The sequence below is a fragment of the Emydura macquarii genome, unplaced genomic scaffold (assembly GCF_026122565.2).
Source record: "Emydura macquarii macquarii isolate MOO-44397 ecotype Brisbane River unplaced genomic scaffold, CSIRO-AGI_Emac_v2 contig_2452, whole genome shotgun sequence".
In the NCBI taxonomy this organism is placed as follows: domain Eukaryota; kingdom Metazoa; phylum Chordata; order Testudines; family Chelidae; genus Emydura; species Emydura macquarii.
In genome coordinates this window covers 3,088,724-3,665,439 of record NW_027132589.1, presented here as the reverse complement: position 1 = coordinate 3,665,439, position 576,716 = coordinate 3,088,724, and the positions used below count along the sequence as shown (strand labels likewise).

At 41.1% G+C, this 576,716-nt stretch overlaps 2 protein-coding genes across 4 annotated transcripts; one reads left to right on the top strand and one right to left on the bottom strand.

The window, feature by feature from the left end:
- Positions 1-92,295: 92,295 nt before the first annotated feature.
- On the bottom strand, positions 92,296-426,347 carry FARS2 (phenylalanyl-tRNA synthetase 2, mitochondrial). Its single transcript, XM_067562627.1, is given in 9 exon segments — positions 92,296-92,657; positions 197,588-197,739; positions 231,321-231,481; positions 310,170-310,301; positions 328,065-328,224; positions 348,975-349,608; positions 426,075-426,163; positions 426,166-426,248; positions 426,251-426,347. Coding segments are annotated over 9 exon segments (1,647 nt in total). The 3' UTR covers positions 92,296-92,518.
- Positions 425,918-574,839, top strand: LYRM4 (LYR motif containing 4). 3 transcript variants are annotated; one of them, XR_010922472.1, is made up of 4 exons: positions 426,206-426,431; positions 476,487-476,607; positions 514,137-514,337; positions 574,460-574,839. XR_010922472.1 is itself a non-coding variant. In XM_067562626.1 (3 exons), the coding sequence occupies exons 1-3, from the start codon at positions 426,346-426,348 to the stop codon at positions 574,529-574,531; spliced, it is 279 nt and encodes a 92-aa protein (XP_067418727.1). In that variant the 5' UTR covers positions 425,918-426,345; the 3' UTR covers positions 574,532-574,839. The 3 variants fall into 3 exon arrangements, 1 of the variants encoding a protein (XP_067418727.1); XR_010922473.1 differs by lacking the exon at positions 514,137-514,337 and adding an exon at positions 499,527-499,652; XM_067562626.1 differs by lacking the exon at positions 514,137-514,337 and having other exon boundaries at positions 425,918-426,431.
- The last annotated feature ends 1,877 nt before the right edge of the window (positions 574,840-576,716 follow it).

Here is a 576,716-nt window from a genome sequence, read left to right as displayed (position 1 = left end):
GAAATGTTCTGTGGCATGCACACCTGTATTTGAATGAGCATTAGCAAGCTGTCTGGCTATAAGTGTTTTGCCACATTTAAGTGCAAAATGTAGCAGTCAGGAACTTTACTTGGATTTGTGGCACTCCTCGGAGGATTTTGAGTCCCTGTGAGCTTGATTTTCAAAGGTATCAAACACCTGCTGTTTGCATTGACTTCAGCTGGAGGAGGGCTGCTCAGCAGTTCTGGAGCAATGTAAGGATTACAGGTATGGCGATACAAACATAATGCTTTGGGGCGGGCCTATTGTGCAGATAGGGGCTAACTGCAAATTTTAAACCCAGATCTGAGTTTTTTTTAAATATAGTGATATTTAGATTTGTAGAGGCCTCGTGGCTACTTCTGAAGCAGAGTGAGTGTAGTGAAGGTATAGAAAAAAACCAGTGGGGTATGATATGAGACCATTTTGGGAGGAAGAACTGGGGCTTTCATGCTCTTTCCAAACGTTGTGAAGATGAATAAACACTGATGTGGATTTCCCTTCTCTTTGATATGCTAACTCACTTAATTATATCAAATATGATGTAATTTTTCAGGTAGCTGTATTCCATGAAACCTGTTGCTCTTCATTAGCTGTTGCCCTAGCCAGACTCCTCTCGGTAGTTCTCTCCCCTTTGCAACTTCAGTCAAATGTTGACATGACTACTTACTAGACACAGGGGGCTTGCGTGAAGTCTTTCATTAAGCCAGCTGATGGGATCCAGTGCAAAATAGTCACCACTAAACCTGGTGAGACATTTTTCTTGCTGCGTTTGAACAAAAGATCAGAGACCTATCTCTGCTCACTTCTTTCCTTGTTAGGATTGCCATTATTTGTAAGTGCTTTGGGATATACCTAGAGCATGACAGTTATAGAAGAGCCAAACTCTATTCTTTTCTAAGAATGCCATGCTCAAGTGCATCTGTGAAACGTATGAACTACTTTTTGATGTATTATCAGTAGACAAAAGCCAAAAGAGGTGAACCACTTTGCCAGTCGAATGTGAGGCTAGGAAATGAAGGATGCTCCTGGATGGATTGCTGAACATGTGCATTCAGCAGTGATAATTACAGAATAAGGGCATTTTATCCTGTATATCATTTAACAAATCAAAAACAAATAAGCTGATTTCCTGCCCGGTAGGTGTTCTTTTGTATCTCTGTTGTCTAACAACTTGGACAAGCAGCAATATAATTACTAATCATGTGAGTTTATAGACAAGTCCAAACTAGCTTTTTGCTTTCATTTTTCATTTGGAGCAGGAGTGGTATGTCAGGTACATTTTAATTTGCTTACTTTCTCTCAAAACATACTAGGATTTATTCTTAGATGTTATCCAGCACCAGTGTGGTACAAATACATTTTTACCAATGATTTGATCATCATTACCATTATTTATGTTTCTCAAATCATGGTATAAATTCCAACCGATAAAATTCAAACCATTTGTAACATGTTGTCATTAGTTGCCTGAAACATCCCACTACTATCAGCATGGGTTGATCCTTCTGGGAAAGGGTTATGTGGTTTCTGCTGACTCACTGAAGGTTTGTCTATACACACAGTTGTTCTTGACTGACTTCATATGTAGACACTCTTATTCTGGACATAAGAGTGTCCATACAGGGAGATATTCAGGAATAGCAACTGTTTTTTAAATTCACCCTATCTTAATCTTCATTAACTTTCAAGTGTAGACAAGCCTCGAGGTAGGACACTCATTACCCTATCCTAGATATATGGGAGTGGCTCACTGTGGGAAATAGGATTTAAGGTATGGGGTGAGCAGTCCTAAGGGAGGAACCTCCTGAACAGCTAGACCAGGGGAGAAGGTTTATGCTGATTTATTTAGTTAGTTAATGAAACCAAAGGAAAGGGGTAAATTTGGAGTTCATATACTGCGCAGATTGTGTTTGAGGAGCAGGTTGGGAAAAACCTGTTTACACCATTGTCTCTATAGATGAACTACCATAAAGCTCTGCACCATGCTACAGGCATCAATTTCTATAGAAACATTGTATTTTAAAGGGAGGAAAATGAAAGGAGACAAAAAAAGACAAATGAAGTGCCTAGTGATATAAACAGTCCAGTACTCTGTGTGTTTGTGTGACATATGCAGACATAGCTATAAATGCACACATAAATGTCTACAGTAGATACTATTCAGGTTAACGAAGGGGAAAGAGCAATTACCAGGTTATAGATCCATCAGCGAGGTTGAAGATGGGTAACTATTGTGTCTACCCACAAGCAATGAAGTAACTCTGGACCCCATGTCTTTTCCTCCCACTTTGCTTCCCACACAGTCTCAAACGTGCAGCACAGAGAGAAGCAAATATCCAGAGACAGCTTTGGTGGGTCCATTGTGAAGAGGAAAGGAGGCATGTGGAATACTGCCCCTTCCCTCTTCCTCATGCAACCTATCCCCTCTGTGAAACAACTGTGTGGCTCAGGCCACGCTGAAGAAGTAGGCTGGTGGTGGGGCAGAATCTTCACTAAGCAATCAGCATCCCTCAGAACTACAGAGAAGTCCCACAATTAATGGTTCCTCAGCCTAAGTCCTTGCTGTTCTCTCTCTCCCTCCTCTTTTCACAGTCACAGAACAGAGAATCCAACAGCAACATGGCTACTGGTTCTGCTGTGGCTAGGGGTTGTTGCAATGCAGAACAAAGTGGGAGACGCTGGACAGAAACTCTGGGGCAGTGGGCATGAATCCCCATAGACTTTTTTGGCCTCCACTGCCTTTTTGGGGGGCCTTTCCCCCATGAGGACCAGGGTAGGGAGAATGTGCCAATTCCACAGTTCTAAGGGAGCCACAGAGTTCTTTGCATTAATTTGCTCCCCTCTGCGTCTTTTTGTTCAGGAAAGGAGCATATGGGCCTCACACATTCAGTCTGTTGTTTGCCTTCTTTACGCTATATATACATGTAAAGTGCTATAGCTGGTTTTTGAGGGATGAGTCACGTTCAAAAAACCTTTCCACTCTAATTGTAATTCTGTATGTACATTCTATGTTCCCAGGTAACTAACTTCCTTATGGCCTTTCATTTTTTTCTCATCCCAGAGGGGTACCGTGCTGTCACAGATTTCTCTTTCAACTATCTCAGTGCTTATTATGTAGCCTGAAACCTTTAATGGACACCCACAGTCACAGTCCACATACTCACTCTGAGAAATTCAATGCCCTAATTATTTCATCAGGCACTCCTTCTGCTTATAAAAGTCAGGTCACCCAATCAGGGAACAGAAACCACACAATGTAACTTAGCCGACCGTTCTTATAATTCAGTCAGTGAATTCCAAATACTGAATATTTAAAAGAACACTCGCTATGAACATTTCATGAACATACTGTAGGCCCAATTACGTTGGTCAAGCCAAACAAATCAGCTTATTATGACCAACTCACAAGGAGGAAAAAGGGACAAGTCCAATGAATATATTGTTCACAGTGAATTGTTCAGTCAGTTCTAGTCAATATTATACTTCTCAGAGGCTTTTCAATGCTGAGGAAATAGGAGCAAAGTGTATTGACCACAAACACACAAATCAGAATTAATGATTAAGAAGCATATCAAGGGCCATATCGTGCCACTATTTTTTATCCCATTTGTGTGTCTGTGTCTGTGTGGCTTTAATAAGGTTTTTAATAAGGTTTGGTTTTTAATAAATCCTGCTTATAAATTGATGGCACAATATGGCCCCTTGGGCTTTAGAACTTTGCCAGCTACTCTCTTGGGTTGCAGCAGAGTAGAACAAGCCAAAATCCCTCTATTCCCTCCACCATAGAAAGTTGTCTATGTGGCATGTGGATGTCATGCAGATGAGTCCAAGTGCCATTTAGACTCCATTCCTGGATACTGTGCTACAAGACATTCAAACACACACACATTTTCCAAATTTCCCCTGCCCCACCGCCACAGAAATTCTGAGAGACAAGAGGGTGAGGTAATACCTTTTATTGGACCAGCTAATGTTGGTGAAAGAGACAAGCTTTTGAGCCACATAGAACTCTTCTTAAGCTCCGTGTAGTTCAAACGCTTGTCTCTCTCTCATCAACATTAGTTGGTCCAATAAATGCTATTACCTGACTGCCCCTCCCTTGTAGCTCTAATATCCTGACACCAACATGGATCCAACAACATTGCAACCAGAAACTCTGGAAAGGGTTCTATGCCGTTTACTCTTTCCCCCGTTGTTCTAGGGCTGCTGCTCCACACTCCACGTTACAGCGGTCAGTGCAGCTGCTACGCTGGGAACTGGAAGCACTTCCACAGCATGAACATCAGGATAATTTGCAATGCCAGAAACAACATGACTAATCTCTTTTAGTAAAATACCTGGGATCTACATATGACATCTTTAATGCAACAGATGTCTACCTTCAGTCCGCCACATGTTAAAATGTAGTTCCGCTCTGCTTAGCTAGTTGGTGTAAAAGTAAAATGAATTCTTGTTGTTTAAGAGTGTGACAAAGAAATATTTGTATTATTATACACTTGACTTTGAATCCCAGAGAGTAATGTGTGAATTTTTTAATAGGATTCACTTCCTTTATCTTCAAAATCAGTCATAAGAGAGAGAGAGATGGGGCTAACAAGGAACAAACCTTGCAAGGGTCTTCGGGATCCTTAAAATGAGGTTCAGACGGCTGCATGGCGATGGAGGTTCCCTGCAGTTCTCACCATGCAATGAATGCCAAGTATTAACAGTAGGCTCTTACAGGAAGCCAAATGTAGGCTCACAAAAGGTATATTTCTGCAATTGAAAAGCAGCATCAGTCAGAGGAAGGTGGCCAAGATGAAGAAGGGGGGAGTCAAGTGGAAATGGAGCTAGAATGGGAAGTCTCAGAAGCAGGAGAAGGAGATGGTTTAGGGGCAGATCATGGCTGTGAAGGAGCACAAGTGGGAGTAAGGCTCCCCAGCCCATATCCCAGCATGGCTACCTCCCTAAATCCTGGGTCCGGGAGTATGTGGAAAGAAACAGGGAGTGAACAGGGTCTTGGTTCCAACTTCACAATGTACTGGCCAGCAGAGGGTAAAGGGGATGACATTTATGGGAACTAATCTGTTAACTCAGGAGCTGCTGAATTTCTATCAGGAGGAAATTATGTCTTGGACACAAACATGTTTAAAAAAAAACAACTGAGTATTAAAGTAAACATATTCACACTTTTCATGTATAAAGCCAAGAAGTCTCAGGCTGGATTGCCAGCCAATGCCAATGGGTATTTTTGGCCAGGGTACCAATCATCAGCAAACTTACTGGCAATCAGTTTAAAAACAAAAAAGAAAATCAGCCATCGATACATTTTTCAGTAACAAAGGGCACCCTTTTGGAAGAGTCAGCTCACTTTGTGCCACTGCCTCAGGGTATGTCTACACAGCACACTATCCTTGCACTCTAACTCAGGTTAGAAGCCCAAGTCCCCCTTCTGTCCACACAGAAATTAGTCTGACCCAAGTCAGGACCTCCTCTTGATTCAGGCCTGCAGACCCTGCTAGTAGGGTGGGTCAGAGCCTGAGTCTCGCTGTGAGGTGAGTCAGAGCTCAGGCATTTTGCAATATGGATGCAGCTCAAATCCAGGTTGCCAGACTTGGGTGTAGAGAGTTCACCAACACCATTCCACAATCCCCCGGGGTTGCATATCCCACCCTTCAATTAAAACACTTACTACTTGCTTCCCAAGCACCAGAAGCAACCTCCCGATTCAAAGACCCTTGACATAGATTTACATGGGCAAAAGGCAGCTTGAATCTGGGAAGCAAATAATCCAGAGTCTGTAAAAATGGAAACCATATAAATCCAAAATTGCCATGAAATGGTAACTGCCCTCCTATATAATATGGATTTATGTATTGATTGGAGAATTTGAGTTTTCCTCACTAAAAATTTATGATTATCCTTATCAAGTTGGTGGACAGCAAAGGAGTTTGACCTCCTTCTGGTGGCACAAATCCTGGCAGCTGAATTCTTTGTAATTGCAACAAATCAGATTGTTACAGAATTCTCGTAACAAACAACATCCTTCTAACTTTTATAAACAAGCTTTATTCAGGCTGAAATATCTAATGCTTAGTTTTAATCCTGCCTATGGTTAGCCGAATATGGCAGCAAACTTCCACAAATATTCAAATGATTGTTTTTAAATGAATTTACTGATTACTGTTTCATCCCTTTGTGTGTTCTCTTTCTGAATGAGATTCATCCCTGAATGGAGAGCCAGCAGCAGGTCTATGATCCATTAAAATAGGATTTAAGAGGGACTTAGGAGGTGCACAAGGGTGGATTTCACTCTGTGTACACTCTGGGGTATAAGTTTACTCCCAAAATTGTTTGCTGAAATAATTCATGTTAAATTAATATTTGTGAATATTTGCAGAAATTGAATTTTGAATTAGTAATTGTGAAGATTCACACCAAAGGCCTGATAACTGGTGCTACCCTCACCAAATCAGGGAACAGAAACATACCATGTAACCTTGTGTCCAGTTAAAACAGCTCAAATTATAAACACAATTAATTGCTCACAAACAATGCATAGTTCAAGAATTATTAACAGAAAAAGAGGCAAAATGTCATATAACAAATGACTGATATGAAATATTCTCCCTGATCCAATCTAGAGGTAATTTTTTAAGGGGGAAGTCTTTAAAAAAATCTGGCAAGAGGATTTTGAATTATAAGGCTGTGGAAAAAATTGAATGCTTTTGTTTTATGAAAATTATTCTCATCTTTTTCCTCTGTTCTCTCATAACTCAAAACTAGCTTTCTTTTAAAAGTTCAAACATGCCATGCAGTTAATCCTCAGCGAAGATAAGTGCATGTGACATGGGTTTTGAAAAGTGTTGATTTAGGAATGAGAAAGTTATTAATGATTTAATTCCCTAACTACGTAGTTGCATCAGCATATGCAGATGGATATTATAAAGTATAACTAGTATAAAGCATCTCTTAATTTTGGTCAATACACATGCTAGCTAATTATTGTACCTGCTACTTTCAATTATTTTACAGGGAAGAGCAGGATAGGTGAAAGGGTGATTTTGATTAAGTACTCTTGAAGGCTTTAATGCACCTAAGTATTATTAGAACCAATGAAACTACATTAAAAGAAAGTTAAGATTACCAAGTCAAGGATTTAAAAGATAGGAGATGCCAGAATTAATCTGGCTGCCTTGTATAAACGTATTCTGATTAGAACTGGACAAAATTATTTGACTTACATTTTTTTAGGCAAAAAGTGCAGATTTGGCAACATTAAAGCATTTTGCGAATTCAAGACAATTTCACCAAGTTGTTCTGGTAAAAAAAAAAACTGAAAAATTGAAATGTTTGTTTCACCATTTTCAAAATGAAAATTTTGGTCTGAAGTTTTTCATTTAGAAATTTCCTTTGAATTTATTTTAATTTTTTAAAAACTTTTTTACAAAATGCTCAAAATTAAAATGAAACGTTTGGGTCAGACAAAACAGGGATAAAATGAAACATTTCATTCAATTCAAAGCAATTTTTTAAAAAACTTTTTGATTCAACAAAACATTTAAAAAACTTCATTCTTGGGTCAACCCAAAACTTTTTCTTTTTTTTAATTGCCAGCAAACCAAAAAATCCATTATTCACCCAGCTGTAATTACAATACATTAAAATACAATTCTTTAATTACATGATCACATACTATTTTTTCCACAGGACCCCTGCCTCATTCAGTGAAAGGGCCATTAATCAATGCTTCTTTGAACAAGGATAAATAAGGCCCCCAGGTCTTAATTAATGTACATCACTCAAATCCTGCACTGAACACAACATTATTAATTTTTTCATTGGTGTTTCTATGGTACTCATCACTATAATATGAATGCGTCACAAAAAATGTATCTTATCATTTATTAACAATGTTCCTGTGAGAATAGGTGAGATTATTATCCCCACTTTATAGCTAAGGAACTGAGATACAGAGAGATTAAAGCCAAATTGTTAAATCTTCAATAATTTTGGGTGCTCAACTTGAGAAATCTATGATCTGATTTTTCAGAGTACTTATTGCTTTGTGTTCAAAGCCCAGCTCCAATCAGCTTCATTTGCTGCTGTGAGTGCTCAGCACTTCTCAAATCTGGCACCAGATGTCTCATGTTGGGCATGCAGAAAATGAGGAACGCACAATTAGTGACCACCTGGGAAAAGTCTAGTTTAAATGACTTACCCAAATGTCACATAGGAATTTGGTGGCAGAAACAGGGATAGAAGGCAATTATCCATGGCATCATTCAACTGCCTTCATCATGAGACCATCCTTTCTCTTTCTGCTATTCCCTGCCTCGTTCACTAAACACCTTCCAACTTATGCAGCAAATGAGGCAGGAATTTTTACAGTCTCCATGAGCAACAGGTATAATAGGCTGGGGGAGACTAAGCCCTGGTCTACACTGGCGACTTAGGTCAACTTAAAGTCACTTACGTCAACCTACTTACACCCGCGTCTACACTGGCACCATTGTTAATTTGAATTAAGGTGCCTGGAAAATTGACTTAATAAGACCACCTCTGCAAGTAGCATAGCACCTAAATCAAATTTGTTAAATCAATTTAGTGTCAGTGTAGACACAACGTCATTTAAATCAAATTTATTGACCTCTGGAATGTATCCCACAATGCCATGTTTTGACCGCTCTGCACAGTCACACTGTGCTGCTCAGTGGTCACACTACCAGGAAAAGTCCCCTCCCCTCAAGCCCCGGGAAGATTTGAATTTTCATTTCCTGTGCTGCCAGCGTGGAGAGAGCTTTATCACTGTTCTCCGCATGGCTATTGCAAAGCCCAAACGCGCTCAAGCATGGAGTCGACCAAAGGTCTTAGATCTCATCGGGCTGTGGGGCGAGGAGTCCATTCTGGCTCAGCTCAGAGCCAGCAAAAGGAATCTGGACATTTATGGGAAGATATCCCAGGGCATGCTGGAGAAGGGACACAAGAGGGATGCTCAGCAGTGCCACGTGAAGATCAAGGAGCTGCATCAGTCGTATCAGAAAGCCAGGGAAGCTAACAGCCGTTCTGACTCCTCACCCAAAACATGCCGCTTCTATGATGATATGCATGCAATTCTCAGTGGCGATCCCACCACGGTGCCGCCCCTCAGCATCAATACCTCCGCAAGATCACAGTCCATAGTCAATGATGAGGACTCCATGGACAAGGAGGAGGTGGAGGCTGAGGGGTGCAGGAGAGCAGGGTGTCCGTTCTACCTGAAAGTCAGGACATATTCCTGACCACAGAGCAGTCCAGCAGCACACAGGACAGCACTAATGATCCCGGGGAAGGCACATCTGGTGAGGTTTTTTTTCTTCTTAGCATTTCTGTCCTTTTACATTGGGTGGGGGAAAGGGGATTTCCAGCATTTCAGTAACTGTACTGTGGGGTTACCCAAGGAACAGTTTATTTATGTGATGAGAAATGCTACGTTTATCATCAGTTGATATCTCACGGAAACTTTAATGCATGTAATCTGTTATCCTTCGCAAAACTTTTCAGGGGAGGGCTGCCTTGTTCCTCCCTCCACAGTAGGCTACTTCACTGCAGTCAAGTGACCCTGCATCATGGCGGAACACTGTCGGTACCCCGCTGCATGCAGCAAATCTGTGTTTTAAGCAGAGACGTCCCCACCCCCCCATGCTCTCTGCAGTTCCTCTCTGTAAGGGTTTAAAATACCAGCAGAGCTTCCCCACACACACACCACGCTGTCCTCAGATCCTCTCTGTAATGGCATAGCGAGCAGACCCTTCTGGGACATCAGGAATGGAATGAGGCTCTGTGTTTGCCCTGTGCACTGCATGGCGATTATTGTCTACATTGTAGCAGGGGATCATTATCTAAATTGTTACAGTTGTACCATTTTCTTCACTATGCTGACAGTGGCTACCTTGTTATTTTTCCTTCATTCTGTAGACACCCCAGCATTGGCCCAACCCTCAAGAAATGCTGCGGAAAGACTAGATCAGATTAGAAAGAGAGAGAGAAAAAAAACCAAGAGATGACATGTTTGGAGAGCTCATGAACGCCTCAGCTGCTGCAGAAACAGAGCAAAGAGCGTGGAGGCTGACCTTGTCCCAGAATATGGACATGGACAGGGAGAGTCGGCAAGAAATGATGGAGCATGATCACAGTACCACGCAGGAAATGCTGCAAATCATGCGAGACCAGGCAGAGATGCTCCGGCAGCTTGTGGAGCTTCAGGAGGAGCGGAGGCCGGACAGAGTCCTGCTGCAGCCCCTCCATAATGCTTCTCAACCGAATGCTTTGCCGCCCTCCCCCTCCCCGACCCCCAAGAGGTCTCAGAGGAGATTGTCCAGGCTGCAGTACATGCTTGCCTCCACCCCGGTGGAGGCAAGCAGAAAGCAGTGGCAGCCATGCTAACAGCGGGCCAGCAAGCTACCACCCTACCCCTTGAGACAGTGAATGAACCCTCCCCGCACCTTCCCCCATGACTTGAAAGTTAAGAAATAAAGTTTTGCATCATTTCAACATGTTTCTTTATTAAATCATATCTTGTTCAGGAGGGATTGGTGGGCACAGATATTGATTGGGGGGGGGTGGGGGGGTTCACCAAAGGCAAACAACATACAGGAACAGAAATCTGTGCATCTCATTGCAGAACCTGGTTTTCAAAGCTTCCCTAATGCAAAGCACTCCGCGGTTAGCTCTCAGCATAGTGCTGGCATCTGGCTGCTCATAATTGGCGGCCAGTCTTTCTGCCTCCACAGCCGAACCCTGGGGGAACTTCTCACCCTCCACTTCACACACATTATGAAGAACACAGCACGCAGATATCACAGAAGGGAGGTACTTCTCACTCATGTCCAGCCTAGTGAGGAGACTCCTCCATCTACCCTTTAAACACCCAAAGGCACATTCTACAACCATTCTGCAACTGCTTAACCTCTTATTAAAACACTCCTTGTCACTGTCAAGGTGACCGGTGTATGGCTTCATTAGCCAAGGGAGCAAGGGGTAAGCAGGATCCCCAGGATCACTATGGGCATTTCCACACCCCTGATGCGAGTTTTTTGGTCGGGGAAGAAAGTGCCAGCCTGCATCTTAGAGACCAGCCCAGAATTACGAAATATGTATGCCTCATGCACCTTCCCAGACCACCCCACATAGATAGCAGTGAAATGACCCTTGTGATCCAAAAGCCCCTGCAGGACCATGGAAAAGTACCCCTTGTGGTTTATGTACTCAGTTGCTAGGTGGGCAGGTGCTAGGATAGGGATGTGCGTCCCATAATGTCCCCCTCCCCCGCAGTTGGGAACCCCATCGTGGCAAACCCCTCCACTATATCCTGCACATTTCCCAAAGTCACTAGCCTTTGTAGCAGAAGTCTATTGATGGCCCTGCATACTTGATTCATGGCAGTGCCCACTGTAGATTTACCGACTCCGAATTGATTCCCAAATGAGCAGTAACAGTCGGGGGTTGCCAGCTTCCACAGCGCAATAGTGACTCTCTTCTCCACCATCATAGCTTGTCACACACTTCAGGGACGGGGCCAGCTCTGAGCACAGTTCAAGGAAAGTTGCCTTTCGCATACGAAAGTTTTGCAGCCACTGATCATCATCCCACAGCTGCATAACGATGCGGTCCCATCAGTCTGTGCTTGTTTCCCTGCACCAGAACCGGCGCTCCATGGACTGCAGATGACTCGTTACAGGCTGCAGCAATCGGGAATTGTTCTGCTGGATGTCTTATAGCAGGGCAGCCTCGGCGGCATCGCTGTTGTCTGTGCTTTGGCTTCTTGCTCAATTTAGAAAATACTTGATGATAAGCTGCAATGTGTTTGTCACACTCACAATTAGAGTGTAGAGTTGAGCTGGATCCATGTCTCCACAGCAATGGCGATTGCAGGGAGTAAAAAACAGCACGAAAATCCTTTTCCTGTTTGTTTGGGGGGGAAGACGGGTGGGGGAAGCAGCGCTGCATCCTGGAATGATGACACTTGTCCCAACAGCCACCGCGGCTAGTTGCACTTTGGGTTAGCTACCCACATTGCACTGTTTTGCAATTCAAATTAAGGTTGGTCAGTGTAAACTCAGGAGACCTGCGCAAACAGCGTAGTGTGTACACGCTGCTGTGATTTCTAAAAATCGGCTGCTGAAAGTCGACTTACTTTAAGTCAACTTCCCTCGGAAGTGTAGACATAGCCTAAATGTCCCCAACCAGCCACCAACAGAAGCTCCTCCACTTCTCAGCCCTGCCCACGCTCCACCTCCGCTCTACCCCGGCCTCCACATGCTATCATGAGAGGAGTTGGCCCTTCTGCACGCAGCAGACCCAGCTTGGGATGGGCCTAGCGCAGAAGCTACCACCCACCAATGCTGCAGGGAACACAGCATGGGGCCTGGCGCAGCACGTGCCCACCCTCCCTGTCTGGTGGTGCGGAGCCCAGCTGGCGCAGGGAGTCCAGGTGGGCTATGCTGCTACTCGGCCCCTTCCCCTGAGGCTCTGCCACTCGCATCTCTCTTCACCCTCTTCCCTGAGAGGCATAAGTGGTGAGCGAGGGAGCGGCCCAAGTGGAAGCAGGGGCCTGCCTTGACCCCCCCATGCTGTCTGGGCTCTGTGACACCAGGCAGGGAGGGTGGGCACCCTTTGCTTTTTGGGCGCATGGTGCAGTGCCCGTCCCAGGCTGGGTCTGCCCTGCTGAACGCAGATTAGAAGCGGCCACCGAGGGCATAGTGGGCTGACTCCTTCCACAGTGACATGTCAAGGATGGGGGTGGGCAGGGTCTCGGGGAAGGGGGTGGGGCCATGGGTGGAGGGTGAAGGGCCAGTGCCCCACCCCTGCCCAGTCTTCTTCACTACAAAACCCTGATTCATCTGTAGAGCAGGCCCATTCTGTGCACTGAATGAGGCAGGGATCTCATGGAAAAAATAGCATGTGATCATATAATTAAAGATTATATTATAATGCACAGATGAATTAAGGTTTGGACAAACAACTTTAATTCTAACTTTTGAGGACTCAACTTTTCAACCTTAATATTCTTTTAACATAGTTTTTTGATGTAATTTCCTAATTTAAAAAAATAAAAAAAAACCATATTTCAGGTCTCTGCTTCAAAGCATGTAGAGGCTAGAGCTTCTCAATTAAATGGATGTAAGAATTTTCTTTAACAGGGGCAAAACAAAGTATTTTCCCTTAATCTCCTTATCAGAAATGGCTGAACAATTTTTTCTGAAACTTTCTAAAAGGATTCAGCTTGAGGAAGACACCTGACATGGAAAATTTCAGCCCAAAAAAATTAAATGTTAGTAAAGTTCTAAACATCTGAAATTGGGGTGAAAAAATGGGAAATGTCAAGCAATCTTAACTATATGGAGTGCTACTAGCTCTGCCTATAATACAAGTAATTATACTTCATTTAAAGAGCTTGAACCTGTACTCATGATGAGATCTGATCAGTGACCAAGGGTTCCTACAGATACCAGGACATCTGTTAGTTCAGGGAGCCAAACTCTATTCTCATTTCAAGGGGAAAGGAGTACAAACCCCACTTTTGAACAGAGTAGTTTTCACAAGTGGAAACTGGCAGAGTGGGTTGTCATTTTATTTTTTGCACAACTTTTTCCCATACAAGGAGACAGTCTTAAAATGAGTAGAGAAAAAGTCAGCAAGAGAGAAAAAAGCTGTTCACAGATGTTATTCTCTTTTGGCCAGTCTTCAAGCCACTTGACGCTGTTCATGTGAAAGCAACGTTAAATAAACGTATCAATTAAGTAAATGCTTTACTGAATTATAAGTGTTCAATACATACCACTTTCCCTTCCTCCACTAATTTTATAATTCTGTCAAAAAAGCAATCAAGCTTTAATGATGTTGAGGAAGCAGAGTAACACAGGCACAAATGCATCTATCCTCGATATTTCTCGCAGCCATCAGCAGCTTTTACATCTCAGAGAACTGTCAGAAGTTAGCAATTGCCAATGCCCTTTTCTCAATCACTTACAATATCTAATGAAAAATCCATCCAACAAAACATAGCATCCTCCAAGACACATGTATGGAAAAATCAAAACAGCCTTGCAAGTAGTAGTAGCTAGGAAAGCAATACACAGAGCCATGCGAAAATTCTATTTGAATGTGTGCTACATTAGTTTCCATTGAATATTCCCAGGAATTTAAACAATTACTACAGCCAGGGTTAGCAATCCCTTCTAGGGACATCCTTCATAAAAGAAAATCCCTCATCTGAATGAATTGTTGTCCCAACTAATGAGGAATGTGTTGCAGAGGTTTTTACTGGATAAGGTATTGTTCCTGTCCTATACTAAACTGCTGGGAGCTGTTAAAAATGCTATGTTTCATTCTAGAGGTGGCTGGTGAAAGGACTCATGTATATAGCTGGCATATTAGTTTGCTTTGTTTTTTGTTTGGGGGCTCCTTTGAGATGAAAGATGTTATGATTCATATGACTACATATGCATATTTATTTATACTTTTCTCCACTGATGTGGGCCTGCAGTCAGAGTCACTGACAACATGAGCAGCACTGCTGTTTAAGAATAGTATCACTTATCACCAGAGCTGAGTGGCACTGCAAACTCCAGTACCCTACACACTGTGCAGGCAGAACTCTGCATCTCAAAGGAAAGCCCACACGGCAGCAAGGGAAGCTAATATTTGGAGCAGTTAAAATAGCAGTTCAGTGACTCACCCATAAGTATCTTTCCCCAGGATTCAAAGGGATAACTTTCCAACAAGGGATTCTGGGATTTAACTGCATGGTTCCCATTAATTTTAATGGGAGCCATACAGCTTAATCCCCATTTAACGTGAACTGAATAAAAGTCTGTCACCCTAACAGCATCCCAATGTGAGAGGACAAGAGGCTCACTGGTATCTGGTAGTGAGTTTCAGCTGGCCTGACCAGTCCAATGCACCCCAACTCACTGAAGTCATAACCTGTATCTAAATGATGTCATGTAAAATATCAATAGAAAGCTAATAACGTACTGATCATTAGTGTTATCGCATAGTATGTATGTGGAGGACAAATTCAAAATTACAAACTTACTGGAAATTACGTTCTTAAGGTGAATCTGCCAGGCAGGGCTGAAGTTACCCCTAGACAAAGGAATGTGGTTCTGCTACCATAAAGATACTTCCAAGGTACAGTAAAAGATACTGGAAGTGCAATTTACATAAAAGGTAAACAAAACCATCAAGCCAACAGAGGGAGGAGATGACCACTCAACATCATGGGGGGAGGGCTGGAGGGGAGATTGCAGGAAACAAATTAATTTGCATTTTAGCAAACACCAGTGGAGGAAGAAACCAGCATGGAATTTCCTTCACTAGCAGACTCCATGTCTCCTTCTTCACAGCTTGAATGAGCTTTACTTTGCAGAATAGTTTTCAGAAGAATCCATTTCAAAGGTTCACTGGGCTTTAAAAAAGAGAGGCAAAGAACCCCAAGTGATCTTTCAGTTAAGGAGACAAAGGAACCAAGCACTTTGGACTTCATGGAAGATCCTGGCCAGAGGGGTAATCAATCATCCTGCTGGAAGGAAGTGTGATAAGAATCTTACCTTGAACCAAGACTGTAATTTTGTTAAGTTTTCATCTCTAGAAAGCATTTTTCACTTTTATTTGCTTGCAACCATTTCTAACTCCATCTTTTATTCCTCAATTCATTTAAAATCCTATCTCCTTTGGTTAATAAACTTGTTTTACTTTTAATCTAACCCAACTCAATGCTGTGTTTGAATTGAAGTGATAGGTAGATCCAGTTAAAGTGATAAGCTGTGCAGTTTGTTTCTTTAGAGGAGCAAACAAACTTTATTATTCCTCTGAATAGTCCAGGAGAGGGCTGGACATTCTTGCCAGGTATAACCAAGGCTGATGGAGGCCAGAGTGTGGCTGTGGAATGACAAGCAGACTGCTGGAGTCATAGCTGCTGGTCCAGGGTTGCTTGTCACACAGGCACTCAGTGCATGCTTGTATGCCGGTTGGCAGCAGACATTACCCCTGAAGGGTTACTGGGCAGGTGATGAACTAATCCCTCACTAGTCTGGACTGCACCCCAGAACATGACAAGGGCAAATACAGTGAAAGCTTTAGGGGAAAAAAGGGGGGCTATTGCCTTGTTGTGTATTTCAAATACAAATCCAACTTTCCTGGTAGTGACTTGCTGCATGACAACTGTTGTGTACAAAAAAAACGAAATGGGCTTAAGTCCTGATCCTCAGTGTTCTCAGCTCCTGTGCGTATCAAAAAGAGTTGAGAGAGCTCAGCATTTTGTGAGCTCAGACCCTGATTCAGAACCAGACTTATGCACATGCTTAAGTGCTGTCCTGAATAAGAAATTGGGGGCCTGAATACACACAAGTCCTACCCCCTGAATTGGAACCTGAATGCGCGCACACACAAAATCTTTCAACATCTGCAGCTGTCCAGTGACCTACCGTAAAGTAAACTGAAACTGGAAGAGGCCATCTGGTGGAATAGGTTAAAGAAGTTGCTGAAGCAGAAAAAAAAAATTAAATGAATCTGTGATGTCACATGTAATCGGCATGGCAGATGTACTTCACAATGGAGTCTCAGGGAGAACATAGTAACTATCCATGAGCCATTTCAGGCAGCAAATTACTAAGTGAAAGCAGAGAGCTCATGTCTCAGTTAAACCTTCCACAGTGATTGTAAATGTTCCTGGTGGATGTGAAATTCAAAGAGCAGAGTCTGAGAGAGTCAGAATGTCAAAACTTTCAAAGCATCAGCTTTAAGAGCACTTCACTGCCATTATGTGCCTTTCACTCTTCATTTGGGGTTAGATTCACCCTGATGAAAAAAGCCACACAAGACTCTCTTCACCTGTTAAACCACACCAGAGGGCTTCCTGGAATGGGGGAAGAAGTAGGTGACAGTGGATCAATCACAAGTGGGAGTGTCTTTGTACACTCTGACTGCCACAGAGTCTACAAATTAGCCCTACATAAGCCGGCACAGAGCATGGCAATGGGTGCAGGGGCATGGCCATGGGATCCATGCTTATACAGATGCAGTGATTCCCAACCCTCCATTTATAGACTCATAGACAATAAAGTCAGGAGGGACCATTATGATCATCTAGTCTGACCTCCTGCACAACGCAGGCCACAGAACCTCACCCACCCACTCCTGTAATAGACCCCTGACCTAAGACTGAGTAATTCAAAGTGCTCAAATAATCATTTAAAGACTTCAAGGTTCAGAGAATCCACCAGCAAGTGACCCGTGCCCCAAGCTGCAGAGAAAGGCGAAAAACAGTTAAGCAGCTCAGAAGAGTCGAAGCCATTATTCCAGCCACAAGGCAGCTGCATTGCAGCTCTGCACAGTGGAGCTGGGTTACAGGAGCAGTTTTCACTCCCTTCCTGCCCCTATTTCCTTACATTTTATCCTTGTTACTTATATGGTTTCTATCTAGGGTGGTAAAAGGATCAGATACTTACGATCTTTTCCTACAGGTAGTTAAAGGTTAATGTCTGTCTGTTTCTTCAGGGTAGACATTGAGGTCTCCCCCTGTGTTGATGTCTTAGCCTATTTCTACCTCCTCAAAATAAATGTTTTGTTTTCTGCTGAAAAAAATCAAAATATTTTCAGTCGATGAAAGGTGGTGACAAAGCACAGCCAACACTTGCACATGGATACACAAGTTATGGTATGGAGCGAAAGAGTCGGGAGATTTACATTGCAGGGTTTGTCTCCCCATCTTTGTCATGCCCATTCATTCTCTCAGCCCCTGTAAAAGGAAGTATTAAAGCCATCCACTGGAGTTGAACCCTTTCTGGTAACTGAAGGAGGGACCTGGAAAAATACTCTTCAGACAACAAGCTAAGAAGATCAATTAGTAACTTGCTGCCATAGCTTTGTGTTCTGTAGCAGCTTATTATGTGAGCAGTCCCACTGACTGCATGCATGAGTATATATATATATACATACACACACACAGTGTCTGTCAGTCTATATGTATATATACATATGTATATAGGTATAGTAACTAGTGCATGCGTCTGTGGGTGTACATATCATAGATATATACACTCAATATAGGTAGTCCCACAATCAGTGGAACTACCTATATATATAATATAGCTAGTTATACATTATGTGTGTGTGTGTACATGTATATAAATAATTAGACTGTGTATCTATATAAAATACATTATGAAATGACTAGAAGTTGAAATCATCAGTGGTCTGTTTTTCTTGGAGAGAGAGTTGATGTGTTTTAATAGCTTCAACAGGAACAGAAGCAGACAGCTTGTCCCAGCAGTATACTGTGGTTTCCTAGGTAACTGTACTTGAAATAAGGTGATGTCTGGAACTGGGTTGTAGCAAATCAATTTGTTGTAGGTGCATACAGGGAAAAATGGAGCCACACAGAATCCTGCTGACTATAAGCTCCTACATTATATCATCTGTTCCTTTCAGTAATTGAAGATTTCAATGCATTTTAACGATCAGCAACAACATTTTTCCTTTGTGGGGAAGGCCACACAGAAAATATTAATATGCATATTATGTATTATTTATACAGTGCCAGAGCTCTGCATTATGCTTCCCAGACAAATGAAAGTGACAGATCCCTACCCCGAGGACTTTACAATCTAAGCCCTGACCCTGCGAATCCTTGCTCACGTGTTCACATTTACCTGAATGAGTAGTACTATTGATGCCAATGGGACTACATCACTGACATGATCCTGGGCACTACTCATGTGCATTAAATTAAGCACATGTACAAATGCTTGTGGCATTGGGACCAGAGCTGGATCCTTTTATGCCAATAGTCCCATTGATTCATTTCTTATGGGGTAAGGTGAGAAGGATTTGGCCCTAAAAATTAGACATAACATAGCAAGAGATGAAAATAATCAAAGGATAGAAGCTAGCAGTTATGGGACAGTCCAGTGGGTAGGGCATTAGACTAGAACTTGAGAGATGTGGGTGCAAGTTCCTCCTCTCCCATTGACTTCCTGTGTGATCATGGGCAACTTACTTGGCTCCCTGTGCCTCAGTTCCTATCTGTAAAATGGGGATCATAGTACCTCCCTACCTTGCAGTTGTGGTGTTGTGAGAATGAATAAGTAAACGATTATGAGGTGCTCAGGTACTGTGATGATGTGGGTCATCTCAGTACCTTAGAGAGATGGCTACAACAGTGCAAGATCATGACATATATCAATTCTACGCACGCATCATGTTAGTTCCATTTCATATTTACAATTAACTAAATATAATATACAGTGTTTAAAAGGAAGGCCGTTACAAAGATTGGTGATCTAAAACAACAATAGAAATGTTTAGCATTGGCAAATCTGTGTTAAATCTCCATATATGTTTTGTATAACTTATTTTCAATTGCTGCCATTTGATTAGAAAGGACTTGTGTAAACACTGAAAGGACACCAATATAAAAATGACACTTCTATCTGAACTTCCTTCTGCATTTAGACGGCTAGTTTATTTTGTGATTCTGCCAAATGCTGAACAACTCCAGTGATGGGAAGTTGAAAGCCTTCAGCACCTTCAGGATTGCTCTCCAGCTTGTAGGGTTGGGCCCTTAAAGACAGGAGAAATATGGTTGCAAAATCAGAAAAATTAGCAGATGACTCTGAGTAAGGTTTGGGACCTGAAACCCCTTTAGCCAAATATGAAAAATGAGTTCAGTTTCTATTCTGATAGTGTCTCTCTTTAATGAAAGTGTTTCTTTTTTCACTTTTAACAAAAGCATAAACAAAAAGAAAGGCAAACACTATCCAATTGTTTAAGAAGACATCCAGAAAAGCTGGCATTTTAAAATATTTTATGCAATGTAGGGATTTGAGCATTTAATTTAAAACAGATGCTGCTTTGGAGATGGCAAAGCAGCCGATTGACATTTCTCCAAGAGCTGAACTGTAGCTCTGTGGCCAAAGCACAATCCAGGGCTATCACTGCAGTAAAGCAGTGTCCACATGGGACATTACTGTGCAGCAAGCTAGTGCATTGTAGTTTGACACTCTGGATCGCAGTAACATCCCATTTAGATAAGTCCTAAACTTTCACTATATGCAAACAATTAGGGATGGACCCATTCAAATGAAGACAAAATCTAAATGATAGAAAAAGATGAGGTACATTTGTTTGCATATTTACCACTTTATCAAAGGGAGGTTATATTCCTTTTGTATTTGGCACTGGTGAGACCACTACTGGAATACTATGTCCAGTTCTGTTGTGTACTTTTAAAAAAAGATGATGGAAAAACTGGAAAAGGTTCAGAGAAGACACACACACATTTTTAAAGGTTTGGAAAGCATGCCTTATATTTTGTTGGACCAACTTCTGTTGGTGAGAGAGACCACTTTTGAGCTTAACAGAAGAAGAGCTCCGTATAAACTCAAAAGCTTGTTTCTCTCACCAACGGAAATTGGTCCAATATAAGATATTACCTCACCCACCTGGTCTGCCTACATGGATAACAGAACTGTGATATAAAGGGCTCTTCAGTCTAGCAGACAAATGTATAACAAGATCCAATCACTGCAAATTGAAGCTAGACACATTCAGTCTAAAAATAAGGTGCAAATTTTTAACAATAAGAGTAATTAACCACTAGAAAATGTACCAAAGGCTGTGGTGGATTTTCCACCACTGGAAACTTTTAAAATCAAGATTGGATGTTTTTCTAAAAGATCTGCTCTACTTCAGCCTCAGCTGTTGGACTTAATGCAGAAATTAATTCAGCTGTTATTGCAGGACTTCAAACTAAGAGATTGAAAATTGTCCCTTTTGGCTTTATAATCTATGAATCATCTCTACTTTCCTCTTTCTCTAATCCAGCTCTAGACATCATTTCCCCTCCTTTTGGGGTTTTTGTTTGTAGGCTTTTCTACATCATTCCTCAACAGAAATATTTGAGCTCCTCTCAAAAATACATTCATAGATTGTAAGGCAAGAAGGGACCATGGTTCTTTTCTGAACCATCTCCAATTTACCAACAGCTTTCTTGAATTGTGGACACTAGAACTGGACACAGTATTCCAAAAGCAGTCACACCATTGCCAAATACAGTAGTAATAGAACCTCCCTACTCCTATTCAAGGGTCTCACCGGCCACAATGTCACACAGGAAGCTCATGTTCTGCTGATTATTCACAATGACAACCCCCCCACCCCCTGCTCCCTGAGTCTTTTTCAGACTCACAGCTTCCCAGGATAGAGTTCTAACATATTACTGCAAATTAAACCCATTACCTCTGGTCCTACCTTCAGTGGACATGGAGAACAGAAGATCATAGTCCTCTTTATAAAAGCCTTCAACATATTTGAAGATTTATCAAGTCCCATCTCTTCCCTCTCGGCCTCTTCCCCACCCCCAACCATTCCCCCGTCTTCTTTACTCAAGACTAAACATGCCCAGTTTTTTTAACCTTGCCTCAAAGGTCAGGTTTTCTAAACCTTTTATCGTTTTTTTTTAATACCTCCTCTGGATTCCCTTCAATTTATCCACATGTTTCTTAATGTATGGCACCCAGAACTGGATACAGTACTCCAACTGAGGCTTCACCAGCGCTGAGTAGAACTGGACAGTTACCTCCCATGTCTTACATATGACACTCCCGCTAATACAGCACAGAATATTCACTCTTTTTTACAACAGCATTACATTGTTGGCTCATTTAATTTATGATTCACTTTAACCCTCACATTCTGTTCAGCAGTATTACTGACTAGTCAGTTCTTCCTCATTTTGTAGTTGTGCATTTGATTCTTCTTTGTTCCAAGATGCATGACTTTACATGTGGCTATATTAAAATGCATTCTGTTTGTGCCCAGTTTATCATGCAAGCTAGATCCCATGACCTATCCTCTTAATTTATCACTGCCCCATATTCATAAATGAGGCTCAATTTATGAATATCCCTGTGAGATAGAAAGGTATTGTTATCCCCACTAGATACATGTGAAACTGAGGCACTGAGAGTTTACGTTCAAGGTCACACAAAGTCTGTGGCAGAACCAGGATCTCTTAATTTCCAGTCAAATGTCTTAATCATGCAGCCATCCATCCTTGCTATTGTAGTTGTTTGAGTCACTGCACCTAACTCCATACTTCTCAACCTAACCAGATAATGTGGATCAAATTACTTAAGCAACACATTGTTATTGCACATGCAGTAGAACTTTTTTCACAACCTATATGCCAGATTAGGAACCTTCCACAAATCTATCTGCCCCTTCCAGGATGGATGTCAAGGATGGATCTTGGAACTTGTGTATGGAGAGGGGAAGGAGAGAGAAATTGGGACTGGTGGCGTCGTATGGGGGACACATTATTTCTCCTAGCAACCTGAGGGAAGTCCTCCAGAATGTTAATACAGGCTTGGGAGCAACCTCTCTGTACCAAGCAAGGTTCCAATGGCTCTGGCAGCATGGCTCTATACCCCTATGCAGATGGCCCTGCAGTCCTGGCAGACCACTGAGATTCACACAAATCTGGAGGAATCTACTGTGTTTGAAGGATGGACCCTTATTCTCCTCATGGGTGGAAGCATGAGTGGAAAGGATGTAACCTTTTGCTGAGTAAAGATTCATAAGATGGGGACCCACCGTTTGCATTCATAACATTAAACTGCATTCTTATGTCCCATGTTCATTTACAGCAGCTTCATCAAATAACCTAGCAACATCTACAGTGGTGCTTCTAGAAAAAGGTTTCATGGTTGTAGGCACGATCTATGCATTCCATACAGCCAGGGCTGCTGGGCCATCTGCACTGAAGGATCCTCCAGCTTCCCCCTGGCTTGAATGGAGCTTTAGTTTCTCCATGGGCAGAAGCCCCTGGAACTCTACTTAGCTTATAAGCTCTTTAGGGAAGGGATAGTTTTCTGTTATGTATGTGTACAGAGCCTAGAATAGTGGGGCCCTGATCCCTAATTCCACTTCAGTAGCAATAGTAATAACAATTATTATTCCTGGAGAAACCACTTTTTTCTCATGCAAATATAGGTATTTTAGAAAATAAGCTATTGTGATTGCCCCTTTCACCTGGAAAACAAATCAAGGTATATAAAACTAATCACAATATTAAGCAACATTTCATCTATAAACAAAATTAGTTCCCCTCCCAAACTGTTTTTTTCAGCTCAAGGGTCATGACATCTGGGAGTGTCACAAACAGATGTAAGGAGGTTGTGACCATTCTTTGCCCCCCCCCCAGTGGGGTGGGACAGAGGTTTCTCTACATTTTGAACTCCTTTCTCTCTTCATCAGTCCTTGCGAGTACCCAGCTGTTCACGCCCCACCACTCACCTCTTCATAAAGCAGTGGATAAATACACTTGCTAGATGATTCTGCAAATATGATCACTGATGAAACAGATATCAGTGTTGACTCTAGCTTTAAGAATCCACTCTATTAAGGTAATCGGCCAGTTTACACATCTGTGGACAGCTTGAAGCAATAGTGCTTGGAGCAGGTGTCAACAGGCTGAGAGCAGCTGACACTCGCACATTGTGTGTCCACTGGGTGTGTTTTCAAAATCCTGAGATAGGCATAGTAGGTGGTGGGGGGAGTCCCTGTGAAGGCTGACCATAAATTTCCTGTAATAACCGTTTTGGGAAGTATGAGGTTTTTGTTTGTCAGTTTTTCTTCATATGAAAACTTTTCCTTTTAGTTTTTTGGGAAATAAGGCATTTACCATGTTCTTTGGTTTTAATGTCAATTTGATTACACCAAACTCCTTTAACCCCCGCTTGGACTTTGTGCTCCTGTCATTCCATATGAGGCCCTTTCAGGCACCACTTACCCAGCAGAAGATACGGATTTTCATAGTGTGGACAATACTGGTGAGTTCCATTGGTCTGTGACAGTGAACTTGGCAGGTATACAAGGAAGGGTGTGCATTCCAGAAGCTAGGCAAGGAGCCAGCAACAAAGAGTGAGAGTGGCCAAAGCAATCAACGTCAATGTGTTGTAGTCTTAAAAAATAAAAGAGAAAAAAAAGTCAGAACAATAGGCTCACAACAAGTTGCTGTCTTGGGCAGCCCAGTTTATGGCTTCATTCCTATTCCTGACTCCTTCCTACTGTCTCTGTTTCCAACTGCAATTACATATTCCATTTCAAAATACAATAAAAATGATGCAAAAAATTATATCCATTTTCCATATGATATTTAAAAATTTGAATTCCTTCTGGACAAAAGATACCACTTTTTTAGAGCCCCCAACATCTCAGTATACAGAAACAGATTTGGCCATGTCTGATTGGCTACCAGTCAGCTAGGAAAAAAGCCTGAAGGTATTATGCCCTTTCTTGGTTAATAGCTTCATTCTGGAGGTCAAAGGAGTGTGCTCTGAACTATTCATTGGTTTCTGCCTCTTATGGTATTGATGGGGAGGTAGAGGCCAATGGATGGAATGAAGAATTTTAGCTTGACTGACTTCAAAATGGAGCTGTCAGCTGGGAAAAAGGGGCGTACAGGGCCGGAAGAGTTTAGAAACAAGAGCAGTAATCAGCAATGAATACTTCCAGATATTTTACAGTAAATAAAACTTATCCACCTGAAAAGGATTCAAAACCCAGCAGGCCCACCTCCCACAAACACACAGAGGAGTGTGTCAAACCAAAAATTTGCTCCACAGCTACAAGTGATGGAAGAGGAAAGGTGTTTGAAGGACCTGGAAATGAAGTATAGTGCAACATGGGAGAACACCTGCAGAACTCCTGGGACTTTTTAGGTTTCTTATATATTTCCATAGTAAGCCAACCTCTTGGTTGAATAAAATTATCCTCCCATATCCTCCTACATGGGATTTCTTACAATGGGAAATTTAAAAGCCACAGGTTTTCCTTTCAGCTGAATCCTGATTACTTTGGCTCACATACATGATAAATTACACACTGGATAGTTTTTACAACTCTGGTGGCTTCACACAGTGCCCTTTAAACTGAACTGAATGAAGTTTCTTTCTCTTGCTTCTTTGATGCTGCTTGTAGTTTTTATTTGATTAGTTTTATTGCTACATTTGGTTGGATTAACCTGGTTACAATATTACTTTGTTGTGCGACTACGTGCTCTTCCATTCTGAATGTAAATACTATATAAAAACATGGTGCCATTTTAGGTGAATCAGGACAACAGACTTAGAATTCAGAAACTGCCTTCCTTGCAGCCTACCTTTTGCAGGACCTGTCTCTCCCTTCCTCACCTACTCTATTCAAGGTCACTTTCATGATGACAGCACTTTCAGCAATGCCTACTACAGTACTCAGGGCTGAGAATCCAGAGAGTTTTAGAGACAACCTTGAAAGTGAGATGTCCGCCTAACGTCTCAGCTGTGAATGACTGAGTGAGGACCTGATCCTGCAAGTTAGTGAGTGTGTGCTGGGGGTGGGGGTGGGGGCGGAGTAGGGGGCAGCGAGCACTTTTAATGCCTATTACATTCAAAGAGAGTTGAGATCCCTCAGCGCCATGCAGAGCTGGGCCTGAGTGAGACATTGGAAGAGTGACAGGGTGAGAGAGAGGCTAGGCAGGTATTGATGCCACCTGTCTTTTCTATGTGTCATGTATATGCATGGCCACATCCAGGCAGTCAGATACCATGCAGAACTTTATTGCCACTTAGCAAGAGTTCCATAGACCTGAACAGCTGCAATCTTGTCCTGCTGTGCCTACTGATGGAGGAACCACTTAGCCCTGAATGCTACATCACCAATTTCTGCTCTCCTGAGGTAAGCGAATTAGATGGTGAGTGATAGTGAATGGCTCAGGCCTGGTCAACACTGGCAACAGAGGTCGACTTAATGTTGCTTATGTCGTACTCCTAAAGTATACATCTACACTGGCACATTATTTCTGTCCATTCAAAGTGCAGTAGAAGTCGACCTAATAAAACCACCTCTGCATTTATGGTACAGTGCGTAAATCAAACTTCATGGGTCGAATTTGCATCAGTGTAGGCAGAGTGTAACGTGAGTCGATGTTCCTGGCCTCCGGAAGCTATCCCATAATGCCCAGTTGTGACCACTCTAGACATTCACGCTCTGCTGTTACTTGGTCACTTAAACAGGAAATAGCTCCTCCCCTTAATCCCTGGGAAATTTTGAATTTTCATTTCATGTGTAACCAACGTGGAGAGAACTTTGTAGATGAACATTGACTTCATTCTGCAGTGTAGACATATCCTCCATGAAAGACTGAATAAGTGTGAATGAATAACAGATTGAATGAGAAGGAAAAGGAAAAAAGTAGCAATAGAGCTGGATGAAATTTTTTGTCAGAAGCTTTTTTTTTCACTAAAAATGTATTCTGTCATCTGAAACATTTCCTGAATTTGTTTTGAATTTGCAACTTTGTTTTGGTTAAAAAAAGAAAAAAAAACAAAAAAAATCTAAGCATTTTGTTTTGACACTTTCTAACTGAAAAGTTTCAATTTTTCAATTTGAAACGACTTTTCGTTTTGAAATTTATTTCAAATGCATTTTCAAAAAATAAATAAATGGCTTAAAAAATCTCAACAATGAAACAAAACATTTAATTTCAGGTCAAACAAAGTGGGGTTTTTTTTTGTTTTGTTTTGTTTTTTTGACTTATCAGTTCTCCAAAAAAATGTAAACATTTTTGTTTCGGGCTGACCCAAAATTATTTTTCTTTTTCATTTTTCAAAACAGCCAGTGACCTGAAAAATCAATTAGTCACACAGCTCTAAACAGGAATCAGAGCAGAAGTGCACGAGAAAGAGAAAGGTACTGCACTCACAAATATGAGGGGGTGGCAGTGTGGTCTCCATGCTAAGGCACTGGACTGGGAGTCAGAAAAAATGGGTTCCAATTCATCTCTGTCTATCCTAGAAAATAGGGATAATAATACCTACCTATTTCACAGGGGTGTTGTGAGGCTGAATTCATTAGTGTTCATTAAACTCTTTGAGTTCCTAGAATGAAATATGTACAAATTGTTATTAATAACAGTAGGGAAACTTGGTTGGCCCCAATCCACATTAATTCAGCATTGTCCCATGTTCAGCATTTTGTCCCATGTTCTGTAAATCAATTTACAAGACTAAAACAACTTTCTGGTCCCACACATTGTCAGTATGATGCAGCATTGTGTTAGAAGGAAACCTCAACATGGGCACCCTCCTGTGACTAACCGTGGCAAGTGTGACCTACCTCAGTTTCTCTCCTTTTTCCACCCATGCAAAGGAATATTTTGTGTCTCAGTGGCAAATTCAAACCCTTTTATTCATAGAAAGTTCCACAGTTCAGATCCCTCATAGTAAAAAAGTTCCTCCCAAAGTAAAATAAGGCCATAATGCAGCAGGTCTTCAATCCCATTCGGTGGTCACCGTTTCCAGGCTGCCCACCCGAGAGTCATTAACCACTCTGTCCCGAGGTCCTTTGGCTGCTGTTCCAGGGGCCCACTCTCAAGACTATCCACCTGAGAGTTCCAAGGTCTTGCTCTCCTGCAAGTCTTCTCCTGCAGCCCCAAATCAGGTCTCCCACCAGAACTTTTCACCTGTGAGCCCTACCCCTACTCAGGAGACTCTCCTTCCGGGACCAATCCCTTGTTCCTGGGCTCCTCCCATAACCCACACCATCAGTTCTTCTGCCAGAGTGCTCCCTGCAGTGTTACACTCCCCAGGCCTCTTTGACAGGGCGTACTACCCCTGCTCCGGGGGACCTCCCTCCGGAGTTAGTCCCTTGCTTCTGGGCTCAGCTTGCACTGACCAAGCTGGTTCTTACCTTTATTCCTAGGGGCCTCCACCCAAGCCTTCCTGTAACTCCACAGGGGGCCCCAACCCTAGCCAGTCCTCCTAACTCCTTTCCTCAGAACTCACCACCAGCTGCTCACAGTTACTGCTCTCCTGCAAGTCTCCTGTAGCCTTTTGCCCTCAGGCAGCCCTCTCCTGTCACAGACTGGCTCTGACACTCACCTACACTGGACCCCCACTCCTTCCTAAAGGGGCCAGTCACCCTGTGGAACATTGAAACATAATGAGGATGCTGTTAAGGCTGGTCAAAACATTTCCATCAATTTTTTTTTTGTTTCTTTGACTGAAAATTGGGTATATGCTTCAATGGAAATTACCCAGAAAGAGTCTGCTGTCTGCAGAAAATTGTGATATTTCTGTGAAAAAAAAATTATTTAAAAAAAAGTCAAAATTTTCTATGTAAAATTGACAAACTATTTCCCCCCTCTCCTCCATTTTCATTGAAATTTTCTGTGGAGGGGAAGGAGACCTATTTTCCAAGGAGCTCATGAGTCACAGAAAGATGTTGCTGTGTCGTGATGCAACAATCACAATAAATAAGTCCACCCACACTTTCATTTTACTATAAATATCTTTATTATATATACAAAACGAGGAATCTTTGCTTGTTTGACCAGTGATGCTGTATGCACATCTACTCTGAGTAACTATGTGATTTTATTTCTAGGGCCCCTGCCCTCCCCCTCCATTTGTTGCTCCTTCACTGCATCATCTGTGAACTCAGAATGCCAGCTCTTCAAAGCAAGGATCATGTGAAATTGATCAGTACTGTGAGGCTCCCAATACACTTTGGGACACTGTACAACAAAGATCGGTTGCAGTAGCACCTGAAGCACGGTGATTAAGTGACTTGCCCAAGGTCCTACAGGAAGTCTGTGGAGGAGCCAGGTTCTTCCTCTCAATGACATTTATATCTTGATGTTACTATGCAGAAGTTTTTCCTTCAAAATAAACAATTAAAGGTGGTGACCCCTTATTTCTAGTCATTATATATGACAGCATACCCTGGGATGTTTCCTTCTGCACCAAGCCTACAATTAGTGGGCATGGCGTGTGTATATCAAGAGGAGAATATAACTCCTTAGATACATTTATGGCTTTCAAGACACTTGCTTTGGTTTTACTGGTTAGATATATTGCATCCTTCAGGTAAATTTATAAGGTGGGCCTACTAGAGTGGCGAGAAGGGCACAGGGACGTTTCTCTCCCCTCAGCACAACTGTTGCAGGCACAAAGACTAGTATCCCAGAAAGGGGGCCAAATGGTGTCAGAAAAGGGCCATGGCCCTGATACATCCTAATCACTGTGATGGCTGAGCTTGGAAGACAACTGGCTCCCCTTGTTGTAGAAGTGTTACAAAGGGAGCCCTTCCCTGCCTCCTCCCTCAGCTCAGCTCAGGCTCTCCAGAGCCATAACTGAGCCCCTTCACCTTCACTTTCCCTTGAGAGTGATAACAACACTGTAGCTATTTTTCTTTAAAAAAACCCCAAACATTTTCAGCTTGATCAGGATCCAAACTCTGAGTGATAGTGATAAATGTATTGATGCCCTCCTCACTCTTCTTCCATTTTTCAGATTCTAGTCTGCATACTACTGAATGAAGAATGAAGGAATTTCCAGACCAACAACAATGGGTTTCAAACTCAGATTATTTAATGAGGAATTATAAAGAAATAGCACTTCTTCCGAGAAGCTCTATTCTAAATCTCTGTGGGATCCGAAAGAACTACAGAACTGAAATAACTCACTGGCTCTACAGTCCTTAATAAACACAATTTAATCTAAGTATAGCAAGATGTTGTCCTGAAATTAAAAATAATCTTTAAAGCTGCATGGCACAATGGTTTAACGTATAGCATCAACAGACCTGGCTATGCCAAATTTAATTAAAGAGTTTTATTTGCGTCAATAAATTATCATCCAAGATAGACTAAAAGTTATTCATTCTGTTAGCATTCAGTTATTTAAGTGTACAATTAGTGGATTTATCCTATTGCAAAATAATTCAGCTAAGAAATCAGAGCACCAACAAAGAGAACAACTGAATCTATTAACAATCTTCAAACACTAATTGGATACAGCTCTGGACAGGACATTTTATGTGTGTCATATTTCTCTCTCTCTTTCTCTCACACACACACACACACATAAATGTGTGTAATCATTTTCTATAAATGATTGGTTGAATGCTACTAATAATAAAAGCAGTATTTTTTTTTATAGACATCGCCAAGGGCATCTTTAGTAAAGATGCAAAGTAAAAAAATGCTATAAAATGTTCTCTTTTTCTAAAGAGGCCATGCAGGATCCATTTCTTCATTAGCTTCAGGTTGGTTCCTTGTGCATTTTCAGTAACAAGGGACCAAACTGTTTGAAGAATATGGCCAAAAGAACCATCTTTTCCCACTATTTCAACTAGTGGGCAGTGTGGGTGTAAAATGTTACCAATATTGTCAGCTTTAAGCAGATAAAAACTAACCTGTTGATGACAAAAAGCCTATTTGTGTATCACTATAACACTTGCCAGAGGTAGCCAGGGACATGAGGCACCTCGCTACCCCCTGCCCTTCGCATGAGGGAGCCTTGTCTGTGCTTGCTGAGGTCAGCTCCCCACCTCCACCAGACACAGGCAACACAAGCATTGTTCTCTAGGCCTACGCAGGCCCTGCTATCTCTCTTCAAGTCAGTGGTTGGCACACTCTAAGCGCTCTGAACGTCTCCCTGGAGCGTCCAGCCCCTGTTCACAGTATTCACAGATTCCCTGCTTCCAAAGAAGCAGTACCCCCTACCTTATCAGTTCTACCTCTGCTTAACACACAGCACTTAACATAGAGCACTTAGCTATATTTATAGTGAAAACAAATACATTTATTTTACAGTGTCTAGAGGTTGAAGCAAAGCAAGTAGAAATGTGGGAAACAAACAGTTAATAACACACATTACTTAACTACAGTAGTTACTTGTCTGTCTTTTAGAGCAATGCTCACCCAAAATCCTTCCAGTTTTTTACAGCCAGGCTTGGCTGTGATCTTCCATTTATGAGACAAATCACACTGTCAGCTTGCTTCCTTGGTGAAAGATACAGTGTGTCTCATGGTATCATTAGATATACTGTATCAGGACAGTCCTTTGTTCTTTTCCATAAACTGGATTCACCCTGCTTATTGGTTTTCCTCTCGTCTATTTTTAAATCTTTTGAATAGCATGAGGCTCGATATGCAAATAGATTTACATTGTGAGACACACAATACACCTGTGACCAGCCAGAGAGATACGCATCTGTTATCCTTTGCTGGAAAGAAACCTGTCCAAGACATGTCACCTCCTGGTTACCTGACCTAAGAACATCATTTGCAGTACAGACACATCATTCCTTAAATGTTATCTGTACATACATGTCACAGTGACTATGATAGCTACTGGCTCTAAGCAGACATCTCACCCTTTAGTGATTTATTATGCACATATCCCGTTCTAAGCACCCCCTGTGCCAGCTGACACCAAGAGGTTCCGGGATCACAATCACACACAGGGCACAATCCTGCAGATTTTATTCAGGAGGGCTTAAAATCCTCCAAAAGTGAATCTCAGCCCCAAACCACAGAGGTTATGCTGGAAGGGCTGCTGCTTGTGGTCCCACTTTAAATTTGTTCATGTGCTGGTCCAGTGGTAGTTTTGCCTGAGTAATATTGGCAGGATAAGGCCTCTAGTACAGTTTATAAAGTGGCAGGATAACCTACTGTTAGGTGAACTAGGAAAAAATCCCTTATCATAAAAAAATTAGTGTGGAAAACAGATAATTGGTAAAATTATGGCTGTAGATGTGCTATTATTAACTGGCAGGACAATCATAATTAATTCATCAGCAATGACCATTTTTCATTGCTACAAAACCTCTGCCTGAAAGCCTCTGGGTGCTAATCAAGCATAAAAACAAATCTTAAAGAGAAAAGGTTTAGAATCACATAATCAATAATACCATAGGGCCCAATCCTGCAAATATTAGGCAAGGAAATAATTTTATTCAGATAAACAGTACCATTTAACTCAGAAGGACTACTCGTAGTAGTAAAGGTACTAAAGGTGCTTATGGGTGAAATCCTGCCCTAGCTGAATGACAATTCTTCCATTGACTTCAATGGGGCCAAGATTTCACCTTAAGTATCTACAGGTTTACAGATGTACAAATATACAATAAACAAGCCGACTTCTCTCACCTCTTCATTTTCGTTATTATTTTGTATTATTATCTGCATTAGATCAGGACCTTTTGTGCTATATACTGCACAAACATAAGAATTTGGAACAGTCCCTGTTCTGAAGTGCCTACAATCTAGATAGACAAACAGAACAAAGAGTGGCAGAAAGGGATTCAACATACAAGCAGAAGATTGGGAACCCAGAACTGTCAGAGACTAAATGACTTGTCCAAAGTCACACAGTAAGTCTGTGGCAGAGCTGAGAAGTCAATATATGTTTCTCAACTTTCAGTCCAATGCTTTAACCACAAAACCATCCTGCCTCCTTTTTTGGGCACAGAGGGGTTTGAGTCAGAATTTTTTACTCTTCACTGGCACTGATGTCAGCCATGAAGTGATATTGCTTTTGCTTAATAAGATCTGTTTGCTTGCTTAATGCACCCAGAGGCCTTTGGTTATGAGGCAGTAGGGAAACAAACTGTATCCCTTCTTAAATTATTTTGTATGTTTATCACCCCATTTCACAAATCAACATAAAACTGTAAAGGAAATCAAATGTGTTAACTGCTGCAGGAGCGCAGCCCATTCACAAAGCAGATGGCTCCATCCTGTCAACTTCTTCCCAGCTTTCACTCATAGTCCCAGGCAGAGCCTGTAGCAACAGTCTAGCACAGAGGTTACAAAAGTGCAGATGAAACAAGAAGAGTTTGTAGTCTCTTTGCCACCAGAGATGAAAGTGTCTTGGACATTTGACGTACGTCTGCACTGCAAAATAAATAAAATAAATAAATAAATAATCCCCGAAGCAGCGAGTCTCAGAGGCTGAGTCTGCAGACTCAAGGTATGTTTACACTGACGGCGGCAAAGTTGCCGCCGTCAGATCGACCTATCTGGATCGACTGAGCGGTCAGTGAAGACCTGCTCAGCCGATCCAGAAGTCGACGCAATAAAATCACCCCCTCAAGTGTTCCCGTCGGCACAGTGCAGTGAAGATGCCACGCAGAAGGGAAGCACAGCAGTCGACAGGAGTTACACAAGCTACTCTGCTTAGCTTGCGTAACTCCTGTTGACTGCTGCCGAATCGCCTGATAAGAGTAGACCAGGGCTCAGGCTGTTGCTTCGGTGCTAAAAATAACAGTGTAGATATTCCCGCATGTGCTAGAGCTCGGGATGTGAGACACACAACTCCCATCAAATTTCAGAACCTAAGCGGGACTGTCGACACTGCTATTTTTAGCACCATTGCATGAGCCCCACCGGCCCAAGCTTGTAGACCTGGGCTCTAAGACTCGCAGCTGTGGGGTTTTTGTCTGGGTTTGTTTTACAGTGCAGACATACACAGAGAGCACAGAAGTCTAGTGTTGGTGTTACCTAGGGTATGTATACACTGCGGAGTGCAGTCGATTTAATTTCAGTTGACCCTCACCTACCGAACTGAAAAAATCAGAGAAGCATGATCACACCATGCGCATTGTCTCAGGGGTTAGGGTTAACCCTCTTGCATCGATAATCAAAGCAGTGCACCATGGGTAGCTATCCTACAATGCAACTACCCACAGTGCCTTTTGGGAAGGTTGTCATCCTCCCATGATGCAACGTGCTCCCTCCTTCCCTCCCCTCTTGTCAAAAACAAACAGATGGATGTTTTTTCGCACCATTTTTCCAAACCCATCTCTTCTGAGTGCATGCCACTGCTGGAGAGGCATGGAGCCCGCTCAGCTCTGCACAATCATCGTGAGCATCACAAATACCTCACGGCTTATCCTGCAGTATTTTCAAGGCCGAGACAGGAGCCACAAAGCGGAAAATTGAGATATTACTGAGGCAGCCCTGCTACAAGGCATAGAACGAAACAATTCCCATTTGCTGCATGCTGTCACACACCATCTTCAGTACGTGGAGCGCTGCTTCTGGTCCTGGGAAACAAGCACTGACTGGTGGGATTGCATGGTTAGGAAGGTGTGGGATGTTGAACACTGGCTGCAAAACTTTCGTATGCAAAAGGCCACTTTCCTTGAACTTTGCACAGAGCTGTCCTCAACACTGCAACGCATGTATACTCGTTTGAGACCTGCTGTGACAGCGGAGAAGTGAGTAGCCATTGCTCTGTGGAAGCTGGCAACCCCAGACTGCTACTGGTCAGTTGGGAATCAATTCGGAGTCGGTAAATCCATCATGAGAGCTGCTATGATTCAAGTGTGCAGGGCTATTAATAGACTTCTGCTACGAAGGGTAGTGACTTTGGGAAACGTGGATGGGTTTGCTGCAGTGGGGTTCCCAAACTGTGGTCAGGCAATAGATGGTATGAATATCCCTATCTTAGCACCGGACCACTTTGCGACAGAGTACATAAACCGTAAGGGATACTTCTCAGTGGTGTTGCAGGCCTGTGTGGATCATAGGGGATGTTTCACTGACATGAATGTGGGGTGGTCTGGCAAGGTACATGACGCGCACATCTTTAGGAACTCAGGCCTGTTCAATAAGCTGCAGGTAGGCACTTTCTTTCCTGACGAAAAAATTAATATTGGCAATGTTAAAATGCCAATAGTGATCCTGGGGGATCCTGCCTATCCCTTGCTCCCCTGGCTAATGAAGCCCTACACCGGGCACCTGGACAGCAGGAAGAAGCATTTCAATAATAGGCTCAGCAAGCGCAGAGTGGTGGTGAAATGCGCATTGGATGCTATGGAGCCACGTTTTGCTGAGGAGCCCGTTGGAGGGTGAATAGAATCAATCAACTTTAATACAAGACTAGAATCTCCATAAAAATCGTTAATTTCCAAGCTTACATCTGCAGACACAATAAAATGAATGCTGTTAGACTAGCTGGAAAATGTGATGCTATTTTTGTGCTGATGTTTTGGATGTTTATGATGGGTATATTGTAAATGTTTATGACAGATATATTGTATACTTTTCATATCTCTGGTTAGAAAATAAATGGGGTCTAACTTAATAAGTGTCAAGTGCTTGAATTTGGGGCTGGGGTACTATTAAAAGGAGGCAGAGAAAAAATTGCCATGCCATCACCTCTGGGGAGACTGTCATCACTTCGCCCTCCATCTTCTCCTCCCAGTTCAGGCCCTGCTGATAGGAGTTATGCGTGTGCATATCAACAGAATAAAAAGACATTTTCTACCCACCAGTATAACGTTAACTCTGCCATGTTACTGCACACCACCCTTCATACCGGAGAAGCTGAACCTAAATTAATTTAAACCAGGCCCACCTTGATTTTTTTAATAAGTAATCAGAATAATTTGTTTCTGTAGCACCAAGTCTGCTGTGACAGCGGTTCTTAGCAGCTTGCAGGATCAGTATAATAGTGATAATGTATAGAAGAAGGCTTGGGAATTGGGAACAACAACAAACAAAGTGACGGAGCAGCGGCTCTTGATGTTTTTCATACCAGGACCTCCCACCAATGTTGCCAGGATCTAGCCCAGATCACTTCCTTCCCATTTAGCAATATGGGAAGGGCAGGATGGTCATTGATCCCTGAACTCTATTTGTGAGCTCTAGCTTAAGAACTCATGGGATGAAGTATTAAAGGTAACACCTGTCCTGTTGGGGCCATGTTTTTCATTTAGATTTTCTATTTTAAAAGAAACTGACATACAGGAGTCCAAATTTCTGACCCACTAATCTCCGAACAAAGGAATATGCACGTGTACATGGAATTTATAGTAAGAGTGCTGATATCCATAATGGCAGCCTACACATGGTTCTTCAAGACTCCTCCTTATAATCTTTCCCTCCCCACGTATCACAGGTTTTATTTTTCTTAGTGGTTGCACTTACCCTGTATAACATTTCTCCGAGGCGTGTAACGGATTTTCCTTTTTCCTGGCTTCCAGAAGTTTATCTCCAATGGTAGAGAATGTGGTTAATGCCACAGACAACAAGATTTTTATGGCCTATAAACAAGCAGCAACAGCGATGGTCACTTGGTCTTCATTCTGAAGGTAATAAAAACATAGAAAGGGAAGGTTCAGTGAGGCTTCAATACCCACTAATACCTCACAGCAATTTTTTTCTTTGACAAATTAGCTCCAGACAAGCACTTGACTGTCAGCATGGAATTTGATTTTGTAGCTCCTGCACAGGAGAACTGCCTGATATCTCAACAAAGTGCTGTATATAGTACAAAGTGCAGAATATGCAGAAAATAGATCCTGCTGGATTAAACTCTGTTTGGGTCGCCTAAAACAGATTCGAAGCAAACAATGAGAGAGAATGTTTTAAACCTTCAGGGCAAGATTAACATCTCATGGGCTTATTGCCTAAAAAGAGATGTCACCCACTTGTCACAGATGATCCTCATTTTTAAAGACCATAAGATGTCACAATAACCATCATGACAAATGTTGATGGGAAAAGGTATGAAAGGGAGACAGAAAGACTGAATTAGTCCAAACAAAGGAGCCTCCTGATACAATTCAAAGGCTGTGTTAAGATCATGATTGGTAAACAAGAACAGTGTGAGATCAGAAATCAGTGAACCAAAACTGGTGTAGCAGCACCTAGACCTAATTGGTGGACAAAATAATGACAGGATGGGCTTTTCCACACATAACTCCATGTTGGGAGTCCTTACCCCCCTGCTCGGCCTTGCTGCTTGCATCCCCTGCTCAGCCCCCCTTTAGGTGTTGCTCGCCTCCTGGGAGGGTGTGTGGAAGAGAGGAGGGGGATGGGGGTGTGTCCTGAAGTGGGGTGGGGGCGGAGCCTAGGGTGGAGCGGAGGTGGACTGTGGGCGGGGCCAGAGTGGAAGAGGCAGAACAGGCCTGTTCTACTCTGGGCCCGGAATTGCTGTTGGTGGGCCTGGTCTACTGTACCTAGCTTCACCATCATGGCTGCTACCCCCACCAACTCCTGGGACCTTAGGCCTTCATCATCCTGATCATGAGAGATGTCCGTACCAGACTGGGCCTGAGAGAGGGACCCAGATGACACCACCATCTCCAACAGCTCCAGCTAAATCCCCAACACCTCCTGGGACATGAGACTTGTCTCTGTCACCTCTGCCATTACCATGAGTCCTTTTCCTTCTGCATCTTATTTCTTCTCTTTCCTACCCCTCTCCTTTTTCTTTCTATCTAATAGCAATCTGTCTTAGCCAGCCAAAACTTTATATTTTACAACAATGCTGTGAGCCTGTGACCAGAAAGAGGCAACTAAAAGCAATATCCTAAACAGCCTGACAATGACACACATTTGTCAGGTCTCAGAGTGGCTGATAAGACCATTTGCTGGGCCTGTGTTTTTCCAGCAGTGAGGTTGCAAGTGCGAGTCAATATCAGAGACAGAAGTTTCATTTTCTATTTTTGCTGTTTTTTTCTCACCTCTTTTGTGTGTATTTGTTTTGTTTTGTTTTAAAGGATAGGGGATCACACTTATACAACAGCAGCCCCAACCCCTCTTAACATCTTCTCTTTTCCTCAAAAGTCCATCTTTAATACCATCTAAAAGACTGTCGAATAAGGGGATTTTTCATTCTCAAAAATCTCTCTCCAACTAAAGGGAACAAAGGAAGTTGTTCAAATGAAGCCTTATTTAATGCTTTACAGTTCAAATGCTTTAACTGTTTTTTTTCCCTGTATCTTTAAAAAAAGGTTAAAAGGATCTGTAACGGTGTGTTTGCTAAGGTGTTAGGCAGACTGAGGTTGCTGTATACCAAACCCCAAGCCTTGTTTAAAACTGTTTAATGTCGAACAGTGACTCAGTTATGTAAACACTGTTACTGGATTTGCCCATCACCTGGGGTACGCTCATTCATTAAGGTTACTTTCCGGGTGGGGGGGGGTGTTGTAATTCTATTAATGTGCTGCTTGTGTCACTTGTGTTTTCGTATGGAGCTTTACTTCTCCCTTCTGCAAGTCCCCTCCCAATGGAGCTACTCTGCAGGACCTAAGTTTTCCAGGGCTGGGTTCCTCTAGCCCCAGACTCAAATAAACACCCACATTTACAGATTAACAGCATGCGTGTGAGCAGGCTGGGTCAAAATAGCACTTCCAACTGCCACCTTATATGCCCCTGGCACTGCACCGGAATAGAGTAAGTCTTGTGCAGGCTTGGTCAAAACAGTGGGTTTAAGATGCACCCTCATATGCCCCTGGACTCAACAGGCTGGGTTACACAGCACTTTCCAACTGCCACCCTTATATGCCCCTGGACTCACCAGAGCAGCCCTGCCAAGCTGCCACCCTTATATGCCACAGGTTTAGCACATCGCTATCCCCACTCTCACTCTACAGTTGTTCTAGTAGTAACCCCCTTGATGAGCAAACCCCAGAGGATTTTTGGGCTCTACAGGGATCTTTAGCTTAGGTAAGAGAAGTGTTGCTGCAGAACAAAATAGTGAAGCCAAGAACATGCAAGACTAAACGAAGTTTGGAGAGAGTCTGGCAACCAGCTTGATTATAAAAGTTATTTTATTGCCAGGTATGTAAAATTTATGGTACTCATAGTACTACCCATACAAGGAGAGAAAAACAATTATTACACAATTTCTATTGGGGAAATTTAGCCCAAGTTTGATTACAAAGTTAAGTTTAGAAAGTTATACCTAAACTAAGAAAGAGAGAGAGCAAATTAGGTCTGAGGGAAAAAGTGGGCTTAACCAGAGAAAAGAGAGAGAGAGAGAGAGAGTTGGGGGTCTCACCACTCAGCGTAGCTTGAACCAGTCGAAGGTTCCCAGGAGACAGGCTGTTCAGCTTAGGGTCCGGAGGGCTTGAGACAGGCTGCACCCCCAACACGATCAGTCAGGAAAAGGTGAAGTCCCAGTGGATGCAGCTTTTGGATCCAGGCATCAGAACAAAGCTTTGAACTTGGATAGTGGCTTATGTAGGGAAGAAACATTGGTTCAAGGGAGAACACGAGGTTTGTTTATGGGTAAACGATGACTCAGGGGAATATACCAGTCGGTTTGTTTAGGCTGGACAATAGGAACTGATCATGCCTGGCTATGGCAGTGTTCCTTTGAGGGAGCTCACAATGCAATCAGGCAGATTCAGTGTTTTGGATAACAATAAAGGATCTATGACTAGAATTGGTCTGATAACGGCTGAGCTGGGTGTGTGCAGGCGTGGGTTTATTAACATCTGGAGCAGAGAGCTCCCATCATGTTGTGCTTCACTGATCCCAGAGTTCAGTGCGGTCACTGCCTTGAAGTTTGGTTCTCTATTTGGTATGCTTCTATTTGAGCATCAGGGCATGAGGGGAGGAGCCACTGAGCCTGGTTCAATTAATTCCAGGGGATACCAAATGAAAAAACAGGGACGGGTGCGAGGGTCAAAGGGCTAAACGGAGGGAACCTGATGGGGACACCAAGCAGAGAACTCCAGACAGCACCCACTGCTCCTTGAAGGTAGTCGAGGAGTTAGCTGACGCAGCCCAGAGGAACTCTGCCCGGATGCGTGCACAGACGGAGGAACGGAAGTAGGCCCCACAGTCGGAAAACAATCCCTCTCCTTCCCCCGCCAACCTCCTCTCCCTGGTGTTGTCGATGGCCACTTTAGCCAGGGCCAGGAGGAAGTTGATGAGGAGGTCCCGCGACTTCGTGGGGCCATGGATGGGGTGTGCATATAAGAACAGGTGAGGGGAAAAGTGCAGCCAGAACCTCAGCAGGAGGTTCTGGAGGAGCCGGAACAGGGGTTGCAGCCTGGTGCGCTTGAGGTAGATGTGCGCCAGCATCTCCCTCACGCTGCAGAAGGGGCAGGTGTTGAGAAGGGTGAACCGTGCCAAGTACATGCCCATGCTCATGGCTCCATGAAGGAGCCGCCAACTGATGTCCCTGGTGGGCCATGGGGTCAGGGTGGAATAGAGACTAGCCAACCAGGGATCCGCGCCCTCTGCAGGTGGTACCAAGTATGCTAATAGAGATGTTCCATCTTTGATGTAGGTGAGGCATGGGGAGTTACCTTAATCCTGTCATCCTTGTCCTGAGCGGTTTAGGTGTGTCGCCCACTGCCTTTTCATTGCTTTTTGTAAGTCTTTCTTCTGATCAGTTCTGGTTCAAGCAGAGGCTGGGTGCGGGGAGGAGAAGGGGGGAGGTCCTTTGTGAGTCACACAGGCTGGGTTCCCCAAGAACACAGATCTGACAGGTAACACCGCCTTTGGCCCATATATTCCATCTAAATTATTACAGGTCTCATGACCTCTGGGTAAGTCAGTTGGTGAGAGTTTGACGTGATGCTGTAATGCTCCAAAACAAAGCACAGATTGCCCACTCCCAGGAAAATATCTAGGGTCAGAAAATAAAGACATTCCCCTCTCTCTTTCTAAAAAGTCTCCCAGTGCTTTCAAAGTGGTTCAAATATTTATCTTCACTTCTCCTAAAGTGTTTTGAAGCAGACAGGCCAGCTACCCGGGGCTGTGCACATTTCCTGTGTGCATTCCTCTGCGATGTCTCTATTTCAGGAGTGGCAGAGAAATAATTCCTAAATGGTTGGGTAATGCAGTTAGGGCATCTCCTGAATGAAAGGCGGTATATAAATGTAAAATATTATTAACTATTTTAATAATCTGCTTTTCACATGTGTGAAATAGGACCTCAAATTCAGGAGTCTGTTAGAATTAGAAACCGGCCCAAACTGCAAATGTTGAATTAAATCCAAGCTTCTATAAAGACTGGGCTTGTCTGGATCTGGTGTTTTGGTTTGGGCCCATCTTAGGTTGTAAAAGACTTTCCCCCTGAATACATTACTCAGCTGGAAATTCTGTAATGCACAGTACTCGCTTCCCTCTTTCTAAACCTGCCAGGTGTAGCCTTATAAGATATATAGGATAGTGAATGATCCTGCCATAAGTGAGTCTCCACGTTCTTGTTAACTGTATTCTGCTAGGTGACGTGTGAATTCAGAGGAAAAGCAAACTGCCTGTCCTTAGGGAAATGTTCAAGTTAGCCTTTGGAGCTAATGTATGATATACTGTACCCTAAATCAGTCTGCTGAAACTCAGCACTGTACTGAATAAAGAGGAAGAAAACCCTGCACAATAGCCCCTAAATCTGTGTACATTTTTAATGCTTCTTACATTTTTCTATTTTCTGAGAGGCTTGGGTCCATCTCTGCCTCTTTCTTTCGATAGCAGAGAGAGTTGACCATAGAAAAGAATGAAGAATTGTACACAGTGAATTGAAATATATAAACAAGAAGGATTGTATTACATCTTGAAATTGTTTGACACAATACAATTAGCTGATTCAGACTCATAAGGTCTAAAATAATTTCCTCCTGCTGCCCTGTGTGCGGGACTGTTGTATTTTTAAACAATTAATGGACCAACAAATGGCTGGGAATAGGTCCCATGACACTGTGAACTAAAACAAAACAATTTTTGTACAGGGTAAATTTGGTGCTGCAGCAAATTTATGGCAAAAGACTCCATACTTGAGATATTACTGATTAGCTCTGATCCCGCAAAGACTTAGGAGCCTGCTTCACTTTACACACAGTGAATAGTCCCATTAATCAGGCCCTTATTCTGTATTGAGCTCAGAATTTTTGCTCAATACATAATAAGGCCCTGAGCAATGGGACAGTTATTTTTCCCTCCATAAAATATGATAATGGACCTTGGGCTGAGATTCTGTGCTGCTGACTTGCCCCTATAATATCCCCTACACCTGGCCCTGCAAGGGAGGCCTCAGGAGGAAACCTTATGGGTTAAAGGAATAGACAACATGCCCTATAGCGATAGACTCAAGGAGCTTGATCTACTTAGTTTAATAAAGAGAAGGTTCCGGGGTGACTTGATCACAGTCTATAAGTACCTACAAGGGGAACAAATATTTAATAATGGGTTCTTCAGTCTAGCAGACAAAAGTCTGACACGATCCACTGGCTGGATGTTGAAGCTAACCAAATTCAGAGAGGAAATAAGGCGCACATTTTTAACAGTGAGGGGAGTTGACCATTGGAGCAAGTTACCAAGAGTAGTGATGGATTGTTCATCACTGACAATTTTTAAATCAAGATTGAGTATTTTTCTAAATCGTCTGCTCTAGGGATTAATTTGGGGACGTTCCCTGGCCTGTTTTATACCGGAGGTCAGACTGGATGATCACAACAGTCCCCTGTGGCCTTGGAATCTGTGAGCACCTGTGTGCCAGGACATCCTTCCTGCGGTGGGAGAGGGGATTTTCAGTCCCCTTTAACATCACTGTAGTTCTTTTACACCACATACATTACATAGGGAGTGGGAGTCAGCAACTCACTCTGGGTGAATTAAGCATTAAACAAAATCATCCATTCAGATCAGACGGGCAAAGCTCATTTTATGTGCTCTCTGTGACTGTAAGGGTGGTGGGCGTGATGACCCTTATTCTTCTTAGCCTAGACAATTGGAAGGCTCCAGAAGCAACAATAGCAGCTATCATGTAAGTACTGTAAGCGAAATACTTCACCAGTTTTTAATTCCTTTCCCTAATATTTATTTTAATGTTTTGTTCTGAGTTAGGACATTGTTAGATAAATCCACTGGAGTGTTCTTAAAGTGTTTTGACTTCTTTTTGTTCTTGCGTTATTTTTATTTCATTTGTCAACTGTGGGGCTGAGAAGCCTAAACAGCATCAGAAGAACAAGGAACTGTGTCCCCGATGAAAACACAGAAGCACAGGCCAGTCTTTCTTGAATCTAGTGTCCTGAGTAGGTTAAAAAAGTGGTATTTGGTTATAGGGAGCCACCAAGTTTTAAAGTATATGTAAGGGACCCGCAGTATTAAAAAGTTTGGGAACCATGGGCCTAGAGAGACGCAAGACCCTACAGTGTTAAACAAAGAGGAACTGAAGCTAAAGACAATTTAAAGTGGTAAAATAAACTTATAGGCCAAAATTTAATTTAAAACTGGGGTGCTTCAATTAGGCACCTGAAGCCAAATCTGGGCCCGATTCTTCAGACACTCACACACGAGAACAACTTTAAGTAGGTGAGCAGTCTCACTGAGCTCCATGGGCCTACGCGCAAACTTGTGGTCAATCATGTTTGTAAGCTCAAGATCTTAAGCACCTTAATAAACTACTGATCGTTACAGGTGTCGAGCAGCCCGGCATAATTCTCACTGGCACAGCTGTGGGCGCTCAGCATCTCTGAAAATCGGTGCACTTGCTCCCCAGTCCTGCTCCCATCATCTTCAATGGTGCACAAGGGGGCTTTGATTAACGTGCCTGATTCTCCGTTACAGGGCTAGCTTCACCTACCCCCATTTCTGGTATTTCTGAGTGCATCCCTCAGCTGTTCAGCCTCTTGCCTCAGGGTGGGTTCTTGCAATTCTTCCACTCTTAGACCCCGACCCAGGTACAGCAACTGCTTGTCATCCTGCAGGTTTGCCAAGATTTCAGACACTTGCATTTCCTCCATTCTAGAACCTGTGGCCATGGTACTCACAAACAGCCTTCTTAAAACGAAGCATTTTTATTTAATAGTTGCAATAAAGCATTGGGGGGAAATAAGAGATTTTAAAACACCAGACAGTTTCCATGAATATATAGTTGTAAGCTGGTGACACGGTCCAGCCAACAGCGTCATGACCCTGCGTCGGGCCCAGGCTCCGAGGAAGGCCACAGCGCCTTGTTACAATAGTCTTGCCTAATCTTATGCTTCGCTACAAGCTACAAGTTAGACAGGCTTTCATCTTACATTCTCTTAGCAAAGCTCTGATCCTCCTTTATGTTTGTGGGATTCTTAGGGTAAAAGCTGATGCAGCAGCTTAGTGGGAGCGTTTCAGCCCCGGTAGCCAGACATGCACCAGCTCTCCTCAAGCTTGCACAATTAAAAAAAGCAGTGTGGACACTGCAGCCCTGGTGAAGGCGCAGGTCAGCCATCCAAACTTGGACCCGGTGGATAAGTGACTTAGGAGCACAAGTCTTCTTGACTTTCAATGGGACTTGTGCTCCTAAGTCATTTTGGTGCTTTTGAAAATCCTGCCCTACGGTATTTGTATTTTAATATTGAAACAACCGATTTTCTAGGCTCAGGTTCTTTATTTACAAAAATAAAATTCTGACTTAGAGAAAAGTTTATTGAGCTGTCTTTAAAAGATTCTTTAAAAGCTATGGCATCCTTTTGCGGACTTAGGCAAGTTGCAATAAAAAACAAAAGGGAAATAAAGAAAGCTAAGCTTTCCCTAACATCAATTAATCTTCGCAAGGTCACATTTTAATTAAATTCCATTGAGTGTTGATGTTCACTTTCCAAATGGAAAAATGTTCACTGAAATACATATTAAATATCCCTGCTTGAGAATGTTAAACAGAAAGGACTAGGAATCATTGTTCTAACTGTTCTTGGCAGTGATGTGTCTTAACTTTTTCAAACATTTTCCATTTCTCTGAGCCTGGGTAATTGTACTGCAATTCATCTCCAAGGAGAGCCATTTCCTAGCTAGCGTTATAATTCTGCAAAGGGGAATTTTTATAAACTTTGAATTTACACCGTATTGAGTAAAATGAAATTTAAAATTAAAAAGCCATATTAAAATAGCATTAAGGCATCCCAGGGAATTTATTTATTTGGTCCATTAATACATTTCAAGGAACAGAAATGGATGGAGCAAAGTGCTGTGGCTGGGCTAGGGGAAGGAAGCAGGATTCTCTTAAGCAGCACTGTGGTCTGAGCATTGCAACAGTCTCAAGCTGTGTATTAAGTGGATCAAAAGTCCACATCGTGACACTGTCTCAGGGCACCCATAATTATGAGTCACCTTGTCCCTTCCCCCCTACCCCAGCCTCAGCAAGAAAGAGACTTGCTGGTGCTAAACTGGTTGTCAGCTCTCACCATCTCCTCAGAAGCTTTGCCTGCCTTTACTTCGCCTTGCTGGTTAACTTCATGTGCACCCCAGTCCCTGAGCTCCCTTGAAGAGCATTCCCCTGTAGTGCCCAGCCTCGTACTGGATAGTCACAGAAATGATCAAGTTTGCTGTCTCCAAAGAGACAGTGTGCATGCTAGCCTCCTAGGTTCAGCTGAGGACTTACACTTTACTTAATATTACAGGACTGAGATGAATTTATAATAAAAGCAAGAATAAGTTTATTAATAAAGACCTGAGATTTAAGTGATGTTGAGTAAGAATAGTGGAAACAGAATTGGTTACAAAAGAAACAAAAGTATAACATACTTCTAAGAGACTAAACATAACTTTAGTGGGTCACATTCCTTTGACTAAAGCAATTTCCTCACCCTTCAATCTGTCTGCAGAACCTCCTGGTTTTGAAAACCAGGAGGATCCATAATGGTCATGAATCACTCCCCTCTACCAGTAGCATTCCTCAGTGAAACAGATAACAAAATGTCTTTTTGCTTCTCTGTATATATCCTCAAAACTCATTGTTTTGACCCCAGAGACAAGCCAAACCTTCTGTGGTTTTAGCCTCTGAGGTCTTTCCATGCTGATTTCACTTCCCCTCCATCAACCTGGCTTTACCTGTTGTGTTACATGTGTTGTGGCTTTCAAACGGCTTGATTTACCTCAGAGATCTAGGCAAGCAGGTAAATCAACACATCCATTATCTAGGACAAACTTCTTATCAGCCCTGCCTGGTTACATGGTTTAAACATATTTTTAGTACATACACACAAATTTTTAATTATCACCCAGACATACATCATACAATGCTTATGGTGACCAGTATAATATAAGCTTTCATTTGATACCTCACACAACCTTCCATACAGAAAAATCCTATGACGGGCATGTGCTCAAATTAGTGAGTTTGTCAGACCTGATAGCAGTTGCAGACAGAATAATGAACCACTAAAGGGCCTCTGTGTCACACATGCCCTGTCACATCAATGTTACGTTATGAGATTGTCAAAAAGATTTGCTTTGAGACTGTTCAAAGACAGGCAAATTGTTGGCAGCCACTGCAACTCTCCTGTCAGACGAATGATGCAGTTCATGATGCTAAAGGAGCATGGAGGCAGGACTCTTCAGAGGCATACAAGGGCACACATCCCATGTGACACAGAGCTCAGCTCCATGGAGACGCCTGCCTAACAGCATGCAATGGGGCATTGGTAGGCCAGGAATCTACACCTTTCCTCCAGTTCCCTGCAAGGGATGCTCTACTCTAGGAATCTACTCTAGTCAATAGGCTAGAATAGTGGGGAAATCATGGGATTCTGCATATCTGCACAGCACCAGCCCAACTAATAGGGAAGGGCGTTTTTCCCAGGTGGAAGTTGTCTGGATTCAGAATGCTCACATCATATATTGTATGAATGTACTGAAAGGATTACTGTGGCCTGGTCTACACTTAAAACTGAGGTCGACATACCTACAGCACTCAGGGATGTGAAAAATCCACACCACTGAGTGCTGTAGCTATGCTGACCTCTCCGCAGCATAGACACAACTAGGTTGATGAAAGAATGCTTCCGTTGACTTAACTACCATTGCTCAGGGAGGTGGGATTCCTACAGTGATGGAAAACCCCTTCCATTGCTGTTATCTGCATCTACACTGCAGGGTTACAGCAGTGCCATAGTATAGATAGTGCCTTAGTATAGACAGTATAGATAGTATAGTATAGATATATATATAGTATAGATAGTATAGTATAGATAGTATGGATAGTATAGATATGGCCTTAGACGGACAATAGAACATAACATACATTTATGTCATTTAGGAACATGTCAGATACATGCACATCACTGACAAGGTACGGTCACTTTGGAGTCATCTCTTGCTGTATTTAAAAATAACAAAAGTGTTTACATGCTATGCCAAATGCCTGACAGACCTGATGCCCAAAATCTGCAGCAGAGAGCTCATTTCTCAGAAACAGAAAGCAGCAAGGAACAGGATTTAGCTGCTAAGCTACAAGGCAGATATAGGTTCAAGATATAGGACCCTTCCTATAGAACCAGCCCTTGCTACCTCAAACACTGAAGAACTAGTAGGTTTCTGACTTCAAGAATACTGTGGAAATACTCCCTGATTTTCATTTAGCTAGTTCAAAACTCTTATTTTTGCTCACACTTTTAACTCAAACACTTAGGAGAAAAGGTTTTTTTTCCATTAAGGATCCCACACTTCTGTCCCTTCAAAAACTAATGGCAGAGAAAACCACCAGTTCACATCTCTGTGTTGTCCAACAAGTCTTCCAGCCAAAACAGGGAAAGCAGGACTTATTCCTAATATTTCTTAGGTAAAAAAACCAAGCAGAATAAAACATTCAACAAAATTCAGGGTTTTTTAAAATACATCATAAACAAGTAAAAAAGGGCATTAACTTTTCTCTCTTTTTTTTTTTCCTGGGTCACTTTTAAATATTAGAAGGCTTGAGTTTACTTGACTAATTGTGTAATTATAGATATTTTAAAAGAATAAAAGAATATATCTTTGATATAGCATGTATTATTACAAATTAGCATTTGTGAGAGTTGTATCTACAGACATTACTGATCAGGACTTTTCCATAAGCGTGAAGAAGTTTCTGGGTACTATCTGCTTCATATTATTTATTTTTCAATTAATTACTTATCAGTAGTTAACTCCCAGAGATGGTGCTGTAAAAGACACCAGTAAAGACAGCCCCTTCCCTGAGAAACTTATGATTTTTTCTTTTCTCTATAAAATGTGACCCCCCAAAAAAGTATGTTTCATTTACATGATGCCTTATAAAATATACAGAAAGTATAATAATATATCAAGGACTGAGTACTCAGTGGCTCAGAGGGCTGATAGTGCATGGGACCTATTTAGGTAACTGTCAATATTTAACCTCAGCCGGTTGTTAAATATCCTATGAATACATGTGCAGTCTCTGTTCAGTTTCTAGTGGCCATTCACAAGCGCCACCTTCACAACCAGCATCTTTGCTGGAAGTCTTGATTGACCAATGAAAGGCAGAATTGGGCACGGGGACTAAATGGCCCTCTGGGCCTTAAAGGGGACTCCCTCAGCTCAGGACCCAAGCACTTGGATCGGGAAGTTGGCATTGCTGCTCTCTGTGCTGCTTCTATTCTGTGGTGCTAGATGAGCACTATGTGTACTGCAGTTAAAAAAAAAAAAGATTTAACCAATAAAAATATCTTCTAAAACACATATTAATTATTGTTAATTTGCATTCCAGTAGCACCCAGAGATCCCAGCCAGGAGGATCAGGACTCCATCATGCTATGTGCCATAGACACATATCATAAAAAAGACAGCCTCTGTCTGAAAGTGTTTACAAGCTAAGTAAATGTTCTAGATGTATGACACTTCTGAGCCATCAAGAATGGGCATCTCAAAAGCCACTGCAAAAATATGGTTATCGTTTTTGTGCCTCTGGAACTAGTAGCTCTGTTCTTTCAGACCTAATAGGGCAAAATGGTATGCAGGATGGTAGCAGCTCAATGAAAACTTGAGACCCAATATGATTTAGGGATTGAACTGTTCGAATTATAACTTTCAATGTAATTTGTGAACCTACAGGCAGAAAGCAAAAACAGCAGGCAGGTTTCCAGTATTCCCACAGCCCAGGTACCCAGCTGTTGTTACACCCACTTGTTGGTCTTAACTTTTTTTTCCATAGCACTCAAGTGAATGCTGACAGCATCCACACCTTAAAAGCCTCTATCTAATAACTTCCCTGCTCTTCTTCACAATTAGGCATTAGCTAAATCAAAAGAACAACATCCTAGGCCTTGTGCTCTTTTATAGAGTCTGGTAATGCGGCTTCCAGGTTCAGTGCAGCTGCAGAGCGAAGGCTGTAACCAGTCACCACAACGCATACAGATCAGCAGACAACAGAATGTTTAAAAGCAACATTGCCCTGGATACTGAGAATGCCTGGACTCAAATATTTTCACCAGACAACCTTATTATATTTCTTATCTTGTAATACAGCTGTTCATAACTTTCAATCTGCATTGATAACACCAGCCAAACATTCCAGCAATATAACGGCTCCTCAACCATGTAGCCTCTGTACATATTATTTTCCTTTATACCATGGTAATCTCACAATCATTGTAAGAGCGCTATGGATAGTCTATGGTTAACTGAGCAATTCTGAACCACAACCGTAGACTACCATAGTCCTTTTTAAATCATGGTTTCCTTTGTCCCAAAACCTAGTGGTTCTCAGCCTTTTGTGTTTTGATATCTTGCTTCCAGTTACTGGAACCCCCTCCCAATTACCTATATTAGAAGTGCAAATTCCTGATCTCTGTCCACAATCCCCTTGCAGATCATGACCCTTGGACTGAAAAACCTATGTATGACAACTTATGTATTTGGTAATTATCCATCACATTTGACCATGCCACCCCTCTCTTTACATCTCTTCACCAGCTCTCTCTTCTCTATTGCATCAGACATAAGCTGCTTGTTTTCACTTTCAAAGCCTTTCACACCCTATCTCCCTCCTACCTATTATCTTTCCTTCAGTACTGAAAGGTCAGCTCCTGCCTCCAGTTGGCCTGCTTATCAAATTTTCAAACAAGCACTTTTGTGCTTTCTCCCATGCTACCCTTCATACTTGGGAGGAGCTCCCCACACACCTCAACAAAGCCATATTATTGTTCTCCTTCAAGCCCCTCCTTAAGATTATCCTTTGCAGTGAGGCCAACAAAAAACTTGATAACCATTAGGCTACTGGTCTGCTGAGACCACTGCCTATCATGCTGACCAATATTGTCTCATTGTTTCTTTGTAGTCCCCCATCTGTCTCTTTCCCTGTTTTATCTCTTGTCTTATACTTAATTTGTAAACTCTTTGGGGGAAGGGACGGTCTTTTATTCTGTGTTTGTACAGAGTCCAGGTCCACAACTAGGGCTCCTAGGCACTATGATAATACAAATAATAATAATTGTTTTCAGAAAGAAAAGAAGTAGAAAGAAGATGACTGAAAAAAGGGAGAGGAGGAAAACCAAGAGGTAGAATGAAAAGATGTCCATGAGATGTGGAGAAACCAGGTGTAGGAGCTCACAGTCCATGTATATCTCTGGTGATTATAAAGATTACGGGATCTGATGTCCAATTCCTTTTACTGCTTATAGCCATCAAGAAATAAAGTAAAACTATTTTCAAAGTTAGGGATCAGTTCTTTTTTTTTTTTTTTTTTTTTTTGTAGGCGACTCTCTCCACTGCTGCCAGATCATACAGCTGGCACTGTGGTAGTCTTCAATCACTAGTGAGTGATTTTCTTTGCTCTCAAAGTAGACAACTTCCTTGTGAATCAGCCTCTCTAGGAGTATAGGGTACCTCACAGTAACAGTCAGTTTCAAGGCTAATTCAGGTTCAGACTTTTCTCCAAAAGTCTCTTCATACGTGGAAGATTCCCACAAGCATATGAAGATGTTTCCCCTGTAGGACTGACATCTTTAATACCTATTTTGTGCATTTTATACAGATCCCAATAAGACCAAAAAATGTGGTGTTGTTCTTGATCAGACAGGTTGGAAGTCAAGAGTTGACTGATTGTAGCACAGAAGCCTGTCCCTTTAAAATCCAGGAGGCCTTGTACCAGCCAGCCCTGTTCAATTAGCCTCATCTATGTCATCATTAAATGCCTCTCAGACTGAGAAAGTGGGACTAAAGGGGTCAGGTGTTAGAATGGTAAATACCTGAGCCTCATAAGAAGGCGTGAGAGACCACAGTTGGGAGGAAGAAGCTGTGGCAGAGGCTGCAGACTCCCGCGGGGAGAAGGAACCACAAGGAGCAAATTAAGTTCCTGTGGGAGGCCATGAGGTAGGGTCTGTAAGAAGAAAGCAAGTCCCTGGAGGAAGCTGCCGGAGTCTCCAGGGAGAGGAGGCAGTGGGGGAACCTATTAGGAGGAAAAGAGCCTCCATGGAGAAGGTAATGCTCAGCTTAAGGACCCCAGAAGAACACTGCAGGGCCTAGGAGTAGGGGTGAAGAACAAGAGAGGCAGAATAACGGCTTGTTTGGATGTTTATTTGGATTTTTCTTAGTTGGAAGGGGAGTGAACCTAAAAAGCTGGCCCGGCAAGAGGGCTGGACCACAAAAGATGAAGACTGCTGCAGAACCAGACTGGTCAACAAGAGGGGGCTGCTGGAGTGGAAGAATCCCTGCGATGCCACATTCTGGTTCGAGGGGGTGCTCCTGTGGTGTGTTTTCCCCCTCCCTCCATTACAGTGAAGAAGTTTAAGACTTAGCCCACTCTTCTGCTGTAAATATAGTGTCCGTAAAAATTCTTCTATCTGTAGCCAACATGAGAAAAGAGTAAATGACTGAAAGCAGATGTCTGGCAAAGCTAGTAATGGAGATGCTGAGGATGCTGCAATCGACCCCTTACTGAACAAGCCAAAGAGCTAATGGTTTCGTTGTTGATTTTTTTTTTACAAATTGAGGATACAGTAGGTGTATTTCCTACACTGCAGAGCCAAATTGACAAGACAAACCTAGACCCCCCCCCTTTACACCACAACCAGACCTCAGTTAATATTCCTAATAATGATAAGAAGAGGTACATTTTAAAACTAGATAGTATCAGTAAAGCTAGCTGAAAGAATAAACAAGAAGAGGAGTTCTCTGACATCCAGAATGCAACAAATGAGTTTAGGTTGGAGAACATAACAGTTCCTGGGTTTTGGTCTGTTAACTTAAATGAAACATAGAGGAATGTCTAATCTGGAAAGAAGACATTTTGTAAGTGCAGGAGAGGTTTAGGGGGAGTTTCCCCAACTAGAGCAAGAAAGTGTGATTGAAGTCTGATACATCAGAAAACCAGTGGTAAGAATAAAGAATGATACAAAATGCCAGATTATTTTGTACTAAACAGCATCATGCCTTGATAAGATACATTAGTGCAGTCGCATTTGGTATATGAACTGGGGTGTTTAGAGCAAGTTACTAGAGGGAGCAACAACAGGAATAGGGCTTTCATTGCCCACCATATTCACACAGCTCTTGTAACTCCCTTCCCTCTAGGAGCACTTATAGATTGGGTGTAAAAATTAGAAAAGAGGAGAGCAGGAGAGTATAGATTTGTCTGTAAAGAAAACATAATAGTATAATCAATATAACAAATTGTTTGGCCACCGCAAATGGTTACAAATGATAATCTTTAGTTCTTGATCACGCACCTATTTAAAGGAGTGGGTATGTTGTCATTGAGTTCAAAGGGTGCAGGATCAGGCTCATATAGTGCTTTTCATGTGTAGATCCCAAAGTCCTTTACAAAGAATATTAAGTATATTATCACCAAATTGGAGATAGGATTTTTCTCCTTATCCCGGTCACACTGCATAGTACACAGTCGTAACCACAAGGGCTTTAGCCTCCAATGACTTCTGTATCAATTCACACACATTTTAAAGTATCTTTTAAAAGAATCTTTGCTATTTGCACTAGCTCTGGATTATTTGACGTTTACAAAAAATTTAGCAGGCTAGGCCAGAGGCCCTCTAGTTAGCGCTTGCTGATGTCATGCGAAATACTCACGTATTATTCCCAGATCAAATTTCTTACTCCCTAGCTTAGTAGAGACTAGGGCTATGTTTATACTGACGGCGGCAAAATCGCCACCGCCAGATCGATTTTTCTGGATCTATCGAGTGGTCAGTGAGACCCGCTCAATTGATCAGAAAGTCGACTGAGTAAGTCCACCCCCTCAAGTAGCGTAGCGCTGCATCAACGGGAACGTCGTCTCAGCACAGTGTGAACAGCACGCAGAAGGGAAGCAGAGCAGTCGATGTCAGTTACGCAAACTACTCTGTGTAGTTTGCGTAACTCCTGTCGACTGCCGCCGAATTGCGCGATAATGTGAACCAGCCCTAGAAGGCCTGGGAAGGAAGCATGCTTATGTTATAATAATAATGGTGGAACTGATTCTCATTGTACTTACACTAGTCTTACACAGGCTTGACTCCATTGTTTTCAATGATTTTACTCCTGATTAAATTGGTGTCAGATCAGAATCAAAGCCAAATAGCTTTCATTCAGCAAATTTCAGTACAAAGGATTCCAAAACACTTTACCCACTATGGTCAATAAACACCAACGTTCAGTAAACTGCATGGGACTCAATTTATCTACCTGAGAAAGATAAAGGGTTTTATTGACTCTGCCAGGATTCCCACCTGTAGTTCTAGGGAATCTAAATAACTCCAACTTGATGCTTAGGCCACTAAGCCATCCAACAGTGGCCACAGGAAATGAAGTAAAAGTTTTGGAAGGATCTCCTGACAGGAATGGCAAACATGTGAGAAGAAGGGAAAGTAGTGTCTCCAAGGCTGTTGGATTTGGGAAGCAGAATGTTGCTGGAGTTGGATGGTGGGAAGAAATCAAGATTCTCCACTTTTCATAACCCAAACTCAGCCAAAGTTTTAAATAAATGGGGATGCTGGGAAGAAACAGGAGGTATCTGCAGCAAGTTGACCTCTTTGTTGACCCATGAATTCCCATGAGATCCACGCATGAGAAGAGGTGACACAAGCCACTATAGATTCTTCTGTGACGTTCCCCTCTGTAATCTGGACTGGTGTATAGCTGTGTCACCCCAATCCCTCACTCCTGGAGCCCGTCTTGCACTTACTGTGCTGTGTGAACCCCCACTCCTGGGTCAGACCATGCACAGCCTCCTGCAAGCAAGCAGTTCTTAATTTAGTGAGTGAGTGCTTCTGGCCAGCCACTCATGGGATTATGCAATAGAATGACCCCAGCAACCACCCCCAGTCCCAGATGCAAACTTAGGAACTTCCATCTTGCAATGTTCAGTGCTGCCAACCGAACAAAGCAAGCTTATGATTAGTTCATTAATTTATCAAAGAAATTGATATGCACCAACTTTGTCACTTTAAATGGAGTCTCTGACACACCTCAAATCAAATGCACTGCTTTAGATAAAACAAACAAATACGTTTATTAAGTACAGAAAGATTTTAAGTAATTATAAATCAGAGGAAAATAAGTCAGATTTGATCAGGATGAAATAAAAGCAAATGGCATTGCAAACTAAGCTGAACACTGTCAGTAACCTTACAAAGTCAGATAATGCTCACCACAGGCTGGCTGCACTCCTTCAGCCAGGCCCTCCCCCCATGGACAGTCCTTCAGTTGCTTGATGTTGTTTGTTGGTGGAAGTGGAAGAGAGAGAGAGAGATTGCAAAATATCTCCTCTTTTAACATGTTCCTTCACCCCCCTCTGGGGTCAGGTGACAGACAATGTCCAGCATGGCTTCCTTCACTAGAGCCAATGAGCATTCCCTTATCGATGCTTAGGCTAGTCCATTGTTCCTGGAAGAGCTGGTTGTTTTATGCATGCCTTAGTGAGGCATGAACTACCTCCCTGCTTTTAATATTTGCCTAGATCTGCCTCAAGCCATGAGACACATATTTGGGAATATTACATAGCAGAGCTTCATAACCATACATATGACATTGTAACAACCATATTACCATAACAATAATGTTCAGCATGCCATGAACATTCCAAAAACTCCTTACATGACATACTTTGGATTAAACAATACACAATTACACTATAAGGGACAACATGAATGATACACAATCACACCATAAGGGTGAACCTAGGGTGCAGTGTGTCACATCTTCCCAAATCAATTTACCCATCCTTTCTTTCTACAGCCACAGGAAGTTTCTACTCACCCACTGATTTTCTTTAGTAACTATTCTCTACCCCCTGGTAGAGAATAGGTCTCAGAGCTGCCACTCAACCTGAGTATGCAATATTGCACTGTGTGCTGAACTATAAGGTCCCAATATATATAAAGTGGCCTAACTTCAGTCAGTTCAAAGGAGTTATGCTGATTACACCATTGCAGATCTAGGGTAAACTGGTTCACTTCTGCAGCTCTTTTGCTGTTTGAGGGATCTGCATATACAGTCTGCATCCCAGGAGGAAATTAAACTCTACACTCCATGTAATTATTTTATAATGGGATCAGTCCCTGCAATCAGTATGGTATCAAGCCACATCCAAATGACCATATTTATAATGCCAGGCTTTGGCTGGGTGGCACAAAGTGATTTGTAAAAGGATAATAACAAATAGGATGAATTCTAATGAGCTGTGTATCACAGTGCTTAGATAGCTCCCAGATAACTACATTATCAACATTTCACAAAGCTATAGTAACTCAACTCTGTTTTTAAAAAGCCTATTTTATCATAATATACTTGGACAGGTACAAAAAAATCAATGGTTGGAGATCCACATCTATCACAACTTCCGGAAAACCTTCTACTAATATCAGATTGAGGGAAGCTGCTTTAATTGCCTTGCTTCCTACAGCACCTCACATCCACCTGACACTGCTCAGTGACATTAAAACAGATTTTCAATCCCCTGCTCACTTTATCATCCACAGTGGAGCAAATAAACCAACCCTTCTTCCAGCGGTGTCCGTGACAACTGAGATGATGCCACCAAGAGGTCAGAACTGTGTAGTACCATGGCAGCTGCCACCATCACTTCAAGTACTCCTAGGAGCTGGGTGATATCATCCAGATTTGCAGGTAGAATGTTGGACTTGGCATGTTGATATGAATCACTGGGCCTGCTTAAAAACCCTAACATTCAGTGATACACTGACATCCAGACCTTACATCTAAATAACATTTGCAATTATACTGGACAGTACTTAAAACCAAAAGTGACAGGTCTCAGAGCTGCCACTCAACCTGAGTATGCAGTATTGCACTGTGTGCTGAACTATAAGGTCCCAGTATATATAAAATGGCCTAACTTCAGTCAGTTCAAAGGAGTTATGCTGATTACACCATTGCAGATCTAGGGTAAAATTTTCAAAAGCACCTAAGTGATTTAAGAGTCTATGTCCCATTTTTTAAAATGACTTAGAAAGTCAATGGGACTTGGACTCCTAAATCACTTAGGCTATGTCTACACTTGAAGCTCGGGGTGTGCTTCTCAGCTCATGTAGACTGGGGTGAAATAAACTATACTAGTAAAAGCACAACTGCATCCACATTAAACATACTTTGCCAATATCGTAGGCCAGTATATCTATGTCGGTCAAGTGCTTCTAGTGTAGACATGACCTTAACTGAGCTTTCTCTTCTGCTACTCTGTTTTGTTCCTTATTTAGAGTTTCTTCGATGCACATTATAACAAGCATCAGGGCAAAAGGGCTGAAGACCAATGAACAAAGCATAATGCGTGGGCTAAGCTACAGAAATGGAGAATGGGCAGAAAGAAAAACAGACAAAATTTGAGATTGAAAAGAGTAACAGTTTTCAATAATTAAAAAAAAAATAGCACTCATTGGTAATTCTATCACAACAAATAAAGAAGAGTGGGGCAGAAAATCTTTTACAACCAAAGTGGCCCAGCGCAAAGGCCACTGGACTGGGAGGCAGGAAACCTAGGATTTATTTCTACCTCTGCTACTGACTTGCAGTATGACCGTGGCACCGTCTTTCTTCTTTTTCTCTCAGTTTCCCCATTTGTATAATGATACCTAGTTTCCTTTGTAACGTCCTTTGAGATCTATGGATGAGAAGCACTGTGTCAAATGCAAGTATTATTATTCTTCATACAATAGTAGTGTCTAAAATTAGGAATCAGCTTTCTCATTAAAGCCCTCATCAGGGATGCCCATCTCACATAACAGCCAATGAGAAGCTTTAAGTGTCATTGAAAGACAAGACATACTTCATGGCTAACCAGTCTCTACACAAATCTCCTGGCACACAAATCAACCACTATTTATTTAAAGGGAGGGGAAACCCACACAGTCAAATACAAGTCCAAATGAAACAGCCAGTCCTCAAAAACAGAAGAGAAGATAGCTTTTGGAGGCTATGATTGCCATGACTGCCTAAGAATTCAGTTCAGCCCTTGTTTGCTGACGTGGATATTTGTCCTCTCCTCAGATTAAGTGCTGGGCCAAATTCACCCCAGTATAATTCTGTTATTGTCAGTGGATTTACACCAGCGATGAGATCTTCCCCCAGTGGAGTACTTTGGCTTACATAAATCGGGCAAGTGTGCAGTTTATATAGCACACTTGCAACATAATCAACTGTGAAGTCAGAGTCCAGGCCTTGTGCAAAGCCAGACATGCAAGTCCATACTTGAACTGCACAAGGGGCATGGTAGCAAACACTGGGAACGGATTGGGGTGCAGGTCTCGGGACAGTCATGGGGGGTTTGGGCATCTACAGAAGCGTCAGGTGGCTTGTCACTGGAGAGATGAGCTGCTTTTCACTGTAAGTGCAAGAGGGTTTCAAGAACTAGAGGAATTAGGACTCTTGGAAACGGAATATAAGGGCTTTGTTTTTCTTTTGCAGTTGAATCGGGTTGATACTTGTCAGGGGAGGGCGGGTTTGGAAGTCCAGTCATTGGAGGATATGGGAGAGATTTTCAGCTAGAAGAGTTGAAAGCATAAACAATGACTTCTTTTTCGAGGGATTGCTCATGTCCATTCCACTATAGGTGAGTGCACGCCACCCTTCACGGTTCCCGGAACTTTTTTCCCCTTAGCAGACCCTGTAGGGCCAGCTCTGGTGCCCCCTGGAGTCCCACGCACATGCCACGGTATATGAGGCACTGCCAGCCCTACACCCCCTCAGTTCCTTCTTTCCGCCCGTGACCATTGCTGGAACTAGCCTTGCTCTCTGCACATACTATTCCCCTTCTTTGAACTCTTTGTTATTCGAAGTAGTTTAGTTAGTTTTAAATAGTTATTTAATAGTGTTAAGTGTACTTAGATAAGAAGTCCCTGAGGGACCTAGAGCGGCTGGGCTATGCCCCGGTCGCCTGGATTTAAGCCGTGTGCCTCCTGCGGAAAGGCTTTCCCGCTCAGTGATCCCCACGATCGGTGCCTTACGTGCTTGGGGGAAGAGCACAGGAAAGACAAGTGTAAGAAATGCAGGGTTTTTAAACCACGGACTCAGAAGGACCGAGAGATCCGGTTAAAAGCCCTGCTCATGGAGGCAATGCTCCGCCCGGTGTCCGAGCCGTCCCGCTTCACCTCGGCACCGAGTGTCACCTTGGTGCAGAGTGCACCATCGGCACCAGGCTCGACTCGGCACTGAGCAACATCCCCAGTGCCGAAGAAGAAGAGACAGCACGCGGAGCATGGACACTCCCCTGCGCCATCAGTACGGGCAGGGTCGAGTGCAGAGATGCACCAGCCATGGCCCGTCGAGTCTTCAATGGTGCCTGCATCTCCGAGCAGGGAGTCTCCCCTGACTCTTGGAAGTGGGAGAGTGCCCCTACCGACGCCATCAACACCGGAGGGTTTTCAGGCGGCAAGAACCTTGTTGGACTTGCCCACGCCACGTCTGTCCCCCCACATTGCCCTGTCAAGGGAGAAGGGGCCACTGTCCCGGGGCAAGCCTACTTTGGGTCCTCCCCAAGGGTGGTGGAGATCCCCGGTATGGGGAGGAAGATCTCCCACCAGACTGCCACCGGGGGGTAGACCGAGGATGCTCCCAGCGGTCACTCCAGGTCGGCATTGTCAAGCCGGCCTGCTTCGATTCAGGATGCGGAGTCTCCCTCTCAGCACCGACGTCAGTCCTCAGCACCAGAGGCAGCGCAGACCAAAAGGGTCCGCCAGGAAGCACTCAGACACCTCTTGCTCCAGATCCTTGGCACCGAGGAGTTCACCCGCACCGAGGCGGCGCAGAACCCAGTCACCATCGAAGGACTCAGCACCAAGGGGATCGCCCGCATCGAGGCGGTGCGGAACCCGGTCGCCATATGCAGACCCCGCACCACGCAGTCCCCGACACAGAACCCCGTCACTGGAGTCAGGCTCGGCATCGTGGAGTTCGGAGCGGCGCCAGTCTCGATCAACAAGCGGTGCCACAAGTTCTCAGTACCAAGACAGCACTCTGGTACCGAGAGCTCTTCGGAGTGCACCTCTGTCCATCGGCACTGCTCGCAGTGACAGAAGTGGTCCTCATCGTCCTCCATGTTGGAGGCATCGAGAGGACGGTGCCCAGCACGGCACAGCACCTGGAACTGAGGACGGCCACGGCACCACCAGTCTAGTGGCTCAGGGTCCCACAGGGGGGACAGTCATCGGGACAGTCGGCGCCCCCACAAGGCATCACAGCAGGTGGCACAGTCAGCCCCGGTTTGGCCCCAGGAACAATGGCTGCAACAATGGCCTTATTCGGTCCCATGGGGCATCCAGATTGGACCAGGGCCCCAATCCACCCTGTCAGTGGGGTGCAGTCCGTGCCCCTGGCACAGGAGAAGGCCCATAGACACCGCTCCTCGGATGAGGAGTCGGACCCCATGGAGGGACCCTCTACAGGTTCATCCCTTCGGCAGGCAGGGAAGCACCTGCAGGATGCACCTCGGAAGTCCTCTTCCTCCTCCCCGGACGAGGCAGTCTTCTGGGACCACATGGCACCACTGGAGGATTTCAGGGCACACCAAGAGCTGCTCAAGAGGGTAGCCTCTAACTTGGGGCTGGAGGTCAAGGAGTTAGTGGAGGCTGCTGATACCCTCTTCAATGTGCTGGCAGCGGCTGCCCCAGCAAGAGTGGCCCTAGCAGTCCATGATAGGGTCCTCAATATTGTTAAGGCCCTGTGGCAAATCCCTTCCTCGGTTGCCCCTACGTCGAAGGTGGCTAACATAATAAAAGTATTATGTCCCGGACGAAGGGTTTGAGTATCTGTTCACTCACCCGGCCCCGGGAACCCTGGTGGTAGATGCAGGCAACCAGCGGGACAGGCAAGGTCAGCCTGGTTCTACTCCCAAGAGCAAAGACAACAAAAAGTTGAATTTGTTCGGGAGAAAAATGTATTCCACGGCAGCCCTGAAGTTCAGGATTATCAACCATCAGGCCCTCCTGGGGAGATATAATTTTAATTTGTCGGACTCCCTGAGGCAGTTTGCTGAGGCCCTGCCCCAGGACCATGTCGCAGACTTCATCACCATCCTGGATGAAGGAATCACGTTGGCTAAGGCAGCGTTCCAAACGTCCAGTGATGCTGCTGACTCGGCGGGTAGGGCCATAGCCTCTGCTATTTCCATGAGGAGGTGCTCATGGCTGTAATCCTCAGGCCTGTCCCAGGAGGTGCAGCAATCAATCCAGGACCTCCCCTTCAATGGGTCGGCCTTCTTCTCCAATCAGACCGAAGCGAAGTTGCGTGGTCTGAAGGACTCCAGGGCCATGCTTCACTCCCTGGGCCTGTACATGCCCCAGGCTTCCAGGTGGTAGTCACAGTCCCAGGTGCAGCAGCAACCAAGGCCTCCGCCTAGGCCCTTTCAACCCTACAGAAATAGGGACAAAAATAGGGGGTTTAGAATATGGAATCAGCCCCCCAGCTCATCCTCAGCCCCCAGCAGAGGCCCCCCACGGGGTCGGGCAATCGTAGGAGGCAGTTTTGATGGGCGCCCGAGGGTGGCGCCCCTACTGCTCTCCTGGATCTGCCCCGCCCCTTCCTAAACAGGTTAAGACCTTTCTATCCCGAATGGGCAAAGATCACTTCGGACCTTGGGATAGTCTCTGGGGGCCACGCCATACAATTTACCTTTACCCCCTCAACAACCCTCCCTTCCGTCCCTCTTCAGGGATCCCTCTCATGAGCAACTCCTCTTGCAGGAGGTGGACACCCTCTTCAACATAGGAGCGGTGGTTATGGTTCCTCAGGGCAGAAGGGGGAAAGGGTTCTGTTCGAGGTACTTCCTCATCCCCAAGGCGAAGGGGGGGTCTGAGACCCATATTAGAACTGCGTTGTCTAAACAAATATGTGAAACGACTCAGGTTTCACATGGTTTCCCTAGCCTCCATAATTCCTTCCCTGGATCCAGGAGACTGGTATGCCGCCCTTGACCTCAAGGACGCATACTTTCACGTGTCCATCCTCCCCAGCCACAGGCGCTTCCTCCGCTTCATGGTGACTGGCTCCCACTACCAATTTACAGCCCTGCCCTTTGGCCTATCTTTGGCTCCAGGGGTGTTCACCAAATGCATGGTGGTAGTGGCGGCCCACCTGAGGCTAACAGGTGTGCAAATCTTCCCTTACCTGGACGATTGGCTGATCAGGGGCAGGTCCAGGTCCCAAGTGCAGGAAAGTGTGACCTTCACTTGCTCTACGTGCAGCAGGCTGGGACTGCTCATAAACGAGCAGAAGTCCACACTAACCCCAGTGCAACGCATAGAATTCATTGGAGCCACCCTGGACGCTTCCCAGGCCAGAGCCTTCCTGCCTCAGCCACGTTTCAAGGCGATGGGCTCTATCATCTCCCAGCTGCACCGATGCCCCACGACAACAGCTAGGCACTGCCTACAACTGTTAGGCCACATGGCGGCCTGCACGTATGTAGTGAGACTATCTCGCCTGAGGCTCAGGCTGCTTCAGGCATAGATGGCCTTGGTGTATGTGCCAAGCAGACACCCACTGAATTGGGTGGTCACAGTTCCCCCGCCCATCCTAGCCTCCCTAGACTGGTGGAGGTCTCCCAGGGCAGTGTTGAAGGGCGTTTCATTCAGAGAACTGGTCACCCTACTCTCCAACGCCTCAGATATGGGATGTGGAGCCCACATCAGCGCCAACCTGAGCAATCAGGGGCTCTGGTCAGGGGAGGACAGGTGCCTGCATACCAATGTGAAGGAGTTGAGGGCTATTCGCCTAGCGTGCTGGGTGTTCCTCCGATTCCTGACAGGCACAGTAGTGCATGTGCTGACGGACAACACCGCAGCTATGTTTTATATAAACAGGCAGGGAGGGGTGCGCTCCTCGGCTCTCTGCTAGGAAGCCATCCGCCTGTGGGACTTTACCGTGAGGCACAACTTCCACTTGACTGCCTCTCACCTCCCAGGAGTGAGGAATGACGAGGCGGATTGCCTCAGCAGGTCATTTCTACCCCGCCACGACTGGTTGCTGCAACCAGAGTTAGTGACTACAATCTTTCAAAAGTGGGGTGTTCCCCAACTGGACCTATTTGCGTCGGCCTGGAACACGAAGTGCCTGAGGTTCTGCTTGCTCCAGGGTCACAAGACTGGGTCGATTTCCGACGCATTCCTCATCGACTGGACAGGGACCCTCATGTACACATTCCCGCCCATTCCGTTCCTGCCCAAGGTCCTACTGAAAATAAAGAGGGACAGGGTGGACGTCATACTCATCGCTCCAGCCTGGCCGAGACAGCATTGGTTCAGCATGCTGCTGAACCTTTCAATCGCCCTGCCCATGGAGCTTCCGAGGCGGCATGACCTTCTCTCCCAGGACCATGGTCACCTGTTGCACCCGGACCTGGACTCCCTGCACCTCACGGCCTGGAGGCTCTGTGGCTGACGGAGGGAGAGAGCCTGCTCGGTGCAGGTCCAGCAACTCCTGCTGGGCAGCAGGAAATCTTCTACAGAGGTCATATATCTGGCTAAGTGGAAACGGTTTACCTCTTGGGTGGAGTCCTGGGGCATCGTGCCCAGCATCTCGCCTGTACAGGTGATCCTGGAGTACCTGCTCCAGCTAAAGCTCCAGGGTCTGGTGCTGGCCTCGTTGAAGGTTCACTTGGCAGCTATTTCGGCCTTCCATCAGCCGCTAGAGGGAAGATCCCTGTTCTCCAATCCCATGTCGCTCAGGTTCCTCAAAGGGGTGGAGAGGCTGTATCCGCAGGTCCACGACCCAATGCCTCCCTGGGATCTCAGCCTGGTCCTCTCGAGACTCACAGGGCCCCTCCTTTGAACCCATGGCTTCATGCCCTCTGCTCATGCTTTCATGGAAGGTAGCCTTCCTGGTGGCCATTACCTCAGCTAGGAGGGTCTCCGAAATTTGGGCCTTGACCTCGGAGCCCCCTTATACAGTATTCTATAAGGATAAGGTGCAGTTGAGACTGCACCTAGCCTTCCTGCCCAAGGTGGTTTCCCAATTTCATTGTAACCAAGGTATTTTTCTCCCTGAGTTTTTTCCCAAACCGCACAGTTCAGAGGAGGAGAGGAGATGGCATTTGCTGGATGTAAGAGGAGCCCTGGCCTTCTACATCGAGAATACAAAGCTGTTCCGGAAATCAACGTAGCTCTTTGTTGCAGTGGCAGACCGGATGAAAGGCTCACCTATCTCCACCCAGTGCATCTCCTCGTGGATTACATCATGCATCAAGTTCTGCTACGAGCAGGCGAGGGTGCCGTTTCCGGGAACCATCACAGCACACTCAACCAGAGCTCAAGCCTCGTCTGCAGCCTTCCTGGAGAGACTGCCCCTGCAGGACATCTGCAAAACCGCCACCTGGTCATCGGTGCATATCTTCACATCCCACTACACCATCGTCCAGCAGGCGAGAGAGGACACGGGATTTGGCAGAGCGGTCCTGAGGGCAGCTCACCAATAACTCCGACCCACCTCCAGGGTATTGCTTGTCAGTCACCTATAGTGGAATGGACATGAGCAATCACTCGAAGAAGAAAACAAGGTTATTTACCAGTAACCAGTTCTTTGAGATGCGTTGCTCATGTCCATTCCACATCCCACCCCTGTCCCCACTGCTGGAGTTGACGGAAAGAAGGAACTGAGGGGACATAGGGCCGGCAGCGCCTCATATATTGCGGCATGTGCTCAGGGCTCCAGGGGGTGCCAGAGCCGGCCCTACGGGGTCTGCTAAGAGGAAAAAAGTTCCCGGAACCGTGCACTGTGGCGTGCACTCACCTGTAGTGGAATGGACACGAGCAACACATCTCGAAGAACATCAGTTACTGGTAAGTAACCCTGTTTTATCTTCCAGTAACTTGTTCTTCGAAGTAAGTGGATCCCACTTATGGTGTGTATGCATATAAGTCTTACAAAGTGCCTGGGCAATGTAAGAGTGATGCACATGGACAAAGACTCCAAGAACTTTTTATTTTTCTTGGAAGGAAGAAAGGACTTGGTTCTAGGAACTCAGACACCTGTACAGTCCTTAAACACTGCCACAGTCTCGGCTTACAATTCCCAGTCACTCATCTGAATATCTCCTTTAAGAAGAATACACTATTAGAGACACAGGACAGTGACTCAGAAGACCTTGGTTCAGCTTCCAGCTCTGACACAAGCTTCCTCTGTGACCTTAGTCTCTCTGTGCCTCAGTTCCCCACGTGTGGAATAATGGGAATAACAGCACTGTTCTACATCACAGGCGTGTTGTGAAGATGAATGCATTACATGATGGTAAGGTGCTCAATCACTATGTTGAAGGGGTCATAAAAGTACTTATATACATAGACTAATGTACAATGGCCCTTGCAAAACCCTATAAGCCATTTCCTACCACTCCATCCAGTCCTTTACAAGAGACACTTTGCTCAGTGTGGACAGTTTAATATTTGCCAGCTGACTCACAAACACCTCCAGTGACTGACACTCCCTGGCTACTGACCTGTACCTGTCCATTTGAGCTCTGCAGAGAGCCCTCTTCCCTGTTGCTGGTATGTGATGAGTACACAATGCAACAGCACAAAACTATACATTTTAAATTGTACAACTTCTCAGTCATATTATTCAGTCAGAAGGTATAAGGTTAAAAAAATGTAAAGGACACACAGCACTGAGACCTGAGGCTAAGTGGTGCCGGTAGAGGAGGAGAGATATAAAGGATATGAACGACTATCAATCGGACAGGTGAGGACACCTGGTTTGCAGTTCATTGAGTGAAGACAACAGAAAAGAGGTGGATTTTAACATGTTTTAGAAAGGGGGAGGAGTCAGCAAGTTCTTGTCTACACTGGGGATTTGCCCCAGTTACAGCCATTAGTGGTCAGCCACTGGTGTAACTGCAGCTTGCAGCTCCTACAGTGAATGGGCAAAGCTGCTATTTTTACTGCAGGGGGGAGGGAGCTTATCCCACTTCTGGAGTTTATACTAGAGGTGTGCACTAGGGGGCCGCTCCACTGGTGGCTAGTCATGGATGGCTGGAATCAGGGGAAATGCTCAGTGTAGACAAACCCTGAGGCACAGAGAGGGGGCAAGCTTTGTTGGATAGCCGGTAAAGCAGCATTCAAGGATTAAGTCCTAACAAATGCATGTGTATCAAACTCAGAGCCAGGATACTTTGCTCACCAGTTCTTTGCAATTTAGAACAGACAGGATGGGAAAATTCCCATTCTAATTTAGAAAGAATTAAAAGAGAATGCAGGAGATTAATGGAGAACAGGAAAGCGCATTAGCACTTTATAGCACTTTAGCACAACTACTATATTGACAAACACTGTGAGTCTCAGCTCCTAGCACTCAGCTCAGATAATGCTTCAGGGAATCGGAAGTAGAGTGGGACTTGTAAGGAAGTGCATGCGTGCCCACTGAGGTCCTTCTGATTAGTACATTACAATGAATAGTTAATAACTGGGCACTTACACTAAACTGAAATACTCACTTCATTGTAAGTATTCCATTTCATGGAAGGAATCCATTGTTCTCCTCTGCAATTTCACCAGCCGTAGTGCTTTACTTTTCCCTACTGAAATGTCACATGTTCTGCTGAAGGTGCTGTTGGAACATGGCATCTATTTCAATAATCATTTATGCAATGCACATGAAATACCTCATTTGCCCATTAAAAGCAGCAGGGCTGAAACCTCAGGTGGTTTTGCCCTTGCAATCTAACAGCTAATTTTAACCTTCGAAGATTTGTTTTTTCCTCCCCTAAAATCCAGGCACTTATTCCTATCTCAAGACACATAAATAGCTCTCATTGGTTAATAAATAGCTCTTTATGGAAAATACTTAAAACCTCAATGTTTGCTCTCAACAAAGACTACTTCAGCAGCAGGTAGAGGTGATTATGCAGCAACTACACCAAAACCCAGTCAAAAAAAAAATCAGTTGGCTAATCCTGTTAGCTCCCTAATAAACGTTCTGTTAGGGAGAGAGGATGTTAGAAGGGCATGCAAGTGGGAGCAAGGACTGATATTCCAAATTTCTACTCTCATCAATTAGTTAAATGCAAGTACTTCATTTCTAATACAATGGTCTGAAACATAGCAGCCTATAGGCTTAGATTTTCAAAAGTGGCTAAGCAGCAATTTTCGGTGTCTTAAAGGGGCTTGATTTTCAGAGGACAAGTGCTCAGCACTTTCTGACTAGCATGCTCCTCTAAGGTGACTTAAAAGTGACACCTAGAAATTGAAGCCCACCAAAATCACCAGTCACTTTTGAAAATCTTGGCTTAAAAGATTATCTCGCTTTTCCTTTCACCTCTAACCCCAGCATACTACACAGGGCTGGGCCCCAGCCACATAGTCTGGATCCAAAGTTGGGTGAATACAGTACTGGGATTTTGCTTTGGACCAATCTTTGGTATTGACATAGTTCTGAGAGAATAAAGAAACACAAGGGACAAGATGAGGCTTTGACAAGCTTCCGGGGTGATGAAACAAACAAAAATTTGTGTCTAATGCTGATTGTGCTCCTGTCATCATGAATTTTTCTAACAAGGAAAATTCCTCTGTGATTTCTTTTTATTTGTAACAGTAAGTACATGACTAATTACAGGTGGGAACAGCTGAGTTAAGGATCTATAAAGCTGGCAATGCCATTTAATAGCTGGACCTGAAGTTTGAACGCTGCTCAGAGTCAAAGCTGAAGTAGCTGTCGTGAAACTTTGAAGAATGACACCAGAGGGCTTTGCAAGTGTCTCTGAATTACATGATGTTTCTTGCCCATGAAATACAGGCTCATAAAGGACACTGTTCCTCAGTAACTGTATGACAACTTGTAGCCTCTTCACTTAGTACTCTAAGCTTCAGGTATTTGGGGTGCCTCATAATTCACTCCAGCAGAATTTTGCAGGCACACAAAAATCGTATCGACTAACAGCCTGAGCATCATTTTAAATAAAGCTCACACTGTTTTATAGCAATATTATTCCTCATCTAAATGTTTACTTACAGATCCAGAAATCATCCAGAATTATTAAACATATCTTTGTGTGTGTATATATATATACACACACACACACACACACCCTACCTGATGCAGTAGAAGGATGTGGGCAAAAATGAAAACTTAAGGAAACCAAGGAAATGCCAAGGACAGAATATGCTGGCATCTCTTCATTCCCTGATGGTCACAGTGACCTTACACACTGTAGCACTTTTCTTTGGCATCTGTATATAAGTCTTCTCCAATAGCTCATCTCATGTTTTAGCTCATAAAGCCAAATCAGATCTTATGACTTGGCTCCAGCCTAGCTCTGCATTCAATGCTTGTGGCTTAATACCTGCTTCTGGAAATAGGATAAAAGTGAACTTTAAAAAGCAGAACTGCAGTCTTAGCTTTATATCTCCTCCCGCAGGAGTTTATATAAAATTCTTGCAAGTTTGTTGAAAGTAGTCCACAGACACAGAGATCTTGGATGATTTGTATAAGGACATACAAGTATAATGTTGCAACAGCACTACTTATTTGGAATTCAGGAATAGGGGCTGGCTTAATGATCCCCTTTGACTTCTTTTGCTCTTAGGAGTATAGCAGCATCTGGATGGGAAAGAACTTGCATTAATGTTAATGGACCTTACTTGTTTGCATCCTGATAAGAATAAATTCCTCCCATCATAGCTAGCCAGGAACAATATTAAAACCTGGGGCAGAGGATTTCCAGATTTCAAATATTAAAGTATTTTAATTGCACTTTGGGGGAAGTCAGAATTGAATGTAAGAAACATTGCAGACAAAGAAAACAGCTATTCCAGAAAATGTCTATAATTTTCAGGGATTCTTTTTATTGCTGATTGAATCCAAATATTTCTGCCCTTGACTAAGGTTTTTCAGTCCCCTTGTGTCTCCCAGTAATCGCTGCAGAGGCTGAACAGAATAGCACCAGAAAGAATGATCAGCAGAAGCATGGATATAAAATCCCTCAGTTCTTGAGGGAAGGTTCTTCACTCACAGATTTAATGCAAACAGTGTTTCTTTGGTAGGATCATACCACACTGGATGGATGCATGTACTGAACAGACACAACCAACAAAAAGGGAAATGGAATCTCTGGCAAACAAAGGACAGCACCATGTACAAAAATCTCACTCGTGTGAGTGAGGGGTTCATGTCCTAATTCCTTACCTATACTCTCTATTCTTTTAAATCCATACAGTCATATTATTGTTATTCATTATTTAGAGTGCTATTAGTGCATCTGGAGTGCTACAAACCACATAGGTCTAGATGCGGCCAGCTACTGATTCGCTGTGCAAAGGCTCAAGGCACCAGAAGCGTTCTCTCCTTGTGATCCCCTGTGCGTCAACCAGGTACAATCACAGTCCCATACTCCCATAAACTAAGAGACTGCTCCTTCCTAGTTCCTCTCTGGATATGCCTATACTAGAGTTTTACTTGAGTTAACAGATCACTAGTTAACTCAAGGTAGTTACAACCCTTGTGTAGGCCAGTCTGGACACTTCCCAAATGTTTGTTACATGATACAAGCATTTGTAGTTTATCCTAGATAGATCCTGGCGTGAACTATAAACATAAACAAACTATAAACTATAAACCAGTTGTCTGATACATTTGCGCTATGTCCATCTGAATCAGAAACGCGGGTTTAACATGTGTTAACTAACATTAGTTTCAATCCTAGTGTAGTCAGGGCAATTTCTATTTTAACAGGTATTAGCTAGGTAATACCTAGCTAAGGAAAACCCTAAGAGAGAACCGAGATTTACCTAAATCAGCTGTTGTATTTCAACAACTTACCCTGTCGACGTCTCTCAGTTAACATGTTAAAAACACACCCTTTTCCCTAGTGAAGATGAGGCCTGTGCAGACTACTCTTCACAAATGTGTTCACTCCCTCAAGTTAACTGACAATTAATTAACTCGGTAAAGAAACTCCAGTGAATAAAAGACTTCTGGGTGCTTACTGCTCCAAAGACAGTGAGGGGGAGGAGAGAGGAGGTTGGCCAAGGCATCTTCAGGCAGAGAGTTAGTAGAAATCGGGTTCCTTTATGGAGGCTCATACTGGGCTGGATGGATACATGTACTAAAATAAAAACAAGAAGGGAACTGGAATCGCAGGAGAACAAAAGATATCATCAAGAGTAAGTGTACCAAATATTACTCACATGAGCAAGGCTGTTTGGATTAGATCCTAATTCTATACCCATTTCCTTCTATACTGGCCAGTAGAGCTGGCTGAAAGTACACAGGGAATATGTTGTATTGTTTGAAGGGGGTCAGCAGTGGCACACTTCCCCTTTGCACTGCGGAATTCTGTGGTGGATTGTGCGTCTCTGAGGCACAATGCCTCAGAAATGCTCCAGCTGGGACAACGTGGCTCTGCATTGACCCATAAACAGAACTGTGCCTCTCAGGGACAAAACTGATCCCTTTAGAAGACAGGGACCTTGCTCCAAAGCAATGCAGATGCACATTTACACAGGAGTACCATTCCAATTGTGGAATTCATAGGGACATTGATAATGGAGATGGCCATGTCAGAGGGCTTCACAAAAGTAGGTATTAGGCAGGCTTGAGTTGGTTGCGGTGGGGAAATGGGGATTTCCGGGAATGGGAGGTGGGACGCTATTCCCACATTAGGGGATAGTCTGCCTCTAGTCAAGGAGGTTGAATTATCTCTGTGACCTCAAGGCAGAACTTGTGCACAAATTTAGGTATGTGTGAAAGATATTTCATTTTTAAAGAAGAAAAAGCAAGGGGCTGAGCTAAGATACGGAGGCAACAAAAGGACCAGCAAAGCGACAGGCTACAGAAGTAAGACAAGCGAGAGGTGCTGTATGAGGAATTGAGAGCAAAACAAGGTACCGCAATTGCTAAAGGGAGTGAAAGAGAGGCTCACTGACTGGGGGTTGCATTATTGATAATCATGGGGAAAAACTGAAATGGGGCAATCTGTGTACACTTTACAGCACTAAAGGAGCTCCTCCCAGCACAGCTAGGGCAGTCAGAGATCACACCTCTTCCCATGCCGGAAGAAGTCTACAGTGTAGACATAGCTCAGGGTTCTCCTGTCATTTCTAGGACGTGGGGTTGAATCAGATTTTTTTACTTGATGCCTCTAGCCTTGAAGTCAAGGAGAGGAATTTTCACACTGGTGTCACTCCTTTAGGACAGCCTCAGCCTTTGTTTTGTTGCTCATCAGCCAGCGGCCATTCATCAGCCAGGGGAAGGCTGGATTCTGCTATTCTGTTGTTTATTGCTTACCAAGATACCATTATTCTCAAAGTAAAAACAGGATGATAAGGCTACTAGAGGCCAACCAGGTCTCCTAGATTTAGCCCTTATCTAAGTCAAGTCAAATTAGTTATGCCTTTAAATGGCAGGAAGAGATCTGAGCAATGATGACATAGTAACTGTTTGTGGGAGTTGTTATTAATATCCTGTTCTGTTACAGGAATCTTCCTAGCAAGGGGCACAATATTCCTTTGCACAATAAAAGATGATCCTAATAGTACTTACTAAAGCCCTTCCCTATCTTTTAGCCAATATTTCTATAATCTTAACCAAATTCTTTCTTGTTGTTACGCACAGCATTCACAAGCCAGGTCAGACAAGATCAACAACAAAAACTCCCTTGCTGAAAATAAATCCAGTGAACCACAGTAAGGTGGGAGCAGCCCCCCCCAAATGGTGCAAAATACATAGGGGACACTGTTGCCATAGTAACTGACATTACAGCTTGCTTCTGATAATTAATGGAGGGCTTTGCTATTACAGCATTCTTGAAATTTTCACTTTCCCCTGTGCTCCACTGAAGAATGCAGCATCATTTCCCCATTCATAAATATTTCATTACCACAGGCAGCCGTGTTTCATCATCACTGATAACACTCGGCTTAATCCGTCCATAGCTGAATTCATGTAGCCCTGTCAGTACAGCAACTTTCATTCCTTCCTTTTACTTCTGCAGTCTTTGTTTTTCTTGCTTTATGTCCTTGTGCTGCAGATGTGTTGTTTCGGACTAAGTTGAAGATCCACTTTTTTTTTTTCAATGTTAAAAAAATCAATACAGGGTTGTAAAAATATCATATGTCTGTAATACATACACACACAAATATACACAGATAAAATGTGTGTATAGTTATCGCTGTATAACACTGTTTAGAGAGATACACTGCAGCTATACGCAGTAATTCACAGAAGGACGCTGGCTCCAGTCCAGCAAAGCACATGCATGTCTTTAAGTACGAGTCGTCCCATTGATATAAGGCCAAAGCCACACTAGTGGCACTGTGTTCAGTGAGGTACTGAAGTATTTTGTGGGATTGGGGGCCTTATCCTCCATGAATAACGAGCTGGTAGAGACTCTCCAAAGGATGGTGGTACAAGGGGTTAAAGAGATATAGAAAGAATAGGGGGAGAAAAATAATCTTTCCAATTCCTTTCTTTAATACCAAAAACTTTTGTTTAAAATGACTGACATATGGCTATTTCCACTGGCCTCCAATGACTGTACCTGAGTAAGCGCATTTGAACATCTTTGTTGTTTATCACTTGACATACTCATTTTTGATACATTTCTGTTGTTTTGCTATTATGGTGACTTTGAAAATATCCTGGTAGCCATAGGGCTCTCAGATCCCAACCCGCAGATGCTCTCCTTAATGTCAATTCCAATCCTATCATTAACTGTGATGGTTCATAGACTGTTTCTAGGAAGAGACATCTTAGGTCAAAGGAAAAGAAAACTTTGTGTAACCTATTGTGTAGCATATTGAACGTACCATTTAACGTATTTTCTCATATGCATTGTATGTATTTCATAACATCTTTCTGCTCTCAGATGTGTTTGCATGGCTTATACCGACATCAGTGAGTCCACATGCATGCATCTCAAGGCAGACTGTAGCCCTCTCTATATAAATAAGATCAGATACATTTCTCTCTCAGACCTGGGAGAAATCTGCGTAATCTATTACACAGGTGATGGCAATATCCATGTGATAAATTGCACAGCCATGCAATAAATACTATTTATTTGCCTATGCCATGCCATCTGTATGACCTCTGATGCCATTTACACTGGAATCTTGGTTTACCAGAGCTCTATAAATCCATTTCCTAAAAGCACAATAAAGACATAGATTTTTCATACGTCTTCATCCACAAAATCACTAGCTCTCTGCAGCTAGAAGAGCAGGCTGGAAGCGAAGGGAAGGGTACTTATGTAGGATTTTGCCTTTGGCAAAAAATCCACTAGTAGAAATTCCATTTCTAATGAGAAATTGTAATTATTATCTCTTGCATGCAAGAATTTCCTGACTGCTGAGGCCAAGCACAAATATTAGCAACAGAGGCCAATGATATTTTTGTTGTTAGTGGGACAGGGATGTAATAAATCAACTTTATTTTGGAATCAGCTGGTGGGCTCCTTCCCATAAAGATGTCAGGATGGAGAGTTCAGGCTACTGAACTGACCAGAAGACTGCAAAAGTTAAGAGTGGGTCTCCGGGTTTCAGTGTGAAGCAAGTTGATTAAAATTCAGAGTTTGTTTTGCTCAGTTTTGCTTTGAGTCATGAGGTCCAATCAAACTGAGAGCAAGAGCATCCAACAAGTTATTTTTGAAGATGGTCATTATACTTCTGAACCTTCATTACAGAACATGTGGGCAAACTAAATACCAGGCTTCACTGTGGCATTACTCCTTGAGAAATGCAGACTACAATATTGCAAGAGCAAAACAAATACTACAGCTACATCCAAATTGACTGATAGGTCTAAAATGAAACAATGCTTTAATCTAAAGAGTATTCTCAAGGTCCTGGCCACAGCATTAAGCAAGATCATGTTGCACTACCGGTGCATACCTCAAGTATGTTCAGCCTTCAGCCATACAGGATGTGTGCCAATAACCTACTAACTGCGCATCTCTGGTGGTCTACTGATGTTAAATTACGGCTCCTTAACTGTCCACTTAATTGTTTTTTTAGCTTTAAAAACAAAAAAGTGTCAGTGAGTTTTGGGCAGTATATCCGTTTGTGCTGAAAATAAGTTGCTAGCAAACTGCTAAAACAGTGCTGAAAAGTAAAAGTTATGAACATCTTTTCCCCACGACTTTGCACTATTTGCATAATCTATATACATTTTTCTAACCAATTTAATCCTGTTTTTCTTTTAAGCTCTTCTAGACCTTGCCCCTTATGTTAAAGTCCCCTAGGCTCCACCCATTATGTTAGCGTTACCCAGGCTCTTTATCTCATCTTTCAGAAGTTCCATTGCCCTTTAATAGCAATCTGCAGTGCTTCAGACACTGTCCACTCATTTTTCTTTTGTAAAAACTAAGGCTCCGATCCTGCAACCAACTCTGCATGCACACAGAGCCCCATTATGTTCAATGGGAATCTGTCTCTGTTGCAGGGTTGGGGCCGAAATTTGACATGCAGATTTCAGATTTGTTTTAATTCTAGAAAGTGAAATAAAATCAACTGAGAACTTGGCACTTCGAGAAGCGAAGGCAATATTAAATAGTCACCTTTTCTTCTTCAACCCCTCACTTTGTTCCCCACCCCCACAATGTGCCTCTCTCTGACCCCTGACACCTTCTCCAAAAGCATATGGGATAACACATGTAGCATCTAGTTGTTGGGACTTGAAAGGCTCTGAAATCCTTTGACTGGCATCAACAGTCGTGCAGCGTATTAAGTGTATAGGTTTAAGACTTTATGTTTCTAGTTTCTATGCAATCACAATACTCATCATCACCTGTAACACCAAACCTCAGAGCTCCGCGATTTAACAGAAAAGGTATCAGGGTTTTTCCTCCCAGTGATGACTTCCCAACCATGCACCTCTGGGAAATGGTTCGTGGCTGTGGACTTCAGGCAAAAGACCCAGCTGGCAAATCAGAATGCAGCACTGGACAATTATGGCATCATCACCAGGAGTCTACTATTCTTTTTAAACTCTAAAGAATGATTCCTCTGATGGTGATGTCTCACTGTGAGCTCAGGGATGGTCTGTAGCTAGCTTGGAAAATGGCAGAAATCCAGCCTGAGAGTTTAGGCTGATGTATAAAGCACTGACACATCTACTGTGAGTGACGTAAATCAGAGACTCTGGGATGTCATTTTATGACATATGGGATAACACATGTAGCATCTAGTTGTTGGGACTTGAAAGGCTCTGAAATCCTTTGACTGGTGTCAACAGTCATGCGGCGTATTAAGTGTGTAGGCTCAAGACTTTATGTTTCTAGTTTCTATGCAGTCACAATATTCAGCCTATTATGACTCAGCCTGCTTTGTCATCAGTGCCTGTTGAGAGTGCATAGCTGAGACATTTGACACTCCACAGGCTACCTGAAACCAACAGAACAAATACTGGTATGTTTTTAAAAAACCCAAATAAATAAATGCATTTAAGTGAAAACAACAAGCTACCGAAGGCCAATACAAGAGGACACCTGCTAGAAGGTGCAGCTCTGATTCCATAGCATTGTAATTAAATTGCTTTTTGAAGCCCCCTTTGAACTCTTTCCACTAAGTTATCCAGCAAAAATTCATACTTTTTGAAGGGTTACAGAGTGAAGTTTCCTTGGTAACAACTGTTTGTTTGATCAGGCCTTTTATGTTTGGCCTACCATTTTTTCTAGCTTTCCCTCCTGTAGAAGCAGCTGATTTGGGACCCTGCCTAGCCATGATGGCTTGTCTATTAGAAATGGGATGCATTCCTTGTATTTTAACATTTAATCTGAGATTTGATTCCCTACAGGGCCAGTTTGTGCATTTTGTACCCTGAGCCACATTAAAGATGAGATGAAGTTGCACCACCACATGAATGGGAATTTGCCTCAGGAAGCATGTTTCCTTCTGGTGCACATGGACCCTGACCCAAAGCCCACTGGAGTCCATCAAAAGACACTGACATGAATGGGCTTTGTATCAGGCCCATGGGCAGCATGCATACCACATCATGCCTTAGGAAGGTGCAACATAGCCTCTCCGCTTCCCCTTTGATGCTCCTGGGATAGTTTGTGCCTTGGGGGTGGTTGGAAGGAGCAGTCCCTGCACATCCCAGAGAACAGGGCCTGTGATTGTCCCTGGTGTTATGGGAGTGCTGCATATCTGAATACCTGTAAAGAGTTAGGCTCTGATCCACAAAGTTACTTAGGTTCCGAACCCCCGCTGAAATCAGTGGAAGTTACGAGCCTAAATACTTTTGTGGATCTGAGTCTTAGTAAATAATATGTCAGTAGATGGCGCTCATCAGCTCTTAACGTCTGGCCCTTGTGTGGGGGAGGAGGTGATGGGGGGTTTAGGGAAGGAGAAGCTCCTTACACTCCCTCTTCTTGTTCATCGTACCCACAGAAGAGCCAGAGATCATGTAGCCCATAGTATTTCCTATTACACCCTGTCATGAACTTTTATCTTCTAGCAGGTATTTGTTCATCTTAAGTGAGATGGAGAAACAGAATTAAACCAAGGAACACGGAGAGCTCAGATGTGTGTTTTGGCATCACTGGAACCCAGAGATATTTCAAACTGCAGCCTTGCCACAGAAAGTTATCCCTCACACAATATATTGCTCTTCTCTTTTCTTGTGGCATTAATCTATTCTGTCACTATGGCAACCAGCTGAATTCAGGTGCCTATTTCCCAAACAGCCCTTCTGACAGCATTGTACCAGATACAGTAGTGTGTACCTGTGTGATTGGGATGTGCTGTGACATGAAGATAATCACTGACCTGCCTCATTATTTCCATGGTAATAAGGATATTTAGCTCTTTGCTAGCAACTTCAACCTGAAGATCTCAAAGTGCTTCACAAAGACATCCAAGTATCACTCAAACTGCTGGAGAGAAAAATGAAAGCAACTTGCCCAAGGTCACACAGCAGGTCACTGGCACTATTGGGAACAGAACCCCTGTCCTTCGCCTTGCAGTCCAGTGCCCCAATTCAATAGATCACACTTCTTATTCTGGAGCTTGGAGCTCTTTCACCAGTAAGGACCTGCTGGACACCCAACAACTAGACTTTACAATCACATCCCTCCCTTTCTCTACACTGAACTTACCATTTAAACAAGCAGCTCTGACCTCTGCATACCAAATATTGAAGGGTCCTTTCCTATGATTCCACTGTCAGACTCCTACTGAGCACTCCTCCCTTCCCCAATCCTTATTCCTCAGATTAGTAGCAGTTTCCATGGCTAGGTCAACGCAAGGCAGCTTTCGTCAACCAAACTACATAGTGTAGACCAGGCCTAGGTAATCCACCTCCCCAAAGAGCGGTAGATAAGTTGACTGACCTATAGTTAGTCTAAACTGGGGGCTAGGTTGGTATAGCTGCATCTCTCAGGGGTATGGATTTTTCACACATCTGAGAGATGGAGCTATACCGAAGTAAATTCCTTGTGTAAACCAGACCTTAACGTCAGATCACATTGTTCTATCAAGCAAAGCAGATGTAGCTAGATTTTACTTCCTATTAAAGCATTTATTAAAGCTTAAATGCTATTTTCAAAAGTCACTTAAGATATTTAGGGACCTGAGTCCCACTGAAAGTAAAAAGCTCACCTAAAACCCAAGTACTATAGCTGGTCAGAAATTTGCCAGTGGAACATTTTTCCATCAGAACTTTTCATGAGAACATGTCAGTTTTGCCCAATCTTCTGACAGAAATCAGGCAGGTTTCTGCCTGGTTTCCTGCCAGCTTGCCCATGGTGCGGGCTGCCACAGAGCTGCAACCCCATCATGGGCTGAGGTTGTCAGTGCTTTGAAGCTTCCAGCTTTTTGGTAGCCCGTCAAGTGGGCAGCTGTAGCTTGGGGAGCCTCAGCAATTTCATTTTTTAAAAGTCAAACTGAAATGGCATTTTGATTTTTCAAAATGAAAATTCTGGACTCCCCCCGTTTCTTTAGGAAATTACAAAGTTATGAGTTTTCATTCCGATGAAGAACAAGTCTTTTTAATTTCAGAATTTCCTGCTGAATAGGAATTCTGAGTTCTGACCAGCTCTACTAAGTACTTATGAATAATGAATACATTTACAGAAAATCAGAACTGGTATGTGCATGATTTGATAAACAAAATAAGGGCTAAATCCAAAATGAGTGTTATCTGTAATGAATAATTCAACTAGCTCTGTTTACAAAGGGCCTAAGCTGCTTTAGGCATTCAAGATGCAATGGCATTTTACACAAGAGTGACGGCGGGTCATCTTCACTAGAAAATTAGATTGTGTTGGAATGCAATTTTGAATCATCATGTTAACGAACCTGATGTTAAACATGACCTTTCAATCAGTGTAGACAGGGACAAGTTGATTTTAACATCATGTCACCTACTCCTAATGTTCACTCTCTGGTTCCAACAGAGTTTATTCATGAGCAGCTGACATGTTCTGTATGAATATCCTCATCATGATCGATGACACTTCTCATCTAAAGATCTCAAAGTGTACGGTTGTGTTTTAACATAGCCTAATTTCCTCGTGATGACAAGACCTAAAAGTATTGCAACCTCTGTGTCATAGCCAATTTCCAACTGTTTATATTTTTGCTAACTCCAAGCATTCAAAAAATTTAGAGTCAGGCTAAAATCATAAAATTGGCTTTGAAATCATGACATTTAAAACAATAAGAAGTTTCAGATTTTTTTAATGACCTTTTTTGGTTTTTTGAGCCCTTAAGGCTCATATTTTCAAATTTTCCTCTGCAGCCAAGAGGACTAGAAACTTTTAAGAAAGAAAGAAAGAGAGTCTTATGTAATCACATGAGTTCAGGAGTTGGGGCTTTAAATATCACGAGGCTTGCAATCAAATCACGAGTTGGCAGACTCTGTCTACAGCAGCCATCTCCAGTAGTGAGGCATGCAGCACAATATAAAGACAACAGGTAAACTAAAATTAGAGTCAACATCTCAGAAAAATTAGATGTTTCAGTAAAAAGGATAAAAGATAATAATCCAAAAGGAAGGAAGTTGTGAATAAAGTAGGCCACAGTAACCAAAGATGTATTGAGATCCAAATAGAATGACCTCATACCATAGAATGACCTTTGAAAACAACCACAAAGGGACTCTGGGGATTATATTTAGGATCACATTGGTTCAAGAGAACCCTCTCTTTTCCTGGCCCAGTCCTGATGGAATTTCAGGTGGGAGAGCAAGGCCATGTTCTAATTTTGTCAGCCTCAGCTATTGTGGAAAGAACTTGGGGGAAAGTCAGTTGCTCATGAAACTCATTCAGTCAACCTAAAAGAGTTCCCTCATAGTTCCAGTTACATGAGTTATTTTTTTCTTCTCATCCTAAGCAGTTGTGTAGGGTTGCTGTTTGCTGCTAAACTATAGTGTTTTAGTTCAGAAGTTGCTGAATTTAGGTGATGGGTGAAGTAATTTCTCCATTAAATATAGAGGCTGAAATGCACTCTGGGATTCTTCAGGACAAAAGAAGCTCTATAAAAGTATGCTAGTACCTTAATCATTTTCAATGATTTTCACTTTCCCATTTGCAATGCTATTTTTGAATAGGAACACTGGCCTAAGGAAACAGTCCATCCCTGATGCTGTCAATCTGGAACTTTCCATGAGCATTATATTAACTTACAGGTTTTTTCTTCATTCCCATTGCTGAGCTTTTCTTTCAGTTTTGTCTCCATTTCACCCTCTGAGCTTAGAAATAGTCAAAACTAATTATAGAGAATATAATATCACAGACCTTAGAAATGGAAAGGACCTATTAGATCACCAGTCTAGCTTCCTGCCAATTAAAGACTGTTCTCCAGAGTACATTTTCTAATGCTTTGTCCAGTCTAGTTTTAAAAAGGCCCAAGCAGCTGGGCTTCCACAGCTTCCCTTGGGAGCTTATTCCACATCCTAATACATCTCACTACCAGCAAATTCTTCCTGCTATTCAGCCTTTTACTGTCATACCATTAGCTCTAGTTACATCCCTGTATATCACACTAAACATTTCTCTCTGCTTGGTGTTTACACCCTTCAAATATTTGTGCACGTTCATATCCCCCCTCCCCTCCCCAAGACCCATTCATCATTGCTTACCAAAGCTGTACCTAGTGTTACTTTGAACTGATCTGTCAAGCCCTTCTGCCCCATGATGGCATTTGCTGTTCTTCTCTATAGTCCTTCCAATTTGTCAATAGCTTTCTGGTAATGTGGGACCTAGCACTGACAGCAGATAGTGGGGTTTGTATCTGGCAGGTGTGTAGTGCTGACAGCAGTGAAACAGAAGATACATAGCTAAGTGTAACCAGGAGTGGGTTCCCACCTAGTGGCTACTACTCAAATGATTCTCAAACTTTTTGTATTGGTGACCCCTTTCGCACAGCAAACTTCTGCGTGCGACTCCCCTCCCCCGCTTATAAATTAAGAACACTATTTTAAATGCTGGAGGCAGAGTGGGATTGGGGCTGAAGCTGGGCTGGAGGGTCTCAGGCTGTCAGCCATGTGTGGGGCTGACAACCCAAGCCCTGCCGCCCTGGAGCTGATAGCTCATGACCCCCACGTAATAACCTGTTTGAGAACCATTGGGCTAGAAACTGGGGCGGCAGACTCCCTGGAGTCCTGCCAGCTCTGACTAGCAGTCGGGGTAGCGGGAACCTGGGCCCTCTCACTCCACTGGGTTCCAACCAAGAGACCTTCTTGGGTGCCCTAAGGAAGGCATCTGCTAGCTGTGGTCCAGCTAACACTTTCCCCTGGGTCTCTTCCTATAGTATTGTCCTTTCTCGGGGCATGTCATGGCTTGTGGTTGTCCCTTGCAACCCAGCTCATGGGCTTCTGTAGCCTGAGGAGTCCTGGCTTTGTGCTGCGGTCCTCCTCTTGGGGATACTCTCCTGGCATAACCATTGCATTGCAGCGAGTGAAAGTGGGTCTCTCTCCGCCTGCCGCCCTGCTGTGCTGAAGAGGCTCCCCGTTAAGCCCCCTCTCCAACTGCATCATGCCTAATGGGTGTGCTGGGGTGGAGCTGCCCATGCTGAGAGTTGTTCCTGCATCTCTGCAATGTGGGGTTTATCCATCCCATCACTAGGTATGGAACTTCACTGAATGCTTTTTTTAATGGGTCTATCGAGTCATTCAAAGAGGATGTTTCTTTCACTCACCCCTGTGCATCTTAGTTCTTGGGGCATCACGAGAAAACTCCTCCATTAACTATTCTCTTATACAAAGTTACATAGGTAACATAGGTAACATTGTGCCTCTCCCTACAGCCCAGGGAAAACGATCCATGTGAATAGAACCACAATAACTCTCTGCACAATCATGTACCAAGCTATGCTCCTGGAGTGGCAAGAGTTATTGTTAAGCATTTTATTTCACTGCTTATAGTAGTTCCAAGGCTCCTAACAGCTCCTGGTTTGGAAGAATAAATCTTCTGAAAGGCTGAGCATATTAAAGCCCCAGGCAGCAGTTGCTTGGCTCCTGATGTAGGTTTTATTCAAGCACCACAGGTGGAGGTCCTTACAGAAAGCACATCCATGGAGGAATAAAGATGTGTAAATATGCTGCCAACTGGCCCTTTTGTCCTCACTTGGCACGTGCTTCTAGAGAGGGGAAAAAATGAAAGCCCTTGCAATCTCTCCCCACTCCTATCCATCTGCTCCCCAACCCCAAGCTCACAGACTCTTCTATACTTCTGATTTGATCTGAGGAGTTCAGGAGGGGAAAGCATGCAGCATGATTTATTTAGTGTCACTGCAATGCAGAGAAGCGGATTAGTGACAAATGGCCCAATGCTATAACCTACTGACTGTATTTCTGTGCGGTGCAGAGCGCACTTTACTCTCATTGATCAGGGCACCCAGCACCTGGTAAAAGCCAGACTAAAGAAATGGAGTCTATTCTAGCAATTAGATCAAGAACTGGGAATTAGAGTACCTGGATTTATGACTTGCTATTTGATACTGGGCACTTTGCCTCTCTGTTCCTCCGTTTACCCATCTGTTAAAAGAGTATAATAGTTACTTACTTACAAGATTGGTCTTGTAAGGGTTAATTCTCATTAAGATGCTTTGAGAGGTGCTATCAAAATGCAAAGTATTATCATCATTATTCAGAAATATCTCTCATTTGCAGTTAATCAGTGATTCTATATAGTTTATTTTCAAAATGTGAGCAGTTAAAGAAGAAGTCAGAAAAAATTATTACCAAGGAGGACAGAAATATTGTAAGAAAGAAACACTCTTCAGTGAAATAAAGTCACCCCATATTGCAGTCTCAATTTTTTGGGAGGGGCCAGTTTGTCATGTTGGGGTGGGATGTGATAATTGCATAGCTTTGCCCTATGTTAAAGATCAAAGTCATTTTCTAAAGAGATTGGGGTGTTTTTTAAACCTAAATTAGGGAGTTTGGGTGACAAACTTTGAAAAAGTTGGGTTTTTTAGTATGTCACCTTTACTCCCAGAAGGAGGGAAAAAACCCTGATTGTTACCAGCAGGTATTCCAAAGTATTCTAAAAACAGATTCCAGAAAGTCTTTCACTTTCAGGCTGAAAGGAAAAAGCTCTTGAGTGGGAAAGGGAGGTTCTTTGGCTAGAATTCGATAGCTCTTTGAAAGCGGTCTCAGACAGCAGGAAGCATCATAAAGTATTGAATTTCTCTCAGAAAAAGATGATTCTTCTTGTATCAGAGCAAAGCTGCAAAAGAGAATAGTCTCTAATCACACAGAGTACAGGAAACAATGACTTTGCTTGTGCATCCATGTCATATAAGTAAAGTTCTCATCCCTGTTATGACCTATAGACATATTTTTAAAGAGATCAGTGTGTAGTACAACAATAACATAGGGGCACAATCCGGCATGGTGCTAAACACCTCCTGAGAGATGCTGAGCACCTCTCCCCAGTGAGAAATTGCAGGCAACTCAGCATGCCTCCAGATCAGACTCATCATGAGCAGATCATATAGGAAATCATTGCCTTCCTAACTGAATTTCTTTTGTCAACATCTAGTATGTGGAGATGAATGCAAAAGGATGCAGGACACACAGCACACTAACCCTGCAGATTGCAAACACACAGTGATCTGTTTAAAGTTGCTGATGCTCAATGCAATCTTTCTAGAAAAAAAGTTTTGTGTTCACTTGTTTTAAATGTGCAGCAGCAACAGGAGCTGGATTCTCACAGAGGCTCCCTCATTATAGTGCTCCCCGGCTTGGCTTTAAGTCACATTACACTCATTCGTTTAACTACCTTCATTACAATCACCTTCCCTTTTCTTTTGGAACGCTCAGAAGTCTCACTGCCCACAGGAGGACCTTATAATGAGGGTGGAAATAGATTTTTAATTCATTATTCAGGGAGCTCTTACAGGTTCTCAGCCAGACCAATTCCTATTGCGAACTGCATCAGGGTACAGGACCAGATCCTCAAGGGAGATAAACTGGCATCGACAACAGTAGCTCTTCCAATTTACACCAGCCCCAGACTGGGCTCACATAAGATAGTTAAGATTTGGGATACAAGCAAATCTCTTGATTGCAGAGGAATGTCAAGGGGGTGCATTCAGTTCTTACAGTTGGATCTGCCTACATGTAGCTCTAAATTATTCTCATTTTCTTTGCTGTCCCTTGAGAAAGACTTTGGCACAGGAATAAGTGAACACCTTTATTAATAAATAATAATGATAATTAAGAATGAAAAATCCTGGGCACGCAAACTAATTATTTATCATGTGCCTGCTCAAAGCCATGCTGTGTAATTCACTCGGCATACAACGGTCAGATATAGAACAGTGGGAGGCAGCACTGTCCAGTTAGTACAGTCCGGGACTGGGAATCAGGAGTTCTCATCCCATCTCTAATACTCACTCATGCTGGGACCTATGGCAAAACATAGAAGCCGACATATCAGATTAAGCCAGTGGTCCATTTAGAACAGTATCCTGTCTCTAACAGTGGTCAATACCAACTGCTTCAGAGGAGGGGGTGAAAAAGCCTGAGATAGGCAGTTATAGCTTCTTCCCATCCACCCTCGGTTAGGGCTTGGTGTATTCTCCTAAGCAAAAGATTTTACCTTCCAGAACTCCTTTCTATTGCAACTGACGTCACTTCATTATTCTGTGCCTCAGTTTTGTAATCTGTAAAATGGTGATAACGATACTGACTTGCAGTTGTAAAGTGCTTAATGATTTTGGATGAAATTACTATGTAGGTGCCAAATTATTATATGCAGCTCATCAACATCTGCATACAGTACATAATGGTACAGAGAGCTATTGCTTTGGCTGGATTACATTATGGCAGACATGGAAATCAAGCAGAGTTGCTGAAAAGAAAAGAGAACAATCTCCTGTCCAGACTAACCAGTTCCTGCTCTAGATTACTGCAATACTGCCCAGCAAATTAACACTCACAGAAAAGGGCAGAAAGAGAATTCCCTGAACTGCATGTTAATCAGCTCCAGCCACTGGGTGAGCACAAAGAGAAAGATCCCTGCCAGTACTACGGTGAGAATATATTCCTGCTCTGCACAGAAAGCAAACCTATTTTACATATAGCACTTTCTCTTAGAAAAAAACAGCAAGCGAAATATACACAATGCCCTGAGCTTTAAAAAAGAACAGCTGTTTGAGTGTTTTAAAAGAAATATATATATATATATATATATATTTAATTAATATATATATATATTATTTCCCCTCCATTTAGGTGACAATTTACAAGGATGATTAACTGACATAAACAAGCAGGTCTGAAATACTTTGGGCTAAATCTTTAACAATTCCCAGTTTATACTCTCTCACTGAATTCCATGGTAAATACTTGCATGCATGAAGTTACTCAAGTGTGTAAATGAAGTGTTTACAGGACAGTGGCCCATATTTTGGGGGAAGGACAATAAAAGGTGTCCCAATATTAACTAATAAACTGATGCTGGTTTTCTACTGCATTGTTTCTTTTATTTCCTTATCCTCCCACCCATTCTACACCATTTGTTTCTTTTGTCCACCTGCTGTGTCCTATCTGATACTATGCCTGGTCTATATTTCAACGTTTTACTGCTATAACTATTTCAGTTAGGTTTGTGATTTTTTTTTTATTGATACAGAAGTCCTAAGTGAAGACACAGTTATGCTGGTATGAAAGTGACTTACAGTGGTACAGTTATTCACCTTCCCATATTGCATCCACACTTGGGGTTTGTACCTCTTTAACTACACCAGTCTAGTGCTACGCCTCTGAAGTATAGACAAGCCCCTAGACTGTGAGGTCTCTGGGGCAGGGACTGTCTACATGGCTAATTGTCTGTACTGTGCCTAGCACAAGGGGGCCCTACTATAAATAAACACTAACTCTGGATAGAAATACATTCTAACATAGCCACTTTTGAAAAGTGTTGTCACTGTTTCATTCTGCAGAACCAGTTAAAGAAAATGCCTTGAAGGGTTAACACGGTCTAGAGAGGAGAATACTGAGGAAATGATGACTTGAGTTAAATATTAAACAAAATGAAGCCATTCCTTCCCAGACTAGAGTATACGACATACAGTTTCTGATCTCGTCCTATTCCCAGTAAAAAAAGAAAATCAATTCTAGTAACAATCAATACAACTGCACAGAGTACCAAGCAAATATATAAGTATGCTGTTATACAGCACAGTACAACCACCAATCTGTTAAGGAGTCTGAGGAAATCTGCTCTTTCCAATTGGGAGGTAAATGACCAAACCAGATTAATGAACTGCTGATGGAAGGTTGTGCAAGGCTGTTTTCAGATTAGTACTACTTGTTTACCATTATTGGTAGTGTTAGTTTATGGGGGAGGTCATTGAAGTCTCAAGTGGTATCATTACATGGCAATTTGCTGCTCAGATAATTCACAATAGTTTTCCATTGTAGCATGTTTACAGGGAGCGAAAAAACCAGACCAACCAAACTGCACTGTAAATTTGCTACCAGCATGCTGGGAAGACACAAAACTGGGTGTTAAAACAAAATCTCTGTAGTCTCTATAGTCAGGCATCCAGGGTAATCATTCTGAAAAACAATGGGAACTGCAGTAACTGTCTCCAAAACATTAAAATGGTACATATTGTTAAATAAATCTTTTTAAAAATCCCCACCACTCCTATGTTCCTAAGCTTTTGATGCAAAATGTTACAAGGCAACTTTCTCCTCCCAATGATTACTGATATAAAATCTAACGTCAGACAAAAATGAAGTACCAACAGGTGATCACAATGAAAACAATGGCTTGGTATATGCCACTCACCCTGCTGAGTATGTGCTGTCGACATGCCAAATCTAATTTTTAATCTAAATGCTGCTCCTCTTGAATTTTTTTGCTTGGCGTTATTTAACTTGAATATTTAGGAGAACATACTCCCTACTTTATTTGAGGGCCACCAGGTCAGTGATGACTGCTGTTAGGATGTAGCGCACAGCAACTTGGCCTGCATGCTTGCTAAGAGCAAAGTGAGAGGCACAGATGCAGCCATTTCTTTGGCAGAGTCAGATAGGGTTTTCCACGTGAAGACCTCTTTGGTAGAGATTTCTACAGTACATATATGCTGTGGCAGGCCTGACTCTGAGCTTTTATGAGGATAATTTATCTCTGAACAGCAAAGTATATCTTGCACTATGATAAATTATTACAACCTAGATTGCAAATGCTATTAAGCTGGCATCCAGACAGAATCATGCAGTCTAAAACTAGTTACTGGTTAATATCTTTTGTTGATATGATTCTAAGAAGAGAGCAGTAGTACTGATACCTACAATGAACTTTTCCGAATGCATTTCCATAAAATCAAGGATGGGAGACACAAAAATAAGGAAAAGGCAAGTTTTCCAAAAGGCAGTAGTCTAAAAATTGTACCTTATTGCTTCTGATCGGAGGTCTGCTTCCATGGGACTGGAAAGTGCCACAGTCACCAGCAACAGCGCGTTCTTGCCTAAATAGTTTTCCAGATAAGACCTGTAACGTTGTATGAAGTATGGATGACCATTTATAATATTACTGATACCAGGAATCTTACAATTTATGCCATCTAAGGTATCAACGGAAAAGTTATAATTTGCTAAGTATGATAATATTGTTTATGTGTACGTATCATCTTTGTATTGCAAGTTATAAATATGTGTGATCTATTTGTATCTTAAACTGGTGCTGTGTTTCTGGGTGACACCCCCAGACAGATTGGCAGCAGCACTACTAGCCGGTGTGATGGCCCATCAAGGGCAATCACCTATATGATGCACCCAGGGAGAGAAGCCAGAGGCTATGCCGATGAGTCATCAGGACATGTAGGAACATGTCTGTGGACAGGGGATCCAAGTGCTTTTCCATGCCGATGTGCTGTAAGCTTATGTTTGGGACAAGACACATGGGAAAGGATATAAAAGGCAGTTGCAACATCTCCATCTTCTTCACTCCTGCTTCTTACCTCTAGATCACCTTCTCTACAAGCTGAAGCTTTGAACAAAGGACTGACAGACCCATCCAGGTACTGGATGTGCTCTAGAGGAACTGTAAAGCCAGCAAACTCACCAATTCTGCTAAGAATCTGTTATACACGTGGACTTTGAAGTCATATGTATATATCTGATTGCTTTGATCATTTACCATCTCGCTTCTTGTTTGTTTGTTTTTCTTTTATAATAAATCTTTAGCGTTAGATACTAAAGGATTGGCTGGCAGCGTGGTATTTTGGGTAAGATCCAAACTAACATTGATCTGGTAATGTGGCTGGCCCTTTGGGGATCAGGAGAACATTTTGGTAAAGTGAATAGAGTTTTAAATGACTTATCTCTTTACTAGACCTAGTTGCTGATTGGGAACCAGAGACTGAAATGCAGTAAAGTAGGCTGTGTATTTCTTGTTGCAGCTTCTTGATAACCAGTGTGGGCATCAGCAGCATTGTTTGTGACTGGTTGATGAATCTAACGTCAGTGTTAGCCACCAGTTCTAAGAGAATCTGCTCTCCTTTTGCAGCCACCTTGGCATTTTCAGTTGGGCTACCCTAGGCACATCGTGTCAGAAGATCTATATCACAGTATGCATGAAGGTCTATTTAATCTAAACCTATCTAAGCATTTATACCATGCTGTCAGATAACCATGGCATCTGATAGCCTTGCACAAGTGTGAAGTCCTTCACATGGTCTAATCTAGTTCTCTCCTGAAGACGTCTGAGTTCTTCTCTTGCAAGGCTTGCAACCCCCTTTCCACCTCCTTCTTCTACCTTCTCCTTTCTTTCTGCTGTGAAAGAACTCAGCTAAAAAAGTCAGTTTTGCATTTTGGTCTGAAAGCAACGTGATTTACAGTTGTGCTTACCTCCACTAGAAGAAGGTTCCATAGTCTTTGGGCCAGCGTCAGAGAAAGTTCTGTCCCTTTCCCCCCTTTCCATATGAACCCTGGAGGTTGACAGTTTCAGAGATCCTACAGAATGTAGCTGCCAAGAGAGACTGTGATCTCAGAGAAATGCTGTCTCGTAGGTAACTTGGGCCAATGTCATGGAGAGTCTTCAAGAGAACAAATGAGGTCTTGAATATGGCTAATATAGTGGGCTGATATACTCTTGGTGACAGGTGCTGCTGAAGAGTCGAGATGCTGCAGACTGCACCATGATTGGCTTGCTCACTCTTAAGTCTAATGAGATGCAATAATGCAAGTTAGAAGTCATGAAGGCATGGATCACTGTAGCCAAGTCATCCTCCAGAAAAGCAGGGTAAAACTTTCTAGCCAGTCACGGATGGAAGAAGGCATTTTTAGAAGCTCTATGACATGGAGTGAGGTTCTTAACATTAAGAACTTAGTCTTCACATTGGAAGGTTCTCTGAGTTTCTCTCCTCCCTTATGAAACATTACTGCAGTGTTTTCTGATAAGAGTCCAAAACACTGCAGCTTTTAAAAGATACTCTTTTATTAAAGAACAAAATTCAAGATAGTGGTAGGTAGCTGACATTTTTTAAATAAAGAAGCCAGATCAATGGTGCCATGGAAAACTGATTATTACAGGCAGTGCCACTTCTGTAAAAACATTTTCAAGAACTCACCCTTTTCCCAGCAAGAGATTAGATGTTTCAAGGCCTCTCTCCCCTCCACCCACTCCCAAGTAGAGACAGTTTCCCTGGATCTTGCCAAGTACCATGTAAGTTAATGGCTAAACAGCAGGCTGATTCAAGAAAAAACAGTTACTAACCTTCCATAACTTTTGTTTTTCGAGATGTGTTGCTCGTGTCCATTCCATGGCAGCTGTGTGTGGGCGCCACATGCACCAGTGCTGGAGATTTTTCCCTCAGTGGTATCTGTAGGGCTGGTTCTAGTGCCCTCTGCAGTGGTGCACATATGAGCTGGTATAAGGGCGCTGCCGGTCCCCCTCCCTCTGAGTTTCTTCTTGCCGGAACGCCGACAGAGGGAAAGGAGGGAGGGTCATGGAATGGACACGAGTGGAGGTGTGTGGATGATTTGGCAGTTCGTTCAGTTAAAAGCATGGGAGACTGATTCATCAGAGACCCTTTTACAGATGTGTTTTTCTTTTTAGAAAGGCAGAAACCACCAAAACACCATACACCTCTACAAACAACAGGACCAGATTCTGTCCCTAGGACTCAGCTTTTACTAAAAGATGGAAGGGGTGGCAAGTGGCTGTGCTGCCCCAGAAACTGCACAAAAGAGGAACTGTTGCTGCCAGATGTAAGGAGAGGTCCAGATGTAACAGCCAACTGTGACACAACAACATTGATGCCATATTGTCTGTCAGCACTCATACTACCTTTCCCCACATCAGGGGGAAGGAATACTTTTCAGGCTAGATGGATTGCCCTGAGCTCTCTGACATTTATGTGTAACATCTGCTCCTCTGTGGACCAGAAGCTTTCAGTCCTGAGGGAGCCGAGTGATCATGTCCAGGTGTGCTTTGTCGGGGAGTAAACCGACACTAGCCACATTCGAAGGGGTTTGAGGTGCAGTCTTGCGTACTGAACCACGTAGGTACACGCTACTATGTGACCCAGCAGTCGGAGGCAAACCCTCGCTGTGGTGAGGGGGTGAGCTGTGACCTGGGTATCAGGTTTGACATGGTTTGAAGTCTGTCTGGAGGTAGAAATACTCTAGCCCGGGTAGAGTTGGGGACAGCCCAGATGATAGGATGTTAGAGGGGGTGGGTTCTGAGTTACTACAGAGAATTCTTTCCGGGTGTTTGGCTGGTGAGTTTTGCTCACATGCTCAGGGTTTAGCTGATCGCCATATTTGGGGTCGGGAAGGAATTTTCCCCAAGGGCAGATTGGCAGAGTCCCTGCGGAGTTTTTGCCTTCCTCTGCAGCATGGGGCATGGGTCACTTGCTGGTGGATTCTCTGTACCTTGAAGTCCTTAAACCATTATTTGAGGACTTCAGTAACTCAGTCATAGGTCAGGGGTCTATTACAGGAGTGAGTGGGTCAGGTTCTATGGACTGTGTTGTGCAGGAGGTCAGACTAGATGTTCATAATGGGACTCTATCAATTGGTGCTGAGCATTTAGGGGTTACAACGGTACATCGGTGACCGGTAACAGAGCTCTGGAGACTGACCCTGTGGCTCCAGGAATCGGCGCTGGGACTCTAGTGACCTATGTCGAAGCTCTGGGGATCAGTACTGAGGGTCTGGGAAGTGGTACCAGGAGTCCAGCCGCTGGCAGCAGTGCTCTGGGGACCAGTGACAAGGTCCTGATGACTGCTGTTGGAGTGTCGGTGACCGACGAGGGGTCGGACAGTTGTGTCGAGGCGTTGGGGGTCTGTGTGGGGCCTCCATCATGGCCTTGCCCCTGGACCCACTCTTGGCTGGCTGCCCCAGCACAAGGTCTCGGTGCACGGTCTCTCCTCCCGAAGAGTGGACGGCACAGGGAGTGAGAGCAAGTCCTTGGCTTCTTGAAAGGCCTCGGGCGTGGACGGCAGCGCGAGTTGCTGAGTACCCCTACCGCTACCAGGAGTCAGAGGCGGGTCCTGGGGAGGACTGGGAGCTCCTATCGGTGAGGCCATAGCCGACCCGAGTTCCAGGGAAAATGAGTGACCCAGCGCGGGTCTCGGCTCGTCCCCTGCTCCCTGTTCATTCTTCTTAGGGGCCGGGGAGCGAGCTCTTTCGGCGTGCAGCTTCTTGTGCCACTTCTTCAGCACCAGGGATGGTGACCGGTGATGGGATGAACTTGGTGGCAACAGGGCACTTCAAGATGATGTCGATGTGCTGGGTGCGGAGTCCAAGCAGCCAGGCTCCGAGTCTGGTCAGGAGTGCTCTTAACCTGATGTCCCGGTCCTTTTTAGTGCGGGGTCTGAAGTTTCTGCAGATCCTGCACTTACCTTGAACGTGGGTCTCACCCAGGCACTTTAAACATGCTCTGGTGAGGATCACTTATGGACATGGACTTCTACATGAAGAACATGGTTTGAAGCCCGGGGACTGGGGCTATGTTCCCGTGGGACTAACTACAACTATAACTACTAACTCTAACTAATTAAACTTATCTAACAAACTACGTACACTAAATCTTCAGATGAAATCGCTGATAGAAGGCTTGTTGAGGCAAGGATATTCCAACACCATCACTGGTGGTAAGAAGGAACTAGCGGAGGAGGGGAGAGAAGCACCCTTATACCGGTGCTTATGTGCACCACTGCAGAGGGTGCTAGAGCCGGTCCTACGGATACCACTGAGGGAAAAATCTCTGGCACTGGTACATGTGGCACACATGCACTCCTGACTTGGAATGGACATGAGCAAGCACTAAAAGAACATCCAGGTAAACCATTCAATTTGTGTCTCTGGCTTTGAGACCCAATATTCACAGTCCAATTTTCTCCCCACTACCTTCCTTAAACTTCTATGTCAGACATATTGCTGTATCAGTCCCATGGGAAAACAGATCTTGCCCTAAGAAATTGTGTGTATGGGGGAGGTGGTGGCAGAATAAAGTCGATGGAGGTTTCCCTATTGAAGGGTAGAGAGAATCCTGAAACGTGCCTCAACCAGGGCCATATCAAACAGGAGATGTCATCTTTTCCCAGGAGGTTCTCACACAGCAGGAAGCAGCTTGTACTCACCTCCATGAACATCACACCACCATTTCATCATGCATGATCTGGGATCTCCATGTGGCAGAATTGCCTGAATTTGGCCCTGCCAGGAAATAATCACTGCTTTGGTGCAATTTTTGAAAAAGCCCTTCCATCGTAGTAGTCCCTATTGAGAATTCTAACAGGGAGAGGGGTGGGGATTAAAAGTAGCAGGGAATCAAAAGAAATGTAATATAATTAATGAGACCTGCTCTTTAAAAAACAGATTTTTGTTTAAAGATCACCAAGTAGGCCTTTCTGCTGTGTAAATGGCTCCCACTTTGATTGCCTTGTAGGAAAAAAATCTAGTATATTGTCTTTATAATCAAGTTATTTAGGTAGTGCAATAGTGGTTTAGAATTAGTGGTTAGAATTTGTTTATATAGCTAAATCTGTTGACTAACAAAATTACAATGAGCTTTCCGTTCATGTCCCATCTATGCTAGTTGCTGGCTTGTTCTGGTTGAGTACATGTTTACTGCTCAGTAGTCTCTTGAGGAGATATAAAGCAATGTTGGATGGTTCTTAATACACTGATTTTTGTGCCTCTTTTCCTGAAGGAGGCAACGTTCCTTGAAGAGCCAGCAAATTGGTAAGTAACCTGCAAGACCATATTAAATACAATTACAGGCAAGAACAAGGGCTCACACTATCGTATCTGCATCTGAGTGCTTCATCAAGTATTTATCAGACCATTTGAAAATTTCCACAGGCCTCCAAGTGTCTTTCCACTGCCAAAATTTGCTTATTATAACCTGTCATGAAAGAAGTAAGCATCCAATAAAGTGACTGAACTACAAGGGGGTCCATCAAAGATCTGCTTTCTCCCACAAAGGTCATGTCTTTCAGTGGATGACTTCTGTTAAGAAGCATGACATTATGGGAGTTCAAGGACCTGCATATTTCTGCAATTCAGGGCCTTGTAATAATGAGTACTTCCCTCCTCCATCCTACAAGTGATATCAATCTTTGGTTGACAATGCGGGCAATGGAAATTTTTGCCATAGTACACACACTAGAAACATTGATTTGAAGCAGACTCTCTGCACGTGAAACACATGCAGTTAAAAGTGTTAAGATGAGAGGCTCTCTTTGGTTTGTTCTGAGCCCGGACCAGAAGCCACATCCAAACACCCAGCACACTGTGAAAATTCAGATCTACACCTACAGCCACACTCCATATCTGTCCCTTCCTCTGAACCAGGCCAAACCAAAATCCAAGAGCAATCCACCTGGATCTGTATCCAAACTTTGCAGGCATATTTCATGAACGTTTTTCTTGAAGCAGAATGTGCCCTTTTTATAAAAAGGGGGACAAAAGGAAGAAGAGTGAATAGTTTTTCTATTTAGAGCTAAAATGTGTCTCCGTTTTGCTTCACTCATTACGTGGATGGAAAATCCTGTCAACACAGAAATGATGCCAAGTGTTTACACTTTAATGGAACCCAGGGACCAATTAACAACACAGAAAACCAGGCAGAGTATTTCTTAATGTAACAGGAGGGAAATCTTACTTTATTGCTTTTTCCCTCCCTTTCTTAAAATAAGGGACAAGTGCTTTGTCAATGATTTCTCAATAGTAATCTTTATGATCTGAAAGTTCTACCACTGCCCATTAATCAAAAGGCTTCCAAATTCTATGCTCAGCCACAAAATCTCTTCCTTTCTTTACAAAAAAATAACATCCCCGGTAATCGTGACTGTCACAGCAAGGGTTTCAGAATCTGCCCTCCACTCCCAGTTCTTGTACTGCTGATTCCTCTATGGCTTGATGAAGGTGGTGCACCTCATCCTGAGTCAGAGTCCTCTCCAAGTGACGGTAAGTGATACGATAGCAATGGCTGACCTTCTTTGTCCTAGAAAACAAACAAGAAGATACAGGTGTATATATATATATACACACACACACACACATACATCATAGCAAACACTTCCCCATCATACCAAATATTTCTGATTTTATTTTTCATTGCTTAAATTATCAATTTAATGCTAAAATACACAGTGCAGATAGTCAGGACTGAAAGTAAGTTAAATCTACACAGAGGATTTAAGTAAAATCCATTTCATAATCTCACTTGTTTCTCTGATGGATTGTCACCTCACTTTTCACCTACTACCATTCCTCCATCTTGAAAAATGTTCTGGAACAACTACTTGACTGTCGAATTAAATACGTGTCAGCTCGGCACATGCCCTGTGTATGTCACTATGCTGACATTCCAATGGAAAGTGAAGACAAAAGAACACAACAGTGAAAGGATTAACACCGACACCTAGGAAAACAAGGGGTTTCATTCACTACATCTCAGTCTAATGGGTCTTAAGAGTTGCAGAAGCAGGAAAACAACTGGCAATCTTACAGTGCTAGCAAGTAAAACTGTTAGCCACGGTGATGTGTTTCACAAATCACTACACCACCTTGCTTCAGCTCAGTTGTTGCAACCACTAGCAGCTGCAACTGCTAGTTAAGGGTTTTCCAAACACAAAGAGAAAAACATGTATTTTTTAGTCCAGAATATTATTTCTATTTCAGATTACAGAAAAGAAAGAAAGAAAGAACAAATATGAAGTCTCCACATGAGACAGTGGGATAGAAAAAGTGTGCATAGTGAACCCTTACATTCTGTATCTGAAATGAAAAATAAAATGGCAGCTGCTTCAGAGCTGTTCCTCTGAAGATTCCTTTGCATTTGAAGGTGCAATACACAGAAAACAGAATGACATCTCCTTTCATGGATGTAGCTACACACACCACAGCAAGCAGCAGTGTTGCATTTGTCCTGAGTACCACTGTACCATGTATGCTTTGGTACTTGAGCACGTGACCAGCAATCCACAGAGACCAACCAACTGTATTGGTTTATGATTACATTGTTGGAAAGGAATTGCAACAACTGAACTGACATCATTATTGTACATATTACCTAGCATCTTAAATTAAGCTCAAAGATACTAGCTGAGGTTGTGGATGAGGTTTTGTGCTATCTCACATTTTGCAGCTTCAATAATTACTGTATGGAAAGTGCTTTTGAGACCCCTGGCTAGGGTGACCAGATGTCCCAATTTTATAGGGACGGTCCCACAATTCAGGGTTTTTTCTTATATGGGCGCCTATTACCCCTTACCCCCCCATTCCAATTTTTCACACTTGCTGTTTAGTAACCTTACCCTTGGCTGAAAGGCTTTTTAAAAATGATGCAATTATGGCCCTGAGCCTCAGGCCTGGAATATGTACCACATAAGAAACCAGGTAACCATGTTTTAGCTAATATGATATGATCAGAACTTTGTCCTTAGTGTGGACAAGGGCAAGTGCTTAGAAAGCGATTAACTGGTCGTCTCTGACCATAGGGTTTAAAAAGACACGCTTATTTTGGGTCCCATGTCCTTATGCTGTCCCCCTTCACCACTCACGCCCTTCATTCAGTGCAGATGAGCAGTTCCTTCATGATACAGAGACATGAAATAGGTCTGTAGATGACTTAACTAGCTTCTTGTAGGTGTTATGCAATAAGTGTGTCTTCAGGAGGGATTTAAATGAGGAGAGACTAGTGGCTGTGCAGAGCAGCTCAGGCAGGCTGCTTTGATAGCTAGAACTGAAGCTGGGAATTGGAGTGGGAGAAACAGGAGAGGGGCTGAATTGTAGAGGAATCACATTTAGTGCAATTAATTTAAAAAACATAAAGATCAAACAACGATTCAAACAAAGAAGTAACTATTAAGATGTGACTAGTATCACACTGACAATTTTGCTTGTATGTTACACCTCTTCCCCCCTCTTTTTAGCTGGGATTATTGGGAGATTGTTGCTAACTAGAGAAAAGGAGTATAAAGGATATTTTTTAAATGTTACTTCAATAGGAGATGCACACTGAACTTCAGAAAGCTGAGCCTCCTGCCTAATCAAGTCCATCCTGAATGCAATGCTATAGCCCCATGTTACAGTCTGTAGATCTATATTTCAAACAGCTGGAAATTTAAGCCACAGAACTGGGACAGCAGCTTCACCAGGTAAACAAACGTAGAAGATTAACACTGAGTGCAGTGGACATTATTTACCTAAACTGCACAATCAGACAATTCCATATGGTTTACAATCACACAGCCTCTTTCTCCTTTCATTAGGCTTTAATTGATCTTAATGTCACAGTCTACTCTGCACCAGCCTGCAGCTTTCAGGTAATGAAGCACAGTAAACACAGTGAAGCACTGCTCAAAGGGAAAAAGTAGCAGGAAGACAGTGAAGTATTCTGATGCCACAAGAGAAAACATGGATGCATTTAATGAACAACAGTGAAGTGAAACAATATCTAATATTATTTCATGCATTTTTGGTGGGAACAGCTTTGGCTTTTCAGGAATTACAGTCATAGCTTGCTCGCTCGCTCACACTCACACACAAGACCTGATTCTTCCCTTACTCAGGAATAACCCTATTTAAGTCAATGTAAAACCAATATGAGATCAGAATCAAGCCAAAGGATTATAAAAGCCCAGAATAAAAAAGCATCTCAGGCAATTAAAGCCAGCATTAGTTCCCCTTATGTGAAGTCCCTGCCACAGATGTCCACTGAAGGATGTTTTAAGTACAGGCTAGAAAACTGTACCTGATGCCATAAGTCACCACCAACAAAATATAATATCTGCAAGTACAGCAACTGGATAACCTGACCCAGCTGTTAGACAAAAGTATAACACAGAGCAACCCAAAAAGATTGCACAAAGAACAAATGCCTGGGACTGGACAAAGCACTGTTTTATCAACATGCAGCACTGTAACAAGCAAACCTCTCAGAAGTTTGAGATGGGAGATAAAAGTACAACAGTGAGCAGGAAAAAATATTTCTTAACTGTATTCTACTTTCTTTTCATAGCGCATCCATCTTAAATAAAGCAATTGGCATGGAGCGTTCTGCAGCTACACACGTACAACTACTGTGCATACCTGGGACAGAGATAATACAGACATGGACATTTGTCTAGACTGCTACATTTATTTCAGGGAACAGGAGAGCAAGGAGGATAATCACCCACAGAGACAGAGTGAGCAAAAGAGTACTATTGTTTACCAATGCTACCTACTAACTACATCCTCTAATATTAAGCCCCTTCCTACACAGTGTAATTGAAAGAGCTAGATCTATATGTAGATCAACCTGGTTACCTCAGGATTCCTGTCTCTCCTTTAAGAAGTGCAATAAGGAATTTTCAGCAGTAGCAATAGTGCTTTATGCCCTGAGTAAAGATTTTCATGATATTTTCCCAGATATACATTCATACTGTACATCACGCCTACTGCAAACATCACAGCACAGAAGATGTGCTCCAAGTACATACAGAATGCTGTAGAACTTAGGTAGCAAATAAAAGGTTTCATTTTGTATATAAGAATGTCTTTCCAAGGAATCATATGTGCAGGAGATGGATCCGTTCTATTTTGGGAATATTATCACAGGCAATGAACTACTATGTGGCTTCCATTCTGGCTTTGCAATATGGATCAAACACTGCTTCAATAGTAGTTTGGGTTTCAGAGCTGAGCATGGCAGAAATATTAGACTGTAAGATTACCCAAACATTTAGATACTGTATCACTTACAAATTACTCTTTAAAAATAGGAAGGCATTAAAAATAATGGCCCTTGCTTATAGCACTGTGAATTGTAACTTTTGCTGGATAATGTTTAGAGGATGCTTTCCAAGGGCCTCAGGCATGAAGTTGGGAGGAAAGAGCAATTCTGTGCTGCTGGTAGCATTTCATAATGTACCTTTGTTTTCTTTCAGGCCTGGAGTCTGAGTAGGAAAAGGAATCTGAGTTAGGGCATGTAACAATTTAAGACTGAGTTCTTTTGGTCTGTTCCTACGGAGTCCTGAGGGGATCAACTCCCACGGACATTGTAGAAATGGGATATTTGTTCCCACCAAAAGACTCATGACAAAGTCAATGGTGGGTAGGGTGACCAGATGTCCCGATTTTATAGGGACAGTCCTGATATTCAGGGCTTTGTCTTATATAGGCCTCTATTACCCCCGACCCCGTCCCGATTTTTCACATTTTCTATCTGGTCACCCTAATGTGTGTGTATGTACGCATGCATGTGCTTATAGTGCCTCACAGGACCAGATCTTCCACCCCACCAAGAGTTGAGCTTGAAAGTGTTATACTAGCCAAAGTTTCTTTCCCCACTGACTCTACTCACTTCTTTTAGGGCTGGAGTATAAAGAAAATAAAGATACAGTATGAAATGTTACAGACAACAGATAATTGTTCCTTCCTCTCAGCTTCATGCTTTCAAACCACATATACCACAACCACAGTATACATAACCAGTGTATGTCATATTATAACATTTAAAATTGACAAATAGTGCTCTTTGCTAGGAATCACAACATGGAAAATGGCAAAAGCCTTGTGTAATATACCATGCTGTCAACAGCAAATAATTCAATTACCGCAGTAATATGTATGTGGAATATAGCAACCAGTAATTCACTGAATAAAAGGCCTTATCCTAAGATGCACTCTCATTAGTCCTTTCAAATGTAGATATCCCATTTCTCTGGAAAGAGCACATTGTGTCCTATAGTATATTTTTGTTAATTTAAAGTGAACTTGATGCTGGTGAAAGACACTGGATTGACAACCTCGGAAAATAAAGTTTTCTAATAAATCCACAGAACGTACAGCATGGGAATGGTCTTGAAAGCTGCCACTGCACTGCCCTTCCAACATGGCTCAGCCCTCATCCGGTAGAAAGGTAGCCTTGTTTCCAAGGATGCTCATTCCAGATGAGGCTGCCAAATAAAGCTGATGATTGTGGTGGTGATTTTATTACTGAGGCAGATACTTAGGAGCTGGATTGAGATAATAAATTATTTCACTGCCTTTAGTCAGATGATGACTTCTTCCTCACTGCTAACCTGGATTAGGTTTGAACTCATGATCCAGACATGAGTGTTCCGTATGTACCTCATTACCAATCTCTGAGCCTCCTACCTAATCTTTCTCTCAGTTTAATTTTCTTTTAAATCAAGATCTTAATATAGAGCTAAATTTCAAATATTGTGTCATACATCAACCAGCAGATTATTAAGAGATGGAAAGAAAATATGTTATGGGTTCCAGAAGCAAAACACATTTATACCTAGTATTGTGCCTCGTTAAGATAATGGGAACTAACCACAAATTCAGAAACTTTTAAGATCCTTGATCAATAATAAACAAAACTTCTATACAGCCATAAAGATGGGTCTGAAACACAGTCTAGTATCTGAACACACTGTAGTTGGGGAAGTTTGGATCTTGACTTTCCATGTCTACATAGCTGTAGCATTTAAAGTGTTGGGTGCTGAAAGATACAGACAGGTTCTTGTATTATAATAAAAAAGGCACTTTACTAAAACACCATCTGTATGCCCTCGAGGAAAAAGACACTCAGCTGCCAGACTGATTCACTGAAAGTCTAGTGGAACACAACAACCATCTGGTGTCCACAACCATCCATGCTTTGACCCCAAAACACCTTCTTTCCCTATCTACACAGATCATCCTGGTTTACTGAAACTCTGTCAGATGAAACAGGAAGGCAGAAAGCTACATCATCAATAGTGAGAAACCCATTCTATAATATACAAACAAAAGCCAAAGGAACTCTTGTAAACTCTTCTGTGCAAGAAACCAAAAGAACCTTTTTCCTCCCTGGTATAATGTTATGGCCACCTGACCTATAATGCGTAAAACACTGCGTAAATCAACCCTGACTGCCTCAACCCATCCTCGCACCCACGCACCTCCCTCTATAAAGACCACTCATCCTTCTTTGCTGAAAAATTAACTGAATCCATTAATTGCATGAATGAAGTATACCTGATACAAAAAACAGTAACCATCCCCTATGGAGTTTCATAGAATCATAAAAATGTAGGGCTGGAAGAGACCTCAAGAGATAATTTAGTACATCTCCCCAGGCTGAGACAGGATTAAATATACATAGACTCTCTCTGACAGGTGTTTGGCCCATCAGACCAAAGGAAAATATGAAAATCCAAGGAATGATCATGGATGGCAAAAGCCAGTGAAGAGCATTTACACTTGCTTCTGAATCAAATAACCAATCCCTCTGTGGAAGGCAATCAACCAACCACCCTGAAGCAATACTCAGACCAGCTCTCAAGCAGTCAGTGCTGGATTCTGAAACCCACACCAGCTGTCACGCCATCTCCAATTTCCCTTTCCTAGGCAAGATCACTGATTAAGTGGGGTTGATAAAACTACAACAGCATTTGACTCATGCCAATACCATAGATTCCATTCCATCTGGATTTACACTAGGATGTTGCTGAAATGAGATGGCCTCATTGGACTATTTCACTCTGAACTGGGCTGAGGAAGATCATCATCATGAACCATCTCCAGAAAGAAAGAAAGAAAGAAGAGAACTTTGCAACAAAAATAAGAATACACAACATCCACTTGAGTAACAGCCTCATTGTAGCAAACAGAGGAATGTTCTTTGGTTAAAGTATTTGGGACCCTTAATTTTGCACTAGAACTAGATAACACAATGACTGGATGTTGGGAGAGAGGGAGAGAGAAAGGGAGTAGGGGGCAGAGAGATCCATCATTCATTTATAGGCAAGACAGAATGACAGATTGAATGTGCAGCTCACAATTTTGTGGAGCTTCACTTTTCCCTAGGGTTGGTAAATAATTTTCAGTGAAACTGTTTTGACTGAAAACTAGGTTTTCAACAAAACTAAAGTTTTTATGAAAAGGGTCTGCATTCTAAGAAAAAAATTGATTTTTTTGTCAAAAACCTGAACACCCAAAAACTGAAAAATGTTGATCAAAAACTGAAGTATTTTGATTTTGATACATTGCCACAATGTCTCATGGGAGTTGTGGCTCAGTTACCTCATGTTCTGACTCCCCCTCGGGTCCAGACTCTTTGGGTGGACTATATCTCCCATGATGCACCACACCCAGTGACTCCCAGGATACACCACCTGTGATTTGTCATGACTGATGAAATCTGACCAGGAAATACAGCCTATAGAGTACAATAAGAGCATAAATACAACTCCCATGAGGCATACTGGCAGCATCCTGAATTGAAATATTTTGGGTTTTGGCCAAAACATTTCTTTTTCAGATTTTCACAGAAAAATCAAAGTTTTCCATTGAGAGGAGGAACGACCCTATTTTTCGACCAACTCTCCTTTTTCCACTTCCCAGTTCTGATTTCCTGTTACATTTCTCTCAGGTCCCTAATTCCCAACTAGTTAAAGCTTGGATTGTTGCATATGGATGAAGGTCTATGACCCTAATGGGAGCTCTGGGTGGGCATTGTGCAAAGTGCTGGGAGCACACAACCACTACACTACTCTAAGAGAGGATGCAATGCCCACTCTTCTTGAAACAGAGGTGGGGCAGGCTCACAACCCATTTGTAGAAGTTAGTGATAGCAGTTACATTGGCTCTGCAGAGTTCTTGCACTCCTTGAGCACACAGACACCATGTTTACCTGCCTGTTCAGGCGATGCCACTGAGAAGGGGAAAAAGGTGCCTCATACCTTCTATCTCCTTTACACACTTGTGCAGGGGACCAAACACAGTCTGATCCTACGAAAATAGCAACAACAATTATCCTATTACTGAACCTCAAAGCAGTTCAAAATTCTCCAACCGTTGGCAAATTAATTGCCATCTACATGAACCCAAGAGTGACATGCTTTCTCAACAGTGGGAACAAATCCTACAAGAGAGACGGAACTGGACTCTTCTAAATGCCGGATGAAACATTTATAGTAAAAATGTGTAGTGGAATATTTTTTAATCTTTTTCATAAAAGATCAAAGAAAAAAGGTATAAATTTTTAGCAGCAGGTTGGTTTTATTTTGTCAGCTACATGTTAATACTGAAGGCTACAAAAAGTATTACTAAAAATAATATTGCTGTCAAGTTAAAAATGTATTTGATAAGGGAGTAAAAAGAGAATTTATAAGAGGAGTGAAAACAATTCATTCTCCTGAGAAAGAAGCCAGGCTGGATCAGAGGGGCAGCAGGTGCTCAGGCATTTTCTATTAAACAAGACGCCATCACTGCGTTAACTCTGGAAACCAAATTCCAAACTTGAAGAGAGTTCTGCCAGAAAGGTGTCTTGTGGCAATAAATATGAAGAAAAGTCGGTCACTTCCAACAGTATAAGAACAACAGCTCTCTCGTGACCAGAACTGTGCATCTGGCTTAACCAAAAATAGACAGTGACTGTTACATACATCACAGATGCACAGCTTTTATAAAATAGAGATAGATAAAAAGGCAGCTATGTTCAGATGCCATCACAGAACAAAGCACTATAAGGCCAAACCATTCCTTTGAGACCATCAGTAACGTAAACAGTAAGTTGGGAACTGTAGTATACACTAATACACAAACGGCACTTCTCACCAATCATAGCTTGGTTTGTGAATGGCCTTATTGGGCTTTCCTCTTTGGGTACTTCTGCAATATAAATAAATAACTAATCAGAAGAACTAGGTTTAATTAGACAAACTATCAGGATCAGGCCTTATAGTGCGAACCAATGTACAAGAACTTAGGGAAAGCTATCTATGTTAGGTATTATATGGCCCTTATCACCACGACATCTGAGCAATTCACAATCTGTAATGTATTTATCTCACAACACTTTTGTGATGTAGGGAAATGTTATGACCTTCCTGCCCTTTTCTTTTTAAAGCACATATTAGGAAGAAGCAAGGTATACAGAGACTAACTGACTTGCCCAAGGTTACGCAGAAAGCAGGGACTTGAACCAAAGTCTCCCAAGTCAAGGGTAGGTTCCTAATTACTGGACCATCCTTCCTCTCTGTAAGCTGTAAAGCATCTCATGAACAAAATGGGTTGCTGTGTGGGCACTGTCCACGCATGTACAATAGACAAGACAGTAGAAGGGAAAGGAAAAGAGATATAATAATCAAATGTGCAATTTTTGCAAGAGTCATGCTAATTCCATTCTTTAAAATTTACCATGGGGACAAATAAGGGTTGCTGGTGGTGGAGATAAAAGATGAGATGAACCAACATGAGCATAGGAGTAGGAAGAGGAAAGTGGGGACTTGTGAAGTCAGCAGACACTTAGGGTATGTCTACACTTGTGGAGTGAAGTCGATTTAATTTCATTCAACCTTCACCGCCGAACTTAAGAAATTGGAGGAGCGTGATCACACCACGCTCACTGCTTTGGGGGATTGCATCCCCATGCATCGATAATGGAACTAGTGCACTGTGGGTAGCTATCCCACAGTGCAACTAGCCGCAGGGAAATTTTTGGAAAGATTGTCATCCTCCCATGATGCAACATCCTCACTCCCTCTCCCTTCTTGTCCCAAACAGACAGATGAATGCTTTTTTGTGCCATTTTTTGAAACGCTTCAATCTCTGCCACCTCTATGCCATTGCTGGAGAGGCATGGAGCCCACTCAGCTCTAAACTATCATTGTGAACATCACAAACACCTCACAACTTATCCTGCAGTATTTCGAAGACTGAGACAGGAGCCACAGCGCGGAAAATTGCAACGTTACTCAAGCCGCCCTGCTACAAGCCATAGAACTAAACAATTCCCATTTGCTGTAGGCTGTCACGAACCAGTTGCAGCCAGTGGAGCGCCGCTTCTGGTCCCGGGAAACAAGCACTAACTGGTGGAATCACATGATTATGAAGGTGTGGTATGATGAGCAGTGGCTGCAGAACTTTTGTATGTGAAAGGCTACTTTCATGGAACGTTGTGCAGAACTGTCCCCAGCCCTGAAGTGCATGAATACTCTCTTGAGACCTGCTCTGACAGTGGAGAAGCGAGTGGCCATCGCTCTGTGGAAGCCAGCAACACCAGACTGCTACTGGTCAGTTGGGAATCAGGTCAGAGTTGGTAAATCCATCATGAGAGCTGCTATGATACAAGTGTGCAGGGCCATTAACAGACTTCTGCTAAGAAGGGTAGTGACTTTGGGAAACCTGCAGGACATAGTGGACAGGTTTGCCACAATGGGGTTCCCAAATTGTGCTGGGGCGATAGATAGCACGCATATCCCTATCTTAGCACCCAACCACCTTGCCACAAAGTACATAAACCGAAAGGGATACTTTTCCATGATGTTGAAGGCCTTTGTGGATCACGGGGGATGCTTCACCGACATCAGTGTGAAGTGGTCTGGAAAGGTGCATGATGCGGGCATCTTTAGGAACTCAGGTCTGTTCAAAGAGATGCAAGTGGACACTTTCTTCCCTGACCAAAAACTAAGTATTGGCGATTTTGAAATGCCAGTAGTGATCCTTGTGTGATGTCCTGAGGGTAACACAGGTGGAAAGGGAGGATTTGCTGCAAGCATCTGTGTACAGGCCTGGTCCTTATGTTGCTATGCTGTGTTTCATGATGATGCCTGAACATTTAATAACAGAATGGCGTCCTATTGCGGTGGAAGACATAAGGCTGCCCTTCCTAGAAACCTTCTGCAAAGGATTGCAGAGTACCTACATGAAAGTTTCTTGGAGATATCCATGGAGGATTCTTGGATCATCCCTGTGAACATAAATAGCATTTTCCAGGGGCAACCCTCTGCTTAAGTGGACCAACAACAAGGAAGCCCATCCCCACCACCACGCACAATATTTTTTTCACTGTAATCTGAAGCTGGACTGGGAATGTAACCCCAACAAATGAGATTTGCCGTACATACTCACCAGATGTGCCTTCCCCAGGCATCTCGGTCAGTCACTCTTTCCTTCATCTGGCTGGGCTGCTCTGGGGTAACAAATAACTCCTAGCTTTCAGGAGAATAGATACCCCACTCGCCTCCTCTACCTCCTCCTTGTCCACAGATCCATCATCATTCATCCTAGACTTGGATTCCCCTGAGGTATCTATACTGCGTGGTGGTACAGTGGTGGGGTCACCGCCAAGAATCGCATGCAGCTCCTCAAAAAAGCAATACGTCTTTGGTGACGAGCCAGAAAACAGGGTTACTTACCAGTAACTGTTGTTCTTCAAGATGTGTTGCTCATATCCATTCCAATATAGGTGAGTGCACACCCCGTGCACTGGTTCCCAGAGCCTTTCTCCCCTTAGCAAGCCCTGTAGGGCCAGCTCAGGCGCCCCAGGAGTGCTGCGCTCATGCCGCAGTATATGAGGCGCCGCCGGCCCTGCGGGCCTTCAGTCCCTTCTTTCTGCCGACTCCGACAGTGGGGACGGAGGGTGGGTGTGGAATGGATATGAGCAACACATCTCGAAGAACAACAGTTACTGGTAAGTAACCCTGTTTTCTATCTTCGAGTGATTGCTCATAACCATTCCAATATAGGTGATTAAATAGCCATACCTTGGAGGTAGGTAGGAGTCAGCGTCGAGCTACTCTCATCAGTATGGCCCTGCTGAAGCCCGTGTTCTCTCTCGCCTGCTGCATGATGGCGTAGTGGGACGTGAAGGTGTGGACCGACGACCAAGTCTCTGCCTTGCAGATGTCCTGCACAGGCACTCTTTCCAGGAAGGCCGCCGCCGAGGCCTGGGCTCTGGTTGAGTGCGCTGTCACAGCTCCTGGAAGCGGCACCTTTGCCCGCTCTTAGCAGGTCCAGATGCAGGCAGTGATCCAGGCGGAGATGCACTGGGTGGAGACAGGTGAGCCCTTCATCCGGTCCACCACTGACACGAACAGCTGCGTTGATCTCCGGAATGGCTGTGTCCTCTCGATGTAGTAGGCCAGGGCTCATCTCACGTCCAGTGAGTGCCATCTCCGCTACTCCTCAGAACCATGCGGTTTAGGAAAGAACACAGGGAGGAAGATATCCTGGTTATAATTAAACTGGAACACCACCCTAGGCAGGAAGGCCGGGTGGTGTCTCAGTTGCACCTTGTCTTTATAAAAGACAGTGTAGCGGGGCTCCGAGGTCAAAGCCCTTATCTTGGAGAGCCTCCTAGCTGATGTAATGGCCACCAGGAAGGCTACCTTCCAAGAGAGGATGAGCAGCAGGCATGTAGCCGTGGGCTCGAAGGGGGGTCCCATCAGAGCGGCGAGGACCAGGTTCAAATCCCAGGGAGGCACCGTGTCATGGATCTGCAGATACAGCCTCTCCACCCCTTTAAGGAACCTGACTGATGAGAATAGCAACCTCCCTTCCATCAGCTGGTGGAAGGCCGAGATGGCTGCCAGGTGCATCTTCAGGGAGGCCAGAGCTAGACCCTGCAGCTTCAGGTGGAGCAGGGACTCCAAAATCGCCTGTATGGGCGAACAGCTCGGTGGGATGCCCTGGGACTCCGCCCAACAGGTAAAGCGCTTCCACTTAGCTCGGTACACCACCTGAGTGGAAGGTTTTCTGCTACCCAGCAGAACCTGTTGGACCTGCACCGAGCAGGCTCTCTCTGTCCGTCAGCCAGAGATTCTCCATGCCGTCAGGTGGAGGGAGTCCAGGTCCAGGTGCAGCAGGCGACCCTGGTCCTGTGAGTGCAGGTCGTAACGCCTCGGGAGCGGCATCGGCGTGGTGATGGACAGGTCCAGCAACATGCTGAACCAGTGCTGTCTTGGCCAGGCTGGGGCGATCAGAATGATGTCCGCTTTGTCCCTCTTGATCTTCAAGAGGACTTTGGGCAGTAGCGGAACGGAGGGAAATGCATACATGAGGGTTCCCATCCAATCTATAAGGAACGCGTCAGAGATGGAGCCCGGCTCGTGACCCCGGAGCGAGCAGAACCTCGGGCACTTCCTGTTCCAGGACGACGCGAACAGGTCCAGTTGGGGAACACCCCACTTGTGGAAAATGGAAGTCACCACCTCCAGGTGCAGTGACCAGTTGTGGCGCGGTAGAAACGACTTGCTGAGGTGGTCCGCCTCATCGTTCCTGACCCCCGGGAGGTGAGAGGCAGATATCTGGAAGTCGTGCCTCACCGTAAAGTCCCAAAGTTGAATGGCCTCCTGGAAAAGGGCCGAAGAGCGCGCCCCCCCCCCCGCCTGTTTATGTAAAACATGGCTGCTGTGTTGTCCGTGAGGACCTGCACCATCCTGCCCCTCAGGAATCTGAGAAACACCTTGCAGGCCAGGCAGACTGCCCTGAGCTCCCGGATGTTGATGTGGAGATACCCCTCCTGTACCGACCAGAGCCCCTGGGTGCTGAGGTCGTTGCTGATGTAGGCCCCCCAGCCCACATCCAAGGCATCCGTGATAAGAGTTATTGATGGTGCCAAGTCTCTGAGGGGGACACTCCTCAGTACCTCCCCTGGGTCCCTCCACCAATCCAGGGAGGTCAGTACCTGAGTGGGAACCGTGACCACTCTGTTCAACGAGTGCCTGGCTGGTGCATACACTGAGGCCAGCCACGCCTGGAGAGGCCTGAGTTTGAGGCGAGCCAGCCTCACCATGTACGTACAGGCTGCCATGTGTCCCAATAGCTGAAGGCAGTGCCTGGCCGTCGTCGTGGGGGACCTGTGGAGATTGTCTATTATGGCAGTCATCGCCTCGAAGCGAGGCTGTGGGAGGAAGGCTCTGGCCTGAGTGGCATCCAGAGTGGCCCCGATGAAGTCTATGCGCTGCACTGGGGTGAGAGTAGACTTCTGCTCGTTGACAAGCAGCCCCAGTCTGGTGCATGTCGCACAGGTGAATGCCAGGCTGTTTGTCACGTGGGCCTTGGACTTGCCCCGAATCAGCCAGTCATTCAGGTAGGGGAAGATCTGAACCCCTCTGTGGCGCAGGTGTGCCGCCACCACCGCCAGGCATTTTGTGAACACCCTGGGGGCAGACAAGAGGCCGAAGGGCAGGGCCAAGAACTGGTAGTGGCAGCCAGCTACCACAAACCGGAGGAACCATCTGTGACCGGGAAAGATAGTCATATGAAAATAAGCATCCTTTAAGTCGAGAGCCAAGTACCAGTCCCCTGGATCCAGAGCGGGAATGATGGAGGCTAAGGAAAGCATTCGGAACTTGAGGCGTCTGATGAATTTGTTCAGACGGCAGAGGTCTAATATGGGTCTTAGGCCACCCTTTGCCTTGGGAATGAGGAAATATCGTGAGTAAAATCCCTTTCCCCTTTCCTGTGGAGGAATCTCTTCCACAACTCCGAGGAGGAGGAGGAGAGTTCACTTCCTGTATGAGGAGTTGCTTGTGAGAGGGGTCCCTGAAGATGGACAGGGTAGGGGGAGAGTCTGGGGGGAAGGCCGTGAGTTGAAGGGCGTAGCCCCTGCGGACTACACCGAGGACCCAGCAGTCTGAGATGATGTTTTGCCACTTGGTGTAGTACAGTCTGAGTCTGTGTGTGAACGACAGGGTCAGACCCAGTGGGACGGTGAAAGTACCACCCTCGGGCGCACCATCAAAATTGCCGCTTGTTGTTATGCCCCTTGGCTGGGCCTTGTTGGGGACCCGCCGAGGATCCCTGGTGGTCGCTCCGGTTAGGCAGTCTATATCTGTCCCGACCCCTCCTGGGTTGAGCGGGTCTGGGAGGCGGCCTAGGGGCAGGCTGGGGCTGGCGTTGGGCTTGCGACCGAGACTGATGCCTCGAGGCCTGAGGGGTGTATAGCCCTAGTGATTTCAATGTAGCCCTGGAGTCTTTTAGGGCGTGCAGTTTGTCATTGGTCTTTTTGAAGAAGAGGCCAGGGCCATCGAAAGGCAGGTCCTGGATGGACTGCTGGACCTCTTGATACAGTCCCGATGACTGTAGCCAGGAACACCACCGCATCACAATGCCCGAAGCCATGGCTCTGCTAGTGGCGTCTGCTGCATCGCTGGCTGTTTGTATGGCCACCCCTGCCACTGCAGCGCCTTCCTCTATGACCGTGGCAAAGTCCGCTGCTTGGTCCTGTGGCAATCCCTGAGCGAACCTCTGCAAGGAGGACCAGAGGTTCACGTTGTAACGGCCGAGGAGTGCCTGGTGGTTGGCGATCCTCAGATGCAGGGCCCCCGTAGAATAGACCTTGCGGCCGAAAAGGTCTAGCTTTTTATTATCTTTATTTTTGGGGGTATTGCCCTGGGTCCCCTGCCTGTCTCATTGGTTGGTGGCATCATCCACGAGAGTCCCCGGAGCAGGGTGGTTGTATAGAAATTCTAACCCCTCTGCGGGAACATAATATTTCCCCTCAGCGTCCTTGGATGTAGGGGCAACTGAGGCAGGGGTTTGCCAGAGCAGGGTGACTCTGGATGGCCCTGCTGACCCTGACACACCATAGAGGGGGTCCTCCTCCTCAGAGAGCTCCTTGAGCTCCAGGTTCAAGTTGCTGGCCACCCTCGTAAGCAGTTCCTGGTGTGCCTTGAAGTCAGGCAGGGGCGCCCTATGGTCCCTGTCGGCCGCATCGTCAGGGGAAGACGAGGAGGATTGTGGGAGGGGCCCTGTGGAGGGACCCTCCTGAGGGTCCGATTCCTCCTCCGAGGAATGGCCCTTGTCTGGCTGGCTCGGAGGGGGGGTGCTGGTTGGGCCACTGAGGACTGGACCGAAACTGTACCCTGGCCCATCTGGGCCCCCAAGACCCTCAGTAGGGCCACTGCCAAGGTCCTTGTGGCCACGTTGGTGCCGGCAACAGTGCCGACTGGGAAGCCTCCTGATGGGCACGGGACTCTGAGCCACTGGAGTGGTGCCTACGATGCTTGTGGTCCCGGCCAGCCCTCGTCGACGACCTGCTCAGAGATGATGAGGAGGATCATTGGTGCCGACACCTGCGGTACCGGTGGGGGAGCGAGCGGCTGGAGGAGGTGGAATAGGATCTCCGCCTTGGCGCCGAGGTCTTGCGATGGCTCTTGCCCCTAGGAGATCAGGAGCAGTGCCGGCTGTGACATCTCCGCCCCGGCTCTGACACCGAGGATCTTGACCGGTGGCGCGGTGCCAGAGGCGCCGTCAATGCCGAGTCTTTCGGTACCGGGATCCTCACCAGGCTACGGCCCGGGGATCGGGACTGGTGCCATTGAGTCTCTGCCAGTGCTGGGAGTCGCGCTGGCGTTGCTTGTTTGCGTCGTCGGGCACTGGGATCCGCGCCAGGCTGCAAGCCGGGGATCTGGACCGGTGCCGAGCACTTTTGGTCTCCACAGGCATCGGGATCCGCGCCGGGCTGCGTGCCAGGGATTGAGACCGGTGCCATACAGGACTCGGTGCCGGGGTGCGAGAGGCGGAACTGTAACGATGTCGCCTTGTGTGTGAGCCTCTAGAACACCCTTGGTGTCGAGGAGCTCGACGACTCAATCGGAGCTGGGAGGGGAGCCTGCACTCTCTACCCTCTGTGACCATCTGGGGGGAGACCTGGACTCCTGTCTCGACCACCCACTGGGGCCACCCAGCGTGGGTTTACCCCGAGACACCGGTCCCTGCGCCCTCGGCTGAGGGGGGGCCGGAGGTGTGGGCATGCCCATTAGGGCGCGTGCCGCAGCGAACGCCTGCGGCTTCGACGGCCCTTGCAGGGGTGCTCCCCCACCACCAGCAGTTGGGGGAGGCTCCCTGCAGGGAGATGCCATTGTGGGAGTAGTCTCCACGGCACGTGGCTGGGGCATCTCCTGACTAGCCCCCAGCCTGACAGGCAATATGAGGGAGTCCTTGTGGGTGGTTTCTTGCTGCTTCTTCTTTCTCGGCACTGAAGGTTGCTGACGGGACGACTCCAGTGCCGGTGGGGTGCTTCACACCGAGGAGACGCTCGGTGCTGTAGGGGATCGCGCTGGTTCGGAGTCCGGCCGGAGGGCGGACTCCACCAGGATGGCCTTCAAGCACGCATCTCTCTCCTTCTGCGTACGCGGCTTGAAGGCCTTGCAAATCCTACATTTGTCTTTTCAGTGCTGCTCTCCAAGACAACAGAGGCAGCGGTCGTGAGGGTCACTCACTGGAAAAGCCTTGCCGCAAGCGGCATAGGACTTGAAACCGGTTGAGCCATGCATGGCCCAACCATAAGCCCCTGAGGGCTAACTACCTATTGTTCTAACTATCTAACTTAACTATTCAAACTAAACTGCTATATTTAACAACTATTTAGTAATCAACAATGAACAACGGGGAAGCTGCTTGCTGTTAGCAAGAGGCAGACATTCCAGCAACCATCAACGGGCAGAAAGAAGGAACTGAGGGCCCGTAGGGCACGCCTGAGCCGGCCCTACGAGGCTTGTTAAGGGGAAAAAAGTTCCGGGAACCAGTGCACGGGGCGCGCACACACCTATATTGGAATGGATATGAGGAATCACTCGAAGTAGAACAATTGTTCACCTCCCTAGTTTTCTGATACGTCTGCCTCAGCTCTTTGATTTTAACACGGCACTGCTGCACATCCCTCTTGTGCCCCTTCTCCAACATGCTGCGTGATAGCTTCTTGTAGATATCCAAATTTCTTTTGCTGGCTCGGAGCTGAGGCAGAACAGACTCTTCGCCCCACAGACAGATGAGATCCAAGACCTCAAGTCGACTCCAGGCAGGAGCGTGTTTGGGGAGTGCAGTTGCCATGAACAGTTCTTCTGCCAACCTCTCTCCACGCTGACCAAACAGGAAATGGGAATTCAAAATTTCCCAGGGCTTGAGGGGAGGGACTGTTTCCTGTGTACATGACCGCGGTGCAGCAGAGTGCAAATGTCCAGAGTGGTCACAGCAGAGCATTGTGGGATACCTCCCGGAGGCCAATGACATCGATTTATGCAATGCTCTGCCTACACTGCTGTTCATTCGACCCACACAATTCGACTTCAGCGCTACGCCTCTTGCGGGGGTGGGTTTATTAAGTTGAACTTTCCCGCGATTTAGGTCGGTGAAACAGACCTGCCAGTGGGGATACATACATTGTGTGGCCGACGGAAGACGCATTCCATCGACCTAATTTTGCAGTGTAGACCAGGCCTCAGAGTACATCTCCACAGCAAAAAACTCCATGCTAGTGAGTCTCAGAGCCCAGAACAATTGACTCAGGCTCACATTAGGAGGCTAAATATAGCAGTGTTGACATTTGGGCTGATGCTGGAGTCTGGGCTCCAAGACCCTTCCCCTTGCAGTTACAGAGAAGGGCTCCCATCCAAGCCTGAATGGCTATATGCTATTTTTAGCACTGCAACACAAACCCCACAAGCCCAAGTCAGCTGACCCAGTTCTGCGACTCACTGCCACAGGTCTTTTTTTGCTTTGTAGACATACGCTTAGGTTAAAAAAAATTCCTTTGCCTTTTTTGATATAGAAATTAGAGAACATTCAAAATAATCAAAAACTATGCAGCCAGAATATTTCTCCAGCTCTCCTGAGGGCATCTTACAGTGCTACAAGAAAGTTTATAAGATGCTTGTATTTATAGTTTTTCACCCATCAACTTACTTTTTGGTTTCCAGTGAAACTGAGTGGAAATTTTCCAGAAAGAGATGTAAATAAGTGGTATTTTCAACTGATTTTATGTATTTTTTACTTGGTTTATTTATTTTTTTTAAAGCTCTCCCTTTTCCCCGTAAAAGAAGATATTTTTTCAGAATGGCCATTTTTTTTTCATGGCCATTAATATAGCGAACCAGCTTTGTTATTGAACTACAGAGATTCCGCTCCTTGATAATACTTTCCTTCCCTGAGGACAATTCAGTTCCACATAGCCAGTCACAAGAAACTGGACCTGACTGTTTCTCTGACAATCGTTGCCTCGTGAAGACGACTGAGAAACAGTCCACAAGTAAGGAAGACCCAGGGCCAGTAGGTTAGACCATTGCTAGTGCACAGTAAAACAATGTCTTGCTGTTAAATATTCCTCTTGCTGTGTCCTGTTTATCTATAGTTATATGAGCAACATAAGTTATGCCAACATAAACTGTAGTGTAGACATTGCCATAATGTCATAGCTCCCAAGGAACCTGCATCTTGAAGGCAAGGCAGGGCAGATCATCAGCTGGTGTGAACTGTCATAACTCTTCTGAAGTGAATACAGCCATGACAATTTACACTAGTTGAGGATCTGCTCAAAAAAATCACGTAAATGTTTATATCCACACACACACACACACACACACACACACACACACACACACACACACACGTTCATGCTTGCAAAGGCTATTTTGTTAATTAACTCTAGCAATATTGCTTAAGTTATAGCAAGACATGAATTTTGATCATTCCACACCTATTGTAAGAAAAAGTGTTTTAGTGGGGGCATGCTTCATAAATTGATTGATTTGAGAGAAGCATAATATATTGTTCCCCAAACTGGAGAATGAATTGAGGAAGACTGTTAAATATAGGCTGGGAAATGCATTTTCTCCATCTTTAAAAAAAAACCCCAAAAACTAAGCTCTTGATATGTGATTGATTAACTCCTAACAGAGAATTAATGAAAGAGCTTGACATTCATCATGTATTAGATACAGCATCTTGCAGGGTATTATGTTTGGCCTCACATACCAGGATCTCTGAGAGTGAGATTTCCATGAAAAGTAATGTGCTACAAAATGAATAATAAGATCCTCTTTCTGAGATTACAGGTACATAACTGAAAAACACTGAACCAAATGTAACCCTGGCATAAGCCCATTAAAGTCAACGGAGTTTGCCCTCTACTTTACCTCAAGGTAGAATTATATACTACACACCTACTGACAAATTGGAAAGATAAGTCTGAGTGGTTAAGGGTGCATTTGTATGCGGCTGTGTCGGACTTAAAGGGAAGAGGAAATTTGAGGCAAATGACCGACTCATTAAGACAAAATTTACCTGACATTCCTTTAATTTAGAGATGGGCCATAATCACAGAACTGTAAACTGGATCTGAACTTTCGCAAATTTGTGCATTTTTGGACTGGGGAAGGAAGGGGTTAGTTTAGCTCACTTTAGAGACAGAGGGTTTGATTTTGACTTTACCAATGCAAACCCAATGTACATCACAAAAATTCCGTATGAACCAAAACAGTGAAATCTGTGTGTCATTGGAATCAGGTTCAGAGGCCAGCGACAAAGTCCAGATCCAGATGCAAACTATCCAAAATTCACAATGTTTGGATCTGGGCTTTTTGTTTCAGCCTATGTCTGTTTTCATTTACTCCCAAGTTCACAGACAGACAAATCATACATTAAATGTAAAACAAGGTTTAGGAAAAACAGCCTTATGATCCCAAAATATGGCTGGTGTAAATTGTTTTGTTTCTACTGAAGTCAATGGAGCTGTGTCTGTTTACACCAGCTGAGAAGCTGGTCAACTGTCTTCAAAACAATGATCCCCTCTCCCCCAATTGGAATGTTTCTAAAATTAATCAGCAGAAGCAGCTAGTCAAATCATATTTCAGTAAAAGGATGATACACACGCTTGGTTGGAAAATTAATAAATGTGTGTAATTGGGCATAGAAAGGGGTGAGGAATTAAAATAGCTATGGAAATGGAAAATGAAATTCGAAACAGTGCAGGAGGCTTGTGCTAGTTTCTACTTACCGCTGAAGCCCTATGTCAAACACTTAAGTGGGGCTTAAGTGGTGTGTAGTCTTACATTGGCCCTCTGCACTGGAGTGAATTTAATTCTATGTGAGCGAAGAGCTAAGATTTGATCTGTAATGCAGATATATCTTTCCAGGATCTGCACATGCACACTCTCTCTTTCAGCATTTAATTGAATATAGCAGCAATGCATAAGAAATGACTTCCATTAAAAATGAATCTCTTCCAAATCATTGCTTTTAAGTATTCTCCCATGTCTTGAAACATTGACCTCGGCTGACTGTTTGGTTTTTAGGTATTAAGTGGAGTGGCCAGGGAGAGAGAGAAAAAGAAAAGTCTTCCTAATAATAAGCTACCCTGTTAATCAGTCCTTTGTTGATAGAATGCAATGGCTGCTCTTTAATGAACAGGTAGATTGTGAATGTGAAATAATCAAATTAAGGCTACTATGAAACTCTGCTATTAGATATTTTGCATAAGCATCTACAAAGCTGCTAATTGGATTCAGTGAATTGTAGAGTCATTATCCTATAACACTGGGTTGATTTGAATAGAATATGAAATCCATATTTCCAGAGACAGTGTTTTCCTTGTGATTAAAATGTAAAAGGAAATGAGCATGCATATATATAGGTTTTCAAGAATAAAAATGAATAATTAAAAATTAACTCATTGCCATTTATCTTTTAATTAAAGATGTCTTGTGGTTCAGATTTCAGAGGCATGAAATTAACATGGATTTTTAACGTTTGGAGAAAAATACAGCAGGTTCATTGCATTGATGTATCTGATATGACATCATCTCACTATAAAATGAAGACAGGAGAGAGGGATGTTGGGCACTACACATAAATCACTGATCCTTCACCTCTTAGGACAGTTTCCACAATCAAACTGAGATGCTAAACGAGTTCAGCTTTTAATGTAAAAAGGACCTAAATTACAAAAGCACCACCATGGACATAATTCATTCAGGAGTAACTGCTCAAGCAAAAGCTCAGGGCTGAGCTAGTCTGAGGACTCTATTATCTTTCACCCGGCGTAAGGGTGATTAGTGGGAGAAATACCACATTTATATTTTAAAAAATATTTCAAAGATGACTTGTGTCCTTTGGCACAAACCAACCATATTAAAAAATAGAGAGAGATCAAAGAGTTTCCTCTTTTATGATTTCGAGCTCCTGGATTAGGGCACCGAGTTTATCCAGAACAATCAATAACTCAGTGCTTGGCACATCCCAGGTGACTGTGCTGAATCGCCTTACCATTGATTCACAGTGCAGCACAGTGCCAAGTATCCTTGAGGGAGGGGGGCAGATTCCTCCAAGCAGTTATGCCAAGGTTCTTAAGTCACAGCGCCAGTGCAGTCTGCAGAGTCTCAAGTGTCAACTCAGCTGTCGCAGACTACATCAGCCAAGGAGCAGATATATTGCATGAGGAGCAATGAGTAACAGCAGCTCATTCATCCCTCCTAGCGTGAAGGAGGAAAAGCACTGCTTTAACTTTTCTATAAAAACTCAGAAAAGGGACAAAACAACAAACTGGGTGGTGAAAATGGATATTTACTAATAAATACACTTCTTTATAGATTTTTTAGTAAAATGAAATTTGATGGTTTCACAGCATAAAGTGCAGTTCATATAAAAGGAGTTTCCTTTGCAGGTGTCCTTGTATGGACATCAGTGGAGAAAGTTGATTCTTACTATTATAATGGTACCTCAGATGCCATAGCAATTGCAAGCCTGTGACTGGTAATAGCTGCAGTACCACTGTGGGTAAACGTTGACTTTTTAATGACAACCACTGTAATTCTGCTTTTCTCATTAGTAGATTTACAGAAGGCCTACTTGGTTGCTGCGTGTTTGGTTTGCATCTGTTACTCCCTTATGCAACGCCAATGTAAATATATCAAAGAACTCATGCAAGGACTGCAGGAATTGGCCAAAGAAACCTTGGTCTCTGCTACTTGGCAAGAGGCAAGTACTTCATGGAAAGCACTGCTGCATCTTCCTGGAAAAGACAGGCCTCCCAATAATAAATGAAATCCGAGAGGAATCGTATTATTATTCCATCCTAAACCCAATCTTGTATTTTTGTCTTTTCTCTGAGATTAATATCAAGTAGATCTTAGATGCTGCTTTTAATGACTTTCGCATGCTTGTAAGAGGTCCTGGAAGATGCTCAGATACTACCGTGAGATAGAAGCCATGTAAGGACCTAGACAGAGACCACTACTTTACATCTATCTTCAATTTCACCAACTCTTATTCATTGCTTCTCTCCATGTTGAAGGTTGGCAGCACACACTGCTTTCCATGCCACTGGAAGTGTAGTCCAACTAAGAGAGAGCGTATTCTATTCTACAATCATTTACGGTGTGAAAACAGCAAAGTGTATTTCTAAAAATAAAAGGATGCATTCATTATTTACATTGCATAACAAGAGGGATGGAAACTGATATACAATAATAGGTCTTTTCCATCTCTAATTTACATCTAGTTCTTTTGAGACATGGCCAGTCCGTTGCTTCTTTAGCTTTTTCATAGTCCTAAAAATGTCCTTCATTTTGGTTTGCTCTCTGATCCAATCGTTTATTCTCCAGTATCTTCACATACTTTTCATGTTTTGCAGGCTAGTTTTTTAGTGTCTATTTCATCATCTGGGTGAGTGCCTGTATTTCTGATCCATATATCATTTCTGACAGGTCACAGATGTCAGATTTTTTTAAGAGGAATCTTACTCTTCAGCTGTTCAGCCTGCCCAAGAACAGAGTTCAGACGTGACTCTTTTCTAGACCTCATTGTCCTGTTTCAGAATATCACCTACAAACGGGCAAAGTTATAATGCAATTACTTGAAAAGCAGCACATTTCAGACTTTTATCTGGAAGCCTTTGCTACTACATTAGCACAAGATATTGTAGCTTTAAACTCCATATAATGTCCCCTTATAGAAAAACATTAGATAGAGGTTAAGCTAATTAGGTTCTATAGCAATTTAGCAGGATTCTATAGAAGTTATACAGAATTTAAAAGAGAATTCTCTTTTGTATACGTGTTTTTATATACGATCCTGTAGAATTTCAGAGCAAGGTAATAATTTTCTATTAAAAATTCTATAGATCTTTTCCTGAGGTCCTATTTTTCTACAGGTAGTAACCCTTCTATTCTGTTTGATGCAATACCACTCCAATTCTCATGGCCAGCAAATAAATGCATAATGCACAACCACACAGTTTTAGAGAGAGCAGGAGCTAAGGATAATTTTATGGCCTGGTAGACAAACATGCTAGTTCCTACTTAATGGCACTCTTATCTGGCTACACTAGTTGTGTCAGAGAAAGGGAAGTATGGTCTAGAAGTTAAAGTACAGGCCTAGGATTTTGGAAGTCTGCTGCTGACAAAGACTTATATGATCATGAACAAGTAACTTTATCTCCCTGTTCTCAGTGGGGATAAAGATACTTACTAACCAATTGTAGGCCTTGCTGGAGCCCTAAGCATAAGTAACAGTATGAACCAAAGGCTGTGAACCAGAGTAGGCCCGATCTTGGCAAAATAGCAACACACCAGATATTAACTAACACTGAGTAAACACATTCTTGATTGGAGAGGATGGTACAGGAACACACAGACCTCTCAAATAACTATGTAAACACATTCCTAAAAGACTAGACAGAATGGTACAAGAACACGTCAATTCATCGTAAACTTAAAGAGGGGATAACAGGATAATGGATAAGGACATTTTGTTTTGTAGCAGGTGCAAGGTATAACAGTGGTAACTAACAACATCTGGAGTGTAATACATAACTTGTTTGTATCAGTGTATGAAAGAAGAAGTCATGGGAGGGTCATCTTCGTACTCTCTGAGGGGACGCTACCCTGGTGTGCTGACTGAGCGGGTTCCATTGTTGTGGGCATACACGTGTTAGTTCACCTGTAGCTCCAATGGGATGTTAGTACCATGCTTTGTCGACCATAAACCTGACAGAGTGTCTTTGCCACTGAACCAAGCCTATGGTCTTTCTTATAAGCAACGCTAAGGTCTGCTTAATCGATAAGCTGCATTCTCTGCTCATGCAGCTGACAACAGAGCTCCAAGAACAGCAGCACTGAGCAGCCTTAACAGCACTCTCTGCAGCACTAACCACACCAATCACAGAGATACTGAAAGCCTTAATAAGCTAGTGTGTGTAAACAGCTTTGAGATCCTCAGATGGAATGAACCACAAAGTCTTTCAAACACTTAATTAATGCATGTGCCTAACTTTATGCATGTGAGTAGTCCTAATGCAGCATTTTTGCAGGATTGGATTCTAATCCTAAGTATGATTTATTAATTATTATTATTATTATACTGCACAGCCTTTCAAAGTTAATTTGGGTGGCGCGGGAGTAACAGTGCATGCTGGAATAAAATGTCTATTATGAACCCTGAAAATTAAGAATAGTAAAATCTTGTTTATAAATGTTTTACAATATATTTATTGAAGTCATATGTTATGTACTTAGTCTTTCCTTAATAAAATATTTCAATAAAGAGAAAAGCAATTTTCAGTCCATTATGGAACTTATGAGCAGGATAAATGTGTAGTTTATTGGACCGTAGAGCAGAGACTAGCAGTTGATCTGTCACCCTCTGTCAAATCTTAACAGGTAAGGATAGCCTGTCCACTTTGATCTATTACAGTTATGATGCTGAGAAGAGCAGTCAGTCAAATGACAAATATTATTATTTTAAACTACAGCCTTTGATGTGACAACATCTGTAAAGGTTACTGGCAAAAATGATAAAGTACTAATCAACTGTCCTCTGTTAGTGATACAAACTGATGGTGTCCAAAGTGAAGTTAAAGTGCTGCTGTGTGACTTCTGTGAAGGCTATTTCACAAACAGGTGGGGGATCAAGGGTTTTTATTAGAAAATACCATAGCTTCTGCCTTGAAGCTCAGAAGGGCTATGAAGATTGCATTTCCAGGGCCTAATATGGTAACCTACTGAGAACCATCTGACTTCAATGGAAGTTAAGGAAATCAGCATTTCATGGAACTCGGTTCATAAGAGTGACTTTTATTCTAGGATATGACTTTTTCACCTATTTGCACCTGACTTCAACTTTAGATTTTCAAGGGACATTATATGGTTTATTACTTAGATCCAAATCTTGAAATTATTACTCAGTCCTTACTCAGGCAAAGTCAATGAGAGCTTTGACTGAGTGAGTACTTCAGGGTTTGCCCCACCATGACAACTTCAGTGTGTGTTACTGAAATACACTTGATGCAGTTTCTTTTTCAATTACATGGAAACATTTATTTTCTCCCAACCTAAACAACACAAAATCACTATCAGAAAGAATTTACTCTATGGATGAGAGACCAGATTTAAAAAACTGATACTGATAATATCTTCTACCATATCATATTTTGTGGTGAATGATGAGTTTTGCGTCTCTTTATCACTCGCTATCATCCCTTCTTGAAGTGTTTTGTTCATTCTCTTCAATATCTCTAAAATGGTGACTAACAAAAATTGCCAGAAGATAGAATGGATGCACCAGTGCACTTCAGTACAGAGACATTCTGGAAGCTGAACTTTTGCCATTCCTTTTACAATCACAAGTTCACTGGCTAACATGAGTGGAGGTTTGTGGATGATTTGGCAGTTCATTTAGTTAAAAGTATGGGAGACTGATTCATCAGAGACTCTTTTACAAATATGTTTCTTTTTAGAAAAATGCAGAAGCCACCAAAACACCACACATCTTTACAAACAAGAGGACCAGATTCTGTCCCTAGGACCCAGCTTTTACTAAAAGCTGGAAGGGGTGACACGTGGCTGTGCTGCTCCAGGAACTGCACAGAAAAGGAACTGTTGCTCTCTGAGCACAATTCCTTCTTTGCTGTCTCCCATGTTGTTGGTCTATGCCAGTAGTGAATTACTACCTCTGGTGTGCTAGATCAGCTGTGGCAAGATTTTGCCCATTCCCCTCCCTCCCTGGGGGTTGAGAGGCTGACAGGCGGGTCATGGAATAGACATGAACAACACATCTCGAAGAACAACAGTTACAAAAGGTTACTAACCGTATTTCCTTCTTCGAGTGCTTGCTCATGTCCATTCCGTGTCTGGTGACACACAAGCAGTACCTCTGGGGGGGTGGGGCAGGCATTCACAGACGAGCCAATAGCAATACTGCTCTGCCAAAGCCTGCATTGTCCCAGGCCTGTTGCGTGATGGCAGAGTGGGCCATGAAGGTATGAACAGAAGACCAAGTCGCGGCCCTGCAAATGTCCTGTATTAGAACCTGAGCTAAGAAAGCTGCTGACAAAGCCTGTGCTCTTGTTGAATGGGCTGTCAGAGTGGCAGGAGGTGCGACCTTTGCCTACTCATAACAAGTCTGGATGCAGGTGGTGATCCAGGAGGAAAATCCTTTGTGAGACGACTGGCAGATCCTTCATTCACTTGGCGACCGAGATGAAGAACTGTACGGTTTTCAGAAGGACTTAGTTCTTTCAATGTAGAAAGCCAGCGCTCGCCTGATGTCCAAGGTGTGCAGGCATCTCTCTTTGCTGGAGCTGTGAGGCTTTAGAAAAAAAACTGGCAGGAAGATGTCCTGGTTGATATGAAACTGCAATATCACCTTTGGCAGAAATTGCGGGGCGAGGGTGCTGCTGAACTTTATCTTTGTAAAACACAGTATAGGGAGGTTCTGATGTTAGAATCTGATTTCGGAGACTTGCCTCGCCAATGTGATTGACTTTAAACCAGGTTACTTAACTTGGATGTTAACTTGGAAGGCTCAAATGGGGAATTCGCTAATGCAGATAGAACTAGATTGAGGTCCTATATCGGAGTTAGTTTCAGCACTGGAGGAAAGATTTTGACAAGGCCCTTCATAAACCTTACTGTAACTGGACAGCAAAGATTGGATAGTTGCCATCGCGGGTGGTGTGTGTGTGTGTGAAAAAGTGCTAATAGCTCCCAAGTCCACTCATAAGGAGCTGGGGACAACCGTGGCATCTCGGTTGTAAACAAGATTGTAAATTGTGTGATATTCTGTTTTATTTGGTGCATTTATCCCAAGATGCAACTGTGCATCTGTTATATGCTTCTGAGTGGAAAAACAATGTTTAAAAAAAAGTATGCGCTTCACTAGGTGCATAATCACATCAATAGTTTTGCGTGCAAGTATACCCCTTTACTTATTTACAAGGCATTACTAATAATTTTTGTTGAAAAAATAAGTTCCTTGCACATTGACTGCTCTTGTGAGGAAATAAGAGCAAAAATACTTTAGCTGTGAAAATGATCAGTTTTACAGTACTCGTTTCTAAAAACTATATTATTCTGTCACTTCAACTGGTGAAGCATCTATGCCTAAAAGACCAGTGATTTATTTGTGAAAGTCCCTGGAGGTGGTGGGAAGGAAGTAGGAGAAATATATATTTCTTGGCTGGAAAGCTACTGAGGGCCAAATTCTAATATCTTACCTATGCTGAACAGTACTTTACTACTTGAGTGGTCCCACTGAAGTCAGTGAGAGGACTCAGAGTGAGATCCTTCTCATCATGAATAAGGGAAAAAGAATGTGTCTTTGAATATTCACAGTATTGAGGGACCAGATATTTTAGAAGTGGTAGCTTCCCCTTAGATCACTAAATAAATCACTCTAGAAGATCCTGGGGAATGCTCAGACATGGGAAAAGTGAGGGCATCCCTACTGATTTTACCAGAGCAGAAAAGGTGCAACTCCATTGACCTTTCACATGGAGAGACTTAAGTGAGTAAGGGAGATGTGTGGCAGCATGAAAGAGCATGTCCTGAAGCACTCACTGAAGTGGTCAACATTATGGGCCAAATCCTTCCTTCTGCACACAGACCAAGTAAAAGGGCTTGTAACCAAGTAACTAGAAGGATATGCTTATGGGGGGAAAAGTGGGGGAAAGATATCCTCTCCCATCCTGTAGAACAGTATGGATGGGTGTTGTATCCCGCCCTCTCTTCATGGTGGGGAGAGGAATGACTGAAAGACTCACACAGTTGTGGAGAAGAAGCAGGGCTGGCGGATCCACAACTAGTCCTGCCCTATCCCCCTTTTCCTTTTCAGCCCCTCTAGAGCAATCTTCTGACATAGCAAAAAAAAGGGCAGGCAGCCATGTGCAGGCACCCAGCATGCTTCTCCTTCCACCAAGGCAGTGGCATAGCATAATAGCTCTGCTGCAGGCAGTGTGCTTTGGCATCACAGACGAAGAGGCCAGGTTTGCTCAGATAAGTATGGAATATCAAAGGATTTACAGCTTTTCAAAAAGATGAATAAAGCTTCTCTCTAAAATTTCAATTTAAATAAATTGGCATTCTTTTTCAAAAAAAATGGGAGCTGCCCCATTACGTTATGTTCAGGTCCAAAACATCTGATCTGCACTTGCAGACATTAAATTACTTGAGTTACACCTGATACCACCAAAATGCACATGGGCTATCTGTGGGTATCATAGGCCTTGTCAAGCATTCCAGCTGAAGTAGGTTGTTTAATGAAGCATAGAGGGAAAATTTTTTTAGTGGCAATACAAGACTGAGCTCACATTTAAAGCAAGAATTTTCTGATCCCGATTCAGCAAAGCAGCATATTTTCACTTCATGGAGCAAAGCAGGGGGAATTATTTGTCAGATGTATCTCCAGAAAAATTTGCTTATGTGAGAGTGTATGTTTGCATGTGGAGGGGTTTTTCACTATTTTTGGAGAAGGGTGTCCCCTGAAGGTTTCAGACATCTGTTCTGATGGGCTGCCCTGGAGATTTTTTATCTTTGGTTTGCCAGATGAGATGTCTGTGCAGCTAGCATAGCACAGGTTTTCTTTCCACTAAGACTACTATCTCTGTTGGAAAAAGACAGATACTGAATGCACTGTATCATTCTAATTTCACTGAGGACATGGCTTTAGACTACAGCAGGATGACACAGAGGCAGACATTTCAGACAGCTCCTCTCCTCTCCTACCTAAGTGACCTTTTTGAAGGCATAAATAAAACTGAGAAATTGAGGGTCCAATCCTTCAAGGCGATCCTTCACTCTGTGCTCCCACCTGTCAGCACCTTGCAGAATTAGGCGTGAAATTAAATGACGCAAACAAAAAACCTAGTGGGGGCAAAACACAAACTGGGAAAGGAATGATGCAATGTGAGTGTGTGTCCAACACTTATGACCATGTCCTTCTATATGTGCTCTGTATCTCAAGGCTATTTTATTGTATTTTACAATGTTCTCCTTACCCATTTAGCTGCACAACAGAATAAACAGTCTATAAAATCAACATTAACTGCTGGTAGCCATATGTGCTTTAAACAGAGCACTGTCCTGAGGTTTTAAAATTCTACACCCTTTAGATATACGAGATCACTATTTATCCTGGAGGGGGAACTAAGTTAGTATTGAAGAAATACAATTAAACCAAAACAGGAATACTCCACACTTTTCTTCTAAAAAAAGAATAAACAAAATCTACATACATGAAGCTCTGAGCAGTTATTTTTTACAGAGCTTTTCACATTAAATATATGTACAAAGTTAGGATTTCCAATAAGCAGTCAGACTCCTTATTCACGATTCAACTTTTCTGACTGCTTTGATGTAAACCCACTTGACATTACATAGGCCTACACCGGGGCTCAGTAATCAGCCAAGATAATTATTTGAGGGTGGAGGTGAAAGGTAATATGGTGGAGGAGAAAATGTAAGACATTCGGTAAGTGACAACTGCAGTAATTAAAGGATTTGTTAATCCCAGGGTTGAAGCACTTTTTTTGTGGAGTAACTAAAATAACAGTTTAAAAACTAGGTACAATAGGTATTTTTCAGGCCCAATATTATGTCATTTTTAAAGATATTGGATTCTTGCTGTCTTCATAATGAGAGTATTTAAGTTTTGAAAAAGCTATTTTAATTAATAGTATTTGAAAGCTTACAGTCTGAATAATTTCATCTGATGTACACTTTTGTGATACATTCAGAAACAGAAATTGCATTGCCACCATGCGCAGGTTTCTTGTGAGTATGTGCAAGAAAAAAATGTTTTGGGGGATTCTGAAATTTATTTCCAATGCAGACATTTTATTCAATAAGAACCTGATCCCTCAGTTTGCTGATCGCCTTCAGCTCTTTTTTGAGGTCAGTGGGAGTTGAGGGCATTCGCCAACTCACAGGATCATACCCTTCCTTGGGCTTCGAAAATTGCTGAGAAAATTTACCTATCCAGATCCATAGTTTACTTCTTTCCCTATACTATAGTGATTGATGATAATAATAAAACACCCTAATGATGTTTTACTTGCCAATGGGCAATGGGCCAGTAGAATTCACAATGGGCCAGTAGAATTTTGCAAAGTTGCAGTGAATTTTTAGTGACTCCAATTAGAAGAACAGGTATAATGTGTTAAATTATAATTGATATTTCTGATTGGCTTGTTGATTTGTTGGCATTCCAAGCAAAAAAGGAGAAAATCCCCTGTAAGGAAAATGGGTCAGACTACAAGTTGTATTTAAAATGAATAACTTATATAACTAATTATGCACAAATGTCCTTCTAATCAGGTTAGTGTTTATGGAAAAAAATCTAATCAAAATCAGATGAAAATCAATGTTGGATTTTTTTTTGCCGGTTGGGGAGATGGGGGGGGGAGGGGGGTTGGTTGGTTTCATTTTATCTTTTTGGGGGAATGAAAAATCTTTCCTCTTGAACCCTTTTGTGAGCATTGAAAAATGTAGTATAATAGTACATCAAAAAAAAGAACAACTTCAAAATGACAGTGCTATTTTCAGAAGCCTCTTTGTTGCTACATGAAGTATAAATGATGGCTTATCAGTGCTCCAGATGGACCAAGGGGAAACCCCTGACAGGAAACTTAACTTTCATCTACAAAGAAAGTCAACTGGAAACTTTATCTATGTAATTAAATGAGAAAAACTATTCTGTTATCTGAAGGAGATAAAGGTGTTACTGAAGGCATTTTAAAACTCCTCTATTCTTATTGTACTTGAGTCCATGTGCTCTGTGCCTGTATGCAGTCCCTCTAGGAAGAGAACACTCTAGTGTGTCATGTCCTTGATGGTATACTGTTTCTATAGGGAAATGACAAGGATTCCTTTCAGTAAAATATCAAAAAATGAAGGCCCAGATTTTCCCCTGTGTAATGCCAATGCCCCGAGATGGGTCATCAACAGAGGGGATTGAAGCTGGGATCTAAGGATCTTAACGTATGAGCATCTACAGCCTGAGGTAAAAGACCACGCTCTTTCAGCCATGACTGTAGCAGTCTCATCAATCTTTAGTTGGCCTAGCCACTGCTAGAGGGGAACAGGGTCCTGTGCATTTCGTGCATTGCAGAATTTGCCATGAGATTTACCCCTTGCTGCAGAACTGTGCTCCAGAACCTCAGCTTTCATTTTACGGATATTAAGTTTCTAGCCCTAATGAGTATTAAGATAACCTCAAAAATGCAAGCTGAATGGGAACAGATGTCCAAGTCTGCAAAATTTGAAACAATGACACTGAAAGGTTAAACTGCCCCAGTCATCTCTTACAGAGCCCCATGGACTTTCGGATTGTGAGACCATGGAATCTGATATTTTTCCAAGATACCACATAATTCCACATTTTTGCTACAGAATTAGTATTCTCAACTACTCATCATATTTGTATGTGTGCTTGAGAGTGCATGAATGAAAATGAAGGTTATTTCATGCTAATAAAAATGCTAAGTATATTCATAATTGAAGGCTAAATTTTGCCTTTAACTTCAATGGCAGATGCACATGTATCTAGTACCAGTATTCGGCCTATAAAACATATATCATTGTTTGCTGCCAATCAAAGGGTATCTTAAGGCTCTCATTCCAAGATTAGGACAGCATAGCAGCTAACTGAGTCTTTGCTTCATTCAATTTGTATTACAATCTGCACCCTACTGTGTTTTCACAGACGCTTCTCCATTTCATTAATCTTTGGCTCTATATTTTGTACTTACATAGTAGAACATACCACGGTAATTTTCTACTCATGTAACCTCTATTCATCAAACAGCTTTTAATTCTACATAAAAATAACTTTTTCTTAAACTATCCAAGCCAAATTAATCCCTCGTGTAACACCATTGACTACTGTAGAGTTACACCAGAGATAATCTTGGCTCTCTGGGTTTAATTTCAGCCAAGAAGAACTGTATCCTGCTTTGATCTTGAGGTTAATCAGCTGCAAATCAGTTAAAAATTAATATTTTATTATTCCAAAGGAAGAAACTCCAATAACATATGTGAAATACTGAATTATATCTGATTTGCGGATCTAGTGAAATATAGGAATATAAGAACATAGGAACTAGCAAAATGGATAAGTCCAACAGTCCATCTAGTCCAATATTCTGTCTCACACAGTGACCAGTGCCAGTTCATTCAGGGGAAGGTACATAAAACCCCACAAAGGACAAGTATGCAATTCTTGCCTAAACGGGAAGTTTCTTCCTAATTCCTGTCTGTTAGTGACTAGATTTGTGTCCTGAAGCACAAAGACTAATATATATTCATACATAAATTTAATCTTAAAAATCCATGGAGCTCTTTAGCTCAACTATATCTTGAGTCAGTAATTATTTATTCCCTCTGTAAAAAAAGTTTTTCCTTTTATCAATTTTAAATGTATTTCCTTTTAATGCATTGGCTGTCCCCCTTATATTTGAGAACTAGTGAGTAGGAGGAGCATGCAACCAACCTTCTCTATGCTATTCATAATTTTTACTTTTCTTTATCATGTCACCTCTTATTTGTCCCTTCCCTAAACTAGCTAGAACTAATCATTTTAAAATATCCTCACATGCCTCATATGTTTCCACACCACAGATAATTTTTGTTGTTTCTCTCTGGACTTTTTCTTTGTCTGCTTATTATTTTTTCAGGATGTGGTGACCAGAGATGAACACACTTTTCAAAGCGTGGATGCACCATCAATTTATATATTGGCTTTTTAATATTTCCAGTATTATGATTTGTCCTTTCTTTAATGCATCTTAACATCTCGTTTGTTTTTATGAAAGTTTCCGCTGAGAGAAAGGATTGAGCAAGAAGGTAGGGCACTAAGGGACTAAGGAAATCTGGAGTTTACTTCCCACTGAGCCACAAATTTCCTGTGTGATCTTGGGGAAGGCACTTAATCTTTGTGTTTCAGTTCCCCACCTGTAAAACGGAGGTAATAACACTCCCTTTGTCTCATCCTTTGCCTGGATTGTCTATTTAGGTTCTGATCCTACAAGCAAAAAGTAGTACTTACTCACATGTATTAGCGTTTCAGTGGGACTTTTTATATGCATAAGTATTTGTAGGATTGGGGCATTACACTGCAAACATTTTGGGGCAGGGGCTATCTTGTTTTACTATATGCCTGCATCGCACCTGTCCTCACATGCTATTGTAATAAATGATAACCCTGCATATTAGGCTGTCTACAAGGATTTTATTCCAAAATTTAATCAATTTAGAACTCATCAATGCATATGATTAGCTCAGAATATTCATACAGATGTGGATTACCTCCCCTTAGGTCACATTCATCTATATATTTTATTGCTACTATTTTCAACCAGTTTACTTGGTTCTGAAATGAGGTTCCTAGGTATGTAGTTTCCAGCCTCATTGTACCTTTTAAAAAAATAGGTACAATATTTGTTATCCTCTGGCTTCTGCTACAAGTAACTACATTTAAGGAGAGATTGCCTGTTTTTATTACCAGCCCAATCACCCCATTTTTAAGCTCCTTCAAGATTGTGTCCTGGTGATTTGCTGCAATTTAAATATATTTGTTCTAGCACCTCTTTTTTCACAACTTTGTTTCTGACAACTTTGTTTCTCACAAACTTTGTTTGTTTCTGACAACTTTCTCACAACTTTGTTTCTCATCTTTATTAACCACCTCAGAGCTACTGTGTGCAAGTCTGTTGCTGTTGTCCTCTGTGGACAAGACTGATACAAGGAAATCATTTAGTTTCTCTGCAATATCCATATTGTTCTTAATTGCTCCTTTTACTTTCTGGTAACCTAGAATAATCTAGCAGGCTTCCTATTTCTGATACCCTTAAAGAAATTTTTTATTTTTATGTCTTCAGTAATTTTCTCTTTAAATTCCTTCTTAACTCCCATAATTTCCATCTCACATTTTGACTGCCATATAGTTTATGTTGTAGATAGACATCATGGAGGAAATCCTGGCTTCATTCAAGTCAAAAGCAGAATTCTGATTGACTTAAATAGGGCTACAATTTCACCCCATGATTTTAAGAAAATGTTAAGCATCATCACATTTCTGTTTACCAAAATTCAGGGAGAATATTAGTCTCATAGCCCTGGTCTACACTGACCTGGAGATACGGCGGCAGTCGACGGGAGTTACGCAAGCTACACAGAGTAGCTTGCATAACTCCCGTCGACTGCTGTGCTTCCCTTCTGCGCCGTGTCTTCACTGCACTGCGCTGATGGGAACTGTGTTCCCGTCGACACAGTGCTACGCTACTTGAGGAGGTGGTTTTACTCAGTCGACTTCCTGATCGATTGAGCGGGTCTACACTGACCGCTCAATTGATCCAGAAAGATTGATCTGGCAGTGGCGATTTTGCCACCGTCAGTATAGACATACCCATAGACTCTGAAGTGGGAAGGGACCAATATGACCATCTAATCTGACCTCCTGCACAACACAGGCCACATAACCTTACCCTTCCACTCCTGTAATAGACCCCTGACCTATGACTGAGTTAGTAAAGTCCTCAAATCATGCTTTAAAAACTTTAAGGTACAGAGAATCCACCAGCAAGTGAGCCATGCCCCATGCTACACAGGAAGGCGAAAAACCCCCAGAGCCTTTACCAATCTGTCCTGGGGGAAAATTCCTTCCTGACCCCAAATATGGTGATCAGTTAAACCCTAAGCATGTGGGCAAGACTCACCAGCCAGACACCCAAGAAATAATTCTCTGTAATAACTCACTCTATCTAACATCCCTTCACAGGCCATTGGTGTATCTACCACCAATAGTCTAAGATCAGTCAATTGCCAAATTAGGCTGTCCCATCATACCATCCCCTCCATAAATTTATCAAGCTTAGTTTTGAAGCCAGCTAGGTTTTTTGCCCCCACTGCACCCCTTGGAAGGCTATTCCAGAACATCACTCCCCTGATGGTTGGAAACCTGCATCTAATTTCAAGTCTAAACTTCTTGATGGCCAGTTTATATCCATTAGTTCTTGTGTCCACATTGGCACTGAACTTAAATAATTCCTCTCCCTCCCTGATATTTATCCCTCTGATGTATTTATAGACAGCACTCATATCTCCTTTCAGCCTTCTTTTGGTCAGGCTAAACAAGCCAAGCTCTTTGAGTCTCCTCTCAGAAGGCACGGTATTAGTTCAAGCTTGAATGTTTCGTGTTGTGTGAATCATTTTGAAGACATGTGAGTGGGGAAAGACTTTTCCCACACGTTTGTATTTTCTGACAAACAACAAAACCTTTCCATCTGCAGTGCCATTGTAGCCCAGGATAAGGTCCCAGGATATGAGAGGATGAGGTAGTAGATGAGGTAATATCTTTTACTGGACCAACTTCTGTTAGTGGACGGTACAAGCTGTTGAGCTGCACAGGGCTCTTCTTCAGATCTGGGGCCTGACTTGATGCTTTTTACCATCCACCAACAGAAGCTGGCCCAATAAAAGATATTGCTTCATCCACCTTGTCTCTCTCAAAAATCTTCTGAACATTTGACAGTTAGGGAAACAGACACAGAAAGATTAATGGACTGATTTTCAAAGGTGCTCAGTACTCCCAGCTCCCCTGACTCCAGCAGAAGTCATGGGTGCTAGGAACATCTGAAAACTGAGCTATAAGTGACTTGTTCAAGGCCCCACAATAGATTAATACCAGAGCTGAGATTAGAAATGAGCAGCTTCTCGGCTGACTTCCAGTATTATGCTCATCCCTCTACACAATTGCCTTTGGTGTCTCATTCAAAAGATGGCATTTCCAACAGCACAGTGCTCCCTGCATTGCATTGTTGTAGCTCTTTTGTTGGTGATTTTCTGCCATAGGGCCCTGCAGCTTGTGTTCCACCAGTAGAACTCTTGCAGTGAATCGGATCTATATATCTACGTGTAGATACTGATGTCAATATAGATATATAAAACCATGCTTTGTGGTGACACATAAATGAAAATGGTCAAATATGTATATCTATAAATATTATTATAGAGTGGTATTAGAAAATCTTGCTTTCTCATTGGTCAGAAGACACCACAAGTCCAAACTATTGAGTACTATTATTCTGCCTCTGCCTCTCTCTGTGACCTCAGATGACATCATTTATCCTATGAGTCTCAATTAAATTATCTATGAAATAGGGCTAATGAGATTTGCCTGCTTGGTGTGGATTTGTATTGCAAAGAACTTGGATGATGTGAAGAGTTATATAAGTGGTGGTGTTTTATTATTAGGTTGTTGGGGTTTTTTTAATTGAAGTACATCACACATAAATTAATGCACCTCTGCAAATTATGCCAGCATTGACTAATCAAAATATAGGATTTTCTAATGATGTTTTTATTTTGCAATATTTTTAATACTTTCCCTAATCAATAAAAGTTGAGTAAATAAATAAATGACTAAACTTTTTGTTTAACTATGTTGTCCAATGTAGAGTCTGCTCTGGAACACTAGCTTTGATCTTCCTCTTCTTCTGCCTCCCTTCCTCATCTCCTCACACAACTCAACCCCTCTCTCTTGCCCTATCATGCTTCCCATGTTCTTTTACTCCCATGCTGAACTCTTACATTTTACCTCCTACATCATAGCTTTAATGTTCCTACCCTGCTCTCTTCTACTCAGAATCCTAGCTTTAGTGTAGGCGCTCCCCACTGCAGCCAACTCAGCTGGTGGCAAATTTCAGATGCACTATCAACTGATCACACTCACAAAAAATTTCTCCCATAGTCCCAGGGCTGCAGTGAATAAGGGCGAGGGACTGAAAATTCTACTCATTTGTTCCGAAACCCTGCCGCCGTTTACCCCTTTTCGGCGGCGGGGGGGAATTCGGCGGCGGGCACTGCCCCCCCCACGGAACCCCGCCGCCGCCGTGAAACCGCGCCGCTCTTCTCTCATCCATGGCCTCTTTCCTACTTTTTACTTCTGTTGGCACTGCAGAGCCTATGTGGTTATGGTAGAGTGAGACGGGATCCATTGTGACTTATCATCATCAACAGTATTGCTAATGTGCACCAGATTCTGCTCTCAGCTGCACCAGTGCAAATCCAAAGTAACTCTGCCCAAATCAATGGAGTTGTTCTGGCATGAGAGAGATCAGAATCTTGCCCAATATTTCAAATGCAGAGCAAATTCTACTTTCAGATACACTGCCTCACACCATTGGAAAAGGGAGCGTCACAATGGGGGACAAAAGGTCTAGTCCAGTCCTACAATACTGAACTTCAATAGGATGATGTTTTCATGTATAGAAAAGCAATTCTGAGTCCATTTTAAAGAGGCTTCCTTGCTCCCTTTGAGACCTGTGCAGGTGGACTCCCCATAATTCAGAGAGCTTTTATTTCCCTCCACATTCCAAGCAGATATACACAAAACCCAATGAGGACATAACCAAATGCATGCAGACAAACATTATATCACCCTACATCATCATCATCTTCTTCTCTGTATATAATTTACTAATTACTCGATAATGTGGTGTGAAGGTTTTATCAGAGCATGATGGCCATATCTCTGTGTGTGGTAACACTCCTCTTCTGCCCAGCTCAAGAATTCCAGAGCAGAGGAGACTTCTCTGCTGGTTTCTCATACAGTATTCCTGCATTGTGCAGATTATTATCTGGACTGTGATAGCACTCAAAGACTCCAGTCAGGATCTGGTCTGCATTGTGCTAGGTACAGTACAAACACATATCTTGTCTGTACAATATACAGCTTCAATTCAGACATGATGTGCAAACAATAGAGAGACAACAGGGAAGACAGAAATTGTAGTAAAAGAATGTGTGATTACTCAGGTAAGTTATGTGCACACCTTGATGATACAGAAGGTTCCAGAGTGCTAATGGACTATTTTTTTTTCAATACAAAGTATGTATATCCTCAGTTGATATAAATCAGTACATTTCCATTGACTTCAGTGAAGAATCTGCCCCTACATTTTTTTATGGGCAATTTATCGTGTTGGGGAAAGGCATGGCAAATAGCTGCCTGACACTACATCATTAAAAATCTTTATTTATTTAGTACTTTAGGTTTGTGAAATTAAAGCTCTGAAAAGTGTCCAACTGCCCACCCTGGAAACTGAGGGTGGGGTTAATGCTCAGTGTTGGCCTAACTCTGCTCCTATCAAAGTCACCTGAAAACTCCCATTGATTTCAGAGGGAGCTGAGTTAGACCAATGCTGAACATTTCTGAAAATCTCAGTGCATTCCTGTATTTGTTAACAGAAAAGGTACTACAAGGGGAGTGCTAGGCAAGTGTCTCCCTACACTGCTCTGCCAGTAGGACTCAACCCTAAGTTTGAGGGACTATCTTTGTGTGTAAAAATCAGTTTTAATAGATAATTGTTGGTGGCCTGCTGATACTTAATACATGGGTCAAATGTGATGGTGGATTTTGTAATGTGGATTCTTGTCCGCTAGGTATTGGACATAGGCCACCAAATCACTGAGTGAAAACTCAGGTGGCATTTGAAAGGAATTTGTTGGCTTCCAGTCAGTCCTTATGTGTTCACATCCCCAAATCCCTACATAATTCAACATGGTAGCACTATCTGTCTGTACAGAGACATCAGTGGATCTTTCCTGGCTAGGATTTCTTTTCCATTTACCTAGCAGGTTTTTGAATATTGTATTTACTGATTGGCAGACACTTTTTACCTGCTGTTCCACTTCCTCTCAAGTGCTGCCAGCCTATCTCCTCATCAGAGCAGCTCCAGCAGTCTGATTTCATTGCACAAAGCAGACTGCTTCAAGGTAACTACAATTTTCATACTTTTAGGATTTTAGACTCTTCCCATATACAGTTACTGATGTAGGACTGCTCTCGTTGCAATAGGTTTGCTTTCCTTCAGGACCACCAAAATATCAGGCTTAGTCAAAATGTTGGTTTCCACTGCTAAGTAAAATATAAAGATAGCATTTAAATTAAGGGGCAGGAGGGAGGAGAGACTTTAAAAATAGCACCAGATAAGAACTTTAAATCCTTAATGTACCCTCCCTCCAACCATGGTTTACATTCCATTTAATGTGAGTTCTGCCAGCCACGAGTTGGTTCAGATTCCACAACAAAGGTTGTCCTTTTGAGGGAAAAGTGAGCTAAAAGAAGGAGAGAAGCATCTAGCTGTGTAATAGGCAAATGGCAGCTGCCAAAGAACAAGCATCTGGTGTGGTAGCCTCCAGCACCTTTCATAGCAGGAATCAATGGGGCAATTGTATTTTGCTAGTTCAAACAACAACTGAAATCCAAAGAAGGATATAGTATTAGAAACGGGAGAAATAATTAAAAGATGCAAAAGCTGTAGGCCTCCAAAGCCTTAACGATCTTGGTTTTATATTTTCTTGAAAGGAAAGAGAACTGAATTATTCTGCTCAAACCTCAGTGATTATACAGCATGTTGCTGTTAAAAAAATCTACACGTAAAATACAAAGGCATTTTGACTTTATCACAGTATTCCCGTGTTCCCTTGACTTAGCATATAAAATGCTATGTCAAATATCACAGCGCAGTAAATGATGATTTTTTTTAATGGTGCCAGCTATAAATCCTTTATATTAATGATGTTCTTTTAAGGAAGGCTTAAGGATGGGGGGGATGTAGCAGAACTATGTGGGTCAGTTTTCAAAGCACTTATGTTAATGTACATGAGTAAATTTTGTAATTTGCAAAAGATTTGGTGGCTGTACACCTCATGCTGCACTCAGAAACTTAATTCTAAAACGGCTGCTAAATCTATGGCGGTATTTTCAGAAGTGCTCAACACCTGCAGCTCCCATTCATATCAGTGGTTTTAATGGGAGATGCTAGTGCTTAGCACCTCTGAAAATCAGGCAGTCAATGGCTAGCACAGAGTTCCATTATGCAGTAGTGATCTCTGTCTGGACTCTTGCATCTTATTCTAGTTGGGACTGAAAATGTCCCAGAGTTTGTACAATTAGCTCTGTCAGAGGACTGCAGGATATGCCCAAATTCAGTGCTCCCTACAAACTGGTTATGGACTGAGATTCCAGATTCAGGGGAGAATGTTGTTCAAAGATGTTATAAGGTGAGACCAATGATCAAAGCTGCTGCTGTAATAAGGGAATTACATACTAGGGAAAGGTATCTTCAAATGACAAGACATTTGTTAGTCACTGTCTTGGGCAATGAAGAGGCAAAGGTCTCCTTAGTGTCTGCTTTTGATAAATCAAGGAAAACCCTAGGTTTGGACAAAGAGTGTGCCTCTACCAGAAAAATAGAGAGCAGAAGATTCCCATCTTGCTAGACACTTTTTTGTCTTTTGCTTCTGATCACACTTTGTATCATATCCTTATAATTTTAAAACAGTTTAGAGTACTAAAATTTTTCACTTTAATTAACCTCAATCAGTCTTCTGTGGATTTCTTTGTATTACCCACATTTATGGAGCATCATGGATTTTATGATGCCATGTGTAATGCATTATGTTTTCAGATTTTTGTGCATGTTAAAATTCTGAAGAGGAAAATTAGTGTGTTAATGTGCCTGTAGTGTACAAAGCACCTACTTGCAAAATCTCTGGTGGTGGTTTCAGTTATAGTCACCAAATCAGTTGTAAAATTATGAATGGGGGAAAAACAGGGAGAGGAAATGAGAATTACATGAAAATGATCTCATAGGTATAACTGAAGTGGAACATTATTCCCAACATGAAATTTCACCTTGCAATTTTGTGTGTTTATTTCAAAATGTAAATTGTGATCCCCAAATCAATATGTGGAGAAAGCCATCATAAATGGATCTGTTCCCACCACTGCAAAATGCCTATACCATCATCCCCCTGTTCCCTGGACACTTTTCTATAAACATATTACAAAACACTTCCGCCACTTACAGTTTATATATGCCGGTACAATTAAAGTGAAGTGTGTAGGTTCAATATTTAACAAAGTTTAATCCTTAGATTTAACACAGTAGAGTGAAGAAGGCCAGGTTTTAGAGGAAATTTTTGGATATGGGGAAATATAGGAGACTCAAAGAATGTAAATAAATGCATTTTTTGAGACAGAATGTTAAAAATTATTGGCTAGATAGAGGTGATGAAATTTCATGAAATCCTTATAGTACTGCAAATATGTCCACCTGGCAAAACATTAATATTGCCAGAATATATTATAGCTGAATAAAACATGGTGTTTTCAGTTGCATACAGCTTGCTCCCATTCACATGGGTTCACACGTTTTGGGTTTTGTGCAAAGAAACCCAAAAATCTCAAAGCGAAACTCAGCCGAAATCAAAACCTTCAGTTTTTACCTTCCGTTCCTAATCCACACACAAATATAAATCTGCCCAACATCGCTCAAGATTTACTATATGCTTACAAAAAGGTTTATGAACCTTGGTGATTCTTCCTGCAAAATTGGCCCAAGTTCTGGGATTGTAATGAAACCCCAAACATGGTGAATTGCATTTGATTTCAGATTTCATTTCAGCATATATAACTGTACTATATTGTCCACTGCTGCCTAGTTTCTAAGCTAAATACATTGTCAATTAGTGAATACATATAAGATGTTGGGTAAAATTTTGAAAAGTAATTTAGGCATTTTTGAAAATTTTACTCATTTTCTATAGGCCTCATTACCCTCTCAATTTCATCAGCATAAATCAGCGGTCAGTGGAGAAATAGTACAAAACTGCGAGAGCAGACACAGACCCTATTATTCTTTCCCAGTGAAACCTGATTGTGCTCCAGGTTGTGCATAAAGGAAGATGTGCAGGTACCAATGTTACATTAGACTGAGGAATAACATCTACAAGGAACAAAAACTCTAACGCTTTGCTAAACGGATAAAACAGCTGTGATGACACTGAAAGCCTAATGATGGATTTCTGAACATTACCGCACTATTTCTTAGCTGGCAAGTCCCTGCTTTCCATGAGTTTGAAAGGTGGGTATTTTCCAAAGCTAAAATGACTATGTCACTATGAAGAAAGAATGACTTCTTCACAATGATTGTTGTGGTTGGCAGAAGAATTTGAAGCTAGTGGATAAACAAAGCTTGGTGTGTGAATGATTCTCTGAAGTAGGTCATTATGTATATAGCAGACAAATGTAACAGATATTAGATTTTCCTTGAATTATAAAGAAGACCTTAGCACAGATACAACTCTAATGTACTTTTCAAAATTCCCTTATCTTCCAAAAGAAAGGAAGTCCATGTATAGAGCCATAGACCAGAACTCAATATCCGGCATGAAAAATCACAGTTCTATCTATTTTTATTACAATAATGTTGAAGAGCAATGGAGAAGAAAAATCTACTGTGTGTTGAAACTGATGACTAAGCGATGGCCTTGGGAATTATAGATTCTGTGCATACAGTGCACTTTAGTTTTCCTGCATCTCTAAGAAACTGCAGTGTTCATCCTGAAGGTGCCTGTTGTATTTTTAAAAACTTAACTGAAAAGGACACTTAAGGACAGCAGGCAGATACTGTATTCAAAGGCAAAATCAATCTTGATATTGTAGAAAAGGCCAGGCTTTGCTGATATTTTTGTTATTTATGACAATCATAGGTGAAATTTCCTCAGGGGTAATCAAACATACAGCTTCCACGTTAATGAACAAGAAGAATATCAAATCTGGTAGAACTTTGTCAGCTCCATCCTAATTGCTATGGACTCTGACTTATGGTGATTTTTTAGGCGGCACTCTTTCCTACTGTTTCCAATGTTGAGCTAAGACATCACAGTGCCAGCCCTTTCAGGTGAGCATGGCTAGGAATATACTAAGCATAAGAAAAAATATAGCACTAGATCAAGCCTCTTCTGACTATACACACCCACATAAAGTTCTCTCTTACAGTTTGACAGACTGACTGACAACTGTGCATGGAGTCAGGACAGATACTTTGATAATTCTTCATCCTTCTTTTGTTTGAGGAGACACAGCTTTCAGGACTCAAAGATGGTGGCTCAACTATTTCTCTGACAGAAACATTTTGCCATCTGCATTAATTTTGATTAAGCATCATATTTCTCATTGGTTCAGTAAAGGGAAGTAAATAGGGTTCCTAAAGTTAATATAAGAGCATTTTTTATTACGATAAAACAACTAAAGCAGTATCCATAGTATGGTGGATGAGCTATTTTAACTTTCAAAAGGGCAGAGAGCCTCTTGTAGCAAAACAAAGGAGTATCACAGCTTATAAGAATAAAGATTAAGGGTTAACAGGCAGGCTTTCTATGCCCTTTCTTCAGATTCTTAGTGTACAATGTACATAATTTTTTCTATGCATTTTTCACATACAGATTGCAAGTTACAAGGCCTGCAGCCAAACGTCCTTTTGCTGTGATCCTGTCAGGTATCATTAGATAAGCAGACCAGGGCTACGTGAGTACTTGGATGGGACATGTACAAAGAGCACCTAGAGGAGGTACTACAGGAAGTGCTCATGGAGAACCAGCAGGTGCCATTCTTCTCTCTGAGTCAGCACAGAACTCTATCTCCAGCATGTTGTTATAGACTCACAGACTTTAAGGTCAGAAGGGACCATTGCGATTATCTAGTCTGACCTCCTGCACAACGCTGGCCACAGAACCTCACCCACCTACTCCTGTAATAGACCCCTAACCTAAGACTGAGTTATTGAATTCCTCAAATAATGGTTTAAAGACCTCAAGGTACAGAGAATCCATCAGAGAATCCACCAGCAAGTTGCCTGTGCCCCATGCTGCAGAGAAAGGTGAAAAAACCCCAGGGCCTCTGCCAGTCTGACCGGGGGAAAATTCCTTCCCCAAATATGGCAATCAGCTAAACCCTGAGCATGTGAGCAAGACTCACCAGCCAGAAAGTTCAGATGTTCTGTGCTGCCATCATTGAGACAAGATCTAACACTGAGCTCCTAACCCTTATGGCTGGCCACTGAAGATACCATGGGATTTGCCAATTCTGATGCGCTGATCAAATTCCAAGGGCCCTATGCTCACTTCTATGAGCAGAAAGGAGTCAAAAACCTATGGATTCATCTAGGGGAAGGAAGCAGGGGTGTATTACTTCTGTGGCATGCTCTCATTCCTTCAAGTCTCTCCACTATGGGTGGAGGGCAGGGCTGCTCTAATAGATCTCTTCTCCCCCTTATCAACTGGGCAAAACATTGCAAGCTATGGTAGACAAAGTTTGTTGTAGTTTGTGCACCATCCTTCTCTGCCCTTTAAGGGGACTTCTTGGGACAGCAGGAGGAGAGGGAATCCCTGGCAGCATGGCTCTCACAGAGAGTGTTCTGGCTGGGGCAGCAGGGGAGATGAATACATCTGGTTGCAGGGTGGAGACAGTGGGTCTCCACACAAATGCCTCTGATATCTGCACAGATTTTGGAGAAAATGTTGGAGCAAGGGATCAAACTCCTTACTTCTACTGGGAGGTAAATCCCACCCTCCTTGATGGGAAAGACAAGAAGAAAACTGCAAGTGTAAACTTGTTGAGTATCGACTCTTATGTTCTGCCCACCTACATTATCCCTGCAGATTCAGATGGCTTTTGGCATACCTCTTTGTTTCCTTTTCTGTCCTGGTTTGTGGTGTTGCTGGATGCCTGTACACAATTCTTGTGTTTCAGCTCTGAGGCAGCTATGATCCAGAAGTGGATGAAGCAATCTGATCCCCATATATTGTTTGCATATCAATTTTTAAAGTAGGTAAGACCTCTTTGTGATCTTTCAGATGTAAGATGCTATAAAAATGTCAGTTCTTATTCTGATTAGTCCAGAAGTTGATGGAAACACTGCACAAAAAGTCAAACAGGGAAGAAAACAACCAAAAAATAGCATTTGTACCCATATACCACAGACAAAACTGACTTCAGTGCATTTCTGCACAAACCTGGATTGTCTTACTCTTACGTACTGTCTGCAATTAGCAATATCAGGCATATAGCCAAGCAAACTTTTAAGCATATGGACTGAACTACCTAGTTTAGAAAAGCAAGAGAGAGATAGCAATATGCTTCTGAATTCTGTTTTCTTGCCCTTTCGTTCTCACCAGCCTATGCTGCCACACTGAAGTCTAAAATTAAAAACTCACTGCACTGGGTTACAGGAGCAACACTTCCCGTCTCTCTAGTGGAGGGAGAGTTTAAGCATCACATATTGCATAGTGAGGGCCACTCCTGATACACAAGAGCACTCTGAAATGGACATTCTCTATGGACTCCCCTTTTCCCAAACTGATCTATTTTTCTGGAATTTTTGGATAGTCACATTAAAGAAGTTATAGGATATTAAAAGGCTTTATACATGCCTCCCACACCTCCCCCCCAGAGGAAGCCAATGAAAAGAAGTAGTGCCATGCCCCCCAGTGTGTAGGAGAATGGAAAACATGAACATCCAGCAGGAGTGAGATAGTCCCACACTAATCTGAATACCTGCCAATCCAGTACTTGCTACTCTGTATATCTTCCATTCCTGATCTGACTGGTGATGCTGGCATCAAATTGCATCTTCCCAATTTACTCTAAGGACTAAACACTCTGTTCCCACAATGGATTTGTGTAATACTGGTGTATTTGTGTAATACTGTTTCTGTCTTGTTTATTTAGACTGTAAACTCTTCAGGGAAGGGACTATCTGCTACTCTGTTTGTACAGAGCTTAACACAGTTGGGCTCCATTCTTGATTGGTCCTTAGGCACCAGTCTAATAAGCATGATTAATAACAACATAACTGTATTATTAGCATATATGTGTATCACCGCAGTGTAAAATACAAAATAATCAATAGCATCAAAGCAGACAGTGTTGAATGTTAGATGTACTATATTACTGGGGAATTCTTAATCAAGAATACTAGTAAATGCAGGTCACTGTATTTCTATACAAAACATAACTAGCATGTGTTTATCTGTATCTGTAATTATCTGTAGTGCTTATCATGGACTGTTATCACCTCATTGAATTAAAGGCATGCTGTATATTCATCAAAAGAAATGCAATAGAACCAATTTAATTGCCTTGCATATCTGAATATATAATTTTTGATTACAGAAAGAAATCCTTTTTTCACATCAACACAACCATTTTGATTATAACAACATTTGTTAATGTGTTTATAGGAAGCTTTCTTGCCAGTTTGACAAGCCTTTAAAAACCCAGTGCTGCTACAAGTTTAAATCTACAGTCAGCTATAGCTATAGCCATCACTATTCAGAAGTTATTATCCTGGACAGTAGGGGCTTCACCGGCAGAAAACCCAGTGCAGGGCGCCCTGGACACCCACAATCCAGCCCTGCCAGGGGGCTTGGAGTAGCCAGTGCTGTCTAAGAAAATGGGTGCTGCTGGCTGTGAAGTGAGCATCACCAGGATATCCTTGAAATGAACGAGCTTGAACTATGCCCTGTGAAGCCTCCAACAATGCAGCTCCTACAGAGTCATTAATTGAAGGTGGCCCCCTTTGAGAACACCTTCAGGAAGGGTAGCGATTCATATACTACCTGCTCTCCTTAGGGTTGAATTGTCATATACCTTCCTCAGAATGCAGTGGCTAATGTAACCAAACAGAAGGTGTGAAAAATCAGGACTGGGGGTAATAGGTTTCCTATGCACTGGTCTACACTTACCTGGCGATTGCATAACTCCCGTCGACTGCTGTGCTTCCCTTCTGCGTGGCATCTTCACTGCACTGTGCCGATGGGAACCACGTTCCCGTTGACGCAGCGCTACGCCACTTGAGGAGATGGTTTTACAGAGTTGACTTCTGGATCAATTGATCGGGTCTTCACTGACTGCTCAATCGATCCAGAAAGGTCAATCTGATGGTGGCGACTTTGCTGCTGTCAGTGTAAATATACCTTAAATAAGACAAAACCCCTAATATCAGGACATCTGGTCACCCTACCAGTGGTGGACAAACAAGTCCATTATCTAGTAATGGGTAGGGCAGTGTTTCTCAATTATATTTCGCCGCGGCACCCTTGCGCGGCCATACGATACCCTCCTCCGACAAGTCCAGAAAATCTTCCCCTTTTCGGCGGTGTGGTGTAGGCTGGTTTCGGCGGTGCACTCTCTAAGCAGTTTTCGGTGGCGCGATCAGCTGTTCGGCGGCGCGCTCACAGTTGTTCCGCGGTGCCATCAGCTGTTTGGCGGTGCGCTCGCGGCTTTTCGGTGGTGCCATCAGCTGTTTGGCGGCACGCTCACAGCTGTTCCGCGGCGCGCTGCCAGCTGTTCAGCGGTGCACAATTTCTGTTAATTTCGGCAGCGCGGTTCCGCTTTTTCGCGGAACCCTTCAACTCAGCCCGCGGAACCCCAGGGTTCCACGGAACACTATTTGAGAAACACTGGGGTACGGTGATCTGGAAGAAAATAAGTTCTTTGACTAATTTTAGTTTCAGGCTGAACCTCAGGTTGGGCTATGAGCTATCCTGAACACATGCTCAGCTTGTATGCTACTGAGGGGACAGGACAAATGAAAGGCACTTTTGGGAGTATTGGTCATACCTGACTTTGGCCATGATAGTATGTCAGGAGAATGCATTGGCCTATGAAATCATTTGACTCATTTAAGTATTGTAGCATTGTGGTCTCCTCCACACAGTTAAGCCAATTCAATTAATCATTTTCCTCTTGCCCTACAAAACTGTTTCAGCTAGATTCCTGAAAATGCATCATGAGAAAGAATTACTGCTTCCCTCTCCACAAAAGCATTGCAAAACAGCAGCCACAGATAGTGATCATGGTGTGTACTGGTCCTTCTGACAGTTAGATTGCCTCTTCATTCATTCATTCATTCCTTCTGAAGTACCTGGCATTGGCCACTGTAGGAAGACAGGATACTGGACTAGATGGACCACTGGTTTGATCCAGTATGGCTGTTCTTATGTTTTCTTGTACTGACTGGACTAACAGAAGCAGGAAGTTCCCCATGCTTCTCAGTGTCTATGATCAGCTGCTGATTAGTGTAGTGCCATAAAGTCTCTTTCACAATTATTCTACACCTCAGTTTTGACTTGGCTCATCTAGTCTCTCAAACTCTTGACCGAGAAGACAAAATTCAGCACACTAATGTGGATCAATCTACTTCTTACTATTCGTGCTGTTCATTTACTATTTGTTTAAAAACCAAATTGTTTTCATTAGTTTAAAAAAAAATACTAGTGAAAGAAGAATTTTTCACATCATATCAAAGTTGAGCTGGATGCTTCAATGTATCATTGGCTACTTTAAAATATGTTAGCCCTGCTTTACACTTGGCAAGCATAAAAAGACCACAAAGTGTCATGTTTAATTTGTATTGAACAGCCACAGATTAATGTGTCTGTTTGACCCTGCCCGCCATTTGCACTAGGATGTACTGAATCCCTTGTTTTCCATGTCTCTATACAAGCACAGGGCCATCATTTCTCTCTGATACTCTGGTTTTGGCCACCATTTTCAATGCTACATTCTCCAAGTCCCCACCACAAATATCTGGTGATTTCCCTTCATTTTACAACCCAAGAGACTAGAGAATCATGTTCATACTATAAAATTCAGAACCTGCATAGTCATTGTCTTGATCAACCTTAACATCTTCAATAAACCCTTTTCTCTTTCACCACTTTGTATATCTATCCCTTATCATACACATTATTCATATGACCAGCACTAACCTCTGTCCAGTAGGGCTGAATTTAGCTTCCTTGTAAGTTTCCATAATACCTCTCCACATTGTTCAGTAGCATGGGTCTGACTGCTCTTCCAAAACCACTATCTCGCTATAATACTGTATATAGATGCTGTGAAAGTGATTCTGATACAACAAACAGAGGACTATTATAAATTCAAATGGGGAACAAGCACCAGAACAAATGAAAGAAAGATTAGCCGGTAAACTCTCAGAAGTAGAGACTTTCTTCCTATGAGGGGGGTATACGAGCACATTTTGGATGTCAGTGCAATATAAATAACAAATCCCAACTCCTAAACAAAGAAACAAACAAAATATACAGGGTTGGAAAATATAAAACAAGTGAGAACTGTTTTTAAAAGAGAATTTTTTCAGTTTTCTAGATGTCAACTGCTCCTTAAGTCTATAAAACCCACACATCATCTGATATTGTGACTTCAAAAAGTAGTTATAAATTCCATCTCAGACATTGCATTTGGTTTCCAGATCTTGGTTCACTGTTCGATGGGTAATGAAAAGAGTGGATTTTATCAGTGAAAGCTGCATCATCCTGCATTGCTTGAGCTAGGCACATGCTGCTAAATCGAGACAGGTTATTGACAGGAAACAGCTGTGACAGATTTGTTCCCCCAGCAGATATGGCTACAAGGTGATAATATCAAGCAGTCCCTAACACAAAGTAGTGAGGAAAACAAGAGAAGTAAAACAGGAAGAAAAAAAAAAACCACCCCCAGAGTTCAGAAATGCCTGAAGAGACCTTCAGTGATTTTTCTTTTAGGGATTTTTTTTAATTTGATATTTATTTATACAAATGTTCTGGGTACAGATTTACTCAGCATTCATTAGGGTTTCATTTTCTTTTTACATGAATACAGTAGGTTTCATGATAAATTGATTGAATAGTTGTCAAATTTCAGCATAGCTTCTGTAAGAACTGCTGCACTCTCTGCTGAAATACTAGCTTGTAATTTCAGACAATCACACTACTTAATGAATCACCATCACTATCCCTATGTATCCTCATAACTGTACTGGGGAAGTGACTGTCAATGTTTTCAGATGGTAACTCCATATTCCATATTGGGAACCCCCCGTGCACCTAATTGGGATCCCGTGCCCTTTTAGTGACCTAACCCCTGGTCATAGTTTTCCATCTCTTTCTCCATAAGGAAAGAAAACCAGCCACACACACACAACACACAAAGAGCAGAGATAAATCAAAACCAATTGGTTTAGATCAAGGGTCAATCTTCTGCAAATCAAATTTAATTCTGTTATAAAAAGTATCTAAAGAAGTCTCCTTATGGTTATATTCAAAACACCAAAACACTCCCATTTTCTAAATAAAAAGTGAACCATGCAATTTAACATTTTATCAAATCAAAGCACAACGATAAAGATATAGACTTTTGCCTGCATTTTGAAAGTATCAGGAAGAAGAAGTTAAATAACTCATGTCTGTAGCAGGGTAAAGGTCTTCAACAAGCTAGAAATCTGAGGGGAGCATACCCAAAAACAGCAAGAGTTTTTAACTCTTTTTGAGGATTTCCTGTAGAAATTGTTCACAAAGGATGAATTTTACCCAGCTGTTAAAGGCTGGTACAGGGCCCTCTGCACTACTTAAGGTTCCCATAGAGACTGAAGTGTTTGTCTATTGGCTGACACCCCCCCCCCGCCCCCCCCACACACACCCTCACCCTCCACATGCTGTGGAAAAGGTCTCAATGTTTGATCTAAACAGACTGTTGTAAAAGGCCACACAGGGGGTGGACTGGGAACAGGCCAAGGAAGGAGCCACAAATCCACAATTACATGGATCGCGTAGCTCAGGTAATGCAGATATGTGGTGTGGAGGGGGGGCTGCTGAGCAGCAATTATGCACCTGGCCTGGAGTGAAGAGTGCACCTTCCCTCCCACACCTGCTGCACACCACTCTGAAAGAGGCTGCATACTTAGGCTCTGCAGCTGAAATAGGACAAAGGGCACAGACTACATCAAAGAGAAATAAAATCTGCAATGTGCACAACCACAAAGTCTCCTTTTGTCTCTTCGAGTGAGTTAAAGGTTGGAAAAAAAGGGTAACAGATTAATTTATACATTAACTCGAATGTTTCTCTGCTGCAATGCAGACATAACAGATTTCTCTACTACAGTCTGTTCTAGTTAGAACTTCCTCAGCTTGAATTCAATATAGCACAGCCACATAGTGTTCCAATATCAGAATAGCAGTGTACCACATCTTAATAATGTCTTTGCTAAATGTCACAAAACTTGAAACCTATCAAAGAACATAGGTAATTCTTCATTGTGCCTCTAGATGGGCAGCCTTAAATTAGAGTCGCTTTTCCCTGCTCAAAATAGTGAAACACACATTACAAAAAAAAAAAAAAGGCAAATGTGTTGAAACTGAGGGTAAGTGAGATCTGCCAAGGGAGAGATCTATTTGCACTCCGTCAACTTTCCGGAGGTTTTTCTTTAGTGTTTATTGTATTACTCAATAAAAACGAGTAATGAGCATAACAGCACCTCAACTGCTTGATGCAAATAGCCCATTAACAATATGAAGCATCTTGTTAATAAAATGCAGTCATCAGAATTCACTGTGAATTCCCACAAACCTGTGTATAGGTTTAAGGTTAGTAAATATCTCTAATAATCATCTTCATTTTCTTAAACGGCTATTATTATACCACTTCCCCAAAAACTTTCCTTTCACAGATATTGTGATTGCTAAAAGTGAGCAGCGGTAACTACAAATATAGCCAGATGATTCCATGTCCTTGCATGGGCACATGGAGGGGACGGGCACAAAAAGCACATTGCTTGGAAGCCAGGGCCTTGCCCTGACAGCTGCAACAGCCTCCATCTTGTGAGCATGGGAGGAAGGAAGGATAATGGTGTAATGAATATGGGGAAAATGCAGAGGGTTTAAAAGGACAAATAAGGAGCTCATTTTTAGTCATGCTCTGGGTGAATTGCTGGTGAGACATTCAAAAATAAAGGTGAAAGAAACTGAAGCCTGTCCAAGTATGTGGACTAGGGATTGGGATGTGATCATCACACCCTTTTTTAACTGCATTTGAGTTCTAAATGAGATTTGAACCTGCAGAGGGGCAGGACATTCAACCATTGCACCTCTTAGCCACTCTGACTAACATTCTAGCAGAGTAGAAGAGGGTTTACAGTTGAAGCAAGAGGGAAGGGGAAGAAGGAATTGGATCCTAACACATAGTGTGTATGGTATTTAATTAATAACATAGCTGCCTGGTGTTACGTGACCTTCCCTAGTCCTTTTTGAACCACATCCCTCCAAGCAATGGCTCCAAAGAACAGCTTATTAAGGCGGCTTTTCTGTGTACACAGAAGAAAATTAAAATGGAAGTAACTTTAGTCTAATGCATTAAAGCCCTGTAGCTGATTGGAGTAAATGAAAATGGACACCCTTTTTTAAGTGACTGTGCCCACCAAGGTGTATACTGGCAAAATGGGGATCTAGGACTCTCCACTGGTATAGCCCCATCAGTGGTAGCAACATTGCTAAAAATGCCCACGCTCAATATACATGCTGGTTTTCATTGCTACCACTGCCAGAGCTACACTGATGATGAATTACATATGCATTGTTTCTAGTATAGACATGATGAGTGCATTATTCAAATCGAAAAGACAGAAAATGGTACTGACTGTTTCTTCTGCCTGATCTAAGACCATGTCTTTGCAGTACTGACCTGGGGCCTTACTGAATAACTGAAAGACATTGTTGTGGCAATCAAAGTGCTACCCAGAGATAAACAATGGGCAAGATCTCATGTATTAGAAGAGCCATATTCATCAAGTTTTGTCATGGGGGCCAAATTCCAGTCATGGGTACCAGTGAGACAGAGCAGGGGCAGCTGCCAAGCACCTAGGCCTGAATTGAGTCTCTACATTTTCTCCTTTCACTCTACTGAATGAAAACATTGATTAGAAATGAGAAAATTTGCAGGGATGTTAGGAATGAAGCTATTGGAAGGGGTCCCATATATATTCTCTCCTATTAATTAAAAAAACACATGCTATTTGGTGCATTATGGATCATACCAAGGCGATTTTTTGTGTTGAGGTAATCTGGTGAATTCCCAAGGCAAAATATTTGTTTCTTAAAAACTGTATATTTTATATCTATATCACTTATATAGACAGCACACCACTCACGTACATGATGGTGGAAGTGGTATCAGTGAGATAAATGGCACTTAAATCCCTTTCACCACATCACTTGCACACAATCTAATACTCCATCTCCATCAGGACTATTGATAACATTCCACATCTTTAAGCAGTTTTCAAACAGTCACCATTTTTTTTTTACAACAAACAAACAAAAAACCTCACAACACCAGCACCCACCACATACCACATCTCTTTCCCCTGAAACAGGCTCTTCTTTCCTACTGGCCTCTGGTCTGAGAGGAACAATATTGTTTAAGATACAATAGATAAAAGGTACATAAAATCACACAGACCAGTGACAGGTTAAGTTATTAGATCTGAGAAAGTCAGGAATCAGCCTTATCCAGTGGTTTAAAGCACTTGTTCTCCCGGTAGATCTTTGAGATATTGAACCTTAAATCTGCAATGTTGTTATGGAGCAGATAGCTCCATAATAATTAACTCACTTGTGTTGAGATGCCTACAAAATACTCAATAATGGCTAGGCAGCTGTCATGCTGTGACCATGACTCACTACCTCACCACAGTCACCATACTGTTACCTTATGCTCCTGTCTGTTTGTTATATCCAGCTGTAATGATCAACAGAGTTCTTTGGGGGCATGTTCTTGTTATGTAGATGAACAGTGCCTAGCACGATGGAGCCCTAATCCTCATTTAGGGTTTCTAGATGTTACCACAACACATATAGTGAATTAAGTGTTTTGGTTAATACAGGGTTTTAATTCTTTTGTAAGGGATGAAAACAAGTGTGTATCAACACTTCAATTACATCATTTACTTTTAGAGTACAAATGCACAACCACATTATCTGCTGGCATAAACTGGTGCGTTCTATTGATGGATATAACCATAAGTAAGTGTACTGATTTAAATTTGGCATAATTGAAAAGGCTTGTCAACCTGGCAGCTTCCTATAAGCATGTTTATTCACATGACTTGTTGACTTCAGTGAGACTGATCACATGCATAGAGTTAAACACATACTTAAGTGTCTGCAATACCATGTCCTGAAATAAGCATTTTAGGACAAGAATTTCAGAAGTGACTAGCCATTCTGAGATACCTCTGTTTTGGGGCATCAAACTTTACACCTTTTAAAGGGACCTGATTTTCAGATGGTTGGCGCTTCCCTCTCTCTGAAAATCAGGTCCTTTTAAAGGTGGCCTCAGTATTTAACTAGCAAAATTATACACTAGTTTGCTATTTGAGCTGCTGAGGGTTTTTTTTTTTAAATCTGACCCTAATTTTTATTTTATTTGTAGACGTAGAAGATTAGAATTTTTATACTTCGTGGCTCATTTTGTAGAGAAAATGGTATTTTATTGTTGCTTTTATCATTCCTCTTAGAATTGTTTCAGACTAACAGCATTTTCACTGCATTGGATACACTCTGTTCATATTTTGAATAGGTTGGTTCTTTACAGTTATGAGGACTGGGGACTTAAAAAACAAAAGTTTAGATTTCAGCACACAAGATAGCTGTTTTCAGGAAAAAAAGTAGCAGATTGCCAAGCCACTTTAATTTGGATCCTGAATTTTCTGCTATATTAATCACTGCAGCAACTTTAGCTATGCTTTTGTTTGGGGATTATAATTTTGCTTAAATATTATCTTTCTTTTTCTGGTCAAAGTCACTTGTCAGTATAATAGTCATCACCTGAAGTATGGTCAGAAATGCCAATTTAAATTAAAATAAATTAAAAGCATACACTTGAAAGCTTATATATCTGGTAAAAAGTATTTTTACTACTTTACCTCCCAGAGCACCAGGATACATGAGCAGACAATGATACAACCCAAAGTTTAATATGTTCCTTACTGTGATTCTATGCAGTATTTTCCTATAATTGCAGGTGCCACATTCCTTCATATCTAAGAGGCCCAGCACAGTTTTTCAGGAATCCAGTTGTTAAAAATATTAACTTTATATTTAAAAAAACCCTATTTGAATGTAATGTTTTGGCTCCACTTTTGTGCAGCATTCTAAATTTTGTTTTGTCTTTTTTCTTTGTACACCGAAAGCCACAGCTGCTTCCTGCAATAGCTGTTACAGGAATGTTTTTCAAGAACATGCCTTTCTCTGCTAAATGTTGCAGTTCAATAAGAATATAATCTAAACTTTATACAGAGAGTTTGAAATAATATACTTACAGTATGCTACTGTATACTCATTTTCACTTCCTCATAACTGCATTTCTAGTATAATAATCAACTTAGGATCTAGACATCTGGGTTGGAACTGGTTCTGTTGGAGAATTTACTGGAGGTCTCCAAGCACCCTCAGTGTGGAAGTCGTTGACCATTTCATAGAGTCATAAAATTTAAGGCAGAAAGCACCATTACGATCACCTAGTTTGACCTCCTTATTAGCACACACCATAGAATTTTACCCAATTATATCCGTTTTGAACCCCAATAACTTATGGTGAACTACAGCACATCTTTTAGAAATGCATCTAGCCTTGAATATTATTCAACAGATAATTTCTTCCAACACTTTAAGTGTGGTTTATAATAAAAGTATGTTAAGTATTCTGAATAAAAATCACATTCCTTTTCAATTAATCCCGTTTCACTTGCTTGATATCTGATGACTTAATCCTAATAGTTTGCGAGTTGCCCATAGTCTTTTAGAAAAAATGGGACAGACATCATCTGATTTTGTAATGTAATTAAACAAAACACATGCAGACTCACTCCACCCCATAAATCCCTTTTCTTTTTTGGAGGGATGGGTGTAGAATAGGCCAAAGAAGTTAGGAAACCCATCACTTTCTGGGCTCTCTTTATACACTGAAAAAAGCAAAAACGAGCTTAAACGCAATTCTTTTTCAGGTTACCTTTATTGCTGCTTTGAAAGAATATGTGTGTGCTTGTTAGGGAGTCCCTTACAACTGTTCCGTGTTACCATTCAGAATCTGGCCTTACATAGATAATGGGTGCAAAATAAGACATTAGAATTTATCTGATCACACCAAGATCTGTTCACCACAAGATTACACTGCAATTAAAGGCAAATACTGAATTGTATCACTATAGGGGAGAGGCTGCTCTTTGGGCTGCACCACTGCCTGACTATGCACACTCTCACAAGCAGCACAGTGTCCATTTACACCGTGTCTTTTACTGGACTTATTTTAATGAGTAATACAGTAGAAAAATGAAAAGGGATTTTTTTAAAAAGAATAACTACTTTGAAATTCCCTGCTTTAATAAAGCATTAATCTATTTGCAGGATTTTTTTTATTCAAGACAAAGGTGAATAATATAAACCAATTTCACTGAAGTATTTTTTATACCAAGGCAAAGAGCAGAGCAGGTCACATGGGTCAAACCACAAGCATTTTAAAAGTTTCCCTACAGAAAGACAAGACGTGGAAAAATCAAAAACAATAAAATTTCAGTAAGCAAGTCAGCTTTCCATTCGAACTTCTTCTTTCATTATTAGTGAGGAAATAGCTAAGCGACCAAATATTTGTCACAAGTATCATTCTGGGGGCTCGACATTTTTCCTGTGACTGCACCTTCCCCAAATTTTAGTAAGCCATGTGCTCCATACAGGATTAGCGGTTTCCCCTCCCAACTAGCTGTGAAGGTAATCACGTGAGCCACTAATAACAAAAGGTGTATCAGTGCATTTTGAACAGTGTGGTCCTCTACTTCTAGCAATGCTAAAGTAAACAATATTCATTTATAAATTAGATGACATTGTGTTCATGTTGTGGAAGATAATGGGAGCCAAACAGTAGGTTCTGGCATCCTTCTATGCTACAGGCAGGAGCACAGTAGCCCAAACCCCTTGCAACTGGTGGTCAGATTGGAGGCAAGAATGATAGAGTGAATCAGTGCAGCTTTCAGACCCTTGTGGGCGGAGAGGTAGTGGGGGGCATGCCATATGCACACACATGTAACTGTTTGTAGGGGTTCATTTGACTCATTATCTTTCATTCTAATATCCAACTGTCCACAATTCCTCCAAAAGAGAGAATCTGGAATAGAATCAAGATGGGACAGGGCAGATTTAGCATAAAATTTGGTGCTGAGTAAATTTAAGAATTAACACAAATTGACGTTTCATTGGTATGTTATACACCTTTGTACCCTCTTTTCACATATAATCTTCTGGTTATTCTAACTTTTTCCCCCTCTAACAATGCCTACTCTAAACTTTCTAGTATGGCACAATGTAATCAGTTCTGCAAAACGTAGATCAACACAAAAATGCAGTCAACATGCACACAGTGTCTGAAACAGAACATGGCATGGAATAAACTAACCTGCTTCACAACACACATAATAAGAACTATATTCAAAAATCTATAAAAAAACAACCTTTTCCTTACCAAGGAAAGCTTTGTTCATCAATCTATTGGTCTAAAGCCTTAAAAAGTGTTTATTTTCTGAAAACCTACTGTATTCTTCCATAGTGATTTACTTTAGCTTATTTCAGTATAGGCTATTTTGCAAATACAAAGGATAAATGAATCCCCAACGCACTGCAAAACTTCTACAGTAAAAATGTAAATGGATTATCCCTACATTAATATCTCAGTAAAAAGCAACACTTTAGAAGCAATCATTCATCTGTTGCTCACAACATAAAAGCCACATGATATTTTCTCCATAAATCATCTAGCTGTTATAAGACTAGTGTAGAAAGGGGCTGGGTCTACACAGGATTTTCTTACGAGAAAATAAAATATTTAGATAGTCTTACAAGTGGGTTTTCAGATGCCACATTTTCTCTCTCATCAGAGAGAAGTAATGTTGGCACTTGTCCATAAGACAGTGTTAAAGAAAAGCAGGTTCCACTGCTAACCCTAATAATATTAAGGAGACTAATTTGCCGTTACTGGGTTTTCAAATATACAAATACAAAATGTAGAAGAATTACCAAGACCGTTTTCTATCAAGACAGTTTTACAGAAAAGGACCAGACCTTCTGGTTTGTCCAATCTGTGCCTGGAGCCAGACAAGGGAACAAAAGGAGTAAAGGTAACTTTAAGTCACATTTGTTACTTCTTGATCTTGGTGCTGGTCAGGGAACATCCAGTTCCAAGAGTAAATCAGAACAGCTGCAGGGCAGCTCTAAATTACACCTGGCTTCCTGATGTCCTGAGGGACCATTCCTGCAGACATCTTAAAAAAACCCAATTTTCAGAGAATTGGAGCATTTTTGAAAACCAGAGCCCTTTGAGATATCTCAAGTTGGGAATCCAAAAATTGAGACACTCAAAATTAGTGGTCACTTTTAAAAATGTAAGTAAATAGAGTTTGTTTATATTGTCCTGTCCACCCTTAGGGGAACAGAAATGAACCAGAGCATTAAATGAAATGATCAACTGAAATACCACAGGAAAACACTGTATGTAGTGAAAGGGCATCACATAAAAAACCAGCAACTATCAACTATAGCTAACTAAGACAAAAGGGAACAAATTAAGCTATCTAACAAAACCAGTCATTTCATTACGGTGATACCCTGGATCCAACGTAATGCCTTCACAAAGAAATCCTTTGAAACTCGGAGTTCACACACTAATTTGAGGTGTGAACCTCAAAAAGCTAAGGTTGATGATCAGGGTGAAAAATATGCATATGTACACCCACATTTGCTCATGTCATTATCCACTTACACATGCGTCAACTGATTTACATATGCAAAGTTGGATGCACACAGATCTTTGTCTCCACTATGAAATTTTAGCCCCATTTCTGTCCTACAACTTGCAATCCTCGATGTTCTTTTCCATATGCTAATCATAATGCTAATCATAAAGCACTGAGGCATCAGGCTGCCTGGGGAGACGTCACGACAGTTTTATTAATTACACCAACTTGCAGCCCAGTTTGAGTGTGCTCAGGCTTTTGGAAACATCAGCATCATTACTCCTATGCGACCATCACAGGTCTGGATCCTCATTTATGAGTGAGTTCTCAGCACAGCTCAGTTGAGGGGCCAGCGGACAAAAGTAGCTTTGAGCCACTTTTGCATTTCCCCAATCCTGGGCTGGCTGTGCAGTGGTCTGGTCCCCTAAGATAGAGCAGCCTGTAGGTTGCTCTAATGTTCACCAGCTGCTATTAGGTCTAAGTGGCAATTATAGTAGCCAGAGGTCACCAGGGTTAGGGAAGCCCAAACTATGATTCCTTTCTCCTGGTCATACCCCAAATGCCAGCTGCGGGAAACGGGGTGCGTTACAGGAATCATTAGGGTGGTTCTACACTACTGGAGGATCCCACTGGGGATCTGCACTGGGGTGATCTTCCCAGCCTTTATGATGACAGAAAGTTTAAAAGTGGCCCTAATGCAGTGGATAATCTGTCTGACGATACCTATACTTACTGGTGTAGTTAAGTTACTTCTTCAGTTTCCAATGTCTCCAGTCAAGATTGCAGTTTGTTCATGGTCAGAAAAGTGACCAAATTCAAATAGCACCTTCCTACTTACTTACATAACTGCCAGTCATATCTGTTTACTTTTCCAAGAAAGCCACATTTTATATCTCTTAACACTGCAGAACCATACAAAACACTGCAGCTATGCAAAGGTGAGTTGGCTTTTACTCTTTCATGCATTGTTCACAAATGGTCTGCTAACTTTTGATTACAAAATATTAATATTAATTTATATTAATTGATACTAACAGATCACTGGTTGAATCTGCAGTGCTGGGAGTTAGAAATATACTGTTCTTTTGATATGTAAATAGAGCAAATTTAATATGCAAGTAACTGAAAGAGAAGTCTACAATGTCATTTTTAGAGTCTCTTTCCTGACTAAGTTTAATTGTACAACTAAAGCAATTCTCCTTAAACTGTATGATCTTGCATAAGACATTTGAACATGAAAACCATTAAAAGCATCTAGGGAGAAATCATGTCTGGCATTTTCTTCTCCTTGGGAACTCCTACATTTCAGGAGCAGATCCAATCATCAAACTCCAGCACTCGTTTACTGGATTAGTTTACATCTATACTGTCTGATTGAGCCTATTCCCAAACCCAGCCATTTTACCACCAGATTCTGATGCTCTTAAAGGTTGAATACACGTTTATCCACAAATGGCCCACTGAAACCACTCATTCAATTAATTAAGGCATCAGAATCTGGCTCTTAGTTGCTAGTAATACTGGAAGTTAAAGTCTCAATATTATATGAAGAAAAAGAACTTTTCATTTTAAGAAGTAATTTCATACAGCCATTTTTCCAAATCAAGCCGCCTTTCTCTATCTTTCTCTATCTTATCAATTCCTTATTGCTAAAGAAAACAGCATCTTTTGATCTTGAAAGCTGTCTTGGCCTTGATGGTAACTGAATTGGTAACCCAACCCAGGGACAAAATGTTCTGTATCCCACTTCTCATCCCCTGATTGATACAGTCTCTTAGAGTATGGCATTCTCCAGAATGCAGCTTTTAATTGAAATTCTTGCAAATTTAGGAGAAACAAGAAAAAAATATGCATGGTCAAGGACACTTGAGAGACTTGGGCACCGTGAAACCAGGATGAAATTGGATATTTGGGCAGATTTACTAGTTTTAAGCTGGGGAGTAGCCTGGTAAGAACTGAGGAATAGACATCTACCTCTGCTCTGCCTGATACAGCATGGCTCTCTTTAAGATGCCTTAAGGGAATAGCAACTTAAACAAAGCCTGCTGGTCAAGTCATGAGTTATTGTATTAAAAACTAGCACTTACATTTTCATAACTGGAAACATTTTATATTGTATTAAAAACTAATTTGCTGGACCTATTAACAGATCTTCCACTCTTCCTCCTCCTTGATAAACCCCACCTTTACAAAGTGTACGTGGCTGTCATGCTAAGGGAATTGGAAGCACGTATGTGTTACAGTCTGTGAGGAGGGTAAAAGGCAATGGAATTGCCAGGAAAAAGAGCGCCAAAAGACTGCAGACATATTTCTGAGGAGAAGGAAATCAGAGCCCAGACTGCAGCAGTGGGTCATTTCTGAGATCTGAGGGTCTCTTTAAAGATTTGGTTTGTGTAAGTGGCTAGAGTCCTGGGGCTAGCCAACACTGATTATTAAGGAGGCTCACGTGAACAGGGATCACCTGGTTCCCCTATAAAAAGCAGGAACTATGGGAGTGGGAAAGAAGGAATGCTCAGGGAGATCAGAGGCTGCTAGGAGTGAGAAGGCTCCAGCAGAAAGTTCTGGGCCTTGGGATTGAGACTACAGAAAGAAAAGGAGGAGCCCTAATAAGAGGGCAAAAACATGAACTTGAGGAGACTTGAATCAAAGCAGACTTCAGGGATGTCTAAGATGGAAAAGACTCCAGCCAGGTGGAGCCTGGCAATTGTCTGCCAAAGCAGGAAAAGCCTCAGGCCAGAAGACCTAGGAGTGGGAAGAGAAACTTTTGTTTGTGTTGACTTTTGTTGGACTTTAATTTAGGCCATTATGTTAATAAACCCAGACCCCAGGGCAGGGTATTTTTGACCACAAAAAGCCTATGGTTGAAGTTTACTGAGTAGTCCAAGAGGGGAAACTGAAGCAAGGGGGCACTTGCAGGCACTTGCAATCAATTTGCCCATCTTTTCTTAAATGCCTTTAATTCTTGCAAGGGAAACATGGAATCTTGAACTGAGGTCTGAAGTGGACAAGTAGATGAGCTGTTTCTTAGAACTAGGATTGGAGATGGGTTCAAACCACAAAATTTGAGTAAGAGTTGGCACACCAACATTCACAAAATTCTGATCCAGACTTCGAACAACCCAAAATGCATGGTGTTTGGTTCAGGCCCATCTCATGATCTGACATTTTTTAGATTATGTTTTCCACATGCAAACAGCAAAACAAAATCTGTGGGTTTGATTCTCTTTTTCTTACTTTTTCACCAGTGTATGTCCATTGACTTCAACTGAGATACTTTCTATTTACAATAATAAATGAGAAGAAAATCGAGCCCTGTCAGACTATATGAATGTTACATAAGATTATGTGTAATAAGTTTCTATTAGACCATGAGAGAGGAAGAGTGAGCCCAGTATGTTACTCATGCTTTGAGAACCGTCTTTGAACTGATTCACAATAGAACTCCCTGACATTTATAGGTGCGGTACAAAGAAAAAAGAGCCTAATGTCTCTCCTACATTTCCATCCCTACATACACCAGTTGTCTTAAAATGTAATTATATATGCATGTGTGCATACACACATTTACACAAACACATATATATACAAATGCATGCAAATAAGTGGGTGTAAGGTGGATACTCATGTACCCACAGTTGGTTTATTTATATTTAATGGTTTTCAGTACACCATTAGCAGCAGAGAACTTCCTTTAAAGTTAGGTAACATTGTTTTTCTCTTAGCATGGACTACTTTGTCATCCTACAGTTAAACAGATGTGTTCTGTGGTGCATTACAGGCAGATCAGCATTTTTTTTTCACATGTATTTTCTATATTTTGGTGTTAATATTTAGACATTATTTGACAAGCAAATATTGGGCAAGTGTGTCAATATTACCGGAGGAAACCACAGCAGTCCCAGAAGAAGTGATCTAACAATGTCAGTGTCCAAAGACAAAATCATCTAGGCCAGCTGGAGTATATAATTTTTAATAGGATCTTTGGGTTAATAAGATCTTTCCATGTTAATGAAGAACAAAAGCAGGGGCTAAATCACATTAAGCGCGTCTAAAGAATTTAACAGACAATTTAGCAAAATGAGATTTTCACAATCAGAAGTATAGCTCCAACCAGAATATTTTTACATGCTGTACTATAAAACTACACATAAATCATCTAATGCATAGTAACAAGGTTTATACTGTAGAGCATGTTCTACTTTAGATGACTTTGTAAGTGTCGTTATATAACTTACTGTATGTTGAGGTTCCCCCAAGACCTGTTCCACTTGGCTCCCCAAGAATTCAGTCCAACTCTAAACTTGTCACTCAGGTTGGTTCCTTTATCTGGCATGCAACAAAGTTATGCTGAGTTGCTCAGATTCAAGTGTCAGAGGTGGATATAAGGCGTACCACACATCCAAAGTTACACAGCAAAACTCTTCTTTTAAATACATTTACACATTACCTTGCATTTGCTAAACATTGCATTACCTATTTTGGGATTGGCTTGGTCACTTTGTAGGAACCAACTCCTGCACAGTGTGCTCTTTCCAGGCACTGTCCATGTACAACTAACTCTTAACCTTATCTTACATTCCAGGCTTATCCTATCCATTATTATCTTGGCCACTGTAAATGGTTCCTTGGGTATTCTCCCTTATTTTAGCTAGTACAGACATTCTGTTTCTAGCCTGCAGATGCATTTAGTTCCTTAATCCTCACAAGAAATGAGGGCTCACCCATGTCCAATTACTCATGTCAAGCCAGGCCTACACTATATTCCCTAGAATCACCTTATTAAAAGTACTAACATGAATTCCTGAAATTAGAACAAATTACTGGAGGGTGGAACTTTATCAAAATTGGACACATATAACCCAATCCTGCAAAAACTTATACATGTGTTGAACTTTAAATTAGTAAGTAATTATGGAGACTATTCCTGTGATTAAAATTAAGCATGTGCATAACTCTTTGCAGGATCAGAATCAGAATGTGCATTTATACAGTGTGGGCCTAATTCTCTCTGTTACAGCAATATACAGAGGGAGTAACTTCACTGAAGTTGTGCAAGTTTCCATTTGAGCTCCCATCCCTCCCATTTTTGTTGTGAATGTAGATTGTGAAGGGAAAACAAGATAGGGTCTCTGTTTTTGCTGAGAATTGATTTTAGAAATGGCTGTAAAAAGCCTGAGATAGAAAATGTTTTTTTAGCAGTTATTTAATCTTAGAATGTTTTGGAGTAATGAAATAGTTAAGAGGTCTAGACGCCAGAAGAGATGGAATGCAGAGAAAGACCTTGTAACTTAGATAAGGAAAGTTGCAGGTATTCAGTTAGAAAACTCCTAGATAATATTTTTTTAGTATGTATGACCATGGAAACTGATGTGTAAAAACTTGTTTATACCACCCTATAAATACGGTCAGTTTTTTGGAAGCAAGGGTCGTTCCTTACATTTGAAGGGACCACCTTCTTTACGTAAAGAATAAACTCTGATTTTGCTAATCTGTTGTTTGGCTAATTCTGGACCATCCGCTAAGGCAACGGACATATTAGTAAGGACCCCTGAGTTTGGGTTCTTCCACAAGATAGGTGATCAGAAAGGACATTTATGTAAGAACACAGATTCAAACAAGTACATCAACAATGAACTAATATTAGGGGGAAACTGAATATCCTGAAGACAGATCCCTGAAGACAGAAAAAGCCTGTAGGTATACAAAGCAAATGTTTTATGAAAAAAGAAATGAATGTGATATGCTGTTGGCTTGAAAACTTAAAGGGATCCAAGAGCAACATATTATACCACCAATTAAAGATAATCAGCAAAGGATAGTTACATGCCCTAATGAAATATGTGCTACTATTGCTGCTTATCAAAACTTCTGTTTCTCAGATACTCCAAGCTCTGACGTTATTCAAAAATATCTGGAAGTAGCAGGCTTACCAAAGATAAACAAAATTGATAAAGAAAAGTTAGATAAAGAAATAACAGAAGAAGAAATCTTGGAGACAATAGCAATTATGAAAAGTGGTAAAGCTTCAGAAACTGATGGCTTTCCAGCTGAATTTTATGAAGTATTTAAGGAGGTCTTAATGAGTCACTTGAGAGGAACCTTCCATAGAATTCTGTTAGGGGGGAACTTCCACAAGCCATGAAAGAAGTTACTCTTGTTGTTCCCTCAAGTTGGAAAAGACCTTACTTTATGCATCTTTTATAGGCCCATATCACTGTTGAATCATGACAAAGATTTTAGTAAAAAATACTAGGTAGCTGATCGCAGTCCATGCTCTTCAGTTTATATAAACCCAGATCGAACTGGATTTATTGATGACAGACAAATGTCAGACACTTTCAAAGGGTACTTGGAATCATCCTTAATACCAGATCAAAGAGAAAGATCAATTTCTTTTGTTATTACTTGACTTAGAGAAAACTTCTGATAGAACTTTCTGCTTCAAATCCTGTCCCATAGGGACATTGGCCCCCAGTTTCTTAAATGGATAGCATTTCTTTACATCAGCCAAAAACTGTGCTACTTATGGGGGTTGAATCTCTCATGTTTGAATTACACAGAGGGATGAGGGAGGCATTTCCATTGTGTCCTTTGCTTTTTTCATGGGCCATGGAGCATTTTGCACAGAGGATAAGGAAGAATGACTACCACAGGAATAAAACTTGCAGGAACACATCAGAAAATAGCTTTATATGCCAATGATGTAATGTTATTTTTATCTAAACCAAATATTGCCCTAAAATTTCAGAAAGCATCTGGATTCAAAGCAAATTTTGCCAAATCTGAAACACTAGCTATAAATTAGCCAGACTCTGAAATGTCATTCCTTCAGAAAACGTATATACAAATGAGCAACAAATTCTATAAGATACCAGGAAATTCAAATCTCAGCCAACCTAGAAGAGCTCTGTGATATAAATATCAAATCACTACCTCATCAAATGAAAAAAAAAATATGGAGAGCTAGGGGAAGAACAGTCATGGTCAAAATAATGAACATTTGCAAACGAAATCTTTCTTATTTCAAAATCTTTTTCTAATCATCCCAAATAAAACCCTCGCAGGAGTAGAGAGGATGTTGTTAAAATTTATACAGAATAAGGAAAGACCAATAGTGAATGTGTATACTTTGTTCAGACCCGTTTAATAGGGTGGTCTAGCTCTTCCAAATATTTGATGGTATTATCCAGCCAAATAGCTCAAAACCCTAGTGGATTGAGAGCGCTCAAGCCCAGCCAAACATTGGGTCTTTATTGAACAAGAAAATTGTGTCAGTGTAAACATAGTGAAACTACCTTGGATTCCTTTAAAACATATCACACTCTCCAGAAATTTATACATATGCTTTAGCAAAGACTACTCTATGACTCTGGGATAAAACTAGAGATATAATAAATTCCTCTCCCTTGCCAATGGGCCATTACACTCATTGCAAATAATCCAGATCTTAACCCAAATGGTGAACCAGAGAGATTTAAGACTGGGATAGCCATCAAATATACCTGGTTGGACAGCTATTCAGCAAAGAAACTTTTATAACTTATTTAGAGATCAAAACTAACTTTAACTGTCCCACTGTCCCATAGTACCGGTACTTTCAAGTTTGGCATTATGTTTCTCAACTTTCTAGAACAGCTAACTTCAATAGAAGCAATGACATCTGGTCAATTAGGAAACAAAAACATTATGGCTAATTTATATCAACCTTTGCAGACAATTTCCTAACAAAAAATGTCATTATATGACATGCTAGTAAAAGGACTGCATAGATAAATTACCCCAGAGAAATGGGGTTTGATCTGGGAAAGAGGACCAGCAACCTCAATCTGTTGCACAAGAAAAGAAAATTTCTTTTAAGATACCATTTCAATGGTACCTCAAACTAGTCAGGTTATATATATAGATAGATATATATAGAATATTGGAGAGTTGTGATGAAAAAATTGATTTTATGCACATATGGTGGAAATGTCCAATCATTAAAGAGTACAGGGATGCAGTTTGTAACCAAATATCACAAACTGTTAGAGATTTATTACCAATTGATCTTTTGGTAATCCTCCTGGGACTTCCTAGCTGAAATGGTCACACAAAAGAAAATGAAGAATTAATCTCTCATCTGCTAGGCTACCAATAGTCTTCCACTGGAAAAATAAAAATAGTCTAACTCCAGAGGAATAGTTAAAAAAAAAAATACGGGAGGTTGTTGTTACGGACAAATTAATGCTCCAATTACATATCCAGCAAAATAGACAGAGAACAAATGGATGCTTAGGTATTTAGTTACTATTTATTTAATATTCACTTGCAAAAAACCCTCCCAGCAAACCTGTCTAATTTTTTTTAATATTAACATTTGATAAACATGCCTGGTTTGTTAATGTTGTAGTCAGAGAAATCAGTCAATTTAATAAAATCACTAAAAACAACATGTCCTGGGTAGTGTAAAGATGCTCACTCTGGAACATGATAATAATTTGTTGTGTTGTATTACTGTTTAATGTTTCTCTAAACAAAAGCTCAATGTTGTATTGATAATTGTATTGTCTCTGATATTTCCATGGCTAGGATTTGTAAATCTGTTACAACTTCCTAAAGACATAGTTAAAGAAAGAAAGAAAAACTTACACAACATCAGCTAAAGTGGTCATTGTGGCTCCTGCTATAATAATTCAGATACAATATTAATAACAATGTAAGTACTGTATCCACATGAGATCCAGAAGTAGTAAGTCTGAAATTCAATTGACTACAATGTGGCTACTTGCCTTGTTTTTTCAGGTCCACATTTTTGTAGGAAAAAAAGCTTTGTTAGAGAAAAAAGAGATTTGGTAGAGAGAGAAAACAAAATTCTGGATTAAAATGTTCCAAAGATACAAAGTTTCAACATCAGATGCAAATACTAACCACTCCTCCCCTCGCTTTTAATGTATACTGTTTATAAAATTAAGCAATAACTCAGAAGAAAATTAATTTGAATGCTTATGGATCAATATCCTGCAGGACGGGGTACTAGTTGGTGTCTGCTACAGACCACCAAATCAAACTAGGGAACAGGGTCACCACCTCCCTACACACCTATCTACAATGTGTAGGAAAAAAAGGTGTGATCATGGGGACTTCAATCTGCGTGACACATGTTGCAGGTCTCATGCTGCCAGGACTAAAATATTCTTGGAATTTCTAAATATAATAGAGGACAATTTCCTAATGCAAAAAGTGTTGCATCCAATATGAGGGAATTCTATATTAGCCCTCATCTTGACAAATACAGAGGAACTAATGACAGAACTAAAAATTAATGGTACCTTAGGTACAAATGATCATAACATGGTCAAATGTATAATGTACAAACAGATTCAGGTCCAGCCCTATAATACTGTACACATACTTGGTGATTTCAAAGGGCCAATTTCACAAGGCTGAAAACATATGAGCCAAATCAGCTGGGAGGAAGAATTTAATCAGAAACATGAAAATGATAATTAGGAATTATTTAAGATCACTGTAAGATGCCCAAAAAGCCACAATCATAACAACGGCCATACTGGGTCAGACCAATGATCCATCTAGCTCAGTATCCTGTCTTCCAACAGTGGCCAATGCCAGGTGTTTCAGAGGGAATGAACAGAGCAGATAATCATTAAGTGATCCATCCCCTATTGCCCATTTCCACCTTCTAGGCAAGGAAGAAGAAAAAAGCTGTATTAGTAAAAAACAGACCTGGTTCAGAAGGCAGCTATACATAATAAATATAATAATAATTAAATAATAATAATTAATAAAAACATAAATGGAAGAAAGGGGACTTTGATTATAATGAATATAAAACAGAAGCTAGAAATTGTAGAAAATTGATAAGGGAAGTACAGGAACACCAGGAGAAATCTCTGGCCAGCAGAGTTAAAGACAAGAAGAAGTAGCTTTTTAAGTATAAAAGGAATAAAAGATTCCTAAAAATATTAAAATATTAGTCCATTACTAAATCGGAATGGTAGAATTATCAATAATAATGCAGAAAAGACAGAAGTCTTTCTGGTCTCGTTTGGGGAAAAACATGTCATATCATAAGATAACATTCTATCAAATGACATTAGTATCTTGGTAGGATGTTAAACAGCAATTACTAAAGTTAGACATTTTAAAATCCGCAGGTCCAGATAACTTGCATCCAAAAGAGCTGGCTGAGGAGCTTACTGCACCATTAATGCTGATTTTCAGTGAATCTTGGAACACTGAGGAAGTTCCAGAAGATTGGAAGAAAGCTAATGTTGTGCCAATATTTAAAAAAGGTAAATGGAATTATAGGTCTGTTACTCAATCCCTGGCAAAATAGTGGAGCAGCTGATATGGGACTCAATTAATAAAGAATTAAAGGAAACAATATAATTAATGCCAACCAATATGAGTTTATGGAAAATATATTCTGTCAAACTAACTTGATATCTTTTTTTGATGAGATTACAAGTTTGGATGATAAAGGTAATAGTGCTGATATAATATACTTAGACTTCTGTAAGGCACTTGACTTGGCACCACATGACATTTTGATTAAAAAACTAGAATGATATAAAATTAACAGGGTACACATTACATGGATTAAAAACTGGCTAAATGATAGCTCTTAAAATGTAACTGTAAATGGGGAATCATCAAGTGAGTGTATTTCTAGATGGGCCCCACAAGGAGAGTTCTTGGTCCTACACTATTTAACATTTTTATGAAAGAAAACATAAAATCATCACTGATAAAGTTTGCAGATGACCAAGGCTGAGTGAGGGGCCAGGTGCCGAGACAAGCCTGGACTAGGCATGGCCACACCCCCTCCAATATTCCTCTGTGCCCCCCTATGCGGGCATTTATCTTAACAAAGAGAAGATTAATGGGTGACTTGATTACAGTCTATAAATCCCTACATGGGGAACAAATATTTAATAATGGGCTCATCAATCTAGCAGAGAAAGGTATAACACGATCTAGTTACTGTAAGTATTCAGACTGGGAATAAGCCATACATTTTTGACAGTGAGAGTAATTAACTATTGGATTTACCAACCTTCATGGAGTCACTATCATTAGCAATTTTTAAATCAAGATTGGATATTTTCCTAAAATATATGCTTTAGGAATTATTTTGTGCAAGTTCTGTGACCTTTGTTATACAGTATGTCAGACTATATGATAACAATGATCCCTTCTGGCCTTGGAATTTATCTATCTATGAATGCATACTGGAATCTCTTGTGCAATTTTAATTGCATGCCTTCTGAAATTAGCTGTCTTTAATTCCAAATGGAAGTTTTAACTGGGCAACTTCAAATATTCATGACTTTAAAACTAAGGAATTAAGGTCCTGATACTACTACCGCTTAACTCATTGGAGTAAATTTAAGCATTTGGTTAAGCATTTGCAGGATCAGGATCATCATTTCTGCAGAGTCAAATCATGCATCCTTAACTAAGGAGTCACAGCCTCATCAATTTACTTAAAACACTTTCCCCATAGGACCCACTCATAAATTTTGTACTCTGAGAACTTGGGAATGGCTGAAGAACTCATGATTGAAACTTGGAAAATGGTGAATCAATTTTCTTTGAACTTGGCTTGATTTGAAAGTCTATTCTTGCAAAACAAGGGAAGTCTGAAGTTTTTTGGTCTGATTTTCTACTACCTTGCACTTTATGCAGACATTTACACCTATGCAAAGTGAGTGCAAAATTTTACCAAAATCCAAGTGGTAGCATTTTAACATTCACTTTACAAAGATGTTAATGCCTACACGTGTGAATGGTAGTAGAGAATCAAGCTCACTAGCTTCAGCCATTTTTGTTATTCACACACAAGTTTTATGATCAGAATATAACAGGATTCTTTTAAGCTCAAAACATAGTGTGATTTTCAAAGGCCCAGAAGCAGGCAGCTGAAACAGATCTTGCTCAAACTTTCCAAAAATATTCACTCTTTTTAGGCTGAGACTAAGCACTGGAAACTTCTGCCCTAGTCATGGGTGCAACCTACTCAAACTATGATGACTCTTTGATAAAAGGGAAACAAAGAGCACACATTTTGATGCTAGTCACAATATTTGAAGACGGTTCAGTGACATAAGCTACAGTGGAAGACTGCAGCACAGATAACCACCCTGTGCTTGTTTGTTTGTTTGTTTTTGTAGAAGAGGCATTCCTGAAACTTTTTTGCTTTTGTAACTTGAGGTCATGGTATAGAAGACACTGAGAGCTACTGAACTAGCTCAATGGATATCACACCAATAAAATAACTGTTTCACTGCTGGATCCTCAGAGATAGCCCACCCACCACGGTGAGACTGCAGCACAGATAATCTTCAGCAGAATTTACCCCCAAGGAAGACTTCACTTCCCATCATACATAATCTGATTCTGATAGATCCAGTAGCAGCACAGTACTGGATTAACACTGAACTGACTCATCATGTCACTATAAAACTACTAACTCTATTTAAGTGAGAGAAAAAAAATAGAACAACCCGGAATGATGGAGTTTTTTTCTTAATTTTTAAAAAGGCAGAACCAAATCCCCCATTAAAAAAAAATCACACTTGGGAAAGTTAATTTGCCCTTGCAAATATACAATACAATTAATTTTTTATGTCACAATCTTCATGACAAAATATTGCAATTTACAGTGGAAAAAAGAGGACTGTTTTAAAAAAAGATTTGGAGACAGAAAATGACTCAATGGTTCACAGGTAGGAAGGAAGGTAAAAGATTTTCAGATAGCTGCAGCAGCCTAAGTGAAGGAACAACACCTTCAAGCTATGAAGAGGAGGCCAAGACCAGAAGGAAACTGTGAATAGATAGTGAGTGCAGTGAAGGGATGTGGGGCAAGAATGTGTCAAAAATCAAGCCAAGTACATACAGAATTTTGAACACGATTTTTTATGTTTAAGACAGAGTTGAGGTTTTATTTTAAAAATTACAATTTAAACTATAGTGATATACAATGAACATTTTATGTTTCTACAGGATATTGGATTCAATGTATATAGATTCAGTTTTATGTATAAAATACAGTATGTATGTATATCATATATACACAAATATATTTAGAGCTGAACAGAGCAAATCTATCTATCTATCTAAGACAAAATGCATCAGATAAACCTGAATATATTATATGAATATTGGCATATAACTTTTTTTTATGTATTTATTCTGGTTCTCTGTTGCTTTAATCTTGTATGTTTCATCATTTTGGCCCTCCATCCCATCTAATGGAATTCAGTGAGGCTCTATACAGGTGCAGCAGTGTTGCTTGCAAGATCAAGGATTTAATCTATAATAGCCTTAACCCATTAGCCATACATTCTAGTGAAGAAGTTATATATATTTTCTATAAGCTGCATCCTCTAGAGGGCAATATGATGTCTCACTCACATATACTAATGTAACAGACTAACAATTGATAATACAAATACTTCTTAAGTATTAAGAAAAGAGGTAGCTCCAAAACTATAGAGACAGAATTATGCAAACCATTATTTTGCAAATCTAAGGGGTATTAATTAGGATTTTTATTTATTATAGAGAAGCAGCAATGGTCCAGTGAACCAATCATGGAAGCTGGGAATACTCTAGTTCTGGCACTTACTTGCTTTTTCTGTCCTCCTGAAACAAACTCATTGTTCTCATTTACCGCACTGTGTAAACAGTGATAATGATACTTACCTCACTCACAGGGATGTTATAAGTATTGCTTAATGTACATGCAATGTTTTGGAAATGTAAAGTATTAGATAAGTGCTAAGCATCATTATCATTGGTAGAGTAAGTATATTGTTTTAAATTAACTCAGCATTTTACATACAGTACATTGGTTAATACTTTTTTGGTTAAACAGAATCCCTTCTTTCACCCCTGCTCCCCAAATTGCACCTTATTAACAAGCAAGCTGTAAAGTCATTTTAAAAAAAATCCAACAGGCTTCCTGGGGGTGGAGGGGAATACTCTAGAGCATAGTTTCTCAACCTGTGGGACACAGGAAGGGGGTATGTGGTGAAAAATCCAGTGAAGGGAGGTGAGTGCAGCCGCCGACTTCTGGGGAAGCCAGGTTGCAGCCGCCTGCTTCCCGTCCAGTCCCAGCTGGGAGGTAGACAGCAGCTGCCCCAATCCTGGGAAGCTGAGCAGCAGCTGCTGGCTTTTGGGGACGCAGGGCAGCAGCTGGAGGCTTGGGCAGCAGTCACTGGTTTTTTGGGAAGTTGGGCAGCAGCCGCCCGGTCCTGCCTAGTCCCAGCTCCCAGGTGGGAGCCCAGTTGCAGCCTCCTGTGCCTTGCGAGCTGGGCTTGCAGCTGGGTGGCTGCCACTCGCGCCTTGGCTCTGAGCTGAGAGACAGCCTCCTGTGCCCCAATTTGAAGACGGGCAGCAGCTGCCTGCTGCCTGCCCACATCCCCGGGTCCCAGCCTGCGTGGAAGCCTCCTCTGCCCCAGCTTGGAGCAGGTGGCAGTCGCTCACCTATTGGGCTGGCAGCCAGACGGCAGCCACTGCAACTTGCCCAGATGGCAGCTCCCCTCCTCAGCTCAAAGCTCGGTGCCCAGAAAGCCAGGTGGAGAGCCCAGCGGCTTGCCCAGATGTTACCAGTATAAAAATATTAAGATTTGCCCCAGGTCCGCACCCCGCTAGGGACGGCCATCGGGAGTGCTGCTATCCACTCTGGTGGACTGCTAGTGCCTGCTCATACCTCGCAAGTTCCCACCTGTGTGAGGAGAACACCACGTGACCCCACCATCAGGCCATAGTGATTGGCTGGCATTGACCTTTGCTCCTATATAGAGGAAAGGAGGAGGAGGAAGGAGAAGAGAAACAGCAGGGGGGTTTTGTGATCTGCCACAGCCACATAGCACTGCAGACCTCAGAACTCTCCTGCTTTACGAGAAATACAGTCGTCCAGCGGTGAAGGGGGAGAAGACTGTATTTCACAGAGTGGAAAATTGAGTGTTGGGGTACTTATTAAAATTTTCAGAAATTAGGGGGTACTTTCTACTTAAAAGATTGAGAAACACTGCTCTAGAGAGAAAACTCCTGAAATATAAGAAGGTTCCCCCATAAAACAGTTTCTACACACAGAGATTTTGAAAAGGAAGCAGAAGAACAATAAAGGCAATGACACTTCTGATATATTTTAAAATGTGTTTAAAATGACTATGAAATGTGACACTGTCCAATACAAAAGGATTCCTTAAAAAAAACCACCCAACCCTCAGCTGTTAGTGAAAGCCTGTAACAATTGAGAAATATTTTTTGTATTTACATGTCATTTTTTCCCAACTGTTAAAATGTTTGAAGTTGCTGGTCCTTAAATCTTTTACTATGATGGGTACCTAGCTGATTTATCACATCAAACAAATAGACTCATTAGTATAATCAAAAGAGAACAAAAATAAAAATGAATCCTGCCATCTGGTCATAATTTAGCGACTGAGGATTTAATAGTTAAGGAGCAATTCTTCATTTTTTACATTTATGTAGTTTGCTAGCCCAAATGGAAGAAAATTAAAGTATTGTAATATAGGACCAAATTGCCTGCAGTTGTAAATTGGTATAGTTCTGTTGAAGTCAACTATGACAGTTTACATCAGTAGAGAATGTGGCCCATATGTGTCAGGCACTAGACTTTTGTATGGGGATTTCATGATACCCAGAAAGAATACAGCTGTGAATCTAGCAAGAGGCAATTAGGATTACATTTTCAAGTGTTGTCTAAAGGTTCACTCATGTTACTTCTGTTTAAATCAATGGGATTCATATGGCTCAAGAAAACCACAATGCTGTGAAAGCTTTTCTGGCAATCAGCTCTTTCATGTATGATGAAACAAAGCTCTTGGTTACAGTCTTCTTTTTTAGTACCGGAAAAGCAGGCACGTACAGAACCACTGCCATGCTCTGGCAAAGTGTTTTATTCATACCCCATTAAACTATTATGTCTTTTTTTTGGCTTCCATATAGCATTCTTGCTGTTTGGAAAGGTGTTTCACTAAACATATACCATTCATGTTTCAACACATCTTACTCTTCCGTCCAGCAGCTTAATTCATTCAGTAATGCCACAACCCCAGTGTTTCTGATATCACAATTTAGAAACACCATTGAAGTGTCTTTTAATGTCACAAATTCTAGTCTGTGGTATAATGGAATGACTAAGGCAGAAGAGGCAGGTTGATTGTAACCGAAAAAGTTTCTGTTCGTGGGCACACAAATATCAGCATTAAGGACAAGGAAATATATAACAATTACAAGATTAATGAGACATTAAGAGATGATTCAAGTAATTCATCTAGAAGTGCCCTGCACATAGCAATTTAAACTGCATCACCTATACAAATAAATATTATCACCTTCTTCCTTTTTAAAAGCTGAGAACAGCGGTCATTGCTTTGGTACAATGCATTTCCTGGGGTTAATGACCAACTGGAAATCCAAGCTAGTCATTTGGGGCCCAATCCTGCCACATTTTACTCAGGTGAGTAGTCCCATTGAGTTAAAGGATTGCAGTATGTGGCCTTGATTCTCAGGGAAGGTTTTGTGCAAAGGTCATTTTTGCTTATTGGACAGTTGAATGAGGTTTTGTGAACATGCATATTGTTGCTAATCATTTACATTGGGCCATAAATAGTAGGTCACTTGAGAACAGATAACGTCTCCGTCCTGAAGGCTTTACAACCTAAAGGCATGAGAGACAACAGAAATAACAAGACAGACAATTTACAGAGACCAGGAAGTGTCCATTAGAGCCAAACACATCTTGGAAAAGGGATTTTATCTGAGTGTGCAGGGAAGGGGAAAAGTAGGAAACTTGGGGTACATAGACACTAGTACCACTTCAGCATCACAACTGCAGCTATGTTGCTGTAGCACTGTAGTGTAAACACTTCCTATATTGAGGGAAGGGTTTTTTCCATTCATGTAGGTAATCTACCTCTCTGAGAGGTGGCTAGATCGATGGGAGAATCCTTCCATTGACCTAGCCGGGTCTACACTGTGGGTGAGGTCAACCTAACTACGGTACTCAGGGTGCAAAATTTTTCACAGCCCTGAGCGATGTAGGTAGGTTGACCTAAGTTTTAGAGGCAGACCAGGCCTTGGAATACACAATCTGAAGAGTTTAATGCAAGGTTCAAAGGTACTATTATCTTCTGAATACTAAAATGTACTGAAATAATCTTGAATTTTTTGGGAAAGCAAATTATAGAATATGTTAGTATTAGGCATGAAGCAACCCAGTTCCACAGAATTTCACCAGGGTTCTACAGAAATTACACCAAAACCCTCCATCATTTAATACAAAGTGATATGTTTTCAATATAGCTTTAAGCCATACTATATAACAAATATATCCCTGCGACAGAATTCTGCAGCTTTGCTAAAAAATTCAACAGAAAGGTTATCATTCTACAGGCAATTTTACAGGACTTTTCCATAAATGATTCTGTAAACTGTATTTTCTCCCTGCCCCACAGTTGCATGATTTCCACTAACACAAGACTGCCCAGTTTCAAAATATATATGCCAATTTTTTTAAAGCATTTATGGGATCTCTATGGCTTCCTGTTTAAAACTGTTATACTGGAAGGTGTTAATGGCTGTCATCAGTCAAAGACCTGGTTAAAGTCAATGTCTGTATTAAGCAACCTTCATTCAGGTTAAACAAAAGGAGTAATTAAATGCCCTTTTGTGTAGTGATAGCTGAAACAAAAGAAGCCACTACCCAAGGCACTGACTAGCATGGCTAGGTTTGAACAGAAGCTAAGCCGTGTTGGCTGAGGGATTCCCCTGGAGACTGACTGCAAATGCAAGTTCCGGAGGATCAATTAGTTGCAGCTGCATTTGTCCATATTTTGAGAGGAAGAGAACAAAATAAAGCCAGCTGACAGCATGGCTCTGAAAGGGAGCAGAGACGAGATCTTTGGGGCACAGAACTCACCAGAAAGACAGGTTTGGAAATTTTGAGCCAGGAAATTTCCCGCTGAGTCAAGGAAATAGGACTTTGTGTGCATTCTGTGTAAATAAACAGGATTGTACCAAAGACATACCTGACTCATATCATCAATATTCCCTAATGGAAACAACTCGGTAAGGCCTAAAATATTGGCTAATTGCTTGAGCCAAAAATGATCTAATCTTAAAATCTCATAGAATTAAAGCCATAAATTGTGCAAGTTATAGATTCACTCAGTGTTTGGGTAAAACTGATATACTTTCCATAAGTGATCCATTGTATTCCGGCACTGACCAGTGACAACAGGGTTATCACCAATTCAGAACTTGCTGGGAAATCGGAGTGGAAATGGATAGTTAGTAACTTTAAGGGAACAAATATGGAAGTCTAAAAACATGGGGAGGAAAATATAGGTTAATTTGTTTTTAAAGGAAATGCAGAAGTACATTTGGGCATTCAGAAGGGAACTGTGGTGGTAAATCATTCTTATAAAAAAAGGTTTCCATTCACCTTTAAAAATATAATCTATGCCATTTAATCTTCTTCAATAGGTGCTACTATATCACAGAACAGCAGGACTGCAATGAGGGGTGAAGGAAGAGGATGGGGACACCTACTCACTGTTATGACAGCTATTGATCTTGAGAACACAGACGTAACAGCTGTATACAACATTTTTGGACAATACAGTTCATTCATCATTTACTCCTCAATCTAATCTCCAACCATCTTGCCATTACCCAGGTCCCATCAAGCTGCAGTAAATGAACCTTTCCACAGAAGCCTATGGGGCATGACCTGCTCCTCCTTGCCTGCACCACAGACATCTCTACCCTGATGTCTTTCTGAAGACATCCTCAGTGTTCTCATGAAGAAAATTTCTCTTTGTGTCTGTATCCAGTAGAAATGCTGGACAGACAGAACACAGGATGACACTAAGCTGGGGGGAGTGATGACACTAAGCTGGGGGGAGTGGTAGATACCCTGGAAGGTAGGGATAGGATACAGAAGGACCTAAATAAACTGGAGGATTAGGCCAAAAGAAATCTAATGAGTTTCAACAAAGAAAAGTGCAGTCCTCCACTTAGGAAGGAAGAATCCCATGCACAGCTACGGACTGGGGACCAACGAGCTAGGCAGCAGCTCTGCAGAAAAGGACCTGGGGGTAACAGTGGATAAAAAGCTGGATATGAGTCAGCAGTGTGCCCTGGTTGTCAAGAAGGCTAATGGCATATTGGGCTGCATTAGGAGGGGCATTGCCAGCAGGACGCGGGAAGTGATTATTCCCCTTTATTCGGCATTGGTGAAGCCGCATTTGGAGTATTGTGTCCAGTTTTGGGCCCCCCACTACAAAAAGGATGTAGACAAGTTGGAGAGAGTACAGTGGAGGGCAACAAAAATGATTAGCGGGATGGAGCACAGGACTTATGAGGAGAGGCTAAGGGAACTAGGCTTGTTTAATCTGCAAAAGAGAAGAATGAGGGGGGATTTGATAGCAGCCTTTAACTACCTGAAAGGGGGTTCCAGGGAGGATGGGGCTAGGCTGTTCTCGGTGGTGGCAGATGACAGAACAAGGAGCAATGGTCTCAAGTTGCAGTTGGGGAGGTCTAGGTTGGACATTAGGAAAAAGGTTTTCACTAGGAGGGTGGTGAAGCACTGGAATGGGTTACCTAGGGAGGTGGTGGAATCTCCATCTTTAGAGGTTTTTAAGCTGAGGCTTGACAAAGCCCTGGCTGGGATGATATAGCTGAGGTTAGTCCTGCTTTGAGCAGGAGGTTGGACTAGATGACCTCCTGAGATCCCTTCCAACTCTAATATTCTATGATTCTATGAAAGTGGGCAGCTGCTAACTGCAAATCAGCTGTGTTTCTAGTCACCCCCTGCATTGCCACCTTCTTTTCACCCCCTTGCCTTTCTACCTTTACCACAGGCTGCCTCCTGATTGAATTCAGACATACATTTGGAACCATTATCAAACACAACAGACCACAATGAACCATATGTTCTTGGCTTGAAAAAATAATCTCAAGTCACCTTGTCCTTAGTTTTTCTCGATTAAAGGAGTGCAAAGCAGATTTAAACACTCACTGTGTCTTGGCAGCAAGTAGTTTTAATGCAATCAGGTTTTAGAGATACACTTTTTAAAGGTCAAACAGCTAATTTCAAATAGAAGAGGGGAAAAAATAGCTAAGCCACCTGTAGCAGAGGTGCCCTTATTCCACAATACTGGCACAAAACCCCTCTGACTGATATATACAATTTAAGGGCTAGATTGTGTCCTGCTTTGCACAGGAGGGCAAGATGGGGAGTGACAACACAGGACAGCAGCATCAGCATCTCTCCATCAGCATCCCAGGCAAGAGCAGGCAACACTGCAGTTGGTGAGTGGAGACATAGCTTCCTATTTTTGCCACTGCTGGTGCTAATTATGCAAAGGGGACAAGGGGAATTTGGAGCCATAGGTCCACTTCTCTTCTGCCTAGCCAGCACTCTGGGAGAGAGAACACAGCGTGCCCATGTCAAGGGCAGAGGTACTAGTGTGCTTTGCTCTCTGGAGGGAAGTCTGGCTCCTGCTGCTGTGCAGTCCCTATGCACTGTATCCAGTGCTCCTCTAGCCCAAAGTGCCTATGCGTGCTTCAAGAACTCTTTACAGTCCAGAGGAGCAAAGCTGTGAGTGTCTTTATACTTGTCTGAACTGCATATCTGTCTATCTATATATCAGAAATCATGTTTATTTACTTCAAATGTGAATCTCACTTATAGCACCAAATTATTCTGAGGGGGTAACAACAAAGATGCTGCTTTCAATCCAACAGGGATTTATTTCAAAGCAGTTTTCAACATGCTCTACGCAGCAGAAGCTGTAGAATTGTAAAACACAAGGCTGGCTGCCAATACCAAGCTCTGCTGCAGCTGAACAGGCAGCAGTTCAACATAAACAAAAATAATTGAAAATGAAAACCAAGAAAGGGATGAGGGGCTAGACAGAAGAAGAAGCTGATGCTAACACTTTAAAAATAAGACAACAGGTTTTTAAAGGGGTAAGTGTGGCCCTATTTTTTTTTAAATCATCCTAAATATGCTTCTAGCAGTGATTCTAGGAATTTGTATGGCCAGCAACAGATTTTGAAAGTGATTGTAATCTAAATAAACGACTGTAACAGGTTAGAAATTGGCTAAAAGACTTCAGAGAATAAGAGATCAGTTTTTAACATGGCTACAGATTAAAACTGTGGTACCCAAAGGATCAGTACCAGAACTGGAATTGTGTAATATATTTATTAATACATTTAAAAAAATCTACATTAAAAGAACATTTAGGTTACAAAGTTAAACACTCAAATCTCGGAAATGCCATTTTACAGTTGCAACTTTACTTCTGTCCCCTTGTGCATCCATCCTGAGCAGGGTCATGGGTCCTGTAATTTCCTGGGGCTCATGTAATTTTAAACTATCATAATGCATATGCCAAGGGGCAGAATTAAGGTTGCACGAGCAGTTTTTTGCATATAATTTCCTCATTATTTGTTTGCTTGTTTTAAAGAAAAAGGTAAAAACCAATTATGTTATGTACAACTGTAATGACCCTTGCTCATGCATCATCATCAGGATTTGTACCCTGACCTTTCAAGTACACACCTGCACTGCTTGAGCTACATGACCTAACTTGTAGCAGAAGAAAGTTATCATCACAGAGATGGGGTGCTAGGGCCAGGTGCTGGGTCCAGGGAATGGTTTGGGGGAGCACAGCTTGGTTTTCTCTCCCCAAAGCCTCTACTACATCTGCTTTGGCAGCTCCTCGTGTGTTCCCAGTGAAATGTCATTGTTGTCTGCTGGTGCTGTGGCATTGGACTGGCCTTAGAATGTTCATTTTCAGTTATTGCTCTGGGTGCTACCAAAATTTTCCAGAGGAAGGAAAGTGAAAAGGAAAATGGAAATTTAACAGTTTATATCATCTCAGCAAAATCTGGATGGAAAATCATAGGACAGGCAACAAAGGCACTTCTCTAACCTGAGGGCTTTCCCGTGCTGAATTTCAAAGGCCTGCCGCAAATGGTAAAGGTGTTAAACTTTCTCAAAAAGATCACTAGAATTTATAATGGAAAATGTTAAGCAATCTAAAGACAGGGATTGCTACCAGTTCCACTTGTGATTTAGAAAATGAAGTAAACAGTATGCAGAAAAAAGAGGCTTAGGCATCAAGAACAGCACAATGAAAAAAAATCTGATAACATGGAAGTGGTCCTCCCCCTCCCCCCCCCAAAAAAAAAAAAAAAAAAAAAAAGCAAACAAAATGTTAGAATGTTCCCTAAGAATGGGATAGAAAATAACACTGAAAATATTATAATGTCTGCATAAAAATTAGTGGTATGATTGAATACCACTGAATACCTAGTTTAGTTCTGGTCACCATATAAAAAAAAATATAGCAGGAAAACAAGGAGTCCAGAAATGGGCAATAAAATATTAGTCATGGAATAACTTTCTGCGTGAAGAGAGATTGATGTGATTAGATCTATTTGGTTTAGAAAGGAGATAAATAAGGAGGGGCAGGTAAAGTTATATAACTAATGAATGGTATAGAGAAAATGAATTGGGAACTCCAATAACACAAGACAAAATGCAATGAAATACAAAGAACCAATAAAAGGAAATACACTTTTACACAACAGATAAATAACCTGCGGAACTCACTGCCACAAAACATCACTGATACCAAGAGCTCAGAAGGATTCAAACATGATTAGATATAGATAATGAGAACACCCACACAATTACATTAGATTTAAAAAAGTATGCATGGAATAAACCTTCTTGATTCAGGATATAAACCAGTCATTAACTGATGGAGATTAGGAAAAAATTCTCCTACAGGTAGGTTATTTCATAACTGTTCATTATGGAGTTTCCTGCATCTTCCTCTGAATCATCAATTACTAGCCAAGGTGGATACATGACACTGGAGCAGATGAAGCACTGATCTGACTGGTATAGCAATTTCTATGTTTCTGTCATAGCTTTTCAGACAGCTCTTATGCCTAGGAATGACAAATGTCAGGATTAGGTTCACTATTATGCTAAAAGGAATCTGCTGGGTTTTTTGAGCAACCTGGATTAGAAAAAAACAGTCAAACTTTTACAGCCACTGTGACAAATTTACTGTCATTTCACTTCCAACCTTCCTAATGCTTAAACTATCCCAAACCCCTTGTTCTATTTGGGGGTTTATTTTTCATTCTCCCACTTCAGCTTTTAATACATTCAAAATTGTTAATCTTATTACGTTTTTCATCATCCAGGAAAATACTGAAGGCAATAACAAAAACAAGGACAGTACATCTTTTTCATGTCCTAGATATGCTATGTATGGTCACGCTTATGGAGCCCATTGCACTACAAAGCTGCACATTTACTCTCTTGGAGAGCAAGATTTTCTGAATATAGCAGTGTTTGAAAGGAGGGCATTAGGAAAAAGGAAAATGCTGCTAGCCATACTAATGCCAGTCACTTGCAAATAACCCTCCAAGTAACACAAGGCAAGAAATCTGGTTGCTTGCCATACAAAAAGAGAGCTTACAAAAACCTACTACGAAGGCATTAAACATGCATATCTAGTTTGGCAGGGCCAAAGCCTACAACGATGCTTCTCCTCCTGCAAAATATTGTATTCTTGCAGTATACTGCTGGATATGAAATCACAGTGAACACTAGATGAACTTGCCATATCTATAAGTAAGTCTAGAAAGGATTTCCTAGCCATAGCCTAATGTGCCATTTCATATTCCATACTTGATCAGGCAATCTGCATGGTGAAGCAACATAGAAAAGATGGCTTAAGTGTAAAAAGTGATAACGAATCTGCCTTTCGTTTGCTTTCTGTGATGCCAAAGAAGTTTGAACTCTTAGACTTTCATATGGAAGAAGTTACTTTCACAAAGCATAAAAAAGATGGAATTGGTGGCTGAAAGGGCAGGTATAACAAACATACTACAGTGACTACATTTCTTGTAGTTCTTGTAGTCTTGTAGAGTTCCTTGTTAAGTGTAAATCCTAATGGCTGAGACCTCTAGAAGCTACTGTAATACAATTACTAATAAATACTACTACTTTATACTATTGCGCAAATAGCAGTGTGCCCCTCTTGACTAACAAGTGTATTTTGATAACAGTTATCATATTTCTTAATGTGGTAGCAAGGAAGGCCAGGATGTCAGAAGAGAAATGACTGAATTACTGTATACAAATTAGGTTTTAGGAGCAAATATTTAGGATCTAATGTAAAAATTATTGAAGTCAAAGGAAAGACTCCTACTGACTTCAATGGGCTTCGGATGAAGTGCTTAGTGCTTGATCCTGTATTTCCTACATACACAAATTCCAGTGAAATCAACAGGAGGTTTGGGTACCACTGAATGCAGGATGGGCCCTTAGACAACTACAATCATCGTCATAACACCGTAATTTAATTGACATGGTAGTATCAACAAGTACGACATCACTTTATTTTGTACATCACTTTTCCTACAACACACGTGAAATGCTTTGGACAGCTTAATAGTAATGGCACACAGCAGCACAAAGAAAAGCTATAATTATTTCATCTCCCATCACAAAGATACTGGAAAGAACTGAGAGTTTGGACAGATGCCAAAACACAGCACTGCTACACAGTCCTTCATTTTGGAATTGTGTCCAGGTATGTATGGGGAGGTGTTTCAGTAAATACTTTCATGGATATGGGGGGAAAGAAAGATGTCTATAAGAGTGTTAAGTAACTGTCTGGAATAGAGCTAAGGACAAAACATCCTGAAAGCTTCCTCAACAATACAGGTGGAAGTGACGGGAGATCTAACTTCTTTAAGAAAATTGCTCTTACATTTGAACTGTCCTAGTGGATTTGATGGGAAGAGGACAGGAAGAATCTGAATGGCAATATGACTAGATGAAAATGTCCATAAACAGGAAAGACGGTAAAGAATGAGGTACTGAGCCACCACTGTGTGACTCCAGCTTTACGCCATGTGTATCCGTAGGAGTTACACCAGCGTAAGACTAGGGGAAGACAGTAGCAAATCAGGTCACAATCTGTTTGTAGAAAGAAATGATTGGGAGGAAATCTCACATTCGCTCAAAGTTCTTCTGTCAGGATACGCTTTCAGGCATGATTATTTCAACATAGACCTACAGGAGCTTGTGTGGGGACAAATGGCATGGGAGCAGAATAAAAACTCTGATAATCTATCATTTTGTAGATGGTGATAGCAGGAGAATAAATAAGATTGGAATTTCTTTATTCTTTTGTCCAAAGGAAGGAAATTAACAACAACAACAAAGAAATTAAATACTGAACTTAATCCAGCGTGGAAGTTCCCAAACACTTTATTAATAGGAAGAAGCCCAACTGGTGGTGATAAACTTCAAATGTCATGAAAAATCATGGATATTTTGGGAATTGGAGGAGAGTGTTGAGACAGATTAATATGTTAGGATGGTGGGTCAACAAGAGTGACAGGTATGGTATGTTCTTTTTTTTAAATTAAAACATCTTATGCACAGCTTAAATAGCTCAGCATTTTTGCTCACTTGATAATTTTCCTCTTTATGGATGTACTTCAACAATTTAGTTCTTAAACTTGTTGAATCAGGGCCTATAAACAGTCAAGTTCCAGCATGTTCCTAAAATGCTACTCTACTCTGCTGGGAGTAAACTATGCAAATACAATTTGGTCATCAAACATGTGTTTCTTCAGAATTGTTTAATAGCAGTTCATCCATTTGATCCTCTGATCAGCAGAGAAAACTGGATGGATTTTAGCAAATACCCTTCAAACTTGGAACATATTTACTGATTTGGCTGTACTCACTTTTGTATGTTTTCATATATAGTCTGAGCATTCAGTCTTATTCTTGTTACACTCCTTTCCTAAATGTGCTTCTTTTTTATGTATGATAAACTAAACTAAAATAATAATAATAATACAAATTATAAACAGTTACAGTAAATATCAGTATCCTCTCAACAAACAGAATTAACTAGAAAAATACATCTGGTTTTATTTTATATGTTAAAACTGATTTTATATCTTGTAATTAGAATCCCAGCAAAAACAAATAAAAACAAACTAACAAAAATAGAATCAGTGACTAGTAAACTATATCGAGTTTGAATTTATAAGCTACTTCAAACTGTTATATGACAATGGGATGGGTATTAAAGACAAGATAAAATAGGCAAGATGAAAGTAGAAATGTTTACACATTGAATGTAACACAAGAATATTGATAATAAAGCACACTCTTTAATTTGTATAATTTAATAAATATGGAGGGGCAGAAGACCTTTTGAGGAGCCAAAGGGTATGCTCCTCCAATGCATTTTGTAATGTTTTCTGGATTAGTCCAATGGCAAATTATGTTTGTGAGAAGTTATTTATGAGCCCCAGGAATAAACCATCTCTGTGAGGCATGAATTAGCAGTATTTGGGGAGGGATGGATATGTATGAACTCCAGTAGATACAACTTTGATGGATGCTGGCGTGATGCTGAAAGCCCACACTGATGGTGTGAGACAAGAAAATTATCCCAACCTTTTCTTCAGCTTGGTGACAAAATTTTAACTTGAGGTTTCCAGAACTCCCTGAAACCTCAACAAATCCCCCCCTCCCTCACCCAACAAACCAAAGCTTTGCATTACAAAACTGCTGCTTCTGAGTGTGGCTGAATTGCTCAGGAGATCAGTAATGGGATATAAATAAGGCCCTACTTCATTTGCAATATTGTAGAAATTTCGGATCCCACAATTCCACAGTAATTTTGATTTTAATTAGCTTAATTTGCACAGTCCACAAAATTGCATACATTTTGAGGTTTGCAACACATACTTTTCCCTCCCATTAATACTTCCCATCTTAACTATAGTAGTTTTTTGCAGTATGCCTCAGTTTAATGCCCTTCGCAATAGTAAACTTCAGGCTATACCGAATCCTCTCCCTGGATCCCACCTGGAGCAGACGGAGACATAGAGCTCCTCCGGCTCTGGGGCTGCGGCGGGAGCTGAAAGTGTGCATTATCTTAGTGTGCATTATCTTAGTGTGCATTATCTTATGGACAAGTCTTCATAAAGCAAAGCCAGGGCATGAAGGAAAACACTGTAGCGGGGAGTACTGTGCTAACTTTCAATGCCTGCAAAACGTAAAAGGCTAAAGTGACTGGAGTCGATTTTTACAGCAGTTCTGATAAGACTTTTAGTCTTCTGAATTTTATATTGTACCGGTCACTTCTTTTTTTAATGACTGTAATATAGTTGCAGCAAAATGTCTGGTTATCAAAAAAATTAGCAGACATAACATAATACTTGAGTGTTTACATTGTTCCAGCAAATTTTTCTTAAACAAATAGGTCTACTCTTCCTTGTCCAAATTACCACAATTAATAAAAGTCCATTATTACTTTTCTGTGATTTTCCATGTCTTGTCCACAACTCAGCCGTAATTATTTGACAATCATCCCACAATTCAAGTAGAGCCTTAGATATACAGCCTTGCTCCACTGTCTTGGTTACCAGTCCAAATGCAGCCTGCTGTCATAGTGACTAAAATTGTCATCTGATAGCCTATAAGAAATCAGTTTGGTGGCCTCATCGATTTCCCAATAAACAAAGTCTAAATCACAAAAAAACAACTGCAAGTGACAATCTTCTTGTAGAACTCAGAGACTGCCTGGGCAAAAAGGCACACCCCCAACACCAGGGTAACCCGCCTGCTAAATTTCAAGTCCTTGCTTGAAAGCATGGAAGTGCTAAAGCTTCTCAGTGAAATGGTTCCCAGAATGTTTTTTTTAACATGGGCAAAATGTCTCTTTCCCTAAGATCATTGTGAGAAATGGCTGCGCCATTTTTGTTGAAACTAAAAATCTGCTTATGGCAGACATCCATCATAGAAAAAACTTAGCTCACACAGTTAAAGTTTGGAAAGTTCTAAGCTACTGAAAACATGGTCTGATAATAGGAGGTGTTGAGCAAACTTAGAGATAAGAGCCGCTTCCTGAGCCACGGATAAAATCCTCTCACCTAAATGTGTTTCCACTAACAAAGAGAAGTTTTTTTATATATATTTTCATTAGCTTAAAAATACTGATAACATGAAGCCTACCAAGTTGGGCTGTGCTCCCACAGCTAAGCAGGGTCAAGTCTGATCAGTACTTGTATGGCAAACGTCAAAGGAACAAACCAGGATGCTGCAGGAAGTACAGTTGATGGTTTAAGAGTTAGTACTGAACCAATGCCCTGGCCTAGCGCTAAGGGCTCAGTGCTGTTGGAAATTCAGAAATGAGACAAAATGAGACAAAACCAAGGTCCTGAGCATATGTAATAATGAAACATCCTGTGGCAATTTTTTTCTTTGGTTTTTAAAAATAATTAACAGAAGAGGGGAAATTACAATGATAAAAAAAATCATTATTGTTACATCAAACAACTACTGAACGTGTATTATAAATACAAATACTACCAACAGATATTAAATCCCATATGAGTCTTCATGTAAAATGACTATTACAGGACTTTTCATTTAAAGATTTCAAAGTGTTTTACAGCACTATCATCTTCTACATTTTACAAATAGGATAACTGAGGCACAGAAAGTCTTACTATTTATCTAAGGTTACAGAGCCAGTTATAGGCAGAACATGGAGTAAAACCAAGGTTCTCAGATTCTCAACTAACTCTGAGCTGGAGAAGTAGAAGCATCTGGCAAAAAGCCAGTCTGGTCAATTAGCCTTTGGGATAATTACCTACCTAAAATCCTTCTTTGTAATTTCTACATTATTCCACATTACCTTCTCCAGCTATGGTGTGTTATTTCTGTGTGTTGAGCAGCTACCATATTCTGTCCCAGAAGGGTCTAAACGTTAGTGAAGGATGCAGTTATTCTTGTATGTAGTTTAGGTGTTGCATTTGCAAGGCACTTCGAAGTGCTTTTGGATGAAAGGCATGACTATACAAATACACACCTATATCTAACTATATAGTAAACATAATAGATATAAATTATTGTTCTCCTAATAATCATCACAAGGTTGATCTGAATTTTTCATAAATTTTGGCCAAGATTTGCAAAAGAGATGAGTGACCTTTGGTGCCTTCAGTTTTCAGTACTCAACTTGAGATGCCTGAAAGGGGCCTGATTGTCAAAGGAGTGGAGTATCAAACTTCTGAGACTCAGAAACTCCTTTAATGTGTCAAGCTGCTCGTGCCCAAAAAAATCATTTGTCATGCTTCAAAATATTAGTCCTTATGTTTTAAATGCAACATTTACAAAAGGATAAAGAATGTCAAGACTCCTCTCCCTGTTATCAGCTACATTTGCAGATTGTATTTGTTTGATCATTCAGCTTTTGGCCTTCAACCTTATTGGCCTTCAGCCTTAGTTTGAAACACCCAACATGAGAAACAGTGCAAAATTACTCTACACCTCTGACACCAATTTCCTTGCAGACTGTCTGATGGGAAAGGCGATGTATAATAAAGCAATCAGGAAAGAAAGACACAACCCCTCCTCCCACTCTCAACATTCTTAATGGTTTCCCATCAGAGTCTGAGGTTTCCTTCAGACCACTATATTTTTGGGTCAGGCTATGTTCTGTTATATAATCCAGGGCTCTTCTGACATTACACAGAAAAACACATCTTTCACTATTAGAAAAAAATTACTGTTAACAGTCTTCAGTAGCAGTCCCATCATTCTTTTTAGGTTGGAGGTTGAGGGCCAAGACATGATAACTTGTGGAAAGAGTGGTATTGAAGAAAGGAGAAGAGGTAATGAGGAGACAACCAGATTCCATTAGGGAAAAAACCCAAAACCAGAAACACCTGAAGTGTGATGCATCACCGGTGATATTCTATAGGAAATGTAATCACCCTTCATGGGTAAGGAGAACAAAGGAAACCTTAAGTGCATGAACCACATGGAAGACCATGTTAACTAACTTATTCAGGCAAATACAGAGTGTTTCTTTGCTATGTAGAAAAAGGAATAGCTAGAATCATACTGAATCTTTGCAAGAAGCTATAACTGGAGAGCTTAACCTTTTTTCACAATGTTACCCTGAAGTTGGCCCTTAACAATCAATCCTCAAACACACCCCAGAAACCTTTGCAACAGTTCCCAAAGCACTTCACAGGAATTAGTACTGTGATTCATTGGACACTTTTACCATGCAATGGGCTGGTGAAAAGTGGTTAAACAAGTCAGCTACAACAGGACACAAGGGATAGAAGCCAGCTCCAGCCTCCAGACAATTGCAGGTGAGTGGTTCTCCTTGTGGTCCACAGGCTGAGCTCTAGTACTCTGCAGAATCTCCCCCCCAAAAGCAGTGTCCCACAGCACAAAACTGCAGGTGTTACGGGAGTTTGAGAAAAATTAGAGTGGATGTGAATATGTACATGAAAAAATAAACTAGTAAAAGCCTTTGTAAGCAGATTCAGTGAGACATTAACTACTGTGCTCTGAGGGGCTTAAAATAGTTGATCTCACAACATCCCTTGATAGTTTTATACCCAACGGCTATAAAAATGGGAATTCACTATATGCCATAGAGAACGGGAGAAGGAAGGAAATGTTTTTCTGTCTGGTTTTGGATATAACACGTTTATTTTTTAAAGTTACTGTTCAGCTTCCATTCTGCCCTTAAATTAAGTTTCCTGTTTAATGCACTTGTTTTGCCTTACATTAATCTAGCATTGTGAAGTGGCTCAGATACTTATTAATAACACCTACTTTAAACCCTAAAGGCCTCAAGTTCCTCTTAAGCATATATTGAGACAAATTCTACCCTTCTCTCTGGGCACTGCTTGGAGAGGCAGGAATGGGGTGGGAGTACTGTGTCAGCTACTTGTCCATTACAAGAGTCGTCATACTCACGCAAGACACAATGACTCCAGTCAGACAGCCTCAGTACATTACCAAGCATACCTTTCACAAGGAACACAGCAGTCCTTGTCTCCTGCATACTGTTGATCACAGTGTGACAGAAACAACAATACCCCGCAATATCCTGGGCAAACCTTACGTGGTTAACTTAAATTTATTGAATTACGTTAAATACCTTTAAGGTCCATTGTACTGAAAATGCAAATGTTTGTGTACTGTTGTACGATTCTATAGAGCTGCTTTAGCAGGAAGACAGAATTTGTGGAATCTCTCAGCGATATTAGGAATTTTTAAGGACTTGTGGGGACAGTACACGTGTATTGTGCATTCCCAGGAATAGTTAGGGGAATACACACGACCCACTTCGACTCCATCCTTTTGGAGCTACACCCTGGGAAGAGAAACCAATTGTATACTGATTACCTGTTCCTGAGAACTGCAATTCAAAGACCTCTGAACTGTATAAAGGCTACACTAAGCTTCTCATGAGCGTTCTTTTTCTGAGCAAAAAGTGTTTTTAATGTTTTCTCTTTAGTCCTTTTACATTAAGAATAAAATATGCTTGCTTAGAAGAACTGTGTGGGTAATTACACTACTATTAATCTCTGAAGATAAAGCAAGCAGATCTGCTTAGGCAGTTTGTCTTTGGCTGGGAATAACACAGCAAACACAGGGAACTGCTCAGCCTGGAGATACCCTGGTCAGAAGGGAGAGAGACATGGGTCTCTACCCAAGAAAGGCAATGGCTTGGGAGCCAGAAGCCTGAGACTGGGTGCTCTTGCTGAATCATTAAAGGGAAATACAGGTGCAGTTGCCCTGAGCTATGACCTGCAGTATATGTAATTGCCAGATGGAGCTTTGGGCATGTGGTCTTACCTTCAGATCACACCCCCTCGGAGCTATGAAGTACCGTGGAGCTATGAAGCGAGCATGGTAGCCAAGCACCCACTTCTTAGACTATCTTGAGACTATGACTAGACACTATAATGCTATTTATATGGGAGGGAAGTGAAGAAAGACCCTGTGCCCCTCTTCACATCTTACTATAACTGCACAGAAGGAGGATGAATCTAGCACTAAACAATTCATTCTGCTCTTCATCTTTGATGGCTCCAGAACTAATTTTTGTAAGAAAAAAACCCCTACATGGCTAGAAAGGATTTTTAAACAGTCAATTCACTGCAATATATAGCTTAAAGGTTAATTATCTCTATGCTGGAAAATGTTAATATTTAGACCAAGGAAACATAAGATGCCCTCTTATCTAATAAAGTATTAAACAAGGAACAAACAAATGTCAGCATTCCTGGAAGAGATCACAATGTTTTTAGTTTGTTTTGTACTTGATGGCTATTCTATACTAATGATCAATTCGTTTAAAGTTACAGGCCTAAGAAAATTATTACCAAGTCCTCTGAAGTTCTGATCACCCTCATCTCCAGATGGTTAATGGGATTCAAGGTACTGAGTACCCTTTAGGTGCTATATGTTATAGAAATGGGCCTGAGTTGCAAGACTAGATCAGAATCTAGATCAAAGCTTTTTTAAAGTTCAAAACTCCTCTAAAATTTAGGTTTGGGATACACCTATATCTAATACAGTATGTTAATGTTAACATTACTGTCAGTGTTAGCTCTACACAACTGATCTATGTTAGCAACTTTCTATTATTTATATTGGGTATGATATGTAAAAACAGGGCAAAGAATCTTTCAAAATTTAAGTAATTTTGAGGGTGAAGGAAAATTGTATATTTATACTTTTATACCAAAGACCTGAACAGAAAGAATATAACTCACAAAAAAAGCAGTTAAAAATATACAACCAGCACAAGCTGGAGGTAAACATATAGAGAAGAAACAGATGCCCATTTTATATCTTTTAATGTACTGAAGTGATGAAAAATTACTTTTACTTTCTAATCAAATACCAAATAAGGGCTACATAAAGACTAAATTATCAGCCTAATTCTTTGCATTTACTTAACACCTTTACAACTGAGTATTTCAAAGCCCTTTACAAACATTAACTAAAGTATTATCATTGTCATTTTGCAGACAGGAAAAAAAAGACAGACAGATGTTAAGTGACTTGTCCAAAGTTCCACATAGCAAGCCTGTAGTTCTAGGCCCAGATCTACTCAGAAATCTATCCCAGGTAGTGCTGAGTAGTAGGGATGAATAGCGAGGTGGTTCAAAATTAGTTAGGGTTTTCAAAACTTAGGGAGGACTAAAGTACTCCAGGACCTCATAAAACATAATAATGGTCAGATTCAGTTTAGCACTGTGACCCAAGGATCTCTTGATATCAACTGACAGAGGACATGAGGGTGACAGGGATCCCCTGGATCTGGTCTTTACATTATTGCCCACTAAAGTGTATCATGTAAATCCAGAGGTAATATGCCTTAAGACCATTTCCACTATGCTAAGGGTGGGAGACTCCCTGGTTTAACATTGTCTGTCTTACAATAGAAGTCTATTTGCATACTTAGTCAAATGCTAATGAAGAGATTATGAGGACTTCAAGAGAAGAAATTAACAGGAAGAGATGAATATCAGGGGAGCATTCCCTTCTTTTCAGGTAAAGGTCTAATATATCTGTAAAGTGCAGAAAGACACCCTTGCATCCTTCATCTAGGGGAGATAAGCTGCCAGGGGGTTTGGGCTCATAAAAGGAGGATCTCAGCCATCCTGGTTGAAAAGTGCTGTGAGAAGAACTTTGGGTACGCAATACTTTATTAGATAAGAGGACATCTTATTTGTTAAATTTAAGCTCTAGAATGTTTTATGATTTTATTTTATATGTAACCCTTTGTTTCAATTAATCCTACTTGCTATCACCTGAATCTCTGTTCTTTGATAAATAAACCTATTCTTGTTTTCACTATAAACATGTCTAAATGCTGTGTGTTAAGCAGAACTAGGGTCTACGGTGTAACTGGCAAGCTGGGATATACTGTTCCTTTGGGAGCAGCAATGCTGGTAATTCTGTTAATGTTCAGTGGAACAGGGGCTAGACATTCCAGAGGGACACTCAAAGGACTTGGGGTATGAAGTTTATCTATCACTAACTTGCATGAGGAATAGCAGAGTCTGAGTGGGGTGAGGGAAGAGTACTTGTGTTGCTTGTGGCTGGGATTGTCTGGAAGCTGACCCCTGGAAGGCACAGAAAAGGCTCTTTCATGCTAAAGGCAAGTGGTAGCGAGGTGCCTCACTACCCTGGGTTCCTCCAGGGAGCGTCACAAATGCACATTAGTAGAAACAATTTCAATTACTCTTACACACTCGTGGGTTCTGAATTAGCTTTGACTCCTTAGGAAACAGATAAAGGCAACAATGAACAACTCACTGAAGATACTCATTCAGTGCACAGTGTCTGTCAAAAAATAAAGTCACTAAAAGTGTTAGGCAGTATTAAGAATGGGAGAGGGAATAATTTGGAATACATTGAAGTTATAGCATGCCAACCCACACAGGGGCGTTGGCAGCACGGATCAAAGCGGGGACCACTGGAGCTAGAGGTTGATGAGCCTGCTACAGACTTAGATAAGAGACATCGTCTTTTAGCTCATGCAGTAGAAGGTCATGCATTGTTAGGTAGATTATGCTGAGCTTTGGGCGTCATGTTCCAAAAAAAGACAGCAGTTATGAAAAAGAATAAGGATTAGAGGCATGTGCGTAGGCATAGCTGTGGATCTAGAGGGCTGAGAGTTAGAAGACGTGGCTCTATTCTAGATTCTGTCACTGACTTGTTGTGGCACCTTAGGTAAGTCACTTAAGTATCTACTAAATTTTGTATTCCCATTTTTGGGCGCCTAATTTGGGACGCCTTGAGCGTCAGAGGTTCTGAGCATCTACAAGTCCAGATTAAATCAATCGGAGCTGTAAGGACCCAAATCCTCTGAAAACCAGGAATCATCCTTAAATTGAGCATCCAAAAACTGAGACACCAAGCATTAGTGGACACTTAAAAAAATTTATCTAAATGTCCCTGGGCCTCAGTTATTCCCTTTTTATATTAACAGTAATGATGCTTACCCAACTTTGCAAAGTGTTTTGAGATCAACAGATGGTGACTACGTAAGCGCACAGCTTTGCAGAGGCGAGAGAGGATGTTTTGAGGTAAGGAAATATAAAATGAATAGGACTAGGTTTATTTCATTTGAGAAAGGAAGAGGAGATATGAGAGAAATTCTTGATATAAAAAAAGGTTATAAAGCAATCCAGTAGGATCAATGTTTCCCAATAATACTAGACCAAGATAAAACTAAAATGCAACTTTAAAAAACTAATTAAAATACTTTACACAGTATATCAAAAACTCCATGCCACTGAAAATCTTTCAGGCAAGATTTGAAAAATAAGAGTCATATCTATACTAAAATTATAAGGATCGTCAATTTTCAAACTTCAGAACACAAGGTGACACCAGTCTGGAGTCAGGATGAAATTGTACCATGAATTATAGACCTGCAGATTCTTGGACAGCATGGTGATTTTACGTGCACTCTGAAGCATCAGGTACTGGACAATTCTATAGACAGAATACTGGCCAGATGGTGTTTTAGTATCCTCTGGTATGGCAATTTCTATTTCTGTATGTTTAAATTCATACAATATCTACATTATCATAGGCTTCCTTTTTTATTGCATAATTTCCCCAGTAGACCTCAACAGGTCCTTCTGGGCCACTATAGTCTATCATCTAAATATGAACTGTAGTTATATGTACCAATTGTGAAAATGAATATGAATCCAGTAGATTATTACAGTAACTCTTATGATCTATTATGTAAATATGCTTTCAGACAGTTTCAAAGTTATAGATAATTGATATGGCAAATTTCAGCTTTTCTGGTCTTTTGACTGCTAGCCCAATTGCTGGGGATGGCTTTGAAGTAAATCCAGTTTCAACTCAGGGAGAATGTTTTATGGCTGAGTTATTAAGCTGGACTGATAGAAGTAGACAGATGAACCTCACTATTTTGGGGTTCTCAAATCTATTTTTTCCCTGTAAATTAAACCCGTTTCCCCTCCCAAACAAGGACAATTCAAATGTTTTTTAAAAGTGTTTTTCTAGCTAAAGAGATACCTGTCCTATGAATTTGAGATAGACCCAACATTCTAGGCAAGCACAAAATGAGTGACCTTTGTAAGATGTATATATAGATATAGATATAATGCCTACTTGTAGTTATTTGTTATTTAATTAGATTTCTTTCTCCACCCTCACAGTCTAAAGATTTACATCTTGTCTTCTCCATGAATCACTTTCACTTTGTTTCTCACCCCCCACCCCCAGGGATTTTATTCTCTGCCACCAGTCTGCTCTTTCCCTCCAATCTGCAAATTTTTCTACAGTAAGCAGCATGCATACCCTATAAGTCTGAATTAGACTTGAAATTTCAAACTCACAATATTTCCATATGTAAAAAATGAAGCAAACTGAGTTTGCTCATATCTAGCACCAACACAAAGTTAAGCAGAGTGCCATGAAATGCATTGCTATAATACTTTGTGCAGGGCAGATCAAAGCTCAGAGTAGGTTGGTTTTTCAACAAGCCTCATGATACTGCACTGTTCCCTTTCAGCTTCTATTCTTGTGTAGCTCTTCCTCCAACTGTGGTGTTGTGTTCGCCAAGTGTGCACAAAATGAAATGTACTGTATTCCTGACCTTTCAAAAGGAATGGCTCTGCTGCCACAGAAAACCAATTGGAGCAGCAGGCAAGAAAAGGATGAGAATTGAAGGAAGGAAAGCAAAGGTGAAAAGAGGAGGAACAAAACCTCAAACCAAGATGGAAATAGGCCAGGTGGAAAACAACAACAACAAAATGCTAGTAATGAAGATGGTTCCTGGAGCACTCATCTGTCATTGAAGAGAGTAAGTTGTGCTATTTCCATTGGTGGGGGAGGAGGAGAAGAAATGGGGCCTTTGCCTGCTTTTACAAACCACTGTGTAATCTTCAAACTCAGGCTTGCTTGATCACTGGGGGTTGATGAAAAGGGCCAGAAGCCGGCCAACAGTCTTCAAAAGACCCTCATATAAATTATTAATTTATTGCAGAAATATTAGTCTTCCGTTTATTTGACCAAAAAAAAAGAAAAAGAAAAGAAAAGAAACACTCCAGAGCAAAAAGCACACAGCTCATTAAAAGGAGGCATCTATCTTCTGATAGCTCTTGTTAAACCGTCCCTGCTCTTCTGGTGATCTTTGCAGAGAAACTACAACTGGGACTCTGCCAGGTCAGCAGTTAAAGATAATTTTAGAGAATCCCTCAGCAAACAGTAACATACTCAGGATGAAGAACAAGGTGTTCAGGGACTGAACGAATTGTGTTTTAATTTTGTTAATACTAGCAGCAAACAGGGTTTCAGTGAATTCCATTGTAATTCACCTCCAGTAGAAGAAAAACGAAAACACGACAGTAAAATATCCCTCATAAATAACCAAGATCTAAAAGTATTTGTGTACATACTGCGTGATCTGCATTATGGGGGCGGGAGAAAAGACAGCACAGTATATGGGAAGAAAAGAGAAAACAAGGTGATGTACCATATATTGGCTTTTATACAATCTAATCAGGAGTTATGGGAGTAATTTGACAGACTGTGGTAGAAGACAGGTTCTGTTGACTTCTCTCTACTCCCCTACAAATCAGTCCCTTTGATACCGGAGAAATAACCCACACTCCATTTTGTATTCCTGAGTTTCGTTCTGAATAAGCAACAATCACTCCAACATTGGAAGCTGCAGGTCACATGACATTTACTGAGCATGTGCAAGTCAAAAGTAGGTGAAAGGTCAGCTGAGGTAAACAACCAAAGTAGGGAAAAGGGCAGCAGATAATAATTTTGAAGTAAACAACTGTTGCAGGTTAAAAATAAAACTGGCAGGAGCATGTATGGAATGTTTTGAATGTTGATACTGAGAACAGCCTAGCTCCATCCTCCCTGGAACCCCTTTTCAAGTAGTTAAAGGCTGCTATCAAATCCCCCTTCATTCTTCTCTTCTGCAGACTAAACAAGCCTCGTTCCCTCAGCCTCTCCTCATAAGTCACGTGCTCCAGCCCCCTAATCATTTTTGTTGCCCTCTTCTCGACTCTCTTATTTGTCCCTTCTGTAGTGGGGGGCCCAAAACTGTACACAATACTCCAAATGTGGTCTCACCAGTGCCAAATAGAGGGGGAAAATCACTTCCCTCATTCTGCTGGCAGTACTCCTACTAATGCAGCCCAATATGCCATTATCCTTCTTGGCAATAAGGGCACACTGCTGACTCATATCCAGCTGCTTGTCCACTGTAACCCCCAGGTTTTTTTCTGCAGAACTGCTGCCTAGCCAGTTAGCCCCCTGTCTGTGGCAGTGCATGGAATTCTTCCATCCTCAGTGCAGGGCAATGCACTTGTCCTTGTTGAATCTCATCAGATTTTTTTTTGGCCCAATCCTCCAATTTGTCTAGGTCACTCTGTATCCTATCCCTACCCTCCAGAGTTTCTACTACTCACCCAAGCTAGTGTCACATGCAAACTTGCTGAGGGTGCAATCCACCCCATCCTCCAGATCATTAATGAAGATGTTGAACAAAACCGGCCACAGCACTGACCCCTAGGACACTCTGTTTGTTACCGGATGTATAAGTGGAACTTAAATGTATAACATTTAAACCATTTAAGAACTGCTGTCAGTGAGTTGTGACAGGCTGGCCATCTATAACAGGGCACAACCACTTAGAATCATCTCCACTGTATGTTATTGTGATTTGGGGTGCTCTTTTACATGTGTAAGGGATTTGTGGTTTAAACTATCATTGAATTAGGGATTATTATTTGCACCAATCAAGAGGTGCCTTGATTTGGAAAGAACACTGTCTTTGTGTCATTCATTTACTGGAAGGCTGTATCTGTGTCCTGTAGGTATTTCTTTAGCCACCCTGAAGACCCATACCATAGGTAAACAGATTGATTAGTAGATGAACTATTCTGGGGGAACCCTAAATCTGTTTTCAGGGTAACACCTTTATCAATTAATACGGTGGGGCAAGAAGGGAGTGGAGAAGGGACCGGACAACATATTGGTTATCTGATTATTCTATATCCAGGCTATTTTGAAATGGTGGCAGTGTATACCTGCTAAACTCCAAGAGATAATAGTTTTCCTTCTCCCTATTTTAGTATTTACACCTTTACAAATGTACAACTATATCCAGAAAATAGACAATACATTCATTCAAAGAAAGGAACAGACTTTCCTCACTATCCCTTCTTGCCATCTTTTTAACAACACTCTGTGTGAAAGGCAGCAAAAGAAATGTTCCTGCTTATTATCTCCCATACTGTCTTTTCAGGGTATTTTTAGTTGTTCTGAGAACAGAATTCATTTATGGATTACAGTTTTATATATTTCTTTCTGCCTGCCTCCAGGTAACTAGACTTGAATAAGAGCTCTGTGCAAGTTTGAAAACTTGTCTCTCTCACCAACAAAAGTTGGTCCAATAACGGATTTTACCTCATCCACCTTGTCTCCATGTAACAGGGTCAGCAGCCACCTGAGCACCTGCTTGTGATCAGGTGGCTCTGCAGTGCCCTGCCTTGATTTCCCCACTTGGACTCCTCAAAAACACCAGATCACAGTCAAAAGGTAATTACAATCACTCCCCTTCTGGGATCCAATGTATTTAGTCATCACACATGTTGGCCTTCTAGGCACCAACCCCAGTTCATTATCTCTCTCTTCCTTTAGGTAAGGAGTCGCTAGGCATCCTTCCCGGAGCTGCGTTTCAGTTCTTTTACTCTTTGCAGGCCCCAAACTCTCCTGGTGTCAAGGTCCTCCCACAGACTGCAGTTTCCTGAGCTCATCCTGGTAAGGCCCAGAGGGTCTCATCAAGCCCCAAGCCTGTAGAGCTGCCAGGAAGCAGACATTCCAACAGTGGCACCAGCTCATGATCTACTATCCACAACACGCTGTGGACACAGACCATGGCAAGTCCTGCCTCAAGGGATCTGACAGACAGCAGCCTCATGGCTCCTGATTGGCTCCCTGCCCTATATAAACCCTAGGGGCATTCCGTTATGGAGAGGAGAGGAGAGGAGCTGAGATGTGCTGTTCAGGCAGAAAAGCACAGGCAAAGGTGGCTTTAATCAGAGAAGTACAGAGACTCAGGACTTTTGGATTCAATTCTAGGTTCTGAAGGGAATTGTGTTCTAGCAGTATAGAGACTCTTCTGCCCCTGTGCCCACTACCTATCACCATCCTCTTCTCTACCTGTCCACCCCTGCCATCAGCCAGGCCAAAAGGATGTTCCACCAGTCTTGGGCTGTGCTGGCCATGTCCACTCCTCCCCAGCCATACCACTTGTGCTAAGAGCTGCCACAGTGGCTATATGTCACCAGAGCTCTTCCCCGTTCAGATGCAATCCTCCAGAGGCGGTTATGCCGGCTGTAGGGTCACTGTACACTTTCAAAGTTGCCCCAATGTATCAGAGCCAAAGTATTTAGCAACATTAGTTAAAAACTTTTATGTCTGAGCAAACACATCTCCAGTACAGCTTTCAACTCATTTTCTGAAGAACAGCATTTAGCCACTTCTGTTTTACTTGATTTTTGAATTAGACATCTCATTTAAACAGGATGGATTCCTATGTACTGTTCTCCCACCTTTTCCTTATTGTTACCCGTAATGGTACAGGATAAAATGGAGTTTTTGTTTGTTCTAAACTGATTGTTTCACCTATGTCATGTCTTCTGGTTCACCTGAATGTTCGAGAAAAGGAAAAATGTCACAAATACTTGTAGCAATATGTATTAATGAAGTATTTGCACAGCCTTCTTGAAAGCTCTTTATGGATATGCAAGTAGTCAATCAGTTTGCAGAAACAATACCGTATGACTGAGATGACTAGTCATAACTCAATACCCAAAACAATATTCACAATTAATAGTTTTGCAAGCAACCCATTGCATAGACAAATATGTTCACATAAGCCATTAATCAAGTAATTTTGAACTGCAAATGCATTCATAAAAATCTAAATGTGCTGCAGATAATTTACAAGCAGAAAAAAGGCTTAAAAATCCTACTCCCTACATTCTACAACTGTGGAAGGCACTGATTCAATTAAACAGGATAAGGTGGGAAAAGAACATGAGGGGACCATATACACTACACTGAAGCTCCTACACCCTAGCACAAAAGGATTCTGGATGGCAATTGGCTGGGAGTAACTGGGACAAGGACAGCTGAGCCACTAGTAGGCCATGGTGCTGTGACCCATATGCTAGGGTAGCCCACCTGAAAATGCCAAGGTCAGCCTCTAGCAGTGTCTCTAGCCTTGGGATTGCGGAAAATAGCGGCTTGTCTGTTCAGAAAAGCAGTTTATCTGCTGAGGGAGAAATTATCTCCAATTGTTTGTCTGTTGGGAGTGGCACTTTGCCTGTTAAGGAAGCCATCCCACTCTCCAAGTGTTTGTCTGTGAACAGCCCTATGGGCTGGGACAAGGGAGAGGAAGTTTCAAACTGTTTGTATGTTAATAGCAGTTTCTCGCCGAGGGTGAGTTTGTCTCTAGTCTTCTGTCTGTGGAGCAGGCAGAAAGTACCTCTCAGCTTATACCCATTGAGGATTTGTTAGTTGTACCAGAAATGGTTCTGGGCTCAACTAAAATCCCAGAAGAAAGTGTTCCTAAGCCTGTGTAATGTCATAACTGGACCCCAGGGTCCAGGTGATTTTGACACTTCTAATTTGCCTAGTGCTGATGTGGTTCTGCATAAGGATACAACAACTTTATTTAATCAGGTTGATATCCTGACCAAAGCACAAGAAAAGCATGAAAGTGATTTGACGGTGTTACCTACTATCAGTGTGGAGAGTTGTGACAAAGAAGAACATTTTCCTGTATCTGTTAGGGGTAATGACTTGCCCCTAGAGAGAGTTACTCCAGTCTCCAAACATTTGTCTGTGAACAGCCATGTGTGCTGGGACAAGGGGGAAGAAATCCAAAACTATTTGTCCTTTGAGGATAGCAGCTTGCCTGCTGAGAAGGCATTTACCTCCAGTCTTCTGTCTGTGGAAGGGACAGGAGGTGTCTCTCAGCTTATACTGACTGAGAATGTCAGTTATCTCAGAGTTGGTTCTGGACTTAACTGAAACCCAGAAAGAGACTGTTATTGCTCAGAAGAATGTTCCTTTAGAGCAACCCCTTGCTGAGGAGGGAACGAACAAAATTTCTGTGGAAGATAGATTATTGCTTTAAAATGCTCCTGAAGAAATAAAACCTCATGATAGTTTTTGCAAGTGGTTAGCTGCAACTGAGGGGTATGGAAGTTGATTGAGTTAGTTCAGAATGAATCACTGTCTGTAGAAAGCAATAATTTGTTTGGGGAGAGACTTCAGTTTCTAACTGCCAGAATTTTTCAAATTTGTATGGATGTCTCTGACCTTGATTTAGAAAGATCCAGTGTAGATAACTTAAAGGTTTCAGATGGAGAAAAAATTGTTACGGAGTTCAAACAGCCCTATAAACAAGTGGCTGTGCTTGGTCAGCATACTGGAGAGACATTGTTGGAACATGAATGTTTCCATACTGACTCTTTAAGAGAACAGAGGGTGTATGTCTCAGGTTCTTGATAACTAGTGTGGGGCATCAGGAGCACTGTTTGTGACTTCCATTATGACCAGCTTTAACCTTTAATATTATCAGTATCAAATTTTAAGTTTGGAATAGCGTGGGATTCTGATCCAAAACCCAAATGATCTGGTTCTGTGGATCCTGCTCTGACTACACCAATGTGACCTGTGCATGCCAAGGGTAGCCCACCTGAAAATTCCAAGGTCAGGGCTGGCTGCAAAAGGAGAGCAGATTCTCTTAGAACTGGTGGCTAACACTGAAGTTAGATTCACCAACCAGTCACAAACAGTGCTCCTGATGTCCCACACTGGTTATCAAGAAGCTACAACAAGAAACACACAGCCTCCTTTACTGCATTTCAGTCTCTGGCTCCCAATCAGCAACAAGGTCCAGTAAAGAGATAAGTCATTTAAAACTCTATTCACTTTACCAAAATGTTCTCCTGATCCCCAAAGGACCAGCCACATTACCAGATCAATACGAATGTGGATCATACCCAAAATACCACAGTGCCAGCCAATCCTTTAGTAACTAAAGCTAAAGGTTTCTTATAAAAGGAAAAAAACAAACAAACAAGATGAAAGATGTTAAATGGTCAAAGCAATCGGATACATACAAATGACTTCAAAGTCCATACATATCAAATTCTTAGCAGTATTGGAGTTTGCAGGCTTATACATTTCCTCTGGAGTATGTCCAGTACCTGGGTAGTTCTCAGACCTTTGTTTCACAGCTTCAGATGTAGAGTAGTTGATCCAGAGGTAGGAAGCAGGAATGAAGACAAGATGGAGATGGTGCAGCAGCCTTTTATAGTTTCTGCCATGTGGCTTGTCCCAAACACAAGCTCACAGCACACGGGCAGGAAAAAGCTCTTAGAGTTCCTGTCCACAGGCATGTCCCTACATGTTCTCATGACTCATAGGCATAGCCCCTGGCTTTTCTCTCTGGGCTCATTGTGACAGCCCTCAATGAGTCATCAGTGCTGACGCTAACCTGCCTGGGGGATGATGTGACCCAGTAGCACAGCACAAGTTCTTGGATACAGATATATCACTCATACCTTGGCATATTTTATAAGAATCATTGCAATTTTGTCATATTGGTATTAAATTATATTATAAATGGTCATTCATATTCCAGACAGCACCACAGGTGCCTGAAATGAGGGAGCTCACTGGCTGATTTAGTTGGGGTTGGTCCTGCTTTGAGCACGTGGTTGGACTGGATGACCTACTGAAGTCCCTTCCAACCCTAATATTCTATGATTCCATGAGGGGACTACTGCAGCCTCAGGGCTGTACTAGTAAATATAGAGCAACATTTCTGCCATTCTGAGGCAAAGAGACAGAGGACTCTGTCATCTCCCAGCCGCTGTGGAGACCCTAGCTTACTACCTGGTCACTCATGCTGCATGATGGGAGTTCAGAATTTTGCCCAAAGAAAACAGTTAACAACAAAGGTAAAACCACATTTTTAATCACAGTGGCCTGAGAAGATCGCAACCAACACAAAAACTGATAATGGAATAGATATTTTACCTAGAGTAAAAACATAGAATTAACATATAGGAAGTTAGACTAGTTCTGGACCGATCATTCCCATTTTTATATAACAACTTTCTAATTCTTCTATTGTATCAGCACTCATATGAAGACTGGCAATAAAAATTTATTTTCAGCAATATCAGTGTGCCTAGTTTTCAGGGTCTATGCATGTTTTATGGTAACTGACAGTAGTACAGTGCTTCCCAAGTGACAATGAAAAGAAAAAGCTGTACGTGGCTGCCACAAACTTCTTCTTCAGTTTCTCCATAGTTGATAATCCTATTTCTCTTTATGCTAAGGTGCACTCATCGTCTGGTCCTAGCCTATATTGCTCTGCTGGACATTTAACTTTTCAGTCTAGAAGTATTAACTGAAAATCCTGTTCACCGCAAGAGACATCACTTAAATGTTAGGAATGCTTAGGAACTAGAAATGCGAAGATTTTACACGTCTCCATGAATTACAGTGACAAATCTATTTCTCTGAACAAATGAAATTCTGTTTCATACAGCACCTAGCCCACTTTAAGAAAAGTGCCAACAACCAACCACACCTTATTCACCTGTGGAAAGCACAATAGCTACCATACCAGGAAAATAATTGACCACCCAGCATATAGTGTACAACAAATTCAAGAGAACCATGTTGCCAAATGTCTGACTGCAGTAGGAAAAGCTGCAGGTGGCAGGGCATAAACTGATTGTCACCTAGGTTTAGGTCAGAAATTTCCCTTCACCCATGGAATAATATTGAATAATATTAGATTTGCTGCCCCATGGACCTACAAGAACAAAAAAAACTAAAAAGAAATTATTTTTAAAACTCAATTTTAAAAATAGTTTCAGCTAATAAAATTTTACCTCTTATTCTATTGGTTTGAAAGCGCATAATGTAGTTTAAACTGTGTGAAGGATGGTTTCAAACATAGTTTTATCTGCAACATCTGACGTTTGTCACTGTTAAAGATCACAGACTATATTAGATGGACCATTCTTTTTTTCCAGTGCGGTAATTTCTGTGCTCCTATTTCAAAAGGAAGGAATTCTGATGCCTGGAAGTCTGAATTGTTCCAGTTACATGGACAGCTAATAGAAAAGAGAACAAAATCTAATCTCTCCCACCAACTAAATGTAAACAATATTCTTATGTGACCCAATATTATCCTTGACATGCATGTTCAGGAAACATTTTTGGATCAGACCACAAGAATAGAAGGAGAGAAGAAATAAACAAATAGCAGTCCTGGGAGGTCTAAAACAAGAACGGGGATGTTGTGGGTGAGGTGCACTGGCAGATCTATGTGGGAAGTTGGTTTTCAGCCAGCACTATGCGTAGCTGGTTCAAGGCAGTGGGATTACATTCTCATTACCATAAATTCAACATTCATGCAAAACTTTAAAAGGAAAATAAAATGTTTATAAAATAAAACACATTTATTAAAACAGTGCTGCAGAAAACATTTTGGAGCTAAGAAACTGTAAATGTACAGCAACCGTAATAACCAAGCATGTTTTTATACATTTTTCCAGATAACATTTATCATCATCTGACAATGGGGAAGAAATATTTCAAGAGCTTTACTTACTTGGGATGCGTGAACTCGTCAATGAGGACAACCTTTTCTACCAAATCTCCTCCAATGGTTCGGACTAAATCATAGAAGTCATTTTCAGAGTATTTCTCAGAGGTCAGCCAAAAGGAGATGTCATTTATCAAAGGAGGATATTTGCTGAGAGGCTAAAAATAATAATAAAAAAATGTATACACACTTATATAAATGATTTGGATAGGGACACTTAAAATTCTATTTTACACTTATAAATAACATGTAAACTCAGATTTCATAGTGTTCATTCCTTCAGATTTTGAGAACTTCATGCATTGTGTTTAGAAACACAAATTGAATTCTCAAGCAGTTTAAGCGCGGTTCTACACTGAAAAGTTAATCTCTCAAAATGTCATTGTGGGGTTCCAATGTTCATTGTCTCAGTGCCTCCTGATCAAGTTTGCCCAGTTCACAAGTAAAAAGATCTTTCTTCTAGCTGCCATATCTGCAAACTCATTCAACCTTAATTCCTTCTTGCACATCATCACTAGTAACCAAGGGTCTATAAGGCAAATGATGCAGGTACACTGTGCAACCCTTCCCTGTCTTTAATGAGGTTGAACAGGTGTACTCAAAAGTAAAATTTGGCTCTGCAGTCAGAATAAACATTAATTCTGCTAATTACTTGTGAGCAAGAACAGAATGCATCTTCCTCTTTCCTAGATATGTTGGCTCTGCAAATCTAACAGATCTATATCTAACTATGTAAGAACAGGTCTATTTAAGAGTAGTAAGAACTTATTTTTGTCACTACAGTCAACATTTATGACCTTAAATACATAGAGGGAGCAGATCTGTTCAATAATTGGAGGTCTTTTCATCACAGTAATTTTCAAGGTAGAGCTGCACTTTAAATCAGTTTAAAGATTTACACCGTTCTCTTCACAAATTCAAAAGATTCTTATCACATTCATGCATAACATTTCCATATAGTTTATTTCACCATGTTTATCTCATTTATCTTCTGTAATGTTTATGTTTATTGTCTCTAATGTCCATTTTAATGCTAAAACAGTCTGATTTACAGTTCTTGGTGCATTCTTATTTGTTGACAAATGCATCAGCATGTTTAGACTCAAAAAATGGGGTATCAGTTAATTTCCTCTATTGTTTTTAGTTACAATAAACCCCTCAGGATTAAAAAAATACAGATTATTCAAATAATTAATATTTTCATAATCATTACTATGTTCTCTAAGCATGTAGTGTGGTAAATGTGTCGTCTTTGCTGTAGACTGGAAGACCCTGTCTTGTGATCTATGTGGTCAGGAGAGCATGCCCTAATATTTTCAAGATCACAGAGAAAGAAAATGAGGCAAATGTTTACATGCTCTGGACTTTTAAGGCCTGAGCCAAAGCCCACTGAAGTAATAGGGCTTTGGATCAGGTCCTTAATGAGATTTTTTTTCTTGAAAGCAATGCTTATTGTTAACAAAACCAGAACCAGACAGCAGTAGTTTTCCTCTCCCATTCCTACTTAACTTTCTAATTATTATTTGTATTACCATAGCAATTAGGAGCCCTAGTCACAGACAGGACCCCATTGTGCTAGGTGATGTACAAACACATAACAAAACGACAGTCCCTGCCTAAGGGACTTATAATCTAAGTATAAGACAAGAGATAACAAAGGGATACAGATAGAGAAGTACAAGTAAATAGTGAGACAATATTGGTCAGCATGGTAGTTAGGGGTCTCTATACTGGCAGATTAAATGTTGTCAAGTTTTATGTAGGCATCACAGCAAAGGAGAGTTTTGAGGAGGGATTTGAAGGTTGATAATGAGGTAGCTTCACCTCTGTTTGCAGGGAGCATCTCTAAAGCATGCGGGGCAACATGAGAGAACGCACAAAGCTGTTTGTTTGAAAATTTAAAAAGTGGGCAGTGGCGGATGCCATTATAGGCCAGTGGGAGGCAAGTATCTAATTTCCTGCCTTACCACTAAAACATTGCATCTTATTAAATATACAGGATCCTGGGTACTGCAAGAGTAAATTGCTCTTAATATTTTGTTTATACAAATGCAACAGCTCATGTGTACACGTTGGTCCATACACTACATTATCCCAATAAAAAGTATATTGTTTGATTGGGAATGTTTTATGACAGAATAGTGAAATCCTAAGTGAATACCTGATAGCGCGATAAACCTGTTAGAAGGACAAATTTACAGTGCACTGATTTATACAAATCCTGTTATGTACAATGTAAACCTTTCAATGAATATCTGATAAGGAATACAGTTTTAAATTAATAACCCCCCGTGAATCAAACTATGAATCACAAATTATCATTCAACTTGTTACATGAATAAATTTGTAAAAAAAATTCATCTCCTGTATACCAATTTCAAAACTCACACCATAAAGCCATCATACAAGAGCTCTTGAGATGAAACCAAAGCTAAATGGTCCTCTGTTACACCACAGCCATAGCAGTGGATCTTGGAGACACCCTAGAGTTACTGTGTTAATACAAAGCTAAAGTACATTATGTCATTAATGATAGCAGTGTGATAGGACTCCTGTTTTAATATATTTCCCCTTCACCCCACAAGTTACATTAGATTACATTCTCCTTTACCAAAGAACTGTAGCAACTTATTGAACTAAGTTATTTAGGGACTAATCCAAAACCCACTTAAGATACAACTCTGGATCAGTTCCTTCATTTTGAGACAAGCAGTAGACTTGCCTGGAATAAGTATGAACACTTAATCTGCAACTAAACCAGATGGTAGCTATCTATTTCACTCTTAGAAGTATGATGTTAGAAGAGATGCTGCAAAAAATACATAGAAATGCTGTTTATTAATGTTCTGAACCTGAAAGATGCTGAGCACCGGCAAATTCATGCTGAAGTTGATAGATTTCAGCATGCCATTGATTTCACTGGAGGCAGGACTGGACCATTAATATGGAGACAGCACTATTATTCTCAGCTAAACTAATTTACAAGGACGAATCCTTCAAACACACTCGTGGGTAAACTTATTCGTGTGAGTAACTCAGTGAGACTACGTACATGAGTAAAGCTACTCATGGACATAAGCATTTACAGGATCTGAACTTTTCCTGCATTACCAAGTCAACAGTAAAACTAAATGTATCCTTGGAGAATTAATCAAGTCATGTAATTACTGCCTTAGACAAATACATTTATTATTATTGCTATTTTTAAACAGGACTGGAAAGAATATTAGCCTTTCATCCCCAAAGAAACAAATACAGTTAAAACACTATCATACAGTTAACAGACACCTCAATGCTCCTTAATATTTTGGTAAAAGGAATTCTTTTACTTAGACTTACAATCTAAAAAACTCCTTTATGTTCAAAGATAAAGGGCAATATTGCCATCTGACCGTAGTCAATGGCACTGGATAGGTATAAAGTCAATGCCGAATTTGGCCCCAAATGTGGACTACCTGGTTCAAAAGCGTAATTGGTTGAATATTAGCTCTAAAACTATATGGTAGGCCACTATCCCTGTCTACAAATGGAGCACATATAAAAGGGACAGTGCAAGATTTTCAAATTGGGAACCTAAAATTAACCTCCTAAATCCATATTTAGACGCCTCCGTAAATTAGCTGAATTTCAAAAGTTCTGAGCACCCAGCAATTCCCATTAGCATTACCAGGTCCTGTTGCTTCCAGATGTGCAGGTCCATTAACTGAGATACCACAGAGCATAACAGGCCAGAATCTCAAATCCCTGTTATTTTATGAGATTGTGGATTTTTTTGTGTGTGACTAAGCACAATACCCTGAACTGGCTGGCAAACAGATGGTTTCCTTCACTCTCCAACACATGGGAGGAGGCCATCTGACCTTTTACCCTCCCCCGTCATGCAAGACCGAGGTGAAGAAAGCAAATGATCTTAACACCTCCTGAAGATGCTGGAGGGGAGCCATTCTTCCTCTTGCAAAAAGGCAACAAAATAAGCAGACAAGCCTGGGGAAAAGATCACAAGGGGGAAATTCTGGTGCCTCCTCTGTCACCCTTTTGGTGGGAGACAGGGATGTGGGAAGTCCTTTACCAAACTTTTCCACATTTCAAAAGATGAGCAAAGTTTTAGAGGTGAGGAGGTCCTTGTCGTGTCCAGACTAATTTGCCCCTCCTAATATTTATAACTGAGTACTGCAACATTCATAAAATACTTACAAGAAAAATATGGTATTTCTAATCCAAAAAGAAATAAAATTGTAGTACGCTGCACAGCTTGTGGGGCAAATGATCCTTCAGCTAACAAGAACCCTGTCCCTGGCAAACCAGGAAGGAAATTCAAACTAAAGAAAGTTCTCTTTAGGTCTTTTCCTAAACCCAACGTTCCTTCTGTTTACCGGTTCAAGGCAAACAATAGCCCCAAACTCCCTTTCCTCACAATTTAATACACATTGACAGTTGTCTCGGTGACTTTTTTCTGCAAGCAGTCTGCTCCCCTCAATACAGCTGTTTGGGTCTCCAGCCACTACCAGCAACCACCTCTTGAATAACTCTGTCTTATCCCTTTGTATGCTGCAGATAGGTTTCCACGGAGGCTAATGGACTCCAGCAGCTTCTGAGCTAAGCCCTGCTTCCTAACCTTTGCCTCCCCACAGTTTTAAACACATAGGTTTCCTTGACGCCATTCCTTCCTGGCAGTCCCACGCCCCAGACGAGTACTGGGCCCTGCCACATATGAACTTTTTTTTTGTTTTTAAAATATAGGCGTAGAAACTTGAGAAACTGTAGAACCATTTGAAGAACACGGTCAGATATTATTCAGGATTACTATACAGCTCTGGCGATGTACTGCAAACTCTATGCTGTTTCCTTTCTCTAATCCACAGTTTTCTACATCATGAGCTTTACAGTTGTGCTATTTTAGATTATCTACATACCTCCATTTTCAAATATTACAGTGCATGTACCTCAGGGTATACGCTTCACTGACGGCGGCAAATTCGCCGCCATCAGATCAATCCGGAAATCGACTTAATAAATCCACCCCTGGAAAAAGAGTAATGTTGTGTCAATGGGAACGTCTTTCCCATCAGCGCAGGGTAGTGGAGACAGCGCACAGAACAGACTTTAAGAAGTCGACGGAAGATACACAAGCTAATCTACGTAGCTTATGTATCTCCCACCGACTGCTGCCGAATTTGCCGATAAGTGTAGACCAGGCCTCAAATGCTTTTCAGTAGTCTCAGAAAACTAGATAAAGCTAGCCCTGTGATTGTAGTATCCACAAGATATTTCCACTAAGTAACAGAAAGTACAGGAAATACTGAAAAAACTTGAGATAACATGTTTATTTATTTACATTATGTAATTAACCAGGGCAAAATGGAAAGTATTTAAAGGTGAGCAATGAATTATTAAATACAATAGATGCTTTTGAGGATCCATGCTCAATGATACATGTTTACTGTTAAAGATCACAAACAACAATAAGCCATAAATCATTTTCTGGCTGTCCCCCAAATGAAAAATAAACAAAATACATGTTAACACTGCAGCCATTTTCCCCCAATGATGCATATACAAGTATATGAAATGGGCAATTGGGCACCCTGCTCTGCCAACCTGTAGAGTATATTTACCTATCTGTATTAGGTATATCTGATATATTTAACCATCTTGATGTCTAAGTACCAAATGCAAGTGCTTAGAGTCTCTTAACATCAGCAGATCTGCAGGAGAAACCTGGTGATGGATTCAGGCAAAGGAAATCAAGTGGTGAACACCAGGGCACTCTCTACTCATTTGTACAGACCAGGGACCTCCAATTAAACTGAACCAAGATTCCCCCTGACACACAAAAGAGAAGCATCACAAGATACTACTCTGCTTACAAAAGAGAAAGACCTGAATATGTACCTCCCTCCACTGGGGGAGAACACCGTTTGAGGATGAGGAAGGGCTAGTGCTAGGAGTGAAGACGACACATGAGTAGTACCAATAATCAATATTTCTTCCTAGCCCAATGCGTTTCACAAATATTTCGCATTAGCGAAACAGGTTTTTCCAAATACAGTGATCAAACTGCAGTATGTTGAGGGAAATAGGAGAGGATCTTTTTGAAATGGTGTTTCAATAAAATTCTCTCTCTGCTACCGTGGAGACAAAACGACACTACAAAAGAGTCACAATGAACCATAAATTGAAAAAGTGGGAAAAAAGCTTAACTTTTATTTTGACAGCTCTGACACAAATACGATTTTAACAATGACATGCACTAAAAACTGCAATTTCACAACAGTCAAACTATTAAAAAAGCCAACTGTGTTTTACTGTCATCACTATTCTAGACAAAAAATAAATGAATAAATAAATGAAGACTATCAGCATTATTGCTGCCACAGCTCTAAGTCCTGCATTGCCTATATTTTGGAGAAATGTACATAAACTGTATAGGGTTTTAATGTGACATAATATTCTCACTCAGATGAAAGCTACACTCCTGTAACAGATCACCCTTTCTCAATACATTCAGTGCTGTCGCTAAACCAATCCACTGTTATAGTTGGAAATTTAAACACACAAAAGACATGAAATTCAAATTTGCAACTGTAATGCGGTCCATTTGCACATACTGTAGTATTTTGTACAGTGTATATGCTATTAAATTTATGCTTTCATATTTATGCCCGGTGTAGCCAATTTACAGTTGCTGCAGGAGGCATAACTTTGTATTTCTTGGCTGTCATAAGTTTAAATTCCTAGCTATAATGTTCCATTAAGGGAGGGTTCCTGTCTCCCCATCAAATTTTGCTTTCTTTTTTATATTCCAATATAGAGGAAAAAGTACAAAAGAGCAGAAAAAAAATAAATTGAAATATACACAGTATGGTCCTGGTCCTGTAAAATGCCTTCAATTCCCTGTAACTCTCAGCACCTTGCAGGATTAGGCCCTTTTTCAACATACAACCCGAGTTATTTCACTGACCACACCATTGCCTATTCAGATCAACGCTTGGCAATACTGTGGGCTAGACCATGGCATTTAGCCAATGGGCTGGATTTGAGGGTAGCGCTTTGATTTACTCCTCCAGAAGGCGCTCTGGGAAAGACGGTCTCCAGAGGCATGATACCATGTTGAGAAACCCATCATGGAGGGGGAGCAGACACGAAGTACCGTCTTTGGATGGTGCAGTTTGCTCCCCACTCAGCACACCTGTCCAGCTTTGCAAGCCAGTGTAAAGGAAACTGGGAAGGGAAAGCAGGACCATGGCCCTGGTCCTCCCCACCCTTCTGGGGAGGGGAGGAAGAATTTATGCTCTGTGGTTGTTCCCTGGAGCTCAGGCACTGTGATTATGCATAAGCAGGAACGGCTTTCCTTGTAGCAAGACCCAGGCACAATCTACCCTATCCTTGAAGGTCTGTTATACGAGGTATGTGAAAGCTAAAGAAACATTTGAAAAAAAATTAAGTGTGAAAAACACTTTTTCTGCACTCTGACAACTCCACTATAGCCTAAGGAAATGTCACCAGTTTCTTCCAATTTAATTAATTTTTCAGCTGAGAACAAGCATGGTAAATGTAGTCTGGCCAGGGAGGCCTGTCTACAGAGGAGAATGGGGTCATGGGGCAACTGGACTACAACTTTCTGTGGCTTGGGAGCAGTATTATCAAAACAAAGTTTTTGGTTTTCAGTTTTTAATTTTTTTTCTGAGAAGTTGAAATTTTCCAGGTAGCACCCCCATTTTCAAACCAGCTCTATTCATTACAAATAGGAGGGACCTCAGGCATAGTTTTAGTACTTCATGGCTGATCAGAATTTTTGATTCCTAAGCCGCATTTAATAACACATAAGAAATGCTGGCTCTGCCCTTCTGTTTCAGATGAGAACCCAAATTAAAGCCAGATCCTACCACAACAAGCATTTGTCTGTTAATTCTGTTACTGATTTGAATGCCAATATTCACCAACATGTTGCATAAATCAAACAATATCCAGGTTTCTATTCCATCTATAACAGTTAATATCCCCTCATTTGGGTGATAAAGGGAAGGGGATGTCAGATTCCCCTCCTGAGATCAATACCCTGAAGAACAATTGCACATTTGGCAGTAAGGGCTGATTTGTTTGTCAGCAGCAGTCCACACAATTAAAACAATATTGGATTACAAATAGCTGCTTCTTTTGATCTTGGCAACAACTTTTCTTTTTCATTTTTTTCTCCCTATACAAGAACATATAAGGAAATATTTTGTGGCTATGAATCAGCACTGAGTACCTTAGCCACAAGACTGCCTCCTCCCCATGTGAGATAATCTTAGCAGGAAATACCACCAGCTACAAGGTCTTTTTGAAGGCAAGAATTGATAACTTTATGATATTGTACATCAGGCTCCCTGCAGATACAAAACAGGAGAACAGTTATAATTATGTGTTCTGTTTAGGCTCCTAGGTTTCCAGGTAACTTCTTCCTCCTATCCCATTCAACCATCTTCTTCATTGCTGCTGGAATACAAATAGCACGAAGTAGAAACATGCTTATTCTTTTGTCAAAATAAAAACAAAACCAACACCTACTAGCAGTAAACAGCAACCTGCCTGAACATTGACACGGTTAAGGTTCATTACAGAAGCATCCACCTAGCTGAGAAAAGGTGGAAAGTGCAAGTGGTGTTCAATATGACATTGAAAGATTAACATGTGGAACAACCGAAGGGAAGTTCAAAGTGTTATAAATGAGTACATCCCAGCAGCGCCAGTCTGCGTGAACCACAGCAAGGCCCGACAAGAAGAACGGTGCTCTGGTAGAACTCAGAGAAGTGGAGAGTGGGGCCCAGCAGTGTGCTCTGCAGTCTGTAAACACAGAAGGGGAGGGGGCAAAACGCACAAGACTGTGAGATAGCAGGTAGGGCTGCACTCATAAAACTGAAGGCTATGGAGCTGACACAATATTTTACTGTACGAAGCCCCTGTGCGTTTGTGTCATTCTAGACAGAACAGAATAAATATATATATTTAAATAGTGTGTTCAGATGATATTTTAACATGTGGCTATCTGGAAAAAAATGTGACAAATTACAGAGATAGTTTGAGGGGAAAAAATAGCTGCTGCAAGGCTGTCAACTATTTTTCTTTAGTCGAAGAAGAGAGAAGTTGATCTGTTCTTGAAAATTATATATATTAAAAAATATAGCCCTCCCCACACATAACCCAAAACAAACCAGTCTTCACACCCACTTATGAATCAACCTTTCTGATCCACGGTAATCCATTTAATAACTTAACATTTATGAGATCAATAATTATAACAACTGAAAGAGGAAAGTAAGGTACAGTATTCATGCCACCACATAGACAGTCACCCATGGACAAAGGCTGTGCATCTTGGCAAAGCATTGAACAAAACAGAAATCTAAAACATTGTCCAACCCTAGAGCTTTTGTTTGGTACAGCAACTAATGAGTTTAATATTTAAAAGGCATATTTAAAATATTTACCCCAGCTGTCTTCCCAGGGACAAACACAACAAACACACAAAATAATACAATTACTTTTTACTGATATTTACATATTAAAAAACGCAACAGTGTATTAATGTCAAGTTCATGTTGGCACAAGAGTAAAATGTACGGAATTAAAGTTCAGTTATCATCTGAAAAGAGACTGGGAAAATGGCATTGTGGGATTCCACGATTATTGTGCCTCTGACTTTTGTTCAAGTGTGCTCAGCCTGCACCTAAGAAAGATGGGTTTTCCAGCTGCCATTCCTGCAAATTCACTGTGGGATCTAGAAGTTCTTCTCAGCTTGTGCATCATCACCAAATATAAAATATTCTGCAAGCCAAATTAAACCCCGAGTGACACCTAGGAATTAAATTCAATGGAGTTACTCCAGATTTACATCTGTAAATTATTTGGTGTAATTAAAAGCAAAATTTGATGTGGAGCCTATAAAGGGAATTTTTAAGAAGTTGAGCATTGAAACTACACGGATTGTGTCATATCCTGATTTGGCTTCAAGGAATTTATTATTAATAACAACAAAGACAATAGTAATAATATGTTGCTCTTCTATAGCACTTTTCAATTAAGAGTCATCCTTTTCTGATACTTAGTGAGTCAAACTTTGGTACCATTTAAGGGCCAACCACAGAAGTGTAAATATCTGTACAAAACTTAGTAATTTTCTAAAATAAGGGCATGAATCTGCAACTTCATGCACATGCGTAGTCCCACAGAAGTCAAAGGGATGTAGCCATAAGAGCCCAAACTCTTAACAAGATATATAGACCTTCTGCATGAGATCCTGGGTAACTGTCTAATCATCCTCTCCTGTTACTTGTGGCTCTGAGAACGAGCTTACTGTTAAATAAAGTCCATAATATTGCAGGCTACTGTGCCTTTCTAAAGTTAGTGGAAATTAACACAGTGCTCATATTCATTACAGTATTTCAAACAACAATTTTGTTATTTTAAAAGCTAAATTTAGTCAAACTTGTTATTGTTTTACGTCTCTGAATACAAAAAGGATCTTATTTGTTTATTAAACTGCTTTCTAGAGTCAGATTGTTCAAAAAGAGCTGGATGGACTTTATTGAACTTCCTACATACAAAAATTATTTCCATTTCTACTAAAAAGTTATTTTTATACTATAGTAATTTATAAACAAGTAAGGGGGGAACAGAATAGAGCGGTATACATAAAGGAAAGTGCCAGTTTAAGCTTAACTAAAGCATCATGTGTAGCTATGTGTAGCACAGAATATGTGTATTATACTATGTGTAGCACAGAAATACTACATACAGCACTGCAATATACACACACACAGTGATGTGTCTGAAAATTTCTCAAGAGCAATAGCCAATATACAAAGCATCACAGTTACTTTACTAGAGATATGACAATTAGTGAAAGTAAAATTACTCTTTTGGAACACCAAACAATGTTTCAGTTACAGATATTTTAATTTTACCTTCTTAAAATAATGCAATCAGTTGTTGGGGGCCAATGTAATTGAACATCTTGATCTAAATATGGGGGCAATGGTGTGTTAATGAAATTCACAGGTGACGCTGAACTAGAAGGAGTTTGAATATCACTGAGGACAGAGAGGGTACAGAGAGCTTAGAAATATGTCCAGAAAAAAAATCAAAATAAGATTCAACTTGAAAATTACATCTGGGGAAAATCATTTGAAATACAGATAGTTCAATATGAAAGAAACCTGAAGAGCAGTAATGCAGAAAGAAAAGTAGTAGGACAGTGGCCAGCAAATCATATACAAGTTTGTAATGTGAAATGGCTATAAAAAAGGTCTACTCGGGATACACAGAATCAGAGCAGGGAGGTGACCGTCCCTTTCTAGACGTTGCAGGGAAAGTGCAATAAAAAAAACAGGCTGGCAGCTCACTTACAGAAGGATACTAACAAACTTGATGGCGTTAAGCAAGAAGAAGCAGAGATGGTTAGGAACCAGGAGGAAATGACTTTTCAGGAAAGGTATAAAACGCTGTTCAAAACAGCACTAGAAATTGTTCTGCATCTCCCTCTCCACAGCTCCTCCACACTGCAGCAAATCTCTACCCAGCCCTCTCCCACTGAAATTCTACTACAATGGAGGATCTCCCTCCTAATCTATGGCCTGCCAACCACTATCCAAATTCAAAGAAAGAAAGAAAGAACAAAGAAACGAACGTTTTTAGTATTTGTTAACTACTGGTAATATGCTCAGTGCTGTCCAAGCCAGAAATAAACAGCCCCCTGCCATGGGACAGACAGGACTAGGAAAAGGTGCTAACTTAAAATTCCCTCCCCCATCTTTTCAGTTTCTTACAAGCCCTCTTGAAAATGTTGGGATGGAGAAGACATTTGATTGACAAGGGCTCCTCTGGCAACATTAACTCTACTGCCTGAACATATACATTCTGCTCATATGCCTTTCTCTTAGTCCAGTGGTTCCTATACTCTGGGGTAAGGAGCACCTACTAGTGATCTGCAGAGCTAGTTGGTTATATGATGCTAAGTCTCCTCCTGATTTCAAGCAGTTAAATATTAAAAAACAGCTATAAGCACATACATACTTTTCTAATATTATTTTCCTATTTAAGTAATTGCTGCAGGATAATATGCAATCACAAATGGCAGGGGAAGTGGCTCTCGCCATGGTGAGTGGGAAGGGGGTATGAAATGGAATGGATTCTCTCTTCTCAGAAGCTAATATCTGGGGACAAATTCTGGTCCCTAAACACCACTAAGTAAATATGATTTACATTGTGGTATGGGAGAATGAAACAGAATTGTTTTCCTGCCAGGCCACGGAGTGTGAGTGTAAGTGTAAGCTGCCCAGCAGCTGCTATGGAAGCCACTCCATACCCACTGTGCCCTCCTCTCCATGGGAGTACCGACTAATGGCTAGAAGCTGCCCTCTGCACATTCTCTCCACGTACGTACCCCACAAAGAGAACAGCACTGGCTCCACTGCCTTTGGGTAGAAGGCACTCATGGTGAGGGGGAGGGAGGTGAGAGGGACATGGTGCATAAAAAAGCAAACAATTAAGCAACAAATATCATATCATGTAAGTCCAAAACCTGGACTTTTCTAAGAACTACTTAGCATACCTGGGGGAGCTGGCAATAGGTTGATATAGTCAGCAGAAACCCAATTTATCAGCAAATATTAAGGGTCTGAGCTTACCAGGTACTTGAGCACCTGCAGCTTCTACCAAAGTCAACAGTAACTCCAGATATTCAGCACCTTTCAGGCTCAGATGTCAAATCTTCTTGTTTTGGTTTCTACTTTTTCTTGTTATGCTTAATAACAACACTTAAATAGCTCAGTGGGATAAAATATTGCACATATCAACAATTCCTGTCTGAGCTTTATATATAAATAAAAAATAGAAGTCGTAGGAAACAGATTTATGCAACAGGAAGACATGTTCTTTTAAATATATAGCTTAACAATGTACACAAATCCAACATTTTATTTTAACCCAGGAAAAAAAAATATCATCGGGCACATTATGTTGATTATATTTCCTTTTTTGCTCTTTATGTTCCACCAATCTGGAGAGCTGTTTTCTAAGCAAAGAGATTTCCAAGTGATGGTGCAACATATTTCCTTGACAGATGCAGCTTCACACAATGCCCTGGACATTGCTGTAGCTCTAGGGAATGAGCCTTTCTAGTAAATGGGAGAAAAATACCCTCATCCCTGTAAGCTTCTGAGACATGAGCTGATCTATATGCTTAGGAAATGTTACTGTATATGGTGCCATAAAAGCTATGCTCCCTCAGGCACTTCATGTGAGCACATTGGTTGTGGCTCTGAAATACTAATGGGGATTTCCAGCACCACTAGAATGGCTACTCTTCATCCTCTGTTTCAGGGAAGCTTCAAAACGAATAAGAAAACATCTGGTCACTAAAAGAATATCCAGTCTAGGACATTGTATGTGAAGTAAACAACTAAACTGACAGTGTCTTCACTTTATTTCTCATATTTAAAAGGCGGGGAAAAGCCTTTCTAATTTCCTTTTAGAAAGAGGATGAACGTTCCTAAAGCAATGTCCTTGTTTCTTTCAAAGTGACTATACTCAAATACAGAAATCCAGATACAGAGTCCTTTTAACCAGACAACAGATCAAGGCAAAAAAGAGCATGAAATGTATAACATGCTTTCATAATCAAGAGCAAAACCTAACAAAAATTTAAAATATTAAGTGCTGCTCCTGACCTTTTATGAATAAACAGAACTTCTGCACACCAGGGGCAGGTTTAACAGGTTTTTCCACTATTCTTTCCAAAGCAACATAGGAAAATGGGTGCAATATCACTGTTTTAGAAGAATATGTTTAATTTGAAAACAAATATGCAAACTAGATGTTAAATCTGTGTGAAGAGGCTAGAGGAGGGAAGTAAATAATGGTATTCTATTTATTTATTTTTAATTGCAAGCAAAGGCTCTACAGACTAAAAGGTCCTAGTTATTTTTTACATTTTGTTCTGTGCCGTGACTACTAAGGATCACTTGTACCACATTCCAGAATGACAAATGAAATAGGTGACGGGTATTACAATACTGATATAGCTTCTTTTTTCCCCCGTCGTGCCTTGTGTAGCTTGGCTTTTCTCTGTAACCTAATTCTTATTCTGATCAGAGAAGAAGTAGCTGAAAACCAGATTTTTATTAACACCATATACATCTAACAGTGCTCATGCACACACCTACACACACACAAACATATGCACAATCTTCTCCCATTTTCTAATATCTTTCACAGCTGAACAACTGTGGCTAATCATGATGACTGAATGGGATTTATGGATAGATTTTAAAGCACTCTTTATCAAAATCTCTTTGCAAGATGTATTTTTGTGTAAAATGCTTGCACAAATTGTGTTACAATAGACATCAAGTAAACTCATCTTTGACAGAATCCAAAATACCCTTCTCCCAGAGCATTGGTAAAAGGAACATAGAGTGGTTTCAAAAACTTTCTCTCTCTCTTTATTTTATAATATATTATACACATATACATACGTACATCTAAATAAATTCACATCTCTCTTATATATAATAATATATAAATTAATATATATGTTTATTCACAAATAAAATTTCTACGCATGCTCAGATACATAAAATGTATCATTGACATTATTATTATTATTGCTGTTAGGGTGGCCCTAGACTAAATTGCGCCTCAGGTGAGGAGTGTCTTCAGTGCCCCCCCTCCATTTTGGCATTCCCACCACACATACAGTTTCACATTTACACAGTATAATATGGTTCATAATATTGCTGCTGGGCTCTCACTTCACTTCACTCTTATATCTGGCAACATCCCACCACTTATATACCCGCGAGGGCCTGGCTGACAACATTCTAGAAGGTTCAAGGAAAATGTAATTCTCAGAAAGCCTGGAAGATTCCACAAGAGTCTACAAAGGTCCAGAACATTCTAGGAGGTTAGTGAAAAATGAATCCACATATGGAATACCTGAAACATTTTACTTCAAACATTCTATTTTCCCTTTTGTCACAACAAAAACAGCACACTGAGCCTGGCACTCCAGGCGTTTGCCTGGGTCACCTACCCCTAAATCTAGCCCTGATTGTAGTAGTACTTAAGAGCTGCACTACTTAAGGGTAGTACTTAAGGGTAGTAGACCAGAGATCAGGGTCCCAGTGTGCTAGGCAATTTACAAACAGATAACAAAGATAGTCTCTGACCCAAAGAGCTTACAATTTAAGCTTACACCTACGGCAGAGTGTACAGCACATGGGTATAAACAGCAGTATATAGGATAAGGCACAGCTTAGGTGAGTAGAGTACAGTGCCCCACATGCCAGAACCCCTACAGTACATACTCTACATGGGTGTCTACATGCCCAACAGTGTCTCCAATGTCTACACTGCTATTTTTACTGTCCCCCACTGCCAGAGCCTTTCCCTACCTCAGTGAAAGGCTCCAGCTGCAAGAAGCTGCCAGAGCCTTTTCCACTGCTGGAGCTTTTCATTGATATGTGTAACTACACACCACAGTGACAATTGTGGCTGCAGCCTGATTTTCACTGTGGCATGTAGCTGCACGTGTAGTCCCTGTACTGTATTTGCCACCATGAGTGTAGACATAGTTTAAGCATAAGATGAAAGACAACAGGCAGATACAGAAAACAGATTGGGAGAACCTAAGATAACAATGGGGCAATTATGAACAGAAATGAAACAGAAGCACACAAAGGTGAAGTGACTTGCCCAAAGTCACACAGCAGATCAATGATAGAGCTTGCAATAGAACCCAGTTACTGGGCTAAGCTCCAGGTGCAGTCCCTTATTCACTAGACTAGAATTAATTCTAGTAAGTGTTGATACAAAATGCTACAGGCCCATCAGAATCACTGGAGAATTTTCCACATAACCATGCCTTTGTAAAGAGTAATGATTTTGTCCCTGAGAAGTACTGAGAACCTGTGACTCCCTTGAAATCAACAGTAGGTGGTACTCAGAGTCTCTTGAAATCAGCCTTAAATCTATTATTATTTTAAAACTCTGGGTTTATCCTATCATCTGATAGTAATTTAAAATGAGTTTTTAACATATCGCTCCATTGTATAACCATTATGCTTCACCATTTAGGATTTAATAAAGACAGGGTGATGCATTCAGCAGTAGAGTTAGTCATTTGTGAGCTATTTGTTTTAAAGAATCTCAACTAGTCAAACTATGAATGTGTGAGGTTTAGAGATAAGACAGCAGTACATTACATTTATTTTTAAAGCTTCTTTAAGCTTTTGCTAAATAACCATTTTAGGACTATCAGATGTACTCTTGTTCAGTTACATTCGCTTTCACCTTAAATATATAAGTAGCAGAATTATACGACTGAAAATAAATCTGTCTACTGTATCATTCCATTTGCAATACCATAGTGAATGTGTGTCAGCACTGGCAAGTGTTAATTCCTTTTTTCTTCACCTTATTGTTTTGAGGGAAATACATTGCTGAACCGAAAATTCTATTGGAGTCATGGCCTCCACTTTTTGTATAAAAAAGCACTGAAAGGAAGTTCCTAATGGTATGTCCCAGATTACTGAAGATCTCTTTAAAATTGATATTGACATATATAACTACTCGGCTTATTTATCATGTCTGCATTTTATGAGTATTCACCCAGTAATGTCTAAATAGCTAATGTCCTGACCCAGAATGCTCTGGGCTCAGGGTAAAATCTGGGAAGGATAATCTTGGGTCAGTTTCTTCTTTTGTTGTTCCAAAGTCCTAGTCAGGAATCTGGAGGTGATATGTATAGGATATTGCAATTAGCTGTAAAGACTTGAAGTCAGGTATGCTGCCTTGGCACCCCAAATATGGGGGACTATGGAGGTGCAGAAAAAATATAGCAAAAAGTTGTGGCATAGTAAAAGCTGCAATACACAGGAACAGACCGGAGGAGCCACCATAAGTGTCCACATGGAGCTTCTGTGCTTCTACACTGCTCCTGGGTCTCCCCTCACAGTTGCTGTGCTGTACCGTAGCAGATAGTACAACTGTGACCTTTTTGATAGGGGTCAAAGAGAAGGTAGTGAAAGTTTCTGCTGTTCAGAACAATAGTAACTTACAAGATACCTTTAGGGTACAAGTTATGCAAAGTCCCCAGAGGAACATACTAAGCAGAGTGTTACCTGACTCTTCTTTATTTCTATCAGAGAATGCACATTGTTTTCAATTCAGGGCTCTGGCGCATTAACTGTGTAGAGGGATGTTTCCAGCTACATGGTGTGGGAAGAGACATGGTATCTGATCTCAAATCCTTGAAAGTCAATGAGAACCTTTCTATTGATTTCAATAGACTTTGGACCAGGCACATGCTGCACAGGTGCATTTTTTCCCTGAAGGCTACTCTTATAAATTGGAACCTTGGTGTAAGTCTTTCAGCAGATGGAGGGTAGTGTCTACATCTAAGTTTCCCCCTTCTTCCCTTCCTTGAGTTCTCCCCACCATCTTTCTACTTCCTCAGGAGTCCCTCTGTCTTGAGTTCAGGCTTCCTCCTCAGAGGTTCTGAGTCTTCAAGGTGGGGGAAGTGGGCGTGGAAGACTGAAGGTACGTGGCCAACAGACTTCTCTCCCTGCCCAAACTAGGCATGGCACTCACGGCTTTGTGACAACTCCCCTGCTCTGGTTTGCGCTGTTAAATAAGTGGAAATGGGGAGTAGTCCCAAAGAAAGTACTGAGCATGTTGGCTGAGGAGAAGGGTTTCAACTGCTGGTTTCTGGCTGGCTGTTCAGCCAAGACAATAAAGAGCTCCTAGTATGAGGTGGGAGGCAAAGATGTTTTCTGTTGCAAGCTGTAAGCAATCATGGGTTGTTGGCTGAGACCATTAGCAAGTATGCAAAGGCAAGGGAGCATATGAATGTTGGCCTACAGGTTTTCAACACAGCAGAGAATTTCCTTGGTGAGAAAATATAGAAATTGGTCCAGCTTTTAGAGTTATTTATTATTACAGCTATTTTAACTCTTCAATATATTCTGACCTGAGGAGATACACCATGGCCTCATAAAACGAAACTAAGAAAAGCAAGTAACTGTAAGAATGACACTGCTCTGTTCATACACAGAGAATGAAATTCTTTTTCTTCTAAAATCAAACGCCTAGCTGAGGTATCAGTGCACAAAGCAGAGAACTTGATGCATCTAAAAAGAACAGCCCACATCTTTTAATTTTTTTCCAGAGCTCAGTCACTAGCACTGCTACATAAATAACTAGAAACTGGAAAATCACTCTAAGCTATTGACATATGATAATTAAGCAGAGGGGATCGGAACATGATGAGAATCTGCAAATATTTTAAGGCTGTAAATGGGCAAGAATTATTTAGTGTGTTTGTGAAGAATATGGAGGAGTATCTATATCTTTTTAATTGAATGTTATATTTACTTCTATTGGTTTACTATCATATCTGCTGTCTGGCTACAAAGAGTTAACTTAGTCCTGGGGTGGGGGTTTACACCTCTGTAAGAAGGCAGACAATGGATGTAAATAGCTCAATCATTGATACTTATCCAAACAGTATAGGCATGAAGAAGACCCTGCTGCTGTCCTTTTTGTCCACCTCCAAGAGGGGCACAGCTGAGCTGCTCCTGTTTTGCTAAGACTGCCAGCCAAAGACTATTGACTTGCTATCCATTCTGATCTATGGGAACAAACACAGAGGACTGGAAAATGGAAAAAGTCCCAGGTCAAAGACAGGAAGAGACAAAGGTGTTAGAATCTGCTGTTAAAATGGAGACTCTCTCCAGCAAGGGAATGCAGAAGACAAGAACCAGAAGACAAGACTGGGCCAGGGAGGGGAGGGGGAAAGAATCCTGGATTCCCTAGAAGACAGTGACTAAGATCCAAAGGCCTCCCAGAAAGGGTGAGGAAACTGAGGGAGGGTCTTGCATACAGATGTTTGTTATTTTTCCATAGATCTGTATACCTCAAGGGAGGGGACTGGGGTCCTAGAAGGCTGCAGGAAGGTAGCACCTCAGACAGGACAGCTACTAGCAGGGACCAAGGGAGCTAAACAGAGCTCTTGGCTAGCTAGTGGGATTTACAGGCTCCGAGGCCCTGAGAAGAGGGCAAAGAAGGTGCTGGGGCTGCGGGGAAGTGGCCCAGGGAATTGAGGCACTGCTGGTGGAGAAGTTAAGGAGACAGCAGGAAGCTGCTAGCTACAGGTTCCCTGGGGCAAGACTGGAGTAGTGGGCAGGCCCGGTTCCCCCTCACTCACCACTGAGGAAGTGGCTGGACTGGGAGATACTGCCCCCCCACAGAACTTCATCCACCCACTCCTGTAATAGACCCTTAACCTAAGACTAGTTATTAAAGTCCTTAAATAATGATTTAAAGACTTCAAGGTACAGAAAATCCACCAGCAAGTGAGCCATGCCCCATGCTGCAGGGAAAGGCGAAAATCCCCCAGGGCCTATCCCAATCTGCCCTGGGGCAAAATTCCTTCCTGACCCAAATATGGCGATTAGCTAAACCCTGGGCATGTGGGCAAGACTCACCAGCCAGATACCCAGAAAGAATTCTCTGTAGTAACTCAGAACCCACCCCATCTAACATCCCCATCACAGGCCATTGGGCATATTTACCTCTAGTAATCTAAGATCAGTCAATTGCCAAATTAGGCTGTCCCATCATACCATCCCTTCCATAAATTTATCAAGCTTAGTCATGAAGCCAGCTAGGTTTCTTGCCCCCACTGCTCCTCTTGGAAGGCTGTTCCAGAACTTCACTCCCCTGATGGTCAGAAACCTTCATCTAGGAGTGTGAGTTAACAGCTATTTTAGGATTGGTAGTCAAATGCTCCTTACATTTTCTCCCCACACTGATTAGCACATCTGCACAGGGCCAGACATAATCTGGCACTTAGGCACCATAGAGACAGTATCATGAACTGATAGCTGCCAGAAACATCTGAGCTCAGGTCAGGGTTCTTACACCTGCCACTCCATATCCAGTGGGAGCCACGAGCTAATAACATGCAGAAAAAGAACAAAGTATTAAAGGTATTCGGGAAGTTTTTTAGATTGAAAGGTTGGATACAATTCCAGTAGGTATATTTTTGCACTACTGAACTTGGGGTTGTGTCTGAGTATCCATTTATAGTATCATATGATGGCAGAGTTGCCATGGTAATTAATTTTTCAATATTAATCACTATTGGAATCATACATGATTTGTTAGCATATAAGATGTTGGTTCCAAGTGGTCTTGATTTGGACTTTTTATTAAACCCCCCTCCACCCACAGCCCTGAAAATGCAAAACTAAATCTGCATGATGTATTTTTTAATTCTGGAGCAAAGCACACACTATCCCCTTCCTTTCCCTACCATCTGGATTGTAGACATTTTGGGGAAGATTATACTAATTTTAAGAGAGTTACTATACAAGTTTCTACGTTATTCTAAATTTCTTCCCCTACTTCACAATTATCTTTGAGATAGGAGATGATACCTAAAAGCACAGATTTTCCTTTTATGGCTTGTGACCATAATTTTTGTGGCCTCCCATTTGCCTTTTGATTTATTAAAAGGAAAAATAAGTGTGATCTATCAAATGCAAATGGGTCATGACTGGATAAAGCCTGGGAAGATTTTCCAATTTAATTATTTGTTTACTTACTAGAAACAGGGAAATTGCCATTATCATGAAGTCAAGTTTTAAAAAAACCCTATCATCTCTTTTTTTCCTTCAATATCTTGATTAATCTTTTCTTCATTTATTTTATTCTGTGTATCCTCTGGAATCCTCTCCAAAAATGTTGCTTTTCTCTTTTGCCTCTCACCTAGTTTATTGTACCTTTCAGTGTTATTTCTCACATGCTTTCCTCTGTCTCCTCCATTTCTAAACTGCCTTTTTCTTCTCTCCCCACTACAATCCTCTATCCTTCCCTAACCACCCTTCTCTAGATCAGTGTTGCACACTCTCCAAAAGCCTACTTTTTGAAATACCTTCCCCGCGTACAGTTCAGTAATACCAAGTGGTTTCAAAGACTTTCAAATATCTTATTTTATATTTTTGAGCATGAAACTGTCATGATTTTACTCATTACCATTTTAAAACCTTTTTCTGCTTACCGTGAGCTCGATCCTGCAAGATGCTGAGCGCTCAGTTCAATCTTGCAAAGTGCTCAGCTCTCAGGTCTCAATCCAACAAAGCACTTAAGGACATGCTTAACTTTAAGCACATGAATAAGCCTATTGACTTCAGTGGGACTACTCAAGAGCTTAAAGTTAAGCATGTGGTTAAACGCTTTGCTGGATTGAGGCCAGAGAGTTCAGCATCTTCAGTCTACTGCCATGACTCATGATGTGGTATCATGATGCTAGAGGCCATGATGATTGACAGGTTTCTATTCCAATGATAAGGCTGAGTGTGGGGTCTCCTTATTCTGAGGTGATAGTAAAGAAACTATCAGTGGTTCCCTTCCCCTGGCCCATCAGCATCCCATCCCTCCTGAAGAAGATATACAATTAAATGATGATGTGGAGTGGTATAAAGATTTTATTGATACTCATTTGGGGGTGATCTGCAAAACTCACTCATAAGAAACAGTATTTTCAAATTTACACCAATACAATTTTTATACCACACCATCATGTACTCTCTATATGTATCTACAAATGAGCATTCTGTATACATCTTCAATTACAATAAAAGTAATTAGCCAATAAATCACATTTGAGGCTGTAGCTCAAATGTTCAGACATCCAAGTTCAATTTACATACTAATGGTTGCATATTTGCCTTTAATAGATGTTCTATTAGAAAGCAAACATAATAAATGGATAACCATTTAAACACAGAGTTACCCTATCTTGATGAAAAATATCTGAAACTGCAACAACCAGTGAATCTATTTATTTTTTTATTGGGAAATAAAGCTAACCACAGACTAAGAAGATAAATGTAAATCATACAGAGTAGCATACTAATAGTGGATTATTAGACACCCCCCTTGTATAGTACATAATCAGCTCAAATGGACTGAAATGGCTGGTTTGTACGTTAGATTTCCTTCTTTTGAGACAGAATTAGCAACGTACAGGCAGAGCCTCTTTAATTTTGCAAATGTTTTCCCTTGCATCTGTCAGTTTGTTCTATTTTTGGTCTCCCCTAGATTTCCAGAACAAGTTTCCCATCTCCCAGTGGTCACCATTCCTAAGGTATGAGCCTAGGGACATTTCACCTGTCTGAAGGAATTGATGACTACACAGTGGTGTACACGTAAGAAGAGGTTTAAAAACTGCATGGTGTAATTCTCTGAGCTGCAAGAAACTTCAGGTGCCTAATGCACAAGGGTGCTAATTGGGTAACTGGGTAAACAGGACTCTATTACAGATTATTGGCCTGATCCTGTAGTCATTATTCACACAAAGCACTCAATGAAGACAACTGGGAGTGGGGGAGGCATAAAGGAGCAGCAGCCACCAAAGGAGAGAAGAAAGGAGCTCTATATATTACAGAGGTATATTGTCCAGGGTCCATAAACATTGGTACTCTAATTTCTTTTTCCTTCTTTTAGAGTCCACACAACTTAAAACATTTAAAAAAAACCACACACAGAAAAAGAAGCCCAATACTGTTATGTCTTGACAATACAACACATGGAGAAGCAGGATGATCTTATGGCTAAGGCACTGAATTGGTACTCAAGAGATTTGGGTTAGATTCCTGGCTCAGCTACAGACTTCCTGTGTGACATTCCCAAGTCACTTGTTCTCTCTGTGCCACATTGACCCCTCTGTGAAATGGTGATAACAACACCTCCTTTCTTTCACTTTTTGTCAGCCTTGTTTGTTTAGAATGTCAGCTCTTCAAGGCAGGGAGGGTCTATTACTAAGTGTTTGTGCAATGCCTGGTGCAATGGAACCCTGATCTCAGATGGGGCCTTAGGCTCTACTGTAATGGAAATAAATAATAAAGCAAACAACCACAGGGAAATGAAACTGACTTTGTGAAAAAGAACAACACACCTGCAACAGACTGAAACCACACGATGCTTACTATGGCAATGAAATGATTGAGATTCCAGAAAAACATTTTGGCAACAGAACCCATATGTCAACACCTACAGGTGTGCAGAATTTTATATGCACCTCTCTAATTTTATAAAATGTCATTTCATTTTTGTAGCCCTTCCTGTAAGTTGCCAATGTCTGATGCCTTTATCACAAGAACGCTGGCTCAGAACAATTCAGGAAGTGGTCATTATTTGCATGTGTAAATACGCTAGGAACTCTGATGAATGGAGATCTCACATGATACCTGTAAAATAGGGATAATGCCTCTGATCTTCTTTGTAAAAGCACTTTGAAATCTGCTAATGAAAGGTGCTATACAAGAGTTAGGTATTAATATTATTATATACAGGTCCAAGTAATTTCCTTAATTATAACAGCATGTTCTTCAGATGATCAGTTTTTCCTGCCCTTTATATCCCAGGTCCTGCCTCCCATCTGTTTTATATCCCGAACATAGGCAACAAATGCTAGTGATTACATGGCAATAACTATCCTGTGATCCTCCACACTGCTGTGACATGACAAGTTATAGGTTGAGCCATTTAGTTAATCCAGGTCAACACAGGAGTCTCATTTACGGTGAAAAATACTCTAAGACTGCTGTGCCACGTGGGCACAATGGTCTGAGTGTTGTCATCTTGTACCATCAGCTTCTTGACATACTAATGCTTGCACTCAAACACTAAATAAGTGTGATGACAGAGTACAAGCCTGACAAGTTCAGGTTGTTAAAGTGTTCTTTACTAATGCAAGAAACACATACTGTAAGTCCTGAGAATGTGTTCAAATTAAATTCCATCTTTGTACAAGAGCATATTTAACCCAGATATTATTAAAGGTTATTGCTTTCCAATGAGATTATCTTGTCTATTTGAAGAACATTTTAATGAACAGTGGAAAAATATAAATGGTTGTGCATAATTTCCAGATTATAAGCAGTGATAGGGGAAACTCAAAAGATTCAAAAGTTTGGTTCAGTTAAGCACCAGAAGTATGGATGCTTATTCAAGCTTCTTGGGGTCTAGGCTGGGAATCTTGTGCGAACAGGCTCTCAATATTTCTGGTGTACCTTGCTTCCATTCACTTAGGCTGAAAATGCTGCAATGGCTTTTTCTCTAATATCCATCAGAAAAGTCATAGAGGCCTCAACACTGGAAGGCCAGATTTGGAGACAGGCTACAATTTTTCTACCAAATTTGATGTGAATTGGAGCAGTGGTTCATTAATTACGACACCCTAGAAATAGAAGTGTTCATCAAAGTTAAAGTCTACTAAGTTGGTTTTGTCACTTAGTAGCAAAATGACAGAAAAAAGAGATAAAAATTAGTTTATTAGATTCCCCTAGTTGAGATCTATAGAACTGCACCATAGATTACTATCTCATTTGAACAGTTATTAAACCTTAGAAAAAGAGTATCTCTATGGGCTTTCAATTCTCAATAGCTCAATATAGGACATCAAATGAAAGCTGAGGACCTAAACTTTTATTTTTTAGAAAAAATAGGCCTATAGTCCTTTTAAATGCAGAGACAGAGCAGAAAATGTAAACTGATGGATAGGCAGAATTCTGCCACCAAAACTGAAGGTGGAGCAGTCAGTCTGTTTAAATAAACACACATGAAAGGAAGTGCTAGCCACCAGAATGAGAAACCACTTCTAACATCCTCCCAGCACTGCTGCGCCTCTTTTAAATTCCTTCCTCTCTCAATATTCCCACCATACACAGGTGTGTACACACAAACACACACACCAATACACCTGTGTGGAAGCTCTGTACCAGCTGACCTTAGGTGATCTGTAGGAAGAGGGCTAGAAAGAGCAGAGGGCCTTCCCCTTTCTTGGGGACATCCTGAGGTCTGCAGAAGGGGAGAAGGAGAGGTTACTTACCTTGTACAGTAACTGGAGTTCTCCAAGAAGTATATCCCTATGGATGCTCTATGTCAGGATGTGCGTGTGCTCTTGATCAGAGATTTTTGTCAACAGTGTCTGCAGGTCCATGCCTCCACCTTAGACATCCTCATGCTCCAGTATGAGGGTACATAGAGAACGGACCCACCATCATCACAATTCCTTCTCAACCACAAAAGTCCAGCAAAAAATACTCTGAGGAAGAGGGAAAGGAGGGCAGAGCACCCACAGGTGGACACACCTCTAAGAACTCCAATTATTGTACAAGGTAAGTAACCTCTCTCTCCTCTTCAAGTAGCATCCATATGGGTGTTCCACATCAGGAGACTCCCAAGCAATACCTCAATATGGAGCAGGGTGCCAAGGATGCAGATTCAGTACTGATCCTAGAATAGTGTCGACAAAAGCCACATCAGCTCTGAAAGCAGGCAGAAGAGCACAATGCTGAGGAAACATGTGCACCTAAGACCAGGTGGCTGCCTTTCAGAAGTCTGAGATAGATATGTTTTTCAGTGCAGTTACAGAAATAGATTGAGCCCTGGTGGGCTCAGTCATTCTCATAAGGAGGTGAAACCCTGTGGTTCATAACAGGTTAAGATACACCTTGCAACCCATTTGAACAGTCGTTGGGTGAAAATCTGATGGCCTTTCATTCATTCTGCAACTGAGATGAAAAGCCATGGGGACGCCCTAAAAGGGTCTAGTCCTGTTGAGGTAAAAGGCAAGAGCTCTTTTTTATTTCCAGTATACGGAGGCTTGTTTCTTCTCTCAAAAACCGAGGCTTGGGATAAAACGCCAGTATGTGAATCTCATGATTAATGTGGAATTCTGAAGAAACTGGCAGGAATCAAGGATATGGACATAGTGTTACTTTATCAATATAGAACACCATGTACGGTGGATCAAACATCAGGCTCCAAGCTCCCCTACCCTTCTGGCTGAGGTGAACGTTTTGAGAAAAGAGATCTTAAAGAGTAATAAAAAAAAGGAGGGAACAGGTCCCCACAAGTTCAAACATGGATTTCCTCAGCACATTGAGAACCAAGTTGAGAGGTCCCATGATGGAATTGGCTCCCTGACAGGAGAGGAGAGGTTGAACAAGCCTTTAATAAACCTCATAGTGGTTGGTTGGGCGGGTGAAAACTGAAAACCACTCGATAGGGCTGTGTGTGTAAAAAGCTGTGAAACTTAATGGAGCTCAGCAATAAGCCTGTGGTTTTTAAATTCAGCAGGTAATCAAGAATGTGTGTCAAATGGGACTCGAGAGGAGATATAAATCAGTGGCTGCACCACGTCTCGAAGCATTTCCACTTCTGCAGGAGTTTTCCTTGTTGTGGGTTTTCTACTATGACACAGTACTGTTTATACCCCTGGGGAGCGGTCTTGTTCCATACCAAAGAGCCATCTAGTAGCCACGCCTTGAGGTGAACTGCCAAGAGGTTGGGGTGGATGATGGATCCCAATTCCTGGATGAGGCAGTTTGCTGTTAGAGGAAGGCAGAGAGGTGGCTGCACAGACATCCAAACCAGCTCTGGGAACCACACCTGTCTCATCTGACGGTGCTGTGAAGATGGCTACTTCTTCCTCCTGTTTCAATTTTCTAGGACCTGGGGCAGTAAAGGTGGCAGGGGATAAGCATGGAGTAATACGCAAGGCCAAGGAATGACTAGGATATCACCTGTCAAGTTGCGGCTGTGCCAATCCCTTGCGCAGAATCATCTGTACGTCACACTGGATGGTGGCACAAGCTATGATCCTTTGACTAAAGCACCTTTCCCATCTTCAAAGCTTTTCTGCAGAGCTTGCTGATTTTCATGATTCCCCACACCCTACCATGGAGCTCCTCAATAAATGGATAACAATATGTCCTTTTGCAACTCCTTTTATTTCCCACAGTTTATTGTCTTTGTTTCCAGAGTCAGGATGAATCCCTAGGGTTCAGACTCCAGTGTCTTCCCATGATGATTTCACATCCTCCCATCAGTGTGGCTTTTCCTGTTGATTTCCATGCAAATGAAGCTCCCCCTGCATTTGGCTCCATAGTACTCAATTTATATTAGAGAAAGAGAGAGAACTACCCTCCCACCTGTGTGGAACAAAACCTGTTCTCCCTTCATTTGATTACAGATTTTTAAGCATAATACTAATAAGTATCCATAATTCCTCATATAGTGTTCATATATACATTTCACAATGATATCAATAACCATTGCATTACTGACTTTCATTCAATACCTTACAAGACACACTTTATAGCAAAACACTATGAAAGCAAAATGCTAGATGTAGTGAGATTGTCAGACCTCATAAGAGTGTCTGTTACATGACAGTAAACCCTTTGCTAGATGGCACTGAGGGATTCTTAGTGTCACAGGGCCTCTGGGTTTCAATAAGCCCATTGTTGTGGAGTATAAGGGAAGAGGGCAGGATCCCCGAAAGGTTGTTCTTGCCATGGTTGCCAGATGTATCTCTTGCAGGGAGTTCCCTCCTCCAGGTGCACTTCATGGGAGGGAGGCTGGAAAGTGGAGGAACCTTGTATAGACACCTTGGAATCAGATGAAGTATCAACCCCTTTCTGCATAAGAGGGGCAGGTGGTGCCAGTACCAGTGGTCAGACCAGTACAGTACAGTAGAGTTGGTTGGCTGGTGAGACAATACCGGAGGATGTTGTGTCAGTACGAACTGGAAATGTTTCTTGGTTCCCTTAAAGAGTTTGTGTGAGGTTGGTAATGCTGGTACCTGAGGACAAGTGAACACTGAAGATGGTAGGATCAGAGAGTAAATAGACTCTGGGAAGTAAGTTGGTACTGTGGAGAATGTCTCTTCATGCCCCTCAATAATGGTGTCTCTGGCTTTTTGAGGATTGGTCACTGTCAGAAGACAGGACACTGAGCTAGCTGGACCGTTGCTCTGATCCAGTATGGCCATTCTTCTGTTCTTATGAAAAGGTGCGCCCTTCATGTCTGGCTACAGATGACAGTACTGACAATACAGTTTGGCTTTGGAGACTTTGTGTTTCAAAGGCACTGAGTCTGGTGCTGCTTTAGGTTGTTTACCTGACAACTTCTCAGTATGTGGCATGCTCTTCTTAGCTAATGCTGTGATCTCTCTACCGGAAGGGAAGAGAGCCTCCATGGTACCTGAATCAGGATGTGAGGTCTCCTGAGTCACAGACTGAGGTTGTGATTTTCTTCTTCTTTTATCCTGTTCCGGAGAATGTTGTCTTCTCTTCTTTCAGGGCCTGGATGGTTCTGAAGGGTTCCCAGGGTTTTTTGCTTACCGTTGCAGCAGAGGTGGGCACTGGGGCTCTCTCATCAACCAGATACAAGATACAGAGGGGAGAATTGGACCCTATGGGTCTGTAAGGGCGCTCCATCAACAAGAATTTTAGCCTGTCATAAGAATGGCTATACAGGGTCAGACCAATGGTCCATCTAGCCCAGTATCCTATCTCTGACAGTGGCTGATGACAGATGCTTCAGAGGGAATTAACAGAACAGGGCAATTTCAAGTGATCCATCGCCTGTCGTCCAGTCCCAGCTTCTGGAAGTTGGAGGTTTAGGGACATCTGGAGCACAGGGTTGCATCCCTGACCATCTTGGCTAGTGGCCATCCTCCATGAACTTGTCTGGTTCTTTTTTTAACCCAGTTATACTTTGGCCTTCACAAAATCCCATGGCAATGAGTTACACAGGTTGACTGTTTGTTGTGTGAGGAAGTACTTTCTTTTGTTTGTTTTAAACCTGCTGCCTATTAATTTCATTAGATGATCCCTAGTTCTTGTGTTATGTGGAGAGGTAAATAACACTTCTCTATTCACTTTCTCCATATCATTCATGATTTTATAGCCCTCTATCATAACCCCCCTTCGTTGTCTCTTTCTAAGCTGAATGGTCCCAGTCTTTTTAAGCTCTGCTCGTCTGGAAGCTATTCCATACCCCTAATCCTTTTCACTGCCCTTCTCTGTACCATTTCCAATTCTAGGATATCTCTTTAAGATGGGGTGACCAGAACTTCATGCAGTATTCAAGTTGTGGGCATATCATGGATTTATGTAGTGGCGTTATGATATTTTCTGTTTTATTATCTATCCTTCAGTTTCTTAGAGCTGATTTTAAATCCTTAGCCAATCATACATTCAGAGGAAATGTGAATCTACCTCAGGCAACAGAGGCAGCTTGAATGCTCGTTGCTGTGGGAAAAGACTTATGGCAGGCCTGGCAGGGTTTGAAATCCAAGTCTTGGCCATAACCCATACTCAAGGCTACGGATCAAGGGGAAAATATAAAAGCTCACAAGGAGCAAGTGAAGAAGTGAAGGGAGAAAAAACAAACCCAAAGCACAAACTGTGCTTAATAACAGCAAATAAAAGACATTCCAAAAGAAAAGAAAAGATTAAGCAAGAAAGGTCGCAAGCTGTGTAACTAGCTAATAGACACCACAATGATCCATCTCAAGCTGCAGGTGGTTGAGAAGGAACTGGGGTGGTGGTGGGTCCATCTCCTTCTATCTACCTTTGTACTGGAGCATGATGGTGTCTAGGGAACAGACACTGCTGATGAAAACTTCTGATCAAGAGTGCATGGGCATGCGCACATCCTGATGCAGAGCAACCACAGGAACACTATTCGAACAAGAACCTCACAGTGAGCTTTCACAGACAAATCCCGATCACTCATGAGACTCCTCAGAGACCACCCCAAGTCACCAGAATTCTTACAAAGAGGTTTTAGTCCTCTAACAAACCCCTTCTCAAATAATTTAATTAGCTTGGTAAAAATACAAAGGGATGCTCATCTCATAACCTCGAGGCCCCTGAAAAGACAGCCAACAACAACCCCACATAGTGTAGCCAAAAACCAAACTTTACCTTGTAACCCTGCCAACAAACCTATTCTGATTTGTTAATTAGAAGCCTGATGAGCCAGTTTTGAATCATTTGGGGCTGAGGACCCTAAAGCTGGGAGGGAGGAGTATGGTGAGGCCCAAGGGACAAGGGCTAGGGAAGCTACCAACTAACCTCTGATAAAATTCCTGGGGAGGGAGGTGGAGGTTTGAGAGGCAATCCTTCCAAAGAGCGTCCTAAGGCTCAGGAGTGTAAAAGAGAGACCTCAAAATTGGTGCAAAAATGATATTAATTAAATAATTGTTTTTTAAAATAAACTAAACTAAACTTGCCTGTGCCTTTATTGAAGCTTATGATATATTATTACTTTTATACATATGGTGCTTGGGAAAAAAGTACCACTGATGCATATATTTTTGTTGGTTTAATTGCATGAAATATTCAAGCTAGGCAAAGGAATTTTAGGAGGCTTCTACCTTATCTCCCAAGGGCAAGCGAATATCAGGGAAGATAAACATGTCTTTATAGCCATAAAATGTTTATTACCTCCAAGTGTGTTTACATAGACCCTGGGATGCTGTTTTATAACTTCTATTTTGCTTTAACACTCTATACTATTTTCTTTTATACTATGTTTTGAAAGATTTACATATGTATTCATTATTGTGATTTGTGTTTTGTATAGAATATAGATACAAGTCTGTAATTAAAAATTGTAAACATACTGAAAATGGTAGTTTATAAATCTAGAAACTATTTGGTCAAAAAAGCAAACAAGCCAGAGTTATCAAAGAACAGGACAAGTCTGTGTATAAGATACTGGTTTGATACAAAGGTAATACTTATTTCAAGAAGTCAAACCATGTAAAACATTCATGTTTTAGGAAGAGACCTGATTGTAGGCCAGAAAATGTAGGGTGTGTTATCAAAGTAATAAATATAAGTAAACTCATACAAAGAAGTCTAGAAATATCATCGTTAAAATGAATTTTATAATTATTCTGAAAAATTCATTCAGAAAAAGCCTCTGGAAAAACATGTGTACTTACAAGTGGTTTTAAACATTTTGTTTATTTCTTAAATGTTGAAATGGCAAACACCTTTGTGAAATGCATATTTGCAAATATGTTAATTAAATGCAAAGCTCTTAATATCATTGCTATATAAATGGTAAAATACTTCATGTACGAATATAGCAAGGTCATTTGATTTTATAACCGGTTACTAATATAAGAAGCCATTTGAATAAAGAAATATATATATAATTTCCCTATAATCGGGAAATTAGTTATCTGGCAGTGGTTAAGCAACCCCTCATCAAATTTGTGAAGACAAGAAGAACTTCTCCAAAGACTGGTAAAAAGAAAAGAAAATACCTTCTCAGATGACTTTTTAAGAATTTAACTTTAAAAGACAATTTTGAGAGCTGACTTTTACAGAGAGAACAGAGGTGTTTGAACTAATTTGAAACAAAATTTCAACTCCAATTAAACTCTGATGGAACTAAAGGAATATCTCAGAACATTAACTGAATAAAAAAAAAAGTTAAAGCTAACTTTAAAGTTATCCGATGCTTTTCTGCCTCAAGAAGAACAAAGGCAAGATAAAAAATGTTACATATTCATTGGTCAGACTGCACATTCAGGAGCTGAAGATGTCATCTAAGCCAACTCCGAAGGCATGAAGCACTGAAATAAAGGCAGCAACCAACTTTGAATCTACATAAGACAGAAATTTCATGAAAATAAGAAGGAAAAGAGTATTAAAAACTTTGGAAGTGACCACCTCCTTCCCCTCCCGCTCACACCCTCTGATACCCTGCTTCAACAACAACTCTACAACTCATCATCCTCTCCATCTCTACAAGAAAGCTGACACAGACAGATAGAAAAACAGAGAAGACTCAAGAAGAAATCAATCATAGGAAAACCTTCCCAACACTTCAACATGGATCGCTGAGAGCAAGGTAACTAAGAAACTTGCCAAGGACAGGATTAGATTTAAAACTCTTATAATGATTTTATTGGAATCTGAAATTGCTGTTGAAACTTTAAATACTAACACTGTATTTTATTAATCCTCAAGTGGTTAGACCATGTACTCCTGGAGAGAAGACAGGCTAAACACTGGTAAACAGAGAAATAGTGAGATTTAATTGGATTTAAGATTCTTAATATTTGTAACTGGCTTGTCTTGAAGACAGCTCCTTATATGGGTTCTTCTAAGTAACTGACAAATATTTTCTTCAATTTCATAGGATTTAGTTAAGATTGCTCAATTTGCCCATTTATAAACTAATTAATTATTATTATTAACTAGGCTGGACCCACCAGCCCTTAAATTCTTTTGCCCAATTATAAACAGCCTTTCAGTATCTAATCGGACACTAAAACTGAAGTTACAATAATTTTGGGAAACAATATACTTTGATCTTAATTTACCAAAGGGAAATCACTCATCAGAGGTGTTCGCTGTATGGCGTGTATGTAATCTCTGTTAAAAGCTCTCCACAGAGAAACATACAGAAGAGATTGTAACAGAAGTAATCGGTTTATCATTTATGTTTGGTCGCTTGTGTTATTTAATGTCTTCTTTTCCTTTCTTTAATTTAAAAAAAAAACCCTGGTTAATAACTGTGATGATTTTGCTTGTTCTTAATCATGATGTCCCCTAAGAAACGGTTAAAGAATCCCTGTGACAAAAGTAATGGGAGCCACACCCCGGAGTTGGCAGCAAGAGAAACAGTTAGTAAGAGCTGGCCTACCATTTCTTCCTTCTCTAAGCCAAATATTTTTTAGTAATTTTTAAAATAAAATTCCTTGGTGTCCAGCGATTTAAAATGATCCCTTTCTACCACACAGGAGGGACACAAACTAAAGCTAAGTGGACACACAAAGGCCCATAGGGAAGTTCAGTGCCTGGTGAGCCTCCTAAGGCTCGCAGGAGGTGAGGTATAGTAAAAAACATGCTGTTCACAAATTAAATGAGATGAATAGTAAAGACAATCGTGTTAAAGTCCACCCCTCCCACCCTGATATAGTACTGCTACAATTATCATCCAATTTCTCCTACAGAGACACCGGGTAAAATTTCAGTAGCTGTTCTAATTTTTCTGTAACCCTTCCACTGGAGCATGCTGCCAGTTGACTTGATCCTCACCATGCTGACGGTAATGAATGCATGAATACTCTGAATGCAGTACTGCCTTTCAATCAGTTCATGTTCAGCTGCAGTATTACTGCAATGTGCATGGCAGTCTGCCAGCTACAGACACATTAGGACGCCTTTGATGGCAGAGTTACTACAAAAGTGCTGCTGAAACCCCAGCTTGCAACTCACCTGCAGAAAAGGCTGGAGGAAAATGCTGCTGATATGCTGGGGCAAAGGAAACTTGTGCTTGCTAACTATCATTAAAAGCTGTACCCCCATACACATTGAAGATAGCAGAGCACATTTCCAAACTGTTTTGTGGAGAGTTCACCAAACAACTCTGATTGACTTTAATGGGCAAAATGTGGCTGTAATATCAAGGAAGAATTTGGGAATTTATTACAGTATTTTTAGAGGCAGCTTCCATTCAAAGTCATACAGAATTACAGCCCTTATTCAGGAAAGCACTTAAGCACAATCTTAAATCCCTTCCTCTTCAGGAAAAACACATAAGCATGTGCTTCAGTGCTGTCCTGAACAAAGCTGGTCTTCTGAGTATCCATAGCATAATAAAAATGTTCCATCATTGATATAAATGTATGCTAATGACAGGATTTTGCCACAGCAGCTGAAATTTTATTATGATTTTAAATCATATTTTACTATTGGTCACAATTTTGGTTATTTAACATCCTTTCTCCTTTGGTAATGACCAATCCCTCCTATAGACAGCAAATTATATATATATATATACACACACACACACACACACACATCTATATTACCTGAAACTGTATTTTTTGGTCAATGTGAGGCACACAAAACTGTTTCAGGAAACGTTCATCTTCACTCCAGAACAGTCTGATGTCAGGGATGTCATAGAGGATCATGGCCAGCCTCTCTAATCCCAGGCCAAATGCCCAGCCAATTTTCTCTTCAGCACCAGCTGCAATAAATAAATAAAGATAAAAATCCAAGAGTTTAAGTGTGGCATGTGAAAAATTGCTGACACATTGCCCATCTCTTTCCCAAGGAAGATACTAAAGAAGCATGAAATGAAAAAAGTATGGAAGTAATTGTCAGATGATGGAGCTAAAGACTGATCTTCATTCCATCAAAGTCAGGGGTAGGTGTGATCAAGGGAGCAGATCAAGTCAAAAAGTAAGCCAGGCTAATGACAAGGAAGACTTGCTCACATGGTTCTCTAGCATTGACATGCTGAGTCTGCAAGGTAGTTACTTGAATTAAGAGTGCTTTCTCAGTTGGCTACTATATGCACATACTGCAAAAATATGTAATAGAACCCATTCCTTCTAAAAAATTAACCGACATGAAATCACAATATTCTTTGTAAAAATACAATGTATGACAAATTAATTTGAGAAAGAATATTATGTTAAACTTTGCAGAATAAGCAGAAACAGTGGATTAAAATTGTTCAAAATATGCACATTAGTAACATTTTAAAACGGTCTATATAAAAACCTTCCTCTGCTAGAATTTTGTGCATAAAAAATGTACAGTCATTAGACTTTGAAGCAATTAGACTTTGAAGACGCAATTAACAGCACTATATATGGCCTTTCTTTATGTTACTTCTCTATTGTGCTTATAAACACTTAACATTTTATTCAATTATGTTGTATAATACACACAAAATTGATTTACAATCCACAGCATTTTAGTTGGGTTGACAGGCTAGGCCAGTGTAGAGTTAACACCATCACTAGCATTTGGGATGATCGAAACTGTGCAAGGGACAGTAAGATCAATACAGACCAACTATGTGCATACTTTGCAGAACAAAGGGATTTAGGACACCGCCAGTGTTAATAACATTTCTAACCAGACAGCTTTCAGATCAGCAGAAGCTTCTGTACCTGGTGAAAGCTGAGACTCCCAGATAAGCAAGGTTCTGTTACTATAGCAGTTAAATAATAATTATTTGTACTTATATACATTGTATATGTGAGAGTCTCACAGGTCTTTGCAGATGTTTATGACACAATATGCCTGTCAAGAAGGTGAATATTCTTATCCTCATTATTTACAGGAGGGAGCACTCCAATAATTAGGAAAATTGCTACTGCTTTGAGGTGCACTGTCCCCATTGGGGCAGAGAGAGGAACAGCACATAGTCCTGGATTCTTGAAAGCAGACATAACAAGAATTAGAAAAGAAGCGTAATCATTGTTTTGATTTATTTAATTAACTTGAACCTGCTTATGTTACTCAGAATACTGAGTCCTCAGAAGGATTCATGTGCGCTTTAGTTGTGCTATCAACTAGATCACATTGCACTTTTGAGACGATTGCAGGGGGAGGTTAATCCACTTTATAAAGAATAATCCATAGAGTCAGAATTTTAAATACCCTGGCTCAACCCTTCTTAGGAAGTTCTCAGGTACAGAGTTAAGTACACATTCAGGTTCTTTGAAAGTAGACAGTGTAACTACGATAAGAAGCAGGGTGAAAGTCAGTCTCTGCATATATTTCACACTAAAAAGGATTTTGCAAGTTTGATTAGATCAATTTTTATATCAAAAGGCAGACTCAAAGACAAATGTCACTTTAAGTGACTTTATAAAAAAAAAAAAAAAAAAAACCATACTGAAAAAATAAAGGAAACTGAAAGTTAAGGCTGCTGAGAAGTCATTTGGAACCCACTGCAGATGATTCCGTTAGTTATGAAGACACTATAGTGAGTCCTTAAAGTTGCACTGAGATTTGTGCTTAGCACAAGATTTAAGCTTCTCTGCTTTGAACAAGATAGTGTGCCCTCCCCAAATTTAAAGCATTTATTCTTTGAGTGGAGAATGAATTTTTGGAGAATTTTCAAGTAAGTTGATTAGTTTATAAATTATAAATATTTAAAAACTGAGATATGTGTATAACGTACTCTATAGCAAAGGATGCTCCAGAATCCAAGCTTTCATTTAAAAATAATTACGTTTTCAGATGTGAAGATGAACTATGGGACAATCAGTGTTACGGTGTGGTCTCCCTGAACTGTATCCCTCTCCCCACATGGTATCTTGTCATTTGCCTCCTTAGATGATAGACTTTTTTGGTCAGGAACCATAGGTAGAATCCCAGTCATATTGAAGTCAATTGACAAAACTCCCACTGACTTAAAAAAGGTCAGGATTTTACCCCAAGTCATTGTACAATGCCTAGTACAATAGAGCCCTGAATTAGCCTCAGAGCACTACTTAATACATAATAAAAATAGCAACAGACTGCACGAAGCAATAGCTCTGAGAGGTATGAACTGCCATTGCTTGTCTAAATAGAGGAGATAACTCTGAAACCTAAAGATGCCAATTTAAATGCCAACAATATTAACTATTTCACCGCTGCTCATTGAAGCAGATAGAACAAACAAATGTGACAAATTAATCTGATGACAAATGGAACTGATGACTGTACATTTTTTGATGTGCAAAGTTTTAGCAGAGGAAAATTTTCATATAGACTTTTAAAATGTTACTAATGTGCATATTTTAAACAATTTTAATCAACTGTTTCTGTTTATTCTGCAAAGTTTAACATAATATTCTTTCTCACATTAATTTGTCATACACTGTATTTTTACAATAAATATTGTGATTTCACATCAGTTAATTTTTTAGAAGGAATAGATTCCATTACATATTTTTGCACTATGTCCATATGGTAGCCAACTGAGAAAGCACTCTTCATCCAAGTAACTACCTTGCAAACTCAGCACGTCAATGACTGACCTATCTATCCATAAGGACCTACTCCAAGAACTTTTTTTTTGGGTCTCCTGAACACTAGGAAGCACACAAGAGAGGAACTGCTTTCCTGAAGACCTTCTGAATTTTAGGAGGCATACAGAATAAGATTCTCCTCAGCTGACTATCCTACAGATCTTGTCAAGTCTCCACTGCACTCTCAGAACGCATCCTCCTGCTGTGTCCTTTCCCCTCTGTCCTGTGCAGTTTTCTACTTGTAAATTATAAGGCCCTTATTCAGCAAAACTCTTAAGCATGCGCTTAACATTAAGCATATGAATAGTCCCAGTGAAGTCAAAGGGACTAGAGCATATTCTTAAATGCTTGCTGATTAGGAAACAGGGTTGCTAATCTGCTTAAAGTTAAGTCCATGCTTACGAGCTTTGCTGAATCAGAGTCAATGCATATACATATTTAAACATACATATTTTATGCAAGTATAACAATATCACAATAGCATTTATACATATAAAAGGTACATGAATAAAAATTAAGCCCCTATGCCAACAAAAAGTTAACTGAGTGGGGCAAGTGGGCAAGAGAAAGTGACGAGGGGGCTGGAAGTGATTGCCACGGACTTAGAGCTGGGGTGGAGAAAGGCTGAGGGCTCAGGAGTGGATCTGGTCAGGCAACAGATCTAAGGGAACTGGGGAGCTGATTTAGCAATCATGGCTTCTCTGTTTAAAATGTCACAGGCCAGTGATTATGGCTTTAACAGATGTTCAAGCTTTCTCCAGCTGGCTCTCAAAGTTTTTCAGGCTGCCAGGCTCTTGATGCTTCATGTGAAAAGTTTTGACCACTCAGCAGAGGATCATCCCTAAAAGCTTCTTTGCCTGGTACACACAGTTTTAAAGGAGCCCTTCTTTCCAGCCCTTTGGTCAGTCTCCCATCCTGGGTCCTCAGTCCTCATAGACAAACACACACACACACACCATATATATATATATATTTTTTTTTAATCCCCCCACAACCACCCATCTAGATATTCTCCATTAAAAATCTTTGTAAACTTAGAGTGAAGGTTACTCAAATGTATTTAAAACACAACAGCGTGGACAATGAAAAAGCAAAGAAATAATAAGTTAAGGAAAAATACATGCCCAATGCAACACCATTCTCCATACATTAGCCCACTCCTATCACACTGCTCAGCCATGCTAGCACTCTCTACTCCCTCAATTTCTGTACCATACAACTCAAAATAACTTACTCTTCTTTAGTCTGGACTGGAAGGTGCTGTACTCTAGTTGAGAGAGATATCCTGATCTGCCAAAGCCTAGGAGTTATATCTACTGAATTCTTTATTATACCTATGAACAGAGAGATGTATTTTTCTGAGGAGACGGCTTTACAGCTGTGGGTGAAATAAGGACTTTTCTACCAGGCATGATTTTAAACTCTTTTTAAAACTTAATTTTAGGATCAGGCTAACATTCTCTCATATGCATTTCAGTCATGCTTATTTTTATACCTACAGTGTCTTTTATTATACAATGTCCTCATTATTTCTGTAAAATTGCCAGTAAAGAATTATTTTATTCAAGACAAATAAACTGAGACTTGGAACTGTGAGAAAGGGCAGTTACAGAGAGGTAAGAGAAACTCTGATCTTAGGTTGAAGCAGAACTAGGAGAAGACAACAGCTTGAGTACAATGTGCACTGTAAATCAACAAATTGAAATCTGGCAGACTAAGGATTGGAGTGAGTTGATAAAGACCTATCACTAAAAATGCTCACCTCTCCCTTTTAAAGATTGTTATCTTGAGTGCCTTTACTGACTGAAACTGCAGGTAGAGATGTGGACACTCAAGTAGCCAGGACCCAACTATTATGACTTAAATTTTCACTCAGAAACTAATTTACAGCCAGAGAATACTACAGAACACAGGTGTAATGAGCTCTCTGCATGAAACTTTGCTTAAAGTGTAGCCCCATGTTATTACACTCTAAGGTAGAAATTAGAAAGAAAAAGATGCATTTTTTTCTTGCCAAGCATAGATGTGGAAAAATAATCATGGCTACAGCTGTTATCCAGTAGCAGAGGAGGATCTAATAAAACCTCCAAATTGTGAACCTCCAAAATGTGTGATAAATCACAGCCACACTTCCTCAATCAACAAGGCTGATATACGATCTGCCATTTCTGCTGGTTGCTTCCCTGAATGTATAAGCATTACCCCAGTCTTATCTGGATTGACCCTCTACCAATCATCCCCAATTTCATTCAAGCTCCAATTTCAGCCAGAAGCTGAGGGCCTGATTCTCCATTGTGTTTCTTTTGTGTAGTCATTTACATCCGTGCAAAGTGGGTGTAAAATGCTCTCAAATCAGAATGATAGACTCTTGCACTCTATTTACATGTGTAAAGGACTACACAGGTGTCAGACAGTGAAGAATTAGTAACTGCACCAAGGATAGATCAGATGGAGACAAGTGTTAAGAAGAACAAAAACTGTTATGGTGATTCTTCTCAAATTCCTCTTTAATTTAAAGAAAAAGCTCTCCGCTCCAGGCTGAGATCTTACACGCATGCTGATATGTATTTCTACAGTTTAGTTAAAAACTCCTCAAACAATGACCTGGGGCCATATTTTACATGTGGTAAAAATTGTTAATGAGCACTGGTTTTAAAATGGTTTCTGAAAATAAGAGTCAAACAAGGTTTGGCTAGTCAGTATGGACTAAGATCCATATTCTAGATGAGGGCCACAGTGATCCGACAAAGCATGCTGAACTCACATTAGAAAGAAATAATTTTTAATCCAGTGTTTAAAAAAAAAAATGGTTTCCTGGTATGGGTAAAACTCCACTGTGGTTTGGGGACAAAGGGTCCTATAATGGAAATGCCAACACAGCAAAAGTTACCAGTCTAATATAGATGAGTCTAGGAACAGAGTTAGAAAAGCATTCCACAATTAGGTCAGGTGAATGGAATGTTAATTAACTGATGCTGAAAACTTATTAAAGTTCTGCTGAACTGATCTCTTCATCTAACCTGAAAATCAGAACTATCATATTATCTTCTAACTCCTTTAAATTGATGCGTCAGGCTCCCGCATGCAATCCAGTTTAAATTACTTCCTAAAACAAGGATTTATCTTTCAGACTCTGCATGCTAAATAAGCCACTCTTTCAGGAACTCCAGGAAAAAAGTAAACATTCAATTATGCCTACTCGATGAGGGGGGGGAGGAAATGTTTTGGGGTTTTTTAAACTCACATTTGGAATAATTGTCTAACAGTCATAACTGTTTTGAGAACATAACTTTGTCTCCTGGGTCAGACTGATCTGTTCCATTTGCTTCTCTTGAAAATAAGTAAAATGACTTTAAAGACTTTGACTGAGTTTTTAATATTTATGTTTCTTTTTGTTTCATAATCAAAATAGCCTGGTACACACCCACACTAAAGGGAGAGCCTATTTGAGAATAATTCCTGAGGGAAACACTCACTCATATTAACTCTTCTCTAATAAATAATTAACACATATTATTCTTACTTGCCAATATTTCACCAGGCTAAATAGCCAAGTGGGAAAGGGGTTCTGCTTCTATAGAAGCTGTTGGGCAGGGAAAAATGAATAACTAGAACAGAAGGGGAGAGGACAGATAATGCCAAAAACGGGGAGAGAGAGACAGAGTGAGGAAAAGATGGCAGGGATGGGAATAGGAGAAAATTCCCTTCTCCCTCCTATCCATCATCTCTTCTTTTTATCCCCCTTCACTTCTTTACCTTTCCCCTTCCCATGTTTTGATTTCTCCTTTCCCAAACCTCTGACCTTTTCCATCTTCCACATTCCTGAACTGACTCCACTTATTCCTTTCCCCCCACATCCCCAAACTTTCTTCTCTAAAGTACTAGGATGAAACCCTGGCCTCATTGAAGACAGTGGTCAAACTTTCACTAGCTTCAATAGAGCCAGGGTTCTACCCAAATCTTAGAAAACTTTTCTAACTTATATAAATGAACACTGCCATAAAGCAAACTCTCTCAAGCTCAATCAGCTGCATAAAGTTTCCAGTCAGTTCCCATGTGCAATTCAAAATATTGATTTTGAACTACAAAGCCCTTTATGGTCTATGTCCCAGCTACCTTAAAAACTGCCTTTCTCTTTATACTTTAACTGTAAAGTTACGAACAGCTGGGATGCTCAAACTTTAAGTCCTAAGAATTTGCATGTCTGGAGGCTGGACATCCCCAGTGGATGACACTGGGAAAGAAAATTTCACTCATCTGACAAAACCCAAATTTGCTCACTTTCAGAGCATACTGCATACTGCCCATCTACTTCCCCAGATTTTCCCTAAGAAGTTGGATGTTGCCTTATTACGGCTCGAGTTCCTTTCACATTGCTAATGTTTTGACAATATAGGTAGCTCTGCGGGTTTTATATGTTTTAAAGTGACTCGAGAGAGTCTGATAATATAAACTGGAGAAAAAAATATAAAAATTTTTGAGAGGTTGCTGTTTGGCTGGAGAGAATGAGGGCTATTGCAGTGTTCAGAAATTCAGTTATAAATCTCATTTATCAGGGGTATAAACTACAGCTGGACAAATTCACTCCAAACGAGTTTATTGTCCAGATGCAAGTTTCTTGGCAAAATTTCACCTTAGTTAATTTTGGCTGTTTTGTGTTTTATTAGAATGGTCTTTTCTAGATTTTCTCAAAGAGAAACAGGTACTGTGCAATGGCTGAATTCAAAAGAACATTACATTCTGATTCAATTACCTGCTTGTGTTTTACCCTTATATTAGGTGTGGGATGTCAAAGTACCCCAGAATGAAAAACAACGCTTTATACACATCATAGCACTGAGTACTATTTAGCAAGTGATTGAGATTTTCTTTCAAAATGAAAACATGAAAAATACCCTGTAAAACAGGTTATATATAATGAGTACAAATTTTGTTCAATATATTTGGAGGCAACATGGTATATAAGTTAGAGCAGGGGACTGGATGTTGCAAGTTACGGAAGACTGTCAGCTGTTTGGGGCAGAGACTGTCTTTTGGTCCTATATTTGTACAACAACTAGCATGATGGGATTGTGGTCCATGACTGGAACTCCTAGGAACTATTTAGCAAAATAGTAATAATAATAGTAATAAATTCTAGGTTCTATACACAACTCTGCTACAAACACACTGTTGGTCTTTGGAAAGTCATCTCCCTGTACATCATTTTCCCCATCTGTAAAATAATACGCACATTTATAAAGGGCTTTGTGATCCTTGGACGAAAGGCCCAACATACATGCAAAATAGTATTGACATCTTCTTGCCACAATTTGTTTACTGCTCTGAAGGCAGCATTATAAAAAGAAATTCCCATACTGAAGTGATATTGCACAGGCTCATAACTAGAGCTGGTTGGAAAATACTGGTTTGTGCCATGGAGCCAGGGAGCCTGAAAACTCTGGTTCTGACCAGGGTTCAGCTTCTGGCTCTGCACCAGGGATCCTGGCAACTCTGGAAGATCAAGCTCTAGCTAGGGTTCTCAGGAACTAGGTTCCCGAGTGCACATGAGGCCAGGCTCTCTGAGCTTCCAGGCTCCCTAGTGTGGAGCTAGGAACCTGGAGGTCCTGGGACAGGCTTCCATAGCCCACCACTCATGGGATTTTTGCATGGCGGATCTGCCTTGTATTCACAGCCCCTGGAGCCCCAGCAGCTGCTGATTGAAACTGATATTCTTCTAGCAGTGGTGAAGCTGACAAGAATATCAATTTTAGTCAGCAGCTGCCAATCCTGGGGAACACATTTTGTTTCAGAAACATCATGTGTCAGCGTTTCCGAAACACAATTTTTTTTTCAGAATTTTGAGTTCATGAGAAATTTGGAAAAAATTGTTTTCAGTCCAATTTGGAACAAAACCAAATTTTGAAATGTCAAAATTTCTGTCAAATCGGAAATCCCAAGTTTTGACCAGCTTTACTCAGAACTATTGGAAGTGATTGTGACATGGTTGCTGGTGTATACTTGCATGCCAATACAATTAATTTCTCTCTTATAGAACAATACATTGTAGAACCACATCTAAACACCCAGTTATAGAGTATGCTCTGAAAAATCTCTGATCAAAAGCAGCTCCTGATTTTCTCTTTTTCTCATCAAGGACATACTCTTTCAGTTCTTGCTCTTAACAATTGTAAAGGCTCTCCTCAGGGACCAGAGAAAGTACTATCAGCTTTTCAAGCTGTGCCCACATATTGATCTTCTGTCTAAAAAATTTCAACAGTTGTACACTCTTGGCCAAAAACATTTCTGTCAATAGGTCCCTTGTGCTATCCAAGGATCAAATTATTTTAAAAATATATTCCCATGAAGCATGCACTATATGGGATTAGACTCTACAAGCTTTGAAAGACAGTTCTACTGAGTACATCACATTCTACTGAGCTCTTTCAAAGATTGTTAGTGCATACTTTACTTCAGGGTATCTAGAAAGAGCTCACAGTTGGATTCCCGTGGTTGACCACCTGTTTAAATTTCAACAATTATCTGTATCTACAAAACATACACAGAAACAGTATTGACCAGACTGTGCACTTTTATGCAGCCCTGATTCAGGGGTAGTGTTGTTATAATAATTGAGCCTATAATTTATCATAATTGCGAGCTCAAGTGTGGGAAAGCGGATAAAAGTTTATGAAATGTTCTCATCACATATAACAATAAATTTTCATGGGAAAAGGTGCAAAAGGAGCACAGACTGAATTAGGCCAAACAAAAAGGCCTACTGATATAACATAAGGACTGTGTTAAAAGCATCCCTGTTAACAAGAGAAGTATGGGACTGGAAAGGATTAATGAAAAGTAAGTCAGGAAAAAGCATTCAATAAAGTATAAAGACGTAAATCATCCCAGAAACTCATAATGATCATTGAAGGTACCCTATGAGCAGCAGCAGTAAACTAACTCTCTCTTACTACTGTGGATTTCATCAGTGAAAGGAAGGTATAACACTATTGCTCTATTTGTTAAATAGTACTTGTCAAAAGAAAGCCAGGTTTGATTATTTCAGGAGTAGCAGTTAAATCCGGATGCTCAGTGACCATCCAAAAAGCAGGTACAAGCTTCAAAAGACTGTGACTCACAGACTGAGTTACTAAGGCACATCTCAAGACCTATAAATACAATCATTAGTAATCAATTTTTATTTCATAAATAGTTGTCTTCTACCTTTCATGTTGAAGCTGAGCTGAGTTATAACTCTACTGTTTTAGCAGATTTTTAACAAGCTGGTGCTAGACTAGTACCTCCAGAAACAACAGTATACTATATTTTCCTATGAGCGTTCTACTTTCTATTTGGTATGTTTTATTTTTATTGTCTAGTAAACATTTTTTTCTAAAACTGTGTGGGTGGGGGTGCAGATGCAGTTATAAGCAGCTGCATCTCACAGAAGCTCCAAAGCAGGAGTGCCTTATATGTTTCACCATTCCGCCAATTTTTACCAATCTAGGCCCTGCTCCTGCAGTGAGAACCCAGGCATCCTGACCCCTGCACCCACGTGGAGCCCCACTGAACTCCATGCAATTGTACTTCATGCAGGTTCAGGGGTCCACCCCACATGGAGTGATCTGCTTTAATCGTTAAGATCCTGATCCTGCAATGACACAGAATTGAAGGACTGTTATACCTGGGACTTAAAATATATAAAAATTAAAATTGCCAAAACAGAACAAAAATGAAAAACAGAACTACTCTGCTCCACTCTGCATGCAGTCTGCCCAGAGCCATCTTTTTTTACCACGATGGAGGCTAATCTCGCAAAAAAATATCCAGACACCTGAAAACACTATACCTGCCTTAACTTTGTGGGAAATCACAAGTGCTACACCAGATCAACTAAAACCTAGACCTGAAGAAGAGCTCTGTATAGCCTGAAAGCTTCTCTCTCTCACCAACAGAAGATGGTCCAATAAAAGATATTACCTCATACACCTTGTCTCTTTTACAACCTTTTGTCTCAGGCACTGAGGACAAATGGGAAAATATGTCTATGCAACTGATCAACCTGGACTCCATCATCAACACTATTGAAAAGTGACTGGAAAGCAAAGTATAACCAACAGGGAACAAATAATGACTTCTGACAGTCAAATAAACATACTAGACACAAAAAATAATTTCCTGGAATCTTTGGATACCTTGGATTACAGCTGGAAAAGAGAAAGAGGTTCCAATTGCTTATGTGGAAAAAAAAGACTTGTCTGTCATCTTAGAATTAACTCTTAAAGAGCCAGTCTACATAAAGAAAAGCTATTGCATAACACTACCTAGAAACCCTGATAACCCCAGATAGGGACCGGTGATACTATGGTCTTCACACTAAGATTAAATCAGGCAAGATTTTACAAGCAGCCAGACAAAAGCAAGATATCAATCCAGAGACTCTTTGCTATTCCAGATATTAGGATTATTAACTCAAGGACAAAGAAAAGAAGTGAATATTGTTAAACAATCCTTCCTGGAATACAATGCAAACATCTTGTAATAAACTGCTATATGTGGGTTCTCATAAAAATATGCAATATCTGTTTTGGGTGAGGAGAATCAAGGATCAATCTGTGTATGAGCGTGGCAATAAAGAATCATAAGACATTGCTTAAACTTTGTGATAAATGTATTCTGATTGTTTATTTACAATACTTAGGATATATCTGCTGCTACTGTGTAATATTAAAATTTCTTGCAAGTCCTCTCCTGGGACCCATAAAATCATTAATATTTTAGGAAGTTACTATTATGCTAAGAATAGTAAGAATGTTTTCTTTTTCACAACTTTATAATTAACAAAGTGAAAATATAGGATGTTATGTTATAATGGAAGAGTCTCCCTCGAGAGATCAAATAATCTAAAGCAGAACGAGCTTTCTATAGTTTTGTATACAATTAGATAAGTCTCTTTATTTTTCACTATGTAAACTGCGGTAGTTGATCTATTACTCAAATAGATGGATCTTCAGCAGTTTTCAGGATATCCTTGGAAAATAGGCGTTGTATACACTCTCCCTCATAAAAGGACTTATTTTAAGGACAGTCTTAAAACTGTTAAGTTGCTCTGTGTCATACCTTAGGAGAGAAACACTTCTTTGCAATCTCCCCACCTGCCACCAACAGATAGAGGACATTATTAACAATATAACAATGCTTATCAGGAATTATAGTGTGCACCAACTGTAAAATAATCAAGGAAGTGGAAGTGAATAAGTCCTTGTAAATAAGTCATTCAATGTAGCATATTTAATACAAATTTCCCAAAACGTGGCTTAATTATTGTGACTCAGGAACCTCTTTGTGGCAACTGGGAGAGGGGATGGGTGGCATAGAGTTTACAGGGAACCCATGGGTCAAATATATGCGCAATAAATCATGAAAGGGTGGCATGTAAGGTGTCTACTGAGAGCCAGGATCCGACAGGTCATCATAATCATTGTGAAATGTATGTACAGGTAATATTTTAAAAGGTATGTTTTATACTGGAAATTATGTTCTTAAAGCCTTGGAGTTAAAGTTAAAGGCAGGTCATGAGGAGGTGACATGCCTTAGACAGGTTCTGTTGAGGCAGAGAGCAGTAAATGTTTATCTCTCTGTTTGGTCATTGTGTGTCCCGCAATGTAAGTCTATTTGCATATGTAGCCATCAGCTAACCAAGACTGCAAAATTGACAAGAGATCACAAAATCTACAGCAAGGAACACACTGCAGGAAGGTGTCTGGTTCATTAATAAAGATCATAAGATTTCTTTTTGCTATATCCATGGTTGCAAAGAGAGACACGTTATTCTTTACCTAGGAGATAAGCTGCAGTGCCCTTTTGTCTGATGCAAAAAGGATCACAGCCAGGCCTGTCTGAAAATCACCAGAAGGACTCTGGGGTGAACTTTGCTCTATATGACATGAAATTATCTGGTTAAATAAGTGTAGGTTCTAGAATGTGTTATGATTTTATTTTACATGTAACCATTTGTTCCCAATATTTCTATTTGCTATCATTTGAATAATTTTTGTTACATAAACTTTTCGTTGTTTTCACTATAAACATACTTAAGTGCTGTGTAAATGGAGTGGGGATCTGTGGCGAAACTGGTAACCTGGAGTGTACTGCTTCTTTGGGAGCAGCCAATCTGTGAATGCTGCAAGGGTCCAGTGGTATTGGGAATGGACACTCTAGGGAGACAATCGGAGACCTCAGGGGTTGAAGCAGGCCTATCGCTAACCTGCAGAAGGACAGCAGTGCCTGTGTAGGCTGAGAGGGAAGTGCTTGTGTTGCCTGTAGCTGGTAGACTCAGGGAACTGACCCATGGCAGGTTGTGGCAGGTTGACCCATGGCAGGATGGTTGTGAGGTGCCTCACAATCCTGGATACCCCTGGGAAACATCACAATTACAAAGTGTGTATATATGTTACTGGTGGGTTAACTGTATGTAAATATGAACACATACTATGCGATAACCAATATACAATTTCCCCCCATACATTTAGATTTTCAATGTAATACATAGAAAGAGATAGCACTTACATAGAACTTTTCATCTAAAGATTTCAAAGGGCTTCAGTGCCATAGAGAAGTATTGTTACCTTCATTTTACACATAGAGAAACTAAGGTACAGAAAAGTTAAAATAATTTGCTCAAGGTCACACTAAGTCAACAGCAGTGAAGGAAAAAACCCAGTTTTCCTGCGTCTCAGTCCAGTGCCCTATCGAATTGACCACCCAGACTCCCTGAACTTTTAATGCACAGTTTTTTTAATGTATTTATGTCAGAACTCAAACTTTCATACTTGATCCTGTATTGATCTGTCTGGCTAGCTTTTGAATATTGGGAAAGTTAAAGCTGGCAGGAGTAGTGGAGGAGAAAGTGATTTTAGAAAGAGGAGGATTTGGTGAAGACAGCATGCTGACAACCGGCCAATCCTTCTCCCATTAAACTCAATAAGAACCTTGATATTGGTTTCAATCGGACCAGTAAATAATCAATGTCTGATAAGAGTGGAGAGTTGAGGGGGGAACAAAAGAGTTCCTCCAGAGGGCCACATCTAGCAGACTGTGTCAAGACAGCTTTGTGGGTGATGACTGGGAGGAGCACATGATGCAGCATTTACATACAGCAGAGGCTGTGCATCTCTCTTCCCTTCTTTCGTTGTCCTAGGTAATGAAAGGAATCCAAAACAGACAGGCTAGAGTCATGACAGCCACATTAAACGCTTAAATGTGGCAGAAATGGCTGTTCCCGTGCCCATCTGTGACTACGGGGGCCCAAAATAAGTGGTAAACTTCAGGTACCACAATGTCCTGCCCTTTTGTGACACACTGCACCCCATGTACACCCTTATGATGTGATTGTGTATCATTCATGTTCACTCTTATAGTGTAACTGTGTATTGTTTAATGCATGTAAGATGTTTTTTGAATGCTCATGACATACTGAACATTATTGTTATAGTAATATGTTTGTTGCAATGTCATATGTCTGGTTATGAAGCTTTACTATATAATATTCCCAAATATGTGTCTCACATGGCTTGACGCAGATTTAGGAAAACACTAAAGGCAGAGAGGTAGTTCATGCCTCACTAAGGCATGCATAAAGCAGCCCAGCTCTTCCAGGAACAACAGACTAGCCTAAGCATCAATAAGGAAATAGCCACTAACTCAAATGGAGGAGGCCACACAGGACATTGTTCATCACCTGACCCCAGAGATTGGCTGGCGAACCAACATGTTAAAAGAGAAGACATTTTGCTCTCTCTCTTTCTCTCTTCTTCTTTTCCACTTCCATCTTCAAAGCAACATCAAGCAACTGAAGGACTCTGAACAGGGGGAGGGCCTGGTTGAAAGAGTGGTGGAGGGCCTGGCTGAAGTGAGCATTATCTAAGACTGTAAAGTTACTGAAAGTGTTCATCTTAGTTTAGAATGCGATCTGCTTTTATTTCATCCTGATCAAATCTGATTTCTATTCCTCTATCTTATAATCACTTAAAATCTTTCTGTACTTAATAAACTTGTTTGTTTTATCTAAAGCAGTGCATGTGGCTAACACACACTAAGAGACTTCATTTAAAGTCAAGTGCATATCAATGTCTTTGACAAATTGATGAACCAATGAGCTTGCAGAGTCCAGTAGGCAGCACTGAACTCTGTAAAACGGCAGTTCCTAAGGTTGCATCTGGGACTGGGGGTGTTTGTTGGGGTCATTCTATTGCATAATCCCATGAGTGGCTGGCCAGAAGCGCTCACTCACTAAGTTAAGAGCTGCTTGCTTGCAGGAGGCTGTGCATGGTCTGACCCAGTAGTGGGGGGTTCACACAGGAGTGCCCCAGGATTGAGGGATTGGGGTGACACAGCGATACACCAGTCCAGATTGCAGAGGGGAACGTCACACCTTTCCACACCCCTCTCTTCTAAGACTCCATCCATGCTTAGTTTGATCAGATTTTCTATCCAAGTGCCCCACAGCACTGACTCCCTCATTTTCTCCCCCCTGACTCCCACAGAAAATCCCTCCTACGCAATCCCCATTCCAGGTTCAAAACCCTTCCTCTTCACCAATGAATCAGAACACCTGTTCCAACTCCTCTCCCTCTATCAATCCAATGCCCACTTAGCTCAGAAACACCCCACCATTCGTGAGGTGAGCAGGGAGGGATTGTGGGAGCAGGCAGCAGGTGCAAAGGGCACCATAACTGACTGAATTAGACACACACTGACTTTTATCATCTGCTTTGTGCCAGTTGCCTCTGCTGTTTGAAGCCCACTTGCTGCAGGGATGTCTCTGATGTTGGGAATATGGTATGCAAGTTTATTTTTTACTAATTTTCTTTTAGATTTATGTAAACTATATCTAACAAAAGTTCCAGGCTTTCTAAAAATGCATGCAAATCTCCCTGCCACTGGAGTTTTAATACAATATAACTTTAGAATGGGAAAGTACATTCTTCTGATTGTTTGCCCCTGTTGGCAGCCAGGTCAAATGTTTAATAGTGTGCACTACATATGTTGGTCTCTAAATATGTGACCTGATTTTAAAGGTGTTGGGCACCTGCAACGTCCCTGGCCTTCCTGTCATGTTGTCCCTGAAAGGATTAAACTAGAATCCCAGCATGACAACAACCTACATGAAACTCGGAGGGAGTATGTATAAACAACTGTGGTGGCTCGGGAGGTCTGAGGCACCAGTTCCAGAGTCTGGGGATGAGAGGACAGTGGAGTTCCATGTCCCAAGAAAAGGCTCATGCAAGTGGGCTCAGCTTGGGAATGTGCCTTACAGATCCAGTTCTAGGAGATTGGCTCTTCCCAAACACAGTTGGCTTAGGAACATGTGGGATCCAGCAATTGGGTCTATTTACCACAGATTGATGTTCATGCAGACCAGGGACTGGGTCAATTAGTGACATATTGGTTTCTGTGCAAACTTTAAAACTTTAGGATCACTATGTCAGAGGGCAAAGTTTTAAGGTACACTTTCACAAGGAAACAAACCTCTACTCTTCAACTGAAGCAGAGTGGATCTTTTAGACTGTTTAGGAAAGACAGAGAACAAGCATGAATAATAAAGTCCATAAGTTCCAGCCATGTTAGTCTGTTTTCAGCAAAACAACGAGAGTTCTGTGGCACCTTAAAGACAAAAAATTTATATGGGCATAAGCTTCCATTGGCAGAAACCCACTTCGTCAGATGCATGAAGTGGAAACTTCAGTTAGGAAGGTATATACACACATGCAAGGATGGGTGAGTTACATGACAGTGAAGAGGGCACGTGTTAATGAGGTAATTCAATCAGGGTGGATGAGTCCCATTCACAACAGTTGATGAGAAGGTGTGAATGCCGAAAGAGGGAATGTTATTTTTTGTAGTGGACTAGCCACTCCTAGTCTGACTGCGTCAAGTTTGTATATGAGTTCCAGCTCTGCAATTTCGTGCTGAAGTAAGTCTTTTTGTAGAAGTATGGCAACTTTCAAGTCTGTTACTGAGTGTTCAGGGAGACTGAAGGGCTCTCCTACTGCTTTTTGGATGTTAGCATTCTTGATGTCTGATTTGTGTCCATTTATTCTTTTGCGTAGAGACAGTCCGGTCTGGCCAATATACATGGCAGCGGGGCACTGCTGGTACATGATGGCATATATCACATTAAGTCCATAAGAAAGATCAGCTTGTGGACGTATGCTTGCCAGTTGTTCTTCTTCTCAATGATCTAACTTCAGAGGTAGGAAACTATATTCTGGGAAATCCCTATAACCTCTTGCTGCATCAGGCTCTAAAAGCTATTTGTTTATTCTCTGAACAAGACACTGGAAGAGGCAAGGACCAAGCAGCCACTTTTACACTTGCTTTCAGACAAATGTAACTGGTTTGACACATTTGGGCACCTTTCACCATTTCTGCACTTTCTTCCCCTACTGTAGCCATCGAACGACAATGAAAGCTGAAGGTCCTAGATTAGTCAGGAACTAAAGAAACTGACTGTCCCATTACAATGTGGCCATCTGTCATGATTTTATCGCAAGTCTTGTGAAACTTGGTGGTTTTCTTAAAAACTCCAGCTCCTGAGGTCATGAGAGTCTCGACTTTCATATATTTAAAAAATAACTTTCTAGCCCTTTTGATTTGGAGAAAAGCTGGAAAACATGACTCACGTGTAACCAAAAGTCTCAAAAACCATCTCATGATTTTCAAGCCAATCTCATAATTTTGGGGGACCTGACACGTGCTCTGACTACTTAGGTTGGCAATACCGTCACTAACCACAGCCAGCACTGTTTCCACAAATTGCCAAAGTCATAGCAATATAAAGTATCCATATGGGCAAGGCTTTATCTTCAATTCACAAGTCCGCAAATACAGTAAAAAGTTTAAAGGAAACCAAGAATTACTTCCCTTCCACGTTCTTAGCACCGAGTTTCAGAAGGGAACAAATACAGGATTGCATAGCATATGTTAAATAAATAAGGTAGGATCTACATGAGATTTTATATTAAACACATATTCAGTTCTTCATATTTTGTCAAATGACAAACTAGCTGAGCCAAGGAATTCTCTATTTTGAGTTTAGTTCTTCTAAAACCTTATAGCCAGGCTGTATGTTGGGCAGATGCCTGGGGGAGCAGGGAAGAGAAATTCACACACACACACATCACAGCTGTGGAGTTATTTCAGACCCACACAAGGACACTACTTCAGTCCAACAGCTGAAGTACAGTTCCATGCCTCCACACAAATCCTGCCACTGGAGGATCCCTCCATGACAGAATGCACTCCTGTGTTCACACCCTATGCACATTATAATAATTTCTGTGCAAGGCATATATTTGTGCAGTATCATTTAAAAACTCACCGTTTGCTGATCAGTAATATCATGGCAAAATGCACGTAGCAGCGTTATATGTGAAGCTGCAAACGCAAGCTGAGATCATGCTAAAAGCATGTTTTCCAGATAAGTCTGAGGAGTGTCCAAACCAGTTCCTCAAGGCTGATGGACCATTACATGCTAAGTGGCCACTCTTTGGCAGAAATGGGGGTGGGGCAAAAATCCTTATCTTAGCAAAGAAACAGTTTGGAGCTTCCTTCCACACAGATTGCCTGTAGCCTTGCTCCCAGCTGGAAACGGTTCTCAAAGGGGGGACATGACTATAAAAAGAAGGGGCAGACACCCGATGACACCCCTCTGTCTCTCCCTGCCCATTGCATTTACTGCATCTGAACAGACAAAGGAAGCAGCCATTGGACTATGGGAGATGGGTCCTGACCTAAAGAGTTTGGTCAGTAAGACTGCTGAAAGCATGTGTTGAGAAAACTTTGCTTTGATTCTAATATAGTTTGTCAAGTTAGGCACTAGTAAATGTTTTACCTTTATTTTTCTTGTAATCATTTCTGACTATTATGCCTCATTACTTGCACTCACTTAAAATCTCTCTCTTTGTAATTATTAAACTTATTTTACTGTTTTATCTAATCCAGTGTGTTCAAATTGAAGTGTCTGGCTAACTCCAGTTGAGGTAGCAAGTTGTGTGCATGTTATTCCCTTAAGGGAATAATGAACTTAACATACTTGAACTGTCCAGGAGAGGACTGGGCAGTAAAGGACATATATTACTAGGGGGAATACCTGGGACCAAGAGTGTTCTGGGGTCCCCCTGCAGCATAACCAAGGCTGGTAAGAGCCAAGCTGTGGCTGGCTGCAGTGATAGAGTTCAAGGTTGCCCTGATGAAGTTCAAAGATTGCATGGGGTTAAGAACAGATTCACACTGACTCCCAGTGAGGAAAGGAGACGGAGAATCATAGAGCTTGAAATAAAGGACTCCTGGAGAGATTTGGTAGACAGGAGCCAGTTGTCAAAGAAAGGGAAGAGGAGGAGGCCATGACATCTGATGTGACCTGCTACCATCGAAAATATATTGGTAAAGACTCTGGGGGCAGTAGCTATCTTGAAGAGTAGTATTCTGCATTGTAAATGGTCAGAACCCACCATAAATCTGAGAGATTGTCTGTGGCCAGAATGAATATTGATGTGAAAGTATGTGTTTTTCATATTGAGAGCAATGAACCACATATGCCCTTTTCTAAGGATGGAATTATCATTGCCAATGTGACCATTCAAAATTTGAGCTTGCAAATAAAGTAGTTGATGTGCTGGAGGTTGAGAATTGGTTTCCACCTGCCCTTCTTCTTAGGTATAAGGAAGTAGGTTGAGTAAAAAACCTATCCCTTGATATTGTGGATGGACGCATTCCATTGCTCTCTGGAACATAATAGGGACCATCACTCAAAGAAGAATTAGCTATATTATCCCTAAATTAGACTTGACTTTAGTGGAGAGTACAGAGAGGGAGGGAGGGAATCCTATTTGTTTCCAAATGCAGCAACATAAAATACTTAATTGGATGGACAGATCTGTACATAATGCAGCAAGATGTTCATTAATTTAATATTCTTGGGAAATACATTATACTATGGCGAAGTAAGAATTAAAATGAGCAATGTTCTCAAAGAGATTTTATGAACTCACAGATAATATAATTCCTAAAACTACAAATCTTAGACGGATCAAAAACATTCAGCTGAGCTTTTAAGAGATATTAAGGGAACGGCAAGAACTTTCAATGACAACAATGACATTCATTTTCAATGTTCATATCCTATTTACCACGATAGCGCTTAATAAGCTTTTAACTGACTAAATGAAATTATATTTCAAGGAGGCAATATTATTATCATTGTTGAAAACAAGAACACACCGTTCCTTGTACTCATTGTCCTGATATTTTTATCTCACATTCGAGGGGTCACGCTTAATGTTCAATTTCCCTTGCCCTTTCTCCTGTACACAATGAACGTTTCTGTTCAGTCAATCTAAGCACCAGAGCTTGAAGAGAATTCACATCTCATTTATGAAACAAAATGTTTTACCTTGTCATAAAGCCCTCCTCCAAACTGTGATCATGGTTTCTTTTGTTCAGATTTCCTTTGGAAATCATGCTGTGCTCCAATGACCAGTTCCTTAGCTCTTTTTATAGAGGTAGAAGCTACTTTGTAACACACAACTGTGCACAGTTCTGCTCTCAGTCAGGTCCGCTTCTCAGGCAAAGACAGTTTCGATAACATTCCAACATATGCCACTGACTCACGTGACCTTGAGTGAGTTGTTTCACTTTTCTATGCGAGAGTTTCCTCATCTGTGAAATGGAAATCATACTTCCCTTCTTTGCAAATTACTTTGGAATCTCTAGATGAAAGCACTATATGAATTCTAAGTACTGTTATTAAGGTTTAATGCAGATACAGTATACTGAAAATATACAAAATGACAATTGTAAGAGTCATCATTAAGGCCAGAGGGTTCCAACACATGCCACATGACAAGCATAGCATCTGTAACCCTGACACATGTCACATGCCTGGGGCCAGGACATAACAATCATATGTAAAAACATGATGTTGTTATAACAATTATATTTTATATATTATTTGTTACCTGCATATCATATGACATCAGTCACTAAGACTAAAGGACAGAAACACAAACTACTAATAAATAAGAGAAAAAGCTAATAGCATATGTAGGTATCCTCCACTAGGTCTATAACCACTAAAAGAATACAATTTTTACAGGTAAGTAGTATTCTCATCAAGTTATAGGTCAAGCAACATCTCTTTCCTAAATAAGCTTTTCTTGCTTTTTTTTTTTTTTTGCCATCTCTCCTTTAGCTGCCAAACTGAACTCATTTTGGAATAGATATAGGGAACTCCTTTTTGAGGTCTACTTTATGCATGAAAGGACATTGCTCAACCCTCTACCCAAGAGAATATCCTTCTGAAAAAACATTATATAGACTGCTGTCATGTTCTGTTTATCACAAACACTATTTTCCATGTCAATTATTCAGCGTAGCTCAGCATGAATATTACATATTGACTCCTTGACAATTTTGTATGCCAGATAATTGCTTTCAATTGAAAAAAATTATGATTTGACTCTTCCATGAAGTTCTTAGACATGTTATTACATATCGTCTTTCCATTAAGGTTTTGGCAGCTACCTAGTGAATGAGCCACTCTGGGTTAATTCAAACTAATTGCTGAATAGCTGTATCTCAAAAATGTTAAATATTACTAAATGCATATTTAGATATGAGTGAACTTAAAAATACGTTTGTGCTACACAAACCTTAATCTACAGTCATGTAGTACTAAATTCATAGGTGATATGAACTGTGATGTAATAATAAATAATAATATTTAGCTATTATATAACTTTTCATCAGTAGATCTCAAAGCACTTTACAAAGGAGGTAAATATCATGATTCTCATTTTATAGATGAGGAAACTGAAGCACAGAAAGGCAAATTAACTTGCCCAAAGTCATGCAGCAGGCCATTGGCGTAGCTGGGAAGAGAATGCAGGTCTTCTTCATCCCAGTCCACTGCTCTACCTACAGGCAAGACCCTGTGCTCTTTGCCTGGGCCCACAATTTGAGAAGAAGTAGAGAAATTAAATTAAATACAAAATTGTGATGCTGTCTGGATTAGGGGTGACCATTTATAATATTATTGATATCAAAACTACAAAAAATCTTGCAAAATATGCCATGTAAGGTATCATTAGAAAAGTTATGATTTACTCAATATGATAAGCTCATCTATATGTGTGTATCATCTTTTTATTGTAAGCTATGAATGTATGTGATATTTCTGTATCTAAAACTTGTGCTGTGCTACTAGATGACACGCCAGCCTCAGCACTGTCTAGCCTGATTGAGGGCCAATCAAGGGCCATCAATGATACAATTATACGGGGAGAAAAGCCAAGGGCTACGTCTATGAGTCATCAGGATATGTAGGGACATGCCCATGAAAAGGAACTGTAAGAGCTTTTCCCTGCCCATGTGCTCGGAGCTTGTGTCTGAAACACAGGGAGGTACAAACCACATGGCAGAAACTATAAAATTCAGTTGCACTATCTCCTTCTTGTCTTCATTTCTGCTTCCTACCTCTGGATCAACTACTCTACACCTGAAGCTGTGAAACAAAGGGACTGAGACCCATCCAAGTACTGGATGTACACCAGAGGAATTGTACAAGTCTGCAAACTCCACAATTCTGCTAAGAATCTGATATATATGGACTTCGAAGTAATTTGTTATGTATCTGATTGCTTTGATCATTTAACATATCTTTTTCATATTTGTTTCTTTTCTTTTATAATAAACCTTTAGTTTTAGATACTAAAGGATTGGCTGGCAGAGTGGTATTCTGGGTAAGAACAAAACTCATATTGATCCTGGTAATGTGGCTGGCCCTTTGGAGATCAGGAGAACATTTTGCAAAAGGAATAGAGTTTTGAATAACGTATCTCTTTACTGGACCTAGTTGCTGATTAGGAGCCAGAGTTGAGACTGAAATGCAATAAAAGGGGCTGTGTAACTTCTTGTTTTAGCTTCTTGATAACCAGTGTGGGGAATCAGAAGCACTGTTTGTGACTGGTTGGGGAATCTAACTTCAGTGTTAGCCACCAGTTTTGGGAGAATCTGCTCTCCTTTTGCAGCCTGCCCTGATCTTGCCATTTTCAGGTGGGCTACCCTAGCCACAGATGGGTCACAGAAATCAAGAGAGAACTTGTTTCAGGAAAATTATTGGGTATCTGTGGAAGTCTATCCTTATTCAGGACAGCACTTAAGCATGGGCTTAACTTTAAGCCCATGTTTAAGTGCTGTCCTGAACAGGGATCCTTTCCTGAAACAGGGCCTTGGCCGGCCCACCATACAAGTACAATAATTTTCCTAGTTTGAATTCATTTACACTTTCTTTTTTACTCTACTTTGCATGATGCTCCTCTTATGCTAGATTTTATGTATTTCTAATTTTTACATTTGACAAGAAATAACTAAAGGTCAGAAAGTTTCAGTGGGTTAGAGCTCACTGTAAAAGTTATCTCACTGGTAAAGCTATGATGAGGGCTTTCTAATTTTTCCTTTTCAAAGACTGATTTTGAATTTTTTGCCTAAAAATGTATTGAGCCAAGGGTGCTCAGTTAACAAGCATAAACATGGACATCATCTATTTAGCCAGAGAAAAGATATAGCACAGACAACCACAGCGCAAGCTTCACCATGCAACCTTGCTAAATTGTCTTCACCCTGTTCTTGGAATAGTGCCTTTAGAGGTGAAAGAGGGCCTGCTCAGTTTTTGGCCTCTCTGCTGAGACTGTCACAGTATGGATCTCTGACAATTGTTCTGATGGGATTGGTGAGGTAAAGTGGCCTGAGAATACAAATCCATTTCACATAGGTCACTGAACAGCTACCAGGCAATGACTTTTGGTGACTACTAAACTGAGCCAGATTCAACCTGGTGACATAGAGGTGAAAGGCTCTGAATTCCCTTACTAATCCCCTGGGCCATCTACTCCCCCAGAACCTTATTTGTCTTGTTCCTGATATTTATCAGGGAATTGAAAGGAACATCAGTAAGATAAACAGAAATGGTGTGGATATTTCCAATTCAGTTTTAATTACATAAAATAATTGGTGAAGTTTCAAAGTGCCATGTATACAGTATTACATTGTTATTCCTCTAATGTTGGGAGTCACGCAGAGAAAAGAAAACTGAAATAAAATCAAGTTTGTGAATTTTGATAACATAGATCATGCAAAATGATAACATTGTACTTTTGACTGGTACATTTAATTGGATCAAAACCCTGCCATGTAAACTTGTCAATATACTACAACACTCTTACAATTTACAATCTTAAAACTGTTACAATTTACATCTGGTTCAGTCTGAATCAAATTTCAGATTTTCAATTTTCTGCTGAAGGGAAGATCTAGATATCACACTACTGAATAAAATAAGAGCTCCAACAAACCTCTGTAACCCACCGTCAAGGACCTCAAATACCCCTGTGAGGTTCCCCTCTGCAATCTGGACTGGTGAATCACTGTCTCACCACAATTGCTCACTCTTGGAGCCCATCTTACCCTGCTTTGCTGTGAGAACACCCACTCCTAATCACCTCTCACATAGCCTATAGCATGTAAGTTGCTCCCAAGTCAGTGAGTGAGTGCCTCAGTGGCATACTGAGGGGGATGACGGGGGGTCCAGGCCCCCGGCCTGCGGGAGGGGAGAGGAGGGGGGTACCGGGCCAGCCCTTCACGGCTTGCAGGGAACGGGGAACAACAACCCTCCAGCACCTCCCGCCCGCTGCACAGGGCTGGTCCAGTGCCTCCCCTCCCAGGCCAGGGGGTGAGGCTGCCCCATCTGAACTGGTGCTGGGCTGCAGGGCTGGCGTGGTGGGTAAATGCGGAGTGCCAGGCCAGCCCTTCATGACGGGTGGAGGGTGCAGGAGGCTAAGTGGTGGGTGCTTCCATTCCTGCGCCCCTCCACATGTCGTGAAGGGCTGGCCCAGCCCCTCCCCCCAAGGCTGGTAGGTGAGGCCGCCCCCATCCGAGCCGGTGCCGGGCTGTGGAGCTGGAACGGAGAGGTGGGCGTTGTGCCGCAGGTAAGTGCTGCGGGGGTGGCGGGGCGGGCGGGTGCAGCAGAGCCAAGCCTGCATTTGCACCCCCTCCGCAAGTACAGACCCCCCTCCCCGGGGCATCTGGGGGGCAGTGCCAGGACCCCTCTTGCCCTGTGGGGGGAGTTGTGGTGTGGGATGCAAATGCAGGCTTGGCTCCCGGGTGCCGGAGACACACGGTATGCCAGTGGAGTGCCTCTAGGCAGCCACTCATGGGATTATGCAATGGTATGATTCCCAGCCAATATCCCCAGTCCCAGATGCAATCTTAGGAACTGCTATCTTACAATGTTCAGTGCTGGCCACTGAAAGCTCATATGTTCATCAATTTATCAAAGAAATTGATATGCACCAGCCTTGTCACTTCAAATGAAGTCTAACACACCTTAAACCAAATTCATGCTACAGGTAAAATAAACAAACACATTTATTAAGTACAGAAAGACTTTAAGTGATTATAAATCAGAGGAAAGCAAGTCAGATTCGATCAAGAGAAAATGAAAGGCAAATCACATTCTAAACTAAGCTTAACACTTCAGCAACCTTACAAACTCAGACGATTCTCACCATAGGCTGGCTGGTCAGCCGCCAGCCAGGCTCTCTCCCTGTGATCAGCACTTCAGTTGTTTGGAGGTGTTTGTAGATGGAGGTGGAAAAGAGAGAGAGAGCAGAACATTTTTTTTAAATGTTCCTTCTCCCCTCTGGGGCATCACCCTCCCCCCCCTCCAGGTCAGGTTACAAACAATGTCCTTGTATGGCTTCATCCATGTCCTGAGTCAGTGGGTATTACCTTATCGTGGCTCCAAACTGGCCAAGTGGGGTGGGTTCACTTGAGAGTCTCTTTGATCCTTTGTTGATATCTAGGCCAATCCTTTCTTCCTGGAATGCCATGGAGATGGGCTTATTCTATGAATGCCTCAGTGAAGTGCGAACTGCTCCTCTGCTCCAGGAAAGTTTGCCTGAATCTGTTTTACACTATGAAGACACATCTTTGGGAACATTTCGTAGCGGAGCCTCATAATCGTACACATGACATTGGAACAAACATATTATTATAACAATAGTGCTCATGAGCATTCCAAAAACATCTTACATAACATACTTTGCATTAAACAATACACAATTACACTATAAGGGTGATCATGGATGATACACAATCACACCATAAGGGTGCAGCGTGTCACAACCCCCTAAGTTTACAGGGATCTTAAATCTCCATTATTAGGACCCTACCAAAATCATGGCCATAAAAAACATGTCACAGACTGTGAAATTTGGTCTCCCCCATGAAATCTAGCAATTGTAGGGGGTTTCGCAGGATTGTCACCCCTACTTCTGTACAGCCACCAGCAGCAGCTTCCAACAGCCAGGGAAGGTTCCTGGAGGTGGGAGTGTGGAGCCTATTGCACAGCAGGAGTTCTCAGCCAGGTACCCCCAGCCCTGCCCCTCCCCGGCTCCAGGCCCAGCACTTGGGATTTTAAGGGGGCTTGGGCTGGCTGTATATGTGGGGGGGAGGGGACCACGGCACCTTGCTGCCATACCTGCCCCCGCCCAAAACAAGTGATGACCTCTCCCATACCATGCCACTCTCACATCTGCACTGCTGCTGGCGGCAATGCTGCCTTCAGAGTTGGGCTCCTGACCAGCCGCTGCCGCACTCTGAAGGCAATACTGCCGCAAGTAGCAGCACAGAAGTAATAGTGGCAATTTGATGATCCCCCTTTAATTGCCTTGCAACTCCCACGCAACCCTCTTTCGGGTTGGGACCCCCCCCGTTTCAGCACCGTGAAATTTCAGATTTAAATATCTGAAACTGTGACATTTACAATGTTTAAAATCCTATGACTGGTGAAATGGAGCAACATGGACCATGAATTTGGTAGGGCCCTACTCAATATTAATGGCATTGTGACTATCCCATTAACATGCAAAGTATACACTTTTCTAACTATGACAAGAACACAGCAAGTTATTTTACCTGACAGAACAAGTTAATTAATAGAACCAGTGAGACACTATTAGACTTACAGACTATAAAAGATAGACGTGTCACAGGTTTAGGAAAAAAGAGTGTTTACATTTTTAGGGCCAGACTGGGGCAGTCATTGCACAGGTGTATGAGGAGCTTCTCTCACTCTTGTGTCTCCCATTCTGGGGCCAGGCATCATTGTTGATCCTTAACTCAAGGACAATTTACACCTTGCTACTATGGGTAAGTTAAGGAAAGAACCATGTCTTTGCAGCTCTAGACACTGGGAAGCCCTGCAAGGTTTGATCCAAGGACCTGTGGGATCCACCAGCAGAGCACACTGGAGTCCTCCACCGAAATTGGGGAGTAAGAAGGAGCATTGGTGTAGCAGAAGCCTACAGTACAGCTGCTTCCTGGCTAATGCTTGCATCATGGAGGTCGGGGTAGCGGGTTCCCTTTGCTACTTTTAGGGCTACCTCACTTCTGTCTTATGGCCTCCTATAACTTCTGACTACAGTTTACATTCAAGCAAGCCACTTGATATTCAGGGCCTCCCTACTTTTTCTCATAATTCAAGCATGGTTCCTGACCCTGCCCCAACCTCAGTTTCTTCTCTCTCAGACTCTGAACTGGTCAGCAATGGTGGCTTCCCATGCAGATTACCAGCACACAGATGGGAGGATAGCTGCGCTATTCCTTTCGACTCCCTGCCCATCCCAGTTGAACACTCACGTCTGTTAGCCACTCACTTCTATTAGCCATGCCCAAAAAGGGACATCTGGCCTTATCTAAGGGTTGCTATTTTCCTCAGGTAACACTCCGGAATAATTTCTTTATGAGCAGGTCAACCCAGGGTAGGATGACCAGATGTCCCAGTTTTATAGGAACAGTCTCTATAATCAGGGCTTTTTCTTATATCGGTGCCTATTACCCCCACCCATGGTTTTTCACACTTGCTATCTGGTCACCAGGGAGTCGCCAGCATCGAGATGCATCAACCCCACCAACAGTAATTTTGCCTCCTACCTGTCCCTTCAGCCATAAGAAATTTCCTGCCACCATAAGAAATGTCGCCTTGCCACAGCAAGTTTAGCTCCAGTTTAGAACAGCTAAAAAAGCAAGGCTATGAGAAAAGAGGCATAGAAGGAATAGGAGGAAGCTCCCTCAGGGCACCAAGAGGAGGATGAATAAGAGGAAGAGAATAACGTGTGGTGTGAACCACTGAGCTGTGTGAAAGAGTAGGTGAAGGAAGAATCAAAAGAGAAGAGAAGAAGGGAAAGGACAAATGACACAGGAGGAGGAAACCAGAGGTGAGGAGAAAAAAGGGGGACAAAAGGCAAAGACTGGGGGTCTGAGATCTTAAACAATGTATTGCACCCTTTCAAAAGTACAGAAATTGAAGAAAAATGCACTTTTTAAAACTGATTGTTACTAATAACACCTAAACCTTGCATAAATGAAAGATTTCAGGAAAAATAATTTATTTTTCATTCTGTTAGTTAGTCTCTTCTTTTTGTGAGTGAGGTCCTTTCACAAACTATGAGGGAGAGGAGCACAGTGAAGGAAAGAGAAAAACAATTAAAGTATATGATAACACAATTCTGAAATCACAAAATGTAGGCAGGGGGACTCAGAATAAGGTGTAGTTCCATTTTTAACTTAAAAAAAAAAATTAAACCGACTACTTTACAGATTAACAGGGCTATTTCATCTTTAAATTCTATTAATATGAAGAAACAACTCAAAATACATGATGATTGGATGTCTTGATGAACCTGTGGTCTTCTACTGGAAGTTGGGATGGGTACATTATTCTTTATATTCAGCGCCGGTTCTAGGGGCAGGCAAGCAGGGCAGTCTCCCTGGGCATTAACTTCCAAGGGGTGTCATACTGCTGTGCCACTCTGCTGCTCCTTTTTTTTTTTTTTTTTGGTGTGGCTCAGCTGCTCAGAGGGAGGTGATGTATAATGTAAACCACCGGTTCTCAACCTTTTTTCAAGTACCGCTTGACCTGACTGTACCTGGCCCGAGTGGAACTCGGTAAATATGCGGGAGGAACACTTTCGGCGGAGGCGGGGTTGCGTGGAGGGATCAATGCCCTCCGCTGAAACCCTGCCGCCGTTTGACCGTTGCGGTGACAGGGTAGGTGGGTGGGACTTTCGGCGGCAGTGAGCTTTCGCGGTGGCGGCGGCGGGGGATTCGGCGGCGGCAGGGGGAAGGATTCAGCGGCGGTGAGCTTTCTCGGCGGCGGCAGGGGGGAAGGATTCGGCGGCAGCGAGGGGGGGGATTCGGCGGCGGAATCGGCGGCAGGGTGCTCCTCGCGTACCACCGAGCGGTCTTCCGCGTACCACCGGTTGAGAACCGCTGATGTAAACAGAAGTGGCCCTAGCTGTTTTGCTGGCCAGGTTGGAAAACATTTCACAAGTACCAAAACTTAAATTATTTTTAAAGACTTTAAAGTGGAATGGGATATAGCAGAGTGATGTGCCACTGTTTCCAGAAACAAAAAATAAGGCTTTAATCACTAAACAAATTACATAAACACAAGGTTGCAAAAAAAAAAAAAAAAAAAAAAAATCCCATAAATTGATTTAGCTATACAAGATTTATCAGGTTAGACTAAAGTATGTTTCTGGCTACACTCATTTGGGCTTCAATTATATCACAAAGGCACTGAAATAATTAAATTTTGAAGCCCCAAAAGCATTTAATAAACACAAAAATGAAGCAGATGCACTAATAAAATTAACACTAATAAACTAGGTCAATGCTGAGCTAAAGGAAAGAGCAATGACAAAGACAGAGAACTCCACACACAGAATGCTGGAACCTGCCCCCTCCAGGGTACCATTTTCAACACTATATTCCACATATAGTACTGTGCATTGCACAGTAATGACTAAGGAGGGATGATGCAGCTCTTTGACCTCTTTAACACAGGCATTGCTCACACTGTCTCCATAGAATCTTTATTTGCCGCTGCTAGCATTCAAATGGCAATTTAGTACAGACAGACTTGGACAAAATGCTTATTTAGCACCCTCCTACAGTAAGAGGAATATTCTCCTCTAGCATGGAAAGACTGGTGTATGTACCCCACACAGGCTTATCTGCAGGGCAGCACGGTCTAGAAAGTTGAGGATAGGACTGGGAGTCAGGAGGGGCGCCATTTCAGATTTGGGGGGAAGGCAACTTTAACTGTGATTCCAGGGGCTACTTAGGCACCTGAAAATTCTAGGTTTTTTGCAGATAACTTAGAAATTAGCTGACAGGAGCACTGTATCTAATTTCGATATGAAAAAAAGAAAACTAAATAAATATTAGACCCACTCACCTCTAATACTAACATGTTCTCACATCTTGTGTCAAGTCACTTAAGGGACACTGATTAGGTTTAAAATTTTAATGTATATTCTTACTTTGTTACAAACTCTTGAACACAAGAACTGAAACAATGGTAGAAAAATCTAGATTAATTTATATCATTTAGGCTACTTAAGTTTTGCAGTTCACCAAGCTTGGAATAGATCATTTAACTTTTGGAAGCATCCTACTAGGGCAAGGATCTGTGAGTTTATGCTGCACCTTCCTGGAGTTATAGGGGATGTTACCATACTACAAATAATAGACTAGAAACTAACATTAAACAGGAATTAAACTGACACTTTTACAAGTCACTTTCACAGTATTGCCAACCCCAAAATCAAAAATTGCCAACCCCAATCAAAAATCATGAGTCAGGCTCACCAAAAATAATAAGAGTAGCTTAAAAATCATGAGATTATATAAAATAATAGATTTAGTGTTCTTTTATTTGTCTTCTGCTTTTTGAACCTTTAGGGTGCACTGAGGTCACATTCTGAAGCTTTCTCCACAGCCACAAGGGCTAGACACTTACTTTTCCTTTAAGAATGAAGTTTGAAATCATCACATATCCTCTTGACTCCAGGAACTGGGGCTTTAAGGAAAATAATAATTATCACGAGACTCATGACAAAACCATGAGGATTGGCAACACTGCTTTCACTTCTGTTTAAAGGTTATTTACTTTCCAGAAGGCTCTTAAACACAACACTATAGTGATTGAGTTGCAGTTCTCATAGGAGAATATTTAAAACCAAACACCTAGAAAATTCCACATTTTAAAGTTGAGGGAAAAAAAGTGAGTTTTCTGAGGTATATCAGGGCCACTGCAGGCAAGAAAGGAAAATAAACAGGCACAGGAGCTCTGGGCAGTTCTTCCTCTTGATTAAAGTTGGAGGGTCAAATCTTCCAGTCCTTAATCAGGCAAAACTTCTATTGCTGTGAGCACTCCACACACAGATCTCACATCTCCCTCTTTTCTGAATGTATCTTGGCTCAAAGAGGGCTTGGCTGTATTTCTTCTGAGCCCTCTACATTCTCTCTTCAACACTCCCCCACCCCGATTCCTGTCTACAGCTCATCTAACAACTTTCCGATCCTTAATCTAATCACCAGCCCTTTCTTATCTCAAGCACCCTGTCTCTGTGTGTAAACAAAATACTGATTCCCTCCAGGGGCACAAGCTGAGGGCAGCCCCTCTCCTCTGAAGAGTCACATTCCACACTCAGATTGCCTGGGGCTAGGATGTGTGCTGCAATCAGACCTCCTGTACAAAACTCAAGGGGGGCTTCTGCCCTCCCAGCCCTCTAAATGGTGCCTCTGAAGTCAGGAGCTCCCATCCCCAATTCTAAGCTCACCACTATAACTTACTTGGGTTTGACCTCTGTGCCTCAGTCTTGCTAATTCAAAATAAAAACAACGAGAGTCCTGTAGCACTTTAAAGACTAACAAATTTAATTCCTGCAGGCATAAGCTTTTGTGGGCTTCATAGTCTTTAAAGTGCTACGGGACTCTCGTTGTTTTTGCTGTATACAGACTAACACGGCTACCCCTCTGGAACTAATTCAAAATGAAGATATACTCGCTTGCCTTCCTCAAAAAGGTGTTGTGACAATTAAGCAGGGACAGATTCTACCACCCTTTCTCACTTTGAGTGGCTAATTACTCTGGTAGAGACCCCAACAAAATCAAGGGAGTAACTTGCAGAGTAAGGTGCTACTAGATGAAAATAAGGATGGGTGGCAGAGTTTGGGTCTTAATGTTTACACAATACTTTGCATATGTAAAGCACTACATTTCGTAAAACCATGAGGAGTGTGTAAGTGACAGGAGGTGTTAAGGATGCTCAACCCATCTCCGATATGACCCATTATAGTTATAAAGCTGACATATAAGTGAATAAAGTGATTATGCAGGGGGCTAGGCGTATGCACATGCTAAATATTATTGTTATCATAATGCAGATACACAAAAGATGATGAAGAGGCTTAGGGATATGGCAGAGAAACAAGGATCTCTGCTCAAAAGGAAGGAAGGAGAAAAAGTAGGTAGGGATAAATGCAGGCTAAGAGAATTATTTAAGATAGAAATTCTACCTGTCTTTCTCTTTCTTTTATGCACTCTCTTTTTCACATTGGGAAAGTTCTAGCACAGCAGTAAAACAGCACAGAAAGAAGAGTAAAGGCAGGAAACTAAACTGTTCATTAAAACTCAAGATTGGAAAGAGCTGACAAGCATTATAGTACCACAGAAAATCATTCCTCTCAACTCTCTCACACAGAAAAAACAGGGACAACCCTCATAAAAAAAATCAAGGACAAAGGAGCAAAATCTGGGACAGACTCTGGAAAAAAGGGGCTGGTAATAAAGATGCACAAAAGCTGTACATTTAAGTGTTTTGAATTATGGACTTATTTTAAAGAAAACCTAACTGTTGTTATAAATCCTGACATTAAAATTTCTGCTTTTTCAATCCCACTTCTCAAATGAAGGTCAATGCCAGATTGCAGAGGCACTAGGAGAATTTCTGATGCAAAAGCAGAGCTTTGGAAATATATGCAGAGGATAAAGAGATAGTAAGAGGTCTAGAAAGTAATTCTAGAAACAGTGGCAGGTCTGTCATTTCACAACTAAGCATGTGTCAGAGTAGAGAGAAAAAAGGGCAAGGGTGGCCATAAAATGATGTAGAAATTAAAAATACAAAGCTTGCTCAAGATCATTCATCAAAAGCATGCTCTGAGGAATCTGCAATATTATCAAATAACCCCTGAAGAGCTGGTGAAGGGAAGTTAAATATGCCCCTGAAAGTCTTGCCCCCATTCTCTCACAACAAGTAGATCAATTTCTGGGGAAAGGGGAATAAACCAGCAGAGGCTTCCTCACTTATAAAACGTGATAAACGCTTTCATACTGCATATTACCATAAGGCATTCGGCATGATCTAATGTGGAGGGCACTAAACTAGGAGCCAGAAGCTCTGAGTCTGAATCCCAGATCTTCCAGTGACCTTGGGCAAGTCACTGAACCTTTCTGTATCTCTCTTTACCCTCACAATCTTTAATGGTTTTGTCAATTTAGAACATAAGCTCTTTGGAACAGAGACTGTCTCTAACTTTGTGTTTGAGCATAACATAGCGGGGCCCCATTCTCAACTGGGGCTTTTAGGCACTATCACAATCCAAACAATAATAAATAATAATTTATTCCATCAGTTAATTTCTCTCCCTCTGTTCATTACAAACATTTATGAGTTTGAGGGCAACAGTGCTAAAACATTGCCTGAAGATTGTAATATATATTGGGATGATAGTATGCTACTTTAATGGGTCACAAACCATTTCACGCAAAATCATAAAATCTCAGAGGAACTATTTTAATCCTCAGGCAAGATTTTAGCACTGTTGCCCTTAAACTCATACATACACTTTTTGCCTCATATATATTGGAGATTCTCACACTAACATATATATATTATTATTATTATTACTATTATTATTCATTTCCAGCTCAACTTCAAATTTTCAGTTTGAAACAAGCACTAAATAGCAGTTATATATATGTTATTATCAATGGGCCAAATTCTCTCCTCGGATGCACACAGACAACCCAGGGGACTTGAACAGGATCCCCATTAGGCTACAGAATTTGAGTTTTAATCTTCTCATTGTCAGCTTCCTTTTATCTTTGCTCCGCCCCTTCTTTAGTCCTTCCTTTATGTTCTTAAATGGTCCTTTCACACATGTGCAGGCTAATGGGAGTCTTTTACCAGCCCAGGAAGGAACTAATGCTATACCCAAGTCTGCTTCAGGAGCTTTGTGAAGGCAAAGTTTGTTTAAACACAAAAATGAATGAGTAACACAAAACGAAACAATGCTCCTGACCAACACAAGCTGAAGGGGCTTTTCCCCTTGCTTGCCTCACTCTGGCTCCACCACAAAAGACAAGAGCCTCTCTGTCTCTCCTCTTTACAAGCTTTTCCTGACTGAGCTGGAAGCATGCCTTTAGACTCCCCAGTAGGCAATCACATGACTCAGAGACCTGATCCCCTTCCTAGTTGGTTCAGATAACACCCTCTAGTACAAACTACAAGTCTCAAACATCTGTTCTTAAATGGGCTAAAGCTAAGGGCTCCACCTCAGAACAGGACTGGCTGATCTCAGCCCTCCCCCTCCACCAACCTGGCTCCTATGCCTGTTACAAGTCTCTTCTAATTTTTCTCTTTATTTCTTCCTGATCAATTTTTGTTTGTTTTCCACGTATCAGTTCACAGGACCTGATCCAACACTCACTGAAGTCAATGGCCAGACTCCCACCAACTTCGAGGGGCTATTGAATAAGGGTCCATGGCTGACTGGACATTTGAAACACTCTGCTTACCAATTCATTAATTTTATAGAGTGACTATTTTGCACTGAACTTGACTATTGGCTGCAATATATATTTAAGAAATGCAGTCAATTGCAATGGCAGATTAAAAGAAATATCACAATTAGAAATTGTCTGCACTTGAAAGGTATGTAGGTCAAATGCAAACTGCTTCCTTAGCAGTTGAAAAGAAAGGAGAATTAGTAAGATCAGAATTCAGTTTCTAGCCCCAATTCTTCTTCCCCAATAGGCATTAGTAAACAAAGGCTCACTTTTCTAAAACAAGATTTCAAAGGATTCAAATGGAGAAGGCAATCCAACAAACTGTGAAACATATGTCTATATCCCAAAATAGTGAAAGGAGCTATCCGCTAAGTTGTAAGAAGATAGCAGCGGCTCTCAAACTTCATTGCACCGCGACCCCCTTCTAACAATAAAAATGATTACACGACCCTGGGAAGGGGGACTGAAGCCTGAGCCCTGCCATCCTGGGCAGGGGCAGTTGAGCAGGGGAAGGAAGACGAAGCTGAAGCCCAAGGGCTTCAGCCCCAGGCTCCAGCAAGTCTAATGCCAGCCCTGGCGACCCACTTTGGAGTCCTGACCCACAGTTTAAGAACTGCTGAGGTAAAGGATGGTTCCCAGTTCTGAGACTCTGCATAATTATAATTACATTACAATGTAATTACAGTACACTGGCTTTTATTATCATGACCTGCAAACCCAAGGAAAAGCATTTACTCTTCCATAATACAGGAAACTGAAGCTCTAGTACATGCCATTCATATATGTTCCTTTCAGTGAAGAATTCCCAGATATTATCAAGTAAGGGGGTTGCTGAGGAATTCTAAATCTGTTGAATTCTGGAGACTGGTAAACACCACTGTGAGAAAGAGTAGATCTAGACCTTTCAATTATGGAGAGAAAAAAGGATTGCCTCATCTCAGAAATAGAAAAATGAATATAATTTATGAAGATGGGACCCTGGAAACAAGTAGTAAGCAGGGATACAGGGAACGCTGAAGCATTTAACTCTTTCAGACTTGTTTTCTTTGGAGTTTAACTCTTGATTTGACTGCCAGCCCTTATGTGTTGCTTCAAAGGTAGTTTCTAATTCCTTTCTCCCAGGACCCAATTGGGTTTGAAGGGACCTAATTTAGGGTCAAAGCCTGAGCTCAGTTATATAGGTATGAATCCAGAGTAACTTCACTGATCCCAGTGGAATTACTCTGGATTTGTGCTGGTGTTGCTTATGATCAAAAACTGACCCCACATTTTTATTTATGGTTATAGCAAACATCAAAATACATAGCGGCTGCAAATTGGAATTAGCTTAAATACCAAGTAAAAAGGTGTGGTGTTAATCTCTACCACTTCTTCAAAGCATCACAATCTTGGATTTTGCCAGAATGGGGATGCTCTGAATAAAGCTTTGGTCAAATGAATTGGGTGTGTGTGTTCAGGGGTGAGGAAGGTGAGCAAGCACCTAAAGCATTGGTGATGTGTATCAGATTTGTGGTATGAATAATTAATGAAAAAATAATAAACTGAGCACAAAGGATTTATTTTAAGCTTCTCAGGGCAAAGACTGTGCCTTATTTCCATTTGGAAAGCACCTAAAACATCTCAGATCAGAAACAAAGAAATAACAACACCAGCACATCCCTCCCTTCTTATTTTATATTTTAATTATTGACCTTTAGTAGCCCAACCTCTTCTCTGTGAAATAAGATGCAGACAATGGCATTTGAGGATTTCCAAAGAGGGTGAAAGAGAATTTGCACATGATGGAAAGGTTGTGACCTAATCATTCCCTGCACACTGAAGAATTATCTACCTTAAAGTACTAAAACTGATGGAACTTAATGCTAACTTTTATCATTCTGCAACCAAATATAGACTGAGGTTCCAAACTACAACTGGACTACTCATTAGCCCACGCAAGTGCATGAGTATTTACAGGATCAAGGCCCAGATCTGTAATTAGATCTCTGTAACTAGCATGTTAGACTGACATGATCTTTAGGGCTAACAGAAATAAGTGTTTTCAGGGAGGGAGGAGGAGGGTTGAGGGAAATTTGAAAAATTTTGTAGTGACTCCCCCAGTAAAATCTAGAGAATTCCTGCACACAGTATTATTTTAATTTTTCTGTTCGATTTGGCCCAACACTTTGATATCTTTATACCACACAAGAAAAGTCATTAAAAATAATTGAATTATTAGACTAATCTACCTTCCTTTCTTTTGGACAAGCTTTATAGATGAGCCACAAAGTACCACAAGCTACACCATGGGACTCCAACCATTGCTTGCTACTAGCCTATAAACATCTCTCCTCACTTGTTTTTAAGAACACCACTATGCGTCAAAATGATCTTACAAATCAAAATATTTTTTTATGATAAGAGCATTAAAAATCTGAGCTTCATTCCTAGGATGAGTTCTTTTGATGGAAGAGGTTTAAAATATCTATGGTTACATATGAAATGCTCAAGTATTTAAGATGTCCCCAGCCTCCTGGGTTCGTGGAAGATCTGCCAAACTATCCAAGTTTTAACATATCAATTAGCTGTCATAGGTTGACATGCATCTATTTTAGTTGGATGGAACTATACAGAGTGGCATGGACAGTAGAGCAGAGTTATGGCCATTTGGTAAACTGTATCTTAACTTTATATTTCCACACTCTCTAATTTTAAGTGTAAACTTAACTTTGAATTTCCTGGTTTTGGAGTTATTTATTTTTAAATTACATTGTTTTATCAAGGGTTTTTATTTCCCTCATTGATATATATTTATAAACTTAACTCCTCTTAATAGTGTTTTTGTCTAGATTCATTAGTTTATTTGGTCGGCCTGTAACATATACCTTTTTCAGGTACTCTGATCCATAGACTTTTATAGTGGCCACTATTTTAGTAGCTCCTCTGCCTGTTCTTAAGATATAGTATAATAAAACACCCCCTTACTTCCTTTCTTCCTGTTCCTTCTCCACAGAGGACATCCAAGAGATTGTGGAGGATAACATGAAATAGCAGAAAGGCTTGGCAAGACTATTGTTTTCTTTTAGAAATAATCCCAGATGAGTGCTAGCAATAATAGTTTAATTTATATTATAAACCACCCATCCACCATACCACAGAAACAATACTTGGCACTTACATAGCATTTTATGCCTCCACACATTAACTACTTCATTTAGTTGAAATAAAATCTATCTTTCTTTCCAGGTATTTATATTGCATTCATCACTGTGGCATATGAGCACGGTAACAAGTTCTGACAAGCAAAACAAGGGAAAACAGTGGATTTTACATACCCTTCTGTGGAGGAGGCCGATAAATCCAGGACACTTCTCCCGCTAGTATCAGAGAATCATGGAGTCTGTTTAGCCTCCAGGACCAGATTCTCTGTTGATGTAAATGGACAGGGCTCCATTAAAGTCAATGGAGCTCTGCCAATGTATACCAGTTGGGATCTAACCTGCTGAGTCTATGCTTAGTAGCCCAGTACTCTTCTCCTCCTTCCCTCCCGCCCTGTCCCCCCCAAACCAATGATGCAACAGATTTTAACATCACAGGAGATGCCAAACAAATATAAAAGAAAAAGAGGCTATTTCTAGAAGCAATTTAGCAGCTTCCGATGGCAGATTGAAGTGGGATTTGTGGATCAGCAGTTCAGGACCTATACCCCAAATCACACCTATCTTTCTAGAGGGATCCCCAAATGTTGCCATTATAAATAGAGGAACGTAAGGGAAGTTTTGCTCCAGGATTTGCTCCAAAGCCCACTGAAGTCAAAATCAGAGTCATTCCCATAACTTGGGAAGGTATTTAAGGAGGTCTATCATTATGAATTATCATATAAATGTTGGATTAAGGTACAGTTTTTGTTTTTACTGTGTGCTTGAGCTTGTGATAGGCGCAAACTGTTGAATTAAATAATTCAATAACTCAAACAATTCACCTTAATCTACCCTGGTAGCCTGTGCCTCCAGTCCTTGCAAACACAATGCTCTGGCTGAAACACCTGGCAGCTCTCCACTAGAGAGAAACCTCACTGGTAAACTAAAAAGAGAAAGCAACACACTTAACATCAACCCCCACAGTGCCATTTTTATTCAAGGACTTTCTTTTTAAGATTTCTTCCCCCTTCCCCAATGCGCTTAACAAATGAAACAACTTAAAAGATAAAACATGACCAACAACTCTACCCTGGTGATTCTGAATGACTAGGGAGACATGGGAGCTGAGAGCAAGCTTCCCAGCTCCAGTAGACAAATACACTCCAGTTGTGCTTGAGCTACCACATTAAAAAAAGTAAATGTGGACGTTGCGATATAGCGGGTGGCACGGGCTAGCCGCCTGAATGCAAGCATGCCCAATTCCCTGGGTTTGAGCTTGGGTGGCTAGTCAGTGCCTCCACCCATACCACAACGTCAACACTGCTATTTTAGCATACTAGCTCGTGTGGAGTTAGCATGTCTGTCTACATGGCCTGGGAGGCACACTCCTAGCTCCAGTGTAGACAGACCGTGAGGAGTCTGAAGCAAAGCTTTGGCTGGTGCACAGACACCAAGAGAGACTGCTTTGCACAGGCTGGGCTACTGCTATGATATTGATACTACTCATTTTAAAGTCCATGTCTTGTTTGTTTTTCTTTATGTTTAAGCCCTAGATACGCTATTCCCAAAGGCAATAAAATATCAGTCCCCGCACTCTCAACTCATATTTAAACACATTTTGTAAATCCAATGAAGGTTAGTGATTATATGAAAGTATGCTGTCTGAATAATGTCTCCTTTTAGTTGATCAGTTGTCTGTCTGCTACACCGTAGATGGTAAGTGCCTTAGGATAGGAACTGTTCCTCTAGATTGTTTGGTAAGTGCCTAACACTGAGTGGATGCTACCATAAAAATATGAATAGGTTATTTATGCATCAGTATTAAGTGTTCTAATTTCTGCAGGTTTAATAACATCTTGCATGTAGGGCAATCCATTTCGTTCAATTACAACATGTACATTTTTTATTAAGTTTCTAACTACTAGCAGTGTCCATAGATTTCAGAACATCCTTTCCTCTGGTAAGGACATGTGAAGTACTTCAACTTTCCTTCATTGTGAAAATTGTGAAATTTTAAAAAATAAACTTTTCATACTCACTTCCTCGGGAAAAATGTCCCCCATGACTAAACTAAATTCTTTTCAATATTTTTTGGCTCATGGGAAAGCAAACAAAATAATCAGAAGTGTGGGCAACAACTGAATATATGACGAAAACTGGCAAAACCAAGCATTATTTAACCCAGAAAGAAGAAGAGTTATAGATGATTTGATTGACAATATAGTGAAAAGCGATCAATTGTTCCTTTCTCCCTGTTCCGTATTATAAGCACAAGGGGGACAATGAACTGAATTAGAGAACTGCACAGTCTGTAATTCTGGGAACAGAAACACACTGAGACAGGAGTAAGAAAAGTGCTTCTAACAGACCTTTCACGATCCAAGTGAGAAACATTATTTTGAGAGAGAGAGAGAGAGTGTGAGCGTGTGTGTGATTAGAAGGAAATACCATACTCTGAAGCAACAGCCTTCTGGGTCTACTGCAACGATCATTAATTCTGAGGCTATTGAGGGGAGAGTGGGTTGAATGGTTAAATTCATGGACAGTCCTTCTGTATTCTTTTGTATGGTTTAATCTATAGGAAAAACACTTGGGATATATAGGATGAGCACCTCTGGTTATATTTTATAAATACAAACAAATTAATTAATTAAACAAACAAATACCAGCTACATTCAGAGACAAGATATCATATTCTCTGGGACACTGATCTTATCCGGAATGGCAACTCCTGGGTTCCATTAGTTCAAATTTTTAAAAATGATTTTTTTAAAAATCATTTTAATTCATTCATCTCTTACAAGTAGCTCTGCTGTAGGTCTAGGTCTCTAACACCAGCACTTTATCCCTCATTCCTTCCCTGTAGCAACTTCATCCCTTGACCTAACTTACATGTACCTTCCCAAAGTCATTTCAGCTGAATGCATCTGAAGTCTCAATGTCTCCTCTACATTCTGACAGTTGCAGGTATTCTAGTTTAGAATTCTCCAGGTTGCGGCTTGGCCGTTATGTCCATTGAAGCGTCTATGATTTGCCAAAGTTTCTAATGTTTGGATACAATATTAAAACACTGGGCCACATCCTAGTTCCTGTGACAGCTCCTTTGCACAGTCCCAGAGATGTCCAGAGGCCATGTGGGAAGAGCAACCCCACAGGCGATTCTTCCTGGCACAGAGGCAGTGGAGGGGTCTGCACTTCAGCAATTGATTATGGCAGCCCCTGCTCTAACTTATGAAGGGGTGCACTGGCACCCAGAACACCCCAAAATCCAGGAGGTACAATGGTTGCTTAACCACCTTTGACCCCCTCCCCAACTCCTCAGCAGGGGACCACAAAATCTGACCCCTTGATTTATCCTCAACATGGTGAGAACCCCAATTTTCAGCACTGCAATTGTCAGGAAAATGGTATTCTAGCATCCTGTCAACTGATACTTTCACCTGGCAAAAGTGCTGTGTAAGGGTAGGCACAGGCATGTCTGTATCTGTTTACTCAGAAGGAGGAGTGAAACATACCTGAGGCGGCCTGTGCTCCTATATTTCGGCCTTTGAACACCACTACTGCAGCCTATACAGGAAAGAAAGTGGAGTTGCCTGCTCAGCATAGGGAGAAGCTAATCAATATGGCTTTGGCTACAACCCCTTTATAAACAAAAGTAAAACAGTAATTTACTCTGAAATTCAAACTGTAGAATATTTTCCTTTGTGGTCTGACCTTTCCCTCCCTACCCTATGGCTGAACAAATACTTGGAACTGATAGCTCAATGAATTACGACAGGGCAAGTAATGTTGTAACAGCAACCTGAATATGATGTTAAGAAAGATGAGAGACATAACTGACAGTCCAGTAATCTTCAAAGCAGTTTTGCATAGTAGCAGACTAAAGAATTCAGGCCACTCTTGACTTGTCAGTTAATAATGCAATCACTTCTGATTTTAATACAATGTAGTAGAACAAGCCACTCATTTATTCTGTAGTCTTCTAGCGTAACAACATAAACAACAGTATCCCTCCTCCAAACACGGCATTTTTGTTTTCTGTGAATTAACTGACATTCAGGTGGTTTTCTTCATGCACAGTTGGAACCTGGTCCTGTCTCTTAGTTAAGTCCTGCACTGCAGCAGCCAAACATAACCATGATAAATTGTTGGATATGATGGGAAAGAAATTACAAATGAATTATTTTCAAGATTACCCATGTTGGTTTTATTTTTAGCAGAAGGGGGTCTTTATTATTTGATCCTTTAGCTTCAGACAAGTTTCATTACAAAAATGAACTCATTTCAGCACACAATTACATTTATTTCTAGATATAAAGAGGAAAACACTCTTTACAGGGGAAAAACACTTGCAACTGTTAGCTAAGAAGCTACATAAAACACTATGAACCATACAGTTAAGTCCCCACATCGTTAAAATGATCAAATCTAGAGGATCTTAGCCAACCAGCGAGCCAGATACAAAAACTCCTTTCCACCTCTTCATCATTTTGGGAAGCACACCTTCGGCTTACTGCAATCCCTCTATCAAGGCCCTATGTTTTGTAGAGTGCCCAGAAGGCCACAAAATTGAGATTATCGTGAACCAAGACAGGAAGCATAGTCCAGAAACCTAGAGCCCTTGCAGAAAACACTCTGCCAGCTGCCTCCTCTCTTGTATAATACCAGGGTCCGGCTCGAGCAGCCCACTTGTGGCAGTATAGCACAGGGAGAGAGAGGATCTCTCAGGCAGGCCAGTCCCAGGCCACCTAGGTCATAACCAACAACTTAAACTCCACCCAGAGGCAAATGGGCAGGCAGTGCAACTATTAAACAAACATGGAAGACATCAAAACATGGCAGGGTAAGGAGTTGAAAGATGGGGGGGAAAGGAAGGATGGTACTAGTGAAGGGTTTTTTTTTTAATTCAAATAGTGGTTACATTTGAAATGTCTTATTTTGTAAATAGGAGTCTTTCATTATTATTTAAATCAAAATAACTAATTTAGGTCCTGATCTTGCAGGTCCTGAGACCAGTGGGACTCTATATGAGAGCAAAAATCTGCCTGCATTGAACTAATTGCAAGTTTATGTCCATACATTGTAAACAAAGACCGTACCTTTTTATACGTTTGCAAAATGCTATGCATACGTATGTCACTATATAAATAATTTGCAAAAATATCACTGTACATCTCTTATTACAGCATAATTATGCAATATAATCTATTTTTAATTAGCTTGCAGTGGAATTTGACATTGTGTGTGAGGGCATACTCTGAGACACAGAGAGAGAGGCTATAGGGCAGATCTTCAGCTGGGGCAAACTGTCACTTGGGCCCATGACAATTTGCACCATCCTTTATTTTAACCTCCCCTTGCCCATTTGCAACTTCTTACCCGACATGATGGACCATGACATATGAGATCACTACCCTTTAATTGACTGTGGATTAACCATGGCCTCTCTTTTACCTTGAGTAATGTCATTTGGCAGGGATAACTCTTTCATGGGTAGATAGGAAGGAAGGAAGATGTTTTTATAGGACTGTTTTATTTAGGAAATAAATAAAATGGAGAAAGTTGTCTGTTCCAATCTGCTCAGAGGTTTAGGTTTAGGTTAGACATAGTCCCAGCAGAGATTAAATTAGTGGGCAGAGTGCAGATGAGGCAGTCAAAGATGCATGATGATAAATGCAGCTTATCACATAGCTCAATTATTTATCACATTGATATTACCATTACTATCTACTTGTCTTACAACTACATATATACACAATTCATATCTATTTGTCCATCTATATAGAAGTAAAGCACAGATCTGTGTATTCAGATATAATTCTCAATTTATCGTGAAAGTAAAAGCTACAGAAGATTCAGATCATTTCCTCTTTCACATCTCTTATTCTCCCACAGAATGCACACCAAACAAAAGATTTCATTATCCAGAGAAAATTATCAGCTTCCGTACCATTATCTATACCAAAAGCTTGTTGAAGCTATCAAAATCAGCTGCTGGCACTAGCCAGTATGTGTTAACATGTTGGGGATGGATTTTTTTATTTTGTATTAAAGATAAAAACATACTTGTATGAATGTGAAAATATAACTTGCTCGGTATCAAACAGTTAAAATGATCTTTTGGTCCTTCTGTGTGGTTTTTTTTGTTTTTTAAAGGAAAAACTCTGCTAGTAATTACAACTTGCAGCTATGAGCCCAATTAAGAGTCTGCAATATGTCCCACTTCTTTTATTCTCTACTGATAACACCACAGGCAGCATTAACTGTCTAATAAATAGGTGAATATTGCTTAACACTTTGTAATGCTTCAGCACTTTCACTCATCCCTGGCATCAACGCCTTCTCTCCCTTGGCTATTAGTGGATCAGCCTGGCAGCATGAGGATGCTACCATGTGGTGTGTCCGGGCACACACACACTTTTGTGACTGACTCCCCTGAGGAATGAAACGCAGGTGGCATATTCAGATTCTGAAAAGGAGGATGCACTAAGCTACCGCATGAAGGTTTTTAAGATACTTTTTGCTAGGCAATTGACTGAAAAAGGAACAACTTCTACCTGGAAGGGTCTATGTTTGCATGTCAGCTTGACAATAACGAGCAAATGTGTAAAATATATTTAATATACTTTTATGCACAGAGTTATAAATATTTCCTGTAGGAATGCCACGTTTGATTTACACATATAGGCAAATATGAATGATAAGAAACATAACAAACTCATCTATGCATAATATTAAATTGATCATGGAGTATGGACATATTATGCTCCTGTAATAAGGTCTGTAAAAGGTTAGCAGCTTTCGTAAGCTATAACCTAAACTCATATGGCTAGTGCCTTCTAGCAAGGCTGCAATACTCACTTTTTTTTACAACAAAGAGTAGGGAGTCACTACAGAATACTATTCACATTACAAGTTAAAAAGATACTAATGGCAATTAATATATATACAAACTAGTTGATCTCTGTAGAGATCACCTGTATTTGAAAATGAACATCATGATAATTACACTTTATTTACATAAAATAAGGATTCAAGAGCAATACAAACTTGGCTAGCTCTACCTGGATGAGGCACAGGCAGAAGCTCTCCCTCTCCCCTCCCCCCAGGCTGTTTTGTTTACCAATAGCTTAAATCCTATGCAGCAGTATTTTTAGAATTTATTTTTAGAATACTGCTACCATTTGCTGAAGAAGAACGAAAAGTACATATTGGCTTTGTTGTTAGAGATTTGCAGTATATAATAATAACATTAAAAAAACACACATTCAAAAGATTACAAATTTCATCATATGAATGACAGCCCTTATCTATTCAAATGTATTAGTTGCACGTGCATATATGAAGTAAGTAGATTAATGAAAAACAAATAAAAAGAGAGCATAGATTAAATTGTTTCCATAACTTTAAAGGACACCTTTACAACAGTCTCTAATTTCATACCAAACTTTTCAAGCAAAAATCAAATCAATACCCACATCCTTTTCCTATGTTTTAGCTGTAGTAAAATTTTCCATTGCTTCATCAGATTTGAAAAAAATATTCACAGCTATGCATTTCACAACCAGTTCAGTGGAACAGAAAACAACAGCTTTCACTCCAATTTTCCTAAGAAGTCTCTTAGTTGAAACAAAGGAATTGTCTGAATTGTCTCATCTAGAAAAATAATGGTTTTAGAGTTCTGCACTAATTCACTTGGTAGCTCCTTTAAGAAATGTATTACTAAAACAGAGGGAACTAAAAATTACTAACAATATGAAGCATATGCGAGAGATTTTTTCCCCCATCCTTGGGAAGTCTGTGGGTTAAGAGCACTAGAGTCCTCCATAATGTATCAGTTCAATTAGCTTTTTCCCAGTAAAGCAAAGAAAGATCTAAAGATTCTATTCCTTCAGCGACACAAGCAAGTCTATTTCATCCAGAGCCTACTTTCTATCTCACCATCCTAGAAAAGTAGAGTCAGATCCTCAGCTGGTATAAACCAATATAGCCCTATTAAAATCACTAGCTGAGGTCCTAGCCCTTTAATTTCATTTCTGGTCCACATCAGACCAGCAACATCCCCAGTGTAAGTGTGACGTGGAATCTAAAATGGTAGACGAGCTCTATTTCCAAATCAGCCCACAAATCCTTCAGATGTATCCATAAACCCCTGCAAATTATCTATCCTTTTGGGAATGAGATCCAAACTCTTGGAAACAAAGTTCTTTACTTAAAGAAGTCCACATTAAATTGTTGAACTGTTTGTACTGCCCTTGGCCGGAGACAGTGAGACTGCCATGCTAGTCTTTGTGTCTCTACTCTGCAATGCAAAACCTGCACTTTGATCCTTATTTTTCAAAGTGGCACAGCATGTTCTGCAAATACCCAACTCCACAAGGTGGCACACAAAAAAAATCCCCAGCAAACCAACTGCTCAGCAAACCATTTCCCACTTCCTGGGCCACATTTAGGGCCAATCTATGCTTGGCCATTGTGTGGATGCACAGGAGTATGGGGAAGAGTGTCAGGAGACAAGCAAAAATACACTCCCTACTCTCTCCTGAGCACAGGGGTGCAGCCTGCTAGTGCCCCTTGGGTCAGTCGCACGGCCCCACTCAAATCTGCACTAGTAAGTGGAAATGGCTGGTTAATGAGGGAGCAGCACGCTGCCTCCTCCCAAGGCTGTACTCCAAGAAAGCACAGAGATCACTGAATTTCTGTGTCAACATACAAAGCTGCCCAGAGCTCTCCACACAGGCCAGTGCCATTCCATGCAACCTGTCACAAACAGGTCCTTTGCATTCCCGTGTATACGTTGCATAAAATGAATGTTAATATTCTATCATCAATAGGATGGTATTTTTTCCCTACTAGTGTTTAAATATTCCCTTTTTTTGTTGCTTTCATGTGATCCTTTGGAGTGTATTTAATGTGCAGGTTCAGGACGTGCAGCATTTTGCTGCCAAATGCCAAGAAGTAGAAAAGAAAACTTCAGTTCAGTCCAGAGGAGGGGAAGGGGTGAGCAAAGGAAAATTGATGCTATATAACAATTTTCAGAAGGTTTTATTGGTTTTGTTTTTTTCCTTCCTGCATTGGCACAAACAGCTGCCTGGACTGGAAGGTTCACTTTGAAAGGTGATGCATCTGAATGAATTCTGTTTGTCTTGTGACTGAAAATATTTTCACTTCATACATTGGTCTGGGCTGACTTCCTGAATTTCGCATTTGTGAAAAACGAAACAAACAAAGGCACACAAAAAATCCAGGCAAGTCTATTGATCCACAGCAGCTAATATAACAGCAAGAAGCTGAAAATGTTGAGAAATATAAATAATGATGTTGAAAGAAAGAAAGAAAGAAAGATTTAACTAATTTCTCATTGTTAGTATTTCATACCACTGAAATTCATACGCACAGCCAGTTCTTTTAAATTGGTTGAAGCGACATTATCATCCTCACTCCTCAGTATAGCTGGCAGTCCTCTACTATAAATCTGCAATAAATGTAATACTCATTTGAACTCATTACCTACAGAGCTAAATCCTATGACTGATTCTTGTCACAATATCAACAATTCTCAGAGGTTTCAAGTGTGCCAAATAATTGTCAGATCAGGCCTATCATCTTATATTACACTTGTGCCATCTGTCATCACGCAGTGTTGGTGTATGGGGTCCCAGCCTTCAGCTCTCCCTGACAAACATGTTTATGATGGTCACTATTCTCCTTAAAATTTTCAATAAAAAAATGCTAAAAACCAAAATCAAACCAAGACCATATACAGAATGGAATTACTGGAAGAAATAATAAAATAAAAAGAGCTACACTTGTGCTTCTTTAGTTCAGCCAACAACAACTTTTAAAATAAATCTTATAACTCTTATTTTTTGCTTTTTAAAACAAAATATATTTCTGACTAAAACTTGGCATCTTTTTGACTAAGGTCACAGGTAGTATCATCGGGGATTGGACTGAGGTGCAAAGTCTTAATCCAGAACCTGACACAAACTTCCATAAATTTGGATCCTAGGTGTTTAGGTCTGAGGTTTTGATTTGGGACCATCTCTGAGTTTGATCTTGATACTGAACACATCTTCTGCCCAGGGAAATATCCTATCCTTGCAGATGGATGGACTCACTGATCTAACAGGACTTTTCCCAGCTCTAACTTCTTCATCCTACATGGCTCAGTATGGGAATGAATTTTACCATCTCTGACACCTTTTAAATTCTAAAAGCACAAAAACAATGGCTTAAAAATATTGTAAAAAATTGCAATCAGTACACTGGTTTTTGTGTTTTCAAGTTATTGACACAATGTAGGACTGATGTTTATTGTGGTGTGGAAAGTTTCTCAATTGGGACCTGAACCTCGTCACTGAAATCACAGTGGGAGTTTTGCTATCGACTTAAATGGAAATAGGGTAGTATCTTTAAACAATTATACTTAGGACTATAGTTAACTGTGTCCAATCTTATCATTAGGACTTTAAATGCAAGGACATGCATGACATCTAGATTGAGAGTCTCAGTGCTAATGAGTTATTAATGTATGATAAATCATAACAGTATCATGTAAAAAAAAATCAAATCTCCTTTTATAATGAGCCTAGACACAAATTCAGGGGAGTCAACTTGAAGAGGGAGTTCTTTTGGAAAACTCAAGGTTGAAAGCCCTTCCTTAAAAAGTAGCAAGTAATAACATCACAATGAATCATGATGATGGGATAACATGTATGGACAAAAAAGGGAGGGAGCCCTATGACTACCATAAGTGAAGTTAGAGAGTTAGTGGTCAAATATAATTTATTGTAGATGCCATCGTATCAATACAGGAGTCTTGATAAGGGGGCCAATCAGAACTGTTGCGATCAAACTTTTTAATGTTCCAAAAGGCATACAGTGCAGCTTAAGTATTTCTTTAAAAAAATTATTCATCCAGGTAGTAGTAAATAATATGAGCCAGATTCTCAACTCACACAAATTGGAATAAATGTATAGTTTTCAATGAACATATGCCAATTTACACAAACTCAGGTTCTGGCCCTAGGTTTGTAAAAATGTCTAATTAGGCCTTTAATTAACCTGAAATGTGCACCTGCAGAGCAATTTCTATAAAATGGGTAAACTGAATACTTTTTCCTTCCATGAACATTTGTGTTTCTTCTGCTTTAAAAATATTCCTATTCCCCAATTTGAAAGCCATTTTTCCCTTAAGTTGAATCGCTTGTGTTTTCCCTTTCCATCCTTGACACCAGCATGAGCTATGGACAGAGTGAGAGTTCTGAGCTTTCAAAGTTCCTAGTTTATTCCACTTAGTGTCCCAACCTTTAATCATTATTTAAAAGTAGCTTTTGTCTGCAGATATGAAATATGAAACCTGACAACAAACACACTGTAGTATAAGTAATGGTTGCACATATACACAAGCAACATTGTATACACACATTATACTGAATATGCTTTACACACACACACACGTGTGTGTGGATAGTCAGACATAAGTGGAACCTTTCTCTAGTTGGGCAGAATATTGGTCAAACAAATATTTATTGAGAGTTACTCAGCTGTGATACATAAGGGGATTCATGACATGGTACATCTGGAGTCTTCTTAGTCTTTATGAGATAATTGCACCTTGGTGCACCTAAAACATGGCGTAACTGAAGGATTTGATTTTTAAATTTAAAAACATGGAGCGGACAGGAATTAAATCAGTCATGCCTCTGCGTGGTTCACAAAAGAAAGAGACTATAAATAAATGGGCAACAGAAATGGTGCAATAAGAACAGGATTAATATGAGTGTGATTAATTCAGTGTCAGATTAAAATTGATAGTGCCAGCTGTATCAGATCCATTTTGTGGCATTATTCTTTCCCGTGACTTTTTGTTCATCCCCTCCCGTTCCAAAAACCGCCTCTTTGGTAGATAAACCTGCAGGAGAGTTAATTGTCACATACATGGATTTAATCACATTGTCCACAGTGTTTGGGGGCCTTGCCTTCAGCGATCCATGACTAATTGTTGTGGTAATTTTTCAATCATTAACAGCAGCGCATATGCTGTAGACAAATCCCATGACACTCACCAAACCCCAGTGGCAAGAGGCACACACTCCATCATAAAGGCCACTACACTCCCCCCCCTTCCCTATTATACCACCATTAATATATGTCTGTTTCCTTTGGATGGAGACAGGAGGGATGTACTTAGACTGTATACTGATAGCTCAATAGTTTGTTTTTATTTTCTTTAAGGCATAATCTGCTTGGTGGGGGAAAAGGAGGAAATTAAGACTCCATCTGGGACACTAGCTGAGGTCCTGCTCTACATTCTGCTTGTTCTTCATTCATTTTCTGTTGAGCTTCTGTGCTTCAGCAAGTGCCCTTTCTTTGCATTTCAACTGTATTAGAGATTTCCATGGCAACCACTGGTGCTCATCTGCTGCACCATACTGCAGCCTCTCTCAGCTCAATTCTCCAGTCGCCCCAGTGTCAGACAGGGCACGCTATATGCACTGGTGGGACAGGACCCTGCCTTAGGGAATCCTCCAGCTGATTGAAGCCTTGCTCTAATCACCTCATAATACAAGCGAACCAGATCACATAAAAATGATTTTCTTTTTGGGATTCTAGGAATTAAAGAAAACCAACCAAACCCTAGAGGTTCTTTGTTGCTCAAAAGCAAAAGCATCCCCAAGGCGCCTGCAGCAGCAGAAGGGATTAGTTCCATAATAGTCTGGAAGGAATTGTGGGAAATACATAAAAACGTCTCTGCTGGTCTAAGCTACATGAACTGCTCCTTTAGCTCACCTGGCAGAGTGCTTGCCTGGAGAACAGGAGGGCCACGTTTCAGTCACCTCTGTGACTTCTCTTTATAAATTAATTTATTCACTGGCATGCAGGCTAGCTTATGCTAAATGAGGTGTGTGGCGCCCTCCACTGGTGTCTATGTGTGCTCATGGAAAATGTCACATTCAGGCCAGTTTGCACCTTCTGAATTCACTTAGTGAGTTCACGTTCCTCCCTTCCGCCTTATGGTAATGTATTAACTGTCACATAGACCTGTTTATAGGACATGTGTGACAGTTCCTTTAAAAGAAGGCACGCATGGGAACGTGGAGGTTCGGAGGTGCCAGATCCAGACACTGCAGCATCACTCCTAGGAAAAGATCATTTTAAAACAGAGGTATACAGAGCACCCAGATGCTTTGGAAATGCTGATAAAATATTAGTGACTGATAGCAAATAAATAATAATAATAAAAGTGCAAAGACCCCCAAAAAGACAAAGTAAATTAATAAATAAGAGCTCATGGCAAAGGAAGGAAGGATTAAATAAAAGTAGAGCCACTCACTTCCTTGGAATGAGGTGGAAGAATCCCTCCCTCCTTAAAAGACTGCACAAAGATTTGTTGGACTTTTATTTAGTTTCTGGTTCCCATCATAAGGGAATGAAAAAAAAATCCCCTTATTTTAGCTTGTTTGTGACAGTTGTGGCTCCAGCACTCTGATGTAACCGTTAGAAAGCTATGACAAGACCAACGTCTCTATTTCTCCCCAGCATGGTGTGCTTTTGACACTCCAAGAGCCTCCTCTAAGCCATCACGCAGGACAATCTCACTCACTCTTACTCGCTTTTGTGGGCCAGACGATGAGTTACGGTATACATTTACATAAGAGTCCTTCAAACTTTTATTATTTTTAACAGCTCCCTCTCTCTCTCACATCCACAAGTTTGTTTTGACTGGGGAGGAGTGGGGGGAGTCTATGGAATACAACTGAAGCAACTTTTCTTTTTTTTGCATGTTCTTCTCGCAGGAAAAAAAAGGGCAACAACATATAAACTGTTTCTTGGTTAATTTCTGCATGTGGTAGCGTCATTGTTATTACCGTGTTGTACTGTGTCAATGTCACTGACATGAGAACTGCACAAGTTAGGGGAACTGCCTTCTAAAGCCTACCAAACATGACAAAAAATCCTGACACTGGCAGATGGCGTGTGACTCACTGTAAAGGCAATTAGCAGCTCGCTGCCGGATTTTGACATGCTGGGGAGGAGAGAGGGGGTTTTCTTTCTCTGCTTGGAGCAGTTAGCACCAAAGGGGATGGAAATAGGGATTAGTCTCACTTTGCTCCCACAGAGCCTTCGCAACTGGTGTTGCTGGCTTTGCGACTGCTATACCGTAGGTGTCCATAAGCCCCTGGTGCAGAAAGATTTGCAGCAGCAATAAAATTACCATCTCTTTACCCTGATGACTGCAAGTCACAGCTGGTGTAAAAAGAGGGGTGTTAAGCAGAAAAAAGGTCTATGTAGGAAAGGAATACAGCCACTCAGCTACGCACTAACACTGTTATGCAAAAACATTATGGAACACTATAAGTAGTGACTGAAAATATATCAAAACCCTCCAATGTTTCTAAGAAACAACTATAAATGGATTTTTGAACTGTTAAAAACTTGGATTCCTCTCAAAATAGCTGTGCATGGCAGAAAGTGGTCCCAAATTTTGATCTGTTCAGCTAAAGCTGAAACCTGCAGCCTGAGCCTTGTGGATGTGCCTATCTTCAAATGATGCCAGTCAAAAAGAAACCAAAAAGAGTAATAATGCAAAATGCAATAATAAAAATAATAGTTCCAATACATGGCCCTCCTAAGATTCCACATGGCACAGTGTTGCACATCCTGGCAATAACTACAGCAGAAAGAGAGCTCTGGCTAGACCAACTCTGACTGTTGAGACCACCATGACTGCTAACTTATGCTACCGTCACCTTGTTTGCCCATCAACTTCCCCCACATTTGTCAGCTTCTTTACTGGTTATGTATTAATTAAATCTTAGATTGTGAGATTTCTGGGCAGGGACTATGTGTTGTTACAGAGTCAAGTACAATAAGATTCTAATCCCTGTTTGGGTTCCTAAAACACTATGGCAATAGAAATAATAATTACAACAACTCAGATCCTCCTCAGATCCGTTCGCTAAAGGAGGATCTCCATTAGCTGTCAGTGATACAGGGCCTATGATACATAATTTGAACAGTTTTGATTCTATCCAGTTAAGGGCATTAGGTAACATACACACTAGCTAGATCGTTCTAATACTTTACACTTATAGATGGCTTCCATCTGTGAATCTCAGAGCATTTTGCAAATATTAATTAAGCCTCACAACGACTACGGAAAGTAAATAAATTATTATCCCAATTTTCCAATAGGTAAAGTGAAGAATGTAGTAAAAGAAGGATATTGAATGACAAGTGGTTGTGGTTGTGGTTTGGTTTTTAAAGAAATCGTGTTCTACAGTTTTAATGCAGATCTACATTAACAGTTCAACAGCATTATAAATGTTAATTGCTTTGTGGAAAGAAACTCCAACCAACCAAAACAATTCCTACAATCAAGCAAGCCCAGCCTTTCCCAAGTTCTAATCACCATTCAATACAGGAAATGACTAGGTAATCCCAGATATCCCTAGTATCCAGGAATCCCTAGGTATTCCCCTAGGTATCCCTAGGTATATTCTCAGGTATACTGCATACATATAACTACTAGGGATGTAAAAGGCTAACCGTTTAAACAGTAACCAGCCATTTCTGGAGGGTTTCCAGAGACTGTTCTCCTCTAATACATTTACCACAAGGACAAATAACAGGTGTAACAAACACAGGCTCCAGTGCTTAAAGAGGCCACTGTGCTAGCATATCTGTATATTCACACCTTCTGAAACTACAGCACATGAAAAGATCAAAATTTAGTTTGGTGACAACACATCACACTTTTTAATATTGTTATTTATATAACAATCAAAAGTGTGGTAGGGGCTTGACAGTCAGACAGGTCACTGCACCATTGAGCTTACAGTCTAGTCAGACAATATACAAACAAAAGAGCCAGAAAAGGGATGCAACCGTTTTCTAATTGCATTACTCTTTAACCCTTATTATATGCCTGCCAAACTTTCAGCCCTTAGTTTAGCTTCATTTTTTAATCTGTATTATATCAATTTTCCATTGATACTGTAATTTAAAAAAAAAATTTTGCCTAGTCCTCAGAACTTTGCCTAATCACCAATTAATGCTTTTAACCTTTTTTTTTACACTGAAGTTTTCAAAGAATACATAACTTGCATTTTTCCAACTACCAGCTGCACCCACCACATCTGCCTATTTTTAATTCAAAGTGTGACACTACCAGAAGTCAATATGACTTGAAAACAGGAGTGAGATGCTAATTTTGCCTAGTTCTGGTGAAATGTTGAGAAGCAGAATTCTGAATAATCAGCTGGCAGGAGCCCAGCCCTAGATTAACTCCACTCATATTTTATATAGCTGTTTTTACAGCTAACACATCTTTAGATGGGTAAACTGTACTCTTAATGTGTCATTTTGGATCACATACAGCATATTTATTTTATACACACATAAACAGTACATAGGAACACAGGAATTGCCATAATGTTCCATCTAATCCAGTTGCCTACCTCTGACAGTAGCCAACACCAGATAATTCAGAGAAAGGTGCAGGAAACTGTACCATAGGCAGAGATGGGATAATCTGCTCCCCAATTCAGGTCTCATCCTAATCCAGTAGAGATGTACTTTAGCCTTGAAACATGAGATTTTATCTCCTCTCCAATGCTTTTTTCGTTGAGGAATTGTTATCCTGGCCTTGATTCTAATACAATGGAGGTCAGATAAGATGCATTAACAGAGATAACTTGGAAATTCTAGTTAATGCTATCAGTCTTACAGTAGTACTGTAAGAAGAATTCAGTTAGTTGAGATAAAAGAAATTTCAGTCAGAGTTTACCTTTGACTGCCTCTAGTGAAAAGTGTGTGCTAACGAAGTCTGAATTAATATGAGACAGGGAAAGGATTCCCCTAAATCTATTTGTTCTTTTGGAATAATTCATGAGCTAAACACTTTTCAACTGTTACAGTCAAAAAAGAATTCCTGACTGGAGCCTTATCTGAATGGATGCTAATGACTCTTCTAGTATTGAAATCCCCAATTCTATCTTGCATCAGTCAATGTTCTGAAACAAGATTCAGTAAATTCATCTTAACATTTTTTTAAAAAGAGAAGAAACTCTGAGTTATAACATCAGTGACAGTTGCAGCTACGGATAGTAAGGGGATGTGACTGATGCATGAAGAGCCCAGTTTCTGGATTAGGATGGTATTTATTCTCAGAAGTGGAAGAAACATCTTTGTTTTGTTTTATTTTTATTTTTCCATTCTCCTAAATTTGGGAGGAGGGAGAGGAGTCTTCACAGGACAGAGGCCAATGGTAGAGTAAAGAGCTGGGCAGGACTAGACCTGGGCCAATCAGCTTGTGTTTCTTGATAAAGGAAGAGCCTTAATGATATATTCCCAGAAAACAGAGGAAAGTCTAAGGTATTTGGGATATTCACTTGAAAGGTAAAAAAACCCCACGCTTAAAGTATCTACAAAGCTACTGTAGTAGATTTACTCTTAAGGTCCATACATTCTTAGGCATAAAGATTCCCCCATAACTATACTGCATTACAAAAGACAGTACTTATTGTCAATGCTCCTTACATAATCATCACATTGCATAATCTATTTGCTAATCTGCTCATGAAAAATTAGACAACTTTTAAATCTATTAATAATTCACTGCTGCTATTTATGGGGGTGGGGAGGTGTGTGTGAAATCCTTTAAGTATTAGAAGTAACTGGTTCTTTAATTGACTTATTCATATGCAATGGTAAACTTCAGTAATAATTGGTTGGTCCATTGCCTGGCTCCACCTTTTACTGTAGAACAGCTGCTATTCAGCTCCAGCAAGCACAGCGATGCCAAACCTACTCAGTCTCTTTGAACACCTGAATCTCAGCATATTTCCAGAAAGCAACATTCATAGGACCGACATTTCCTTCCACAATGCACTTTTTTCTAAATTTAATATGCTGTATTCTCTTCTAATCCACAGCTGCTATGATTACACAGGCCTAAACATAAGCAAACCTGAACACTTATGGCGGTGTGCAGAATACAGCCAGCATGGGCATAAACAGTAGCGTAGACAGTAAAACATGTCTTAGGCAAGTAGAGAAGAGTGTCCTATGTAGTAGAAAGTGAGAGCATAAGGCCTGAAACCTAGCATGCCTAAACCGAAAGAATGGTCAAGTCTGGTATAAAGCCAAGGAAACAGGAGTCAGGCTGTGAACTTACGACCTCACTGAAACTGGCAAGAAGAGCTGACACTGCAATCACATATATTTCCAAAACATTACTAATAGCTAAACATATATATCAGAGACAGATGGTACTAGGACCAAAGAGATAACAAGAGCAACCTGACCCCCTGAAATTACACTTTGATGGATAGAAATGTCTTATAATATGACAAATAGAGATGTTTTGCCCAAACCATCCAGTGCAAGGTGAGGGATGGTATTAGACTACGTCAAGAGAGTGGCAATTACCTATGTCGAAGGGGCAGAACGAAATAGTCTGTAACAGTGTATAAAAGAGGATGTCAGAGGAACGATGTTGTCCGGCCTAGAGGATAACGGAAAGTCCTGCCGTTAAGTTGTGCCGAGTCCATTGTGATGGAGCACTCCTCTCTGAAGTGCTTCAACTGCAATAAACCTGGTTCGGGTGCCTTCGTTGCTCAGCGAATCCATGGTCATGTCGATTCATTCAATCGTGAGTGCTGTCTCGGTTACCTGCGCAGAGCGAGGACAGCACCTACACGAGGGACACACACATGCAGCCTACACTGACAACTAATAGATGACAATACCCTACATGCCTGAATCCCCTAACACAGTTCTCTACATGCTCAAGCAGTGCCTCTCACATCTACACTGCTATTTTTAGCAGTGTAGTGTGTAACTGCTCCCCACTGCTGGAGCCTTTCCCCGCTGGTGGGGGGTGTGTGCAATGGGGGTTCCAGAGTCAGGGCCTTTCACTATATGGCATGGAGGTATACACCACAATGACAAGTGTAGACACATATTGTCTTTCACTATAGCATATAGCTACATGTGCAGTGCCTGTACTCTAAACACTGCCATAAATGAAGACATAGCCTTTGTTATACCAGTTAAAATACAAGCTGTGCTATCGGAGCTGACTTACTATATACTTAGACAAAACAAAACAAACTTCAAAATAATACGGGAGGTTACTCTGGTCGTCAAAAAATAGTGCTAGAAAATCATATCTGCTTTGTCTGTTTCTTACTCATAGACACAGGCAAAGTCAGAGAGAGAGAGCGCATATACAGCTTCAGGCGGCCATTTAGGAAAACTGTGCCTATTTACTCAAACTACCAACATGAAAGTCTGAAAGGCAAGAAGTGGCATGAATTGCACTATCTGAGATATATTTTAACATTAGCCTCCTCAGCAGATAGATTTTGGACAGACAAGAAATCAAGTTTGCTTTTGCTATCTGGTAAAGTAAACAGTTTCTGCAGCACTCAGTTCAACTCTAGGCCTTTTCTGAATTGAGTTTAATGCTGCACTGCTAGGATTAGGTATAGACTCACATAAATAAAATCTCCTCTCAATTCTTATTTGGCCTGGTAAACACTGTATAGCCCAACAAAAATCTTGTGGAATCCTCCATTTGATGAGGAAACTTGTTATTTGGATCAGAAAGACAATAGCTCTTTGTTGCATAATAGCTAGAATCCTTATAAATGAGAACAAGATGAAACTGGGAGAAGAACTGTTTAACTCTACAAAGGACCACGTTTTAACGCTTTCAGCACAGCATATTACAGTAATTAAAAGACATTATTTGGCAATATTCTTATTCATGTAAATAAAAGAAAGAACGCACTTCTTCTGTGCTATAAATTGCCGCTGTTGAGAAGTGCTGAGATCACCATTCTATTTTCCTTCGGAATTACTTAATAAACTATATGACACATTATTTAGTTGTCTCTTATGTACAGTACTCTAATCCTGAAGCTGGATCCCAAGAAGATCAGTCATACTGAGGCTCCAAATCTTCAATGACTTTTTAAATTTCCAAACATGAAGGAAAATGTGGGCAATACACACACTGACTATTGTATGTGTAATATTACCTTGCAAGACTTTAATACATCTAGCTCTATACAGTGACTTGTCTTTAAAATTACAAGTGGACTTAACCTAATCATCTTCCTGGCAGGTATAGTCTCTCACCCATATAGGAGAGAAAGAACTTGTGTCACGCCCTCAAATAACCAGTATAGCTAGCTCAGAGTCAGCATTAACTCTGACTGTGTTAACATTTTGCAGCAGTTTCATGGGAAGGAGAAAATGAGGTCTGAAGTGCAAGCTAGATTCTAGTATTGTGAGGCTCTGGGGCATAAGTTCCAAATGCAAATGAAGTCCTGCACCATCAAAGAGGCATTACCCTCACAGAATTAAATCTAATGTTCAGCTGGTAATTTGTCCACTAACCATGCAAGCTTGTGCAAAGCTCATGTGGAGCCACATATTTAAATGGTGGTTCAAGTTCTATAGTAGCTTTTTAGGTCAAAACTCAACCCTGTACTAACCATCGCCACAAATAAACAAACAATATGCTTCCCAGAAATAGGCGTAACTGACTTGTCATAAAATGTAATGCAATATTTGTTGATTCTGAGCAAACATTCCCACAGATTGGAAATAAGGTTATATTAATTCTTTCAAAGAACACCGAACTCCAACACATATAATGAATCTGTCAGAAGTAATAAAGTCAGAGAAAGCAACATTTCAAAAATTTCTTAGTCTCATTCTGGGTGAATAACTTGATGGAAAACAAGTTAAACAAATAGAGCTTTACATTAAGAAATAGACAATGGGCAAATTATCTTTACAAGAGGACGTGGGGAGGAGGGAGAAAGCTTTAGATAACTTTATAATACATTGTATGTGTTTGGCCCAAAGTTGTAGCCAGGGGCAACAGAAAATGGGAAAGCAACAACAAATAAAATACTACCTCCTGAGATGTTAAGGGACATCACCTCTGTATACTCTGTTTCTCTGCCTTGCCCCAATTTAGCAAACCCAGACCAAGATTTCCTTTAGCTTGGTCCAAAAGAAAACAAAAACCACCACCAATGGAATAACCTTCTTCATCCAAGTGTGAGGGGAATAAACCATCATTAACTTAATTTCTTTTTCATCTGGTAGGAAGGAGAAAGAGGAAACTGTTCTTTCCTTCAAGAGTTTATCCCTAGCCTGCAACTGCTTCCACTTAATGGACTTGATCCTGCAAGGTGCTGAGCACTGTGGCTCCAATCCAGTAAAATGCTTATGCATGTGCTGAAGACCCTCTGATTTGAAATTAATGGGACCTCTCCATACATTTAAGTGCTTTGCTGAATCACGGCTTAAAGCACATTCACTTTGATGAGACTACTCACTTGCTTAAAAATTGACCTGGATTCAGAACAGTGTGCTGAGCACCTTGCAAGATACAGCCTCAGATAAAGACTCAAGTGGGGATACTGTCCTTTTCCAGCAAGGAGACTGAGCAGCTTCTCTGAGACAGATCAGGTCCTCTGTTGTTATAAATTCCTTTTACTTATTTGTATTCAGAGAAATCACCACAGGATCACAGAAAGATGCAACACAGGGAGTGTCTTTACTGAACTAGCACTAAAACCAGCTAGGACTGGCTGAGCTATCCCCTAATAGTCTAACTCTTTTGCAATGGCAACAAGCTAAGCTCTGTTGCTACAGCAACATAGGCAATTAGGCAAGACACAAAATACACAACAATTCCTCCCCCCCTTAATGAAAATGCCCACTTAACAGAACAATCACTAAACTAGGGAATGAGGGTAGACTGCCTCATTTCCCAACTAAACCACAGGGATTATTCTGCCCCATAATGTGGGTTTGCCCTAGCTAAAGATCCAGCCATTGAGGAGGCCTTCTCTTTCTAGGTGAATTACGGCAGACTTCTGGTGTTCTTGCACTGGAAGGTGTTATTGGTGCGGGTTTAACAGTGAGCTCAAGACTCATAGCTCGAACAGGTGAGGATGTTGTATCTGCTTGAACAGGAGAGGAGGCTGTATCTGCTGCAGAGGTGGATGGAGAAGGGGAGTCAGGAACGCATGACTCTTGACTCAATGATATCTCATCTGTAACGATGAGGTCAGGCTGTTCAACAGGAGATGTGTCCTTGGGACATGTATGACTTGGCAACAATTGGTTTACATGCTGCCGCCAGGTGAGATCATCTGCAGTCTGGACAGTGTAGGAACAGGTCCCAGGAAGCAGGGACCCATTTAGCTCCAGAAGCATAGTCCCAAGCTAGGACAGGCTGTCCAGGACTAAAGATTCGGTCTTTTGCTCTGTATGCATGTCTGATTACTTGGTTGTGCTGTTGACGTTGCACAACTTGTCGTGCTGTGGTGGGTTTCAGCTGATCAAAGCAAGTGCACAGCTGTAGGCCCCATCATTAGAAAGGCTGGGGATGCTTTGATTGTAGCATGAGGTGTGTTTCTGTAGGATAGTAAGAAGGTGTCCAGACGCTTTTGAATGGACGAATGTCCCCCTGCAAATCTTAAAGCTTGTTTCATAGTCTGCGTAAACCTTTCAGCTAATCCACTGGTGCATGGATGATAAGGTGCTGAAGTGATGTGATATATCCCATTTGCTTTCATAAAATTTTCAAACTCCTGAAAGACAAACTGCGGTCCATTGTCGCTCACAAGTTGTTTTGGCAGATCAAAATGACTAAAGATTTCACACAATTTGTGGATAGTACTTTCAGCAGTAGTGGACGGCCTTACAAAGACTTCTGGCCATTTAGAGTGGGCATCTACAACAACCAGGAACATGTTTCCTTCAAATGGGCCAGCAAAATCAATGTGAATACGCTGCCACGGGTTTTCAGGCCAGTCCCATGGGTGTAGGGGCGCCAACTGAGGCACGTTCCTCACACTCTGACATGAAGTACAAGCTCTTGCCTCCTCTTCAATGGCACTGTCCCGGCCAGGCCACCAAAAGTAGCTTTGTGCAATTTATCTCATGCTCACTATTCCACAGTGACCTGAATGTAGCTGTTCTAACATCTGTGATCTCAGTAGTGGTGGAATAATAACACGCATCCTGCAAAACAAGCAACCAGAATGGATTGATAACTTCATCCTCCTGGACATGTAGGGAAGAAGGTCGGGTGAGACGGGAGAGTCCAGTAGAAATGTTCCATGCATCATTAGGTCCATAACTTGGGACAGTACTGTGTCAACACGAGTTGCCTTCTTTACTTGAGAAGCAGTGATGGATGTGTTCTCTACCTGTTCAAAGTAGAAGATTTCTTTCTGGCCAATATCTTGATGTTTAACTGGTAAAGGCAGCCTTGAGAAACCACCTGCGTTACAGTGCAGAGTGGATTTCATATTTGATCTCATATGTGTGTGCAGAAAGCAACAATGCCCATCGTTGCATTGGACTAGCAGCCAATTGTGGAATGTCTGTGCGTGGTCCAAAAATTGATGTTAGAGGTTGATGGTTGGTGAGAAATGTGAACTTCCGTCCAAACAGGTACTAATGAAATTTCTGAATTAGGAAAATGATTCTCAGTGCTTCACATTCAATTTGGGCATAGTTAGTTTCTGCTTTGCTTAAGATGTGTGAAGCAAAAACAACGGGTCTCTCCTCTCCCGAATGCATAATGTGTGACACGACTGCTCCCACTCCATCAGGGGAAGCATTGCAGGCCAACTGTAAACAAAAGGACAGATCAAAATGCGTCAGAACCTCTGAATTTAGCAATACACGTTTAGCCTTGTTAAATGCAACATCACAGGCTTCAGTCCACTTCCAGACCTTGTTCTGGCCAAGGAGTTAATGTAGTGGTTTTAACAGTGTTTCTAACTGTGGAATAAACTTTCCATAATAATTCAATAGCCCTAAAAAGAGCAAAGTTGGCTTACATTTTGAGGAGATGGAGCTTCCACAATAGCCTTGACTTTTGCAGGAGCTGTATGAAGGCCAGTAGCATCTATGATATGACCCAAATATTCAACAGAGGGCTGGAAGAATTCACATTTGTCTTTGCGGACTCATAGGCCATACTCCAGTCTTTGTAGGGCAGCCTCCAAGTTCTTAAGGTGATCTTTCTCATTACAGCCAGTGACCAGGCTGTTGTCAAGATGGCACTGGATTCCTGGCAAGACACTCAAGTTCTGGTCCATAGCCCTCTGGAACAAAGCTAGAGCAGTCGTTATTCTGAAGGGCAAGCAACAGTATCAGTACAGCCCTTTATGTGTCACGATAGTCAGCAGCTCTTGAGACGTCTCATCAATGTGCATCTGTATATACGCCTGACTCAGATCAATCTTGCTGAACTTCTGTCCACCAGCCAAGTCAGCAGAGGTCATCAATGCGGGGAAGAGGGTATTGCTCTGCACACAACACTGGGTTAACAGTGACCTTAAAATCCTCACAAATCTGAATGGAGCCATCTTTCTTCAATACTGGAACGATTGGGGTTGCCCATTGGCTGTGGGTAACTGGTACTAGGACTCCATTTTTTACCAGGCACTCCAGGTCCGCTTCAACCTTTGGCCTGATGGCACATGGCACAGTTCTGGCTTTCAGTCATTGTAGTTGGCTGTCAGGCTTAATGTTTAGTTTCACAGTGATTCTCTTCATACTTCCCAGGTCCCCTCCAAAAACAGCAGCATATTTCTTTAATACAATTGTCAGACCTGTTTCTTCTTTAGTCATCCTGTACACTTCTGCCCAGTTCAGCTGGATTTTCCTAAGTGATGACCTTCCCATTAAGGCTGGGTAATTGCCTTTCACCACAAACAGTGACAACTGAGCAGTCTGTCCATTGAGCTCCACCTTAACATCAGTAGTGCCCAGCATGGGTACAGCTTCTCCAGAGTACGTCTTCAGAACAATTTTTTTGGCTTAAGCGGGAGATGCTTAAGTTTCTCCTTGTATACAGTGTCTGAGACCAGTGAAACTGCTGCGCCAGTGCCCAGTTCCATGCATACAGGTTTACCTGCCAATAGCAGGGTTACCCAGTATTCATATGAGCCAACTACCATGGATAAGACATGGAGTGGCACTTGGTGTCACTTTGATCATTCTGAGTCTGCTCTACTGTGTGCAGATTTTCTTTTTTGGTCTGCCAGACAGCAGGCTTCTTTTCCTCTGGTTTGCCTGTTCTCTTTGACTCTTCTTTCTTTTGTTTGCAGGTATGCTCAATAGGTCCCTTTTTGCCACATTGTCAACACACTAGGTCTTTACACCAGCATTCCAATGCATTGTGACCCAGCTTTCCACAGCAATAACATTCCCGGCTCCCCACTGTCTTGTGGGTAGGTTCTTGCGACACCTTATGCACTCTGGTCAATGCACTAAGCTGTTGTGCTTCATTTGCGGCCAGCTCCATAGAGATTGCAATTTCAATGGCCTTCTGCCAGGTGGGCTGGGCTGCTGTCAATAGGTGATTCTGTATTGCTTCATTGTGCAGGCCACATACTAACCTATCACATAGGTTGTCATTTAACACATCATTAAATTCACAGTGCTCAACAAGCTTCTTCAGAGCTGCTACAAATTGCATAATTGTTTCACCTTCTTTTTGATTCCTTTTGTGGAACCTAAATCCCTCTGCAATTACCAGCGGTTTTGGAGAAAAATGTGCCTCCAGGATTTTCAAAATGTCACTGTAAGATTTTGTCTCTGGCTTATCAGGGTGCACTAAGCTGCGCAATAAAGTATAGGTGTTAGTTCCTACAACACTTAAGAAAATGGGCACTTTCTTTGCATCTGTAATTTCATTTGCAATTACAAAAAGCTGAAAACACTCTGTATATGAGTTCCATTCTTCTAGAGTCTCATCAGAAGGTTCCAAGGGCCCCGTAAGTCCAGCCATTGCTGCCCCCCCCTTTTTTATCTTGTCTTTTAGTGTCTTTTATTTATGTGTGTTGGGGTCATTCACACACAATTGTTGGTGATTTCCATTCACTAGCACTGCTTTGTTCTTCCCCGTTCCCAGTCTGTCTGCTTCACTTCAGTCAGAACAAAGCAGAGCCTGTTTTATTTTCAGTTTGAACCATCAGTGTAAACAGCCCAGCCCCCAAAACAGCAAAAAGGTTTTTTCTTACATTGACTTTACTTTTTTGCTGGTGGAGCACAGGTTGATCCCATCTTCTGTTGCCACTTTTGTTATGCTGAGTTCCTTTTAATTGCTTGTATTCAGAGAGAGAAATCAGCACAGGATCACAGGCAGATGCAACACAGGGAGTGTCTTTATTGAACTAACACTCAAACCAGCCAGGAATGGCTGAGCTATCCCCTAATAGTCTAACTCTATTGCTATGGCAACAAGCTAAGCTCTGTTGCTATGGCAACCAAGGCAATTAGGCAAGACACAAAATACACAACATGTGTCTTATTTCCTTTTTAATCTGCCAAGCCCTGCTCTGCCTATCGTAGTTTACGGCATGCATTCCCCAGAACATACTACTCACACAGGCAGGGGGTAATATCCACATGATATATTGTGGACGATAGAGATAAACTGTATTTATCATGCATCTATGAACAGCTCACCTACACCTTTCCCCCTTAAGCCAAATCCACCAGGACTTCTTTCAACATTCCAAACCTCTGAGTTTAGATGATTAAAGTAAAATTTCATCAGCTATTAACTATCAAATTGGGTGTATCACTGGGATTGGCCAGCTCTGGCAATCATATAGCGTATGACTGCCAGATAGCTCTATGTACATGTAAATAAAACCGCAAACTCTCCATCTCTTTTACTTACAGAGGTAGAGATCAAATCACTAGGAAGGTTTGAGATGAAAGATGGCCCAGTGGTTATGTCACTTGCCTAGGATTTGAGAGACTCTGCTCTATCACAAACATCCTATGTGTCCTTGGGCAAATCACTTTAGCCTCTCAGTGTCCTATCTGTAAAATGGAGATAATAGCCCTCCCTATCTTACAGGGGTGTTGTAAAAATAAATGCATTAAAGATTGCCGGGTGCTCAGATTCTATGTTGGAGGCCATATAAGTACCTTAGATAGAGAGTCCCTGGAAAAAAGGAGATTTTTTTCCCCACTAAAATATTTGTGATGCAGGCCACTGAGGCTCAAGAGGGAACGTTAAATTACAGTGGGTGTCTTATTTGAGAAGTACAACTTTAACTCAGTATAACATTGGAGACATTTTGTGTGTCTATGTACTCAAAACATTGATATGCAACTGTAATCTTAGCTTCACCTTAAAGGTTTTATAAGCATGTGCATGTGTGTACCCCCGTCTACTATATCTATACACACATGCATGCATTTAAAGATTTCAAGATTTGCAGTGTTAGGTACTCAAAAGGATGCTAGCACAAGTAAAACATATTGGGTTTGCATGCTGAATAGGCCATATGTAGCCATCGACAATCAGTTGCACACATACAAAATGAGAAATGATTGCCTAGGAAGGAGTACTACAGAAAGGGATCTGGGGTCATAGTGGATCACAAGTTAAATGTGAGTCAACATGTAACACTGTTGCAAAAAAAAAAAAAAGCAAACATTCTGGGATATATTAGCAGGAGCGTTGTAAGCAAGATATGAGAAGTAATTCTTCCGCTCTATTCCATGCTAATTAGACCTCAACTGTAGTATTGTGTTCAGTTCTGGGCGCTACATTTCAGGAAAGATGTGGACAAACTGGAGAAAGTTCAGAGAAGAGCAACAAAAATGATTAAAGGTCTAGAAAACATGACCTTGAGGGAAGATTGAAAAACTGGGTTTGTTTAGTCGGGAGAAGAGAAGATTGAAGAGGGGATATGATAACAGTTTTCAAGTACTTAAAAGGTTGTTACTAAGGCGGAGGGAGAAAAATTGTTCTCCTTAACCTCTGAGGATAAGACAAGAAGCAATGGGCTTAAATTGCAGCAAGAGTGGTTTAGGTTAGACATTAAGAAAAACTTCCTAACTGTCAGGGTAGTTAAGCACTGGAATAAATTGCCTAGGGAGGTTGTGACATCTCTGTCATTGGAGATTTTTAAGAGCAGGTTAAACATACACTTGTTAAGGATGGTCTATAATTCTTAGTCCTGCCTTGAGTGCAGAAGGGACCAGACTAAAAGACCTCTTGAGGTCCCTTCCAGTCCTACACTTCTATGATTTTATGATCTGCTGAAATATTTTATGCAATTTATCAGGCAAGACCTGAAATAAAGAGCTGAATGAGGTATTAAATTTCCCATTCTCCAAAACATCCCCCCACCATCACTGCTTGATATATGAATCAAAATCCTACATCTCTAAAATTTGATTCAGAATATATCCATAAATTAAATAAGTAAAGCTGTGCCAACCAGGTACTATGAACAAGATTTTTCCATTAGCTACTAGTTCACTGGTTATTTAGCACAATAGTGAGTTTGGATGTGTCAAAACCAGAGCCTAAAATAATTGAAGGGTTAAGAATTTGAACTGTCATTTTCCTTTAGAAAGCATGTGTTATGCTGATCTGTAAAAATAAATTAATAAAATAATAATACAATTTTTAGAGTGCTACAGCTAAGGTTACACATGTTAAAATTTGTATTGTGCAGAAGATGGCAGCACTGTACTCAGTAACACTTTAAATACTGGAATTAGCTGAACTGTAGCTAAGTGTTTTAAAACTGGAAAAACAGACATTTTGAGAATTAGCATCTAACTTTCACCTCATACAGTTCTTTGTGGCAAATATACTTACATTCAGAGGAAGAGCTTGCTTCAGTGAAATTAGTTTAGTTAGTGCAAACTCCTTTCTTTGTGTTTCTCTGTCTTTATGAGGAAGAAATTTTATCAGGCTCATCAGTCTTTGCTCACATCAATCTTAGGACTGAATACATAAGGACTGACTTAACAATCAATTGTCAGCAAAAGTGCTTTCACTGTAACTTCAAGATATTATACATGATCTTTTGAACCTCAGCACTGCACAGCAGTGTTTAAACCTAGAATACAAGTGAATGCAAACTTTGCACAGTTTCTCCATATCCTTGTCAAAGGCCTCATTCCTCCATGGAAGTCAGAGCAATCCCCTTTTCTTTCATTTTAGCAAATTGACATTTTCTCTCCCAAGCCCTCATCATATCCTTTGCATTCATCCTCAACCTCAAAAAAACCCAGGTAAATGGCCATCACTGAGGGCTATGCCGCTGCTACTTTTGAACTGGAGGGCAGGAGATACATGTGCAGCAACAAGCCTTGCCAACTCTCCCGCCTAGCAGCTTCAGTACAGCAGCACTCATGATTCAAAAGCACTTGGTGTGAGATATCAGATAGAGTTTACATACGGAGCTGGAGCTGCTGTTTTTCAAAAAGTCTTAATTACAAAAATATCCATCCTACAAGTTATTATTACTATAATTTTTTGTATTGCAGTAGAGTTTAGAAGCCCTTGTCATGGATCAGAACTCCATTATTAGATTAAGATTAAGATTAGATCGATATATAGAGTTTAAAGCCATAAAACCATCGAGTTTGGCCTGCAGTATAGCCTCCTGTATAACCCAGACCAAAAAATGAACCTTATTTGACTAAAATGTATCTTCCAGAATTCATCATTTCACTTGGTTGTATGTCCAGTTACTTTCATTGTTAAAAATATGTGCCTTTTTTCTAATTTGGATTTGTCTTGCTTCAGCTTCCAGTCATTGGTTTTTGTTATGCCTTTCTCCACAAGATAAAAAAGCCCTTTCATATCGCGTATTCTCTCCCCATGAAGGTACTTATACACTGTAATCAAGTCACCTCAATCTTCTTTTTCATAAACTAAACAGATTGAGCTCTATAAATCTCTCACTTTAAGGGATTTACTCCAGTCCTCCAATCATTTTTGTGGTTCTTTTCTTCACCCTCTTAACTTTTTCAACATCCTTTTAAAATGCGGATACCAGAACTGTACACAGTATTCCAGAAATGGTCTTACCAATGCCATACACAGAAATGTAATCACCTCCGTACTCCTAACTCCCTACTCCCCTGTTTATACAAGTATGGACCACATTAGCCTGTTTTGCCACAGCTTCACTCAGGGAGCTCATGCTGAGTTACTTATTATGACTAGGGCCCTACCAAATTCACAGTCCATTTTGATAAATTTCATGGTCATAGGATTTAAAAAATCATAAATTTTATGGTTTCAAATATTTAAATCTGAAATTTCATGGTGGTGTAACTGTGGGGGTCCAGACACAAAAGGAAGTTGTGCAGGGGTGGGGGGCAGAGGTTGCAAGGCTATTGTAGGGAGGTAGCGCTATTGTCACCTTTCCTTGTGCGCTGCCGCTGGTGGCAGAGCTGCCTTCAGAGCTGGGCAGCAGGCCAGCAGATGACCAGATTTCATGGTCTGTGATGCATTTTTCAGGCTGTGAATTTGGTAGGGCCCTAACTATGACCCCTAAAATCTTTTCTGAGTCACTTTTTTCCAGGATACGGTCACCCATTCTATAGCTATGGCCTGCATTACTTATTCCTAGAGGCATAACTTTGCATTTGGATGTATAAAGCATATTTTGTTCCAAAGGGCCCAATTTACCAAGTGACATAGAAAGCTCTGTATGACTGCCCTGTCTTCATCATTATTTACCACTTTAAAACTAGTTACATAGGCAGGCTGAAGATCTGGAGGCAATGTTTGGCACCATATTCTCAATGGGTTACAAAGAGTAGTCTTCCTAGTATATGCACTGCAATTTTCTTTTAAATAGTCAATAACACTGCAATACTGCCTCCCCCTTTACACTTCAAGGTTTTTATTTTGGATCCAAACACTCAACAGAGACCAAAGTATGACTGGATATGAAGAATGAACAATCCCCATATCTCAATCAGTGATCCTTCAAGGACAAGGCCGAGGTCAGCTTCAGAATCTTGGGTGAAGAAATCATAATCAACATCAGAAGTAGCTGAACCCTGAAAGTGAGGTATGACACTAAAACAACCCTATACGTGATAAAGCAATTAATCTTATTTTATTTCAGAAATGTCAAATTTAATGTGCTATTTTTATTGTCTCTGTCATTTGGGTTCTTTGTAACACATTGTGAAGGTCAATGTCAGATGCTGGAGACCTGCCAGGTTGAGAGTTATGCTGTCAAGAAAGAGAAACAAAGTCCCAAAGGCTGTGGAATCTTTTTTTTAATATCAAAAGACAAAAACAAAACAAAAACAAAAAGACCAGGAAAGTTGGCAACGAATTAAACTAATGAAGCTTTTGCTCTTGCACACATTTGACTGTTTCTAAGTAAATTTTCTATTTAAAGGTGACTGAAATCTAAGAAAGGTTTCTGTCAGGGATGGTCTAAGTTTACTTGGTCCTGCCTCAGTGAAGGAGGCTAGACTTGACGATCTCCAGAGGTCACTTCCAGCCCTATATTTCCATGATTCTCAGCAGGTAAGTAGATATCAGAAGACTCTTTAGTAGAACAGTGTCTTTGGGAAAACAATAGTTTAGCCCAGGTTCCATAGGGCATTACAGCTACAATGGAATTCTTCACTCAATACTAAATGTTCAAAACTGAAAACCTTAAATAATTTGACAATATCATTTGAATTTGATACATCCTCAGGTTATCCTCCAAGGAACTGAATTAAGGTATTACAAGCAGGAGAACTGCCATTACAAGACCTATGCAGTGTTGTAGCCTTTTCGGTCCCAGGATATTAGAGAGACATGATAGGTGAGGTAATATATTTTATTAGACCAACTTCTCTTGGTGAGAGAGACAAACTTTCAAGCTACACTGAGCTCTTCTTCAGGTCTAGGAAAGATACTAAGAGCATCACAGCTCAACAGAAGATCAAACAGATAGTTTAGCATAAGTAGGGGGCATATATTCGAAGGGTCCAGTCAAGGCGAAGTGTCACTACTTCACTTCTAATGCCTAACATCTTTGGGGCAGGAAACTTGTCTTTTAATCTGCCTGTAAAGCTCATCTATACTACTGCCCAAATATATATAAAATAAATAAAAGACAGCATAAAAATCATCCAATATGTGGCATCTTCAAGGCATCTTTAAAATATAGCCAGAGCAGGTCCCTGTGCACAGGCAACTTAGTTTTGAGTGATAGCTTTTGGTGGTTTAAAAAACAAATAATGGTGGGTAAGGCTATATTTTTTTCCACGGAAAAGTGCCATTTTTTTATGGAAGAAAAAGGGAAATTTCACTGGACAACATAAAATATCATAAGTATATATCTTAATGGCCACATGAACCAAAAATGCTTTGTAACAGGCGACAAAATTTTGTTAGGAAGAAATGAATAAAAAGTTTCTACTCATTGCTTACTATTTTGGAGCTTTACTTCAAAATTTTCACTGTATCAAAGGAAAACTTGGATATAAATTGTTCAAAAAACAATGTTTCAATAAAACCAGTTTAAGCACACGTTCTGAAACTTCTACTGTAGGAAAAATTTTGTTCAGCTTAAGTTCATTCTGCTGCAGCATGCTGTAGGAATGCAAACACTCCCTTGTTTCTGCTCTTGTGCTTATCCATTAGCAGTGCAATATAACATTTTCACCTATCAAAATATTTCCCCAGCTCTGGCCTAGCCAGCCAAAAATGAATAATGTTGCTATTTTTTATTTTCCATTCAATCCTGTTGAGCTGAGTTCTAGAATATCACCCATGGAGATTCTGAGTTAGCAATTTTCACAATAAGTGAGCAACTGGTGGGAAATTTTAATTTCATGTTTTCCATAGAGCAGTCAATTTCATGTTTTCCATGAAATCTCTGATAACTGTGAAAATAATGCAGCTTCATTCATAGGTGAGTACTCTGGGTGGAATTCTGAGGCACAAGGACAAAAAACCCATGAAAACCATGGTGTTTATTTCCCAGGAAAAGGTAAAGATCTCTCCCCTCTCCCCCTGCATATGGGCAGGATAATAAACAAAGCACTAATCAAAGGAGCTGGAGAAGCATGATACTCTATAGATTGGCTTAGCAGAATTAGATTTTTTTTTATTTTTCCATTTTTTTTCCAATTTTTAACCATTTCTATTTTTACAGTTATGGGGAAATTAAGGGGGGAGGTTGGGATAGGGGTAGCATTAGGGCAGTGCTGATAGCAGGTGCCCAAGATACCCGGACACAGTGAAGGGGAAGCTGTGGTTCTGGCCACCAGAGCTGAAAGGAGAACGATTAGCCCCCAGCTATGTGGGAGGCCACTCACGGCTGATCAGTCTCTGCCTGGGGACAGCCCCTGCAGTTGTGGCTGGTGAATGAGCATGGGGCCGTGACAGCCATGCAGAGGGCTCCCTGCACATCCATGGAGCCATGGAGTCAGTGACACTGGATCCCTGCAGGCGCAAGGAAGGCTGTGGACCTAGTGGGGCAGAGCAGAGACCTCCAGCACTCCCAGCTGGTGAGAGCAGGGACATGACAGCAGGGCTGCAGGGGGCTCTACCCTGCCACAGGGCCCGTGACACCAGTCCCTGCAGGTGCAAGGTGCGGGGACGGCTGCAATTCTGACAGGGCCATGCAGAGACCTGTGGCTGAGAAGGAGAAGGACAAGCCCCTGATGTGGGGGAGGCCACTCTGCTGCTGAATGGCTCCATCTCCCACGGCCGAAGGTCCATCCTCCTCCTTGCAGCCCTGGCCGGGGTCTCTGCTCTGTCCTGCCAGTACAATAACTTTCCTCACTCGTGTACCTCCAGAGATCCAGTGTCACTGGCCCTGCTGCCATGCAGGGAGAGCTCTGCAGCTCCACTGTCACAGACCCACTCGCTCTCTCCTGTGACAGCAGGACTGCAGAGGGCCTTCTGTGGTGCTGCAGGGCCAGAGACACTCAATTTCTGCAGACATAGTTGGGAGGTTGCATTCACACTAACTGTTACGGATGGACATGCTTTCCATCGATTTGAGTGTCTCAGCTGAAATCAATGTTTAACAACATCTATCAATTTAAATTGAGTCCTGTCAAGCCTTTCTATAGAGGGAAGAGAGAAGCCACGAAAACACCTCTCTGTGCACATACAGGGTGGAGAGTTTGGAAAGGAAGTTCCAGCCCTCCCAGCAATCAAGATGAAGGAACTAGGAGGCACACTTTTGATTTCTACCCTTCCCAGCAGCCATGAGAAATACTTCCCTTCTGGTCATAGTGCCAGGGCAACACTAAGGATTTTTAACTTTGTTTTGGAGGAGGCTTCTCACCGTAACAAATTCTGAAAATCTATGAGTCTGAGTAATAATAATAATCATGGCACCATCATAAATAAATGTTAAGTTGGTACTTTGGGAATATTCTGAAATCTGTGTGAATAGGACATTTACTACTATTATCTGTATAGACTACATCAAGTCATATGTAGTAATTACAAGACACATTTTGTAATAAATAAATAACAATTTTGGTTTTGTCTGTATTAAGTCTATTGCAAGGTCCTGTATATTTAATCTTTAACCGTACAACAAAAGAAAGCAAGAGGAGCTTTATAGTGTTTCAGTGGTTGGGATGTGTTTCATACTAGTGCTAAGCCTGGACACTTTTATTTTGCAAAGTGAATTCTGAACAAGCTGGGGGGAGTAGGGGATTGAAATCCTTTTGCATCTCCAATCACAAGTAAAAAATAAGATTCCTCAAATTCAAAACAAGCTTCTAGCCTCCCAGCACATCTTACCAGAGAAGTTAAATACACTATCAAGCTTTATACATTTTCATAGTTCCTTCTTGTATTTTCCTCTTTGTAATGTCCCCTGAACAATCTGAAAATAAAAGTCATCTTTTCTCAACAACTTTGTCTCTTTCTGTTTGACAAACATTGATTCCTTCCTTTCCATTCCCAAGCTGCAATACATTTTGCTTTGAATGGAGCTGAAATTAACAAGATTTTCTTGGTCTGCACAATCTGACCATCAATAGACCTGGACTGGAAACTGTTGTCTCATCCCACAAAAAGGGGAAGTTATTCTTCGAGATGTGTGGTCTATATCTGTATTCCATGCACCCATAGCCAGAGCTTTTCAAAGCAATCGTGTCTGTTCCTTCTCCACTGCTGATCTACCAGATCCATAGCAGAGGGGAAAGAGGGTGGGATGGGATGTGGAGTCCTTCCTGCTATTGGAGAGGACATCTCGTACTGCCGATGAACATTCTTGTGCTAGCAGAGATGTCCATCCAAAAACCTGGCTGTCAGGTGAAGCGTCTGTGGATCGGAGTATCTGAGTCTGCCATTGTGTAGTGTAATCAGTTTTTGAAATGTTGGGAGTAGGAATAGAGGATGTTTCGACATGCAGAGACCATGCAGAGAAATGGCAAGGCCAGAACGGTGCGATCAAGATGACCGTCGCCCTCTCCCATTGGAGTTTGTGCAGGACGCGTGGCAAGAGTGGTAGGAGAGGGAAGGCATAGTTGATCTGGTCCAACCAGTCAATGACCACAGCATTGCCCTGCAAATGGGCACCAAGTCCTCCCCTTGAGCAGTACTGAATGCACTTGGTGTTGATGTAAGATGCAAAGAGGTCCCTGATCAGAGGTCCTTAATGACCAAAAATGTCTGCAATTACCGTCTCATGCAGTTCCCATTCATGGTCGTTTCCAAAGCTCCTGCTGAGAGCATTGGCAATCACGTTCTGGGTCCCTGGTAAGTAGACTGCTGACAAGAGGACACAGTGTGCAACACACCATTTCCAGAGGCGTACTGCTTCCGCGCACGGTACTGGGGACCTTCTTGCTTGTTTATGTAGTAAACTGTAGTGGTATTGTCTGACATGATGAGACTGGATGGATGGAAAAAATGTGTGGCATGCTTTGCATACTGCCCAAAGTTCCAGGATGTTGATGTGCATCCTGGCTTCTCAAGTGGTCCAAGTACCTTCTGTTATGTGATCTCTCATGTGTGCTCCCCAGACATCAAGCGACATGTCTGTTTTGATTGTCACGCTCGGCGAGGACGGGAGGAAGGACATTCCAGAGCAGATTTAGAGCAGGTCTGCCCACCATCGAAGGGAGGAGATCATCTCTGGTGGGATGACGAGAACGGTGTCCATGTGTTGGGTGCATGGGGGAGTAGGCTCCCTGCAGCCATAGTTGTGAACAGTGGAGGCTGTGTGACATACGTGCACGCTGCCATGTGGCTGAGGAGGGAAAGTCAAGTTCTGGCTGAGACTGAGGGGTTAGATGTCACTGAAGCAATCAGGTCCAGTAGGCTGTAGAACCTGTCTTTCGGCAGATAGGAATGTGAGGAGGATGTGTCAATGTGTGTTCAAATGAACTCCAGGGACAATGTAGGATGCAAAGTTGATTTTTTGACATTCACACTCACCCCAGGGAGGAGAGGAATAGAAGGAGCTGAGATGTCGATTCCCAACCTTCCTTTTTGGATCATGCTGCAAGCAGCCAGTTATTTAGGTAACGGAAGACGAGAACTAATTGCCATTGGAGGTGTGCCACTACCATGGAGAAAACTTTTGTGAAGACTCGTGGAGCAGTGGTAAGTCCAAATGGGAGAACCCTGTATTGGAAGTGTCGTGAATCCACCATGAACCTCAGGAACTGTCTGTGGGTCGAATGGACGTCAACATGGAATTAAGCATCCTGCATGTCAAGAGCTGTAAACCACATGCCTTTTTCTAGCGAGGGAATGATGGCCGCGAGCATGACCAGGCAGAACTTAAGTTTGCAAATGCAATGGTTGACATGTCAGAGATCAAGGACTGGTTTTCATCCCCCTTTCTTCTTGGGCATCAGGAAATATCTGGAATAGAACCCTGTGGCCAGAAAGGCTGCAGGGACTGGTTCCACTGCTCCTCTCTGCAGAAAGGAGTCCACCTCTAGGATAGAAATATCGTTGCAAGAGTGATCCCTGAAACGGGCTCAGCGCAGGGGGCTCGGACGAGGTAGCATCAAAAACTCAATCGTATAGCCATGCTGAATGACATCCAGGACCCACTTGTCCATTGTTATCGCACTCCATGCTGGTAGGAAGACTTTGAGGCGGCCCTCAAAGGGGGCACAAGAGCACTGGGGTGTAAAGTGGTTGATGGCGCTCTACATGCACTCAGAAATATTGCTTCCACAAAGATTGGGTGTGCTGTGTAGAGGGTTGCACCGGCCGACAAGACCTGTGGACCTTCGGGCACTTTTGTGGAGATTTGAGTTTTAGTGGTGCTAGAACTGGGAAATTCTATAGCATTTTGTAGGCGACAGGTGGTAAAATGTTATTTTCAGTGCCGGTGTATATATGTTTAGGAATTACAGGGTGGCTCTAGAGTCTTTCAGTGAATGAAAAGAATCATCCATCTTCTGGATGAAGAGGTGTGATTTATCAAAAGTGAGGTTCTCAATTGTGTGCTCTGTACCTCGCTAGGGAAGTCTGATGAATGTAACCAGGATTCCCTTCTCATGACAATTCCAGGTGCCACTGCATGCAAGGACATGTCCACAAAATCAACTGCAGCCTGAAGTATGGTGGTGGAAGACCAACTTGCCCTCCTCCAAAATATCTTGGAAGCAAGCATGATCCTGCTGAGATAGTTCATCTGCAAAATCCACCATCAACCCATAGTTCAAAAAGTCATATTTGGGCATCAGCACTAGGTAGTTAGAGACACAGAACTGGAGGCTGGCTGAGGAAAAGAACTTTCTACCTATAAGCTCTAACCTCTTGCCCTCCTTGTTGGGGGTGGGGGGGGCGAGGAGGGGGGGATAGCGTGGATGCTGCTGTCTGGCTTGCTCTGTAGCAAACTGGATCTCTGGGAAATAGGCGGAGGATGGGAGAATAGAAACTCAGACCCCTTGAGGGTGGAGGGAGAACACAGTACCTCTTTTCCAGCCCCTTTGGGGTGGGGGCGCACATGGCTGGGATATGCCGTACAGCAAGTGCCAGTTGGAGAATGGCATTGTTGATTGATAGGGTCACTCTAGCCAGTACCAATCCATGCAAGGTGTCTAGTAGTTGGTGCTGACTGTCCTGCACCTCCTCCAACAGAATCTGAAGAGCATTAGCTCTTCCCCTGAGCAGCTCCTGAAACTGTCAGTAGTCATCCGGGGGAAAGGAGGGCATCATCGACACAGCTACATCTGGGGACGACGGGAGGAACCTCTCCGGATCCGTTGGTACCAGGCTGACTGGCACATCATCCAGTCCCAGTTCCAAACATCTACTCGAAGAAAGATGGGGTGGTGATACAGGGGAGTCCTCCCAAGTTGAATGAAATGGTTCTGAAGATGAATATTGGGGCCATGAGCTCCAAATATGACCAACCTAGGGAGGTGGTGGAATCTCCATCTTTAGAGGTTTTTAAGCTGCAGCTTGACAAAACCCTCGCTGGGATTATTTAGCTGAGGTTAGTCCTGCTCTGAGCAGCGGGTTGGACTAGATGACCTCCTGATGTCCCTTCCAACTCTATGATTCTATGATAACCTGGTTGATCCTGCTGTTGCTGCGGCGGTACCCATGGAGCTGGGTATCAGTGACTCCTGGGCTGAGGCAAGAGAGGGTACTACCATGTCGGAAGCCTCTGGCAGTCATGCCTTTGGAAACAGCGGACCATGCGTAGTATCCAAATCCTCAGACTCAGAGAAACCGCAGCCCTGTACAAACGGGGGCACCAATAGAATGGTGTGTGCTGTAGGAACACGACCAGAGGCAGATCTGACATAGAGAGGGGGCCTTCTTAGCAGGTGAATATACTGGAACATGCAGAGACCTCATCTGTTCCAAGTCAAACAGTTCATGAGGCTCAGGAGCACATCCAATTCTCCCCAGCGTCAATGGCACCCGGTAAAGGGGCCTGTCTCAGGGCCAACGATTCACGCTGTACCAGTGAAGCTGATGCAGGACGGGAGCATGGTTCAGGGACCAGGACTGGCGTATCCAGCAAACAATGCCACTTCTCCTTGCTCTTGTGGACCTTGGAACATGTCCCTCCTGTGAGGTCAGAACTTGTGGACAGTACAGCATCTTTCTTGGATCTGGAGGAAGACTGACTGCCTTTGCTTACACGCATGCTTCTGTGTTTCATGGCTAGGCCCCGACGTGGGATCCCTGCTGCTGGTACTGGAAGAACTGAACTGGGATTCTGCGGTAGGAGGCACACTCCTGGACTGCTCAGGCCGATGTATGTGGGGGTACCCAGCCAGGATCTAACCGCAGCCTCTTGGTGATCTCCATGAGGTGTTTCTTACAGTGCAGTGCCCAGCCTTCCCGGGTATAGGCAGAGAAGGAGAGGCAGATACTGCATCTGAATGCAATGTGGGCAAAGAGGCATCCCCCAAAGTCCTTAATTCTACAAAAATTACTACAAACACTAAAACTACTACAAAATCAGTAAAATCCTAACTATGAATGAGAATAAAAACAATTTTTTCTGGAAGTTTGGAAAGTGTGTCAACAATGATGAGAAAATAGCAGAAGCTCCAACTCAGACGATGTGGCAGTGAGAAGGAACTGAAGACACAGTCGGTCTGACCCGCCCTTTATCACTTTGGGTGAAACCACAAGGCAATGCAAGGGGGTATGTACGGACGAATGGACATTACTACTTTGAAAAGTTCCAGCTCCAGGCACATGGCACATAACCCTCAATGGAATACAATAAGGACCATCACTTGAAGAAGAACTGTCAAGACTTCAAAAATATTCCTGTTCCTCATCAGTACTAAACTTAGACCTTTCAAAGTTTTTCAAGAAAAATAAGAGACACCCCACTTGAATCAGGTAGAGACTTGAACCTAGATCTCCCACATCTGAGGTGAATGCCTTAACCACCAGACTAATAACTATTCTGAGATGAAGCTCTCTCAGTGTCTCTTGTTGGAGCTGTCCCACTTCATATAAATAATGAAATATTCACTGGGCCAGAGACAGACTGACTCTATACCAGTAATCAGGGAACTCACCTGGGATGTGAGAAACCCAGGTTAAGTCCCTACTCTAATGAATATTAAAAAAAATAAACGAATAAATAAAAGGAACTTAGAGTTTGCTAAAGATAGATGTATGTCTACATCAAAAACACAATCGTGGCCAAGCTGCAGTTTGTTCTGCTGTAGCATAAACTTACTACAGCAATGGAAGGGGTTCTTCTATCACTGTAGGTAATCTACCTCTCTGAAAGGGTGTGGCGCTGTCTATACTTGGACTTAGGTTGGTTTAACTACGTTTCTCAGGGTTGTAAATTAAACATCCCTCAGTGATGAAGCTAGGTTGACTTAAGTTTTAGGTATAGACCAGGCCAGAAATAGCTAAGGAAACCCATAGCAACAAAGCAAACTAAATACACCATAACAGGAATACCTGGAAGCAGCAGCCTGCCACATTTGCCCAAAATACATTAGTAATATTCCAAAGGGACACCCGGTTGTAGGAAATGACAAAGGAAGACATAAGAAACTGATTTTCAAAAGTGCTGAGCACCTATAACTGCTGTTTATTCAAGGGAGGTGCAGGTTCCCAGCCCCTCCAAAAATCAAGGCCATGAAGTACTGAATTTGAAAATACTTGAAAAGTAATCCCATTATTGTTTTCTTTCCTTTTTTTGTAATCTTTAGAGGATACCTCATGTCAGGCAACCAACCGTATCGCTGTAATTTCAATTAAATTAAATGCTGTTGCTCTTGAAACAGTATATGATAATCAGTACAAATAACATATAAAAGGAGAATATTTACCGAATTAACACAGTGGTAGCTACGATGCCACATTTATCCCCTATACTGTAGTATCCCAGATACTAGCGTGTGCTGTTTGCTAACAGCATTTTTAAATCATAAATATATCAGTAAATTACGCTTATTTTGAAAGATAAACTAATTAGTTGACAGACAAATTCTCCTATCTTTTTAAAATTAAGGGTCCTCCCTCCCCCCAAATTCCCTAAAAAAAGACAAGGTCTCTGTTTCTGGCCTCCAGCTTCCGGGCTAACTTGGTGCCCTCAAATCACAACATACAGTGTGTATTCTGTCTGCAGGCTATCTGCTGCGACTGCTAGTAACAGAGATGCGTGGTGGGTGCAACACACTGTAAGGGAAAGGGGAGTTGGAGATTGTGAGACTGATTGTGCTGGAAGTGTTTACTAATAGAGATGTCAATGAAGCAGAGAAGTTTCAGTACCTGAGTTAACTAGCTGCTGCTCCATGACCCCACAGCCCAGGACCTCCATCCATTCTCCCTGGAAGTTGATCTCCATCTCAAAGGAAGGGTGTGTAAACGGGAAGTAGCAGTCTACCCATCTAATTTCCAGTCCTATATCATTGTTTAAAAATAAATAAATAAAAGGTTAAGTATTTAAAAAGCTACTGCTCCAACCCTTAGTAAAACTTGCCCTTCAGTTAATGACACCAATTACTGCAATCCTGAGAAAATAAATAGCAAACAAACTAATTTACAGCACTTTTGTGCAAGGTAATAAATCTTGAAATTTGTGAAAAAATGGCCATGTCTTTTCTGATATGAAAAACACTTTGTGCAATTCAGGCACCCTTTGAAACCAAATCAATCACTTGTCAAATTCCAGCAACCACCTGGCAGAGAAGGAAAATGAGCCAAGATCATGGGATAGTAGGTAATTTTGTTATTCTTTGTAACAGAAAATGACTAACAGCTCCTCACATAAAGCTAACCCTTTCTGTTGTGTTTTTATTATTCTTATTCTTTTACAATTTTAGTTATTACTTTAATGACAAATTTAGGCAAATAAATCTCCCTTCGTTTCTTTTCATATACAGTAATCTTATCCTGTTTTAAAAATAAAGCTATTTTCCCCGTACATATTTGTGTATGAATATTTTATTAGGTTATACATAAGAGAATACATGATGGTGCAATGTGGCATAGCATACAGATATCAGTGGCATGAATTTGGGATGACTTCAATACTTGTAAGTGGGGAATCCACAAGTGAGCTATGCATAATGCAAATCAGTGATGCAGACTTTTGACATTTTGTCATGACCCCGTTTTGGCGCATTTCATAAATACCTAGTTTCTGGAGCCATATGATTATATGAGAACCTTGACTTCCATTTAAAAAAAAAAGAGTCAGTTTCTAGCCCTTATGATTGTTGAAGAAAGCTTGAAAACATGAAAGGCTCAAGACCCAGAAGCAAAATAAAAAACAACACAAAATTCATTATTTTAAAAAAAATCTCATGACTTTTAAACTAATTTTATTATATCTGCAAGCTTGACTAATGAATTTTGAATTTTGCAATACTATACATATTATACTCAAAACAGTGCCAAGAAAACCTTTACAGCATACTACATCATCATGATTGCTGTAAATGCCAAATATTTTACAGGAAAAAAATGTTTAGATGTGTTTTTCTTTCTTTGTTTATGGTTCTTGTTGTTGTTGTAAGCGTCAACATACATCAGGGCTGAATGGATCCCAAGGTTGAAATCCGGTTTCTATTCCAATTCCCCTCCCCTCACTTTTGCCATTTACTATATGAAACAAATTATTTTTAGGTTGAAATTTTCCATGTTTAGTGTCAGCTCCTGCCCCCTTTTTTTTAAAGCAAATGTGATTCAGCTATTTTTGAGCAATGCAAGCAGAGGAACCCCACCTCCCAAACAACTTCCACACATTTTGATGGAAATGTGTGCACTTACATTAATTAAAAATAGCTGAAACTAGAACCTTATTAATTATGTCTTGATGTCTAGTTGGCAAGCAGCAATAAGCGGAGTGCCTCAGGGGTCAATCTTGGGACTGGTTTTATTCAATATCTTCATTAACGATCTGGAGGATGGGGTAGATTGCACCCTCAGTAAGTTTGCAGATGACACTAAATTGGGGGGAGTGGTAGATATGCTGGATGGTAGGGATAGGCTACAAAGTGACCTAGACAAACTGGAGGATTGGGCCAAAAGAAATCTGATGAGGTTCAAGGACAAGTGAAGAGTCCTGCACTTAGGACAGAAGAATCCCATGCACTGCTACAGACTAGGGATTGACTGGCTAGGCAGGAGTTCTGCAGAAAAGGACCTGGGGGTTACAATGGACAAGAAGCTGGATATCAGTCAACAATGTGCCCTTATTGCCAAGAAGGCTAACGGCATATTGGGCTGCATTACTAGGAGCATTACCAGCAGATCGAGGGAAATGATGATTCCCCTCTATTTGGCACTGGTGAGGCCACATTTGGAGTATTGTGTCCAGTTTTGGGCCCCTCACTACAGAACAGATATGGACAAATTGGAGAGAGTCCAGAGGAGGGCAATGAAAATGATTAGGGGGCTGGAGGACACGACTTATGAGGAGAGGTTGAAAGAACCTTGTTTAGTCTAATTGTTTAGTCTGCAGAGAGAAGAGTGAGGGGGAATCTGATAGTGGCAGATGACAGAAGAAGGAGCAGTGGTCTCATGTTGCTGTGGGGGAGGTATAGGTTGGATATTAGGAAAAGCTTTTTCATTAGGAAGGTGGTGAAGCACTGGAATGGGTTACCTAGAGAGGTAGTGGAATCTCCATCCTTAAAGGTTTTGCTTGACAAAGCCCTGGCTGGGATGATTTAGTTGGAGTTGCTCCTGCTCTGAGTAAGGGGGTTGGAGTAGATGGCCTCCTGAGGTCCCTTCCAACCATAATATTATATGATTCTATTGGTATTAAAATAGCGCTCTAGAGGCTTCATCTGAGATCACGAGCCCATTGTGCTAGGCACTGTGCAAACATAGTTAAGATACTTTCTACCCCAAACAGTTTACAATCTAGGGCCCCAGTCCTATGCTGTGATCTGCACTGGAACAATGTTCCATCCACATGGACTACAACGCAGGGTCAGGGCCTAAACAGACTAAGTGTGGGAGTACTGTTATCCCATTTTACAGTTGAGAGCTGATGTACAGAAAAATTCAGGGTGTCTTCACTGCAGAGTTTATTCGGGTGTTTCTCTTCACCTCCCTTCCATGCACACACAAGTTAAGTGGTGCTCTTAACTTGGGCTAACTGGCTCATTTGAGGCTGTACGCTAACACCCAAGTGAAGCTTTCACTCATGTTGATAACCTGCCCACTTTGCAGTGGGGGGACAAGCTAAACAACACAAAATAATTAAGCTAAATTCAAACTTGACTTAATTCATGTTCACTAATAAGCAAGTAAAAGCAATTCAAGTTTGAAAAGAAATGGACTGAGTAAAGCTTGTTGGGGTGACATTAACTACATATTTCCATGCGTTACATTTTTTTTTTTTTTATTTCAACAGAAAACTTAACTTTGAATTTCCATGATTTATAACTTTTTTTTTTTTTTTTTTTTTAATTATAACGTTCTCTTAAAGTCTTAGATGATGGATTACTTCAGCCTTAGCTGCAAATTAATGAAATTTTTGCATGTAAATATTCATACATATACAATACACTGTAACACATGCATGTATACACAGACACAGCCAAAACAGTAAATACATTCAACATTTAGGAAATACTACAAAGGATGTTATTGCCAGAGTGTCATTCAAACACATTAGCACTTGCATATTTTCTTTTTTGCTTTTAAATATAAACCTCAAGAAATTATATGGATGAAGGTTAATTTTTTATTCATATAAAAATCAGAATATTCAAAGTGATGGTTATCAAATGATCATAATTGTACTATGTTTTTTATTTAAACACAAACTGTATGGTGATAATTATACTGACTTCATGCATATATATAAAGTCTACATGAAATCAGTATATATATACATGAAGATAGTAAAGTATTCACTATCTACTGTAATAGAGAACACCACATATATACAAAGGGATCAACATGTGGTCACTGTAGGAACCATAACTTTGAATTTCCTGACCTTTGTACAATTAGAATCTTACCTGAAGGCTGATGTAAGACTTCGCACTTTTTGTATATATATGCACATATATGAACTTATTTTTCATTCAGATTGCACTATTTGCAAAGGCAGTAAGAATTACATTGAATATTCAACTAATTTTGTGCTTAATAAAAAGAAAGCACCAGCAGAATATGTTATTAATAATCTGTCTTTCAGAAAACAAGCTGACATTTTATTTCTTTTATTAAGAATCATAGAGTCATAGAAATAGAGGGCTGGATAGGACCTTATTTCTATGATTCTTAAGCAAGTAAATAAAATTTCAGCGCATTATCTAAAAGGCAGATTATTAATGATTAAACAAAAAGCAGGAAGGTGAAAACATGATTATATTACAAGAGGTTTTGTGTTTTTGTTTCTGTTTTTAATTTTGAACTGCTGATGCATGTAAATAAGTTGTTTTTTTTTGGGTGTTCCAGGAACACACTCTTTGGGGTATCAGATTTTGTACAGAATACAGTTCTTTTGCATTAAATTATATGGTATTATTTGTCATAACATTACCCAGTGTTGTGATGCACAGGGAGGCTTAGAGAATTAGGATTGCTGTGGAAAATATATACAAATTTCCTGTAATTTAGGATTAGTTAGAACACTAATGGAGTGTTTTGTAACATATATTCCTTTTTTATTTTTAATTTACATTCAAAATTAAAGAAATAACATAAAAAGTACAGAAAATAGAGAAGGGATAGTAAAAAGAGATGTACTGGATAAGGGAAACCCCATACTGTATCAATCTTCATTTACTTATTTTATTAATTTTTGTTTCAGTTCCTCCAGTGCCTATCCCAAGATGTAGACATCTAACTCCATTTAAATGCAATTGCTGACTGGCTAGGCTTAATTTCTTTTTAAATTATTATAATCAGAGATGACATACGAGAAATTTCAGGCACAAAATTTTTTCCAGATATTTTAAAAAATCTGAGGGCTCCAAAATCACACATACAATTTGCAAAAGTCCAATAGGACTTTACAGAACACAGAAAGTTAACCAAGCGACTGGTCCTTCAGACACTATCAGATGTAGACCCACTGATTTCATTATGTCAAAAGGGACTGTTCATGGTAATAAGTAATATGAGCCCAATCCACTGCCAACTGATGGAGTCCTTCCACTAGCTTCATTGGGCATTGTCTTGGGCCCTTTATCCAGCAGTATCTAAAGGATTGGGTTTCTAGTAAGTAAAAAGTAAATGGAGGATTATTCTTATTTTTGAGTAATGCACGCCAGTAAGGAATTGCACAGATCACATCTGTATTCAACAGAAGTGGCATTGCTACATACTGAGTTAAAGGGAGAATCTGTCAGTAGTATCCTAATTGGGTCCTGTAAGGAAAATGTTTAGCCAAAGGCATTGAAAATAAAAATCACTAAGGCAGCCATTGCTGTGATACTGCAAAGAATCAGCAAAAATAGAGTACCAGACATTCTCCAAAGATTACACCTCTGTGTACTATTTTGTTTCTAGTAGGATTATGTTTAGGAAAGGATTCTGGAAGAAAATGAAATATTCACAAAAGGAAGCTACTGAGAACAGAAGTTGCTTAAATCTATGTATGTGAAATTTGCATCTCCTCCTAAATTAAGCTTGCATTTCATGACTCCTATTAATTCTGCTTCCGACAACTAGCAGAAGTTGGGTGGACCAAAAATCTAATTTAACCTATGTTTTGTCGGATGTTATTACCAGATGAGATTTTAGTTAGACTGGTAAGAGGTGCACAAATTGGAGAGAATCCAAAGGAGAGCAAAATGGTAAGAGATTTAGAAAACATGACCTAAGAGGAAAGGTTGAAAGAACTGAGCATGTTTAGTCTAGAGAAGAGAAGGTTGAGGGGGGATAGGAAAGCAGTTTTAATAAGTAAAAGGCTGTTATGAAGAGAACAGTGAATAATTGTTCTCCATGTCCTCCAAAGGTAGGACAAGAAGTAATTGCCTTAGTCTGCAGCAAGGAAGACTTAGAAAGTTTTTCCTAATATATAGCCTAACTATAATGATAGTTAAGCACTGGAACAGGTTATCTAGGGAGATGGTGAAATCCCTGTCACTGGAGGTTTTTAAAAACAGGTTAGAAAACACCTGTGAGGGATGGTCTAAGGCAGTATTTCACACATGCGGCCACATGCAGCCACTAGGGGCTTTTCTTGGGGCCACAGCCTTCTGGGTGGTGAGTGGGGGAGGCAAAGCAGCAGCCCCTCCTCTGGAGCCACCAGCAGAGGTTGGGGCCTGCCCCCCTCTGGAGCCACAAACATGCAAGTTCCTCACCTTCCTGAGGGGGGCAGTGGGATTCAAGCTTCCAGCATCAGCCCCAGGGTGGCGGATGGCAGACTCTGGCTAAAGGCTGCAGCTGTGCAGCACCAGGCTCCGTTCCCCGGCCACAGGGCTTCAGGCTCCGACTGCAGGACCACGGGCTCTGGCCGCTGGGCTTTGGGCTCCGGCCTCAGCCCCTGGCTGTGGGCTGGCCCTGGGCTCACCCCCACTCCATCATCCCTGACTCCCGCTGCCTCCTGCAGCCCTGGGCTTCAGCCACCTGCTCTGTCCCCCAGCTACATGGCAGCAGGACCCCAGGATCTGGCCACTGGACTTCGGGCCCCAGCAGCAAAGCGGTGGGTTCCGGCTCCAGGCTCATCACCTCCACCCCATCACTCCTGGCTCCTTCTGCATCTTCCAGCCCCAGGCTTTGGGCTCCAGTCCGGGCTCACCCCTCCCACACACACACATTGCCCCGGCCCCCGCTGCCTCCACCAGATCCTCATGGACCATCCCATTCCCCCTGGCCCATGCTGCCTCCCTATCTACCTCACCATCCAGGGCTTAATTTGTCCCCTGGCTTGACAGGGCAGCATAAGCCTGCTGTGAAAAGTAATATTTGTATGAATGTTAATATCACTTTTCACTGCCTCACAGCCAACTAGCAAGTCTGCTGCTGTGAAAAGTGATATTAACAAACATACAAATATCACTTTACACAGAAGCAAACTTGCTAGCTAGCAAGTCTAAAAAAAAAAAGGGCAACTGAAACAGCAAAAGAAACAACAACAAAGGAAGGCAAGAACATGCAAAGCACCTTGTGTTTCTATTATGTTTAGGTCCAGTAAAAAATACAGACAACTGCACTTTATTTTTATTACTGAGTCTGCAAAAAAACCCCTACATAAATAAATTACAACGATTTGGACATGTATACGTGCATATTTATTTATTTTTCTAAAGTTAAGTAAGTATTTTAGGAAAAATTGTCAGAGTGGCCACCAGCAAGTATTTGTTGTGAGAACCCCTGGTCCAAGGTATACTTAATCCTGGCTCAGGGGGAATTGTCCATATGATCTCTTGAGGTCCCTTCTAGCCCTACATTTCTATGATTCTATTATTCTGAATAAATAATAATGGTTAGCTCTTGTATAACCATTTCATCCCTATATCTCAAAGTGCTTTCCAAGGAAGTATAATTACCACATTAGAAGAGAACAATATGTGTGGTATCAGGAGCCTCAAGGGCAGTGAACTGAGACCTAACAATGAAAGAAATGTTAGAAATATCCCACTTGGCTCTCTCATACTCTTTTATTGGCACAAAAGTTCAAGAATTTGGTAAGCAAATATGATGAGTTTGAAAAATATATATAAGGTAACATAGATTCTATGGAAGAGAATTTAACAAAAATGTTGAGATAATTTAGAAGGGACAGCAATTACCATTTCAGACATGTGCTAGCAAATCATAATGTGCCCTGTATATCAAAAGCTCATTTTGTGTGGTAGGTCACTGTCTAACCCTGGTACAAATAGTCTCTGAGGGTGGGATCCTCCACTAGTAAAAAATCTGCATACCTTCGCTGAAGTTAATGAATTACACCAATTTACTGTACACCAGCCGAAGATCTGAGCCTAAATGTCTGTCCCTCAGTAGGAATATGACTATAATTGGAATGCGCAAGGTGGTATTCAGTAAATCTTTAATTCATAACTCCCAGAGGGAAGAGGTGGAGGTGACATTTTACATAGCTGGAAAAAGATGAGGATTGGCAGGCTGTGGCTACCAGAGAGAAAAGGACCAGGAGAAATTCCACACAGCTTGAAATTTCCAATCTATACCAGGTCCTCAATGTGGCAACTATGGAAGATAGCTCTTAAAATCCAGCTGGTCTGAGGGAATGGAGAGATCAATGGGACACACATCGATGGTAACCTATAATAAAATCAAGCTTGCCAACAAAGAGATTTCCAACCGTCCAACAAAGAAAGACAATCCTTGCTGGGGATTCAGTACTCAGAAGAATATTCTGTAAAGGACAGACTGACAACAGGATGGTGTACTGTCCTCCTAGAGTCAAGGCACAAGATGATACTCTAAGACTGGATAGGCTTTTGAAGTTGATGAACAAGGATCCTTTAGTAATGGTACATATCAGGACTAATGACATTGTATCACAGGCTCTCTCATAGAAAACAGATTATTTCAGGGAACTTGGAAGTGTTCTGAAGAATGTCCAAGAGATCTTCTCAGAGATTCTTCCTGCCCCATGAGCAATGGAAGACATGAAGCAGAAGATTCTGGAAGTGAACTGCTGGCTAGTGGTGTGGAGTTGAGCTTTTTGGCTTTGTGGAATATTGGTCAACCTTCTATGAGGAGAGGGGGCTGTATATAATCTGGATGGTCTACACCGCACTAGAAGGGGAAACCATCTCCTTGCAGATAGGCTGGCTATAGTAGGCAGGAGGAAGTTAAACTAATAACAAAAGTGGAGAGTAGAAAGAGAGAAGATATGAGAACTCACTTAGCACAACATCAAGATGTTGGCAACAAAATTAATCAAGGAACTAAAGGGCATGAAGAGAAGAAATTCTTTAACTGCCTGCATACCAATGCTAGAAGCCTGGGTAACAAATGAGAGAACTTGACTTGCTCATTTATGATCATATATTTCATCTAGTTGGAATTACTGAAACCTCATGGGATGAATTGCATGACTGGAATAATAAAATCAATCATTATACCTATTTAGGTAGGACCAAATGGGTAAAAGGGGAAGGGGGAGAGTGACATCCTATGTCAGAAATGGAATTATCTGTTTCCAAGTCACTGACAACATTGAAGAAATGATCTTGAATGCTTATGGATCTATGTCCTAATCGATAAAGTAATAGACAGGATATTAGTTGGTGTCTGTCTCAGACCACCAAATCACACTAGGGAATAGGATGACCAGCTCCTTATGCACCTATCTATAATGTGTAGGGAAAAAAATGTGTGTTCATAGGGGACTTCAAGCTGTGTGACATATGCTGCAGGTCTCAGGTTGCCAGTATTAAAACATCCTTGGAATTTCTAAATATTATAGATGATAATCTCCTAACTCAAAATGTGCTGCATCCAACCTGGGGGAATTCTATATTAGATCTCATCTTGAAAGATAAAGAGGAACTGAGCAGAAAACTAAAAATAAATGATAAGGTTAGGTACAAATGATCATGACATGATCATATTTGTAATATGCTGTCACAGGGCGCCTCTGCGGCTACCCAGTGTACTTAATTGCCTGGCCATTCATGTGGGCTCAAAGTCACAAACATACACCAGGTTATCATCTTTCACCAAGGTGTGTATTTATTCTTTTCTTACAAAATAGTGTAATGCAGGCTTACAGCAAGAGAGGGTTACTCATCTTGTGCAGTAACTGAAGTTCTTCGAGATGAGTCCCCCTGTGGGTGCTCCACTTTAGGTGTTGGCGTGTCCTCTCGCTGTCGATTGGAGATTTTTGTAACAGTGCTCGTACGGGTCGCACATGCACCAATCTTGCAGCGCCTTTGACGCCCTTTTTGGCGCATGCGACCTGGACCCCCCTTGGTTCCTTCTCTACCGTGGAGCGCTACAATGTGACTCCAAAGTAGAGGGGAGGAGACTGGGTAGTGGAGCACCCACTGGGATGCACATCTTGAAGAACTTCAGTTTCTGCACAAGGTGAGTAACCCTCTCTTCTTCTTTGAGTAGTGTCCCTGTGTATGTTCCACTTTAGGTGACTCTGAAGCAGTACCTTAGATGGCTGGAGGGACTTTGGAATTGAGAGGTTGTATGGACGGGAGTACTGACCAGCAGCCGCATCTGGCTGTGATGCTTGGTCAATCACATAGTGTTTAGTAAAAGTATAGGCTGAGGACCAGGTGACTGCTTTCTAATATGGGTACGTTTTTTAGGAAGGCTGTGAATGTGGACACAGCCCTTCTGGAGTGTGTTCTAATCGTTTGAAGTGGTAAGATACGTGATTGTTCGTAGCATGTATGGATGCAGCCTGATATCCATTTTGAGAGCCTGTGTGTAGATATGGCTTTTCCCTTGCAATGATCCGCAATTGATACAAACAGTTTGGGTGATGCTCTAAACGGCTTTGTTCTATCCAGATAGAATGTTACAGCTCATCTCACATCTAAGGTGTGGAGAAGTATCTCCCGTGGGTTGACTTGTGGTTTCGGATAAAAGGTGGGTAAATGAATAGGTTGACTGAGGTGGAAAGGTGACGACTTTAGGAACGAATTTTGTCCTTGTGGAGTATTGTGTATGGTGGATGAACCATGAGTGCGCCGAGTTCCCCTACACATCTTGCCAATGTTATAGCCACTAAAAATGATACTTACATCGACAGGAGCATTAGAGAGCAGGTGGCTAGTGGTTCAAACGGCAGTTTAGTGATGGTTTTTAAGACTAGGTTGAGGTCCCACGGCGGTGTGGGAGGACGAATATCTGGCTATAAATTCTGAATACTAGACATGAAGCATTTCATGATTGGATGTGTGAAGACTATTATCGTCAATGTGGTTGTGAAAGGTTGCAAGAGATGCTAGATGTACTTTAAGAGAACTAATTGATAACCCTGTTTTCTTCAGGGTGAGAAGGTATTCAAGTATGCCTGCGATTGGCGCGGATACGTCCGGGATCTGCCTCTGTTGCTACCAGAATGCGAATCCGCACTATTTTTGGAGATAGGTCTTTCTGGTAGAGGGTTTTCTGCTGTTTAATAATACATATTGAACGGGTTCTGAACATTCTAGTTACTCTTGTTGGAACCAGTTAGGAACCAGGCTGTTAGATGTAACTTCCTCAGATCTGGGTGAAGAATGAGTCCCTTGTCCTGGGATAATAGATCCTTGAGGAGAGGTAGAGAGATTGGTGTGCGGGCTGACATCTGCATCAGGTAAGTGAACCATACTTGTTTGGGCCATGCTGGGGTATCATTATTATCCTCGCTTTGTCCTGTCTTATTTTGCATAGGGTCTTGTTTATTAAAGGAATGGGTGGAAATGCGTAAAGGAACTCCCTGCTCCAACTGAGGAGGAATGCGTCCCCTCTTGAGCCCCTTCCTAGTCCCACTCTGGAACAAAAGTGGGGGCATTTGCAGTTGTGGGTTGTGGTGAACAGACCTATTGCGGGGTGTTGCAGATGTTACTGGTACCTGGAATTGTATGGCTGATATCCAAAAAGCTTTCTTCTTGTAGCAGGTGTGTAGATGCCCACAGTGCGGAGCGTGGCACGAGAATCCTTCATGGTGCACATTACATCACCGGTCTTCTCCGCAAACAACTTTTTCTTATTGAAGGGGAAATCTTCCATGGTGGACTGGAGTTGCCTGGACAGAGCTGCTGAATGTAGCTACAATGCTCTATGCATGACCCCCGCTGTTGCCACTATCCTGGTGGTTGTATTGGCCACATAGAGGAAGGCTTGTAGAGCCGCCCTTGCGACCAATTGTCCCTCCTTTATCATGAACTGAAATTGTTTCCTCTTGTTCTCTGGGATACGTTCAATAAAGTCTGATAATTTCCCATTGTTGTGATCGTAATTCGCTAGGAGCGCTGCATAATTTTCAACTCTCGCTTGCAGGGTTGCAGAAGTATATAACTTTCTCCCAAGTCAGTCAAGTCTCTTATCCTCCTTGTCTTGAGGTGCGGCCATGTGGTATTACTGTTTATTCCTTTGGTTGGCAGCTTCTATAAACCAGGGAGTTCAGTGGTGGGTGGGTGAAAAGTTATTCTGTATCCTTGGCGGGGACATCATATTTTTTGTCAGTTCTTTTACAGATGGGAGGGATGGTAGCCAGTGTTTGCCAGATGTTATTGGCAGGCTCCATCAGGGCATCATCCATAGGGAGGGTGATTTTTGAAGAGGCTGAAGTATGTAACATTTTTAGGAGCTTATGTTGTGTTGCTTCTTGGAGTGGGATCTCTAAATGGTTGGCCACTCTTTTGAAAAAGTCCTGAAATTGTTGAAAGCCATCAGCGGTGATGGGAAGCAGAGGGATTATGGCCTCATCTGGGGAGAAGGACGAATTGTGAGGGGATGATGTTGTTACTTTCTGTATGCTCCCCTCCATAACCTCTGATGGCTCAGGCTCAGTTGCTGTTCGGGCGGACTTGGGTGCTGATCTGGATCTACGCCTATGAGAGGTGGGTGGTCTGCTGCAGGAAGCAGAATAAGAGGACCACGTCCTATCTCAGCCACTGCATATGGTAATGTGTGGGTGAAGCGAACCATGGTGGTCCAAACCATGGGTGTGGTGGCATTTTGGACTGTGGATGTCATTTGACAATCTGCCCCTTAGGAGAGGACAGCTGGGGGGAGAATGTTGCCTGTTCCCTGTCATAATCCTCATCACTTGAGAAAGATATGGGGAAGATGGGCTCGTCCTGAGAAAAATATGCAGATGTATCTGTATCATACAGTGGAGCTATAGGGGAGGATGTTAGAAATTCCTCCTCCTGCTCATAGTGTCTGTGCTTCTCTATATGTTTCTTTGGCGCCAGTGTAGTCAGTGTTGGTGCTGGTATCACCTCGGTGCCAGCAGTCGGTTCAGCAGAGGTCATTAGCGCTGTTGGTGCCAGGACATGCGATTCGACAGTTGCTGGTGCCGAGATTCTGGTCGGCACTGAGATTTTTGATGGTGCTAATATCGGGACTGCTTTCAACATTTTGCAAACCATTAGCTGTGGCAGTGCCATGACAGGGTGGAGGTGCCCTGATTTATCCATTTGCTCCATGCTGGAGCGAGAGGGCTCTTTAGGCACTGTGCTAGATAGTGTACCCAAGGAATCTGTAGCCTCTTTGGTAGTTGGTCATTTAGCCACCAGGATCAGTGATTTTCTCTTCTTGTGCTCAGTGCCAGGCAGAGTTAAATGCCTTTTCCTGCTGGTCTTGTGCTGTGAGACCAGTTTTTCCTGACCAGGGTCAGAGGCAGGTCTAAGAGATCTCTCCATTAGAATTAGCTTCAATCGGAGGTCTCTGTCCCACCCAGCTCTAGACTTTACATTTTTGCAGTGGGTACATTTCTGTGATATATGTCCCTCTCTGAGGCATCTGATGCATTTGACATGCCCATCAGATGCTGGCATTGGGTCCCTGCATGAGAAGCCGGGTGAGCGTGGCATAATGCCTGAATTGGTAAGGGAAAAACTAACTAGCCTAAGGGTAAGTATAACTATTTTTTTTTAAAACATGTAACTAAGGTAAAGTAGATTAAAACTGAAGGAAAAAGTGACTATATGCCTACAAAACAACTAACTATAAGGATATTTTGGACGAGCTGTGAGGAACTGCTGGAGACTCCATCTTTGACGGCAGACGGTTGAGAAGGAACTGAAGGGGGCCGGGTCACGGGAGCCAATGGTGCCACGAGACCACTACGGTGCATGCGTGACACAGATGAGCACTACTAGCAAAAATCTCTGATCGACAACGCGAGGACATGCCAACACCTAAATTGTAGCACCCACAGGGACACTACTCGAAGTAGAAGGAGAGGTTTTACCATAGCCATCACTCCCCAGCCCAGGCTCAACCCTGAGCTTTCCTTGCTACTTGTTCCTTCCACTTAAATCCTCCTTATTAGCATTGTTAGTCTAGTGATTACCACCCAGGTGCTCACAATCCCTTAACAGAAAGGTTAACTGCCTCCAGCTGGGCCTGCAGCCTTCTTCAGGTTGCAGCAATGTCAGTGACCAGGGTGTTGCTGGTAGTACCCTGTCACATATGAAAACAGAATAAAGTGCATACTAATAATATATATACTTGGTACTTTAGGTGGGCCAATTTAACAAAGCTGAAAACAATTGGGAGACAAATCAGTTGGGAGGAAGAATTTAATCTGAATGATAAATGGGAATTATTTAAGAACATTTTACTAGATGCCTAAAAAGCCTCAGTTGTGGAAGAGAGAAGGAAAAAAAATGGTTTAGAGGGGAATTGAAGGCAGCTATAAAATAAAGTTTATATATATATATAACAAATGGAAGAAAGGAGAAGTTTAAAATTATGAATATAAAATAAGAGGCCAGGAATCGGAGAAAATTAATAAGGTGAGGAAAGGGACACAAGGAGAAATCTATGGCCAGCAGAATTAAGGATAATAAGGAGGAAGGTTTTTTTTTAAAGCGTGTTAGTGACAAAAAGAACCCTAACAACAGTTGGTCCGTTACTAGAAGGAAATGGAAGAATGATCAATAATAATGGAGAAAAGGTAGACGCGTTCAAAAAAATATTTCTGTTCTACATTTGGGAAAATAGATTATGTTAAAAAACACACCTTTGTTCAACGGTGTGCACACTAGACAACGGTGGCGTTCTGTGGCCTCTGCAAGTAGTCATTCATGACAGGTGATCCCTCTTCAGAGGTGATCTCTACAGCAGGTTTTACTGGAGCATCTCAACTGGAGGCATATCAATATGCTCACCAGCATATTTAAATTGGCCATTAGTCTCCACATGTAAGACACTTGCCCTCTGCTACTGTTCATGGGCAGAACACCAATTATGGTAGCCCATACTATGACCACACTATGGAAACCAGCATCTAGTTAGCAGCCCAGGCAAAAATCAACACATTCATTTTCATTCACCACCTGCTGTGGGCCAAGTGCCAGTCATGATGCTATAGGACCAAACTAGCAATGTCCTTGTGTAAAATTTGCCTGACATCTCATTTCTGCCTTCTGTTGTGTCCAAACTCCCAGAAGCATATGCTTCTACTATACTAGAGGTACAGAAGCAAGCATATTTTTGGATACAGGTCCTTTTAGCTCCCTTACTAGCAAAAGAAATTCTGTATGGTAATACAGCCTCTAAAGAACTCTAAAGAATATATCTCTCTTTGCAGACTGGTGATGGGAACAGCTGGACACACTAGATCTGATTTCAATCACTGTGAGGACTGGTCAGACAATTATTCAAAAAGGCATAAAAGTTATACAGAATTCTTCCCAGCCTTGCATCCTTAGATGGGACTTTCTCCACAAAGATCACTGCATCCTCATGCAGTGAAGAGAACATTTCTTCCATTACAATGACAGGATTCCACTCATGCCAAAGTTTTCCATTTGTTGTTTCATATGACTGTACTGATATCAGACATGAATGAGTTGAATGTGCTAAACATTTTTCAGCATGAGGATTGTTTTTAGAAGTCAGCATTTATGTAGGACCCACATAATCAGGACTGACTTGAGGAAAACATCTGTGGGGTGTTGCATGGGTCAATATTAGATCAGTCTTATTTAACAACTTCACTAATTAGTCAAAAATGGTAGCAAACAACACTGATTATAATGAACTGGAAAGCTCTGCAAACAGAGGTAATAAGAAGGGGCCTAGTGTGGCAAGAAATATGGACAGCCCAAAAAATGAGAGTTGTATTAGAAAAATGCAGTCTAATGGATCTTGGGAAGATATCTGAAACAAAGATATTGAGTGAGAGGAAGGAACTTGCAAAAGAAGTAAAGGTACTTGGCAGCAAATTAGTTATGAGTTTACAATGAGATATGACAACAAAAGAGGCCAATGAATTTGGGGCTATTTATGCAGCGCAACAATGACAAAGCAAAAAAAAAGTTCTTTTCTGTACGCTCTGGTCAGCCCACTCCTGAAATACTGAACTCAGCTCTGGACACCTCAGTACTAGTAAGCCTCTGACAACTGAAAAGAGTTCAAAGGAGAGCAACAAAAGTGATTGAGAAGCTGGAGAGACTGATTTACTGCATGAGGAAAGATTAAAATAGCTTTGTATGTAGCATGTGTAGCTTGGTACATTGATGACTAAGTGGGCACACAACAGTCTTCAAACATCTGAAGGGTGTAAATGCAGAGAGAGAGAGAGAAAAGTTGATTATTGTATTATGAGAGGGCAAACACAGTAACTAGAAGGAATGGGAGGAAATTAAGGAGAAAACTAGGCTGAATATTAGGAAAAGCTCCCTGACAGTGAGATCTATTGGAAGAAGTGGAAGGCACATCACTTGGGAAATGTAAAATTAGACAAGACAAAGCACTAGAAAACTTAACAAAGGTCGAGGATGTGAGCAAAATGACTTAATACCCTAGGCCTTTTCCTACTCTAATATTTACGATTGTTTTGTTAGTGATCAATAAAACCAAAAGAAAGACTTTGGAAAATAAAATAAAGAAATGATATAATCCTTAAGCTTCCACAGAAAGATGGCCTTAAGCAACTTTTGTTATCTTATTAAATGACATGTATGTCAGTAAGATATTTTAGAAGCTTGCTGTAGCTCCAGTGCATATGAACATGTTGTCCCACTTGATAGAATGTGTAATTTAAATGAGTGGTTTTGCTGATTTTATAACCTGTAAAGAATACAACCTGAGTGATTTATGAAAAGAAGCAATAATTAAAAACTCCACTGACCTATGTGTGTATATGTGAGAGAGACCTTACAATATAATTCTATTTCGACAAAAAGAAAAATTACATAATTTCTCTAAGGAACAAGCAACAAAGGAAAATTCATTTCAAATTCCAAATTGAAATCTGAGGGACTTTTACATTTCCTGAGGCAGAAAAGTAAAAATAAAAGATGAACAACAGAATAAACAATCAAAGATAAATGCTGTGACAGGGAGAATTTAGTTGAACTTATCCAAAATCTTCTGCACTGTGCCCATATTGTGCTTAGAAAGAGATAGATCACAGATAGATCAATATGAGTAGGGAATCTATTAATTTAAAGTTTAAGTCTACAGGTTTAGCAACTGTTTATTTAAGAATGTTTTTGTAATGTCTATCTGGTCTTAGTCTAACCGCAGCAGAATAAACTTCAGTGTAGTAATTGTCATTAAAAATGCAATCTCTGCCATCAGTAAACAAGGGATGTTACTACAGTCTCAGATATCACTGTTAACTCTGGGCAAATGCTGACTTTTTAATGGCAACCACAACACCTTATAAGTTGATTTGCAAATATTTTTGTTATTACTTATCACTTTGATAAATAATCAGATGTGCTACACTGCCACTAAAAAACCCCTGTTATTAAATAAATTGTTGGAAGATGGGGTATTGGGCTAAATGGACCATTGGTCTGACTCAGTATGGCCATTCCTATGTTCTTATGTTACCCTTTTTCCTGCCTACTACCATAGGAGTACAACTAGCAGGAAACCTTTTATTATCAATATTTAGAATTACTGAAAAATTTTAATCATCCCTATATAAGACCTGATACTTGCTATAAATCCTCACTCAGAACCCCCACTGATTTCAGTGGGCTTCTCAAAACAGTTTTAATAGTGGCCAGCATATCCCATGCATTCTAATGCTATGCACTATTTCTTTGACAGAAAGCTCAGTCAACTCAGCAGACCAGTCTTCCTGCCAGGAAACAGCAGTAAGCGTCAATGCTCACGCAGAACATTAATTTATAGAGACAGACACAGAAACAGGTATTTCTTAAGAATGTTTGATAATTCATTTTTATTTACACACACCCTCTACAACTTAGAAACAGCAAATGGTGGACAGCCAAGTTAATCAGTGTTCCCTCCACTCAGTTTACAGAGTCTAATTTATTTAGCTGTGGGGAACTTTCATGTTACTTCATGGACAGAATAGGTATAACAACACATACACACAATATGTAATTTTATATAAAATTACTGTTATCAAAATATCAAACAGAGCAATCAATGGCTTTTTTTTTTCTCTTTCTTTCTTTCTTTCTTTTCTTTTTTAAATGCAGTTGTTTCAGTACCATGACAGTTCCCAACAGCTATCCCTGGCTCTCTCTCTTTTATTATGCTGCATAACCCTTCTTAAAAGCTTGGATCCATGCCTGCCCACCTGCAGCTCTAGTGAAAGGGTCACCACACTGCAATACCTACCATCACCAAAGAGATGAGTCACAAGCTTTGTGAGCACTTGCTTTAGGTTGAACTCCGTCAGCCGCACTGCCTCCATGGTGTGAGTCTCTTGCTTGTGTGCTGTGCGATGCCCTTGCTCAAACAATTGGAAACTTTCTCCATCTTTGATGCTGCTGAACAACTAAACAAACAAAACAAAGCACAGTGTTTGGAATTAGTGACTTTTTAAATGGAAACAGCAAAGATTTTAAAATGAAATTTTATTGATTCTAGTAGGGAGTTCAGCTGCTGAGTCTTCAACATGATATAGAAATTTAAAGATTATGGTTTTGCACTGGTGTAATTGTGGGCATAGTTTGTTTCCTGAAGAATCTTTATGATGATGATGATGTCAACAAATACACAAGAAAAAAAAACCAGTTTGACTCTCAGGACCCAGGTTAAGTTTTCAGGGCTGGCAGTTAGAAAAACATCTATTTATTTATGAACTGAGCATATTTGTTATGGAAATCAAGGGGCAATAAACATTGCATCTTAAAAATCACTTTCCAGAGCAGAACCAAACATTTTAAAGCTGTAGCTTAAAGTAAGGAAAAACGTAAGAGAAGCTAGAGCTTCTAGTTGAAGGTATATGACCTTTGAATCCTCATAGTGTTTTTTATTTTTATTTACAATTTGTTACAAATTCCATTCTTTAAACAGTAAGATGAACCACTGAAAGAACAGAAACTTTCAGGCAACTGAACTTTACAACTCGATTCTGTATAGTATGATTATGTATTAATACTAATTATAGAAATCTATTTGTAGGAGAGAAATTCATAAATCCATTTATTTATAGTAACAAATTAAATCCATCTGATGGGGTGGGGAGATTCACAAATCCATTTTAAAACATTTTGTTACTTCAGAAGTTATCATGATAAATAAGAGTACCCAAAACAGAGTACATAATAAAATTTATTGCAGCCTGAAAATATTTTCAAAATTGAAATACACTCAAATAAAAATCTATGAAAAAGTTATATAAATGAAATGCTATAAACACGAGCTAGCTTTGGAACTCCCAAAATAGTTTCCAAAATCTCAAACTTCATGTGATTAACCCATCCCTAATAAGAACACTTTCATTCTTCCCAAAGAGATCTGCAGGTCATACTACAATTTAAGCCACAATAGAATTTGCCTGCCCTTAATCTGCAACTGCCTTCCAAATGGACTTGCAAAAAAACAATGGACCTCTCAAGTGTATTACATATTGGCCGAATTCAAATGCCTCTTCCACTGCACCAGAAAGGCAAGCAGGCAGGATCGGTGGGTGAACACGTGTGAGAAACTCCCCACACAAAGTTCCTTGTACTTTATGGGAGGGAAGTGCACTCTGCTGAAAGAGAGGACTTCAAATTTCCCTTCTACCTGCTGTTGTTTATGTCTTTATACTTCATCACTCATCTTATTCAGCAAGGTTTATAAACTTTATAGAAGGCTGTCAAATTGCTTTCCCTGCTGTACAAATAAATTAACCGCAAGGCAGCACAAGGTCATTTCAGGCAGTGCTGAGAACAGAACCCAGGTCTCTAATAGGAAGACCCAAGTCTCCTCCACTCAGGCACTTCCTTTTAAATTGATATGCCAAATCAGCCTACTTGTCTACCTAGTCTATAACCAGTGCTCTAGCCATTAGACACCGCTCACCTCCCAAAACCAGGAACAGAATTCAGGAATCCTAATCCCAACATCCTGCAGCTGCCTACCAAACAGCTGTGTAACCTACTGGCTAAATATGTGTTGTGTCATTCTCTAATGGCTGATCCACAGCAAAAAGAACATACTCTTTGTTGCTTGTGTGGTAGAGGGCTATCCTGGGGATCTGAAAATCCAGGGATTATACCCTACGGATGACCTATTTATTATTCCAGTTTTCCATTTTTAAAAAACATTTAATTATTTATTTACTTTAAAACATACTTAAAACTAGATTTTAAAGTTAAAACCCATTAACATCCCAATAAAGGCACGCAATGTGTAACCAAACACAGGTGACCTGTATTTCTCTCACCTGTCAAACAATTTGATTTCCAGTGTCACACACTGGAAGATCTGAAAGCTGAGGCATGACCACAATAAATATATGGGTGAAGAGACGGCAAAGAATTATTCACGTAAAATCACTATGCACACAACCCGTCTCATCTGTGTAGGCCAGCCTGATGACTCAAGAGATAAAGATTGATGGTAGATCCTTGAACTTTTAACATATGGAACAAGGGGAAACTTGGAGGTTAATGCTTTTTCTGTAACAGAAGTTTACAACATATTGAAGCCCATTACAGCAGCTAACCAGCTACAGAGTAGAGGCAATTTTAGCTCACTTTACTACATGGTTAATATAGAGATGAAGCTGGTGTAGTGAAGAAGCCCAGCAGCAGAATGCAAAACCCTTCAAGTAGGGTATCAAACAGCCTTGTAAATATTGTGCATCATAACCAGTTTGCATGGATTCAAATCCCTGATGTTTACAAAGTTTTCCCATGGTCAATTCTTCTTGTAAATCCATAAGCAAGAGTCAATGTCAACACTTCTGTGATATTTGCATTGTTTCCTGTCTCACAAGAACTGGAAATAGAAGCAGGCTTCCAATGCAACAACATAAGTTTCTCTGAGATCAGACTTACTATAAAACTGTGCTATAATTATTATGTGAAACAAAATGGCTTCTACTGGCCCTCCTGAATAGATTGGATACACTCAGCCAATAAAGACACAGAAAATATACGTTGTGATTGCCCTATTTGATCTATCTCAACAAATGTGTCTTGAACTCAAAATGTACTATGAACAGTATCCGTAACAGTTCACAGATGCCCACTGAGTTAACAAAGAAACAAAAAAAAAATTGTAAAATGCTTTTTTAGAAGTTCTAATAAACCACTGCAGACTTTCTAACACAGTTTAAAATTAATCAAGGCTAATTTCTAGTATAAATACCACAGATCTAACACTGAGCAGAAGTGTGCATTTAATTATTAGGAAAATTACCAGCCAAGATTGAGAGTGGAAAAAAACCACTACAGTGCCACCTGAATTGGTCTAGTATTATAAGTCAGGAGGTGACTTGGTTGGGAAACAGAAAAAAGAGCCTAAGGTCAGATTCCTGTGTTGTCTTCAGTGTGTCACAGAAAAAGAGAAAACAGAGGTAAAAAAGAAAATGGCAAATAAAATGAGTACTCATGACTCTAACAAAAAGAAAGGCAGCAGCTTTAAAAATTATTTATTGCACTTTGAAATAAGAACAAGAGGGCCGTCTTGCAAGTGACCATTTGAAAGTTAAAAAAAACATCCTTTCCCCTACTGGTATATTTTCTTCATTGACCAAACAAAACAAATTGTCCACAGCATATACTTGGCCTTACCTATCGCCAGCTGCACAGATCAATCACCTAAAACTCTATGACTACATCTATACTAAGAGCTAAAGGAGTGGGATTCCCAACTCACACAGAGCTCTCATCTGAGCTAGCACACTAAAAATTGTAGCAACCTTCGGGGTCATTTAAGCCAAGGGCTGCAGAGATATAAGCCTTGAAATAAACAGCCATTTAAAACAAAAACAAACCCAGTTGGGAATTTTTTGAAGCAGAGTTCAAGCTTTTTTTTCTTTTTGCACAGAGCTCAAACTATTGATGTGATGTGAGTCAAAATGGTCTCAATTTGTCAAGTTAAGTTATACCCAAGGCAGTACATGGCACGACAATCTTTGGGGGGATGCAAACTGATAACAGTATTTAAGAAAATGTATATTTTTTTTTACTGTGTGCATGCACTAATATGACCAGAGGGTTTCCATTCCTGCCACTTTATATGCTTTAAAACTTGACTCTTGTAAGGGCTCTAAAATCTGAATGGTTAACTTGGACTGCTTTGAAATTTGATGTGCCTCCTGGGGGTGCAAGGTATCATTAGCAATTCAAATTTGGGGTCAACCGACCAAAGGGTTCCCAGGATGCAGTTCCCCTCCCAAAAAAACCCTTCAGTTTTATTCTGCTACCTTTTACTGTCACACGGAAAGGTATGTCTGGATGAGTCACCTCGTTGAGATTGATGGCTGTGAATTCACCCTCCAATTAACATCACTAATGATTAATTAATCACAATCCGCCACCCTAAAACAAAAGGAGTTTTCCACTAAGTGGCTGGAGGTTGCTACAATTTGAGAGTCATGAGTGGCAATTTTATTTTTGGGGAAACGTAATCAAAGTATTTGGGGAAAATTAGACATGAATGCTTCCTGGGAGGAGAGGCTGAGGGAACTAGGCTTGTTTAGTCTGCAAAAGAGAAAAATGAGGGGGGATTTGATAGCAGCCTTTAACTACCTGAAAGGGGGTTCCAGGGAGGATGGAGCTAGGCTGTTCTCAAAGGTAGTAGATGACAGAACAAGGAGTAATGGTCTCAAGTTGCAGTGGGGGGTGGTCTAGGTTGGATATTAGGAAAAAAGTTTTTCACTAGGAGGGTGGTGAAGCACTGGAATGGGATACCTAGGGAGGTGGTGGAATCTCCATCTTTAGAGGTTTTTAAGCTGCGGCTTAACAACGCCCTTGCTGGGATGATATAGCTGAGGTTAGTCCTGCTTTGAGCAGGGAGTTGGACTAGATGACCTCCTGAGGTCCCTTCCAACTCTAATCTTCTATGATTCTATGATGGAGAAGTAGGAAAATGGGGAATGGGTTTGGGACTGTATCAAAGGTAGGGGGGCTATGGAAGTGGAATAAATGGTAATGAGTGGTAGGGGAGAAGAAAGAAGTTGTACATTTCAGCAACTGTGAGGTAGCAGAATAAAGGTACATGTGTTAATGGGGTGTACTGGGGTATTGATGAAAAAGGGCAGATGATGAAAAGTTGCATGGGCAACCTTAACTATGCATTTCAGAAGTTTGAGTTTTGCTCAACTCAACCTTCTGTAAGGAGACAACATACTACCAAGCAATGTTAACTCTGTAATAATGTATTTTTTGCCATTTAATTATTAATTCAGATGTGACATTAAAACAGGTTCATGAACCTCTTAAAATACATAAATTAAATCATTCAGTAACCCTGTAATTGGATGGGAAGCCTGATGCCTAAGTCCATTTGTTTATTCCTTCCAAGAGAATCACTTGCAGCTCCAATAATTTAACTGGGGGAAAAAAATCTTCTGTATTGGCATATGTGAAATGGATTAAATGTAGTTCCTGACTGGCAAGCAAATATTACAAAAGCCACCATTAGGATAGCACTAATTAGCCTCCTTATTGGCATTTTCCACAGATGACTGAGCTACACGCAGTTCTTGTATCAATAAAATTATTTCAGTAAGGACCCAGGGGTGTGACCTTTTTTTAAACTGATATAGTTATATCAGTACAAGTCCTGACGTGGATTCAGTTTTATCATTACAAAAAGGGCCTTATACTGGTATAGTTATTCCCATTCTGCTTTAATTATACCGGTAATAACTTAAATAAGGCAGTGCAACTTGCGTGTGTAAACAAGGCCAGGGAAGCCAACAACTGAATAGGATGAAGAATGACCTATAGTCTCACCCATTTTAGTGCCTATTCTATATTTATATGCCAGAGAACTTCAGCATCAGATCACATGGATGTATTTTAATAATTTCATATACAACATTAACACATCCAAGCTGCAACCATTTCATATGTATTTATTGTTTCACAGGAGAGTGTCAAAAATGGACAATTTTATTATAACTTGTCTACTTAAAGTTACAAGCAGAAGAATATATGTTTGGTTTAGTGTCATAATGAATAGCTGGTGTGATGACAAGAAGTCTTTCTATTTAATTTTGAAAGCCAAAGAAAGAGGTGCATATTGCATCATCATGCAGGACACACACACATTATTCCAGTATGTATCAATACAGCAGGCTAATTCAGCATTAAAAAGGAAGGAGGAATTAGATGATTTAACCATATGACATAACATTTACGAGTCAAATCAGAATAGGCAATAGCAGAAATTAAGTCAACATCGGCAACCTCAAGTGGCCAGAAGATAGTAATTATTAGACAAAAAAATAAAAATGGGGCTACATGTCTTTAAAATCTTTTTATAGTGTTGATCAACCTGCTTTTTTCTCATCAGAAAAGTTTGATCAGTTTAAAACAATTCAACAGCTTGTAGCCACTTATTTAATTAACCTAGGTATGTGATTCAATGTTTGGGTAACAATATTATAGCAAAAATCTAAGAGTTTAGTAAGATGTTTGAATTTATATTCAGTTTTAAATCCAGAGTACTCTCTGACATCTCCTTATCTTTCCAACCAACTTGGCACTTAGATATCATGGTTTTGAATGCAGTATAAAAACTTGGATTAGAGATAAATAGATTTCTGTCCATCTAACCTATGGTGCCCATCCGAGTAGCATAAGCAAAACTACACACATAGGGCCCTGATACAGTAAGGCATTTCAACATGGGAAGTGATAACAGAATCCTTTTTTCTCAGAGTTCATTAGCTCTGGATACAGCTATTAGCAAATTTACTTGAAAGTGCTATCTTTGGTCTCTTCATTATACTGTAATTTGTCCCCCAACAATTCACTCAGTGCTCCAACTAGCTCCTCATATTTATACCCATCACATTACAGCACTTCTTCGCAATCTTTCTCCCTACTCCTCTATATCCTTGTGGGCAAAATTAGTCCCTGTCATCAAGAAAAACTCCTGTTTAAATTGTAACTAGAACAAGGGGCAAGGTGGGGTGACTAGATGGGAAAGGGGCTCAGAAATTGAGATAAACATGCTGGTTGTGTGCTTATAAAGAGGGACTTCTCAGGACAGAAGCCAATTCAAATAGGAGGGATTTAGAGTAACCACTCAGAATGAAGAAATTTACACAATCCACATATGGTTACAGAGAATTTTTGTCAGCAGCTGCATAGTGATTATGCAAATCCCTGTGTTATGATTATATAATAAGTACCCTCCACCAGTGAGAATACAAAAAAATCAGCATTATCTGGGTATGATATCTACACTGCAGCTGGCAGCAAGCCTTTCAGGCCAGGAAGACAGACTCACACTAGCGGGACTCGAGCTAGTGGCTAAAAATAGCAATATGGACGTTCCAGCTTGGAGCAGAGCTCAGGCTCTGAAACCTAGAGGGTTGGGTGGACTTGAGAGGATGAGGTTCCGCTCAAATCAGAACGTCCACATTGCTATTTTTAGAGCGCTAGCTTGAGTCCTACCACCGCTAATGCATACCCTCTCAGCTGCAGTGTAGACATACCTTGTATGGTCAACAAATGACCTGAGAAATGCCATTTATCCAAAGCAGAGGGAACTGTACAGTATCCCTTGTTCTAACTGAGTGAGAATTCCATTTCAGCATATTCACTAAACCAGTGGTCTCCAAACTTTTTAGGTTGCGTCCCCCTTACTCCTATCAGTGCCCCAGTATCTTATCCCCAATAGTTGTGGGTGGGAACAGAGCTGCTGTTGGTGGATGGGGGCTGAGGACCCAGCTGGGCCAGGGGCCAAGGCTGGGAGTGGGGCCGCGGTGGCCAAGCGGGTAACAGCGGCTGGGGGCCACGGCCACAGCCAGGAATGGGGCCGCAGAAGCTGGCAGCTGAGGCTGAGAGTGGGGCCGGGAGCCAAGCCAGGAACCACAGCTGGCAGCTGGGGGGATTGGCCGGAGCAGAGCTCAGGGCAGAGCAGTACTCCCTCCCCACCCCCATGGGGGTTGGCCAGGTCCTGTTGCACCTTCCCTCATGTTCCTCTGCATCCCCCTAAGGGGACATGCCCCACAGTTTGGGGACCTCTGCACTAAACACTCGAAGGAGTCTAACTTCCTTCTCAATAACTACTTAAGAATATCTACTTGTCTCTTATGTGCTCAGATAACATGGTGATAAATCTGATACAAAAACCTAGATTAGACAAATTATATAACTAGACAAAATTTTAGAGCACACCAACAATTTTTTACTTTTGTGAAATTTTCCCCCCTACTTTTCAGTCAACCCTATATAGTTTAGTAGAGAACACATAATCTATCACTGATGTTAGGATGGCAATGATTAAAGAAAGCCTGATTAAAAGGGGCACTGACAATGTCATAGTATTCTGCCCACTGTTCCTCTCTGTTTATAGATACAATAGCCAAATGGAAACCTAGAAACTTCTGTTTCCTTACCGATTTTTCTACCATCATATTTACACATTGATTTATTATTGAAAGATGACTCATAGGTACTGAGCTAATAAAATATATTTTTGTGAAAAGAAAAAAATAATCACAAAATATAAACTTTTCCCTACACCAGATTATAAAGAGTTTTCTAAAAGACATAAGAAAAAAAATATTTTGATTTACCAACCTTGACAATATCCCTATAAACAAACAAGCAGCTGTACTCTAAATTCACTTACCAATATTGAAGCATTTTCATATTTTTTTAATATACCGTATTTTATAAACTGATGGATTAGCCATGACATTTATCTGGAGATGGTGCATCAAACAAGAAAACTTCCTGCCATCCCAACTAGTGTCTGACACAATAAAACTTGTGCAATCACACCCAAACTAAGCAGCATCAATCACTGAGAAGATACATGAGGCAGTGTGTTAATAATGGAGTACTCTGTGCTGTTTAATGCCAAGCTTTTGGTTAGGGAAGAGAGCAACAAAAATCATTTTAGACAGTAAGCATGCTCAGCTTTCCTTTTAATCTCTGGAACCTTCAGTCTTCATTCCTTCAAATACAGCAAACAAATTTTATTTATTTCTTTTTAATCTAGCCAAAATGCTTCTGCAAACATTAAGTAATCAAACTGTTTTTAAAGGAAGAATAACTATGTCTCCTGTAATAACACAGAAAAAGCTACCACATTAAAAGGATACCAGACTCATAATGATGGATTTCAGGTTCATAATGCTATAATTCTTCATTTCTTTAACAAACTAAACCTTTTCAAATACACCTGTGAAAGAAACTTGCTTTTTGTTTCCTGATTAAAGCAGCATGTATCTCTGTTTGATAAATTTGTCTTGAAACGTGTACTTCGATTTTTGAAGAGACTTCTGAATAAGATGGGAGTTCCAAACATTTATTTTATTGATATTTAAAATAATAAAGATGACTATCCAAGGCCCTAGGTGCCCTAACATAATTCATCATTGTGACCGAGGGACCTCTTTATGCTAACTGGCAAAAGGGTTACAGGGATCCCTTGGGTCTGGTATTTACAGTCTAGTTCACCAAAGAGCATCATGTAAGGCTTCTAATGAAAGCTTGTGTCATACTAGTCATCATAATCATTGCAAGATGTGTGTACAGGTGATATCTAAGGAGTTACGTATCTGTACAAAACCTATGTTCCTAAAGCATGTAAAGCGACACATCCCAGATGGTTCCACCAGACAGAAATTAATCGTTCCAACAGAAACACTTCTCTCTCTGACTACATGTAAATGAAGGATTGAACCTTTAGAATGGAGGCCCATTTATATATTGAGTCAAAAGCTAATGGAGAGAAGCGAAATCAGCATGAAAGAAACACACAAGAAAAAAAACGAGCTGTGGAGGATGGGGTTATACTGTTTGCAACTTAAAACAATGATTTGGAGTCTGGGGGGCAGATGAACCCCCAGTGTTTCCTTCAATCTGGTAGGACAATCTGCCAGTAGGCTTGATCTTAGGAAAAAGAGGACTCAACCAAACTGGTTGCAAATGCTGGGGTGGGAAAAGATCTTGGGGTCAGGTATCTTGTAGAAGATAGGAGAATGTCTTGAATCTCTATACTTTCTTAAATAAATTTCCTTTTGTTTTATAATTTAATTCAAGTGCTGTGTGTAATACTGGGGCAGTGGTCTAAGGTAAAACTGGTAAGCTGTTCCTTTGGAAACAAAAGAGCTGTGATTTCTGTAGGTATCCAGTGATCAGGAGCTGGATACAATGGGGGGGGGGATACTTTGAAGGGACTTGGATGCTTGGGTGCATCTGTCGTCAACTTGCATAGCAAGGACAGGGCTGGTGTAGCCCAGAAGAGAGTGCTTGAGAGGCTGACAGGCTGGTTGTGTTAGGTAGCTAACACCCAACTAGTACAGGCAAAACTATCTTGCAGCGGATGCAGGTAGTAACAAGGTGACTCTCTCCCTGCATGCACCAAGCAGTGTGAAAAGCATGCAATATATACAATTAAATTAAACCTCAGCAGCACTGAAATAAGTTGGACATGAACTCAATCGCCTGTAGCATTTCATCATCTAGGAAGCACACCCTCACCCTTCTCCAAGATCTTACCAAACAGGTGTCCCTTGCAGAGTGCCTGGAAAGTCACCACATTTTGGCTATATTGGACCAAGGGTGGGTTTAAGAATCTTGAAGCCCACACAGAGAACGACCCGCCAGCCTATTTTATAACAGGAGGGCTCCAATTGAGGTGACCCTAGTGATGACAGCATGGCTCGGGGGAAGGGGCAATTTATCAAGTAAGCCAGTCACATGCCAGTTAGTACTTTATACACCATAGCCAGCATCTTAAACTCCACTCAAATCAGTGAGCAGTCAGTGCAGATCCTGGATCTCTAGTGTCACAGGCTCCCAGCAAGATGCACCGCTTGGTAAGCTAACCTCTGCTTTCAGCACCAGCTTCAATCTCTACATGGTTCTAAGGAGTAGCCCCAAAGAGAGCACATTGCAATAGTCTAATTTGAAGTGACAAAAGCATGGATAACAGTGGCAAAGTTGACATCCGACAGGAAATGTCATAACCTCCTACTCAAATGCAGATGGTAAAAAGCTGACCAGGTTACTGCTGTGACGTGATCATCAAACAGCAGCTGAGGGGTCTAAATCACCCCTAAATTGTGAACACTATTAAATAAAGGCAGACATACTCCTTCAATCAAAGGGTACATTACTTTCACCATCTCCTCCATCTGCTTCTCCCCAACCCACTCTCATCACCTCATGAGAGGCAGGTCACTCTCATCTATGCCCCACGCTCAGCTAGACACTGGCTCAAGTGCTGAACTGCATCATCCAAATCAGATGAGATAGAGACATACAGTTGCATTAGGAGGAATTATGCATTTCCAACATAAAAACATTCTACGAGGAATGTAAAAGTCCTGAAATACCGTATGTAATTGTTGAACTCTGGGATGCTGAACAATTATTCAAGTTCACTTTGCCATGGTACCAAATGAAGCCTATTTTAAAATCAGTCTTTTCATCCATTGTACCCCACAATAAGCTAGATATTTTAACTGAGATTAGTTAGCATCCATTACAGAGCGAATGTCAACAGAAAAGATTTTTCTTTCACAACACTGCTTTTCTTTCACCTACTCCCCTTTTGTTCCCTGTCCCCTCTCACCCAATCAAGAGATGTCACTGATGCAGATAAGAATGCATAGTCCAACCCCTGCCAATCATGACTATGCGCTACATTTAAGTGGTAGCTCTACATCACATAACTGGCATTGACTGGAACACTTGTTGGCAATTTTAACAAAGAGGCCATGGATTGAATGAGCATGGAAAACAAACATTTTAACCCCTTAACACCATCACTCCAGAACAAATATGAAGACATTAAGAAACTTGTACTGCTACTATCACTTGCTATTTTTTTTTTAAACTGGATGGCATGGCTCTGACAATTCCAGCAAGCCTTGCTCTCCATACACATCTGAGGCTTAGTGTATTCCTGGATATTGAGAGTTTTTGATCAAGTGATGCAGCAACATCTCATTCCCACTGCAAAAAAGGTAAGTTAAAATATTTACCTTTCCTCATTCCTGTCTTGCTTCTTATTATACAGATTATTAAAAAGATAACAACATTATTTTAAAACATTTCCTTAGAACAAAAAGTAAACTTACATGGGGTACTCCATGTGGTCCCCACACAATGGAGGTTGGGGTCTCCAAATTCTAAGTTTCCTCGCTGATAACACTAAATAACTGTTTTGATTCTCCTCCTGTAGCACACTGGATGGACAGCAAAAAGACACGTCTTGACTGCCCACACTTGTAGTTGACACTCACAGACAAAACTAAGATTAACTGTGACTTACTTTCTCCCTTTCCTTTTGCAGGATATGCTCTAAAGATCTGGAAAAGAAAGCCATTGTTGATGAAGGGCTGTCTGAATATGAAGTGGCATAAAATCTCACCACTTAATTCAAATAGTAGCGGTTCATATATTCCAACTTTTCCAGGGTAATATATTTCAGAATGACTGAAGGCATCTAATCATAAACCTACCCTTAGCTACTGGTATTTTCAAATGATGTGCTTTGCAAAACTTCTGAGAAAACTTTGCTGTTGAATAAACCTTGCGCCCAAACAGATCAAGCTTTTTGGCCTCATTTTTTGGGGTAGAACTCATCTGGCCTTGCTTGTCCCTTTCATTGGCAGCCGTGACCACCAATGATCCGGGGGACGGGGGAAGGGCGGGGAGGGGAGAGAAAGGTATCTGAATCTCTTGGCAGGCACATAATACTTCTTTTCCACCCATTTAGAGGTAGGAGGCAGGGAGGTAGGGTTCCCCTTCATTGTGCTTTGGCCAATTTCACTACTCTCTTGAGCACTGGGAGAAACACCTTGGATGGAGCCTCTGTTGCCAGGATGCCAAATATTTCATCCACAGGCTCCTTGAGCTCCTCCCAGATTGAGGCCCAGATTGGTTGCCACATGCTTGCCAGATCTTGGTGGGCTCTGAAGTTGTCTAATGGGGTAGTGGTAGACAGCCCTGCCGGGCTGTCTGTGGGTGTCCCTTCCTGGTTGGACTCCACATTCAGATCTGGTGCCATGCCCAGGGCTACTGAGGACCATGGCACCAAGGCTCTTGGGAGCGAGTGGGCTTGTGGGACTGCCGCCGGGGGAACCCCCATGGGTTCCAAAACTACCATGGTCTGGGCCACTGCCCTTGAGGCCATACCCCCACTGGTGGCATCATGGGGAAACCAGCCACCTGGTTTGAAGACTGTCTTCTCAGAAGGGTCACCTCCTCTTCCTGAGTCCAAGGAGCTACTCTTGGGCAACCACGGAGGCGCAGTCGCCGATTGTCCCTCTGCGCTGTACCGTGCGCGCCAGTGCTCTAGTGAGTGGCGTTGGGAGCTTGAGTGTCGGGTGTCCCGCAACCATGTTTTGTCCTTTGGCTTCCTATAAGGACTCGGATTGATACCAAAGCTCCAGGGATTGGCGGCATTCTGGGGATCAGTGCTGTCGGTCTGGAGATCACCGCTGAGTATCCGGAGACTGAAGACGGGAGCCCGACCTCTTGTAGTGCAGCTCCGGAGACCAGCTTCGCAGGCGCCTTGGAGACGGGGATCGCTGTGGAGTTCTTAGCACAGGTTTCCCTCTTGATGAGCCTCCCGAGGGGGTAGCTGGCTCTTGGGTGAGGACTCCCTTCCCTGGGCATTGGTGGCATCAGGATAACCATGAGGTCCTTTATCTCCTGGAAGGTCTCAGGTATAGTGGGCACCGTCAGGTGCTGAAGGCCCTTGTAGCTTCCTGGAGTCAATGGTAGGTCTGGGATGGGGCTTGACCTCCACATAAGAGGCGACCCTCTTAGGGCCTGCGGGAATGAGCAGCCCAATGCAGGTCTCACTTGAAGCCCTGTGCCCTTCTTAACTGCCTTTGGTGCCAGCAAGCACCCCTGTTCAGTGTGGGCCTTCTTTGATCTTTTCTTTGGCACTGGAGATATTGATCGGTGATGAGAAGACGACGGCACTGGTGGGGAACTCCGTGCAAAAGCCAATGTACTCAGCACCAAGTCCGACCTCGGTTCTGACTTTGGTCTGAGCACCAACCTGGTCTGAGAGCTAAATCTGATGTTCCGATCCTTCTTAATTCGAGGTCTGAAACTTTACAGATTTTATACTTCTCCCACACATGAGCTTCCCCTAAACACTTCAAACAGCTCTGGTGCTGATCGTTCAGAGTCATAGCTTCTTGCATGAAGTGCCCTGTCCCTGGGTCAAAAGCAAACTAAAACTAACTCTATAGCTAACACTTAACAAGAAGAACTAACTATATACACTTGATAATGAGTAAACCACTAGGTTGATGAAGGACTTGCAGAAGCAAGGGAACATTCCAGCATCATCACAGGCAGTAAGAAGGAACTGAAAGGGAGGGGGGCTGGCAGCACCCTATATATGGATACGTACGCGCACTGCTGCAGGTGGTGCTAGTGCCAGCCCTACGGACACTACCAGGAGAAAGATTTCTGGCACAGGTGCATGTGGCGCAAACACATCTAATTGGAAATGGACATGAGCAAGCACTCAAAGAAGAACATTAACAATTAACAATTTGTTAACATTAACAATTAACAAAGAAGAACATGAACAATTACATAAGTAAAAGAAATCTCAGAACACCCCTGTGAGGAAAACAAAGCCTAATACAGATGGGGAAAAACTAAGTCAAAACTGAGTAAAGAACTAATAAGGCCATCAGAATTTTGGCCATGGGCAATACTACAATGTCATTATATAAATTAATGGTGCATCCCAAACTGAATGCTATATTAAACTTTGGTCACTTAAGCTCACATTTTAAAAAAAGTATGTGTGCTAAAGGTGGAGACTTGAAAACACATGCACCAATGAATGCCCATAACCCCAACTTGTGCACTTAGCAGCTGTTGTAAGTGCCAGTTGGGCACATGCAAAAGAGTGTGCCCACTTTAGAACACATAGGCCTCATTCTCTAAAGAGACATTTGAGAGTCAAAACAGATATGGTTCAGAAATGGGTAACAAAATATGTTAGAAGCATCATGGGGCTTTCAACTGATGAAAGTCTGAACTGACTCACAGGACCCAATTCTTTGACACTCTTTTTACACTGGAGTAAATCCACAGATTTCAGAGAAGTTACTCATGTTTACATTGGTGTGCTGCAAGGGAAAACAGAATGAGGCCTAAACTCCTTCATACAGTAAGGGGAAAACAAGAGGAGAGACGAGAAAATAGAGGTGTAGAAAATAATTAATTGTATAGGGAAGGCTAACTAGATGTTCCTATCTATCTCAATCTATAAAACAATATCAGGAGGGCACCTGACTAAATTGGGAGACAACGTATTTAAAACAGATGAAAGGAAATGACTTTTTACATGATATATAATTAACATAGCATCTGTAGTTATAGTACCTGGGAAAACAGTTTTCATGCTGCAGGGTATACAAACCATCAGCTGGGGTCAGGAAGTAATTCTCCCATAATTATATAGAACTGCACAATTAGGAACAATACATAGATGCCAACTGTCCCTGTTTTGGGGAGAGAATCCCTATTTTTAGCACAGTTTTAAAATTCTCCATTGTGTCTTAGCAACAAATTCACCATCTGTTCCAAGACATTTTAATGGAGACAAAAGATGTATCCCTGTTTTTCCTTCCAAATGTACCTATTTATAAGCCTTCATATATTAGCATCAGTGTGCTTTATGGGATTTTTACATCCTCTTTTGACCAATTTCACATTAGCCATTGATGAAGTTAGGATATCGAACTGGAGAGACAATTCCTACATCCCCATGTCTGTTCCCCATCAAAATTGTCTGTTCCCCATACAAAGTTTGGTATAATTGAGAAAATATACTTTGAACTCTCTCAGACATAATTTTTAATTAGCATTCGTTGTCAATTGAAATATTTTGTGATACTGAGTTTGTATTTGCTCTCTCTGGTGGCTAAATTACCTGAAATCTAAAAAGGGGGAGAGGTTAAACAAACATCTCAGTATGTGAGGAACTGTACACGCTGATCCCTGTACATCAATGAGTGCGTCCCTCTTTCATTTTATGTAGAGAAGCGTGAATAAGTCTTTGGGAATCAGAAGAAAAAACTGTCAGCTCCAACCTTACTGCAGCTGTGTTAATGTTGTAATCCAAAAAGTTTTCAAATCACATGACAGACAGGGAAAAATCATGAGATTTTATATATCTGTATATACATAGATAAAAGAGACAAGTGGAGGGAGAGTCTGTTCAAATTAGAGACATTTTCTCTGAACCCTGGTCTACACAACCAACTTTTGCCAGCATAATTGTGTCATTCGCTCAGGAGTGATGCAGTTATACCAACCAAATTCCTAATGTAGACAGCACTACGTCGACGGGAGGCCTTCCACCATTTCTCAGGTAGGTGGAGTATCTACGCTGATGTCATAGGTAGCATCTTCACCAAGTGCTACAGTGGCACCGGTGCAGCTGCACCATTGCAGTGCTTGAAGTGTAGCTAACACATTGAGGTGCTTTTTTCAGAAAAGGAACAAACCATGATAAATTGTTTTTTACTTTTAGTTTTATTTTCCCCTTCTCTGGGAGATGCCTCCCAATGAAACCCACTACACCCCAAACTCCTCTTCCCCACCATCCCATAGCTGGCTGTACACTGTTTGGAACAGCAACTGACTCTTCTAGACTCTCAAACCCATCATTCTCGCTCCCTCTTTCCTGTATCTGTTACGAAAGATGATTTCCAGTTTGGATTTTTTCCTTTTTCATGTTAACAAGATTTTCAGTACATAATGGCCAAATTCATCCCCGTGGTACACTGTATAAATACGAAACATGCCATGCTAAAAAATGCCTGACTAAGCCTTTATTGAGAATATCATCATATATGCAATCTTTCACTTCAGTAGTCTTGGATTTTAATTTGTATTACTAAAGATCAAAAATGAAATAAGTATTGTGTTGTCTTTGCAGCCCGTACTGCAAATTTTGTCTATATCATTAAAAAAAAAAAAAAAAAAGAAAGGAGAGACAGACAACAATTATTTGCTGCTGAATGAGTCAGAACAAGAAAAGCCATTTTACGTTCAGAATTGAGGTGCATTAGCAGAACCACACAGTGCTCTAGTTCCAGCCATTTCTATTAGCTCCCTTCATAAGCACTATTTCATACAGTACTTAAGGCAAATATTGAAAAAAAATTAATGAACATGTTAGAATAAAAACTGCAAATGTGCTTTGATGGTGTCCAGGGCTGTTTCATAATTAGTTTTATGTGAACATTTGTGTGAATATTTAAAAATTATTTTTAGCAGAAGAACGTACTTGGAAAATGAGTCTCTAATATTTTTGTGAATGTGTAGTCATGCAAAGCTTCACAAAGGAACTGGTTGCATGGCCATCTGGAAAGCTCAGATTTCTTTCCTCTTATTTATAAAAGAATCAGTCATCCAATCAGGAAGCAAACACAATGCCATGTGACTTGGGTGATCAGTCACACACCATGAGTAAGGATTAGCAAATAGTCAGACATAACAGAAGCAAGTAGTTTTCAAACACATCCTAGTATGGTCAGATAAAGTATTCGTCAAATAATTTTGAAGAATGAATAAATTGATTTAAAAAATCAAAGTCTGTTAATAGTTAATTTATGAACCTAAAAAGGTAAATTTTTCAAACTAACAGTAGTTCTCCCAGCACACCCCATCATCATGCTTCTGGCTAAGATATTTGGAAAAAGATATGTGAAATGTTTCATACAAACAGTAGCACTACTCAAAATCCACCTTAATTACAGTTTAACATGACTTTGTGAAAAAGAGGTGGTTCATTAAATGTTTCTTATCCTGTCCAAAATGCCCATTCAAGCTAAACTGAAGCTTTTTGCAAACAAGTTTACTCTCTCTGGGTATCACAAACATTGGAGACCATTAGTTGTGTATTTTAAATTCAAAATGACATGGGTCCTTTTGGCACTTTCTATTTGCCCTCCTTCCACCAGGAAGCAGTCAAATAACAACGAATGTGGAAACCTGAAGTAGTATAACGAACTGGCTAGAGTCTATGTACATCATTGCCTGTATGAAATCAGATCTACATAACCCTGCATCATAAACTAAACTTAAAGGTATTTCTACACTGCAATGAGAGATGTAACTGCAGCACACGCAGACACACCGAAGCTGGCCTTAATCAAATTAGCTCAAGTAACAACAGCAGAGAAGCAGCAGCAGCACGGGTTAGTCATTAAGTGCATATCCAGAGTTTGGATCAGGCTTCTGTAGCCAATGTTGCTGTGGCTTCACTGCTAATGGTACTCAAGCTAGCTAGTTCAAGTGTGTCTACACACGCTGCAATCACACCCCATCTGTCATCAATTGCAGTGTACATATACCTTATGAGCTAATGAAGCTTTTCCTTTAGCTTTATTGGTAAGACCTTATGCTCTGAGGAGGACAGACTGGATTCTATCCTCAATACTGTGACATTTCTACTGCCCATAGTGTGTTGCAGAATGCACCAGAGGCATTCATGCTGCCTCTGTGTACTGTGGTATCATTTATACATGCATGTCCAGACATATGATGTTAGTGCCCTACAGCACACAACGAAGTCTCTGAATTATTTTTGGATTTAGAAGTCTCACTTCAGTCTTGTGATGAAGTTTGTAATAAGTTTTATGTATTACAATGTAATGTGTCAATATTCATTATGAATTGCAGGAATAAAATGAAGTATTCAAATCCTACAAAATGAACTCTGCACAAACTCCCTCCCCACCAGCCCTCCCCCAATATATGGACATTTACACTATCTGTGTGCCACATACTTATTAACTGTTTGCTACTCTGAAGGTCTCCATGACAAATTTTTCAGAGGGAGAGAGAACATCTTTTCCTGGCAAGTTGGTTAGCACATCGCTATAAGTCACATAATGCACTGGAAGTTACATTCTGTGATAACAGCTCAATCATTCTCCTGAGAAAAATGGTGAAGAAAATAGAAAACAGGGAGAAAAGAACATATTCTTATTAAAGGCTGCAATGAGGCAAATGGGAAATGGCATGGGGCCTTTCTTCCTCACCCATTCCTGAAATAAAACAAACCTGAATATAGCTCTGACACTTCCCAGAGAGATTGTGGAGGAAGAGATGCCTTTTTCTGTATCTCATGGGAGTGTCCAAATGTGGTCAAATTTTGAATCCTCATTTCAATATTTATAATTAATTTTAGCCCATAAATTAATTAACCAATTCATAAATTCTCAGACAATTCATTCTGCACTCAAAGCGTAATTGTGGTAATTTTGAACATGATATGCTGCGTTTTTCATACATAACTAAGGCCTGGTCTACACTACAGAGTTAGATTGATGCAAGGCAGCTTACGTCGACCTACTATGTAAGTGTCTAAACCAAAATTTCACTCTCACTGACAGAACTGCCCCACTATGCCAACTTATTAACTCCACCTCCACAAGAGGCATAGAGTCAATGTTGATGTAGTTAGGTTGATGCAGTGCTAGTGTAGACACTGCATTGCTTACATCAACTGTTACTGGCTTTCAGAAGCCATCCCATAATGCCCCATGCTGACATTACAACCGGCACAAGTGCTCCTGGGGAGAATATGCATCATCGACACAAAGAGCAAAGTGCAGACACGCACAAGTGATGTAACTATTGTGGCGGCTGTATGCCAACGTAAGTTAGATCGACTTAATTTTGTAGTGTAGACATGCTCTAAGTGGTTAATACATTCTTTAAATGTTAAACTCAACTCAACTGAACCCAACCTTGACTGTGGAACTGCAAGTGGCACTTCCATAATGCAAATATATACTTTTTATACATGTATGTACCCACATTATAAGCACATATTTTATATTCATTCCTATTACCTCCTCAAGTAAGCAATCCCAATCACCATTCTTCTCCGACAAGCAAACCCTTTCACATATTGGCATCCCTTTTAAGAATCTATTGCTCATATATATAAATATATTACTTATCAATGGCACTTAAGCATGCACAGTTCGTATAAGCTTTGCCAGTGAATATATAAACTCAGGAATCTTGGACATTTGCCAAGGCTCGATGACTGGCATCTTTGTGCCCTGCTGAGCTGACTATATAGGCATCACAAGCTTGTATGTGTATTAGCTGTACAGAGCCATCCTTAACATAGGTTTGGGCTGAGTACAAGCATGGAAAATTTTACTACTAAAGGCATTTTTCTGAGAAAGTTAGAAGCAACTGAAAAAAGATGATGGTTAGAACAGAAAATGGATTTCAATTTTAACTGTAACAATTACTGCCCAAAATTATGGATTGATTTGTATGGATTGTATGAATCCAGGATTGTGAGGATTTTTTTTATTTTTCAAATCTCATGTGGATTTTTTATTGAATTTTTTGTTTTAAAAAAATCTGAATGTTCAAAAAATGAACTTTTTTATTTCAAAATCAAAACTTTTCCTCTAATTATTTCAGTTTTAAAAAATTCTACCATGTGACTAGACTTACTAATCAAAATTAATACCAAAAGGAAAAAAAAAAAAAAAAAAAGCCCCAAACCCTCAAACTGAAAGCCATAAACCAAAACAGAAGTTTTGAAGAAAAGTAAAGATTTTCATGATTTTTTTTTTAAAAAGGTCATTTTCCGTTTTAAAAAAATTAACTAACTTTAGTTGTAAGTGAGTTATGCAGGTCATTCCAAGATAGTTTTGATAAAATCTTTATATCACACCAACCTAACATGTGTATGCCATATATTTTACAGAAAGAACTATATTCAGAAATGTTCTGTAAAATATTTGTCAATGTTGTTTTTTTTCTACCTCTTCCCCGGTAAAACAAGATTCTCTTTGGCACACAAAGGAAAACTGAACAGGCCTTGGAGGAAAATATTATAAATAATACTGTTTTAGAAATCTCTAAAAATTACCCAACATAGCTTTTCCATATGTCATCATGGCATGGTTTTAAGGCCCATTATTTTGAAGTCTGTGAGGGCTAAAAACAAAAACCCTTTGGAAAGGGGAAATTCCTTGTGAGGGTGCAGTTACAAGTACAAAAAGTGATACTAGCCAAATGGAGGGATCTCTGAAACTCACTGCAAAAGCTTCTTGGAGTTTTTCTAAGCATTATGAACAGTTCCTACCTCATGACTGGAGAAGAGTCGCAGTCCTTCCATCTGGTGAAAGATTGGGTAGTGGCTACTATCAATCGTATCACGGCGGTAGACATCTCCCACAACCAGAAAGGCATCCAGTCCTGAGTGCATCAAGTCCCACTGGTGAGCTGATGTGTGTGCTCTTAGCATGTGAGTGCGGTTCACGTAGTAGTTATCCCCTTTCTTCCTGCTGGGGTGGTCTTGTGGGATAAGCAACCTGTCAAAGTTCTGCTCTACTGTAACCACCGGGGACAGATCATCATAAACAGAAAAGAGTGGGGTCCCAAAGCGTCCTACATACTGCTTGTAAAAATGATCTTTGATCCGCTCTTTCATGAGCCACAAAGGGTGGTACCTTTGGTTGTGCAAGTTCTTTCCCACCTTAGAGAGAATTTTCTCTGTGACATTGCTGTAGTCATCTCGAGGGTACACTTTACCAAGCAGTTCCACTGTATTTGATGTGGGTGTGTTGGCAGCAAAATTTGAAGTTATAGTCCTGGACCAGGCATGCCCAAAATCACTGGTGATTCCTCTTATCTGGACTCCGTGTGACAAAACTCTTTTGGAATAATGAATTACTCTCATGAGATTCCAAGGTGCTGCCATCACAATACCACCGAGGCTCTAGAAAAAAACCAAAAAATAAAAGTGAAGATTCACTGTAGAAATTACAAACATTCTAATGACAGTGAAAAGCCAAAAGTCAATTTGTCAAGTAAGACAGAAGGCCAGTTTTTAGTCCAGTATCTTGCAGAAAAATCTTATGAGCCAGTTCCAGCTAGATTATCTTTTCCAACCACCAACCCTGCCCTTCATTCCATAAGTATTAAATGATTTGGGGCCTGATTCTGTCCCCATTAAAGATGATGGGAGTCTTATAGTAACTTAAATAAGAGCAGTATAGAGCCTTTTATTTAATATTCTTTATATTCAATTTTAACCTCCCAATAACTCAACACATTATACATGAGAAATTGTGGTAAATTCTGACATGTTTGTCAATCAGATATTCATATACAATAATATTCCATGTGCTAACATGTTGTACATTCTCAAAACAAACTACAGGATTAAATAACATCAGTGAAGCAAAAGAGAAGCAAATGCAGTACTTTGCCTTGTTCTGTCTGCTATAAGGAGTCATACAAACAGAACATATGCATTACAAACTACATATTTGTAGATATTTTTCTATTTAATGTCAAACAAAAAAAGTCAGCCTAACCTATTAAACAAATATGCAACTGTGTAAGGTCAGACGACCAATCAGAATATATATAAACCAACATATTAAATTCACAACTGAACACTGTATGAGCTTCTCTATACAGATTCCACATGGTCAGAACTGGTTTTAGCATTTTTGGGTAAACCTGCAAAACAATTTTCCAAACCCACTCTAATGCAAATGACTTTTGTCCATGCTGATAATACCACTATGTAGAGGGTAGGCCTGAGGATTTTGGGGAAGGTTAGTAAAATGGAAGATTTTGCAGGGGATGAGGGGCTTTGGTGGTGGTGTCAGATATAAATGATTAAATCTGTATAAAAGGGATATCTCTGGTCTTCCCCCAGTCTCTCTGGTTGCAGAAGCAGAGCCTGACTGTGCTGGGTTCATACATAACTGCTATATGCTGAAGTGTTTAAAGAGATAATTCCTGAACAAGCAAGGAGTCTGAGTGCTGCAAGGCCTCCAGACACACTAAGGTTGTGTGCTCATTCAGTGAAATGTTAGCACTTATATACTATTAGTAGTGCTTTACAAACATTATTACAAGACTCCTGCGACATAGGTAAGCACCACTGTCTCCATTGTAAGAAGGGGGAAAGAAAGATCTTAAGGTTGAGTGACTTGGGTAAGGAAACAAAAGGAGTCTGTGTCAGAGGCAGAATTCAAGTCTAAACCTCTGAACACTAGAACAGGCAATCTCTTGTGGCCAGAGGCTACCCTGGCTGATCAGCAGAGGAGCTGGCTCAAGAGCAGGAAGGCAGCTGGAAGAGAGTTTGTGGTGACACTGTCTCCATCAGAAGCAACCCAGATGGCACCGAACCCATTAATTGGTCTGTGTTCCCTTAAGATATAGAGAGTACAGGGCCACAGGTTTTATAGGCACTAAGGCCAGTCCTGTGAGACTGTTGCGGCAACTAATGAGTAAACCATGATCTTTAAGAAAAAACTTTTACTGTTATCAAATGCTTTACACTTTCAAAGGTTAGCTTTCTAGGGAAAAGGACTAGAAACACACTTTAAAAATAAATAAAAGCTATGACTGTTCTTTATAGGATAGGTTCCTAAAATCAAGAGGGTCCTGGGTTACACAGCCCCAAAACCAGCTCTGAAAAAGACAATACAGAATTTATGTAAACCTCAATATTTTCATATTCTTTATATTTTCTTCAGGCTTGTTCCTGAATTATCTCCAGTAATTTATCTGCTGAAGCAACTGTATGATTATCAGCAGCAAAGAAGATGGAAAAGTTTGGTGGTCACAAACAACTCTAAGTTTGACAAGGTATAATATTACCAAACACTGTGTTCTTAAAAAGGCCTTTCAAAAACAAACAAACCATCCCTTTCTCTTATTTTCTGGATTGAGATCTAGAAGGAAAATAAAAAAATATCCAGGATTTTAGTCTACTATGGGAACTTTTAAAACCATTCGGGAAGCATTCTTCAATTTTTATTTATTTACCAAAGTATTTGGCCAAAGAAGTTTTAAAAAATAGCTTTTATTAATTTCAGCTGGGAGTCTCTCTTTTCACAGAGTACCTTCTGACCCAATCAAAAACAGCCAAATGGCTACCCAGTCTAGGCTCCCTTCTCCCCAAACATAAAAGTGAAAAATATACCTTCATTTTCAGAGAGCTGTTTCAAATAGATATGGTCAAAGCTGTACTAATGAATCCAGTTTCCCTTAAGTAAATATCACTATCTGACAAAAATTCATTTTTTCAGACATTCTATTCAAATCTTGCATGATACTGCAGTGTTGCCAGCTCTCTGAATTTTATCATGAGTCTTGCAATATTTGGTGGTTTTCTAAAAGCCTTTTCTCCTGGAGTTATGTGATTATATGAAAGACTGTCAGCTTTTATTTAAAAAACAGTTTCTAGTTATCATGATTGTGAAGAAAAGCTTAAAAACGTGAACTCAAAAGATTAAAAAATAAGGCAAATAAAAAGAACCATGTTTGTTATTTTTAAAAATCTCATGATTTTTTAAGCCAATCTCTGATTTTCTTTTAGGGCCTGGCTCACGGTTTATGAATACTTGTGGCTGCCAATACTGCCACTGTGTCCATGCGGAGACTGTAAGATGTTAATAGATTACACCATGTGCTGTATACTCCTGGACCGACAAGCATGGAAACAGGCAGTAAAACTATAACACAGCTCTCATACTTAAAAATAAGAGGTTGTAACTAGATGTTCTTCAAGATGTGTGGTCCCTATCTATATTCCACAGCAGGTGAGAATGCACTCCATGTGCCTGTGTGACACTGTATGATTGAAATATAACTATGTATATCGTTCTTGCTACCACTGCTATACAATTGCAACAAATCTTACACAAAGTATGTCATGTAAGGTATCACTGGAAAAGTTACAATCTATCAAATATGATTATCCTGTGTATATTCATGTATCATCTTGGTACCTGAAGTTATGAATAATGACTATGTACCTGTATTGCAAATGTGTCTGTTCCTGGGGTAACACCCACCAGCTAAAATCTACATGGAAGACAGACAGCTTTGTGTTGATGGCCCATCAAAGGCAATTGACTCTCACAATGGGCCACAGAAAAAACTTATTCCGCCCAAATGGCTCTTCCTGCAGATGCCTTAGTCTACAAGTCACCCTGGACTCCATCTTGTGCCTGTACTTTTCCACAAACTGAACTGCGGGCTTTGTTTGGGACAGTAAAATTCCATCCATAGGGCAGAGGGTATAAAAACCCTGGAAACATCTCCATTTTGTCTTCATTTCCTGCTTCATTTCTCTGGACAGGATTTCTAACAAGGAAGCGCTAAATAAGGACTGATGACCCCCAAGTTGTTTGGGTAATTTCCATACAGACTTTTGCAAAGTAGCAGTTTATTCCATCACTGCTTCAAACCTGATATAAGAACTTTGCATTCACTTGTATGCAGATAATTTCCTTAACCATTTTAACTCTATTCTTTTTTCTTATGACTAAGCCTTTAGATTTTAGCTACTAAAGGGTTGGCAGAAGTGTGGTTATTGGGTAAGATCCAAGTTGTATATTTACTTGGTTATGTGACTAGTCTCTTGAAGTCAGAAGGACACTTTGTTTGATGAAATTGGTTTTCAATAACCACTCATCATAAAGACTACTGACTGGGTGGAGAAATAAGGGCAGAGATGCCTAAGGAGACTGCATTTTTGACTTCTTGTGGGGAGACAGAAGTTTACATTTGTTACTGGCTTGGTATATCTAATGATAGAATAACCACCAGTCTAGGATGAGTCTGCCCTATTTCTCAGCAGTCGGTCCTGAAGCTGGCATTCTCAGTTGTGACCTACTGAGGCATGGTGACAACCTGAGACTGGAAGATTTTTGCTAGCACTATCCTTTTTCTGCACCAGCACCCTTCTCCACCTCGTGCTCTGACCTGAGAGCATAAGGGGAAATATGGACCAACTCCCTCTCCAGTTCCTCGTCTACCACGAATGACATGAAAAGATCTGAAGCAGATTACACTGAAAAGAGATGCGGAAGGGGCTTTGGAGAGGAACTCTATGGTATAGCTGGTCTGAACATCAAGAACCCATTTGTTGGTCATTATTTTCTGCCAGGCTTGGAGAAATGAGCTAGATGGCAACCAGATTGGGTAGATGGTTGTGGTAGCTGGAGTGAGTCGCAGGTCTCAAAGATCCCATCGAAAGTGTTTATTAGCAGGAAAGGTTGAGGCTGGAAAGAGGAAGAGGAAGGAATATTGCGCTTGTCCTACTGCACCCTCTGTTGTTTCCCCTGTGGTTCAGACCCCCCCACAGAGGAAAGAAGAATTGAGGTGCTGGTCACTGCTTGTACAGTTGTGATCTGTGGTATTTCTCCCTTAGTGCTGGAGTGTAGATTTCTAGTGAGCAGAGGCTTGATCTTGACTCCTTCAAGAGTGTAACAAGTCATCTGTTCTCCCACTGAACAGACTATTCCCTTCAAAGGGCAAATCCTCCATTGTCAATTGGACTTCCTTGGAGAACCCAGAGGATTCAAGCCACGAAGCTCTACACATGACAATAGCTATTGCCACTGTTTGGGAGGTGATATCCACTGCATAAACTGAGGGATGATCTGGAAATCAATTTACTTTCCTCAATGAGTGCTTGGAACTATGCTCTATCCTTCTGAAGAAGTTTGTCACTGAATTCCTCAAACATGGTATTATTCACAAAATCATATGTAGACATTAATGCCTGACAGTTTGCTATGCAGAACTGCAGACTGGTCGAAGTAAAAAAAATTTCTTCCCAAATAGGTCCAAATGTTTAACTTCTTATTTGAATGGGTGGATCTTGCTTGATGTTGCCTGATACTTTCAGCAACTGCTTGGAGTACTAAAGAGTTTGGGTCAGGATGTGTGACTCAAAATTCTGCTCCTTTGGCTCATACAAAATATTTATTTTCTGTTACTTTTGGAATGGGAGAGCATGTGGCTGGGGTATGTCAGACCACCTTGACTGGATCTAAGATGGCTTACTTAATGGGAAATACCACCTTTTTAGGACCTGCAAGCTTCAGGTTGTCCAGGATTTTCTGAGGTGTCACTTGTACTTCCTCCAACAGGATCTGAGGTGTGTTGGCAATCCTCTTTCAGAGGTTTTGGAATTGCCTGTAATCATCAGGTGGAGAAGGCAAGGGCAGCACAACAGCCTCATCAAGAGTCTATGACAATAGTCCCACTGGAGACAGCTGCTCCATGGGATCCAGTTCTTCCTCCTCATCCATTGATTCCTGAGGGTGATCAGCTTCCTCTCCTTGAGGAGAGGGATATCATTATACCCGATGGGATCAAAATGATTCGGGATAGTGCATGTATGGGTCCCATGGTCACCAATAAGACCAATGAGAGAGGTTGAAAAGACTCCCTTGCCATATAGTATCATTAATCTTGAGGTGCATACATGCTATTAAAAGATCAGGAGGGAGCCAAAGAGATTCTGGATCCTCTATCTGAGCTAACTTCTTGCCTTTGCAGAAGCGGTGATGCTCTCTTGCTAATGTCCAATTCACTTGAGGAAAAAAAGGTAGGTTTCAACTCCCTGGGTGGCACCGTCGGCATCATGGATCTTGTGATGCCATAGCTGCTGGAAAGTACCAGAGAGCGACTCTCTTTTTTGTAGTCCTGGACTGGTGTTGTCAGGATGTCTCCTGAGAATTGGATCTGAGAAGATGAGACACTCCGGATCCAGGAAGATGGTAATATCCTCAGCGATACTGTACTTAAACTAAAACAAATTAGTAAAGACTACTTACAATTACTTACAGATAAAATGCTGAAGAAGGTAGCAAATGCTGAGGAAACTGAAGGATTCTGTCTGAGAACAAGCATAGTAGAAAAGAACTGAAAAGGCGATTGATCTGCACCGTCCTTATGCCATTGGTTCAGACAATGAGGAGGAGAAGGGCAGAGGTGTGGACCAATAGACAGTACTAGCAAAAATGTTCCAGTATCAGGTGCGTGCAGCACATGCGCACGCACAGTGGAATATACATAGGGACCATCACTCAAAGAAGTACATATTGTTTTTGCCTTAGGTAAGTAGATAAAATTACCTCAATATTTGCAATATTATCTAAAATTCCTTACACTTACTATAGGCAATAATTCTTAGATTATTGTGAACACTGAGGTAAAGAAAGTTATTTAGTTATCTAAAGCCCCAATCCTGCAAATCACAACACGCGGACAGACCTCTCAAGCAACATGTTGCAGGATGGGGGCCTATGACATTATATAACAGAACTGGAAAGTTTTAAGGGTGATTGCTGGACAAGTACATAGGTGGCTTTAAAAGCAGTTATTCTCTCTCTCTCTCTCTCTCTCTCTCTCTCTCTCACTCACTCACTCACTCACTCACACACACAGAGTTAGATGTCTTCCATTAGCTCTTAAATAGCTGGATGGTTGATATATCAGAAAAATGGTATTGGGCCTTGTTTAGCTACATTGTTTATACAATTTATTTAGCCAAATAAAAGTGGGAAGATTTCTGGCTTCACTGAATTTCATTTTGTGGCTAACTGAAATTTTAAAAAAAAGGAGAACGAGAAAAAGTATTTAATCATTCAACGTCTATGAACAAAAGCCCAAATGGAATGTCCACAAAGATAAGCAGCATCGCTGGAAAATAAGAAATCTCATCATCTTAGCACTAACAATTAATATCTAATGTTAAAGATGCTCTAATTAATTGTGCTCAATTGCAATCAATAGACTATTATTTCCAGCATTCTAGATAGAGTTCAGGAAAAATAGAATTTAAATATCTAGTTTTCTTTTTCTAGCTACATATACACAGTGCTCGGAAATCAGCAGCAGTTGAGAACTAATTACTGTGGCTACTGTAATAAATTGACAATAGCTGAATTTCCCTTGCCACCTCTTTTTTTCAAGTATCTTGCCTATCTGGGCACCCAACACAATGAGAAGAAGTGAGTCTCTCTTTTTTTTTTAATACTATCATCATTTTCTAACCTGGGTTCTGAGGAATAGGGGCACGCATAGATTGACCACATTTGTTGGATGCAAATAAGGGAAAACCACATGAAAAATAAAAGGACAATGCTTTAGAGACAGCAAAAAACTGTTTGTCAGCTAACCACCATGGCAAGCAAAACACGAAGTGTAAGCAACAACAAAATCTGCTATATTCTGTTACATCAGATGCTCCCTGCCGCCACCACCCCACCTCACTTATTGCTAGACCAGCTCTTCTGGCTGATGGGAAGGAGAGAGGGTCAAGACCATGGGCCTGTTCTCACAGCCAGCCCTCCTATGTTGAGGTTTCTAGCACTGCTGTTGAGACTAGAACCCTTGGTTCCTTGCATACTAGGGACCTGATTCAAAGCTCACTGAAGTCAATGGACAGAATCCTGTTGACTTCTTTGGATCAAGATCCAGGAGCACAAACACTGAGACTGTATCTGGCCCCTATTTTAAAAATCAAGGGGAAGATGCTCATTGCACCCTCTCCCCTTCTCACTTCTTCCCTTGCTTACCATACCACACAAGGCACAATCTAGACTTGCATATAATGGAGTCCCCTTCACCCACCACCAAAAAAACAACCATCCCCATACTGGAACATGGTAGGCTTTAAACAGAACACTGCAGAAGTACACCACAAGGAACTCAATTAGTAGGAGAATTTAGGTAAGCAGACTATAATGCCACAACTGGGAATTTGGAGTATGTCCACCAGACAATTTGGTGGGCTGTGTGGATCATATTGCCACACTGTAGAGACACCCAGGCTCCCATACTTTAGTACAGCAGGGATTGAGACAACATAGTACAGATGCAATTGCTGTGTTAACCACATGTACCTAGGGTGACCCCCATGCCTTATTTTAAGGGACCAACCCTTATTTCATTGATTTGTCCCTTAGGGTGACCAAATATTTTAAGGGGCATCCCTTGACTTTTTTAAACATTAAATTGAAGCTTATGATAATTGCACTGCATACTTGAGGGTATTAGAAATGTACACGAGAAAAATATGCTAATTATGTTTCTCTAAAATGTCCCTAAAGCATTGTCCTTTATTTTTCATGTGATTTTCTCTTATTTCCATCCAACAAATGTGGTCAACCTACGCATGCCCCTACTCCTCAGAACCCATACCAGAAAAGAGGAGGTGGCAAAGGGAATAGATTGGGAAATTGGCATTCCAAAATTTAAAAAAAGAGTGTGTCGAAACGTGTATGCCATTATGGTCTCTGCCTTCCACCCCACTGATACTGAGGAGGACAGAGAACACTCCTGTTTAGAAACATAGTGATCACTAATGAATCAATATGCTGAGTCTCAGGACCACCTGTTACCTGCCCATTAATGAAAGCATTGAGCGACTTCAGCTCCTGTAAGGACCTGAGGGAGTAGAACCTAGGTCTGCAAAGCCTGGGACAGCTGATACTTCTACATCACCACTGGGAGGCTATGCAGAACCACATGCAAGGAGCACTGTGGAAATTAGGCGCTGCAGGAAGTACCATCCAAAGGGTCCAGAATGACAACATCCTGCAATCCTCTGATTTGCCCATACAGATTATTAAACCCTGGAGGGTGCACGGGATGTAATCTGGGCAATCAAAAAGACTTCTGACCTACTGCGACTCCAGACCACAGCTTGATTTCTGAGCTTCAGTGTCCGACCCCAGCCTGACTCTGTCACTGAATACTGACTCTTGTCTCCTGATTCCAGCCCAGCACTACCTCTGATCTCCTGTCTCCAACCCCAGCCTGACTCTGACTCTTGCTTATTGATCCCAGCTGTAGGATTATTCTGATCCCTGCTCAGTGCCTTGCAACCATCCTTGATTTGTGGACACCAGCCCCGCTGTGACAACTTGGTCAGGCCGCCAACGCCCTGGTCCTTTATGGCTCCCTTTGACCTCACATCCTGTATGACTTGTGTCTTGGCTTGTGGCTGCAAGAATACAAATGACCTATTAAGCATATAAACTCTGAGTACATGAAAGGTTTTAAATAAAAAATCTTTAAAGCTCTTTTATCTTGCTTCCTGTCCAAGAACATTTAATTAAAGAAAAATCCTGAAGTGCCAGGAATTGTTTAAAAAGTTGGGCTACCACCATCTTGTGATCTGACAGCTTTTGTGTACATTATGTACAGGGGGAGAGTTCCACTAACACAGCTATACTAAAACATGACCATGTCTGTATTTTTTCCCCGCTGGTTACAATAGGACATCATGGAAGTGGTTTCTAGTGCCATAATATTTGAGGTTTGAATGCTTTTTCAAACTAAACCCTGTGTTTAGAACACAGACATCTTGATAAACCCCAAAATAGGCCTGCAGTGCTACCACGAACATTGCATTTGTTATGCACAAAGACCTTTGAAATAGGCTGTACCTCATGCACACACTAAGGCTATGTATACACTACAGATCTTAAAGTGGCACAACGGTACTGCTGCAGCTGCACCACTGTAAGGTCTCCCGTGTAGCCACTCTATGCTGATGGAAGAGAGCTCTCCCATTGGCATAATGAACAACACTATCCAACAAGCACTATCCATATCAGCACTTCTGTCAGTGAAACTTTTGTCAGTCATAGGGGTGTTTTTCTCACACCCATGACCGATAAAAGTGCTAGTTTAGACATAGCCTTAGGCTCCAGTCTTACCAGGTGCTGAGCATCCTCAGACCCTATTAAGGACATCTGACATTTCCTATGGATCTTCGAAATTTTATATTAAAGTCTTGGGAGGAAGGCAGGATAAAATGATTTTTTTTTAAATTGACTTTTAACTCTTTCATGTACTCAGAGTTCACTCTAATTAACAGCCTATGTGTAGTCTTTCAGCCATACATTGTAAAGAACATACACAAAATCCCCTTTTTGCAGTTTCTGTATCCAAAACAAGATGCCACAGGCTGGCTTGTTGTCTGTTTTCTTACAGTGACACATTAATCATGATGATACCACTGGCAACACTTGGAAGCTTGCAATACTGAAAGAGGAAAATTATAAAATGTTTTCTTGGATAAGATTATTTAACCATCATATTTTACTTGTCATTATGTATAAGAACTGTATAAAGTTTGGAATAGAAATTAATAATCAAACCATCTCTTGTAACTAATCCAGATGACTAATTCCTCAGCAAATTTTAGTATTTATGTCATGTTTTACAGACATCAACACTGAGTGGCATAGACAAAGCAATCCATGTATCTCAAGCATGCTTTCCTCCACCACTGCCCTCCTCACCTACAAGAAAGTTGCACCATGTGAGGTCAAACACTGTCATGCAGAATGTCCTGGGAGAACAAAACACTGCTCTGCAAGAGCATTGGCTAGGCACCAATAGTTGCATATTAAAATGTTAAAATAAGAAGTGCAAACTCCATATAATTTCAGGAAGGATACTATAACTGATGACAATTTAAGTGTCCTCTTCATATCATATTGGATTATACAGCAGGTTTCAGTATTTAGTTCCTGATGCTATCCACCAAACATACCTAGGACAGCTACAGTCCACCAGTTTACTCAATCATTTAGGTGTTGTTCTGGTTTATCCATAAATAAAAGCACATTAATTTAAAGAGACATCATTTTTCTATAGCTTCTCACATGTTTCAGGGGAATTAAAATTCATTTCCACTGTGGTCAAAAGGTCCACAAACTCTATAATTCTGCTGTACCTCTAGCTGCATTAAATCTACATTTCAAATATTAACATTGTTTGGTTCTAAATGAACTCCATGAGTTAATAAAGTAGGTTTTAGGAGCTGGGAAAGTGAAGTGCCTGTACAATGGAATTTGTGTTCATCAAACTACACATTCACATCTAATCTGTTGTACCATTTAGAAAGTGTAAGGGCAAGGGGAGCACAGGCATAAAAGATCACCTTTCCAATGACATCAGAAGTCAAGCAGCAGATGAATGGCCACAAATTCAATTTTTGCATACTATGGTACCCAGTGCAATAAAATAAAGGCACCAAGTCCTATAGTCTATGAAATTTAATAATTTAGGCAATAGGGGCCCAGCAGAAAGGACCCAAAATCTTCGTGTCCCCTCTTGGTGTAGTATTTGAGATAGATGGAGACAATGCACAGATTCAGGAGAGTAGAGTGTTAATGTTGAAACTGGCTTAGATGTACTATCAAATAGATTAAATTATAAAGGAAAATCACTTACCCCACATGCACAGTAAGCAATTTTCTTTGGCTTAAAATGGAAATTATTCCTTGAATTTTTCCCCTAACTATGTAGAGACTGTTCTTCATTGAACAAGCTACCTTCCAAGTTTGATACTTTAGAGGGGGACTGTCAAGAGTACCTAAGTGATTTACTGTATGTAAAAAACATCTGGTTTCAAATGATCTGAATGCCAGAAATACCAACTCCAAAATCCAGAAATGGTTGAAAGTGAAGTGCATATTTTAACGTTAAATATTCCCTATACAGCTATGCTTTCAACATATTCTCATGCACTGATTTCAGATCCTGCAAGACAATTCATAAATGGTTCCTAAACATTCTCAAATACCTCTCCTGTGTCCTGCTTTTGATACATCACTTTTTCAAGAGACGCATCCTGAACAAGGTTAGCCCTTCATTCCTTGTTTGTTCGGGGAGCATTTTCTTTTTAGTACCTTAATATTTTTCTCTTCAACACGATTAATCCAAACTATATCTAGTTTGCTTTCCTTGATGAAATGTTCTTCAGATCTGAACTATTATTTAGTAAATATGCAGCTAAAGTGGCCATAAAGTCCACGTGAAAAATTATCTTCTCAATCCCCTTTTCCCAACATCTGAAATTCACATAGGTTATCTTGATGGATTTGTTAAGCACAAAGTTCATATGTTCAAAAATTAATTTACTTTCTTTAGAAATTAGATATTCACAATCTCAGTGTGCAGTGGTATATTTCATTAGTTCTCAGTGGTTAAATGTCATTTTTATAGGTATAACAAAGTTACATGACTGCACACCTAGCCGTAAGGGCAGAAAAAAGTTGGATTTGTTGGAAGCCAAGTGTTAAACACAAGTTTAGGCGGGTGTTAAAAATGCAAGGGACAACTGAGGGAGAGTACGTTTTAAAAAGCACTGATGAATTCCACAGTAATGGGTCCAAAATACTATAGCACAGATTAGCAATTCTGCAGAGTGCTAGATAATTAATGTAGAATAATGTATTATTAGCCTGTAAAAGCTTCAGGACTTTAACACTGTATTTTACTTTATGGAAAATAATCTGTATATGTTTGGAACAATATACATAAATATTAACAACAATAATTATTACTAATTATTGTTATTTCTATTTCAGTATCATCTAAGAGATCAGAATCAGAACCCTGTGCTGCAAGCCACTGTAAAAACACAAAGAAAGACATACTCCCTGCTCTATGGAACTGACAATTTAAGGCCACATCTTGAAAGCTGATATGTCAATGGGACTCCATGCAGACATAGGGATTTTCCCTCATGGATCAACTTGCAGGATTGAGATCTCAGAAGAAAAGAATTGGGGAGAGAGATACAATCAATATTTTTTAAAAATCCTTATTATTACATTATTAACATTATAATGGACAGGGAAGAAGGGCAACAGGAGGAGGACAGAGGTGTCAAATGCTCCCATAAAGCCTATCTTAGGCTTTGTCTACACTACAAAAATTTGTTGACATAAGATATGTTGACTTACAGTCACTGCTGCAATTATAGTGGTGGCTGATGTCCACACTGCTCTCCTTGGGTCGGTGGAGTGTGTCCTCACCAGGAGCACTTTCACCGACCTAAGGGAAAGTATGGGAAAGCTGAGACGGGGACAAGAATGACAGCACCTCCACCGCTATAAGATGACTCAGTGTCTACACTGACACTGCGTCGCTTTAGCTCTTCCAACAAAAGTCCTACACCTCTCGTCGAGGTGGTTTTATTTTGTCGAAAAACAGGGCAGTTTTGTCGGTGGGGTGTGTATGTGTGTGTGTGACTGTAGTGTGTACACCAGCACTGTTTTGTCGACAAAAGCTAACTTTTGTTGACAAAACTATCTAGTGTAGACCAGGCCTTAGCCTTGCAAATATCCTGAGTCTCAGTTTTATTGTGATAATTAGACCTACAAATTTACTTTAAATGTTAGCTCAAGTGTAAAAAGTATGCAAAAGTTCGTAAGATATCATAAAACTTATAACAACAAATGTTGATGGGAAAAGGTATGAAAAAGAGACAGAAAGGCTGAATTAGTCTAAACAAAAGGGATTACCGATATGGTTCAAGGACTATGTTAAAACTATGCTTAGTAAAAACAGATGATGTGGAACAGGAAATTAATGAACCAAAATTGATGTAACAGATACTAGGCCCTATTGGTGGACAAAATAATGCAGGAATGGGTTACTCCACCCATCACTCCCTTTTTTAGGTCCTTAAGGAAAGAGACTTGGGGGAGGAGGGGACCAGGAAAGAACAGATGGAGGCAATTTTGTCATCATGGCTGCCACCCACACCATTTCCTGGCACCCTGAATATTCATCATCCTAATTCTGAGAGATGTCCTGACCGGACTGGGGCAGAAAGAGACCCACATAACATCACCACCTCTGCCAGCTCCAGCCTAATCCCAAACACCACATGGAATAAAATGGGATTGGACTTTAACAAGAGTAACAGCTCTAGTCCCCCTCAACTAATTTCTTTTTCCCAAAAGGACAGTTATTACCATCTTTAGTACCGTCTAAGAGACTGTCAAACAGTGGGGTTTTGCTTGTAAAATCTCATTCCAGCTAAAGGGAAAGGGAACAAGGAAAGTTGTTAAAATGAAAGCCTTATTTAATACTTTACTTTTCAAATGTTTTAACTGTTTTTCTTTCTTTTCTTTATCTTTAATAAAAAAGTTAAAAGCATATGCAATTATGTGTTTGCCATGATACTAAGTAGGCTGACGTGTCTGTATACAAAACTCCGGACCTTGTTTAACACTGTTTAATGTTGGCCAGTGACTGGATTACGTTAATGCCTTTGACCCATTTATTGAATCTACATTAATACAAATTTTCCTATCTGTGCAACACATTATTTTTCAATTACACAGAGGTCTTTTTCCAAATCAAGGGTACTGTGACAGGTTGGTCTACAGGGGTTTAGTCCAGTAAAGATTAACTGCCTGAATAAAATTCATATACCTGGGAAGTGCATTCTACCACAAAATCTGAAATGTAAAAAGGTTTTAGCCTAGAGTGTGACACAGAAACTTTTTGACGCCAAGTGGCAGAGAGATCCATATGAGTTACAGGAATCCCCTGGTATGTACATTCCAATTCACCAAAGTGAGTGTCATGTGAGGTCTTAAATAAAAGCTGGTGTCATACCTGTCATCAGTAGCATTGCAAAAAGCATGTACGGATTCATAAGGAGTAATGTATATATACTGAAAATTATGTTAAGGTCTGTGTATAGGGACTGGTCATCAGGAAAAGTGAAAAACAGTTAATCTTTTAGGCACAAAATGTTTATCTCTGTGTTTACTTATTAATTATGTATTTGCAAGGTTCAATCCCAACTCTGAACCGACTGCTAATGAAGTATTATGAAAACTTCAAGGAAAAGAAACTACCAAAAAGAGAAAAACAGCACGGTTGAGGAGGAGTCCTATCTGGAGGTGCAGATCAAAGGTTTGTTCTGGATATGTTTGGTGAACAAAAAGGACATTCTGGCATTCTTCACCTAGGAAGTAAACCTGATTCATGAAAGAGGGATCTTAGCCAGATTTGGTTGAAAACGCTGGTGAGAACTTTGCATGAGATAAGTGTCTTTAAACAGGGGATAACTTTTTAGTTTAGTCTAGTCACTAGAAAGCGTGTTATGATTTTGTTTTATATGTAACCATTTGTTTCCAATATTTTCTCTCACTGGAATCTCTGTTCTTTGATAATAAAATTATCCTTGTTTTCACTATAAATAGGCTTAAATGCTGTGGTGTTAACCGAAGTGGTGATCCTGAGTTGACTTATAAATTGGTGTATACTATTCCTTTGGGAATGGTGGATCTAAGATTTTTGTGAGTGCTCTGTGGAACAGGGACTAAGGACTCCAGAGGGATGCTCAGAGGATTCAGGGGTTGGTGTGTGCCCATCAATTACCTGTACAGAGAGAGCAAGACTGGCAGAGGCCTGGAAGGCAGTGCTTGTGTTACCAGAGGCTCATGACTGCAGAGAGTTGATCACGCTAAGGGCAGGTGGCAGTGGTGAGGTGCCTCACAACAATGGGTATCCCTGGGAAGGGTTGCACACTGCCCCCAAACAAACCTAAAATGCAGCTTAATTCAGTTGAGTCAAAGTAGAGATGCAGCTTTACACATATCCATCAAGTCTCCCAGGACCCTGGAGAAAAGCCCCCTGATTTTCTATTAGCTCTTGCTCTCTCCCAATAGCCTTCCAACTCACTCTCTCAGCTCCTATTCTCTCTCAATTGTCTTCCAACTCAATCTCCTCCATTTTCTAAGACGACGGGGAATTAACTCACAGCCGTCTCTGCCCCTCTATCCTACACATCACTTTAATCACACACGTGCCAATATTATTTTCATAATATACAATTCTTAGAAATAAGAGATGAGCCAAAACTGGAATGCTCTATCTGAATTTCAAGGTTTGGAGTGGGGTCTAAATTCAAATCCCTGGTTTTGGCTTCTACTGGGATTTAAAACGGAAAGGGATCTATTCCCTGGCTCCAGTCAGGATGCAGCTAAAACCTCATTAGAATACCCATTCAGATTTAAGCCCAAGATGGTGGAAATCATGAGATAATTGCACTGTTCAAGATGGCAGAATTCTCATTATATCAATTGATCTCCTGAACTACCTGTCATTTTCAACCAAAATCTCACTGTTGAGCCAAACTTCAGCACTAGCATAGATGCGTCTTTGATCTCAACTTCCAAACTTTAACCCTGCTCCAACATTGCTCCTTGGTCCATCTCTATTACAGAAATAATGAAAATCTGTGAATGGACAGAGCATTTACTAGGATTATGTATATTTCAACAACTAATCAAAAAAAGAAAGACAAATTTCTCTACGGATTTTATTTCAGAATCAATTAATCTCACAGACTTGGGAGTAGAAACAGCACAGAACATGTAAAGTTTGCAGCAGCAGTGCTACTACTGCTGCTGCCATGGTACAGTATCTCCCAGTTAGTAAATATACAATCACATGTGTAAAAAGAAGCCATCTTTATTTTGAACAGTACCAGTCTTATTTATCTGTCAGAGGTTCTGACAATGCATTTAACGAAAAGATTAGAATGCTGTTGCAGAAGGAACTGTATTTCCCTGCTTGGGGCATACAGCTTCTATGGGTTGAGAAGAGCGGAACTGAAATATTAACGAGTAAGCCATTTGTCAAGAAAATTATGCAAGAAAGCTTGGCAGCTGCACAAAGAGGCAAGCAACATGAGATACAAAATCATGTAATATGATCTGAGAGCTTTAAAAAAATCACTGACTCTCTGGTCTGTGTTCAGAAACAACTACCTTTGTAAGAAATGCTTTGGAAAAAGTAAATAAATGAATTAATGAGAGAACTGACAAAATAAGTGCTTACTAAATTCAGCATTAATAGTTACAGGTATTATCTACCAAAGAAAATAAAAGACCCCCAACCACCCACTCATTTAGAATACACAAGATGAGATTTCATATCTGATTCAACCAAATGAGGATAATGATAATGATATTTTTGCAAATAAATTACTATACCACATTCCACAAATGTGAGATGAAAGATGCTTTGTCATGTAAAAAGCTGTTTGATTACTGAAAACCCACAGAACACATGAAAGAAAATTATCCCATGATGGACAGAAATACAAATGGAAAAATACCCTTTTTCAAAAATGTTCTCACAAATCATAATGCACTAGGCAAAATTATGTCTGCTGTGTCAAATCAGAAGGTTAAAATCTGCACCTAAATAGAATGCACATGGGAATTAAATTAGTCAGGCGCTTCAAAATATTAATTCTTTTCAAGGAAAATTTACAAATGAGAAAGAACTGTGTTTTAGAAAAAATCAGATACAGTGTTCTTATCATGCAACCCTTCATTTTATACAGAAAAAGATATTGCTTGCAGACAAAATGTATTCATGAACACCAGTTTGTCCAGACAAATTTAGCTGTATTTGTGTGTAGCGTAAATTGATCCCCTTGTCATATTCTGTAAAGGCTCAAACGTGTTGATTCACTGGTTTAATTACCCTTGATTGCAATGGGTGTTACTCACAACCATTATTTATGATCTCTTAGATTATTATTAACAGTAATACTTCGCACTTACATAGCACCTTTCTCCTGAGGATCTCAAAGTGCTTTGAAACCATTAACTAATTAAGCCTTGCAATGCCCTATGAGAAAAGGACTGTATTATTTATACCCATTAGGTACAGCAGCTTTCAGTTCCGAAATACTGTACTGTATTTCAACATACATGAAGAAGAGCTCTGTGTAGCTCAAAAGCTTGTCTCTTTCACCAATAAAAAATATTAACATATTCACCTTGTATTTCAACATGTTGTTTCCAAGTGGTTTTCAATTCATTTCCTTTCTTTTCCATGCTCAGAATGTTTTTTTCTTTAATCTTAAATGTCATTTTATCAATTATTAATGTCAACATGTAAAAAAAAATTTCACAATGAACCTAAATTTGAATGACTTTTTGATGAAAGAAATTGCTTGTTAAGATTTAATGAAAAATAATTAAGTGAATAATCTATAACTATTTTAAACAAGAAACAATTTAACAAGAATAATGACTACTCTGAGTGAAATTAAAATGTTTTTTAAAAATACCTTTATTAAGTTGCCTATTAAGAACTGTGCTGAACAACTGGGAAATACTGCATTGTTATGCATTCTATGTGCAAGTTCTTGCACTTCACATAATACATTAGGCCCTATGTTATATAATTTTTAAGTCCCAGACCTACATTCCTCAGGCAAGGCATGCAAAGACCGCAGGGTCAGACTATCTGTATAGAGCCTCAAATTTCATCCCAAATTACTTCAAAGACTAAAAATATATTATTAATTATTATTAGGGCTGTTAATTAATCGCAATTAACTCAAGCAATTAACATAAAACAAATTAACTAGATTAAAAAAGAGTCGTGATTAACCGCACTTTTAAACAATAATAGAATACCAATTTAAATTTATTATAAATATTTTTAGATTTGTTCTACATTTGCAAATATATCGATTTCAATTACAACATGGAATATAAAGTGAGCAGTGCGCATTTTATATTATTTTTATTAAAAATATTTGCACTGTAAAAAATATAAAAGAAATCGTATTTTTCAATTCACCTTGTACAAGTCCTGTAGCACAATCTCTTTATTGTGAAAGTGCAACTTACAAAAGTAGAATTGTTTTTACATAACTGTAATCAAAAACAAAGAATATAAACCTTAGAGCCTACAAGTCCACTCAGTCTTACTTTTTGTTCAGCCAATTGCTAAGACAAACAAGTTTGTTTTCATTTATGGGACATAATGATGTCCACTTCTTATGTATGTCACCTGAAAGTGAAAACAGGAGTTCACATGGCACTGTTGTAGCCAGTTTTGGAAGGTATTTACATGCTAGATATGCTAAACATATGTATGTCTCTTCATGCTTCAACCACCATTTCAGAGAACATGCTTCCATGCTGATGATGCTTGAAAAAAATGTGTTAATTAAATTTGTGACTGAACTTCTTGGGGGAGAATTGTATGTCTCCTGCTCTATGGTTTTACCCACATTCTGCCATATATTTCGTGTTATGGCAGTCTTGGATGATGACGCAGCATATGTTGTTTGATTTCAGAACACTCGCTGCAGATTTGACAAAAAGCAAAGAAGGTTCCAATATGAGATTTCTAAAGATAGAGAACTCAACCCAAAGTTTAAGAATCTGAAGTGACTTCCAAAATCTGAGCAGGATGAGGTATGAAACAGGCTTTCAAAAGTCTTTAAAAAGCAACACTCCAGTGCAGAAACTACAGAACCCAAACCACCAAAAAAGAAAATCAATCGTCTATTGGTGGCATCTGATTCAGATGATGAAAATTAAGGGGCATTGGTCCACTCTGCTTTGAATAGTTATCAAGTAGAACCCGCCTGTCCTCACTTTCAGATAACACTGTAAATAAGAAGTGGGCAGCATTATCTCCCATAAATGTAAACAAACTCGTTTGTCTTAGCTATTGGCTGAGAAGTACAACTGAGTAGACTTGTAGGCTCTAATGTTTTGCACTGTTATGCTTTTGAGTGCAGTTATGTAAAAATAATAATAATTCTACATTTGTAAGTTATAACTGAAATCAATTTATTTGAAAATTTTAAAGAACACCCAAAAACATTTATAATAAGTTTACATTGGTTTTCTATTATTGTTTAACAGTGCAATTAAAACTGTGATTAATCATGATTATTTTTTAATCTCACAATTAATTGCAATTTTTTAAATCGTTTGACAGCCCTAATTGTTATTATTTACTTAGTACCATCAAGAGACATGAGATTGAGAAATAAATCAAAAGACACTTTAGCGAAAAAGAATATGTTTGAGATAAGAAGTGAAGAGAGATGAAGAACTGCTGAGGCAGATAGCTATAAGAAAGATATTCCAAGCTGATTATCTGCAGTGCAGAAGGCTCTCACATGAAGCTAAATTGTGTGAAATGACATACAGGAGAACATTACTAGTGTTATTTATGTCTCTCTACGTCTTTAACTCAATCTGTTAACTTGTGTGAAAATTACAACCTGTCTTGTCTCTGCTAGAATTTTACATTGCGTTAGATAACTCAAGTTAACTAATCCAATACACCCTTTTTCCTGTGAAGACACAGCCAAAGCACAACCATAGGCTATCAGTGTTAGGGCTTGATCTCACATGATACTCAGTATTCTGGTTTTGATCCAGCAGAGCAGTTCAAAAGTGCTAAAGCACTTTGATGGATTGGGGCCCAGAGTGTTCAGCAGTTTGCAAAAATCGAGTCTTTACCAACCTGAGATTAAAATAAACAAAAAACCAAATTGAAGAAATGGAATGAAAGAGCAGAGAATGTGACTCCTCTGTAAAAGATGTATTAACTCTGCCTCACAAAATGGCAACTGGCTCTGCATCCAGGCAGACTGCCTTAGAAATTTAAAAGGTGTAGTAGAGAGAGAATAAAATCATAATATTTACATACACTGCAACTTCTGTAGATGAAAAAAAGAAACTGGGAGGACAGTGGAGAAAGGTATTTGTTGTCAGTGCTAAACAAATAGTAATAATCTTAACGAGGACCAGAGGATGAGGCGAGAGCACATCCACAAAGGGGTTTAAAAATAAGGTAGAACAATTTTGAACTAAATCCTAAAATGAATGGAGAGCCAGTGAAGTTATGTGAGGACTGGGGAGATAATGGTCGCAATTTCCTGTATGTGTGAAAAGTCAGGCAATGGCAATCTGCCCATACTGGGATGAAGAGAGCTGGGACTTGGGAAACACATAGATAATTCTTTTTTTAAATGAGGGTTAGGGGAGTGGACAGAAACTGGCATAATCAATTATGATTAATTAATGGACTACAGTGGAGTAAAGTACTACTCGACGTGAGTGAGGGTTGCAGAGTCCGGCCCAAGAAAGGAAAATATAACCAGTGCCTAAACAACATACAGCAATGCAGATTTTGACAGTGATAGCTTTATAACACTGAGTAACACTTTATAGCACTGACTTTTTAGGAATATGAACATTATACGCTCCTGAAGTTCCAAGTACTATTGCACTGATGTGACATTTTAGAATGGCTTTATTCACTATACACATTGATTGATAAGTTATAACCTAAGCATCGTCTACCACACTATAGACATACTTTTTAAATCTACTGCTTTTCCCTTCTCCTTGAAGGAGTTCTGTATGTGTATTATCACCCTGTTTAACTTTTAAAAGACCATCTTCATTTTCATGTTTTTACACCATCATATGTATTCACAGTAAATACTATACAAAAAGAATTAGAGAAAAATTTGTGTAGTTCACTAATTGTTATAACAATATCTGGCCTATCAAACACATACTGAAGTCTACAGGACATTGTCCGGCTATACCAGAAGAAGGACAGAGACACTGGATATGGATTAATCAGGCTGCAACTTTATTATTACATGTCTGGGACTACCCAGCAGATAAAAGTATACAGTGCAGGTAACTCCAAAATCATTTCAATATCCACCTGGGATACAGCTATGAAACTGGAGATAAGCCAGTTGAAAGTCTCTGGGTTAAGCTTAGAAACAAGAACAATAAGGGTGGTATCATGTGGGTGTCCGTTACAGACCACCAGACCAGGAGGACGAGGTAGATGAGGCTTTCTTCAGTCAACTTGGGAAAGTTTTCAGTTCACAGGACCTGATTCTCATGGGGGACTTCAATCACCCTGACATCTGCTGGAAGAGCAATACAGCAGAGCACAAACAATCCAGAAAGTTTTTGGATAGTGTTGCAGACAATTTCCTGGTGCAAGTGCTGGAGCAACCAACTAGGGGCCGTGCTTCTCTTGACCTCCTGCTCACAAACAGGGAAGATTTGGTAGGGGAAGTAGAAGTGGGTAGCAACCTAGACAGCAGTGACCATGAGATGGTCGAGTTCAGGATCCTGACAAAAGGAAGAAAGGAGAACAGCAGGATACAGACCATGGACTTCAGAAAATCAGGGAGCTGATGGGCAGGATCCCCTGAGAGGCTAATATGAGGGGGAAAGGAATCCAGGAGAGCTGGCTGTATTTTAAAGAAACCTTATTGAGGGCACAGGAACAAACCATCACAATGTGCAGAAAGAATAGCAAATACGGTAGGCGTCCAGCTTGGCATAACAAAGTCGTCTTTGGTGAACTTAAACACAAAAAAGAAGCTTACAAGAATGGAAGCTTGGTCAGATGACTAGGGAAGAGTATAAAAATGCTGCTCGAACATGCAGGAATGAAATCAGGAAGGCCAAAGCACAATTGGAGTTGCAGCTAGCGAGGGACGTGAAGGGGAACAAGAAGGGTTTCTACAGATATGTTGCCAACAAGAGGAAGATTAGGGAAAGTGTGGGCTCCTTACAGAATGGGGGAGGCAACCTAGTGACAGAGGATGTGGAGAAAGCTGAGGTACTCAATGCCTTTTTTGCCTCTGTCTTCACAGACAAGGTCAGCTCCCAGACTACTGCACTGGGCAGCACAGAATGGGAAGGAGGTGAACATCCCGCAGTGCTGAAGGAACAGGCCCAAGACTATTTAGAAAGATTGGACATACACAAGCCCATGGGGCCAGATGCCATGCACCCGAGGGTGCTGAGGGAGTTGGCTGAGGTGATTTCAGAGCCATTGGCTATTATCTTTGAAAGCTCGTGGCAATTGGGGGAGGTCCCTGACTGGAGAAAAGCAAATATAGTGCCCATCTTCAAGAAAGGGAGGAAAGAGGATCCAGGGAACTACAGACCGGTCAGCCTCACCTCAATCCCTGGAAAAATCATGGAGCAGGTCCTTAAGGAATCCATTTTAAGGCACTTGGAAGAGAGGAAGGTGATCAGGAATAGTCAACATGGATTCACCAAGGGAAAGTCATGCCTGACCAACCTGATTGCTTTCTATGATGAGGTGACTGGCTCTGTGGATGTAGGGAAAGCGGTGGATGTGATATACCTTGACTTTAGCAAAGCTTTTGATACGGTCTCTCACAGTATTCTTATCAGCAAGTTAAAGAAGTATGGGTTGGATGAATGGACTATAAAATGGATAGAGAACTGGCTAGAGAATAGCACTCAACGAGTAGTGATCAATGGCTCCATGTCTAGCTGGCAACCGGTCACAAGCGGAGTGCCCCAGGGGTCGGTGCTGGGGCCAGTTTTGTTCAACATCTTCATTAATGATCCAGAGGATGGGGTAGATTGCACCCTCAGCAAGTTTGCAGATGACACTAAGCTAGGGGGAGTGGTAGATACCCTGGAAGGTAGGGATAGGATACAGAAGGACTTAAACAAACTGGAGGATTGGGCCAAAAGAAATCTGATGAGGTTCAACAGGGACAAGTGCAGAGTCCTTCACGTAGGACAGAAGAATACACAGCTACAGACTAGGGACTGATGATCTAGGCAGCAGTTCTGCAGAAGAGGACCTGGGGGTAACAGTGGATAAGAAGCTGGATATGAGTCAGCAGTGTGCCCTGATTACCAAGAAGGCTAATAGCATATTGGGCTGCATTAGTAGGAGCATTGCCAGCAGGTCACGGGAAGTGATTATTCCCCTCTATTCGGCATTGGTGAGGCCGCATTTGGAGTGTTGTGTCCAATTTTGGGCCCCCCACTACAAAAAGGATGTGGAGAAGTTGGAGAGAGTCCAGCGGAGGGCAACAAAAATGATTAGGGGGCTGGAGCACAAGACTTATGAGGAGAGGATGAGGGAAGTAGGCTTGTTTAGTCTGCAGAAGAGAAGAATGAGGGGAAATTTGACAGCAGCCTTTAACTACCTGAAAGGGGGTTCCAGGGAGGATGGAGCTAGGCTGTTCTCAGTGGAGGCAGATGACAGAACAAGGAGCAACAGTCCCAAGTTGCAGGGGGGAGGTCTAGGTTGGACATTAGGAAAATGTTTTTCACTAGGACGGTGGTGAAGCACTGGAATGGGTTACCTAGGGAGGTGGTGAAATCTCCATCTTTAGAGGTTTTTAAGCTGCAGCTTGACAAAACCCTCGCTGGGATTATTTAGTTGAGGTTAGTCCTGCTTTGAGCAGGGGGTTGGATTAGATGACCTGAGTTCCCTTCCAACTCTATGATTCTATGAGCCTCCCCTTTTTCCATCCTGCTCCTCAGCCATCCCATTGCTGGAAACTTACAAGCCCCCCAACTCAAATGAAGGTTAAGGGGGGCTATAGAGGAAGGTGGGGTGAAGTTGGCTCTCTGCCATACCAGTCATAGGCGCCCTGAACTCCCCTCCCCATTCCGTTCCTTTAACAAACACCTCCTTTAAGCCATTTACCAAGCCATTTAGATGATCCACTGTATCTCTTCCCTGTGAAGTGCCCGCCCCGGACATTTGCCCCACACTTAAATAAGGAGTTGCGACATCATAGCCCAACTGCCTTCCTTACTCACCGTAACAAGGCTCCCCGCTCGAACCCACTATGGGCGTTGAAAAAAAACAACCCCACTACATCTTGATCATTCTGGGGGTGAGGGAAAATTCCTTCTCAGCTTCCAAGAAAGGAGCGGCTAGTGCGATGCCCACAGAAGATCACAACCAAACCCGCTATTTTGCCACTTCCGAAGGTGGGAGGGTATGTACTGCTCCACCTGGTCCAGGAAAAAGGGACTTCTCCCACCAGGCTTGTCCTTTATCAATTCTCTCAGCCCTTCTGGTCCCTGGGGTATATGAGTGACCATCACAACACTGACCCACTCTGCTTTTGCAGCAGTGTCTGTGCCTCTCTCTCTCTCTCTCCTGTACTTAAAGGGATATACCCCTTCCCGCAGCAAGCCAGATGCCATCCTCACCCCCTTCCTCTCCCTCACTTAAGGTGCAGTGTGGTCATTGTCAGGATACGAATCATGGGTGTTATTTTCAAGATTAAGTGAGAAAAAACACATACATCCATTTTGTGTGCACCTAATTTATGGATTAAAATGCTGAATGTCCATATACAGACTGGGAATTTATACAAGAACATGCAACCAAATTTTCAAAGTTAGGTATTCACATTCTCAAATGTTTTACTTATGCATGCATATATTACACAGGTACCTATTAATCGGGAATTTGTGAGCTCTCAAGTTAGGTATCTGAGGACATGCACATCTATCTTTGCAAATCTATTTATGTATTTTCAAAGCAATTTATCTTTATTATTGAAGCTGTTCAGATGATTAAACTTTTCCCTTTAAAAAAAAAGAAAACTGAATGTACATTTTCATCATGTAATATATATGCTGTTTGCTTACTTTTTTCATTTCATTCAGCTTGGATATTGAAACTAGACTTCTTACTAGTCTGGTATATTTTCAAGAGTTTATATCCAGTTTTAATCAATAGTTTTTCTGTGCTACCACAGTGGTAATAAGTTTGGATTTCCAACACTATAGAAAAATAATTAATTTTATTTAATGCTTTAAAGTTTTAACGTTTCTATTAATATAATTTATTTTTTCAATTTGTTACTAAAATCTATTATCAAAGTCTCTGAGCCCATATACTAAGGCTCAGATTCTAACACCGCTACCACACAGTGTAGCATTTTATTCTATAAATAGTCCCACTAAGGGGCCTAACTGAGAAGTAATGCACCACTCAATGTAAGAACTTCAGAATCTGGTCCCAAAGTACTACACTGTACAGAGCAACCATGCAAACACGATCAAGCACAGTCCTATTGAAATCAGCAGGACTAATCAATGGTGTAAGATATCTGCTTAATAGTAGGATGAGTGTTTGCAGAATTCTATTCTATCCCATTCATGTTCTTACACAATACCCCTCACCATGACAGCTGAGTAATTGGGTATTTACATTTTATCATTTATTTTTGGTCATAAATTAATAGGGAACAGATTATGAACCTCTTACTCAGACTGGTAAGAAGTTAATCATCTAAAGCCACTGGGTTACTTGAGTGAATAACTCCTCACCAATGTAAATAAGGGGTTGAAAATCTGGCCCTAAATTCCTAAATCTGTGGATCCAAATTATATAACAGCATTCTTTTAAGGAACACTGATTATTTTCCCTCTTATCACCCATAAAAGACTGCAGATAGAATTGCTGTCTTTGACATTTATGTGGACATGTTCAGAATATTTAATTCTGCTGGGAAATACTACCATAAAATTTCTAAGATAATTAAAGCAAGTATGAAAGTCCAACAAGAAATGGTTGGAATTCTTAAAGTTCAAGTCACTTTCCTGCATCTTTATGGTATTTAATTTTCTGCCGTTCTAATATATGCATACAAAATGGCATCTGAGCTGAAAACTCTCTTTCTCCAATTCTTCTTTGTCATTTGCTGGGAGGCAGAATCAAGTAATTAGATTGACTAGAGAAGTTGCTGATTGCTTTCAGTGTGTAGTTTACTCCCTACCCTACACAGGGAGGGCTTGCTAAATAACAATCAATAGACTAGATGAGACTGTCTAAATCTGTTTCTACAAAGTAAAAGAGAAATGTTTGAAAATGAAACTACTTTTTTTTTTTAAAGGCAAGTTATGTGAATAAAATGTTTAGTCAGCGATGACAGTAAAATTTAGAAGAGAGATGCACAGACTCCACAACTTAAGCAAAGCAGAAACTGAGTCTATCAATTCAATGCTCATCTCCTTTGCAATTTCTAAAAACCTAGCACAAGCTCAAAGGAAAAGACAGGAGTCATGTTAACATTTCACTGTCAATTACAAAGAACTGGATCCAGTGAAGAAAATTTGAACCACAAAACAAAATACTGCAAAATGACCTCACACAATCCACCACTACAATTGGCACCTTTGTTCACAGTCATACTGAAGAAATCAGACATCAAACATGTACAGACAGAAAACTGAAGTAGTCTCTCATTCCCAGGGGTGATGCTACTTGCACATCATAGAAGTCCATAGGCAGGTGTAATGACAGGGCGTGGCCTCCCTTTGAGATTGACAAGGAGGAGCCAGGAAGGCCATACCCACTATGCTGGAAACAGAAGGGTGGGCCCTCTCCAGCTCAATTGAGAGAGACCCGTCAACAGAGGACGACGTCCCTGGCCTGTTGCTAGAGTGGGAACCTGGAGAGGACTCTGGCTGCACCAAGGACTCGCCTGACCCACCTGAGCTGCCCAACAACCCAGATGCCGAGGAGCTAATGGGACTACCACTGGCGACTTACCCCAGGGAGGCAGACTGACGACCCCTAGACACAGATACACCATGAGTGGAAAGGAGGAAGTAGTCCAGGGACAGCCAACCACAGTCCGGCTCTACTTCTGCCTGAGCACCAGGTTGACGCGTTTTGGCCATAGCCCGCTGATCCAGTGGTGCAATGTTCCACCACTGTTAGGGTTATGGGCTGGGACCGGGTGGAGTAGGGTGGGACTGGATCCCCCAACACCTTCCCCCACTAGACCAGGAGGCCTGTGTCTGGTGCTTGCCCCTGCATGTGGGCCCCTAGACTGTGTCAGGTGCTTGCTCCTGCCTGAGGGTCTGGGCACCAGATAGAGCTAATTCCCTGCTTTGAGCCTGCCTACACAAGTGTGACAGTGAGGGGGTGTGGTCTCCCTCACAGACTGACAAGGAGGGGCGGCAGCGCGCTCCTACAAGTGGTGGAGAACACGGGTAGGACCCGCCCCCTGAGACAGGGGAATTAAACTTATTCTGGATCCACCACCAGCAGAGTGCCATCATGGAACTCAACAAGCTAGTTCAATGGTGGGTTGAGAGTCAACAGCAGCAACAAGCCGCCCAGCTCCAGCAGTAGCAACAGCTTCTCCAGCAAATGGGGGCACAGCAGCAGCAGCTCATCTGAAACCTGGGGCACAGAAGCAAGAATAACAGTGACAGTATGCACAGCTGCTGGCTACCCTGATGCCCAGCCCCTCCGACCTACCCCCAGAGGCACAACGACCCGGACAACCTCCACGATGCCACTCCACCTCACCAAGATAGGGCCTGAGAATGATCCAGAGGCATTCTTAATAACTTTTGAGCGTGTCAGCTCAGTTGCAGGGTGGATCCCGACCCAATGGGCCAACCTCCTGGTCCCTTACCTGATGGGGGCAGCCCAGTCCACTTATCAGGCCCTCCTGAATGAAGAGGCCTACAACTAGAAGGCTGTAAAGGTGGCCATCCTGGACGTGCTCAACCTCACCCCAAAACCTTCCAGCACTGGTTTCGGGGAAAGACATCTCTGCTGGGGGCCTGACCCCAGGTTGTGGCTCAAGAACTAAAGGACACCTGCTGGCAATGGCTGCTGCTGGAGTGACACTCTCAGGATCGTTGCGCAGGTGGCAATGGAACATTGTCTTACATATCCTTCCACCTCAGGGCAGAACCTGGGTCATTCGACACAGCCCGACCAACTTAAGTGTGGCAGTGTGACTGACGGAGGACTTTCTTGTAGCAGAAAGTCTGGTAACACTCGGAGCTGGAGCAGCAACCCACAGCCTCCTGGCCACCAGAGATCTCTCCAGCTCTCAGGTGACTGCCAAACCTCGCCCAATTCGTGATGGCGGTTGTACAGCCGGCCCTTGACAACAAACCGCCGCTACACCCCGCAGACCCCCCGCTGGTCATGGTGGCAGAGGAAAATACCCAAAGCAGGACCTTGCGGAGCCCTTACAGAGGTCTGAGACCCTAGTCGGCCCCCCAGAGATTGGACCCTGCTTCAAGTGTAGCCAGTTTGGGCATCTACAGTGCCAATGCCCGGCCATGGACTGCTTGTACAGCCAGGTATATACCAGGGAGGTCCATGCCCATCAGCACCTAGACACGAAGGTGACAGTCCCAGTGGACCTCAGAGAGACACCTTCACGCTCTTGTAGATTACATGTGTGGACAAACCTTAGTATGGCGGCATCTGGTACAGGCATGCGACCAAACCCTCGGACAAGTCTGCCTCCGATGTATCCATGGGGATGTAAAGACTTACCCCTGGGCCGATGTAGCCCTATCATAGACAGAGTGACCCGGAGATTGCACATGGGCGTTGACCAGAACCTGCCCTACCCAGTTATCAGGACTGGCCTGAATTCTCAAAGCTTCTGCAAACTGTGAACTTCCAGGACCTTCCAGCACAGATAGCCTTGGAGGGGGAGTCCCCCAATGGCACTGGTACAGGACAAGGGGAGAAAGACCCTGGGGACCTACGAGACCTGCTGGAAGACCAGCTTGCCCCAGAGTAGGATGCACCAATCCAGCTGGAATGAGGGGAACCCTTGCTAGACCCAACGAAGGAAGACTCGCACGCTGAGTTGAGTGTTCGAGCAGCTGGCCTGCATTGATGGTGTGGTGACAGACCTATGACAGGCCATGCAATGGCCCCAGTTTGAACTCAAACTGTATCAGGTTGACTGGGACGCCTGGATCTGCAAATCCCAGTCCTTACTACTGGTTCCCCGGTGTCATCGGCAGGCTATGTTAAGGTTAGGCCACGACATCCCCACTGCTGGCCATCTGGGTCAAGAGAAGACCCTGGCCCAGGTCTTGACCCGCTTCTTTTGGCTGAGCATATACTGGGATGTCAGGAACTACTGTACTTCCTGTCAGGAATGCCAGTTGCTAGCACCGTCTCTAGTACAGACGAGTCCTTAGTGTACTACAGAATCCCTTTGAGCGGCTTTTGTTTCAATGCCAATTGGTGTGTCGTTCGTGCAAGTGAAGAATATGAGTATTACATTTCCGATAGTGGAGCAACTACATTTAGATTTATCTCCTCCCATATGGAAACAAAATTACACTGTGCGTAAATTCTTCTACATTAATGTAATGAAATATATACAGAATACAATTTAATGCATTCTATATGTTCTTTTGGAGATCTGAATAGTACATAATTAAGTATACTTTATTACAATATACTACTGACAAGAGAGGAACCTCAGCCAAATCCCAGGAACCAAACAGTGCCATGGTCTGGAATAATTAAGACTTATATCTGAGCTTTGTAGCTTGGGTTCATCTCTGTCTATTATGATGCAAATTTTCAGAAGCATCCATTAAACACTAGGTATGGAACTTACAATGACTAGGGCCTGATTTTCAGAGTTATTAGGCACCCTTGAATTCCACTGACTTGAACACTGACAAAGTTGTATCAGGCACCCAAAAATTGAGGTAGTCAAAATTAGTGGGCACTTCTGAAAGTTTTGGCTAATAGCATTCAAACAAATTGTAATGAAAATGATAAAAACAGAAAACGATAGAAACCAACATTAACTGAAAATAGGGGCAGAATCACAAAAAGTATAAAAAGGAAGTGTGTGTGTGGGAGGGGAGGGAACGGAATGGAAAAAGATCCAGCCATGATTACTGGAGATAACTGGGGCTTAGAAGCTCAGTCCCGTACTTTTGCACGATGTGAAATCATTTCTCAATATTAAAGTTCTACTCTGCATAAAGCAGTAGTTGCAAAAATGATCTCATTTCTTCATGTACGGTTAAATCTTATGAAAGCTTTTTTTTCAAATCTTACTTTTAGCTGGCTGGGTAAAACCTGGCATCTCCATGAATTCAGGAGGATTTTCTGCACCCTACCCAGCTCTTTTTTGATTCCCCCGCCTTCCCCGATAGCTTTAAGAAACTATTTGGATGCCCCGTATAACTATTGCCCTTCTCTGGCTACAAAAATTAATAAACTTTAATAACATGCTACTAAGATTCACCTTTTCTTATCCTAGTCAGTATTCCCGTTTTTAACAGAAATTCTAATGATGTCCATGGCTATATGTCACTTATATTGCTGAGAGCATAGTGGGTGACACATTTGCTTATAGTCATTGCCATACACATATTTTATCTATCTCAGCATTCTACAGTAAAATGCTTTAATGTGCCAGAGTATGGTGCTATATAAAACACAACATTATTTTCTATATTGTCTTCCATTAGTTGACACTCTCTCTCACAGCTTAATTGGCACCAGCACAAATACTCACAGATATATAAAAAAATGTTGCCGAGTGCTCAGTGACAGTCACCATTGGCTGCATACTATCAGTGCACCACAGAATACCAAAAAATAATGTCACATACCAAATCTAACACAACTGCTCAGGAAGTGTCAAAGGGGAAGAAACACAGCTGCAGACAAATTGCAATGGCCATTCAGATGAGCAAGTGCCACAAACTAACTATATGCTGGATAAAAAATATTGCCTTTTATTCATTTTTAAGTTGTTACTGGTTCACTTCAAGAACCCTCTTATTCTTTTAGTATGGACAGAATAAGTTGGAAAGCCAAATGGCTTGTGCTATTCCATTCACTACTTTATCTAACTTTTGCTTAATTCTCCACATGGATCTGATCCAACCCCCACTGAAATTAAGACTCCTATTAGCTTTAGTTGGAGCTGGATCAGTCCTGGTAAGAGAGAAGCATTATTATTCGTCTCCTCCCCAAATGGCAATTAAACATTCCTAATATTTTTTAAAATCTCTTCTCATATGGAAGTCAACAACTCCACCGATTGCCCTGAATCATTCTGTTGTTCTCTAGACTGTTTCTATTTCTGATGGTTCTCTTTTAAGAAGAGGGGAACCAAAACCAAACACAGCATTCAAGATGAATATGTAGCACTGATGCACATGATGGCATCATTATTATTCTCTCTTTCATTCTTAATGCATACTAATATGATGTTTAAAAGAAAAGAAACAAGACACTAGCTGGGCTCAATCCATGGCAGGCCATACCATGGCAGGTGCTTTGAGTAGCACCATGCACAAGCATTCCAATGCAGAAGTATCAATAAATATGTGTTGTTTAAAACTTTAGTGGAAAAAACAAAGGGATTTCTGAATCTTAACATTCACTTACTGTTGTGACTATACTGACAATTATACCTCTGTGTGTTTTATCTACATCTGCTGCCATTGCGGCCTTGAAGGGTCCCCCCCTTCACACCCACAGGAAACCTGAGTCAGATAAGGAGGAGAAAAAAGAGGACTTGGGATGACATGTTCAGTGAGATCCTGCAAGCCAATGCTGCATCAGACAATGAGGGAAGGGCCTGGAAGATGAACAATGCAGACAGCCTGGAGAAGGAAAGTGCAGACGGGAGAAAGGCCCAGGAGACCCAGAAGGAAAAGGAGAGGAAGATGCACCAGGGCATAATGGGCCTTCTACAGCAGCAAACACAGATGCTGCAGACTCTTGTGAACCTACAGGTTCAACAATCACGGGCTCGCCTCCTTTTGCAATCCATGGAGAACTCTATTTCAGCACCTCCCTCCCTCCCCCTTCAATATTCCAGGTAGCAACAGGGGTTGCTTCACTACCTCTACAACCTCATCCCTGGGGACAATAAGGAAAATCACAGCTTCACATACACTGACCTGTGGAAGCAACAGTTGTTGTGTGTAGCTAAAATGGACACGAATGTTCTTTCCCCTTGCTAAGTTCTGTTGCATTAATTTGTTAAGATTTTTATGAATTTGCTTTTAAACTGCACAGATTTTTCTTTGCACTGGTTTTGTTACTGAATACAATTCTATTGTTTGGAAAATAATTCATCTTTATTAGTTCACAACATATGCTGCAGAATGCTTAGCAGTTCTCAAAGCATACATTTCGTTGTTACTGTACAGTGTGACGCAGCTCACAGGATCAGCGACAAACACAGTGTAATGATCATAAATGTACAGCAAGCACCACAAAATTAAGAGGTGCATTAACAGTGTTATATTCAGAGATGTACACCAAGCACCACACAATTCCTCACAAGCCCAAAAACAGCAGGGCCAGGTACAGCACAATACGCCACAATGAATTACTGTGGCTCCCTCTTAAAGTGCTCTTTCAAAGGCTTCCTCAGCTGCATAAACTCTTCTAAGAGCCCTTGTTTCTAGCTGTTCAAGCTCAGCCAACAGCCGCTACTCCTCCACCCTCAACCCCGGTAGCAACTTTTCCCCCTTTGCTTCACAGATATTATGCAGGACACAGCAGGCAACTATAACCATTGATATGTTTTCTTCACTGAGATTTAATCATGTGAGTAAACAACGTCAGTGTCCCTTCAATCTACCAAAAGTGCATTCAACTGTCAATCTGCACCTGCTGAGCCAATAGTTGAGTATTTTCTTAGTGTTGTTGAGGTGCCTGGTGTAAGGCTTTATGAGCCAGGGGAACAAGGGGTAGACTAGAACCCCTCCGATAACTATTGGCATTTCAACAGTGCCAATGACAATTCTCTAATCAGGAAAGAATGTCCTTGCTTGAAGCTTTCTAAACAGTCCTGTGTTCTTAAAGACATGAGCATCATGCATCTTCCCTGACCAGTCAACGTTGATGTTGGTGAAGCGTCCTCAGTGATCTACCAACACTTACATAACAATAGAAAAGTAGCCCTTTCTGTTGATGCACTCTGTGGCAAGGTACTCTGGTGCCAAAATAGGGATTTGCATGCCATCTATTGTTCTACAGCAATCTGTGAAACTGATTACTGCAAATCCATTCACTATATCCTGCATATTGACAGAAGTCACAATTCTGCATAGCAGGAGACAATTAATGGTCCTGCACACTTGTATGACAATGGCCCTCATGGTGGATTTCCCAACTTCAAAAGGATTTCCCGTTGATCAGCAGCAATCAGACATTCCAAGTTTCCACACTGCAATTGCCACTTGCTTCTAAGCTGTCAGTGCAGTTCTTATTTTGGTGTCCTTCTGCTGGAGTGCTGTGGTGAGTTTGGCACACAGATCCATGAATGTGGCCTTGTGTATCCAAAAGTTCTGCAGACACTGTGTATCATCCCAAGCCTGCATGATGGTGCAATCCCACCAGGCAACGTTCATTTCTCCGGCCCAGAAGCAGCTCTCCACCATCACAAGCCGCTCCATCAATGCCACAACAACATTGAATTGGTTCTTGCTATGTCCCATAGCAATCTGTCTTCCAGGGAATCGTCATGTCCCCGATGATTTGGTTCTCCTTACGGCTCTGCAAATACCAGAGGATCATGCATCTTGTGGTTGCAAGATTTATGACATAGTGCAGAGCTGTGCAGGTTCTGTGCATCTGTCAGAGATGCCGGACAGTGAGAAGGGCCATGCAGGTTCTTGGAATTTTTTTTAAAAGGAACAATTATGGGATATAGATGACAATACGGTAAGGAGACAGCTGCACACTGGGAAGTTGACCCCTTGCTCCCAGTAACCCATGCACAACTTGTATCTGTCCCATCATGCATTGCCAAAACTTCCCAAAAGACAGCAGGCTGGACAGTGGAGGGTTGCACACTGGGATACCTACCCATGGTGCACCACACTGTGCAACAACACAAGTGCTCCTGGTGAGTATGCACAGAACCGACACAATGAGCCAAGTATGCACCCCCACAAGTGATATACTAACTGTGGTGGCTTTATGCTGATGTAACTTGTATCAACCAAAGTTTGTAGTGTAGACATGGCCTAATTCTTGATTTTTAGAAGTCAATTAGCCATGTAATAGTTCCAAATCCTTCTACATTGCTTCAGTTAAGGGCCATCCCCTCACAGATACAAAGAAATTAATCATATCATGCAAATGTCCTGACCAGAAAGAATCTCCTGGCTCTCATCTCTTTAAAAAAAAAAAAAGAATTTCCTCCTGCAGAATTACCCTGGCTTGGGGGGGCAGGATGTGCAATATATAGTTCTAAATCTGTAACATGCATCTCATGGTACTACTAAAAATAAAATATTTTTAAATGTTGAAATGGGTGCATTCTCAGCTTTCATTGAAACATACAGTACTTACTTTTAGACCCAGTAAAGTTCCAAGATATTCGAACTTAAAATCACCACGTTTATACATTGAAAATTTATTTCAGGTACTTTTTAGAGTTCTTTAAAGTGTATGTTATAATTTCTTCTTTTCTTCCATATACAACTGAACTAATGGTAACTAAAGGAGTCTGGTCTACAAGTGAAGGGAAATGAAAAATTGTACCAATAAAAATGTTTAAAATACTCTAAACTATTCCTAAAATACATTTTTCCGTGTAAAATATATGTGGTATTCTGTTTATAGAATACGTGATGATAGAGGTGTAGTATAAAGGCTTTATGAGCGAAAGTTTGGTAATGACGCAGGTAATGAAGGCTCTTACGCTTATGCAGACTACACCAAAAAAGCACCAATAAAACTTTTCTATCCCACCATATATGCCATCACTATTCTGCTCACTTAAATTCCATATGTTTTCTTTATACATTCAAAAATGTGCAGACATATTCACTTTTCTTCTCAAATTCTGAAATTTAATATTGTAAAACTAGATCTGTGAAGTTCTGGGATGTGAGCTCACAAGAGGTCATGTAGCCTAAAGCTCCCCTGAATTTCACTTTGATGTGTTATTTATTTATTTTTGTTAACAGAAAAAACTCAAAGCAAAACCAAGCTGAAAAACAGGGTTACTTACCAGTAACTGCTGTTCTTAGAGATGTGTTGCTCATGTCTGTTCCATTATAGGTGTATGCATTTCCCCTTAGCAGATCCCGTAGGGCCGGCTTCCACGCCCCCTGGAGCCCCGCGCACATGCCACGGCATATGAGGCGCTACCGGCCCTATGCCCCCTCAGTCCCTTCTTTCCACCAACTCTGGCAGTGGGGACGGGGGATGGGTCACGGAATGGACATAAGCAACATCTTGAAGAACAGCGGTTACTGGTAAGTAACCCTGTTTTCTTCTTCGAATGCTTGCTCATGTCCATTCCATTATAGGTGACTAACAAGCACTACCTTGGAGGTGGGTTGGAATTACCGAAGAGCTGCCCACAGCACCACTCTGTCGAAGCCTGCGTCTTCCCACGCCTGCTGGACAATGGTGTAGTGGGACATGAAGGTATGTACTGACGACTAGGTGGCAACTCTGCAGATATCCTGCACGGGCACTCTTGCTAGGAAGGCTGTAGACGAGGCTTGAGCTCTGGTTGAGTGTGCTGTGATGGTTCCTGGAAGTGGCACCTTTGCCTGCTCATAGCAGAACTTGATGCAGGAAGTGATCCACGAGGAGATGCGCTGGGCGGAGACAGGTGAGCCTTTCATCCAGTCAGCCACCGTGACAAAGAGCTGCGTCGATCTCTGGAATGGTTTCGTGCGCTCGATGTAGAAAGCCAGGGCCCATCTTACGTCCAGCGAGTGCCACCTTCTCTCCTCCGAACCATGAGGTCTGGGAAAAAACATGGGGAGAAAAGTATCTTGGTTATAATGAAATTGGGAAACCACCTTGGGCAGAAAGGCCGGGTGCAGCCTCAGCTGAACCGTATCTTTATAGAACACAGTATGGGGGGCTCCAAGGTCAGCGCCCTAATCTTGGAGACCCTCCTTGCAGAGATAAGGGCAACCAAGAAGGCCACCTTCCAAGAAAGCAATAGCAGAGGGCATGAAGCCATGGGTTTGAAGGGGGGCCCCATGAGTCGTGAGAGGATCAGGTTTAGAGCCCAGGGAGGCACCGGGTCACGGACCTGTGGATAGAGCCTCTCCACCCCTTTCAGGAACCTAATCGTCATCGGGTGGGAGAAGAGTGATCTTCCATCCATTGGCTGATAGAAGGCCAATATAGCTGCTAGGTGGACCTTCAGGGAGGCCACAGCCAGTCCCTGGAGCTTTAGCTGTAGCAAGTACTCCAGGATCGCCTGTACTGGCAAGAGGCTAGACAGGATACCCCGGGACTCCACCCAGCAGGTAAACCGTCTCCACTTAGCCCGAAACACGACCTGCGTAGAAGGTTTCCTGCTACTCCTCGGTGCCGAGTCTTTCTCTGATGACAGGGTTCTGCGCTGCCGCAGTGCGGGCAAACTCTTCGGTGCCAGAGAGCTGGAATGGTGGAATACATCTGGGGAGTGGTGCCCAGCTGCCATCTCCTCAAGTGGACTTCTTCCAGTGCCAGAGATGATGCGCGGTGCCGAGTCATGGCCGATGCAGACAGTGCACTTTATACTGATCCCACGCTCGGTACTGAGGCGAAGCAGGTCAACTTGGAGGCTGGATGAAGTGATGCCTCCATGAGCCAGGCTTTCAAACGAATTTCTCTGTCCTTCTGAGTCCTGGGTTTGAAAGCCTTGCAGATCTTGCACTTCTTCTTGCGATGGGCTTCCCCCAAGCACTTCAGGCAGCTGTCGTGAGGGTGGCTGAGCGGGAAAGCCTTCCCACAGGAGGCACACAGTTTGAAGCCCGGTGACTGGGGCATACTGGCTAAGACCCAGCCGGGACTCCCTAGGTAACTAAATACCACTATTAATAGTTACTTAATCTAACTCTCTAATTAACACAAGCAACAACAGTTCAAACAATGAGGAATGAAGCACTTGCAATGCAAGCAAAGGCAGTTCCAGCAACCGTCACAGGCGGAAAGAAAGAACTGAGAGGGCATAGGGCCGGCATTGCCTCATATACTGCAGCATGTGCGTGGGGCTCCAGGGGGCACCGGAGCTGGCCCTACGGGATCTGCTAAGGGGAAAAAAGTTACGGTAACCGTGCACAGAGGCGTGCATACACCTATAATGAAATGGACATGAGCAAGCACTCGAAGAAGAACTGACAAGTTTTGCCTGGCTTCAATTCATAACTACTCAGATTTACACACTCTCTCTCCCAAAAACAAACTGACAAAACTCAATCTAGCATCTCAGATCTCTGTGATGCTAGCTTCTATGTCAGGTTTGCTGCAAAACCCAATTCAGGGCAAGATTAGTCTGGTTAGTCTCATTGTATGTTTCATTATAAAAGCTTCACCTTGTTCAAGTACACAACTTGCCCTAGTGAAGCGCTTGGTGCCTCAGCCAAAGCCCATGTCTTTGAATTGTTTTTGAGAGACTTTCAATTGACTTTGAAGCACTTAAATCCATCCCTTGACTAAAGTGGAATTTAAGCACATGCTTGAAGCTAACCAAGTGCTTTCCTGAATAGATTTGCTTTCCTGAATTTCCTTCTAGAGCCTTAAGCATGTGTGTAATTTTAAGCATGTGAGAAGTCCAGTGGAATTCAATGGTACTGCTCACATGCTTAAAGATGCACACAGTATAAATGCTTTGCTGCATCAGGAGCTAAGCACATAATCTGGCTGCCTGATAGAATTTAACTTTAAAAGAAAAGGTCCACTCCACAAAATTCAGATCCTGACAGATTTATCCCATAGTTGTGGGGGTATTTGAATCCACAGGTTTGATTTACCCATTAGAAAGACAGATATCACTTACCTTGTATGTGAAAACCTTTTAACTGATTTTCATATACAATATGAAAAGTTATGATTTACTTGTGTCACCTTCCTATAGCAGGTCCACTTTTAGGGCCAAATCCTGCAGTGCTAATCATGCTCAACTCCCTTTGCAAGGAAAGCAGAGGATACTTACCATGTCCGAGGAGAGACTCAACACTTTGCAGGATGAAGCCTTTCATGAAAATAAAGCTTTGAGGTTTTTTCAGAAAAGTTAATAAACAACAGATTATTTATTTCCTAAGGGTATGTCTACACTGCAAAGTGAAGTTGATTTACTTTAAATAGACTTTCACCCACCAAATTTTAGAAGTGCAGGAGCGTGATCACACCACACTCCTTGTGTCGGGCTCTTGCGCCCCCACTCGGCACGTTTGGGTCGACGTTCAAAGCAATGCACCGTGGGTAGCAATCCCACAGTGCAACTAGCCGCAGAGGCTTTTGGGAAGCTTGTTGTCCTCCCATGATCATAGAATCATAGAATATTAGAGTTGGAAGGGACCTCAGGAGGTCATCTAGTCAGCTATATCATCCCAACCAGGGCTTTGTCAAGCCTCAGCTTGTAAGGATGGAGATTCCACCACCTCCCTAGGTAACCCATTCCAATGCTTCACCACCCTCCTAGTAAAAAACTTTTTCCTAATGTCCAACCTAGACCTCCCCCTGCAACTTGAGACCGTTGCTCCTTGTTCTGTCATCTGCCACCACCGAGAACAGCCTAGCCCCATCCTCCCTGGAACCCCCTTTCAGGTAGTTAAAAGCCGCTATCAAATCCCCCCTCACTCTTCTCTTTTGCAGACTAAACAAGCCCAGTTCCCTCAGCCTCTCCTCATAAGTCCTGTGCTCCAGCCCCCTAATCATTTTGGTTGCCCTCCGCTGCACTCTCTCCAAATTGTCCACATCTTTTTTGTAGTGGGGGGCCCAAAACTGGACACAGTATTCTAAATGCACCAATGCCGAATAGAGGGGAATAATCAACCTGCTGGCAATGCCCCTCCTAATGCAGCCCAATATTCCATTAGCCTTCTTGACAACCAGGGCACACTGCTGACTCATATCCAGCTTTTTATCCACCGTTTTGGGCTGCTGCCCAGTCTATAGCTGTGCATGGGATTCTTCCTTCCTAAGTGGAGGACTCTACACTTGTCCTCCCATGATGCAAGGTTTAGGTCACTCTGTATCCTATCCCTACCTTGCAGGGTATCTACCACTCCCCCCAGCTTAGTGTCGTCCGCAAACTTGTTTCCTCCCATTGATCACTACTCGTTGAGCCCTTCCATTTTATAGCCCTTCTTGTCCCAAACAAATTGCAAACGTTTTTTTCCCACCGTTTTTCTATGCCACACACATGCCGTTGCCAGAGAGACATGGAGCCTGCTCAACTCTGCACTATCATTGTAAGCATCACAAATACCTCATGGTTTATCCTGCAGTATTTTCAAAGGCGAGACAGGAGCCGCAACACAAAAAATAGCGATGTTACGGAGGCCGCCCTACTACAAGCCATAGAGCGAAACAAATCCCGTTTGCTGCAGACTGTCACGTATCATCTTCAGTGCGTGGAGCGCTGGCTCTGGTCCCAGGAAACAAGCACAGACTGGTAGGTTAGCATCATTATGAAGGTGTGGGATGATGAGCAGTGGCTGCAGAACTTTCGTATGCGAAGGCCATTTTCTTTCAACTTTGCACAGAGGTGTCCCTAGCCCTGAAGCCCGTGTATACTCGCTTGAGACCAGCTCTGACAGTGGAGAAGTGAGTGGCCATCGCTCTGTGGAAGCTGACAATCCCAGACTGCTACCAGTCAGCTGGGAATCAATTCGGAGTCAGTAAATCCACAATTGGAGTTGCTATGATGCAAGTGTGCAGGTCCATTCATAGACTTCTGCTACGAAAGGTAATGACTTTGGGAAACGTGCAGGACATAGTGGATGGGTTTCCCACAATGGGGTTCCCAAACCGTGTGGGGGCAATAGATGGCAAGCATACCCCTATCCTAGCACCTAATCACCTTGCAAGAATACATAAACTAGAAGAGATACTTCTCAATGGTGTTTCAGGCCATTGTGGATCACAAGGGACGTTTCACTGACATCAATGTGGGATGATCAGGAAAGGTGCATGATGCGCGCATCATTAGGAACACTGCTCTATTCAATAAGATGCAAGCAGGCATTTTCTTCTCTGACCAAAACTAAACATTGGGGATGTTGAAATGCCAGTAGTGATCCTGGGGAATCCTGCCTATCTCTTGCTCCCTTGGCTAATGAAGCCTTACACCGGGCATCTGGAATGTCCTGTATGTGGCAGGGCTGCTCTGGGGTAACGAACAGGTCCTGGCTCTCAGGGAGAGTGGATACCCCACTCTCCTGCATCCTACTCTCCTCATCCTCCTTGTCAACAGAGTCCTCCCCATTCATTCTGGACTGGGATTCTTCGGAGGTATCAATGCTGTGTGGTGGCACAGTTGTGGGTCACCACTGAGAATCGCATGCAGCTCCTCGTAAAAAGCGGCATGTTTTGGGTGGGGAGACCAAATGGCTGTTAGCTTCCCTAGTTTTCTGGTAAGCCTGCCTCAGCTCTTTGATCTTAACGTGGCACTGCTGCGCGTTCCTGTTGTTCCCCTTCTCCAACATGTCATTAAATATTTTCTCATAGATAACTAAATTTCTTTTGCTGGCTCAGTGCTGAGCCAGAACAGACTCTTCACCGCACAGACAGATGAGTTCCAAGACCTCTGGTCGACTCCATGCTGGAGCGCGTTTGGGCCATGCAGTTGCCATGAGCGGTTCAGCTATAAAGCTCTCTTCACGCTGTCCAAACCGGAAATGGTCATTCAAAATTTCCGGGGACTTGAGGGGAGGAGCTATTTCTTGCTTACGTCCCCACGTTACAGCAGAGCGCGAATGTCCAGAGCGGTCACAACAGAGCATTATGGGATACCTACCGGAGGCCAATGGCGTTGATTTACGTTGCGCTCTGCCTATACTGAAGCAAATGTATCCCATGGAATTCGACTTCAGTGCTACACCACTTATGGAGCTGATTTTATTAGGTTGACTTTTACCACGATTTAGATCGGTGGAACTTACGTGCCAATGGAGATGCATTCTTTAGGGGGTCGATGTAAGAAGCGTTACGTCAACCTCCATTGCCAGTGCAGACCAGGCCTAAGTGTTGCACAGGCCTTGTAGGGGACTGCTAGACAGGAGAATTCACACAGGATCTCTCAGTAATTGCAATAATTAGAACAAAGTTTGATCCAAACATTTCTTTTACTGCTCCTCATATAGTAAAATTACATTAAAATTGGGGCAAGAATATGAGAGGGGTAAAAAGATAAAATTCCATATAGGAGTCATCTGATGAATAAAACACTACACATACACTGCACTTTTCTTCTTTTGTCATATTTTCTTCCTCGATCTGCATAATCCTTTTGACTTCAATGATGTTACTGACACATGTAAGGCTAAAAGGATTTGGCCCTCCAATTATGTCAGACAGATGACTAAGCAGCAGTAGTACAATATTGGAGAATACTAACAATTTACATTAAAAGGTAAATAACGACTTAATAAAAATGTCAATTTTCTTTTGCAAGTATTTGTTCAGACTGTCAGAGCTGAGTTTAGAACAGCCTTTCACCATCTGAATGGCATCTGTTCATTTAATTAGATCATTTCTTCCTGCATGTCAGTTTTGGCCACAACAGTAACATCAATACTCAATATGCATGTGTGAGACATGAAGATTTAAAAAGTATCTATTAAAGGATTCATAAATACTCTCAGCAAAACCAGAGAGAATCTGATTGAAGAGGAAGCAACATTCATGAAGTTCTTAATAATGTAGAGGCCACCTGTCAACAAATTTCTGAGAATCACTTCCCAAAGTAAGTCATCCTTCCCCTCAGTTTCCCTTCACTTCTATATACACACACACACACACACAGAGGAGCAAGGTCACTCAGAAATCAGTGAATCTGTGATCGCAAAAGCAAGGTGAGCTGCTAGTTTTTTAGAAAGTTTTCACCGTTTTGCTGACAAAATTCAGCTTCAACAGCAATCACCAACTCACAAATGCTAGGCCACTTGTGTTTAGGAAAGGAGCAATGCTTCAGCGGGAAATGGAAGGTTCAGTAACTGAACAGCCATATTTCCTTTTCCAACCATCTATCACCCTACACTTTTTCCTCAGTAAACTATGAATAAGAGCATTCAATAACAAGGCGACAAAAATAGTCTTCTTACATACTCCAGAACCTGAGCTGAAATCTTTAGAATGTCCATTTGATGTATTCTTGACCTAGACTCACAACATATGAGCCCTGAGAACCTGAAGAAGAGCTCTGTGTAAGCTTGTCTCTCTCAGCAACAGAAGTTGGTCCAATAAAAGATATTGGACACCCATCTTGTCTCTCTAATATATAAGCCCATAATATATTAAAAATTTTAGCTGATCATATTCTGTAGCTCTTCTGAACAAATTTCAAGACTGCAGATATTGCATAATCTGTCCTAAATTCTGACTATTCTTCTCTCCAAACATCTTTATCTTACTTGCTCATTAATTTCACTATCATATAGAATTTAGATTTTGCTATACTATCAGTAAAAGTCCATTGGCTATTAACTCCTAGCAGCCACTTTACCATGTGAGTTGGCAATGACTGTAGTAATTATTATATATTATATTAATCTTCCAACCACTGTACGCACTCAGGATTAAATTTATAGTGTGATGTGCTCAGAACGTAGTCCATAATTCTTGATTTGCCCCTATGCAACATGGGCATAAGTGGATGAAACTCCACTGAAGTCAGAATGGTATCTGTAACAACAATCATTTTAATAAATGATTACTGACTTCTGTGATGTGACAAGCATATTAACTTTTCTTACCTCAACCCAGTTCACCCTAGCTGTGCCATATATGTGTGACATAATAGCTTGTGGACAGGTATTTAAATAAAAGTACAGCTATGTACCTAAGGCATATTATGTGGCCTATATTCCTCACTTTAAACAGAATAGGTTACTAGTATTATTATTTGCATTACAACAATAGCTAAAAGCCAAAACCTAGATCAAGGTCCCATTGGGCTAGGTACTTTATATACACATAGTCCATGTTCCAAAGATCTTATAATCTAAATAAAGGAAAAAATTAACAGAAGACAGATAGAGGAAATCATCATAGCCATTTTCCCCCCAAGCTTTTGAGAATATGAGTAAATTTATTTTAAAGTATTTTCTTATGCACTGACTTTTTCAAATCTTCAACACAAGCTAGCACTTAAAGAAAGAGGCTGGGTTCCTTCCAACTGTTTGCACAGCAAAACAGGTTTGCACAGCAAACAGGGAATATTTAATTATTGAGTAAGTCGCAGGTTTAGAACTGCTGTCTCCCAAAGCTCAGATTGGTGATATAAACACACAGTGCATCATGTCAAAGATTAGAGGCCACAGACTTCATGCATGACTTCCTCAGTAAAACTCTCCAAATGCCTTGTCAGACTAGGAACAGTTGCTCCTCTTTTTTCAGGAGACAGCCATTTCAATTTTTGCTCACAGAAGGATCCTGGTAGGCATGATGAGGCTTATATGAGCAAGAGTCTCTTTCATCACCATTTGCCATGGCACTGACGATCTACTGTAGAATGGGCAGCAGACCCGCTCTGTTCTCCCCAGCACTACTCCATTGTCTTATTTTCATGACCAGAGTGAACACGTAGTTGAAAGCTTAATGATATAGTGAATACTTTACCTCACCATATTGATTTCTCATGCACTCTCCCCCACTCACGAAGCAGGAATGCTTCTATTAGTGGCTTCCCCATCAACCTCCTCAAGGTGCTCTTAGGAGAGATGATTGCTCTGTAAAGCTCACAATCTGGAACAGAGTTCTCATTCTCAATTAACCTCCACTGGTGCTGGTTAAGCGAGTGGACGGGGAAAACAATTTCAATCAGAGGTACTGTACTATGCTTTTCATTTAACTTCTCTCTCATATTCAATACCCACTTAACATTCACACAACTATCAGGGTCAAGACTTGACTAACACTTGGTAAATTAAATCCATGGTACAATATTCTCGCACTTTTAGCATCCAAATTTAAAGTACCTCTGGGAATATTAAGCCAAAACCATCAGACAGGGCAACTGTGGTTTAGTGGTTTGAGCAAAGGGCTGGCAAGCAATAAATTTGTAATCTATTCAACCACTGATTTGCTCTGTACTCTTTACAGGCCATTTAACTCTCTATCTCAGTTACTGCATCTGTAGAATGGGAATAATAAAATTCACTGAAATCTGTCTGAAAAGCACTATATACTCTACTGCAAGGATATTATGGGTGCATGTGTGTATATATTAACAAAGGGAAAGAAGTGCTAAAAACAGCAGAACACCACAGCTTTCTAGAGATGCACTATATACATAATAATAATATCTGGACAATTAAGCATTCTTATGAGTATGGATTCTATTTCTTGGTTTTGATACATGATAATTAACCAGTGCCTTACAAGTAACATCTCACCCAGAAACAATGACAATGTGCACATTTGTTTCCCAGGGACACAGTAATACCATAAAGGAATTTGATCAATAGCTAGCAAACTAAAGGGAAAAAATTACTGGGGTACTTTCATTCCCACACAGAGCAGACCTGAATAAATAAATGTAGCGGAAGACAGTGATGGTAGGAAACACCTGTTCATTATTTCCTGCAGCCATTGGGATTAACGGCCATACTCATAACAAAGAATAGTGGGACTTTGGCATCAGTACTGTATTTATTTAAATTCTAATCTGAGATACATGCCAAGCACCACTGAGTAGTTTGGATAATATGCTGCCACCATACTAAAATACATAGGATAAAATTCTGCCCTGCTTGGAAGACTGTAAATATTAAGTGGTCTTTTTCTACATTCAGTGGAGAAAATATATAACTTCTACAAACATGGTGCACCACTTAAAGTCATCTGGAGACTGTGTTTACCTATACTTTATCAATCTTTCCCAAAACATGTGGTGTGTACTGACCAGTTATGTGTTTGGAAGAGGGCAGGGGAAAAGAGAAATGGAATAGCGGTACTGCTCTGTCAGCAACATGGAGGAGTTGAAACGTGGAACAACTGATTTCGTTTTCCTGAAGAAAGGCTCAGCTTTCAAAGGTTTGGAAAATGCTATCGTAAATTATATAGATTTAAGTAACCACTTGCTCAATGTACTAACCTTAGAGACCTCTGTATCCCATGCTACAATGATGAAATACCACGGTTGAGGCAACAGGCCCTATTCCGTTTTCAGTGGGAGATTGGTGGTGTTCAATGGGAGCAGATGCAGAGCCACTGTCTTACGAAAACATGTTTGCATTAATGTGGTAATTCAGGTTTCAGCCTTTTCTGCTTGCCATCATTTACTCTGAAAATAATCATGCATGACTGATGCAAGCATGTGTGATGTTATATGTAATCTACTCCAAAACTGAAAAGAAGCAGCATGTGTTCACTGAGTATTAAATATTAAAACAATAATGCCATATATCATGTGGACTTCTGGAAGGTTTACAATATAGTGTTTAAAAGGGTAGCTCTGTGCTAGTTAACTCTGTCCCCTGTAACATTCCTTTAACATGACTACTCCTACTAAAAATGTTAAGAGAAGAAACAAACAAAATAATGAACTGAATCTATTTTCAATTCTGGATTAAGAATCCTACATGTAATAAACTAAAAATGCTGCTGTGGTGCACTCAGCTCCTATACACAGAGATGAACTTTTCCAACACTCAGCAGTTGCAACTGCTGGGAGATCAGATATGGAACTGACAAAGTTTTCCTCAGAGTTGTATTCATTCTGCTTAACCAGAGAATAGTTGTGGTGACATTATACTGTGCTAGATTACTAAAAATGGTGTAGAAAGAAAGGTTAAGTCACAGATTTTGTAACCCAACCAGATTTATCTTCCCTCAAAGTACCCCTGACCTCTGGTCACAATTCCTAATGAAATAAGGAGCTATAGGACATACACTCAAATAGCTGACCACGTACGTTTTAAATGAGGGATAATGTACCATTTTCTCCATGGCTGTATTTGGTTTCCTTATTTAAATGTTTAAATCAATACTAACTCAAACACCACCTACAGTATATGCCAACACGTTGTCACAGAAAACTGTTATATAGAATGTAAATCCTGAGTCACATTAAGAAAAAAAAAATCACATCATGCTAGTGCCCCCACCCCTCATTACCACTGAGAGGGTGTCAGCAAACAGTGCAATGAAGTGTGAATATGAATAAAGAACACTAACATTGCTTGACAGGTAGAAAAACAGAGTCCTAATTTATTTCTACAGACTATCTACAAAGTAAAAACAAACACACTTTCTATTTTACATCCTTTTTATTTTATTCTCTCTCCCCTATATCTTTATTATGTATTTTCCACAGATGGATTTAAGTCTGTCTCTACACTGGTTTTTCCCCCGGTCAGCCCTTAAATGTGTCAAATACATGACATAACTAGAGTAAACTTCACACTACTCCGTCTGTTCTTCCAGTGTCATAAGACCTACCTGTTTGCTGAACTACTCATCTTGCCATTCCATCTTAATTCTTGTTCCTTCTGTCATTTAACAAACTATGAAAAATCCGCAAATAATCAGTGATTTCAGAAGAAATGAGAACATGCAGTTACTTCTCATTCTTAAATAATATCCATGTCTAATGAACAGATTTTCATTTTTCACCTCTCACATGGGAGGTACAAAAGCTGTAATGTTTTAACACTCCAAGTTAATTGAAAACCATACAAGCCATTTTATCTTCACACCATAAACTTTGATAGCAGTGTTTTCCATTATATGACACATGTTTAAGTAGCTGTGCATATACCCCATAAACTGTCACTAATTATTTCAGAGAAAGTATCACTGAAGTTATAGAACTACAAAAATGCTGACATACACAAGATTTTGATAGAAGGTGAACTTCAAAGGTAAAAAAAAATCAATTTGATTTGGACCCTTTTTTGCCTCTTTCTGGTGTATAAAAAGACAAATGGAAAAGTATTTTTTAAAGAGGTTTTTTTCTTACTGCTTTTTTAAACCTTAGAAATATCAGGAGTATATAGGTTTGTCCTCTCTGTTTTTGCTGGAGGTCTCGCTGAAGAACCAGAAAATGAGGTGGGAGCTTGCTTGGCCCTTCATTGGGTCCTGATTTGGGAAAATACTTAAGCACACAATTAACTCAATCTAGCATGAACTTGAAGACATAAGCATGTGCTTATGTGCCTTCCTGTGTTGCCAGCTCTCATGATTTTATTGAAAGTCTCATAATGTTTGGTGTTTTACTTAAATCCCCAGCTCCTGGAGTTACAGGAAATATGAGAATCTCATCTTTAGTCTGTTATTTTTTTAAATAACAACGTTCTAGCCTCAGCGTTATGAAGAAAGGCCAGAAATGTGAACCTTAAACGCTCAAAAAGCAGAAGACAAATAAAAAGACCCAAAATGTATTACATTTTAAATTTCATTATTTTTAGGAGCCTGACTAATACTTTTTGAATGCTTGGGGTTCGTAAATCTGGGATGGTTTCCTGAAATGGGGTTTTGGCTTGAAGATTAAATAGGCATTGACAATTTACAGCAGGCAACAACATCAATCACTAGACGTAAGGCTTTGTACTTGGACAATCAGAAAGCCTTTGACAGGGTCTCTCAGCAAAGACTCATATACAAACTAAGCAGTCATGGGATAAGAAGAAAGGTCCTCCCATGGATCAGTAACTGGTTAAAAGAGAGGAAACAAAGGGTAGGAATAAATGGTCAGTTTTCACAGTAGAGACAGGTAGACAGTCGGGTCTCCCTCCAGGGTCTATACTGGGATCAGTGCTGTTCAACATATTCATAAATGATCTGGAAAAAGGGGTACACAATGAGGAGGAAAGTTTGCAGATGACCCTAAATCACTCAAGATAGTTGGGTCCAAAGCTGACTGTAAAGAGTCACAAAGGAATCTCACTAAACTGGGTAACTGGGCAAGAAAATGGCAACTGAAATTTAATGTTGATAAATGCAAAGAAATACACATTGGAAAACATAATTCCAACCATTCATACAAAATGATGGGGTCTAAAGTAGTTCATATCACTCAAGAAAGCAATCTTGGAGTCATCATGGACAGTTCTCTGCAAACATCTGCACTGTGTGCAATGACAGTCAAATAAGCAAACAGAAGGATAGGAAACATTAGAAAAGGGATAGATAATAAGAAAATATCATAATGCCACTAACTCAATTATACACCCATATCTTGAACACTATGTGCAGTTCCGGTCGTCTCATCTCAAAAAGATATATTAGAATTTGAAAAGTACAGAGAAGGGCAACAAAAATTATTAGGGGAATGGAACAGCTTCCATATGAGGAGAGATTTAAAAGAGTGGGGACTGTTCAGCTTGGAAAAGAGATGACTAAGGGGAGATATGACAGAGGTCAATAAAATCATGAATGTAAATAAGGAAGTGTTATTTACCCCTTCACATTACACACAAACCAGGAGTACCCAATGAAATTAATAGACAGCAGATTTAAAACAAACATAAGTAAATGCTTCTTCACACAACACACAGTCAACCAGTGGAACTCATTGCCAAGGGATGTTGTGAAGGCCAAAAGTGTAATTGGGTTCAAAAGAGAATTAGATAATTTCATGAAGGTTAGGTCCATCAATGGCTATTAACCAAGATAGTCAGGGATGCAATACCATGATGTGGGTCTCCCTAAACATTTGACTGCCATAAGCTGGGCTTGCATGACAGGGGGTTAGAAGGGAGGGGAATCACTTGATGAAGTGAAAAATAAGATGTGATTTTTACTAGAGTCATAGACTGCAAAACTCAGATGTAAATAAAAAAAACAGGGTTACTTACCATGAACTATTGTTCTTCAAGATGTGTTGCTCATATCCATTCCAGTATAGGTGTGTGTGCGCCCCGTGCACAGATTCCCGGAACTTTTTTCCCTTAGCTAGCTCCGTAGGGCCGGCTCAGGTGCCCCCTGGAGTACCGCGCTCATGCCGTGGTACATAGGGTGCTGCCGACCCTGCGGCCCCTCAGTCCCTTCTTTCTGCCGACTCCGACAGTGGGGACGGAGGGTGGGTTTGGAATGGATATGAGCAACACATCTCGAAGAATAACAGTTACTGGTAAGTAAGCTTGTTTTCTATCTTCGAGTGATTGCTCATATCCATTCCAGTATAGGTGATTAAATAGCCATACCTTGGAGGTGGGTAGGAGTCAGCGCTGAGCTACTCTCGCCAGTACTGCTCTGTCGAATCCTGCGTCCTCTCTCGCCTGCTGCACGATGGCGTAGTGGGACGTGAAGGTGTGGACCGACGACCAGGTCGCTGCTCTGCAGATATCCTGCAGGGGCACTCCTCCCAGGAAGGCCGCAGATGAGGCCTGGGCCCTGGTTGAGTGCGCTGTCACAGCTCCTGGAAGCGGCACCTTCGCCCGCTCATAGCAGGTTTTAATACAGGCGGTGATCCAGGTGGAAATGCGCTGGGTGGAGACAAGTGAGCCCTTCATCCGGTCCGCCACTGCCACGAACAGCTGTGTTGACTTCCGGAACGGCCTGGTCCGCTCGATGTAGAAGGCCAGGGCTCGTCTGACGTCCAGCGAGTGCCATCTCCGCTCCTCCTCCGAACCGTGTGGTTTGGGAAAAAACACGGGGAGGAAGATATTCTGGTTATAGTGGAACTGAGACACCATCTTAGGCAGGAAGGCTGGGTGGGGCCTCAGTTGGAGCTTATCTTTATAGAAGACCGATGTAATGGCCACGAAGAAGGCTACCTTCCAAGAGAGGACAAGCAGCGGGCATGTAGCCATGGGCTCGAAGGGGGGTCCTATCAACATGACGAGGACCAGGTTTAAATCCCAGGGAGGCACCGGGTCACGGACCTGGGGATACAGCCTCTCCACCCCTTTGAAGAACCTGACTGACATGGGGTGGGAAAACAGTGAATGCCCCTCCAACAGCTGGTGGAAGGCCGAGATAGCTGCCAGGTGCACTTTCAGGGAAGCCAGTGCTAAACCCTGGAGCTTCAGGTGGAGTAGGTACTCCAGTATCGCCTGTATGGGCGAGCCGGACCGTGGGACACCCCGGGACTCCGCCCAACAAGTAAAACGCTTCCACTTGGCCCGGTACACAACCTGAGTAGAAGGTTTTCTGCTGCCCAGCAGAATCTGTTGGACCTGCGCCGAGCAGGCTCTCTCTCCCTCCGTCAGCCACAGAGTCTCCATGCCATCAGGTGGAGGGAGTCCAGGTGCAGCAGGCGACCCTAGTCCTGTGAGAGCAGGTCGTAGCACCTCGGGAGCGGGAGCGGCGTGTCGATGGACAGGTCGAGCAGCATACTGTACCAGTGCTGCCGTGGCCAGGCTGGCACAATCAGTATCATATCCGCTCTGTCCCTCTTGATTTTCAAGAGGACCTTGGGCAGGAGCGGAGTGGGGGGAAACGCATACATGAGGGTCCTCGTCCAGTCTAGAAGGAACGCATCGGATAGGGAGCCCGGCTCGCGACCTCAGAGTGAGCAGAACCTCGAGCACTTCCTGTTCCAGGACGACGCGAACAAGTCCAGTTGGGGAACCCCCCACTTCTGGAAGATTGAAGTCACCACCTCCGGGTGCAGTGACCAGTCGTGGCAGGGTAAGAACGACCGGCTGAGGCGGTCCGCCTCGTCGTTCCTGACCCCCGGGAGGTGAGAGGCCGATATGTGAAAATCATGTCTCACGGCCAAATCCCAAAGTTTGATAGCCTCCTGGCAAAGAGCCGAGGAGCGCGCTCCCCCCTGCCTGTTTATGTAAAACATGGCCGCCGTGTTGTCCGTGAGGACCTGAACCATCCTGCCTCTCAGGAATTTGATGAAGACCTTGCAGGCCAAGCGGACTGCCCTGAGCTCCTTGACGTTTATATGGAGAGCTCTTTCGTGCAGTGACCATAGCCCCTGGGTGCTCAGGTCCTTGCTGATGTGAGCCCCCCAACCCTCGTCTGAGGCGTCCGTTATCAGAGTCACTGAGGGGGCCAAGTCCCGGAAGGGGACTCCCTGCATAACCTCCCCGGGGTCCCTCCACCAGACCAGGGAGGACAATACCTGGGCAGGAACTGTGACCACCTTGTTGAGCCTGTATCTGGCTGGTGCATAGACTGAGGCCAGCCACCTTTGGAGGGGCCTGAGCTTGAGGTGAGCCAGCCTCACCACGTAAGTACATGCCACCATATGTCCCAACAGCTGGAGGCAATGCCTGGCTGTCGTCGTGGGGGACCTGTTCAGATCTGTGATTATGATGGAGATGGCCTCAAACCGAGCCTGCGGGAGGAAGACTCTGGCCTGCATGGCATCCAAGATAGCCCCTATAAACTCTATGCGCTGCACCGGGGTGAGAGTAGACTTCTGCTCGTTGATGAGCAGCCCCAGTCTGGTGCATGTGGCGCAGGTGAGAGCCAGGCTGTTCCTCACATGGGCCCTGGACTTGCCCCGGATCAACCAGTTGTCCAGGTAGGGGAATATCTGGACCCCCTTTCGGCGCAGGTGGGACGCTACTACTGCCATGCATTTCGTAAACACCCTTGGCGCGGACGAAAGGCCAAAGGGTAGGGCCGAAAACTGGTAGTGGCACCCAGCTACCATAAACCTTAAGAATTTTCTGTGACCTGGAAGGATAGTGACGTGAAAATATGTGTCCTTCAGGTCGAGGGCAGCATACCAATCCCCTGGATCTAGGGTAGGAATGATGGAGGCCAGGGAGACCATATGAAACCTTGTGTGCCTGAGAAACTTGTTCAGACGGCGGAGGTCCAAAATCGGCTTCAGGCCCCCCCTTGGCCTTGGGAATCAGGAAGTACCTGGAGTAAAGTCCCCTTCCCTGTTCCTGTGGAAGATCCTCCTCCACAACCCCGAGCGTGAGGAGGGAGTTGATCTCCTGCATGAGGAGTTGGTTGTGAGAGGGGTCCCTGAAGAGGGACTGGGTAGGGGGAAGGTTGGGGGGGGGGGAAAGGCTGTAAACTGCAAAGTGTAGCCCCGGAGGACTATGCCAAGGACCCACTGGTCCGTAGTAACAGCCTCCCATTCGGCGTAGAATGGCCGAAGTCTGTGGGAGAATAATTTCGGGTGATCCAGGGGGGGAGAAGAGATGCCACCCTCGTGCACCCCGTCAAAACTTCTTATGGGGTGCACCACCCTTATTTGGGCCTTCTTGGGAACCCGCAGGGGGCCCTGCCGATCCCGGCGGTTGGGCGCCCGATAAAACCCCCGACTCCTCCTGGGCTGAGCGGGTCTGGGTGACAGCCTTAGTGGGGGCTGTGGCTGCCTTTGGGGCTGAGGGCGGCCCTGGTGCCTCGAGGCCTGAGGGGTGTATAGCCCTAAGGACCTCCAGGTGGCTCGTGAGTCCTTCAGATCATGGAGTTTTTCGTCCGTCCTCTCAGAAAAGAGGCCGGCACAGTTGAATGGGAGGTCCTGAATCGACTGCTGGACCGCCTGAGACAGGCCAGACGCTTGCAGCCAGGAGCAGCAGCGCATGACGATGGCCAAACTGGCTGACTGAAGCGCCGCCGCGGCCACCGCCACTCCCTCCTGCGACACCGTGGTGAAGTCAGTGGCCTGGTCCGGGGGCAACCCCGAGGAGAACCTCTTCAAGGAAGACCAGAGGTTCAAATTGTACCTGCCAAGGAGGGCCTGATGGTTAGTGACCCTCAGCTGTAGGGCCGCCGTGGAATACATTTTACGCCCGAAGAGGTCCAGCTTTTTGCTGTCCTTGTCTTTCGGGGTATTGCCTTGGCCCCCCAGCGATCCTGCTGGTTTACTGCATCCACCACTAGGGAACCCGGGGCAGGATGCGTATACAGGAACTCGAACGCCTCCTTGGGAAGATAGTACTTGCGCTCCGCACCTTTCGAGGTGGGGGCTACCGAGGAGGGGGTCTGCCAGAGGGTCTTAGCAATCTTCATTACCCTCTCAAGAACGGGAAGGGCCAACCTAGATGGGCCTGCCGTCTCCGAGACCCCAAAGAGGGGATCCTCCTCCTCCGAGAGCTCCTTAATCTCCAGGCCCAGACTGTCTGCCACTCTCCTCAGGAGGTCTTGGTGGGCCCGGAATTCAAAGAGGGGGGCCTTGTGGTCTCTGGCCGCTGCCTCACCAGGGGAGAAGCAGGAGGATTGAGGAAGGACTCCTGTAGAGGGACGTTCCTCTGGGTCAGACCCTCCCTCCGAAGGGTTATCCTCCTGTGCCCCAACAGGAGGGGGCACTGGTTGGACCACCGAGGACTGAACAGAGGCTGTCCCTTGACCCAGCTGAGCACCCCAAGGCCCCCAATATGGCCATTGCCAGGGACCTTGAGGCCATGCAGGAGCCGACGTGGGAACCTGCTGGGTCATCTCCAAGTGCCCCTCCTTTGACCCAGAGCCACTTGAATGCTGCTTATGGGCCCTGGGAGGGGAGCGGCTCTGGGACGAAGAAGACCTCCGGTGCCGGCGCCTGCGATGTCTATGAGGGGAAGAGCTGCTGGAGGAGCTGTAGCTGGAATGGCCCCTCCGTCGAGAAGACTTGCGGCGACACTTCCCAGATCTCGAACGGGAGCAGTGTCGCCTCCACCGTCGCGAAGCTGATCGGGAGCGCGAAGAGTCCCTCGGTGTCAAGGCGCTCGGTGCCCAGACAGGTGGTGTCGGAGCAGGCGGCGCCGAGGCGGCCGGTGCCGGAGCAGGCGGTGCCAAGGCGGCTGGTGGTGCCGCGATGCACGGTGCCGAGGTAGGCAGAACTGGGGATCGGTACCGAGCTGGGCTCCGCACCAGAGTACCAGAGCCCACGCTAACTTCCTCACTCGAGGTGGAACTATAGCGCCTTCTCCTCGAGCGTTTGCCCCTGGACCACCCTCGGTGCCGGGGAGCTCAACAACCCGGAGTCGGAGCTAGGAGGGGAGCCCGCACTCTCTACCCTCCTTGACCGTCTGGGGGGAGACCTCGACTCCTGTCTCCTCCACCCACCAGGGCCACCCAACGCGGGTTTACCCCGAGACACCGGTCCCGGAGCCCTCGGCCGAGGGGGGGGACGGAGGTGTAGGCAGACCCATGAGGGCGCGTGCCACAGCGAAAGCCTCCGGTGTCGACAGCCCTTGCAGAGGCGCTCCCCCACCCCCAGGAGTCGGGGGAGGCTCTCTGCGAGGAGATGCCGGTGCCAGAGTACTCTCCACGGCACATGGCTGGGGCATCTTCTGCTGCATCCCCTGCTTTCCCGGTAGCAGGGGAGAGTCCATGGGAGCGGCTTCCCGCCGCTTCTTCTTCTTCTTCGGCACCACAAGCGGTGCCGGTGCCAAGGACAGTGCCGAGGACGGTGCCGGTGGGGCGCTCAGCACCGACGAGACACTCGGTGCCGCAGGTGAACGCAAAGGCTCAGAGTCCAGCTGGAGCACGGACTCCATCGGGATCACCTTCAGCCTTGCGTCCCTTTCCTTCTGGATCCTTGGCTTGAAGGACCTGCAGATCCTGCACTTCTCCTTTCTGTGTTGCTCCCCAAGGCATCGGAGGCAATGGTCGTGAGGGTCACTCATTGGAAAGGACTTCGCACACATGGTGCAGGCTTTAAAGCCCATAGAGCCAGGCATGGCTCAAGTCTAGCCCCTAAGGGGACTATCTACTTAACTACTTGCTAACTACTTTAACAATAAACTAGAACTCAAACAATAACAGCTAACACTAAAGGATGCTATTTGCGTTTGCATGCAAGAGGCAGACGTTCCGGTAATCGTCACAGGCGGAAAGAAGGAACTGAGGGGCCATAGGATCTGCAGTGCCCTATGTACCACGGCATGAGCGCGGTACTCCAGGGGGCACCTGAGCCGGCCCTACGGAGCTAGCTAAGGGAAAAAAGTTCCAGGAATCTGTGCACGGGACGCGCACACACCTATACTGGAATGGATATGAACAATCACTCGAAGATAGAACAAAATGTTCTCAAAGATTCATATCATGAGTCTAGTTCAGACACATTACAGAGGTAGAGGCCAGCTATAAAGTCTGAATCCGAACTTCTCCACAGTTTACAAGGAGGCAGGAATACTTAGCAAACATGATAAAAGAACTTACAACAAAATAGTAAAATACAGGCTCATAGAGGACCCTATATGCTTGAGTTGTCCCACAGACATCAGTAGAACTATTCATATGCTTAGAGTTAAGTACATGTGTAAGTGTTTGCAGATTCAGAGTTTTAATGTTTAAGCCTGGACTCATATAACATTTCTCTCTTTATGGAAGTTCTTCTTGGAAGCAAGGGAAAATGTAATTTGTTTGCACTGACATGGAGAAAAATATCACTAAAGATCAAGCTGAGTATAACTAAACTGATACGGTTTTCCACCACAAATGATATACCATTGCAGTCAGTGCTGAAGTCTGTTTACCATAGTTTAAACTCTCACACAACATAAGTCTCTACAAAGCATTCAAACAGAACAAGTTTGCAGAGAAAGACCCAGTTATTAGGAGTTCACAGGTAGAATACATCATTTAGAAAGGGCAAATTGGTCTGCAGAAAAGTTGCAAAAACACAATAAAAACCCTCTAAAAGGTAAATATCTATAAATTTTACACTTGATTACCCAGTAGCTGTAACTACTGACAGCTTACTAAGGTTTACTTCAGTTCCCAGGGGTCTCAAGCCACTGCTGATTGAACAGATTACAGTGATCTACTGTTAGTATGAGCCCCTAGGTAGGCATTATGCTACTCTTAAAAAACAAAGCAAAAAACCTGTAGAATTGTAATTCCATTTAACCCTTTATCTCTTCAAACCTGTCTTCTGACATTTACCATAGCCATTTCTGCATTGCAGACAACAGCTATTTGTTAAAACACTGCAGCAGAAACAAACATTAGAATATGTCTGAAGAGAAGAATGCATAATTGAATACAGCAAATGTGGTTGGGTGGACTAACTCAATCCTCGAGTGGCATGGAAGGAATTAACCCTTTTGCTGGCTGCAGTTGTATTAACAAGTGTAAAAGACAGGAGGTATCATATGACCAAGGCAAGAAATAAAAGTCAGGCCTGTCACTCGCTTGAGGGAGGCAAGGGGATGAGAAAGATCTGGTGTAGGGCTCTCCATAGTCCTGAACTGGGACCAGGAGAGGTGTCCAGAGGAGACTGGGGGCAAGAGACCAGGAAAGGGCTAATGGGAGACTTGGGAGAGAAAAAGGAAGAGCAGGACATTCCAGAGAGTCTCCCTACAAGGTTTTAAAGAAATTACAAGCAGGAGAGAGCCAGTATGTGTGCATATGGCTGGGAGCCAAGAGAACTAATGCCTGAAGCCCTGACGCAAAGGTAATTGGGAAGGAAGGCTGGAAAAGGGAGCAAATGGACATCTTGACACAAGGGAAATTAAGATATAAGAAGAACTAAAATGACATGGGGAGCCCTGCTGAAAGGTCAAGTACTGAATACCTATATGTTATATTCCAATAAACAGGCCCAAGAAAGGGGAACCTTAACTCCAACATATGGAGTGGGCACACTTTGTGGTACCAACAGAGAGGAAACTAAGATGCTAACATTCAGACGCAGAGTCAGGTTAAGCCAACCCTCAAACACAACCTGAAGTGAGTCCAAGAGAAACTTCAAAATAAATTGCAGGTTCTGTACAAGTAACTAAGAGTTTGATACTAGTCCTGTTGAAGTCAATATCAAAACTCTCATTGATCTCAAGCTGCTCCTGCATTCACAAGAATCAGACAATTTAATTACAGCTCCCTTTTCCTTTTGTGTGGAGAGTACAACAATATTTCATTACATGGCTGCAAAGCATACCTGATCAAATTCTCCACTTATTCCTGTTTGAAGTAGGTAATTCACACAAGACTTATACACTATTACTTATACTCCTTTGATTAAGAAAATCAAAACAGATGTGGAAAAATTGGTCAAAATATAAAATTTCATAGTTGGGCAAAACTGCAGAAATTAAAATATATAATTTACCCTGAATTAATTTCCTTTACCAAACATGTCAGGTTTTAGTCCCAGGGAGTCTCTTAGATAATTGCAATCCTTGATAAACAAATTTATTTGGGGAAATAAGAAACCCAGGGTTAAGCTTTACAAAGGCTATGGCAAAAAGATTGGCTTTGCCAAACATTAAGCAGTATTACCAAAATAGTCAGATTAGAAACCTAATGGATAACACCAAACCATAATTAGGATTGAGTAAAAATAGAGCACGTTTATTGTTGTGCAATAAAGCTCCACATGATCTCCTGGATAAAGGAAAGCTATAGGCCAAAATCAATATATCACCACCCTTTTATGAAAGCAACAACAGGAACTTGGGATATGTTATTTAAGAAAGCTAAATCCATACCCATGACCTCTAATGACTGTAGCAGACAATATAGAATTTAACGGCAATAAAAACCTGGGAAGTTTTGACATTTGGGAACTCATAGGCATATCAAAATTCAGTCCACCATTTAGAGACAATACATTTAGATCACTTTGTGAAATACAGCAACTCACAAAAGACACTAAAATTCCAGTATATCAATACCTACAACTGAGACACCCCCACAAAAATGCAAACAGAATCAGAAAATTAACAGAATATGAAAAATTACCCGATACATCCATGAAACATAAAGGTTTACTTGCCACTCTATATAAGATAATTTCTATTACTTAGAGGAAATAACTATGCTAATTAAAAGATGGAAAGCTGCTGTTATCATAGACACCAAAATTGTGGAAAGGGAGAATATACGGAGTAGTGGTCCCCACATCTCAATAAACACATTAATAAATGAAAATTACATTCAAATTCTTTATCAGTAGTAACTAACTCCCCTTAAAATTAAACAAATATATGGTACAGGGACAGGCAAGTGCTGGAGAGAATGTAATGATAAGGGAGGATTTCTCCTTTTATGGTGAGTGTGCTAAAAAATTAAGACATTTGGGAAAGTCTTTGGAGACTCCATAAGGGAGATAATGGAATGTCAGATAATACCTTAGTCTTCTCACTAAACAGTCCTGAAAACTCTGTTTTATAAACGTCATACAGAACTGATCATTCATCTCCTACGTGCTTCTAGAATTACTATAGAAGTAGTGGAAAGGGAGTGATCCCCTTCAAACTATTGACTGATATGAAGAAATTTGGGAACTCTTTTTAATACTAAGGATGGAGAAATCAAAATTAAACTTGAAATTAAGACATTAAAATAAGGAAAATAGATAGGAGGAAAGCGCCTTACAGAAATGTTCAATAGGAGAACTAACAAGCAGGTTAGGCATCTAAATATTAGAAAATCAGAAATTTGGACCTAAGCATGAGATAATTAAAGATTCTTAACTGACATCAAGTGACATAAAAGAAGAGGGAGAGTAGGAGAATATCAATCATAATATGTGATCAAAACCACAAAACCACCAGAAGAAAGTGACTGGTAGCAAACCTCCTCAATACAACTTTAAAGATTTACACAGACCAATTAGGAATTGTGTATTTGTGTATGTACCACATTTTTTTATTTAAGTTGTAGAACAAGATTTATAAGATTTCTGTTTAAAAGAATGATCTTTAGAAATAAAATTTTAAAAAAGAAAAATAGGTAATTCACATTTTCGGTTATATTTGAATAATAAACCCTGATTAAAAAGAACTGATGTCAAGCTGATGCTAAATTGAGTCAACTAGACAGTCCACTTTATGGACTATTTCTTGAAAAAGAACCAAAAGCTGTCTGAGAAAGGAAAAAATTCACACATGACTTTGAGAAAGGTGTGGGTTGATGCTACACAATTAGATTTGCCTAATAAAAAGCATGACTTTTTCCCTCAGAGAAGAAATTGGTGAATGGACTTATTCAAGTGTCTTTAAATAATGTGTGGTTCATCACTTTTGAACAAAAATCTGATATTTTCCTGCTGTCTTGTAATCACCAGCTAAAAGATGAAAGCAAACCTGGAGAATGAATTCCTCCTTCTCCCCATCCACCCCCCCTTTTTTTTTTTCTTTTAAACTTTTTGCATGAGAGGTAAAAACAGTGTAGCCATCCTATAAGTAGAGACAAGAACACTCAGTAGAGTTGAATGTCATGCATGACATCATGAGGGTGATCTGGGACAGATAAACCCAGAAACAGAATAAAGAGATTCACACAAAAACAAGATCACCATGTGTCCTATAAACACAAGCACACAAAAGACTCTACATTAGTCTTCAGTGGAGGTCCCCTTGGTGACTTTGAAATGGTGAGCACCCATGGAACCTAGGCAGAAAAAAAAAAGCCAGCAGATGGTTCTAAATGAGAATAAAGACAGGTGACTAACTAGTCTGAGAGGAATAAAAACAAAATGGGAGCATTGCCATGGTGTTATTTTTTGTAGAGCCACCTGGAGGTGTTGCAAGCTTAATTCTGAATGCCAAAAATGAGCAGTGCCCATCTGCTAACCCTAATAAATTTCCTTCCTTCATCACGAGAATATAAAAGAATAGAATTCCCTTAGCTCTACTCACATGTTTTCAGCAGATCTATTAGTTTAAAATATTTATGTAGGTCATGCAGGGGCTTTGCAATAATTTCCTTTAAGTACAATTTAAGGGTTTCACATCTGGAAGCACATACCATATCAGTAGCAATAATAATTAGTAACTGTAGGAAGCATCAACTACATTTTATTTTTTAATTACACAACTTTGGAGTTATATTTCCAAAATGATCTTAGGAGGATATGGTTAGTCAGTTCAATGGACAAATGGGAATTCCCTGCACTACTACCCAGGATGCACAGCTGAGGAAATATGCCACATTTATGAAGGAGGATAGATCATGTACAAACCAAAGGAAGAAAGAGTTCATAAGAATATATTGTTACTCAGTTCTCTACATTCCCTGCCTCCTGTAAATCTTAGAAAAATTGATTGTAAAATGTAAAGCTGTATCTTTCTCCCAAGCAGTTTTCATTTGTGCAACCGTCACTCACATAGAAGATAGCCATAAACTCCAGTGATCTTAATGAATCCGGGGCACTGCTTTTCCACATAGATAAATGTGTTTTTCAATAACTTTTTTCTTGTGTTTTGGATTTTTCACTGATTTTAGGTATGTACAGTATGCCCTCTCTTTCCATTTTATTTATGACCACTGCAAGGATGTTTATAATTGCAATTACTGCTGGAGTTCCCCTAGGTCTTCCTGACAGTACCCCAGCAAAGTAAATCCTTACAATATGTGATCTTGTTCTACATTGGTGTCTGGTTATAAGAGCTCCCTTTCCAAATTTCAGCCATGTCTGCTATCTGGGTAGAACGTTAAGTTTAGTGCCTCCTCCTGCTTAAATCAATGGCAAAACGCCCATTGACTTTAGTAGTGGATGGACAGGCCCTTAATATGCTAACATGAATAGTGTCCTTGTCTCGTAACTCAGATATATCATTTTTGCACTAGAGGATGTGAAGGCACCAGGAGCAGACAAGTGCCATTAATTGAGGCATACATCAACCAAACATTCTATCTATAAGAGCTGGTCACAGCTTTTTGTAGGGTGGTTGGTTTTGTTTGTTTGTTTTTCTCCCAAAAATGTCTTTCATTTTCATCAAAACTTTTCTAATTTTGTTTTGGATTTTCATTGAAAAACCCACAACTGTTTCAGCATTTGACCCAAACAAAAACAAAAAGGGAGGGGGGAGGGGGGAAAGAGGTTGGCTGGGCAAATCCAAAGGGATGACTTTTCCACCTGGGACAAATGACTTTTCTGAAAGAGATTATACTAGGGAGGTGTAACCTATGCTCAAAATGTACTGAATTTGTCCCATTAACTAATTAAGATAACAATCATAATAATAAATAATAATAATAATGATAGATATTAAGTTATTCAGTGATTTTCATCTGGTAATTTCAAAGCACTTTAGAAAAGAAGGTAAGTATCACTGGGGGAGTTTTTCAAAGGCACAAAAGGCAATCAGATGTCCAACTCCTATTCCAATGGAAATTGGGTACCTAACTTCCATTTGTGCCTTAGAAAATCTCCTCAGTTATCTCCACCTCACAGCTGGAGAAACGGAAGCATAGAGAGGTAAAATAGTTTGCCAAGGTAACGCATTAGGTTAGTGACAGAGACCTGATTAGAACATAGGTCTCCTGACTCCTGCTGTACTGCCCTGTCCATTTGGCCACATCACCCCAAGGAACGTAAGTAATACATATGGCTCACTTCAGCAGCCACTAGAACATAACTGATTAACAACACACAGCCCCATTCACGAAAGTTTAGGTTGGAAAACTAAGAATAACACTATCAAATTAAACTGAATGATGCAATTAATTGCAGAGGAAAATATTTTCTTTTCAAACTAAAAGAAAAAACAGACCACATAGACAATATCTAGAACCCCAGTAAATTAAACAGCAATTAATTTAAACAATATATTACTGTTTTGTTTTATCATAGTCTGACACCAAAACACTGGCCTGAATGCATGAAATTCAGTTTTCCCTTACTTTTCTATCCCATGTCTGAAAGAAAAGGAATTTTCCTTTTTAAAAAGTTGATAATTTGCACTAAAAATAAAGGCAAGTGAGAAAAGAATAATTTTTCTCCCCTGCCCACCTCCTAAAAACACATGCAGAACTAATACCAAGATAAGCTAATGAATCAGAATTTAGAGAAAGAGGAGACCAATTAGGTCACCTACTCTATCTTTTCTGCCCATTTTAGATGGTTTCCTAAAGCCTGAGAAAATATTTTTATGGTATCACGTCCCCCAAAATTACTGCAAATGATAAGACATTCACATAGCATAGTGGTTTGTGTATGTGTCTTGTTTATTTTGAAAGATAATGTCTGTCTCAGAAGTAGCATATGTTCCATGCTATATGACAGTTGTTAAGGTAACCTTTTTTTAAACTAGCTGTCTCCTTAATTCAAACCAAAACTACTTATTCTCCAAATGTGGCATTGTGTTGCTCTAGATAATCTAAATAAGAAACAGGAAAAAGGTTACAGCACTACCCAGGACAAACGTAACCTGCTCTCTGGTGAATGCACATACAATATAATGGACATTTTGTATTAGAGGACCTCCTTTTTACCCACAGGCAAGACCATCACAGTATAAATTATATTTAACAGTCAGCATTACTGTTTATAGGATATATATTATTCCTTTGCTTTTGGATAAGGTTAATAAAACACGGAACCATTTCAGCATCTTGAGACCTGTCTTGGATTTTTTTTTTTTTTTTTTTTTTTGAGAGGTTAGATCTAAGTTCAGTATGGAAAATTCTCACCTTTTAATAAGTGGTCCAAAGTCACATTATTTAGCTGCCCCCTCCTTTAACATAAAATAGCTCCTTGTGTCAGTGAAATATTTCCACATGTGACTTAATAGTCTCCTGGTTAATATTTAATCAGCAAGCAATACAAAAAAAAAAAAAAGATTTAGACACACACTAACCTAAATTTAAAATAGGCACAGCCTTAGGATTAGCCACACTTGGGTATTTCTAGCTATGCCGTAAGATCAGGGGTACTGGAACAATTATATAGTGGGGGTGCTCAGAGCCATTGAACCAAACTGTAAACACAGTATCTGATGGAAACCGCTTTAAGCCAAGGGGGGCAGTAGCACCCCTAGTTCCAGCACCTCTGAGCAAGATTATAGGAATATAAATATGTTGTAATACATAGGGTTGCCAGCCACATGGCCATTACTCCACCTGCACAGATGGTATCTTCTCCTTTAATTGGGCACCAGAAAAGAAACTTAGCAGTGCAAAAACTTGTCCCTATTTAAATCACATGTATAAGGCCCTCATCCAAAGCCCACTGCAGTCAATGAAAAGACTCCCATTCTTTCAATTAAACTTTTCAAAGGTCTTTGAATTCTATCATCTATCCAATTTTTATTCACACATTTTTCACATTCAGCTTTTCATTAAATGGTGACATAGGTTAAGAATCAAGACAATATTTAGTTTTGGAACCTTAAAAATAGGGGAGACTCAGTTCTCATTGCTGTACTTCTATGGCTTCCTCAGTTCTTGACTTGGCTACCTGGTTACTTGGCTTACCTGCTTATAACGCCTACTCAAGTCAACAAAGGCTCCCATTGACTTGAACAAGAGTTGGAGCTGACCACTAGTCAAATCCCCATTTAGGCATTCGCTACTTTCTCTTAAATGAAACAAGAGAATTAGCTATGGGAGCACAGCAATTGTCAACTTGTGACAGGACCGATGTTGTTGTCTAAAACCTTGTATCCCCATCTACACTAGGCCATGATCTAAATTGAAAAATGGTGTTTAAATCCATTTTCAACAAAACTTTATAAAACACAATTTGGCTGACCAGTGTGCGTCTCCCCCATCCCAGGAAAATCTCAAAAACATTGAGGGGAAAAGAATGCCTTCTCTGTTGTACTGTTTCCCCTCTCCTCAGCAATATATAGATGACTGTCAACTGGAACTCCAGAAGGGGTTGGAAGTGAAGCTGGGAAGGGGGTGAAAAACAGATGGGTTGCTTCTTTCATCTAAGAACCCAGTTCTTAGGGCCGAGTGAAAAACTCAGAGGGAGATAATAATGTTACAGCCTATATATTACATCACTCTTGGTCCCCTCTTCAGCAGCTACTCAGAAATCTCAGGAATACAGAAGTCAATGGCTGTGTAGCTGCAGTAAGAACAATGTTGTCAGACAGACAGGGGCTAGCAGAGAAGCAACTGTTCCTAAAGGTTCCTGTCACTGTGAAGGAGGCAAGTGATTTCATCAGAGCTTCTTGAGATGCACAATGATGAAAGGTGAAGTGACTTCCAAACTCTTTCTCCAACCCTCATCTCATGACAAACAGAATGGTGGTAGGAAAATTCTGAAAGAATCTTTCACTATTTTCCTTCTATTTATCCCTCTCCTGTGAGTGTTTCACAGGCAGAGGTGTTCCAGCCCAACATTAAGGCCTTCTTTAAAAAAGTGTGCTAGAAACTAATTTTACTGAAACCAGGTTTAAACATTGTTTTTAAACTCATCTCCTAGCCCACTGTGTATGAGGCTATGGAGCAGCGTTGAGTAAGGTGTAAATAAGCTACACACTATTGCTAAGGAATTGTGAATGATTCCTGTAAGTTCATCCAACTATGGTTGTTGCTATTCTATGTTTGTGTGGCTCACCTAGTTTTTAACATGCTGTTGGTTCACCCCTCTGCTTAATAAAAGTCCATGTAGCTGAAACATTTAGAGTGGTGCCCATAATTTGTACTAAACAAATATATAGTCATAGTTTTAAAATTAAATTTACTTTGACTTTTTTTTTTAAACACAACACAAGAAGGCTTTAGTGTTTTAGCATAATTCCCCATTTTTGATAGTGTGCCTCTTTTCTGTTGACTCAGTGAATTACAAACTAATGCAATAATAGGTATGTCTTTTCCCATCAACATGCTAGTAATTCAGGCATTTGTCTCCCATTCCTTCTAATGGCACGTACAAGCATAACAACCTGTTCATTCCACAAGGAGAAAAATCAAACCCAATGACTTACACTAATAGTGTATATACACAATATGCTGAAGCAAACTGGATCTGTTTAAAGAATCTTTATTGTAATTCATATTCCATCCCAAACTGCTAACCAGGCAGAGAAAATACCTTTACAAGGGAAAACGTATTAATCCAAAGTGCATTCATTAGTCAGTGGCATATTGTAAGACTAAGGCAGATTTTCCAACAGAGTTCATTCCTCTCCCTTCCACTAGTATCAGAAGTTGGAGGCATATAAAGATTCACAAGCAGTAAAATGGTTCTGTCAACAAGGCTCAAACAATCACAGTGTCTATTTCAATAAAGTCAGTCTCATGGCAATATAAAACTTCACAAGGCAAAATAAAAACAAAATGAGATTCCACTGCTAGAAGTTTCCAGTTTGGTTCCTTTTATTTCAGTCTTTTTGTAAACTTATTTATCATCTTTCTTAACTACTCAGTTCATATTTCATTGGCCCTGATCCTGCAATTTACAACAGATGTATGGGTGGTTATACCTTCCCAGAACCCAATTGACTTTAATAAGACTCTGAGCCAGTTCAGCAGTCTTCCTGTATGTTGTAAATTGCAGGATCAAGGCTTTAATATGCACTTTTAAAAAATACAAATACTTCAAAAAACATATCTGCATGCATTGTGTAAGCAATTTTCAATGAGCAAAAACAATTTCCTTTAAAATATTCCCCAGTTTTAAACTCTTATGGGGAAAAAATGGTTCCTAAAGATAGAGTAGCCATGTTATAAATATTTTGTATGTATTATTGAAATATTTGTCATGTTTTCATTAAAGAAACAACAGAGCTACACTTACAGCCTATCTAGGGAAAATAAAAACTCTAATAAGAAATATTATTTTCTTCAAACCAGAGAGTTCACAAGTGGAAGCCCATAATATGGTGCTAGAAATTATGCTACTAATAGAAAGTTCATCAGGCTTTTTATAAAATTATTCAAAGTAAAGTTCAGTCTAGACTTTACACTATTAAACACAGGCCAAGATATAATATGAGTTGATCTTATCTGTGCCAATGGAACCAAGTTTTGTTCTATTCACATTGAGCAACTGCTCAATTGCTTCTGTAACAGATCAAGGCTACAGCATATTTTGGTCTCATTCATGCATACAAGCTCAAACTGCTCTACATGTTATATACATGCAAGCTCAAACTGTTATAACATGGGCATGGCAATACTGAGTTTAAACGTTTGAACACTATCAAACTTCCGATGTTAGAAGGGCCTTAATATCTCTTTAGTTTTGTCAAAGCAGGGCCAACCCAATGATATCTGAGATCCCAACCAAAGCGGAGAAAGATGATTAGAAATAGGGCCATAAGCTGATTGTCTTTCTGGTCCTGCTGTCTGAAAAGGGTGTAGAAAAGTCTGAAGTAACTGCAAAATACAAATAATAGTAGTAGCAGTTTTCTCTACTTTTGTACCTGCTGCTGGAAAAGATGGTGCAACTCATGGGTGAGATGTAAGGCTCCTAAAATAGTGAGCTTCCAAACAGCTGCTTGCCTTATTTGTCCTTAATGCTAGTCCTGCATCAAACCCTACACGGTTGCTAACACCGATGTGCTTCCTCCAGGCACAGCACAGAGAAAGAAACACCCTAAAAGAACTCTTGCTTGAAAGGCTTCCAGGAAACAAAATACTTCAATCATCTCAGAGAACTATGTGGCCCCAGATACCAGAAAATAATATTTACTCCCAATGCCAGCATTAGTGAAAAATATGAGAGGACTCAACATACTTATCTTTACAAAAAAGCTACTGTACTTGGAGACATTTTCTAATTCCACCCTTCACAAACCAAAAACAAAAGACCGCATTTCCAGCCAAGATAAACGTCCCTGGCTGGCTGACAAAAGATACAGTAGGCCAAGAAAAGCAAGAAAATAACATCAAAGAATCAACTCTATTATTAATGAAGTGCTCTTAGTGTCATTATGCCTCAGACTCTATAGAACACAAGTATATTCAATAAACTTTGCATTTCTTTATGTACAGTGACAATCTGAGTTAAAAAGGGTAAGATTTGCCTCTTGCTTTTTCTTTATAACCACTTGGGGAACTGCAGTCTGTGACATGTTTAAAAATCAACTTACACACACAGCCTGCAGGCTCAATCACCAGGGGTTTTGAAATGAGCAGTGAGAAGAATAAGGAAACCTGGGTCAAATGAACAAAGGAAACAATAAGGAAAAAAAGTAAATCACTTTAATAAGGAGAAGTCAGACCCTGTAAGACTTTAAATAGTATTCATTTAAAATCAATAAAAGATACTACACAAGGAGTCTGGGAAAAGAAATCAGAATAAGTACATTTTCCCACCCTTAGTGCAAGTCTTAGTTCAACCAATGGATTTTCCATTACTTATAGCTTGGATATTACAGTAACTGACTAAAAAAAGAAAATACATGAATAAAATGTCTATACTACAGTGAGAGAGAGAGATTAGATTTCATCAGCCTTCCTGAAAAAAAGGACTAGGTAGAGAAGTGAGAGCATAAACTATACTGTAAACATGAACAGCAAAAACCATATACAAATTCCCACCCAATCTTTCTTCACCAAGCAGCAACCCTCTCCCTGTTCATAACGCACTTCCTCCATGAAATCAAACTTAGGATACCAATGTAAAAAGCAGTTAGTTTTGCATATTTAATATAACCTCTGTATATATTAGATATGTGACATTTCCTGGTCCTCTCCTATTTTGAGATCTATAGTACTGTATCTGTCCAGTGTAGCTCATGAACTCCATAAGGAAGGGACTATGTCTTCTACTATGTTCTTAATGGCCCAGTGCCCACTGACAGTCGTTAATAAATTGAAATTAAAATTAAAATGAAAGAATGCCATCATTTCTAGAACGATATGCTTTACAATGAAAGCAAAAGAAAAAGCAATAAGCTAAACTATATGGGGCTCAGAAACTTTAGAAATGGAAGCACTATAAATACCCTTCCAAACCCAACAATTTTTTAAAAAAGAGATCAAAATGAAATACATAATTTTTATTTTGAACATGCACTAACATTTCAGAAAAAAATCTTGGATCTCTGCATCTAAATTTGTTTATCCTAAAAAAAACAGACCCATCTGCAAAAGAGATAAAAGGAAAATAAGCGTGCAGGTCACTTGCATAAAAATTGTAGGTAAGAAAAATTCTAAGATGCAAGAGGAAACAAAGCAAGTATAAAACCAAATCACTGATGTCAGGATAGATCTTGGAAGCATACTTGGAAAAAAACCCCGACACCCCAGTTTCTGGAGTAGGTAAATCTCAATTCTCACCAATGTTCCCTAGAGAATCCTACATTAAATTCTAACTGCTGTACAGTCATAGTTTGTCAGTCAATCACTTAGAACCAGATTCTGCTATCCTTTCTCATGTTGAGGAGTCACTTATTCCTCAAGTAGTTTCTTTGATTTTAATGGGACTATTTGATGAGAAAGATACAAATCAATGTTAGTAAGAGTGGCAGAAGTGTCCCTTACCAGTTTCTTGGTACCTTCACTATCCTGTATCTCCTTTCTTCCTTTGATAAAGTATTAGGGATGAAGAAACCATTAAGTCTATATGAAGGCCAAAGGTAGGAATCTGGCAGGATCTTTGGTGTCTGCTAATCCTCCAAGTATGAAGACAGACTTTTGTTTTCTATTTTAAAAGAAGTAGCAGAAAAAGAATGTTCCTGAAGGCAATTATCCTAAATGGCTGATAGCCGAAGGAAGAGGAGTAGTAGAAAGCTTAATTTCTGTGTGAAGTACTTACTTGAATCTAGCAGTGCTTCTTCTCAGTTCTAATTTCTTTTCTTTGTCTGTAAGTTTTGGTCAACGTACTGTTCTAGTCTTGCCTTTCCTTCAGAAGACTTGAGAGACAGGTACAGGAGACAAGTCTCTTCTGCAGATAAAAGCCTAGGGTGAAGAGAAGAAAATAAAAGAAAAAGTCAGTCCTTTGTAGAGGTGATAGTGAACATACAAAATTACCCACACCTGTCTATCCTCATGCTTCTGAGGGACTTCCCAGGCTCTCAGGAATTTCTACTAAACTGCAGGTCTTCCACTAGTGTCATGACTGTGGATGCTGCAGGTCCCATGGTCACAGGCACTGCAGTCATGAAAGGTGGAGTTGAATAGAACAGTGAAAGAATACCAATTCCAGAAAGGTGCAAATAAGTTCTTGCTCGAAGCCTATCAGATCACAGAAAAGCATCACACTTTTTGATTTTCTCATTGTAGACAGGCATAGTACTGTTCGGTGTGCCTAGAGAATCACAGAATCAACTAGCAAATGAAAATATGGTCCCTGAAATTCATCAGCCATGACTACACCTGTCAGAAGTGGATGCCAATAAGCAGGACAAAAGCCTGAAGAGAGGCATATCTCAGAATAATATCCATGGCAAAAGGGAAGCTCGGGAGGAGAACAAAATTTTTGTAGCAAGAGATTTTTTTTTTTTTAAATTGCAATCATGGCAGCTTTTTTTTAAAGATTTGTGATCATACTTGTGATTAACCCTTGGGTCAGATATTCTGAGTGAGCCAAGAAATAAAATGGTGGCTCTGAGCCACAGAAAAATCCAAATTCAGTCACTCTGAAATAAAGTATCATTCCTTGTTTTCCAGAACTGTAGTTTGCTTTCCATGCTACCATCTCAATGTCAGCTAAATAGGAAGAAAAACTAAAATAACTATAAATATGTTAGTTTGGCTGAATGACAACTATGGAGAAATATGATGATAGCGTAAATCACCAAGGAGGGAGAGAAATTGTTTATAGAGTGTCTCTGAAGGCTATAGCTAGGGATAGCGTGATGTAATTAGGAAAGGAGAAGGCTTAGACAAAATATTAGAAAACATTCCCTAAGAGTGAGATCTATTATACTGGGGAATATTCTCCTCAAGAGAAGGGAAGATTATTTATGACTGGACAAAACATTAAAAAGTATAACAAAGAAAACAGTTCTGAATTGATGTGGTGATGGACTAGAACACCTAACTAGTCTAGTCCATCTCTGATTTCTAGAATTAAATTGGTCAATAAGATTTCATTATGCCAAATAATCATGCAGGGAAAATACCCTCATTTCTTGTAGGGTTTCTGTCCCCTAAAAATATCTAAAATAATACCAGTATTAAGGTTAGTGGTATCTTTCAGGTTTGGTATAACTACTACAAAGTGAACATTCTTAAGGACTACAAATATGCAAATTTATATCTTCTGATCTCCTGAGTTCCAATCTAATTCTTTAACCACAAAACCATCTATAGCGCTTTTCATTCAAGATTACAAAGCACTTAAGAGACATCAAGACTCAGCAAATCTACTGCAGAAATGCCTGTGCCAAGGGAAAACCTATATTGGTACAAGGTTTTAAGGGCCCAATCTTCAGCACAGATTCACTTAAAAGAGACCGAAGTGGTGGCTTCACAATAGTGGCACAGGGCAGGGCCATGGAAGATAGGAGTTCAGGCCCCTGCTCACACCTTCCAATAAACAAATGCCAACATTTTGAAAGGGATATAAATCCTCATGTTTCAAGATGTAATCCAATCTTTGAAAATGGGTTTTAGGGAGGAGGTTTTGAAATAGTTGGTTTTATAGGAAGAGATTCTCCCACATCTGACCACTTTGGGGTTTCTCGCATCTTCCTCTGAAGCTGACCACAGTTGGAGCCAGTAAACCGAACAGGATGGACCATGAGTCTGACCCAGCATGTTACAGAACAATTAAGAAATAAAAAGAGGGACTCAACAGTTGAAAACGTAAATGTCTTGATAGACATCTTATTCTTTAGATCCAGCATCTGACTAATTTTTTATTTGTTTTTAATTTGTCTGCTTTGAACATCTCTCAAAGTTTGACATTATATACCAAAACAGCATATAAACTAAAACTTTTGAATTTAATCACTTAATAGACTATCTAGCCATTTAACAGATCTTCCCCTAAATGATCCAGGGTATCTCTCTTGATGACATAGCCCAAGGTTGTTTTCCTCTCCACCCGTCCGTCCCCCCCTTTTTTTTTTGGTAAAAGTTATTTTTGTATTTCCAAAATATTGTAATTTAATCAATACCTTTTCTTGTAATTGATGATGTAATGGAGGAAAAAAACCAGAGAAGACAAGCAGGAAGAAGTGTATTGATGCATGATCTGCAATAGGATTCATACAGAAATAGAACTTCTCCTGTGGGATTAGAGATATGGAAGAGTTTTCTCTGGTTATTTCTTCCAATGTAAAAGGTTTTGGGTGTGATTTCCTGAAGTGTCTATGTGACTTAGGATCAAAACTACTATTGAAACTCACAGGGACTTGTGCTCTTAAGTCACCTAGGTTCTTCTGAAAGTCATCCCCCCCCCCCCCACCCCCCTTCAGTTCAGTTTCTGTTGGGCACAGTACTGTACCACAGTGATATAAAGAAATTACTAACTTTAGAAACAGAGTTATTCAAAGCATGTGTTTGTTATGAGGAAATAACAAACCAGTTGTTGTGTCAGTGTGGGCAACAGAAAAGCTCTTTTTTAATTATAATCAACTATGATAATATTGGCTGAGAGCCAAATTCTGCTCTGATTTGCATTCCTAATTTTCAATGGGTTGTATAGAATCCAAAGAAGGGCAGAAAATGATTTTGAGTGGCAGTGTTTATCAAGGAGCAAGAGTGATGAATATTAAGGAGAATCAGAGCAGCAGCAGGAGGGAAAAGAGGTTATCAAGTTTTTAGAAGTTGAAAAACATTATCTTCTTTTAATTACTATCATGACAATCAATTATCATTTCAACCTCAAAAGAAAAATAATCAACATGAATAACAATATAACAGGAAAGCACATGCTCTCTCAAAGTGTTGAGTGCCATGTCATAAAGCTGAAATGATATACCGCAAAGAATAATTTAGGCAGCATATGACAAAGCTACAAATATGCCCTGGAGAATGTAACAGCTGCTTCATTTCACAGAGTTCTATAGTCTCTGCAGGTATTTTGTTCAATTCATTTTTCTGCTACTACAGATTTAGAATATTATTAAGTATGCCAGATGCTTATGTTATTACATCATTCTCAAATTGCTCATTTATCTTAAGATATAAGGCAATGAGGAGGCCAGCCAGGTTTTCTTCTCCCAAACCTGAACACCAGCAGCAAGACCTCTGTCTAAATAATATATAACAATAAAACACTATCAAGGTATCAACCAACGAAGTTCTGTAAACCTAGAAATCTGCCTTGGTTTGTTCATGCTAAGATTTAATGCACATAATTAAATTCTCTTCATATTTGCACATAAACATAAGAGGACCAATCCTGGTCCCATTTAAGTCAGTGATCTGAGAGCAATATGAGAGCAATAGAACTTCTAGTTCTAATGACGAGAAGGAAACTCTACATTTAGATGGAGACATCCATGCACTAGCCTGTAAACTAAACTAGATTTTGCTGGCTAAATGAAGGCCACAGATTTTATTAGGATCCCCTAAACATATGAATGAAGAAACAAAAAGTGTGATTCTCTCTGAGGATTTTACGAAGGATGTTATAAAAAGATCTGCAAATAAAAACGGAAAATTCCACTTTAATATGTGCTAAGCGTCCCTGTTGCCCAGACCAAGAGAAGTATATGGCACAAAGTCAATAAAAAACATTTATTTTGTCTATTCATGTTCCTTAATCCACACAGCCAGCCCACAATGCATCATTCTGTAACCTACAACTACCAAGAAAGCACCAAGGAGTATGGTGCTGGCCAGGAAAGTTCAGTTAATTACATTTCTGTAGAACAATTTAAAGTTTCTTAGAACAATTTTAATTTTGTTTTTAACCAAGAAGAATGTTTGAGAACATGTTATATGTAATTAAACAAAAATTAAATTTACTTTAAATTGCTTGCTTTTCTCAAGTCTCAAAGGAAAGTCAAAAGAAAACCACTTGTGCATGTATATTATATAAGCGCACACACAGAGGTTATTCTGCAATCAATAGTATTGTATGGTCAATACAGTATTTATCTGTATTATTTACACACAAAGCAATATTTTATAAACACACTGTAAACTGGATCAGAATGTAGCTGCTGTAATTAAAAAAATTCAAGCACACGTGCAGGTTAAATATTAGTTTAATCAGTGAAAATGGTGCACCACAAACACCTTTTCTGAAGACAAACTCACTCTTTATTTAAATAGTGTACAATAGATAGACTGCAATGTTAGAAACACTGCCACACCAAATAATACATATTGGTGATATATTTAAAAAAATCAATCATAGATTTGGTGAGATATGAACTACGCAGTCAACCTTATGCTAGTAGTGACAAAACTACCAGCAGAGCTGGAAGTTGGAGCCATTCTGTTTGCAGGTACAGAGGAATCTGGATGCTTACAGTGTAGATGGGAGAAAAGTGGAGGCTGATGGTGCGGCTGTGGTGAAGGACTGATAACCCATAGAGCGGAGGAGAGTAAATCTAGTATTTATTAAATAAACAAGGAGAATCTAGTAACTGAATTTTAGCCTTATAATTCACAGTTAACTGTTTATTCCATGAACCATACACTGTACGGGAGCTGTGTGTGCGCAGACTCCAGATAATATGTAGCCTTTGTCAGAGCCAGTTCCAACAAATCTGGGGCCTCTTGCAAAATCTTGGGCCTACAACTGCAAGACCCAAAATTAAATGCATAATCTTTCTCCATTTATCAAACTCCTATGCCATTTAAACTCAGTCTCAGAAGAGGGAGGTATGTCCTTGTGGAAAGAATAAGGAAAATGGTAGATGGAAATTTCCTGTTAACAGAAAGGGACAGTGGGAAACCTTTGCTACACTTCTCAGGGACATGGATTTCCAGGAGTCCTTGTGCTATCACCACCTTAGAGCTCTCTAACAGCATAAGGCAAATCATACTCAACGCCACATGACACTGGATCGCAAGCAGGAATCATCACATTATAACTTCATAGATTCATTGAGGTTAAGGCCAGGAGGGACCATCAAATCATCTAGTCTGACTTCCTGCATATCACAGGCCATTACATTTCACCCAACTATCTCTATATTAAGCCCAAAGAATGCATAGATTTCAAGGCTAGAAGGGACCATTGTAATCATCTCATCGGACTTCCTGTACCACACAGGCCACAGAACTTCCCCAAAATAATTCCTAGAGCATACCTTTTAGAAAAACATCCAAACATGGTTTAAAAATTGTCAGTGATGGAGAACCTACCATGACCCGTGGTAAATTTTCCCAGTGGTTAATTACTCTTAGTCAAAAATGTACACCTTACTTCCAGTATGAACTTGTCTAGCTTCAACTTCCAGCCATTGGATCATGTTATATACCTTTCTCTGCTCGACTGAAGAGCCCATTATTAATTATTTGTTCCCTATGCAGATACTTATAGATTTTAATCAAATCGATATCCTTCTTGAATTATGGGCAGCTGAACTGAACACAGTATTCCAGCAGTGGTCACACCATGCCAGATACAAAGGTAAAATAACCTCTCCACTCCTACTCGAGATTCTCCTGTTTAGGCATCCCGGGATGCCTAACTTTAGTACACCAAAGCATTTCAGTCCTCAGGAAACTAACCTGGGTGCAACAGGCCAAGTAGAGACCTAGGTACCACCAGTGCCCAAAGGCCTCTGCAATGGCAGCGAATTGACAAGGCAAGATGTGACCAAATATGTCTATAGCCTGTGGCTTTCCCACAACATGGAGCTTTACTGTGACTATAGGTTTGGCAGCGTTGTCAGAATCAGCCATAGACCTTTATTATTGAGGATACTGAACTTTGGGAGCAGCTCAAAGAAACACAAGTAATATCGGACTGATATTAGTTATTGACTCCCCTTCATCATGCCCCTCTCCTACCATGTAACCTTTCAACTACCCAACCTCTCCCCCTGGCATTGCCTTCTCAACTTTCACTTCAATAATCCCTTCCTCTCCCCATCTACAACCACAAAAGCCCCTTACGGTTTGGTAATACAAAGAACTAACCTGACTGCTGGCTGCCAATCCTCTGACCATGTGGTTTGAATGTGATACCCCTTCCCCTGCCCTTTTTCTAGGTTTGTCTTTTAAGGACTCGCGTCTGCAACCATTTAAGAGCACAAGTAATTTTATGCATGACAGCAGCCCTATAAAATTCAACAGGGCTACTTACTTGCATAAAGTTATTCTGGTGTGCAGGTGTTTGCAGCATGGAGGCTTAGGACATGTGTTTAACTTTAACAATTCTAAAAATCTCATTGGGTTCAAGGTTCCAAATGCAAGAAGCTTGGTGTTTTGGTTTAGAAGTGCCCTTAATATACATGACAGAGAAGTCTATCACAAGCCATTTAAAAGTTCTGATTCTGCAGTTTGAACCATAAAGGCACACCTGTTGAGATCAATGGAGCTCCAAGTGAGCACAGGGGTCCACCTGCATAGTTTCTCAATGCAGAATTGGGATCTAAATGAGAGAACTTTCAAATAATTATGAGTAATGATTCAATCCTACAAACATTTACACATATGCATAAATGTTTGCAGAACTGCCCCAATCCTGCAATCAGATTTGCACAGCTAGACCCATGCCGAAACAAACTTAAACCAGGTTTAATTTTTGAGGAAAATTTCCTCAGTACCGACAAGGCCTGTGGGCTTGATTGTGGCCTCACACTAGTGTAAATCGGGACTAATATCACTGGAGTTACAGCAGAGTAAATCTGATGCCTATGAGTAAATTAGGAGGAGCACAAAATGGAGCACCTTAGGAGCTCCAAAAATGTGCTAGGGGAAAGTCTCTTTTCAATGTTTTGTTTGTTTGCAGGCTTAATAATGTGCATGGGGCAGAATGTTCTGGTTTCTAAGGCCTTGGCAAATACTATGTAACACTTCCTTATGAGAAACAGGAAGTGAATATGTAATTAAAGATTGTAGAGCTGGTTGAAAAATGGAAAAGATTTTGTGGAAAACTTTGAAAGTTTCCTTTTTGCAGGGACCATTTTTCCATGAAACATTGAGCGCTTTTTTTTTTAAATCCGTATTTTTTACCAAAATCTTGTTCAAAATAGTTATTGAACTTTTGGTAATGAAAATGTCAGGCAGCACCTTGCAACACAATTTTGATGCGAGTTTTGATTTATAATAATTGATAAAAACATCACGTTGCCTGGGAAAAAAAATAACAAACAGGTCAAAGAGGTGGCCAGTTTTCCTGAGCAAGTCCACTGGGGGAAATATGCCCACTTCTCACCAGAACACTTTTCATGCTAACCATTTCAACCGCCTTAAGCCCTCTGGGGGCAGAGTTAAGGGTCTTTGTTCTGAGCAACTCACTTGCAACCTGTGGCTAATACTCTCAGTCCTTAAAGAAATCAAACAGGATATTATATATGGGAATATTAATAAGGGGAGGGAGTGGGCTGCCAAGCTGGGCTTAGACTAGGGTGACCAGATGTCCTGATTGTACAGGGACAGTCCTAATACTCAGGGCTTTGTTTTATATAGGTTCCTATTACTCCCCGCCCCATCCAGGTTTCTCACACTTGGTAGCTGGTCACCCTTGGACTGCCCTGAGGCTGGAGCTGTGAACGCCCATCCCCGTGTCCGGGAGGCTGCCGGGCGCCCAGGGGGAGGGGGACACTGGCTGGCGGCCGCTGCGGCGGCTGCACAGAGGAACCAGGCGGCGGCAGAGACCGCGGGCGGCACCTGTGGCCCCGGCACGGGCTACCCTCCTTTCCCCGGGGTGCAGCGGGCTCCCTGCGCCCGCGGGGACCCTCCCACCCAGCCGCCACTCACCGACCGTCCTCCCCGGCTCTCGTCGCGCCCGGCCCGCCGCTGTAGCTGCCCGAGCCCCGCCTGACGGGCCGCGAGCGGAGGCCGCCGGCCGGGGGACCGAGGCGCAGGCTGCGGAGCGGCAGAGCCACAGGCGGGCAAGGAGCAGGCCCGGTCCCCGCCCCGCCACGGGCTCCCCGCGGCCCGCGTGTGGCGGCGGCGGGCGCGCGGGGCGCAGGCGCCGGCGCGGGAGGGAGGGCGCCGGGGCCTGCGCGGGAGGACCCGCCTGTGCCAGCAACATGGCAGCGTCCAGCCGGGCCCAGGTGCTGCAGCTCTACCGGGCCCTGCTGCGGGAGAGCCAGCGCTTCGCCGCCTACGGCTACAGGTGGGGCCCGGCCCGGGCTAGAGACGTGCCCGGCACCCTGCTGGGGAGAGGGACAGCCGGGGGGGGGGGTCCCCTAGACCCCTGCGTTCCATGGGGAGGGGGCGGATCGGGGTCCCTCCTCCCCGGCCCCTGCGTTTTGTGGGGGCGCTCACCCCAGGTTCAATCATTGTCCCCTTTCCCCCCAGGTTCCTGTGTTCTGTGGGGAGGGGGCACTGACCAGTTTTCACTCCCCCATGCGGTCTGTTGGGGAGAGGGGGAAGGGGGGGTGTTACAGACCAGGTTCCCTTCCTCGGGCCGCCTGCGTTCCTTGCTGGGGTGGGAGAGACAAACCAGTTTCCCCTGTGTTGGCCCACTTAATGTTACCGGGTTGTGGGGAGCAGAGCCGGGTTCCAAAGGCAATACCTCTTACTCCATTGGGAGCCCTGCACTGGGTGGGAAGAGAGGCCAGGTTCTCTCACACGTACCCAAGCCCCCTGTATTCCACAGAGTAAGGGCAAAGATTGACTTCCATCCTTTGAGGCACTTCCCCCCCCAGTTGTGGACATTTGGCTGTCTCCCCACATTCTATGGGGTTTATGGAAAGGCTGCACTCCAACTCCTCCTCTCCACCAAGAAGGCATGTGGTTAATAGGGAACAACTGGCTAGGTGTGAGCCCTGTGTGCCTTATAGTTATCCAGTCCATTTACTAAATGCATAGGGCTGCTCCCCTGCAGATAAGATTATAGAGCAGTTATGATATGAAGTTAATTGAAGTTGTTACTTTATTTTAGATAAGACTTTCAGTTCTGTTTCTTCTTCCTTTCATGTATCATCCTCATGTTAACCATTTTAAAGCATAAACATTATGATAAGATGTGCATTTATGTTGGATTCTTGCAAGCTTTCCGTAGAGATTGTTTTTCCCGTTCTCCAATTAAATGTCTTGATTTTGATGAGTCTGTCTCTAAATACTGTAACATGGGAAATATTCTCTAAAAATAATTTTTCCTGTATTTATGAATTTGAAAACACTAAAAACAGTGGCAGCTTCTAGCAAGAGGCAAGCAACACCACTTGCCTGCAGACCATGTGGGAGCAAGACAACAATTCTACCTGGTTTTTTTTATACCACACCGATGAATGGAGTATCTGAGTGCAAAATGAAAATGAATATATTGGTAGACTCTTCTGTTCTAAGATAAATAGTTCTACAGTATCTTCAGGGATGACATAATGTGGTGTTATAGTATCTTCACACAAATTTCATGGCTTCAAAAGGAATTTATTCTGAAGGACAAAGTGCTAAAAGTTAAACTCACCGTTTCATGGATTTAGTGGGAGATTTTTTTAAGAACATACACCGTTGCTTGAGTCTATGTGTAGAGTGTGAATTGCTTACTACTGTCTCTCTATTTTTAGTCTTACATTTTTTTTTCCAAACGTTTACATTTAGAGTTAGACATGGAGTTGAATATTTTTGTTCTGCTTTTGTCCTGCCTGTTTGTGAATGGCAATGTAAATTTTCTCATAAACATATTATCATATTCTGTATTTGGTCTCCCAATACCACAGTACCTTTTCCCAATCCAATAGTTGTTTTGCTGCCACATCTGTGAAGGGTAATATTAGTTTGAGTTACTGAGCTCACTACTGATAGGCTTGATCATCTCCAGAGTCTGGCAATAAAAACTATGGAGTGCTCTGAAGCCCAGATGTGTAGGCCATGTTTTAATAGCAGGAGAGAATTTAATAGACAGTAAGTAATTTCATGTCTTCTAGTCTGATCTATTACATATGCGTCAGGCTTAATGAACAAAGTGTGATTTAAGATGGTAGGAAAAGAATTGGAAGGTGATGTTGATGTATCTAACAGCAATACACTTGATAGGACACATCTGTGTATTTTTATTTGGTAAATAATTTCTCTTGTTGCATTGTTTTTTTCCTTGGGTTTTAAATAAAAATAAACAAACATCAATATTACAAAGGTCTGAGCAGACACTTGTAACAAGTGTAAAATACGGTGTTTGAATTTAACCAAATTTGAACTAAAACCAACGTCTGGAGAATCAGGGCATACCTGTAGAAGAATAGGAAAATGCTGGAGAACTAAAAATGTCTTAATTAACATAAAGATTTCCTGCTCTCCCCCTAAAAGTCTGGTCTTTGACTTTATTGGAGGTGCCAGATGGGTCCGGAACGCAGGATTGAGAGTTAAATTCCTGCATTCTGAGACCATCTGCAGGCATAAGACCAGAGTAAAGAGAGAGTAGACCAAAGAAGCTGCTTACAGATTTTGAGGACCTGCATCCAAAAGTTCAGAAGGATCGGGGGGGAATGAAAGAGGAACTTGTTCATAGTTTTTTACATTAAACTTGATGCGGGTGTCCATTTACTTTGTAAATGTTTACAGAAATTATAGCTGATACTATCATTTATTATTTGTATATATACTGGGCTTCCTACAGATTTACATATAATATGTAATAATAAATATACTGTAAATATAGATTTACATATAATACATCATAATAAATATACTGGGCATCCTACAGATTTACATATTTCAAAAATTAATCTTGCTGAAGGGCTTTCTTATGCATGCCAAAAATAAAACAAAAGATATAAGACCTTTCTTGCCCAGTGTAGATAGGATTAATGGGGGAAGGAAGTAGTTTTGCATGTGAAATGTGTGAGTAGATGAAGATTTACCATGACCCCCAAATTCTGAAAAACATAATAAACAGCCATCCATACGCACTTACTCAAGGAGGCTCTCAGATTCTGCCAGATAAAATATAGAATTGGGCAGTGTTAATAAATTGATCATACAGATTATAATATTTTTTAAAAATTCTTGTGTATTCTCAAATAAAAGAGTAAGATTATTAGGTTTCATACTATAGAGAAATGTTTTTATGAGAGAAAACTGTTGTTTTAGAACGCTGTTTGAATGTTGTTTAAATCAATCATTATTTCAGGTTGAATGTTCTAATAATGTTCTAATTATTCTGCTCCAAACAAATTGCCTGTTGTTTTGGTTCTTTTGTTTTTAGAAATATCGTTTAATTGTAACATTTTACATCCATTTTAATGTTTCCACCTCTCCATTCCTCCTCCTTTCTTTGCACTTCCTTCTCATCCTTCTGGTGTTTTGTGTTCTCTCTCTGCTCCTATCTGTAGCATCAGCGTCTGACATGTTTGAGCAATTTTTTTTCTTTCTCCCCTGCTGGCTAGATACAACTACTACAGGTAGACTTTGATTTTATTCTTTTTTGTAACAGTCTGATATAGACTAAAACTGCTTATGCAAAAACAGAATGGATCAAGAGATAGTTTTTGGCATTGTTTATGACCCTATGTGACTAATGGAGATAAATTAAATATCTAGAATCAGTCAGTTATATCTCTTCTTGATGAACACTTGATATATAATTCAAGATAAACTGAAGAACTGGGACAGAGGCCTGGTCTACACTAGAGAGTTTTATTGTCAAAAGTCAGCTTTTGTTGACAAAAGAGTGCTGGTGTGCACACGGCAGTCACCCCCCACCCCCAGCCGACAAAATTGCCCAGTTTTTTCAACAAAATAAAATCACCTGGATGAGAAGTTTAGGGCTTTTGTCGGTATAGGTAGGGCATTGCAGTGTCAGGGTAGACACGGGCGTCCTCTTACAGTGGTGATGAAATTGACAAGAAAGCCAGGGTGGCTGGTTCCCACTGGGGGTTGGGAGCAGGGCAAGAACCCTAGCTGCTGCAAGCCTTGAGCTCCTGGCTGCGAGTCCGGACCAGGAAAGCTGCAGGTGGCTGGAGCCTGGCTCCTGGCTGTGGGGCGGGACAGGATGGGGGCGGCTGGAGCCCAGCTGTGAGCCAGGATGTGTGCAGCTGGAGCCCAGCTCCTGGCTTCAGGCCCCAGCAGCTGGTTCCGGGTTCCAGCTGGAACTGGCAGTGAAGTCAATTTCATAGCTCAGTGGTGTAATTGACATGGCTGCACTGGTGAAGAAGCTCTTGTCCTGCTCTGAGCCAGGACCAGGAACCAGGTTCCCCGGCTTGCAGCAGGCTGGGCTCCTTGCCCCACTGAAAAGCCAGGGCTGCTGGTTCCCAGTTTCACTGGGAGCCGGAGCTAGAAGTTGGGGCATTTCTCCACCTGCTCCCAGCCCAGGCAATCGTGTCAATTACATAAGTCTTCTGGCGGACAGCAAGGAACGGTTTCCCCCACCTCCTGGCTGGGACCAGGGAAGTGAGAAGTCCCATGCGGCTACCTCGGGCTCCCAGCTGGGACCAGAGAGTGGGGGAGCAGCCCACAGGGAGCCTGGGAACCCAGTTCTCTCAGCTCCCCACGTTGCCTCTTAGGTCAGTGGAAGTGCTCCTGGTGAGGAAACTCTCTACCAACCCAAGAAGAGGAATGTGGACCTCAGCCTCTGAGGTAATTATAGCAGTGGCTGTAAGTCGACATAACATATGTCGCCTTTTTTTTTTTAGTGTAGACAGGCTTTACATTAAACAAGGGTGTGGGAGAGGAGAGACAGTGTCCTGCGGGAGGGTACAGGGGGGCCAGGCCTCTGGTCACCGGCCTGCAGGGGTGGCACCGGGCCGGCCCTTCACGATATGCAGGAGGCTCTGAGGGGTGCAGAGCCTCCTGCACCCCCTGCCCTCCGCTAGTCATGAAAGGCCAGCCCGGAGTGCACTTACCCGCAACTCTAGCCCCACAGCTTGGTGCCGGCTCAGATGGGGTAGCTTCACCCCTGGCCTGATGGCGGGGGACCGGGCAGGCCCTTCACGATGTGCGGGGGGGAGCACAGGAGCAGAAGCGAGAGCAGCTGCCCCTCAGCCTCATGTGCCCCCTGCCCTCCGCCTGTCGTGAAGGGCTGACCCGGCAGCCCCACCCCCCCCCACCACCCCAAGTCTGGACTGTGGGGGCTGGAGCGGTGGGTAAGTGTGAGGCACTAGGCCAGCCCTTCATGATGGGCGCAGGGCTCAGGAGGCTGAGGGGTGGCTCCTTCCACTCCTGCGCCCCAGCCTGCGCATTGTGAAAGGCACACTGGGTAAGTGCGGGGGGGTGAAGGGTTCAGCGGAGCCAAGCCTGCATTCGTGCCCCAACTCATGTCCCCTCTCCCCCCACAGGTACAGACACCCCCCAAGGCAGCTGGGAGGGCAGTGCTTGGACCCCTCCTGCCCTGCATGGGGGCAGGGAGGGGGTGGGGCGTGAGACCTTGCAGGGAGGATGCAAAGGTAGGCTTGGCCCCTGGGTGCTGGAGACCTTCCATATGCCACTGAGGAGAGAGAAAACCATTCACCCTCTGGTGAAAATTTTGGTTTCTCCATTCTGTGGATCACCCTTCTCAATCGGTTTACCAAAATTTGATCGGCTGATCTTTGACTTTTTTATTTTTAAAAAGGATGATTTTGTAACATCCAGAGTTTAAATTAAGACAGTGTTTATGTACTTCCTCTGACCTGGGTGTTCTCTAGGTTCTGATGCATGGAGGGTTTAGTGAAGTCAGGTTCCTCCAGGCTCTGCTCTTGGTTCTTCCACTGATTCCAGTTTGGGCAGATTACTTAATTTGTCTGTACCTCAGTCTACCCATTTCTAAAGGTGATACATTCACCTACTTCACAAGGCTGTTGTGAGACTTGTATTTGTAAAGTGGAATTTGTCATTGAGCTTTCTCCTGTGTAAATTTTGATTGGCTAGTGCCAGATATCCTGTGAATAAGGCTAATGTTCTTGAGTCGATCATTGAATGTTGCTTGTATCTAATGTGTCACCGGGACCTGTTTGGATGATGACATCAGTTCTATGTTGAAACAGCTGATACCAGCTCACTGTGTCAATTATCCATCAACTTGTGCTGAAAAAGGTGCTGGGAAATTAGTGATATTTTTATCCTGCTTTCAATCTAGTAGCCAACCATGGATGCTAATTTATTTAAACAACTGGCTATTCCTAGTGTCCCAAGGGCCTAATGCAAATTCTGGTAGTGCACAGAGTTGATCATGTGCCTGTTCTCATCTTTGGATCTGTGCTGAAAATCTTGGCTATTTGGGTCATTCTTAATAGTGGCCTGGTTATCAATTTGTGTGTATTCAGTGCACAAGCTGATGAATCCAATGAAAGAGTGAGCCAGTTTCTTTTCATACATCAGCAGAACTGTAAGCCATAATAAAGATGACAAGATCTTTATTACTGGTTATATAGATGTTTGCAGTGTTATTGTAGTTGTGTTGGTCTCAGGATATTAGACACACAGGGTGGGTGAAGTAATATCTTTTATTGGACTAACTTCTGTTGGTGAAAGAGACAAGCTTTTAAGCTACACAGAACTGAAGAAACTTGTCTCTTTCATCAACAGAAGGTGGGGTGGGGGAAGAAACATGTCACTTGGTACCCATGGCTGTCTAGTCCTGGACCAACCTCACTCCCCACATATTCTTTCAATTCTAATAATTACTTTCCTAGCAACTTGGCAAAGTTTCTGTCATAAAAGTTTAAATTAATCCCTGGATAAACTTCAAACTATTGACTGTGGATTCCAAAGAAAAAATGAGAGGCAACAAAAGACTTAAGAGAATCACCTAGGTAGTTGAAGCAGGAGATTGCAAGACCACAACAGAATCTAGGCCAAGACATCACCGCACTGAAAGAATTCCTTGCAGACCAACTGCATTCAATCTTGTGGCCTCTCTAAAGATGTATGTGATAAAATCCCAAAGGACTCACTTGGAAAATGAACTACAAAAGACTGCTATTGAAAGCAGGGAAATTACAGAAGAAACTGCCTCCTTAAAGCTTAGACTAGACAAACTGGAAGAAAAACAGGATGACTCGAGAAACAGATCTCAAAGAAACAACCTTTGCTTCTTGCATATGTATTGCTGAGGGTCTAAAGGGAAGGATATTATCTGTTTTCTTCATAAGCTGCTTCCTGACATACTTAAATTAGACCCCTAGCTTGCCCCATTAGATATTGAAAGGGCTTAGTGAACGTCTGGTACTAGAAAGCAGAAGTCTGGCAAGCCCAGACCCTATCGTCTTTTAGCTGCTGAAGTTTAATGATAAAGTAATGTTAATGAATGGTGCCAGAAAAGCTGAAACCCTGACATGCAGGGGCCACAACATTTCTTTTTCCTGACTTCTCAGCTGAACTTAACAAAAAGAGGGCTACATTCAGTGTCATAAAGCAAATCCTGAGGGGACCAAAGTCAGATACAACATCAAGTACCCATCCACCTTTACTATGTATTTAGCTGGTTCCACAAGCTTTTGCAAAACCCCCTCTGAAGTTTGGCAGACATTTCAAAGACAGACCAGATTTGAGCAAAAATAACAGAACGTTTTTTCATCATGAAAAGCACACACCAGCAAGTTTAAAAATCAGTATGTTTTCCTATGTATGCTTGTAGATATAGTAATGTTCGCTTAAATAATCTTCCAGCTTCTAGCAGATAAACACCCAGGGGTTCTCAACCTTTTTTTTTTGGGACCCCCTTTGAAAATATTTCAGGCTGTGACCACCATACCGCCGCGCCCGCTCCCCCCCGGGAAAAAAAAAGTGACAACCCCCCATGCCATGCCACGCCACCCTCCCTCATGTCATGCCACCCTTCTGCCCTGCTGCTGGGGGTGGCACTGCTTTCGGAGCACCTGGGCAGCAGCTGCTGTTCCCTGGCCACCCAGCTCTGAAGGGCTCTGGCTGTCAGCCATGCACAAGGCTGACAGCTGCAGCCCTGTCATGTGCGGATCTGACATCTCGCGACCTCTCTAATAACTTCATGACCCCTTGAGAGGTCCCAACCCCCAGTTTGAGAACCCCGTAGACTGAACTGTTCTGTTGATCTCTTTTGGAATTGAACAATACAATAATAACTCTACTGCAATGCATAAAGAAACAGTTTAACTCTAAACTGGGGTTTATAGCAACATTTACTGCACTAATAATCACAACTTGCATGGCTAGATAGAATCTCTTCACTGGTTCTTCCTGTGATGGATTGTCTTATGTTGACCACAGGGCCCTTGGAACAGTCAATGTTCCTGACTTGTAGACTATAACAGTGAACAGTAAATTTGCACTATTATTCAATTTGTGCAGGGCATTTGAAATACTATGAATATGAAGCTTTTATATTGAATTTTTCATATTAAGATTTTTTACTACTTTATATTTGATTTAACAAATTAATTATAAATTTACATATGATGAGTCTGTTTACAGTAGAACCTGAGAGTTATCGAACACCAGAATTATGAACTGACCGGTCAACCACACACCTCATTTGGAACCAGAAGTACACAATCAGGTGGCAGAGACAAAAACAAACAAACTGTACAGTACAGTACTCTGTTAAACATAAACTATTTTAAAAAAAGGGAAAGTTTAAAAAAAAAAAAAAGATTTGACAAGTTAAGGAAACTGTTTCTGGGCTTTTTTTCATTTAAATTAAGATGATTGAAAGCAGCATTTTTCTTCTGCATAATAAAGTTTCAGAGCTGTATTAAGCCAATGTTCAGGTGTAAACTTTCGAAAGAAGAACCAGAACGTTTTGTTCACAGTTATGAACATTTCAGAGTTATGAACAACCTCCGTTCCTGAGGTGTTTGTAACTGAGTTTCTACTGTGTACGTATATGCATATACATACATGTATGTAAAATCTTCTGTATGTTGTCTCAGTCCCAGGGCTGGCCATATGAAAAATGATGCCCTGGCAAATTTCTGTTGGATGTCCTTTCTTTGGCTTGGTCTATACTGGCAATGGAGGTCAACGTAACACCGCTTACATCGACCCCCTAAAGTATGCATCTCCACTGGCACGCATGTTCCACCAATCTAAATTGCAGTAAAAGTCAACCTAGTAAAACCACCTCCACAAGTGGCGTAGCGCTGAAGTCGAATTCCAGAGGTCGCATTTGCATCAGTGTAGGCAGAACACAACATAAATTGATGCTGTTAGCCTCTGGGAGGTATCCCATAATGCTCTGTTGTGACCGCTCTGGACATTCGCGCTCTGCTGTAATGTGGCCACATAAACAGGAAATAGCTCCTCCTTTCAAGCCCTGGGAAATTTTGAATTCCCATTTCCGGTTTGGACAGCATGGAGAGAGCTTTGTAGCTGAACCACTCATGGCAACTGCATGGCCCAAACGTGTTCCAGCGTGGAATCGACCAGAGTTCTTGGATCTTATCTGCCTGTGGGGCAAAGAGTCTGTTCTGGCTCAGCTCTGAACCAGCAAAAGAAATTTAGATATCTACGAGAAGATATCTTGCAGCATGTTGGAGAAGGGGTACAACAGGGATGTGCCGCAGTGCTGCGTTAAGATCAAAGAGCTGAGGCAAGCTTATTAGAAAACTAGGGAAGCTAACAGACATTCTGTCTCCTCACCCAAAACATGCCACTTTTTACAAGGAGCTGCATGCGACCCCACCACTGTGCAACCACGCAGCATTGATACCTCCAAAGAATCCCAGTCCAGAACAAATGAGGAGGACTCTGTGGATGAGGAGAGCAGGGTGCAGGAGAGCGGGTATCCATTCTCCCTGAGAGCCAGGACCTGCTCATTACCCCAGAGCAGCCCTGCCACACACAGGACAGTGGGACTGATCGAGATATCGGGGAAGGCACATCTTGTGTGTGGGGGGGGCCAAATCAAATTTTTGCGGTTATGTCGCCAATCCAGCTTCTTAAAAGGAGTTTGTTTTTGAGGGGATGGGCTTCCTGGATGTTGGTAAATTTCAGTGGAGGTTTACTCCTGGAACAGACTATGTATGTGCAGAGGTATGCTTCGAGAATCCTCTGTGGATATCTCAAGGAAATTTTCATGTAGGTAATCTGTAATCTTTTGCAGAAGGTTTCTGGGGAGGGCAGCCTTATTTCGTCCGCCACGGCAGTAGACTTTTTCCCCGCCACTCTGCTATTACATGAGCAGGCATCATCACAGAACACAGTATAGCAGCATAAGGGCCCAGCCTGTACCCCAATGCTTGCAGCAAATCTTCCTTTTCTTCCTGCATTATCCTCAGGAGACTGATATCACACATGATCACGTAGGGAAGATGGCGCAAGTTTAAAATACCCGACTAATACAGTCGTCCGTGTTATTCCTCTGCTGTGGCCAGTGTTCCTGGGCACCTCCCCAAGACAATCCCTAGTACTGGTATTGTTGCTATGGGTCAGGACTCTGGTTGCACTATGTTTTCTGCTGCTACACTTCACCCGCAGTGTCCTCTAATCTGTTTTGCCCACCTCCTCCTAAACCAGTCCTTGGGATGTTACAAGGGAGCCCAGTGATCCCCCTCCTTGCTCAAGTGTGGATTGTGGATTTTGGTGCTAATGAAACATCTCCATAATTGATGCAAAGGCCCCTTGTTTACCATGTCTGGAACGCCACTCTGACCCGTCCGCAACGTACAGATTGGAATGCGGGTCTGGCTTAGCCTTGTGAACATGAAGGGGAGTTCTTTTTACATTGGAACATTTCTTTTACTACTTTGGGTCAGCTAACAAAGGCAACTTCGTGCTTTACTTTTCTTAAGTCGACACTTTGGCCTTCAGCCTCTCTAGCAGAACTCCTGCTGAAAGACTTTCCCAGATTAGGAAGTAGGGGGAAAAAAAATGCAGGATGACATGTTCAGCAAACTAATCAACGCCTCCGCAGCTGCTGACACAGAGCTCAGAGCCTGGAGGATATCCTTGTCTGAAAAACTAGAAATGGACATGGAACACAGAAGATCAGCATAGGAGCAGGAGCGTGATATTTAACAGTAGATGTTGTGTATTATGAGGGATCAGTCCGACATGCTGAGCTGTCTGTTAGAGCTCCAGGAAAAGCAGCAGCAGGACAGACTCCCTCTGCAGCCCCTCCAAAATGCTCCACCGCCTACTACTTTATCAGCTCCCACCCCCAAGAGCTCTAGGAAGAGGCTGAGCAGGGTGCAGTATGTGCCACACTCCACACCGATGGAGGTGAGCAGAAAGACGTGATGGCTCCTTTAAGAATTGCATGTAACCACAGTTGCTGGCATAGTGACACTTTACAATGTTAACTTATCCTCCTTTCTGCCCATTGAAATGGGTCACAAATAAACCTTTGACGCTTTAAAAAACATCTGTCTTTATTCACTCATCGCTTGGGTGGGGAAAGAAGGGGAGGGGACCGCTGGTGCAAGGGTGGAGGATGGGAAAGAGAAAGGCACAGTAGAGAAATACATTACTGCGATTCATTGCAGAACCGGTTATTCAATGCTTCTCGTAGGCGAAGCACTCCGCGGTTGGCTCTGAGAGTAGCGCTCTAAATTTGCAGCCAGCCTATCAGCCTCCATGACCCAACCCTTTTCACTCTTTGTTTCACACAAATTATGGTGCACACAGCATGCAGATATAACTGATGAGGTGTTCTGTTCACTGATGTCAAGCCCAGTGAGTAGACATCTCTATCTGGCCTTTAAACGCCCAAATACACATTCCACCACCATTCTGCACTTGCTGAGCCTCTTATTGAAATGCTCCTTCTCACTGTCCAGGTGCCTGGTGTATGACTTTATTAGCCCAGGGAGCAATCGGGATAATGGTAAGCAGGATCCCGCAGGCTCACTATTGACATTTCAACATCCCCAATATTTATTTTTTGGTCAGGGAAGAAGGTGCCCGGCTGCATCTTATTGAACATTCCAGAGTTCCTAAAGATACACACTTCATGCACTTTTCCAGAGCACCCCACATTGATGTCAGTGAAACGTTCCTTGTGATCCACAAGGACCTGCAACACCATTGAGAAGTAGCCCTTCCAGTTCGTGTACTCTGTGGCAAGCAAGTATTCATGCACTTCAGGGCTGAGGACAGCTCCATGCAAAGTTCAAAGAAAGTGGTCTTCCACACACCAAAGTTCTGCAATCACTTCTCATCATCTCACACCTTCATAATGATGCAATCCCACCAGTCTGTGCAAGTTTCCCGGGACCAGAAACAGCGCTCCACGGACTGAAGATGATGCGTGACAGCCTGCAGCAAATGGGAATTATTTTGCTTTATGGCTTGTAACAGGGCAGCTTCAGTAATATCACTATTTTCCATGCTGCGGCTCCTGACTCACCTTTGAAAATACTGTAAGATAAGCCATGAGGTATTTATGATGCTCACAATGATAGTGCAGAGCTGATCAGGCTCCATGCCTCTCCAGCAACGGCGTGCATGCGGCATAGAAAAACGGCGTGAAAAAGCATTTGCAGTTTGTTTGGGACAAGAAGGGAGGGGGAGTAAGCACGTTGCATCATGGGAGGACGACAAGCTTCCCAAAAGCCTCTCTGGCTAGTTGCACTGTGGAGAGCTATCCATGGTGCTCTGCTTTGAATGTCGACCCAAGCGTGGCACGTGGGAACACAAGAGCCCAACGTAAGGAACATGGTCTGATCACGCTCTTAAGACTGCTATGATTCGGCGGGTGAAAGTCGATTTCAAGTAAATCAACTTCACTCTGCAGTGTAGACATACCCTTTGAAGGCAGAGCAGGGTTGGAGGTGGAGTGGAGTTGGGGCACGGAGCTGGGCTGGAGCAGCATGGGGGTGTGTGCATGGTGGAGGTTGGGGCTCACAACCCTGCCCTTGGCCAGGGTCGGGGCTCACTGTTTCCCTAGTGGCGGGGCTGGGGCTGACAGCCCCATGCCTGGCCCGGTCGTGGCTCGTTCACAGCTCATGACCCCTAGTTTGAGAGCCAATGGCTTAACTCAATAGGAAGCTTCTGAAATGTAGGCAGGAAAGAGAAGAATGGCTTGCGAATGTCACTTATCAGGGAACATTTAAGAGTTGTTAAGAGACAATACTAGAAGTATTAGCTTTGATGATTTGGGATATATCTTCATGGCAGAGTTAACTGGGGCTCTTACCCAGGTGACTGACTGACTGACACACACACACTCCACCCAGATTTGCAGGTGCTTTAAGTCCTAACAAGTTTACCCAACTGGAAGTGTGACTTAGGAACTGGGCGCCACTTAACTTGGGCCAGACCCACTTATTTTGCAGAGAAGATGCAAGCAAAACCTCTTGAATGCTGATAATCCTCCAGTGCCCTTCCAGTTTCCCTTGAAGTACAGACATATTCTCCTGCAATTGATATAATTGAATGGGAAAGTATCCTAGAGTATTTCAGCACAAAGAACCATGGGATGTACAAGTGAAGAAACAGTGAGGACACAGTAATACAGGCAGGGCTTTTCTTTGGGGACGCTTGTACCCAAGCTAAACTGATTGGTGAAGATATAAACTTTGTCGACAAGTCTTCAGCCTGGCTATGTAACTAGTTGTGGAGTGGTAAATAATGATGAGAACAGGGCAGTCATACAGAGCCATTTTGGTCCATTCAAACAAAATGTGCTTAATACAGCCAAATGCAAAGCTGTCTATCAAGGAACAAGAAATGCAGGCTACACTTATGGGGGACTGTATCCTGGAAAGCAGTGACCCTGAAAAAAATTTAGTGTCACAGTGCATAAGCAACTTAAGGGGAACTCCCAGTGTGAAGCTGTAGAAAAAGAGGCTAATGCAATTGATGGATGTAGAATGAGGAAAATAGCGAGCTGATTGTATCTCTGTATGTGGCATTGGTGAGAGCATTTCTGGAAAACTGTATAGCTCTGGCAACCACATCTTAAAAAGGATCTTGAAAAAGTGGAGAGGATGCAGAAAAGAGCCACAAAAATTTATTTGAGGGCTGACGTAAATCCCTGATAGTGAGAGACTTAAAGAGCTCAAGCTGTTAGCTAATCAAAAAGATGATTGAGGTGACTTGATTATAGTGTATAAGTACCTTCACGGGGAGAGAATACTGGGTACCAAAGGACTCTTTAATCTAGCAGAGAAAGGCATAACAAGAATCAATGGTTGGAAGCTGAACCAGACAAATTCAAATTAGAAATAAAGCAGGAATTTTTAGCAGTGAGGGTGATTAATCATTTGAACAAACAGCTGAGGGAGGTGGTGAATTCTCTATCTCTTGTGTCTTCAGATCAAGACTTGATGCTTCTCTGGAAGATGTCCTTTAGTCAAACTGGGTGAACTGTATTAGCCTTGATATATAGGAGTATATATAGCAGGTCAAACTCGATTATATAATGGTCCCTTCTCTCCTTAAACTCTATAAATGTATGGATGTTTTGTTTTGTTTTGTTTGTCTTGTCTCCCCACTAATGCTTAAGAACACTTAACTTCCCCTTCCAGCTAGGAATTTGATCCCTTACTGACAGCGGTTATACTTTAAAATGGCTTTAGATTCCATAGCTCCTCACTGCATGTTAGCTGTTTCTTGTCCTATAGGGTGTTGTAGTTTAAAGATCATCTGTGTGAGTTGAAACATCTGGAGTTCATGTGGAGGAAAGACTATGGGAGTCTGCTATAACATGCAAGGATTTTATGTAGAAGTGAAGAGAGAGTCGAGTGGTTAGGGCAGAGGTCCCCAAACTTTTTTGTCCTGTGGACCACTTTCTGAATTATTTTTTTGCCGTAGACCCCCTGCCTGCCTAATATTAAATTTTCCTAAACTTTATATCGTCAAATATGTTTTTCACAGCTGACACAGTGCTGTTCACTTTGATAGGGCTTTGTAAAAAAAGAAAACGAACTTAAATTTTTTATTCAGACCTTTATTGAAACAATTAAATTAAAAATATTATTTTTATGTGAAATAAAACAAAATTAAACGTTAATAGCTCAAAATTAAAAAAAGGCTAAATTAAAATTCTCTTTAAAATTTAGCACAAAACTCTGTAAATATTTGGATTTTGGACAAAAATCAGAACTTAGTAACAAAACAAAACCATAAAATAAAGCTAAGGTTCAAAACTAAAAATACAATAATTAATGGTGTTAATGGGAGGGATGAACTTGATGCTCTGATAGCAATTGCTTAATATTTGGAGTCAAATGACTGAGGTATAGCCTTAAATCTCCTCGTTCAGTTATTTGCAAACGATTTCTTTGTTTTGTCAGCAGATTAGTTACTACGCTAAAACCCCTTTCCATGAGGTATGAAGATGGAAAAGCTATCAAAATTTTTCTTGCAATACTCCATAATGCAGGATAAGTAACAGCTACATTTTTCTGAAGCCAGAACTGCTGATACCCCTTTTTGAACTGCACTTTAAGTTCTTCGTTAGTGCTTATTTCGATGAGTTCTTCTTGTAGTGCGATATCCGATTCTTCAATTGCACCGTACGGATCGATAACCCAGTGCGGTATTTCCATAGTTAAAACATCATCAAATCTGGTTTTAAAGTCTGAGTGGAGGGCATTTAAATGTTGAACATATGCCAAAATGTCATCATCCTGAACGTTTGTCAATGATAAGTTGTGGAACTGCGAAAATTCGCGCCTTCCAATGTTTTGTTTGAATAGGTTAATTCTGGCAAGAAAAGCTGAAATTATGGACTTTGTTTTTATTAAATTCAGGCTGTCTCCTTGTAACTGCAAGTTAACCTCATTAAATTTAGCAAATAAATCTGTTAAATAAGCAATATCTGGTTTCCATTTTATTAAATTTTCTTTCAAAATGGGAGCTTTATCATCCAAAAACTCCAAAATGGGTTCAAAAAGTGAAAAAAATCTTTTAAAACATAAGCCTTTTGAGAGCCAGCGTACTTCAGTGTGAAGAAGTAATCGATGAAAGTCCTCGTCATTTTCTTCACACAACTGCTCAAACAACCTAGAATTTAACGCGTTGCTACGAATCTTGTTTACTGCCGTTATGACGAATTGGAGAGATTGATGCAATCTGGCACTTAGATTTTTAGCTACTAAATGTTGTCGGTGAATGACACAGTGAATTGCAAATATACCAGGTACATTTTGTTTTAAATAGCTTATAAAATCGCGATAGCGACCAAACATGGCTGGTGCTCCATCTGCTGCTACTGATATTATGTTTGTTAAGGGGATCGCTTTTTCCATGAAATAGTCTTTTAAAACATTAAATATTGATTCGCCTTTAGTATCTGTTGTCAAAGTTTTCGCAAAAAGCAATTCTTGATGTATTTCTTGGTCCATAACAAAACGAACATATGCCATTAATAGTGCTTCATTACCAGGTAAAGTTGACTCGTCGACTTGAAGGGAAAAATGGTTTGTTTTTAGATAATTACACAAGAAGCTTTCCACATCGTGATTCATTTCGTCAATACGTCTTTGAACTGTGTTATCGCTCAAAGGAATTTTTTTGAGTATATCATATGCAAGTTTATGTAGAACAGTTTTTAAAACCTCCTCAACGGCTGGCAAAATCAGCTGTTCTCCGATAGTATGAGGCTTTCCTGATTTTGCTATGAGTAATGAAATATTGTAAGACGCCAGCAAACCATCGTCGTCTGTTTTTGACGTTGAAGCAAACATGCTGTCTAGCGTGATTCTCTTCTGAAGTTTTTCTTTCAGTGTTTTAAAGTATGTCAAATCTTTGCCTGTTTTATCAGGATGCAACCTTCTCAGATGATCCTCCAGCGTGGACGGTTTCATAGCGTCGTTGCTTAAAACTTTGTTGCACAAAAGACACATGGGCAAATGTTTGTCTGACAGTGATGGAATAAAGCCGAACTTCAAATAATCAATGCTATACTGCCTACATTTTTTTTTAGCCTCTGCCATGTTGAGTAGAAGATATCTGTCGACAAAAAACAAGCTACTTAAATCTCATAAGACAAAAAAATTTAAAATTAATTGACTGGAGTAAGACCCTATTGAGGCACTTACATTAAAACTAAATATAATGAAAATTGAAAAAGTATCCGAACAATTCCTACTCCTTTAACACAAAATCTTTAAGAAAACGCCTACACAAACAAAAACAAACCTTAAAAAGTAGGAAATAATTATTTTTTACTATATCTGAAGCATTGACTATTTCTTTAATTTTTTGTTCGAGCATGCAATTAGAGTTTTTGGTCATATGTTTTAGCAGGTATTATCTTTATTTGAAATATTTAACTAAAAAATGCGGCCGAGACCGCAATCTGGATGACTGACTAACTAAAAGTTTGTACTTACTTTCCTTAGGCACTCCTAAACAAGATGTTTTTGATTCACTTTGATTTGCATCTGTATTTTGCACTAAATGAAGTTAATATTTTTTTAACCACTTTTCTTCTCAAAATTCAGAATAGAAATAATCAATGTTTGATTCTAACACTCCTATTTATAATTGCCTAATTTAACATGTCCGTGCAAAAGTTTTGGTCTGAACAAGTCTGGACAAACTTTATTCACTGCACGCGGTTGCTCGATGCGATGCTGGTATGAAAACTTGTAGAAACTTGTACGTAATCATAGAACACTACGAAGCAGATACCTAAATAATCTTGTGAACCAATAATTATTTGATTTTGTCATATTTTAATAATACGCGGGAAAAATTAGGTTTAAATATCAGCAAGAAATACCGTGATAATTCCAAAAATTACAATTTTCAATAAAAAACATTGTAAAAACTACTATCTTTATTTTTAGAAGCTATATTGTAATTTTTGTGATTTGCAAGAATTATAATAACAAAGTCCAAAACTTATCGTACCTACTCATATAATTAATTATTTCAAATTTAAAATATCTACTTAAAAGTTTACGAAACGCCTGAAATAATGATTTCGGTGGGTGGACCCCCATTTACATATCGTGGACCCCCAAATTTTTTTGTCGCTGACACGGACCCCCTGAAAGTCAAAATCGACCCCTGGGGGTCGATATCGACCACTTTGGGAACCAGTGGGTTAGGGTGTTCCACAGGAACTTGGGATACCTGAGTTTGATTCACTGCTTTGTCCCAGACTTCTTGTATGTGCTTGGGCAAGCTGGTTTCCTGTGCAGCAGTTCCCTATCTGTAAAATGGGGATAATAGCTCTTGCTACCTCACAGAGGTGTGGTGAAAATAAATACATTTAAGATTGTGAGTCACTCAGATATTTATATAGTGTCTGAAATATCTAGATAAATAAGAGCTATGACTGAAACCAGAAAATGGTGTTTAGAGCAGGAAAGCTCATGTTCTGAACTGGTTCTGACCTCAGGGTTAAATCATGTTCATCACTGTTTCAGCATCACCTGTTGCTGACATCAGTTTTCATCAATTAGCAACTTTTCAGGCATACAGCAGGCTTTAAGTTGGCAGATGATTGTGCCTTGGCTGTGATGGGTGCTAGGGTGTGGAAATCACTGTTGGCCTCCAACAAATCTCTTACTACCTTTAAACAATCCCTCAAATATATAAAATATTCAAAAATATTGTGACCATTGCTGGCCTATTTATTACCTCCTTTCCCCCAATACCTTTCCCTCTTCCCCTATAAAATAGTATTCAGTTTGCATTCCTCCCACCTCCAAACTATCCCACCCTGTAAGATTTGATCAGCTAAAGAGAAACATCTTTCTTTGTTTTTAGGCACTGGCACACTGGAAACTCTGTTCATTTGTTCTTTTTCACCGTTTTATCCCTTGTCTAGATTAACTACTGCACAAAGGCTTCCTCTGTGACACATATCCGTGCTGGATGAGCGTTTGCTTGCTGGTTGTCCTAAATGGGATTGTGATTGACAAGCTTTTCCCTGCTCTCAACAGCATATTGTATGATACTGTACATTTAGAACAAAATGTACTCCATGGAGATATTAAAAAAATATTCTGAAGCATGGCATTTTCAGGAAAGTGTTGTATTCTGTCCTCAAGCAGGTAGTCTTATAACTGAATTAAGGAAGCTAGAAAGTGGGGAGTTGTCAATTCTATTCCCACAGAGTTATCTTGATTTATCTACCCCAGAAATCCAGCTGTACCATGACAATGAAATTTTGTGATTTGATACTTTTCCTGTAGTTTGAATAATTTGCAGTGCAATAAAGATAGTAATCAGGTGAGGGAATATATGGTGGTTTTTTGTTTTTCTTTTGCTTCTTTCTCTCCATATATTGTTGACTCTTTCCAAGCACTGGTAGATTTTGAAGCCTTCAAGGTGCATTTTTTGTTTGGGGCAGAAATCCGTGATGCAAACCTGGGTTTTTATTAGTGTAATCCATTTTAGTTACAAAATGTTCTTGGCATGTTTCCTTGAACAGAGGTGGTAACAAATTTCAGTCATAGCTTTTATACAGAAACTTTATATAAGGCCACACTGGCCTGTCCCAGGAATATGCTGCCAGGTACAAAATCAAACAGATTCAACTGCTTAAACACATTCTGTGTCCTTTGCCTCCTCCATCTCCTGTGTTTTTCCAATAGCAAAGCTGCATTTTCTAACAGAAAATTGTTCCATTAAATCAGTTCTATTCAGGACTCATTTCCTTGGACTTCAAGGCAACATTGTGTCATCCAAATACCTTCATCCTTTCCTTGTAAAAATTAAATGTTTCTCTTTAAAAACAAATTAAAACACATTCACACTTCTGCTTTGGCAAGCTTACAGAATTTCATTGGGATAGAGAGGAACCTAAAACATTCATAGTAACAATTTAGAAAAACAAAATAGGATCCAAACTTTTGAAAAATAGAAATGGTTAACTATAGTTTGAAAACAGATGAGGAGGGTGAGAAAACAAATGAGGTGGGACTCATAATTGACTTTGTTATTTTAGTAAAGACTCCCAAATTAAGGAAATCTGATGGATTTGTAGTCTGAAACACCATTTACCTTCTTTATATAGCACTGTGGAACAGACATTTTTCTTTTATGTAAAATTTAATTACGGGTAGAGTTTGAGAACTAATGAGGGTAATATAAAATCACTGCTTTTGGCAAAGATTCGTGTCAATAGCCGTAAATATATAATTTCTAATAGACAAGAAGTACTTTGTAATGTAGTAATAGTTCTGCAACATTGAAAGATCAACTTAACTCCCCTTCCTCACCCTGCATTCTTCTACTATGGCATGTGATTAGTTTTTATTCTCTCACTTTCAGTGCCTGAAGCTCCCTTTCTATATTCTGCTGCATTCAAAAAAAAATGATTGAACTGATTTACTTATTAAGTAGTGGATATAAAGTTGTGATTCCCAGGGATCTTTCTTAGATGATGAGACAACTCATAATTCTCTGAAGAAGAAAAATATGGGGAGAAATATATATTTTTGTGAAGGGATCACCTAGTTGATTGTCTATGGAGTCCGACCTGCTCAATCAGCATGTTTAGATCCATTAGAAAAGTAGACCAACAGTAACTCATGCCAGCATGCAAAATGGCAAATGGAACCAGGATTGGCTAGCTGTGGTCCTTTGCTTATTGGTTAGATCCAGTCCTGTCCCTTTGAACTCTGGCTACAAGAGAAGTACAACTCTGTGGTCAGTTGGCTCCACCAATAAGAACTGAGATGAGAAAAATGGCATTTATTTTCTTGGGTGTTCATCTGAGTATGTGAATATTTGGGCCGTCACTGATTGACTAGCGCACAGGATGCCAGCCACACTTTCTAGCTTCTGTTTCCAGTCCCATGATCTTCCCCACTTCCTCCCAGCTCCTATCAACTGCAGGGAAGGATGATTTCTTGAATCATTATGTGGAGTGTAAGGGTATTTCTCCCACTTCCCTTGATATCAAAGCTTGACAAGATCAGAATGGAAAAGCCACAACTCATTCTGAAGATTCCCTTCTGGCTGAAATATCCCCAGGTTTTGGACCTATTAAAACCTGGCTTTTTTCCACTCTTATTTTTCCCCCACTACATTTTATTCCCTTTCCCCCTTCCCTTATAAAACACTTTTATTAATTACTTTCTCAGAGCACAACCTAGTGTTTACAATTCCTTCATTATACACCTACTTTCTGAAATTGTGTGTCTGCAATGAAAAAAACTTTTAAATGAATCTTAAGGAAACTTTAGACCCTGTGTAATGAATGGGCTGTTTCCCAGGGTTGGCTGGCATACAGAGACTCAGACTCTATTAGGTATTAAAGGAAAGTCAGATAATGCTGGTTATGAAGTGGTATAAAAAGGCTGTTTCCTTTATGGTGTTTTTTGTATCTTTCTTTTGGTAAATGACAAGAGATAACATGGTATTCTAGTCTACTAAATGAGGGGAGCCCAAATAGAAAATAAAGTGGAACTTAAGTGCATGTATAAAAATACAGTATCCAGAGGTCAAGGAATTTTCTCCTTACCTTTCCAAATTATTGTTCTATGAAAACTGCTGATTAAATGGGTTCCCAAATCAGCGTGGAAGATAGGAAGTATTACAGCTTTGTTAATATAACTTAGTGTGAACTAGTGTCTATTGAGTTACACTGATTTTCTATCTTGAACTTAATGGAAAGATGATCTGGATGATCTGTTTTTGTTTTTAGTTGACAGAATTTCAGAGCAGTTGTTTCCATACACACCTTTACAGTGAAATGGCATTGAAATAAATATGATTTTGTAAACATTTATCTAGAGGTAAGCCTGAGTTTCAAAATCCCCATGTGTCTGTTGAGCACCCTAAAGTTTGAATATATTCAGATCAAGTGTTTGTATTGAATCCATTACAAAAATATGGGTCATTTGCAAAATTCTGATCCTGATGTGGGGTTTGCATTGGAGTTTTGGGTCTTTTCAGATCCATGATTTTGGTTCAAAGCCATTTCTAATTTATTAGCCCATACAGATGCATGATATCATCATTCCATACCTGTTAGATCATAGGTAGAGTATACGCTTTCTAATAAGTATATACAGTCCAGAAGTATTCACTCAGTTGTTAAGAATGTATAGATATAATTTTTCCACCATATTTCAACTAATTTTATATAGGCATCATACAAAATCTGTATCTTATTTTTAAAAGTGTTATTCTTTTCATTTTAGTTTTGGGTCTATTATTTAGCTGCAAAAGACCTGTGGCAGCAATATTTGAAGAGGATGCTGTGTGTTCTTTGTTGCTTTTTCCTTTGATATCTGTAAAATAATCCTTGTACTCCTTCAGGGCTACCAAGCTCATAAAATTTTGATGTTGATTTAAAAAAAAATTATTTTAGAGGCTGTCTTCAAAAATGTAACAGAAGAGTCCCTCCTTCCTCCTCATACATTGAAAGGGTTGTTAGTCAATTTGTTTTGTGTCTGTCCCAGACAATGGTTTTTAATTATTATTTTCAGGTATTCATTGCTTTAAAAAACTTCACCATCTTCCCTCCAGCTGTTCTGTCTACAGTAGTATTCATAACTAAATTAGTTGCAGTGAGTGCTAACTTAATATTGTTGAAATTCATACAATCTAATTTATTCTTGAGACTTCATTTGTTTTTAATTACCTGTGAAAGTAACACGTTATGTCCGTCTAAGGTTGAGCTCATAAGAGATGCCTTCATCTCTGTTTCAGGCATCCTTTTGCTCATATCCTCAAACTTTTGATTTCTCTAGTTAAAAGTATCTTGCAGGGTACACAGTCACTTTCTTTCATTGATAATGTTCATTAGCATTATTTATTTGTCTAATAAACACTATCTTATACAACATAACACTCAAGTGAAATCACAGGAACATATAAATATCAGTCTATCATTTGCATAGGCAGGGGAAATCAGAACATACATTCCTTAGAGTCTTGGGTATTGCCTGCCATCAGGCCCTGATTCAGCTGAGCATTTAAGCACAGGATTAAGTGCTGTGCTGAATTTGGCCCTTGGCTGAGAGGAAGGTGCAAACCTCCATAGATGCTCTCTTTAGCTTATTAAAGTTTAAATTCCGAAGTTTTGCTGCTGTCTCTTGTGACCATGAATCATTGAGGATGATCGTAGCTTATCAATACATTAGGGTGTTGCACTTTTAATCTGTATTTTACTACTAAGCTATTGCCAAGCTTTGTTCAAGTATAAAGGCATGTATACTTGGTCATGCTGGAGGGCAAGTGTACTAAACTAACAGATGTTCAGAAATGGGAAAGCTTTTCCCAAAGCATTCTCCCTACATGACACTCATATTATTCTAACATCTCTTCAGAGCTTTCTGTCTGAGACTCAGTTTTCAATTTGTCTAACATGTTTTGCACAGCTCTGTCTTCCAAAAGCGTGTCCATTTCGCCTTTTAATTTTAAACTTATTTTGCCTGTCTATAAAAACAGCAGCTTCCATTTCTTTTCAATAAATCTTTCTTGATCTCACTTTTCCAGTATTGGGCTACTGGATATACGTCTGGTAACATGAATTTTCTTCCTCTTTTTGAGACTATCTAGTTGTCTGACTGCTTTCAGTAGTTGGGTGACTCTCAGCCACATCTGCCATTATGAGTTTGAAGGTACTACCGCTCTGATTTATCCCCCGTGTTTTTGTGCCTTGGTATCTGGTTGCACCTGTCCAGTGGAATTGGGGGAGAGGGTTAATGGATCCATCAGATCTCAGAAGCTCGGTCACAATTTTGCTAACAAATCCCCATATTGTTTTACCATATTGTTTGTTATACAGACCTGCTCCATCTTAAAGTAAAAAGCATATGCCATTACCAGAAAATACATTTCATGTTCTCATCCATGTTTTGACTCAGATAATGTTTACGTAACCTCTGTGGAAAAATGGAAGATCAGTGGGGAATGGAAGATGAGAGAAATAGTGATTGGAACATGTAATTACACAGACAAGCTGCATTCTCCATTTGGTCACAACTTTATTTCCCCCAAATTAGCCTTTAAATATCAAAATCAGGGCTTGGAAAATCCACTATTCTCTTGGCGAATGAGAAACTTGCTCTGAAGAGTGGGAAGTCCTCACCAGCAACTTCTTTGTTGTTGTTTTGTTGGGGTTTTTTTAAGTAGTTTCTCACCTATATGGTGCTGAACATAATCTTCTATATGTGAACGGAATGTAAACCAATGTAGTATTGTCATTCTGAGTCCACAAAGAGTTCAGAGGCCTCTTATTGTTCATTTTTTACCCAAACGACTGCAGAAGTGAATTAACAAGGCTCTATAGAGGTCACTTGCAACTGTGGACAGCCAATGGCATTTGTTACTGAATTATATTAGTTTTATGATGCTTGGGAAAGGGCATTAATGAGCAATAGCAGAAACAGGTAATTGCAATATTGCAGTGCAGGAGGAGAAGGTCCCAATATTTCTGTGTCTCGAATATGAATTTCTGTTTCAAATTTGCTCAGTGGCCTTCTCTTTATCATATGGCTTAAGCAGTTAACTATCTAAGGGTATCATTTAAAAAAAAAAGGGGGGGATACATTTCTGTTCTCTAAAATATATTCCTAGAGATGGACTGGACATAGCTTTTTCCTTTAGAGGAGCAGCGGAAGAGAGAGAGAGACATTTTACTTCATTGACAGTCAGTTAGGCCTGATCTGTACTTAAGTTAGAAGTATACAAAAATCACACCCTTAAAGGACAAAGTGTAGCCCTAGTGTAGACACAATTATACTGGCAAAAAAATGATAACCGCAAAACCCACTTTTTTGCCAGTATAGGTTATTTTATTCAGGGAACTGGTATAAGTTGAACCAGGAAAAGAATTCTTTTGCCAGGAACATTTGCTGGTATAGCTACACAAGTAAACCCTTTCTAGTGTAGACGGGGCCTTAGTATACATAGTAATTTTTACATGTTCTCTATCTGTTATATTAAAATGCTTTTCCATAGACAGTGTTTGAAGAGCAGTGCAAGAGTAGCAGAGGTTTCAGAAGCCCTCATTTATTTGAATGGATTAATCACATTTGAGAGCAGCCAATCCAAGGTTTTTTTTTTTTTTTTTTTTCTTTTCCTACTAGGAAACCATCATATCAATTGATTTTATATATATATATATATATATATATATATATATATATATATATATATATGTAGTTTTGATCTGAATCCCTTTAGATTTTTTGGAAGAATCCATTTACAAATCTGCATGTCTCCTCTTGTAATCCATACAGTTCATTTATCTAAACTATGTTTCCAGAAAACATTTTTAGGTCAATAAAAGCTCAGATGAAGTGTTTAGGACATAGTACAGACCACAGTACTGTCTAGTGCATTACAGCTTAAATTGTGTTCTGAATGTCAGCTGGAAGCATCCTGTATTGGTCTTGAAACTAATATCTGTAAGTGACAGTTCCAGGAAATATCTTTCAACTCATTGTCTTATCTAGAATATTGTAACACTTTTCTAGGCCAGAAATTACTAGTAATTTTATAATATAATTAGTGAAGGCTTAAAAAGTTGTCATTTTTTACTTCAAAAGTTGTGGCTTTCTAAAAGTTGTGGTTTTGGTGCAGTCAGTTCTAGTAACACACACACATTTCATTTATAAACTTGCAGTATCTGTTCAAAAACAAAAATAGAAAATGCTAAAGAAGCATGCAAATAGATTATTAGAGTGTGTGTAATTCAAAACAGTCCCTCCTTATCACTGTTTGGCAAATCATAATTTGAAATAAAATGTTTTAGACACGTTCCAATACTTGTGAAGAAATGCATCGAAATATAAATGTATAACATACATGCAAAATGGCAGTTTTGCAAAAAGTTGTCACAAAATTCAAGTTGAATGATGTTGCAATCCGGTGTGTCAGATCAGAACATCTCTCACTCAGATTTGGACTCCACCCCTCTGAGGGGCAACTAGGCCAAATTTAAGTGAGTGGCATTCTGACCTAGCCCACAGGGTTACAGTGCCACTCAAATCCACAGCAACTATAAAAAGTTGCAGTGTGTGTTAAAACTGAATCGTGGCCCATGATTTTCTTACACAGACACACACACACAGATTTTTAAGGGGAAATGTTTAACGAGAAATTACAATTATTATTTATTCGTCCATATGAAGTAGGTACCCTATATTGTGTCTATAATCTGTGTGTTACCTGTCCTGAACAGCTTACAATGTGAACATTTTCACAAATAGTTAATTTATAACTAAGATTAACATAAAAAATGAGCCAAGATTTTCAGTAATGGATTCTGAAAATCAAATACCTAAGTTCATATTTAGACATCTAAATAAATGTCCTAACTTTCAAAAGTATTGGCCATGTGGCTCCCATTGAAATTGAGATTTAAAAAAAATCTTGGTTGTAATTCTTATTAATAATGTCTATAAATTGTGGATACTGAATTTGAATGGTTAGCTCTTTTAGTCATGGGCGACAGGGCAATGATCAGCCATTAGAACATGGGATATAGTCAGGAGTCTTGGTTCTGGTCCTAACCCTGCCAATGATTCATTTGTGTGACCTTGGACAAATAATGACCATTTTGTGCTTCAGTTCTTCTGTCTGTATAATACTTCCCTAATTTACATGGGTGGTGAGGCTCAATTATTACTTGTAAAGCACTTTGGGATCCTCAGAAGAAGATTCTGTAGCAGTGCAAAGTGTTCATTTATTATAGACCCAGTCCTGCTGTGACCCCCAGTGGGTGATTTATTGTGTGCTAGAACAGCTGAACCAAGCCCTAAAAAGTGGGAGGTCATGCGATATATGAAGGGAAAGGCAATCTGTCCTAGATTTGTGATTAAAATCATGTGTGACCACAGTGCTATGAAAAACTAGCCTATCTCAGTACCTTGTACAGATATCTCTGCTAACATCTCATAGCGGTAATCATAACTGATACTATTGCATGTTTAGAGCCTTAAGCCACAGGCTGATTTCACACTCTAACTGTTACCCCAAGGGAACATTTCACTTATTTATGCCTGAGGGGAAAAGATGTCAATATTTGGTCTGCAATTTCTTCATTCACACATCAGAGAACTAAAAGTGCTTCCATCATTTTGTCACAGTGAAATATTTTTTTCCTGTGATATTTAATTTGTTGCTAGTCTTTGAATGCTTTCTATGTTCTTGTGTATGAAATTATTAGATCAAAATACTAAACCTCTGATGACTTTTAGATCACCAGTCAATAACATTTTCAAGTCTGAAAGGATGGCCTGATATTTCTTCCTCAGAGCTTGCCCATGAAAGAAAATTTTGGGTGATTTATCTTCAAATTTGGAAAACTCCCAAAATCACTTTTTTTCCACTAAACTGCCTCTTACACTTTTAACATTGGACCTAACTTTGGTAGGTTTGATTTGATAATATAACAGTATTTTGCAATTATTTCTCCTTTTAGGAAAAAAATCAATAATCTCTTCCTCTGCAGGATTGGACCTCTTTGCTTAACCTTTCTGCTGCCATAGTAAAGATTAAACTGCTTCTAATGCACAGATGGTCTGGCAGGAAACTTGCTCGTTGAATAATTTCTGCCCATTGTTTTGGCATATCTAGATTTTTAATCTCTGCTTGTCTGATTTTTAAGGTTTGCTTTCTGGTCAGATCAAGGTAGAGGATTGCATGCTGGGACCTGTGATGTCCAAGGGCAATGCCATGGTATTAAAGATGAGGACAGCTGGAGGCTATAGTTACTTCATGGGTAAGGTTAAGATTTTGTCATAGTTATTTTTAGTAAAAGTCACGGGCAATGCACAAAAATTCATGAAGACCGTGACCTGTCTGTGACTTTTACTAAAAATAATGGGGGCTGGCGTGACTGACCAGGCAATACTGAAGTCAGGGGAGGAGGGTGAGAGACCTTGCCTGGCTGCAGGAGGGGGAGGGTCCATACATTGCCACTGGGGGCATCTCCGGGGTCCCCCTGCCAAGCACAGCATCTCAGAGCTCTGGAGTCCCCCATGGAGGCTCAGGGCTCTGGGGTTCCCCCCCTGCCTACAGCGGTGGGGTCCGCCCATGCCAGCTCAAGGTGGAGTCCCCCACCACCTGCCGAGGCTAAGAGCTCCAGGGCGCACCACGTGGGCGGTAGGAGGACCCTGGGGCTCTGAACTGCCTCTGGCAGCAGGGGAAACCGGAGCTCCAAGGTCCAGCCACTGCCGACGGCAGCTCTGAACTCCAGTGTCCTCAAGTTGTGGCTGGGGCCGGGGGCTCTGCAGCAACTGGGAGCTTTGGGGGGCTCCGCAGCAGCTGGGAGCTATGGGGGGCCGCCCCCAGCAGTGGCTTAGAGTAGAGAGGTCCCCCACCGGGCTGAGAGCTGCAGCCTGCGGGCTGAGACGGAAAATGTCACGGGTCTCTCGAAGTCACACAATCTGTGACTTCCGTGACCTGCGTGACATATCCTTACTCATAAGAAACACTTTGGCCGGTATTGATATAGCATGTCAAGCTTCATGGACCTGGACCTTCTCGCTATCTCAATTTTTAAACTATTTGTGACAAAAATAGTAAGAAACCATGTCTGACTAGATTCTCTCTTTGGCTAGAATCCAGAGCACAGCAATCTTCGTTTTACCTTCCTTTATTTATGAGCTGTTGTCACTTTGACTTAAGGCTTGTTTACACTGGCACTTATGCCAGCAAAACTTTTGTTGCTCAAGGGTGTGAAAAAAACACCCCGCTGAGCAACCTAAGTTTTGCCAGCATTTGTGCTAGTGTAGATAGCTCTATGTTGGTGGGAGAGCTCTCCTGCCGACATAGCTACTGCCCCTTGTTTAGGTGGTTTTATTATGTCAGTGGGAGAGCTCTCTCCTGGCAACATAATACGGCTATTCTAGTGCTTTTGCCAGCAAAATTTATGTCGCTCAGCAGGGTATTTTTTTCACACCCCTGACTGACAAAAGTTTTGCTGGCACAAGCACAGTGTAGATAAGCCCTTTGTGGTGTGTGACACTGTGAGACCTAAATTAATAAGTAGAATCTTTTTTCCTGGAGGGTCCCATAAAGCATCCACTTGTATGGCCAGTTAAAGGCGTTTTGTTCTGTTACCAGCATACAAAACTTTCTACTCCCATTTGTGTCAATAATACCTTTAGAATGCAAGTAGTGATGATTAGTCCTTTCAAAGAACACTGTAGTGTTGAAAGCCGTGGCAGTTAATTCTGGTACGATGTGACCAACATGTCTTAGGATGCTCAGTAGTGTATGTTCTGGGTTTAGATCAGCTGTGCGTCTTTTGAACCCAAATCTACCCCTATGGTATGATCTACATAGAAGGCAGTCAGGGAGCTTTAAAGAGCAAGGTATTTTTTCCTTTAAAGTTTTGCTTTTGATGATAGGTTTGTTCATCAACAGTTCCTCCTCCTCCCCTCTCTTGAACTTGTTACATCTGCACTTCCACAGGGATGAAGCGATCCCTAGGGTTTGTACCCATTTCATCCTTAAAATAGTACATTGTTTTTATCTGAATTTGGCTTTTCAGCCTTCAGTTAATGTTGGTTTAGGTATTATCCTTTGTAGGATGGTGGTTAAAATTTCCATAGTCCTTACATGCTTAAACTGAAGAAGCTTCAGAAAGAAAAGTCTGGTATACTTGACAGTATGCTTTATGTAGCATTCAGAACACACAAAACAATCTTTTTTGCGGTAGACTCTGCCTGTAGCAATCTAATGGAGGTAGCCTGCATCCAAGCATCCTGAAACATTTAATGTATTTTTCCAAAGGGATATATTTACAATCCCAAATGTCCAAAAATTATTCTTTATTACTTTGTTGTAGTGTAGGACAGTGATTTTATATTGTGCATTCCAAATAGATTTAGATTTTAGATTTGAATAATGTGCTTTGCATATACTAGAATTTTCTGTACTGCTAAATATTACATTGTAATTTCAAATATCCATCATTGCTTCCATATTGATGTTGCAAATTTGTTAGGCTAAACATGTTACGCTTTGCTGTAAGTGAGAAATGGGATTGGTTATCCATCCATCTGGTGATGGGAAGCCCTGGGGGATATTGAGGGGGTGATTGGCACTGTTGGCTGAGTTTTAAGGAATGGAGACCTATGGGTAAGCAAGAAGCTAGAATAGAGGGAGAAAGGAGTTGGAGGAACATTTCCCTTCCTCCAATCCAAATAAATTTTAGCATGGTGTCTCTGAGCAGGCTATGAACTGTTATGTTATTACTTTACAGTATGTAGTGCCTTTCATCCCAAAGTATCCCAAAATGCTTTACCAGCTATCAGAGGTTCATAAATCACCACTGAAATGCAGCCACCTCTAGGATGCTGGGTGGCGGGTGCCTGGTGCAAAGCATGCTGTACAACAGTGGAAGAGGGAAATTTTGTCCGATATCAGGGTAAAACTTTGATCTTACAAAAAGCATAATGGAATTTTTAATGGCAATCCACAGCAGACTGGACCTCTGTTTTTAAGGACTAATCAGAAAGACCAACATGCAAACCGAATGATGTTAATTTATGTGCCTCCAAAGAATGAAAGAATGACTCAATCTTATCAGGATTTGAACTTGTAGTTTCAGAATTCTAGATATTCCAAACTTGATAATTAGACCACTAAGTTGTCCGATTATCCTAGTCAGCTCCTGTCAGGATCTGGGACAATAAAACCTTCTTTTGGAGCTATTTGTTATTTCAGGCCATCAGAACACTTTTCATCTGTGGCAAAATGTACTTGTAGCACCTGCAGTATTTCCCAGACTGGCGCTTATTATCTGAATGACATGTTCAGTTGGGTCCTATGCTGGTAAAGCATTTTTCTTTTCCACCTTTACAATACAGAGTTGCATTAGCAGCTCCAGTTAAAATTAAAGGAGGTCTTCTATTCTGAAATCTTATTCCCCACTCTTTAGTTTTACCTTTCTCAAAAGCACTCTCTTTGTGCTGAAACTTTTCATGCTTAGTTTTAGGTCAATGATAATTTCACTCTAAAAATAATTAAGTGTAAGATGCAACAGTGTATGTTTTAGAAGACTTTCAAAGGACTGCACAAATGGGAGTAGCCAGTGTATGAATAAAATGGGTAGTATTGATCACATAGTATTCAGTATTTTCTTTATTGATGTTCAAAACAGGCAACCATTCAGCCTAAAAAAATAGTCCTTCCCCTGGGCTGGACAGACACTGATCTTGTTCAAGAAGGAGAAGGGGTTTTCAGTTTCTTAGAAAAAGAAAATTCAGGGAAGCTGTTTTAGGCTTATGATGCTATAAAAATATAAATGCTAGAAAAGTCTTCTCACTTCTCTTTTTCTGCTCTCTCAACTTGGACAGCATGCTTTTAAAAGTTCAAACTTTTTCATTGATCTAATAAACCTGAGAAATAGAACATAGCAGAGTAACGAGATTTGGTTTAGAAATTGGAATGTTCTTAGTTTTCAAATTTGTTAGCATTTGCTGGGTAAATCAGGTCATATTGATGCATATTATGATATACAGTCGGTCTCCATTTATGATATAATATGCATCAAATAGATTTCTTAATATCCTATTGATCATCTAGTACTTGATGCTAGTTTACCATTAAAAGGGGAGAGAGTAGGGTTTTTTTTTGACCAAGCAATCTTTTAAATTATGTTCTATAGACCGATTCCATCACTAATCCCCTGAAAGCAAGACATTTTAGGAGCGCTTTGGAGGTCTAAATCTACTGACCAGAATAAATTGGAAAGATGGAGAGAGGAAGATGCTGGGATACCTACCATGGTCCTGCCCCCCTAGGCCTTGCTTAGGGGGTTTGTCTTTGATGTCCACCTCTGGCTGATAGGTCTCAGATAAACTCAATCAATGCTTTGTTGCTTGAAAAATGAAGGAGCATGTCTGTCACTTCTGCCACTCCATCTCCTGGCTTCTGGGAGGAATGAGATATCATCTGTTGTACCCCTTATCCAGCCTGCTCCTCAGAACCTTCCCCAGCAGCAGCAGCAGCAAAAGAAGAAAAAAAAAAGTAGTAGTAGTAGAGCAGGGCTTGACAAACCCCGGGCGCCAGGTCACCATGGCGCCTAGAAATTTAAGTCTGGCGCCGAGTATTTCTTCGGGGGGAGCAGCCGCCGTGCTCCAGCCAGGGCGCACTGCGCCCATATAGCAGGGCTGTGAGGTGGGAGCATTGCGGCTGCTGCGCTGCAGCCAGGGTGCCCCGCCACTGGGCCCACATTGTGGGAGAGGGGCAGGGCCAGGGCCGGGGTGGAGAGCGGCCGCTGGGCTCCGGCCAGGGCTCCCCGCCGCTGAGCCCACGTTGTCTGGCTCCTTAATTTTTGGGCTGGCTCCTAGCTCCAAAACAAATTTGTTGAGCCCTGTAGGTAGTAGTAGTTTCTTGGCAGTTTCACTGCTGCTCACAGGGTTCTGTATATTAGCTGTGAAACTAACCAGTGGCTTGTTAGTTTAGTTGCTTGGGAAACCGTTAACAAGCAAAATAACACTGAAGGTGTCATCTGTTAGTAAATTCAGGAAGACACTTCTGCATGATTTATTATTTCATTATATTTTATTTTAAATGAAAACCCCAAACTGACCATGTACATTTTCCCACTCACAGCTCAAAAGAGGCTTTTTTTTCCCCCAAGTGTTTGTTCAATGAGTAGACCTTGGTTTTTATATTACAGCCAGATATCTTCACTGTATTGTAACTTGAGAGCCCCAGCACAGCTGGAAGTTTGTCTAGTGTTGAAACATTGAGAGTGAAGAGCAAACTGCTGGAGCTCTGCTAAGAATAAATAAAATAATAATAAAAAAAATTACACCTATACCATTCTGCTTGTTCCTGGATTAAGTTCAACAAGACACTATGCTATCCCTAAATGTGAAATATGAGTACTTGGGGGAGATCTAGGTGTGGTTGCTGGCCATGACTGGGATTTTGTTTACAGTAGAATCTCAGAGTTACAAACACCAGAGTTACTAACTGATCAGTCAACTACACCTCATTTGGAACCAGAAGCTCACAATGAGGCAGCAGAAACCCAAAAAAAAGCAAATATTGTACAGTACAGCACTGTGTTAAACATAAACTACTAAAAAATAAAGGGAAAGTTTAAAAAAAGGTTTGGCAAGGGAAGGAAACTGTTTCTGTGCTTGTTTCATTTAAATTAAGATGGCTAAAACAGCATTTTTCTTCTGCACAGTAAAATTTCAAAACTCAATATTCAGTTGTAAAATTTTGAAAGAACAACCATAACATTTTGTTCAGAGTTATGAATATTTCAGAGTTAACAAACAACCTCCATTCCCAAGGTATTCGTAATTCTGAGATTCTACTGTATATTAAATTCTCAAATTTAACTTTACATTAAAATGTTTGCATAGGGTAACTCTTATATTTGTTTGTTAAAGCTTCTATTTGGTCCCTGCTGGTGACTTCTAATGAAACTTTAAAGTATTAGGAACTATACAAAATACTAAAAAGAGAGATTCCTTTCTTTTGGAGTAATTCGTTATATTGCAAGTCTGCACCGATACCTGGCCACCCAATAAAAGTTTCAGCTAACTTGAAATGACTCTTCAGCAGACTTTTTATCCCCGAGGCTTTCAATTTTTTAACTATATGTAATTCTAAAATGTAAGTACAGCTGAGCAAATTCCCTCTAATTCATGTTTTGCCAATATGAACTGAGATCCTAGTACTTTTAGTATATCAAGACCATACGTATCAGTGGGGGGGGGGGGGGGGAAGAGAATCAAAATATAAATGTTAAAAGTAGGTTTTTTAGAAGGAAATCTTTTCTGAATTGGTAAATGTTTCATCCTCTCTCCACATCACACTTCTGCACCGTGTCTCCCTAAGTAAAAGCATGATAAAGTTGGAAAATCTTTTGATTTTATAATTGCTCACCAGAGTGGATTTCCTATAGGTAAGATACTAAGTACATAAGTTATTCCTCACCATCTCATTGTTTTAAATACAACTTTAGTTGGTAGTTGGAGAAATGTAATTTTGTTCTCTCTCTCTCTCTCTTTTTCTTTTGTTGATGAAGCCTTGCGTACTCTCTAAACTTCAGGCCTCTTCCCATGTGATCTGTCTGTTTTGTTTGTTCAGATTCTATATCACAATTTACTGCTTCTGCACCAATGCTTTGGATTATTCTAAGTAACAATCTGTAATAGCCATGCCATTATCTTTAGCAGTCTGTTGGCTTATAACGGTGATATACTCTGTTAACACATTATTTTTGCTCACAATAATAGACAAGGAGAAATGTCAGCACATTTATAAGGCCTCCTTTGGAAGATGACTTAAACCATTAGCATGTTTTGAGTATTCACAAAAGCAAAATGTTGAGACTCTCTGACATTATTACTTGACCAGAATTATTTTGAAGGAAAAGTGCTGTGTGGTAAAAATAAGTGTGCCTATGCCCAGTGTTTTCAACTTGTTTTTTTGCACTCTATTTTAACAAATAGTCCTCTTATATTTTGTGCCAAAGGCTTAAAGAAAAACTGTAGATACATAGATCGATCGATCAAATCTCTTTTTATTAGCAAATACTTATGCAAGGTTAGATCGATCAATCAATCAATCTGACCTTGTATAAGTATTTGTTAATAAAAAGAATATCTACACCCCAAAACAGCAATTATTTTCTGATCTATACCTGTTGCAATTTCAGTATTTCTATAGCAGGCAGTGGTTCAGACTTCACTTCTTGGAAGCTGCTATTTTTGGAGGATGTGACCTGAGCTGCATTATAGAAAGTAGCAAAAGGAGAAGACTTAAAAGTTAGTTTTAAGGTAAATATCCAGGTGCATTAGGAGAAAACAATTGCTTTTACTACTGGTTTGTCCAGTGCTGTCCAAGATTTTAAAACTGGTAGATAGTGCCCATTGCCCATGACACTGTATCTTGAAATGCATTTACATTGGCACTATTTTCCACATTAATCTTCAACCACCCTCTATGTTTTCTACTTATGTGCAGCTGCTACCTGATTTAACGCCTATGTAGCCATTCACCTGCAGTGACTTTGGCCTAAAACCTCTGCACTGAAACTATTAACTATCTTCATTATAATTTTGGTTTAATTGGATGTTAATTACATGACAGTAGCAATCGCAGAAGGTATTTCAGGGAAGCAGTGTATGCTGGATAGAGCAGAATGACTATCTCTGTTTATCTACACATTCTCCTTGAGGGTTTGTGGTCACCAACTAACTCTGTGTATTTGACAATTGCAGACCATATCTGCAGTAAAGTAGAGAAGGGATGGCATTTTCTGTTAAAATAGCGCTACACTTGGATGATAAAGTGATTTCAATAAGACACTGAAAAATTACCTGAAAACTGCCTTCATATCCTTCTACCTTTTGCCATTCCTGGAAGTAAAGACTGAGTGCAGAATCCTGGAAGTGCAGATTCTGATGATGATTGTTGGTTAGTAAATACATTTCACTTATTTAAAACCTCTTTTTCAAGGATCTCAAAGAGCTATACAGAAATGGTTACGGGAAAATTACTTATGCTGTAATTGTGCTTCTCTGAACAGATCTTTTTTCATAATTCTCACTCCTTGGTTCTGACTTCTTGGTGTAACTTCCCAAGCTCTAAAGGTTACTTTTAGTCAGTGCTGTGAGGCAAAAGCATGAGTTCTGGTAGTTCTGCAGTACCCCAGTGCTCATTCACACTTGTGACGGTTGAAAAATGAATGCCTCAAAAAGGCAGAACAATAATCATCAAGGTGTAAGATAAACATTCCCTCTGAAGGGCTCCCCAACAAACTGTGAGGGGAAGCGAATGACTGAGATTTCTGCATGAAGATATCTTGTAATTTTGCATTGAAGATATGTAATTTTTCCTTTCTCTGAGCATGAGAGCAGAATGAAATGTTTTAACTGAAACAACTTTTTGACCACTTAGATTTTTTTTTTTTTAACTGAAAACTATTTTCTGTTTCAGTTTACTTCCAAAACATTAAAATTTTTTGCAGGAAATTTTGAAAACAAAGTGTTTGAAATGTCCCACAAAAAATAATTGGCATTTTCCAACCAGCTCTTCTAAAGAGGCCATCTATAGTGGAGACTCATTTCTGAAGAATAAGTAGTCCCAGGAGCAGGGAGGGGATAAGTTTCCCAAAGGTAAAAACATAACAATAAAATTGCAACAGACAGCAGTAACTAGGCTAAGGACAACAGTGTGAACAGGAAGGCAGAATTGCTACCCAAAGCATCAGGCTTAATATTTCAGTGCCTGAGCAAACCAAAACTTGAAAAATCTGGCAATAAAGGACATCCCAAAACGACTCAGGGTGCTGAAAATGCAGCCAAAGATCGGTGTAACCCATTTTGACCATGCCCCCATTTCTTTTGATACACCAACAGCAAGGAGGATGTATGATTTAGGAGCTTTTATGCTGGCTCTTTGCCTCTGTCTTAGTGTCCTTCCTGAGCCAGTTAAACTGGCTTTATTAGCAGATTATGTTGGCTTTATAGATAGATGGTGCTGGCTGTTTTCTGTATGCAGTGTTGTTGTAGCTGTGTTGGTCCTAGGATATTCGAGAGACCGGGTGGGTGAGATAATACCTTTTATTGAACCAACTTCTTTTGGAGAGAGAGAGACAAGCTTTCAAGCTTATACAGGGCTCTTCTTCAGGTCTGTGAAACTTAGTCATTACAGGATTCATGGGTGCCAGGTTCATAAAATTTTTGGTGGTGCTCTGCCTTGGCCATCACATGGGAGAGGGGCGGGGGAAAGGGGTAGACCCAGGAGGGGGAAGCAGTGCTGGGCCGCAAGTGGCTCCTGGCCAGGGTGCTGGGCACACATGGGAAGGGGCAGGATTGGGAGTGGGGAGCGGCTGCTGCCACGCTGCACAGCTTGTGAGGGGGGCCTGCCACTGAGTGGGTGGGGAAGGGGAAGGAGGCAGAACGGCCGGGCCACCCTGAGCGCTGGGGGCCGCTGTGCTCTGCATCCTCCATGGCCACCTCGCCCCCCCCCCAGCACCACAGAAATATTGGTGGAGCCGGGCCCACCACCGTCAATGTTGGTGGAACCCGGGCACCACGGGCTCATATAACTCACCACCAATGACCGGATTGGCTACAAGCATTGTCTTCGATGAGAGATCTAAGATACAAATTGACCTGGTGTAAGTGGCTGGCCCCTTGGGACTAGAAGCCACCTCAGTCTTTTGTGATCTGGCATGCCCAAGAGAACTGTTTGTCATTCTGTCGTAAGACTGTTATAGTGCTTTAGGCATTCACACTTGTTACTGGGTTGGTGAAATCTAATTATAGAATGCATAACCAATTTGGTGTCTCTGCCCGGCTTCTTGACAGTCTGACCTGAGGTTGACACAGTCATGAACCACTCCAGACGATATGACAATTGAACACCGTAGAAAGAAGCAAGTCATTCTTTATTCAATTGTTTGACATGACTTTTTTAAAAAAAATAGTTTCAGACACTGCTTCTTTGCATAAGTAAAAATAAAAAACATAATAAAAAACAGTCTGGATCGGGATGCTTCAGTTCTTTGAAACTATGATCCTATAAATTTATCCTTTTATTCTACTAACTTGGTTTACATTGTGAAGAATCTCATTTTGTAACAAAGTGTCAGCAGACTGAACTTTAATCAGAATGCATTTGGATAATATCAGCTGTTGAATTGCGCTTACTTTGCTGGATTGGGGTTTTAATGGTGCCTAAGTATAAGAACTGGAATGTCATCAGGATAATCACCTGTAAACAATTTGAACAGCAAAACATTTTTGGGGGGTAGATGGATACAGTGCAATTTCTTCCTCCTGTGAAGCTGTCATTGCTCTGGTCTACACTACAAACTTATGTCAGTATAACTACATCTCTTAAGTGTGTACAAATCCACACCCCTGAGCAGCGCAGTTATATTGACCTAACCCCTGGTGTAGCCAGCACTATGTCGACAGGAGGGCTTCTCCCGTTGATATAACTACCATTTCTCAGGGAGGTGGAGTACCTATGCCAATGGGAGAAGCTCTCCCTTCAGCATGGGTCGCATCTTTACTAAACACTACAGCGGCACAGTTGTGCCATAAGCGTAGATGCCCTTATTCTCCTAGCTTTCTCTCTTGAATTCCCATTTTCACAGTTGCTGAGCATCCATAGGTTCCAGTGAAGGAAATGGCAGCTGCAAGTGATCGGCACCTCTGAAAATCAGGCCGTCTATAGGGTGACAATAAAAACACTCAATCACACTGGCAATTAATGGCTTTAAATGAACAGAATGAACTTGAAATGTAGTTTATCTTTAAAAAAAAAAAAAAAAGTTAAAAGTAGTTGTTTCAGGTACTACTGTTGCCCTTGAGTCCCTGGGCCAATTTTTATGATTTTACATTCATTTTCCTATTTTAAAGAAGTTTTTTTCTCCACTGTTGTTGTACAAAAGTCCCACTCAAACAAAGGGAAACATTGAGAATGTAGAAGAAGACAGTGAAACTGAGTATATTCGTAGTGCTGTTGATCGGACAAAGTAACAGGCGGGATGGGGGACAGAAAATGTTATCTAATCTCTTTGTTAGAATAATCTCAGGAGGTATTTGTAATATTAAATTAAAAAATATTCCAAGAGAGTTAAAATTCTGTCCTTGTGTAATTTATCTAGAATAGACTCTCAGCAGTTTCTGTGGACAAATTTTGCCTTTTTTCCTCCCATATTTTTTCTGTTATTCTCCTGGCCTTCTGCGTTAATTTGTTGTGATGGTTTCAACACCCGTTATGATCATTTTAATACAAGAGATTGCACTGCAGTTAATGTGCTATTTTTGTTGCAGCAACTGTAACATCTCTGAAACATGCTTGCTCAGGCTGACAATCTAGCACATACTGCAAGAACCATTTGAATCAACAGGAAGAAAAGGTGTGAGATATTATATCTGCAAATAACTATTATGCGTGGATGAGTTTATTTTTATTATTATTTATTAAGGATATTCAGATACTCTACCCTCTCACTTGTAAATCTTGTAAACCATTTGCGAATACAGATGAATTTGTGCTGCATTATACTGCTTGGATTGAGAATCAGTGTAATCATGATAATTAGTAGTCAGTCTGCAAATCACCATCAGCCAAACAAAAGGATTTCCTTGGAGCAGTTATTCTCAAGAGAAAAACAAGTGTGTGCAAGAGAGGGCATATGCTATCCATGTTTCTGCATATCCTTGTTTTTTGCTACATACAGTATGTGTATTGCTATAATTTTAAGAGGGCTCAGTTGTTCAGAGACCTGCAGCAGTACTGCAGCCATAGTGTTACTAGTGGATTTTTGTATGAGCATTGTTAGGACTTAGGAGCATGAGAAGAGGATAAAGATTCAGAACTGAGACTGCACAAAACAATCCGTTTTTATCTTTTGTAGAAGACGTTACATTGAGAAGGCCTAAAAGAAATGTTAATCTGTTTTTTTTGTTTTTTTGTTTTTTTTAACACAAAACTTGGAAGAATAGAATGGGTTGGATTTGTAAACTATGTTTATCTTATACCTCCCAAAAGGAAGAAAGGATGACCTTATGTTTAATGTACAGGATTGGAAGTTAGGAGATACAGGTTCTATACCTGGCTTTGCCATAGACTTCATATAGTCTTTAATAGTAAAGTGCAACAAAATTTTGTTTTCCTACTACAGGTATTTGCATGTTTAGATTATTTTGCAAAAGCTTAAGTACATGTTTCATTTTAAGCATCTGAGTAGTCCAGTTGAGTAATTGGAGTTACTCAAGTGCTTATAGTTACGCATGTCTGTAAGTCTTTGCAGGACTGGGATATAAAATGGTGGCTAACAGATATAAAGGTTTATAGAAATTAGAGAAGGAAAAGATAATACTGGGTAATCCTTTAGTCAAGTCTACTACCCAGACAGGTTTGTTTCTTGCCATACACAGTATTTACACAGTAAACGTAATTGTTATGCCAGTTCTAAAATACATCCATTCTCTCTCTAAACAACTAAGTTTGTGTATTGAGTGGAAAAGCTAGAAAATGAATCCATCATACATGTAAAAGAGCAAAAACAATCTGGAGCCGAGCTTACAAACATGCATATGATTAGTCCCATTAAAATCAATGGGACTACTCACCTTGGTACAGTTACTTGAATGAGTGTTTGCAGAATAACACCCAATAACAAAAAACCAATAACAAACACCAGTTTTTAAAAAAGATAGAAAGTGTACTTTAGGACTGAATATCTTCCAGCAAACAACCATTCCCAGCACACCACTGAACAGATCTTTTTTTTTCCTTTTAAGAGCTAGAATATATTTAAACACACGTACACCTTTTATGCAGAACATTTTCCTTATCCATTCATTCATTATCAAGCGACAAAATTAAACTAAATCTCAACATTTTTTAGTTATAGCTGCCCCAGAATAACTAAACAGCTTCCCCTCAAATCTTGCTAGGACACCAGCTGCAAAAGAGAATGAGCTTCCATATTTAATAAATTCTATTAACAACATACACACCCATGTCACATTATAGGTGAACGGGCCCTAATTAAAAGCACACACCATCTGCTGGTTTGTGGCAGCAGGGTGGCACTCCATAACCACCCTGGCTCCTGTGATTGAGATGTATTATTTATGAGCTCTTACAGAAATATGTCAGTCGCCTCATGGAAGCTGCATTAAGAGCTGGCTGGCACCATCTAATGGTATGGTAGTGAAGCTGGTTGTTAATCTTTTTTCTTAAGAATATTCTCTTTGGTTGGTTTTGTGTTTGTTTGGTTTTTTTTATTTTTAGTGGAGGGAGGGGTTAATAATCAGATTTCTGGTAGTTTAATGTTGGACCTGAAACTTGCATTTCACTGTTGTACGAGATTGAAAAGTAATCTTTGAAAATATTAAGCTATTGGAGTAGTTTTCATTGGCGTTCTCTTTCTGTGCAAAATGTTTTACTTTGTGATAAAGATATTGATATGAGGTATTTTAAATGGTGATAGATGATAATAGTGTGAATTACAAACATAACTGAAAATGATAAGCATGCACCAAATACATTTATAAGCAAGCCTGTAATAACAATATCCACTGGTCAACTGGGAGTGTCTCTTAACAAAAAAATGAAATCCATCTAGTGTTTGTAAAGGGATTTATTGGACAGTATAAAAATTGTTTATTGGCTTTTAAAAAAGGAGAGAGAATTATCATCTGTGTTTCTAATGGACCTTGGGTCTAAAGTTTTGAACACTTTTCTGTGTTGCCTTGCAAGGACAGAGGCCACATCCTCTTTTCCACCTTTTAGTGGGAATAGGGGTACTGTTCCTTGAGTGGAAAGCAAAATCCACGTTAAGAAAAATAAATCACCTTTCTTCTTCAAATAGTAATCCCTATGGTGCTTCACTGTAGGTGTGTTTGCGTCCCCGCGCTGTTGATTGGAGAACTTTGATAGCGTCCTTATCGCCCATGCATGCGCTGCTCCCTGCCTGCCAGGAGGCCAGCCAGTGTGCACAGGCATTCACTCCTCAGTTCCTTTTCAGCCGCTTCTGGCTAGACATGGAGCGCATAGCTGTCCGTTCACGGATCGTTAATGCCCTTTCGTTTTGTTGATTTTAGCATCCCTTGAAGCTTTTTCTTTTGTTATCTCTTTTGTTTTTTGTTGGCTGTAAGAAAAGGAAAGGTTTGCCTCCTGTCCCAATTGGTGGAATGGGATCCCCCTGGACAGAAGTATACCTGGCTCTCCAGGCTCCAAAAAGTGCCTCAGTTGCAAGGCATCTATCCCAATGACTGATGGGCACTCACAGTGCATTTGCTGCCTGGGAGAAAAGCACAATCACAAAGTTGTGATTGGTGCCAGCAATTAAAACCCAGGTCCAGGAAAGACAGAGAGTTAAGGCTCAAACTCCTGCTCATGGAGTCTGTTCTTCAACCCCTGGAATCCTGGTGAGAACTCTCACTGCAACCACCTACTTCAAAGGCAGGTGATCCCAAAGAGATGAGCCACTCACTTAAGGCCGCTAAGAAAAGGTCTATGAGTCCCTGCAGCAAGCCCTGATCGAGCCAGAAACAATCTCTGGCTCCATCAGTATCATTGGTACCAACAGTGCTGAAGCCACCTAATACTGGTACCCAGGTACCAATCCGACAGAGTAAGTTGGTCTGCCCAAGACCCGATGTGCACGAGCTAAGTACCACCAGTACCATGGGGGCATGAAAGGCATAGAAGATCCATCCTGGGGAAGGCTACGTTGGCACGGACATCAGCACTGACCCCGGTGCTCATGGCACCAACAGCCAGGTCTACATCTCCGACTTCATCAGTGCAAGCCTCTTGGTACCGACATTCACCACCGGTACCATCATTATCTGCACTGCTGGATTTTCAGTGTGCAATGGATCTCTCACCCCCTACTCGGTCCCGGGCCCCGGCACCAAGTTCTCCCAGAGCATTGGACTTGCCGACATCTCCCTACCACGCACCACCTTTCTCATCTTTGGAGTGGGAAAGTGAGTGAGGACTTGGGTTCCCACTGCTCTTCTTACCCACCATATGGGACCCAATCTCACTGTGGGCACCAGACATATTGTTCACCTGACCCTAATCGTGATACTAGCCACCAGCTCTCTACCCTCAATGGCCATACTGGGACCCTTGGCAGGCTCAGAGGCAACAAGCCTACTGGTCCCCTAGCATGGTATATCAACAGGCAAGGAGGCACACTCCTTCAGCTGCAGCTTTGAAGGCTTCATAACCCCCTGAACAGCCAGGAGAGGACGTTGGGGCAGAGGAGGAAGACATTCCTCAAGTTCATTTCTTGTCATCCTCACTGGGCGAGGTGGTGATACCCCCTTCCTCCATCCATGGCTGATTTTAAATCATTCCAGGACGTAGCTCATGGGGTGAAAATACAGTTGCAGGAAGTGACTGAGCCTCACCACAAATTGGTGGACATTTTCATTCTTCTACCTCTGCTAGAGTGGCCCTCCCAGTTAATGAGACACTCCTGAACCCTGCCAAAGTCATATGGCAGACCCCCTGTGTCCGTCCTGCCGAAAGTAAACGTGCTGGTAAAGGACATGGAATTTCTGTTTTCCTACCTGTCTCCTAAGTACATCGCTGTGGATGTGGTTAATTCTAGGGACTGCCAGCACCAGTCTAAATCCACCCCATATGATCAAGGCGGGAATTTAGGGACCAGTTTGGCAGGAAGGCATGTTCATCAGCAACTCTCCAGTTCCGCGTAGCAAATTACCAGGCCATGTTGGCAAAATATAGCTATCAGAATTATATGAAACTCCCTTTATTGAACAGTTTCTGGACTCCCATAAAGACCAATTCAAGGCCATAAACAATGAGGACCAGCTGGTGGCTAAAACATCTCTTCAGTCCGCATTAGATGTAGCTGACATGGCGGCACATTCTATTTCCAAGGCCACTGTTATGAAACGAACTTTGTGGCTGCATTTGTTTGACTTCCCTAAAGAGGTCCAAACCACGGTGCAGGACCTTCCTTTTGAAGGGATGAAGTTATTCTCCAAGAAGACTGATGCATCTCTTCACACTTTGAAGGATTCGCAGGCAACTCTTCGATCCCTAGGGATGTACATGCCAGCCTACAAGAGAAAATACAGCCCACAGCCACCATTTAAGCCCGGTCATCACAGTGCACATCTCAGTACTCATCACAAAGAACTTATGAGCCGCAGAGGAAGAAACCGAGGTTCTCTAGGTGAAAGCAATCAGTACCCCAATTGACTGCATCTCAGCATTCCACCTTGAAGCATCAGTTTTGATGGGGTTGTTGAGGAGCCAGTAGAACACTCTACTTGCAACCTGACGTTGGAAGACCTTGCCCATCCTTCAGAGACCATCTTACCCCACTCTGCAGCACCTGGAAACAGATAACCAGATAACCTCCAACAAGTGGGTACTGGAGATTATCCAGAATGGATATGCCATCCATTTTTCCTCCCTTCCAAAAATCCTTCCCCGTCCTCCTTTAGAGACCCTTCTCATGAGTCTACTACATCAAAAGGTAAACCGTCTCCTCAGCATAGAGCTATAGAACTTGTGCCTGTACACTTCAAAGGCAAAGGCTTCTACTCTGTCTATTTCCTGATAACAAAGAAAAAGGGAGGCTGGAGACCCATACTGGACCTCAGAGCACTCAACAGATACGTTAAAGTGCGGAAATTCAAGATGGTCACCTTTTCAACAGTCATTCACAGCATTAGAGGAAGGAGATTAGTTCTCGGCCCTCGACCTTCAAGATGCATACGTCCACATTTCCATCATGCTGAGTCACAGGTGTTACTTCAGATTCACACTGGGCCAGGACCACTGCCAGTACAGGGTACTCTCTTTCGGCCTCTCATCGGCCCCAAGGTATTCTACAAAGTCCTTTCACTAGTGGCGGCCCACTTGCACTCTCAAGGCATTATGATTTATCGTGACACTGATTATCTTCTCAAGGCATGGTACTTTGCAGTGGCCCAAAGAGTCATTCAGGCCACACGGGACCTGTTTATGAATTGGGCCTACAGATCAACAAATAAAAAATGACTTTAACACCGGTACAGAGGCTAGAATTCATAGGAGCTGACCTCGACTCCTCTCAGGGAAAAGTGCTCCTGACATATCACAGATTTCTCAGTCTCTCCTCATTGATAGAGACAGTACAATCCAGCCCCCAAATTTCAGCCAGACATTGCCTCTATGTTCTGGGGCACATGGCTGTGGGCACATCGATTGTTGCTCATGCCAGATTACGCATGAGATGCCTCCAAGCATTGTTCAGTTTCGTTTACAGGCTGAAAAGAGACAATACAAGCAAACTTCTATCAATGCCCACCAGCGTCAGTCATGCTCTCCTTGGATTGGTGGAAGGATCCAGCAAACGTCCATATGGAAATCCCATTTGCTCAGTCTTCCCCATCTCTACTCCTGACTCCACAGATGCATCCCTCATAGGATGGGGTGCATATCTCAGTGGTCGCACAGCACTGGGCAAACAGTCCCCAACAGAGACATGCCTTCACATCAATCTCCTTGAGCTCAGAGCGGTCAGAAACACATGTGCTCACTTCTTCCCACTGATCAAAGACACATACACAAGGGTCATGACAGACAACATGGCCTGTATGTATTACATAAAGCGACAGGGAGGTGCCATGTTTCATTCCTTGTGCATATAGGCACTTAAACTATGGAACTGGTGCATCTCCTACAACATCCTAATATCAGCAGCCTACCTACCAGGAATACACAACATGACGGTCAACAGTCTCAGCCACAAATTCCCACACCATCATGAATGTGTCGGTAATACTACACAACATATTCTAACTGGGGGGACACCAGTAGTAGAACTGTTCTCTATTTACCAGAACAAGAAATGTCCACAGTACTGCTCCAGAGCGAGTCTCGAATGACATTCCATGGGATATGCTTTTCTCCTTCCTTGGGACAAGGGCCTTCTTTACTCCTTTCCCCCATTTTTTCTATTACTGAAGATCCTGTTGAAAATAAGAAAGAAAGCAAACATCATACTGATTGCTCCCACCTGGCCGAAACAGACATACCTGTCACAGCTGGCATTATGTCCACCGATGACTCTCCCAGTCAGTCCTTATCTCCTGTCGCAGAACAAGAGATGCGCTCTCCATCCCAGTTTGCAGATTCTGCGACTCAAAGCATGGCTTCTTTATGGTTCCAGCACATAGAGACATCTTGCTCTGAACAGGTACAGGAGATGCTGTTACAAAGTAGAAAAGAAATTACTCATCATACCTACCTTCAGAAATGGAGGAGGTTCCAGATCTGGTGTCAGCCCAGGGGTGTCACCCTTATTGCAGGCACCCTATCAGTTGTCTTAGACTACCTGTTGGCTTTAAAGAAGTCGGAACTCTCTATTAGTTCACTGAAAGTACATCTGGCAGCAGTTGCAACCTTCCACCAGAAGGTAGAAGGATAATCAATCTTTTCCCACCTGATTATGAGGAGGTTTCTTAAGGGCATAGCAAACCTCTTCCCCCAACCCAGGCTCCCCACTCTCCAAAGGGATCTCAACCTAGTGTTAAAAGGACTGACTAGATCCATTTGAACCAATGACCACTTGTTCACTAACTCACCTTTCCATGAAGAAGGTGTTCATCGCCATCACCTCTGCCAGAAGGATAGGGGAGAAAGCAGCTTTGGTGGCGCATCCCCCCCCTTTTACCTTGTTCTTCCCAGACAAGGTCACACTTAGACCACATCCAAAGTTCCTTCCCAAGGTAACTTCTGCATTTCTCATGAATCCGCTTATTCAGCTTCAAGTCTTTTATTCCAAACCTCATAAGGATAATAGGGAAGTCATCCTCCATACGCTCAACATGGGAAAAGCCTTTGCCTTCTATTTGGACAAGACAAGGGCTTTCATGAAATCCCCAAGACTTTTCCTATCCATTGCAGATAGGTCAAAAGGCACAGCAATCTCAGTTCAGACACTCTCTAACTGGGTCTCCAGCTGTATTAAGCTCTGTTACCAATTGCATAAGGTAGCTCCCCCATCTTCAATACTCACGCTTTCTGTGAGCTCAGTCTCCTCATCCTTTGCCTTCTCCAAGGGTATCCCTGAGCAGCTACCTACGCATCTGGAAGGAGCAACAGGGGAGGCTCTCTGATTCATACTGAGAAAGTACGGTAATCGGCTAGTTATCTCAAGTGCCAATACACAAATGCAAGAAACCTGGGAAACAAGCAGGAGGAACTGGAAGTCCTGGCACAGTCAAGAAACTACGACATGATTGGAATAACTGTGACTTGGTGGAGAACTCACACGACTGGAGCACTGTCATGGATGGGTATAAACTGTTCAGGAAGGACAGGCAGGGGCAAAAGGGTGGAGGAGTTGCACTGTATGTAAGAGAGCTCCATGATTGCTCTGAGCTCCACTATGAAACTGGAGATAAGCCAGTGGAGAGTCTCTGGGTTAAGCTTAGAAGCAAGAACAATAAGGGTGATGTTGTGGTGGGTGTCTGTTACAGACCACCAGACCAGGAGGACGAGGTAGATGAGGCTTTCTTCAGTCAACTTGGGAAAGTTTCCAGTTCATAGGACCTGATTCTCATGGGGGACTTCAATCACCCTGACATCTGCTGGAAGAGCAATACAGCAGAGCACAAACAATCCAGGAAGTTTTTGGATAGTGTTGCAGACAACTTCCTGATGCAAGTGCTGGAGCACCAACTAGGGGCCGTGCTTCTCTTGACCTGCTGCTGCTCACAAACAGGGAAGATTTGGTAGGGGAAGTAGAAGTGGGTGGCAGCCTAGGCAGCAGGTTGGTCGAGTTCAGGATCCTGACAAAAGGAAGAAAGGAGAACAGTAGGATACGGACCATGGACTTCAGAAAAGCAGACTGATGGGCAGGATTCCCTGGGAGGCTAATATGAGGGTGACAGGAATCCAAGAGAGCTGGCTGTATTTTAAAGAAACCTTATTGAGGGCACAGGAACAAATCATCCCAATGTGCAGAAAGAATTGCAAATACGGTAGGCCTCCAGCTTGGCTTAACAAAGAAGTCTTTGGTGAACTTAAACACAAAAAAGAAGCTTACAAGAAGTGGAAGCTTGGTCAGATGACTAGGGAGGATTATAAAAATACTGATCAAACATGCAGGACTGAAATCCAGAAGGCCAAAGCACAATTACAGTTGCAGCTAGCAAGGGACGTGAAGGGGAACAAGAAGGGTTCCTACAGGTATGTTACCAACAAGAGGAAGATTAGGGAAAGTGTGGGCCCCTTACAGAATGGGGGAGGCAACCTAGTGACGGAGGATGTGGAGAAAGCTGAGGTACTCAATGCCTTTTTTGCCTCTGTCTTCACAGACAAGGTCAGCTCCCAGACTACTGCACTGGGCAGCACAGAATGGGAAGGAGGTGAACATCCCGCAGTGCTGAAGGAACAGGTCCAAGACTATTTAGAAAGATTGGATATACACAAGTCAATGGGGCCAGATGCCATGCACCTGAGGGTGCTGAGGGAGTTGGCTGATGTGATTTCAGAGCCATTGGCTATTATCTTTGAAAGCTCGTGGCAATTGGGGGAGGTCCTTGATGACTGCAAAAAAGCAAATATAGTGCCCATCTTCAAGAAAGGGAGGAAAGAGGATCCAGAGAACTACAGACCTGTCAGCCTCACCTCAATCCCTGGAAAAATCATGGAGCAGGTCCTCAACAAACTGGAGGGTTGGGCCAAAAGAAATCTGATGAGGTTCAACAAGGACAAGTGCAGAGTCCTGCACGTAGGATGGAAGAATCCCATGCACAGCTACGGACTGGGGACCAACGATCTAGGCAGCAGTTCTGCAGAAAAGGACCTGGGGGTAACAGTGGATAAGAAGCTGGATGTGAGTTAGCAGTGTACCCTGGTTGCCAAGAAGGCCAATAGCATATTGGGCTGCATTAGGAGGAGCATTGCCAGCAGATCGCGGGAAGTGATTATTCCCCTCTATTCGGCATTGGTGAGGCCACATTTGGAGTATTGTGTCCAGTTTGGGCCCCCCTCTGCAAAAAGGATGTGGAGAAGTTGGAGAGAATCCAGTGGAGGGCAACAAAAATGATTAAGGGGATGGAGCACAAGACTTATGGGGAGAGGCTGAGGGAATTAGGCTTGTTTAGTCTGCAGAAGAGAAGAATGAGGGGGGATTTGATAGCAGCCTTTAACTACCTGAAAGGGGGTTCCAGGGAGGATGGAGCTAGGCTGTTCTCAGTGGTGGCAGATGACAGAACAAGGAGCAACGGTCTCAAGTTACAGTGGGGGAGGTCTAGGTTGGATATTAGGAAAAAGTTTTTCAGTAGGAGGGTGGTGAAGCACTGGAATGGGTTACCTAGAGAGGTGATGGAATCTCCATCTTTAGAGGTTTTTAAGCTGTAGCTTGACAAAACCCTCTGTGGGATCATTTAGCTGAGGTTAGTCCTGCTTTGAGCAGGGGGTTGGACTAGATGACCTCCTGAGGTCCCTTCCAATTCTATGATCTACACACACCTTTGCAGAACACTACGCTATCCTGGTGGATTCAGCAGCGGATGCCAAATTTGGTACCACAGTACTATCATCTGGAGTCAAATCTGATACAAAGTCCCAGGTTCCAGTGGTGGGCATTGCTCAGGAGCCATCTACAGTGGATCCCCCATAGGGACACTACTCAAAGAAGAAGAGGAAGTTACTCACCTTGTGCAGTCATGGAGGTTCTTCGAGGTGTGTGACGCTGTGGTTGTTCCATAACCTGCCCTCCTCCCTCTACTTTGGAGTTCTAGTAGTTGACTCTGTGGTAGACAAGGAGCTGAGGAGAGAATGCCCACGAACCCTGGCTAGCCTCGTGGCAGGCAGGGAGCAGCACATGCGTGGACAGGACAGTCCTCTACCAAAGTTCTCCGATCAGCAGTGTGGGGACACCGACACACATACAGTTGGGCACCCATAGGGACACTACAGTGGAACACCCATAGGGAACACATCTCAAAGAACTATCGTTACTGCACAAGGTGAGTAACTTCCTCTTTTGAATGGTTGATTCAGCAGCCCACCTTTGGGGATTTTCAGGCTACAAATTGATGTATTCAGTGGTTAGCATTGTGCCTGATGACCCTTGGAATGCCAGGAACAAGAATCAGTGCACTGATTCAAATCACTCTTGTGGTTGATATGACAAGAAAAGAGATTGACCAACTGAAATGTCCTTGTGCTCTGTAGCACTCATAATTTAGCATCCAGCAGAAGTAGTGCTATTGTGCTACTTCAGGCTTGTTCTTTTTAGTGCCAAACGGTATTGCATCTTAATAGCAATAGTGCCAAACAGTACTGCATCTTAATAGCAGTAACAGGCAGAGCAATAATGATTGGACTTTTCTTGTGGCCTCTCATATTATTAAAAAGAGACCTTTGATATTTTAAAAAAAGTAACCAGAGAGCATGTGATAAGACCCTCCTGGTAGTTGACTTAACTTTTAAAAAACACCAGCCTTGGTGAAGAAAGTTTAGACATCATCAGGGCTTTCTATATTTCTCTTGCTATTGTTAATGTTTCCGGTGATGAAATCACCATCTTCTTTCCACACATTGAGTAAGGCTGTGTAGAAGAGTAATTCTGCCATTTACTTGTGATTCCACCATATGTTTATAATCTGCAATCACATTCCCAGTCTGTTGGATTGGAGAAATGCTTATACATCTCAGAGATGATGTACACATGAAAAAACCTGAAGAATGTGAAGCACCAAGTTCTTCCATATTAAGTTCTAGGAAAGCTGCTTTTATAGTTAAAGGCCCTGGTTACTGCTTTATAGTGTCAACTAGGGCATGATAGAATTGAATCTGAACAGAGAGGCTATAAAGTCAGAAGAGATAAATGGAAGATTAGCATGTGCAATTGTTTGTAAATGGCCTCAACAACACTTACTGCTGTAGCCAAACACTTTAAAAATTGTTTAGATGTCAAAACTCACATACTTATGGGTGGTTTTTTTTCTTTTTTAACCATGTTTAGAACATATGCCATCAGAAGGATAAGAGATGCCTTCAGAGAAAACAAACATTTAAAGGATTCAGAAGAAATACAAACATTATTGAATGAAGGAAGAACAAAACTAGAGATTATTCGTCGGCAGGTGGGCATGCTTTATTTCATCTAATTTATTTAAGAATTGTAAAAAGCTGAATTACATGTTCTCCCATAAAGTTGTAAATCCCATGCCAGTTTACAGAAAGGAGAGATCCTGTACAGTAATACTATGCACAAATGGGAGGAGGCTGAGTGAGTAAGTGACTGTCACAGTATTCAGTTCTCCTTGATTGTAGGGATTTAATCATGAGCCATTAGTACTAATGGGATTTGCTGTCAAGATTCTATGTACTGTTCTCTAAACTCCCTTGCTGTTCTTTTTTTTGCTCTTCAGTCCACTGCCACAATGTGTTTGTCCTTTGCTTCCCCCTGTATTGGGTTTTCTCTTGCTCTCTTACATCTCATCTCCTAATCCCTTCTTTTCCTCCTTCCCCAATCACTGGCATGTTAATATGCTCAAGGAAATGCCAATAGCTTAAGTCTCCTGGACTCTGTTTTTGCCCAATTTGAGGCACAGTTTTGTAGAGTGTAGAAGCAGAAGCAAAGCCTTTACATTTTTAATAACTTTGTGAAAATATTTTTTGTCAGTTTGCGCCCCAGATATCATTGATTCCTGTCCACTGTGTTCCCACCACTGTGCACAGGGCTAGGGAGGACAGCGAGATGATTCTTTGGAACACACACCAAACTTCATTTTATACAAAATGTATGTTAAAAGGTTGCATCTTTAAGTCCCCTTACCCTCCTGCTTCAGAAATGGCGCCCAGCTCACCAGTTTCTTTCTGTCCTCGTGATTGTTTTATATTTTGAAAGCTTTCTTTCTAAGGAAAGGGGCTAGAAAGATTTTTATTTCAAGTGAAAGCTGAGGTTGTTCTTCATATTTATTTTTCTCATGTCAGGGAGGGTCTGAGACTGCAGGCTTTATAGGGCCAAAGGTCAGCTGTAAGTGAAAAAGCTGGAAGACAGGTTGCTAAGAGAAGTCAGCCAGTAACCATTCAATAACAGCAGACGAGTACGTCTGATGTTATTTATTGGAAGAAGGCTTGATCTTTAAAAGCATGGGGGAGGAGGATCCTCTCATATGAACTGCTGCTTGGTGCCAACAAGCTGCAATCTAATTCAAAAGTATCTTCTAATTTTGGATGCCTTAGCATTTAGGTTCTCAATTTGTCACCTACGACCCAGATTTCACTGGTACCATTCACCTAAATGGAGATGGTGGTGCTCAGGTTCTGCCTGTGTCAAGTTCAGTACCCTCAAAATGAGGCAATCATATTTAGAGGCCATGCTTGAGAAAATTTGGTCCTAAGTGATTTGGTCCAAGGTATTGCAGTATGTCTGTGACAGAGCTTGGAATAAAACCGAGCTCTCCTCATTCTGAATCCTGTGCTTAAATCATATAATATTTTTTTTAACAGAAGCTGGGAATGGGCAACAGGGGATGGATCATTTGATGATTACATGTTCTGTTCATTCCTTCTGAAGTACCTGGCATTGGTCACTGTTGGAAGACAAGGATACTGGGCCAGATGGACCATTGGTCTGACCTGGTATGGCCGTTCTTATGTGACTAGCCCTCCAAAATCTCAATGGAACTTTTCAGAATTGGGTCTTGGATCTTATTTTATATCTGTTGGTGTGATGGGGAAGGGAAGAAAGCAGTTTCTCTAATCTAGCTGTGGAAACATCACACAAAATTGGTTAGGTCTTTCAGGTGTATGCTTTTGTTGTTTTGCTGCCTAGAGAAGAAAGGAGCAGGAGAGATAACAGTGGCAAATTAGATTAATCTCTGTTCTACATTCCCACTATCTCTTTTGGTTCCTGTTTATAAAATAATAGGCTCATTTTTTAATCAGTTAGACACTAGCAAATACAGTTAAGTAACATTGCCATGACACAAAAACATCCAGCCTTTGGTTTGTATCTATGAAAAGATCAAAATATGTCAATGACTGTTGTCATGACATCAACAGAACCATTTTAATCCATTAATTTTGTTCAGTTTGTTACTCTAAAGTAATCACAAACAAATGAATTTAATAAGAAATAATCTCGTAATTGTCAATCTTGAAATAATCCTTTAAGGCCATATTTTGCCTTCAGATATGAATATGCAAATCCAAATGAAAATGGCTCAGGCATATAAAGGCAGAATTACACCTGTAGGGGGAAATTTTCAAAGGCACATAGGCACCCAATTCCCACTGATTTTCAGTTTGGAGTTTCAAATTTGAAAAATCTCCTTAATTTTTAATTGTTTAATACAAATAATTAAATCCATTGTAAACCAGCAGTCCATCAGCAAAATCATTTAGCGATCTATATTTTTCTCTTCTACAAAACCATTTGTATGTTTCTCAGTTCTATTGTTTAATTTGTCCTGACTATGTTCACCTTTACATCTGCTACAGGAAGACCTAAGTCAGTTGCTAAGTCTATAGCTTTTAAAACCTTTTAATCTCCAAGGGGTTTCTTTCATGTTCTAAGCAAACCTGCTGGTTCAAAAAAGTGATTAGTTCGATTGTATTTGAGATCCCTCTGTGTAAAATTTCAGTGAAAAATATATTATAAAAGCAGGGGATTTTGTAGTAGTGGAAGGGAAAATTCTTGTCAGATATGGAATATTTTCACTAGTTTGGAAGCATTATTTTTATCGAAGCATTTCTTTGCTGTCACCTTTTTAGATGTTTTCTTCTTTCAGACAGGATATAATCTCTCTAAGTCTGACTGTTGAAGGGTGTATATGTATCTATATATAGATTATATTTATTGGAGTAAAAATAATAGCAGATGGTATGCGGTGAGGCTTCTAATCTAATAGAAGAAAATGAGTTTAGCAAGTGAATTTCAGAGATGTCTGAGCTTTGTGGGGCTTTCAATGTTATTTGGGTAACTGAAGCTGAAATAGTCTCCAAACCAAATTAAAAATGTATTTCTAAGTAAGCAAAAGTAATTGTCAATGTTCTTTTGTGTAACAAATTATATACTAAGATGCTGTCAGCACTTCATCTATAAAGCAAGCGCTATATATTAAGAAACAAGTAGGCAGCCGCCTTGTCCTAAAGAACACATGTAAGTTATGGTGAAAGTACAAGAGACCTAGAATCTCTTCTATTCAGTGTCACAATTACAATCAGATGTTCTGTGAAAAACACAATTTTTGCATGACTCACATTTCTCTTAACATCTTGATTGTTTATTTTCAGTCTTATTTTAATTGAACAATTTAATTAATGAAGTGAACTGACATAAAATAATGGGCTTACATTTAAAACCAACCCTAAAACATACATTATATAAAGTGTTTTTATTTTCAAACACAAAAGCAATGAGGCAAATATTAGATGTAGTGTGCATTCTTGTAAATTTGGGGATTTATTATGATGTAGCACATCTGGTATTGCTGACTTTTTCATGGCATGTCGATAGAAATTAAATAATACCCCAGCTTGCTGGCAATTTGTTGTTACTGTGAAATCAAATTTACATGCTAATTTATGGTTTAGTCATCAAAGTGACCATTGAAATATAAGGTTCATAAATAATCATTTGAATCGGTTTAGTGGGAAATGTGAAATAGTGACAGATTACTGTCATTTCATGTCAGTTACCACAGGATTTTCCTGAATGTTTTAAAAATAGCTTTATAAAGCTAAAAAGTGTGGAGCAACATTAATCTCAACCTTTGTCTTCCCACACTTTCCTAGATATTGGTTTTGATTTGCAAATAGGCTGTGTAAGGGAGGGAACAGATCAGATTTTTTTCTACCCATAGTACATGGTATGGAGTTTTGTTTTTTTTTTTGTATCTGGTGTGCTAGCAGCAGAGGAGATTATTCGCTATAATCAGCATATTCTCATAATTAGAATAGTGGAAAAGTTGTAGCTGATAATGCCAGCATACAGTCAGCTCTAGAAGAGCAGGGTAACTTTAATATAAAATCCTTTGTATATGGATTATTGAAACAGAATGAGTTCTAGTGTCACCACTAGTGTGATATGGAATCTGCTACTTCCTTGTCAAACTAATTCTATTTATGCTCCCATGACTTCTCTGAAGAACTATCACTACTGCTTAAACATGAGGGGGATTGGAGAGGTTTCTTGGAAAAAATATTGCTTTTGTTTATATTCAGGGTTTATACAAGCCACTTTGAAGGCTCATTTGTATTGTGTGTGTGTTCAATTCCTAGCTAGTTCTCTTCGTGGTATCACAATTGCCTTTGAATTGCACTGTACCAAACTGAAAATCAGACTAGTGTGTTTTGGTTAAATGCTTCTGATAACCCACAAGACCATTTATTATTATTTGTTTTCCTCCTACAAAGGGCTTCTTTTTAGCCTAAAATTGAAACTGGAAGGCATTAGTCTTTTAGCTGTCCATTTAAGAAGGAATTACTCTGGATTTCCCATCAGATCTGAAGGCTACAGTATCAATCATTCTTGTTTTGGCATCATATCACTGAGGTACCCTTCAGTAAAAAGGTTTTGACGCCTCATTGCTTTTGCTTGTTCTTTCAAGTAGTCCAAACTGATGAGAATTGTACTTTATACAGAAGATTCTCTTGCAGGGTGACAAAAGATACATCATAAACTTCTGGAGGAGCAGTACGTGAGGGTTTCCCTGGTTAGCGTTAACTTGTGTTCCAGGTATAGATGTGCTCTGAGAGAACAGATGAGATGAGATGACTCCTCTCTTTAATATAGTTTGACTTTTTTTCTTATGCATATCAATGGGATTGTAAGAATGTTTGTGAGCTGTGCTTATAATACTAAGTACCAAGCACTTAAAACCTTTTTCATATTCACAGCATATTATAAACCTCTTCTAATCCTTGCAGTATTCTTTGGGGTAGGTAGGCATTATCCCCATATTATTGAGATGAAAACTGAATTACTGTTAAGTGATATAGCCATGGACTGTCAAAGTCACTCAGATCCCATTAGTCACTCAGAGTTCCCATCTCGCAGTCGTGTGGTTATGCCACACCGATTTTAATCTAGTAACTGTAACAGTCTTGTTATTTCTATTACAATTTACTGTAATTAGTTGACAAGGATATTTCATGTTCGAACTTCCGTTTGCATATTCTACAGTTAGAACAGTTCTCGTGGGCTAACCATTTGCTTTTTCAGTTACATTATATCCAGTGCAGCAGGACATATCCAGAGTACTTGACCGTCTTAATGCAGTCATTACCAATATGTCACTTCAGCAGTGTTATGGATGCAAGCGATGACTTGGTGTAACTGGAGATCATATCTGATCAATGTATTAGAACAGCACTAGTATTATTATGAATCAGTAATAATATATCTGCAGCATAAAGTGAAGCATAGAATATTTTTCTAATCTTTTCCTCATTTCAGCACTTCCTAAGTGATTTGGTTAAATGGCAGTCTTTTAGTACTGTATGCGTTGCTGTATTCAACATTTCATTTTCAATGTTCCAAGATTTTTTAGAGAATATTAGAGGGACATTGACAATTTGAAATGTAGTCAGTTTGAAAAGCAAAAGTTAAAGATGACTTAGATGCTGTACTTGATTTGGGATCCCACTGCCAATTTTTTGTGGTTTTCTCACCACATTTTCTTGTTGTTTTACACAAAGGGGGCTGTCTCAGTATATCAGGGAAACAATGTAACTGACTCATATAGAAACAAACTAAAAAAATTGAAAAATAAGTTTTTTTTCTCTGATCTTTTCAGTTCTAGTAATCTTAGGTTTTACTTGCAACGGTGGCAGGTAAAATATTTTTAGGCAGAAATGGGCATGTACTTTTAAAGCATTCAGAATGCTGGGTCCAATCTACAAAGTTTTTAATAGATTTGGAGTTGACCATCATATAGATCTTCTTAGTCTATTAAGCATTAGAGGTAGAATGCACTTAGCAGCAGAGCCTTGACTATGAAACATCTTGCTAGTAATTTTAATTTAAGTCTATAGATAAGATGAACATTTAGGGTTTTTTCCTCCTCTTGTTATGGGAGAGTTGCAAAATTATATAATATCTTTCATTATATAATGGCAATTCTGAAGCCAAGAGCACAGCATAGTTGGAGAAAGCCTTGAATCCCACATTTAAAAGGTAATTTGAACACCCACAATGTTGTTGAGAATTTTGTATGGATTACTCTTGATGTTGGGGGTCTGTGAACCAAAAGACTGAACATTTCTACTCCTACTGACAGCAAATTATCTTTGTACACTAATGAAGTTTCTTTTTATCAGATTTGCCACTGAGAAAGCAAGTTAAAAATGGCAAATGGATTTACTGCTTGTTTCAACAGGCTCATATGAATTGATTTTAACTTTTTAACTCTTGCATGTAATTCTAAACTGTACAAAGAAAAACTATAATTATCTCCCTGCCTGTAATTATCTCCCTGGAATTTAAGAACTCTATGCAACATAGAGTGATAAGATTGCTAACATAAGTTCTATATCTCTGAATGGAAAACCTGCTTTCCCGTTATTCCAGATAAACTACAGATTGGCTAGAGTGTATTTTCCTGGAAGGGAGAGGACATTTGTTTGTTTTTTCTTCTAAGCTTGTGTTTGACTTTCATCTTTCCCCCTCTCCCTCTTTTTTCCCTGCCCTTTCCTCAAAACCATTTATGTTGTTAACCTCCTTATGTGGAAACCAGAAACAAAAGCTGTCTTTTTGCTGTCTTGAAGAACCTTCAAGTGCGTTTCTGCAAGTCAGGAAGCAGAGTTATAGTCAGTAAGCTTGCACCTTTTTCCCTGAGAGTGATCCAGCATATTTCCCTGTTTTTGCTGGCCTGGGAAATGGAAACCCCAAACTTCATACTGAATCAAACTTTCCCATGTACCTACATGCTAACCCGTCCCTATTTAGATAGGCTTTTTTAAAAGCCTTTTTTATCACTTTTTCTCACTCTTTTCTTTTTGGAAAGTGCTCCCAGCTGCATAGATCTCAATGGAGTTAAAAAAGTGTGTCTGCTTTTCTCTACAAATGTACCTACTGATAGCTTTCCTTTCTTGGCATTTTACCTATCATTTTTGTTGTCAGAGATTTGTTATTTATTTGTATTACACTAAAGACAATCTCTGCACCAAAGAGCTTACAGTATAAATAGACAAATCACAAGATGGAGATAAAAAAGCAATGTCTTCATTTCACAGAAGAGAAACTAGATATTAAGAGACTTTCCCAAGATCATACAGGAAGTCTGTGGTAGAGCTAGGAGTTGAATCCAGCTCTCCTGAGTCCCAGTCCAATGCTTTAATTGCAAGACAAATCTTCCTATTCGTCTGTAATTAATTTGGATCATCTGTCTTTGAATTTTTTTAGGTATCCAAGTTTTTATCCTTCATTTGAAACGGAGCAAAATTTGTTTCATTCAAATTTCTGTTGAGTTCATTTGAAAGGAGAACAAAGAGGTACAAATTTAGGTGAAATGTAGCTGCCCTTATTTTATGCAGGCACCCTAGAAGCATGGAGCGAGACAGGAAGGCATAGACTGAAGAATTGATTAAAGCCTGCTTTACAAAGGCTAAATTTTCAATATTGTCCCTTGGAAAGAGGAGTATGTGTTCTCCTTGCTGTCATTTAACACATTGTGGTCAGTGAGGCAAGAAAAACCTAATTCTAGAATTTTGGAGGCGGGAACCAGAAGTTAAAATTAAAATGGAGAGATCAAATATCTAGCTAAAACAGTGTTTTGCACTATAATGTCAGAATATGTTCATTTTTTGTCTTTTAGCTGACCATAGCTTTGGAAAAAGGGATGGGGTGGAATGCAGGAAGTGAACTAAAGTAAGAGTAACTTTGAACATGCTTTGATAAATTGGAACAGAAATTCAGGTGGATTAATGTCAGGTCCTTCATGGGACATTATTGGCAAGGTAAGACCTACTTCTGACATGTTCTCAAATAGTTGTTTTATCTTAGCATGTGGTATAGTTTTAGAGAATATTTAATATTGTAACAGATGCAAAAGCCCAGAGCTGTCACAACAGTTTAATTTCAAACATATGAATATGTAGAAGTGTAACAGACATTATATCCCTCTTCAGGTGATATCACTCTTTAGGTTACACCTGTTCCAGTCTCCAGGGCAATGTTAGTCTTCAGATTTTCAATCTAACGCTTCCAATGGAAGACAAAGTTGCATTTTCACAAATGATTTGCTGCAGTTTGATCTGTGACTAAACTCCAAGTGATAGATTCTATACGTAATATTTATTAAATACAAAAACAAACCCTACATTAAAATAACCTTTAGGTTGTCACACCAGCCATCAAAGGCAAAGGCAATTCAGAGTTAAAGGGTGAAATCCTGTCCATCCAAAATAAGTGTTACCGTGGAAATGCCTATTTTAAAAACAAGCAGTTTACATTGGTAGCAAGTATCCCCATGAAAATTGACTGTTTTTGCAGCAGCTGCTTGTAAAATTAATATTTTTGGCCGTTTAAAGATTATTTACAATGATATAAAAGTGATTTGAACATTTTTTGGAGGTGCTCAGCTTCTCACTAGGTGACCAGATTTTCAAAATGGTTGGGAGGGTACACACTCATAGAGGGCGTTAGCAAAGCATGGTGGTGGTAGGTGTGAGGGAGGTTTACCTAGTAGAGATGAGGTAGGGAGAAAATAAGGGGCCCACCACTCCACCTTCCCTCTCACAGTCAAAATCTACAAAGCAGTCTTGTCCTCCTTAAAACTGTCTTAGACCATGATGTCTGCAAAAAACTTCACAATGCTTAAGCAGCTGGTATGACGAGACTGCTGCTTCTCATGCTGACCAGTGTTATCTCTTGGTTACCTTGTGCTCCTCCTTCTGTTGTATTCACCTTTTGTCTCACCTTTATACTTCAGTGTTAAGATCTTTAGGTCAGGCATCAGCTTTCATATATGTTTGTACCTAAGTCAGTGGATCTAAGGCCTCTATGCACTGCCACAATACAGATGAGTAATAACAACATAGCACTATCCAGAGTCAGTGAGCATTTGATTATGTGTGTGGAAGAGGGTTATCTATTCTAGAGGATAGTAAGGGTGCTCATTTAGGAGAGAGGACATCAGTTTGGCAATGTGTCAGTGGAGGAAGTCAGTTTTGGTACTTGCACTCAGCCAGCTGTCAATTTCGCCAGCTCAGCAGGCCTGTGGCTCCTTGAGATGGCTGGAATCTGTGGATAATTCCATTTTTGTAAGTTACAAGTAGGACAGACTCTGAAAATAGGGACATTTCTAGTTTTTGGTGACATGGTTGTCTACCTTTTATCCCCTTGAGCTTCCTACTTTGCTGTATCCAGTCCCAAGATTCAGATAAATACAACTTCCAGGTTCCATTGCAGCAGCATTTCAGCTGGATTACTTCCAAATGAAACCACCAGTGGCAATTGCACTCATAACTCAATTTAAATACAAAACTTTGCTGAGGAATAGTAGGCAGAAATAATTCTTATTCATTATAGGTCACTATGTATGTACCATGTTCTAATCTGGCTATCCAGTCTTATGTTGGTTATTTGTGGTTCTGATTTTGTGAAGCTGGATTTCTAGTGTTGAACTATGCCCATCTTAAAGCTAAGCATTTTCACCTTTTTAATTCATGGTGAATGAGAGGGGCCAGCCTGCAGCAGAGCAGAGTATTTATGGGAGGATTTGGATTTGTCAAACATGAGTTAACTCCCAAGAGTAACCAAGAAGAAAGAGTGGTGATTTGTTTTTGTTGCTAATTAAAAAAAAAAAAAAAAAAAAGCCTTTGCACATGGCTACTATTAACATTACAAATAATATTCATATCTGAATATGAATCTGACCTGGTCATCATTTTCCAATCATATATTTTGGGATAAAACGTTTTAAAGTCTGTTCGGTTCTTGGGGAGTTGAAACAAGTTAGAGCTACCAGGCTGCTTAAAAAAACTAGAATGCTAGCATAGCAAATAATTACTGCAATGTTAGCTTTATTTCAACTTTTTTTTACATTTCCTTTTAAGTCCTCGCTGGAAAAATGGAACTTGCTATGTTTCTCTCCTGATAAGGTGTGTGTGGAGGGGTTGTTTTGTTTTGAGGTTTGTTGGGGTTCTTCTTTTTTGGTTTGTTTGCTTTTGTTTTTACTGGTGATTGAAAGAAGATTTAAGCTTGGTGGTATCATAAACTGATCAAAGATGCTTCTTTCCAGAATCAAATTTCAAATGCATAGGTGCAATAATGGGACAGTATTGTATCATTTTTGAGCTTCAGTCTGACGTTATTGACACCATCATCATCTGCCGTCATTATGCTTGGAAACTTGGAGTGCTGTTTTTTAAATAACTTTCTTTTCTTTCTCCCCAGACATTCAGACATCAGTCTTGCAGCATCTCAACATTACAATCTTTCCTCTCTGTTTTTGTCGTTAAAGATGCTTATCATTGTCTTAGTTATCTCCCACCTCAATAAGTATGCTCCTCTCTGGCCTCCTCAACTTCCATTTTGTTCCCCTCCAGTCCATCCAGAATACAGTCGCTAAAATCCTTTTCCTCACTGCTTAAATTCCTCTAGTTGTTTCTCCCATTGCTAACATAGCAAGTCCAAGATTTTTTATCTTACCTTCAAGGTTCTGCACAAGTTTATTCTCCCTACATCTCTTCTTACCATGTTGCCCTTGCCCTGTTTGCGTCATCAGTGAATCCAGCTTCACCCCTCCCTTTCTTGCATGCTTATCTTCATGCCCTTGCTTCTTCCCCCTCTTCCTGGAACATTCTCCCTATCCCAGTATACTAGGTGCCAACACTTATCTTTAAACTCTCTATACAACGTTAATTTTTTGTATGAAATCCACAAACATTAACCAATGTTAGTAAAACAAACCAAAAAAACCCAAAAATCCTCAAAGACAGATAGATCTTCCTCTCGGTCTCTCTGTCCACTTTTATTTTTTTTAATTTTCATCTCACTATTATCTCTTTGGGTCAGACACCTTGTTGTTTTCACACAACATCCTATCTATACTTAATAATTTTAACCAGTTTATGCTGTTAGGCAGGCTTTGGTTGAAAAGGGCTTTATTTTAGCAGTGTTTTTCTATAAAACTATCAGACAACTCAACCTTGATTATCATCCTTCTTCATTGCACTTGTATAATTTATACAGTAATTCAAATGCCCTTTAATCTCTGTCATTTGTGAGCAGTGGCTGTTCTTAAAGCACAGAAACCGAAGAGAGTATGTGCTATATCACTGGAGGTAGGGAAGAAATCAGATGTTTTGTCTGATGTTATGTTGTGATGAAGGTTGAGGTCTAGGAAAGAAAGCCATCAGTTTTTAATATCTGTATGTCAGTCTCTGGCCTTTGAAACGTTAACCAATGGAAGACTCTTTTCCAGGTAACTTGTAGTATAGGAGGATGTTTAATTAATACTTACATGATCTCCTGGATGCTGCTGCATTGCTGCTGTCTTCAGCTCTGCATTTAGTGAGGTGTGCTCTTTTTTTGGTCATTACAAGCAGTAGCTGCAGTACTCTTCATCTTGATGCAAGGCATAATGCCAGTACCTTATTTCCAAAAGCAGATTAATTTGGACTCCTTTTTTTCTTTGTTTTTTTAATCTGGTCACATTTAAATTCTGTGTTGCTGGGTCACTATGGATCCCTAGCCAGTTAAATAATATATATATATATATACTGTATATGTGTGTACATAGTAATTGTAAATATGCACGTGTGCACACAATATGTATAAGCTGTTTGGAACAGGGACCATATTTTTGCTCCCTTTTGTACAGCCTCTAGCACAGTGCGGTCATGGCCCATGTCTGAGACTCATAAACTGTATTGCAGAACAAATAATAATATGCTCACAATCTGTTGTTTCTGTGTGCAGATTGTATAGCCAAGTACCTTGGTCTAGGTTATTTTTAACTGTTTTGTCAGGCTATATGTTTAATCAGAGCACCATGTGACCTGACCAGTTAGCTTCTCACGTTAATACTGCAGCACCTTATTTGTGCTTTTGTTACTTTTAATGTTGACCCAGTGCTCATCTTGTCTGTTTAAATTATTTTAATTTTAATCAAAAGTATCTTTTGTCTGCAAACAACCTAATTTCCCTGTGCATTTCTAAGTAGTGAATACTTATTGATGGTCATTACTCTCTAACTGTTTGTGCCAGTGTACCTCTGGGAGGTTAATCAATCTTGTGCTTTTTTAATTGACATCAATAATGTGTTTACATTTATCAATATTTCTTAATTGTCAAGTTATAACCATGGAACATGAATAATAAATCAGGCCAACAGTGAACTTCACACAAAAGCGTTTTAAGAGTCTCCTTAAGCAATTTGACAAATTGTAAATTGCTTTGGAGTGATTCATATATGCTGTTTGGGAAGAAGTGCAAAAACTGGTATGTAAAGTCATGTACTGCAGAATAACACTAAAGAACCAAATCAATTGATATGACAGTAGGATGGTTTTTGTCATATTCATGATACCCTATTATGAGGAAGGAGAAAGCAAGTCTTTTAAGGGCTAGCTTAAAGGCCCCAATCATGACTGTGAACCCTTTGTGCTAAGTGCTGTACATAAAAAGAGTAGAAGATAGTTCCTGCCTTGAAAAGCTTACAAATTGGATGAGACAAAGGCTGGGTGAAAGAATTTATAATTCCTATTTTACAAATGGGAAATGAGGCACAGAGGGGGTAAGGACTTGATCCAGATAAGCATGTAAACACATGATTAACTTTAAGTGAGGCGTCTCATTTAAATGAATGACACCATTCAGGCTTATGGTTAAGCATATCTTTAAGTGCTTTTCTATATTGAGGCCTAAGTGACTTGCCTGAGGTTACATAAGAAGCTTCTGGCAGGACTGGGAATTGAACGACGATCTCTCAAGTCCCAGTCTGGTATCTTAAGACCATCTATTCTCTCTCTCTCTTCTAACTCCACTAGCTTTGTGAAGTAATAAACTGCACATATGACAGTCGTCTAAATGAGAGAGACCTGGCAAAATGCTGACCAAGCTATTTGCTTCAATCCTAGAATGTTTTACAGACTGTCCTGAGAATGACTTCCAAATTAAAGACATGTAATTAGAATGGAAAAAAGGTGATGGAAGGAAGAGGTGAAGGTTGAAGCTATTTGTTATCTTCTTGTAAATGTTGCCAATGTGACTGAGCACCAAGTAGGAGAAAAAATAGTACCAGTGAAGCAGCTATTTACTTTCTTCCTAATTTTACATTTTGGTTTTAATTTTATTTGACTCTTATGATTTCAAAGGTAAACTGTAAAGCTTTTAAAGTAAATATATACAAAAAGCATTTAAGATCCTAATCATTAGCAGAATGACATGTTGCTATTGAAACAACAAACTTTAAAAAAAAAATTATTATTATTTTAAAAAATAAACAATTTTCCTTACAACTTACCTGGTAAGACCTGAGTTTAGGGTTCTCCAAGTCTCATAGAAGGAATTGTTCATTATTTTGTTATTTATTAATCATTTATGGTGTCATGGTGTGACACTCTTCTATGTACACCCTTATGCAGTGATTGTGTATCATTCATATTCACTCTTATAGTGTAATTGTGTATTGTTCAATGCAAAGTATGTCATGTAAGATGTTTTTTGGAATGCTTATAACATATTTGAACATTAGTGTTATAGGAGTATGTTTGTTGCGGTGTCATATGTATGGTTATGAAGCTCTGCTATGTAATATTCCCAAATATGTGCCTCATGGCTTGAGGCAGATCTAAGCAAACACTAAAGGCAGAGAGAGGTAGTTCACTTAAGGCATGCATAAAACAACCCAACTCTTCCAGGAACAATGAACTAGCCTAAGCATCAATAAAGGAATATCCACTGACTCAAATCAAGGTGGCCATACAGGACATTGTTCGTCATCTGACCCTGAAGAGGGGAGTAAAGGGACATGATGAAAGGGGGAGACATTTTGCTCTTGCTCTTGCTCTCTGTCTCTCTTCCACTTCCATCTACAAAACACCATCAAGCAACTGAAGGACTATCCATGGGGGGAGGGCTTGGCTGAAGGAGTTTAGCCAGCCTTCGGTGAGCATTATCTGACTTTGTAAGGTTACTGAAAGTGTTAAACTTTGTTTAGAATGCCATTTGCTTTTTTATTTCATCCTGATCAACTCTGACTTATTTTCCTTTGACTTATAATTACTTAAAATCTTTCCGTACTTAATAAACTCATTTGTTTGTTTTATCCAAAGCAGTGCACGTAATTTGGGTGTGTGTAGAGACTTTATTTAAAGTGACAAAGCTGGTGAATATCAATTTCTTTGATGAACTATTTATGAGCTTGCAAGGTTCAGTGGGCAGCACTGAAGATTGCAAGATGGAAGTTCCTACGGCTGCATCTAGGACTGGGGGTGTTTGCTGGGGTCATTCTATTGTGTAATCCCAGGAATGGCTGGTCAGAAGCACTCACTCACTGAGTTAAGGCCCGCTTGCTGGCAGAAGGCTGTGCGTGGGCTGACCCAAGAATGGGGGGTTCACACCGTGAGGCAGAGCAAGACAGGCTCCAGGAGGGAGGGGTTGGGGTGACATATCAGTCCGGATAGCAGAGGGGAACGTCACACATGGATATAAATAGTTCTTTACACAGAGCAAGAGAGAGGTATGCCTTCACTTAAAGATCTGACTATTTAAATAAAACTAGAACAATAAATTCACAAGCCAGGCCATGGGACAATGGTTCAAGACTGAAAGAAGGAGATTACCAATGAGGACAAAAAGGGAGAGGAGGAATTCATGAGGACCTGAGCAGAGAAGGGGGGTACATTGTGGATGAGGACAGGGAGACTGTTCTAGGCATAGTGGCAGATGGGTAAAAGGTGCAACGTTGAGAAGAAAAAGTGACAAAGGGAGAGGAGTAAGATGAAAGTATTGGAAAGAGTAGGAAATATCAAGATTATCTAGGTCCCTGTAGACAAGGAGAAGCTTTGAATTTGATTTGGTAAGAGGCAGAGAGAAAGTGGAGGGTTTAGTGGGTTGGGTCAGAGCAGACAGAGGAAGATGATTTTAGCAGCAGCATTTTGAGCAGAGTGTGATAGTCATGGAGGGCAGAGGTATTTTACTGTTGATGTATTACAACGTTAAATGGTTTCTAATATCAAAATAGGCTGTTAACTAGCATAAAGAATGTAAGACTAAATGGTAAAAATTTTATAAAGTTCAGTTTACTATTCTGGCCGCCATTCTGCTGGCTTGTTGTACTTTTACACAAATGTTCAAAGTAGTGAATAAAAATAATCAGCTCAGCAATGAGAGAACGTTGGTAAGACATAGCCTTCAAAGAACTAAATTACAGTGGCTACCAAGTCAAAGACCATTAAAACCTGGATGTTTAATCAGTGATTTTATCAAGGGTAAAGCAATTCAGAAAGCAAAGGAGTTGCCATTTACTGTATCATGGCAGATTATATACATTCATTCATTGTATGTACAGAAGGATGTGTTGTGGGGACCTTGTGTGGATAAACCAGATCTAAAGGACCTGTCTCCATAGTGGGGCTCAAATAATGTTTGATAGATTGGTTTAAAACCTGTTTAATCTGAGTCAATCTGAAGGGTTTAACATGAGACTAACTCAGATTAAACATGCTTTGGCTGGTTGGAATGAAGAAGTTGAAATCTTATTTAAATTAAGTTTAAAAATAGTATTTCACACATTGGCCACCAAAGTAGTGTTTAAAATCAAAGTAGCTTGAATTTTGTTTTAAACCAGCTCAGCAAGCATGCTTTTCAGTACAGTATAGGCAGGGCCTAAATAACAGCAATGTTTTTCTGTTCCTGATGTTTTAACATGTTTTGAAGCCTGAGTAAGCCAGGTTAAGAAATACTGTGTTTTGACATGTTTGATTTTTTTTTTAAATGTGTTGGATTAAGAGACGACACAGAAGCTGCTGAGAAATGAGGATCTGTAACAAATTCCATTGCGCACTACTTTACAGGCTAAAAAGTGAACATGGGTCTCTTGCCCAAAGTGTGCTAGAAGCAATACACTGGTACTCCTCCAGTACTGATGCTTCATGTACTCCAGTACTGATGCTTGGGGTAAAATTTTCAGAAATGTGTAAAGCCCACTTTCAAAAGTGACGTGGGCACTTAGGAGCCCAAGTCACATTGAGAGTCAATGGGATTTAAGTTCCTTAATCACTTAGGCACTTGAAAAATTTATCCTTTTCTTAGTAATACTCTAAACTTCCCTTCCCTCCATCAATGATTTGGGGCACCACCATTTCCCACTTCATTAATGCACACTTATATTTTGCTGCTCCATTTCAGATATAAGAGCAGGCTTCTTGTTTCTGACCACCTGTTGATGATTAATTTAATTTAATTTAATTAAAGCACAGACCATCTTTCTGTCTCTTCCATACTCAGGCTGAGGAGCTGAGCATTTTCTTTTCAAGTAGATACCCATCAGCTCTGTAGATCTATCAGCAGTAGTTCTTCTAAAGAGTAATATGTGAGCAACCCAATACATGCATGGTTTGAGAGAGGTCCTGAGTACTTGGAGTTCCCATCATGATGCCGTGAGTGGTGATGCCATTTATTTGTATTGTGGTAGCATTTAGGAGCCCCAGTCATGGACAAGCATCCCATTGTGCTGGATGCTATACAAAGACAGAACAAAAAGACAGATCTTATTCAGAACCTTTGAAAAACTCAAATCCACAGATTTTAAGTAAAGCTAGTTCCAACTTTGGGGGGTAATTGTACCAGTTTACTAGATAAAGGCTTGATCTTTAGTTTCAGTTCAGAACAGCTACCATTCCTAATGAAGCCAACAGGGGTTTGACACAAGTGACACATGATAGTTTACTGTGAGTACCAGTAGAATATAGTTCATTATTTATGGCCAGTCAATTAATTTTCCTTTTTTAATTGTGCACCTAAATAGCAATAATGAATTCAGAGTACTGAAGCTATTTTTTTCAGTCCTTATTTGCTGCTTGTTTGCTAAAGATTTCATTTGAAATTGTAAAAATTAGACTTCTTTATTTCACTTCCTGTCTATCACTATAAGACACAGACAGTGATACTATATCTCTAATATAAAAGTGCCATGAAGCTTAGAGAGAGGCAGGGAGAGTGCTGACCTATTTTTATAGAAGAAAACAAGGATAGGGAAGGGTAGAACATAGGAGCAAAGAGCTCCAAAGTTTCCCACAGCATGGTAATGGATATGACCTTTAATATTAAGGCCTTTGGATCAAAGTTAAGTTGGCATTAAAATTTTCTAATAAATTCCCTGCTGAATCTCAGGGTTTTTTCCCCCTCAAAGTTAATTCAATAAGGTCACAATAAAGCGTGTGCTGTCTGTGTTATTGTAATTGCTCTCAGCAGGCTGGTAATATTATTGCACAGAAGTGCTAGCTACTGTGCTTTTATTTCTCTCTTCAGCCCCTCTCCTTCCTACTTACTCCCTCCCCTCGTCTCTCAAGTCCACCCTAAAAAGGAAATGAAGCTGTTTTAAATGCCATTTGCCTCTCATTTAAAATGCTTTAACAGTGATGCTTTCCTGATTCCTTTTCAGTGAAGGAAATAAAAGCATAGTTAGGCTTCTTGTGAAATAATTGGAGGCTTTTATTTCCTTTCTGTAGTTCTAGTCCAACCTTTAAACACTACATCCAGCCTCCATATTCTTAAATAAAGGGTGATATTTCTAAACACAAAGGCCTTGGTTCATCTCATGTCGGTTTGACTCTGCGGGTACCAAAGTGACAGATATTTCAAGAGTTTCTATAAGGATGTGGAGGATGGAATAGACATGGACAACCAGCCAAAATAATAATGTGTTTCACAAACATTCTTCTGCATATTAAGACATACCTAGTGTCCTATTCCTGTAAATTATTGCTATCCAGGCCCAGCCTGGTTTCTAGAATAGAATCATTAATCTGATAGTTCTTGTCCTGTGGAATGCAAGTTGAGGTTTGACATTCATGAATGTACTAGTAGAATATTAATCTGGGCATAGACCATTGCAGTGAATAAATTTCTGTGCAGAAAAACTGTGATAATTGGTTTTTGCATATTTTATACAACTGTAAGTTGATACGTAAGTGTTAACATGAATTTGTTTTTCACTTATTTTTGTCTGTAGCTACCATTTAGTGTCACTTCGAGTTGTCTCTGTTATTATGGCACATTTGTTTTGGAGCGGAATTCCCAGATGCAACTTGCACCTCTGCCTCGTCAAACATGCACTCTTAAATAATGGTACCGATTTGGTTTATATGGGTGACATGCAGTGTTGTATGAAAAGCTGAACCCTTTATCTGTTAGAACCTCCCTGTGTTACATCAGGATTCTGAATATGCAGTAAGTTTTGAAATTTAAAATGCAGATTGTTGCTTGTACCACTGCATCATACTTTTGTCAGTAATAAGGAAACAGCAAAATTTGTCACTTTTTCACTCTATTTCTGTATTGCTTATTATTTCTCTTCCCCACCCCACTTTTTTAAATTATTCTTGTCCCACGCTCTTGGTCATGCATCATACCCTGCTGCTACAAAGTGCACTGCAGTGCCTGCATGTTGGATGAACTCCCAAAATCATCGCTTTCACAGTGTTTGAAGTTTCTGCCAGCCAAGGTACAAGCATCTTGAGGCCATTCCTGATCAATAACTGTTTATTGCTCTTTATTTATGACATACACATTTTAATTTATAATTCCTGTTGCTGCCTGGAGTACTCATTTTTTATAGCAGAGATGAGACACGACTAGTTAAAGCAGTATGCCCCCAAGATGAAAGGGTGCTACTGACCTGAAACATTTCAAGAAGCTTGATTTGGAACCCTGCTCTGGTTGGAGTTTACGGTATCTAAGACATGTTAAGATTCCCTGAATCAATGTGGCAGATGATCACGTTGTTGCTTTGTGAATTTAATAATTAAGCATTGCTGTGACAGAATTAACATTTTTGATTAATCCTGCACTTTGAATGTTCAGTATGGAGATTATGGCAATGAAGGATAAAGAATTCACTTTTTCCAAACTAGTTATCTCTTTGGCTGAGTCTCAGGTCATTCTAAAGTAAACCTGGGTGTTGAAAAATCCTTTTGGACTACATATTAACCGTAAAAATATCAATCACATTGTCCTTTGTTCATCTTTGTTACTTGATTAAGAAGCTATTTAGTGCATATTGTTTTAAATAGTTTCCTGACAGAACCTTTCCTTCAGCCCTCCTGCAGGATTTCAGATGATGCATTTGTCCATTATTCTTGAGCTAGCTGTGGCTAATGTTTGACCTGAATAAAAACCACTCAGCAGTTCTGAAAGTTATGCCACTTATTTAAATATTTAAATAAAGATTTAGGAGCCCAACCTTAGACACCCAATTTTAAAAATCTAGACAATAGCCTCTGCACCTGAGAGCTCAATATCTCAGTATCTCTCTTGCACACCTTCTTCTGGGTAGATTGGTTAGTTACAAAGTAGATCCTAAAAGTTTTAAGAATCATAACAATTTACATTTCTGTATCATCTTTATTCTGAAAATTCCCAAAGCACAATACAAATTATAATAGCACCAATTTCATATGTTCTGTTGTCACTTTCAGGAACCTGTGATTATAATCATGCTGAGATGCTGTTTCCAAAACCTATGTTGTAGAAAACACGTACTCATAATAAAAATACTACAGGATACTGGTGCAAACTGAAATTTGTGATCATTTTTAGAAACGCACATCTTGTAGAAATCATAGTCCACTTTCAAAACTTTGAGTTGAATTCAGGTTTTTTTTTGGATGGGGGTAGACTTCTAAGGGTTTATTTGGATTGTGACTGCGTACATTTAGGTACAAATCAGTGAATTTATTAGCATTGAAATTCATATGTAAAAAAAGTTCCAGGAAAAAATTAAGCAGTCTCAATTATTGCTTGCATACTATCTTTCCATGTGTGTAACTGCACAGAAAGGCTACTTTTCCTCCCTTCTACAAGAAGTGAACCAAAGAAAGCGTGACTAGGCAGTGATATAAGAGTAAAGTATGAACACCATATGAATTCTAAATCACTTTAAAGAAACCTGGATATTTTCTCTGTGTTCAGTGTTCATTTTCTAAAACCAAATCTTGAAAAATTACAGTGGATAATGACTTCCTGGTTGGTTTTCTTTAATCTGGAGTCCCTATTAACTACACAGAGACACTTTTTCAACAGCAGTATTTTTGGACAATAAATCTGGCCAATATAATGCACCTTATTGGATTGTGATATGTATGTATATAAAGGGAAGAATATGTGATCATTAATACCTGCGTGCTTTATATTTACTGCACGACTTCCTGAGTATTCGCAAATGCTTTGGCAATTTGTAAAATAGAGTTCATCATTTGCTTGCGGTCCTTCCTCATCTGAATTCACTTATTTCAAGGCCCTCCCTGCTGCAGTCAAGAAATCGGTAAAGTAGTTTTGTGTTTATTTTTGGTAATAATTTTTCCATTTAACATGCCTTTTGATTCCGTTTCATTCCACTCCCATCCTCACTTCCACTCCCCTAATGGCTCAGGTAGGTAGCCCATGGCACAGTCTTTTATCATTTTATTAGGAATCCATGTACACCCAATTGGTCATATTCCTGAAGCAACCTATGCTAAATGCCAACATAAAATAACAGATGCACAGAACACAATTACCATTGCTAACAAATAAATGTGAAGAACATAAGAAGTATTCATTCTTTGGAGATGAAAACCATTTAAATAGCCTTGATAAAATTGAGCTAGTACTATGGATATTAAGCTGATGCAATTTTCCTGCCACCATAAAATTACCCCCTACATACTTCCCCCTCACGGAAGCTCTTGCTATTTAAAATTGTTATATTGGATATACTTATTTATGCCAGGTGGTGTAGTCAAATGAAGGACTGGAAGTCAGACCACTTAAGTTTTCATCTCAGCTTTGCCACTGACATGTGATGTTGAGCAAGTCATTTATATCCTCTGTGTCTCAGACACTCCCTCTGTAAAATAGGGATAACACTTTTCATACCTATTTCATAGGGTGCTTTGAGTCTTAATAAATGATTGTGAAGAGGTATTATACAACTACTAGGTAGTTTTTGGGGGGGAGGTTGGGGGCGTTGGTTGTTTTTGTTTGGTTTAAAGAAACCTCCTTTATACTAAACATTTTTTAAAGAATTTATTCTGATTTGGTTTTAACTAGTGCATTGGAACTTTGAATTAGTTCTAGACTTCATTTAACTGACCATTCTAATTCCTCTGTGACCAGTGAAGAAACAAGCTGCTTTCATTTTTTCTCAGTTTTGAGACCTGGTCCCAATGACTTCATTGGGTAACTTCTGAGGTGGGGAGCACGTAATGCCTGAGATCTGTAACAAATTATCATCAGAGAATTTGTGACAATCAATAGCAGCTAGTAAAATTTCTCCACTGTCCATTAGAAGTGAAAAATGTAGAAAGAATTTGCATCCTGGTTGGACATGGCAGCAAGATGGTGTTTCATTTCTTTATGCTGGGAAATGTACTGATGTGGATTTCTGTAGAATTACTTAGCAGACTAAAACCTTGTTTTCGTTATTCCTCTGGCTTATGCCTTAGCAAAAATAAATAATAATAAAAAACTGACTTCATACCATAGTTCATTTAGAGAGTGGATAAATCTATTAAAATTATAGTATATAGCGATGTAAGATGGAAACCGAAAAGTAATGTCATGTAGATGCAGTAACATAATTCTAGCATTTAAGTGGCAATTGAAGCCTGGTTTTCAGCTGCTGCTGTTAATAAAAAAAAGAATCTAGGACTGTGGGGGTTATACTAGGTGTGCAATGACATCTTTGTATTCTAGAGGTTCTTCCTGCATAATAACATGTGCTGATTGCATATTTTTTGTTCTAGTTCCTGTGAACGCTGTTGAAATAAAGATGAGATAGACAGATGTGCATTGTTGGAACTAACAGATTACAATATAGTTAGAAGATGGATGGAAGGAATGTAGTAGGTTTTAACCATCTTGCCAAATGATGTCTTGGGCTTGAGTGGCCTGTGGAGCATGATTATTGAATACAATTGAAGGATGGTTGGCTCTGCTTATGAAGGCAAACTTGAACTAAATCTCCCAACAGCTTTGTTTTTATAACACTAATGGTAGTGCACATTACATTGTTCAATGTTATTTTACATACATGTTTATCAAGATGGTTGAATATTGTATTGTGTGATTTTTGTTTTTAATACATAATTTTAATGTAAAAAAGCAATCTAGGGCATGTGAAAAGAATTACGGTTTTCTATATTTTCCTGCACTCCTCTCTCTTGTGCCCATTGGGCCATGTTGTTTTTTATTAATAGATTTAATTTATTACATTGTATTAGACACCCACAAGTCTTTGAAGCTGGGGCACCATCTAAATTAAATTTTTACTTTTATTGTGGCATCATTGAACTCTTAAATAGTATTAAAAGGATCACTACAAAGAATTCTTGAAGCCAGAATACACTTAGATTTAAATACAAAAAATTTTGGTAGGCCAGCTTAACTGTTTTTGACACCTTATTTTGATAAATAGAATCTTCCCCTGAGATGTGATGTAAATGGATTAAAAATGAATGTACTGCAAGCATAAAATGGCTTGGTTTTGCTCTATTGATCACTTGGTCAGTTATAGCCACATTTATAAAAACATAACTTCATGAATGGAACTCACTTAAGAAAATGTTGCAGGAATTGTCTTAATTTAGAAAAACTTTTTTCTGCTTCACTAAAAGTAAAAATAAAACATTGAACTAATAAAAGTAGAATTATTAAAGGTGAACTACAAATGACATTGCTAAAATATCAGCCTCATTAATGTATGCATGATGAATGCCCAGTTGTATTAATTTATAATTTTTAATTAATTTTTTAATTTATAATTTAATTATTGTAATAGCCCCCAAGAATCTGCCAATTTATTACCTTTTTTTTTTAAGATCTCTATTTTTTTTCTTTTAGGTTACATGACATTCTTCATTGTCAGATGACTGGCTCATTGGTCTACTCTGACATCCCAGCATGTAGCATGCTGGTGAGACACAGACCTCTCTGAACTCTTCTGTAGACCAAGTTATGAGAGGCTAGGTAAGTGGCATTTTTCTTTATTATATTGCACAGCTTTTAAATTATGATTTCATATTCAACAGCATATAAAATATTTTTAAATAAATTTAGGGAGAAAAGCGCAATATAATATTAAAAAGCCACTTATCAGACTTACTGTACATGAGGCTGACTCCATGATCCGGGATAATTGCATAGTGGTTATCACATCATCCAACACAATGCACACTAAGGCACATAGCCGGGTATGGTGAGAATAGATGTTACGGGACTTTAAAGAAAAAAGTTAGTTTGCATACAGAAGGACTAATGCAAAGTGAATTTATTTTTCATGCTAAGACTATTCTCACAATCAGTGCAAATAAATGAGATAGAAGAAAGTGGGATTCATCCTGCTATTCGTCCATTTCTGGGGTTGGTTGTTTATGAACACTGAGCTTTGCTAGTTCAAGTTATCAAATGCTGTGTTAGTTCTGCTGCATGTAATCTTCATCCTGTTGATGTTTGATCAGAAAATCTCCTAAATCTACCTGACTCTTATCACCAGTATCCCTAGGAAACACATCAAAACATCAGCTACCTGGTTGTTAAAATTGATGTAGAGAGCTAAAACCTGCTCTTCTCTGTAATGCATTCAGATCAGTAGTATTAATGAAACTGTACTCAAGTGCTGGAAAATTACAGTCTAGTTTTATTTAAAGTATGCTTACCATGCATTTAAAGGGAAGATTTATCAGATGAGTTTTAAGTATTGGAAAACCGTTAATATGACACACTTGTCTGTGATAGGAATAAATGGGGGGAAGAGGACTTATTTCTATAGAAAACTTAGTGTTAAATTTAGCTTAATACAGGGGGTTATTGTTTAAGATGGCACTTTTTTAAGACACCATTGTGTGGGATCAAGTCTTGATTTGCATAATGTTGATGCAATCAGGTCAGAGTTTGTACAGGTGGTGAATAAGGGGCTTTGACTCTTGATTCACCTGTCTTAGTGGTATGTTACCATATATGTACACTTAAATTGTCTGTGTCTACTATGTACACTGGTGATATTAAAATTATGATGTCAGCTGATTAGCAGTAGCATAAACTGAAACCTTGCTGGTGGCAATATGGGTAAACACAATTGCCAGAGCATGGAGAGGGTATTTCAGAAGCTTTATGGTGTTAAGTTTATAGATAAACACAGATTTCTTGACTGATTTTTTTTTACCTTTGTTTGTGACTGTTACAATTATAATAACAAAGAGATTAAAGAAAATATTCCCTATTTTTTCAATTTTTTTCTTTCTGCATTTGACAGTGCTTTATTTTCAAGTTTCCCTATGTAATTGGCTTCCTGTGTTATTTGTGTGGATTTTTCACATAGCAACTACCGAGAGAGAAACTTTTTTAAAAAGAGAATATTATTATTTGAAAAATATAAAAATTGGCAGGGGGGCTCAAGGGCCAGAATAGTGCTAGTTACGACTTTAAGTTTTTTAGAAACTTATTTCAAATTGACAGTGTCCATTTATTGTCACGTAATCAAATAAACTTAAATGGAAACTTCTTTCCCCTTTAAATGTAATTACAGTATATTGAAAAAAGCTAGTGTTAATACCACATCAAGGTATTGATACCAAGCACTCAACTTCTGGAACTTCCTGATTTTTTTAAGATAGCTCAGCTATATTAATTTGCCCACATTGCACATCCAGTATATTATACAGTACCTATTAATAATGGAGTAATACATTCAAGTGACATTTAATTAGTTCTCAGTGAGGATCTGTATACATGTAAAGTTTTATACTTCAACCATATCATTGCTATTGCCCTCTTTTAAAAAAAAAGTTTTCAGTATTTAAGTATTTTTTTAAAGTGTGGCTGCAAACTTTTTAAAATGGGAAAAGTGTGGTCACTACTTTTTCCAAGCTAGCTGGCTCCCGCCAGGCCCTACTTCAGTGAGATAAATCACAGAAACACATGCACTTTTCTCAGAGCATTTCAAAGTGCATGCTCAATAAGCAGAAAAACAGGTTGAAAATTTTAATTTAATGATTTTTACTGACCTTTTGAAATGTCAGTTTCAAATCTGCTTAAATACTTGACAACCGCCAAGAAATAGAAGAGCTATATAAAAACTAAGTATTATTACTTATGAAGCATAAAAACTAATTTGACCTCTCGCACCAAGAGTTGGTTTCTCCAGATCAGGTTTATAAATACATTGTGAGGAAAATGTGGATAATTTACAGTGTTACTGCCAGTAGTGTAATTATGCTGTGAATAAAAAGAGGACTTAAGTCCCCAGGGATATAAAGCACCTTTCATGAATACTAAATTAACTTAAAACATTAAAGAAAAGGACAAGCTAGAGAGCAGTAATTTATATTCTATCTAAACTGGCCTACGTACACATTAACATCATAAGTAATAGATTTAGAGCATTCCTGAAATAACAATAGGAATTTCCTTCTCATTGTTCCATCCATATTTAAACAAATATATTAAGTTGGAATTCTAAAAGATATTTTGCTTATCTTACAGTTACTTTCCCTCTTCCCTCAGACTCTCTCACAAGTTGCAGTAATCAATGCTCTTTGTTGACTGGTGATAAATTACAGTTCAGGGCTATTATCCCAACAAGATTATATTGGGTTAGATGGTTCTGATGTCAGGGACGTGAATTATTAGTTATTTCAAAAAGGAATTGGACTGATGAATTATGAATAAATCTTTACCACAGGGACTAATCCGCTTGGAAACTCAACCATAGTCTCTATTTCAAGTTGTAATTTAGTCACTCATGCGTGGGAAAAGGAGTCAGGAATCAAACTGAGAGCCTACACAGGGTTATGAGAGAAGTAACTGAGCTCATTGCTGAGGCCAAGTGTTTCCTATACATTGTGTCCTGTTATTGATTTTGGTTAAGCTTTGCAGTCACACTGGTCCATCAGCCGTTTAATTCAATACTGCAGAAGATGTTCCACAGAGGAAGCTACTAATTCGGATGGATTTATGAACTTGTTTGGCTGCCAGGAAGAGAGAAAAAGCAGCTGGTTGTGGAGCCCTGGCAAAGAACACTAATACAATGACTACCCTTAAAAAGTTCCTCCAGTTAGGGAAGATCTCTGCATTTGGTAAAAACTTTCAATCTTAAAAATAGGTAATTCTATCAGAACCAGTAGAGTTTTTCAAGTTGCAGGAACTTTTTGAGGATGTTGCTCTACATTTTTCCTTGAACATCAGTCACATCTCATTTATTGAACCATGTACAAAATTGTATATATGTATAAATTTTAGTAACAGTGGATAAAAGGATGAAAACTGAGGAATAACTCTTTTGAAAATTATTAATAATTATTTGTTTATCTAAGCATCCAGCTTACAATTTTCAATAGACAACATGCAGACCAAAAAGAGTGGGATGAGATAGGATGCATCTGCATCACCAAATTTTTTCATTCCTGTTTTCACTTATTAAATATTTTTCCTTTTTTGACCTAGCCTATTTTGTCCATTTATGATGAACATTTATCATTTACTTGTTTAACTCGTGCCCATTTAATTTTTTATTTACATTTTGTTTATTGACCTTATCTGTGTCTGTGCATGTATAAATTATACTATTTTATTTATCAATTTAAAATATTACATTAAATTAAATTGTAAACAAATCTTACAAAATAGCAATATCAATACATCCTCAAATGTTTTTAAAAGTCCTGAAAAATACTCTCAGAGATATAGACAAAAAGGACAGATTTAACATCCTAAATATATTTAACATAAAATAAGTTTTGCGGGTTTTATTCATATTTTCAGGTTTTTTAAATTTAAACCTATTTTAATTTTAATTTTGTCTTTTTTATCTTTCTAATTTTGTAATATTGTTAAAAGTGAAACATCAAATTCCATACTGAATAGTTCTAAGTGGTGGCAATTATTAGATCTGACTATCTGTCTTTATTTTACATTGAATATTATTCCAATCTCTGTTTCTAGCCAGGATTTAGTTGCCATACTGTATTTTATTATCTTATACTCTGGGAGGGAAGGGGAAACACTACTCAACAAAAACACTGGTTGTTGTTGCTTTTCGCCGGTTACATTTAATCTCCTGAGTCTGCTCTGTGTCTTGATAGCTGTAGAAAAACGGACATTCGCTGCTTTTCACTGGAGGAGGGAAATGACAGTATAACTTCCTCTACAGTCAGTGCCAGTCATACTTCTGAGACTGTGTGCAGAATGAGCACATCAGTCCATCTGTTCTCTTTTTCTGCATAGAGACCAAGCAGCTTGTCACCTTCACTAGTTCAGTTACAGAGAAGTGCAATTGTTTCCTAAAACTAGAATCTGTTAGGTCAGTCCCATAGGGACATCAGTCATCATTCATGTTTCTATTTCAAATCTACGTTTTTAGGTGAGACAGCAAGGACTCCAGAAATTATAGTATTCTGTTAGTGTGACAGAATGTACTCATGTGTCCACACCCTACACGCTTTTGTAATAATCTTTGTACAAAGTTTGCTTTGTGAGGTATCATTTGAAAACTTCTAATTTGCTGGACATTATTGTCCTGATAAAATGTGTGTGGCAACATTGTATGTGAAGTTATATGGTTCCACTGTATGGTGTTCTTATCAATAAGAAGCATTCATTGGATTCTAGGGAGAAGGGGTCTTGTCCTAAAAAGTTTGGTCAGTCAGACTGCTGAAAGTATATGTTGAGAAATTTTGCTTGAATCTGTTACAGCTAGTTAAGTTAGGCACCAATAGCATTTTAACTTTATTTTCTTGTAACCATTTCTGACTTATGCCTCATTGCTTGTACTCACTTAAAATCTGTTTTTTGTAGTTAATAAACTTGTTTTATTTTTTTTAATCTACTCTAGTGTGTTTAAATTGAAGTGTCTGGGAAACTCCATTTGCGGTAGCATGTTATGTGCATATTATTTCTATTAAAGCAATAATGGACTTTATGTAACCTTGTACTGTCCAGGCGTGGGTTGGGTAATACAGGAAATATATTTCCGGGGGAAAATCTAAGACTGGGAGTGTGTTGGGGTCACCCTGCAATATAACAAAGGGTGGTAAGATCCAAGGTGTGGCTGTCTGCAGGACACTCAGAGATAGCTGGGAGTGATTTACATGCTGGAGGCTATTTGTGTGCCATCCAGGCTGGACTCTAAAGCAGCAAGGCATTGTAGAGGCAGGGATGACACAACTACTCATTAGTCTGAATTGCACCCTGGTATGTCACAGTTAATGCTCAACACAGATGAGAGCTTCAAAAGCTTTTTTAACTTAGATTTGTATTTTTTTAACCACTTATAACAAATCTTTCTCATTTTCCTTTTGCTCAGTCTTTTCCTATATAAAAACAAAGAATAGTAGTTTCAATCTTCAATTAAAAGGATATTCTGGAACATTATGGGGAATGTCCAATAAATAATCACACTGTTTGCTGCTTGATTTTCTTTTCTTGGTTGCCAGGATGGCTCCTTTTGGATGTTAATGTCTTAAAAACAAAAACCTGTTCCTTCAGATTCCCAAAAATAAGAGAATAAAAATAATATACACAGTCTGATTCTCCATCACTTTTTATCTTGCATAGTCATTTACACCTGTGGGAAGTGTGTAAGAAAATCTGCCCCAATACGGGTAAAGAATTCTGATTTGGTAGCCTATGTCATGTTCCAGCAAAGATGAGGAGGAAGTGGATCTAAACCACAGACAGAGAGCGAGCATGCTGAATCAATCGCAATACTTCTCTACACTAAAAGATTTTTCAGTATAACATAAAGTGTGATTTTTAAACCAATATAGTTATATTGATATAACCCTCTGTGTAGACAATCTTATTCTGGTAGAAGAGTGTCTTTTTTTTTAGTTTAGCTTACGTTCCTTGGGAAGGTGTTTAAGACTGACTTCTTTTTTTTTTGGTCTAGTTTATACTGGAATAAGACTTAAGACCGTCCACACTGTGATGGGGAGGGGTAGTTGGTGGTCACTCTATTCCCCTGGAAGATTGGGAGCCACAAGAGAGCAGTTCGATTATAAGCTGTAGAGCTGGAACTCATATGCAAACTTGACACAATCAAACTGGGTCTGAATAGGGACTTGGAATGGTTATCTCATTACAAGAAGTAATTGTCACTTCACACATTCTCACCTTCTAATCAATGGTTGTGAATAGGCTTCATCTACTCTAACTGAATGGACTTTGCTAACACCTCCCCTCCCCTTTGTTGTTCCTTACCCTTGGATGTATATATATACCCCCTATCTGATTTCTGTTTCTTGCATCTGAGGAAGTGGGTTGCAGCCCACAAAAGCTTATGCCTGCAAAAATTAAATTTGTTAGACTTTAAAGTGCTACAGGACTCTCGTTGTTTTTGCTTTCTACAAGGAATGCTTACCTTCAAAAATGGAAGAGATTCCACCATTGGTGTGACCAGCAGCATCTTTCTTCTTCTGCTACTTCCTCCCTCTCTGCTGTCCTGGACTGTCTTTTGGAATTTTAAAATATCAGGATTATCTATGAGTTCTATCAGAGTTCATTTGGTGGCTGTTACAGTGTACAGTTCTCAGTGTATGTCTACACTGCCAGCTCATTGGAGATTGATTGAGCAGATCTTGGAGACCTGCTCGGTTGATCCCAGAAGTGCTGTCTGGTCGACACCATTAATCCATCTCCACAGACGGAGTAAGGCTGCATCGACCAGAGGGCATCTCCTGTCGACACAGTGCAGTGAAGATGCCGTGGTATTGCAACATAAGTAAGTGAATGGGAGATACATGTATCTCCCGTCGACCGCTGGTGGCAGTGTAGACCAGGTCTCAGTGTTTGCTCATCCCACAACAGTAATATTTATCAAGGGGTTGGGAAATCATTTTCCTCAGATTAGAGAACTCATCCCTATATGGGATCTAATGAGACCTTCTTTTGAACTGTTGGCTACCTGTCTTCTTCTTAACCTATCCACTAAAACAGCCTTCTTGGGGCATTACTTTTGCCCGTAGAGTTAGGGAAATGAGGACTTTAATGGCAGGCCCACCCTTTACGGAGTTTTTCAAGCACAAATTTGCATTATGTCCACATTCTAAATTTCTCCCTAAATGTCTTTGGAATTTCACATCTGCCAAATCATTCATCTTCCAGACTTTTTTCTGAAATCACATCAAGCCTGTGAGGTGCTGCTTTACACACTTTGGATATCAGAAGGGCATTTAGTTTTCTATTTAGACAGAACCAAGTCATTTAGAAAGTCTCCCAGACTGTTTGTTTCAGTTGCTGACAGGTCCAGCGGGTCTGCAGTCTCTACCCAGAGACTCACCTTGGAACATAGCAGAACTAAGAAAAGTATCAGCAAAGACAGGAAATGTGAAGTGCAGCTTTTATGCCCTGATTCTGGGATCCTGATTAGTATTTAGGATGAGAAAATTCTAACTTCTGAATCCAAAGAAAGTTAGGTAAGATGCAAAGATGCTTAGTATGGGTTAGGGAAGGGAAGAAAATATAGTGTAGTCAGTAGTCCATTCAATAACTCCCAGCAAATATTTATGAAGATCCTATTATGACAATGTTTACCCTAAAGAAAGTTGGTGTGTTTACCATCATTTGATTTTGGCACACTTGTAACATAGCTCATATCCATATATACAGATTTTCCTAATGGTGCACAGACATTGACAGCACTGTTTTGGATTAGAGAAGCTTTGAGCAAGGCTACGGACCATGTGCTCCTCCACCATGTGTTGCTCATTGCTGATGTGGTAGAGTAGATGAGGATCACTGGCAGCTTTGAATATTAATCAGCCATATACTCAGTTTTTAATCACTGAGCAGGCCATACTCGTTATCTGTAGTTCTTCAACCACAAACCAGATTCTCCTTTCCAACATACATATCGCATTCTCATTAATTCTAATAGAACAATGTTCTGTGCTTAGAGACAAAAATACACACCACAGTATGTAGTTATTTCTGATTTTGTTGTCTCCACAGCAGTGTACAGATGTGTGGCCCTTTGCAAACAACTTTCGACCCTCCGCCTTGCTTTTAGACTATCGGTTCTGCTGAGAGGATTCCCTGCTTCCTCCATGCATAACAATAACTCAGGGCTTCTCCTGTGACTAGTGTACCTGAGAATGAACAATAAGTTTCCAACAAAATTACAGTCTTCCCATTATAATGCCCCAGTCCTCCTGTTATAATGCTGAACAGACGAAATCTGAATACATCGAGACCCAGTGAATCTATACAATGTTGACTTTTAAAGCCAATTTCTGTACCAGAGCTACATGAACACCTAATGATATCTGGGTAATTTTTTAGTTAATGGATGAAGTAACATGGTGAGTTCTAAATTAGCAATTGGCAACCAACTCCAAAAGGTTTCTCCAGGCTTACGTAAAATATGCTTTACACTGAATGCGGGGGGAGGGTCAGTGGGCTGGAATGGCATGTTAAGATTCCTAGAGTAAAACGTGTGATTGTGTCTGAATATAAATTAAACAAGCATTCTTCACACTAATGGTCATTATGTTGGCATAAAAGTACTTGTGTGTCAGTGAATTGTGATTGTAAACATCATAATGTTATTTCAAGAGGATCATTAGAGCTGAATCACCCAACCAAAAAATCCTAAACAAATGAAAGTGCTTCTGTGAGAGCTCTCTGTAAGGGCATCAATCATTGCTCTATAAGCACTTTCATAGCTTGAGTGTGAAAACACCCTGCTGAGGTCCCAGAAAATAGATCAGAGTGTAACTCTAGAGGAAGATGCAATGCACTAGTTACCGGAAGACAAATGTAATATAAGATTTTACTGATTGAGTTTCTTAGTGACTCCAACCTTCAGCACTACAAATAATTATTTTAGCAGTGACTAACACTTAGAATGAGCAGCTATTATGTCAATAAAGGCACACATTGCAGGATGATATTCTTTCAGGTTTACTCCCTGCAGTTAAAAACAGTGTTCAGTAGTTGTCTGTGTTTTCCTAACCCCCGTTTTTGCCCTTCCTGTTCCAGACATAGCAATTATCTAAGTTGTATAGAGAGGAATTTTTGTTTTACCTTTTAAGATCATTAAGTAACTGAAAATTTATTAAGTCAAAATTAGTGCAAAGAACTATTTCCTTATAAGTACCTGATCAACCCCTTGTTGTGTAGGTGGAGGAGGGAGAGGATTGTATGTTCTCAGTTGATGTTTTGTCATGAAGGTTGGCAAAAATGTGAGACTGAAACAGGAAATGTTCAATGTATGTGGTGCTGACATCTGTTCGTTGTGGGAAATGGATCAATAGGGTCACAAAATAACCATACTAAACTCCAGATCCACATTTGTCCATTGATTCATTTTTAATTTTTACGTCTGTCTTTTTAAATTGAATAATAAAATATATTTTCTTCTCAGTAGTTAAACAGGTATGGCTTTTAACCTTATAAATAATGTGAATATACAGGGTATCTATTCTATTGGACAGTATACGTTCAGAGTACACTATGAAAACCTAGTGCTGAAGCATGTCCAATATCTCTGGATCTCTTTGGTCCTCATGTCCAGCTACAAGGTGCTTTAAATCAAAGTACCAGAGTTCTTAAGGGAGTGTAAAGTCATTATTTAAAATTATAGAGCAAACCAGGGAGTTTGCACCACTATTTTGTAACATCAGACATCCATTAATGGTTTCATTGTGGACTGTAAGGTCACACATTGAATGCACGTGAGGGTGAAGTTGAAGAAGTCCGTGATACCCACATTTTCTCATCATTTGGACATGGTTAGATTTCAAAGGTTTTGTCCAGCAAGCTGCTTTTGAGATGCTAAGGAGAGTAAGGAGACACAAGTGGATGGTTATCAGGCAGTGAGTGAAGTCCATCTATATTGCACCGTACAGTCCATATTCAGTTCTTTTTGTGCATGCAGAACTTCCTTTGATGCCAATGGGGGTCTCACACAAAGATCAAGGGTAAAATATGACCTAAAATTAGTGGGAGGAAATGCAGAATAGTGCTTAGAAAACATTTCATTCTTCTTCAAGTGATGGTCCCTATATGGATTCCAGACGTGGGTGCGCATGCACAATATGCACCAGAGCCAGAATTGTTTGTAGTAATGTCCATTGATCCATACGTGTATTGGCTGAGTCGCACATCCAAGACTTTAAGAGGCTATGCAGGTCGACGCCAGTCCAATTCCCTCTTACTGCTGCACGGCCAGAGTTGGAACCTGTGTTCCTTAGTGCTCTTAGGTTACTTAGAGAACTTGGTCCACTTCTTTTTTTCCTGCCCTTTTGTATATATTTTTTCTTTTTGTATATAGTAACCACCATTGTTTGTTTGTTGGACTTCTTCCCCTCACAGGGCACACTCTCCCTCCCTTCCTGGGGCCCGTGCCCTGGCATACCGGCTTCAGAAGCTGTGCTTTGTGCCTGCGCTCCTTCTCTGTGAGTGATGAGCAACAGCGTTGTTTCTGTTGCCTTGGTGAAGCACACTCCATTGCACACTGTTTCATCTGCTGCTCATTCCTGTCTCGGACTCGGAAAGCTAGTGAACTTCACTTCCACAAACATCTGATGGAAGAGACTATGTACCCATGTGCGTAATTGGATCCAGGACCAACAGATCTGCTGGAGCAGCACCTGTCTTCGCCAGTGAGTGCTCCCCTGGTCCCTTCTCATGCTCCAGCACCCACGGCACCATGGCGTCCACTGAAGCCCCACTGTGAGCATAAGAAGCACGGGCATTGGCATAAGGGTGAATCTGATGGGGACTGCCTATAAACGCAACATTGCCTCCCCAAGCCACACCAGGATGGGTAAGAAGTCACACGTTGTCCTGTCTGCTCTGCCTCCTAAGAATCCTTGCACAGAGCATAAGTCCAAGCACTGCCATGAACTGCCGGTACCATCTCTAGCCACAGCTACCAGTCTGCCACCTCACCTCTGGCACCATCGACACCACCAGGCCTCTCCGGATTCTCATGCCCAATCCCCACCATGCTGGGACATGTGTCTCTACTGATGCCTATGGCTGAGCGGATGCTGCCATACAATGGCTCCACTCGGCGCCCCAGCTCCCTAGCCGCCTGTGGTGAATGAACCTTTCCTGCTCGAGCAGTGCCCTGTTGTTCTCTGCCTTGCACCGCTGGTCCTGCCTCTGCCTGACCCATCCTCAGAGTCTGAGTAGTCCTCTGAGCCACGCCCCTCCTTTTCCCCTGCATGAAACTACAGCCCGGATATTTGGTGACAACCGCCCTACCCATCAGTGTATGGCCCTTCCATTGAGGCGTGTTTCCGATACCCCCAAGACCCCCTGATGCCCAGTGACCTGTATGCCTGGCCCTATTGGCCCACTTGGGACCCTTACTGAGACCATGGGGTACTGCTGCTACCATACCACTGTCCATTCCCCACTGCCTCACCCTCCGTTAACAACAGACTCAGGATGTCGCCATACCGTCGGTTCTCACTGGAGCCTCCTCATCTCCAGATGAAGTGCACATTCTGCTTTTCCTTTCCCCTCCGGATGGCCATAGCCAGTATCATGACCTGCTTTGGTGCATGGCTGCAGCTCTCAGCCTCCTGGTAGAGGACATCCCAGACCCACAAAACTAGTTCCTGGCTATGATGCAACTGTCTGGGTCCTCCGTATTCATGAGGCCCTCCTCCGACCAGCTCAATCAGTTTGCCATGCCCTGGCTTCCTGTGTCCCTAGCCCAAAACATGCTGAACGCCGCTACTTCATTCTGTCTAAGGGTACAGATTTCCTGTTTACCCAATTTGCTCGTGGTCCACGTGGCAACCAAATGCATCTGACAGTAACACTTCAAGGCCACCCCTCTGGACCAGGCAGCCAAAAAACTGGACCTTCTGAGGCGCAAGGTTTAGTTCTCTGTTGACCTCCAGTTCCATATTGTCAACTACTAGGTCCTTTTCATGAAGTACGACTTCCTCTCATACTCCAAGTTGGCCTAGTTCCAGGCCTTCCTCCTACATAGAAGCAGCAGGATTTCCACACACTGCTGGATGGGGGCAAGCTGGTCACCAGTGTGGCCCTCCAAGCTACAGTCGACGCTGCTGACACTGTCTCTCACTCTCTAGCGCCGGTGTGGTTCTCTACCAGGATTCCTGGCTCCAATTCTCCGGCTCCCTAAGATGGTCAAGATCACTCTAAAAGACCTCCCTTTTGACAATCACAAACTTTTCAGTGAAAATGGATAAATCCCTCCACTCTCTCAAGGATTCCTGTGCCACTTTTCGGTCATTCGGTATCTACACCCCAGCTCCGACCCACAAGCAAGACTGGTAGTCTTTCCACTCCTGTCCCTGTGCTGCCTACCAGCCCTACTCTCGATGCCCCCAGGAGCCGTCTCATTGTCATCCACGCACCCAATGACCCCGTTACTCCACTGCTACCACCTCCACCTTCTTGACCTTCCTGCAACGACTATCCAACCAGCTGTTTTGACTCCTCCCCCCAAGACCCACAAACTTCTCTCCACTTTTCCCACAGCGCCCCAGATTGTCTTTGGGGGCCATCTTGCCCTTTTTGCCCACAATTGGGGCAAGATCATCACCGATTGATGGGTGCTGAATATTGTTCACTGGAGTACCTGATAGAGTTCCTCTCATGATGGCCATAAGGATCCTTCCCATCATGATCTCCTCTGAGAGGAAGCAGACACCCTGCTCCAGAAGGGTGCCACAGAATGTGTCCTGCACCGCTACCATGGCCATGAGTTCTACTCCCCTTATTTCCTTGTGCTGAAAAAGAGGGGTGGTCGCCACCCTTTCTGGATCTCCAGTCGCTGAACAAATTCACACAAATTTCGGTTCTTGATGGTCACACACTCTCTCATGATCCCGTCCCTCCCCTATGGGGCCTGGTTTGTGGCTCTCAATATGAAGGATGCATACTTTCACATGGACATCCACCCAGCTCATCGAAAATTCCTCCATTTCATGGTGGAACACTTTCACTATCAGTTCCAGGTCTTCCCCTTTGGTATCACCATTTCCCCTCGAATGTTCACAAAGGTCTTCGTCGTCGTCGTGGCCCACATGCGTCATCTTGACCACTTTGTGTTTCCTTACCTGGACGACTGGATTCTCATTTGCACAGTCTCGCGATTGTCTTCTCTCCACTATCCAGATCCTTTGTGACTTCCTCACTGGCCAGGGTATCTGCATCAACAGGGCAAGTCTGTTCTTATCTCAACCCATATGCTCACCTTCGTCGGGGCATGCCTTGTTTCTTTTGTGGGCCAAGCTTTTCTCCCGACAGATCATTTTGCCACCCTCACCTTCCTCATCGCACAGCTACGTCACACCCCATGTAGGCGTATCCACCAGTGCCTTTCCCTCCTTGGCTATCTGGTGCCTGCACCTCTGTAACAGCATATGCACTGCCTCCAACTGTGGCTCCGGTCAGTCTACAAACTGCCATTGTATCACCTGGGCAGGCCAGTCCTATTCCCCTGCTCTGTCCTGGCTTCCCTCACATGGTGAACCAACCCATCTACAATCCTGGCCAGAATTCCATTCATTCCTCCCACCACTCTCACCTCACTCATTCTCACTCTCCACCTTCACTCACCTGACCACTGTCCACTTCCTTTGTAGCCTACTCAATGCCTTCCTGTCTGTGTGGAAGCCTACCTCCTCTTGGGACTCAGTCTCGTCCTCTCTGCCCTCACACAGCTGCCCTTCAAACTCCTCATGACCTGCTCTCTTGCCCATCTCTCTATGAAGGTGATCTTCTTGGTGGTCATCATGTCGGCAAGGCGGGTTAGCGAGCTGGCGACCAGTATGGCCAACCTGTCTGTTACTGTCTTCCACAAATACAAAGTCTTCCTGTGACTGCACCCCAAGTTTCTCCCCAAGATGGCCTCTCTGTTTCACCTCAACCTATGTAGCTGCCTTCCAGTTTTCTACTTCAAACCACACATCTGTCCCAGGGTGCACATGTATTCTCTTGCTGTTCACTGTGCTCTGGCCTTTTATCTCCAATGCTTCTGGGCCTTGCCAAGACTCTTCCTCACCATTGTAGAGTGCTGACGAGGATGTACCCTCTTCTCACAATGCCACTCTAAATGGATCTGCCTTTGCATCAAGGAATGCTACACCCTCTCTCCCGTTCCTCCACCCCCTGGAGACATGGTCCAAAGACTCCATGTTGGCCTTCCTTGCAGACATCCCATGGCAGGACATTTGTAGAATGGCTACATGGTCCTCCGTCCACACCTTTACCATTCACTAAGCCATCGCTCCAGCAGAAGCGGTGGATGCTGCGGTTGGCCGCGTCATTCTGCAGACTGTGACTTCCTGCAAGTCCTCACACCCACCTCCACGCTGAGCACTGCTCACTAAACACCCACACCTGGAATCCACATAGGGACCATCACTCGAAGAAGAAAATAAGGTTACTTACTGTAATTGGAGGTTCTTTGAGATATGTGGTCCCTATTTGGATTTCAATACCCACCCTCTATCCCCTCTTCTGTAGGCTCTCTTGCTCACTGGTAAGAAGGATCTGAAGCGGCATTGACCTGCAGAGTCTCTTAAAGCCTTGGACGCACCACACGGTTGATGCACGTGCGGATCAATGGACACTACTACAAACAGTTCTGGCTCCAGCACATGGCGTGCACGTGCACCCACATCTGGAATCCAAATAAGGACCACACATCTCACAACTTTAGTTACAGTAAGTAACCTCCAACTTTTCCTGCAGCATGTAAAGGATGTTTTGGAGCAATAATAATATAGCATCCAGAGATGGACTGGAAATAAACTATCATTTTTTTTAGGATAAGAGATTAATTTAAATAAAAATAGTTGCAGCTCACAAAAAAACTAAGTACATGCAAAATGTTTATGGTACCTGATTAAAATTATTATTAAAACCTTTGACTCTTGCATATCCTGACCTACTATGATTTTAACGATACAACCTTAACATTGCATTTACAGTTGTTCTTCCATTTAAAAATAGATGAGAGCCTTCTCAACTAATGTATCTCACTCTACTAGAATCAAAAGTCTCCTGACTCTGTCTGTCCATGTCAAATGGGAACTACAGTCTATCTCACCTCATGAGCCCTTTTATTATGAGATTTAAACCTCTTTGAGACACTATGTAGCGAAATAATTCCATCTATCAACAATTTGGTTAACAAATTTCTTGCCAGATTCTCTTCTGAAACCAGAACACAGAATTTCTTACAATATTAATGGTTGAAGCGAATGTAGTAGATATAATATATTAAGACTTTGTGCCAGTTTATAATACTGTGTGTCAAATTTTTACTTGAAAAAATAATTCATGTTGGCTTAGATAGGAACACTGTCGTGCACTAAATACTCCTTTAAAACCCATAAGCAAAAAGATAGTGATAATTGGTAATGGATTGAATTAAAGAAAAGTATTAGCGTGTACAAAACCCAGGGAAAGATGTATTCTTGCCTCAGAAAGTTTAAAATATAAATGGATGGACAGCAGAAAACATACTAGGAGACTGGGGGAAAGATTCTTACCTAGATAGACCTCCCTTCTTCTCTCCTGTTTCTCATGGGTTAGTTACAACATGTTTTTACTAAGGTGGGATAGTGTTTGTTGACTTCATGGAAGAAGTCAGATTTGAGAAGAGATTGAAATAGAGGTAATGAGTACCTGATGATTATGGTGAGGAGGAAACTCTGGAGATGGGGGACATAGTGGAAGGAAGTATGAAAGACAGAGGATAAGAAATTAAAACAGAGTAGGGATGATGTTGGATTAATTAGTAGAATGAAGAAGGCAGTGGTAAGAAATGAGAGGAGAGAGAGAGGCAGGGGCAGAGATGGAAATTAAACATTCCACTACAATTTGAGTTGCCCTATCGTATTCCCATAACCACTTTAAAAATAAATTGATCTTGGGGCCTGAAGATCTTTTGTATTTTTATTTTATTATCTCCACATGCTATAAGACCTTGAATATTAGATATTGTAGTACATCAATATAGATTGAGTTTGTTTCGAGTAGCCTGCTATACAAAAACTATTTAAGCTTTTATTACTTTCTCCTATATGAAATAACACGGCCTGATTATTTTGAAGCCAAGCATAAATTATGAATATATTATAGTTCAGGGTTCAGTACACATACTAGATCATTCTAGTGCTATATAAATACTATCCAACTGATGGAGGTAAAGGTGGATGTGGATGGTCAGAGCTGCACCAATTTTGCCCATCCTGAAATGGTTTAGAAACTAATAGATGAGTAGTGTTTTTTAAGCATGGATCACAGAGATGCATTTCTGCTTGAAAGATCTACATTAGCTTGTGCTGCTTAGTTAACTGAGTTGAAAGAGGTACACTTCAACTGGGTTTTCATGTTATTTCCATTAATGTAACTAAGGTTCTTTTTGTTGACTTTACAGGTCAGCATTGTAGTGTTGATCAATTATAATGACAAATATATATATATAGGTACCACCTCTGTGGGAAACTAAGGAAAATTGGAATTCAAAATGTGCCTTTTTAAATTAAATTTTTTACTTGAAGTATCCAATTAGCACTATTCCAATTATGAGAACTGTTCTGGTGAAGAAAAGCACGAAGCAATACACCTTGCTTCCTGAGTAGAGACTTAATTTTAATTTTTAAGCAGAATTCATCATGAAAACTTCACTGAGTAGCACTTCACTTTGGCTCAATTCATTATCAGCTCAAGGTGATGCCAGAGAGAACCTTATTTATTACAAATCTTGATAATTGATTTTTTTAAAAGAGGAAAGGTGTGCACAGGGGTTTGGGGCATGTATTTAAAAGTGAGGTTGCCATTAGCAACACAGTTGATCTTCTTGGTTGGAGAAGTGATTGTTCATTACTCATCTGAAGTGAAATGTTAATGGCCTGTGGTGATCTGAAAAAAACCCTACAAAAATGCACAGGAAGGCTCTAATGGCATTATACAATAGTCCTTTCCGCACAGATCTCCCAACGTATTAGAAAGCCATAGAATGTTTGTTGCTTTTAATTTATGTATGTTGCACTAATTAGGATCTGGAATAGCAGAAAATGCAGAGAAGCACCTGCTAATGACTACAAAGAACAATATTCACCTGGAGCCAAGTATTGTACATTATTTATTAATATTACAAAACATAAGGGACATGGGCTGTATGGAACCATTACAATGTGGAACCGCATTACTGAAATAAAAAATGGGTGCATCAAGTCCAGCATCTTGCCTGGTTCTGGGATACACACCTAATTCCCCCTTTTCTCACTCCCCACCCCAAAATATTCCTCCATAATGTACAGTAATGTACATTATGTAATTGATTAGATATGTGGTGATGGGTGTTTTTTCATGACTCCTACAGCAATCAGTTTTACCCTCCTACAGAATGAAACCTGAGCACTTGCTACTGTGAATTACAAAGTTCTTTCTTTGAAAAAGTTAACTCTATTTATTAGTTCTAAATTCACCTGCACAGAAAGGAAGAACTGATCATTTTAAACTCTATCTTCCATAAATGCCTCAATCTCTTTCCCTTTAACACTTCTCCTTCCTAGGCTAATTAATCCTATCCTTCTGCAATGCAGAATTCTTCATATGTAAATCCCACTACACCTCTGGCCATCTGTGTTATCCTTCTTTGGACCTTGTAATTCTCAGCTGTCTTATTTTTAGATAGGCAAATAAATTGGATGCATTATTTCATATAAACATTGTTGATCTGGATAAACATATTTAAACTGTATTCTACATTCCTCTTCTCTGTTTGCTTTAACTGCTATTCTTTTTGCTCATCTGCTGAGGAACAAAAATCAAGAGAATTGGTGTGTCAACTTCAGTTCACACACAACCTGTCAGTCAATCATGACCTGCTCCTATGGGGAAATCTCTACATTTTTCCTCTATGAATTATTCCTGACGGTCTTGTAGTTAAAATGCTGCCCTTTGCCCTCACATTTGCAGTGTATATTATATCCATTTTTTCCTACTCTTATCCTAATCAGACCCAGACCCCATAATCAGCGTATTGTAAATGTAACGTTCCTATCTATCTTATATACTTATATGGCCCCTACTATCTGAGCACTTGCTGTCTTAATGTATTTGTCCTCACAACACTCCCATGCAGAAAGGAATATAAGAGGGGGAAGTGAGGTGCATAGACAAAATGACTTGCTGAAGGTCCTAAAGGGAGTATGGGCCACAGCAGGGAATTTTACCCTAGTCACCCTAATCACTAGACATGCTTCTTCGTGAATCGCCTTTATTACTAAAGAGAGAACCATGAAATTGATAAGGAGGATACCCTAAGTGCCCTGCCAGAAGACTCCAGCTTTCTACAGCTATCTAAGAGACAGTTGTATGCCTGCCAACATGATAGTTCAGCAGTCAGTATTTGTGACACCACTGATATGTTTAATTGGTGTGTTGGTATTAACAAACATGTAATGGCATAACGCACAGAGATTTTCATTACTGCTTTGGCAAACCTGTACTGAAAGAAAAAGTAGTACAGATGGCTGAAAATAGCAGTAAAATATTCCATTATGTGTCTGCAAAAATCATTAGACAGCCATTATAGATGTTATTAATGCATCAGCTTCACTTGGGGAGTCACGTTTCTGTAATATGCATTAAAACAATGATACTTTTGTTTGTGTTTTGAAATGGAACTGCTGCCAAATACAAATGTATTTCTGCAGTTTTTAAATGAGGTTACCAGCAATAAAGAAGATGCAATCCTGGTTTACACATTTACTCTCAATCATTGGCTTTATTTTTCTTTTGCCAACTGCCCACAGTAAGCAACCTAGCAACCCTGCTGTTGTCTTTGGCTGCCATTACCCAAATGCAGTCTTATAAAGTTATATCAAAAAGCCAATGTATTGACTAGGAGCATACAGTAAACCCAGATGAGCAGAGAATTTTTAGCTAGACCACCAAAGTATCAGAATTTGATCTATTTCTGAGGAGCAAGAATAACCAAGAAGCAGCTGGTTAAATACAACCTTTTATAGTTAATGAATAATATTTGATCCTCTTTTCATCCTGTGGTATGTCTGTGATGTGTATTATTTTCAACCTTGAGGTTAATTCAAGCTTTCATGATTTACAATCCATTGTATTATTAGATGTTGATTAATTGTGGATGTATTTCTGAATGTTTCTTAAAGCTACCTATATAACAAAGAGGCAAAAATTTCCTGCATTTTGTCTGCTGGATTAAAAGGCTGACTTTATTGCACTACATGGCAGAGCTGTGTAGCAATGATCAGATATTAGAATAATACATAGAGTGTTAATCTCAGTGAAGAAATGGAGTTTTATTGATTGACACCTCCCCCTTCACTCTTCAGAACTCTTTGTATTAGTATGATTGTGGTGGGGGTTGTGTATTTTGTAGTTACATTTGTTGACTCTTCCAAAGCAGAGCTATAAACAGCTGCAAATAGGCAAGTTTATAAATATGAAACTTCTATATGGATTCTCCCTTGAATTCAGTTTATTTTCTAGGCACCTGAATACTTTTTCAGCATTTTTGAATTACACAGTTTGACCCAACTGAGGTGGATGTGTGTTTCTACTAAGCATGAGCCAAACAAGACAGTTTGAGTGATCCCATCTTTGTTTTGTGGTTTTGCGTCTACAAAACTTAACCAGAAATGATGTAAGCAAATTAAAAAAAAAAAAAAAAAAAAAATCCATGAGCAAAGGTTGCGCATGGGAGTTTTGCAGCTGACTTCCAGGGGGAGAGGATTTGGCCTGTAGCTGAGTCTTCACTAGTAAAGAGAAAAGAAGTACTTTTACCTTTGGTTTTTCTTCAACCAGCTGTATTGAGCTAAAACTACCACTTCTATCTTCGAGTGATTGCTCATATCCATTCCCATTTAGGTGTGTGTGCGCTCCGTGCACAGTTTCCCGGAACTTTTTTGCCCTTAGCAGTCCCGGTAGGGTCGGCTTAGGCGCCCCCTGGAGTCTCGCGCGCATGTCGCGGTACATAGGTCACTGCCGACCCCACCGGCCCCCAGTTCCTTCTTTCCGCCCGTTGACGGTTGTTGGAACTTTGCCTCTTGCTTGCAAGTCGCAAACCCTTAGCTCTTTGTTACAACAAATGGTTTTCAGTTAGTTAGATAGTTTGGAAAACCCTCAGGGTTCTCTCTACGTTGGGCCATGCCTAGCTTAACAGGTTTCAAGCCTTGCACCGAATGTGCTAAGCCAGTCCCTGTAAGTGACCCTCACTCACGCTGCCTCCGATGCCTCGGGGAGCAGCACCGCAGGGACAGATGTAAAATCTGCAGGGCCTTCAAGCCGCGGACCCAGAAGGAGAGAGAGGCGCGGCTGAAGGCAATATTGATGGAGTCCGCTCTACGTCCGGACCCCGAGCCAGCTCGGTCATCTGTGGCACCGAGCGTCTCCTCGGTGCAGAGCACTCCTCCGGCACCGACATCATCATCCAAGGGGCCGGCACCGAAGCGCCGCAAGGAGACAGCGCGCCGGGACTCCTCCGCACCGCCGACCCGGCACCGGGAGAGTCCGGAGATGCCCCAGCCACGTGCCGTCGAGGCTTCTCCGGCATCGGCATCTCCACGCGAGCAGCCCTCCCCAACTCCCCGGAGTGGGGCAGAGCCCTTGCAGGGGCCGTCGACGCCGGAGGCGTTCACCGCGGCACGCACCCTCATGGGCCTGCCCACGCCTCCGTCCCACCCTCGGCCGAGGTTGGGACTTGCGTCTCGGGGTAAGCCTGTAATGGGTAGACCCGGTGGGTGGAAGAGACAGGAGTCGAAGTCTCCCCCCAGACGGTCGAGGAGGGTTGAGAGTGTGGGCTCCCCTCCCAGCTCCGGCACCGAGTCCAGCTCCTCGATGCCACTGGACCGTGGATAGTCGAGGAGCTCTTGAGGGACGACGACACCATCATCCCTCGACAGCCCGGCTCGGCACTGCAACGCCCGGCACCGGTCCAGATCCCCGGCACCCAGTCCGGTGCGGATCCCGGTGCCTTCCATGGCACAGCCTGAGTCACCAGCACCACTGCCGCTGCAAACCCCGTCTCGCCGTCTGCGGAAAGCCAGCTGTACCGTCGCTGACCACGGCACCGCTACACGCGGCACCGGCGTCATCGGCACCGCTACTCACGGCACCGGCATCATCAGCACCGCTGGCACCGGCACCCTCAGCCACCGACTCGCCGGGCACCGACGCGCAGTCCATCCCGCGCTCGGTCCCATTCTGCAGCTCAGCACCGATCCAGATCCCGGTCCCGATCTTCTCGCTGGCACCGACGGCACCGCTCCCGGTCACCTAAAGGGGGCAAACGCCATTGGAAAGCCTCAAGAGGAAGGAGATGCTTGGGCTCGAGCAGCTCTTCCTCCTGCCGGCACCATTCACGACGGCACCGACATTCGCCGTCGTCCTCTAGTTCCCGGAACCGCTCCCCCAAGACCAGGAGCAAGCGCCGCTCCAGTGGGTCCAGGTCTAGATCACGGCACTGGGTGACCCACTCGGCGCCGATGCCGGCTCCACAATGGCCCCAGGGACCTTGGCAGTGGCTTTATTGGGGCCCCTGGGGTACACAGGTGGGACAGGCGACGGTTTCCCTCAAATCATCTGGGGCACCACTGCCTCCGCCTCCAGCGTCCCACAGGGAAAGGGATCGCCCCTCGGACGAGGGATCCGATCCAGAGGAAGGCCCCTCCACAGGGCCCCTTCCTTAGTCCTCCTCCTCATCCCCTGATGACGTCACCTTCCGGGGTCGCAAAGGTCCATGGCAGGACTTTCGAGTTCACCAGGACATGCTAAAAAGAGTCGCTGGTAACCTGGGACTAGATCTCAAAGAGCTCTCCGAGGAGGAGGACCCCCTATTTGGAGCCTCGGGGATGGTAGGTCCATCTAGGGTAGCCCTCCCGATTCACGAGAGGGTGCTCAAGGTGGCCAAGTCCCTTTGGCAGACTCCAGCCTCGGTTCCTCCCACTGCCAAGGGAGCCGAGAAGAAGTACTCCGTCCCCGTGGAGGGGGTGGAGTACTTATACACCCATCCGGCACCGTGCTCTCTGGTCGTTGATGCTGTCAACCAGAGAGAGAGACAAGGGGGTCAAGCCAACACCCCAAAAAATAAGGATGCTAAGAAACTGGACCTCTTTGGCCACAAGGCCTATACAACAGCGTCTCTGCAGCTGAGGATCACCAACCATCAGGCGCTCCTAGGGAGGTACAACCTCAACCTATGGTCCTCGCTGCAGAGGCTTGCTGAGGTCCTTCCACAGGTCCTGCCCCAGGACAAGACTGCGGACTTCGTGGCGGTAATAGAGGAAGGGGCTGCAGTGGCAGGAGCAACCCTGAACTCTTCCAGCGACGCGGCGGACGCCGCTAGTCGGGCCATAGCATCGGCCATCGCCATGAGGAGGGCTTTGTGGCTTCAGTCGTCAGGTCTGTCCCAGGAAGCCCAGCACACCATCCAGGATCTTCCTTTCGATGGAGCTGGACTTTTCACGGACAGCACTGATGACAAGTTACACGCCCTCAAAGACTCAAGGGCCACGCTACGCTCCCGGGGGATTTACACCCCTCAGGCTGCAAGGCGTCAAAATCGCCCTCAGGGCCAGCGGCAGCCTCAACAACCACCGAGGCAGCCCCCTAGACCCGCCCAACCCAGAAGGGGTCGGGAGAGGTTTAGAGGCCCTAACCGCCGTAATCGTTCGGGGTCTTCGGCGGGGACCCGTGGCTCGAATAAGGGCCAGAATAATAAAAAATCCTTTTGATGGTGCGCAAGGGGGTGGTACTCTTACTTACCCCCTACCTCTCGACCGACCCTTTGCCCACAGATTACGGCCGTACTACGCCCACTGGCAAAGTGTCACGTCGGACCAATGGGTTCTTGGTATAGTCCGCAGGGGCTATGCACTGCAGCTCATGGCCTTCCCCCCGGACTCCCCTCCGGTCCAATCTCCCTTCAGGGACCCACTGCACGAGCAACTCCTCACTCAGAAAGTCTGCTCCCTCCTCCAGTTGGGGGCGGTGAAGGAGGTCCCACCAGGAGAAAGGGGACAAGGGTTTTACTCCTGATACTTCTTGATCCCCAAGGCCAAAGGGGGCCTGAGGCCCATTCTGGACCTCCGCTGTCTGAACAAGTTTATCAGACGTCTAAAATTCCGGATGGTCTCCCTGGCCTCTATCATTCCTACCCTAGACCCAGGGGACTGGTATGAAGCCCTCGATCTCAAGGACGCATATTTTCACATTTCTATCCTCCCAGGACACAGAAGGTTCCTAAGATTTATGATAGCAGGTGCCCACTACCAATTTACAGCCCTGCCATTTGGTCTTTCGTCTGCCCCCAGAGTTTTTACGAAATGTATGGCAGTGGTGGCAGCGCACCTGCGCCGCAGAGGGGTCCAGATATTCCCCTACCTGGACGACTGGCTGATCCAGGGCAAGTCCAGGGCCCACGTCAGGAACAGCCTGGAACTCACGTGCACAGCTTGCACCGACCTGGGTCTGCTCATCAACAAGCAGAAATCCATTCTTACCCCGGTGCAACGCATAGAGTTCATTGGGGCCACGCTAGACGCCACCCAGGCCAGAGCCTTCCTTCCGAGACCTTGCTTCGAGGCGATGGCGGCCTTGATAGACGACCTTCACAGGTCCCCCATGACGACAGCCAAGCGGTGCCTGCAGCTGTTGGGACACATGGCAGCCTACACATACGTGGTGCGGTTAGCTCGCCTCAGACTCAGACCCCTTCAAAGGTGGCTAGCCTCTGTGTACGCCCCAATCAGACATCCTCTCCACAGGATAGTCACCTTACCCACCCCGGTACTGACTTCCCTACTTTGGTGGAAGGACCCGAGGGAGGTGTTGAAGGGAGTTCCCTTCAGGGAGATGGTACCATCGGTAACCTTGATCACTGACGCCTCTGATGTGGGGTACGGAGCGCACATCACGGGCAACCTCAGTACCCAAGGGCGCTGGTCACCAAGCAAGATCTCCCTGCACATCAATGTCAGGGAACTCAGGGCAGTCCGCCTTGCTTGCAAGGTCTTCCTCCGGTTCCTCCGGGGCAGGGTAGTACAGGTCCTAACGGACAACACGGCAGCCATGTTCTATATGAACAGGCAGGGGGGAGCACACTCCTCGGCCCTGTGCCAGGAAGCCGAGTTGCTCTGGGAATTGGCGGTAAGACACGACTTCCACATAGCTGCCTCTCACCTCCCGGGGGTCAGGAACAACAAGGCGGACCGCCTCAGCAGGTCGTTTCTTCCCCGGCACAATTGGTCATTACACCAGGAGGTGGTGGATTCTATCTTCCACAGGTGGGGGGTTCCCCATCTGGACCTCTTCGCATCAGCCTGGAACAGGAAATGCCCAAGGTTCTGCTCGCTCCGAGGGCGCGAACCAGGCTCCATTTCCGATGCGTTCCTGATAGAATGGACTCATGTATGCCTTTCCCCCTGTCCCCTTGCTATCCAGAGTCCTCTTGAAAATCAAGAGAGACAGGGCACACATCATACTGATCGCCCCAGCCTGGCCGAGACAGCACTGGTTCAGCATATTGCTGGACCTGTCCATAGCCACGCCCTTACCGCTCCCGAGGCGGCACGACCTACTCTCCCAGGACCAGGGTCGCCTGCTCCACCCGGACCTGGACTCCCTCCACCTGACCGCGTGGAGACTCTGTGGCTGACAGAGGGAGAGAAATCCTGCTCCATACAAGTGCAGCAGGTTTTACTTAACAGCAGGAAACCTTCCACACAGTTGGTATACAGGGCCAAGTGGAAGCGTTTTACAGTTTGGGCTCAGTCCCGGGGCATCTTACCGAGCTCCTCGCCAATTCAGGCGATTTTGGAGTACTTCCTTCACCTGAAATTACAGGGCTTAGCCCTGGCCTCTCTCAGGGTACACCTGGCGGCCATCTCGGCCTTCCACCAGCCAATGGAGGGCAGATCCCTGTTCTCACACCCCATGTCATCTAGGTTCCTCAAAGATGTGGAGAGGCTATATCCCCAGGTCCGCGACCCAGTGCCTCCCTGGGATTTGAACCTGGTCCTCGCCATGTTGACAGAACCCCCCTTCGAGCCCTTGGCTACATGCCTGCTGCTCGTCCTCTCATGGAAGGTGTCCTTCCTAGTGGCCGTTACATCGGCCAGAAGGGTCTCTGAGATAAGGGCCTTAACCTCAGAACCTCCCTATACGGTCTTTTACAAAGATAAGGTCCGACTGAGGCCCCACCCGGCCTTCCTGCCTAAGGTGGTGTCTCAGTTCCACTATAACCAGAATATCTTCCTCCCCGTGTTTTTTCCCAAACCACACACTTCGGAGGAGGAGTGGAGATGGCACTCCCTGGATGTCAGACGAGCCTTGGCCTTTTACCTCGAGAGGACCAAGCCCTTCTGGAAGTCGACGCAGCTGTTCGTGGCAGTGGCGGACCGGATGAAAGGCTCACCTGTCTCCACCCAGTGCATCTCCACCTGGATCACCGCCTGCATCAGGACCTGTTATGAGCAGGCAAAGGTACCTCTTCCAGGGGCTGTAACGGCACACTCGACCAGGGCCCAGGCCTCATCTGCGGCCTTCCTGGGAAGAGTGCCCTTGCAGGACATCTGCAGAGCAGCGACCTGGTCGACGGTGCATACCTTTACGTCCCACTACGCCATCGTGCAACAGGCGAGAGAGGACGCGGGGTTTGGCAGAGCCATCCTGGCTAGGGCAGCGCAACGCTAACTCCTACCCACCTCCAGGTATGGCTATCTAGTCACCTAAATGGGAATGGATATGAGCAATCACTCGAAGATAGAAAACAGGGTTACTTACCAGTAACTGTTGTTCTTCGAGATGTGTTGCTCATATCCATTCCGCACCCACCCTCTGTCCCCACTGTCGGAGTCGGCAGAAAGAAGGGACTGGGGGCTGGTGGGGAATGGATATGAGCAACACATCTCGAAGAACAACAGTTACTGGTAAGTAACCCTGTTTTTCCTTGTCTCAGTAGGGTTTTACAAGATAGAGATCTCATGTTAGCTATCTTTTTTTTTTTAAAGAAACTCCCACACAAATCTTTTTAACTAGTCAAGATGCAGCCAAAGTTGTAAATCAAGGCTTCAGTAGGGCTAAATCACAACTGATACTTTGCCCTGTACGCTGTCATTTCCTCACATGCTTGCACTAGTAAACCATTGTTGCTTCCTTTGTCCATAATCAGAGCAATGGAATGTTGGCAATACTGAAGAAAGCATCATAAAAATAATGCATCTGACAGGTTTCAGGACCAGTGGCTATGGAAGAAGGCCTTGGTAACGAAACTGACTGAAATCTCCTATTTGTACACCTTAGGGCAGGGCTATTGTGATTTTCTGTCCTTTGGAAAAACTGCTGTATGTTTTCTGAAAAGAAGCCACTTGGAAAAGAAAAGTGAAAAAGCCCACAAAAGGATTCATGTGTTAGTGCCTCTATAGAGTGCCTTGTGTAAGATGCATGTTATGTTTCTGCCAAAGGCTTCTTCATGCTAAGGGCAAAATTAAACTTATTAGTAATAATAGATGCAAATATAAGCAAACAGTCTTCCTTTCTGCCAGTGGGAAGCTTGTGATAACAATCTTCCTTTTTAAATCAACCAGAACAAGGCTGATTGTGTCTGAGGAAGAATTTTTGAACTTCCACAATGTACTTGAGGACAGTTAAGTGTTGATTCTTTCTCAACAAAATTTAAATAAAGTGTGCTGCACACCCAGACATCAGAATTTCAGGGTAAGTGCATCTGAACAGTTCTTCTTTTTTTTTTTCACTCTCTGTTGATTGTCGGAGCAAATGGCAAAGATCTCCTTGTCATACTTTTTTCTTCATTTTTTTGAAAGGTACCTTCAGTAACTTGGACATAATATTTAGCAGTTTTCAGACAGAGTAAATAGCACTAATTGGTAATGGTAGTTTTCCCTGTATGGGTTCTTGTCATTATCAGATCATTTTTCATATAGATGCTTATAGTCATTAGCAGATCACTTGTCATTTTTGACTGTTTTCCTCACCCTACTAACATGTGAAGAATACTACGATGTTACCACATGTTAATTATCACGTTAGGTAGCGCATGTTAAAAATACTTTTTCCCTAATGAAGTCAAGGCCTAATAGTGGACCTGTGAGATTAAAACTCTCTGAAGAATATCTAGTGTGAAGTGCTTCATTATTTCCTGAAATTGCTCATTTTGTGCAGCATTGAAGCTGAAGTTATCATAAACTTCTTATCAAATTTGGGGTTATAATTTTCTCATTGTTACCTACTAGTCATAACAAGAACTTTGATTTTCTCATCACTTCCCTTTTAACTTTTTAAATTAAAATTCACACATTATAATTAATGTTCATAGTATTTTTTAAAATAATATCAAATAGATGCTACATTCATGTAAATATTTCAAAATGAAATAGAGATTATTAATAAAAAAAACAGATTTTTCAGAAGTTTGCCTTTGAAAGGTGAGAGAGTTGCCCACAGACACTGTAATATTGCTACCAGACAATTTTTCTCTTTCTGTTAGACTTCAAGTTTTATGATAATTCTTCCACCAAAGTTTTAAATAGCATGGCATTTTGCCTCCATACTATTTTACAGTCCCTCTTTCTCAGCTTTAATTTCCTACATGATCTTCCATCATCTTATGGATGTGAACATGTTCATAATTAAGGGTGTATATCCTGCCTATTCTCCTCTTCACTCAATCTCCTCAGCCTATCCCTCGTTTTTCTTCAGTACTCTGGTGGACTCCTAGCTGTTGTTCAACTTCTTCCCTCTACTGTGCAATCCAAAAATAGACAAGCTGCTTCTGTGCTTTTTACAGAAGTGAAAAAAATTATGTTTATCATGGGAGTAACAGAGTACTATGATATTTTTTGCCACAACACCAACAGTGCAGACCAATAAATAGAGAAGGGTTATTTTTTGATTATACAGGATTTGCTGTCTTATAGCAGGATATACAATACCATTATTATAGCCAGTATGAAAAGATGAAGAACAATTACAAAGCAGGGCATAGATTTTTAAAAATGCTTGTCAAACTGACTCCAGTAAATCATTTAAAAGAATTTCAGATAGCAAGACTCTTGATCTTTCTGGCTTTAACATTTTTCTTCTGAAGTAAAAAGAAGACAGTAACTCTGGTCTTGTTCTTTTTTTTCTTTCTCAGTTACTATAATTCCTGGTCAGAAATGTCAAGTGTTTAAAAACAAATGTCTTTCTATGAACATTTCCCACATACTCGTTTCAAGAACAGGAATAAAATGCACAGCACTTCTACAGATATGGATTTCCACAGAGAATGTGAATCCAGAGCCCAGCAAATAATCCACATAAACAAATGTTCTGTCTTTATAAGAGGCAATCTTTATAAGACAACACCAGAAATTTTAGAAACCATCCTGAAATACATTTTACCTGTCATTTCTCATAGACTTTAAGGTCAGAAGGGACCAATATGATCATCTAGTCTGACTTTCTGCGCAACACAGGCCACAGAGCCTCACCGACCCACTCCTTTAATAAACCTCAAATCTATGACTGAGTTATCGAAGTCCTCAAATCCTGGTTTAAAGACTTCAGGGTATAGAGAATCCACCAGCAAGTGACCAGTGCCCCATGCTACAGAGGAAGATGAAAAACCGCCAGAGCCCTTGCCAATCTGCCCTGGGGAAAATTCATTCTCAACCCCAGATATGGCGATCAGTTAAACCCTGAACATGTGGGCAAGACTCACCAGCCAGACACCAAAGAAAGAATTCTCTGTAGTAACTCAGAACCCACCCTATCAACGACCCATCACAGGCCATTGACATAGTTACCACTTATAGTCAATTTTTTTTATTTTTCTTTTCTTTTAGCCTAATTTGGCAATTAACTGATCTTTGACTATTAATTTATTGTAATTCTACTAAATTTCACTACTTGTGTATAGTACAAAATACTTTCTTTCCATTTGGCATTAGATTAACCCATTCTCTTAAGAATTTATTAATTTCACTTTAAGAAAACTAGAGCAACTACAAACACTTGCTGCCTCCATTACTGCTTCAGCTCATTTCAAACAGATGCACTGAGAAGCATCAGGAAAGCCCTAATTGTTACAAAAAACATCATATCAGTTGTGTTTGAGGTGGCAGAATTCCTACATGTTCCTTTCAAAAAGCCTTGGCCAAATTAAGGGTCTTAATGGTCTCATTAGAATGAAGGAAGCAAGGTCTGTAAGAGCTTGAACCAAAAAATCAATAAAAGAAAAATGTTTTATATTTGCTGTGGCTGTCATGGCAGATCTAAGAATATTACTTTGCAAAATTATTAAACGTTTCTGTACATTCTGAAGCACTTGAGTCCATGATGATGTAATTACAGTGGTATGACCTTTGGTATAGACTTTAAAACTGAACCTATAAATATTTAAATACGTAGTAGAGAATATTCTCTTTTCAAAATAATACCGTGAACACTGTTCCAATACATTCAGAAACTGAGTAGTGATAACTACCCTATACTAAACCATATAAAATTAAATTTGCTGTTTACTTCAGCTCCACAAGTCAGTGCAAACCAGGAGGATTACAAGATAATAACAGGACATGCTTTAGATGGATTTCAGAGAGCTGTTACTATTATATGAGAAAAGGAATTTTCTACATTGAGTAGCCATTACAAAATAATAATAACACATCTGGACTATCAAGTTAATGGTTTTATTGAATAATTTAGATTTCCCAAATCTCTCAGATGACTCAGTCTTAAAGTGGGTGAATCTAATGTACACTACTACTTCCACTGTTGCTACCGCTAGTTTTTGGTAGTGTAGGTGCAAAGCAGAAGCCATATTAGCCTTTACATATAATAGGTTTGGCTGAATGTAAGAAAATTTAATATTGTGGGTCATATTTTGGTTTCCATAAAGTATTCAACCCTTTGTCAGTCCCATTCTTCTTTGAGTGCTTGCTCATGTCAATTCCAAGTAGGCATGTGCGCGCCACGTGCACAGTCCGCCGGAAAGTTTTCCCTCCGAAGTACCCGCAGGGTCAGCTCTGGTGCCCCCTGGAGTTGCGCCACTATCGTGCTCTGTATAGGGGCCTGCCGACCCTCCGCCCCCTCAGTTCCTTCTTATCGCCCTTGATGGTTGCTGGAACTTGGCTGCCCTTGCTTAGCAAGTGCTTCTCTTGTGTTTGTTCTCTAAGTACCTGTAAATAGTTTTAATAGTTCTTTAGATAGTTTTAGTTAATTAGTATAGTGTAGATAGGTTTGGTAGCCCGCTTAACAGATATTTAGCTCCCCTTTCCTCTGGGGACAGGGCACGCTTGGCTTTAAGACCTGTGGGTTCTGCTTGAAGTCTGTGCCCACGGACGACCCGCACTTGGCCTGTCTGAGGTGCCTCAGGGAGTCTCATCAGAAAGAAAAGTGTAAAATCTGCAGGGGCTTCAAACTCAGGATCCAGAACGAGTGCAGCCAGTGCTTGAAGTTCTTGCTAATGGAGGCCACCCTTCAACCTACAGAGCAGAGAGCAGGATCATTGACATCTGTAAGGAGTGCCCTGGCTGCTACAAAAGAGCCGGCAGCAAGGAAGGAAACAGCGCCAAGAGAGCCTCGGCACTGACAGGCGTCTCCGGCACCAAAGGAGCCCCGGCACTGGCAATCTCCAGCACTGAAGCCAACACATGTGGAGAAGCGGCACTGTTCCCATTCTCTGGCACTGCGGAAGAGGAAAAGGGACAGAGGGCACTCCCTGATGCCTAAGTCCAGGCCTGTGGAGGCTAGTAGGGTGCAACTCATGCCAGAACACCCGAGCTCCCAGCACTCAACCTCAGCACTGTTGACTTTGGGCCAGAGAAGGTCCTCGTTGAGTCCAGTACCGGTACTCTCCCTGTGGGAGGAGGAGGAAAAGATCCAGCTTCCCTCCACTCCAGAGACTTTTGAGGTGGCCAGGGACCTTATCGAGGAGACGGCTCCGCCATCCAGCCACCTTCCGGAGCAAGACCCGGCACCGCAGAGATCCACGATGCCGTCCAGGGGCAAACGGGAAGTGATGACTAGGTTGCGATCCACCTGGCACCACAAAGTTGCTCTCAGGTTATGTGAAGTAGTTTGGACATGCACATTTTTACACCCAAGAACTTGGATTTGAACATGAAAATCCGATAGTTAGATATCCAACTGCCCATTTTGTTTGTGTAAATGCAGCCTGGAAAACTACATCTTTTATGAGGTAAAATAGCTCCCGTGAGGTCATGTATTCCCTCAGTTCCTACTGAGCACAATTTTTATACTTGGATGCCTACAGTTGGGAAACCTGAATAAAACTGCTTGATTTTCAGAGTTGCTGTGCACCCATAACTCCCAGTGACCTCAAGAAGACCTGTGAGTATTCAATATCTTTGAAAGGTTCCTTGTGTAGTTGCCTAACTTTAGGCTCAAGTTTGTAAAATTTGGCCAGAATTTTGATGGGTTTATTCTCCTTTTCCGTGTTTAATTGTTATTACAGTAACATAGAAATTATATCCATGTAGGGATACAAGAAGAGAGAGGCCTGATGGGCATTTCAAGGACATTGGCCTATGTGTAACAGCATATACGTTAGAACTTTTTAGTCTGTCTCCTTTGCTTCTGCTCATTTTCTATACTGTTGATCCTGGACTAAAGTTTACAGAAAAGTTGTCAGGACAAAAGCCGTAATCAGTACTGAATGTTTTAGGAAAATTAATAATTTGTGTGTTCCTTGTGGTCCTTGGCTTCAGTTCTCAAACTGTATCTGTCCTCTGTCTGCTGACTCTCAGAATGGAATAAGGATTTGATCAGCAGGAACTAAAAGTAACTCATGAGTGCTGACAACATTGTTATCAATGTCAAGCAGACCTACCTCCTTAAAGTCACTTTTTATTTACATGCAGGTTACTCAAGATTTCCACAAGAACATTTACTGAAGAGCAGTTAAAATGTTTTATGTACTCCCCTACTTCACAACATTTTTGTGAGGCAAGGCTAATTAATGTTCAAGGCCCTTTGGACATTTCTGGTTTTTACAGATTATTACAGAAAAATTCCTGGCTCTTACAAAAACTGTGGTTTGGTTTTTACCAGTTGTCACTGCAGTTTTGGACCACTCAAGTATGTGAAAATATTCATTATATATTAGAAAATCAATATATTACATTAAGGTAGAAGTTTGTTAATAATAAATTAGTCTAAGTGTAAATGCAAGGCTTCTGTCAAAGTAATCTATGTAGTGGAAGATACACACTTTCATGCATGTGCATGCATATATATGTGCACATCACTGACCTCCCCAGACCCAGCTCCAGAAGGAGAGATGGCAGCTCCGTAATCTGGGTGGCCATAGTAACCAAGCTGCCATCTCTTCTTCTGGAGTGGGCCTGGAAGCAGAAGACATGGTGGAGGAGGCAGCATGAGGAGATTGCACCCTGACCTCCTCCACCTCTTCCACTTCTGGGCCCACTCTGCATGGAGAGAAGCCAATTCAATAACTTGGGGTGCCCAGTTAACTGAGCCACCATCTCTCCTTCCAGAGCAAGGAGCTGGATCAGAAGTGCACTTACTTTTCTCTATTTGTATTATTCCCTCTGTCTTTGGTCCCCCAATATTAACTCTGATATTTACCCAGAAATCTCTGGAGTTCATTTTTGCACTAATTTACACTGGTTCTTAAATTTTTGTATTAAACATTGATAAATTCCCATGAAATTTTAAACAAAACAAAAACTGAAAATGAAGGGCCTTGCTAATGTTGTAAAGTACTTTGAAATCTTCTGATGAAAGATGATATAGTAAAACTGAGAAGTATTATTATTATTTTTCCCAGTTATGGATTTTTTAATTTCTGTGTTGGCTGCTGCTGAAACTGATAATGCTTGTTAAAAGGCAAGAGTAGAAGATTAAGTAATGTTTAGATGTCAATGCCAAATAAGTCCTGGCTGTTTCCGTCACAATTTATGTGAACTCAAGCTTGTTTGTTTAGTAGGTGCTATTTATTTATTTTTATAACAAAGTAATATATGATTTGTGTTCACATTATTTGCTGCCTTGTTAATGAGGTCCATGAAGATATATGTCCTACATATTAATTTCATGGTATATTCTACTAATTGAAATGCGTAAGTTAGTGTTTCACAGCTAAATGGCTGTGAGATGCAGTACAAACAGCATGTTGCATCCATTCAAATACAGCTATTAGGAGACAATTAGCAACCTTAATGACTCCATTGCCAGGCCTAAAATGAACCCTACAGATATAAATCACATAGAGGAGCAAGTTCTTATAGGTCCAGCTTTCATAATTAACCTTCATAATGCAGTGAATAAAAAGAGAGGGAGAAAACAAACTTAGAACAGAAGAAATGAAATAAAATTAAATACTGAAACAGCCTGACAGAAGTGTTTGGCGGTATCACTTCACTATCTTGCACTGTGACTTCAAGCACTGCTTCTGGGAAACCTGTCAAATGGCCCCAGTTAGACCCTGTTTGTGGTAGGGCCTTTTATTTTAAAAAATTAAAAATCTCCCACTTTTGCTAACATTGCTCAGGTTCATTGTTAGCAATACTGGGATCCCTGGTGTGGGTGAGCCACTGACTGCTACTTGTGTTCTTTACCACTTGCCACATAGCCCTGCTTTAGGACTGGTCCAGTCAATATGGTGTTTATAAATAGCAACATCAGTGCACCCAATGGCCCAATCAAGTGCCCAGCAATGTTGCTAACATGAGTGAAACTGAACTAGCATTGACGGCAGTGGGACATTTTTAGAAAATGTCCTTAGTGAAGAAAGGGCGATAGTCTGGCATTCAGCAAATGAGGCACTTATTATATGCTTCAGTTAGTGCAAGCCAGCACATTTTAAAATGGATATGACTTGATGAAATTCTCCCTCAACTCAAAATCCACCCACTAGCGTCAACAAGTGGTACCATCATCTAAACACAAAATGTTGTTTTGTACATTTGCCTGAGTTACTGTGTGCAGAGTCAGAGGAGGCTAAGAATCAGAGGTCCCGTCGTGTTTCCTGGGGGCATTGAAGAATAAACTTTAAAAAAATGAAAGCTTCTCTCAGGAGCAATATTCCGATAAAAATGTCATGCCCTCGTATCAAGTTGGACATAGCTGTGCGGATTTTTAGATTCTCTGTAATGACTACTACCTGTTTCACATACTGGTGTATGTTTTAAAAGTGTTCTTTAATATGTAATATTTCAGTGAACTGTGTTCATTCTGTCTTATAGTTTATTTTGTTCAGTGCTTTATCAAAAAATTAAGAGATCGGAAAATAATTTCATGCATTCCAAAGTAGGGTTAAATGCTGGGAGGGGGTGAGCCATGCTGGGCTCACTACTCACTGCCAAGTGAGAGCTGCCTAGCTCTGTCGGTACCTGGGCAGCTCTCACTCATGGGGAGCTGAGCCAGCTCAGGTGCAGCTCCCCCCATCCTCCACTCCACGCGCCGCCACCCCCCCCCCCCCCGGCTGCTCATGGGGAGCCAAACCCAGCTACGGCTACACCTCCCCATCCCGCCGCTGGGCTCCACAGCTCACTGCCACGGCTCCCCCCCTTCCCCTGCACTGGGCTCTGCACCTCCCTCCCGCTTGTGGGGAGCCAAGCCCAGCTACAACTACCCCGTGCTGGGCTCCGCACTTCCTGCCAGCAACAGCTGCTCTCGCTGACAGGGAGCCAGTCCAGCTTCCGCTCCCTTGCCCCCCAGTTTAAACAGTAATCAGCTATTTAAAACGCTTATACAACTGATTACCGTTTAAATGGTTAACCTTTTACATCCCTATTTGAAAGAAGGAAGGAAGTATTTTGGTATAATGCACTTACTGGTTCTTGCCTGAAATATTGGTCTAGGACCCAATCTGCATTCCTTGTACACCCAGCTTCTAATTGGCTTCAGTAGGAGTTTCAGATGCACAAGGAATGCAGGCTTGTATCCCTAATTAACTATTAATGACAATATTTTCAAAAGTGGGTGCTTTAAAAATTGGATCTTAAATGCATATTTAGGAACCTAAAGAAATACCTTGATTTTCAAAAGTACTGAACACCCAATAGCTCCTATTAAGTTCAGTGGCTCAGTACATTTGAAAATCTGCCCGTTTGTTTAGGTGCCAGAATAAGGACTTTGAATCCTGTCTTTAAGTATGCACTTTTGACAATCATGGCATTCATTTTTTAATTTAACACCATGGTTGTAGGTCTGTTGGTATCTTTTATTTATTGTTTTGACTGTTAATTTTTAATCCTAACAGTTGACATGCTGTTATAGTTATAATTTAATAATCATGAGGCTTCCAGTTTTCAATGCTTTATTTTGCCATTGTCATTGAACGGCAGTATGGTAGTTCTATAAAGCAGCAACTGTTAAATATTAGCCAGGATTTTGGTACTTACTTTAATTCTTTACATAGGATTTATTTAAATCCAAGACCTGCTTCTTTTCCTGTGCTTTGCTCTACTGAAACAGAAAGACATGATCAGTGTCAAGCAGAGATGGCACAGTATTTGCCAGAGGTGGTTTTTACCAGGTAAAATCATGGTTCTTACCATCCCGGGAAAAATTACTGAGCCCTGGTCTACACTTACCTGGAAATTCAGTGACAGTCGACAGGAGTTACACAAGCTACGTAGCTTGCGTAACTCCCGTTGACTGCCATGCTTCCCTTCTGCGCGCCGTCTTCCCTGCACTGTGCCACTGGAGGGGGTGAATTATCAGCGTCGACTTCCTGATTGATTGAGGGGGTCTACACTGACTGCTCAATTGATCCAGATAAGTTGATCTGACAGCAGCGACTTTGCCACCGTTAGTCTAGACATACCCTTAGTCCCTGTTTAAGGCATTTTCTATTTTAAAAATCATTTCATTAATAAACACATTACACATAGTTTTAGTTTACGTATTCTAATTGCGATTACATAAGGCAGTAGATTCGTAGATTAATTTAGGATTGTACAAATAAGTAAAACTGCAGAGGGTGTAGTACAATGCTGAACACTGGAATGTCTGCGTACATTTTGGTTCAGTATTTTCTAAAGGCAGTTATACATGTCATGACTCATATTTCAGTTTTCAATATTATACAAATAAATGTCAAAAACATTTCATTATATGCATGGTTTGTAGGCTTGAAGCATTAAGTAATCAGAAGCATGCAGAGTTGTAGATTACCAATCCAAGTCCATTTGGCTATGCCACATTCTGTAGCAGAAGACCAACTTTGATGTAGTGGATAGATGGAGCCTATTCCTCAGTTTTGAATGGATGTACCTGAAGTTTGAAAAGATTCGTTCTTTGCTTGTTGAATTTGTTGGACACTTATGCAATTACTTTTCCTGGCGGAAGTCAGTGTTTACCAGCGCCCTGTCCTAAACTAGTTTTTCCTGGGAAAAAGCCAGCCCTGGTTTTAAGGAAGAAAACATTAAATATGTTTTTATAAAATGTGAACAGTCTTCATTAATACTCTCTAAACGTACTAAAATGTTGATCCCCCCCTTAGAGAAATGGGGGAAATATTTTTAATTATTAAACACATGATTGAAAGACAATCATTTTTTTCTTTTTTATAATACAAGTTAACAGTTGCAAATACAGGATTTTAATAGATACTCTGTAGCTGAAACAGAAGTTATGGGTTTGTTGCAGGAATTACTGGCTGAGGTTTTAGGGCCTCTGTTACGAAGGAGGCCAGACTTTCGGTTCATCTACACAACCTGTGGCAGTGTCTCCCCCAGCCCCAAGTTGACAGATTCAGGCTCATGCTGCTGTGCTAAAAATAGCTGTGTAGACATTGCTTCACAGGCTGGACTATAACTGTTAACATTGTGGAAGATTTTTTTTTAAACTTAAAAAAAAAAAAAAATTTAACAGATGGCCACTTACTACTAACTATAATGATTACACTTCTAATATGAATTTACCGTATCTTCTAAGAATGTCAAGACACTCGAATTTTCCTGTAAATGTAAAAGAGAAGAAAAGAGCTGGACAATTCTAATACTATTGGGTGAATAATTGCAAACCATTATAGACAATATTTTGCTGTGTTCTAAGTGAACACAAACCATTTTTCTATCATTTCGTCTAAAAATTGCATCCTGCCCAGGATGGTTTTCCCCTTGAAATGGAATGACTGTCAGATAGACCTTTGATACCATTTGCTTTTCGCTTTATAGTCCAGGCAGCATATTCTGAACCAGGCAGTTGTGCTCAGTGGTGCCAGTATAACCATGTCATCTAAAGGAGTGCTCAGTGGCTCATGTGGCAAAACAAGATACTATAAATGACTGGCTTAGCAAAACCCCAGCTAAACATAAAAAAATGTTACTTTACTGAGACTAAATGTAGATGTGGGAAGACATTTCCTCTTTGTTGTTATTTCATTATTAAATTCTGTGTGTGTGTGTAGTAGGGTTACTGCAGAGTTGATGGGCTCATATTTCATAAGCTCGTAAGATTGAATGGTATAGAATAAAATCAATATTTCTGCTAATTAAGTTTTTTGGATGGTGGGTAGACCAAATGGCATTGTAAAGTCGTTCCAAACTTTCATTCATATATTGACTAAAATTATTGGCTTGAAGATTTGAAATCTATACTATAGAGATTTTTCTTTGTTTTATAGGAGAAGCAAAATACATTGGATGTTCTCTAAAAACTGATTCTCTGCATTTATGACACAAGGGAGATGAGTTCTTGGTGGATACAAAATAAAGGCATTAACATTAATGTAAAATATTCTGAGCATTTGTGTGCAGTATTTTCTTTGCTAGTGTTTAAACCCATCCACCCATGGAGTCCTCTTTCAAAGGGGCTTCCAGTTTTGGAATAGTGGGTCATTTCATATTTGTGCTGGTACCTTCTATATCATAAAATGTTTGTTTGTTTTTAAGTCACTCTTTGTTCTCCATTTTATTAAAATGTTGTCTAAATTGCCCTTTTAAAATATATTAATCATGTTTATACTTTTGGTTGTACTAATAGATTATTGCTGAATAAGTGTTGATAATAGTTTGATGATGGTGCATTAAGTAAACAAGTGCATTCATCTGCATTTCCCCCCACCCTCCCCAAATTCCCTGCCTTTGTTTTTATTCATGGATAAATGTTTCCCTAACTTCCGGTGGTGGATGGGCTTTTGGTTGATATTGAACGCAGTCATTTAGACTCAATCAGCTTGATTTTTGCTTTAGGATCCTACTAAAGCAATCTAGGACCCTCTAATAACACCTACACTACTTTAATGTTGCTCCTGTCTTGGCACAGTTCTTGTATGAAGGCACTATTCAGATGTGTTGTAAGAGGATGAAACTTCATGAGCTGGGCTGCTGAAAGTGCATGCTACATAAAAATAGTTCCTACCTGACTTCACCTCTCCTGACTGAGGGATACCCTTAGTGCACATGTGGAGAGTCAGTGGAGTTGCATCTGTTTTTTCTAGGTCTGAATTTGGCCTAATGTCTCTGCAGTGCAGGAACATGCAGTTGTTAATGTTTTGTGATTAGGATTCTTTTCCAAACCCCTTTTTCAGATTATGTTGGCAAGGAAACAAAGGAGCAGGAAACATGCATGAAAAGCCGAAAACTCATACATGGGGAGAGCGATGCCTTTGTGACATGCTCCTCCATGACTCCATGCAAGACCAATTTGCTTACAACTCATTCTGCAGCCCTTCAAACATTTGATAGTGAAAAGGTAACTTGACATTACTATAGAGCTGAGTTATCAATGCTGAATTGGGGAGAAGGGACCTTCAGTAAGAAAGGTTATGCTGAATATTGCTTGAGCTACAGACAAGTATAAACGTGCTGCAGATGTACTATTTGAGGAAGTTTTCATGAAAGAGCAGTTGCATTAAGTAGAGGTAAATAGTGTTGACTCATGAAAGATATTTAACTTGCATTGTATTTTTACTGTCCCTTTCAAAGATGTTCCATGGAAGATGTGTTTTTTGCTCTTCTGAATATTTCAGTTCTTTAAAATCTGGCACAGATTAAAGCAGTATATAAGTGGATCTTTGGAGTCTTGGACCTGTGAATTGGAGGAGGCCCTCATCAGGTGTCTTAATGAGACCTTTCCTAGCTAGTCCTTGAGGAGAGAACACTGAGCAAGGACCAGTCTGTGCAGGGTGTATTATGCTGGGCTGCCTGGGTGAGGAAGATACAGAGTGGGTTTGGAAATATTTGGGATAAGGGAAGATTTATTAAATCAATCCAGGGATTGAGCCTGGCCTGAGCAATCTGAATAAAAGAACAAAAGTTTTTTTAAGAGAGCACTAATAATTGGTCAGTCCAGGCCCTATTTAGGTTTAATCCACTTCTGTTTCTGAAGGTTGATTTCTCTGCCTTTCTGAACACTGCCTAATAAAAAAAAAGTTGAAAGAAAAACTATTTTTGATGGAGGGAGCGGGGAAGGAAACTGATCACAACTGATTTTATCATTATTGTTCATAAGATTAGTTTACATGTGAAGCTTTGTAATATAGTGGTATATTGTCTCAGGCAAAGGAACATTTTTGACTAAAGATGTGTCTTCACAGCACAATTTGCTTGCTTGAGTTGTAACACAAGTGTTATCCCCAACACAATTCCTGTCCACACACAAATCTCTAGCTTGAGTGAAGTGATGCTTTAAGGCTGAGCTAGCTGGCCCATCGAGCAGGGATTGAAGCGTGAGTAATGTTGATTCTTGAGCTAGTAATGCTGTGGGGATGCAACAGTTTGAGTTACAACAACTCATGAGACATTATTTGGCTAATCCAGTCACTCTATGCTATTAATCAAATTCTGTGTAGCTCTAGTGTTGTTTTGCAATGTGGTCTCTCTCCTAGCCCAGTTTGAGTGCAGTAACTCAACTATACTAACTCGAGCTAACCTGCAGTGAAAACAAGCTCTAATATACAGCTTACATTTTACTGTACTCCTTGTAACTTTAAACTATATTTATTTTGAGACTGAAGACAGATTGAATTTATGTCCATGAATATCAACCAGCACAAAGTGATTCAAAAATTAATGCTGAATGTGATACCAACCACAGTGGATGCTAATATTTAATGCTTGATGCTTCATACTTATTTATACTGGAGATTTTAATATCTACACTGTAAAAAGAGTAATCTTTTTTTACTTGTTCTAAGTAAAATAAAACCACGAGCGCTCTATTTATAGATATTTTAATAGGTAGAACTAGTAAAAATAAATACTGTATAAAATTAGCTAACATCCATCAAATTTTACTCAAATAGTTATTGTTAAAGTTTTTTCATAAGATTAGAAAGTACCCTCAGGTAGTGTTGATGGATTAATAGTCCACAACATGTCTGGCAAATACCTACTCTCTATAGATTTACAGATCTCAGTGCCAACAAAGTTCACTCAACCCTTCATTCACCTAAGGCACACACCATGTAGTTTACTGTGGACCCTTTTCTTCCTACTGCTGCATAGTGTGGGAGGGAATGCAACATGAAGACTGCAGAAAAGGGTACTGAGGTATATGTGTCATTCTGGTAGCAACCATCAAATACAATGCTTACGTTACTATCTAAGGAATATATGTCTTTGGGTAAGCAAAAGCACCCAACATACTAGTACAATATGCTTTGGGTACTCTCACTAGCCAAGTACAGTGCCAAGAACTGTCAGTGTAGCAAAGGACACATTAACATGGTTTATTTTTAAAAATACTCCTTATAGATCTGTAATTACAGAAATATACTCCACTGTTAAAAACAAACAAACAAAAAAAAAGAATATGAAAATAGTCTAGTTTGTTTGTGACCTTTAAAAAGAAGTCTGTCAGTGAAGACTTTTTACTTCACCGCACTATCATGCGTTTGGTATATGCCACATATGTTATGGAGAAATTAACTGACCAATGTTTCAGATAACTTACACAAATTACTGGGGCTTCTTTGCCTTCGTTACCATGGGTCCAACTGTAAAGGGCTGTCTGAAAGCAATTAAAACCTTTAAAAATTACTCTAAAAAAGCATTTCTACACCTGAGACCGTAAAATTGTCAGTTTTGATATATTGTCTTCTATTGCTAAAAACATCCCCTTCTAGCCCCTGCAGAGCTGTGGTCTTCCCCTATGTTCCCCTGTAGAACCCTATTAGCCTTCATGCTGCCCTCCATGCTGCCAGCCATTCACTATACAACATTTTTTCTCCCACCTCAATATTCCTGCTCCCTACCAAGCCCCCCTTGTTCCATACTACAACTTTTAAATGTTGTGTTTTTAATTCTGAATGTTAAAAATGACCTACATATAAGATGTTCTCAGAATATGTGGTGTTTGGCGTTTCTGGTACTACAGTGGTTTTACTAGAGGAATTATTCAAAGAAAGATGAAGAAAAGGAAGAACAAATTTTCAAAAACAGAGGCCAGTTGAAGACAATCAAATCTGTTAGGCTGAAGAGGCAGGATTCTGAGATACAGAGTTATTATTCCTTTTGAGAATGGAAATAAGTTCTTGCAGGTCTGCCCTAGCAGTGAGCATATGGTCCCTGGAACATGTTCCCCAGATTTCTCTTGTTGCTGGGATCCTGCCCAAATTGATGTGTTAGGGTACAGGTGCATGGGTTTGGCCTTCCCCCACCTCAGACCCTTCCTCTCCTCATGCCTCCACTTTGCATCTTCCTTGCCCTTCTCTTCTGATCTAGAAAATGAGGCACTGGAAGGAAAAAAGGAGTTAGAACCAGAAAGTTAAGTGTTGGCCTCCATGCTTCCAGAAGATGAGGCAAAGAATATTGGAATAGGAAAGAATATTCCCTCTAGTTTTCATCTTTCTTCACTTCCTGGTAAATGGCACCATTGCACTGGCTGTTCTGCTGACTTCAACAGGCTGGGAAAAGAGGAAGATGTTTGACAATCAAATTTTATATTTTAGTCCCTCACTAGCTAATTCATCTCCCTCACTCCTTTTTTGTAATTATTGCCTGATAGAAACATTGTTTTAAAATTTTCATATCCTAAAATATACTTATGTGGGTGCTCCTATAGCAGATAAAAATATCCCCACATGCAAGGTTTACGAAAGAATAACACACTATCTATCCCTCCCAGCAGCAATAGTAGTAGACCTAGCATCCAGAATATCAGCCAGCTAGTGAAAGAATTTTAAAGGGGCTTTATGTTGCACATTTGGTTTTTGTTTTGTATTTAAGTAATCAAAAGTGGGTTTTGCTTTTGTAGCAGTCTGATGATAAGGGGCAAATACGTCCTTCCAGATGGAAAATGGAATTGTAGCTCACTTCAGAGTTTGTCAATGCCACTCTTGGATTTAGAAGAGTGGGTTACTTGATAATGACTAAAATTGTCCCCACCTGCATAAGGACGTAACATTCTGCCTTGTATATAAATAGGTGATCGTTATACTTTTGTGTATTTTGAAAACATGAGGAGTGTGAACTTAGGAAAATTACACATCTGACATTTTAGCTTAGCAGAAGAAATTGTATGTATGGTCTAGTACTGAATGCATCACTTCCACTCCCCAGTTAGCTCCAAACAAGGGGTGATAGGCAGTTGCGGGCCCGATGCCAATCAGTTGTTTCTTGGCTGCCTGTTGCTTGAGATGGATACTTTGTTAGCTGTTTCAGCTTCCTACTTTTCTTTTACCTCAGGAAAGTCTTTATTCATTATTTTTGTTTCCTTATTTACTTTTATTTTATTTGGGTTTTTGTGCTTCTGGAAGGGGATTTTCCCTTCCTTCTTCTGCTCCGCCACCCCCTCCCCCCCCCCCAAAAAAAAAAATAAAAAGATACATCAGCTTCAACATTGCAAGCTGCTTCTGCCACCGGTTCAGCTTCATCTGTGACCACAGACACAAAGACCTCAAAGAAGAAGAAGCACACTTTCCCAGCCAGAGGAATAAAGGAAAGGGGTAGGTCACTCCATAAGACCCACTCCCGGGATAAGCTCTCTCCCAGACCACCTACCACAGCACGCTACCTGATTCTCCATGGCACCGTGATACACAGAGGGCTACTATACATGCCTTGGTACCAGCTTTTTGCTCAAGTTCTGAAGACAGGACCTTGCATCCACCTCAGTACTGCAGCAGTTTCCATCTCACCGGTCCATGATTTCACCTCTGGTACCAACTCAAGCTCCGACTTATAAACTTATAACAGCCCTCCAACTCCTTCCAGGTTTCTATCATCTAAAGATCTCATCATTTTGGAAGAGCCTGTATCTCTGTTACTGTGGAGATCTGTCAGAGCCCCTTCACTTTTACCACCCAGGCATCTGCAGGCTAAAACCCAACCAAGCCTTCAGCCATCGGCACCAATCCTGATGCCTAAGGCACACCACTTTGCTCAGGAGATAAATTAATCGGACTCGAAGCTCTCGGTACAGGAATCCGTCCTGGGACCATACCATCCAGCTCCCAAGAATCCCTCTACTGAGGAGGATCCTAGAAAATCTGCTAGGCACGCAGACCCAAGGACCCTTTCCCAATCTCTCCTCCCCACTCCTAGTGTGGTTACTAGGATCCTTGGAATCAGTTCAGCAATCAATTTTGTAGGATTCAAAAAAGAGAGATTACAAGCACCTTCTGGTACCGTCCCATCTATAGCCACCGGTTGTCCGTCCCTTGGTACCATACACTTCTTCAATACCAGGTGATATGAAGCAGGAGTCAGAACCTCAGCCTGAGGAGATCTTGCCTCCTTCAGTCAAGTCCTCTTCATCCGTGGATGAGGCGGTAATACCCCCTCCTATGCTGATGGCTTTAAAACTTTCCAGGACCACCTGAAGAGGCTGGCGGTCTCTCTCTGAATCCCGCTAGAGGAAGTCCAAGAGTCACAACATGGTTTTGGTGGACATCTTGAATATTAAGCCTCATGAAAAGGTTGTTTTATCCATTAATGAGGCATTACTATCCCCTGAACATACACTGTGGCAAACACTGGCCATGATTCCACCCACTTGTAAGAGATCTAGTAGAATGTGCTCTCACTCTGTGGCAGAGCTATACCCCAGTTCTTTCATAACAGGTCAAAATTAGGAACAAAGCAAATTTTTGAAATCTTGAATGCCTTCATGAAATGGAACTTCTATCCTCCACACACCTCTAATGAATAGATCAAAAATATCTTACCCTTTTCTTAAATTAAAAAAAAAAAAAAAAAAAAAAAAAAAAAACCCCAAACCAAGCCAGTGGTCTAATTAGTTTGAAATCCAAGATCCTGGAAAATCCAACAGTTTTTAGTGGTGGGCTGTTTGTTTTAATGACTTCTGGTACTCCATAAGATGATATTTTGTGGCCTGAGTATTGCTGCCTTGGTGGAGGAGTTGCTGATTAATTTCAGCTTCAGGGTAACAGAATAAGTCATGCTTTCCTCCCCAGCTGCTGCTACTAATGCTGGCAGTACTTACCTCCTCCCCAAAACAGGCACATAAATCCCACTTGTCACATTATCTGTCATAACATTAGTATGAAGACCATGATATCTGACAAAATACATACAGGCTTAATGACTCTCATTCTTGTTCTTTGTAAGCTTTCATCAAGGTCAGAAAGATCCTAAAAGATCTGTGGAAGATCCTGTGCATCAATTTATGAGTTTTTCTTCAGTGTTTTTTTTTGTTTGTTTGTTTGTTTTTTAAATAAATACCTTTTCTCTCATTCTTGCTGAGTTGAGGGTTTTTGACTGGTGGACTCTCGATATTATTGTCCTGGCATAGTATTTCTGTAGGGATACCACAAAAATCTGACAAACTGCTTTCAGAAATGGCAGGAAGAAATCAATCATTCCAAATTTTATCTGCCAATTAATTGGAAGTATGGAGAAAATTTGGCAGATGCAGTAGCTTCAAGACATGTTTTCTAAAAGACTACGGTTTTAATGTATCTGCACAGAGTGCTTCAGCTCTAAAAAGCCACTGTTCAGAGCCAAGAAATATCTATGATATAAACAAGTAGTCATGAATTCCACAACCAGACAATGATGGTTTTGGTTTATCTTTTGGGATCCATCAGCACCACTTGCGTCTGCCTGGGTGCCTGGTCAGAGAAGCAATGTGGTCAGATTGTTAGAAAAGGCCCGGGACAGGTGGCAGTTTAATGCCTCTCCTGGACTGGTGCTGTCAACAGGGAGCCTTGACCGGACTTTAGGACTACCCTTCCCGCATGGAACCACAGGAGTGAATCTCTGTTCTGATGCAGCTGCTCCTTGGGCAAAAGAGGAGTGAGTCTGGCCCCACATAAATAACCACCATTATTGTTTTGTTATGGAACAAGAGAAGTTGTTCCATAGTTGAGTGCTACCAAGCTTTCTGGTATAAGCCCGATTTTGGTCTCAGAATAGGAAGATTAGATCGGTAGCTGCATTTTTCTTCAAAATTTAAAGCGAATTGAACAAGGTGTTCATGAATTACTATTCTGTAAAATTAGCTGTTAAACATATTTGCAAAAGTCTGTCTATATTTGCTACTTGTCACCAAAAAAATAGAGGAAGAAGGGAAGAGAGAAAAGCTATTTTTACTGCACACTCTCAGCTAATGATCAGGGTCAAAATTTAATTGATTAATGTGAACTTGACAGAAGTTAATAATACTTTCTTTAGTAACCTCTCTAGGGAATGTAATTTCCAGTGAGCTTAGTATAGCATGTCAGATGACTGCTGGAAACCTAGTAAGTAATTCTCTAGGGCCCAAATCTGTAAAGGTATTTAGTCGTTACTGCCCTCAGTGTCACAATACCTAACTGATTTAGGAGCCTAAATCTAATTTCCAGAAGGGTTTTTAGACACTTAATAGTCTAATTCCATTGACAGTTGATGGGGTTTAGAATCCTAAGTGCCTAAATCCCTTCTAAAATTAGATTTAGGCTCCTAAATCAGTTAGGCACTGCAACGCAAAGTTAGTGCAACATTGCCAAAATATCTTTGAAAAGCTGGGCCTCGGCTTTTTTCTGTCAGAGACAGAACTCAAAATGTAACCCAATCCATAGAGAAGCTTGATAATGGGAACAATGTCATTTTGCAACAACACAAACAAGGTTTGCAAGGATGGCTGCCAATCCTCCTAAGACTCATAAGGGTCTTAGATCACCCAGTGAGCCTGCTATACACTCTTCCTCCCCCAAGCCCAGATCTCATTCAGTTTCCCCCTCCTAGGAGGCCTTCTATGCTCCTCTGTGATTTTGCACCAGTTGCAACTACAGGTAGTTCGTTAGGCAGAGATGTCAGGGAAACCACTAAGTGATTCCCCCTGCCACCCCCCCTCTCCCCCCCATACCTCTGTACTGCTCTTATGTGTTCCATTGCCACATGGTCCCCTCTGTTCTAAAAGAAGATGTCCATTAACAACACTTATGTCCTTGTTTAGAATGGAGAGGGGAAAGCTCACTTTGCTCACTTCCTTTGCGTCTACATACCACATTACAGCTATTTAAAAAGTCTAATGTTGGAAAGCCAAGAAATCCAGAACTTAAGTTGCAATTCTCAGTCAAGGAATCCAAACTATCTTAACTTTCCCCATGTAGCAATGTCCTGAAAAAATCTGAAAAGCATGCTTCCTTATCCATCTATAATCAACATTTTATTTTATCATTTCCTGCAGCCCCTCACCCTCTGAAAAACACCCACCAGCCAGATTGCTTTAGTAATAAAGTGGTTGAGCTGCTTTACAGCTTTCTTTGCGAGAATTTTATAAATTCCTGAGTAGACAGATACCATACCGAAAAATATAAACATCACAGGTCAAGAACATGCTATTAGAGCACTTGAGTGAAAAAAGCAAAAACTATTGTGATGACAAATTGTCACACTTAGTATGGGAGACGTATGAATGAAACAATATTCTGCATGCAAAAAAAGAAGATAGTGGGCTGGCATCATTAAGATAGATGGAGTTAAGGTAACTGGTACCTTGTTTAAGAAGTAACAGTTTAACTCTGCATTTACTGATTGTGCAACATTTGAGGGGGTTTTGTTTTTTCACTCTAACATTTTTGAAAAATAATAGTCTAACCTCTGATCTGTGTAAGCTTAACTTCACTTCAATTAAGTGGGGAGTGTGTAGGGAGTATAATTATATAAATAAAGCTGATTTCCTGAATATTTTCTTGTGTATCATGTGCCACCATATAGTTTCATAAAGTTTGCTGCAGATTTCAGTGCCACAAAAATCATAGCATCGTAGAAGTGTAGGACTGGAAGGGACTTCCATAGATCATCTAGTCCAGTCATCTGCACTCAAGGTAGGACTAAGTAATAACTCCTCCCCTCTTTTACTAGGCTATTGAGAATACCGGTGAATAGAACCTCCCCTGTGAGAAATGCAGAATTTAGGTCCATAATGCCATGTAGCATATTGTTCAGTGGCTACAAGAAGGTGTAGCCACCTAAATTTTAAGAAATCAGGGTGTGAAGAATATAGTTGAAGACTTATTTTTAAGGAACAGTTCCCCACAACATTTTCTTTATGGCAGCAAATCCTACTTTGTATCACGGAATATGAGCCCTTGCATGATCACCGTTTGAAACATATTTTTAAATTAATCATGTGTTTCCTAGTATCTCCTTGTTGGATATGGGTCATGGGACATTAGTCATCAAATAAAGGACATCTTTTAAAACACAGCATTGTAACTCTACTATAAGGAAGTTGATTGGATTTGAGAAGCAGAGCAAGAAGGCTTGTAGAGCTGGGATGATAATGCAAATACATCATGTGTGTTTTATTTATTCATTTGTGCATATGTAGCCATTGAGCTGCAGCCAAATACATAGATCAGATATACAATAACCAGTAGGGTTGCCAATTTTGACTGGACATATTCCCGGAAGTTTTATCACATGACATAATCTTCTGGAGACTCCAGGGCAATCCTGGAGGACTGGCAACCCAACTAACCAGTTACACACCTACCTACACTTTCTAAGCAGAATTTGCTGGAATTACTTGGGAAGTGCCACATTGCCATCTACTGGCTAAGCCTTTTTTTGTTTTCCCAAATGATGACTTTCTTTTGAGTATGTGCCCAGCTATGTAATGTTGTTAAATAGGTTTTAACATTGGATCAGTCCAGATTAAACAAAATGGTATAGGGTGAGCCAGACATTTAATGGGTACCCATTTCCTTGCTAAATATTTTTTTGAAAAGTATGTTTCTTATATAAAGTTCTCCACACTGTGCCTAAATAGTTTAAAGAAACACCATGAAGTTCTGTCCAATGATTTTTAACCTGCTAGTGTAAGTAGCACCAAAGATTACTAAAATTGAAAGAGATTAGAGAAAAAAACTTTATCTTCAGTTTATTTTGTGCATTTGATAGCATGATCAGTTTCCCATGTTATTTATGGGTGTTTTTTAAACACTAAAAAAAAAAAGGAGACAGTAATTTTTTTTAAATATAGGAGAATGTGATTGTAAAGCCACAAAAATTGGCAGGGGAGTCTGGGGCATGTGTATCTGAAACATCATCAACTTTAAAAAAAAATATATATATATATATATATATATATATATATATATATGAGATTCTCACTACAAGTATGTGTTTGTGCTGCATAGGCATTGCGTTTTATTCTACACTGGGCCAAATTTTCAAAGTTAGATGCATTCCTATATTTGTAGCTATCTAACTTATCTGTACAACCTTAATTTGTGTTCATGTATTGAGAATATGTGCATACATCAGGTATATGCAATGTATGTGCATGCATATATTTGGGAAATTGTCCCCTAAACATATATATTCTGCATAAGGAATAAAAGGATGCGTCTATTTAGAGAGAGAGAAACCTTTTATAGTATGAAGTCATTTTCCATGGAACAGCTGCACTGTAGCCAGAATTGCAATTTGTATATTGACATATCTGCATATTTTTCCCTTTCACAGTGCTATAAATAGAGTTCAATTATATGTAGATTCCATTGTTTATATACATTATTTAAACATGCACAGAGAAGCATTTGTATGTGTATTTTTCTATATTACAATACATAGTATCTTGCAATAGTAGCAGGAACTAATATTTTCAAACCCTGAGGTTTAGCCATATAAATTTTAATATATATTAGTCAGCTATATGGATAAACAATACACACAGCTGTCTGAACATTTAAATCTATATGTTGTAGTTGATGTTGGGGACAGTTACTGTTAAGAGTGCTGCATTTTGAATGCTCTACAGTGTGTTTCTGTGATTATTCAGAATAGACTCCCAAGGTACAGAAAGCAAAGAAGAATAGAATGATGATAAATATTTTGAGGCTCTGTCACGTGCTTTATTTTTTTCTGATGTCAGAATGCTGTTCAGTGGATTCACAAACTCTAATAATGTGAGGGTGATACTGTAAGATTTCTGAAGGGGTGTATTGTCAGTGATACTATTTCACTGTTTAGCCTCTGGTAGAGGCTGTTTTTAATATGTTAGTTGTGTCACATGCATACATCTTCAAATATGATCTTTGACATTAAACCACTGATGTCACTGGAGGAATAATAATAATGATACTTATCTCTTATATAGAACTTGTCATCAACAGATCTCAAAATGTATTTATCCTCACAACACTCCTGTGAGGCAGGGAATGAGGATAGTTATGGGAAGTTGTGACTACTTAAACTTGGTCCTTCCTCAAATATGTCTGACAAACCATGGGCTAAAGCAGCATTCAAGTTGTACTGGAATGCTCTGGAATGCTGTTCTGGCACTTTTGGGGGGGAACTATTGTTCTCATACTTCTGCTTATTCCAGCCACTTCCCAGCTTCCATGGATGGAGTGGGGCCCTGCTGCCAGAGTGCAGTCAGAGGAGCCAGTCGGGCACCACCCTTTCCCCAGTCCCACCCCCTTTCCCTGGCTGCAGAGCCTTCTCTGAGCTGTCAGGTGCTGATGCAAGTCCTGGGCGGGGGGCTCTTGGCAACAGATCCGCACAGAGGGAGCTGGGGACATGTGGGTCAGAGCTGGAGCCAGGTCGCAGGGACACAGTCATTGGAGCCTCACCGCCAGGCACAGGTTGGGAGAGGTGGAAATGGAATAGGCTCTGTGGGAAGTTATTCCCTGCTCCTCTCCCAGGTGCTTACTCACTGCACCTGTATTCCTCCCAGCTGCCCCCACTAACCTTAGTTCACCTTGGTCCCCTGTGCTCCCTCCAGGGGCCTCTGACTCCTACCCCTCCCCTGAGCAAGCTTCCCCTACCTCTGGAGTTCCAACAGTATTTCCTTTAGGACTCGAGCACAGGGCTAAAGTCACCATTAACATTATTTATAGGAACAATCCTACATTCCATATGTTGCTGCCAAAAAAAATTCATAGACAAATATAAAAATCTCTATGTATGTTTTCCTAAGTAATAGAAATTGTGGATATGGGAAAACCCATGTCCACTTACACTTAGAACTGCTTCTTTTCCTCAAGTTCTCAAAAAGCTTCCCCCATTAATTGGCTAATTTATCTCTCTCTGAATTCCTTAAAATACTTTCAACGTTTAGATTTTCATTCTTTTTTTTTTTGGTCAGCTTCCCTGTAGGTCATTTAATGGTACCCCCTCTCTATCTCTACTTTCCTATGTAAAATTGGGTGAGGCGGGTGACTTGTAATATGTTGTACAGTGGGGGGTTTTTAATTGGTGTTTTTATTGTTACATGCTGTAATACACCCAAAGGGACTTTGTTTAAAAAGCTCCAGCTGTTATTCCAGACTTTGTGTAGTGTAAGTAAATATAAATGTCTGGGCCTTCAAGACCTTTTAACCTTTTATCTCACTGCCATTTGGAAGGTCATGTGTATCCCGCAAGCCATGCTTTTATCTCATAGTTGGTAATAAGCTGTTTGTACTTCCATGTTCATGATCTTCCAAAAGCCTACTGCATTGGACAGGATATTACTGAAAGGTTCATTCCTTCCTTGAAGCTAATTTTTTAAGTTTCTACTTTGATCTCATTTTGGGTTATTAAGCTCTGGCTGACACTCGACATATTCAGAACAGTGAAGTTTAAAAGATCCTACGAGGTAGCTATCTTGTTTTTTGTAATGTAACCTATAATAAGTCTTGCATTCTTGAACCTGCCTCATTAAAGTCAGACTTTTTAGTAATTTCCATGCAGAGATGAATACCCTCAGCAGCACTCCCATAATCATGTGGGAGTTTTTTCGAATTAGAAAGCTACATTATTTCCTGCATTGAAGAAAAAGATTATTACTCCAAATAATCTCTCATTTCCAGTTGCAACCTGCTCTGGGAAATATCAAGGCAGATTTATATTCCAGTGCGAGACTAAATATGGAAGAGTTGAGAAAACCAGTATAGTGAAGAGGGCAACCTTCATAAAAAGTCTTCCACTGTGCTGTATTTCTCTCTGACACAAGCCCTCCTCTTTCACTCTCTGCTATTCCAAAGAAAGGAAAGACTAATTAAACCGATCACTGAATGTTTCCCACCCACACTACCCAAAAGAACCCCTTGTACAGAATTAGTTCTACCAACTGTGCTAAACCCAACAATTTAATTACAGCCAAAAAAAAGAAGAAAAAGTGCTATTATAGTTTATTCCAGTTAATCATGAATCTATACCATATATCCACATGAATACAGACATCTCCATGCTCAAAAGCTGAACGGTTTGCAAATAATTATTTTTTCTCCCATTAATTTTTTTAATGTCATAGAATCATAGAATATTAGAGGTGGAAGGGACCTCAGTAGGTCATCTAGTCCAACCCCCTGCTCAAAGCAGGAATAACCTCAGCTGTATCATCCCAGCCAGGGCTTTGTCAATCCTCAGCTTAAAAACCTCTAAAGATGGAGATTCCACCACCTTCCTAGGTAACCCATTCCAGTGCTTCACCACCCTCCTAGTGAAAACCTTTTTCCTAATGTCCAACCTAGACCTCCCCGCCTGCAACTTGAGACCGTTGCTCCTTGTTCTGTCATCTGCACCACCGAGAACAGCCTAGCCCCATCCTCCCTGGAACCCCCTTTCAGGTAGTTAAAGGCTGCTATCAAATCCCCCCTCATTCTTCTCTTTTGCAGACTAAACAAGCCCAGTTTCCTTAGCCTCTCCTCATAAGTCCTGTGCTCCAGCCCCCTAATCATTTTTGTTGCCTTCCGCTGTACTCTCTCCAACTTGTCTACATTCTTTTTGTAGTGGGGGGCCCAAAACTGGACACAATACTCTAAATGCGGCCTTACCAATGCCGAATAGAGGGGAATAATCACTTCCCGTGACCTGCTGGCAATGCTCCTCCTAATGCAGCCCAATATGCTATTAGCCTTCTTGACAACCAGGGCACACTGCTGACTCATATACAGCTTTTTATCCACTGTTACCCCCCAGGTCCTTTTCTACAGAACTGCTGCCTAGCTCATCGGTCCCCAGTGCATTGGATACTTCCTTCCTAAGTGGAGGACTCTGCACTTTTCTTTGTTGAACCTCATTAGAATTTTTTTGGCCCAATCCTCCAGTTTGTTTAGGTCCTTCTGTATCCTATCCCTACCTTCCAGGGTATCTACCACTCCCCCCAGCTTAGTGTCATCCGCAAACTTGCTGAGGGTGCAATCTACCCCATCTTCCAGATCATTAATGAAGACGTTGAACAAAACCGGCCCCAGGACCGACCCCTGGGGCACTCCGCTTGTGACCGGTTGCCAGCTAGACATGGAGCCATTGATCACTACTCATTGAGCCCTATGCTCTAGCCAGTTTTCTATCCATTTTATAGTCCATTCATGCAACCCATACTTCTTTAACTTGCTGATAAGAATACTGTGAGAAACAGTATCAAAAGCTTTGCTAAAGTCAAGGTATCTACCGCCTTCCCTACATCCACAGAGCCAGTCACCTCATCATAGAAAGCAATCAGGTTGGTCAGGCATGACTTTCCCTTGGTGAATCCGTGTTGGCTGTTCCTGATCACCTTCCTCTCTTCCAAGTGCCTTAAAATGGATTCTTTAAGGACCTGCTCCATGATTTTTCCAGGGATTGAAGAGAGGCTGACCGGTCTGTAGTTCCCTGGATCTTCTTTCCTCCCTTTTTTGAAGATGGGCACTATATTTGCTTTTTTCCAGTCCTCAGGGACCTCCCCCTGTTGCCATGAGCTTTGAAAGATAATAGCCAATGGCTCTGAAATCACCTCAGCCAACTCCCTCAGCACCCTCAGGTGCATTGCATCCACCCCATGGACTTGTGTATGTCCAATCCTTCTAAATAGTCTTGGACCTGTTCCTTCAGCACTGCGGGATGTTCGCCTCCTTCCCATTCTGTGCTGCCCAGTACAGTAGTCTGGGAACTGACCTTGTCTGTGAAGACAGAGGCAAAAAAAGGCATTGAGTACCTCAGCTTTCTCCACATCCTCCATCACTAGGTTGCCTCCCTCATTCTGTAAGGGGCCAACACTTTCCCTAATCTTCCTCTTGTTGGTAACATACCTGTAGAAACCTTTCTTGTTCCCCTTCACGTCCCTTGCTAGCTGCAACTGTAATTGTGCTTTGGCCTTCTGGATTTCATTCCTGTATGTTTGATCAGTATTTTTATAATCCTCCCTAGTCATCTGACCAAGCTTCCACTTCTTGTAAGTTTCTTTTTTGTGTTTAAGTTCGCCAGAGTCGTCTTTGTTAAGCCAAGCTGGAGGCCTACCGTATTTGCAATTCTTTCTGCACATTGAGATGGTTTGCTCCTGTGCCCTCAATAAGGTTTCTTTAAAATACAGCCAGCTCTCTTCGATTTCTTTCCCCCTCGTATTAGCCTCCCAGAGAATCCTGCCCATCAGTTCCCTGAGGGGAGTCAAAGTCCGCTTTTCTGAAGTCCATGGTCCATATCCTGCTGTTCTCCTTTCTTCCTTTTGTCAGGATCCTGAACTCAACCATCTCATGGTCACTGCTGCCTAGGTTGCCACCCACTTCTACTTCCCCTGCCAAATCCCTGTTTGTGAGCAGCAGGTCAAGAGAAGCACGGCCCCTAGTTGGTTGCTCCAGCACTTGCACCAGGAAATTGTCTGCGACACTCTCCAAAAACTTCCTGGATTGTTTGTGCTCTGCTGTATTGCTCTTCCAGCAGATGTCAGGGTGATTGAAGTCCCCCATGAGAATCAGGTCCTGTGAATTGGAAACTTTACCTAGTTGAGTAAAGAAAGCCTCATCTACCTCATCCTCCTGGTCTGGTGGTCTACAACAGACACCCACCACGACATCACCCTTATTGTTCTTGCTTCTAAACTTAACCCAGAGACACTCAACTGGCTTATCTCCAGTTTCATACTGGAGCTCAGAGCAATCATAGTGCTCTCTTACATACAGTGCAACTCCTCCACCCTTTCACCCCTGCCTGTCCTTCCTGAACAGTTTATACCCATCCATGACAGTGCTCCAGTCATGTGAGTTACTCCACCAAGTCTCAGTTATTCCAATCATGTCGTAGTTTCTTGACTGTGCCAGGACTTCCAGTTCCTCCAGGCTTCTTGCATTTGTGTACAGGCACTTGAGATAAGTAGCCGATTGGCCTACTTTCACAGTATGAATCGGGAGGCCTCCCCTGCTGCACCCTCCTCCTTCTGCTTCCTTGTGGTGTCCCTCTTCCCCACTTACCTTCGGGCTTAGGTCTCCGTCCCCCGTCGAACCTAGTTTAAAGCCCTCCTCACTAGGTTAGCCAGCCTGTCTGCAGATACTCTTCCCTCTATTCGTTGGGTGAATCCCATTTCTTCCTAGTAATCCTTCTTCCTGGAACAACATTCCATGATCAAAGAATCCAAAACCCTCTCTTCGACACCATCTGCGTAACCACGCATTTACTTCCGCAATGCGACGGTCCCTACCTGGGCCTTTTCCCTGAACAGGGAGGATGGATGAGAACACCACTTGCGCTTCAGACTCCTTTATCTCTTTTCCCAGAGCCCCATAGTCTGCAGTGATCCGCTCAAGATCATTCTTGGCAGTGTCATTGGTGCCCATGTGGAGAAGTAGGATGTCCATGAAAAGAGCTGGGCAGACAGCACTGGAAAATGAACTCATCTGTGCATGGAACAGATATAGAACAGACAGGGCAAGTGTAAGCTTCCCTCACTGAAGAATGGTCAAGTGGCTAGATTGGTAGCCTGGGGCTAAGGAGGTCCAGGTTCAATTTCCCTGCCTTCACTACAGGCTTCCTTTGTGACCTTAGGCAAGTCACTTAGTCTCTCTGTGCCTCAGTTCCCTATCTATAAAATGGGGATAATATTCTCTTCCTCACAAGGGTGTTGTGAGGACATTGCAGATTGTGGGTCTATCTGAGTACAATTTATAGAAGATAGATAAATGCGCAGGTGCTACCTCCCTGACCTGGAGTGCCTCAGGAAGTGAGAGGATAGTTCAGTTTCCATGCTGATCAAGTTTGGCCTCTGTTGAGGCTGTCAATAAAGCATGATGATTGCAGTAACGCTTTCTTAGATGTGGGCATATGTCTTTGGGAACTGGACTGAGACCAGCAAACTCATTTCTCATCCTCCAGAGTACGGTCATCACATGGTGACAGTTTTTAATCTCTAACCCCAGGCTGGTTTTGAACTGATGTCCTGAGTTCTATAATATGGATGTACCTTCTTTTCATTTTTGCTCCCTTTTCAGGATTTTGAAGAGTCTTACAAATAACTCCTTGAAAGCCCAGGCAACTATTTTTTCCCCAGCGGAAATTCCAAATATGACAGTCTTTAGTTCTAAAGGGCTAAATGGGGTTACCTGGGTCTGTGTCCATCTGAGGACATGAAAATGAGGATACAGTCTGTTTTCCAAAGCTTTACTCTTCAGTTCTGCTTGAAGAGCACATTTTGGCTCATGTCATTTTTCAGAAATAGGATTTGGTGATATTAAAATGAGTGAAAGCTGAGCAAAGAAAATCAGATGTCATCCATCATGCAAATCCGGATAAAGAAGGAAACTGTTCATGTGTGGCTAGGTAGGGAATCAAATGACCACAGCTTGTTAAAGTTAGGGTTTTCACAGAAAAAGGAAATCTGTTTTATACTGAAATTAAACTTGATTTCATACCTAACATACTTGCAGATCAGCCAAATACTGCAGTAGCCACAACAGCGGTGATTTGATCTGAAAATATTTGTTTGGAGACCCTTAAGGACATGATTTTTTTAAAGATACAAATCTGTAAGTGCCTACATGAGTTAGCACAAGCCTCATCTTTGGAAACGGGAAGATGTTTAAAGTCTGTATTTTCTTAAGACAAACTATTAGTTGTTTTTTTCTTTTTCTAATTTAACTTTTGCAATATGTCGAGAGAGAATTTGAATGTGCATTGGGAAAAACCCAAACTTGTAATTAAATAGGAAAAGGGATGTTTAGTTTAGCGACATTATTCCAGATAGAGAGAGAGAGAGAGACTTAAACTTCATAAGTAGTACAACATTTTAAAATCCAATTTAACCTCTGGCTCTATCCAGGCCTCTACTTTTCTGAAGGAAGATAAAAAGGGAGTTTCTACATGCCCTAGATTTTGGAAAAGTCTATATTGTAGGAGGATTCTTGACTATTTTTTTCTTTTAAACAAACTTTGAAAGTTTCTGTTACTCCTACATAGTGAGAAAATTTCTGGAAGCCTTTGTTATGTTCCCTGGTAATAAATGGTAGTCTTGTTCTATAATAAAATAGGCACAAATGATCACAGAGTAGAGTTTTAAATTCATAACAAGCAGAAGATTTTTTAAATGTATTTATTTAAAGAGATTCCATTATGGTCTATGTATTTTGCTCAGGATTTTATGCGTGTGCCCAAATTAAAATCTGGCAAACACACACATTTCTGCAATAATTGATAGTTCACTAAATATCTTTGTCCTCAAAGTATGTCATCATCAATATTGACACAAAATGTTTCTTGTGAAATATTCTAGGGGCTTAGATGCCAGTCCTGAAAGATAGAGAATGTGAATTTCTACCAATAAACAATGGTTTGTTTCCTGGGCTGCCTGGATATTTTTTTCTTACCTTTTATGTATGGTCAGTTTGTCAGATAAGATTCAGGACAATTAAAATTAAATCTAAATGTTTCCTCCCTTTATTTTGTTAAATAGATACTTCAGTTTAGTTATTAAGTAATGACTTGCACCACCAGAAATAAAACAAGTAGTTTCTTCTGAAAGGAAATACTTTTGTCTTGAATATGTTTATAATAGCTTTCTTTAGAAGCTGATTAAATAAAGGCAACATGAACCTGTCTGCAGCTTTCACACACACTGCCAGCCTCCTCAGTTTAATCATTTTCTCTAACTACATAATCTAGGTATGAGCTCTTATACAAATCATATAATTCTGTATACTCTATATTTCTATTACATGTATGCCATTTATTGGATTATGAGTTTGATCCTTCAAAGAGCTGAGTGCTTTCAACTCCCACTGAGTTCAGTGAGAAGTGAAGATGCTAATACCTTGGAGGATTGCACCCAATATTATTTGCATGCTGTTTGAGATTTCATTCCACTTCTCATATATTTTTGGTTTTGGGGTTTTTTTAATTATTTTTGTCTCACCGTACAGTTGTTTATGTGTGTGGTTGGGGAAGGGGAATACACACACAAGTGTGTGTTCCAATTGTAATTGTCTGCTGTGAGAGCCATCAATAGTAATGCCTCTCGCTTCCTAAAAATGAAGTGAAAATTAAATGAAAGTTTATTTTAATTCATATTGAATCAGAGAAATCTGATCAAATATTGGATAATCAAAACTCCCACCAACTTCAATGACAGCAGGATTGGACCCAGATGATGAAGATATTTTATTGCTGACATTAACGTGTTGCTAACCAAACAGGTTTTCTAGGATAAACTGAATTTAATTGCCTTTTAGTCACCATAATCCCTAAAGTATGCCCAGATCTATATGAATAAAGCAGCATTTCTGTGTGGGGAAGAAACACATATTAAATTATTCTAAAGTCTTTTATTGTTTGGAATAATCAAATTGTCCTGTGTGGTGTTGAATGGGGGGACACATTAAAACTTAAATGGGATATGATGTTGCACAGTGAGCAGTTCATATGAAGGTTTTGTGAAGACTTTCAAGGCCAGCTGTTTTTCATGAGTTCAGAAGGTTTGGTATGACCCCAAAAATGAGATATTTTACAGATGTTTCCTGAAAATAAACAGGGATGAATATAAATACAAGGTATTGAGGTAAAAAGAAAAAGAAAACATACTTGTGAAAATGCCTTGGATGACAGTGATGCCACACAAATCATCATGCAGACTGTTTTGCTGTGAGAATGGACTTCATAGCTCATATTTGCAGCCCTCACCAACAATCAGATTTCTCCTTTTATCACATGGGGAGTGGGGGAGAGGGAAAGGATAGAGAAGTTTATCCTTCCAGCACACTGCAGTCTAATATCTGACTTCAAATAGAAATGTTGTCAATAGAAAGTCTTTAATTTTGAGTGCTGTTTAGTGTGAAAGTGCCAGTTCCTTTCAGATCCATAGTGGTTCACAGTATGCATGCCTTTTAGTACTATGAAATTACTTTATCTCACTTCTCTAAAAGTATAAGCATATTTATTATTTATTTAGACGAATCCCCAAAGACTGGATTTTGTACAGTGTTTCATTCCCAAATAGTCTCTCATAATTAATGATCTAGGGAGACATTACTTGGGGCTGAAATATTTTCCTTTTATGATGCCAATGTAGGATGTGTATTTACTGTTAATATATTCTCATATAGTATTCAGCTAGTTACAGTACAGAATGTGTTAGAGTGTATTTTACAATATATACAAATGGATTATTTGAATTAAAATGATGAATAGACAAATTCAGAAAAGCAAGGCATCCCCATTGTCTTTCACTAATCCTGTTATATGGTTTCCAACATGTAGGTTCCTCTGTATATAATGTATTTAGGCATTTACACTACACTCCTCAGTTCTATGGGAGTACCTATTGTACTGCACTCCTCATCATGTTACCTGGGAGCTTGTAAGGGGCACTAAACCCAGCTACCCCTCAGGCACTCCATACTGTGTATAGTTTTTGCTGTACCCTGCTGCTCAGCCAGGTGATTGTTTTGTTCATATTTTATGTTCAATGGATTGAAGCCTCCAGTAAGATGCTCCCGTTTCCCAGGTGGGATTGGTCACTTTGTGAAAGCCTATTTATAACGAATTGTGGATTTCTGACGGGATCAAGCTGCTCTGTAAGTGCAGGCCTCACCCAGCTTCAGTTCCTTCATACAGAAATGAGAGAGAAGAGAGAGGGTGGTAAAAGTGGTAGCATATAGCAAATAGGAACAAAGAGGAGAGATGTGGAGAGTGAAGAAGGGGTGACGAGATCATAAAAGGGCAAAGAGTTCTTCTCTGGAGAGGGATCTCCTCTCTGTGCATATGTGCATCAAATTTAAACTTCTTATTCTTGCTGTTGAGGCCCAACTTCACTCAGTCTCTGTTTATATTTGACCTGCTAACTGGTCTTCTTTTAAAGATTATCCTTCTTCACTTTAACAGTGGATGCCCCTTTTTCTCACAGGTGTAGTTTGACTTCCGTATTGGGGGTGCACTACAGTCAGACCAATGGAGCCATGGGGGGGGGGGCAAATTCCACGCCTACACAAGGCTTGCAGTTGGGGGTGGGGCAACACTCTTGGCCCCTCCACCAAACTACACCTATGCTTTTTCTCCCTCCAACAGGCAACTCCTGGCCCTCTGCTATATGCTGTCCTTCATGCTTTAAACAATCTCCCCAACCTAGTCATTAAGCCAACTCCCTCACCACATTCCATCTATTTGCTTTAGGATTTTATTTTATAACTCCCATTACTGTAGTATTTAAGGTCTTCTGCCAAAAAGCCTAGAAGAAGAGAAGGAAGGAAATGTAACTAACAAGTAAGAAGAAAGGAGCTGAACCATCAAGATTGACACATGTCTTTTACTGAGTGACCATACAATCTTGTCTCCTTATCATTCTGTGGCTCTTCTTTCTGTTTGACCCTCATTTGTTGCATCATGTTAGATTTAATATCTGTGCTCTTTGGAGCAGAGGCCATGGCTCTGTTTGTTTGTGAGAATGCTAGGACGTTTCTGGGTGCTGAAAAAAGAAATAGTTCTCCATTTCCAGTCTCTGTTTCTATGAAATAATCAATATTTCAAGGTAAAAGTCATAGATGTCCTGGTCCACCACGTACAGATATTACAAAGAAGTGTTCTCATACAGTACTTGAGTGACTTATTCGTTGTTGCTGCAGAAGGTCTGATTCGCCCCTTTCACACAGACACAGGCGTTAAATGGGTATTCTGTAATACAGCATCAGATAGCCTAATGAAAGTTATAGCTCCTTAGGTGTCCTGTATAACTATGTAAATATAATACTTAGCATTTATATAGCAAATCTGGACTTGTTAGCTAGTTTATTTTGTTTCAGATGATTACATTTAGAAATTGGAAGAAAAACAAATTGGAGTTGTTTTTTTAAATAATAGTTAGTCCTACCTTTTGCCACAAAGCGTTAAACAGTTTTAGACACCTTTGAAATTTGTTGAATCCAAATGCCTGTAGGTGCTGCTGGCAAGGAAGACAGCATTTGCAGAGCTCATCCTCAGCTACTAAAAACTTACGAGAGTTCTATTCTAACTTCTCTGCTTCTGGCTCTCCTTTGCTTCCGTTTCCATTCCTATAGAAACAGAAATGGAATCACTAGAAATAGGGAAAAGGTCTTCAAGGTCATAAATGTTTCAAAAGTGATTCTAATTCTACTGAATTAGTATAACTTATTGTAAGCAAGTGCCAATCACACCTCTTCTCATAGTATTTGGTTTTAGCTCAGGGTTGTTTTTCTTTGCTAAACAAATAAAAGCAAGTCTTTGTTTTTGAAACATATGTAATATCAACACAAACTGAAACTTGGCTAACCACTGCACAGTCAGTGCTGAACTTCTGATTTGCTCCTTCTGGCTAGTTTAGGGTTGATGTGATAAAACTTGATGTGTTTTATTCTTCTTTGTAAAGAAGATCAGCATCAGAAATGGATATTAGTTATTTAGAAAATTGCTTTCATCCACTGAATACAGTACAACATTAAACAGACCTACAGAAACTGTGAATAATACTCATTCTTAAAATATGTTGTGTACAGCATATCTAATTTCAGGGAGAGAAAATAATACTTTGAATTATTACTTTTTTTAAAACAAATATGCAATGATAAAATCCATTGTCACATACGTTTTGTATAAACATTTGGCAAACAGTCAAATAGGAGAGATACTGGTATAGGTTATAAATAACATTGTCTCTGGATCTTAAAAGTAAATAGATTATTCTGACGTGTCTCAGTAATTAGTTCATATATCAACTTTCATTGTACATTGATGTGTCTTTTGTGTGTGTGTCTGTGATTTTTTAATACAAGAAAATTGGATTCTTCATTAAATTTTGGGAGGATAATCTTTTTTATAAGAATTATTTTTCATATGAGATTAGGGGCCATAGGCACGTGCAAGTGCACTGTGTTGAGAGTTTTCCCTTTAAATTGAGGTTTAATTGTGTGATTCCTCTGATATATATCTCAGTTCTCTTATCATCCGTGGTGTCTCCTACGACTAGCAGAATAGACAAACCTGATTTTTTTACTGTTAAAAGAAAAAAATTAATATGAACCCCCCCCCCCCCCCCCGTCTTTTTATACATCATAAAGAGATATAAAAGGACACAAATTATATGAGCTCAGATTAGAGTACCAAGAGGAGGCTGGCCTGTTTTTCCTCCTTTTGCTGCATATTTATGATGATGAGAAAAAAGAGAGGGATTGAATGCTTTTGTATTTGAATGCAGAAAGAAGTGTTCTAAGATATTAAACCATCTGTTACTCATCAATTAATTTCAGCTCATCATCTACAATTCATATAAAAGACTTTTATCCCTCATGAGATGACATTTTTCAGCAAAATGATTTTAGGAAATTGTTTTAAAAGTACAAAATCAGGAGAGCCAAAGGAAGTTATTTTCTTATGGCATTGTTCATATTTCTATACTCTTCTGCTCCTCTCCTCATTTACATGTTAGTTGTTGGTTTGACTAGTAAAATGACCCAGGGTTGATAATTAGTGTGTTTCCCTTCCTCGTCTGCCCTCCTGTCTACTTGCCTATGCTACAGAAATAACCATATTTGACGAGAGTTATGAAACATGCCTATTTGTAATATGATTCCTTTTTGCCTATGTGGACAGAAAAGAAACATTTTAGCTATATCTGAGAACTATTTTTAAATGCAATTTGTTTATTAATTAAGTGAAATGTATAGCAAATGTACCCGTATGTTACAGATTGAATTGCCTGCAGTATTCTATAAGTTGCTTGGGGTGAGTTGACATTGGGTTTTGGTTTTAAATTCCAGACATACCATCTACAGTAAATCTTCATATTCAAACCACATATGACTAAGAAGTAGTAACCTTTAAAGGGAGAGAAACGTAATGGTTATTTCAAGTTATTTGATAGTTTTTGCTTTATTTTTCCTAATTTTAACAATACAATTACTATCTTATAAGGGAGTTTAGGGGAAAGAGGTTATAACCAACAGTAGCTTGTTCTCCAAAAACATTGGCTGCACAGAGCCTGGCTGCAGTTGCTGGACACACAATCATGTGGCCACAAAACCATTTTGAGCAGTAGTTACCAGTTGGGGGTGAAATACACGTCCCTCAAGCCCAGCGTTCTGTAGACCAAGGATATAAATACCATGCTCACTTTAATGGTCCATTAATTCCTCAATATATATGCAGCAGTCATGAAGCCAACCTTTCCCTTTCACATTCATGTTAATTTTACATGTATTTCTTTAGTTGTAAGTGTCCATTGGTAGTTTAATGGTTATAGTATAAACTCAAAAGTCTTTAGTTTTTGTAGTTTGCAGTGTCTGTTTCTGGGTCACTTTCAAAGTTGGCAGATCTGTCTGGGAAAATGGCATTTAAGAGGTGTTCCCCTTACACCACTATGATCCCCACATCAGAGAAGAATGCAAAATGCCTTCCATGTGCTAGGGAAGAGCACTCAGCCCAAGGCTGTGGTGCCTTCAAGGTTTTGCCAAAAGGGCACAGAAGAATTGAAAGACTCTTCTCCCATTTCATCTTCTGCATGGGCTCTGGTAGTTCATGAGTTTGCATGCTTTCTCCTACAAAGATCTCTCCAGACATGAGTAACGTGGCCACTAAACTCCACTAAGTAGCAAACTGTGATACAAAATCCCAAGATGAAAAGTGCCATCATCTTGTAAAAGTATCCCACAAGAAACTGCCAGAATGGATTCGAAGAGCTAAGGATTTAAGTTTTCAGCTGGTGCTGAGGAAATCATCTCTATGGTTTTATTGTTTTGAAGAAGTTACAACAACTGAGCTCTCACCATTGGATCCAAATGGACCCCAAAGCATCCAACTTTGTCCTCAGAAGGCTAGGACCTCCTCAAGTCCGGATCTGTCGCGTTGGTCATCCAGATTAGGGCACCCGTTGGATCTTCTTGGCAAAAATGTCAGGAGTCAACTCGGTTTGAAGGTTCTGGTGGAGGAATGTCAAAGGACTCAGAACTGTAGCCAAGCCCCAACTTCTTATCCTCAGTATTTCTTGGATCGGTTCAGGCAAGAATTTCTCATGAATAGGGTTTCCCTTGAGCCAACAAACAGATTGGTGCAAAGAAATAATTTAGCTTCTCTGCATTATCTATTCATCTCAGTTTATCTATGAGACCACTAACTCTTAATACTCATACTCCTTGATCCCTCCCGCCAACTCTAGGGTTTAGCATAATTTCTCATAAGGATGATGACAGTGGTTTGTCCCCATGTAAACCAGTAGCCAAATCATTTTCAATCTTAATTGACAAAGGGCAATGGAACCCATTTCTCTCCTAAAGTCAAAGAGTTTCAGAGGATCTGTGGGGAATCTACCTCCATTACTACATCAGCTCAGAATCCACACTTTTAAATGCAGCAGAATGAAGCAGAAAATGATCAAACGATAACAACTTGAGAGTCCATTTCCCAGAACAATGAACCCTATACATACATGCTCTTAGTGCTGTAATCTAGCTCTCCCTCCTTAACAGTGCTCTTGTTCTCCCATCTGTTTGTTGAATCCTTGTATCCTTTCCACCCAGCGGTTCCCTCTAAGTCTGGATGTCCTGTTTGTGTCCCCAGAGCTTTTTATTTCCCTTATCTTTCTATAGCAGCTCTGGTAACACCCAGAAAATGATGAGTCTCTCTCTCACTGCCTTAAACAGGAACAAAACATCTTTGGGTGCATTAGCATTAATTTAGTGGGCACGGCTGCAAAATAAAGGGCTTTGGGGAAGCTCTGTGGGCATCAGTGGTGCTACAAGCAGTGAGATAGGCAATAAAAGAAATTACTCAATGGAGAAAAGATATTTTCTTGTACTTGATTAAGTTTCCCAGGTGCAGATCTTAACAGTGTGATTCTGCTCTGAAAAATGATTAAAAATGGCAGTGTGCAGTTCTGTATTTGTCACAACTCAGTGTTTGCCATAAAAATGTGCTCAGCCTACAAGAGAGATGTTATTTAACTTCCAGCTCTGCAGCTTTGTCTAGAATCTGAAAGTCAAGATGAGTTCTTTTCTTCTCTCATATCACTACCAATAAGAGAGATTCTACAGTCCAAGTTATGTTATCTGTGACATTGATGGGTTTGAACAATTATTTCCTAAGATCCAATCAGTTACAACTGATGAACAATAAAATCCAGTTCACCCCCTCATCTGTGTTGGCTCTGCGGAACTCAGAGAGTAAAAATGTTATAATTACTAAAGGTAATGGACATTTTGAATATACACAGGACTGTCGAGTAAGGTGCCATTTTTAAAGTAGTCACTTTCCAGAGAACTGAACCTTAGTGACTTTGGCAAAATTGGAACTGGAATCCTAATCACCTGACTTTTGGGTTCACATTCCCGCAAAATTTCTCTTCCTTAGAGTGGGTAGAGTTTAAGGGTATTGTTGGTAACTTAAACAGATTTTCTGAATTTCGAGTTTTCAGAGTATTAAAAACTACAGCATTCTACTAATGTTGTTTTCAATTACAATATATTTTTATACTTAACTCTGTTTTAAGAGACTTTTCTTCTGGAATTCTATTATTCTTGAAAAAAATCCTACTTAACCTTTTTTATAGCTGTGAAACATTCCACAATAGGTCCTCCTCTTCCTATCATTGCCACCAGCTGTGATTGATAGAGATGTCAGAGTCCAGTGAACCAGGAAGTGTAGGAAAGTTTTGTGCTTTTTTCACTACACCCAAATGATCAGTCTGTGAATGGTTTCAAAGTTATAGAAAGGACAGATTCAATCAGTGCTTACTATTCAGCAACTTTCCTTTTCTTACTGTCAATTTTGCCTCTTGATAAAAGCTCATTTATCCCCATCCCCATACTTCTTATGTTGCAGCACTTGCCAAATCTGCAGATGGGAGGGAAAAATCAAGTGTGTTTTCACGCTATCTTATATCTGATATATCAGGAATTATATCTTGCATGTGCAAGGGAAAATACTTGATGATGCTGTAGATATTTTTCATCTCTAACTATTGTGGTCCTCCTTACTCATTTTGTTTTTTCATTAATTAAACTGTTTCAAGATTATATATCCCTCACATTAACTACAAATATTTAGGGGCAAGGATAAAAGTAATCCATGAATGGTAGCCCAGTTCTATATTGTAAACGATTTGGGTAGGGAGCCTGTCATCTTATGTGTCTATAAAGTGCGCAGCACGCTAACGTCACTATATAAATATTTAAACACCACATAATTTATTCAGATCTGAAGTGTATCTCTACCATCACTTTGGTTTTCTACTCCCGCTGATACTTCCATAAACGTTTTTTATTCTATAACTTTCCTTGAAGAACTAAGTGTGAATTATACTACGTTACCTTTACAAAGGGTAAGAAAAAAACTGAAGGGAGGTTTATGGACCAAAGCGTAGCATTTTCTAGGCAAACATCTCAAATGGTAAATGAACTGTGATGAAAATACTGTGACATTGAACTCTGTACATTGGCGTCCAGCCATTTACCAAAAGAGTAAATGTCTCACTGTGTATCAACTACAAACATGTTTGGTGAAGAAAGAGCACAGTATGTAGCCATTTAACTTTTTCATGCTTTGTGAGAATGAGTGGGCGGTAATGACATTAACACTAGTAAAACATTTTCATTAGAATCAGCGCCAACAGAATATCTTTGTAAATAAAGTTATGGGACCTAGGGAATTAATTAATTAATTAAAACTGACATTTTCTAAACACTGTCTTGCAGTCCTGCCGACATGGGGATGTGTGAGAATCTTAATTTTTTAGCAGCTATAAAAGAAATTTGTATCTGTTCTGTCTAAAATGTATGTTGTGAGGGTATGTACAAAAGGCTTAATCGTCTTATTGGAAGTTCAAGGCTAACAGTTGAAGAGCCAAGGATTAGAAGTTTAACCTAAAATATCCTGGAATAAATTCTGTAATCATGAGGAGATAAAGCATATAAATTGCAGGCAGGTTATTGAAGATGCAGTGGCATAGTGTTTAGGGCTGAGTGCACACTAAAATGTGTCTCTCTGGGTTTATGGGGAAAGTGAGTCAACACATATGTCTGTAATGGAGATTTTCATATATCCAAGTTAGCTAGTCCAACAGAGGATAACATGACCTCTTACCACAGAGGAACAGAAAACAACTGCATTTTTTGACATTCTCCTCTTACAAAGAAGCATATTACTTCACTTCCAGGCTCTAGCAGGTGGAAGAGCTCTGCTTAGCAAAAACAGGGTTTTTTAACTTGTCTTTAGTTACATTTTTTATCTTTTAACTTATTAGCTTTCCTTATTTCCCCAATGGGTAGAGAGAAGTAGAAATTCCACAAGTTGAATCTTAGGCCATGTATACAGTGGGTATTTTCCCAAGTTTCCAGCCACTGAAAGGAGCACCACCCCATGAACCCCCAGTACAGAGTTTCTCAAATGCGGCCACCAGGGGGTTTTCCTGTGGCCATGACAGCCTCCTAGGCAGAGATGGGGGAGGCAGCAAAGCAGCACCCCCTCCTTCCAGCACCCAGATGCTCTGGGAGAGGCCTTTAGTCCCTCTCTTCCCTTATTCAGCCAGAGGCTTGGCCCCAGGAGTGGGCTTCAGTTCTCCCCCATCCTCTCCCCCTGCTTCAGCCATGAGACTCTGGAGGCATGCTTCAGCCCCCCGCCCTCCCCCCGGCCCAGCTTCAGGTGGAGGCTCTGGCAGCGGGCTTCAGTCCCCTTCACCTGGTTCAGCCAGAGGCTCTGGCACTGAGTTTCAGCCCTCTCCAGCTTCAGCTGCAGGGCGCCAGGGCAGGCTACATGTTTCAGCCCCCCTTCCTGCCCCCCAGCTCCTGCCACAGGGCTCTGGCTTTGGGTTTCAGCAGGGCTGCTCTTACTGAGCAAACCTGGGGTGTGAGATCATGGAAGGGAGCTTGGGGCAATGGGGGGAGGGAAGCAGTGGGGAATGGGGCTGGGAGAGGCAGCAGTGACCGGGAGGATCCATGGGGGATGGCTGTGGGGGCCAGGGCAGGCAGCGGAGGCCAGGGGCACCAAAACACAACTGTACATTATTTTTATTATTGAGTCTGCAAAAATAACCCTATATAAATAAATTACAAAGATTTGAGCGTGTATACGTGCATATTTATTTGTTTTTCGTAAAGTTAATTAAGTATTTTAGGAAAATTTGTCAGAGCAGCCACCAGCAAGAGTTGGTGGCCGCACTCTGGGACCACCAAAAATTTGTTGTGAGAACCCTGCCCTAAGGTAAGCAAAGGAAGCCACAACATGCCACATCTAAGGTGCCAATGAAAAATCACAACTTACCATCTCTACATCAGAGGATTTCACCAGTGCAGCTACATCCACAGCTGGTCAATGAGTGCTGGAGACAGAATATGCTCCGCCTGGACAAGATCTTAGATGTTTGACTCAACCTCCCCTGCCTCTTCATTTGAAAAGAGGAAAAACTGTAATTCAGGCTTCAGCCTTGGGACATCACCATCCAGGTTGCCCAAAGATCTTGACAAAGGCCTTTAATAAAATGAGGGAAGAGGATGTCCTAATATAAGATGCAAGCAGAAGAGGAATTAACCTTTTCAAGGGGGAGAAAAAACAAACTTTGCCTTGTTTATAATAAGAGCCTTTAAATCCATAACAGCATACACAGATTATTTTTAAAATGCAGTGCAAGGTTTTAGATATCTGAGACACAGCAAATGTCATCTCAAAAACAGAACAGAAAATGAATGATTGGTTGACAGTTTAAAAAAAGGAGCTGTAGTGGTTGAACCTGTGACCAAGCTGTAATGAGAAATTCTTCTCCAGTTTATTTAACTAACCTCAAAAACATCTATTGTAGATTTGGCTGGGGTTTAAGAGCCCATTCTCTCTTTCCCTTCCCCCAACCCCAAGTGATACAAACACAAATGTTAAATATTTAAAGCTCCCCAGTCTGCTATTTCAAAACCAAACATCTCTTACAAAGCTGAATTGAACCATCTGGTAGATGTCACTGACATAACAGGAAGTGCTGTCTCTTGAAAACCTGATTCAGCAAAGTTAAGGGAAGGCTGAAATTAGTTTTTGGTGTCAACCAAGGAAGCATCCAAGCTGAAATTGCAGTGTGGATCAGCTGGGAATTCATCCTCTTTGCTTTCCTTCACGGCAGGATGAAACCTCCGTTCCCAAAAACTGATGTAAGAAAACAGATTCTTTATATTGTTCTAGAGCCTTAAAATTCCCCTGTTGTGTAGTGTGACAAGGTAGGTGAGATAGTATCTTTTATTGGACCAACTTTGTTGGACTGCCTGCTATGCAGGATGACTGCCAATGAACAACATTGAGTTCCTGTAGAAAGGACGCTCATTTCTTCCAGGACTGATAGGTTAATTGCAAAACATTTTTTAAAGCTTGTTAGGCATTTAGTTTCATGGTGATAAGCACAGTTTAAATCAATGGGAGCTGCAGGCCACTTAGTTAAGAAATAAATTTCAAAGCCTACTTTTAGACCTCCCAGGTATGATCTTTTTGGCCTAAAATATTTAACTCAATTTAATTAAATGTCATGGCACAGTTTGTAAAACAGCAATGATTACTACTCTGCAACCTAACACATAACCTACATGTAGCATGGTCTGCCTACTACAAGTTACATTTGTTGGAGTTTATACTATTTTTTTCTCTTTGTGAAATAATATGGCTTTACCTAAATTGTATGCACAGCCTCTCTTTTCTTATGCTACATCTACTCCCTATTAATTAGTGTTGTTCATAGGCTTTTGTTGACTTAATTCTGTATGCTAAGGGAGTGGAACGTTTGCTGGCAAGAAAAGCTGCTATTCCTTTAAGAGCGACACATCAATCTTCCCTTCAGTGAATAGTCAGTCTGAAACCCAATGTTTTACAAGTTTCAGACCAGGCTATTTATCAAGAGGAAACTGTTTATTTCTTAGAAGGATAGCATTTATGAAAAGATGCATTTGTGACAGTATAGGGAGTGGATAGCAAAATGTAACTTAGCAGCTGCTACTTTTTTTTTTTAAAGTAAGGTAATACAGCTTTAAAACATTAAACTTTGACTTTTATATTGTTCTCTAGATTCCTACTGCATTGAGGCCCTGTCACAAATAATTTGGTCAGTTATACTTTGTAATATATCAGATTCTACATAATACTCTAGACATAGGTATAATAGTTTATATAAATTACACCATCTTTTTCATCCTACTTCAGTAATTACAAGTTGAGTTTTATTTATTTTATTTTATTTATTTAAGTTAATAGTTTAATGGGGGCTCTGCCTTATGAAAACCAGGACACTTATTTAGTTGGCTAAATATAGGTTTAGAAGCTTAACTTCAAACTCCTTTTAAAAAGAATCTTGGCCTCTGCTGCTTTCTTTATCCTGAATGTCCTTTTCCCCTACCCCTCAACTGTTACACAGAGGGCTGTAGGTGAGGTGGTTGCTACCTTCTACCCCACAGGTGGCTGTGATTAATTGGTGGTATCCATAGAATTTAGAAAGCAGTCTCAAAGGTAATTTACACATAAGACAATAGGGAGAAAAATTATTTGTTTAGGAGCCCTATTTATGGACCATGAACCCATTGTATTAGGTGCTGTACAAACACAGAAAAAAAAGACAGACCCTGACCCCAAAGAGCTTACAATCTAAGAATGAGACAAGACAATATATGGATGCAGACATACCATGGAGTACAAGGAAACAATGACACAATATTGACAGGCAATGGTCTCATTACACAGCAGCTTAGCCACTGTCAAGTTTTTTGTAGGCATCAGGGCCAAGGAGGCTTTTGAAGAAGGATAACGTTAATTTTGCAGATCTTTATGGGGGGTTCCTCCCAAACATGAGGGGCAACATGGAAGAAAGCAAAGCTGTTTGTGCAAGAATTTAACAACTGGGTGAGGGAGGCTGACATTGTAGGGCAGTCACAGGCAAGAGTTGACATCTCAATAGTGAATGAGAGATGATAGGTAGGGATACGGATAAGCCATGAAGGGCCGTGCAACTGAAGACACGTAGCTTATGTTTGATATGATAGAGAAGGGGGTAGTCAATGGAGGGATGCAAAGGAGTAACAGTCAAAGTGACAGGCTAGGAAAATTACCTTTGCAGCAACATTCTTAATGGATATGAGCAAGGCCAAGCTGTATTTGCATTTGGATAGGAAAGGCTATATTTTAGAGTCGTTATGTAGACAGAATTGACAAGATTTAGACATAGCTGGAAGTGAGAACCTAGAGGGAGGTCCAAGTCAAAGATGACTCCCCAAATTACTGGCCCGAGTGACAGGCAAAATGATAGTGTTGTCTATTGTGTTAGAGGAAAGAGGTAGCAGAGAGACACTAGGGGAAAGATTAAGAACTCTGTTTTAGCTATGTGGAGCTTGAGCTGACAGTTAGACATCCATAAAGGGAATAGGCCAAGATTTTATTTTGTACAGAAGAGCAATCTGGGATACAGAGAGAGAGATATGTGAGTTGTCAATATAGAGAAAATAGTTGAATTTGTGTTTGTGGATAAGATTACCAAGAGATAAGGTGGCAGAGGGAGAAGAGAAGGGGACCAAGGACAGAGCTCTGCAGAACCCCTAGAAAATGGGAGGAGGGATGGGAACAGTCCTCCCAAGGACACACTGAAGGAGCAATTAGAGAGGTAGAAGAACTAGGAGAGAACAAAATCACAGAAACCAAGGGAGAACAAGATTTCAAGACGATGACCATGTCAAAGGAGGAGGAGGATGGAGAACTGGTTCTGAGATTTGGCTAGGAAGAGATCATTGGAGACTTTGATGACAGTGATTTCAGGGGAATGCAAGAGGTAGAAGATGGATTGAAGAGGGTCTAGGATGAAATTAGAGGAGACAAACTCCAGACAGTGATTTTAAACAGCATATTCAATGAGCTTAGAGTAGGGTGACCAGATGTCCTGATTTTATAAGGACAGTCCTGGTATTCGGGGCTGTGTCTTATATAGGCACCTATTATCCCCTATCTCCTGTCCCGATTTTTCATACTTGCTATCCGGTCACCCTAGCTTAGAGATGAAAATGGGTTATAGTTAGACAGGAAAAAGGGGTCAAAGGTTGTTTTTTTTTTTAAATGGGAGATTAAACCATGCTTGTATTGAGAGGGGAAAGCCAGACGAGAAAGGGAAATCATGGAAAAGAGTAAGGTAGGAGATAAGAGCGGGTGTGAGTGATCAGGGGATGGGATTGGATGGGGTCACTGGAAGAAGAAGTGGAAGGATTAGAGGAGCAAAGCAGATTAGAAGCTTCTGCCTCTGTAACAGAGAAAACAAAAATGGTAAGACAGTAAGGGGGAAGGTCACATCATTTTGTCAATTTTCTCTTGAAAGAAATTGACAGGATTCTGTGTGATGAGAGAAGGGGAGGAAGAAAATTTGTGGAGTGAGTCAAAGGTGGCCAAAAGGCAGTTGGGATTGAGGATATGGGATTCAGTTAAATTGGTAAGTAGAGTTGTTTAGCTAGGAAAATGGCAGAACTGAAAGAGGAGAGAACTAATTTGTAGTGGAGAAAGTCAGCCTGGTCACTGCATTTCTACAAGGGACACTGCAACAAGAGTGCAAAAGCAGAGAAAGCTGATGTTACATATGAGCCACAGCTAGGGATTGGCAGGACAGACCTTGTGATGGGAGAGAGGGACAAAAGAGTCAGCGGTGGAGGATGGTGTCACATTGAGAATCAACAACCGTATCAGTTGAAGAAAGGGAGGAGAGGACTGAGAGCAGAAGATAAGTCATCAGTGCAGATGGACTGGAATTCAGAGAGAGGCTAAGTGAGTCGGCATGAGGTAGGGCTAACAGGCAATGCTGGAAAAGACCAGGTAATGGTCAGGAATGGGGAATCCAGCAGCAGACAGATCAGAGAGCAGTGCTTGGAGAAGACCATGGGCCAGATATTTAAAGGTATTTAGGCACCTAACAACCATAGAAATCTCAAGTGAACAGCCCTTTTGGGTGAGTGAAAAAGTTGAACCAGGGCTGCAGGTCAAATGAAGAGGTGAAGGCAAGAAAACGTGAAGCTAAGGGGTTGGCTAGGTCATCAACATGGAAGTTAAAGTCACCAAGGATGATGGTGGGAGATTGTGAGGAAAGGAGCCAGGAGACGAAACCAGAGATGGGAGGAATTGGGTGGATGGTAAATGATAGTAACATGGAAGGGGAGAGAAGAGTCAGATGCAGTATTGCTGAAAAAGGAGAGGGGGGGAGGAGAAGCCCACACAGGGGAGAAACTTGCGTCATATCTACTCAATTTCGTCTCCAAAAATGGGATTGACATCAGCCTTTGTCGTGGCCAAAGTTATGACAATGCAAGTAATATGAGTGGCAAATATTCAGGGATGCAGGCAAAGATAAAAGAGCACAATGCTTTGGTTGATTACTTACCATGTGCTACACACTCACTCAACCTTGTTGGCCAGTCTGCTGTGCATTATTGTGTTGAAGTTCCATTTTTTGGATTTGTCCAAGAATTGTACAATTTTTTCTCATTGAATGATTCTTAGAGATTCACTACCAAAGAGATGCCCAGTGCCTTAATCACTCTCAGGGACATAGTGGAGTGCCAATGTTAAAGCTGTGAATGCAGTTGTTCTGGGATACCCAACATCCTTAAAGCACTGGAGAGCATCAAGGATGATGAATCTCAAAAATCAGCAACAAGAAGAGATGCAGATTCTGAGTGATGCAATGCGCACTTTGGAAACTGGTGCTTTGTGTGAGGTCTGGAATGATATACTTCAGCCATTCAGCAGGTGCAATCTAAGCTTTCAAAGTGCTCAAATGATTTCCACTGCTGTAAATCGAATGAGTCTTGGAACTGTTCTTCAATGAATGCGGGATAGTTTTGATTACTGTGAAATTCAGGGGGCTGCAAGAACTGCTAACCATGAGTATAAGTCAGCCAAATGCCTCAAAAGACAGAAGACATGTGATGATGCAACTGCATCAGTGACAAGGAGACCTTCAGAGTTAATATCTTCATCACAATCATAGACAACCTGAAGAGTTCATTAGAACATCAGATTGAGGCTTACAAAAATATTGACAATCTTTAGTGTACTGACAAATTTTTCACTTAACATTTCAAGTTCCAAAGTCATCAAACATCTGTCAGAAGTACCCAGATAATCTCCAAGCAGATTTCACTAAAGAATTTCTTCAATTTGTTGAATTCACATCACTCAGATATAGAAAAAAAGATGACAAAAGCAAATCTATTTGGATGTACCAAGTTATCACTGATTCCAATGTGATAGAATGTTTTCCAAATGTTGAAACCGCATTACAGCTATATTTGTCACTAATGGTCACTAACTGCATTGGAGAACATTCCTTCTTTCTTCTCACAAGGGTAAAAAATGTCCTCCAATCCACCATGACACCAGAGCATTTCAGTGCTTTGTCCCTCTTGATCATTGAGAATGAAATTGTCAGGTCTTTGAATTATGGTGACATTATTCATGACTTTGCCACGGCTAAAGCTAGGGGAAAAAATGTGTTTGCTTGAAGAACTGAGTGTAGTGAGAGTAGAATAAACCTGTTGATTTTACATAAATATGTAAATAAATGTTTGATAACTTCATACATTTTTTTGCAATATGTAATTCATACTTAGGCCTTTCCTTCCCATTAGCCTTAGGCCCTTCATAACCTTAATCCGGCCCTGTGGAGAAGGTTACCCCCTCTCCCCCCCAAAAAAAATCACATTTTCTGTAATGTTTTACTTCTAATCTTAACTATAAAGCACAGACATACTGCATGTGCATAGAATGTAATGAACAAAAAGCCATTTCTACCAGTTATGTTACTAATGTGTGTAGGGGACCATATCCTGCCAATTACCTTTAAGGCAAATTACTTTTTGAATACCAAAGAGGTAAATAAACAACTTCTATGTATTAGTCTTCACCTAGAAAAATTCTTGTAATGTTCCCCTCTTTCTATTTGTCTAAGTATATTTTGCTTTTCCTTTCTCTGTAGTAACTAACTATATATATATTACCATAACAAATGTGTATGCATATTTTTTCTGACATTGTCAATACTGTGTTGAGAATTTAAGCATGTGACTGTTTTATGCATTAATATCAGTTTTTGCTGGCTGGGGTGACACTGATGAACAAAGTTGCTAAATGAATACAGACTGCCCACTTACACTTTTGTTCTCAGCAGTCCATTTTTACTTCCCTTACAGAGCTGAAGCAATGTCCTATTGGCCCTCTATGTTTGTCTTTCCTGAAATATTTTTGGTTTTATTTCAGGTTACCATTGGTCAACTGTATTCTACACAGAAACTTATTATTGAGAGTCCAGAAAACACAGAGATAATCTGATCATGTAGCAACGTTGGACCATCCTCAGCATTCTGTAGTGCTGCACATCAATAGCATATCTAATATAGTGTGTATGCAAACTGCCTGAGTTGAAAACTATCTATCTAGTAAAATATAAAGCTTTTGAGATGCTCAGTTTTTGGCAACCAAAACAGTCTAGAATTTCTCTTCTCATCGTTCATGCACTAAAATGTACTGCTAAGCCTACAATAGTGTGTAATGTATTCCTGATGCCCCATTTGGTAGTATCTCATGTGTAATGAGACTGTTTCTTGGCCTTATTTGACAATAAAATTCCATGAACCGAATACTTGTAATCAGATATTTTCTTTTCTAAGTGACTTTATTGCTAATATACCTGTCTCGCAAAGGATACACAGTTATGTCTCAACCACGGATACAATTGTTAAAAATGGTTTTTTACATTGAGCCCCCAGTTCATACAGAAATACGCAGCCTTCAGTGAATAAATAGCTGAATATGTATGGCTCTGGTGTGGACATATTTGTGTTAAATATTTTATTCACTAAAGCCAAGTGAAATTTGACAAAGGCCTTTAAGTAAAGCAAAGATATTTTGTTATATTCAGGACCTCAACACTATAAATATCAAAGGTTAGATTGTGTGTTTTCATTTAAAGAGCATTCTCTTTAAATTTCATATATGACAGACAAACCTTGTTAATTCTTACTGTGTTAATATGAAAGCTCAAACTCTTCTGGAAGGCTACCATTCTCATCTCGCTTCTCAGTTAATAGGTCAGTAAGAGAATTTTAGCCTCATGTTAGGACTTCAGAACTTTTAAAATAAAATTTCCTCAATCACTGTTCCTTGTTTTAATGTACTAAACTGCAACTGGCCAATATAAAGGAACAAAGCATATTTTGCAGTACAAAATTTTTGTATATTACCCTTATTACAGATACTTGCAAAGTAAGATAATTGAGTGCAAATGGTGAGGTTGGTATATTTAATTCAGAATTTCTACAAGTATTTTCTCATTTCTGTGGAGGAGTGTGTAAGTTTCTACACACCAGCTCAGTGTCTCAAGCCTGTGATGAGGGACTGTCTCTAAAGGCTAACAGCAGTTCAGTCTTTATGCCCATTCAGTACTGGATCCAGTGAAACTTCCAAGGAGGTTGCTTACTGCATTCTATTCATCTTCACTTACTTGCAGTAATGCTCCCACCAAAAAAAGTTATTTTGAAAACATCTGTTTGTTAGTTTTTAAAATAAGTGAATAAATATAGCCAATAGCAAACAGACATTTCTAAAGCTTTCTGTAATTATCTATCTGCCTTATTCAATGCACACATTGAGTAGTGCATATTGAAAGAGGTGGGGTTTTTCTTAAGAGATTCTCCTAAGCCACCAACTTAGTAGCTTCACCTTAAGATTCCCCTTTCTTGCAGTGTGCCTGAGCTCAGCAGGAGAGAAAATTTCTGAACTCCTTTAAAACTTTTTTTTTTTTTTTTAATTTGAAAAGTAAATTACACCCTTGAAGACAGCTTGCTAAAACAGAATGGAATCTTTTTTTAAAATCAAGTTTTATTCAGTTCAGTGCTCTGTGTTCGCTATTATGTTTTCCATTAGAATTTCCAGTAAAATTACTCAATATAAAGCTTCAGCACAATGTACAGCAAGAGCTTTTTGTGTAATAGCCAGAACTTTAAATCAGAACAATACCTGTAGCTTTTATAAAATATCCCGTAAAGTGAAGCTGCATTTGGAGAGGCAAGGGGGCAAACTTTCTATCTCTGTTTTAAAGTAAAGGGAGCGTAACAAACAAATGACAGAAATAAGCAATAACGTATGTAAGTGATGTTTAATTTAAAAGTACTAATTCCCAAAACTTACTCATTTATAAAATGTTCTATAACTATTTGTATAATTACCTGCATTTTAGTAGTATAGTATTGTTAACAATGCAAAGAGTATACAAAATAAAGTGCCACTACTATATTTGAGATTGCAAACCTGCCTCAACTCTGCTTTTCACATGGAAAGCAGACACTGTAGTGTTTCTCCATTTGTTAGGTGCATAAATACAGCAAATATAGATCACTTTATTACATCATTAAGATATCATTTTATTAAAATAGATTATTTTAAATTAGGCAGAATGCCATGGACTACAGTTTAAAAACAAGGCACTAACACTTTAAAATCCTAAAATACACCTCGC

What these genes read in the sequence shown, in the direction of transcription:
- LYRM4 (XM_067562626.1), top strand. Translation starts at nt 426,346, where the DNA reads ATGGCAGCGTCCAGCCGGGCCCAGGTGCTGCAGCTCTACCGGGCCCTG. An exon ending in TTCGCCGCCTACGGCTACAG is followed by an intron (nt 426,432 to 476,486) that starts GTGGGGCCCGGC and finishes AACCATGTTTAG; the next exon opens with AACATATGCCATCAGAAGGA. An exon ending in TAGAGATTATTCGTCGGCAG is followed by an intron (nt 476,608 to 574,459) that starts GTGGGCATGCTT and finishes GTTTTATTTCAG; the next exon opens with GTTACCATTGGTCAACTGTA.